Source organism: Emys orbicularis, chromosome 6, assembly GCF_028017835.1.
Source record: "Emys orbicularis isolate rEmyOrb1 chromosome 6, rEmyOrb1.hap1, whole genome shotgun sequence".
Classification (NCBI taxonomy): domain Eukaryota; kingdom Metazoa; phylum Chordata; order Testudines; family Emydidae; genus Emys; species Emys orbicularis.
Genome location: NC_088688.1, coordinates 4,368,321 through 4,922,221, shown reverse-complemented (window position 1 = coordinate 4,922,221; position 553,901 = coordinate 4,368,321). Strand labels below are relative to the sequence as shown.

The 553,901-nt window shown below is 47.3% G+C and overlaps 3 protein-coding genes across 6 annotated transcripts in view; 1 reads left to right on the top strand and 2 right to left on the bottom strand.

Annotated features, from left to right (window-relative positions):
- Positions 1–34,268: 34,268 nt before the first annotated feature.
- FAM219A (family with sequence similarity 219 member A) lies at positions 34,269–160,797 on the bottom strand. 4 transcript variants are annotated; one of them, XM_065406792.1, is made up of 6 exons: positions 160,729–160,797; positions 82,577–82,676; positions 42,532–42,634; positions 37,879–37,959; positions 37,427–37,481; positions 34,269–34,427 (listed from the first exon to the last, which is right to left on the bottom strand). In XM_065406792.1, exons 1-6 carry the CDS (start codon positions 160,786–160,788, stop codon positions 34,269–34,271), a joined length of 558 nt encoding a protein of 185 aa, XP_065262864.1. In that variant the 5' UTR covers positions 160,789–160,797. The 4 variants fall into 4 exon arrangements, with proteins under 4 accessions (XP_065262864.1, XP_065262865.1, XP_065262866.1 ...); XM_065406793.1 differs by having other exon boundaries at positions 34,269–34,424; XM_065406794.1 differs by having other exon boundaries at positions 42,532–42,629; positions 82,620–82,676.
- A 26,246-nt stretch (positions 160,798–187,043) lies between these two features.
- DNAI1 (dynein axonemal intermediate chain 1) lies at positions 187,044–480,739 on the top strand. Its single transcript, XM_065406605.1, has 20 exons — positions 187,044–187,088; positions 187,779–187,853; positions 191,247–191,345; positions 192,889–192,969; positions 200,551–200,677; positions 203,179–203,258; positions 204,652–204,777; positions 207,181–207,240; positions 212,193–212,327; positions 220,497–220,581; positions 223,419–223,536; positions 228,269–228,312; positions 284,889–285,136; positions 314,365–314,454; positions 318,308–318,395; positions 325,829–325,908; positions 334,627–334,775; positions 335,533–335,632; positions 398,915–399,100; positions 480,475–480,739. Exons 1-20 carry the CDS (start codon positions 187,044–187,046, stop codon positions 480,577–480,579), a joined length of 2,121 nt encoding a protein of 706 aa, XP_065262677.1. The 3' UTR covers positions 480,580–480,739.
- A 70,290-nt stretch (positions 480,740–551,029) lies between these two features.
- The window catches only part of RPP25L (ribonuclease P/MRP subunit p25 like), a 5,651-nt gene continuing 2,779 nt past the window's right edge, over positions 551,030–553,901 (bottom strand). Inside the window, exon 2 of the mRNA XM_065406212.1 lies at positions 551,030–551,809. Coding sequence (XP_065262284.1) covers positions 551,243–551,800 — 558 coding nt within the window. The 5' untranslated portion in view covers positions 551,801–551,809 and the 3' untranslated portion in view covers positions 551,030–551,242. The remainder of the gene's footprint in view (positions 551,810–553,901) is intronic.

Below are 553,901 nucleotides of genomic sequence, written 5' to 3'. Positions count from 1 at the left end.
CATCACCTCCAGAGTCAAGGCCTTTGCATTTGCGCCAAGTTCCAACCTATATGTAACATGCTGTGCTGCTATTAACACGAGGAACCAGAAAATCCTCGTCCTAGGACACGTCCCTTTTCCCAGTGGGTTGCCACATTCTCCAGTGGCATTCTGTTCCAGGGGACACCATTTTGCTTTCGTGGGCATATGCAAATTAGAGACCATTAACTTAGATTTGAACAGAGACTGGGAATGGTTGGGTCATTACACTAACTGAATCGATTTCCCCATGTTAAGTATCCTCACACCTTCTATGGGCCACCTTGATTATCACTTCATAACTTTTTTCCCCTCCTGCTGATAATAGCTCATCTCAATTGATTGGCCTCTTACAGTTGGTATGGCTACTTCCACCTTTTCATGTTCCCTGTATGTATAAATATCTTCTTGCTGTATGTTCCAGTCTATGCATCCAAAGAAGTGGGCTGTAGCCCATGAAAGCTTATGCTCAAATAAATGTGTTAGTCTCTAAGGTGCCACAAGGACTCCTGTTCTTTTTGCGGATACAGACTAACACGGCTGCTACTCTGAAACCTGTCTTATTAAGCAGCAAAGAGTCCGCATGCATCCGATGCAGTGGGTATTCACCCACGAAAGCTTATGCTCCAATACGTCTGTTAGACTATAAGGTGCCACAGGACTCTTTGCTGCTTTTACAGATCCAGACTAACACGGCTACCCCTCTGATACTATCTTATTAAGGTTATTTGGTACATGCCAGCAATGTGCTTGGTCCCACACCAGGCATAAATGAAAACGTCTCTTGCAGTAAGAAGTTTGCAATCTAAGGTCCTGATTATGCAAACTTCTCTGCGTGGGTGGAGCCTGCATCCATGTGAGCAGGTTGCAGGATCGGGGCCTTAGGGTATGTTTACCCAGCAATGTAAGCTCAGGGTTAAGAGAACTCGAATTAGCAGACCCGGCTTTGTTAACCTAGGGCTAGAATGTCTTCACTCATCTGTAACCCCAGGTTAGGAATTGTTGAACCCTGGGTCCCAACCTGGGGGTTCAACATCTACGCTGCATTATGCAGGCCTGAATCCAACCACCCATATCCCAGACCTCCTAGCACCCTCCCAAAATGCTCCCCACCCCAGCCCGGGCTCCCTGGGAGGCTCTTATCATGGCCTGGCTCTGGGTTCTGGTGTGGCCAGGGGGCGGGGCCATGGGGGAAGAGGAGGAGCAGAGGTGGCACCACAGAGGGGGGCGGGGCTCCTGTAAGTGTCCTGTTTTTGCATTTTGAAAAGGCGGTCACCCGAGGGCCCACATCGCGCCCAGGCAGTGGGCAGACCTGCTGTGTTATTTGAGTTAGCAACTGCAGGCCTTGATGTTAAAGATCCCCAAAGCATGGGTGCGCCCTCTGGCCTGCCCACCCTCCCTTCTCCGAGGCCTGGGGAGACTCTGGGGTGACACCTCCATTTTTCGTCCCTATGCTGCTGGTGGGACCCAGAATCGCTGGAGAGGAGGGGACGGGATGATCGAAGGGAGCTTCTGGTTATCTGGGGGTCATTTACTATGTTCAGTACGTAGAGCGGTGTCTCAGGGAGGACCTGTGGCACATACAGAAAACCTACATGGAGAGGGAAGAGTCCCATTTCTGGGTGGCTGAGTCTGAAGGGGAAGTGGTGGCCATTGTATCTGCCAAGCCCCCGTCCCGTTATATCAGGGGTTCTCAAACTGGGGGTTGGGACCCCTCAGGGGGTTGCGAGGTTATTACATGGGGGGTCGTGAGCTGTCAGCCTCCACCCCAAACCCCACTTTGCCTCCAGCATTTATAATGGTGGCAAATATAAATTAAAAACACTTTTTTACATAAGGGGGGGGGGTCGCACACAGACGCTTGCTATGTGAAAGGGGTCACCAGTGAAAAAGTTTCAGAACCACTGCGTTATATAGCTGGTGAGCGCATGCTGGAACTGGCACGGCTGTCGGTCAGATAGAGCCATCGGAACAGGGGCATTGCCAGAGCGCTGTCCGGGACAGTCCTTAGCTTTGCCCAGCAGCGTGGCTACAAGGCGGTGATCCATGGTGAATCTGGAGGGCCAGAGTCTGTACCGGAGCCTGGGGTTCAGAGAGATCTACCATTTCTCTTCCAAAAAGCTAGTGGGAAAGATATTCGAGGGTATTACGCTTTGTTATAGATATGACATCCCAGCAGGGAGAAGCTGAGTCAATGCGGTCTCAGGTGGACATATGCCGGGGAACGTCACTTATTCAAGATTCACTTTAGAAAAAAGTGTGTGTGTGTGTGTGTGTGTGTGTGTGTGTGTGTGTGTGTGTGTGTGTGAGAGAGAGAGAGAGAGAGAGAGAGAGAGAGAAATCTGGATTTTTGGGGGGTAGATTTCAGCTTTATGCCAACGAATTTATTCATTTGGCTCGCTCTATGAATCCATCATTGCAGCATCTGAGCACCTCACTGGCACCTGTGGGTTCATCCTCCCAGGCCCCCCCATGTGGCAAGGAAGTTCTGTTATCCCCAGGGGACAGATGAAGACTGGGAGGCCCAGTGATGCCACAGTGAGGAGAATGGGATAAGCACCTCTACAAAATAGAGATTAAGTGACAAGGCTGTGCAGGAAATCAGTGGCAGGGCTAGGAATCCAAACCCAGATCTTCCGAGTCGCAGTTCAGTGCCATAACCTTATTGTCCCATTGTTTCTTTGTACTCCCCCATCTGTCAGCCCGTGTCCATCTGTTGTCTTGTGTTTTAGATTGTGAGCTCTTTGGGACAGAGACCGTCTTTTTATTGTATGTTTGTACAGCGCCTAGCACAACGGGGTTCTGGCCTCCTGAGTGCTACACTACCACAACTAATTATTCATCATAAGTAAGCACACCACCAGCCTTCCTCCATCTGCCACTCCTTCTTGCTGCTGACCTTCTGGAGGGAGGGAGTGGCACCGAAACAGAGGGTGGGCTGGGAGGAACGGTGGGGCAGGCTGCAGCGTCAGTAGGAACATTGCACTCTTGAGCGGAGATCTTCAGCGGCTGACGAAGGGGTGAACAGCAGTCCAGGAATTGCAGGAAATGGAGAGAATCTCTGCTGATCTGAAACAGTTTGTGCTTCAATCTGCACTGGATATACTGCGAACGGGCCCCCGGGGAGCAGATTTCAGGGTTAATACGTTCCTGACACACTCAGCAAGGAAAATGGCTGATTCAAGGCTTCAGTTAATTCAGGTTGTATTGATTTCCCACCTGAGTGATCATCTCCTCTCTAACCTTAGGATCAAGGCGTGTGTGTGTGTGGGGCAAAATATGCACCTGGGGGAGGATGGCGCTGGCACACAGATGCTTTTTGTGTTTTTGTTACCTTTTCCTTCCACGTATACATGGCGGGTGGAGGGTCTGGGGCTCTCCACAGCGGCCCAGGCTCCCTGGGCGTCTCTTACCGTGGCCCTGCTCTGGCTTCTGGCCTGGCCAGGGGGCGGGACCTTGGGGGGAAGAGGAGGAGCAGGGGGCGGGGCCTCAGAAGAGCAGGAATGGGGGTGGGGCCTTGGGGAAGAGGAGGAGCAGGCGGCAGGGCCTTGGGAAAAAAGGGGGAGCAGGGGGCGGGGCCTCGGGAAGAGGAGGAGCAGGGGGTGGGGCCTCGGGAAGAGGAAGAGCAGGGGCGGGGTCTAGGGGGGAAGAGGAGGAGCAGCGCACTTCTACACAGTTTCCGGCAGTCCTGTGGGGGCCCCCAAATTGGCTGAGGCCCCTGGGCAGAGGCCCCATGGGCTTGTGCGTTAATCCGCCACTGCATCCACCTATATCTTAACTCCCATTGGCAGTGATAGGAACCGTGATTGCTTAGGCAAGGGCTGAATTTGGCCTTCACGTTTCCTGTAGGAACTGGAATTGTTATCCCTATGTGTCTGTTTGTTCTTGTGCTTTGTGGATTCGTCTGTTTTGGCCACGTTAATCCAAGTGTACTAAAAAGAAGTGTAACCCTTCTGCCAGGTGGAGCCAGCAGCAACCAGGGCCGGGTTCAATACCTAGGGGTCCCTTTCCATTGATACAACACAGAACCGGCTCGAGCCCCCACCCAGTAACCTGAGAAAATTACACCCCACCCCTGGGTGCCTTGGAGAGGCAAAACTTCCCCTCTCGCAAGCACAGAGTCTGAGGGTAGAAAAGAAACATTTAATGAAAGGAGGGAAGTCACCCGACATCCATTAGGGAAAATGCTGCAAGCAGGATTCAAAATCAGGGCCGGCTCTGGCTTTTTTGCCGCCCCAGGCAAAAAAGCCTCCGGCCGCCCCCCCCCCCCCCCCCGCGGGGGGGGGGGGGCGGAGCCCGGGGGGGGGGCGGCGAGCCCCGGCGGGGGCTCCGCTCTCCCCCCGGCGGCCGGGGGCAGGGCGCCGGGGGGGGAGGGCGGCGAGCCCCGGCGGGGGCTCTGCTCTCCCACCGGCGGCCGGGGGGAGGGCGCCGGAGGGGAGGGCGGCCGGAGCCCTGGGAGGAGGGCGGCGAGCCCCGGCGGGGGCTCGGCTCTTCCCCCTCCCCCCCCGGCGGCCAGAGCGCCGGGGGCAGGGCGGCGAGCCCCGGCGGGGGCAGGGCGGCGAGGCCCGGCGGGGGCTCAGCTCTCCCCCCGGCGGCCAGAGCGCAGGGCGGCGAGCCCCTCCGGCAGCCGGGGGGAGGGCGCGGGGGGGGAGGGCGGCCAGAGTGCCGGGGGGAGGGCGGCGAGCCCGGCTGTGGCCCCGCTCTCCCCGGCGGCCCGAGCGCCGCGCCGCCCCCCTCCAGGTGCCGCCCCAAGCACCAGCTTGGTTGCCTGGTGCCTGGAGCCGGCCCTGTTCAAAATCATAAAACTGTGAGCAAAACACCCACCCTGGAGTACACTGGGCCGTGTCTTTTGCCTTAGGTTCTTGAATCCAACTACCAAAAGTTCCTTTACCGTGACCCTCCCTTCTCCCTCCACCACACGCCACTCACAGTAGTTGTCCTTGGTCAGTGCATCTGCATGAGTTCACCTCCCACCCTGGGGGACAGGGGGAGAAGCACCTTGCTTGTTCCACCATCCGAGTGCTTGCTCTGGTGTTGCTGCCTTGCTGGTCAGGCGCTGCTCCGCTCTGCCAGCCGCTTTCCGCTCCGCCCCGCCAGCTGCTCTGCCCTGCCGGCCGCTTGCTGGTCCAGTCTTCCGGCCGTCCTGCCAGCTGCCCTGCTCCGCCAGCCGCTCTGCTGGCCACCATCCCAGCTGCTTGCCGGTGCGCTGGCCACCCTGGGAGCCGCTCCGCTGGCCACGCTGCCAGTCACTCGCTGTCCCACTAGCTGCTCTGCCAGCCGCTCACCATTCCACTCCGTGGCCACCCAGCTGGCCGTCACCAATGCACACCATCACCAATGCACACCATCTGCTTCTCTACTGTGACCTCTGCGGATCGGTCTCTTGAGGTTCCATCCAGCCCTCAGTGATTTGCAGCTCTCAGTGGGGAAACTTCACTGCTGAAGCAGGCTGGGCAGAAACACTGCCCCACAACAGATGATTTCAGCTCTAGTGATCACTTAAGAAAACAAAAAAGAGTCCTAATACAGCCTTAATTAGCTCTATCTTTGAACTGTGGGGAGGGGCAGGTTAAACCATGCCTAGGACTCTTAGGAAGAGCCCACAACTCCTGGCAGGTCCCCAGCCCCTCTTACCCTTCACTGGGGTCTGGCATCCGAGCCTCCTGCTTAGCGAGTTTAGTTCAGTTTAGGAAGACTCGCTCAGTCGGGACAGGCTAAGCACAGTTCTGCTGCCCTTTACTCATACAACAAGGATAACAACATCCGACGAAGTGGGCATTCACCCACGAAAGCTTATGCTCCAATACATCTGTTAGTCTTAAAGGTGCCACAGGACTCTCTGTTGCTTTTTACAGATCCAGACTAACACGGCTACCCCTCTGATACTTAACATTTCAATGGTAATGAAATGTTGTTATCCTTATTGTCCTAAGTGGAGCACAGGATCTGGTCCAAGAGGTGAATAGAGCTGAACCACTTGGTAATAGTGACCATAACATAATTAGATTTAATATCTCTGTGGTGGGAAGAACACCACAGTGGCCCAACACGGTAGCATTTAATTTCAGAAAGGGGAACTACACAAAAATGAGGAAGTTAGTTAAACAAAAATTAAAAGGTACAGCACCAAAATTAAAATCCCTGCAAGCTGCATGGAAACTTTTTAAAGACACCATAATAAAGGCTCAACTTAACTGTATACCCCAACGTAAGAAACATAGTAAGAGAACCAAAAAAGTGCCACCGGGGCTAAACAACAAAGTAAAAGAAGCAGTGAGAGGCAAAAAGGCATCCTTTAAAAAGTGGAAGTTAAATCATATTGAGGAAAATAGAAAGGAGCATAAACTCTGGCAAATGAAATGTAAAAATATAATTAGGAAGGCCAAAAAGAATTTGAAGAACAGTTAGCCAAAGACTCAAAAAGTAATAGCAATTTTTTTTAAAAAAGTACATCAGAAGCAGGAAGCCTGCTAAACAACCAGTGGGGCCACTGGACAATCGAGATGCTAAAGGAGCACTCAAGGACGAGTGCTATGATAAGGCCATGGAGAGAAACAAATGAATTCTTTGCATCTGTCTTCACGACTGAGGATGTGAGGGAGATTCCCAAACCTGAGCCATTCTTTATAGGTGACAAATCTGAGGAACTGTCCCAGATTGAGGTATCATTTGAGGAGGTTTTGGAACAAATTGATAAACTAAAAAGTAATTAAGTCACCAGGACCAGATGGTATTCACCCAAGAGTTCTGAAGGAACTCAGATGTGAAATTGCAGAATTATTAACTGTGGTTTGTAACCTATCATTTAAATCAGCTTCTGAACCAGATGACTAGAGGATAGCTAATGTGATTCCAGTCTTTAAAAGAGTCTCCAGAGGTGATCCTGGCAATTACAGGCTGGCAAGCCTGACTTCAGTACCGGGCAGACTGGTTGAAACTATAGTAAAGAACGGAATTATCAGACACATAGGTGAACATGATTTGTTGGGGAAGAGTCAACTTGGTTTTTGTAAAGGGAAATCATGCCTCACCAATCTACTAGAATTCTGATTTGTGTCCATTTATTCTATTGCAAATCAGATGTCAAGAATTATAACATTCAAATACCAGTCGGAGAACACTTCAACCTCCCTGGACACTCAATTACAGACCTAAAAGTGGCAATTCTTCAACAAAAAACTTCAAAAACAGACTCCAACGAGAAACTGCAGAACTGGAATTAATTTGCAAACTGGACACCATCAAATTAGGCTTGATTAAAGACTGGGAGTGGATGAGTCATTACACAAACTAAAAACTATTTCCCCCATTCTAATTTTCCCCCCTACTGTTACTCACACCTTCTTGTCAACTGTTTGAAATGGGCCATCCTGATTATCACTACAAAAGTTTTTTTTCTCCTTCTGATAATAGCCCACCTTAATTGATTTGTCTTGTTAGAGTTGGTATGGTAACCCCCATCTTTTCATGTTCTCTGTATATATATATATATATATATCTTCCTACTGTATTTTTCACTCCATGCATCTGATGAAGTGGGTTTTAGCCCACAAAAGTTTATGCCCAAATAAATTTGTTAGTCTCTAAGTTGCCACAAGGACTCCTCGTTCTTTTTGCTGATACAGATGAACACGGCTACCACTCTGAAAACTACTCTAGATAGTTAAGTCCCAGGCAGACTGCGAAGAATTACAAAGGGATCTCACAAAACTAGGTGACTGGGCAACAGAATGGCAGATGAAATTCAATGTTGATAAATGCAAAGTAATGCACATTAGAAAACATAATTCCAACTATACATATAAAATGATGGTGTCTAAATTAGCTGTTAACACACAAGAAAGAGATCTGGGAGTCATTGTGGATAGTTCTCTGAAAAGATGCACTCAAGGTACAGCGGCAGTCAAAAAAGCGAACAGAATGTTGGGAATAATTAAGAAAGGGATACAGAATAGGACAGAAAATATCATGTTGCCTCTATATAAATCCATGGTACGCCCACATCTTGAATACTTTGTGCAGATGTGGTTGCTCCATCTCAAAAAAGATATATTGGGAATTGGAAAAGGTACAGAAAAGGGCAACAAAAATGACTAGGGGTATGGAACAGCTTCCATATGAGGAGAGATTAATAAGACTGGGACTTTTCAGCTTGGAAGAGACGACTAAGGAGGGAGATGGCAGAGGTCTATAAAATCATGACTGCATGGAGAAAGTAAATAAGGAAATGTTATTTACTCCTCATAACACAAGAACTAGGAGTCACCAAATGAAATGAATAGGCAGCAGGTTTAAAACAAATAAAAGGAAGCATTTTTTCAGCCAACGCACAGTCAACCTGTGGAACTCCTTGCCAGAGGATGTTGTGAAGGCCAAGACTATAACAGGGTTCAAAGAAGATCTAGATAAATTCATGGAGGATAGGTCCATCAATGGCTATTAGCCAGGATAGGCAGGGATGGTGTCCTTAGCCTCTGTTTGCCAGAAGCTGGGAATGGGCGACAGGGGATGGATCACTTGATGATTCCCTGTTTTGTTCATTCCCTCTGAAGCACCTTCTGAAGCCACTGTTGGAAGACAGGACACTGGGCTCGATGGGCCTTTGGTCTGACCCAGCATGGCTTTTCTTAGGTTCTTATGTCTCAAGCCAATCCCCAGCTCTGTACAAGGTTATTCTCCACTGCTTTGTACAGAATAACTTGCTTATGTGCGGTTTCCACAATTTTAAGATGCGCCCTACACTCATAAGAAAGGAGCCTTGGCTGGTCAATGGAGCTGATTGGTTAGAAATTCTTCAGAGGTTCTTCATTATTCAGCTCACGTTTCCCTATTGCACGTCCCTGGGGCTGGTGTTTGAGAGGCATTTTCAATCGCCCTCTGTGCTCCATTATACCTGCCACAAGTCTTCACACACGCATCGCTTGTTAACAGCAGGTTTTTGTAGGAGTCTCATTAAAGAGATTGGAATTCTTCATGTCTTCAATCCCAAGGCTTCCTGAGGTCAGCCAGAACAGTTCTTTCATGTGCCTGGAGTTTATAAGAGCTGAGGAAACCTGTAATCACAAAGACCGTTACTCCAGTATAAAAGCTTATGGGCCTGGTGTGAGTGAGCCATTAATGGCTGGAAATATGTGTATTCCGTAGCAGATACACAACATCTGCCTAGTGAAAGAGGCCTTAGATTAGGAACTATTTCCTCATCCTAAAGTATGAATGCTACTTCTGGGAGACCTAAAAGCCACCAAAACTTTGTAATGCTTTGCATTGAAAACACACAATGACATTTAATCAAAGATCCTACAAGATAAGAGTGAAATGCTGGCCCCATGGAAGTCAGTGGCAAAACTCCCATTAATTTCAGTGGGGTCAGGGTTTCCCTTGAAGAGAGGAAAAAATCCTAATAGCTCATCTAGTGCATCTTTCTTCTAGCATGAGGTTGTCTCCTACCGTTTATTCTCCAGGGCTCTGGCCCAGACTACTTTCAAATGGCTCAACCAGTGGAGCACTGCAGTAGCTCATTTCATCCGTCCCTGCCTTCTAGAGTCTGGATGTGGAGCGTGGGTCTCTCACCTAACCCCTTTGCTTTCATTACATAAGGCCCTATTCCAGCACTGTGTTGGCAGGCCAGTTATAATATGGACCAGGTTCAACACAACTCCAGCTTTGTTAGGGACTGGGATGTGAGTGATCTGGCCCAACGGTCAGGCCCAGTGTCGGAGCAGCAGTCAGAGGCTGGATGCCAGAGCTCGGGGTCAAGCCAGAGTCAGAGCCAGGAATTGGAGCCGAGGGCTACAGCCGGGTTATCTGGAGTCAGGGAAGGCAGGAGCAGGGCTGGGTCCAAGGTAGGAGCAGAAACTAACACATCAACAGGCTAATGCTTTGAGCAACCCGCGCCATGCTGCTGGTTTTAAGAGCAGGTTGCATGATCCCCTCAACCAATTGGGCAATTTGGCCAATCAGGGGGTTCACCTGAGGCCCAGGTGCGCTCATCATACTGCCTGAGGGTTAAGATAGCAGGTCAGCAGGCTCGGTGCAGGTCCAACTCCTCACAGGCTTGCAGCATTCGCATCCAAGGACAGGGTCTAATTCTCAAAGGTGCTGAGCCCCTACCGCTAAGATAATGGGATCCTGGCAACCCAGGATGGGCCCCGATCCTGCAAGGTATGTCGGCTCCTAACTTCCGTTGAGATCTAAAGCCCAGCACCCACAAAGTGGGGCGCACAAAATCACAGGCCACTTTGGAAAGTGCCGAGCCGCTCTGAAAACTGGGCACCTTCGAGTTAGGCACCCAGAAGTGGAGTCCACCGCCATGGCGGGATAATGCTGAAACGCCTGGTTTTATCAATGCGGTCAGCCTCCCGCATCTCCAGCCACCTGTGGTAAGTGCCCTGATCTATAGCACTACCCCAGGGCCAGTAAACTCTTATTGGCTTTTTATTCCCTCCTCCTGGGAAGACCGGGTGAGTGGCTTTGTACCTGGCCTGGTAGGGTTCATGGCCACGCAGCTAGACTGAGCTAAGAGCAGACGCCTTGTTAATACCCAATCATTCAAAGGCCCCATGGGGGGGTGGGGTAGCAAGGGCCATTCAGAGCTCTTCCCAGCCGTTCAGTGGCTGACGCTGTGTCTCTGGGAAGCTGAGATCGAGGGAGGCCGACCGGGACCAATGCAGGATCTTCCTTCCAAATGGACTTGCCCTGTCACCACTCCTTGCCCTGCAGGGACACCAGGCTGTTGCTAGGTTTCTGCGATACCACTCGAGTTTTGTGACTAAACTCTGAGGTGTTAGCAGAAAGCTGCTGACATGCGTATGTATGTGTGGCAGGGACTGCAGGGAGATCCACTCCACCTTTCCCATCAGGGGCAGGGCGAACGAACAGTGGAGGACAGGAAGGAACCCACTCCAACCCCTTCCAGGGCAGGGATCTGCAGGTCCCATTCCAGTGGGGTGCAAGGCTGCAGGGCGCAGACCAAGATGGAGGGCCACCAGGATGTGTTTCTCCCCTCTGTCACTAGTAGCAGCATTGAAGGACAATAGTAGGGCTGCAGAGATCTAGTAGATGAAGGGCTGGATGGCAGACTCTGTTCACATCTTTCGCAAGCTGAAGAGGATAAAAAACCCAAGGTACCTCTTCCCACTGCCACTACTGCAAAGTATCGGGAAAGGACAGTACGAACACCGGCTCCCGGGTGTGACCCGAGCTAGACGCAGTGCTGCACCGACCGGTGCACTCTGGAGCGGTGCTGACACCGACTGAGCCAGGCTGAGGGGCTGTCACAGTACAGCGGCCGTGTTCTGCTAGGCTGCCTTTATGGAGCGGCCTTTTTCATGCCATCTCCTGTTCTACTGACCTTAGGGTAGCAGAGAGCAATGGCGGGATCCCTCCAGACTGAAAACAGGAGTGATCAGTTCATTGGAACCAGACAGTGCCAGGACCCCAGCTATGGGGGTGTGGGTGGAGGCTGGGGCCTGGGTTGGAGGGGACACAAGAATGGGGTTCGAATTCAGTCAAGGCCAGAAGCAACAGTCAGCACCAGTGTCACACTGCAGGATCAGGTCAGAGTCAAGGTCGAGCTGTATTGAGTTGGAGCCAAGTGAGGCAGCCAAAGTAGGGTTAATGGAGCAGGGCAAGGGACCAGGAACCGAAGCAGGGCAAGGCATCAGGAGCAGGGCAGGGGACCAGGAACCGAAGCAGGGCAAGGCATCAGGAGCAGGGCAGGGGACCAGGAACCGAAGCAGGGCAAGGCATCAGGAGCAGAGCAAGGGCCCTGAAAGCAGGCGGTCGCCATGGGCGCTACAATTTGGGGGGCGGCGACCGCGGCGGTATTTCGGCGGCGGGACCTTCCGCCGCCTCTGTGGGGGGCGGCATTTCGGGGCGGGACCTTCCGCTGCCTAGGGCGGCAGAAAAGCTTGCGGCGCTCCTGGCCAGGCAGAGGGTGTCTACTTTATGGAAAGGGCCCTGTGATCAGGGCGACCAGTCGTACAGACTGAGTCTCCAATCTGCCAGGAGAGGGACTTGGGTTATGAACTGTCCATCAGGTCCCACTGAGAGAAGACGGGAAAGGACCTAGTGCTGAATTTCTTCTCCCTCTGGTCCCAGGCAGGGCGATGCAGCTGGCCCATGAGTGGCAGAGATTGCATAGGATGCAGGGATGAGGCTGTGATGGTCTGTGAGGAGAGGGGACGGCAGCACGGCTGAGCTCCATCCTCTTTCACTCTGTGGCTGCTGACGGCTGCAGGAGGCGGCGGAGGCGGTACTAAGCAGAGCCGTTTTCATTGTCTTCCGCTGTGGAAATTTTTTTTAGCAGAAATCTGAATACCAATTTTTTTTGGCTCCAAACCCCAAATCCCACCAGGATGCATCAAGGGAGATGTAAGTCAGGTACCTTGCACCCCCTTCTCCTCTGTAGGCCAGGTCCTCTGGTTGGATAACAGCTCCCATGGTGCATCAGAGTCTCCCCTCAGAGTAGCAGAGTTGGGGAGTGGGTGCCAGGCTTGCTCAGGACTGGAGGTCAGGACTGACCCCTGCTCGGTCTGTGAGAGAGAAGCTGGCTTGTTAACATCTGGCTCCAGCCTCCTTTCGTGAGCTAAAATGCCCAGGTCTGGGGTTGCTCTTTGCAGCCTCTCTTGCTGCCATGGGCTTGGAGTCTGCTCCTGGGCTCCCCAGGCCATTTACTGGTGTTTGGAGGCACCCTCAGCCGACAGCACAGGCCCAAGGCCAACACGCTGCCGGGACCTGCAGCACACACTGCTCTCACGCCAGGTTCTTGTACTGGCATCATGTGCCGGGGTGTCCAAGGGGCCCCCTTTCCTGGGTGCTGGCTCACAGTCACCCGGGGGCTACTGGTCAAGGTCTGAATTTACAGAAAAGGAAGAGCTGAAATAAAGAGACACATACATTCCCCCCTCCATCTGCTTCAGCAGCAGAGAGCACCATCCTATAGACGCCTCACCAATGTCCCAGGCACTCGGCCTTCCTTCTCCGCTTGCCCCTGCACTGGTTCTCTTTCCCCACAAGCAGTCAGCCGACAGCGAGAGGCTCTGAGCTTCGTACGACTTGCAGGTTACAGCCTCACTCAGCTTGGGCTACAGCAAGTCACCTGCTGCACAGAACAGAGGGCTGGGGCAGAGGGCCCACCCACAGTGCCCGGCATCTCCTACCTGCCAGTTACCCCAGGGCTCTTGGCAATGAGCTAATCTGCACCAGGCCGCTGCATTAAAGAGGGAATTCATAGGCTCTGAGGATTGCTTTCGTACCCCCGAGCCCATAAGCATAAGCAGGTTTAACTCTCTCAGGGTTTGCACTGCTGCCCATCATCTTAGCTTCTCATCAACTTCCATGTAAACCAGACAGGCAACAACAGAGTCCGCAGCTGACTTCAGGGAGTCTCTGGCTCGTCTCTTGTATCAGGTAATAGGCAGCTCTCTTTGGGCACTTTTTAGGGGAAGGGGAGGTTTGAGTGGAGGGAGAAGGTGGTGGTAACTGTCTACCTTATCTCAACTCCTGCTGGCTATGATAGGAGCTGTGGCTTAGAATCATAGAATCATCAGGCTGGAAGGGACCTCGAGAGGTCATCTAGTCCAGTCCCCTGCACTCAAGGCAGGTCTAAGTATTATCTAGACCATCCCTGACAGGTGTTTGTCCAACCTGCTCTTAAAAATCTCCAACGATGGAGATTCCACAACCTCCCTAGGTTTCTTAGGCAAGGGCTGAGTTTGGCCTTCACGTTTCCAACAGGAATCAGGGTTTGTTCTCCCCACATAGGTGTGTTCTTGTGCTCTGTGGCTTTGTCCATTTTGGCCACATTCATCCAAGTGTAATACAAAGAAGAAAACGCAGATCTGGGCAAGACTGTGTAAGTCACCTACCGGCCTTGCTGTGGGTATTCCTGATGGTGTGACACTGGAGCATTTAAGCACGGGCCCGAGTCATTCACTGGGTGCTCTGGAACAACCATCCTCTATCCTCCAGCCTTATCCACCCTCAGTTCTGGTCTCACCTGAAAGCCTCCAGCTCCTCCCTGGTCTCTATTGTGACAGACAGAAGCTAGATTGAATGGGGCAGGGGAAGCCAGGGTGGCGAGGAAGGTTGGAGATGCTAGTTGAGGCCACGGGAGCCAGGTGCATGGGGCCAGATCAGTAATGCTGCCAACCTTGAGGAACAATGGTAAATTGGTGCCGTTCCCCAGCGGGGCAGAAGCCAGTCTGCTGGTAACAGTTGAAAAGTAAAACTCATCCTATAAACTTGCACCCCCACCCCTCCAAACACACCCACGTATCTGCTGTTATGTAGGGAGCAGAGATGCACAGCGAGAACTTGTTAAGGGATATGCTGCCCACTTGTGCTCCCAGTTTATACCAGACTCACCACAATAGGGATTTGGAGAAAACCTGTCTACACACAACAGCTAAACAGATCCTTCTCCTTGCCCCAGTACCCCTCCCTTGTGGGTCACACGTCACACACTGGTCTCCCCGGCAGCGTGAGGGCCAGGCAGACCAGTCCTGGGGGGAGGAAGGTGGAGGTACAAAAAGCGGGATTGATCACCCATCGCCAAGCGTGGCCTTGGCAGCCACACGGGCGGGTGGTGAGTTTCATTCTGCTGAAGGGAGGGATAGAGCAGGATCAAGCCGTAGGTTTCCTTCCGATCTGGTCTTGGGGCCGGCTCAGGACCTGCTCAGTCATCACAGGAGCCCGGGACAAGGGGACCCTCCAAAATGCAATGCCCCGGATGTAACAACGCGGGATTTATCTGCTGTGCGTGTGTAGTGTGAGCTGCTTAGGCCCAAGGCTGCGCCTGATTTAATCAATAGTCCTTAGTTCTTCCTCGGCCTGGGCTTTAGTCCTTTGAGGCTGCAGCTGCAGTGGGAATTACAGGGATTAGCACAAGCATCAGCAGCATTCTTTTATTCCAGCCAGACGCAGCCGCGTCTGCACGATGCTTTCAGAGGCATGAATATTTGAGTGTGTGCCTGTGCGCTGCTGAGACGGGCCTGCTGGCTCCGTTTCAATGCAAAGGGCTGGCTTCAGAAATAAACCGTAATACATTAGTGGCCGTTTCCTGCTTCCCTGCCGGGGTGAGCAGGAAGCTTTCTGTCTGTTAAGCAGCCATCACAGAGCTAGGGGGCAGGGTTTCCAAGGAGACAGATATTTCACCCCACTTGTGTCTCTGCCGCCACCACCCTTTCCTCACTCCCTGTTCCTGGTCCATTTCAGTTGCCCTATCTAAACGTACCTGTCCCAGGTGTCTTCCCAGCCCTCGTCTTCTCCCCGCTCTGTGCTCTCATTCACTCCCACCTCCTCCACACTCCCAAAATTGACAACTCCGGCCTAATTACTCAGAAAATACACGCGCACACGAGCCAAAGGTACAAGTTACGTCTACACTGGCTATTCTTCTGGTTGCAGTTGGGAGCACACCGCCTCACCTCTAGGGAGCCCCCCCCCTGCTTAAATGCGGGGTTATGGGGGGGGGAAACTTTGTCTCTGGCGCCCTCTACAGGGCTCTCGCTTGGACCTGCGACGGCCTCTCTCAGCCTGTCTCTTCTCCTGATTCTCCCGCTGGGCGTTCTGTGGCTTGGCCTTCCAGCCAAATCACATAGAAGTCTGAACCCCTTGAGGAGTAGCACAAACAAGTGCAAATTAAAGTTCATACCAGCCTTCCACCCCTCTTAGGCTTCACTATAGTTCCCTTGTTGGCCCTACCTCAGGGCCTCCCCGGCAGGCGCCTAACCTGCTCCTGTTGTGTTTCCCGCCTCGTATCCTGCCTGTTAAACTCTAGCCCAGGGCTGCTCTCTGCTAGAGATACCGGTCTCCTCTGCAGTCTCTTCCAGCTGAGCTCCCTCTGTCTGGCAATTAGTTCTAGCAGAAGATGGGTGAGGTTCTGTGGCCCACGATGTGCAGGTCAGACTAGCTGATCATGGTGGTCCCTTCTGGCCTTAAAGTCTATGAGTTAATCACCCCCTTGGTGTGAGGCATGACTAACCTGGGTTCTTTCCCCTATGTTGCAGGCGATGGGGGTTAAGCCCTGTCACACGCCTGCCTTCTTCCCACTTGCTTATTAGTCAGCATGGTAAATAACAGGAGTACTTGTGGCACCTTAGAGACTAACAAATTTATTAGAGCATAAGCTTTCGTGGGCTACAACCCACTTCTTCGGATGCATATAGAGTGAAACATATATTGAGGAGATATATATACACACATACAGAGAGCATGAACAGGTGGGAGTTGTCTTACCAAGTCTGAGAGGCCAATTAAGTAAGAGAAAAAAGAAAAAAGAAAAAAAAGAAAAAAACTTTTGAAGTGATAATCAAGATAGCCCAGTACAGACAGTTTGATAAGAAGCAAGTGTGAGAATACTTACAAGGGGAGATAGATTCAATGTTTGTAATGGCTCAGCCATTCCAAACATTGAATCTATCTCCCCTTGTAAGTATTCTCACACTTGCTTCTTATCAAACTGTCTGTACTGGGCTATCTTGATTATCACTTCAAAAGTTTTTTTCTTTTTTTTCTTTTTTCTTTTTTCTCTTACTTAATTGGCCTCTCAGACTTGGTAAGACAACTCCCACCTGTTCATGCTCTCTGTATGTGTGTATATATATCTCCTCAATATATGTTTCACTCTATATGCATCCGAAGAAGTGGGTTGTAGCCCACGAAAGCTTATGCTCTAATAAATTTGTTAGTCTCTAAGGTGCCACAAGTACTCCTGTTATTTTTGCGGATACAGACTAACACGGCTGCTACTCTGAAACCTGTCAGCATGGTAAATGTCCTGTCTAACCCAAGATTGTGAGCTGTGTCAATCTTCCCAGCAAGTCCCATAACTCGCTGGCCTACTAGGTGCCATCTTATCTTTTTCTAATGTCTAGCACCCACAACGACAGTAGAAGGCCTACAAAAGGGGAGTCCAGAGTGTTACTTCCTTAGCTCAAGTTGGAGCTTTTGCTTTTTGGTGCTGACGACCCCTTTGGTCTGACCCAGTAGGGCCATTCTTATGACCCCGTGTTTAATCCACACTGAGGAATTCTCTCTGATCATTACAGACCATGGGATGCCTCAACTATAGTTGATCTACAGCGCTGTATTAAGTGTTTAACATTAACAGAGATTCCAATGTCCACACGAGCCAAGGAAGAAGAGTCGGGGCGGCTCTAGCGTTTTTGCCGCCCCAAGCCCGGCAGGCAGGCTGCCTTCGGCAGCACGCCTGCGGGAGGTCCCTGGTCCCGTGGCTTCGGCGTACCCGCCGCCGAATTGCCGCTGAATCTGCGGACCTCCTGCAGGCAGGCCGCCGAAGGCTGCCTGACTGCTGCCCTCGCAGGGACCGGCAGGGTGCCCCCCGCGGCTTGCTGCCCCAGGCACGCGCTTGGAGCGCTGGTGCCTGGAGCCGCCGCTGAGCAGAGTGGGTCCGTAGGAAGGAATGTGACTTACTCTTAGGCAGTGCAAGTTTAACTTTAAAGCTAGATCATCCTCTCTGGGTCTTACCTCAATGCTTTGCTTCAGATGCTGGAGAGAAAGCTGGAGTCGATGGTATTGATACAATATTAATGGATGTCAGCCTGCCCCTGTCCAGTGCTGGGCCGACTGCAGAACCCTTCCATTGATCACTGTTGGCGTCTAAACCACCCGTTAATGAGTGGAAACAAAACGTTTGTCCCAAGCAATCCAAGCAAGAGGAAATTGAGAGGGAAATGCAATAATCATCGACTCATTTTCAGGCTGCTCTCTACTTCCACCAAGGTTTCAGACAAATCCATGATGACTGACTTGAGTTTGCTAATGCAAATTGATGGCATTTTAATGAGTGCTTGAGCTAAATTTCATCCTAAGCACTTTTAGTGCCTGTGAAAGGTACCAGAATAATAAATCTCTAGCCTGAAGTCCTCTATTTAACACACAGTAGGACATAGTCCAGGCAGTTACACTGTCAGCTTCCCTGACATATGCCTCCTCCCTGACCTAGACTGACCACCCTTGTGGATGAGAAGGAAGATCAGTCTCTGTGGCCTGCTCAGTCCTTGCTTACAAGGGGGTCAGTTAGTGCCAATTCTGATGGTGCTTTCTGTGATCTAGTCACGTGTTCACTGGGAAATGGGCTGAGACCTACCAATTTGTTTTACATAAGCCTTCAAATAGCCATGAGACAGCAGGAACTTTCAGTCAGGGCTGGTTACAAACTGGTGGGCCGTCTAGTTCCCTTCCAAACTACAGCTTTGTTATTCATTAGCTTGCTAGACCTGATCATTTGCTATGGATATCGGGACTGTTAATCGTTAGTTTGCTGGGGTGTAAAATTAGTTTGGGTTTCTCATACCAATAAGGTTAAATATTACCTTAATGAGGGAAACAAATTATTTTACTCCTCGGAATAATCTAAAGAGCCCATCAACACCACCCCGACACTAGCCCCAGAGGCTGCTTCCACAATATTCCAATTTCCTGCAGCTGTAGGAAGAAAGAGACTGGGGTAAAAGTCTCACAAGTGCCTAAATCCCATTTACTTTCAATGAGCTTTAGGCTCTTAAGTGTCTAAGTCCCTTTTGAAAGTGGGACCTGGACACTTTTGAAAATTCTACCTAGGATTTAGAACCAAACCCGGGTCTTTGCATGGCACTGAAAAGGACATAACCACTAGGGCATCAGGCGTGCTGGTGAGTCACATATTCGTGATATCCGTGATGCAGAGTTTGGCTTTCCCAGCGCAAAAAGTTGTTGGAGGTAGTGCAAACAATGACGCCTCCTGCAGGTGCTGAGGGGTTAGCCTGCTTTGGACTCGTAAGAACAGTCACTTGCTGTATATTCAACTGTATTACACGATGTTTAGAGAGACAAGGTAGGAAGATATTACCCTATCGACCTTGTCTCTCTTACATCCCGGGACCTACATGGCTACAACAACACTGCAAACAGAGATTAGAGCAACTCTAAGATTTAGTTGGGGTTGGTCCTGCTTTGAGCAGGGGGTGGGACTAGATGATCTCCTGAGGTCTCTTCCAACCCTAATCTTCTATGATTCTATGGGTACGTCTACATTACCCGCCGGATCGGCGGGTAGTGATCGATCCCCAATCGCTCTGCCGTCGACTCCTGTACTCCACTGCGGCGAGAGGCGGAAGTGGAGTCGACGGGGGAGCGGCTGCAGTCAACCCCGCGCTGTGAGGACGCGAGGTAAGTCGTATTCTCGTAGCTGAAGTTGCATATCTTAGGTTGATACCCCCCCTAGTGTAGACCAGGCCTATGAACTCTGTTCTAGTTGTTTTATTTCTGTGCCCAAAGTGGGGGCCAATTTGGGACATGAAGCGAAGATAACTAGTCCTATTCCTGTTTTAAACCAGGACTTGGACTACTAAGGAAATGTATCCACCTCTCCTTTCTAGGGAGAGACAGTGTATTTTGCTTGAAATGTGCCAGGTGATGGTTGCTGCCTCAGCAAATTTATCCCGCCCATGAGATAGATGAGCAGTGACCACCCCTGCTGGGCCAAACTTCTTAATAAACGCCACAAAGAACAAATTGTGTCTGTGTGGAAAAGAATACGACAGGGTGGATTTTCTTCTCCAGAGAGGCAGCCTGTGAAGAGAAGCACTGAACAGCCCCAAAGCCCTCAACCACGGAGGAAACTGATTACATGAGACAGACCCACTGGATCCCAATGGTGGATTCTCACTCAGTGCTTCGGAAGAAAGTGAAAATTCTGCAGTCCCTGCCAATATATCCCTGGGGGAAGTTCCTTCTTGAGCCAGAGTCTGGAGACCAGCTGAATTTGTGAGTGAGCATCTCCATGGTTAGATACCTAATCCCATTGTTCACTTCCCCCTTCTAACTCCGTCAGTAGCTCCGGGGACAGAACACTCTGGAGAATGCTCTAACTACAGCTTTTATGGTCTGAGTTTTCTTTAGCCCTGGTCTACACTGGGGGAGGGGTTGGGGGGTGTCGATCTAAGTTACGCGACTTCAGCTACGTGAAATCGATGTACTTAGATCAACTTACCGTGGTGTCTTCACCGCGGTGAGTCGACTGCTGCTGCTCCCCCGTCGACTCTGCCTGCGCCTCTCGCGGCGCTGGAGTACAGGAGTCGACGGGAGAGCGCTCAGGGGTTGATTTATCGCGTCTAGACTAGTCGCGATAAATTGATCCCCGCTGGATCGATCGCTGCCTGCCGATCCGGCGGGTAGGGTAGACATACCCTTAGAGGTCTAAGTCTTCAATATGAGTTTTGGGTTCTCAGCACCATCAAAATCAGGCTCCAGTCATTGCTAGTGGTAATGGGCAGAAGAGATATGTTTAGATACAGGGAATCTAGCGTTGTTTTAAAGAAACATATATGTCGTTACCACTGTTGCTATCCTCTCACCTCTTCCAACAGCCGGCACGGTTATTTCCAATGAAGGACGCAGGTTTCATATGTATGCTTTTTAATATCGTTAATTCTGTTACACTACACACAACCAGTAACAATGATAAATACTGCAATGGAAATGTTAAAAAAATATTATACACGTTTCATGTTTTCCAAAAAACACATTTGAAAATAAATTAATGCATAAAACTGACCGTAAAAAAATAACAAAAAAACCCACAACACAACGGATCTGTTTAAGGCAATACTCTACACAGACGGGAGTGGAAATACACCAGTGTGCTACAGGTTCTGAACAGGAAAGGAAAATTAAAACCCATTCTTTAGAAGATACGGGCTGACACTTCCAGAGTGGAAATAAACCAAAACTAGAAAGAAACCAAATTGACAAGTGAAGCGTGGCATTAATATGCCTGGCTGTGCCAAATGACTAGCGGTTTCTTAACGTGGAACAAGGCCAAGCTATGAAAATCATCTCTTCTTCCTAATTAAATGATTGGTTAGGCCGAACCCTATACTTAATGCCATTTTGTATTTGGCAGTTTCAGCTACATTTCACTACACCCGAGAGTCAGACTGGGATGGAAATTCATCTCTTGGTCTGAGACCAACGGAGAGGTCAGGAGTTCTCTCCACGAGAAGGAAATTCCATGTAACTGATCCAAAAAAGAGCTCAATTCCAGTGACCCACAAACACCTCCTGTCGTCTGCTGTCTCGGACTTCATGCAGTGAATTGATATCTTGGCAATGCTTTGACACGGTTTTTAATGCAGAGCACAAGGTTTACCTTCAGGATGGGTCTAGACACAGTAAAGAGTTGAGCTCTCCTATGCTGCTATCCTCATAAACAATGGAGATCAATACAACACTGCTGAAAGCAGAGGCCTGTTTAATTCCACAGAAGGAAAAAAATAATCACTACAAACCACTGTACTCTGTGACCCATTGTACAGATACAGCCAAGGTATTTGCCATTTTGATGAATGCAAAGGCCTGAGCAGGACTCTGCCACATCGGATTAATCCTGGGTATTAATGAACGCTGCAAGTTGACCATTTTGAGGTTAACAAATGATCTTAGTGCAAAAAAATTCCCCTCTACCTCCACAAAATAAAAAGGGACAGTAGCCACTTTCTGCCAGATTCTATGGGTGGATCCTCGTCAACTGTAGTGCATGCAAGAAGGGCAATGCCAGATCTCACCTATATGGACCAAATACATTTCTAGTAAGGTGCATGGCGGCAAGGTGCCGGTGGGCCTTCTGGAAGATGGCAAGCAACTTCTACGCAACCCCTTTCAAGTATTTGAAGAATATGATCACCTATATATATGTGTGTGTGTTCAGATAAAGAAGCTTAAAAATAGAGGGGAGAAAAAAACCCAATGAATAAACTAAAACTAGTGACGGTCAACAATTTTTTGTTGCTCAACTATCTTTGCCATCTTGGATTTGGGTGGGAAAGGGGGCAGAACTGGTCTGAGAGTCATTTGGATACAACAATTATGTCATTCATCACTAGTTCATATGAAGAAAACGACAACAGGTGTGAATGGAGGGTGTGTGCAATATAACAAGGCTTGCAAGTCTAGAGCTAACCACTGGACATGGATACCAAAGTTTACCTGTTACAACTAGTTATACTTTTACAGTTGCTGCTGCTGCTTTCTCCCCTCCCACCCCCTTCCTTGTCTGATTCTCTGGTTTTGGGAAGCTGTAGCTGTTTGACATGATGGTCAGCATCGTATCTCCTGCCCCCACCCCTACACAGAGCACAAGGTGACTCATCTACAGTATGTACAATGAGATTTGCAAGTAGCATGTTACCGCACAGAACGACATTGCATGCAAGATGACCCCTGCTTTCAGAATCCTCTAGAATGCTATTAAAATGGCGGTTCGTTTCCTTCTTTAAAAGGCTCAGTAACCCCTGCGGAAGGAGTAAAACTGGTTAAAAATGTGCAAAAAAACTTTCCACTTCTTCTCTTTGATAGAGACTTAAGAGTTTTCATGAGAGCCTTCTAACCACAAAACAACAACCTTACCAGGAAGTCTGCTTTCCCTGCAGGGCACATCAAGATGGGATAGGACATAGCATAGCAAGTGGCTAATTGGTTGACCATTCGCCATGCATCTCCATCATGGGACCTACGAATCCATGTGAATACCACCCGTACTACAGTGAGAGGTGGGTCTGACTCCTGGAGGTCAGATCTGCGGTCAAACGTCCCCTGAGTCCAAAGGGCTTTGGATCTTGTGCTCTGGTTCAGATCTGTCTCTAGTATTGCTTAAGAGAAAGCAACACCCCTCCTTTGCACAGCAACATCCTCAAAGTTGAAAGGCTTTTTGTGCATTTAATTTAAGGTCTCAATTAAAATCAGCATTTCAGAGCTGCCGGCTGCTACGCCGCAGAAAAGTAACCTCATCTGTGACTGGAGCAATGTAAGGCCTTGATGTCAGGTAGAAGCCAGCTGCCAATATTAGTTGCTTAGTTTGATTCTTTAAGCTTCTGCAGATGTTAGCTAACTCCTGCTTGGAACCTGCGTTTGGGACTTTGCTCATGCGCCGGCAGGGCCTGGGCCAGCTGGGGAAGCTGGATAGCACCCAGCACCCAGGAGAGGAAGCTCCCTGTATCACTCTAGTGACGTCTCGGATTTACTCCATGAACAGCTTGGAAGGGAGAGATGTACGTCTCTTCTGCCCAAAGGGTGTTCTCATGACTCAGCCTTTGGGGCTGAAAGGAAAGGGAAAAATGAGGAAGGAAACATCTCCCCTGCAGAGGAAAAACCTTAGCATGAAGGAAGGATGACAACTGCTTGTAATCCAACGTCCATTTTTTCCACCGCCTTCATAGAGAGAAATTCGTTATTACAAGAAAGTAGACATGAGCCCACACCAAGAGCCAGATCCAAATCTCCTTGAACTCTGAGAAGTCTGGATCTGGGTCATAACTTTGAAGGTTGGACCCATCCAACGCAGAGCACGAACTCTGAATGCTGAGCCAAGTGGCTGCAGCAGCCTTTCATGGGAGAGGTGAGCAGGGTCTGTTTTAATCCTGTGCTTCTTTTATACATGGGGAAGTCAGACACGAAAGAACCACCAGCCCGAAACTCAAGCCCTTCTATGCCTTGTATTTCGATTGGATCCTCTGCTTCTATAAAGCCAGCGGTGACTCTGCCTTACTCCATGGACGAGAGACACCGATTTTCAGTTAGCCATTGTAACCCTCAGAACACATTACACAGGAGACATCCCAAGGGGACTGAGTTTGTTGGACGGAAATCAAAACTGGTTCCCGCCACTCCGCCATCAATTTGTTTGTAGGCTCTCCCTCTGGCCTAACGCCCACTTTGATTTGCCTTGGTATAGCCAACTGCCAGGACTGGCTACACCCCCAAGGTATTAGACGTCAATGCACCTGGGCCATTATCGGTGTGAGCTTTTCAAATACAAGTAATTTGCAATAGGTTGAGCAGAGACAGCTGGGAGGTGGGGGATGCTAAAAGCCCATATGCACATCAGCTGGAAAGTAACTGGTAAAAATTGATTCCTTTACCCTTTTGGAAGGAGTAGGGGGACTGAGGTAACTGGGAAAGAGAGCAGGAATTCTTGTTAAATACAGTCTGGGCATCAGAACAATGCAATATCAGGAAAGAGCAGAACCAAGTGAGTAACCAGGGAAGAAAATGCAACTCTGGAAACAAACATCCCTACAGGGAATGGGACTTATTTCACTGCCGCACCTCCTGGGTGCTTTTGTTTTTCTGGTGCCTGTTGTGGTGACATGTCTGAGACAGCCGCATTGCAATGAAGGCTGCATTATACCTTCTCCTCGCTTGATGTAATTCCACTGCTTCGATCATCATTTGTTACTATGGAAATAGCTGCGTCACAGGCAAGGGATGATCAGCAAGACACTCTTGTTCCAAACGCAAACCCATCTTTCACTAAGGCACGTCGCTAGAGGAAAAGATGGAATCGGACCTGTCACTAGCTCCCACTGGCAAATCCCACTGGATTTGGAAGATCCTGGGAGCAACTGCCACCTGCGGCTGCAGGGGAAGGCTGCGACACACGTTGATGGCAAGGGGGCCAAAAGGAGCAGCCTACAACCCCCAAAGTCGCGGTGTTCTACAACTACCTTCCCTTTCGTACAAAAGTGCGGCTCCCGGGAAATCCCCGAGTGCAACGTTCCAGCCCAATGCGATGCTCTTTAGTTCGACTCATGCTGGGTCCCTGCAGTCTGCACAGGCCATTGCAATCTCCAATCAGCCGGCAGGCCTTTGGCCTCCCAGCGACGTTCTCAGTTGGACACAGTTCGGGTGCTGCTGTCCGATGGATGTCACAGACTCCGAGATACCACAGAGGAGAGACGCTGACACCCAGGCCCAAGGGTGGGTCTCTACTCTGTGTCAGCTGTGTGTGTCAGGCCTGACAAACTCACCACACCTAACACATTGTTGTCATGATCTATATCTAAAAGGGGACATCTAAGTATACAACCTGGTAACACGCTGGTCCTGAAAATCACTGCGTGGTGTATGCCCGGTAAAGCCACAAAGGACTTTATAGATACTGTGCTGCAAAAGTGTTCTGAACATGGATTTGGCCTGCAGTGTTTGCACGCCTGTTCCAGACAAAGGAATGTGGTTCCACTTGCTTGAATGTGTCTCCAATGTAATTTAGGCAAGGTGTGACCAAAGACAAGGAAAAGGACATTTACAGACAAGGTAAATAAAGCCCTCAGGAGAGCAAGTGGGACAAGATGATACTTAACAATCTCAACCTGGGGTTGAGACAGCACCCTCCAGGCAGCCTTCCTGCCTCTTGAAGCAGGATGAATGAACTGTGGGGTGACAGCCTGGCATCTACGCCGCGGCAGGAGAGAGAAGCTTGGGCTGGGCTGACTTTTCAAAGAACTCATTTCAAAGGTCTACTGGGGCTATAAAGACAGGGTGTGTGAACCTGAACAATAAGTACTTGAAGGAACTGATTGGGTATAATATCATTGTACTGTAAAAGTGTAGCAAGCAAGGTCTTTCAGGAAAGCCTGTGACACACTGGTGATGAATATCAGTGTGAAATGTATTCATTAGCACTACATGAGGGATTCTGGATATTCACTGCCATTATCCTTTAAAGTCTGGGACCAAACACAGGGAGAAACAGGTTTTCTCCCAGACAGGAGGGAAGGTTTCTGCCTGTCTCCAATGCAAATTAAGTATTATAGAATCGAAACAATGGAAGCCCTATTTACATTCGAATCAGTAGGGGGATGGGAAGTCAACTGGAAGGGAAAACCAGCATGGATCCTTCTCAGCTCTTGTAACAGGGTCAGTGAATTCTGGGAGAAAGCAGCAGAAACAGGAAGCCATCCTGGTAGCCATCACAGAATGTTGGATCCTTCAACCAAAGCAGCTGAAGTCCCTGAGAAACCTGCTTAGGGAAAGGCTGTAACTTGCTGAAGTTAAGTTTTAGTCTCAGAAGCATATTTTTACTTTTGTTTGCTTGTAACACTTAAACCCATGACTTTTTGTTTAATAAACGTGTTTTACTTCTACTATAAATCCAATTCAGTGCTGTGATTGAAAGAAGAGTGTTTGTGAAACCCCAGTTAAATCGATGGGCTGCTCTTTAAAGGAGCAATGAACAATAACATCTGTGTCTCCAGCGAGAGGGCTGGACACTGCAGGGGAATGTCTCTGGGGAACTCGGGAGGTGGGGTTCGCTGTTGTTACCTGCAAGGCCAGGTTTGGACTGGCAGAGTCCTGAAGGGTTTGCTGGCAAGGCAGACAAGCTGGGGTGTCAGGAGTTGTCACACAGCTTAGCAGTAGGCAGACTCACACTTGTGGAGGCTGAGAGGGGTAATACAGTAACTCATAATTCTGGGGACCCCAGCAGATTGTCACACTGGTGTAGTGGACACTTCAGGGCAGATGATTTGGGTAAAAATTTGGGACTGGAGGGTGTTGGGGTCACCCTGCGAAAAGTAACTGGGCACTGGAAGCCAGGTTATGACCTGCATGCTTGTAGGCTGACTGTTGGGATCAGAGCTGTCAAACACAGCAGCACATCTTTGAAGGTACCCAGCATTGCAGGGCAGGTGGCGACACAACCCCTCACAGAGACGTAGTTTCAAATTTTGTGGAAACTGCCTTTATCACTGCAACTTATCCTACACAACACAAAGGAATGGGCTTAATGCCTGAGCGTCAGGTGCCAGCTTCCACCAGCTGCGAACACTGAGTCTCACAGAAAAGAACAGATGCCTGTATCCTGTCGGTCTGAGATGCTCACGTGTTAGTTTGTTGTACACAGCTCCTGTGTACAGCACTTTTAGGCTAAGTCACCCGTCTTTCTGGGTCTGAACGCTGTCCCTGCCATGCTCACATTCACGGTTCTGGTAACAGAGGCCGGCTTGTCTGATGAGATGCAGTTCAAAGTCTGAAGCAAACCCTCAGACACAGGGAACCGCAGAGTGAAAGTGGTTGCTATCGCCCAGTGCTATTACACCCTCCCACGAGGGGCACACAGGCAGAAAGGGACCGATCCTGAGCACCAGCAACTGACTGACTTTGATAGGAGTTGTGGACTCAGCACTGTGAGAGCTTGTAACGTACCCCCGCACCCCCGCGGACCTTTACAGTTACTACCCTCCACTAGGCTCCTATGTCACAACAATCTCAACAATTTAACCCATACCGTCCTCCCCAAGGCCCTGCCTGGGCATCTACACACACTGTTCTATTTATACAGGGGCCAAGACCAGGAGAAAGAAAAGAGCACTCCTGAATCCTGCTGTCAGCTCTGAAGGGAAGTCGGGGTGGAGCAAAGACGAGTTAACTTTGATTCAAATGCCGGGCCTACGGCGATGGCCCATGCGTGCTGAGTCAAGCAATGCTCAGATGACAAGGCAAACTGAATTCTGCGTAGCAGCAGCCATAGTCAGTGCGGGCTTGGAGGAAGAATGGAAGGTGAAGGGAGGGCCCAGAGAGAGAGAGAGAGAGCCTGAAAGCCAAGAGAGGGAGGAAAGTTTTAATTTATACCTTAAATTGTTACATGCACAGAAAACACAGCACAGGAAGCTTCCCACGGAAACTCCCTCACACATCAGAGCCGCTGCCGTGCTGCTCGTTTCCACCATTAATCCAACTTGCTCTCTCCCACGCCTGTACATCCACCTGCCCTCTTCAGCGCCTTCATCCTGCTGACGATGGACAGCGCGGTTGGGCGCTCAGACACTCCACACAGCTGGAGCAGCAGTAGCCAAGGCCTGGGCAGCCGGCGGCACGAGTGCCAGCTGCTGCATAACTAGGAAGGGCAGCCCTGCCAAACGGCTCTCCCCAGTGTGGTTTTATCTCGACTAGCCTCCACCCTGAGGCCTTCTGGCACGTTGCACCATCAGACGCCGCTACATCAAGGGAGGGGGAGCTGCACCGCTGCTCTTTGTGGATTTGGATTTTTAAAAGCAATCTGACCATTTTCAATGTAGTTTTTTTCATTTTATTCACCCGTCAGCTCTAGCACCTTTTGTCAAAGGATCCCAAAGCACCTGACAATGATCAATGCAGCCTCATCACCCCTGTGAGACAGAATTATAGCCCTGGACAGAGGCAAGGTCACAGCAAGTGTGTAGCAGAGGCCAGGCATGGGCTTTAACCAGGACACCACTCTGCTGATTGAGATTATTAGCGGATTTTCTGCAGTTAGCATCTTTCATCCCCCGTTGGCTTTCGGGTTGGTTTCCAGTGGGTGCGCAGCAAGCAAGATTTGCATCCTGCTTGTAACAGCACCTTACAGAAGCAGATTAGGTTGGACAACCAGGACCTGCCCTAAGCTAAGAAGGCACTTGGCAGCACCCCCAGTCACTGCCTCCTTTTCTCCTCCCACCTGGCGCTCAACTGGGTCCTGTCCTCTTTCAAAAGCCTCTTCCCCGTTTCTGCTCAGTCATGTACAGCAGGCAGCTTATTTATCAAACCTCCCGGAGTCCTTTGCACTGGCTGCAATGAGGCCTAAGAACAGGTGCCACGACCACCAGGACACAAGGATTCTGGGGAGCAACTGCGCTAGGAAGGTGCAAGCCGGGATGCAGCCGAAGAGAAGCCAACACCCCCTCTGGGATGGGGGAGTTGGAGGGCAGATACCGAAGCTGAAGAAAAGCAGTATGGCCTACCCTGTGCTCTTCTGGCAAGTCCAGTCAGTGGGGACACTGCTTCACTGCTACCCCCGCTCCACCCCAGCTATTTAGTCAGGTTCTAGACAGGCACAGACAAGACAGCCCAAATAGCACATCAGCCCCAAAGGCACATGGTCTGATAGAATAAATACGCTGTCAGGAAGGGCAGAGGAAAAGATTACAGAGAAGAGCCTAGCTGGAGGATACTACATCTAAAATTCAATCCAGATAGGTAATGTGGTAAGCAACATACATCAGAGAAGGACTCAGAGGGCTCTCCCTCCTTGAGGGTTGGCTTCATAGCTGGGAAAACATCTCATCAGACAAGCCTACGGCCAGTGGCCCTAGTGAGATGACATCAAGCTTCCTTCCTTCAAAAGATCTCCGTACATGTACCTGCAACATGGAAAAAGGGCACCAGGAGGGCTAAAGCAGGGCTACTGGCTAGTGGACCAGGAAGCCCCCTCTGCTCCATTTTCCAGTGTGCATTGCTAAGTTAGTGCAGTGGTTGAGAAGCTTGTGAGCCAGGCTCATTACAAGATGACAGCAGCTTGTCATCAGCTAAGATTCCCTCTCTCCCCTCCCCCCCAGCTCAACTTGACCCCCCTTCCCTCCCCTCCAGACTCCAAAAGATTTCCCCACCTTTTTACTGCTTCTAAAGCCCCTAAGACTTCCCGTCACATCCCCTCTTCCTTTTGAGATGGTATCTGACTCCTCTCCAGAGCTTCACAATGCTGCTCTGATCAATAGCTTCTACAGTGCTCCTAGACCCTGATGGTCCAGGGCATTGGACACAGAGATCCACAGAATAGGATTGCCAACTCTGACTGAAGCTATTCCAGGAGATTCCCTTCCCCCCCCCCATGACAATGTCATTTTCTTAAAATATCCTATTAAAATCCCCCAGATTGCTTTCAGCAGTCACCGGGAGATTGATGCCAATTCTGGGAGACTCCAGGCCAATCCTGGAGAGTTGGCAACCCTACCTCAGAATATGTGACTGTTTAGGGCATCAACTGAATTTTTCTACATAATCACTTTTGGTGGATTTAAGTGGAAGAAGAGCCAGACTAGAATGAATCAGAATCATCCCATTTTGGACACTATATTGCAATACATTGTGCTAATGCAAGATAACTTGGTCCCAACCTGCCCTGCATCTCAGTCACATACTGGGATACACAGGTGCTTAGATACAAGGATGATCAGTATAGGTGACTCACAAATACTGAGGGTAGACAGAACTTTACAATGGGTTTGTTGAGTATATATATATATATATATATATATATATATATATATATATATATATTTAATATGGAGATATACCTATTTCATAGAACTGGAAGGGACCCTGAAAGGTCATCAAGTCCAGCCCTCTGCTTTCACTAGCAGGACCAAGTACTGATTTTGCCCCAGATCCCTAAGTGGCCCCCTCAAGGATTGAACTCACAACCCTGGGTTTAGCAGGTCAAATCACTGAGCTACCCCTCCCCCCATTCCTTCAATGGGAGCAACACACCACACAGAGACTGTCACTCGCCCATCCCAGTGTGGCAGAAATATAGAGTCCCTATTTATGGTGTTAATCTTTGGAAATGGGGCAGTCTTCATCCCAGATGGCGAGCCAAATCTGTACGCTGAGGTCTCACATACTAGAGTCAATATGGAAGTTAACACCTGATAGACAGGAAGGGATGTGATTAAATTCCATTATTTTATGATGACTAAAATTAAGAACCCTAATATGCATCAAGCAGAGGGGCTTTGATTTTAGAGGCATCAAGCGGACATAAATTTGTGGGGGTCCAAGAGTCAATAGAAGAACATTTTCCAAATTGTCAGGCAAACAGAGTCTGCGTGATAATTTCAGCTAATGGTGACACAGGCTTTCGCCCTGTGTGGAGTTGTAATGTGGCCCTTGAGGGTTTGGGATTGGAAGATGGAACTTTTGATAAAGTAAGACTCTTCTTGAGAACGCCTTGTGGTTTAGTGTGACTATAGTCACCTTGAAATAAGGGATGCATCGGGATATCAAGTGCTCTCTTTCAAGCAGTCTGCTGACATGAGAACACTGGCAGTTTTATAAATGTGTTCTCCAGCTGAAGTGGAAAGTGAGGGACATCCTCCCTTTTCTTTCCTCGTCTCCTGGGGCTGAGAAACAGCGCTACAGAATCTCCATGTACATTGCCAGGGACTGTTGGTATAGTTTAATATACTCCTTTGAGTGGCATGAGGCAAGAGAAGCCATCCACTGAACCAAAGTCTGGGACATGAGGCCATGCAGGGAGAGCCAGGCTTAACTAGCCATTTTTCAGATTAATACCCCTCCCCAAACTCCCACCAGAGTCCTTTTCTTTTTTTTAAACAAGTAGTTCATATTCTGCACGAGAAGCCGTAGTGGAGCAGGATTATTGGTCAACTTTCTATAATAGCCACATGTGCATTTTCTCAATGCATTTCCTGAATCCAACCCTACATTGATAACTGCTTTTCTTTCTACCCCGTCTAGTTTATCCCCCTGGTGAAATACATGGACACAAAGCACAGAGTGAGGAGAAGCCAAAAGTTTCCATTTTATGGATCTGTACTGATCATGCTAAGCCAGCTGTTTGTGCAACCAAACCCCTTTGTGAATGGGGAATGAAACAAACTCAGCATGTGATTTCTGTAGAATCTGTAGAAAGCGCCCGTCATGGAGCATGGTTTGTAGATACCATGAAAGTACCTGTAGTGTAATTAATATTTAAACATAGTCTTCACCTCCCTCCTATCTTCCCCAAACACTGAGCATCTCTCTCACGCAGATCCTAAAGGGTTAAACTGGAAGCATGTGCTTATTTCACTGCCCAAAAGGTGGTGTGTGTGTGTGTGTGTGTGTGCTGGGGTGGAGTGGGGTGGGCTATTAAAATAATGCATTTGGGGCAGGAGGCCGAAAAAAATTTAAACCAGAAGAAATAAAAGCATTTGTTCCTGCTCACTTGGGGCAATAGTCATCACATCAGCAGGTGAGGTCTCTTCTTTAATATGGTGGGGCAGCCTATGAAGACTATTAATCCCAGCATGGAGTGCTCCATCTTGATCTGCATACCAGGACATGCTCGGTATAAGGACAGAGGGTTTGCATGCTGGGACCTGTAGTCTGGCACAGGCCATGCCATTGTATTTAAATACAAAGTAGATGCAGAGCTCTGGGGCACCAGACCCCTAACAGGCAATGCTCCCAGTTGGGCAAAGTTTGAGCAGCTGTGCTTGCCCCAGAGGATGAATATGATGATGATGTTGGTGTTCGTATGAATACTATACTATGTAGTCCCAGTCTATAAAGTTTTAGTCAGCAGTCTGAAAGCCTGTATTAATACAGCCCTTTAAAGGGACACTGTCAAATAATTTTAGTATAAAATTTGACCTTTTTAAAAAAAAATATTTGGCCACATTCCCCACTCATTACTCCCAAGAATCAAAAGCCATCTTGTCTCTACACATATCATTTTGTGAGAGCTCCTCTTCTGCCTAGTTATTCCCAAAGCTGAGCACCATTTCTGCTGGCATCAAAGGTGAAGTGGGCACACGATGGCTGACGATTTGCGCTTCTCTAGAAACGTTTGGGAAAACTTCCACCTCAATAGTTGCCAAGTGATTAAAAAGGGCAAGATCAATAGGGGAATATTCAGTTTCCAAAAGTCTCGGAGGATTTGCAAAGGGCAGTTAGCACTTATAGATGTAAAGTGCTATAAACAACGGCAACTTATCCTCACAATGTCCTGTGAGGTCGGTAAGTATTCTGCCATTTTACAGATGGGGAAAACACAGTTTGAGTGACTTGCTCAAGGCCACACAAGCGAGTGGTGGAGCTGTGCTCTAGAACCCAGGAGCCCCTGTGCTCTAGAACCCAGGAGCCCCTGTGCTCTAGAACCCAGGAGCCCCTGTGCTCTAGAACCCAGGAGCCCCTGTGCTCTAGAACCCAGGAGCCCCTGTGCTCTAATCCTGTGCTCAGACCACTAGAGTATGCTGCATCTTGCCATACACAGAGTAAAAGCCAACAATGATTAAAGCTATTAAAAGCAGCTGACAGTGTCCTTTTAAAGATTTAGTTGACGGCATCTAACTTTTACACAAGGATTTTATACTCCAGAAAGATGAAATTTAAGCATATGTGTTGCATTATGAAGGAATTCCCAGAAGAAGTTTAAACGGAAAAATGGTTTCGTTTTCCTCAAATATTTTCATTACCAATACTTGAAGCAAGCACTAAAAGCAAGGTTGGTAGTTTTTGTCCCTCCTGACAAAGCAGAAGAATATGCAGTCATGTTTCATGTCAAGGAATTTAGTCTGATGGCATAATAAGCGCAGGCCCTACATTCACCTGACTCTTGGGCACCTTTTGCACCAAAAGTTTAAAAGAAATATCAGGAGGCCAATGTGGTTCGTAATTCAGGAAATTCACTGGCATTAAAAACAAACCTGAATTGGCAATGCAGTAAATCTGCTGATCTTAGAGGCATGTTTCCTGAACACGAACAGCATTGTGCAAACACAACTGTTCCTTCACTACTGCCACCGCCCTAACACAGGCTAAGGCTGGCGCAGAATAGGGCAGAGGTGGGATGACAGCAGTTTCCCTCGTGCGTCTCATGATGGGAACCTGCTCAATCCTCTTGATGCTGGAAACTGCCTATCCTGCTAACATATGGCAACACTAAATGCACAGACATACAGTGTTGGTAAATCTCTTCAATAGGCACGAAGAGGCTCAAAGTCAAGATAACATGAACCTCTGTGTACTGTAAAAACCATGTGCTTTCTTCAACTTGCTTTTTTGGTTCTGACCTTAAGACTGTATCATTATGATTCTTCCTAGGTATATACATATTTTTTACTTAAATGGACAAGGACTGTGATTTTTGCCAGCAGCTGGGCCCCCAAAATTCCCCTTAAACATTGGAGGCAAAACCCAATAAATATGTCTGGACTGAATTCATGGATATGGTATGTTTACTCCTGGGAATAAATTGATTGCAGGAGGGGCCTGGATGGATTGTGGACAGAATTTTATCTGTTTGCTGCTAATCTCATATGGAAATAACAGTAGGTTACATCAGATCTGTGACATGACAGTCCAAGTCAAGTTTGGTATTAACCCAGAATGAAATTCCTCCTACATGTTTGTGTGTAACTGATTTCCAGGGTATATTAATCCTTGCCAGCAGCACTGCCATAGTCTAGAATACTCCACTCTGTTCCTATTCAGGTACAATTTTGGTTGGCACAAACTGATCAGTTTCAGTGAATGAATTAAAAAATGACCTTTCCCCGGGTTAGAAAGACCTTACATCTTAGACTCAGTTGAACTCGCAGTTGGATTAGTTGTGACGGGTAGGATTAACTGCAGCCACATCTGATCCTTCTCAATCCAGTACATCCACCTTACAAACCATCCCCAGAGCCTGCCCAGACCCAGGGATCACTGGACCCATTTGCATTCGCTTTTCAGACCAGCCAATTGCTCAGACTCCAGCCCGGCACTTGGAGCAGCTTATGTCTGTTAACCATAGCTTAAAATAACTCATCAACCAATCATAAAATGGAGTTTTGGTTTCTCCTGGCTCCATGAACACAAAGAGGTGCACGTCCTACCATAGGAGGAAGCAATGGCTGTTAAGTTTTACAGTTATAGTGGAAAGCACTGATCACAGCCTGCCGTCCTCATTACTGGATGTGGCAGGCGGTGGAGGAGGTGGCTTGGCAGCACATGCAGGTGGGGTTGACTGATTTAGGGGGGATTAGGTCGAGGTCCTCATCGTCTGGGATCTCATCTAACCGATAGCCATCCTTTAGCAGCTGGATGTTCAAGTCTTGGTTGATCTGCTGCAGACAAAGAGACAAACAGTCAAATACTTGAGACTTCCCCCTCCACCCCCTCACCCCCCCCGCAAATGGTGCAGAATGGGAGGATGTTTCCTGAACATGTGACATATTTGTCTTCCATTCCCAGCTGCCAAACATCCCAGCAGTGAAAAATATCCCACCAGAGTCCCAGCTGCATCCCCAGGTGCCACCCCCTTTCAATTCCCTCTCAACCCAAACAAGAAGCCTGGAACGCTTCCAAACGCCCTCCGCCCACTACCACTGGACCAAAGCAGACTTCCTTCCCAGCTGCCAAGAGTTACAATTCCAGACCCCTTTTCTGCTGCTGAAAGCCTCTCGCTTTTCCTGCCTCACCGGGTACTCCTACACTGGAGTGGGAGGTGTGATTCCCAGCTAGGGCAGACATACACCTACTAGCTTTGATCAAGGTAGGGTGCTAAAGACAGCGGTGTAGCCGCAGCAGCACGGCTGACGGCTTGGTTAGCTGCCTGAGTACATTATCTAGGATCTTGGACAGGATTATACTCGGGTGGCTAGCCCATGCTGCTGCCGCTACACTCCTATTTTTAGTGGGCTAGCTCGGTGATCAAAGTCAGTGTGGATGTGTGTCCTTGAGCTGGAAATTACTCCAGCAGCTGCAGTGTAGACGCAATCAGAGGCTATGTCTACACTACGGCCGGATCGACGCTCCGGCGATTGATGCACCGGGGGTTGATTTAGCGGGTCTAGTGAAGACTCGCTAAATCAACCGCAGATTGCTCTCCGGTCGACCCCGGTACTCCACCCCGAACGAGAAGAGTAAGGAAAGTCGACGGGAGAGTGTCCCCAGTCGACCCAGTGCGGTGCAGACACCGCAGTAAGTCGACTTAAGCTACGTAGTAGGAGTAGCGTAACTTAGGTTGACTTACTGTGGTAGTGTAGACATAGCCAGAGTGATAAGTGGCCACGGGAACCTATCAAGTCTCATGCATTACTTTAAGAGCTCCTGACTTTCAGACTTCAAATGTGGGCCCCAGCACAGGGCAGGCTGCCTGGCAAACTGCATGGCAGGGGCAGGGAATTCTACACAATGAGAGAGCTGCTAATTGAGGCTGCACAAAGCCACTAATTTTTTTTTCTTGGAGGAAGGGAAGAAAAAAAAAAAAAAGGATGAGAGGGAGGATGGCTGCCAGTGGAAAGAACTCTACCAAATGCAATTCTGGTCCACCTGTTTGCAAGGGGTTTGCTCCCTCTGGTTCGTTAGTGCAGAGTTTAATTCTAAAATGTACCATTAAAATAAGAGTTTCTGAGGGAGCTATCCTCCTAACCCTGCTTTTAACAAAAGTTTCTTTATTAAAAAAAGGGGGGGGGGGCTTATTGCTCAGAGCTTGCCAGAGTGAATCCCTGAAGCCAACATGCGTACATGGCAGGTACTGCCTCACAAGTACACCACTCTTTAGAAAAGTATGTTTGAGTTTCTCATGCAGCAATAAGGAGCCAATATTTATACTGCACCTTTCACAAATGGTTACATGAACTATGCACAGGGGTTTATTGCAGCCATCACTAAGTGCAGCCATGTTGTGGGACAAACAGCTCTTCTTTAACAATGCACAAAAGCAATGTACAGCAGCTTAGGCCAGCAAGTGAAGAAATTGTATCGAACTGGAACTTGAGGAGATGTTTGCAGTAAGGAGAGCTGGAATTGGGCCAGGACACCAGGACTGAGTCCTCAACACTTTAAAAAAAGAGTGCTGTGAGACCTTTAATGGCCACGTGTGATCAGGACTTCTTTTTTACATCTCAGATCTTGACTACGCAGGGAAATTGATCGAAACAGCTCCCAATGTGGACACGCTGATTCCGAACCAAGAATGTCCACATGATTCCAGCACAGCTATAGTGCTTTAAATTCACACCCTACCTTATTCCAGAATAACTGCCCTGTGTAGACAAGACCTTGTTAAAAAAAAAAAAATGAACCTCCAGCAGCACAACACCTCACACCAAGCAGGGGCATTGTGTTAGCATTGATCCAGAAGGAAGAGCTACTGAAATCATCACCATTACCCGTGGTCCATAGGTGTTCCTTTGAGGTCTCCGATTCAAATACTGATCTGGCCTGACCTTGCTTAGCTGACCAGATCTGATTGCATTACTGTAACAGCATGCTTTGTTTGGGGACCCAGATACATTCCAGATTTCTTGACTTGACCCTGGCTCCCAACTGTCTCCTGAAGGTTTGATTATGGTTTGGCCAAAGAAGGGATTGAAGGAGAAGCAGTTTCCAGTGGCCTCCATGTGAAAATGGGCTGCCCAACATCCTAAGCTTAATGTGATTAGTTGGTTATGCAAAATATGGACCAGTGGCTGAGCAATTGATTCACCACAGATGTTTGAAATGTACTAGAAAATAAGGTTGAAGAATCAACAATACTGAACTCTCAGTTTTTTCCCAAAGGAAGAGGCAGCAAGAACTTCTATACAAGTTCTTCTTGGATCTTCCCTTGCCCCAATTTTGTGGGGGCCTGATCACAAAGCACAAAGTGACCCTGATATTCATAGCACGTGTCAACATTCCTTATATATAGACAGCTCTGAGCAACCACTACTGTAGCATCCCAGGGACTTGCTGCACTTGTACGTGTCAGGGGGATGGTTATCAAGTCTGCCATGGCCTCCAATATAGCATGTTTGCATCTGTTGTGCCAAGGCACCATGTATTGGAGGTTTGCCAGCGTGGAATGCAAATTCTGACAACTATGGGATAAAACTTCAGCAGTGCTAAGATCACATGTGAGAACATCCTGTGGGGAAAATTATGTCTATCTCAAATGGATGAGTGGAGAAAGCCAGTTAGCTCAGCTAGGGGAGAAGCACCTGCCATCTTTAAAAAAAAAAAAAAAAAAAAAAAAAAGAATCTTGGAATAAAGTGTTGCTGCTAAATTCTTTGCCCGGCTCAATTCTTGCTTCGATAATTAGTATCTATGGCAAGGCAGGCAGAAGAGATTGTAACTCACCTCAGCTGAAGAATATCCTGAAGAGGAATATCTGGACATGTCAAAGTCATCATCGCTGTGGGGAAGACAAGATACAGCAAAGGGAAGGAAACAGTTAAAGAGACTTGTTCTCTCTCTAGCATCTTGCCTCTCTATTTTGTCCATATCGTGAATCTCAACTCCATGCACAGAGAAGTTTATAGATGTATGTAGCAGCTTTCATCAACACATTTCAAAGCACTCCACCTGCCCCCGTTTTAAAAAGTCTGAAAGTGAATAGCTGCAGACCCATTTCACATCTATGGAGACAGGCAGACAGATTAAGAGACTTACCCAAGGCTACAGTAGTCTTCGGTAGAAGAACTAGCATGAGTGGTGCAAGCAGGGGCCTGGGCACTCAGCATTACACTCCTTGCAAGACACAATGCAAGATCCTGACATACAATTGTACTGTTAATTAACACTTTTCATACCTGTCCGTATCCAGTGCTACCAGTGGCTTTTCATCTGGGCTCTGATCTAGTGATGAATAGCCTTTATTGGGAACAACCAGCCTGAAAGAAGTAAAATTTTCCATTAAGCACAAAATTAAACTCAGAACCATTTAACACTTGAGATGAAGTCGTAACATAGCCAGGTCATCGGAGAGACCGTTCGTTCGCATTCCACAGAACGTCATTTTCTTTGAACAATCCTGTCTTGTTCATGAAGTTGTTTAGGTTGAGAGTGGTAGAAAAAAATAATTTATATGCCAGGAATTCATGTTTTACAATGAAATGGAACCAAGTTTTGTCGCTGGTTAGCTGTCAGGCCAGTTTTCGCAGATGAATGAGCTAGCCGTGTCTTGGAAGTGCACTCTTCCCTAGTGTTTCATCTGGTGGACAGGTTCCGCTAGAATTGCTTGTGATGTCTGAATGTTTTTGGTAGTAGTAAAGGGATTACATTAGCCAATAAGCAAATGTAATGAGGAGACCTCAGAAGGCAGTGGCCGTGAGTACCTCTAATATTCAAAAGGGGTGAATCTCTGGCTTTATGGAACTCAGCCCTTGCCCACCCTGAAATGGAGATGTTTACACAAGGAAATCATTAGCTAAAACCCAAGAGATTTACCAGGCCATTCATAGTACTAAATCTGCCAGGGGGTTAAGAGTTCTTATACCAACATTCAGAAACCGTCCTAGGACAATAATCCAATACTGGCCAGTAGTTTGGCAAGACATACACTACGGACTCCTGGGGGGAAAAAATGGGTTTGAAGGCTTGGTTTGAAGGAGAGAGGTTTCTGATGGATAAGTGGAAGGCTGCTCCAAATGTTGAGGGAAGAGCAAAAGGAGTAAAGATGGAACTGGAATAAGGAGACACCTAGAAACTGCTCCTTTTCACAGTGATTTTTCTTAAAACTGTTTCTTTTAGCATAATAATTAAATTGATACCAGGGAGATGGGTGTAGTGTAAGAACCCCAACGGACTAGAATATTTTATATTTAGTTATTTTATAGCGGCTTTTGGAATCATCAGATGTCTCATGAAGACGGAATATAAGTTAATATTGTTAATCATTATGAGATTTAAATAACAGAATGTAGATTCAGGATCTTCCTGGAAAGAAAGCTGGTTAATTTCCTTGGGGACCTACTGCATACAACACACAAACCACCCCTCTTCCGCATAACTGAACTGCAAAACCTCGGCCTTCATTTAAAAAACACGGCATTTCTAGCCAAGCAGTTGAAGAGAAAATCTTAAAAAACACTAACCAAATTAAACGAATGGAGCAATAGCAATGTATGCAGAAGGCAGAAACAGTAATGGAGGTGAGTTCTTTTCAGTGGTGAGACGCAATGTTTCCTCAAGGGTGTATAAATGCAGAGAGGTAGGCTTTTAACTACACATGGTGCAACTGTAGGATGGGGCCCAAGATTAGTTCCATTTTCCTGAAATTTCCAGCTTTCAAGAGTTTGGGAGGTGCAGGGTTAATTCGAGCCTAAAGATGATAGTTAATTCCACCAGTGCAAAAAGCCCCAGCTGCAAACCTTCCAGCTTCCCTCCTGGCAATTTTTTACAAAGCATGTATGGCATTGGGAATACAAATGTCTGCCATGTACTGAAGATTGACAAAGGCAGGGAAGAGTAAAACACATTCAAGTTTCTATCAAAGCATGCATGTGGAATCCCACACTGATTGTATTATTCATTTTCTTACTGAATTCATTAAGAAACCCCATTAAAAAAAAATTACTTAAAAGTTTCTGCAGATTTTCCAATCTGCCGCACCAGTGAGCTGCAGAAAACAAGGGATCCTGGCCCTGCCGCAGAATTTAGGTCCTGTTTCCATAGCATACAAGGGGCCTTTCTACTCCTGAAAAAAAATGTTGGAGGTAGAAGAAGCGATGATGCTTAAGGTCAGTAACTGATCCTACAATCAGCTAGAGAGTCTAAGGCCACGTCTACACTACCCGCTGGATCGGCGGGTAGTAATCGATCTATCGGGGATCGATTTATCGCGTCTAGACGAGACGCGATAAATCAATCCCCGAATCGACGCCCGTACTCCACCTCGGCAGGAGGAGTAAGCGGAGTCGACGGGGGAGCCGCGGCGGTTGACTTGCTGCCGTGAGGATGGCCAGGTAAGTCGAACTAAGATACTTCAACTTCAGCTACGCGAATAGCGTAGCTGAAGTTGCATATCTTAGATCGATCCCCCACCCCCAGTGTAGACCAGCCCTAACTGAGCCTCAGGAAGGAGCAGAGAGAGAAGAAAGCCATGCAAATGAAACAGGAGAAAGATGTGGAAGATGGCCTGACTGAGGCAAAGGAATGAACACTATTGACAGAAAGAGGACGACTGGACAGTGCAGGAGACTGTTTACTGGACACGAAGTATCAAATAAATCATTTTAAGTTGTTACCATCTGATGGTTTGTTGGGCTAGGTTAAGCAAGCTGGTATTTTCAGTCCAGTCCTTAGCGGACAGATGCTTGCCACAGGGAAAACCAACCACCACTCAGCACCCTTGCCAAGTCTCAGAGAGGCAAAGGCCTGACAAGACTCAATTACCCTTTCGCCCACAAAGAAGGGCTGAGACAGGCTGGTGAGGGGAGATCAAGTGTTTATAACATTCTTAAGGAAGAATAAGAAACCCAGAGGGGTGAAAAGTGATAATGTGGATAAAGCAAAAGAGAAAAAAATGACTAGGTCAGGAGAAGGAGATTTGATAAAAGGGGAAAAAATTACACCAGTCAGCAGAGAGCAACATAACCTTTTTCAGTGTTTTTACTCCGCTGAGACTGAAGCAAGTTCACAGCAGAGTTAAGGAATTGTTAGACACTGGCTATGGAGCAATAGCTGCAGTAAGATCATAACAGACATTACAGTGTAATTTTTAGCGAAAATAAGCTACTTTAACCATTTCATAGGCATTTTATGTACTTAGGGCTTGAGTCATCAGGGCGAGGTGTGGGAGAGTAGCTCCCTGGTGGGGCTTTGTTCCTCAAGATCCCACAGAGTGAAGTAAGCTGAGGGGTGTGCGAGATGCAGACTAGCCAGACTGCAGGACACTGCGCCAGATGTCTGGGAGGGATATAGTTTCCCTAGAATAGTTTCCAAAGCGTCTGTCAGTAGCTGGCCCCAAACAGCTGCCCTCTCTCTCAATTTGAAGCTTTTTTGCACACTGAAGCAACCACCCACCCTGACAACATGAGTCACTAACACTACATATAGGTCCCTATGTCTGCCACCTCCCACATCCCACCTTCCTCACTTCCAGTGTAAATCCTGACTGCAATGCTCCATATTTTCATTGTTTTTTTTTAAATTTGGCAAGCAACAGGGCTTCCATCACATCCCTTGGAAAGCTAATCCACAGTCTAATATTTCGAAGTAGTAGTTTTTCCTGATATCCAGCTTTGACTTGGGAAATGCTCAGATACTATGATGAAGGGTGTATATCGACAACCCCAGTTAACTTTTCCTACATTCCATTCCATCCTAGTTACATTTGCTGCATCTCTTGCTAGCAACAAAGGGCTTTGGGACTTCTATACAGTTTTGAACTTCCAAACATAAACTAGAAACAATGTGATATGTTCTGCAGCCATCAAAAAGTTACTTACAAACAAAACTTGATGGAACTCGGGCATGATTTATGATTGCCGCTCGGGCATGATTTATGATTCAACAAAGAATCTCTCATCAGGTGGATGCTTAGCACATAGAGAGAATCTAACCTACAGTTTCCATTCTATTCAGTATACGGTGAACTAGACAACGTTCTCATCGGCCAATAAGCATTCAGGTTTCACCAACATTCTGAAGTTGTCTTCACTTCTACACTGAAGATTGGCTAGGTGTAAATGCCACCCTTGTGATGGCACTCAAACCGTTCCCCTCACTGATCCTCAATGACTGTACCCCTCCCTGATACGCAGTGGCGTTCCAACTCATTAATGCTCACTGAGTGAGGTTCTACTGTACTGGACCGTGGACCGACAAAAGAAAATGGGATCCACAAAAACATACAATCGTGAACTTTTCCCCCCCCCCCAGTTTACTAGTACCTGCAACACAAACTAAATATTGTCAGTTATCTGTGAGCGTGAGCAGCTCTGAGAAAGTTTGGTCATGCTGTTTAGAGCCCAGAGGAAATATATATGGCAAAACGCATACAGACGGGCCATTCACAGGCCTTTGTTAAGTCAACCGGTATTTGGAAGCATTTGAATTCAAAAAGAGCAGCAAAAGGACTGGGATAAAACCAGCCAAGTCAGAGATAAGCCCTAAATCAGGGTGGTGTTCGTTTGAAGCAGTATTGTGCTATCTCCTATTCACAGGATTACACGGTGTTTCGGATTACCAGGAACGCCGCAGTCGATCAGACTGAACCTCGGGTTTAGTCCTGCTTTCAATAAAGATCAGCCAGTCTGCCAAGGTACCCCAGTTGCTCTCCTGGCTGTACCTTGACCCTGACTCCACCCCCTCCCCAACGCAGCGCACAGGGTCTGTGGCCTGCCAGACCCTGAGAGCGCCATCATTACTGTTGTATGAAGTCAGCTCAGCATTATGACAGTCCCAGTCCCCAGGGATGGTGGTGCACTGCATACATACTTGAACACTACGAAATTCTCTACCTTGTTCGAGCCATCACATTGTTCTTCTTGGGCTGCTGATTAACTGGGCTTCCCATGTTGCCGTTCTTCAGGGACCCCTTTCGAGCTAACTCCCTCTGCTTCTCTGTATCAGGAATACAAAGGGGAAAACAAAGTTAGTAATGTTCTTTTCCTGGCTACCATGCAGCCGCTGACACGGAATTCTGAGCTGGTGAAAAGTGTGGCAAGGATTAGAAGAAGCCAGAGAGAGGGAAGTTCTTGATCTCCAAAGCAGGGACAGCTCAAGAAAAGTGCCAGCTCTGTCCCTATTCCACCCCGCTCTGTAAGATGCCTCATGCCTTACTCTGGTGTTGGGGTGTGGAAAGGGGCAGCTAGCCCATGAAAGCTTTGACTCTGTTGGGACTGCCAGGAAGGGGTCCAAGTCGGCACTCTCAGAAGCTGAAAATGGCAAAGAATCTGCCACCAATGCAGGACGTTGTGCTGGTTTTAGTGCTCGGGCCAATCTAGTTTTTGACCACTTTCCTGGGAGACAATTCCACAACCTAATAGTTTCCACTGCCTGAAGGATTATTACCGTCCAAGCTCCTTTCAGTTCTAGACCGTTTATTATCTGTCCCCAGGGGTGTGGTCACATTCTTCCCACACTGAATCTCATTGTTCTTTTCTGTCCTTACCCCTCATTTCTCTAGATAATTTTATAAATGCCGACCCTTTGAGCATTTTGCATGATTTTCAACCAGTATTTTAGTTTGCTCAAGGTTCAAGTGGTCGAGACGGAATCTTAAAAATGTGACAGCCTGAGGATTTTTTGGAATTATAAGTGGGGATCAAAATCAGCTTTAATTAGGGAGAGACTATGACCTCTACCTAATAAACTGCTCACCTACAGAGCTAGGATTAGAATCCAGCTCCACAAACTCCCCTCCTTGCAGAACGAGTGCTAGCTAGGTCCTTAAGACAGTCTATGCATTATTTCTATGGCAGTAGTGACCAGAGACTCCAATAAGGATGGGAGCCCATTCTACTAGGTGCTCTACAGCCATGCAGGAAGACATGATCTCAGCCCAAACAAGCTAGCCATCTAATATTAGACAAAGGGCAACAAGTGGGTGCAGCAAACAAGAGGGGGAAATGTGGGAAAGACACTGAAGATAACAGTAGAGGAAAGAAGAGTTCTGCTTTCAGTAACAGAAGAACCTTATGTTTGAAGGGGGAATCAGCCAACAGAGGCATTCAGATACAAGGTTGATGGGCTCTGAAACGATATAGAATAGAACATACACAAACTGTGCACAATTCTTACCCCACTGATGTCAATGGTGACTAAACTCCCATTGACATCTGTAGGAATAGGTTTGGGCCCCTAATTCTCACGGGTATGTGCTAGAGGGAGGCAGACATTGGACAGGAGTGAACATTTCAAATCAGGGTGATTTTTCATGACCCCGTAACTCAAACATGGATTGGTCATTTCCTCTTCAGACATCTGGTATAGCTCAGGTCAAATGAATTTTCCTTACCAAAGACATATGGGGATACAACAGGGCATTATGGTGGAAACTGGTTGCAACCTTTACAGCAAAAAGGCAACTGCCTCTCTGTAATGTAACAGAGGCCTCTGGTTGTGCATACAAATATACAGACAATACCACCCTTGGAAAAGTATTGGCAGCTCAAAGAGGTTTCATAATTCATAAAAGGCACCTGACTCCACACAGCTTCCGAACGCAAACAGGGAATGACAGTTCTGTTCTGCCAGGCAAGTTTGTGGGTTGGAGTGAGCCAATGTCTCCTGTATGACCCCCTTCTCTTCCTATTTAGTGACTGGGGTAAAATTTTCAACAGTGCTTAATCTGACACTTAGAGTATGCCTGCACTGCAAGCAGAGGTGTGACTACAGCACGTGCAGATAGACTCAAGGTAGCTTTGATCTAGCTGGCTTGAATAACTGTAGCAGTGAAGCCATGGCGGTACGGGCGGGACACTGGGTATGTAATTGAACGGCTAGCCCATGCTCCTGCAACTTCACTTCTCTGGTTGGTTGGGCTAGCTAGATTAACGCTAGCTCGGGTATGTCTACATTTGCTGCAGTCACACCTCTGAGTTCAGTATAGACAGACTCGCAAGGGCATATTTACAAAAAGCTGTTAAAGCACAAATTAAAATGAAATTACTCACTATGGATAGTTTTGATCAGAACCACCGATGCGGCCACCAAACGTAGCAGCAGCCACCGGAAGGAGCAAGATGAAATAAGTGACCTAAAACTAAACTAGTTCAGTAAATGGCATCATCCTGTGAAGTTTGTCAAATGTTGGCTCCATTGTCCCGGACTGGTGTGAATTCCAAAGCCACAGGCCCTCTATTGAACAAGTTCTGCTAGCAGCCCAGTAGAGTTCAGTACCATGAACCGTCAGCCAATGCAATTTTAATAGCCACAACTGAGTATAAAGGTAAAATAATATTACTCTGAAAACCACGGTCCTAGACCATCCAGTCCATTAGCGCAAGTATTCTCTAAAACACTGTGGTGCTGCTGATAGTCACACTTCCTAAAAGCAACCATCACCACCAGAAATCTCGTTCTAAGCTAGAGTACACCATTTTCTGAAACTCTGAAAATGTTCAGGGCAGACACTCAGCCAGCAAAATGTCATCCTGAAAGGGGCCTGTTCAGTTTAAGAAGCAATGGGAACAGGCCCTACAGAATGGAAATGCTGAGGCAAGCTAAGGGAGATAACTTCAAGACTGTCCTAAGGCACTGGGCTTGGAAGACGGAGATCTGGATTCTATCTCCAGCTCTAACGGTGACTTCCTCTGTGACCTCAGGCAAGTCACTCTGGCTCAGTTCCCATCTGTGAGTCAGGCAGTCATGCTTTGCCTCATCTCAAAGGCTGGGGAGAAGATGGATTAATTAACGTTTGTGCTCAGTCACTGCAGTGACGAATGCCATATCAAAGGCTACAGCTAACCTTAACTGCAGCTGTCACTGTGTGTTCCACCTACACTACCATTTCTACACAGCTAGCATTCACCCAGGTGTGTCAGGGTTGAGACTAGAATAGGGGATGTATTGAACAATGCACAATAGCACAACACAACAGTCTAAGATAGAAAGAAAAGAACAGAATAATCAGGAAACTGCAAGGTGAATTCTGGTAGGCACCATACAATTACCCACAGTTGAATTTGACCAGCAGACAAAAGCACCACTTTTATAAAGAGCCACAAAACCTCCCGTCACCATTAAGGATGTTTTGTGTTTCATCCAAGAGTTGGCAGCTCCTGTATTAATATCAGAGGGGGGCAGTGGCTTTAGTACTATCAGCAGGAAGAGTTCGACCTATTGAGCTCCCTTGTTACTTGCTTGAGTTTACCCTCCAAGGACTCATCCAGATTGCTTCTGCTTAGTTTGTGAAATCTAATGGGATCGTAGCAAAAGATGGCATGGGCATAGCCCGTCCTTCATCTTTTGGTGTTACTGCTGTTTGATACTACAAGGCTCTCCCTCTCACCCCATCCAGGATTGATCACACTGCACGTCGCAGTCCCAGGACACGCAATGAACTTCTCAGGATGCAGGGCAACTGGATGGAAAATCGATCATAGCTCATCAGGAGCCGAGGCCATCAAAACCGCCAAGCGTTGAACAACTCTCAAGTGTCAGAAAACTTGGGAATTTAAGTTAATGGGAGTTCCTGATTATGTTCAGTGAGGCAAGAAGAAATCCCGAAGAAATGGGATTTCAAGAAATTTCACAGGAACAAAGGAGGAAACATAGCAATGAATTACAGAAACCCATTTCCAATCTTTTATGTCTGGTGTTTTTGCTGTAAAAAAAAAATTGTAAAAAGCTTAGGCCTCAGAAACCCAAGAGAAGCTGCAGGGCTGGGGAAGACAAGACAACACAGGGCTGTTCGTCAGCTTTTTCTGAGATGTCACAAACAATTTAGCATAAGGACAGAATAACGATGAAATCCCACCCAAACAATGGCTACCTTGGAAGCCGTTACCTAGTGTTTGAAAGGAGTCATTTAGCTTCTACTTCACTTAGCTGTCATCACCTTTTTTGTTTAAATTGCACTTAACCGTAAACATTTACAGCAATCAGGTTTATGGTCCCATTTCCAAAACGTGGCTCTGGAAGACTAGATATGTGCAATATGAACACACACATTACACTAGGAGGAGAGCTAACTTTGCTCAATCCCATGTTCATGCCACACCTAGGTACTTCTGCAGAAAAGCAGAATGGGCAAGCGGAGAGGGTGTGAAGTAGCCTGCTTGTGCCAATAAACATTGAGGGACCTTCTGCTGGGGATGCCCGATTAGGATTTTGAAGCTCCCCTCTCATCTTTAATAGATTATGTAGTGTTCAACGTAACCCACGAGGCTCCACACTTGAGTGGATGCAAGCAGCAGTTTTGTTTCCGTTTCGGCAGATGGCTCCGTGAACACAGATGGTGATATGTTTCCAGCCCAGTGCACAGGGGAATTTAGCTGCACCACTTCCATTTATGCTAATCACTGACATTATACAGGAAGGAAAACATGTAGGGCAGTGTGTGCAAAAGAGGAGGGGGGGGGGGGGGGCTGGCTGCCTGTAATGCTGCAGAGCGGGTCTGAACGGCCCTGGGAAAAGGAAAGCTAGAACAGGGCCTGCCACCTCACTGCATTAGCTCTCACTTTTTCTCCTTTCTTTACTGCACTATTTGGTTTCTTCAGTCTCTGCAGCATTTTATTCTTTTCACACCACATGAAGATATTTTATTACCAAGGGATGGGCTGCACAAACGGTAGAAAAATTTGGGTAACTTACAAATATACCGACTATTGCTTTTAAAGGTTTTCTCCTTGAAGCCCTAACACTTGACACTGGCTAGCCAGCTGGTGCACTGTGGCTGGTTACTACGCTGCCCATGAGTGTCACTGTTCTATTTTGCTCCCCCACCCCCGCTCTCTGTGTCATGCCCAACTGTTGTATCATCTCAAGTTTAGATTGCAAGCTTTGAAACCATCCCCGTAAGATGTTTGTACAGTGCCTAGCCTTGTGTAGCCCTGGCCTATAGGCACTACTGCAATACAAATAATAATAATAATGCAAACAGCATGGAGAAAGGGAGACATTCAGCATAATCTCCCCCCTCCCCATCTCCCATGGTGAAGATCTTCATGTCTTGCTCCAAGTGCTACCCCAACAAGCACTTTGCTGGAGACAAGATAACCAACCCAGAAGCTCGCAGATATATAAGCTTTAAATGATGTTCAATTAATTTCGTTAGCATAAAGAAGCATAGAATAATGGGAGTTGCCAGACTGATCAAAGCTATGGTCCATCTAATCCAGGATCCTTGCAGTGATCTTTATGTATATTATAGTAGCGCCCAGAGATCTCAATCAAGATCATACCCCATCATACTAAGAGCTGAACAAAATAAACAGGAAGACAGTACCTGCCCCAAAATGCTTACAACTGGCCAGCTCCAGATGCTTTCAAGGAAGGCGCAAGAAACCCCACAGTGGACAATTATAGAATAACCTGTCTGCAGGGGAAGTTTCTACCGAATCTCATCAATTAGATGGAGGGTTTATGTCCCTTTTTAAAAAAAACACTCGCTAACGTAACTGTGGATATTCTCATTATCCACATAAATATCTACTTTATTGAATCCAATCAAGCTCACTGCCTCAATGGAATACTGTGGCAATGAGTTCCACAGATTAACTGCACGTTGAGTAAAACAGTATTTTCTTCTGTCATTTTGAAACAGTTACCTTTCAATTTTGTTGAATGTTCCCTTGTTCTTGTATTACAAGAGAGGATAAATAAATATAGCATATGATGATGAACAGGTGAAAATTCCAATTTATAAAGTTGGAGTTAAAAAAAAAAACCTTCAGAGCTATTCCCATTGATTTGTTTGTTTGTTAAAAAAATCACAACCCATTTCAATGTGCTCCTGCCCTTTTAAAAATGAAAACACTGAACTAATAAATGTTTGTGCTTTGTTGTACTCTATAATTAAATCAGCTTTGTATGTCTTTCCTATGGTTAGTATTCAGTTTGCTTAGCATTCTGCTCAAAAAAGGTGCAGTCCTCTACAGCAGTGGTTCTCAAACTAGGCCCGCCGCTTGTTCAGGGAAAGCCCCTGGCGGGCCGGGCCGGTTTGTTTACCTGCCGCGTCCGCAGGTTCGGCTGATCGCAGCTCCCAGTGGCCGCGGTTCGCCACTCCAGGACAATGGGAGCTGCAGGAAGCGGCGGCCAGTACGTCCCTTGGCCCGCACCGCTTCTTGCAGTTCCCATTTGCCTGGAGTGGCGAATCGCGGCCACTGGGAGCTGCGATCGGCCGAACCTGCGGACGCGGCAGGTAAACAAACCGGCCCGGCCTCCCAGGGGCTTTCCCTGAACAAGCGGCCGCCCTAGTTTGAGAACCACTGCTCTACAGGACTGTTGTCTTTGCAAACAGAGTTTAAGCAGGGTGGACATCAGTTCAGGCTATGCTGAAGAGCAACACTTAAGGTTCAAATCCTACCAAATATTATCTCCCCCCAAGTCCTACAGTACTGACCCTAGCTACTGAGAGTTTATGCTCTGCTATAGGGAACAATCCTGCACTGGTTCATAGGATTTGAAGGATGGGGAAAGACAAAGGGAAATTAGTTGCATGCGACATAATACGTCTTTTTCTATCTCTAAGTTCTATGAAATGAGATGATCAGAGATGTTTGGCTCCCTGCGGCCCCATCCCCAGATGGGAGCATTGCTGAGTATGAGGACTGCGTGTCCTGATGAATTCCTACCTTCTCGAGGAAGCAGCAAATATAAATTACACAGGAAATAAAATTCCTCTGTCCATTTGCATTCTGCTGAATGATCCATGGAGTCTTGGGCGAGATTGGGAAAAAAGAGTGAAATGCTGACTACAACTCCTACTTCAGAACCAGCATTACCCTCCCTCCTGCAATGCAGCTGAGGGACGTTAGCATGCATCCAGCCACTAGAAAACCTTCACTAACTTTCAGCTCTGACAGAGGGTCTCCCTCAACCAGGACTGTCACGTCCTTAGGGTACATTTTACCCTGCAATATGCACATCAGTAAGAGCTTTGCATGTGCACCAAATATGGGTGTATGGCAGAGGAGTAAACAAATCCGCCTGTTCTGTAGCAGCACTAATCAGAATGGTAAATTGTAAGGACTGCTTTTTCTGATGAGATCTTGAAAAGGTATTGAAACCACACGAGTGGCATTCACACCATCAAAGTGAGACAAGATTGGGCCTTTGCATGTTAGAAGCCAGGTGACATAGGAATGCTACCTTCGTTGAAGAGGAATATTAGAAATGAAAATCTCTTTGTGGTCAGGTAGCTCTGTTCCAGGGACTTGGGGATATGGATTAAAATTCATATGCCGCAAAATACAATCCTGATTATTCAAAACAATATTACCTGAAACGAGGTTATGTTCATGCCTCCTCAGTACTGCTGTTCCAGATAAGCGGCTTCAGATAAATGAGGTTTAGATAACTGAGCCATCCAGCTTCCAAGATGTTTTGGTTGGCTCAGTATTTTTTCGCTAAAGCACCTTAGTTTTCCTGACCTAACAAGCTACAGTAATTGTGAGAACTGACCAGTGGCAGCATGCTCATAAATCTGCACTCAAAGGTCCTTCCTGGACCAGGATTTTATGCATCCAGATATCTCCAGAAAAAGTCAGCTACATTTCCTTATGCCTGCTGAACTCCGGCTGTTGTTTCATCCCCTTGGGACCTGGCATAACCAGGAGCAAGCTTCAGGCTGCTATCAGCTACACAAGGGGCCTGCCAGTCAGAATTGGCCTGTGATCTGGGGAGCACAGATGCCTTAGCTTCTAATCAAGAACCTACTGAAACAAGAAGTTTATGCTTTACATACACAGTGAAACAGAGCTAATCCTAGATTAATGAATGGACCAAGAGTCCTCTCCTCTAAAATTCTGACCTGGAGAGGTTTCTGAAAGGTCTTTTTACCACCAGCCTGATAATACTGTTTCCTACTTCCCTTCAACTTTCAGCCAGTGGGAAGAGGTGAATCCCTTTCAGAATGATAGCTATTTGTGGTCATCAGCTGATAGTTCAGTTACCTGTGTGAAATCTAGGAGATAAGACTAAGCCACAAAGTTCCTATAGGGAAGTAAACTTCCCCACAGCTCATATATATATATAATATATATTTATATATATTATAAATATACACAGTTTTTAAGTCCAGGGAAGCATTCCAGGATAGCAGAACAGCTGGCGAGGGAAGCCTGTGGTTATGAACGTTTGAGAATAGAAAGGAAAGAAACTAACACTTAGCATCTATATCTATCTACATAGCATTTTGCTTTTTCACAACACTGTACAAGCCTGAACTAATCCTCACCAGCCTTGTGAGTCTAGAAGCCACATTTTACTGATGGGAAACCAGTTAATTGATTTCCCCAAGGCCCCATCATGTATCTGTGGCCGCCCTGAGATTAGAACTCAGGGCTCCCAATCCTGTGCTTGCGCCAAGAAGGAACTTCTGGCTGGGGTACAAGATACTATGTATCAGAGGAAGCAACAGAGGGTCCTGTGGCACCTTTAAGACTAACAGAAGTATTGGGAGCATAAGCTTTCGTGGGTAAGAACCTCACTTCTTATCAGAGATAACTTAGCAACCACAGGTTCTCTGACTGCCAGATAGCAAAGTTAGCCCTACACTTTACTCTGCATGAGTTCCTAGTATCTAGGCACCACTAATACCAATCCCATAAACACAAAGGAACTTTGCAGGAAGTCACTCTCCTCTATTTTTCCTCTTTGATGTTTAGTTAAGATTGAGGTTTTTATTTTTAGTAACTGAGGGTACGTCTACCCTCCAGTTAGGTACCCACAGCCGGCCCGTGCCAGCTGACTCGGGCTCGCAAGGCTCAGGCTACGGGGCTGTTTAACTGTGGTGTAGACGTTCGGGCCTGAGCTGGAGCTCAGGTTCTAGGACCCTGAGAGGTGGGCCAGCTGTGGGTGTCTAGCTGCAGTGTAGACATACTCTGGGTGTCACACAGTAGTTGCCCCCTTAAGAGGAGATGGGTCTCAGTGCACCTGTGACAAGCTTAACTCACCTCCCCAGGTGGACATGATGAAGGTCATGTGACTGGTGGGCCAGGTGACCCAATCAGACCTGCTGTAGAAAAGAAAGAGGCCTGGACAGAAAAGGGGTGGCAGGTGGGTGTTGGCAGATGCCTGCAGAGAGCAAGAAGGCTTGTGCAGGGCCCCAAGTCAGCAGGGAGAAGGTCTATAGACATTGCCAATTTTCAGGCAAGAAGTGCTGGGAGAGCAGGAAGACGGACCCTTGGGAAGGAGGAGCTGTGCCCAGCTGGGAACTGGGGTGAAGGAAAGGAACTTTAAAGAGAGGACAGATCCTCAGGGAGAAGGGGCTAGGCCCAGATGAAACTTTGAAAGACTTTGTGCAGGATTTCATAAACAGGACCCCAGAATGCTGGAACCGTTGGTGAGGAGTATTAATGTGTTTGTGGACTAAATAAATTGGATCCCCCTCCAGGAGGGGAATGTTTTTTTAAAATGATATGGACTGGGTGAGATATTGAGGAGTCTTCTGAAAAGAATCGAGTTAGAAAATTTTGAAGATTTATATTCTCACTTGCACAGCCCCAGATGAAAACAGTTTCAATTTATAACCCTAACTCTGCAGACCACTCATCCCTAATTTAGAGTCTCACGCTGTTCCCTGACACATTTTGAAAGTGAACAAAAACTGCAGTTTCACCTGGAAGCAATTTCTGCAAGAGCACACTCATCATTTTCAACTCAAAGTTAAAGGTTATGGACAGACTCTGTCTGGTCCAGCTCTGTTGTAGTGTAACAGATAAAAAGGCACACTAACTATGGATAACAGCATCTCTCCCTTCATTTAAAGTGTCATGCACACTGGTGGTGGAACAGTAATCTATCAGGGATATAGATTTTACATTAGTAAGTGCATCATAGTTAAGTTATACAGTAGGTCCTGATGGGCTATAAAGAAATACTTAGGTTCAGCAATGCATGTAGCAAAGTTTAATACGGTGTGTATTTTATTAGGACAAGTGATGCTTGTAAAGGAAAAACCTGCTTACCCTAAGGGTAGTAGGAGATATCCAGAGCTTTCAGCTCCATAGTGCCCATTGACAGCAAGAGTGTTTGAATGGAGCTTTGGGTAACTAGGTTTGCACTATATATACATTCAACCAATCTTACATACTTGTACAAGTTTAAAAATATGTGCTAAGCGACCGCTATAAGGGGAAAAAGTATACATTTTATAACCTATGAAAGGTTTGTATTTCATTTACTTTGAAAATATTATGACTGTGAGAAAATTTAATTTGCTGGCTAGTGGGCACCACAGCTGTCTGGAATATCTGAACTACTCATGTGTTATTACATTGCCGTCTAGTAGCTAAAGCAAATAGAGGATAAAAGCTCCAATACTACTGACAGCTAATTAAGAGTCCCTTTGCCTCAAGTGGTTCTTTTGGAGCAGAACTTTGGACCTAGTATTGCCCAGACAGTATGCGGGTAGCTTTGCTGACAATCATAGATGTGTTTGTGGCCTCTGATATAATATAGAAAAGTACAAAATATTCACTGCTTTGAGTTTTACCTCCAACAGTAATAGTGAGAATGGCATCTTCGACTCAGAGTTCCACATCAGCTGTTGATTTGTGTTCCACAACCTTAGCATTAAAACAACAGCGTTTTGCACTTAATCAAAGGAAGGGAGAGGGAATAATCCAACTAGAAGCGATTAGTGCGCATTCCAGCGGAATGGATGCTCTTCACTTTTCAATCCTTTGACAACTAGCTCCTGTAGACAGATTGCCTGAGGCTTTAACACCTTCTGTATTTTTCCTGGGCAAGTAAAAGATTGTTGCTTAGTTTTTGTGTGCAGCCCTATAGACATTTTGCTAGCTGGAACAGAGCTGCTAGAACAGCCTTTCACAAGATGGATTGTCTGTTTACTGTGGATCTTTGGCAGGAAAGCAGGATCTGCAATACCTGGGGTATATGTTACTGTTATTCTGCTTAGCAGCCTGAATCCCAGGTACTGCAGGAACAGTGGCAACTCAGCTACCAAGCCTTTATGCACAGTCAACCTATTCCTTTAACAGGATTACCAGTTTGATTTCTTCATTAGAGAGGGTTTCATTGTCTGTACCTTTGCCAAACAGACTCAGTGCCCCCATTCAGTGATTTAATAAATTTATGATTAACCAATCTGATTCCATCTTCATTAATTAGCTTTGTGGGGATTTCATTGCACAAGGGTTACTGTCCCACAGAATCGCTTAATAGATTCACACTGTGGTACAGGATCGGTGCAGGGTCGATGCAGGGTCGAGGACTCTTGGCAAGCCTTTCTTTAAGGCTGTTCTCCCTCTTGTCATTGCATGGTCGGTTGCTGCAAGTGGCAGCAGTGGGTGGCATGGTAACACACAGGGATGGAGCAGGCAACAGCCAGATATTTGGGCATGGTGACCCAGAGGGAGAGCTGGGGCCAACAGCCACTTCATTGCGTCATAGCAACCCACAAGGGCAGCTGAGGATAGAATCGTAGAAGTGTAGGACTGGAAGGGACCTCAATAGGTCATCTAATCCAGTCCCCTGCTTTAAAGTGTTGGACGAGGAAGAGGAGGAGTATGGGGGACAGGCAACCCAGGGATCTAGTGGCGTGGGGAGCCAGGACCTGTTTTTGACTCCTGACAGTCCAGTACTGGCAAACCTGATGCAGGGGAAGGAACATGAAAAGTACTCCGTTTGCGTCAATATTGCAGGCACCCATCAGCTCATGTACACACACACACACACACACACAGCCAAACATCTAACCACACTGGTGACCCACGATTGCTAAAAGGGCTTCTAAATTTAACAACCGGTTCCCGCGAACCGGCTCCAGCTCACCACTGATAAGACCCCTCTTCTTTCTCCTTTGCTGTTTTAGTAGGGGATTTTGTTGGGGGCATCGTATTAGCATGGCAGTGTATTGGCATGTATTGTTGGGGGCATTGTATTGACATGGCATATTGGCATAAAGAAATCTGATGAGATTCAACAAGGACAGGTGCAGAGTCCTGCACTTAGGACAGAAGAATCCCATGCACTGCTACAGGCTGGGGACCGACTGGCTAAGCAGCAGTTCTGCAGAAAAGGACCTGGGGATTAAGGTGGATGAGAAGCTGGATATGAGTCAGTAGTGTGGCCTTGTTGCCAAGAAGGCCAATGGCATATTGGGCTGCATTAGTAGGAGCGTTGCCAGCAGATCGAGGGAAGTGATTATTCCCCTCTATTGGGCACTGGTGAGGCCACATCTGGAGTATTGCGTCCAGTTTTGGTCCCCCGACTACTGACAGGGATGTGGACAAATTGGAGAGAGTCCAGCGGAGGGCAACGGAAATGATTAGGGGGCTGGGGCACATGACTTACGCGGAGAGGCTGAGGGAACTGGGGTTATTTAGTCTGCAGAAGAGAAGAGTCAGAGGTGGATTTGATAGCAGCCTTCAACTACCTGACGGTGGGTTCCAAAGAGGATGGAGCTAGGCTGTTCTCAGTGGTGGCAGATGACAGAACAAGGAGCAGTGGTCTCAAATTGCACTGGGGGAGGTCTAGATTGGATATTAGGAAACACTATTTCACTAGGAGGGTGGTGAAGCACTGGAATGGGTTACCTAGGGAGGTGGAGGAATCTCCTTCCTTAGAGGTTTTTAAGGTCAGGCTTGACAAAGCCCTGGCTGGGATGATTTAGTTGGGGATTGGTCCTGCTTTGAGCAGGGGATTGGACTAGATGACCTCCTGAGGTCCCTTCCAACCCTAATCTTCTATGATTCTTCTATGAGTCTATGGCACGCATATCCCTATTGTGGCACGGGATCACCTTGCAATGAAGTACATCAACAGCCACACCTTTTTCATCCATGAGGCATTGCAAACCCTTCCCAAATCACCCCGTGCTAGATGGTGGCGAGTTGTAAAGTGTGATAGCTACCATCAGTGCAATGCTTTCTGTCTCAATGCAAGGGCTGCTACTGTGGACACAAACCGGTGACACAAGGAACACAGTGTGTATACGCAACAGTGGTTTAATTACTCTGGCGGCTCTATGTCGACGTAACTTAAGTCGACTTAATTTTGTAGCGTAGACAAGGCCTCAGTCTTCTCTTCTCCAGCCTAAACAAACACAATTTTTTCAATCTTTCCTCATACATCATGTTTTCTAGTCCTTTAATCATTTCTATTGCTCCCCTCTGGACTTTCTGCAATTTGTCCACATCTTTCCTGAAATGTGGCGCCCAGAACTGGATGCAATATTCCAGTTGAGGCCTTATCGGCGTGGATTACCATACAACGTGGCCTGGTACCAGTCTTTTAGGTATGACTGGAAACCTCCATTCCACTCTCGATCTCTTTCTACAGAGGAGAGACAGTTATAGTTTATCTAGGGCAGCCGCAGATGACCTGAGTACAGTTTCAGAGCATTCGGACTGAAAGAGCCTGGATTCTCTTTAATATACATTTTATTATTTTGATTTGGACAGCTGGGCCTCCTCCCTTGCGCAAGAATTCCTTTTTTGCAGAGGAATCAGGGCAAACTGGTGGCTTAACCTATGCCTACACTACAAGCAGCAGGCGCTGCAGCTACGCTGCTGTGGTGCAGACACTTGCTACAGCAATTACACTGGTCTACAATTTTTGAGAAGTCGTCTGCTTCAGAGATAAAATGTGCTATTTATTATGTATTTTGATGTGCTGAATTCAAATATGACAATTAAAACAACTGATTGGCTACTGTTTCTAAGATATTTAAGTTTTTACATTTTATGTCTATGTATATTGTGTAGATAGAGTTTTAATCATAAATTGTAAACCTAGGTCTTTTCATGTGTTTATGGTTGCTTTACATGATAATATTTCACCTGTCCTGTTTATGTAACACTTTAAAAATCAGCAAAAGGGTTATATAAATAAAATTGATTATGAAACAAAAAGCAAAAAACTATTATGTACATAGTTTAGTCCTATTCAGTGTCTACTCGGCGCTTCTTGGCTTGTCTCTTGTATTCGTTAAATGGAGCATCTCTTGTCACTCTCCAGCAATAGTCTACAAGCATTGATGGGCTCCATTTGCCCTGATAGCGTTTCTCCATTGTTGCAATGTCCTGGTGAAATCGCTCGCCGTGCTCGTCGCTCACAGCTCCGCAGTTCGGTGGAAAAAAATCTAGATGAGAGTACAAAAAAATGCATCTTTAGTGACATGTTGCAACCAAGGCTTTTGTATGCCTTGAGGAGGTTTTCCACCAACAACCTGTAGTTGTCTGCCTTGTTGTTTCCGAGAAAATTTATTGCCACTAACTGGAAGGCTTTCCATGCCGTCTTTTCCTTGCCACGCAGTGCATGGTCAAATGCATCATCTCGAAGAAGTTCACGAATCTGAGGACCAACAAAGACACCTTCCTTTATCTTAGCTTCACTTAACCTTGGAAATTTTCCACGGAGGTACTTGAAAGCTGCTTGTGTTTTGTCAATGGCCTGGACAAAGTTCTTCATCAGACCCAGCTTGATGTGTAAGGGTGGTAACAAAATCTTCCTTGATTCAACAAGTGGTGGATGCTGAACACTTTTCCTCCCAGGCTCCAATGACTGTTGGAGTGGCCAATCTTTCTTGATGTAGTGGGAATCTCTTGCACGACTATCCCATTCGCAGAGAAAACAGCAGTACTTTGTGTACCCAGTCTGCAGACCAAGCAAGAGAGCAACAACCTTCAAATCGCCACAAAGCTGCCACTGATGTTGGTCATAGTTTATGCACCTCAAAAGTTGTTTCATGTTGTCATAGGTTTCCTTCAGATGGACTGCATGACCAACTGGAATTGATGGCAAAACATGGCCATTATGCAGTAAAACAGCTTTAAGACTCGTCTTCGATGAATCAATGAACAGTCTCCACTCATCTGGATCGTGAACGATGTTGAGGGCTGCCATCACACCATCGATGTTGTTGCAGGCTACAAGATCACCTTTTATGAAGAAGAATGGGACAAGATCCTTTTGACAGTCACGGAACATGGAAACCCTAACATCACCTGCCAGGAGATTCCACTGCTCTAGTCTGGAGCCCAACAGCTCTGCCTTACTCTTGGGTAGTTCCAAATCCCTGACAAGGTCATTCAGTTCACCTTGTGTTATGAGGTGTGGTTCAGAGGAGGAGGATGGGAGAAAATGTGGGACCTGTGACATTGATGGTTCAGGACCAGAAGTTTCATCCTCTTCCTCTTCCTCGTCTGACTCAAGTGAGAATGATTCTGGTGCATCAGGAACCGGCAGTCCTTCTCCGTGGGGTACTGGGCGTATAGCTGATGGAATGTTTGGATAATGCACAGTCCACTTTTTCTTCTTTGACACATCTTTCCCAACTGGAGGCACCATGCAGAAGTAACAATTGCTGGTATGATCTGTTGGCTCTCTCCAAATCATTGGCACTGCAAAAGGCATAGATTTCCTTTTCCTGTTCAACCACTGGCGAAGATTTGTTGCACAAGTGTTGCAGCACATGTGTGGGGCCCACCTCTTGTCCTGATCTCCAATTTTGCAGCCGAAATAAAGGTGATAGGCTTTCTTAACCATAGTGGTTATGCTGCGCTTTTGTGATGCAAAAGTCACTTCACCACAAACATAGCAGAAGTTATCTGCACTGTTCACACAAGTACGAGGCATCTCTGCTCACTTTGGCTAAACAGAAATGTGTCCCTTTGCAAAATCAAACACTGACAAATAAGAGAGCACGACACTGTATGATTTCTAGAGCTGATATAGGGCAATTTGTTCAGCAGAGTGATGTAAGCTTCGTTATGATTGCATCATCCAGGACTTCTAGGAATAACATGATGCAATTCATATCATGTATGACGCAATACCAGCTTCAGATTGCATCATTCATTGTTTTGCCTAAAAAGCAAGTACTGTCCAAACCCAGTCATAGATTTATTCATAGATCCAGTCAAAGATGTATTTTAGTCATTTCTGGTTTAAATTGAGATCCCTTCCCTTTATAACTCACTTATCCTCCGCCATTCCCAAGTCAAGGGTTGTATATACTGACCCAATAGCAGATCTTGAAAACTAGAGCCAATCAACAATTTTAAGCATCATTTTCGTTCTCAGTGACCCAGAATTAGTAAAGTTTGACTACATTTATTTCAGAAGCATTTTGGCTGTAGAGCAGTGTTATCAGAGGGGTAGCCGTGTTAGTTTGTATCCACAAAAATAATGAGGAGGTTGGTGGCACCTTAAAGACTAACAGATTTACTGGGCATAAGCTTTTGTGGGTAAAAAAAACACTTCTTCAGATGCATGGAGTGAAAATTACACAAACAGGCATAAATATATATTGGCACATGAAGAGAAGGGAGTTACCTTACAAGTGGAGAACCAATGTTGAAGGCCAATTTAGTAAGAGTGGATGTGGTACACTCCCAATAATTGATGAGAAGGTGTCAATACCAAGAGAGGAAAAATTGCTTTTGTAGTGAGCCAGCCACTCCCAGTCCCCATTCAAGCCCAAATTGATGGTTTTAAGTTTGCAAATGAATTGTAGCTCAGCAGTTTCTCTTTGAACTCTGTTTTTGAAGTTTTTTTTGTTGAAGAATCGCTACTTTTAAATCTGTTATTGAGTGTCCAGAGAGATTGAAGTGTTCTCCTACTGGCTTTTGTATGTTACCATTCCTGATGTCTGATTTGTGTCCATTTATCCTTTTATGTAGAGACTGTCCGATGTGGCCAATGTACATGGCAGAGGGGCATTGCTGGAACATGATGGCATATATCACATTAGTAGATATGCAGGTGAATGAGCTCCTGCTGGGGTGGCTGGTGTGGTTGGGTCCTCTGATGGTGTTGCTAGAGTAGATATGGGGACAGAGTAGGAAATGGGGTTTGTTACAGGGATTGGTTCCTGGGTTAGTGTTTCTGTGGTGTGGTGTGTAGTTGCTGGTGAGTATTTGCTTCAGGTTGGGGGCTGTCTGTAAGCGAGGATCGGCCTGCCTTCCAAGGCCTGTGAGAGTGGGGGATCGTTTTCCAGGATAGGTTGTAGATTGTTGATGATGCGTTGGAGAGGTTTTAGCTGGGGGCTGTACGTGATGGCCGGTGGTGTTCTGTTATTGTCCTTGTTGGGCCTGTCCTCATGAGATGGGTACCCAGAAGTCACCTAACTACAGGACAGGCCCAACAAGGACAATAACAGAACACCACTGGCCATCAGTACAGGCCCCAGCTAAAACTTCTCCAAAGTGGCAGCAGCAGTTATCCAGGTCTGAACACAGCAGATAACTGCACTAGACAGAGAAGAACCAGGGCTAAAGCCACGTCTACAGTACAGCTACGGCATTGCAGCTGTGCCGCCATAGTGTAGATGCTTACTAGAGCAATTGAAGGGGTTCTCCCATTGCTGTAGGTTATCCACCTCCCCGAGCAGCTGCAGCGAGGTCAATAGAAGAATTCTCCTGTCCACCTAGCTGCATCTACACGGCGGGTTAGGTCGGCAGAGGTGTGTGAATTTTTCACACCCGAATGCCGTTGCTATGTCAACCTAACTTTTACGTGTAGACCAAGCCTAAGCTATGCAGCTGGTCTAAGCAAGGATGTGTAGTACTGCTTTGTGGGTGTTGACATCCTCTCTGCTTTGTAAAAGCAAGTCTGGGTAGGGGACAGAAGACTGGGGAAAAGGTACAAACAGAGCCTGAGGTTCGGTTACTCTGCTTCTGCGAGGGAGTCATTGATTACATTGCAAGGACGCAGCTGCCCTTCCTGCTTTAGGAAGCTTCTTGTGTATAGCCTCCGTTAGAGCTGATGAGATCTCATTGACTGGCACATTAGTCCACCTCCTCCAAACAGCAGGGAGGGGAGATTTCTGAATATGCCGCCCAGCAGCATGTACGCTCCATGACAGCATTAAATGAGAGAGCTCGGAACATTGCAACCAGCTGCGGCTGCTGTCTGAGCCCTCATCTAAACGACCTAGCGAAGCAGAAATTCTGTCAGCCTGACATTTCTACCACCCTCTTCCTCCCTCCTCATGGCTGGCTCTATTCACCAAAAGGAAAGAAATTAAACCTGGATTTGCTTTTCCAGAGCCCGTCTAAGAATTTTCTGCAGTGTTCCTATGACAAGGCGGGGAGAGAAGGAAATCACCCTGGGGATTATCATCATTTCCATTCCCCAATCAGGATTGCAGCCTCTCTGGCCTGGACTCTGCGCAGGCACCCCCGGGAACTTAGGCTCTAAGAGATACAAGCAAATGAATACAGGGACTAGCACAGGTTAGTTCTGTGCATTGTTGGATTTTGTAAACTGGGGGAGGGGAATGGTAGGAATACAGGAGTTGGTAAGAGTAAGGGAAAGCGGAGTAGTCACAGTGCATCAGCTCCCCACCAGCAGTCAGCAAGCAAGGTTTCATTACCATCACGCATTCGAGGTGCACGAGGCTGTATACACGACCTGGTCCCTGACCTGAAGAGGTTACTAAGTTAAGACAAGGTACAGACCATCTGTGTAGAAAGAGGAACCTAAAATTGTAGTTGCTGCAGTAAGGCATGTTTCTTGTTGGTTCCACTTTTACTTGAAGTTACATTTCTATATGGAAATATTAATAAGACTTGGATTTATAAGGGACTTTGCTTTGACAAGCAGATAGCTAGTGGTGAAGAAATGCTGATGGGGTGTAATGATGCAAGGGCACACAGGACCAGGGTACTCCTGGTCAGAAAATTGTCTGATACCCTCCTGAAAAACTTCACCTTTTTGTTGTTCTGGCCAAAAAAAATTTCTGATAAAAATTGTCAACTTTCCACAAAAACCATTTATTTACTAGTCAAAAGCCCAATTTTCAGTTAAAGTTTTTGATGGAAAATTTCCAACCGGACCCATAGCAGGAAGGCTATTCCAGACACAATGGGCAGTGTGGAAAGATGGGTGGGAGTAGGATCAGGGGAAGGATGGTCCTGCAATGCGAGGAACTGTCAGAGTACAGAACACAAGTGAGACTATAGTAGGAAGTGAAGGAACAGAGATAGAGGGAGAAGAACTTAAGTCTGCAGAGCGTAGGTTACAGAAGAACAGATCCGGAGCCCAGAACTGGTATCTTAAAGATAGAGAGATACTCTTGGAAAAAAAGAATGTGAGATGGTAGTTAAAGAGCAGCTTTTTTTGTGGAAAATGTTTAATTTTTAAAAAAATGTTAGTTTTGATTGTTTGTAAGTTATTTTGTATTACAGACACAAATTTCCCATCACTAACCAGTAGCAGGCAGGCCTAATCCTGGTGCGATTTACCTCATTTAACATATCACCTTTCCTCTTATTTTTTTCTCTATAAAAACATCAGCAGTTTTAATGATATTGCACCTCCACTTACTCTGGGAAAGGAGAGAAAAGGTAACACCATCTTGGAGACTACTTCAGTATGAAACAACATTAGATATTCTCTCTGCGCCAAAAGGCTGCAGTCTTTCCAGGAGAGTGGGGAGCAGAAGCCCCAGTCTCCTCGTGGGTAGAAGCTCAGGCAAATGCAGGGAAGATGAAACAGCACTCAGATTTCCCTCTGCTTGGTAGTTCTTTCTCAGGACTCAGATCCCTTTCCCACACCCTCACTACAACAAAGACAGTTCTACTTACGTCAAGCCTCACATGGAAATAGTCTTAACACTGAGATTTCCTGGGGCAAAGAGAGTTTCCCCTGGTGATGCCAGCACTCAGAACTCAAAGAAGAGTAGGAAAATCTGAGAGCGGAGAAGGGGCTGGAGGAAAAGGCTCTGCTCTTTCAACAGTCCTGTGTGGCTGGTAGCAGCTGCAGTTGTGAGGTGAACGGAAGGGCAATAATGGGCTTCAGGGAATAACTAAACCTTTTACTTATCTCCAGTTCAGCCTCCGTAAAAGGCTGGTGAATGCCCAAGGATTAAAGGCCTCAATGCCTTTGGACGTGGTGTGGTCCGTAAAGATTTTTGCATGTTGGAGATGGATTTTGTGGATCTGACTTCATTAAAAATCTCTTACTTAGGAGAGAATCATGATTTTTTAATAGCCTGATGCAAAATGCGGGTCTAATGCTACGAGCCAGAGCTCCAATATGCCTAGCATGCAGGATAAAACACTGGGAGAGTCAGAAAAATAACTCAAGCCAGCATTTCTCTGTTCCATGTATCCACTCCCCATGCACCCTCAAGTCATATCTGCTCACTTCACAGACAAGAGCAAGATTTTACTCCTGTTAGCCCTGCAGGAGCCAATATCCCTATGGGAGAGCGATCTGGATTCTGTTCTTCCGCCTGCATTGAAAAACCTGTCAGTGGAGTTTGAGTGCAGAACCTTTCTTACTGGCAATGGCAGGGAGAGGCAGTGGGACTGTTTGATTTTCAGATCCCAGGGGATGTTTGCAGCATCAGCAGTTCGAAAAAAGGCTTTTCACTTGTGAACAAAGTCAATCACACGTGAGAATTTCCAAGCTGGAATAAAGACTGACCCCCCACAATGTTTCAGCAGTCCCTTTTCCAAACACAGCCCTACTTTGAAGAAGCGTGTGCCCTGCTACTTTGTGCTGATTCAGTCATTTAGCAGGACTAATGCTTTAAAATTCAGATGCTAATAAATGACGACATGTTCTCTGTGACAGGTCATCTGGGTAAGAGCAAGATTCCAGTAATACCGACAGGAATAATTTGGGTTCTAAAATACCTACCAAACATTGGTTTTCTCAGATGGACTGAGTCACTGCAGTAATGAACATGAGGGTTCTCTCTCCTTAGTGGATATGCTAACACACAAGCCCAACTAATTTGGTCAGCCCTACAAAACCAATATTTAGTGCTCAGCCTTGGCTCCACAGCCCAGCTCACTGTCTAGGCCCCAGGCTGTGTTGTCACTGTTTTGCTGATGACTGAGTGAAATAAAACTGTATATAACTCCAGCCACCAGGAGCAGAAGCAGCCAAAGCAAGGACTGTCGCACTGGGGGGAGTGAAGATAAAATAGGACTCAACTGGGGCCATCCCTCCCCCCAGCACCCTGGACTAAGAACTGAGCAGGGCAGACCCCCTCCCTTCCACTCTAGGATTAGGACCCAAGAATAAACAGGTCAATTTCAGCTAAGAAAGCATAATAAATATAGTTTATTCACTTTAGGGTCCCAAATGTTGTCCTGCTCTGCTTAATTTCCTAGAATGCTTGGTTTTGTGATGTCAAACACTAGGGCTAGGTCTACACTAGTGGGGGGAGTCGACCTAAGATATGCAACTTCAGCTACACGAATAGCTGGCTGTGAGGATGGCGGCGAGTCGACCACTGCCGCTCCCCAGTCTCGCCGCGGTGGAGTTCCGGAGTCGACGGCAGAGTGATCGGGGATCGATTTTATCGCATCTACACTAGACTCGATAAATTGATCCCCGATAGATTGATCACTACCCGCCGGATCGGCGGGTAGTGTAGATGTACCCTAGGAAGTCCCACTGCTCTGCAGAGAGGGCCTATAAAGTCTGGAGAGCTGTGTTTTTTGTTTTGTGGTATACTTGAGAAGTTTTAGAACTATTCCATAACCTTGTTTCATATAAAATAAAAACCTCTGAAAGCTGTTCTTCTTTCAAAACTCCAACAGCATGAAAGAGGATTTGTTCCTCTGGGCTCAGGGCTGCACCAAGGCATTTGCTATGCCTCAGTGTTCCGCTTTCCCCAGGAGAACCTCTACTTCTCCGATGGAGCCCTGAGAACTGCTCCTTGCTCCTACTCCTGCCCCAAATTCCTAAGCAGAGGACCCAAACAATAATTTTCAAAGCTATTAAGTACTAGACCTCTCACCCTCCAGGGCTGTTAGATGAATTCTAACTTATTTTGGCTTAAAATCCGTCCCTCCTATCCTAGCCACGGACTTCACAGAATAGCAACTCATGCAGGTGCAAAACCACAAATTACAAAGGACAAATATAGTCTGCAATGAACTCTTCTCTCACCATCTGACGGTTTGGCCACTTATTTGACTGTCCGCCCATCCACCTTCTTCACATCCTCCTTTCCCTCTCTTTATCCTTTATTACCTGTTGTGCAGGGACTTGTGGATAGCAGACTCTGTTCCAGGTTCAGTCTAGGATTTATTCTAATCTTGTTTAGCAGCTGTGCTTTAGCAATCTAACTTACAGCAGGCAATCCCTCTCCACCAACCTCTGAGATTTAAATAACTTTCGGAAGGCTACCTGAACCAAGTGCACGAGCCCGTAGAGGTCTCCTTGCCTGAAGGAAGCACAGGTTGTATGTACGGTACTGGCTCAGCTGTCTGAAGACTGAGTTTGTAGCTGTTGCTAATAAATCAGCTCACTGAGATGGTCTTGGGTTTGTCTTCCTTGCCCAGCTTCCTTTATAACACTTTGTTACAGGCTCTTGTTTGGCAGGGAAAGTAGGGGGGGTAATAGACAGCAACCTGCCTGTGCACATCCCCAGATTGCTGAGAATTTTAGGACACTGGCAGGTGGTTAAAGCAGCCAACCAGGAAATGCATCTTTACAAAGGAACAAATTCTGCCCTCTGGGGAATGCACAGGGCTCCACTGCAGTTAATGGGAGGTGTAGCCAAAAGCTAAACTTAGCTTTAAAGCATGTACATTTAGATCACTTTACAAACAAGGAATCGGGGGGTTGTACACGTGAAGGAGATATTGCTCACTGTTGCTCTATCTTAACAGTAATAGGTTTAAGCTGCAGAGAAAAATGGAATAATAGAATTGAGATTCCATTGTTTTAAAAGCATATCTAATGGTTAGGGCAGGGAACTAGGAGTGAGGACTTTTATTCCCTGGAGCCTGGGTTCTAGCCCAGACCTAGACAGCGACAATGCAATTAAACAGCCCCACAGCCTGAGAACCCGAGTCAGATGGCATGGGCCCGCAGCGGGTTTTTAATTGCAGGAAAGACATACCCGGAGAGACCCAGCTCAAGCCAGGGATGGACTGCAAAGCTCTCTGGGCCAGGAGGCCTGCCAGGAGGAAGAGAAACTTTGAATTGTGTGGACTTATATACATGAACTTTGTTTTGGTGTCTTGAGTTTTATTTACAGATCATTTTAGATTATTAAACCCAGTCCTCCAAAAGGGTATTTTTTGACCAAGAAAAAGCCTGAAGTGAAGTTTTTTTGAACAGTCCAAGCTGGGAAACTGTAGTATGATTCTAGGCCACGAGGGGGCGCCCGAGAGGCAGCTGGCCTGATAAGACATAATGGGACTCTTTCAAATATCCATTATAGAAAGAAAAGGAAATCTGAAAACTAACTAAAGACACAATGCAGGGTTGAGCTTGAGTTTGTATTTCTTCAGGAAAATATAAGAATCCTTCCACTGTGCATCAGGGAAACCAATCAATAGATTGGCATTTGGGGAAGTTAAGATGTTCAATTTCACTTCACGCTTACTGGTTTTTAATTAATCACCCCAGTTAACCTGGTGAAAAAAGCCAAATCCAAAAGGGATTTAGCGGAGTTTTCTCCCAAACCGTTAGACTTTCAGAAGCTGTTCAGTCATTTGTTAGGCTGGCGTGAAGAATTTTGACAGTTTTATAGCCTGGGTTTTAGCACGCCGATAGCCTGCAGAACACGGGGCTATATGCAATGCTCCAGCATTTCTACTGCATATGGGAAGCCGAGGGTCCACACAGAAGGATTCAGTATTGAATATCTGGAAAGTACAATATTTCACTCTCACTTGAACCTATCTAAAAGAAATGCAAGTCAATAGGGAGGAGAAACAGGCTAGGACCAGTGGGGGGGGAGGGGGGGGATGAAACGACCTATATGTGCTGCAGACGATAGCTTGCTGTCAACCCAGCTGTCATTCAAAAGAGGGAGCATAGTTAGGCTCTTTATTACACACACGGAAGTACTGACAAAGTGGCCTTTCATTCTCCTTATCCTCCAGGCTCTCCTCTGCTGGGAGGCTTATCAGATCCTGCCAGCTGACCTTGACAAGGCAGGTGATGAGCTGACACTGTACCCTTTCCTCTTCATTCCTTCTTGCCCACTACCCCTTCCTGCCATTCGCCCATCCCCCGCCTCCTCTTTAGACTCTAAGGTCTCTGGGGCAGAGACTCTTTTCATTATATATGTGTGTGTGTGTGCGTGCGTGTGTGTGTGTGCATGTGCATATAATAAAGAGCCTAACTGTATATTATATATATATATATACACACATATATACACACACATATATACACACACATATATATATATATATACACACACACACACACACACACACACACCACCTAGCACAATGGGCCCCAATTCCCTCTTAGGGCCTCTAGGTGCTCCAATACAAATAGATAAAGCTGCCTGTTTAAAAAGCCTTTGCAACCACCACATCTAACAAAACTGAGCAAGACAAGGCCTGGTACATTTGTAAGTTATACCTCACGCGGTCCACCCTTAATTTGCTCGTGTGTCTTAGTTTGTAAGCTTTTTCCAGAACCATGGCAGCATAGCAGGCAGTAGAATGGGGGCCCTGATCTTAACTGGGTAAGGGAAACGAGTGGGCTAACTAGAAGTTTGACAGTCTGCTAGCAAAGGTGTTTGTTTTGTCCAGCGTGTAGCCAACTTGCAGGAGAGAGAACTCCGCTGTGCCTAGCACAATGTAATCCTGGGCCATGACCATAAAAAAAAAAAAAAAAAAAAAAAGATAAGTACATAATAATTAAATAAATAAAAATAATAAGGAAGCCCAGGGATAACCTCAAGCAACTTCAAGTTGGGCTTAAACTGCAGCAAGGGAGGTTTAGGTTGGACATTAGGAAAACGTTCCTAACTGTCAGGGTGGTTAAACACTGCCTAGGGAGGTTGTGAAATCTCCATCTCTGGAAATATTTAAGATAGACATTTATCTAACCTATCAGGGATGGTCTAGACCAGGGGTCTCAAACTCAAATGACCACGTGGGCCACATGAGGACTAGTACATTGGCCCGAGGGCCGCATTTACTGACACCTCCCCCCCGCCACCCTCAGCCCCGCCCCCACTCCACCCCTTCCATGAGGCCCCACCCCACCTCTTCCCACCCCTTCCCTGCCCCCATTCCAACCTCTTCCCTGAAATCCCCACCCCAACTCCGCCCCCTTCCTGCCCCCAGGGGGTGCAGGAGGGGTGTGGCGGGGGCTCAGGGCAGGGAGTTGGGCTGTGGGGTGCAGGAGGGGTGAGGGGTGCAGCAGGGGGTCAGGGTGCAGCGTGCGGCAGGGGGCTCAGGGCAGGGGGTTGGGGTGCAGGAGGGGTGCGGGGTGCAGCAGGGGGCTCAGGGCAGGGGGTCGGGATGCAGCAGAGGGCTCAGGGCAGGGGGTCAGGGTGCAGGAGGGGTGCAGGGTGCAGCAGGGGGCTCAGGGCAGGGAGTCAGGGTACAGCTGGGGGCTCAGGGCAGGGAGTCAGGGTACAGCTGGGGGCTCAGGGCAGGGAGTCGGGATGCGGGGTGCAGCAGGGGGCTCAGGGTGCAGGAGGGGTGCAGCAGGGGGCTCAGGGCAGTGGGTTGGGGTGCAGGAGGGGTGCGGGGTGCAGCAGGGGGTTCAGCTGCAGGAGGGGTTCGGGGGCTGGGCTCCGGCCCGACGCGCACCGGGGGCAGGGCAGGCTCCCTGCCTGCCTGCCCTGCCCCAGGGCCGCTCCGGGAAGCTGACGGAACCTGGGGAAGGAGGGGCGCAGGGGTGTGTGTGGCTGTTGCTTCAGGCACCGCCCCCAGCAGCTCCATTGGCCGCGAACCGCAACAGCCAAACACACCCCTGCACCCCTCCTTCACCAGGTTCCGTTGGCTTCCCGGAGTGGCGCGGGGGCAGGGCAGGCAGGGAGCCTGCCCTGTCCCGGGTGTGCGTCGGGCCGGAGCTGCTCTAGGTAAAGGCTGGGGGAGGGCGGGGGGGCTGCGAGCAGCTCGCGGGCCGCAGAAAGTAACCCCGCGGGCCGCATGCGGCCCCTGGGCCGCGTGTTTGAGACCCCTGGTCTAGACAGTATTTGGTCCTGCCATGAGGGCAGGGGACTGGACTCGAGGACCTCTTGAGGTCCCTTCCAGTCCTAGAATCTATGAATCTAAACCCCATCACCAATTATAAAATCTCTAAATCAGGTTTCTTGTTGTGTGAATACAGAGCTCCTGAAAGTGAGAAATTAGTCATCTTTAAATCAAGATTGGATGTCTTTCTAAATGAGGGATGCTGTAGTTCAATCACAAGTTATTTGGCAAGTATCAGAGGGGTAGCCGTGTTAGTCTGGATCTGTAAAAAGCGACAAAGAGTCCTGTGGCACCTTATAGACTAACAGACGTACTGGAGCATAAGCTTTTGTGGGTGAATACCCACTTTGTTAGATGAATGTAGTGGAAATTTCCAGAGGCAGGTATAAATATGCAGGCAAGAATCAGTCTAGAGATAACGAGGTTAGTTCAGTCAGGGAGGATGAGGCCCTCTTCTAGCAGTAGAAGTTATTTGGCCTGATCCAGGAATTACTGGGGGAAGTTCTACACCCTGTGACATGCAGGCAAGACCAGATGATGATAATGGTACCTTCTGGCTTTGAACATCTATAGCACTGGCTAGAAGCAGGAACAACACAGATAAAGGTCCACATTCCCCAACCACGTAGTATTGTCAATTCAGCACCATCGTGGCCCTAAAATTTCAACCCAGAGCTGCTTCTATTCATGGAGCCCCAGCTGTAGTGAGTTGCGCCGTATTGTCTCGTTTTATGATGCAGCTACCCATCAGCTTGCAGGCCCCAGGTCCCACACCTGCTGTGTTGGGGAGAGAACACACCTATCACCCGCCTCGTGAACCAGGTCCCTGGCAGCGAAAGGCTTCCACATTAACTTGCTTCTCCCCCGGTTGCCTATCTGTGATCTCTCTCCTTTCCCATGAATGGTTACAGGAGGAAAATGGTTTTCAGCCAACTGATTTCGTAAAGGCGCCCCAGAAGTAAAAGGCTAGGGCTGCAGGGCAAATGAATCGTCTCTGGTGCCGGTGACCCTTTTAAGGAATTGGAAGAGAAATCTATCACATTTACTCCTCATTGGATGGGGTCCCACAGCCAGACATGGCAGATTAATTTGATCCAAACATTATGAACATCTCAACTCTGGGGGAAAAAAAATTAGAAAAGGAAATATTGTTTCAATATAGAGAATAGTTATCAAATAAGTAATTTAAATAAAAAAGGACAAGGCTGAGAAGCGAAGACTTAATTTGGCCACATGAGAGTCTTTGGAATGTGAATCTCAAGGCATACAGAACGGTGACTTTTAGCACAGGAAGCGTTACCTTTCTTCACTTATTTCCATTAGCTACTTTGGCTTTGCCTGCCACAGTCTTCCTGCAAGAGTAACAGTTGCATCAAGAAATAGTTCTGCACAAGTGACAAGTATAAAGTTAGCCCACAAGTGGACCTGGTCCTCCTTTTTCCATTCCAATATACATACATTACCTCGCAGGCAGAAAATGTAATTGCTTCAAGGAAGTATTTGAGCGTTCCTTGACATTACAGCTATGTTTGGACTTTATGCACACCGAGTGCATTCTCTGAACTGGGAAATTTGTAGTACAGGAGCATTTTTCTCTTATACAGCTAGTTATGAAAGTTGGAGCCACAGAAGGCCAATGTCAGAAAGAAGAAAAGTACGGTAGTCCCTCTCCTGCTTTAATTTTGCTTCAGAAACCTTACAGAGGGCTTCAGGGTTTAAAACGAACATTTTTATTTAAAGAGACACTCTCAAGACAAAAAGCATTAATATTTTTAGAAGCCATCCTATACGTTACTAGCATTAGTAAAGATTATAGTGAAAGGATTTTTAAAGCTTTACTTTACTCTTCACCATTTCCCTATGGGGATGAGCATAATATAAAAAACCCCTATTGGTTCATACCTTTTATCCATTTTGCACTTCACTCAGCTTGGACAATGAAATTAAAACTAGCCAATATTACTTTTGTTTCGTTGGTTACACATTCAAATTCCCATGTGCTGCCACAGTGCTGTTGGATTGGGTTTCCAAGACCGCATGGGAATGTTTAAATCCTAAGATATCTGCTTTCATTTAAAGGTGGTTATTAATTATTTTAAAATTGAGAATGTTCCTACATCTACAGTACATTTTAAAAAGCAACTTAACTTTTGAATTCAAGCGACCAGTACTTGACAGTGTCCCTTTGAACACAAAATGTATTCTTATCTTGCAGATGTAAAGGTAGCCATCTTACAGCAAAAAAACTTCAGGACCAGACTCCAAAGAGAAACTGCTGAGCTCCAGTTCATTTGCAAATTTGACACCATCAGATCAGGATTAAACAAAGACTGTGAATGGCTATCCAACTACAGAAGCAGTTTCTCCTCCCTTGGTGTTCACACCTCAACTGCTAGCAGAGCACCTCACCCTCCCTGATTGAACTAACCTCGTTATCTCCATACTGATTTATACCTGCCTTTGGAAATTTCCATTACTTGCGTCTGATGAAGTGGGCATTCACCCACGAAAGCTTATGCTCCAATACTTCTGTTAGTCTTAAAGGTGCCACAGGACCCTCTGTTGCTTCTTATCTTGGGGTCATTCAATATGTCAAACGTCCTGTCTCAGATAGACCCACACAGTGTACAACTGCTTGTACTTTAGACTTTTTCCTCACACGTTGTAATTCCAAGCCAATATCTACTGACTGGAATGTAAACCCCATAATTTAAAAGTCAGCTCTTCCTACTTTCAGCTCCAGCACTGAAGCGAGGATCTCACCTTGCAACAAAGTGGTGGCCAGCAGCAGGAAGCTCCAGGATGCCCGATGGGATTAAAACCTATTTTCAAATACGGCTCACGGTTTATTCATGGCAGGAAGTACTTTTTACTCTGTGAACTGCAGACGGCTGAGCTAGATGGGGAGAACTGTACTATTCCTTCACGAGACATCAACACTAGCTGACTTAACTGTGCCCATTTCATACAGGTGAGCAAAAACACTGCTATGGGTGAGACTATTCGTCTCAAAGGTGCCACAGGACCCTCTGCTGCTTTTTACAGATTCAGACTAACACGGCTCCCCCTCGGATAGTAAAAGCAGCAATGATTTCAAATTTAGAACAGGAAAGAGCAAGCTTAGAAGTAAACAAAGGGGCAGGTAAAATATGATGCTTTTTAGATACACAATAGGCATGTTTTAGAAGATTCCAGAGGGTTTATTTATATAGTGCTTCGAACAGTGCTGCTTTACCAGACAGATAGTTTAGACAATTTCCTGCCCAGAGAAGCTTAATCTATATTGATTCAGGCTGTTTTCAGAGGAGGCGGCAACATGAAATAAAGGCACAGAGTTAAGAATGGGACTGGGAACAAAGATTACAGAAAAACGACTGGGCCGAATTCTGGGCGAGGAGGGACAGTAGGAGGAAAAACTGAGCTGAGATGTGGGTAGCTATTGAGCAGTGCAGAGCCTTAAAGCAAAGGATGAATAATTTTACTCTTGTGGAAAGTAGGAGGGAGCCAATGAAGGGATCTGAAAATGGGAATGAAACACATGGGCAGAGTGGAGGAGGCGGCTTTTAAATTGTACCATTTTGTACAGGTTAGAGGCAGGGAGGAATAGATGGCATTGGTTACAGTGGAAGTGAGAGAAAACCAATGCACACTCACAGTTTTAGCAATGGGGACAGAGAAAAGGACAAGCCGTAAGAGATACACTATAGTTCAGTCAGATGTTATAGGGACCAATGAAGGAATTGCCAGGTGAATTTCTATGGCTTGTGTTATGCAGTGGTCAGATTAGACGATTGTTAAAGCCAGGAGGGACCATTAAGTCTATTAATCAATTATTTCAAAGCCATAAGAAACAGTCAAAAGCCATGAAGCCTGCATAAAAACCACAAGGCAACCCAGAACAGACAACTGACCTCATTGTGCCCTGGTACTGAAAGATCATTTGCTCTTCCTAAGTCCTTTGCAAAACATCCAGCAGGGAAGAACAGACTGAAAACACAACCTTGGTCCACACTAGCTCAGTGGAGTCATCACTTTGCAGACCGCAGTGCAAATGCTTGGGGCTTAGTTGAAAAGTAAATGCTGAAGAGGTGGCAATGTAGAGTCGGAGGCTAGGTCTACACTACAGCGGGGGTCCGACCTAAGATGCGCAACTTCAGCTACGTGAATACCGTAGCTGAAGTTGCGTATTTTAGGTCGGCTTACCTGGCTGTGAGGACGGGGGAAAGTCGACCGCTGCCGCGCTGCCGCCGACTCTGCTGCCGCCTCTTGCCGTGGTAGATTTCCGGAGTCGACGGCAGAGCGATCAGGGATCGATTTTATCGCGTCTTCACTAGACGCGGTAAGTCGATCCCCGATAGACCGATTGCTACCCGCCGGATCGGCGGGTAGTGAAGACAAGCCCGGAGACTGATTGGGAAAGGGCAGGTCCCTCACAGAGAACGAACGAGGAGTGTGAGAAGTATGATGCCTTGTCACCAGAGTAGCAACCTTCCCATAGGAAAGCTGCACTTGGTTTTGGCACATATGCCCCTCTGCTCAGTGGTCAATCACAACACCAAAATAGAAGTCCCATCTAAAGTCTCGTCCATGATCTGACCCAGTGAGATTCTGGGCAGAAAGTCCTGTCTGTTGGTTAACACGCTAATGAAGCAGGATCCCACGTATTTATAATGGACTAAGCTACTTCTACTGGTTGTTTGGAAGCCGTTATTACAAGACTTTATGATGTTCTCTTTTGGCCTGGCGTTTCATTTTGATCATTTCTGGTTGTTCCCTTTGGAAATGGGGGTGTGCGCAAGTGCATGCAAAGGAACCTAGAGCTATTTTGCATTATCCCTACCTGTGATGTGTCATTTCTATGAATGATGTAATAAACACATTCCATCAGCACAAGCTAGTCAGCCTTGACCCAGATAGTAAGTGGAACCTCTTGAGAGAGCTGTGATTAACAACTTGAGGAATGGATTAATTGAACTGGAGACTGTCCAATTACTGCAGTGATTTTATCGCTTTTTACAAATCTTGTCTCTGGTAATTATGTGGCATCTATAAGTGCTTTATTTTCTTTCAACAAGACCCACTTCATAAAAAATTATGCCAGCTAGAAAGGGAACAGAGTTTTGCAAAAAGTTTGCAAGATAGGAAGTAGCCAGATGGCTCACTGCTTGCACTGGCATAAATTGACTGCAGCCTACAGCAATTCTCAGACTGTGGTCCTCAGAGCTGCTTCTGTTCAATGGTGAAGCATCTGTCCATGTCTGACAGATACTTTGTTAGTCCAGGACACTTGAGTGTCCAGAGGCTTCTTTGGACAAATGACTAGCACCCCATCAACTCACTTTTTGCCCCCTGCGTGGCTGCTTCATTTCTTCTTAAATCAGTGCTAACATTTTCTGATCCCAAGATTGGAGGGGGAGTAGCACACAGAAGGGCAGGACAGGACTGCAAAGTGGCCTGGAGACAGCTTAGCAGAGGTAGATGCTGGCTAAAAGGAGAGACTGTAGTTCTCAGGCACTTCTGTAATACAAATAAATAATTAAGAAGTGGTCCTCAGTATGAAAGGGTTAGTGCCACTGTGACCTTGTGTAATGGCAGCTGGCTTATATCACACCTCCTTCATTTTCAGCCCAGGGTAGGTACATAGGATCCTCTATGATTTCAGAGGGAGGACATGAATGTTTCTAGGGTACCGTCAGCATCGTCTTTGCCTGGGAACGGTAGTTAAGAGCCAAGAATAGCAATCTCCTTTCTTTGACAAGTGCATATTATTCCTACTCAATGCAATCCTTATCTGCTGGCCCAGCATTTTGGCACCAATAGCCATGAGGGGTTGCAGGCTGCTAATAACTGAACACGCGGTATAGAGAAGGAAAAAGGAGAGAACAAATCTGATCAACTGTCAGATAGACTCATCTCTCATGAATGAAACGCAGAAAATGTTTGCACTGAATGAGGGTCTGCAGATGCTGTGGTCTGTTCTGGTGCCAGTTTATGTTAATGACACAGAGTTCTACTGGCCTCCCTCGAGGGGTCCTACTGAGAAGCTCACCTACCTAAGAAGACATTAGAAAGAACACTGAGTTTACAATAGAGAAATAACATCTGGGTAATTCAGGCTAAGGGTGAAACATTCCCCACGGATGGGCTATGCAAAATGAGTTAGTGGATCCCACTTCCAAGGGAGCTCAGACCACAGAAGCCAGAACAATTGGCGCTAATTTTCCCCTTCCTTCTTTTTTGTGGCAGTCTCAGCAAAGGCGCCATGGATTGAATGAAATAAATTCTCCCATCAACCCAGCTAGAGCTGCCCTCTCCAAGTCATTGCGGAGGTATACTGGTGGGAAGCCCCCTTTAGGTCTCTCCAGGATGTTTCAGCAATATTACCTTTACTATATGGAAAAAAAGTAATGAGGGTAAAATATGCCACATTACCTGCACTCTGGGTATAACTGGCATCCCTGCTCGCTACTTCTGCGGTGCTGCCTGAAGTGTTTCGTTCTCCATAGATGTGGTAAGTTTCCTCCTTGACTGCGATTTTAATTCTACTTTGCACTTAGGACACCTCCTTCCAGTCCTCTGCTTTAACCATGGACCCTTCATTTAATTTCCTTAAGTAAAAATACATGTTTGGCTTCTCTGATTAATTTCTAAGAGTACTTGTGTCAAAAAGAGGAGTTTCTGAGTCTGTCTTCTCCTGTGCCTAGCACATTTTTGAGTATTATATAAATAATTAGGAATATCAGCACCCTCCTCTTCACTAGCTTCTTACCAATCTTTTAATCCACTTCAGTGGCTTCACTCCTGGATTATAACATTCATTTGCACCTCCCTCTTCTCATCGAGCTGCCCCTCACTCTCACCTGCCTGCCCTGTTCCTCCAACCCAGAGGTTCCTCTGGACCTTGCAGAACTCCAGGGAGTCACTCTTCTCTTCCAATCTCACTTCACAACTTTCCTGTTCACTTGAGTCTGTGACCGACACTAAATTCCACTCACCTCCTCTTTGCTCCCCTTTACTGCTTCCTTCCAGTCTCTCAACTCCAACTAACCTGCAAGAGTTCTTGCATCACCACTACGTTTGGAAGTGGCCTCTTTTTACCGTCATATCCCCATGCTGCCTGCATGAGGCCCACTGTCCCAAAATCTATCGAGCTTTATATTCTCCCCCTCCTCACAAAGAGTCTTGAGATACTTTGCAAGAAGGATGCTACAATAAATTGTATGCACAATTTGTTACAACTGGAAGGAGTAATAACACATGAAATTATGTTTAAATAAATTCCTCTCATCCCCAGGAGGCCTCCAAGTGGTAGATTGCACTTTTATCATCATGAAGACAATCAATAGCAGTGCTATATTGCGCTGTGCTTCTGCTTCCGCATTACTCATTCCCCCAGCACACAGTACAGACACAATCTGAAAGGAAATGGGAACTCCCAAGGGAAGAAAATAGCTTTGTGCACTTTAAGTAATGATGTCACTTGAGGTCACAATGCAAATGGTTATGGATATGGAGATCTGCAGTTTTCTCAATAGAGCTGGAACCTTGGGAGCTAGCAGAAGAGTTGCAATTTCTTTGTTAAAAGTGCTCTTCGAATCCACCTATACAGCTTGTTCCCAGAAACAACAGCTGCTCTACCTAATTAGCATGAATCGCCCTGTCTCAGAAGAACAATTGGGAATAATACAGTATTTGAGGTACTGACAAAAGGATACACTAATGGTATTGATTTGTTCAGCCACTTACAACCTTTGCTTATTATTCTATTATCTGTATGAAGTATTTAGATCACGGAGTTCTTTTGTATAAAAAGCCAGGAAAGAGGCCTCAAGGAAAAGGGACAAAGAATAACAGGGTTGTACTGACACATTCAGCTCCACAAAAGAAGTTGGATTCATAGTTAATATGCAGATGTGCCTGTTACAAACAACATATCCCAGCATGCAATTCTCCCTCTTGATCTGAGAAGGGAATGGTCAGGTGGGGGCCTCGCAGTATTGCAAATAAGGGCTGCTGCCATTGGCCCTATTTTACATAATTTAGCTGCAGCTCTTAAACTTGTGGCAAGCTGCCATGGCAACCCACAGCTGAGCAAAATCTGGACACCTGTCCTCAGTCATTACGTCCAACCCTATGCATAGAGTGCTGTGTCCTTGAATGCTGTCAGCAATGGGGTTACGCTCTTGTATGCTCTCTGTAGCTGCTCAATGGAGCTGTTTTAAAAACAATCCCACACCCATTGCATTTCCTTTGAAAAGTCAAATTAAACTGGCTACCGAAAAAGAAAAATCAGAGTTTCAGGAACACCATGGAGCAAGAAAGGAAGGCTACCCTCTACTGGGGCAGGGGTTAGATTGGAAAGGCACACATTTTGTTATCTTGAACGCTGAAGGCTCTGTCGTTCTCAACCGATATTGATTAGTGTTCCCTATACCTTTCCTTCCCAGCAGCAGAGCAATGCAATATCTGTCATGAATCAATGTCATTCAAGAGGTAGGCAGTAGGAGCTAATAACACGGCGTGTGCGGTCAGACTGCCCTCTTTCCTCAAATGGATTAGTTCCTCAATTAACTCTGCTCTCCACCAAGCCAGAGCCTGGAATCTAAATCCATCCTTAAAGCCAGCTCTCTAAGGCAGGCTTAATGCTACCACATCAGGGGGGGGGGGGGGGGGGGGAAAGAACATCACGCTGCATCAGGCTTGAGATGGGAATTCTGCATTAAACTGCTAGTCTTAGATCACTGGCAGAATTACATGCTCTAAATAATGTTTATTCCAGAGAGTTGCTTGTGGTTTACAGGAATCCTGCCTGTTAGCTAACGGATGTTAATATGATAGACAGCACAAATTAAGTTTAAGTGTTTTCTGCATTTTGAGGTAGACAACCTAATTAACGTCTACACAGAAACCCACAAAATCAGACAGACCGTAAGGAATCAGGAAGTCTGAGTTCCTCCCTAGTAGTACAGAATAAAATCTTAAAACTCTTGTGCACAAAACAATCTAGCGGCAGAAACAAAAGATGAACAATTAGCAAGAGGCAGAGGTTGGGCCAGTAACCATCAGGCCATTTTTTACATGGCCACGTGAAACTCTGATTTGACTGCTTGTCCCACTCTCACTCCCTATGTGCAACAGCTGTCGCTTGCTCAGCAGTCTCTGCATATCGTGAAAGAGTTCCCCTTTGCTACTCAATAGTGAGCCCTCGGGCAGATTTAAGCAGCAGCAGCACACCTCTAGCAGAATTCCATCAAGTCCTTGTGAACTTCTCAGGAGAGGTGGGATTAGCACAGGGGAAAGTGGGAGAAGAGGAGAGTCCTTAGAGATCTAACCAGGTTACTACATTTAATACAGAACATCAATAAATATTTTGTCAGAGGACAGCTCCTCTCCCCCCATCTCTCTCCTTCAAATCCCACTTTTTCCCCATGTCCCTTCTACGCAGCTGTTCAATATCTCTTGCCTGCCCACAGCGCTGCTGTGTTTTGGGCCAGGGAAAGTGAGGCAGAGAGGGGGCCATCAGGAAGGCAGGGATGGAGTGTGGGGGCATGCATGCCTAACTTATAAATGCCCTCCGGGCTCCAGGAAAGGAGAATTTCCTCCCCAATAGTAGACCTGCTCAAAGAGTAAATCGTACAATATCTCACGGAGCAGAAAAGAAATCTCCTGCAATGCAGTTGCCAGCAGGAAGGTGCTAGTACCCAATTATTTCATGCAATAGCTCTGCTGTTACTAGTACTAGGATGGCTCCTTGCTTCAAGAAGCAAGGACCATTTCTGATTGTGTTAGGAGATGATATAATTGAACTACTGTAGCTCACATCAAAGGCTACTTTGTGACACTTGCGTCTCCTTTTGGGGCTGTCTAGCATCAGCCACTGAATGTTTTAGAATTAAGAGAAATGTCAGCATGAGATCTAAGCTCGGAGGGAAAACAATTGCAACTAGGACAGTAGATAATTTATCTAGTGCTGCTGCAATTGAGGTCACTTCTACCATGCAGACTTGCAATAAAATTCCGAACAAAAACAAAACCCCTCAAGACTGCACCGCTGAGCACATGGATCTCCATCTGATCATCTGACACTAGGTCACCTCTGAATTTAGCTCATTGCATCCAAGTGTCTAAATGAGGGAGAGTCTAAAGGGAAAAGGTTACACGCTGAGGGAAGTGGAAAAAAGGTCTTAATTACACCAGCTAAGTCTCCATTAGCTTGCCTTCTAAATTTGATTCAGAGAACATACATTTTCACACCCACTGAAATCTCATTCTTATTCTAGAACCTACAGCTTTGTATATACATGTCTCCTCTCTAGGCTTCACTAAAAACTGTCAAGACATCCTCGTAGCAGATCAGATTCAGACGTCTATAGTCATCGCCCGTAATTCTCATTTAGTGAAGACTGTTGATAGCTGGCAGAGAAGTTCTGTAGTACATTACTGCAACTGCAGGCAGTATCTCTGGGGACCATATTGTGTTAAGCATATGGATGGTTTATGGATGCAACTCCAGATAGGGAGGATTGCCACAGCTCCGCCAGAAACTAAGAATAGTGTGTGTGTAGGGGGTGATTATGGGGAATCACTCAACTTGTAAACCACCCCCCCCACCCCCGGGAGGTACCACCCCTGGGGAGGCTCGCATATGCGGTCTCAAACTGAGACCAACAGACGAAGAAAGGACTTTTGATATAAAAAGGCTGGGATTAAACGGAGTCAGGGCCTTCTTTCTGATCCAGCAAATGGACAGGACTTTTTGTCCAAGGAGGCTCCCAACCCTTGCAGAAGGGGTTGAAAAGACTTTGGCCTACTAGGGCCTTGTAAGACTGATGGCCTCTGGTAAGCTTTCAACATGCATACAGGAACTTTTATAGTTTTTTTTAATACGTTTTCACTGTAATGCTTTTACCTTAAGAATAAAGGTGCTTGCTGAGAAAGAGCTGTGTGGTAACTTGTACCTCTGGTCATAGCCCTTGGAGAGACAGCAAGGCACTGGTGCTTGCTTTTAGGCAGACTGGACACAGGTGATAGCTGGAGACATGAGACCTGACTGGGCACTCTTGGAGTAGACTGTGGGGGCAGTGGGTAGGAATACATGAGTAGTTACCCTGAAACTGTGTCCATTACCATCCAATCCCTAGAGGTGATGACAATTCCTAGCCGTGCATGAAATTCTGTGTACCTTACTTTTGCTTCCTTGTGGTAAGATCGAGAGTAGGTGAAAGAAAATTTCTAAACCCTATTACATGCTCCAAATCACAACCACCAGGTGGGTGAAGGAAATCAGGGTGTATTGGAGTCAGCAAAACTCCTGTGATTTCTCACCCACCTACATAAAGTTCCATCTTGGAACTCAAATAACTAGCTCCATTTCTAAATTTTACATAAATGCTCTATTTACACCACCATTTGATCCGAAACATGGGTAGGACAAACCTAAGATACTGATGAAGATTTCAGCACAGAAAAGGAATTAGAAATGTGAAGTAGCCAAACAGGTGGCCTATGCATTATTAAAACAATACAGAATTGTATGGGAATCACATCGGGAACTGCTGTCTTCCAATGGATATCAAACTCTGAGATTTACCCTTTGCCATTACTTTATTCTCCTTTTTCACCTATCAAAGCCCTGTCTTGTTCTCATAGGCTTGAGGTACCAGGTCCATTTGTTACACTTTACATGAGCTGAAAACACCCTATGAATGCTTAGGTGCCCATACATTGACAGCAGTGTTGAAGAACACCTCATTATCAAGTGATTTACAAATAAGAGGCCAAGTCCCTGCCCAGAGGAATTTACAATCTGACACAGTGATACAAACACAGAAGGAGCGTCAGAATATATGTCAAGCAAATATAGAAGAATTAAAGTATTATCAAGGCTATAATTTCATTAAGGGGTCAGGGTAATAAATCATAAGTAAATGCTTGTGGTTTGTCACCAGAACCAGGTGATATTATTTCCCTGGAACTAACTACAGCCCATTTGTGTGTTTTTTAAGATATGGTCCCACAGTATTTTTACTTGAGAAAAAGCTAAACGTTTTACTGCACTAGCTATGTTCAAGCCAACCCCTGCCTTTGAGGAATTATCGAAAACTCCAGTGCAACCAGGAGGCTCTTCCTATTCTTAACACCCATTCCTGAGCACCGACATTCCAGCTACCATGCTTCTGTCACAAAACATAATGGAACACCCTTCCAATATGGAGGACATTCAGTGGCTGGACAGGTTAATGATTTTCAATACAATCCCTCTCCCAGGATGTAGCATATTACCCGTGCAGCATTCCCAACCACTGCTGGCTCTGGAAATAAAAGTTGTGTTCATGCTGAGTTGGTATTTTAACAGAGCTCATTCGAACCAGGATTCCCAGAATGCGCAGGTGGTTACTATATGTCCGAATATCCATAGAGAAAACAGACAATGGATTAGTCTACTGTCAGATCAAGGGACTGAGTTTGACATTAGAACAACCGACTATGCTTTAACAATACTAAAAAAAAAAGTTAATGCCACTATCTTTTTGGCACATCCGCAGTAGGACTAGAATCCTGACCTCTAAATGGCCCATGCAATAGCTGTGCGAGGAAAGCTACTGAATATTTATATAGCACTATAACTTTGCCCGGAGCATTGAAAAGATTAAAAAGACAATCGCTGCCCTGAAGAGTTCAAGACCTACACCAGACAGAAAATGAAGGAGAGACAAGAGAAGAGGCAGGGGAATGAGGGTTGAAACAAAAAGAGGTGAGCCACACTGAACTGTGAGTACATCTTGTAAGTCTGACAGTTTTTAAAAGTAGCGGCAGCTGACAAGGATTAACAAACCGCTCCAATGGCTCAAGACATCAAATTAGTCCCATTCTGCCCCATGTCAATTAACGTTCCTCCTAAAATTCTTGGCACAGCCACAAGCAAAGACTGGAATCCAAACGTGTGTTTGATATCTATATCTATCTACCTAGATCTATATGATGGACCATATTTCTACCAAAACTCGGGTGGGAGTTCTCCTCAAATCTCTCTCTCAATTAGTCTGTCCAATGTGCCTGCTTAGTTAATACTCAAACTTAAGTTGTGGGAGTCCCTCCCTCTTGACCTACCAGAAAGGATGGTGTCACTTTTCGGCTCTGAAGAGTTGTATCAAGGTGAGATAAGTATTTAGTGCTGATAAAATGCTATGCTTATGAAAGTCATTGGGGATGAAATCCAGCTGCTGTCTTGAATTAAGCTGATGCTTTATCTTAACAGTGCATTTGTTTGCATATATGAATGAGCCCACCAGACACATATTTGCTTAACTAAGCAGGCACAGCGTATACACTAGTGAAGGGCTATGTCTGAGGAGAAATTCCACCAGAGTTATGGTAGAAATATGATTGTCAGACTTGTCAAGCGAATGCACTGCTGAGCTCAGGACAGCAGCTGGATTTCACCCCAATGACTTTTCTAAGCCTCACATTTTATCGGCACTGAATATTTATCTCATCTTGATGCACCTCTTCAGAAAGCAAAGTTGACACCATCCTTTCATAGAATAGAATCATAGAATATCAGGGTTGGAAGGGACCTCAGAAGGTCATCAAGTTGTCCAACCCCCTGCTCAAAGTAGGACCAATCCCCAGACAGATGTTTGCCCCAGGTCCCTAAATGGCCCCCTCAAGGATTGAACTCACAACCCTGGGTTTAGCAGGCCAATGCTCAAACCACTGAGCTACCCCCCACCCCTCCTGAAGACCTTCCAGAAAGGGAGGGACTCCCCTAGCTTCCATTTTAGAAGCCCCAGCGTAGTAATAGAAAGGAGGTCCCTCTTGAGTAACTGGTTGTCTGTGGCATGGTCAGATTTGTCAGCTGTTCAAGAAGGTGTCTTAACTGACTGGAGTGCTTCGGATAATAACAGACATGAGTGTCACACCACAGAATCCCATAGCACACTGCACTCCTTTGGCAAGCTTTCATTTTTTAAAAAAATCATCATTCTGTGTTAACGCAGAGACTCACCTAGTTTCACTTGAAGTGGGGATGGTTTATAGTTCATGGCTACAGTCTCTCCCTCCCTTGTATCGCAGTCTCTGTCTGAGATAGATGCAGCTGTTGGATCCTGTTAAAAAAACAAAAACAGCCAACCATTAGACATGGCTTAACAAACACAGATATGCAGTCATTTCTCTAATTTGCTGCTGGTTGAGTCCACCAGCATCCAAGTTTGGTAGGACAGAGAGCACAGCTGTGTGTTTTAAATCATTTAAATCCAGAGGCTCTACAGAACTGTGGAAGCCATTGAATAAGTTTAGGGCACTATTTGAAAAAATCAGTTTTCAATAGGCTTAGATGATAGATCATCCAAGATACTGGAAAGATAATACAGAGTTTTTCCATCACCGGTTCAAATCCAGCCCAGGGGGAGGGATAGCTCAGTGGTTTGAGCATTGGCCTGCTAAACCCAGGGTTGTGAGTTCAATCCTTGAGGGGGCCACTTAGGGATCTGGGGCAAAATCAGTACTTGGTCCTGCTAGTGAAGGCAGGGGGCTGGACTCGATGACCTTTCAAGGTTCCTTCCAGTTCTAGGAGATGGGATATCTCCATTAATTTATTTATTTTATTTTATTTATTTATTTTATTTAACCCAGCCATTACCATCTGATGGCTGTTTGGTGACCTGTGTGAAATGCCGTTGTAGTTTCAGTCAAGTTCCTAGCTGACAGATCCATATTCATGACTAGCACTCTGGTGGCACACCTCAGGAAGGCCAAGGATTGACTGGACATGGAGGTTGAACTGCTGGTCCCTGCATGACATGGGGTCAAGAAGCCTTTACTGCCTGTGCTGTACCCATTTTGCAGATAATTGAGCAAGGCAGTCTGCAGCACCTTGCAGCAGCACTGAAATTCTCTTAGAGAATCCTGATGTCCCATCCACCAGGCCCATTTGCAGAAAACCCAGGCAGTATTGTAGGGTATAGTTTTTCCACTAACCCCTCTAACACACAGGTTGCTAATTCACACAATCCCATCACTAACAAAAGATCTAAAATCCATTCACTGCAAACTTCAAAGCTGTTGAAATCATCTTCGTAGCAAAAATTGCTTTTAATAAGGTCCATTTCTTCCCATCTAGGAGCTAGAAACTAAGCTGAAGACGTACGTAAATTCTAATTTACAACAGACAGAATGACATGGAAAAACATCAACAGAGAGTCCTGTGGCACCTTTAAGACTAACAGATGTATTGGAGCATAAGCTTTCGTGGGTGAATACCCAGTTCGTCAGACATAATGTCATTACATGTGTCTGATGAAGTGGGTATTCACCCACGAAAGCTTATGCTCCAATACATCTGTTAGTCTTAAAGGTGCCACAGGACTCTCTGATGCTTTTTACAGATCCAGAATAACACGGCTACCCCTCTGATACATGGGAAAACATGTGCCTAATATTAAATCCAACTATTCCAGGGATACTAAATACTGGAATATGCCATTTCAGATAAGATAGTTCTTTTCAGACTCTCCATTTCTTGAAATGTGCATTACTAAGTTTTGGTTTTTTTTAATCAAGCCTCCCCTCCTCCCCAAAAAAACAAAAAAACCCTACATAATTTGGCACTTTGGGACATCTGTTTCCAAGAAACCAAGAAGACTGTCAGTTGCCAAGAAAGGGGCTGGTATACTCTGCCAACAATAAAAGAGGATCCGTTAGTGAACAATTCCTTTATGCAATGTCAATAGCCCTGAGCTGAATACACACCCTTCTGCACAAGGTCTCCCTCACTGTGCACAGAGTATGTTATGCCTTCTGAATAAAGCGTACTCATGAACTAAAAGTATGTCAGTCCATTCAGGATCAGTCTTAATAGAACTGGGACCTTCTAGAAAATTTAAGGTGGCAATATTTGACCCAGACACTATTTATTTGTGTTCTCTCAGCAATCATTGCTTTTTACTACTAGTAGTATTTTATGCTTACAGTACTTTTCACCCAAGGATTTCAAAATACTTTACAAATAAAGCTGTATAACACAACTCATTTTACCTTCCACTAATGCCACCACATCTGGGAAGGAATGTGGCAGCTGTTTAACAGCCCACAACAACAGTTTAGGACAGGTAGTGAAGATAATATAGTCTCCAGTTTTGTTAGGCCCAATAGAAGTATCCAAATGGATTTTAGGAATGACATGAAGGTTGAAAGTTCTACTCTTATGAAGAGAGACATCAGATCTTTACTAACCTTAACTGGTCCGGGCCTGTTTTACAATCACAACTGAAAGGCTGATTATCTGGATAACTTTATAAAATAGAATTGGTCTTTAAAATCCACCTACTCACTTAATTTGGTCATGTTACAATGCAGGTTGTGTGGCAGGTCATTGACTGGAACACATGGGTTATAAAGATTACTTTTTCACAAGTCAGTATCCAAGTGGTACCAAAACCTATGCAAAAGGGAATATATGACAGGGATTCTGATGAAATATTTAGCTTTGCAAAGCTGCTGGAGAGTGATAGCAAAACTTTTTACATTAAAAGCAGCACCTTATCTGCTCAGTGTAGAAATTAACATGCTGAGGGAGCAGGAGTTCCCCATGTGCAACCAACAACCAGTTTGCCATAGAAGTGTGCACCTTGGCCTCCCCCGGCAGAGGCTAACACTGGAAATTAGCTATCCAGCGTCAAACTGGGAGGGCCACAAAAGGAAGTCAGTTCACAACATGAACAAACTAAGGTTTAGACTTAAAACTTTTCCATTTGCAGGGTTTTAAGATTAGTAGGTCAATGGTAGATTGAGAAGAGAACAGGCTTAGAATATGGGGCTCTCCGTCTGAACAACAGTCACCATCCAGAGCTTCAAAGCACATGTCCGGCCTTCTCCCGTCTAAACTTAAAACTTATGGAAAACTGAATCAAAACAGGAGATAGTTTTCCTAATGCGTGTGTGTGTCCATGGCTTGTAAGAGCAGAAGCATTTTAGCATTTGCATATCATTTTATGCACATTGTGCCGCAAAGCACAAGACACCATAGTAACAAACTGTACTAAAAACATGAAGGAATCTTCCTGGTATTTTTGTTGGAATGGTCTCTACATAAAATGGAATGCTCTGCTACTGTGCATTTTGAACAGGTTACTCCATATAGCCAGAGAAGCACTGACTTGATTAATTAGCCCTTTGCTCATTGAAATACCTGCAAGCACATTGAAATACTACCACATGCTATTCTAATGGACGTTGCGTGTGTTTGGTTTTTTACAGAATTCTATAGATCGAGGCAAACATTCTATACTCTGATTTTGAAATTACAGCTGTGCTGTGTAACTGATCGTAGGTCACATGATATTATTTCAGTTTGCTGATTGGGATGAGCACAATACTTCTAATCAGAAGGAAAACTTGAAGCCACTGTAGGGGCTTCAAATCTTTGAGAGGGGTCATCTCAGGGAATTTTAGAAAATGTTAAGCCTTTTGATTTTCGAGCCACCTAGTCCTTCATTCCTGGGGTGAAACAAATCAAGCTATGGCAAGAATTGCAACGGAGTTTAATTTGAAGTTCTCTCACAATATAATTGTGGACTCACACAACTGCAGTATCCTAATTGTGGGCTCAGATTCTTGAGAGGTTCGTTTGTTTACTTCTCTGGCAATGGGGATATAAGGAACCTTATCCTCTTGCTAAGCTAAGCACTGTCCTAGCCTTACAAAATATGCCATTTCTGGACGGTTAAAAAAATTCATTTCTGCAAGCTTTTGTGAGAGTAACCATTGCTTGAACTTCTCAAATTGAGAGCAAATACAGAAGGGGCAATGAGACGGGCTGAAACAAACCTTTTTTCAGGTTTGTAAGGAATGCTCACGGTTCTCCCTCCCCTCCCAGTATTTAACCAGCTTTACTAAGAATGAAAGCTCTGCCATATCAGATCAGACCAATGGTCCATTTAATGTGACATTCTGCCTCGTACTGTGGCCAACATGGAATGCTTCAGTGGGAGGTGGAGAAAAGAACCGATGAACCTCACAAATTGTGCAATCTTGTATATGGACAACAGAACTGTGCCGTGGGCATTAATATGCTATTAGGATACCTTGTAAAGTGCATTCTGCTTTCCCTCTCCTCCTCCCTTGACATCCTGCAGGCCTGAATGTCTCTCCTACCCTCCACCCCATGACACCTTCAGGAGAGCGCCAGACCGCTTTGAATGGCCCCTGCACCTGGACATCAGGCTGACAGAGTTCCCACCATGTTTAGCTGTCCACTTCGAATGCTGCTAACTTGTGTTTTATTTCACGTAACACTATATTTAGCTCTGTCTGCTCACGCGCTCCAATCCTAAGAAGCAGCCCTATTTAAGGCAGTCGAAAATGTAAACATTTCATCGCTCTGCTCCCTTTGGTAAATATTTTGAACACTTGGGAATTTTTGATTTTGATGAGAAGATGGGGAAAGCTCTCCCACCCTCAAATGATAAAAAAAGGAATGATATGCAAAGCTTTACCAATTACTTTACTCAGCAATTCAGAGATGCTAGTTTGATAATCAGAGGCTGATTCATTGTGACCCAGTTGCTTATTAATGTCACGCAGATCTTTTCCACCTAAAAATAGCTGGATGTGCTTGCATACAAGACACTCTGCCAGCATATTGTAAGCGATTTCACACTTGTCTCCATGAGCGACCAGTGGAACAGAGAGCCTCTTTGCGTCCAAAGGCTGTTCTCCTGGGCTCATACACTCTGCAAACACACACAAGGAGGGACAGGTGAACACATTTTGCTTAGCTTTGAAACCATTCAAACACTGAGTCTGAAAATTCAGCAAACATTATCAGCTTCTGGTTCTGGTTAAGAAGGAATGAAAAAATGGGCAGAATGGCAAAGAAAAAAACAACAGTATGTACCCCCTATACAGAGTGCCCATTTATGCCAGCTCAGCTTTCAACGGACAAGGGAGTTTCTGCCATACTGATTGTGTTGTGCAAGGTTCTTTTGAGCTAGAAAATAACCCCCCTATGAACATCTGTGCCTTCTGCTACTCTGCTCCATATGCTTAGAATGCCCTTCCCAAACTCATTTGCTAAGCACCCACCCATGCAACATTCAAATCCCTCCTAAAAATCAATTTCTGCAGCATTATATTGAAAGCTCTTTGGGGAAGAGAGACTCTTTGGGGTGTGCGCACACATACGTATAGTGACAGGTTTCAGAGTAGCAGCCGTGTTAGTCTGTATCCGCAAAAAGAACAGGAGTACTTGTGGCACCTTAGAGACTAACAAATTTATTAGAGCATAAGCTTTCGTGGGCTACAACCCACTTCTTCGGATGCATCCGAAGAAGTGGGTTGTAGCCCACGAAAGCTTATGCTCTAATAAATTTGTTAGTCTCTAAGGTGCCACAACTACTCCTGTTCTTTTTGCACATACGTATAGTGCGTCACACAATGCGCCTGTCACTGTTACTGCAACCCCCGTATCAAATAGATTAAAAAATGGAGTGTTCGCACTGTAAAAACTCCGGCCTCACCAAGATGTACATCTGGCTAAAATGAATAACTTCCCTTCCTGAGGCAGGTTACCTCTTTGCTTGCTTGTCAAGTCTGCCGTTTAGATTTTAAGTACTTTGGGACAAAGATAAGAACTGTGTCTGTTTTCTGTGAAGCACCTAGTACACGTGGGGCAATAAAAACAAAAACAAAACAAAATCAACTTATCCTTAGAAACAATCATGGGTTTAAGTGACAGGAAAAAGGTTCAAGAACTCATGCTATAAATCTGTGAAGCCAAGTTCTAGCTTTAAAAAGCTTCTCAACCCGTAGGCAATTCACTAATCTCCACTAGCAAGTGTTCAAACCGACATATACTCTGAGGCCGGGGTAATCGATTATTTTTTGTCAAGGTCCAGATTTCTTGATCAAGGTATTGTCAAGGTCCAAACTCCATAGAAAACAACACAAAAACAATAACAATACTGATAATAAGAAGTAAACAAAAATATGTTACGGTCCATTCAAAAGCATCTGACAGTTCAGATTTGGCCCACGGTCTGCCTATTGACTATCCCTGCTCTCAGGAATCACAAGCAAATACTTCCTGGCCAGGCAGGAGGGGAGCAGTCATGCTCTTATGAACAGAAGAGGTTTGGATTTTATACAGCTCCAGCATCGTGTTTTTTATAAAGGCTGCTAGATGGATGTGTAGGTAAAGGGACCATCTGTATTTATTAAACAGAATGGGACATGGAACAGAATGGTTTAGGGAGACCGGTAATGAGACAAGCCTTCCACCTCTAACCAAATGAAATCTAGACCAGGTCAGCATTTATTGTAACCTGTCACCACTCAGCAGTTACTGTACCCTGCTAAGTTGCCTGTGACACCAGGCAGTCTGTCTGGTTTGAAGTGAACAGGCATTCAAATGATAAGCCAACTGGCACTCTTGTAGGCAGAGTCAGGTGTGCCACAGAAATGCGACTCCCTCTTCACTCCTCACTACGATCCCTCAGAGCACGGGAGGTATTGGCAGGGTGGTGTCAAGAAAGCGTGAACAGCAAAGGCCCATGCTGTGGGTAAAGAAAGGACTTCAGCTTTCAGAGCTTCTCCACCTGGCAGATTTCAGATTCTTTTGTATAAATATCAAGTGGGTGATGCTGGCCGGATATTAGGGTTACCACAGAGCTTGGGGGAAAAAATTCAACACCTGCCTTAAGGCTAAGCCTACAAGCTCAGGTGAAGGCAGTCATGTTGCAATGCCTCTTCCTCCTCCCTGGGCTTATTTAAGTTTACATTGGTACATCTTGACTTCCTCCTAAAAACCAAACTCTGTCACCAATTAATGCTCCTTCAACTCCCCAATACATCTATTAATGCTGGGCTTCTCTCCTGCTGCTGCCCCTGCTATCCCCCCCGAGTACCCAGCTCCATTCCTCATTCCCTCTCCCAGCCTGTGAAAATAGCAACAACCCTGGGATGCTCTGTAATGCCTCCAGCCACTGTTCCCTCTTTGCCCCACTCCAGAAAGAGCCAATGGCTCCTAGCTCGACTCACCCAAGCAAAATTTCAGCTTACCCTGGGAGAGTCAAATTTTTCAAATCCTGCATTAACCTCCTGTGGTGAGGCAGAGTGACCTCTCTCCGAGCTGGAAAGTGAGGGACCACTACACTCCCCCTGGTGGGCAGAGCTAAATCTGCCCTCTCTCCCCCAATGGAAGTCCTGGGGTGGGACAGGAAGTATAAAAGGAGTGCCTGGAGCTCAGTTGGGGCTGGAGCACTGGAGAGAGCAGACATCTCTTCCAGGGAGCTGGAATCTCAACAGGATCCCGGACTAGACCCCGAGTAGAGCTGCGCCCTGTGGCCGAAGGAGACAGACAAGTACCCTGAGGAGCTGCCAGGACCGCCATCAGACGAGGAGCTGTGGGGATTACCAGCAGCCGAGGAGACAGAGGACCTTTGGACTAGAGGGCCCTACACACAGACTGCAGTAGGAAGTAGCCCAGAGGAACCAGACTCTGGTCCAGTTCTGTTGCCTGAATGTGAGTCAGCGTGTTGTGGTGGGATTCTCCGCTGGCCCAGTGGCTGAACACTCCGCCTTTGTTAGGGACCTGACCCGGGACCTGGTGGAATTGGCTGGGTCCCCGGGTCCCCTTACCACCTCACCCCTGAGGTGGCAGCCTTCCCACCTTTAAGCCCAGAGGTCTGCCTTTGTAGACCGTCTGCTAGAGTAAGGATGCCTGCCTGTTTGGTGCCTGCCCTGCTTAAGCGTCCGGGCCCCTAAACTTCTTTGCTGCTCTGCCCTGACTGCAGGCCAGATCCCTAAACTGTTCGGTGCCCCACCCAGCCTTTCCCTACTGCGCTCTACGAAGGCTGGTTTAACTCAAAGTGCTCTACCTTTGTAAGCGTAGCCATGCCCTGAGCTGGAAGCAGAGCCAGGGATATACTATCCGTACATTTTACCAACACACATGCACTGAAAAGCCATCACAGCATCTATCCCTCGCTCCTTACCTTAGGAAAAATAAGCAGCAGTTTGGTGACACAGCCACTGATGCACAGAAATACAACCTGACCGGTAGTGACACAAGCCAAAATTTCAAAAAGCAATAAACAACAGCTGTTTACTGACTTTCCACCAGCTCTCAGAGCCTCCTACACACAGCTCTGCCAATGAACCTTAGTTCTAACACGGCTCCCACAGTTCTGGGCATCCCTTGAGCAGATCTCATTTAACTGTAACAAATTAGGCCTAGAATATCCACCACAGAGTCTAAGTTGAGACCAAACCCATTTATAATTATAAGCCAATGAGTATTTGAAGACAGCTCTTTGGAGGATGAAAAGCCAGTGCCGGACCCAGGCCTTATGTCTTACCAAACAAACGGAACAAAAATGGAATAGTATATTAAAGGTGTTGAAAAGAATAGAGTAAGAAGAGATCCTGCAATATGCGTAGCTTAGATCACAGGCAGGTAAGCTTTTTTGCTTTGTTTAAAACAAGATAAGTAACAAAATGTTTTATACATTTATAGACCATATTGAGATGATTTGTATTCAGATAGATGCTCTCTTGCTGCAATGTTTGGGTGGCAATCACCGCTCTGGGCTAGTGCATGAGACCCCGAAAGTGAATACAGATTAGTTTATTTCCACTGTTCAAGCCAAGCAAAATGCATAAGTTAAAAAATATATATATATTAAAAAAAAAGAATGGTGAAAAGTGAATGACAGCTTCAAACGTTTCCATTTTCCTAGTCCAAGGATGTTAGTAGCACATGGGAGAATTACTTTTTTTAAAAATACAATGTACAATGTACAATTTACCGTAACTTAAACGTCTAAGATAAAGAGTTTGAATCATGCATACCAGTAGCTTGGGAAAATGAGTGAAGGACAAAGAAGCAGCAAGAAAAATAGAAGCAATTACAACATTCCTACCAGATTCCCTTCAGAGAAACAAGCAATGCTAGCAGCCGCTTACCCCTCTCTTCCCCACTTTGATAGAGTATATTTAACAACATTCACCCTGGGGGCTATTTTCCTGCACACAAGTTCAACCATTATTAATATTAGTATAGACATCTATAAAGGCTGTATCTGCGCACACTTTGCATGGCTTAAATGTGGTCGTTAACACTGCAAATGAGAGGAAGGCCACACCATGCTCCCTGTAGGGCTTTGGCAGGCCTGAAAGGGACAGCGGCTGTTGTGCAATAACTATTTAAAACCAACCACTGAAACCGGGTTGTGGGGAACCTCAGCAACGAAGCTTTTTGTTATTTCAACAGGTAGCAGTCGGAGCACCACACATTTCTTTTTCACCTCTTTAATTCTGCAGCCAAGTCCCTTCGTCTGACATGAAGCACACGCGTCTTTCCGGTGGTAAATCCTGACTTGGAATTCCTAACAGTTGTAATAACAATAACATCTCCAGTATCTGACACATCACAGCACCTATCCATTCCAGAATTGCCAACAATTTTACAACCGTTCTTTAAATCTCGACACCCCCATGAGTGAGGATATTCTACAAATGGTTAAACACGGACGCCGAGGCAAGCTAAGTGCCAGGCCAAAGGTCGCAACCAGGGCAGTCCCTAGCTATTCTGGGGCCCTACGCAGCCCCCCCCGCAGGGGGGGTGTGGGGCCCCAGGCCTCCATGGGGGGGCTGGCTTGGGGGACGGGGGGAACCATCCCCTAGCACTCACCGGTGGCGCGGCTGGGGCCAGGCCGCTGCACTTCCCGCTGCCAGGGAGTGCAGGCCTGGCCCTGCTTCAGTCCTCTGGGAGTGGGGGCGGGGGTGGGGTGGGGCGGGGCGGGAAGAGGCGGAACGGGGGTGGGAAGAGGTGGGGTGGTGGCTTTGGGGAAGGGATGGAGTAGGGGTGGGGCTGGGGCAGAGCAGAGGCGGGGGCCATGGGGAAGAGGCAGGGCAGGGACTGGAGCAGCACGCAGCTGCGCAGGGCACCAGGAAATTTAGTGCCCCAAATTTCCTGGTGCCCTACGCAGCTGCATACTTTTCGTATGGGTAAGGACGGCGCTGGTCGCAACAAATTAGTGCCAGAGCCAGGAACAGTCATGTACTCTAACCATTTCCTATTAAAACTAACTTGACTCTTCCTCCCATACTCAGCTCTGTGTGGAGTAAGTCCTATGCAGACCAAGTATCCCACGTGCCCTGTAAATCTGCAGCAGCCACGTGTGAGATTTAATGTGGGGTACGTATCTTTGGAATCACTAAACTTGGGAGGACTGATGTTAAAGAGACAGCAACTGTAAGAAGGAACAGAACAGCCTCTGGTGATATTTACAGTTTTAAAAGAGGAATCAGATTTTGGCTCCTAGAGGCCTTAAAGAGGGGGTGGGTCACCATGTAGCAAATCCTTTAAAAAAACAAAACAAAAACAAATCCTGCCCCTTTCTTCACGGGGATCTCCCAAATCCGTGAAAATGGTGAAGGGATCTTCAGTGCCGGGGACAGGAACTGGGGGACCCCACCTAGGGAGGTCTGGACCCTAGCACTATAAAGATAGGCTGGGGAAAGGCAGGGCTAGTGGTTTCATCACTGCACAATCCTCTGGTCACTGAGCCCAATGATGTGGAGGTGGAGGGGCAGCTAAGGCTGCAGTAACCACTATGGGGTGGCTCTGTTGATGTTGTTCCCCTCCTGCCCCCCCCCCCCCCCACAGAACCCCCAGCACAAAACCAGGCGGCTATGGCTTTGTATGAGGGATCAGGATTTAGTCATACTGGCTGAAAGGAACACTGAAGGAACTGAGGACTATACAGAATATTTCTTCCAGGTTTTATACCTTGTAGGAATGGTGTATTCGGATTAACACACCACAACACAATGCAAATAATGGCAAAAGACTTATCTTGCATTAAAACAAGCTCTCGCCAATCCCCTAGAGGTAGGATAACTGCTTTGGATGGACCCCTGATCTGATCCAGTACGACAAAACCTTACCTTCCCCCCCTTGAGTAATAAGAAAAATGACAGGAAGAGACATGAATAGCTTCGCATTCATCGCTTGCAATGGGCTGATACCCCCATCAGTGGCTCAATGTCACAAATATTACCGGTCAGCTCCGGAGCCATCCGTTAATTTACAGCTAGCAATCGTGACCATCTAAAAAGGAAGGTCAGCTGATTTTTTGTAATTTGAACTCACATTCAAACTCACATTAGATCAATTAGGTCTTGCTTCTTGCACCTAGTCTGCTCCGCTGGCATTGTTAATCCACCTACACACACTTTTTTTAAAAAGCTATTTTAATTGTTCCTCCTGCTCACTCCTACTCTAGCAATTATCCTCTATTCTGCATTTCTTCTGCCCGACGTAAATCCTCCACCTTCCTTTATTCCCAGCGAGCAGGAGTCTCTTGCTCTGCAAGCTCTTTGAGGTCTGAAGTTAACGGTTATATCTGTGAAAAGCATAACACTTATTTTGTTTAACTTCTGGGTTCTTGGCCGAGTCCTGATCCTTCTCCTCCATTGTGTACCTGCTCGGCATCTACTAGACCCACCATCCTTCTGGCTAAGAAACACTGGGCGGGATTCCAGTTGGAACCAGTTAATGTTGCTGCTTAGACAGATGTTGCTTTGGAGCGTTTCCAGTTTGATTCTGCACACTCTTACCATTGAGGTCATGGGGACATATCGTGAGATATTTCACTTCACTGCACAGCAGGCAGTCATGTCACTTTCCCATTAACCATTAAAACGAAATTGGCTCAAAAAATCCAAACAACCCCACCCCCCAAGCAACAACAACAAAACCTGGCAGGGAAGCCACAAGGACACAGTGCCCTGCTTTCTATGGAGGTGAAAGCTGGAAATTCTGCAGATGCACATTCAATCTACTGGAGGGTGAAGGCAAGAGCGCACAAGTGCTTTTATTACTCAAAACTTCCTCCACCCAATTAAGGAGAAGTATCGATGGGATGCTAAGAGCCGTGTTGGGACCACTTTGGCTGGAAGAACGGTGGCTGGGAAGGAGGCTACAAGCTGGTCTGGCAGGAGTTGGTTAGGAATGTGGAATACCACCACCCAGGTTTAGAGATTCTTCAGTAACAATGAAATCCCAGCTGCAATAAAGATTGTTTAACAAACAGAAAACTAAGTTCAGACTCTTCAAGGCAAAGTAAAATACTAAACGTCTCCCTCGAGCTCCCTTCCCTACAATATGAGGCCTCTCCAACATCACACAGATGATGTCTATTGTAACACCTGTTGCCCCCTCACACTCTGGGGACAATGCAAATGTTTTGGGAATATAAATCCAAGGATAAAGTAGCAAGAGTTTAGAAAAGCCCATGCATGACTCAAACACCTATATTAACCTCCTCACACATGTTTCCAGATCTGCACAGATAGGTTGTGGGTATTTACTCATGAATGCAGGTGGAAGCATCCTTTGGATACCACTGATGACCTTTTGATGGTGACACAATGGAGACAGTAAGCCTTTGTTCTCTTACTGGTAGGTGAGTGCATCACCCTGCAGTACTCCCAGACCAAGGTTTAGGAGCCAGAATCTTGTAATCTAATTCAGGTCTATGGCATGGTAGCCCTGAGCAGGGCCTCAGTGCCACTGAAGGACAGCTTACCATTCTGCAGAGGAAGACATCAGCAAGTGCATGAAGACTTTAAGAACATAATCATGGCCATACAGGGTCAGACCAATGGTCCATCTAGCCCAGAATTTTGTCTTCCAACAGTGGCCAATGCCAGATGCTTCAAGGGAATGAACAGAACAGGGCAATTATTAAGTGATCCATCCTTTTGTCCAGTCCCAGCTTCTGGGTTGCGACCCTGACCATATTGCCTAAAAGTCATTGATGGACCTATCCTCCATGAACTTATCCAGTTCTTTTTTAAATCTAGTTATAGTTTTGGCCTTCACAACATCCCTTGGCAACGAGTTCCACAGGTTGACTGTGCGTTGTGTAAGGAAGTACTTTTTGTTTGTTTTAAACCTGCCGCCTATTAATTTCATTGGGTGACCCCTGGTTTTTGGCTTCTGTAAATAACACTTCCTTATTCACTTTCTCCACACTATTCATGATTTTATAGACCTCTGTCATATCCCCCTCTTAGCTGTCTCTTTTATTAGATGAACAATCCCAATCTTTTAAATCTCTCCTTGTATGGAAGCTGTTCCATACTCCCTAATCATTTTTGTTGCCCTTTTCTGTTTTTTTCCAATTGTAATATATCTGTTTTGAGATGGGGAGACCAGAACTGCAGACAGTATTCAAGGTGGGGGTATACCATGGATTTATATAGTGGCATTATGATATTTTCTGTTTTATTTTTCTCTTTCCTAATGTTTCCTAACATTAGCTTTTTTGACTACTGCTGCACATTGAGCAGATGTTTTCAGAGAACTATCCACGATGACTCCAAGATCTCTTTCTTGAATGGTAACAGCTAATTCAGACTCCATCATTTTGAATGTATAGTTGAAATTATGTTTTTCCAATGTGCATAACTTTATATTTATCAACGTTGAATTTCATCTGCCATTTTGTTGCCCAGTCACCCAGTTTTGTGAGATCCCATTATAACTCTTCACAGTCAGCTTTGAACTTCGCTATCTTGAGTAATTTTATATCATCTGCAATCTTTGCCACCTCACCGTTTACCCCTTCTTCCAGGTCATTTATGAATATGTGGAACAGCACTGGTCCCAGTACATATCCTTGGGGGACCCCACTATTTACCTCTCTCCACTGTGAAAACTGACCATTTATTCCTACTCTTTATTCCTATCTTTTAACCCATTACGGATCCAGGAGAGGACCTTTTCTCTCATCCCATGACTTCTTACTTTGCTTAAGAGCCTTTGGTGAGCAACCTTGTCAAAGCCTTCTGAAAGTCCAAGTACACTATGTCCACTGGATCGTCATGTTAATAGTTTCTTGCCCCCAGCACATATGACAAAGCCATCAGGTAGAATTCCCAGATACCTTTTTCCTCTTTTGCAAAAATCTTTGCATCTAGTCCCAAGAGATGGAATGTTCAATCATCAGATTTCCATATTTATAAGAACAGAGTTTCTGTTTAGCCAAGCCTGTGACAGAAATAACCCTGTAAATAGCAGAGCAGCAAGGCAAACTCGCCAGAGCGAAGGGGAGGTAAAAGCTACAGTGAGAGTTCACGTAGCATTACGGTTCAAGAACACTTACGAGACATTTGCAAGAAATTGTGATGGCACAATTCATTTAAATGAGCCTTTAGGATACCATGTTCTTGTGTGTATCCCTGGCACTTCCTATTGCTCCACCATATCTGTGTGTCTGTGGCTCATTAGCATGCAGTGTGACACAGATACTCCTCTGATACTCCACTGTTTGGCTTGCTTTTCCCCTGGTATACATGCATTAGAAATGTCCTCATTATGTGACTAATCAGGGAAGTTGGCAGGGAAACATATCAACTGGCTTAAAGGGAAACAACTTATTTTATAACCCAACTTATGAATTGCTTGTTAAAAAAAGTCTAATAGAGTTGGAGGCTCCCTCCTGCACTTCCTCCCACCCACCCTCCAAAAAAGGGCAAAATTAAGAATCTTGGAGGAGGTCCTCTTTTTATTCATGGATTAGGCAGCATCTAGTTTTTCCCTACCCATCTCAGCCAACCACAAGCAGGACAGCAGTGGACCGTGTCCCTCCCCTCCTCGATTTGGGCAACATTTTACTATATTCTATTTAAATTCTTTTTACTCTGAATAATGAACACACTCCTCAGCATCCCCCCAGGGTATTGAGAGATATTTTAGCACCATTATCTGTCACAACATGTGCTAGCAAACCTAGAAGACAGAATATGCCCTAAAATCTGCAGTAAAAGTTGCTTGGTATAAATGTTCCAAATAGAGTTTTTACTGTAAATGTGCTGCCACATCAGCATTAGCATGCCCTATGGCTTCTCTATTTTACATTACATGGTCTTGTGACCATCTTAGAGGGAAAGTGATCAAGAGGTGGGCATTTAAAAAATGAACACCATGTAAACAGGACAGTAGCACCATCTACTAGATCACATATCAGTGTCTCAGATTCAAGGAAGAAAGGAGTCTGTCATTAAGGACTCGGGGAGAGCGGAAGTCAGAGACAAAGCCTGGCAGTTCATAAACACCAGAGGCAAGAGCTCATGGTGGCATTTTCCCTGGCTGGAGATAGTTGGTGGCCACAGCCTGTCCATCCTCAGAGAGAAGAGGACTGGGAGAAATTCCACCCAGCTAGAAGTTTCCACTTGATACTAGGTCCTCAATGTGAAAACTGTGGAAGATACCTCTCATGGAACCAGATGGTCCAAGGGCAGAGATGACCCATGCTTGTCAATAGTGGAGGGGCAGAGTGAGGGCAGCCAGCTTCAGCAGTGTTACTGAGCATGCTCAGTACAAGCCAAGCAGCAAATCGGGGGGTGGAGGGGGCATGTTACCCTGCATGTCTCCCCATGTGTCACCTCTGTCCAACAGAATGGAGAGATGTTTGGTACGATACCTGTGAACGGCAGCTCAGCCCAACCTGTAAAAAAATCAAGCTTGTCCCAAAAAGTTCTCCAACCACCCAAGGAAGACAGATGATCCTTGTAGGGTATTCAATAGTCAGAAGAATCAAAAGAACATTCTGCAATGGGCAGAAGGACAATAGGATGGTGCTACCTTCCCGGAGCCAAAACACAAGACGTCACTCTAAGATCACACAGGCTTTCGACGTCAATGGGAAAGGATCCACTGGTGATGGTTCATATCAGCACTAATGACACTGCAGCATGGGATATCTAGGAGATGGTAGATGACTTCAAGGAACTCAGAAGCATGTTGTAGAAGAATAATATCCAAGTGATCATCTCGGAGATCCTTCCCGTCCCCCAAGCAAAGGAAGTCAGAAAGCAGAAGATTCTGGAAGTAAATGGATGGCTAGATAAGTGGTGGAGCATCTGGATTTGTAGAATATTGGTCCACCTTCTAGTTTGGATGGCCTTGACCTCAGTATAATGTGGACCAATCTTCTCAGGCACAGGATGGTGAGAGTAGTGAGGAGGGTGTCAAACAAAAAGCAAAAAAGCAGTGCAAAAAGAAGAAAAAGATGAACGCTCAGCACAAAATTGAGATATGTTGAGAACAAAATTAATCAAGGAACCAAAGAAAATGGAGAAGTCATTCTTTAATTGCCTATACACCAATGCTAGGCGCCTGGGTCACAAAGAAGAGGAACTGGAATAGCTCATTCATGAGAATTAATTTGATCTAGTTGGTATTACTGAAACCTGGTGGGATGATTCCAATGACTGGAATGTTAAAAATCAATGGTTATCACCTATTTAGGAAGGATTGAGTAGGCAAAATGGGCGGGGGAGTGGCACTCTGTCTAAAATGGCATGATCTGTTTCTGAGTCACTGATAACTTGGAAGGAAATGATCCTGAATGCTTATGGGTCAATGTCTTACCAGATAAAGCACAAGACTGCATATTAGTTGGTATCTGCTACAGACCACTAAATCACACTAGGGAACAGGATGACAGGTTCCTTACGTACCAAATTATAATGTGTAGGGAAAAATACTGCCGGATAATGGGGGACTTCAATTTGAATGACATGTGCTGGAGGTCTCATGCTATCAATTTTTAAAACATCCTTGGAATTTCTAAATATATAGGTGACAATTTTCTAATTCAAGAAGTGTTGCATCCAGCAGGGGGGAATTTTGTATTAGATCTCATCTTGACAGATAAAGACGAATGGATCACAGAATTAAAAATTAATGGTAATTTAGGTACCAAGTGATCATGACTTGATAACATTTATAATGTGCAAGCAGAACAAAGTCCAGACCAGTGATATATATACTTGGTGCTTTAAGAGAGCCAATTTCACAAAGCTGAAAACAATGATGAGCCAAATCAGCTAGGAGAAATAATTCACATTTTTCTGATTAAATTCTAATTGGGACATGTTTAAGAACATTTTCTAGATGCCCCAAAAGCTACAATCCCACAATTGAGGAAGAAGGATATATTGTTTAAAAAAAACAACCTGGTTTAAAGGGGAAGTGAAGGCAGCTATAAAAATAATATATAACAATTGATAGTAATATAAATCAGAAGCGAGGAACTGTAGAAAATTGATAAAGGAAGCAAAAGGGACACAAGGCGAAATCTACAGATAGCAGAGTTAAGGACAATAAGAAGTATTTAAAGTATGTTAGGAACAAAAAGAATCCTAACAATGGTATTGGTCTATTACTAGATGAAAACAGTAGAATTATCAATAATAATGTAGAAAAGGCATTATTCAATAAATATTTCTGTTCTGTATTTAGGGGAACAACAGATGATATAATCATATCATATAAAAACATTATTTCAGTCCACTAGTATCTCAGAAGGATGTTAAACAGCAGCTACTAAAGTTGGACATTTTTAAGTCAGCAGGTGTGGGTAACTGGCATCCAAGAGTTTTAAAAGAGCTGGCTGAGGAGCTCACTGGACCATTCGTGTTGATTTTCAATAAGTCTTGGAACACCAGTGAAGTTCCAGAAGTCTGGAACAATGCTAATGTTGTGCCAACATCTAAAAAGAGTAACCAGGATGGCCTGGGTAATTATAGGCCTGTCACTCTCACACTGATCCTGGGCAAGATAATGGAGCGGCTGATACAGGACATGATTAATAGAATTAAAGGAAAGTCATAATTAATGCCAATGAACATGGGTTTATGGAAAATAGATCCTGTCAAACTAACTTGATTTTTTTTGGGGTGAGATTACAAGTTTGGTTGATAAAAACAATAGTGTTGACATAATATATTTAGACTTCTGTAAGGCATTTGACTTAGTACTGCATGACATTTTGATTAAAAACCCTAGAAAGCTGTAAAATGAACATGGTACACATTACACTGATTAAAAGCTGGCTAGCTGATAGGTCTCAATATGTAATTACAAATGGGGAATCAGCATTGAATGGGTGTGTTTCTAGTGAGATCCTGCAGGGACCGGTTCTTAGCTCTACGCTATCTAACATTTTTATTAATGATCTGGAAGAAAACCTAAAATCATCACTAATAAAGTTTGCAGATGACAAACAAATTGGGGGAGTGGTAAATAATGAAGAGGACAGGTCACTGATTCAGAGTGATCTGGATCACTTGGTAAATTGGACCTGAGCAAACAAACAACGTGAATCTTAATATGACTAAATGAAAATGTAGGAACAAATCTATACTCGTTGTTCCTAAATCTAGGAACAAAGAATATAACCCACACTTACAGGAAGGGGGCCACCATCCTGGGAAGCAGTGATTCTGAAAAAGATTTGGGGGTGATGGTGGATTATTAGCTGAACATGAGCTCCCGTGCAACGTTGTGGCCCAAAGGGCTAATGCAGTCCTTGGCTGCATTAACAGGGGAATCCTAAGTAGAAGTAGAGATGATATTTTACCTCTATTTGGCACTGATGTGACTGCAACTGGAATACTATGCCCAGTTCTGATGTCAACAATTGAAGAATGATGTTGATAAACTGGAGAAGAGCCACAGGAATGCTTAAAGGATTAGGAAAACATGGCTTATAATGAGAGACGCAAGGAGCTTATTCTATTTCGCTTAACAAAGATAAGGTTGGGGATGACAATTATGGCCTATAAGTCCCTGCCTGGGGAACAAATATTTAGTACTGGCCTCTTCAGTCTAGCAGAGAAAGTTATAATATGATCCGATGGCTGGAAGTTGAAGCTAGACAAATTCCGATTGGAAAATTAAATTTTTAATGGTGAGAGAAATGGAACAACTTACCAAGGTCATGGTAAGATTCTCCCGCATTGACAATTTTAAAATCAAGATTGGATGTTTGTCTAAAAGAATATCAGCTCTAGGAATTATTTGGGGGAGTTCTCTGGCCTGTCTTATACAGAAGGTCAGACTAGATTATCACAATGGTCCCTTCTGGCCTTGGAATTTGTGAATCTCTGAACATCAGCCCATCTCAGGCAATTAGATACTGCACTAGAGAACAAAAGTCTTTTTGAAGGAAAATTTGTGCATAGAGTTATTTCTTTCCCTTTTTGCTCCCCCAATGAAGTTGGACTTCACTGAAGTCGGAGGTGTCATAGCTAATTCACCTCAAGTCAAGAACAGCTGAATTTACCTATTCAACTATGCATCAAGTGCTTCAATGATATGAAGCAAAACAGCTTCCTCATCAATTCTGAAAGTGCATCTACTTTATCAGCCTAAATCTGATAATCTGTCCCCAGACTGTCTCTATGGAAATGCAGTAGAATATCAACAAGCCGAGGAAATACTATATGAATGTGGAAACAAGGGAGGCCAAGAAAGACCACAGCATCTCCTAGACCCCCCAAAAAATCTGATCACCTTTGTCACTGTGTTAGAGAGGAAGGCAGCTTTTCTTTGAATAGGACAGAAATGGGAAATTATTACAATTCACTATCCCTGGGTAGACTGGATGCACTAGGATACTAGGTAAATATCTTGCTAACTCTTTATATTCAGTCTGCAATGGCAATTCTATACTGCTGCCTCTTCTACAATGAGATGGGCTGGAATTTTTCATGCCAGGTATCTGCCTCAGGCTGAATTTTTTGGAAACTTTCAGCAGAAAAGTTTCTGAGAATGAGATTAGAGAAAAAAAGCCACGTTGTTCAAGGTAATGATTCTGGGGAGCTTTGTGAAGTTCTAGCGCTCCCATGCTTTGGAGCAAGGGTTTCAACATTTGGCAGGTGGGTGGCCTGGGTGTCAGGGATGTGCCTTTTGCCATCCCCTTGAAAATCTACACAAATTTGGCCAAGCCATAAGCCTTTAAAAAAACCACAGTTTGCACATGCTCAGTACAGACATGCTAGATCTCAACAGCTAAAATCTCCAAAGAGGTCCTAGTGCTGCCAAGAGTGCGCATGCGTCATCCCAACAGCAACTGAGAATGCTCCATTCCAGCACTACAGGGGGAAAGTTAAACTTTCCCTGTAATAAGCTGTTCCAGGCCATGGTGGGGCCAGAACTGACAGCAGGGAGCCTGTCTCTCAATTATCCCTTTGCTGGTGCCCAGGCAGTGTGGAGGAGGAAGCCACCTGACTTAAATGCAGAGATAAGAGCTAAACCAGGGGGAAGGAAAGGAGTGGATTGGGACAAGGAGTCTGGTGAGACTGGGACTGGAGGGGGTGAGTTAGAAGAGAGAAACTGTGACTGGGAGTTGGGGGCAGGGGAAAAGAGACAGACTGGCTGGGCCAGGAGACTGGGAACCAGTGATGGGGAAATGGGATGGGGGAGAAGGAAGACAGATCTGACGAAGAGCTGCAGTGCAGGGTGAGAACTGTGAATGGCTGGGCAAAAGACTCTGGGACAAGGATCCAGGGAGGGGAAGACAACCAGAGACCAGAAGGGGAGAGGAGAGAGAGATCAGATGAGTAGCCAGGAGGAGGAAACTGGGAATGGCTGGACAAATGAGACTGGGGACAAAGGAGTTGGGAGAACTAGGACTGGTAGAGGGAGGATGAGAGATTTGGAATTGGGGGTCGGGGAGGGAGATTGGGCCAGGGTAAGCAAGGACAATGGAACTATGACAGGTAGGGGAAGAGAGACAGGACTGGGACAGTTATGGGTTGGTGGGGATAGGACAGAAGGGGCATGATCACTAGAGCACCCCCCCCTCCAGAACTGGAATGGAACCTAGGATTCCTGAGTCTCAGTAGTCCTCTGCTGCCAGCAAACATCTATGAAACCCAGAGGCACAGGTAACCTTAATTCTGACATTTCTGAACTTCTGAGTGCATGACTTTGCATCTTAATGTTCCTTTAGAGAGAGAGAGAGAGAGAGAGAGAGTGTATGTGTGTGTGTGTATATATATATATATATATATAGCTATTTACTACTACTGCAGCTGTTAAGTTTCTCCTTCTGCTGCCTTCATTTACTGGTGCACTTGCCCTTTGCTCTGTCCAAATTTTACATTTAAATCCATGTACTTCTCTCTGAAACAGGAACACAGGAACTGCGATACTGCAGACCAGCAGACCATCTAGTCCTGTGTCCTGACACTAATGGTGGCTGCTACCAGAGGCTTCTGAGAAGATGCAGGCAGTTACGGGATAACCTGGCCCCAAAGAAAGCTGCCTTCTAACCTTCAATAATTAGAGGTTGGGTCAAGTCCTGAAGTGTGAGGGCTTCCATAACTGTTTTTAATTTACTGTCACTCTGGATAGTCTTGTTATCTATATAACTGTCCAATCCCTTTTTGAGTCCTGCTAAGGTTTGAGCTTCAATGACATCTTGTGCCAACGACCTCCACAGGTTAACTGAGTGTTATAGTGATTTTCTTTTAATCAGTTTTGGATTTGCAACCTTTCAAGTTCACTGAATGCCCCTATTTTCCTGTACTAGGAATCAGAGCATACAGAAGTTCCTGATCTACCTTCTCTCTCACATTCATTCTGTAGCATACTTTTATCGTGAGTCCTCTTATTCGTTTTCTCTCCAAGTGAAACAATCCCATTTTTCACTCCCTCGGAGCATTTTTCCATGCCCCTAATCATTCTTATCACACTTCTCTGAACCCCCTCTAATTTTCTGCTATATTCTTTTTAAGATGGGGTGATCAGAGCTGAACGCGGTATTCTAGATGAGAACATGCCATTGATCTATAACAGCATAGCAGTTTCTGTATTCTCCACCCCATCTCCTATCACCCTGACATTCTGTTTGCTTTTTTGACCATTGCTGCAAATTGATGAGACAACTTCAGTGAGTTCTATACAGTGAAGCCAAGTGCTCATTCCTGAATTGACGTAGATAATTTAGAAATAAGGTGTAGGGTCAATTTCACATGTGCATTTCTACTAAATGCGTTCAGTAGCACATAGCAGAAAATTTAATGATTATACTTCAAACTACACTGCAGGGAAAGAAAGTTGTCAGCAGCAGCAATTCCAAGGCTACATTACTGTACCGAAAAATGGTCCCTTCCTGCAAGTGTTTGATATTAAGCATAAAATTGAATAAACAAATCAAAAGCCTCACAGATCATAATTGTTCCTGTGGCATTTTAAAGGTCTGGGCTAGGCATACTGTCTTGTTCCTTTTAATCCCTTCTTACTTTCCTAGCAAAACCTTCCTCCAGGTATCTGCCTTGTGCATCCTTCATGCTCTTTGCTGATTAGCTTTCCCAGGAACTTCCTCCCTGATCATAATGACCCACAACCTAGTACAGGAGTTCTGGTGGAGTTCCAGCTGCACTTGCTCCCAAACGTTTAGTTTATACCACAGACACCTGATCAATGTAAAATGTCCCCTTCTTTATTAAGCTGTCATAATTCTGACAGTTTCTAATCCTTCCTGAAGCCCCACTTTTGTGAGTTGCCCACAAAATAAAAGTGCAAGGCATACACATTACCTAAAAGGCACATTCCTCTGCTTCTTCTCACTCTATCTTCTAGAGTGAGAATTTGGAAGGTAGGGTCCATCTTCATATTTGCTCATCTTTTATAGCACTGAGCACATTGTTAGTGCTAAGCCAATGAAGAAAAGCAGCCAGCAAAAAATAAATTCTATCTTTAAAATGCTTTCAATTTAAAAAAAATAGTCCGTGGAATTATTAATATGAGGAAAGTAGTACACACAATACGTTCATTGCGACGGGAGCCTTTTACATTTAATGAGCCTGGGTTAGGAAATATATGCAGTTGGCTATGCAGGAGATGTTTCGCACAAAGTTACCACCACCAAAGTAAATGAGGACCAAGGACTCTTTCAACGCCTCAAAGGCGAGTCCTATGAGCCCTGCTGCTACCCCTCTCTTCTTACAGCCATTAACACTACAGATGGTCCCAGAAACACTTCCAGCTCATTATTCCCCTTTTAAAGTATCCGTGGACACAAGATATTTAGCTGAACTAGCCTTCCATAGGTTTCCAAGGCTCCCACTGGGATTAAGTCAACAGGCATGGGAAAGAAAGGTGCTGTTTACTTTGCATAGAAGTGTCACCTTGAGCAGGACACAAGCAGCATTGCTTACTAATGTAAGGTTTGTTACATGTGTAGAAAAGTTATATAAAAGAATAAATCTTAGAGCAATAAGATTTAAGCTGAACACGTGCACTTGCTATTATGGAGACACGAATTAGGAATGCTACCTGCTCTAATATCAAGAAGTCACCAGAAGAAATAAAAAAAATAAATATATTGGAGTCTCTGTGGATGATAGGTTTAAGAGTGGTAGCCGTGTTAGTCTGTATCAGCAAAAACAATGAGGAGTCCTTGTGGCACCTTAGAGACTAACCAATTTATTTGGGCATAAGCTTTCGTGGGCTAAAACCCACTTCATGGGATGCATGGAGTGAAAAATACAGTAAGCAGAATATATATTCTAGCACTCCCATCTTTTCATGTTCTAGAACATATATTCTGCTTACTGTATGTTTCACTCCATGCATCCGATGAAGTGGGTTTTAGCCCACGAAAGCTTATGCCCAAATAAATTGGTTAGTCTTTAAGGTGCCACAAGGACTCCTCGTTGTTTTTTCTGTGGATGATGACGACATCGTCATCGTTATCTGGCTGCAGCAGATTGTTAGAACAACCATTGAAGAAAGCTTGCCATTAGTTATTAATTGAAGGCACTTTCACAAAGTGCTCCTTAAATCTTGAATGATATAGCATCTTTCTAACCAGTACCTAATAATCTGTGCGTAAGAGCTGCATTAAAGCAGTCTCATCAATCTTTGCTCCCGCTACTACAGCTCAAAGAGAGAACATGACGATTTAGATGAAATTAACTTTTTAAAAGGCTCATCTACATTCAGCCTAGGCCATATTTTCAACATATTATATTGCATGCAGATCTACCTCCGTTACTCACACTTTGCACAAAAGCAAGACATCTAAATGTGTAGCCGTGACCTCCAAACCAGATAGAGGAAAAGGTTGCAAGTGCCCTGCCCATGATGTATCATCACATAATGTATCAAAGACACAAATTGTAATGATTATCCTGTAAGCTCGGTGCAACTATTTTATTACGAGGTTAAGCTCCTCTGCTCTTTTCCAATTACTCCTCCTTCATATTCGCCCCTCCCTTTCCGCTCAGCCACTTCCTCTTGTTGCCTCTCGCTATTCCCAACCCTCTTATTTTCACTGTTGCAGATCACATTGTCCATGTTTGGTAGCCCATTAAAATTAAATCTTTACAAGGTTCACCTGTCGAGAAAAATTCATTCCACAGTTACATCCCTTGCTTGTGTTAGCACCATCACTAGAGTTTACTAAGCTTGGCAAAATTTTAAACCTTCCATATACTTTTCACTGCTTTGCTTACATGTCACAAATTTAAACTCATCTCCGTCTCTGGCAACGACTGTACTGAAATAAAAATAAATACATAAATAAACGCATTCCTACATTTTTGACCTAAATTACTTGAGCGTAGTGTCTCTTGAAATTATGCTTCGTCACAAGAAGTCGCACAAAGAGCCTGCAGAGAGTTCTCAGGGCCTGGGCATCCTCTCATACTGCAGAGACCAATGATTTGATTCCAGCTGGTATTTCATCAAGCGTCTACAGCCAATGAGTTACTGAAAACTCTCAGGGTAAAGGTTCTCTGAATCGCCCGTCTCTTTAAAGGCATTACAGAAGCAGAGAGTCATTCATTTCTGGGTTGCAAGAAAATCATATGAAGTGAAACAAAATGCCTACTGCTGGATATGCATCTATGCTCTCTGACAAACGAATCTCAAGCCCTCCTGCACCTCCCAATCACTTTGGAGTGATCAGGAAGCTTTGGATTACTTCCCTTTTGAAAGAAAAAGCTAGCAGATTCTGACAAAGGATTACAAAGGTGTTATCCTCTTACACTATGTAAAGTCCCTGCAGCATAATTTTGAGCAGAAATGGAGATTAAATTGCACAAACAGCACAGTTTTCAGCCCCATCTACTACAACTGCTCCCAGGGCTTCTTAGGAATAAGTTCTCAGACAGCTATAATGGAACCCGACTCAGACAATTTGTAACTGCTTCTTTGTTTTCAAAAATAGCTATCGGACTGAACTTAAGCGTGTTCTCGGCTCAAGCTTTTCACCTCAAAGGAATTCTGCAGGTTGCTTAGCCTGCTGCCTCTATGCCCACAATTGCACTGAAGTGCAAAATGACCCTCTCTCAAATGGACAGTGTATGCAATCTTAATTACTGGGTATTGGACCAAGTTGATTTTCAGCTACAGCAAGCCACTGGGCACAGAATTCAGATGTTCCTTGCCATCTTGTATAAGTATTTTAGTAATCATAAACCTATGAGTGTTACTGTACAGGATTAATTTTTTTCAATCCAAAATTAAAGTGTACAAAAGTGTAAGAGGGGATTGTGGAGAAGTATACCAGAAATACCACTTGCTGTTCACCATAGCACTGGTACCATAGTGATGCTAATACTGTAATAATAATTTATAGAGATTTAACTCCTCATTGTGTCCAGTGCTTACCACCTTTTTCAGCAACAACTGTTGAGCTTAAAATGTACTTATGGAGTAGCAGTCATCAAGAACACAAAACAATAGCAAAGGCTAATCTGGACAGTACAGAATATGGGGAATAAATATGAAAATGAAGGCTCATTCTTTGGGGAGAATGCATTCTACCAAAGACCCAAGGAATAGTGCTTCTTATGGAGTCCCTTTTACAGGCGAGAAGCTGCTTTTTGTGTCAATGAGCCTCCTGGAGCCTGATAAGTGGCGATTTCATTAAAAGGTAAAGCATATAAAAGTGTTAGGAAGGGCTATTCCTGTCACAGAACGAGCAGCAGGTAATCTCAGGTGGTTACCCTTCCAGGTAACAGGCAAGCCCATACCTGCTTAACGTAAACTGAGATCATGGCTATTCAGATGACTCAAGTATCAAGGCATTGCCCCTTCAATTTCACCTATCCGCTACACTGATAATTTATCCATCCCAGGATGCACATGGACATTTACAATATCATGCTTTGAGTTTGCTACACCATTGAGGAAACTCCGATACCATGGTGATGGGAGGGGTTTAAGAACTTAGCTACCTTTACATTTTTATTAAAGCATTTCATGTGACAGCCATTATCATTGACAGGTGAAAAACAAAGGATTTTCAGCAGTACTCAGAGTCCCAGCCTCATGAAAAGGTATATAAACGTGTGCAATAAGTAAGGAGCTCCTCATGTGTATGTTGCCAAACACGAGTGTAAAGATAGTTTCTGAAATTGGGAACAAAGGAAGTGAAGTGGACTGAACATGCTATTTTATTTTCAAAATATTTATTTTACAAAACCAAGGTAGTTTTTGTTTTTTATATTTAAAACAAAGCTTTCCTCATCCACAACAATGGACATGTTTTAAGTCCTAAAGCAAGAATCTTTCAGTTGTCCAAGCACACACCACACATCAGAAAACCAGATCACAGCTGGAAGAACGTTTTCTTTACATCCAGATCTCTTGTACAGAACTAGCTGCTTCAGGGCTGAGATCAAAACATTTCAAGCCTTCATTCTGTATTCACGGGACAGGGAATTAGAACAGAGATGGCTTCTCAGTCTCAACTGCAGAATTGCCAAGGCAACATTACAATAATACATTAATGAAAACTACAATAACCTATTGTACCCACATGAAGGTAGCCAGATTTAAGACTGCCAAACAAGAGGGAATAGGGTGGAGGATGCTACTTGCATTCCACTTGGTCAGGGAGCCATCTGTTAAAAGATTAAAGTTGTGTTCTTCGGGTGACAATTCCACAGATGTTCTCCAAAAGATCAAAACAAAACCTTGTCCAAAAATAACTCACCTAAAGCAATAACACTCTTCCCAGGAGAGAGTCAGCGAGGGTACGGTTTCTAAACTAAAGGGAAAAAATGCAGTGAGGAAGATACCGTCTGCATACTTTCTGCTCCATTCTTGGCATAGTAGGAAGGCAGATCAGAGCAAGTCAAAATGTAACCAGTGAGGCTTGTGTCTTTCATAATCCAAGTAATTTTGTTTCATTTAGTGCCATACTTATTGGATCTCTAAACAGAGTGCACAAGAATCACAATAAGGTAGTGATCCCTCCCCTCAGAAGACCCCCAAAGGAAACCATGCTTTCCAGAGAATTCATTCGGAGTTTAAGACTCTGCATTATTAAATATTGGCTGAGAACAGAGGTTAAAGGAAGGAGGAGCAGGGGGCGGGGTGGGGCGTTAAAAGCAAAGAACCCACCTCCACCCCCGCTTTTCCCTGTTTGGGTGAGTGGTCTCTCTTCAGAGTTCCTCATCCTCCATGGCTGACCCAGTGAAAGCACTCACTCCTGTTTCAGTCTACTTTAATGGCTGCAGCCAATTGGTGCAAACTATGGTCTAGTCAAACTCAGCAGGGTGGGGCTGGATCAGTACTTGCATAACAGATTTCGGTTACCAATCTGCCTGAGGCGTCAGGTGATCAGGGTGAGGTCGCAGGATCGTTTGGGGAGGAGATGACGAAACACACCAAGTGTCTAAGTTTTAAAGCTTTATTAATAAAATAATAAAACAACGGAGAGCGCTGGGGGTTCCCCACGTCACTCAGAGGAAGGAAGAAAGCATTAGTGCCCCAAGCACTAACTCACTTTCATACTCACACCTGCACTACCCGAGGCTGGCCAAGCCTGGGTGTAACATAAGAAGGGGTGGAGGGGTGGACGGGAGTTCTTGTCCTATGCACGGGTCGTCCAGGGTCCGCTGTGATCTCCGACTTGCTTTGGCTCTTGGGAGGGTTTTTAAGTCCTGGGTTCTTTTGGGGGTGTTTTCGTTCCTGTGCTCTTTGTACCAGTCCAAACCGGCTCGCTGTGGCCTACGGGGCTTCCCAAAACACACTGGCTCCAGAGACTGTGTTTCCCCCCCCGCTGGCCTTCGCCATCTCATTCGCTCTCACTGTTCTCACTGCAAGCTCTGCAGCCCTGATCAACTTAGTTCTCCTCTCCTCACGACTGGGCAGCTGCAAATTTCTCGTTGAGCCCATGACCTTGGACTGGGGCCCGCGTCTTATCTTCACACGGAGCTAGCTGAAGTGTCGAGTTAACCCGTTCCCTGCTCTCTTCCTCCCTCCCCCTTTGGCCTTTCGCAACCTGCAAAGGAATCTTCCACTTTACACTCACACACCTTTGACCCTCCCCCGAAATGCCTTGCAATGCTTGCAACCGTGTTAGCAACATACAATGCTAATTTGCCTCCCCATGGGACCCCCAGAGGGAGGGAGTCCTTGGGCCTGTGACACTTAAATGGGAGACCTGTAGGCAAAACCTAATGATACAAGAAGTGTGTTATGAGTTAGGAGGTGGCAGCTTTTCCCATTGAATCAGGACTGATCCAGTGGTGACGAGGCACTGTGCTGGAGGACATAGTCTTTCCAATGCTGTAAAACCAAGGTTCTGACCACTTGTGATTCCTTGGCACTTCAAGAGTAGAGATGTTAGCTTCAATGTCCTACCAGCTTGGGTTATTACTGAGTCCCTAAACATCCTGCTGTAGTTCCAACTAGATACACCATTCTTTCCTTCCTGTGCCAATTTGGGACAATGCTGCGCACGGTTAAACAGCCGCTACGTTCCACCCCAAAGACTGCTACATTTCAGTGGTGGGTGAAAGTGTAACCACACACTTCAGTTTCTACACTCAGTAAATTTTGCAATGCACTCTGAGAGCCCTAGGATTAAATACACAGTTATATAGCAAGACCATCAACATTTGCCTTCAATTAGGCAAGAGTTCTAAGCACCAACTTAGAAGCAACCGAACAGAAAAACACTCCAAATGGCAGCTACCATTATTTTTCCCTACACAGAAGTCTGCATTTCTTTCACCCAGTAGGTGACAAAATCTCGACTCAAACTAACTAATGGTAACCCTTTTTAGAAGCATTGCCTAATGCATCTCGCTAGACAGAGATAAATTCCTATTGCCCTTCTAAACCAGACTGCTTAACTTAAAGCCGTGTAGAAAAATGGAATCAGGACTTTCAATTTAAAAAAACAACAACCCTAAACTTCCCTTGTTCTAATAGGCTGAACTCTCACTTTAAAGGGCTCAGTAACACATTACTAGCTGCTCGGGATGGACAGTATCAGGCAAGAAACTGTGTGAGTAAGGCCATTGCCCCAGGCTAACTGTAATTTTCCACTGGATAGGTCTGGTTCGCAGTTGACCTATTTATTGTATTGGGAAACCTAATTGTAGCAAGTACATTCTCAGACTGGTCAAGTCATAATAAAGACACATTTAGCTTAGGAAGGCAGCTTTCATTTTCTAATTAGAAACACTTGCTATTTCAGCTGGCCTTTCTTTAACGTGTTTGTAAGTTTCCCATTATATCATTCCGTGCTGCTCGTAAAAAACCAGCCAGGATAAATGACAGACTGAGGCCAATTCCTAGCGATAATACAGAACGGGACAAACACGAACCAGCTAGGCAGAGTTTTGATAACTGCTAGACCTGGGAGGATCTGCCCATTCATAAGTGGGTGAGTTTATGACCTCTTCACTTCCACTGCTGGTTTTATGATGTGCTACTAGCACACCCTCCTTTCAGTTCATCTCTAGTCCTGAAGATATTTTCCACTCCTTGCTCTGGCCATGGTGCTGAATCATCAAGCCACCATGTTTACGTCCATCTGCGCTGGAAAACTGAGGGCATTCTGAAGCAGTTTATTCAAGTTCTCATGGAGCTGATCCAAGGCTCTAAGTGCATTATAAATCTTATATGAGAAGATCCAACTTTAAAACACTAATATTAAATGGTTGCTGATAAAGTTATGCTGGCTGACGGCCCCCAGTGAGGAGTCATCGTAACTCTCAAACCATTCCTTGGAAGTCATTTATGACAAAGTCACTGCCTTGACTTGCCTTGCAAAGAGTTTTCGAGAATAATTTTAAAAGACATGCCCCATCCACAATGGTTGGCATCAGCCATGCAACCATGTGATCGGCAACCACAGACAGTTAAGATAGTTTTTGGAGGAAGCGAACTATCAGTGTGATCTTTTTCTTTTGAGCCAACAGCATCTTTATTAGGATCCGCATGACCGGGGCAGAGTAACAGAATGGCAGGTAAGCGAAAACAAAAAACTACCGATGAGCCAATTTTAGAATCAGTCACACACTCTTTGCTTGCAGCAGGAGAGTGACCTTTGCGTTATTCCCAACTAGGATGGGATTCTAACGCAGATGAATAGGCAGACAGAGGTTCACTTTTCTAACACAGTCTGCTTAATAGGGTTTTTTTTGCACATGCAGTCCTCATCCTTTACATGCTTTCCTCACATGCCTGCTCACTTCAGTGCATCTAGACCAGTGCAATGGTTTTCTAACCGTGGTTACCACCATGTGGGATAGGCCCATCGGTTCACTTTAGCCTACCAAGACTCTCTCGAGAAAACACTTTATTTTGTGAGGGGGAAAGGGAAGGGAGAGTTCTCATCCTAAATGTGCATTCTGCAACAGACATTTCTGCTTAGGCAGCACAGCAAGACAATCACTCACAATCAGAACTTTGCCCCATGTTTGCGCCGACCCTTTTAACAGTGGAGGATTTTGTAGATTAAACTAAGGCTTTGTCTTCACTACCCGCCGATCCGGCGGGTAGCAATCGGTCTATCGGGGATCGACTTACCGCGTCTAGTGAAGACGCGGTAAAATCGATCCCTGATCGCTCTGCCGTCGACTCCGGAAATCCACCTCGGCAGGAGGCGGCAGCGGAGTCGGCGGCAGCGCAGCAGCGGTCGACTTTCCCGCGTCCTCACCGCTAGGTAAGCCGACCTAAAATACGCAACTTCAGCTATGGTATTCACGTAGCTGAAGTTGCGTATCTTAGGTCGGACCCCCACTGCAGTGTAGACCTAGCCTAAGAAAAATGGAGTCCGATCACTGTATTAGTTACAGGCATACAGTTCCCACTGAACTCAACAGGAGTTGCACATGCAACTGACTGGATGATCAGGCTCATGATTTTAACTGGCCAGAACCTGAATTCAGGCTTCTGAGTTTTTTTCTGTAACAGCTGATCACGAGAGCAGGGAGCTGTACTACATTTCCAAATCATTGGCTCCAAAATGTAACTGGATCTAGGTTCTGTGAGAGTAATCCGTATAAGGAGCCTGCTGGTAACTTTCAATTCTTGCTTGAGAGCTGTAGTAAATGTGGCTGTACTGTACTATATGCTGGCGGAAAAGACCTACCTCACCTAATTGAAAGTAGTAACAGTGACCCTGCGTTTATACAGTTCCTTTCATGTCAACGTGCTTTACAATTAAGAGAGATCACTTCTATGAGAGGTGGCTGCTTTTCAGTGGTAGGGAAACCTTGTGTCTGTATAAATAGCACACAGTAACACACTGCAACAGTTTAAGACATGAAGCACAGGCTATCTAATCCATAGGAAATTGTATGAGAAATATAACTGGACAAAATGAAGTTTACTAGGACATCAGCATTAACTCCTTTATTGGTGAAAATCAAATCCCACTGTATTAACTGCTATTTTGGAAACTAAAAAAAGTAATCAGATTATAGAGATTAAATTTTAGACTAGAAATCTGTCAGTATAACCTGTTGATTTTTTGGATTACATCAGAAATTTCCTCTTTCGCCCACCCCAGGAGGGAAAAAGGTGAGCCTCATGTGAGTGACCCTGTCATCACTTGGAACAAATGCAGGGTCGTAGCCATGTGTCCCCAAACTGCTCTACACTGAAGCACTGAACTGCCTCTGACTACTGTCTCACGGCTTGCCCACCCACTGGAGTCCTTCCTTTACTTCCCCTTTTTGGTTCAGAACAGTAAATTATTGCTGCCTTGTGCGGTTATCTGTTAGTCCATGTGAACAGGAGCAAACTGAAGCAGGCAATTGAATGCTTGCTGAGAGTTTCTACAGTGGCAGAAGTGCTGTGCAGAGGGACGCAGTGCAGCAGTGTTGAGAACAGCAAACCTAGTTCATACTAGGTCTTTTTTTCCCCTTTTAGCTTTTTCTCCCATAAGCATCTTTTTGGTGTAGAGAAGTCATTTAGCTAGCTAGGGAAAACAGCCAAGAATGTTTCCCTGCAGGTGACAACCATAGCACAAATTCTTAATTAAGTTAAAACTCATTGACAATGGCTCATTAGCATTGGTTAGGATGACTACATAAGATCAAACATTTTACTGGAAAGTGACCAGACTCTAAACTATCCATGGCAGATTTGCCTCTTTCACATTTGACTTCTTTTCCTTTTGTGAATTCTCTTCTTGTAGAACAATGTTCTTGCTGTGTCAAGCTTCAGTAGGAAGAGCCTACCCTGCAGAAGGTGAAATGTGTCCAAGTTTTATCTATTTAAGAGTGAGGGAAGTTTTTTTAAACTGTTGTGTGTCAGGGTGTTCTGGGGCCATACCAAAGGTTTTGCTGTCTAAAACAATGTCTGAAGGGTCCTGACTCCTTTAAACAGCCAGCAGCTCATCAGTAAAACACAGGGGCAAAGACTCAAAATTAATTGGGTTCATCTAGCTGACCTGTCAAACCCCAGTTTCTTTTACAAGATTAACTCTTGAGTCTGAATAGCCCAGGCACTTGGTAAAGAGATTACAGTCTTTCACCTTTAGGTCACTGGTTTGCATTGTAGACCGTATTAGTAATCACTTAAATAAGCTTATGAAAAATGCACTAGAGTCTCTCAGGCCACTAGCAACTGGACTGGTGGACACCTCAGAAAACAGACGTAAGCACTCTTTATTGCAGTCTCAGCAAAGGCCAAGATCTCAGTGGGTATTGAGACTCTATGCCCTCACACCCTTTTTCAATACGAGACTAAGACTTTAGAAGAAGTTTACTGATGCATCACTGGTCAGGAGGAGGTTTTCCATAGTGAAAGAAGGGATCTACGCCATCGCTTCCTGTAATATCGAAGCTTTCATGGAAAAGGTAATGAAGGCTTTAACTCTTACAACCATAGTGAAAGCCCTCTGAATGGGAGCTCATGCAATGCGGCCTGCCCAAATCTACAGAGCCCGAATGCCTCTGCTGCTGTTCATGTTTTGTCCAGCTGTAGCACAATAAAATTAATCACACTGGTTACCTTTCAATGTTACTATTGAGAACACGATGGTTAGCAGCAAAACTGAAAAGAATCTGATCAGTTTCACTCTGCTGTTTTAGGAGCAGTCTGATCAACAACTGTCAGGCGCTAGAGAAGAGGACCCACAACAGACTGGGAGGTTGCTATTCTACCTAAGACCCTTCCCTTTGTAGCACCTATATGGGCTTGGCTTTGAAGAGATAAATGCTTCTCTCCAGCAATGACATAGGTTAAGAGCTCCAATTCAGGCATCTAATTTCTTATCAGTCACTGGCTAGATGGAGCCCCTGAGCATGATAAAGGGACAACACCTTATAGGAATCACAGCACTTTCACCTTCCCAGCAGCAGACAGGCAATTGGGTTTCTCACATGTATGTTGCCTATACACAATGCACTGCCTTTCCCTCAATCTTTTTTACTGACCTTTGGAGAATAGGCATCTGGTACGTTTTTCAAACCCTGTATGAGCCCAGCAGATGTTACACAACACCTTGGGCTCTAATGCGATGCCTCTTGGGAGATGAATGTTTCCTCTCTCCATGGCCAGACCAAGGGGAGATCTAACCATAGGTAGAAAACAGAGCTTCTGGGAAAAACGAGCCAACTGCATTATTCTTGCGTGACCGTCACCTCCCGCCAACATAGGGTGTTCTCATCAGCCTGACTTCACATGGGAGCTAAACGGAGTGTGTACAAGGCCAGCCCTAGGGAGAGCAATGATGTACATTACACCTGCATGAAATCAGTTTAGTGTGAATCGTATCGCAGTGTTACATTAGAATAACTCTGAAATCTAAATTATTGGTAGCAAGCAATCTTCACAGAAACACTACCTTCCTGGACAGAGAGAAACAAGCAATTAGTGGTTAGCTACACTTTCCCTAGAGCAGCAACGCAGTGTCAGTTTTGCATCAGGTCTGCCAGGCTCTCACTGGGCTATGGGGAGAGATCGGGCTGCCTTTATAAGGACAAATGCAGTGCATTGAACTGCTTTCCTTGCAGAAGTGGCAGAACAAGTCAGGCTTCCACAGCACTGCAGCCCAGTCTGTTACATAACTGAGGAAGCGTTGTGTGCAGAGCTCAGTAACCAGGTTTATTCTGCCTCATTACCATCTCCTTCAACGCCCTCCCCCTTCTCTACTTTAACCGCTGTCAGCTGCCTTTGCAACGGGTTTCCAAAGGAGAACACCTGGGATTTCTGTTACCTACTGTATGAGAATGTGCTTGCAGGGAGAATACCTGGTGGGGTAAACATGTTAAAAATGGTTACACAACACTAGTATGCTGAATGATCTATGCTTACACTGATGTTGCTTCAGTGTCATCCCCTGCCTTTCTGCTCCTAGTTACAGGGCTGATGGGGACTGATCTCTAAAGTCACAGTGCATACACCTCCACAACCAAATGAGACAATGGATGTCTTTGAACATAAGAATGGCCATACTGGGTCAGACCAAAGGTCCATCAAGCTCAGTATCCTGTCCTCTGACAGTGGCCAATGGCAGGTGCCCCAAAGGGAATGAACAGACAGGTTATCATCAAGTGATCCATGCCCTGTCACCCAATCCCAGCTTCTGGCAAACAGAGGCTAGGGACACCATTCCTGCCCATCCTGGCTAATAGCCATCGATGGACCTATCTTCCATGAATCTATCTAGCTCCCTTTTGAGCCCTGTTATAGTATTGGACTTCACAACACCCTCTGGCAAGGAGTTCCAGAGGTTGACAGTGTGTTGCGTGAAAAAATACTTTGTTTGTTTTAAACATGCTACCTATTAATTTCATTTGGTGGCCTCTTGTTTTTGTATTATGAGAAGGAGTAAATAACACTTCCTTATTTACTTTCTCTACACCACTCATGATTTTATAGACCTCTAGCCTATCCCCCCTTAGTTGGCTCTTTTCCAAACTGAAAAGTCCCAGTCTTATTAATCTCTCCTCATACGGAAGCTGTTCTATACCCTTGATCATTTTTGTTGCCATTTTCTGAACCTTTTCCAATTCCAATATATATCTTTTTTGAGATGGGGCGACCACATCTGTACACAGTATTCAAGGTGTGGGCGTACCATGGATTTATATAGAGGCAATATGATATTTTCTTATTATCCTTTTTTGATGATTCCCAACATTCTGTTCACTTTTTTGACTGCCGCTGCACACTGAGTGGATGATTTCAGAGAACTATCCACAATGACGCCGAGATCTCTTTCTTGAGTGGTAACAGCTAATTTAGACCCTATCATTTTATATGTATAGTGAGGATTAGGTTTTCCAATGTGCATTAATTTGCATTTATCAACATTGAATTTCATCTGCCATTTTGTTGCCCAGTCACCCAGTTTTGTGAGATCCTTTTGTAGCTCTTCGCAGTCTGCCTGGAACTTAACTATCTTGAATAGCTTTGTATCATCTGCAAGTTTTGCCACCTCACTGTTTACCCCTTTTTCCAGATCGTTTATGAATGTGTTAAATAGGGCACAAGGGCATTCTACAAATCACCAGTCACTGTCAGAGTATCAGATCTGTATGCAGGAATGAATTTTTATTTTGATTTAGGCCTTGAAATAGAAGCAGCAAAACACTGAATACCTCTAATGAAGATGGAGCAGGACAGCACTGACTAGCAGTCCTATCTCGTCTAGTGACTACAATGACGTGGGGGGACAGCTAATGTCATTTTAAAGGACCAGAGACACTAGTGCAGCTTTCTGCTATAAATAAGGCCTTCAGGGAGAAGGGGATTTTCTCCCATGTCAATGTCTCTGGTCAACTGAGATGTGTGGGGGCGCAGGGGAAAACTGCCAACACCCCAACTGTCAAAACTCTGTTTGCCATTGCAACATACTCCACTTCACAGAAACTTTTCAGCATCTTTAACATTAAGGAAGCCATGATCAGCCATTCATACTGTGGGACTGGGGACTGCATAGCTGAATGGAAGAACCAGGGTCGCAGCTGTTGAAGACTAGAGGTGGAGAGGAAAGGCCAGAAGACCCAAAAAGGGACAAAAACATATTGATCAATAATTTTAAGAGACTGCTGTTTGAGCACAGTCAAACGTCCCAGCAAGTGGTTCTTTTCACATGTTCTCGCTACGGTAATTCATTGCGTCTGTAATAAATGGATACTCCGGCTGACTGTTAGAAGATCTATTCCCTAAAATAAACCCTTCTGCTTTTCCTCAAGAAAAAGTAGAGTGATGGATATGGTGCCTTCAGTCTTACAACTGTCTTGTAACAGTTATATGTGGCTAACATTTAGCTAGTCAGTTGAATGATTTCTTTTAGGAGAGGTGATCCTTATTGCACTTTTGAGTGCATCCCTCGTAGAATTTGAAAAGATTAAAATAAGTTTCCTTGGTTCAGCCTTCTTTTATTTCCATACTATAGCTGTAGTGCTCCCACCAAGATTTTGGTAGCCTAGATTTCTGAATGTCTTTATCCACAGCACAAACAGCAGTAATACAAGTGTTTCTCAACTCTAACTGGATTGATTAGCTACAGAAGTACTTTCTCCAATTCATCTAAGGTATTTATAATCCATCCATGGTACTCACTCCAGTATTTATATGCCATACAGAAATTAAAGTGTGGGTCTACTTCAAAAATTTACACTAAAAATGTCATTGAATGAATAAGTGAACCTAGATCAAAAAGTGTTCTTATGTTTTCTAAGACTGTTTTTTCTGACTACTAGCTCTGCAAAATGAACCTGGGATCTCTCCTTTTCATATATTACCAGTAATAAAAGTGTTGCAGACTTACAGTTACATCTATGCAACCCTGTTGAAGATTCATGGTCATAACTGGAAGACAACAGGATTATAGGGGTCAATGAGGGCACCATCTGGCAGTATGTCTACATGGTAATTAAACACCTGCAGCTGGCCTGGGTCAGTTGACTTGGGGTTGGGATGCGGGGCTGTAAAATTCCAGTGTAGATGTTTGGGCTCAGGCTGCAACCCAAGCTCTGGGACCCTGCTAGGTATCCCCTGGTCATTGTCCCACTGCTGGGCTCTATGCATTATGGGATTTTTCTTGCAATGCACTGTGGGATACCTATCACAAGCCACTGGAATTCCGGGACTTCAAACTAAAATTCCCATGACTTGTCTTACTTGTCAGCCAGCATGGATGGAACAAAGCAGCATACATTGACACTTAATAGACAGAGAGGCTGCTGCAGCTGTATTCGCAGTTGTGTAGCTGGATGACTTTGGGAGTCAGCTGCCACACTACCACATCTATCCGGATAGAGGGGGATGAAATTGAGCACCTACTTGTGGAGGATTTTTTCCTGGAGAAGCTTCATGCAGTGGAGAGCTGTTTCTGGACTCGGGGGAACTAGCACTGAAAGGTGGGAATAGAAGACGTGGGATGACTAGCAGGGGCAGCAGAATTTCAGGATGACAAAGGCCACTTTCGTAGAGATCTGTGCAGAACTCACCCGAGGCAGAACACCACATCAGAGCTCCCCTCCGTGTGGAGAAGTAAGTGGCCATCACCATCTAGAAGCTTACCATGCCTGATTGTTACAGCTTGGTGCTGGTAGATCAACTGTCGGGGTCGTCGTCATGCAGGTGTGCGCTGCTATGGAGAATGGCGATGCCCTGTGTCAGAAAGCTTGGCAAGGCCCAGGCGAGTGATGATTATTTACATGGTTGCGGTTAGGGTGACCAGACAGCAATTGTGAAAAAGCAGGACGGGGGTGGAGGGTAATACGAGCCTATATAAGAAAAAGACCCAAATATCGGGACTGTCCCTATAAAATCGGGACATCTGGTCACCCTAGTTGCGGTTCCCAAATTGTAATAGGGCCCTTGATGGGACCCATATGCCTCTTCTTTGTCCCCCACACCACGCCTCAGAGTTCAACAGAAAAGGGGTATTTCCTCATGTCTCCAAGGCCTGGTCAATCCCTGTAGTATATTAATGTGGGGTGGCCTTGAAAGGGTCCATGGTGCCAAGATCTTTAGAAATTCAGGCCTGTTTTCCTCAGCGAGAAAGGGAATGTCTGCTCCCATGACCATTGTGGACATTAACAATCCAGGGGACCCAGCTTACCCTGTTTTCCTGGCTTCTGAAGCTTTTTTACTGGCCACTTGGCTAAGAGAAAGGACTGTTCAACTTGTCCACAGAGTAGCTGTGGAACGACAAGGGAGTGTGTATTTGGAGGGCTGAAAGGGAGATGGAGATGCCTGAGGACAAGGCTAGAGGCTGCTTGTGTGAAAGTTACTTGGTACATTTGGCACAAAATCTGAGAGAGTAAGGGACAGAGCTTCATCGATGGGCAGCAGGTGGAGGTGCAGAGAATTCTGGAAGGTTATGAACAGCCAGAGAGGCTGCCTCTGCAAACTGCAGCAAGCAACCAGAGCCACAGGCTCAGGCATACCTTGTGCTTCTGGTTAGAGGCTAGGAGCTAAAATACAGAAATGACATTTTATTGTGCATTACATAAGGATTTCATTAGTCTGTGAGGATTTTATGAAATGGAAATTTGATGCTTTATGCAATGATTTTATGAATGGGCATTTTATTATGTTTATTGCATGTGTAATTTTATGAAGCTATTGAACCTTTTTATCAATAACAGCCTTTACTGACCATCAAATAGTGCAAATAATAAAACTGTTATTGAACGCAGTGCAAACGTCATTGCAAGGGGACAAAAACCAACACATAAAACAGGGCAAACTTTATGGACTACAATAGTACCAATGTGGCCCACATGCCTAAGTGCTTAAGGCACATATTTGTGCTATTTTGGTCACAAACATGGGTAGGGCCAGGGTTTAACTACTGTCCTTGCCGTGGGGTGTAGAATGGCAAGAGAATAATCCATCACTTGTAGCTGGGGTGAAGGTGGGGTTCCGGTATTCACAGATCTCCCTGTCTTGGGGTGTGGAGTGAGGTGCCTGTGGCTGAAACTTCGGGAAGGGTACCGCTGCTCCCAGCATGCATTGCTCTCAATGGGCTGCAGGACATGGCTGGGCAGGCATGGAGATGCAGATGCTGGGCAGGAACAATTGTACTACAATGTTCTCTAGCAGGACTGTCTGCTTCTGCATCTCCCGACTGTCCTCAATACGATCCCTTGTCAATTCTCTTTCCTCTCTCTGCAAGGAGACCTTTCCTCCACTCCTGTGTTCCTCTCCCTCTTCCAGGAGGCAGAAGCAAGATTCCCACATATATTATCTTCCTTTTCTTCTCCCAGAGATCTGTCAGACATTCAGAGGCTGATAACAATCCTGTCCGTCAGGGCAACAGCACATCAGGTGCAGAGCCGAGAAACAGAACAAATTATTGTACTAATTCCTGTCTCCAGGAAACAAATACCAAAATGTTACTTTTCCCCTCAATTTGAGAATTCCATTCCCACAGTCTCTTCCCAGTCCGGGATGAGCTTGGAGATAGAAGTTTCCCTTTGCATAGGGTCCCCGTACCATTCTGGGTCGGTGGTGGGCAGCAGGGGACTGGTTAGTAATTGCATGTGCGCTTTTGCAGGTTGTTCTTACTCCAAAGGACGTTACCCAGAGGCATATCAAAAGGCAGAGAAGGGTCTTGCTCAAAAAGGCAATGGGCAAACCAGCAAGATAAGCAGCAATGCTGTTCACCAGAATGCTTCCCCCCATTCTCTACCCCAAGATGCTGCAGGACTGGAAGGGCAATGGTACCTACATGGCTGCATTGCCTTGCAATGCACCTGCAGAGCAGGACAAAGTACACTGCAAAATTAATAGACTTCTAGAGTGACTGTTCTGAACCCAGAGGGTTAACAGTGCTGTGAGTGATTAAAACTAGCCGAGTACCTTATAACCTATGCATTTGTAAATGTCACACACTGGGAAATATACCTCATAACACGCAACTGTAGTGAAAAGCTCAGGGCATTGCTCAAACTGTGAAGCAAAGTACTTTTTACATTGAGTTCTCTTTCTGTATTTACCACTTCAATAAAACATGCCTGCATTACAAGAGGTTTGGGTTTTAGCCCTCGCAGCCCCACCAGCCTTGAACAGGGAGGGGAACGGAGAGTTGGGGAGCAGTGGTGGACCAGGAGGGAAAAGGAATTTTTGGCTATTTCAGAGAAGTGCTGTGTAGTTCACATTCTAATGACAAGGACACTCGACTGGCACGGGTTCCAGTCAGTCGGGAAGGAGAGGGAATGGGGAAAGGAGCTGGGGTGCCAATGTGGTCTATGGCTGTGGGACATGAAAGTTTTACAAAAATAGCTGTTGGAGAGCTTAAGCTGTCCAGTGCAGACACCGCTGGTCCGTGGTCTCTTGGCTGCTGTCCACAGAACAACAGGGTTTGGTGGTGCCTCACTGGCAAAAATCCACTTCAGCTTGTGATAGATGGGGCAGGTGCTAGGAGCTAGCTAGAGGGTCTTGCTGCTGTCCTCAAGTTTTTGCTTTAATATTCTGCTAGAGCTTCTTTCCTTTGTTATACCCCGGAACGTGTCCTGGGAATGACCCTGTCATTTGCCTCAATATACGCTCATATCTTGGCATTCTGTGGGCTGCTGTTAAGGCAGGACCCGACAACCTCCTCTCTCCAGATCAAGGAAATCCATGAGCTCTGCCTAGATGCATGAGGCATGGCTGCTGGAGAGTTGGGAAGAGTATGCAACCCCAGGGATTTGTAATTGCAAATGGGGCCCATCTGATGACATGTCAGCATTTAAACAGGCAAGGAACATCAGTTCAACATGACCGCAGAGCAGTAGAGGGCATACAGGTCAATCCATGTGTGAAGCAATACAGTGCGGGATAACAGGAGGAGGACTGGTAGAGGCAGAAGAGTTAATTCATCATTCGAATTCACCCAAACTCTTTCTTGGGCCTAACATCCTGAAATTGACTCAATCCTCTTTTCAGAGTGGCCAGATAATTCAAAAAAAGAATTGTGTTGTGTGGACAACGCATTGTAAACCAAATCCAAAAGTTAATGCAAAAAACCTCCCTGTTTAGACAAGCCTTAAGTCTCTGCTGAACACAGTATTGTAGATGGTTTGAATATGGAAAGGTGATCTCACGTAACCTGTTTCTCAACCACGGAGGTCCTTAAAGGTCAGAACCAGGACACCGATCAGAAAGTGAACTAGAAGCGAGCATATGAGCTGGCTATATCCTTTGTGGTTATTCCCTCTTCAATAGAAGCTTGAGTTTGGCCTTGACTGACAACCCAAGACAGAATAATCCTGTCACCAATACTGACTTTTTACCTCATGACAGCTTGTTTTCCAAATGTGGAGCTCTCTCAGGAGTGCCAACATTAGAAACATCGGTTTTAACATATACATTTACCATATTTGGTATGGAGGTTATTAAGCAACTATAGATGGTCAAGATGGGATTTTTTTTTTTTTTTTTTGCATAACTGCTTCTCTCTAATCAACCTTTGTAAGTATTAGGATACTGGATCTTTTAGGGGATGTGGAAAGCGATATGGATCCCCATATTTATGGATTACTTGTTATGAGGCCAACAGATAGTGAAAGCAGTTATCAGGTGGACAATAAGGTCTTTTTAGGGCAGGGACCATTGCTTCCTATGTGTTCTTTGAGCTTAGGGCATTTTAGGCCAGTGGAAAAGAGTACACATCACCCAACATCATAGGCCGTATGCATTAGCTTGGTTTGGTTTCCAGCTATGAGTTTGTCAGTTTTTAGCTAATACCTACAGCCTTGGCCAGAGCTGGCACTTGGTTTACCAACATCACAGCATGTATTTTAGAAAATCATCCAATCCTGACTTAAAGATTGCAGTGATGGAGAATCCACCACAACCTTTGGTACATTGTTCCAGTTATCATGTGTCAAATGAGTCTACAGCGTGGGGTTAGTAGTGATGGCTGTAGTGATGTGTTAGTTTTGTTCAAAATAGGTATTAGTCTTATAAAAATGTATTGTGTTTAGACTATGAAATGCTTGTAAGTTGCTGCATGCATTAATCTTACTCGTAATGTCTGTATTCCATGACGTATGCAAGTTTTACTTTACAACTTTGAAAATGTTTGCTCTGAACTTGCAAATCCAGGCATGGGAATCATCCCGCCCTCCCACGCCAACCCAGGAGGACTATCAAAAATTAAGTGGGCCATCGTAAGACGAAAGCTTTGTTAACTGCCCCATCCACCCATGGAGAAGAACATGCAGAAGGCCTCGTCCCATCAGTGTGAATGCTGGAAAGGGGGGGGGAAGAAATAGCTGACATGAAGATTTTTCATCTCTTTGAACTCTCACAGGGCCAGAGAAATTAAATTAAGGCAGAAATCACCAGGGATTAGCCCTAGATCCCATCTGAAAGAAATTTTCAATTGACAGATTACCACATCTCTGTCATCTTTAGGAACCGTAGATGGTAACTCATTTATGTGTATATGTTTGCTTGCTTCAGGGCCGGTTTCAGGCACCCGCGAAGGAAGCAGGTGCTTGGGGCGGCCAATAGAATGGGGCGGCACTCTGTCTGTTATTGGGGTGGCACGTCCGGGTCTTTGGCGGCAATTCGGTGGCGGGTCCTTCACTCCCTCTCTTCCTCTTCGGCGACAGCTCAATCTTTTCCCCCCCCCCCCTTCACTGCTTGGGGCAGCAAAAAACCTGGAGCCGGCCCTGGCTTGCTTTAACCTGTAACTAACTTGTTTCTTTTTCCTAGTTAATAAACATGTAGATAGTTTATTACAGGATTGGCTACGGGCGTGGTCTTTGGTGTAAAAATCAAGGGTACCAATTGATTTGGGGTAAGTGACTGATCTCTTGGGACTGGAAGCAACTTGAATATTTTGTGATTTTTGGTGCAAGTGACCATTTATCCCTAAGTCCAACTTGCCTGGGTGGCAAGATAGACTGGAGAGTCTAAGGGGACGGTCTCTGACTCCATGGTAACACTGTTACAACTAATCCAGAAGTGCACATCTGTTATTGGGTTGGTGAAATCTAATTGTAGAACATGCCACCAGGTTGGGGTGTCTGCCCTGTTTTTGACAGTCTGCCCTGAGGTAGGCACACATGGTTGTGAGCCACGGCAGACAGAATGACACACGCTCTAGTTCAAAACAGGAATTACTTCAGGGAAGTTCTCTGGCCTGTGTGACACAGGAGGGCAGACTAGATCATCACACTGGTCCCTTCTGGCCTTGGAATCTACGACTCTATGGTTGGCCCCTCAGTGTCTATGGGTAAGACACTAATAGAGAGGGCATGGTTACTTGCATTCCCATGCCCATTCTATTTGAGGACTGCAGTCTCATATTCCAACTACTATTATGTTTCCTTTAAAAAAGGAAAGGAAAACTATTTTAAATGCAATATATTCCCTGCCTGGTGCAGAAGAGTTCATCCTGCACACACTGCAGCACAACTTTGGTCTCTGGACCACAGTGCAACTAAATCAAATAGCAGAAAGAATGCAGAGATGAAAATGCCTGACTGCACATCAGCTGTTACTAGAGCAGGAGCTGCTTTTACATCAAGGTACATTTGGCTTTAAGTGTCAAAGGAAATTTAGGACCGGGAGCATGAAAACAATTAAAAATACGTAGCACTGTACAGTAAGCCTCACAGCTCAGCTGTGTGTTTATCAAACTCTTGCCCTGTCTACAAGCAATCCATTTTTCTATCTCGCTTGATCATGTGTTTTTTAAAGCCTGCCTGTAAAGCCACCAAAACTGCTTCATGAAATAACTTTTCTAGTCAGAATCCACTTTAGCAAGGTCAGAGAGTACAGGAGGTGGCTGAGTGTTGCAGGTTTGAGATTACAGGGACAGTTTCCCCCAAAGACTCTGGAGACCGACTCAAATTTGGGAACAGATTGCACACTGCCTTGTGTGGCTAGTGAAGATTAGAAATGTTCTATATATCAAAGTCATGTGGCCTCCAGAGGATGCTTGGAAACTGAGTTAAAGTTTAGTTTGGGAGCAGCCCCGATAGAGATTAGAAGACTGCTAAAGTGAAGACCATTTGTTTTCTTGAAGTCTACAGGAAGAACAAAAAGATTGCAAAACTCAATTACCTACTGAAAGTGCCCTCTGAGAACCACCAAATTCTTAAAACATTTAAGTGTCTAGGAGTTAAGATATTTCTTAACTTACTGGGATTGGTGTGAATCCATTCATAAGAGACCTACCTGCATTAAGGCATCTAAGGGCTGGTCTACACTAGGGGGGGATCGATCTAAGATATGCAACTTCAGCTACGCGAATAGCGTAGCTGAAGTCGAAGTATCTAAGATCGAATTACCTGGGGTCCACACGGCGCGGGATCGACGGCCGCGGCTCCCCCGTCGACTGCGCTACCGCCGCTCGCTCTGGTGGAATTCCGGAGTCGACGGTGAGCGCGTTCGGGGATCAATATATCGCGTCTTAACGAGACGCGATATATCGATCCCGGATAAATCGATTGCTACCCGCCGATACGGCGGGTAGTGAAGACGTACCCTAATTTATCTCCCCATGACCAATGCAGGATGCTTCCCCCACTTCCTCACGGACTAGGCCACATGGCTAAAAAAAAAAAAAGTGTAATGCTTGGATGGAATGAAGACTAAGATGATTTTAGGAAGGACCAGTAATGAGGACTATCCAATAGTGGACAATAGTAGATGCTTCAATGGAAAAAGTGTTTAAACCCATTAAGTGAATAATTATAGCCTGCCCTTAGGGAAAAGTTGATTACCAATTCTCATCAGGTAGTTGTATGTATGAGTGTAGTGGTTGAATAATTCCCTGAAGCATGAGGGCTTATATCCCTTATAGATAGAGTTTAAAAATTATTTCTAACAGATGTTTAAGGACAATAACATCCACACAAGTCTAATCAGTTCTGGAAACCTACTAAGACTTTAATGCTTGCCTGTTAACACCGGTGACTAATCTTCATCTTGCAGAAAGGAACAAAGTAGATGGTGGTTATTCAAATCCAAGTGCGTTTGGACACCACAGTGACTTCTTGGGAAAGTTTTAATCCAATAGCTCGGTTCTGACCTTTCCAAGAGGCCTGCTAGGTAATTCCTGACCAACGGGAGATTTAAAGACAAAATCTCATCACAGCACCAGTCCCTGGAGCAATCCTGAAGCGCAAAACATCTCTAATTGTGGTATCTTAAAGTTATTAACAAACATTAGTTTATTTTAAGTACGTTGCCCGGGCAGGATTAACTTTTCCTTGGGTTGGGAGATCTGGGAATCTTCACTACTCCAGGGAGAACTATTTTTGCTGGGTTCCAAAGAGTCAACAAGAAAAGTCTGTTCATTTAGTTTCATTTCTGCCTGAGCTGGCTTGTCAGCTTTTCCCAAAGGAAGGAGGCTTGGACTAGTCTAGGGAGGCCACTGGCCAGCTATCCAGGTTGAGATACATTGCCATTGTACCATATCACTGTTCACCCTTAAAGACATGACACAAGCTAACGAAGCATTGAGTGTTCTAATGTGTATTCCTCCAGACAATCTAGGAAGGGAAGGAAAATAAGTCTTACTAAATAGGAAAGATTTTCCACAAATTATTATTTGGTGTTTCAGATCAGATCAAAATCAAAAATAATCATTTGAAAATAAAAGTCTGAATTCCTGATCTTGTTAGTGTTGCTGCACATTTACTGGGCTGTCAAAGCTCTCTTCATCCATGGGAAGAAACCTTGTTTCTAGCAGAAACACACTGGAAAACATTAAATATAAATCTAAGTAGTATTCCGTGAACTTGCAATGCTGGTTGCCTATAGCAACGTGAGGGCAATGCTGTCTGGCTCTGCTTAATCGAAAGTGCAATTTTAATCAATATTAATAACTGAGAGCGTATCCAAACACAGAAACTCTTTGCTGACATAGACCTGACATTTAAGCACAAGTATCTGTTCAAGAGGTATTTTTAAAAACCAGACCTGGTTACTAGAGACCACTTAAAGAGACAGTGTAATGTTCCCAATAGTGCTGCTCATAGACAAAGTTGCTCAAGGGTCTCAAAGCCATTCTCCCACACTAAAATGAGCCTTCCAAAAATTTTTTTTTTAAAAAATTGAAGTCGTAAACTAGACAACTTGTCTGTCTCCTCTCTGCAAAGCAGTCGCAGCAGCTGCCTTTACAGGTTTTCCACATGCCCAATAGTGAAGAACTACAGGATCCTCAGCGCCCTCCCAGAGAGGGATGGAAGGATTTTTCTGGTTGTTTCATTAAAATGGGACAACTTACATGACGGAGAGGTACCTATCAGCCCAACAGCAAACACCCCTGGATCTTGCTCAAGTTCCCAGGCCCAGGGAGGCAGAACAGAATCCCTCCTTCCCTGAAAATTCTCTTTAAATAGTACAATCCATAGAACCATTAGGATTAGGGTGACCAGATGTCCCGTTTTTAAAGGGACAGTCCCATATTTAAGCCCTCCTGCAGGTGTTCTGACTTGTTCTTAAAAACAAAATTTTTCGTCTCTCCCGCATCAGTACTGGTGGGTCCTACTGCTGGCCGGATCCCTGCTCACCAGCCGCCCGCCCACCAGTGGTGAGTGTGTGTGTGTGGGGGGGGGTCCAGTGGCCGACAATGGGGGTAGATGTGCAAGGCTGGTGGCTCCCCCTGCTGGTCTGTCAGCGCAGCCCCCACTGCATGAGGGCTCTCGGCCAGCAGGGCCCCGCCCCCCGTCCCATTTCCAGACGGCAGTGGCTGCGAGCGGTGGTGGCTGGCGAGTGTGGGCAGGTCACCTCTGCTGCCCACCCATCAGCCCTTTATGTGCTCCCCCTCTTGCTGTCCTCTCTTGCTTTGCCCCTTAACTACCCCCCAGCTCCACTGCTCCTCCAGATCCCCCGCGGCGGGGCGTGTTCCGCTTCCAGCGCTGTGTGGATAACCAGCCCCTGGTCGGAGCGCTCATCTCACCAACAGCCTGGCCAGCAGGCTCCTTCCTTCCCCCACTGCCTGTGGCTGGGCTGGTGCCCTGGGAAAGCCCAAGACCCTCTGGCTTGGGGCGTTGGCCAGGAGGAGCCGAGCCCTGCATGTGCCAAAGCCCCGCACAGCGCTGGCACGGAGCTGCCTCTCCGCCGCTCAGCTAAGCTCTGGAGTGATGTGAGGAAGCGATTTCCAGCCTGGTTGCGCCCTGACCCTGCAGGCTCCACAGCAGCCCCATGGGCAAGGGTTTAGCATCCTTTTCACCCGCCGGCCACCCCCCTGGGTCCTGTCCCCAAGGAGCACGGGGCTGTTCCGCCCCCAGGCATCCTCCTCTGCTGAGCCACCTCTCTGGCCGGGTTCGCTGAAGCCCCTGCAGTCAGGTTCCCTGGGCCCTGGGGCACAATGCATCTGTAGGGCTTAACCCCTTCCGGCCCGCGCTGTAGCTGGGGGACAGGAGGCAGCTGGGTTATGTCGGTAGCCAGCAGCAGCATGGAGTTGTTAGCTGCCTTTCGACACTGTGCGGGCAGGAAGGGGCAGGCTTCTTCCAGCCACAGGGGAGCGGGAGAGAAGGGAGGGGAAGATGAGCGCTGCAAAGACATGGGCCAGGTCATCCGTCCCCCCCACCCCCGCGGCTGGAAACAGCTCCCGTCCCTTCTCTCCCGCACAGTGTGGAAAGGCTGCTACTGGCCACATTCTGGTGTGAACCCTGGCAGAAATCTGAGGGGGGCATGTGACCCTGTGTGCCCCCACATGTGATGACGCAGTGCCAGGTATCAAGAGAGGCGGGTCCATCCCAGGGGCCTAGCCAGGCATGGAGGACGGAGAGCGCCTGGCAGGGGCAGTCGGGTCGGTTGGTCACCCCCCTCCCCCCGTGAGAGAGGTGTACGGGAGCGTGTGTGTCACCTCTCCTCGTGTGTGTGCGCGGGAGTGGGGTGTGTGTGTCACCTCTCTCTGTGTGAATCCTAAAGCCTTAAAGATAAGAAGGTAAATAAAAAGAATCCAGCTACGCAGTATTTCTTTTTAACAGGTACTTAGTCAACTTGATGTTAATTAGAATATTTGTGCTGCATAGTTCTGATTGATTGCAGTTGAACTTGCATAAATAAGAGTAATTTTACCACGTGTCCCATATTCAGCACAGGGAAATACGGTTACCGTAATTAGGATAGTCTGGGTCTCCAGGCTGCTTTGGGACCAAACCAGGCCTCCATGACTAGCAGAAAGGGAACACTCCTCCAATTTAAGAGCCCCCCTCCCCAGCCAGTTGAGACATGATCCTCAGTCAGGATAAATTCACCGGACTTAGAAGGAAAAAAAATAGTAGACTTTATAGTTATTAAAATCCTCACTTACAGCACAACAGGCTGATTGGCAATTTAGGTACTAGTTCTATCCTTTATCAGATCAGCAGAGAACCATTCTCCAGGGGAGAAAGGGTCTATGGACCTTTTAAACTTCATGAAAGAAAATGTGGGTAAGCATGGATAAGCATGTAAGGATTAAAGCTCATGACACTTAGAATCATAGAATATCAGGGTTGGAAGGGACCTCAGGAGGTCATCTAGTCCCACCCCCTGCTCAGAACAGGATCAATTCCCAACTAAATCATGCCAGCCAGGGCTTTGTCAAGCCTGACCTTAAAAACCTCTAAGGAAGGAGATTCCACCACCTCCCTAGGTAACCCATTCCAGTGCTTCACCACCCTCCTAGTGAAAAAGTTTTCCCTAATATCCAACCTAAACCTCCCTCACTGCAACTTGAGACCATTACTCCTTGTTCTGTCAAAACTTGAGCAGGTCTGACATGCCCAGCAGAGGACAATGGATTAGGCTTCTCCATGGTGAGTTTACCCCACTCTGTTCTGGCTAAATTACTAGGGACAGATTTTCATTTCAGCCAAAGACAGCAAACCTTTTTGCAGAGAGGAGAGAGGCATGCAGCCAGGGGCTCACACCTGGGTTCACATACTGAACCCCAAGGTGGACCAGCTCACCGGGTCAATCTACATTGCAAAGAAAAGCCTGCGGTGCCAAGACTCAGAGCCTGGGTCAACTGACCGAGGTTCAGGCTATTGGACTAAAAATAGCAGCGGGGAGGTTTGGACTTGGGCTGGAGCCCGGGCTCTGAGACCCTCCCCCTGCTGAGTTTCAGAGCCCAGGTGCCCGCCTAAATGTCTACATTGCTATTTTTAGCCCCACAGCCCGAGCCCCATGTGCCCCAGTCAATTTACCCTTCTCCGAAACGTGGTGCCACAGGCTTTTCTTTGCACTGGAGATAGACCCTCACAGGTCAGCAGTTAACACATCCCCTTTGCTACAAAATGTTCCCCCGGATAATTATCCAAATGGCACACCTGGAATCTAGCAATACGAAATGGCATATACTCCATTGCACTGAACACTTTCATGCAGTTTAATTTCTCAAATCTAAATATCAACTCCTGAAAGCTGACATTTTTATCTCTCCGGAGGACATTAGGAGTCCAGAAGGGAGCTGTTTGCATAGGAAAATAGGATGTGTCAAGATATTAAGCAACCAGTGCAGAAAAAGCTAGGGGAAAAGCTTTTGAAGCAAACGTACAAACAAAATTGCATTGGCCCTTTTACTTCTCTTATCAGCTGGCTTTTGCATAGGAGGGTCAGAGGGCATTCAAGTACATTGAAAGCTACCCTCTGGTAGAAATCCATTAATGAGAACTGCTGATCCAGCAGTACGTGCACGTTCAGCTACATAAAAAAAATCTTCTGCCTGAGCCACTTGCAGGGGATGTGGACTTCAAAAGGCAGCTTCTCTGGAGATCAGAAAGAATCCTTACTAGTTGCTTCACTGGAAATTCTTAATGTAGGAATCTGCATTTGCTTTCGGAAAACTATTCATATTTCACAGAGCTGATCTCCCACTCTGACCCCTCGGCCTGTCTGTCTTCCCCATCTCTCCTGGTACGCAGCCACAATGACCCTGTTTCTTGCTAAAGAGTTCTTGAGAAGGTTAGTTGATTTAGGGATGAAATTGTTTCCATTTTAGCAGAATCCATTTGTACTATAATTTATTTTTGGTACTTCGATAGCACAGTAAGACTCACAATTTCTAGTGAGGATAAATACGTAACGCCCCTGTGAGGAAGGGGAGAACTGAGGCACATAGTTCCAGGCCAAAAATCACACAAGATCTCTGTGGCTGAGCAGAAACTCGAACCAGCGTCACCCAAGCCCCAGGCTAGTGCCCTAACTACTGGACTTTCTTTCCTCTCAAACCATGAGCAGAAAAAAGATTTTACTAGCAACAGGTAAGCAAACACCAGTACTAACTCCAACTAAAAGGGGCACAAGATTAAAATTCTCCTATCCTGGCAACTGACCATAGTAGCTTTTACCTAAGGATCCCTACTATTCCTCTCAAACTAGCAAGGGTGCAGCACTGCTCTTAAGAAACACTGGCTGGGTGTCCCTCAAACCTATCAGCCATGGCCTGCACGAACACAGAAGATTCATGTTTGACTTTTTCCTAGTCTCTTGCTCTCCTCTGAAGACGGGGAAGAAAGTGACCTGCATCACTCAACAGTGACCCCTCTAGCAACTGGGGTGGGATCAACACCAAAGGGAGTCCTGTCCGTCTTGCTCTTTAGGAAACAGAGTTACTAAAATGGTTTCTTGGTGGGTGCAAGGGAGGATAAGTCTAAGGACTCCAAATAGGATGACAAGACTCAAACAAGCAAGCAGAACCTTGCTGTGGTAACAAGCCAGTCTAGAAGTGCCAGGAGAGAGACAGATGTCCCAACCACACAGTTTTATGACCCCACTCCTAAAACCATTTACTATTAATAGGAGGAAAGAGATGTCAAGTATTTTCAAGGTGATCACTACAATCTGGAGCAGTCAGGACAGGTTCTGATATTATCCTGCATTTCCATAGGGCCCTTCACCCAGCAAGATCTCAAGGGACTTGATATGCCATCTAACACAAAGGGACCATGCTCCTGATTGGGACCTCCCGTGCTGCAGCAACTACAAGCTCACAACTACAGGTAGAAAGCAACAGAGGGTCCTGTGGCACCTTTAAGACTAACAGAAGTATTGGGAGCATAAGCTTTCGTGGGTAAAAACCTCACTTCTTCAGATGAAGTGAGGTTCTTCATCTGAAGAAGTGATGTTCTTACCCACGAAAGCTTATGCTCCCAATACTTCTGTTAGTCTTAAAGGTGCCACAGGACCCTCTGTTGCTTTTTACAGATTCAGACTAACACGGCTACCCCTCTGATACTTGACTACAGATAGGAATCTTCACCCACCAGGGAAGCGCAAATCACCTCTGGAGTGGAACACAGTAACTGGGAAAGCACTGCAGCACAACAGAGCAGTATAGGTATAACCGGACCTACAGGCAAAGCATAGGTACACCCAGTTGTTTGGGCAAGAAACCAGGTTAACAATTGTTCTTGTGAAAAGCATCAGGGGATCTTTAAAGACTGTAAGACATCAACCATGGTTTGAGATCTTTGAGAACTCCTGGAAGACGGCAGAGGGTCCTAGAGGTCTGGAGAAAGGTGAAACATAGTACCTATCTTCAAAAAGACGACAAGGAGGACCCAGGGAATTATAGATCAGTCAGCCTAACTTCAATATCTGGAGAGATAGTGGAGCATAATTATTAAACAATCAATTTGTAATCACCTGGAGGATAATAGGGTTAAAAGGAATAGTCAGCTTGGATTTGTCAAGAACAAATCATGCCAAACCAATTTAATTTCCTTCTTTAAAAGCGTTACTGACCTAGTGAATGGGGGGCGGGGGGAGGGAAGCAGTAGGTGTGATATTTGATTTCAGAAAGGCTTTTGACACAGCTCCACGTGACATTCTCATAAGCAAACTAGGGAAATGTGGTCTAAATTAAATTATTATAAGGTGGGTGCACAACTGTTTGGAAGACCATAATCAAAGGGTAGGTATCAATGGTTTGCTGTCAAATTGGGAGGGCGTATCTAGTGGGGTACCACAGGGTCAGTCCTGGGTGAGTACTATTCAATATTTTCATTAATGACTTGGATAATGCAGTAGAGAGTATGCTTATAAAATGTGCAGATGACAGCAAGCTGGGAGGGGATTGCAAACACTTTGGAGGACATCTTAAAATTCAAGATGACCTTGACAAATTGAAGAATTGGTCTGAATTCGACAAGATGAAATTCAATAAAGACACGTGCAAAGTACTTCACTTAGGAAGGAAAATCAAATGCACAACTACAAAATGGAGAATAACTGTCTAGTTGGTAGTAGCTGAAAAGGATTGAGGGATTATAGTGAACCACAAACTGAATAGGAGTCAACAATATGATACAGTTACAAAAACGGCTAATAGGATTCTGGAATGTATTAACAAGAGTGTTGTAAGACAGATATAGGTGATAACCATCTCTCTCTACTCAGCACTGGCGAGGCCCCAGCTGGAATAGTGTGTCCAAATCTGGGCACCACACTTAAGGACAGAGGTGAACAAACTGGAGAGAGTCCACAGGAGAGCAGTAAAAATGACCAAAGATTTAGAAAACCTGACCTATGAAGGAAGGTTAAAAAAAACTGGGCCTGTTTAGTCTTGAAAAAAAAAAAAAACGACTGATGGGGGAACCTGGTAACAGTCTTCCAATATGTTAGGAGCTGTTATAAAGAGGACAGTGATCAACTGTTCTCCATGTCCACTGAAGGTAGGACAAGAAGTAATTGGGTTAATCTGCAACAAGGGAGATTTGGGTTAGATATTAGGAAAAAAACCTTTCTAAATATAAAGGTAGTTAAGCTCTGGAATAGACTTCCAAGGGAGGTCATGGAGTCCCCATCATCACAAGCTTTTAAGAACAAGTTGGAGAAATGCCTGTCAGGGACAGTCTAGGTTTACTTGGTCCTGTCACAGCACAGAGGACTGGACTTGATGACTTCTCGAGGTCTCTTCCAGTCCTACATTTCTATGATTCTATGGTTGTCACATCCAAAAGATGGAACCTCCAGCATCAGAACTAGGGGATTAGTTTAGTACCAGTTCAGAACGAAGAATGTTACTCTGAATCTTAAACTGCAGCAACTGAACCCATCTCTACAGCAACTGGGTTTTCCCTGGTGACATCTTAGCCCAGTTCCAACCTGCTTAGCTAGAGAGATCTGACAACGTCAGAGACCCAGATACATAAAGCTGCAGATTTATTTTAATTGCACAACCACTTTTATACTCCAGGCAGAGTCATAACAAGGCCACAGTATTTTCAAATAAAGTCAGATTTAAATCCATCTCTAGGGATCTCAGAGTGAAACCTCAGCCTCTGCTCACCCCACTGCAGCAAAAGAAATGATACTGTAATACTTTACACTTACCCCACATTTCTCCTTCATAGATCTCAAAGCACTTTACAAAGCATAGCATTTTAAGCGAGAAAGACTGCATCCTTGCTTCTTCCCCCTGCCCCCACAGATATCTGAATTTCTATTGAAAATATTTTATTTGCAAGGATTTCATCTTTTGAAAGAAAAGGATGTTGGGGCTAAGCAGCAGTGCAATCAGAGAACTTGTTACCCAAGTTGATCAGAATCAAAGCTAGATTTCAATACTACCTGTCCATGCTCATTTCAGCTAGCAGGTGCATAACGTGCCCAGGACAGAGTGTTGGCAGTCGTGTGGATCGCCTTTCAAAGCTCTGCAACAAAACTGAACAGGGAACTTAGGACTTTGATGCCTCTCTTGAGGAGACCCACATACCTGTCACGGTGTACTGCAAACTCAAAAATGTGAATCCCCCTGCACTGACTCTTAATTATACTTAGCACTTAGGGGCAACACAGCCTACAATCGTGTGTGTGAGCACAGAGGTCTCTGGAGAGTACGTTGACAGAGTCCCTGAAGAAATTCTGCAACTACATGAATAAAACCAGTGGTGACAAGTCAGGTGTGTATCCTAAACCAAGGGTCACACTTCAGGTACACAATATTGCAAGAACTGCAGCCACCTTTCCTTTCCAGTCTTTCTGATCAAGTCTTCCTTCTCCCTCTCCCCCTACTTTACTTTCCCAAATCTGCTTTAAGTTCAAGTTCCCCATCCTCACCTTTAAAACTCTCTCCATACTCATCTTCTGCTCTCCCTAGTCTCTTTCATTTCTTTTATGTCACCTGCTATTTGCCCAGAACAGTTTCCCAGCTGAAGTGTTTGCCAAGCTCCGGCCTGTTCCTTTCAGGAAGGCTTCTAAAAACCCTCTTACCCCAAGAAGGATCACCACCATAGGGATGACTTCACTTGTTCTTTGATTGGAAGCTCCTCAGTTCAGAGACGTACCTGTCTGTGACAGTTCACTTATTGTTCAGCACTGTTATGAGATCACAACTAAACCTCTTATCTACAATGACCCAGAAGTATGGCCTTTTCCAGTGTGTGGTTCTTCCAGTTTTTTTTCAGTTAGCAAGTACATACGGACAGCTCATACAAGTCTTCATCTGCCTGCAAAGGCAGAGTAGGGGTATCCTGATATAGGTTATTTGAAAACCATGATTATCTGCCAGGCCAAATATATAGTGCCAGCAGGCATTGCCACATTTTGTTCCAAGTGGCCTCACTCCTCATGTCAAAGTAAGTCCTTTGAATACTAGTCCACAGTGACCACACAGTGCAGTGCAGAAAGAGAAGATTGTCTTGACTTAGAGTTAGCACATTATGGTCTGCATTTGTCACTCAACACCCCTGCACTAGATCAGTGGCTCTCAAACTTTTGTACTGGTGACCTCTTTCACATAACAAGCCTCTGAGTGTGACCCCCCCCCCTTATAAATTAAAAACACTTTTTTATATATTTAACACCATTATAAATGCTGGAGGCAAAGCAGGGTTTGGGGTGGAGGCTGACAGCTCGCGACCCCCCATGTAATAACCTCGCGACCCCCTGAGGGGTTCTGACCCCCAGTTTGAGAACCCCTGCACTAGATGAAGTTTCAGCCATTTCCAAGTCCAGTCCCAGATGGGCTTCAACAAAGCAGAGATTCAAGTAAGGAGACATTAAGCACAAGCATCCATTAGACAGCTGGCAGACTTCATCTTGCTCTATCTGAAAAAAAAAAAGACTTACAGAGCCACTCTAGTAAATAATTTTACTAGATCCCATTTGTCTGTCTGCCCCTTTCCCATATTCCCTTTCCCATTACAGATAGGAGCCACAGACATACTTAGGCAAAATGGTTTGAATGACCTGGTAAACTACAGTAACAAAAATTCTGTTTTTCCAAGACTAAAAAAAAAACAGAATTAAAGTTCCAGGTTATATAAAAAACAGTTTTGCAAAAAGTCTGAAAACTTAAAAGGGTGACCTGTACAGAAAAACACTGGGTTGGTGGCCTTGATATATAAAGGCAGCCTCAGTTGTTTATTCCTTACTTTTTTCTTCTTGCTTTGCACTAATAGTTCAGATTTTGCTTTACCAAGACAACTCTGGACAAAATCAGACAACTGGAGAAACAATAAGGACGACATCAGATGTCAAGGAACTGAAACCTGAACAACTGAGAGAAGAGATTTTGAATCAGGTAGTTGAAATGCTCTTAACACCTATTCTACTTCAACTTCTGCTAAACATTTTGAAGGAGCGAGCTCAGAAAAGATTCAATCACCCTTCCTATTAAGGGTTGAAAAAGTCCTCCAAGTTCTGCTCTCCGAGGAAAGCGCCATTAACAAAGTCAAAACAGTTCCAAAATGTAAGTAAAACAAGTAATTTAAAACCTTTCAGTCCTTTACAAGATAAAGTAGTGAATAATGGCACAAACCTCATTTCTCGCCTATAAAACTGATTTCTAACTTGAACAGGTTCTATCATTTAGGCTCTCTAGTGCATCCATCATGACTGGATCTCTAGTCCATGGTCCAGCATGTTGCTTCCTCCAGGGCCAAGCTAATTTTTAAAACAATGTTTCCATACAACAGACCATAGCTGTGGCAGAAGCTCAGGGTGCTCTTTGAAGGCAGTAGATGCTCAATTGTCATCGAAGACTTTATCTGCAAGCTAGCTAACAGCCAGCTTTGAAAATCTGAGACAGTGATCTTGACAAGCCAGCGGCATCATGCCATCTGCAGACAGATAACTGGATGTACATACAGTACTAATCTTGAAGTCTGGGGGAATATTTTGGGAGGGGATTTCAATGCTAAATAGACTCCATAATTATATTCAGTATCACCACAATGAAGTATGACACATTACAACCTGCCACAGAAGCATCTGTATCACTGAGCAACAGGCCGAGATAGATAGCAAAAAGCCTCTATATCAGTAGTCCCCAAACTTTTCAGGGTCACGCCTCCCTTACCCCTGTCTGCTCCCCCCCCTACCTCTCCCTGGAGCCAGGGCCGGGGTGGGGGGGAAATGACGTGGACAGGGGTAAGGAGGCAGAGGCTAGGGCCACAGCTGGGGGTGGGGCCGGGGCCAGGAATGGAGCCGCAGCTGGAGGTCGAGGCTGGGGGCGGGGCCAGGAGCGGAGCAGCACCTGGGGGCTGAGGCTTGGGGTGGAAGCTGCCACCAGGCTGTGGCTGGGGGCCAAGACTGAGGCCAGGAGCAGAGCTGGGGGCAGAGCTGGGTTGGATAGCTCTCCTGTCCTGCTCCCTGTGGAGGCTTCCCAGGCCCTGCCGTGCCCCCCCAAACAATCCTATGCACCCCCGTAGTGGGGGCACCCCCTGCTCGATACAGACATAGCTTGGTAATCACTCAGCCATGAGAAAATGCAGGAAGGGGCTACTGCAGTTACTTTAAAATGAGATTTCTGATAAAACCCAATACATTTGGTAAGATTTACCAGATGGAGCAATGGCTGTTTAATAAGATTGTTCACTGGTAACTATCAACGGAATTAAAGAAAAGAACGGATGTCCCAATAATGACCCAGGGAGAACAGCATTACTATGCTAGCATAATGAAAGCAATGCACCCTTTTTAAGCCTTGAAAAATAAAAAGGATTCATTGTATCTCAGTTAAAATTAGAGCCTGGAATGCAATTTCCATCCCTACCAAGGGCAAATTCATCAGTGTCTGAAAAACCCAATACAAAGCAAGACAACCCCAAAAGCAAGGAAATAACACCCTGGAAAGGGTGTAACATCAGAAGGTCATGCTTAGACTAGCACTTAATAGGACTGTATCAACCATGGTTGCGTAGCTTCTCTGCATGTCATCATGAAAGCCTTATCGCCACTGGAACGAATTGCAAAAGAAGCTACTGGGGACTTTACATATATTCAAAACCCATTAATATGACAGGGAATTACTGGCTGTCTCCATCAGACTAGGTACAAACAGGGAGTGCCAATGGCTTAAACCAGTGGTTCTCAACCAGAGGTCCAGGGCTCCTGGGGGGCTGCGAGCAGGTTTCAGGGGGTCCGCCACACAGGGCCGGCATTAGATTCGCTGAGGCCCAGGGCAAAAAGCCAAAGCCCAAACGCATGGGGCTGAAGCCTGAGCAACTTAGTTTCATGGTGCTCTCTGTGGCATGGGGCCACGAGCAACTGCCCTGCTTGCTACCCCCCAACGCTGGCCCTGGCTTTTATATGCAGAAACTTTTGTTGTGGCACACATGGGACATGGAGTTTTTATAGCATGGTGGGAGGATCTTCAGAAAGAAAAAAAAAGATCGAGAACCCCTGGCCTAAACCATGTAACTTTACCCCAGTTATTCACAAGGGGGAAAAACAGACCTAGTTAATCTGTGTCTGCTTATCAGTTTGTTTAAGAGAAAGTGAAGTTAAAAAGGCTTCAAATTAGAAATGAATAGAACAGAACTCAGTGCTTGTACAGCACTTTCAAAGACTTTGAAAAACACAATACTGCATATGCTCATAAGGCTAGCTGCTCTTAAATGAATGGGGAAACACCTGGACTAAATACATAATCCGTTCATGTGTTAAGCAGATGTGACAGTTGACAGGACCTTTGTGCTTTACAGGGAGTGTGACCCTAGGATAAATCTTTTGCCAGATATATGCTTGGATAATTTGAGGGGTTTGGGAATTTTAACAGTGAACACTTCTACTGAACCTAGGAGAATAGCCTACAACCACTTGCATTATGCTAACAATAAAAGTTTCCCTCTAGACGAGAATTTAAAGGTGACGACTCAATTTAATTAACACCCAGAGTCTGGGAATAGTAAGACTTGTTTTTACAAAGACTATCCTGAGAAGAATTGTTCATGTATAAAAATGTCACTGGAATTAGTTTTTTTTTAAATCTAAACCTTCTCCTGCAATTTCCTAGATATCACACCAGTTGTGCTTGTTACAAAATTAAGGATTCTCATTTACATTTAACCAAAGCTAGGGTTACCATACGTCCGGATTTTCCCGGACATGTCCGGCTTTTTGGGCTCCAAATCCCTGTCCGGGGGGAAATCCCAAAAAGCCGGACATGTCCGGGAAAATCGGGACATGCGGGGCCGGCGGTGCCGGGCCGGCGGTGCAGTGCCGGGCCGGGGGCGCCGAGCCGGGGGCCGGGCCGGCGGTGCGGTGCCGAGCCGGGGGCCGGGCCGGCGGTGCCGAGCTGGGGCCTGCCGAGCCGGGGGCCGGGGCCTGCCGAGCCGGGGGCCGGGCCGGGGACCGGCAGTGCTGGGCGGGCCGGGGGTGCTTGGCCGGGGGCTGGCCCGGGGCCGGCACCCCAGAGCCCGAGCCGACCCAGGCTGGAGACGCCGGGGGGGGGGCCAGACTGGGCCGCGCCTCCTCCCCCCACACCCCCCTTACCTGCTTCAGGCTTCCCGCGAATCAAATGTTCGCGGGAAGCAGGGAAGGGGCGGAGTTGGGGCGGGGACTTTGGGGAAGGGGCGGAGTTGGGGCAGGGGGCGTGGGCGGGGCCCCGTGGAGTGTCCTCCTTTTGGAGGCTCAAAATATGGTAACCCTACCAAAGCAGATTGGGGTTTTAATAATGTAGTGCCAAGATGCCTCAGTCAGGATTGGGGGCCCATTATATGAGGCACTGGGAAACCCACATAAGACAGTCACCTGCTCCAGAGAGTTTACAATATAGATGATCGTGTCTAGTCCAAAAGTCACACAATGTACCCATTACAGAGTTGGGAATAGAACCCACGTCTCCCGATTCTCTCTGGCTCTACTGGCATTTTATTTCCATTTCACATCCAGACTGCTCAGCAGTTGACAAAAACCATTTGCTTGCTAAAATGCATCTTTATATGCCTTCCTTTTGTCAGTTTAAGAACCCCTACACAACCCCATGCATTTATCAAGTAGTCAGCACTACAGACTTAGCACTTCTGAAAAATCAGAGTGAGCATTTGCAATTCCCATTGCCTTCAACTCGAGTCATAGTTGCTTAGCAAGTCTGGAAGAGGGAAAACAAAACAAAAACAAAAAAAAATCAGACCCTAATTTTTATTTCACTGTTCTCTGAAACTTCCTTTTTCAAACTTAGTTAAAAAGTCTCAGATTCTAGACACTGAATGTGAAATTCTTATAACAAGCTCATTCCCAGAAGCTCAATGTAATTCCCTTAGGAGTATGCAAAAACTCCCTTTCTTCTGCAGAAAGGGAGAAGTTCTGTGCCGATTCAACTCAGAAGCAGACTGGTACTCCAAATCAAGCACTCTCCCATCCCTCAAGTAATTTCTTTAGACCAGAGGTTGATTTTCACAGCATGGACCATCTCTTAGAGATTCTCAGAGATCCATTCATTGCCCTAATTTCTGTAATTCAAAGCAACTTTTTCCATGGAAATCAACACGTGGAAAGTATTTTCACTGAAGAGTTCAGGGATCCACAGAAGCAGGTGAAAATGAGAAGTCACCATGTGATCTTCCATCTCTCAGGACCACCAGCAAGAACTCTGCAAAGCACTAACGATCCACAGACCACAGTTTGCTTTGAACTATAAATGCAAAGCCTCAAGTCCAAGAGTTAAGCTACTGTATGGGACTTCACAATACAGCAAGTTTTTCAGGAGAAGTTCAGTGGAGTGTGACACTTTGCCACAACCAGCCATTCTACTTGATCTTGCAGTAGGGTTTCAAGTTCCAATCGTGGTCAAGTTCTGAAGGACATTTGCAAAAAAAATAATTTGTGATCAACCAGATCTTCTGGTGACCTTTATAGACCTTTTAGCAGCTACAAGTTTTACTCATCAGCATGCATTGGATGCAAAGGAGTCTTCAGTTTTCACAATGCATTAGAAGAGCTATCCAGACAGACAGAGTCTAGCTGACCAAAATGCCAATGTGGTCTCTAAACATGGATTCCAGATAAATGCTTGTGGAAATGCACAAATTCCAAAAGCCCTGATTCCTGTAATAACCGGCTTTAGAGGCAGAAGAAACAGGGAGGATAAAAAGCTAAACAAAAAGACCACAGATTAGACTAATTTAGGGGTGACAATGGGTGAATTTTGAGATGGATAAATTTCCAGACTCCAGTGTTCCAGCCGCACATCACAAAAAGGGTATTTCAGTCCTGGAAACCAATATAGCTGCAGTCATGGTAATACATGACTGAGACCTGGTAGTAATGGCCCTTAAAACCACATCTGTAGGATACAAATTGCATTGAAGCAATGAGTAAAACGGACTTTGTTTGGAAAAGACTAAAACATCATGTGAACTATTTTGTTGAAGAATGCCAGTGTCCAAGCAAAACACAGTCAGGCCTTGTCCTGCAACTGAAGTGGTGGTGGCCTCGGATGTTCCAAGGAAAGAGATTTAAATAGACACTCAAGATATAGTAGAGGGAGAAAGGAAAAAGTATGGCCAGAAGTGAGCAAGATGATGTTCCGTGCTCAGAACTGCACAGAGGAAAGCTGTGGGAATACTACACATTTGACAAGGAGATGTAGATCACCAAAGCTTTAGAGGTGAAGGCCACTCAATCCACTGAGACCCATAGAAATTGCATCTCACATCGACAAGAGTTCTAGTGTAAACAGTTCTACTGGCAAAAAATCCTTTTGCTGATATAGTAGTTCCATTCTGGGAACTGGTTTAAGCTATCATGGCGAAAGAACTCTTTTGCCAGTATAAGCTCCGTTTCCACTAGGAGGTTTGCTGGTACAGCTCTAGAGGCAAACCCTAGAAGTGTAGACAAGGCCATAACATTTCACCAAGTACCAACATGCTTCGGGTGACCCAGCTCATTTCATTCAGTTGGGAGAGGGGAAAATAAAATGGCACAGAGGAAAGCTCACGCTTTTTTACTCTGAGAAAATTAGCACATGCACAGCAGGTGTGTGGAGGAATAAATGCCACTCTAAAGCTGCATTAACAGTCATGCCGATAGGGAAGAAGGGGAGCCCCATCATGACAATCATTTAATACACTTGCTGATGTCTTAGGGACATGAAAGGGATCTAACTCACAAGCAATTGACCGACAGTAAAAAAAAAAGTGCACAATTTGTTAGAAAACAAGGACTAGGAGAGGCCAACAGAAAAGTAACCTTCCCCAGTCCCATAGGCGCTTCCAAAACCTGCAGCAAGCGGTTAAGAAGCCAGTGATCAATCTACTTGCTCTCACCATGACAATACAGTGCATGTTTCAGAGTAGCAGCCGTGTTAGTCTGTATCCGCAAAAATAACAGGAGTACTTGTGGCACCTTAGAGACTAACAAATTTATTAGAGCATAAGCTTTCGTAGCCCACGAAAGCTTATGCTCTAATAAATTTGTTAGTCTCTAAGGTGCCACAAGTACTCCTGTTATTAATACAGTGCATGACATTACAGAAGCTTATGTTGACCTGGGGCAGGAAACAATGATTGTTTTCTCTGCTGGAACGTACAAATAAACAAGCCAGGATCTAATGAGTATGTAACTGTAACCCTAAGAACACCTTGATGCCAACTGGAAAACAGGTCACTGTTCTGTAAAACAGTAACTCTCAGAATCACAGGGTCAGAAGGGACCACAAGGGTTATCTAGTCTAACCCGCTGCCAAGATGCAGGATTTGTTGTGTCTAAACCATCCAAAACAGATGGCTATCCAGTCTCCTTTTGAAAGCCTCCAGTGAAGAAGTTTCCACAACCTCCCTAGGCAGTCTGTTCCACTGTTCTTACAGTCAGGAAGTTTATCCTGAGATTTAATCTAAATCTGCTGTGCTGCAGTTTGAACCCATTCCCTCTTGTCCTGCCCTCTGTGGCAAGAGAGAACAACTTTTCTCCATCTTTTTTATGGCCGCCTTTCAAGTATTTGAAGACCGCTATCATGTCCTCCCTTAATTTTCTCTTTTCCAAACAAAACATGCCTAGTTCCTTCAGCCTTTGCTCATATGGCTTGCATTCCACCCCTTTGATCATCTTTGTTGCTCGCGTCTGGATCCTTTCCAGTTTCCCTCAATCCTTTCTATACATTGACCAAAACTGGACACAGTACTCCAGCTGAGACCTAACCAGTGCTGAGTAGAGTGGTACTATCACCTCCCATGACGTGCATTTGATTCCTCTGTTAATACAATCTAAAATTTCATTTGTTTTTTTGCAACAGCATTGCATTGCTGACTCATGTTGAGGTTGTGACCCACCACAACTCCCAGATCCTTTCTTGGCAGTGCTGCTGCCAAGCCAGTTATACCCCATTCTGTATTTGGGCATTTGGTTTGTCTTTGTTGAATTTTATTTTGTTGTCTGTAGCCCAGTTCTCCAATTTATCAAGATCCCTCTGAATTTTAGCTCTATCCTCCAAAGTATTGGCAACCCCCCCACCTTTATGTCATCTGCAAATTTGATCAGTATGCGCTCTATACCTACATCCGGGTCATTAATAAAGATGTTAAACATCAGACCCTGAACAGATCCCTGTGAAGCCCCACTTGAGACCTCCCTCCAATCTGACTTCATTCCATGAATAGTTACTCTTTGTCTGCAGTTATTTAGCGAGTTATGTATCCGCTTAATGGTAGTTCTGCCGAACCCGCTAACTTATCAGAATGTCATGTGGGACTGCATCAAAAGCCTTGCTGAAGTCCAGGTATGTTATGCCCACTGCATTCTCCCTATCCACCAAACCAGTTATCCTGTCAACGAAGGAAATCAAGCAGGTTTGGCATGATTCGTTCTTAGTAAATCCATGCTGACTGCTAGTGATCACCCCTTCAGCTTCCAGGTGCTCGCAAACTGAATGTTTTATGCATTGCTCTAGTAGCTTCCCAGGTATCGAAGTCAGGCTGGCTGGTCCATAGCTCCCTGGCTCCTCCTTTTCTCCCTTTTTAAAGACAAGTAATACATTAGTCCTTCTCCAGCTTTCCAGGACCTCTCCTGCTGTCCATGAGTTTGCAACTATTATTGCCAGTGGCTCTGAGATCTTCAGCTAATTCCTTCAGTACCCTTGGGTGAATAGCATCAGGCCCCGCTGAGTTGAATTCATTCAAATTGTTCAGAAGATCTCTGACGTGTTCTTTACTTATCCTGATCTGCATCCCTTCTCCTTTATTGTCTATGGTAACTTTGCTAATCATCTAGTCAGGTGTTATTTTTTGTGCGAAGACTGAAGCAAAGTAGGCATTGAGCAGCTCTACCTTCCTATCATCTTCCATTACCAGCTCACCTCTCCATTGAGCAGTGGACCCACACCATCCCTGATCATTTCCCGCCCCCCCGACGGGCCTGACCAACTCACTACACTTAAAATACTGCTTTCATAGGATATGTCCAAAGAGGGTCACATGAAGGTCTTCTAAAATCTTGTGTCATACTGATCCTCAATCATTGTGAGAGGTTTGAACGGATGCTATTTAAGGAGTTGTGTATACGTACTGAAAATGTGTTTCAAAGTCTACATCCAAGAAAGGACTGACACACAGGTTTTGCCAGACAAAGCCATATCTAGTCCCCATCTGTCTCGGAGCACGTGTAAATTAACCACTGTAAGCCAACACAATGGAAGCTCTGTTTGCAATGAAGTCAACAGGAGGACGTGAAATCAACATGAAGTCAACATACCAGGGAATAAACCCGGGAGAAGGGGGGAGTGGTCAGCTGGATTCTGGGGACCAACAATGAATTTGGGGGGGATAAAAGGTGGTGGCAAAATGACACTCTCTCATGTTGCACCTTTGGAAATAATCAGGCAGTGTGATTACATTCATGAAAACAGGATCCCAACCTGTTCTAGCTGGAAGCTCTGTAAAGGACATTTGGGTGAGATAGGAATGCTTTTAGACCAGAGGTTCTCAAACTGAAGTGGGTCATGACCCCGTTTTAATGGGGTCACCAGGGCTGGTGTTAGACTTGCTGGGGCCCAGCCCCGAAGCCAAAGCCTGAGCCCCACTGCCTGGGTTGGAAGCTGAAGCCCGAGGGCTTCAGCCCTGGGAAGTGAGACCCAGGCTTCAGCTTAAGCCCTGGGTGGCAGGGCTGAGGTTACAGGCCCCCTGCCTGGGGTGAAGCCCTTGGGCTTTGCCCGCACACCCCGACCCAGGGTAGTGGGGCTTGAGCTTTGGCTTTGCCTCCTCAACCTGGGGTGGAGGGACTTGGGCAGGATCAGGCTTCGGTCCCCCCTCCTGGGGTTGCGTAGTAATTTTTGTTGTCAGAAGGGGTCGCGGTGCAATGAAGTTTGAGAATTGCTGTTTTACACAGATGGTTAGTCTATTAAATATCATCTCTAGAAAGCATGTTATACTTTGGTTTTATAGGTAACCTTTTGTTCCTATTATCCTTACTCATCTCTTAAATCTTAATCTTTGATAATAAACTTATGATTATTTTCATTATAAATAAAGCTCAGTGCTGTGATGTCATATAGGAGCTGATCCTCAGTTGAATGAAAGAAGCTGGTGTGTGCACTGTCCCTTTGGGGACAGTTTACCTCATATTACTGTGAACAGCCAGTGACAGGAGCAGGGAAATTTCACAGGGGAATGCTTCAAAGTGGGTTTGAGGACTGGGGTGCACCTATTGTTAACCTGCAAAGCAAGATGAGGGCCCTGAAGAGATTGTTTGGGTAGCTAAACCAACTAGAGGTGTCAGGGAGAAGACACCTACTTAAGCACAAGCAAGTCTTTCTCTTCCTGGAGGCAGGGGAAATAAGGTGACACCCAGTCATGGGCACCCTGAGAACTGACACACTAACTAATTTTAGTGTCAAAGTACACTGAAATGCACAAGCTGTGCTCTCGTTTGCACCATGTACAGAATGCCAGGTGCAAGATGAACTGCCACTCTGCTAGGATTCTCAGAAAAGACAAGTCTACTGGATTTATTAGAATGAACCCTGCAGAGACTGAAAGGTTAATCTGTTCATATTAACCTAGACCATAGTTAGAGAGGGGAAGCTACAGGAACTCTAAGCTAGGCAATTGCAGACAAGTGCACAGAACCCAGGATGAGGACACCCTGCTCACATCCAGGGCTTAGGGTTTCACCCATGAGGTGGGGGCAAACATGCTCAGAGTTTGGGGTAGGTACACTAAGGGAAGACAGAGAATTTAGGAACACAACTTCCATCCGCCCCCCCCCCCACTTTTTTTATTTAGAAAATTGGCAAGTAAAAGTTATTGACAAGTAGTGAGGACAGTTTTACGTGTCTCTAGGCCACAGCTTAAAGCACAAGGATGTTAAAGAAGAAGGAAAAATAGAAGGGTCCATCAAGAGAACTTAGAAGCACCCACTGCATGCATCTGGGCAAGCAACCTAAAACTTCCTTTGGAAATGTCAGGGGGAAACTCAAACAGCTGATCCAAAGCAGTTTCAACCATCTTAGCCCAGATTCTTTCTAATAGGCTAAGCACAGAACTGGGGGCCAACTGAAACTGGCAAGAGGTTTACTAGTTGCCAAATTAATATCTTAGTGATGTCGCTGTAAGAGGTTAGTCACAGAATACAGAATGGGTCACACATGGGCTTTATATATGAAGTGGTAGCAGGTTATATATAGAACTCAGAAGTTAGGAAGTGTTGGCACACAGCACCCCTGCCTACACCCTGCATGTTTTTATGTAGATTACCCTCACCACCCAAAACGGTGAATTTTTAGCTCCCTAGATATTTATATTGTGCTAAGCACTTTACAAGCAATATACCCATTGAGGGGAGGAGGGATAGCTCAGTGGTTTGAGCATTGGCCTGCTAAATCCAGGGTTGTGAGTTCAATCCTCAAGGGGGCCACTTAGGGATCTGGGGCAAAAATCTGTGTGGGGATTGGTCCTGCTTTGAGCAGGGGGTTGGACTAGATGACCTCCCAAGGTCCCTTCCAACCCTGATATTCTATGATTTAAGCCTTAAATCCCACATGAATGCCATTTTAGAGGCAGAGAGACTGAAGTGATCTACCCAAGGGTCCTAGAAAGTCTGTGGTAGAAGAAGAAATAAAGTGCCAATTTCTACCCCAAGTCCTGTGCTTTAGTCACTCAGTTCCCTAAGGTTAGTAAATATTTTCCCTTGCATCTTCACCCCCCCCCCACCTTCTAGGTGGAAAATAATAACGGGGTCTTCTTTTCACAACCTACAACACACCTTCAATCCTCAAGATATTAATTAGAATTGAATAGAGTGAGGTCTTAAATTAATTTGTTTTGGAGGCAAGGAAGATGCAAGTCTGGGGAGACCCTACACAACCCCCAACCAACTGGTTAAATAACTAAAGGCCAACTCTGAATGTGAATTTAATTCAAAAGAAGTTTTTTTCCCCAGGCTAATTAGGCCTCAACTGGAGAATTGTGTCCCATTCTGGGTGCCACATTTCAGGAAAGATGTGGACAAATTGGAGAAGAGCAACCATAACCTTTGAGGGAAAAATCTATCCCCGCAACAAATATTTGTTCCTACAAATTTCTAAGAATGTTAGGACGATCTTCCTAATCAAAGGCTTCCTACCTTTGGTTTATCTGTAAGAACTAATAAATCAACACAAGTACTCATCTCTTGATTGATCACTGTCCGAAAATCTGCCAGCTACTATTTCTGCATCAAATTCATCCTACATGAGAAGCAGAAAACAGACAGACGTAGTAACATAGGATGGGAACAAATATTGCAAAATGCAGGAAGAAAGGACTTCTTTGCACTTCTAGTGTCTATAGGATGACCAGACAGCAAGTGTGAAAAATCAGGGTGGGAGTGGGGGGTAATAGGAGCCTATATAAGAGAAAGACCCAAAAATCGGGACTGTCCCTATAAAATTGGGACATCTGGTCACCTTAAGTGTCTAAAAAGGTGTACAAAAGCCATGTGGAACAGGAGATTTACTGAAGGGTAGAAAAATCCACTCACCCACAGTGAGCTGGGAGCTTTCTCTGAGAGCTGAGAGACCATAGCCTAAATTCTGCTAGACTAGAATTTCACTTTTTAAAAAGAAACAAACAAACAAAAATCAAGTTACTACCCCATATGAATGCAAAGCGAACCTTCCAAATGAAAGTCAATGCAATACTGTCTTCCTGAATCTAAAAATATTTCCAGTGCCTCTGCTGGAACACATAGTTTTGCCAAGTACTGACTCAGAAGAGCAAAAGACTCCTAGTGTTTTATTCTGCAACCCATTAACATAGTATCTGAGCATGTTCCACATAAAAATCGATAGCAGCAGCAAGGTCCCCAGCATACTTTGTGGAGTCTCTGGCACTTCTCCATTTTTGGTGTAAAAACTCTGCATGGGTAGGGTTTGAGTTCAGGGTTTGTTAATTATTGTACTTTTCATTAATGTTAATTTGTTTCGGGGTAATTTTTTGTTGGTTGGGGTTTTTTTTAGGGGATGGGGGGGGAGAGAGAAAGGCGTGGTGTCAATGTTGCACATATCATTCGTATATTGGAAAGGACTTTCTGAAGACTAGTCAGTTTCAGGGCTGCTAGTGAGAACCCCATCAGTAGTAGTGAAATCCACCAATTATGTCAGTTTCGAATTGCTGCTGGGGATCCCTGAATAGATCAGAAGAAAAAGTACTGTAGTTTTTCCAGAGGGATGCTGAACCCAACTCCTCCCTCTCCCCTATGTATAAATGGCAAAGATAAGTTAGGACTTGATCCAGAGCCCATTGATTTCAAGAGCAAAAGGCCTTAAAAAGCAACAACTGGTAGACATCCAAGAGTTCTGAAGGAATTTAAGTGAAGTTGCTGAGCTAACAAAAAATATGAAGTCTCACTAAAATCAGCTAGTCTACCAGGGGAACAAAAACGGTGATAAACCTGTCTTAAAAGGAGCACTGGGCTGATCCTGGGAATCACAAACCAGGTTATTTCATTACCAGGAAACTGCTGACCTTTTGCATTTGTCACTTCATAATTATATAAGCAAATAATCTGTACTGTAAACAATTGTTTTATACAACTCTGCTTTCAGTTATTAGCTTTCTATTGAACACCCATCTCAACACATCGTAGGTGCAAACTAGCGCAGCTTCTGTAGAGGAAGATGTCTCTCTAATCTACCAGAATTGTAAAGCATGCCCACAAGACAGTGGATAGAAGAGAACTGGCTGACAGCATATTTGGATTTTCAAAAAAAGAAGCTATTAGAAACAGTAATCCTAGGGCAAGATAAAGTACTGTCAAGGAATAGAAATTGGCTAAGAAAATGAAGAGCAGGAATAACTGGCCAGTTTTCAACATGACAAGAGGTTAACTTCAGGACACAAGGAGGTTCTGTACTAGGATTAATGTATTATATACATGCCAATGATCTGGAAAAGGGTCTACAGAAGTAGGGTGTCAGATGAGAAAGTTACGTTGGTTAGTCAAGATCACGAAAGAGTGAGAAAAACTTCAGAGGGACCTAAACAAAGCTAAGCGAATGGGCAGTTTGATAGATGAAATTCAGAATTGACAGATGAAGTAACTCATATTGGAAGGAATAGACAACCATTGATACACATCGCTGGATTCTACATTAATTGTAACCTCTCAGGAAAGAGAGATCTGGACATGACTACAAACAGTGAAATAAACTTATCAGCATGGAGATGCTGAGGTAACCAGACAAGTCAGCATTCTGCAGAGGTTTGAACTGGGGACAGATTGTTTCCTTCAGTTGTGAGTGCATCAGAGTGGGGAAGGCATATTATAAAGTTTGGTTGAGGTACACAAGACTCCAGGGAGAACCATTTAAAATCTGAATCTTCATAGTGCCTTGTCTACAAAGATCAAAAACTACAGTTGTGGCATAAAAACAGTCATACTGGGTCAGATCAATGGCCCATCTAGCCCAGTATCCTGTCTTCCAACAGTGGCTACAGAGGGAATGAACAGAACTGGTAAACATCAAGTGGTCCATCCCCTGTCACCCATTCCTGGCTTCTGGCAAATGAAAAGCAGACACCTCTGCAGTAGAGGCCAAAAGCCTCCAAAGCACAAGAGGAAGTTTTGTTAAGTGTATCAGAACAAATCCCCAGTTTTGGGAGAAGTGCCATGGAAATGTTTATAACCATACATGATCAGAAGTCTTCTCCTTCCTCCCCCACCACCCAACAGGAACGGAACCGTTTCACAGTATCAAAACCTACAATAAGTTACTTTCTAAGTAGGACAGTCTGAAGAGATTGCTAGATATGTGTGAGAACAGAGATATGGTAACAGCAGGAAGGGAGAAAGGGGACTGTTGAAGGGAAACAGGCTTGCTAGAATATTAGGGCCTCTCCTCCTGCCCAACCTCCTTAACAGTTCCTTGTGTCTTTGCTTGACAATACTGAGAATGCTGCCACACAGTCCCGTCTTGCACATCTGCTTATACTTAATAAAGCTACTGGCCATTGTCCACCTTTCTTTCTCAGTCTCTTCCCTATTGTAATTGCTCCCCACTGTACCTAGCTTGAATTCTAAAACTTAATTCTTTTTCTTGGTGTGCAACAGTATTCTGCAGTTCTCATCTTATAAATGCACATCTGTAGAAAAGGTCAAGCAGGGTCATGAGAGTCTGCAGGATTCACATGGCGCTCATCCATACTGAACAGAGGAGAGGAGGAGTCCCCATGATCTTGATTGCATGGCACTCTAAAAGGGGATTCATTTTGGGATTCAATGACAGGGCTGGCCAGGGTACAGCCTGCGGGCCAAATTCTGCTGTTCTGCAACAAGTCCTGCAACGGACCTCATTGTTAATGAGCAACTCCCCACAGTGACTACAGATCCCAGCAGGCCATGCCCCACCTTGATCACAGCAGACAGGGACTGCTGGAGTTGATTTCATTTTATATTAATTAGCTGCAGCCCTTGAGCTTGCGGCAAGTTGCCAATGCAACCCGGGGCTGGGCAAGGTTTGGTCATCTCAGCTATATGCTCAATAATTAGAACAAAACCAGCATTAGATATAGATTATTTTTTAAAACCTTCAGTGTAAATGGAAGTTATTCCAGGAAAACAAAATGGATGTGTCAGTTCCTCAGTCCCTGCTCAACAGTTACAGCTCCAGCTATTGTCACGCTAGAAAGTCAGCGGGCAAGAGACAGCATACTATAGCCCATGACAGACAGGTGATAATTAACCTTCAGAATCAACTGCAGTTTTGGAGTGTGCACTGGTTGGAAAGGCTTCAGACAACTTTCTAAGAACAGCCATATTTTTTTCTGGAAAGCCTTTAAATGCTACACCTGCCCCCTAATTTCACATCAGACTGGAGACTCAGGCCAATCCACTGTCAAGCTAAGGTGAATTAGTTTTTAGGCAGAACTGTGGCAGCCATTCTGTGGCTCAATCTGAAGAGATGGAGCTGCAAATACACTATAACCGTCTTCTCAAAGGAGATGATTTTCAGAAGTCCAGAAATCAGCATGTTTGACAAAAACTCTACAGCAAAGGAACATTTTTAGTGGATTTCAAGAGGGAGCAGAGAGGCAGACAGCCCTCCTACTGTCAAGGTTCTCAATGCTCACTTCAGGTATCAGTCGCTGGATACCCCCACTTGATATGCTACCCATCTGATCCAGAAGGCAGTTGATGTACATCAGATTTTTAACTTGGTCCATTTTAAATTTCTGCTTCAAATTCTTTGTTTTCATTTTTAATTGAGGGCGGGAGGAAAGGAGAGCAAGTGCAATAGGAGGAATGGGCAGAGTTGTTCTCACATTCAAGGTTTGCACAAGGAGTTTGATTTTGATGTGCAAACAAAGGGCAACTTGGTCTGGGCGGTGAGAGGGGAAAATCTCTGCATCAGCCTTGTGAATTGCTTGAAGGGAAGAGACAAGAAGCAGGTTTCTAAGGTACCTTCCTTGTTTTAAAAGAGGTAATGCAGTCTTGCAGGTGGAGCTGGGAGTCAGGCAGATCGTGTTCTATTCTCAGCTCCCCTTCTGACTCACTGTATGAACTTGGGCAAGTCAGTCCATGTCTCTGCCTTCATTTTCTCTTCTGGAAAGTGACCATACCTCAAAGAAAGACCTTTGGAGAAAATACTTGACTTTGATGCAGACCCTACAAGTCAATTGTTTCAACTAAAATGCGCAACTTCAAGGTTCTGAAAAGCTTTTAGGATGTGAGCAGTACTCCATGGCCATAAACATATATAAGAACCAGGGTCAATAGTGTTAGAAAATATTTTAATGTTCACAATGAGACAAGAAACAGGTCTTTCAGAATTGATCACTTCCTACTTAGAAAGCTTTTAAGCCCTGACTTGCCAGCCCTCCTAGTATCCAATTTAAAAACCCTGGGGAGCAGTTATCTGCCAGATCAAGGAAAGAAAACATCCTAGGAGTTCAGTGCGGTCATGAGTGTATAACAACTGAATCCACCAGTGCATAGGTATGTATAGGTTTAGAATCTACTGCTTTATGGGTCACAACCCATCCCTGCCTATTTCATTTTCACCTGAAATACTGCAACCAACCAACCAGGTGGCAACCCACCTATTTCTATATAACAGCCTGCAAAAATGTGAACAATTAGATGGTACAGGGAAAGTATTTCACTATAAAACATTATTCTCTTTACTTGGATTTCATCCCCACTATCATACAAGTTTCCTGAGAAGAGGAAAGAAAACTCTTCTAAAGGTCCTTCTCTTGGACTGAGTTGTTCCTGACACTCATCTGATTCTTGTTTTATTTGTATGTTTTTCAAGAGATGAAAGTGAACAAGCAAGGAACTAAGAAGTGGTGCTTTTTACCAATTTGGATTTGGTACAGGATACGGCCAAAAGTTATTACCATACAGCAGGGTAGATTTGATTTAAATCAAATCGATTTAAATCATGAGTTAAATCACCAGTCAGGAAGACTCCATTTAATCATGGATTTCTACATAAAAGTGCATTCTTGTTGGTTGTTATAACCTTAATACATATTCTTCACAACTCAGAGCTAGATGTAGGTTTCATTTTCAGAAGGTACACACTAGACATTTTTAAACAGTGATTCACTTTGAAAACTTTTCAGATTAGTTTTACAGCTATATCAAAAAATGAATGATTGTTTGGTTATTTCATTTACCAAAGGTAATTGAAGCAGATAGTTCACCTCCCAATGACTTCCTAAATATCTCCAATTCAGCAGGTTAATCATTAATATTTGGAGGATTTTCTTGCCGTGCTGTATTAGGAGGAGAACATCACCAGGCAGACATTTCAATTGTTTTATTTAACTAAAACAACAACGTTATGTACTCTGGACTTTTTTTCTTCAACAGCAAACATATAATATTTTAACAAAACAAGCATATGTCCCTCGCTTCTCACATTTACCTCCAGACCTCTTCTCCTTGTCCAGATCTATTCCGCCCCCAACAATCTTCTATTCATTGAACTTTTTGAAACTTCGCAGTTTTAGAGAGAGGTAAGGGATGGACTCTGTGTATGCAAATTTGCAGAGGGACAATAGGGTTGAGGTCTGTTATTTCTCATATTTATTTATTTAAAAACATTTTTGCTGTTAACAAGCATGTTACCTCTGGAGAGACAAATCCACACTTTGAGAACTGCAAAACTAAGCATCTCTGATGGTATTTTCTAGACTGAGCACTGAGTCCCACTGGGTAGATAGAAAGATTAACTTAAATCTATACAGAAGCCCCTGGAACTCCATAAGATTGGGTCCCTAATCCATGAACTATTGGAAGTCATTTACAAAACTTTTCTTAAACATTACATGAATATATTGTCTCATACTATAGAATTAGAATTTATAATCCCTATTCCATGATGAGATATCTTTGAGCTATAATGTGTTTTAATTAAAACTATCTTTAGATAAGTTTTTTTCCCCTCAAAAAGCATTTTATCAAAAATCCGATTTAAATTAAAAAAAATCCAATTAAAAAAAAAAATCATTGATTTTTATCCACCCTGCCAAAGTGTGGATAAAACCCAGGGCCGGCTCCAGGGTTTTGGCCGCCCCAAGCAGCCAAACAAACAAACCAAAAAAAAGCCGCGATCGCGATCTGCGGCGGCAATTCGGCAGGAGGTCCTTCGCTCCGAGCAGGAGTGAGGGACCGTCCGCCGAATTGCCGAACAGCTGGACGTGCCGCCCCTCTCCGAAGTGGCCGCCCCAAGCACCTGCTTGGTAAGCTGGTGCCTGGAGCCGGCCCTGATGACCAAGCCACCACAAGTGCGTCTCTCTTTAGCGGTTTCACCAGAGAAGCCATAGACTATATAGAGTGGTGCGTCAAGGAAGCTTGCAATGCTGCCACTGCAACTGTTTCTGTGATTGAGCAGAACACTTCAACCTGCTGGGCTGTTTAAATAGGGCAGCATCTTCCACTGCCATGAAACTGAATATTTCTGAGTGTTGTAGCCATGTCAGTCCCAGGATATTAGACAGACAAGGTGGGTGAGGTAATATCTTTTATTGGATGAACTTCAGGTCACCTGAAGAAGAGCTCTGTGAAGCTTGAAAGCTTGTCTCTCACCAACAGAAGTTCGCTCAATAAAAGATATTGCTTCACCCACCTGGTCTCTCTATTTCTGAAAGAAGCATATAACCTAGGAATCACAAAACTAATGGCATGTACTGGTCAGAGACTGATTCAAATGCAGAAGGGAGCCCTTGCCCACCAGTGATGTCCGAGGGTAATGCTATGGTGAGAAACCTAGTCTGCTCCTGAGCTGCTGGGATTCCAACCAAGGCTCTCTCTCATCAGTCACTAGCTAGTAAGTGCAAAAGATATTAAGCCATCCCAGCCTAGGAACAGCTCCATACTGGAATAGCCCTGAGGTCCAAATAGTCCAGTTCCCTTTTTCTGACAGTGACCAGTAGCGGCTGCTTCAGAGGAAGGCGCACAAACCCTGCAGTAGGCAGATGTGGAGTAATCTGCCCCACACGTTAGACCTCATCCTGGCCTCTAACAGTTAGAGGTTGGCTTAAACCCTGAAGCATGCTGTTTAACATCTCTTCCAAAATGTATAATTAATTATGATTACTCTGGATAGTCTTAATATTCATAAGCGTACAATCCCTTTTTGAAACTTGCTAAATTCTTGGCCTCAAATCTGGGTGCTGAAAGGGAGAAACCAGCTCTACTTTATCCACTCCCCATCACTGCAGAACCTACTAGCTACTGTGTGTGTAGTCTGCTTTTGTACCTTTATCCCAGCTTCTGCGTTCACAGCCATGTCGCCCCCCAACCCCCTCACTCCGGTGAAGTTTTAGACTGTTTCTCTGGTACTGCCAATAGTTTTTACAAACTTGTTAATTTCGCTACTAAGCACAAAGTGATGGGAGTGCAGGTGAACAGCCTTGTCAATTTCACTCTGCCACTGATGATGGCTAAGCTGGTTCTTTCAAACACTGGTACAGGCTCCTTCATTTAAAAATAAATAAGTCCACCAAGCAATGATTTATGTTTTCTGAATAATCTTGTAACATACTGGGTGCAATAAGAAATTATTCAGAAGTACGATGGGGTGTCTTTAGCCCTAAACAAGAAGTCGTTCAATTCTAAAATGTTTAGTGGGACAATCTTCAGTGCTAAAATGAACCTGCCAATAAGTCCTTAACAGTAGTTGGTGGTGGAGACTTGTAGAAGTACTTGTTTTTTTAATTAAGTTATTTCCACCTCTTCTCAAACATTTCATACTGGGATCTCATGCAATTAGATACCAGAGATGGCCTTTACATACCGGAGCAGTGGAAATCAGAATTCTGAGCGAGTCAGTCAGTTAGCAAGTCTCCACTTTAATACCAATGCAAAATTTATTGCTGGATCCCTAGAGGTCCTGGGGGGTCATCCATAACACACAGAAAGCACCCCAAGCAAAGAAAATGAAAGCACTGTAAACGCGAGACAGGCAAAAATGAGAGGAAGATAGAGTGCTCGTGTCTGAGAGAACACGTCTTTCCAGCTGCAGAGAAACCTGGGCAAACACGTTCAAGTGTTCTGCACTGTGCAGCTGGAGAGTAAGGATAGGAAATGAGCCTTGCTTATCAAAACAATTCAGTATGAGGCTGTATGATGGGCTCACAAAATGAAAGGCAGGTTTGGAATTGTTTGATGAGAGACCAGGAACTGTCATTGCAAGCCAAACCCCTTTCCCTACCACCTTCCACTTCAGAAACTCAAAGCCACCAGCAAGTTTTACTTTACACATTTAAGCAAACATCAAACCACGGCGGCCTGTATTCCTCGGTCTACAGAAACTCTCTTGGGTGTCTTACTGTGCTGTAGCCATCATTTCAGTTGTTTTTGTTTATATAATCACACCTGAGTTTTGGGGTTAAAAAAGTGTCTTTTCCACTTCCAGTCGCTATAGAAATAAACCCATGCACTGTATGCAAACAAAGCATTTTTTGATAGAGAAGCCAAGTGTGTTTGTACAGTACCTAGATTCTTCAGGCAAACAGTTGCCTAAGTGCAATTTTACCCAGAGAATGACTGTTATTAAATTTAATATGGAGCATAATCTGCAGCTTCATAGCATGAACTGTGTTGTACCAGGGCTTTGGAGCTGTGCTCCGGCTCCGCTCCAGCTCCAGCTAAAAACCTGCAGCTCCACTGCTCCGGAGCTGCTCTGCTCCAAAGCCTTGCATGTATACAAATATCCTATTTAAGATACGTTCCTGTCAGTCTCCAATATCATTAGCTCATCTAACTCTAAAGGTTTCCAAGACAGACCATTGACCAATGTTGGTCCAGAGAATGGGTTATTCACCTTATGCCAACACTTTGTTTCCAGCTTGTTGATCAGATTGAAAGACAGCTAAAAACACAGTAAATTATTTCGTTTTACTGTTCAACATATTTAATTGCTATACCTGCCACAGGGATGTTATATGATCACAACTGGGAAGGAAGTTGGAGGGGAAGTATGCCACAAGACCATCCGTCTAGTAAGATGTGGTCAACGCCATGAAAGTCTGAAGACATCTGCTCTAATCCAGGCCTTCCCCAAGTTCCACTGTCAAGTTTTGCAGTTTTACAAACACATATTTCTGCTTTTAAGGTGTGTTTCTCTACCTGTTCCTGTACTGAAGATCCACAAAAGTATCAGGGGAACTGGCTGATTGAAAAAAGTGGCAAGACAGGCTATCCAACACACAAAATCCTGATCACCTTAATGGGCTGCTTGTAGAATACGTAAACATTTTAAAAAGTAGTGATTTTAATCTGACCAGATCGTTCCAAATACTAGAGGATTTATTCTAGATGGGTATACAACGAAGTTAAAAGACAGACAGACAGACACTGCTAAACATAATTGTGCCTTTACCCCAATATGCCAAACAGTAGTGAAATGCTGTCAAATGTATGCCTGTACACAGTATTAATTTCAGGAGATCATAATAAGAGTCTCTTGAATGGGGGAGGGTAAGAGGAGATGTACATGTAATAACTAGGATTTCTGGTTGCAGGGATGACACAGCAGCTGCTGTTAAAAACATGTGATGCTGCTAAATGCAAAAAAAAAAAAAAAAGCCTGTTAAAAGTCCATTTTAATTTTTAAAAACGTAAGTCATTAAAGAATCCTTATACCATGATATAGAAATGTATGTAAATGAAGTCACATGTCTGAGTAAAATCTGTGAGTCAGAATAAGCAAGTTAAGGCTCCTTACTGTGATTAAAGTGCTTTGAGGCAGAAATACACCTCCTCTACATGCGGTAAATATACAAGTGCACACAGCAAGATCCATGCAAAAGTCAGGCACCGAATTCAAGTTTTAAGAAATAATAAATCTTATTTTGTCTTTAGCATATAAGCATAGGGATGTATGATCATTTAGGGGCAAGGAAAGGAAAACTATCCCTATTGTGTAAGAAACAATCACTGAAGCAACTACAATTCCTGCTCAGAGAAAATAAACAGCTCCTCATGGAATAACATGCGAGTCACTCTGGCGTACACCTGAGCGCTTAAGACTTGGGCTTATCCTCAGAGCACAGGGACATGGATGGACAGGTAACATTAAAAACAGCATCCTGGTGATCAATTATCTGCAGCTCACTAACAGGTGGGGCAGCAAGCAAGGAGTTGGATGCTCACAACAGTCTAACAACTGCAAAATGTCAGTGTGTGGGTCCTGTCCAGAATCATCAGCGGCTACCACAGCAGGCAAGGACCAGCCTTGCAAGTGCCCACTCCTGCTCTCCAAGCTCACGGGTACCACCACGAGAGCTGTCCTGTTCCAGTCGCAAGCCCCTGATGTTACATAACAGCCTGGTTTTCCTTACCTCCGCTCACAGCCAGCCAGACACCAAGGCAGGTCTAAAGGGACAAGACGCAGCCCATCTTGCCCCCCCCCCCGTGTCACGCCTCAGAGATTTGGGAGAGTTTAATCGCGACACAGACACGGGCACAACCAGGTGTCGTCACCAGAGCGGCCCCCACCCCTGCTGCCTGCGGGCCCACATGCAGCTGTCTCTCCCCCCCCCCCGGGCAGCTTACAAAGGGATGACATCATCGGGCAGGCGGACACCGGGGACCCCAAAACATCCCGTCCCGCTAGCAGCCCCGCCCCGGGGACAGGCGGAGCGCCCCAGTCCCGGCCCCCGGGGAGAGCAGGGCCCGGGTGCAGCTGCGGGGGGGACTCCTGGAGCCCCCTGTAATGGGAAGTGCAGGGGATGCCGGTGGGTGGCCCCTCTGCCCCCAGGCGCCCCCGCCCCTCACATCCCCCTATGGGTGGGGGCTAGGAGAAGCCGCGCCCCCCCTCACGCCAGGGGGACCCCCCCTTTCGCCGCTGAGTTCCAGGGGGCCCAAGCTCTGGCGGGGGGGCGGGATAAGGGGCTCCCCCAGCCTGAAGGGCCCCCCCGGGGGTTAGACCCCTCCCCCCGGGGTGACAGCGCGGGCTGCCCAGGGCGGGGCCCCCCGAGGACAGGCGTGAGGCGGCGGCAGCCCCCGTCCGGGTCGCCCCGGCCCCGCCCGCCCCTCACCAGCGGCTGCATCTCGGCGCGCACGGTGGGCACCTGGAACCGGTCTATCTCCTCCATCATGGTGCCGGCAGGGCGGGGGCGGCCCGGGCGGGTCGCTCCGGGGCCGGGGTCGGGCGCCTCAGTGTCGCAGGGACGCGCCCGCCGCTCGCTGCTGATGCTGCTGCCTCATCCCAGCCAGCCGCGCTGCCGGGGTGACTCAGCCGCTCCGCTTCCGGGTCCGGGACCCGCCGCCCCGCCTCCTCCTGCATTATTCATGAGACGCGGCCCGGCCTCCGTGCGTTATTCATGAGGGGGCGGGGGCAAATACTATAAATAATTCATGAGCCGGCCCGAGAGCCCGGATGGGAAGAACGCCCCGCCCCTCCCTTCGTTGGGAACTTCCCTTCCGGCGGGGTGGGATGTACCATTCTCTCCCCGCGGGGGGGAGCCCACATCCCATTCTGAATTTGGATTGGCAGAGAGGGAGTTCCGGCCCGTTGCCATAGATACCAGTATCAACTTCCGGCAACTGGTTGCGAGCGGGGAAAGGAGCGAGCGAGCAGGAGTTGGAGACTTGGAGCCCGGGGGACTGTTGCCGCCATGCCGCCTAAGGTGCCCTACAAGAGCCATCAGGTAAGTGCCAGTCCACGGGGTAACCGCGTCACAGCATGACATCATCTCACCATCACACCACAGTATGACATCATTGCTCTGCCCCATGACATCACCTCACCATCACTCCACAGTATGACATCATTGCTCTGCCCCCTGACGTCACCTCACCATCACACCACAGCATGTCATCCCTGCTCTGCCCCATGACGTCACCTCACCATCCCACCGCAGCATGACATCCCTGCTCTGCCCCATGACATCACCTCACCATCGCACTGTAGCAGGACATCACCAGTCTATGCCATGACTTTGGTATCTTGCATCACATGACATCACCGTGACATGCAGTTACACCATTTTATCACTATCTCATTGCAGCACATCATTACTTCTCACCATTAAATCTCAGAGCTACAGCCTAATATCTCAATTGTCATCAGACAAAGACTTTCTGGCTGCACACCATTAAGGTTATGTCTACGCTACCACTTGTGTCGCTATAACTTATATCACTCAGGAGTATGAATAAACCACCCCCTGAGCAACTTAAGTTACACCAACATAAGCGCCGGAGAGGTTCTCCCACCAACATAGCTACCACTGCTCATTGGGGGTGGATTAATTAAGTCAACAGGAGAGCTCTCTCCCATCACTTTAGAGTAGCTATAGTAGAGATCTTACAGCGGTGCAGCTGCATCAGTGTACTCTCTAGAGTAGATATAGCCCAAGTCACTGTGCTGAAGCATGACATCCTGCTCCATATATTTACATCGGCGCACTGCATCATGACATCTGCGTGCCCCAGAATGACACCACCATGCCAGAGACAAGGCAGGTGAGAGATTAGATTTTATTAGACCAACTTCTGTTGGTAGAAAAGACAAGCTTTCCAGCTTTGCAGAGCTCTTCTCGAGGCCAGGGAAAGCTTGTCTTTTCTACCAACAAAAGTTGGTCCAATAAAAGATATTACCGCCTTGTCTCTCATATCCTGGGACTCGCATGGCTTTGTTCTTTGCAATCACTATTCCAGACTGTCACATCATGTTGCTGTGCTATTACACTGCTGCATTATAGTGATGTATCATAGCACCATTTCATTCTCTTGCCATACTGCTTTATCACTGCACCATGCTGTTACAACGCAATGCGACATTATATGCCATGTAATTACATAACAGCACTGCATCATTAAAATTACCAGGCCACAGCCTACCATGATCATACTTTGCCATTACACCATTGAACAGTACAGCCTTACACTGCATTATTATATCACTGTGCCACAGCATGACATCACCATGCCGTGTTATGTCACTACACCATTACCTCATTGTGCAGCGACATAACATCAAAAGATAGTCCTGCAACATCACCAAGCTGTGCTATTGCATCACTGTGCCTCTTCATTACATCACCACGCCACACTGTTACAACCTTGTGCCACAGCATTACATAAGCATGCCTTTAAACATTCTTTTCAGCTCACCTTTAAAGTGCCCTTAAGGTACACCTAGTAATCGGAGTATTTTAGTGTAGTCAATTCAAGGGACATTATATTGACAGGTTAAAGAATCATATTTTAAAAAAAAACACGTTTAATTTCGTGCTAATGTAATGCTGACAGACCCCAGTCGTCGATGGGCGGGATCAAATCAGGGACTGCTGGAGCCTAGTGCATGATCCTCTTCCGCATGAGCTAAAAGCCAACTGGCTGTTAGCAGACTCATTAATCTCTCTCTAAGTGGTCTTGGTGCCACTAGATGTGACAGAACAGCACAACCAGAAGGTGTGTGGGTTACAGACTTCCCCTAGCTGAGGAAGTGCATCCCAAGCTTCAGAGTCTTCCCAGTTGAAATCCCGGATGAGTCCCCACTTATAACACCGACAGGCACTGGTCGTCGGTGGGTGGGATCGAACTGGGAACCTCTGGAGCTTAGTGCAGCGCATGAGCTGAAAGCCAAATGGCTGTTAGCTAGGGTGACCAGACAGCAACGGTGAAAAATCAGGACAGGGTGTGGGGGATAATAGGAGCCTATATAAGAAAAAGACCCAAAAATCGGGATTGTCCTATAAAATCAGGACATCTGGTCACCCTACTGTTAGCTAAGGCGTAGAGCAGACTCATTTAACTCTCTCTCTCTCTCTCTCTCTAAGTGGTCTTGGTGCCACTAGATGGGACAGAACACCACACCAGAAGGTGTGTGGGTTACACTAACACCACAATGGAATATTAAAACAGATGGATTTTTAAGATCATACGTAGCCATTATTATTTATGCCTTCATTTATTTGCCCTTCACTCAGCTTGGACAGTGAAATGAGGCAGGTCGGGGGGCAGGGGGGTTGGTTTGTGTGTTTTGTTTTTGTTTTTTGCTTTAAGGCTCTGATCCTACCTTGTGATCCATGGGAGTGGACGGCTGCATTGATGTGGAGCCTCATGGGCATCAGTGGAGCTCTTGCCTGGACATGGCAGTTTGCCTGCATGGATCACAATGCAGGATAAAAGCTTTAGTCAGGTTCAGGCACCAGCAAACAGCATTCCGGACACCTTTTTTTTTTGCTTTGGCAGTTGCGCTCCCGGAGGTGCTTTTTGTTTTTTGCTTGGGGTGGCAAAATACCTAGAGCTGGCCCTGGTCAGGTTCACTTCCTGGCTATCAGACATTAGCACAGCGTTGCAATGTTTGTGTGGAAAACACTGTGGGTGAACTATCAGATCAAATAATTTTCGTTGACATCACAACAATATTAGATTTTGTAAGTTTTGTTTGTTTTAAAACATTTAAATGTTGGTCTCATCTCAACTTTCAGCAACTCCCTCCTGGGATTTGCTAAATAGGGAAGATACATATTTGTTGGGATAAGTGTATCAGAACAAGGGCATGAAAACTTTATAAAAATGAGCCACAAGAACAATAGCAGATTTTGCAATCCTACAAGTTGTGCAGCTTTTGCATCTCCCGTAGAAGTTATTGAGACTTGAAGGCATTCTCTCCTCACAGAGCTGGAAGGTTTAACTTTAAAGCCAACTGAAGGTATTGAGAGGAGTTAATACTTCTCTTTGAGTGGCACAAACTGGTTGCTCTTGTCCTTACAATGTTGGCTCCTCATCACAGGGAACACCCTGAATCTGTTTCCCCCCCCCCCCAAAAAAAAAAGTCATGGGTGCTTTTTCTCTGGAGGGTGGAATAAAAAATTTTCTTGTCCTCACCTGAGCAGGAAGAGGATTTTAGCAAAACATTCCAAAACACAAACCAAGGAATCCTTACGTTACAATTCATGTTCCCCAGCCAGAAGTCCACCAAGGTTTTAGCCTCTGCATATGTAACTTAGCTGTCAGTATTCAGGAATGTAGAGAGATAAGGTGGATCAAGTAATATCTTTTATTCAACCAACTTCTGTTGGTGAGAGACAGAAGTTGGGCCAGTAAAAATATTACCTCACCCACCTTGTCCCTCTAACATCTTAGGATCCACATGGCTACAACAAGGCATACAGTATTCAGGAATCGACAATCAATAGCTTCCAACATTTGAACTTCCATTGTTGTATTCAGCGTTATTGTAGCCCTGTACGTCTTTTTTGTCCTATGACTACGGGGTGTGTTAACAGGCAACTGCACTTCGAATGGTCCCTTAGAATATGTGCTAACTACTTATGCTAAACCATCTGTTCGACCTTGCATTTAGCGCCGCGGTGATGCTGGGAGTACCTTTCCCAGACCTGAAGAAGAACTCTGTGTCGTTCAAAAGCTTGTCTCTCTCACCAACAGAAGTCAGTCTAATAAAAGATATTACCTCACCCACCTTGTCTCTCTGACATTTGAACTGTCATCCTCCCAAACAGGGGAGAGCTATTTTTGTCTGCTCCCTCTCTGGTATTGATTGGCCCCACACTCTGCTTTCTTCAGAGGCCAGGTGAGTCTTGTTGGGGATTAAACCTGGACAATGGAAGTTAGGAGCCTAAGTACCTTTGAGGATCTGGGCCTTAGCTCTTATGTTTTCTAGCCAATTAGTGGTAAGGCAACTCAACTGATTCCCAGGTGTCAAGAATCTCTAATGCTCATTTGCTTCCCAAAAGAGAGCGAGAAAGGAATTCAAACCAAGGTTGCAACATAGACAAAGTAGATATACTGTAATCACTGTGCTCTCCAATGAACTTGCACAGAAAAATGGTACAAGACAAAAACATCATATCACCTGTGGGTGAACACTTTTCACAAAGCTATAACCTCTAGCTGGCCTCTCAGTCCTGGTTCTCAAAGGAAATTTGCAGGACACCTTCAAAAGATGAGCCTGGGAGCTTAAATTTATAACTTTGCTAGATATTAAAAATCACAGACTGACTAGAGACACTAGATTTATGGGTTATTACAACAATCTGTAACCCACTAACAATGCCTTCCTGTCAAGCTGCTCCCCCCGCCCCCCTTTCTTTTCTCACTATGACTGGAGAGTTGTTAATGGACCACTTCACCTTGAAAGGACCCTTGAAATACATGTTAAGTTAACTACTTATGCCAAACAACCTGTTCCACCTTGTGTTTAGCTGTGACACTGAGGCCTGGTCTACACTACCCGCCTGAATCGGCGGGTAGAAATCGATCTCTTGGGGATCGACTTATCGCGTCTCGTCAGGACGCGACAATCGATCCCCGAATCGACGCACTTACTCCACCAGCGGAGGTGGGAGTAAGCGCCGTCGACTGGGAGCCGCGGCAGTCGATTTTGCCGCCGTCCTCACAACAGGGTAAGTCGGATCTGATACGTCGAATTCAGCTACGCTATTCGCGTAGCTGAATTTGCGTATCTTAAATCGACCCCCCCCTGTAGTGTAGATGTAGCCTGAGTAACTTTCCCAGACCCGAAGAAGAGCTCTGTGCAAGCTCAAAAGCTTCTGTCTCTCACCAATAAAGTTGGTTCAAAAAGATTTTACCTTACCCACCTTGTCTCTCTAAAGTAAGACAGAAAAAAGCCAGAACAAGAGAATCTTTCTTACTCCATTTGTATCATATTTGCTCACTTAATCAGACCACATACAACATGAGTTTTATAGACCCCCCTAATGTATATACTTCCCAAAACACCAGACCACTCAGTCACACTCCCATCGTTTGCTGAATCAGGGAAGACCAGCTCTAGTTTGTTCCACATCACTGGCTTTTGGAGTTTTGCTTCACCTCATTTGTATATCCTCTGAACTGCCCTGTCCAAGATGTAGGCAAAACTTCCACCCTCTCTGCAACCATCTAAGCAGTAGCTGTCCCTGAGAAGATTGTTTTTATTCCCACCTTCACCAGCCAACTCTTCATTCTAGAATAGCTGACCCGCGAGTAGACAGAAAGCAATCTAAGGAGTAGCCGTGGTACTTCTGAGATCAGCCTTATGTACCAGATTCTGATACATTTAGTTTGAATAGTACCTTAGCTTTTGAATAGTCCCATAGAAATCAATGGGACTATTATCTGGAGCAAGGTGAGTAAAGGTACTACTCAGGGTGAGTAAAGGTAGTAGAATCTAGTTCTTCTTAAATGCTGACAATGTGTCCAGTGCTGTACAAGACAAACCAGGGCCCCAGTCTCCAAGGGTCCACCACGCATTTGGAGGTTTGAGGCCAAACTAAGCCCTGACCTGAGGAACTTATAGTTAAGGCTATGATTTAGTCAAGGAGGTCACGGCAGTCACGGATTTCGTGACTTTGCTGGACCTCTGTGACTTCTAGGGCTTCAGGAGGAGGAGGCGGGACTGTGCCTCCCTGCCCTGCAACAGAGCTGGCTGGAACCAGGACCCTTCAGCCCCAGCCCCGTGGCTTCTGCCAGGGGCTGCAGCTGGGGCTGTGCGCCCCAGCCCAGCAGCTTTCGCCGGGGGCTGCACCAGGGTGCAGCTTCCCAGGGCCGTGTCTACCCCCCGCCCCCGCTTTGGCTGGGGCTTGGCAGGAGCTGCAGTCGGGGCTTCGCACCCCGTCCAGCAGCTGCGACCAGCTCTGGAACGGGGGCTGTGTGCCCCCTATGGCTGCGCCCCCCGCTGCGGCTGCCTGAGCCAGGGCTGTGCCCCCTGCCATGGTGGGGACTCAGCCTGTCAGTGTCCCCCCTACTCCGAAATGGGACTCCATCCCTCCCCGCTAACTAGCCTTGCCCCTCATTATTTTTATTTAAGTAACAGACAGGTCACGGGCTCCATGAATTTTTGTTTATTGCCCATAACCTGTTCTCAACTTTTACTAAAAATAACTGTGATAAAATCTTAGCCTTACTTATAGTCTAAAGCCCCAATTCAGTAATTGACTCTGAGCCCATATGGAGCTACCGTGACTTCACTGGGGCTCCATGGAGGCAGAGGGACCTGTCCACATGCAGGGTGGTGCAGATTGGGACTTGAAAACCTGCACCTGCACTATTGAAATCAATGGGAGTTTTGCTCCTGACTCCAGTGTGACATGTTATAGCACCCCGTATTGCCCACTTGTTAATTTTCAAACAAGCCCTTTCATGCTTTCTCCCATGCTGCTCCTCAGGCGTAGAAGAAACTCCCCATAAGCATCTGCAAAACTAACTCATTACCCTCCTTCAAAACTCTCCTTAAAACGCCCCTCTGCTGTGAAGCCTACAAAAAACTGGACAATGGTTAGGCAGCTGATGTGCTGAGACCAGTCTGTCCTGTTGACCCGTATTATCTCATTGATTCTTTGTACTCTCCTTTTGGTTCGTCCATCTCGATCCATCTGTTGTCTCTTGTCTTATACCTAGATTGTAAGCTTTTTGGAGCAGGGCCTTTCTTTTTGTTCTGTGTTTAAACAGTGCCTAGTTCATTGCGGGCCTGGTCTGTGACTGGAACCGCTAGGCACTATGGTACTACAAATAAATAATAGGAACTTCCTGGGTAAGAGGTAATATCTATTTATGACATTTCTAATACACCCAATATTACTAACTAGTAATTAGCAAGTCCTAAAGGGATCTGTATCCCAAAATTCAGAATTTAAGATCATGCTCAATCCCAGATAATTTGAATATTTCTGCTAAAGTCATCATTAAAATAATTAATAATAACAACATGAAGTATACTTTTCAAAACCTGGGTTAAAATGCTGGCTCTGAAAGTGACTACATTCCTTTTGTTTTTACAATTGCTATTTAAATAGTTTCAATAACTTCTAACAGTTTAGTTATGCTAATAAATATTTGTCAATCTGTCCTGCAGTGTCTTAAGAGTGTATGTATCAACCTCAGGGCTGACTGTTAAGAACAGGGCACAAACCCCAAATTGACTGTGAGTGCTATACTTAGACTGCACCAGCCAATTATCAAGTTTAATCTCCTCAGGCACTCTAACAGCTTAAACATGCAGTCACAGACAGTCCCCTTATGTACTCCGATCAGCCTTGTCACCCAGGTAAGCTTACCTTTGTGATAGGTGATCCCTTACACCAAGTATCACAGCAGTATTCAGGTTGTTCCCAGTCCCAAAGGACCTGTCACTTATCCCAGGTCAATTGCACTTTAGATCTCACACCCAATAAAATGCTTGTAGCCAATCCTATAATAAACTATATCCAGATTTAGTAATAGGAAAAGGAAATTATACAGTAGTTATTTACAAGGTTAAAGCAGGTAAACATATACAGACAAATGAGTTCCAATCTTAAGTTTAAAAAAATAATAGAAGCTTCTATAATAAGCAAGCTCTATATGTCCTTTACGGCTAACCCAGGCTAAGCACTGGAGATCTTTTGCTTATGCCTAATGATCCTTGACCCCCAGAATCCATGCAGCATAAAGATACAGTTCCTCCTTGTTACCAGTTTTTATTCCCTCTCCCACCCCTCCTGCTTTGAGCTGCAAACTCAGCTGATGGGAGGAATTCACCTGCAAGCCTCATCTTTTTGGGGCAGGGGAGAGTAAATAACAAAGTCCTTTGTCCTTATTAACATTCCACTCTAGTCTGCCTGGTGTCGACGGACGCCCCCCGCCCCCTCCCCCTTGTCTGTCAGGGCATAACACCTTCTGTTGGAGACCAGCATTTCTCACTAGTTAATGTCTCTTTCTTGTCTGGTGATTTACACAGTAACAGAGTTTTGCAATGCGAACCTTCAAATATTACCTTATAATGTATGAGACAGCTGTTATAAGTGAGATTAATGCAGGGAGCAACTTACAAGCATTCCATAAAGTCTAAACACTAAACATTCAGAGTTCTAATATCTATTTTAACAATACTAGCACAGGTGAGCCAGACTGATCTCACCTATGTATTTGTCAGTATTTAAATGAGGTCCGGGAACCTTGGCATGAGCTAGCACCTGGTCTGCCAGTGTCACAATATTGTCATTGTTTTAAATGTTTTGAAATATACAGTTTTAGATTCATATTGTATTTGAAAAGCCTAGGAGATGTGCTACAGTGAAATTCATTTTATCTTGGGGTTCTTGGATATCATAAACCGCTTAAGCTCTTCTGGTTTTGATGATGTCTCAAGCAACCGTCAGGAGCATCTTGATTAGTGTGTCCTATAGAGGCCGCATGTTTATGAATTTTGATGGCCATTGCACACGCTTCTGCCTGGGATATCCTGGTTGTGAGGGAGCTGGATGGCTCAGATGACTGTTTCTGGAATAAAGAGATCTTCTGGTCTGATGGCTCAAATCCAGCTTATGTCAGTAGTGACTAGGGCCATGGTTCTGGAGTGAGCTCTTGTGGGTGAACACCTGTGCAGAACTCACCACAGTAACAGGGCCAGATTAATTACTAGCTGAAGACTGGTTGCCTATGTGAAATGAGGTTGTGGGTCAAGGTCTAATTCCCAGTTTGTGTCAATGAATTTCTATTGAATACAAATGGGCAAGGTCCCGAGCCTCCAAATCCTCTCATGTCTCCTTAACCAGAAAGCAAGGCTGCCTGCTAACCTGTAGTCCTGCCTCCTGATGTTGTGTCTTCATTCCATCTGCTGTCTCCATGTGGACATCCCTTCTCCTGAAAACTCACCGCTGTCCCTTCATCTCAGAAGCTCCATCGTCTCCCTATCACCTTAACCAGCCTAACCCCTCTGATTTTTCATCATTGACCACTCTGTCCTTGTTACACTTTCCTTTTGGGCCCATTCCCCCAGCTCAGATGAACCCCTTCATTGTCAGGTTCTTCCTCTTCCCCTCATGCCATTTCCAGGCCCTCCTTCACTCTCCCATATCTGCTCCACCTTACAAAAGACACATGATCAACTTTTCTCTCCCTGCAGGTGGCAGTTATCTACCATTCCTCTGGCCCCATCCTCGCTCTGCCTTCTTCTCTGACTTTTGTGCCTGGCTGTTCCTCTCCCTTTATCTCCTCATCCTGATGACTCCAACATTGACATCAATGTTGTTTCTTCTGCTGCTTCTCACTTCACTTCTGTCACCTTCTCCTTGAGTCTCCGGCTCTGGATGGACTTCCCCACTCTCTTGGATTGGATTATGATTCCAATGGCCAGTTTGCCATCAGGCATACAAGCAACGGGCTTCAATGTGAACCATTTGACTTGATCTGAGTCCAAATTAAAAATGCCTTTAGGCCATTCTCCTTGTATGTGTGTTCTTTAATAGGGGTGTGTACATGAGTGTGTTCAAAATTAGAAATAATTGTGAATGGGTAGAGTGTTGTGCTCTTGATGCACTTTTGTTAATAATAATTAAATATACTTTATACTTCTATAACCTCCTCAGGGGATCCCAAAGTGCCCTACAACTGTTACATCTCACAACACCCCTGTCTTGTGAGCTACAGTAGGTAATATTGAACCCATTTTACAGATGGGGACAGAGAGTCACAAAAAGGTTAATGCCAACTTCACCCACAACCCTAACTGAAGTCAGCAGAAGTGTCAGGCACACAGTACCTCTGAAAATCAGACCCTAAGCTTCTCAAGAGAGACCCAAAATTAAAGCACACTTTTGAAAATTTTGACCTATGTGACTTGCCCAAGGACAACAAGTCAGTGGCAGAATTAGGAATAGAACCAAGGGGTCTCTACTCCAAGTCCTGTGCAGAGTCCATTTAAAAAGTGGCCCAAATTTCTCAGATTCATAAAAGTTTATTTAAAAAATGGAAATCAAATAATTAAAAAAATTATGAAAAAATAGGTCTAGATTGCTCATTCATAGAATTGTAGGACTGGAAGGGACCTTGAGAGATCATCTGATCCAGTCCCCTGCACTCAAGAAAGGACTAAGTATTATCTAGATGATCCCTGACAGGCGATGGCTAAACAAAGAAAAAGAAGCAGTGAGAGGCAAAAAAAGCATCCTTTAAAAAATTGAAGTTACATCCTACTGAGGAAAATAGAAAGGAGCATAAACTCTGGCAAGTGAAGTGTAAAAATATAATTAGGAAGGCCAAAAAAGAATTTGAAGAATAGTTAGCCAAAGACTCAAAAAGTAATACAAATTTTTAAGTACATCAGAAGCAGGAAGACTACTAAACAACCAGTGGGGTCACTGGACGATCGAGATGCTAAAGGAGCACTCAAGGACGATAAGGCTCTTGCAGAGAAAGTAAATGAATTCTTTGTATCAATCTTCATGGCTGAGGATGTGAGGAAGATTCCCAAACCTGAGCGATTCTTTTTAGGTGACAAATCTGAGAAACAGTCCTAGATTGAGGTGTCATTAGAGGAGGTTTTGGAACAAACTGATAAACTAAACAGTAATGAGTAATCAGGACCAGATGGCATTCACCCAAGAGTTCTGAAGTAACTCAGATGTGAAATTGCAGAACTACTAACTGTGGTTTGTAACCTATCATTTAAATCAGCTTCTGTGCCAGATGACTGGAGGATAGCTAATGTGATGCCAATTTTTAAAAAGGGCTCCAGAGGTGATCCTGGCAATTACAGACCATCAAGCCTGACTTCAGTACCGGGCAAACTGGTTGAAACTATAGTAAAGAACAGAATTGTCAGGCACATAGATTAACATGATTTGTTGGGGGGAAGAGTCAACATGTTTTTTGTAAAAGGAAATCATGCCTCACCAATCTACTAGAATTCTTTGAGGTGGTCAATAAGCATGTTGACAAGGGGGATCCAGTGGATATAGTGTACTTTGATTTTCAGAAAGCCTTTGACAAGGTCCCTCGCCAAAGGCTCTTAAGCAAAGTAAGCTGTCATGGGATAAGAGGCAAATTCCTCTCATGGATCAGTAACTGGTTAAAAGACAGAAGACAAAGGGTAGGAATAAAAGGTCACTTTTCAGAATGTACTGGGCCCAGTCCTATTCAACATGTTCAGAAATGATCTGGAAAAAGGGGTAAACAGTGAGGTGGCAAAATTTGCAGATGATACAAAACTACTCAAGATAGTTAAGTCCAAAGCAGACTGCGAAGAGTTACAAAGGAATCTCACAAAACTGGGTGCCTGAGCAAGAAAATAGCTGATGAAATTCAGTGTTGATAAATGCAAAGTAATGCACATGGGAAACATAACTCTAACTATACATATAAAATGATAGAGTCTAAATTAGCTGTTACCACTCAAGAAAGAGATCTTGGAGTCATTGTGGATAATTCTCTGAAAATAGCCACTCAATGTACAGCGGCAGTCAGAAAAGCAAACAGAATGTTGGGAATCATTAAGCAAGGGATAGATAATAAGACAGAAAATATATTGTCTCTGTGGTTAGATGTTGATTGAAGTTTGGCTGCTTGTGTGTGTTCCCTCTGTGTGCCGCCCCAGCCCTGTGCAGACCTCGAGCGAACTGCCCAATGACCACAAGATCTGTTAAGGGACGAAGCCAGGTTTATTGTTGACAAAGCACAGTATTAGTATCCTGCAGACTCTACCGGACCACTAATACATGTATGCCCATAACAATGGATCAGCTCAGTGAACGGCGGGACTTTCCGTTCCACCCTAGGCTAGACAAAGATACTCCCTCTGAGATACATCTTTATACCCTGATACAAACAAGTTAGTACTGTCCCTCTGACGTAGTTAGTTACTGCCCCCGACGTGGCTAGTTATCACCCATTACCTTGTACATATTGGTTCAATCAAAACATCTTTATTACATAATGTCATCCTGACCTTATCTTTTAGGAGGGGTCAGTGTGTTCCTGTTATCCTTGGGGAATGTTTTTGTACCATCCTTGATATTGGGATGTTCTGGTACCACTTGATATTGGGATGTGTTTGCATGAGTACTATGTGACTAGCACTTCTTAGGAACGTGTATTTTTTCAATTCAGCCCTGTTCTTGGCAGATTCTGTGAGCAGGAGCTGCCTCATACCAGGCATCTGATACAAGGGCTTATGTCTCAGGCTCTCTTTCTACTACATTCCCCTGCTTTTTGTCTTTTTATGGGGAGGATGTGGCCATGTGATGGGGTGGGGGGAACCCCATCTAGTGTGGGGTGAGTTGACCCCGTCGGTCAAACTGCCCTGGGTCTGCAGGCCGTGAGACCTAAGGGCAGGAGTCCATAGAGATGCCCTGCTGTGGCTCCATGGAGCCTGAATGGCATCGTGATAAACTGATACAAACCAAAAGGCATTGGGAAGGCCATCTTAGGGCGAGAGTTCGGTGTCAGGGGGATTTGCCAATATCCCTTAGTCAGGTCTAAGGTTGACAGGAACTTGCCCACCTCCCACCTCCAGACGTTCCAAGAGTTCATCTATTCATGGCATGGGATAGGCATCGAAATGGGAGATTTCATTCACTTTCCGGAAATCGATGCAGAAGCACACGGAGCCGTCTGGTTTCAGTACCAGGACTATTGGGCTTTGCTGTACGACTCCTCTATTACCCTCAGGTCCAACATAGTTTCTAATTCCTTCCGCGTGGCCTCCCGCATCTTCTGAGGCAGGGGCCTATGGGGGTTGGGTACCTTCTGACTGGGTATGGGACAACACGATGACTCGTAATTGCTGTTCGCCACGGACGGGCTGATCAGACATCGGGGAAATCCCGCAGTATGCCCTACAATTGCTTGCGTTGGGTGTCAGTTAGGCCTGCTCCCATTGCCAGTGGTCCAGCTTCCAGAGGGTCATTAACGAGCGGTCCCAGCTCGGCTCGGGTGGGTAGGGGTTGACAAGTAGCCTTTCTCTGGCCTTCCAGGCCTTCAGCAGGTTGACATGATATATACGAGTCATCCGCCATCGTCCCAGTAGTCGGACCTCATAATCAACCGGCCTGACCCGATGAGTGACCTTGCCAGTTAGCCAAGAGCTTGGATTCAGCCGAGGGCAAGAGGAGCAGAACCCGGTCTCCGGGTCCCAAGTTCCGTAAGCGGGCCCCCTGGTTCTGTTGCTGCGCCTGAGCCTGCTGTGCTTGCATCAGAATCTCTTTCGTGACGTTCCCAAGAGTTTGGAGCCATTCCTGCAACTGCAGTCCGTGATGGGCTGCTCCCTTCGCCCGAGTCTCCTGTTCTTCCCATCCCTCCCTGAGGAGTTCAAGGATCCCCCGGGGTTGCCTTCCATAGAGGAGTTCGAAGGGAGAGAACCCCGTTGACGCCTGGGGTACCTCCCGAATGGCGAATAAGAGAGCAGGAAGTCGGGCATCCCAGTGGCAGGGATCTTCCTCCACGAATTTCCGCAGCATGTTTTTTAGTGTCTTATTAAACCTTTCCACCAAACCATCCGTTTGGGGGTGGTACAAGGAGGTTCGGAGGGCTCGGATGTCTAAGAGCTGGCACAGCTCGGCCATTAAACGGGAGGTCACGGTGCCCTGATTAGTTAGGATTTCGCGGGGGATTCCTACCCAGGTGAAAACCTTCACAAGTTCTGCTGCGATTTTAGGAGTTGTGGCGGCCCATAAAGGGATAGCCTCGGGATATCGGGTTGCATAATCCATGATAACCAGGATGTAGCGGTTGCCGATCATGCTCTTCTCCAGGGGACCTACCAAATCGAGCCCTACACCCTCGAAGGGCACCCCAACCACGGGGAGTGGGCAGAGTGGGGCTTTCGGCACCCCCTTCGGCCCAGTCCGCTGGCACTTTGGGCATGAGGCACAAGAGTCCCTCACCTCCCGGTGAATGTCTGGCCAGAATAACTGTCTTGCTACCCTCTGGAGGGTTTTTTCTCTTCCCAGGTGTCTGGCCCAAGGTACTGAATGGGCTAGGCATAAGAGGTCCCCGCGCAACCTCCAGGGGTCCAACAGTTATCGGATCATCTCATAGGTCTGGGGTTCTTCAACCACTCAATAAAGGCGGTCCTACTGTATCTCGAAGTGTGGTCGCTGGGAGGTCTGCAGGGCATCCTCCCCCTTCTGGTCCTTAACTATGGCCTGTTCCTAGGCTCGACTAAGTGTTGGGTCCTCCCATTGTTCTCAAAGCAAATAACTATCACACTCAAGTTCGACTTGGGTATTGTCCGTTGAAGGGCCTGTCTGAGTGGGAGATACAGTCCGGGTTCCCTCTCATGAGAAGGCCCTTCCCCCGGATCCTTGTCCTCATCGTGACCGAGGATTCCCCTCGGCGCTGTCTCGTTGCTTTCTCCTGTCGGCGGGTGCTGGGCGCATTCCTGTAAAAGGTCTCGAAACCAGGGCCAATAGCGTCCTAGGATAACTGGATAGGCCAATTTAGGGGCCACGCCCACCTGCAGGGCCGCGTGGTGGTGAGAGATTTCTAATGCTACCCAGGAAGGAGTAGGGGTAGGAGTGCACGTCCCCATGGACGCACTGTAAGTGAATTCGAGATCCTGCTGGTTCGAGATCTGGGATCAGTTTGCTCCAGATGAGGATCTGACTACATCCAGAGTCAATCAGGGCCACCGTGGGTGTCCCATTTACACGCACAGGGACCCCACGCTTCCCAGGTGCATTCTTCGGGCTCGTGGGCTAGCTACCCACACCTGTCCATAGTTGCAATCCATATAGGGGCAATCTCGTCACCAATGCCCCTCTTGACCGCACTCGTAACAGCGTTTGCACGCCTCACCAGCTGCCAAATCTTCCTTCATTAGCCCGGTTCCTGACCGAGGATCTTCATCCCGTTGGGATGAGACCTATGTGGTCGTCATCCTCCAAGTCGGGCCTGGGAGGTAGTTCAGGGTCTCGGACTGGCGTAGAGAACCTCATGGCTTGGTAAGTCGTAGCGGGAGGCTGGATGGTAGGGCACCGGCGTCAGACCCCGCTGGGTCAGTGGCCGGACTGCCTCCTGGTTGTAATAAAGCCATCTGTTGCCCGAGCCTCTCCTGCTGGGCTTGCTGCTGGGTGATGAGTTCACGCATCATCTGCTGTTGTTTATTGGCGATTTGCTGTTGCTGGTTTTCCAGAAGCCACTTCAAAACCTTGTCTGATTCCATCTTGCGGTCTGATAATTTATTGGGCAGCGAAGTACCACTACCTGTCAAGGGAAAACCCATTCCCCCCTACCAGGGATTTAAGTATGGGCTTCTCGGCAAGCCCTGATTGCTGCCCACATTCTCCACCACGTGTGACGGGGTGGAGGAAATCCCATCCAGTGCAGGGTGAGTTCACCCCATCCTTCAAGCTGCCCTCTGTCTCCAGCCCATGAGACCTAAGGGCAGGAGTCCATAGAGATGCCCTGATCCGCAGGGCTTTAAGGCGCACTGGACAAAGTCTATGGAATCGCCTTGCTCCACAGGGCAATAGGGTCACGTGACCTACATCCAGGGGGTAGCCGTTCTCTACTGGGCAGTAGGGCCTAGCGGCCAGAGTCTATGGGGTACCCCGGGGTTTGCAAGGCAGTAAGGCCCAGTGGCCAAAGTCAATAGAGATACCCTGGGTCTACAGGGCAGTAAGGCCTATTGGCCAGAGTCATTAATGATCCACTGGGTTCGTCGGCAGCCAGGTCTAGTGGCCTGAGTCGATGGAGATACCGCTCTGGGTGTGGCTGTATGACCTAGCTGCCAGCATCAAGGGAGATACCCCACGGGCGTGGCTGTATGGCCTAGCGGCCGGAGCCTGCAGAGCCACCTTCTGCACATGGCAGTGTGGCCTAGCAGCCAGAATCAACAGGGTAGCCCTTTGGGTGGGCTGCATGGCCTAGAGGCTGGAGCCAGTAGGGTCACCGTCTGGAAACAGCTGTATGGACTAGTGGCCAGAATCAATAGGGTAGCCCTCTGGGCGGGGCCTAGTGGATGGAGTCAATAAAGTTGCCCTCCAAGCGGGGCTGTATGGTCAGGTGGCCGTTTGGAGGGGGGAGGTTTGGGCCGTCACCTGGGGGCGAGGGCTGGCGGCCAGGTAGGGGGACCTGGGCCCTCCCTGCTCCACCGGGTCCCAGCCCAAGGGCCTTGGAGTGGCGAGTGAGTCTGCCATTGGGTCAGCAGGGATCCGTCCACAACACGCTGATCGGCCTCGGGACAATGGCTTGTCCCGCCCTGGACTACTTCCTACCTTGTCACTCCAGTCTGTGATCTGTGCTTCTTCGGGGTGTCTGGGTTCTTCGGCCGGTGCAACTCCCTGTAGCTCAGACCTCCCTGGGGTGTCCACAAGTAGCTGGGCGTCCGTGTGGGTCTCGGCGCCTCTGGACTGCAGTCCGGGGCTCCAGTGGTTCCTGGGCAGGAGCCAGCAAGGAGCGTCCTTCCTTTCTGGTGGTCAGCCCAGACTGAGCCGGGCTGCTCCTTCTTATACTGCTGCTACACCTGGAGCATGCCCGGTAGGGACATGAGGGCGTAGCTTCCTCTACCCACGGTGAGGAGTTAACCCTTCCCCCGTCCAGTGCGGAGTGAGTTCACCCCGTCACAGGCCACCTTAGTTTTTCATTCACACATTCATGCCCCATTTGTTCCTTAGTTTGCACATTCCCTCATACGACTGATGGATGGATTTTATTTTTTAATTGTTTTTAATTTTTTATAGTGGACCTGGGAATGTTAGTCCCGGGACCATGACTGAGGCGTGGGGTGTAGAGTTGTGCTTTGCTAACCTGTGGGTGACGTGAGGAGGCCTTTATACTTAGTTGGTGGTTGATGAGATGAGCTTTAGTTCCATCTTGGCTGTATTTCCCTAGTTCGTTTATGAGAAGGTTATGTGAGACAGCATCAAAAGCCTTACAAAAGTCAAGATATCCCACATCTACCGCTTCTCCCCTATCCACAACACTTGTTATCTTGTTAAAGAAAGCTATGCGGTTGGTTTGAGATGATTTGTTCTTGACAAATCCATGTTGACTGTTATGTATCACCTTATTTTCTTCAGGGTGTTTGCAAATTGATTGTTTAATTATTTGCTCTATTATCTTTCTGGGTACTGAAGTTAAGATGACTGGTCTATAATTCCTTGGGTTATCCCTATTCCCCTTTTTATAGATTGGCACTATATTTGCCCTTTTTCAGTCCTCTGAAATCTCTCCCATCTTCCATGACTTTTCAAAGATAATCACTAATGGCTCAGATATCTCCTCAATCAGCAACTTGAGTATTCTAGGATGTATTCCATCAGGCCCTGTCAATTTGAAGACATCTAATTTGTCTCATTGACAGGATATTAACAGGCACTCTGGTGTGACCTTTGCCAGATCCAGAAACCTCTCAGCTTTGTGGTTCTAGCATCCTATCCAGGGCCGGCTCCAGGCACCAGCGAAGGAAGCAGGTGCTTGGGGCGGCCAATGGAAAGGGGCGGCACGTCCGGGTTTTCGGCGGCGGGTCCCTCAGTCCCTCTCTTCCTCTTTGATTTGCTGCCGAAGTGCTGCCGAAGAGGAAGAGAGGGAACGAAGGACCCGCCGCCGAATTGCCGCCGAAGAATGAAGCGGCGTGATTGAGCTGCCGCCGAAGTGCTGCCGATTGGCTTTATCTTTTTTTTTTTTTTTTTCCGCTTCACCGCTTGGGGCGGCAGAAAAGCTGGAGCCGGCCCTGATCCTATAGCCTTGTCTTTTACTGTGAAATGCACCCATTGCTGACAAATATACATGTTGATGATCTGGCCTTGATTAAAATCAGGATTTAACCAGTTTCTTAACTGGTGCTGGAAACAGTTTTTCTTTGTCCGCACTTACAGCTAAACTGTATTCAGAACCAGTTCAGCTGCACTTTTTGTCAACACCTGATGTCAGCAATGGGTAATATTCCCAATGTAGGCAAGGCTTATGAGTTTGGACAGCAAGACGTTTCTCATTACCCTAGAGGCACAGGCTTGTGCCCATTGATGTGTAAGTGGTTTTTCTTTCTATCTAAATTGTCAATGAGAAACTAAGAGGGTTTTTCCAGAAAACACAAGCAACACTCAAACATGTTTTTTTTTGTTCCCTGCAGAAGTGCCTGTTGGCCCGAAAGGTGCACTAAGCCATTCTTGTTATGTAAAATGAACACTCAAGTTAGTGTTTCTCAAAGAGCAGATTAAAAAAAACTAGTTGGCAAATAATTGTTAAATTGGCATCCATATTGTGGGTAAATTGATGTCTGCTGCAGAGAAAACCAGAAGTGGTCTTTCCTCCGTTTGCTTTATTTCAGTGCTCATTGTATCACATAGTCCTTCACTATGGAGGCTGCTGACATTCAAAACAAGAATAAGACGACAGTAGGAAATTACTAGATGGCTTTGCTGAAATGTCAACCTCAGCTCCCTTTAACTGCCTCCTTGCCGAAAGCTACCAATGACTTTGTTCATCTGTTATGTCAGATTACATGCTAACCTGTGTGCTCTGCTGCAGGGAAAGCAGGAATGGTAGTGTCTGTGCTCTGGAAGATAAAGTAAATTTAGCAGGAGGCACATTTGGATTGCTAAATTGTGAAGTCTGATCACCTAGTGCTTGAGAATGAGTGTGTGTATGTGTGTGTGGGGGTGGTTAAAGAGAGGGCGCAGGCATATTGTATAATCTCAAAGAAAGGCGGGGTCTGGCATTCCCCTCTGATTGCTGTTTCATTAGTTCATGAGCAGTTTTCCCGCACCTGCAAAGCTTGTTTAGAGTAGCTGGCAACGTGACCAACCTGCCTAAGCCTCACTCCAAGTTCTCGGTATTTTAAGCTGGATCTGCAACCTCATGCAACTCAGCCCACTTTAGGCCTTGGGCACAGCACAGGGAGGAACTTTACCCTGCTCAAGGGTTAGCAATGCTCCCGAGGGGTTGTGATCTACAGATTAGGTCTAGTGTCTATGCTGTGGTCAGCAGCAAGAACTACCCTGTGTCCAGAAGTGTTCTGCTCAGAGTAACTGTCAGGTGCACCCACCAGCATAGGCTATTGTGGGGAGTCTTGCCCTGGCTGATGGGATGGGGCCTTCAGTGACATCACTGCGCCCTCTCACTTGGACAGTCAGGGCAAGATTTTGTCCTGAATGTCAAGGGTGGACACTTTTCTTTTTGAAAGGTCTGTGCAGCTGCCTCCTTTCCTGTGAGCCACAAGTCAGTGTTGGGTTTTGAGCGAATGCTGTCCCTGTGAGCAGATCTCTGCTTTTTAGGACACAGCAAATGATCTACCCACTACCACCACCACCAGCAATAACCAATAAGAGGTGATCTGCAGGTAGGAATAAACAGTTTACAAGCAAAATATAGGAACATAAAAAAAGCAGTATTGTCAGCTGTTCTCTCTGCATGCTGCACTGGCTCTGGCCAGATAGCCTCTACAGCAGGCTCCAGTCATATTGTCCAAGAAGACCACAGACTCCATTCAGTAGCGAAGGCACTCGGCCAGGTTTATTGCTGACAAAGCACGGTACTAGTTCCCCAGATCAATGTCTACAGGTATACTAGCACATGTATGCCCGTGATAATGGACCAGCTCTGTGAACGGTGGTACTTTACATTCCCCGCTCAGCTGGACAAAGACACCCCCTTTGTGACCCCTCTTTTATACAATGATACAAACAAGCTATGTATCTCCCCTATGATGTGGTTAGTTACCATCCTTTACCTTGTACCTGTTGGTTCGATCAAAACATCTCTATTCATCACCCTGTCATCCTGACCTTATCCTTAGGAGGGGTCAATGTGTCCCTGTATCATCTTTGGGAAGTGTGTTTATACCATAAACTTGTATTGGGGCGTTCTGGCATTACCTTACTGGAATGTGTTTACGTAAATACTTAGTGCCTAGGTGTGCTTGTGTTTTTGCAACGCCAGCCCTATTCTTGCCAAGTTCATGTATTTGAGAGTGAGCCTGCAAGCAAGCATCTGCTTTGTAACAGGGCCTGACTTTTGTTCATAGCTTGACTCTTGCTAACTTTGCTTTATCTCAGCAGGGCTTGACTTTAGTTCCGGCCTTAGGCCTCATACCAGGCCCCATATACCAGGCCTCATGTCTCCGGCTCTCTCTTTCTACTACAGACAGTACTGGGTCAGACCAATGGTCCATCAAGCTCAGTATCCTGTCTTCCAACAGTGGCTAGTGCCAGATACTTCAAAGGGAATGAACAGAAGAGGGAGGTAACAGCGATTAAAAAAATAAATAAATCAGTTTAGACCAATGGTGGGCAACTTATGGTCCGCGGGCCGCATGCGGACCATAAGGATAATCTGATTGCGGGCCATGAGACATTTTGCTGACGACTGTCCGCAGGCACAGCCCCCCAGCAGCTCTCAGTGGCCGCGGTTCGCCGTTCCCAGCCAATGGGAGCTGCGGGAAGCGGCGACCAGCACATCCCTGTGGCCTGTCGCTTCCTGCAGCTCCCATTAGCCAGGAACGGCAAACCATGGCCACTGGGAGCTTAGACATATTTGATTTAGATACATACCAAATCTTGACTTTAGTAAGGCTTTGGATACTGTCTTGCATGACCGTCTCATCAATTAGGGAAATCTAGCCTAGATGGAGCTACTTTAAGGGGTGGGGGGTGGGGACAACTGGTTGGAAAACTGTTCCCAGAGAATAGTTGTCAGTGGTTTACAGTCAAGCTGGATGGGCATATTGAGTGGGGTCCCGCAGGGATTGGTCCTGAGTCCGGTTCTGTTCAATATCTTCATCAATGATTTGTATCATGGCATAGAGAGTACACTTATAGAGTTTGCAGATGATACCAAGCTGGGAGGAGTTGCAAGGGCTTTGGAGGATAGGATTAAAATGCAAAATGATCTGGACAAACTGGAGAAATGGTCTGAAGTAAATAGGATGAAATTAAATGAGGACAAATGCAAAGTACTGCACTTAGGAAGGAACAATCAGTTGCACACATACAAACTGGGACATGACTGCCTCGGAAGCAGGGTAGCTGCACCTGTATTCCCCCTTTGTGGTTGCTTGAGGGCACACACTTCAGGGTTTTCTGCTCCCAGCTGTCACCTCTCCAGGGCAGAGAGCCACATTTTACTCCCTTCCGACCGGGAGGTTTAAGGCTGCACACTTACCTGATCTACACTGTGATTTCCTCAGCAAGCCAGTCTGCTGTGCTTTGCTGTCTCTCCAAGGGCTATGACCAGTGTGCTGCCAGCAGTTACAAGTTACCACCCAGCTCCTTCTAAACAAGCCCATTTATTCTTAAGGTAAAAGCATTACAGAGAAAGCATCTAAAACAATAAAAGAACCTACATGCATTCTAAAAAGCTTAGAGATCAGTCCCCCAGCTCAAACAGTGGGCTCTGGTAGGTGTCAGTCCTTCAAACCCCACAACTGGGTTTTCCCTGTGGTTACAAGTTCATATCAGTCTTTAGATTAGAAATCAGAATGAAGGTCCCGAATCAGTTTAAACTTGGGCTATTTATCCAAAAGTCGTTTCTTTGTCTGTCCCTGGCCCACAATGATACACAAACCATTCATACACTTAATACAATATGGGTAATACAAAGACAAGGTAACTTCCTGCAATATCTGTCACAGAGAGGTACCGTTTGAGCCAGTTGCTGTGCAAACATACAATAAAGAGATGGTCTCTTCCCCCAAAGGACTTACAATCTAAGTATAAGATTATAGACAAAAGGTGGATACAGCAAACAGACGGTGGTGGGGGAACAATGGGACAATACTGCTCACCATTCTGAGGAATGATGACAGCACACCAGCCGCTGACCCATTGTTGAGCTTTTTGTAGGCATCATAGCAGAGAAGAATTTTAAGGAAGTAGTTGAAGTGTGATGGCTTAGAAGATACAGGGCCGGCTCCAGGCACCAGCCCACCAAGCGTGTGCTTGGGGCGGCGCCTGGAGGGGGGCGGCGCAGTGGGGCGCTCCGGCCCGAGAGCGGGGCTGCGACTGGGCTCGCCGCCCTCCCCGCGGCGCTCGGCCGCCGGGGAGAGCGGGGCCCCGGCCGGGCTCGCCACCCTCCCCCCGGCGCTCCGGCCGGTCGGGGAGAGCGGGGCCCCGGCCGGGCTCGCTGCCCTGCTCCCGGCGCTCTGGCTGCCGGGGGCTCTCCGCCCTCCCCCTGGCGCTCTGGCCGCCGGGGAGAGCAGAGAGCCCCGGCCGAGCTCTCCGCCCTCCTCCCGGCGCTCTGGCCGCCGGGGGCTCTCCGCCCTCCCCCCGGCGCTCCGGCCGGTCGGGGACTGCGGGCCCACGGCCGGGCTCGGTGCCCTCCCCTGCCGCAATGGGGGGGGGGGAGGGGGCGGGCCGGTGGCTTTTTTGCCTAGGGACTCCTCCCATGCATGAGGCACAGTGTGGGAAAAAGCTTGGAGGTGCTTGGTTGGAAACATTTTAAAATGGGCCAGAAAGTCTGGCATCATTTGCTGAACCGAGGTGGGGACAGCCATCTTGATACTGTCTGAGAGAGCATAGGTAGGGTGGGGATGAGCTGTGGAGCCAACACACACAAAGAACGAGGGAGAGGGAATTCAGGAAGAGGCAAAGCGCTGATATAGTTATGTTTTCCACCCTTCCTGTTATTCCATTTTTTGAGATTTTATTTTTTCTCATGCTTCTTTGGGCCAAATTTCACTACCCTCACTCATAATAGTACTGCACCTTATTCTGTGAATAGTCTACTTGGCTTCAATGGGACTACTCATGAGTAAGGCTACCAGAATCTGGTTCCTTGTTGTGAGCGTTTGTAAATTTCCTGGAGGTTAAGGGCAGACCAATGGAGGAGAAGCCATAAGCATAGCAGACTAGGTCAGGAAGAATATTCCAGGTGTAGGGAACCTCATAGAAAAAAGCTTGGCGGTGAGAATGGGAGAATAACACGAAGGGGCTAATGATGGTAACTGTTTTTTTAAAAGTTAACGGTTGACATATGCAGGGTGCAATTAGCAGAAGGTCATGGGTTTCAAAGGGAGTTTGTGCGGCTATATCATCCCAAATTCCCCCAAGTGACATGTAGGATCACCCACTGTCCTGCAATCCCTTCAGTACCTGGGGAATCATGACTGGGAGGGTGCAGGGAGGGGACAGTGTGTTTGCTCCAGTTTCTTTTTGCTTCTGGTGAAGTCAGATTCTTGCTTTTCTTCAGTGGGGCTTTTCATTTTTAATATAGTTACAGATTTTTTTCACTGATTGCTCTTTATGCTGTGTTAATTGAAAATTGCCCAACTGCCAAAACCAATTACCTTCAGAGTGCCTTGTCAATGCCTTTACTGCCAGATAAATGCATTGACAGACTCATTTACAGGGAGGAATGGTAAGTAGGCTTTTTTTCCTATTTAAAGTTAGTAGTTTGATTTTGAATTGGGTCTAAATTAAATTGTGCTCTGGAAATCTGTTTTAAATGTTGTTGCTTAACTCACATTAAATTCACGTTCAGCGTGTTCCTTTTAAAATAGAATGGCTACATCAGCTACTGCTGCTGGATTGAAACAGTATAGAAGAGCAGTATTGTCTAATGCAGTGGTTCCCAAACTTGTTCCGCCGCTTGTGCAGGGAAAGCCCCTGGTGGGCTGGGCCGAGCCGGTTTGTTTACCTGCCGCGTCCGCAGGTTCGTCAGATCGCGGCTCCCAGTGGCTGCGGTTCGCTGTTCCAGGCCAATGGGAGCTTCTGGAAGCGGCGGCCAGTAAGTCCCTCGGCCCACGCCGCTTCCAGCAGCTCCCATTGGCCTGGAGCAGCGAACCGCGGCCACTGGGAGCCGTGATCGGCCAAACCTGCGGACGTGGCAGGTAAACAAACCGGCCCAGCCCGCCAGGGGCTTTCTCTGCACAAGCGGCGGAACAATTTTGGGAACCACTGGTCTAATGGTTTGAGTAGAGGCCTGGGAGCCAGGATTCCTGAGTTCTTTTCTCTGCTACTGACTTCAGTGTGTGAGCTTTGGGAAACCTCTTAACCTTTCTATGTTCTCTCCATATGTGAAGTGGATAATAACAATTCCTATCTCACGGGGTATAGTGAGACCCAGTTACTATTTCCTGAATCACTGTGGGATTGACTGGTGGTAGGTGCTATGTGCCATGTGAGTGCACGATATTATTATTTTATTATTATTATTCATTTGTTTTATTAAAATGTTAGCTGAGTTTTCTGAGGACACTTGCAAAGTTCTTTTGTATCTGTAGTTATTCGAATCCTATCAGCGTTTGGCAGGCATGCTAAAAAGGAAAGTCAGACAATGGTACTTTGGGATTTTTAAAAGAACATTATCCCAGTAATTTAAAATTAAATGTAAAATATGCTGTTAAGTGACATATTATGATTGAGATCTTAATCATGCCAAAGCCAGGAAACTGAAAGCTCGGCCTCTTTGCACGTAATGGAGTTAAAACAATTATTTTTTTGGAATATGATTAAATTTAAAGTTGTTGAGTTATCTCTGATTAAACAAGGGTGTAAATGCCTGTGACACTTTCTCAAGGTGTCCAGAACTGTAAATCAACGTATTACCCCTCTGCCTCAGCATAAAAGGGATCCGCTGGTGCTAAACTGAATGGCAACTCCCAGTCACTCCAGTTTGTTTGCCAGCCCCACAGATTCCTCATAATTCTACTAGTTCTAACTCTGCCTTCCAGGTTAACCCTTGATGTACTTCAGTTCCCAAACTCTCTAGAAGTGTCTCCCCGCAGCATCCAGCCGTTGTCACTGGACGACCACAGAAATTACCAAGTCTGCTGTCTCTAAAGAGACAATGTGCACAGCAGCTTGCTTGGTTTAATCAGGAATTCACACTCTGCTTAGTATAATAGTGCTGAGATATACTTATGATAAAAGAAAGAGAAGTTTATTAACCAAAAACTGAGATCTAAGCGATACTAACCAAGACTAATAGAGACAGAAATGGTTCCAAATAAAATGAAAGTAGAACACACTTTTAAGTGACTAAAACTTACCAGGCTACAATCCTTGACTAAGATGAGTTCCTTACGTAAAGCAACCTTTCAGCATCACCCACCCACAGGGCAGGGGATCCACCATTCAAAGACAGAAAGAGCACTGACCTCTTTGTCCCCTAAGTGATGGAAAACCAACATGACTTTTTGTTGTTCCATGTATTCCCGAAAGTTTATCGTCTTTGTCACAAGAGACAGAATGAACTCCTGGGGATCAGACTCCAGTATCTTCCCATCCTGATTTCACATTTTCTTGCTAATTTGTTCCTCCTGTTTACCTTGGATGAAAATGAACTGCCCAATGTCTTCGGAATCACAATGCTCAATTTACGTTGGAGATAGGAAGATAACTATCCTCCCTCTTGTCTGGAAGAAAACCTGTTTCTCCCTTTGCTTGGTTACAGACTTCAAAGCATAATATCAGGGAGTATCCACAGTTCCTCATATAGTGTTAATACATATATTTCACAATGATAGTAATGACCAGTGTGTCACCAGCTTTCATTTTATATCTCCATAACATTCTTGACAGATAAATACTATGACAGTAATGTGTTAGGTGTAGTAAGTTTTTCTGGCCTGCCAAGAGTTGCTGATACAGAGTAGTGAGCCACCAATGGGACTCTGTGTCACGACTCCCCATTTTCTGAACAAAAGGAATGCATAGATCTGCCCATACGTTATCGTTCTGAGATGCCCTTTTCCAGAATAAACTTCCCTGAGACCTTTCTAGTGTCGGTAGCGTGTCTTATCTTGTGGCAAGGGCAAACAACACTGAAAGTTTCAGGAGAAAACCTTGGTCTAGTATAACCTGTGCTACCACATGTGTCATCATTTAAAATGATTTGTCTGCAGAATTCCTATTCTAGAGGCCTAACAAATAATGGAATTATAGATATAAGAGATGGGAAAGTCATATTAAAGTCATCCTGTCCATCTTCCTGCCAAACAGGATGTGTTCTGTTCCCTAGATGCATTCAATATACCTTTTAAAATGGCATTTTTGGCCATTGTGGATCCTATGGCATATTTTTTGAAAGCGCAGGAATAACAGCACTGTTGACCTGGCTAAATTTCATAATTACGTTCTTCAGGCTTAAATTTCTCCTTTGGTTTCAATTTCATATGGAATTGTTCAGTTTCTATCCTGAACTGTCACATAGTGTTCCTGCGTGCTATTAAATTGCTGGTTTGTTATAGTCCAGAAGTGGCTGCTTTTCAGTGGGGGGTGAAATGATTCATATATAGAATTTTGAATCAGTTTGTAGAATGTACTGGGATCCTTGGATGAAGATGCTATAGAAATATTAGTCATTATTGTAACAAACCTTGGTGGGCTCTTCTCAGTTCTTATTCTGCTTTGGTTATATCAGGAAAGTGGTTATAAACTTCTACATTGGTTTTACATTTTGTGTGTATTTGTTTTAGAGCCAAGGTGGACAAATAGGACCAGCAGTTAAGGCGGTACAATCAAGGACTGCCAAAAGCACCTCAAAAAAACGGGTAAGAGACACAACTTGTCACCAAATCCCAAACTTTCTGAGTGACTGCATTTCTCTACATCCATGAGAAGCAAAGTAGATTCCATTTCAATAATGGCCAACTTGGTATAACTGGTGACATTTAAATTTATTTAGCAATAGAGGGTTGTTCTAGACTCTCATTAAGAAGGGAATTACATCAGCAAATTAGAGTATAAAATGGAAATTAAAACTAAAGCAAGAAAACTAGAATGTGCAAACGGTGAGTTTCCTTGGTACATGGCATGTAACCAACATAGCATTGCCTGGCCATGCTCAATGGACCCCACAGTTATCATCAATCGTTGCTAGGCATATGTAGATATTGTACAGTGCTTTGTACTCTTATGGTGTTGTACAAATAATAATCTTATACTGAGGCAGCAGACCCCAGAAACCATAACACCGCATCATTAGGATCTTACACTGTGATTGTATTTTGGCTCACAGCGTCAAATGGAACTGGGGTGTTTGTGTGAGTGTTCCCGTCTCACTGAAGCATCTTCATGGCTGTTCGGAGGGATGGGGCAGGATCCAAGGGTCTTTGTTTAGTTTGCTGAGCATTCCCCTTGCTGCCTTGTGTGGCAGGCAGCATTCATATGATCATTATTGCAGTCACTGTGCCGGAGACGTGGCATGCATGAGAAGTTTAGACTCTGTACATGGCTTTAAGGCCATAGGTTGTATGTCTCTGGACTAAGAGATATACAGTTTAATAGAACTGAGACAACTGTATTTAAAAGAAAGATTGATTTATTTTAAATTCAACTCATTAGACATTCCAATTTAAGGGGGAAAAACTGCCCCAAGCTGTTATACCCTTTAATCAGTGACTTGGTGCTCTGCAAGCATAATGGTAATGAAAAGGAATTGAAATTAATCCCTACAGCAATCACTTTTCTATTAGTGATGTAACATAATAACACCATCAAGCACCCCAGTGAAAGCATCTCTCTTTGCTATGGCCTTGCAGATAGGATGTTTGCTTGTACTGTGGTGTAACGCCTGCTGACCTTTACAAGAAAACGGTTAACATTGCTCTGCCTACAATATGATCCCTAAATCTTTATATCTGAAATAATTTCTAGGTGTAGCTTATGTAACAACACTTTAGAAATAACTGCTGGTCCTTTACTGAGCCATTGAGCAGTCTCAATTTAGAGCATCAATATAATATGTTCTGCATATGGCTCTCTTAGAGATTGGGTGTAATACGAGCAAGAGAACTAGAGTTGTCATTTTTTAAATTGTGAAGATTAAATGAAAAAACTGTTGCTCTTGTTATGAAAAGGGAAAGAAAAGATCTTCAGACATGACAAGCAACTTTGACAGTAACCAAGGGCCTGATCAGGGTTCAAAAAGAACTAGATAAATTCATGGAGGAAGAATCACAGAAGATTAGGGTTAGAAGAGACCTCAGGAGGTCATCTAGTCCAATCCCCTGCTCAAAGCAGGACCAACCCCAACTAAATCATCCCAGCCAGAGCTTTGTCAAGCCAGGCCTTAAAAACCTCTAAGGAAGGAGATTCCACCACCTCCCTAGGTAACCCATTCCAGTGCTTCACCACCCTCCTAGCGAAATAGCGTTTCCTAATATCCAGCCTAGACCTCTCCCACTGCAACTTGAGACCATTGCTTCTTGTTCTGTCATCTACCAACACTGAGAACAGCCGAGCTCCATCCTCTTTGGAACCCCCCTTTAGGCAGTTGAATGCTGCTATCAAATCCCCCCTCCGACTTCTCTTCTGCAGACTAAACAAGCCCAGTTCCCTCAGCCTCTCCTCGTAAGTCATGTGCCCCAGCCCCCTAATAATTTTTGTTGCCCTTTGCTGGACTCTCTCCAATTTGTCCACATCCCTTCTGTAGTGGGGGGGGGTGTCCAAAACTGGACGCAATACTCCAGGTGTGGCCTCACCAGTGCCCAATAGAGGGGAATAATCACGTCCCTCGATCTGCTGGCAATGCTCCTACTAATGCAGTCCAATATGCCGTGAGCCTTCTTGGCAAGAAGGGCACACTGCTGACTCATATCCAGCTTCTCGTCCACTGTAATCCCCAGGTCCTTTTCTGCAGAACTGCTGCTTAGCCAGTCGGTCCCCAGCCTGTAGAGGTGCGTGGGATTCTTCCATCCTAAGTGCAGCCCTCTGCACTTGTCCTTGTTGAACCTCATCAGATTTATTTTGGCCCAATCCTCCAATTTGTCTAGGTCACTCTGGACCCTATCCCTACCCTCCAGCGTCTCTACCTCTCCCCCCCGCTTAGGTCCTTCAATGGCTATTAGTCAGGATGAGCAGGGATGGTGTCTCTAGCCTCTGTTTGCTAGAAGCTGGGAATGAACGACAGGGGATGGATCACTTGATGATTACCTGTTCTGTTCATTCCCAATGGGGCACCTTGTTACCCAGGGTTACCAGAACCCCCAACAGGGGCAACTGAACTATTTCACTCCAGGCGGTGAAAGGAATAAATCAACAGGAACTCAGCAATTCTGTCTGATCAAGGGGAAATGCAAGTCAGCATGCTTTTGTCTAACACTGCAGTTATTAGATTTAAGCACACACAGACATAAGCAATAGGTTTAGAACATCCCAGATATTTACCTATATTCTGAGACGGTATTGCGTAATCAACGACAGGTCAGTGCTGGCCAAACACCTTCCTGCCGGGGAGTAAATATGTCAGGAAAACGCCTCTCCCAGGATAGCTCCCAAGGACTGCTCCCAAATACACTCTGTTATCTGAACTTTTTATAACTAACTTCTACTAAACACATAGGTCATAATGATCCCTACTAAGTCATCACTTTTCCTAACTTTTACTATCAGAGGCATCTAGACTCAAGGCTGTCCATCCATATATCTTTTTTCACTCTCAGTTGTTTACTTTTTCTTCCCCTCCTCCCATACTGATTAGCAAAACTGCCAGTAGTTATGACCTTGCTTCTGAAAGCCTGTCTCCAAGTTAACCATCCAATATGTGGTGTTCTGTTTCATTAATTCATAGTGGCTGAGTGCACATAATATAATTACAATTAGCTTGATCACATTCTGGGATATATACACCCCTCAAATCCAGGGCAACAACTTGGCATTGGCCACTGTTGGAAGACAGGATACTGGGCTATATGGACCTTTGGTCTGACCCAGTATGGCCGTTCTTATGATCCTAAGAAGTGCTGAGCACCTCGTATGTTCATTCAGTGGCAGCTATGGCAACTCCGCACCTTTCAAGGTCCACAAGGTCTGTGTTAGCTAAGACTGGCCAAAGTTTCATTTAGAGAATGAATGGAATCAGCTGCTTCCCTACTTCCATCCCCTCACACCTCTGAAACCGTCCCCATCTCAGTGCATTAATGGGTTTGTTGCTCCTGTGGTAGGATGAAGATGCATCCACTGAAGTGGGAGAGGGGGCAGATGAATGGACACTGTCAAAAACTCTACTCAAACCCCCGGACCAACTGGAGTTGACCGAAGATGTGAGTAAAAGAGTATTTGGGGTTTTCATGGGTTGTTTACACAAAAGCAGAATCCCTGCAAACACTTCACCGAGTTTTTAGTGCACTGTTTCCGCCATTTAAAACAAAATTGCCTTCAGCAGTACGAGCTGGAGAGCATTACCTGAAGGAACCTTCTGGAGCCAATGGGCTAGAAGAGAGAAAATGTCCTTGAGGAGAAGATTTCTCCCCTGTTCTTCCATTGGGGTGGTGGAACAGGGTTTCCCCTGGTGGAACAGCCCATAAGGTCAACCAACAAGCCCTGAGCATCCCAGGGACCAGGAGGATTCTGGGGCCTTTTGTGTTGAGGGTCCTAGAGCTCTGGCCTTGCTCCTTGGCAGCATGGCTCCAATGGAACCACAGAGCCAGGCACATCCCTGTCCACAACTGCCTCCAGATTCTCTGCTCAAAGCGGGATCCCCGCTGCAAAGGGTGGGCCATATAAAAGTGACACAGCCTTAGGTTCTTCATACTTTGCACTGTGATCTCCATAGGGTCAACAGAAGAGAGATGTGTTCCGTCCCCCCCCTGCAAGTCCTCCTATTCTCTATAAAAAAGGTGCTGTTATTAACCAAGGGGCCAATGCTGCAAACACTGACTACTGTGCTTAGTGCTTACAACTTGTTTTGGATTGCACGCACTTCAAGGCAGGATCTGTGTATGGAAAGCGCCTACCACTTTGTGGGTGTTACTACAGTCTACATAATATCTCATAGTACTAAAGAATCTAGGGGTATGCCTACATTTTGAGATGGAGGGGTAATTTCCAGCTTGAGGAGACATATCCCCACTAGCTCTGATCGTGTTAGCATGTTAAAAGCGGGTGGTGGCACGGGCAGCAGGAGTGGCTGGCTAGCTGCCCTGAGTACATATACATCCGAGATGCTAGGCATGTAGTCGGGCGGCTAGCCTGTCCCACCACCATCGCTGCCGCAGCTATGCTCTATTATTAGCATGCAAGTTTGATCAGAGCTAGCGCAGGTTTGTCTCCTCAAGCTGGAATTGACCCCTCCAGCTTGAAGTGTAGACTTGCTCGAAGTAATCCCTTTGAAGTGAATGGAGCTACCCCTGGTAGTAAGCATTATGCCCATTATGCCCAGTAGTGGTTGCCAGATGGGGCCCTAACTTGGCACATTCTGAACTAACTTTGCCACAGCCACTGTTCCTCCTGGAAGCAACAGCTTTTGCTGAGATGCCCATTGCAGTTTGAACACAATGGAAATGAGCCTAAGGAACCTGGAGATCTTTTTATAATAATATATGGAGATATACCTATCTCCTAGAACTGGAAGGGACCCTGAAAGGTCATCGAGTCCAGCCCCCTGCCTTCACTAGCAGGACCAAGTACTGATTTTGCCCCAGATCCCTAAGTGGGCCCCTCAAGGATTGAACTCACAACCCTCGGTTTAGCAGGCCAATGCTCAAACCACTGAGCTATCCCTCCTCCCAACATTTTATACTATATGTTACTATTCCAGCTTTAAGAGCGGGCTTGTATTTATGGCTCTGTTTTTCCATTCCAAAGGAATTAAAAGAGGAAGTTACACGCATCCTGACAGCCAATAATCCACATGCTCCCCAGAATATCGTCCGATACAGCTTTAAGGTAAGTGCAGAATGGTCTGTAAATCCAGGTTCTGGTGGGTGGCATTTATTGATTTGTGCTTAGCTTAATGTATAACAAGGTAACTTGTATTTTAGTGTGGATTTACTTTATTTTCCATATACTACTATCAGTTCCTCAAGGGCTTTTGCAGAGGATAAAAGTCTATAAACATTAACATAATTGGCTATGCAGAAACAGGAGATGGCAGTTACTCAACAAGTTCTGAAAGGGAATGTAATTAGTGCAGCTAATCTCAGCTGATAAATTATTTCATTCAGTAGTGGTGAGAGGAGAGAGAGGATTCTTTACAGTCAGAAGTGCATTTATAACTCAATATCTTCATAGCATGTTCCAGTCTCATGAAAATATATGAGCGTTCAAAAACATGTTTGGTGCAATCAATGCCAATTCAGGGCCAAAGTGGGGAAATTAGTCACCAGCCTGAGCTGCAGACAGGGCCGGTGCTACCATTTAGGCAAACTAGGCGGTTGCCTAGGGCACCAAGATTTGGGGGCGCCAAAAAGCGGTGCCCCCAATTTTTTTTTACAGCGTTCCTACGCCCCCTCCCCAAGCGCGCGGTTGCTGCTCCACTTCTCCCGCCTCCCAGGCTTGCAGCGCCAATCAGCTGTTTGGCGCCGCAAGCCTGGGAGGGGAGGAGAATTAGAGCGGGGGCGGCGTGCTCGGGGAGCAGAGGTGAGCTGGGATGGGGAGCTGCTGCGGGGGGGGGGCGCCTCAGGGCGGGGGGGGGAAGCTGCTGCGGCGGGCGGGGGGTGCCTCAGGGGAGAGGGGAGGGGGTGCAGGGAGCTGCCGCAGGGCTGGGGGGGGGGCGTGCAAGGTAGAAGTTTCGCCTAGGGCGCGAAACTTCCTTGCACCGGCCCTGGCTGCAGAGACCCACGGGGAAGCTCCAGGAAGGATTGTGCCTTATGAAGTCCAATCCCTCCTCCCTCAGCTTTCCAGTGCAGGAGGTGCATGCACATTCTGCATCCGTGTGGAGCTTCCTACTCCCCCAGGATGTTCAGCTAGCTCTGTGGGTTGTGCAAGGGGAGGGTGGAGTCATGGCCATGCCTCCTCTCCTCCCTCCTTGGGATGGTTTGCACCCCCTGGGGCATGTGGAGGGAGCAGTCCCCGCAGTGTCCCAGCTGCAATACTTGGATTGTCCCTAGCCGTGAGTAGGGAGCTCAAAGGCTTGGGAAGGCACTTTGTTCTCTGGCCTCATTCCTGTGCGCCTGCGCAAGGGCCAGGGATAATTTGGCCATGTATTTACTCTATATAAGAAAAGAAATTTAACTAGTGAGCGGAGAATCTGGCCCCCAGGGAGCGGATATGGGGCCACATCTTCCTCTCCAGTTAGGGTGACCAGATAGCAAATGTGAAAAATCGGGACGGGGTGGGGGGTAATAGGAGCCTATATAAGGAAAAGACCCCAAAATTGGGACTGTCCCTATAAAATTGGGACATCTGGTCACCCTATCTCCATTACACTGGCACGATTTCACTGACTCCAGTGTTGTGGCTGTGGTGTAACAGAGAGGAGAATGTGACCCAGGGGGATGAGTTATTCATGCCCTCAGGACCTTCTCAATGACTGCAGTGGGCTCGACGTGGGGCTACGATACTTCCCTTGAAGCTGTAGTCCAGTTCGTGCAGAATAAAGCAGTGTTTGCTTTAAGGAGCATTGTTACATTAGCACTTTGAGTCTGCAATGGCTTCTTATTGCTTTTGGGTGCCACTTAAGGTGTTGATATTGATCTCCAGAGCCTTATATGGTTTGAGTCTTAGGATACGTCTACTCTGTTATGAAAGTGTGATTGTCGCCTGGGGAGACATACCCGTGCTAGTTTTAATCTAGCTAGACTGGGTAACCATAGTAGTGTAGACATGGCAGCATGGGTTTCAGCACAGGTTAGCAATGTGTTACACCCCCCCACATTAATCGGTGTTATGTGCATGGTATAAATATTGTATATATTATATTAAATATGAACAGTTATCCCAAGTGACTTGTATTATGCTCTTCCCGCAATTCTGTTCACTTATGTCACGATATCTATAGCTATATTTATATCTATGTCTATGTATATATCCCGCAATACTCTGCAAAGCTAAACGTAGCTTTTGGCATTAGCAAATAGGAAACCTGTTAAAAGCTAGATTCATGAACAGTGTGTCCTAGTAGAGCAGGGGTAGGCAACCTATGGCAAGGGTGCCGAAGGCGGCACGCGAGCTGATTTTCAGTGGCACTCACACTGCCCAGGTCCTGGCCACCGGTCCGGGGGGCTCTGCATTTTAATTTAATTTTAAATGAAGCTTCTTATACATTTAAAAAATCTTATTTACTTTACATACAGCAATAGTTTAGTTATATATTATAGACTTATAGAAAAAGACCTAAAAATGTTAAAATGTATTACTGGCACACGAAACCTTAAATTAGAGTGAATAAATGAAGACTCGGCACCCCACTTCTGAAAGGTTGCCGACCCCTGTAGTAGAGGTTGGGTTGTGCCATCATGGCTCTTGAAATGTGGGATCTAAACCAAAAGAGAAGAAATGTATATCATGGGACAAGAAGAACATGGTAAAAAGCTAATGGGTGAATTTGAGTCTTGGGTGATGTATAGATAGGGTGACCAGACAGCAAGTGTGAAAAATTGGGACAGGAGGTGGGGTGTAATAGGCTTCTATATAAGAAAAAGCCTCAAATATCGGGACTGTCCCTATAAAATTGGGACATCTGGTCACCCTATGTATAGAGAGTGCTTTTAGCTCGTAAACAACCATGCTACAAATATGGCTGGGTTTGAATGCATACTTGGGAGCACACCTGCTGTGTAAGATGAACTGCACACTTCAAGAAAACTACTTCCCAGAAGGAGCAAAGAGTCAAAGGGGTAGCCGTGTTAGTCTGGATCTGTAAAAGCAGCAAAGAGTCCTGTGGTACTTTATAGACTAACAGACGTATAGGAGCATGAACTTTCGTGGGTGAATACCCACTTCTTCGGATGCATGTAGTGGAAATTTCCAGGGGCAGGTATAAATATGCAAGCAAGAGTGAGTAAGGCTAGAGATAACGAAGTTAGTTCAATCAGGGAGGATGAGGCCCTCTTCTAGCAGTTGAGGTGTGAACACCAAGGGAGGAGAAACTGCTTTTGTAGTTGGCTAGCCATTCAGAGTCTTTGTTTAATCCTGAACTGATGGTGTCAAATTTGCAGATGAACTGAAGCTCAGCAGTTTCTCTTTGAAGTCTGGTCCTGAAGTTTTTTTATTGCAGGATGGCTACCTTTACATCTGCTATTGTGTGTCCAGGGAGGTTGAAGTGTTCTACTACAGGTTTTTGTATATTGCCATTCCTAATATCTGATTTGTGTCCATTTATCCTTTTACGTAGGGACTGTCCAGTTTGGCCGATGTACATAGCAGAGGGGCATTGCTGGCATATGATGGCATATATTACATTGGTGGACATGCAGGTGAATGAACCGGTTGACGGTGTGGCTGATCTGGTTAGGTCCTGTGATGGTGTCGCTGGTGTAGATATGTGGGCAGAGTTGGCATCGAGGTTTGTTGCATGGATTGGTTCCTGAGTTAGAGTTACTGTGGTGCGGTGTGTGGCTACCTTTAAATCTGCTCACCATATTCTCACCAGTAACCACACACCGCACCACAGTAACTCTAACTCAGGAACCAATCCATGCAACAAACCTCGATGCCAACTGTGCCGCATGAGGAATTATTGGTTAAATTGGAAAAGATGGGGATCGATATGAAAATCCAGAGGTGGATAAAGAACTGGTTAAAGGGGAGACTGCAGCGGGTAGTACTGAAAGGTGAACTGTCAGGTTGGAGGGAGGTCACCAGTGGGGTTCCTCAAGGTTCGGTTTTGGGTCCGATTTTATTTAATCTATTCATTACTGACCTCGGAACCGAATGTAGGAGTGGGCTGATAAAGTTTGCGGATGACACAAAGTTGGGAGGTATTGCCAATTCGGAGAAGGATCGGGATATTCTGCAGGGAGACTTGGATGACCTTGTAAACTGGAGTAGTAATAATAGGATGAGATTTAATAGTGAGAAGTGTAAGGTGATGCATTTAGGGATGACTAACAAGAATTTTAGTTATAAGCTGGGGACGCATCGGTTGGAAGTGACGGAGGAGGAGAAGGACCTAGGAGTCCTGGTTGATCGCAGGATGACTATGAGTCGGCAATGTGACGTGGCTGTGAAAAAAGCTAATGCGATCTTGGGATGCGTTAGGCGAGGTATTTCTAGTAGGGACAAGGAGGTGCTGCTTCCATTATACAAGGCGCTGGTGAGACCTCATTTGGAGTACTGTGTGCAGTTCTGGTCTCCTATGTTTAAAAAGGATGAACTCAAACTGGAACGGGTACAGAGAAGGGCCACTAGGATGATCCAAGGAATGGAAAACCTTTCCTATGAAAGGAGACTCGAGGAGCTCGGTTTGTTTAGCCTAACCAAAAGAAGGCTGAGGGGGGATATGATTGCTCTCTTTAAATATATCAAAGGGATAAATACCAAGGAGGGAGAGGAATTATTTCAGCTCAGTACTAATGTGGACACGAGAACGAATGGATATAAACTGGCCGTGGGGAAGTTTAGGCTTGAAATTAGACGAAGGTTTCTAACCGTCAGAGGGGTGAAATTTTGGAACAGCCTTCCGAGGGAAACGGTGGGGGCGAAAGACCTCTCTGGCTTCAAGATTAGGCTAGATAAGTTTATGGAGGGAATGGTTTGATGGGATAACGTGATTTTAGTCAATTAAGCATTAACGTGCCAGCGCTGGTAAAATAAGGGTCGGCTGTATAATCTTGCCTGTATGCTCGGGGTTCTACTGATCGCCATATTTGGGGTCGGGAAGGGATTTTCCGCCAGGGTAGATTGGCAGAGGCCCTGGAGGTTTTTCGCCTTCCTCCGCAGCATAGGGCAGGGGTCGCAGGCTGGAGGATTCTCTGCGACTTAATTTAAAGACTTCAAGGGAAAGTGGGTGGGTCAGCTTTTGTGGCCTGCATCATGCGGGAGGTCAGACTAGATGACCATATTGGTCCCTTCTGACCTTAAAGTCTATGAGTCTATGAGTCTATAACTACAAAAGCAGTTTCTCCTCCCTTGGTGTTCACACCTCAACTGCTAGAAGAGGGCCTCATCCTCCCTGATTGAACTAACTTCGTTATCTCTAGCCTTACTCACTCTTGCTTGCATATTTATACCTGCCCCTGGAAATTTCCACTACATGCATCCGAAGAAGTGGGTATTCACCCACGAAAGCTCATGCTCCTATACGTCTGTTAGTCTATAAAGTGCCACAGGACTCTTTGCTGCTTTTACAGATCCAGACTAACACGGCTACCCCTTTGATACTTCCCAGAAGGAGTGGTATGTAAGTCTTCTTTCTGCATTGTATTACTTTGTCTTTGTTGAACATTTTTACTATTAAACTGCAAGTGTAGTCAAGCAATTGGGTATATTTTAGCCAACCAGAGTATGTACGCAGGCTCCCTAGCAGGCTTGCGCTCTGGTTGCTAGCTTGTGCTGATGCTCATGCCGCCACATCTTCACTACTATTGTTACCTGTGCTAGCTAGATTAAAGCTAGAGTGGGTACGCCTACTCCTGCTACAATTAGACCTTCACTTGCAGTGTAGACGTACCCTTGGAGACTTCGCAGCATTGCAACAGCTGAAGTTAGCTGGTGTGCTGCTCTTGCTGACATCCATAGATTTGGCCATCTGGTAGAGGGCCCTGTCATGGGGGAAACCATCCCTTCCAGAAGGAAGAGGCCAATGCACCTGTGACTTATTAGCTGCCTCCCAATTGGGGTGAAAAGAAAACACCTGAGCCATATAAATGGGGGAGAGATTGAGACAGTGGAAGGTTTAGTCAGGAAAAGGGCAAGTGAGAGCTGCATGGGAGTGAAAGACTGGCCGGTGAAAGCTGCCAGAGACCAGGAGACTGTAGGAGATTCCTGAAGGAAGCTGTAGTTGGTTGCTGGGGAAGGCTGACAGCAGGAGAGCAGCAGAGAGATCTGGCTGACCTCCTCAAGCCAGAGAGCCAGTCCTGGTAGAAGGAAAGGAGAGAGCCTAGGTGTGGTGGAAGATGCCAGTGTGTTATGTGCTACGTCTGTGGACTAGATGTTGTTACATTTTAAGGATGATCTGCACAGGGGGTGATAAATGGACTATTGTTTTGGACTTCTGTTATAGATAAAAGCACTGTGTTTTCGTATAAACCAGCCCGAAGGAGAGGTATTATTGAGGCAGGTTTACAGACCAGAGGGAGTGAGGGATGTCCCCGTGGTGGGGGTGAACTTCCAGCAGAGAGACTGTGAGGGTCCCCACTGGGAAGCGCGAGGTTGCACTCCACCTGGAAGGGCTGGGGTGGCTGTCCTGGTAAAAGGACAGGAGAGGACTGTAGAAGAGCCCAGGTGTGGTGGAAGATGCTGGCGTGTGGTATGGGCTATCTTGGTGGACTAGAGGATGTGGGATTTTAAGGACTATATACACTGGGTGTGAGAAATGGACTATGTTTGGGACTCTTCTTATGGAGTATTTGAACATATTTTGGTAACAAACTGGCCCCAAAGAGGAGCGTTACTGAGGCAAGAAAGCTAGTGTAGAATTACTGTGAGTCTGAGGGAGGGAAACTGAGGCAGGTGCACCTGTTCTGCTGCAGCCTGCTGCTGGAGGGTGCTGCACATGGATCTGCCTTATTACAAGCCCTTACTTGGGAACATGCTCCACCATAGGTCAGACAAGTTGCCTTTCAGAGCACGAATTTTACACCGGTGTAAGTGACAGGAAAATCAGGCCCTGTGTGTGTTTTCCACACGTCCTAATCATTTTGTGTGCTGGTGACGGCGATGGTGTTAGGGAAAGTGTTACCATTTCCAGCACCACCTAATCCAACGTTGTGATGGAAGACTAATCTGTTCCCAACAAAGAATGCATCTTGTGGTGTTGGGGTTTTTTTGGTTCCATATTGTTACTGACTATGAAGCAGCAGAGAATTTGGCATAATCTTCAGATATTAATTTGAGCCTGTTGTACTGGCAGTCGGAAGATCTTGTTCTACCCTATAAACTGAGCATGAGGGAAGTGAAAGCCACTGACAGTGCTTGCGTTAGGGAACAAAAGTGACAGGATGCCCTCTGAAAGGGATCGAGTCCCCCAACTTTTACTCCACAGGTTTCAATTGGCAACACTGATTAACAGGCCCATGGATTTGATCCAAAACTCACTGTAGTCAGCGGAAAGATCCTTTGGAATCAGACCTAAATCCCTCCAATTGGAACATTCCTTGAAACACACCTGATTTTCCCCTCCCCTGCTTGCCCACCCCACCCTGGCCCCCCATATTGTTTATTTGTGGTCCTGCATACCGTGAGGCCTAGCCAGCAGTCTCAGGTTCCTGTTGGCTTGGAACCTGCAGTGAAAACAAATGTGAATAACAAATGCACCCGTTTTATCCACATACAACCTGGTCCGCGTTACCGTCTACAGGCAAAGATTGTTCCCGATAAAATCATTAATCTGTCCAGATTTGATTTTTTTATCTTCTTCCTCTGTAGGAACGAGCATACAAGCCAATAAGCTATGTGGACCAACTGGCCATTCACTTCTCCTTAGATGGGAACCTGTTACTCAGAGACTCAGATGAAGGCAGACGGCAGAGTGCCAAAATAGGCTTGGAACCAGGTAGGTTTATGGGACACTGATTCAGTAAGCGCTGGTGTAGCTTACTCTGTGTGTGACAGTGAGCACGCTGCAATCTGAGGCCCGGGAATGGAGCAGCACTTATTTCTGCTAGCAGTCTTCTTTGCAGAGAAATACTGTTTATAACACAAATTGTGTATTTGCCACTTCTGACAATCTGCAAACCAGGTGTGCGCTAATACAAGGAGCTAAGTTTTTAGAAGCACTCTAGGGGATTTAGACAATCTTCCACTAAAATTAATAAGAGATACGTGTCTAAGCCCTTACGCCTTGTCTACACTACACAGTTTTGTTAGCAAAAACTGCCGTTTGCTGACCAAACAGTGGAGGTGAGCACACTACAAAGCTACTTTTGGTGGCAAAACTGGTGTTTTGCGGACAAAATAAAACCTCCTCAACGAGAGGCATAAAGCTTTTTGTGGCAAATTTAAAGCAACAAAGCCGTCAGTGTAGACACAGCCGTTCGTTATGTCAACATAATTGGCCTCCCCCAGTATCCCACAATGCCCATCGTGACCGCTCTGCTCGCTATTTTGAACTCTGCTGCCCTGCATCTAGCTACACAGGCATGTGCCTCTCCCCTTTTAAAGCTCCAGGAAGCTTTGACATTCCTCAGCATGGAGAGCTCACAGAGCTGCTGAGGGTGCTGCTCCCAGTAGCTGAGGAGGCTGTCAGAGAACTAGGGAGGGAATCACAGAACCATTAATGTGGAATGTTGTTCTCCCCCCTCCTCTCCCCCCCCCCCCGCTTGCTGGGGGGCAGGGGAAGGGGTGGAGAGACTGCTCAAGCTACTGTCTGAACTTAAAGAGACAGCATGCTGACACACTCTCCCCCAACACACACGTCCCCAACACATGTTGTGTTTCTGTCTCTTCCCCTCACCCAGGCTCCCTGTCACACACTCTGCCCACCACACACACTTCAGTTGAAAAGCAGTTGGCGATCTAGTAGGATGCCCATGGAACGATGGGATTGAGAAAACTGCATCATGTGACGCTGTACCTGCCCCATGAGGCATTGCAAAAGCACCCTGCGGCCAGTTGCACAGTGGGATAGCTACCCACAGTGCACTGCTCTCTGTGTTGATGCAAGAGCTGCTAGTGTGGACGTGCTCTGCGACACAAGGAGCATAGTGTGGACATGCAACAGCAGTTTAATTACAGCGCTTTAAGCATAACTTTTGTCGACAAAACTCTGTAGTGTAGACATAGCCTTAGATTGCTTTGAAAATCTCATTCACCGAGTTAGAGTGGTACCATAATTCAGAGTCTCGAAAAGTATGCCACCAAGTAATTCTGCATTCATGTTCCATGCTGGGCAATGGAATCTTTTAGGGAGACCCTAACATTCCTGCTGCCTCTTAAAATTGTCTGATCAGTGGAACAGAGGACTGCTGATGGTCAGAATTAACTGAAAGACTAGAACTGGCCATGGATATATGCCCTTCTAATGTGGCAGCTGCCAGGCCCAAGGGCGCTATCTTGCGAGCTCCTGAGAATCTTAGTTACCTGTGGTTCTCTGGGGTTTATGCTCCTTTCTTTGCATCCGTGTTGAAATCTCTACCAGGATTTAGAGTAAATCTATATGTAAATGGAATCCTCAATGCCATGAGTGTGTTCATCCCCGCAGCTGATAGCAGCACATTCGGGATGTCAGATTAGGCTGTAGGAGTTTGTTTGGAAGAGGAATAGGTTGTTGGATGGATAGGCTTGGTCTCCACCATGGTCTCCACAACCAGTGAGAGTTCAGATGGATAGTTAGATACCTGGACTAAGACATGCTTCTCTAACATGCTTATTACATTTTTTTCCTGTTCACACGTGACCCATATTAACATAATTTGGCCACAGCCATTCTTCACAGCCATGTTTAAACATAGTCATTTTTGTAGGGTAGAGAAAGTGTTTCCTAAAAAGGATGCAGCCCAAATCAGAGAGCTGAGTGAGATGTGATCTGAATTCAGCCAGGGAATTGGAACCGCTGCAACCTCTTTCTAGCAGTGGCCCTGACTCTCTCTGTGGCTTTGAATGAGCCAACTCGCCTCATTAGGTCAGTCCTCTGTAAACTGGGGACGGTAAATACTGACTTACTTGGCTGGCAGGGTACTGTGATGACTAATAAGCTAGGGTTTGTAGAGTGTTTCGGAGATAAAAGGATGTACAGGTCTGTCGCATCTTAGGCGCATTTAACATGTGCGATTTCAGCTTTACGCGGTCGGCAAAAACAAAAAACAAAACAAAAAAAAAGAGAAAAATAACAATTTAAATACTGTTTCTGTAGTGCGGGCGATTCCGCACTACAGAAATGTAATTTTGACTATACGCGATTTTCGCTTTAGGCGCTGACTGCGGAACGTAACCCCAGTGTAAGATGAGACAGATCTGTAGTGTCTTTGTATTCAAATTGTGGAAGATGGAAAGTGTCTGCAACACATAAAGGTGTCTATTAGCCAGAGATGATTAACATACCTGTGTTGTTGTCAGAACTGGCTCCTGTTGAGTCCACCGTGATAGAAGTTGAAGAGACAGAGGTTAAAGAAGAAGGAAGCAAAGAAGATATTCCGGTAATGCTTCACAGCCAACTGCGAGCTGTCAATATGATTTTAAATATTAGATTCTAAGCTCATTTTGTACGTCTTTTGGCGTAAGCAGCATCACCAGAGGAAACTCCAGGCTTTCTTACTTTATCTCTGATGCAACCTACATGTATTCTGCAAGGTGGTCTGCAGCCGACCTATTCTTTAATATGGAGGTGCTGCCCATGGAGATGAAAGATGCCTGCATACCATGCTTTATCTTGAGCCAGATGCTCCATCCAGATGAAGCATGGTTTGCTGGGACACGTCTCTGTGGACAGCACTTCTGTATTCAAGCTGGAAAGCAGTTGTAATCAGTTTCATTTTGTACATGTGAAGTGTGGCCCCTGGGTTACTAGCCAATTGCTGATGTGAATCAGAGCTGAGCAAAATTTGGACGTCATTGTTTTCTACTACTACAATACTTATTTGTTTCATCCATTTATAAGGTGCCTATTGCAAGGCATCTAAGTGCTGTGCAATGAAAAATAATACAAATTAATACAAAAAAATGACATAAGAACCAGACAGCCATATAAAATACAGGCCAAATCTCGCAAGAGTCAAGTAAACAACCTGCAACAGGATCATTTGCTTCCTGAGAGAAACAGAAACAGTGTAACTGAGGCAAAAGCAAAGCATGAAGGTGTGAAAGGATCGAACATAAGCCAGCTGAAATAACTGAGATTGGTGGCGTGACCTAAAGGCAGCCAGTGAGGAAGGGACAATACAGTAGGAAGTTCAGTCCTTGCCCAGTCAGTATTGAACTTAGGAATCAAGAGCAGACTAATTTCAGGTGACTTTAAATGCCTGAGAGGGGGATACAGGCAATTATGGAAGTACTAGGAAGCCAGGATTATAAAGAGCTAAATATATGAGATCAAAGGCCTTTGAACTATGTCGCTGGGTATCCAATAGCCAGTGCAGATCACAAGGAGTGGATGTAACTAACTCACTCTATTCTATTCAAAAGAGCAGGCGAGTAGTCACTTTCTGCAACTGTTAAAACCTCTACATCAGTTTTAGATGGATCCTAATTAGGAGAGCATTACAGTAGCCCACCTTAGATTTGACAAATCCATGAGGACCATGGAGATGTCCATAGGTAGGAGAATTGTGTGGACTTTTCCAAATGAGTTAGTGGTGGTAACAGCCACATTCAACCATTCTTGCAACTTGGATCTCTGTGCTTAGAGAGTGGCTGAGGGTGATCTCCAAATCCCACACCCATCTCACCAATGGTGGCCCTAGACCCTGAGTAACAGGTTACCTCTGCTAAGTACCAGAAGTCCAGCAGTCCAAGGGATAGGCATTTTGAAGTTGAAGAAAGATCTCTGATCCACTTCAGTTCTCAATGAAGCATTGCTTTATTCTTCTCTAGGCTGTATCAGCAGAGGAAGCAGGTGAAGGGGAAGAACCTCCTCCCCATTCGAGGAAGGAACAGAAGCTCACCAACCAGTTCAACTTTTGTGAGAGAGCTTCACAGACTTTCAACAACCCCGTGCGGGTATGCTGCCACTGCTCTCTCTTTCGATGATAGACAAGCATGTGTTAGTAAAATCCTTCCTTTGTGACTGGAGTCCAGAATGCTTGTCTGTGTGTCATCTCCTGCAATCACTGCTAATATTAGTGGGGAAAAGAACCTTAACTAGTCGTACCTAAAACATTTGGGATGGGGAAGATGATGACACAGAGTAATATTCACCAGATGGATTCTCTTATGTTCTGTCAGAGGGGTCTGGGACCTTTGAAAATCTAGGTAGTGAAATTTCAGCCTCACACACATGCTTGGGTGTAACATTTTTGTACTTGTTTCCCTAATACCAGAAAAGGAAGGATGGTCCAGTAGTTTTGGCACTAGCCTAGGACTTGGGAGATCTGGGTTCATGTCCCTTTTACCCCACAGACTTCCTGTGTGACCTTGTGCCTTGATTTTTCATCTGTAAACTAGGGATAGAAAAGCACTTCTCTCCTTGCTGGTGTGTTGGGGGGAGCTAAATACATTAAAGTTGGTGAGGTGCTCAGAAACTTTGCTAATGCAAGCTATTTAAGAATGATCGATGTTCTCTGCTGCTGCTTTACATAAGCTCTCCCCCTCTCCGCACAGTGCACGTGTTTGCTCTTGCCATGACAGAAGATCAATATGGATTTGAGTCCTAAGGTTCCGAAATGCCTTTTCTGCTGAGGCCACAGTCTTTCCCAATGGGTGTGTCTCTAAGGATATGTCCAGCTCAGATAGACGTGTGCATGCAAACTTTGACTGGTAGCACACTAAAGGAGAAGTGTAGCTGCAAAAAAAACCCCCCAAAAATAACCATAGCCATGGTGGGCAGGCAGAATGCACTAAATGCCTGAGAAGATGCTCAGGTGGGACTGTGCTCAGGGTGGTTAGCCCATCCCACCGCCTGTGCTGTTGCGGCTACACTTCTCTTTTTAGCACACTAGCTCAATCACAGCTAGCCTGTGTATGTCTCCTTGAGCTGGAAATTACACCTCCAGCTTGCATGTAGATGGCCCACAGAACCCTGCATGTAGATGGCCCACAGAACCCTTCCTAGCTGATCACCGTGCATGTGGTGTTTGACCCGCGAGGAGGTCAATCCAAACTTTCCTATGAGTCCAAGATACTTGTTGTAGGGAGAAATTTTCCTCCCTTTCCCTGCAGTCCCACAGCCCAAGTATCCATCACTTCTTCAAAGAGCCAGAGTTCCTGCAGCCTTTCCAGCTAAGGTGTGTTCCCTTTAGATCTCATTGGTCTCTCAACCTGGCCTAGCCAATGAGAAAAATCAAGGGGCTGCAGGAATTAGTGCTGATGATTTGGGTCATGCTCTTTCCTCGGAGTCAGTACTGAACTGATGTTCTAGGACAGTGCTAAGGGGTCCTGTGATGCTGGATAATGCTGCCTTTTAAAAGCAATGTCACGCCAAGCTCCTGACCACTTGTGGTTATTGAAGATCTCATGACATGTTTTAAAAGAGGAGGGGTATTAACTCTTGTGTCTTGGCTCACTTGAGTAATTGTATTCTCCTGAACTAAAATGCCCCTGTAGTTTTACATGAACACAGAATTCTTACTTTTTGTTTTAGAACCAAATTCTGTTCTCAGCTATGTATGTGGAGTTCCATAGATAATAATGGGATTTGCTTGGGTGTATTTACAAGCAATATGTGGCCCTTAAACCATTGTGTAGTGTTGCTGTTAAAGATGTGCCACATTCCCTTCCAGAGCCTGCTTCACCTCAGAGGTCAGTGAAGTGATATATATATGGAGTTGCTCAAACATTTTCCGACTGAACAGTTTTCCGCCAGAAAATGTTGATTTGATGAAATTGAAATGTTTCATGGGAACGTACCAATTTCATTGAAATGTTTGATGGGGGAATTATCACAACATTTTGTTTTGACTTTATATTTTGTCATTTATAATATAAAAATACAAAGGTTGAAACACTTCAACTTTTATGAAATATAATATAATAGTCAAAATGAGAAAGTTGGAATGAAATGCTTTGACCTCAACAACATATTTGTAAGGTCAAAATGAAAAATTTCAGACTATTTAATTTTGTGAAAAATTCCAAGATTTTGACTTTTCATCCCAATTTGGGACAAAACCAAACGTCAAAATCTTGGAATCTCCCACAGAATGGAAAGTCCGTGTTCTGCCTAGCTCTTTCTCTAGTGTTGGAATCATCATTTAGTAACATTTATATAGCACTTTGGGATCCATTTGGATGACAGTTGCTATACAAATGCAACACCATGATCACTCCCCCTGCTTGGTAAATGAAAAACTCTAGGCTGCTTCCACAGCTGGACTCTTCTAGGGAACAAAGCTTCTGCTAAAGGAGATGAGGATTTTCGCGACTGTAGTCACTTGTAGATTCACTTTCATTTATATTATTTTTCAGGAAAGAGCATGTCAAATGGAGCCTCCACCTAGAGCAACCTTTTCTGCCACTGCTAACCAGGTAAACCCTTTTCCTTTTGTTGTATGCAGTGTAGCTGTAGCTGTGACAGTCCCAGGCTATCAAGTTGGTCGAATAAAAGATAGTACCTCCCCCACCTTGTCCCTTTTCCTTTTTGTAAGTTTTTACTGTGTCTTTAAGGGAGTGGGATAAGGGACTGGAGAGGAAAACGTGGTGATGTAAGTAATCCTGGATGTGTTTTTAACAGTGGAAGGCACTCAGATACTACGGTGGTGGGTCCAGGTCTGGAACCAAGACCTAACAGAATAGAATTATTAATATACCCGAGTGTGGCACTGTAATAGGAAACAAAATGAGGTTATGAGGGGCCCAATGCGGGTTGCCCCCAACTGAAGACAAATTGAGAGAGGTTAGGCTATGCTGGACGTGTCCATTGGAGACCTGAGAGCTGCACTGGGAGGATGGCCCTTGCAATGATCTCAGGTGGAAGATGACCAAGGTGGGAGGCCAAAGACATGGTACATGGACTAGATATCAGCAGACCTTAAAGAGACCAATTTGCACAACAGCCAGGCATATGTTTATGAGTTTTGGAAGAAGGCTGTAGAAATTGCTGATACCAAATAGGGTAGTGGCAAGAAAAAAGAAGTGTGGCACTGCTAACCAAGGCTCTCATCCCCTGCATTATTCCTAAAGAGTGAAGGACTATTCTCCCGAAGAGCAAGTCTCAGAGGTTCTATGTCCAACTAGTTATCACCCCACTTATTAACTATGAGCCAGCCTGGCCAGCCTCCCCTCCAGGAAGTCTGAAAGGAACATCTAGTGTATGGAACCGCCAAAGATTTGCTTCCTATTCCGGGGAGTTTTCCATGGAGTTTACAAATATTTGCAAAGTGCAAGATTGTGGGTTTTTTCCATCCATTGTCTAAACCATCTAGGAGAGGAAGCAACCATTTTTTGTAATTTCTTACTACATTTGCCTGGAGTCAAATGTAGTAAGAAATGCAGTAAAAAAACACGGCGGGCCAGATTTGCAGTCTGTGTAAATTGACATAGCTTCACTATAGGTGATGGGGCTACACCAATTTACACCAATTTCTACAAGTGAAGATCTGTCCCCAATTTGTTGTACGGAATTTTCTGTCTCTTTAAAAAGCATTCTGAAAAAAATAAATATTAAGCTAACGCTTTTTACACCTGAAATTCACCAATGCTTTCGTGGAGTATGGAATCCAGCCAGGTTCACTGATTGTTTCATAGAAGCTTAATGGTCTATTTGTGATTGTTACTGATATCTGACAGTTGGCCCAGTCTGTGCTGATTTGTCCATTGTACTGGAGACACAACAGTGCACAGGACAAAGTATTAATTTAACTACATTAACTGAAAAAAACCTCTAATGTAGCAGTGTGGTATGGGGAAGGGAAAATGCACCTTTGGTATGCTGAAAAACATTGCCCCAGATTATTCCTTATCTGGAGATCAGAGCATATAATTAGCATGTTGTACAATGTGCTCATCTGTCACAGGCTGGAGGAGTTCTCTTCTGACCATTTTCTGATAATGCGACTGCTTGGGAGATTGAGAGAACAAACTGTCAAATTAATCAAACCACAGCTGAGATTTTAGATTAAGATGCTGAAAATTAGGGGGAAAAGTTTCTGCTTAATTTTTCTAACCTCTTGTGAAAGGAAATGGATTTGAACTACTCACTTTCTCAGTTCTTCTTTCTTCCCTTTGCTCTCTATCCTCTCCTTGCTCTTCTCTCTTAACTATTCCTTTCTTCCCCCTCTCCTGCTCTTGCCTGCACGTGACTTTCTATACAACCCCAAAGATTTGGAATATCCTTCAGCTTCTTCCCCTTCCCCCGCACCCTCTCTTCCTTCCAACATTCTGCTGCCCAGCCTGCCCATCTTCATTCCCATGTTGTCTCTTCCATTTTGTGTTTGAAGTATTATCCATTTGGTCTGTCTGAATTAGATTGTAAGCATATCAGGGCAGGAATCTTGCCTTTCAAATGGTCATAAAGTCACATCTTCTATACAGCACTCCATGAATAATCCCAAGCAGAAAAAAAATGTTCTCCTGGATCCATTTGAAGAAGACATTCCAGGCTTGTGGGGCAGCAATGCATGGCAGAAGGTGTGAAGCCATTTGCATGTTTCACCTGGTTATTGACTGCAGGGCCAGGCTCCAAGTTGCAGGTTGCTAAGCAGCTACAATTGAGTTTTTTAATGCAACACTATAAATTACCTCAGAAGCAACTGCTTAATGTGCTTGTTCCATCTATTAAACACTGGTGAGTTATCCCAAGCTGGGGTGACAGAAGAAATCATAGAATCATAGACTATCAGGAGGTCATCTAGTCCAACCCCCTGCTCAAAGCAGGACCAACCCCAATTAAATCATCCCAGCCAGGGCTTTGTCAAGCCTGATCTTAAAAACCTCTAAGGAAGGAGATTCCACCACCTCCCTAGGTAACCCATTCTAGTGCTTCACCACCCTCCTACTGAATAAGTTTTTCCTAATATCCAACCTAAACCTCCCCCACTGCAACTTGAGACCATTACTCCTTGTTCTGTCATCTGCCACCACTGAGAACAGTCTAGATCCGTCCTCTTTGGAACCCCCTTTCAGGTAGTTGAAAGCAGCTATTAAATCCCCCCTCATTCTTCCCTTCTGCAGACTAAATAATCCCAGTTCCCTCAGCCTCTCCTCATAAATCATGTGCTCCAGCCTGCTAATCATTTTTGTTGCCCTCCACTGGACTCTTTCCAATTTTTCCACATCCTTCTTGTAGTGTGGGGCCCAAAAGTGGACAGAGTACTCCAGATGAGGCCTCACCAATGCCGAATAGAGGGGAATGATCACGTCCCTCGATATGCTGGCAATGCTCCTATATATACAGCCCAAAATGCTGTTAGCCTTCTTGGCAACAAGGGCACACTGTCGACTCATATCCAGCTTCTCGTCCACTGTACCCCCTAGGTCCTTTTCTGCAGAACTGCTGCCTAGCCACTTGGTCCCTAGTCTGTAGCAGTGCATGGGATTCTTCCATCCTAAGTGCAGGACTCTGCATTTGTCCTTGTTGAACCTCATCAGATTTCTTTTGGCCCAATCCTCTAATTTGTCTAGGTCCCTCTGTATCCTATCCCTACCCTCCAGTGTATCTTCCACTCCTCCCAGTTTAGTGTCATCTGCAAACTTGCTGAGGGTGCAATCCACACCATCCTCCAGATCATTAATGAAGATATTGAACAAAACCAGCCCCAGGACTGACCCGTGGGGCACTCCGCTTGATACCGGCTGCCAAGTAGACACTATCTGTTGAGCCCGATGAGCTAGCCAGCTTTCTATCCACCTTATAGCCAATTAATCCAGCCCATACTTCTTTAACTTGCTGGCAAGAATACTGTGGGAGACCGTATCAAAAGCGTTGCTAAAGTCAAGGAATAACATGTCCACTGCTTTGCCCTCATCCACAGAGCCAGTTATCTCATCATAGAAGGCAATTAGGTTAGTCAGGCATGACTTGCCCTTGGTGAATCCATGCTGACTGTTCCTGATCACTTTCCTCTCCTCGAAGTGCTTCAAAGTTGATTCCTTGAGGACGTGCACCATGATTTTTCCAAAGACTGAGGTGAGGCTGACTGGCCTGTAGTTGCCTGGATCCTCCTTCTTCGCTTTTTTAAAGATGGGCACTACATTAGCCTTTTTTCCAGTCATCTGGGACCTCCCCCGATCACCATGAGTTTTCAAAGATAATGGCTAATGGCTCTGCAATCACATCAGCCAACTCCTTTAGCATCCTTGGATGCAGTGCATCTGGCCTCATGGACTTGTGCTCGTCCAGCTTTTCTAAATAGTCCTGAACCACTTCTTTCTCCACAGAGGGCTGGTCACCTCCTCCCCATATTGTGCTGCCCAGTGCTGTAGTCTGGGAGCTGACCTTGTTCGTGAAGACAGAGGCAACAAAAGCATTGAGTACATTAGCTTTTTCCACATCCTCGGTCACTAGGTTGCCTCCCCCATTCAGTAAGGGGCCCACACTTTCCCTGACCACCTTCTTGTTGTTATCATACCTGTAGAAACCCTTCTTGTTACTCTTAACATCCCTAGCTAGCTGCAACTCCAAGTGTGATTTGGCATTCCTGATTTCACTCCTGCATGCCTGGGCAATATTTTTATACTTCTCCCTGGTCATTTATCCAAGCTTCCACTTCTTGTAAGCTTCTTTTTTGTGTTTAAGATCAGCAAGGATTTCACTGTTAAGCCAAGCTGGTCGCCTGCCATATTTACTATTCTTTCTACACACCGTGATGGTTTGTTCCTGCAACCTCAATAAGGATTCTTTAATATACAGCCAGCTCTCCTGGACTCCTTTCCCATGTTATTCTCCCAGGGGATCCTGCCCATCAGTTCCCTAAGGGAGTGAAAGTCTGCTTTTCTGAAGTCCAGGGTCCGTATTCTGCTGCTCTCCTTTCTTCCTTTTGTCAGGATCCTGAACTCGACCATCTCATGGTCACTGCCTCCCAGGTTCCCATCCACTTTTGCTTCCCCTACTAATTCTTCCCGGTTTGTGAGCAGCTGGTCAAGAAGAGCTCTGCCCCTAGTTGGTTCCTCCAGGAAATTGTCCCCTACACTTTCCAAAAACTTCCTGGATTGTCTATGCACTGCTGTATTGCTCTCCCAGCAGATATTGGGGTGATTGAAGTCTCCCATGAGAGCCAGGGCCTGTGATCTAGTAACTTCTGTTAGTTGCCTGGGGAAGCAGGGCTTTAAAAATCCTGGGGCTCAATCCTGCAGTCTGTATACAGGCAAAATGCCCATTGACTTCAACCTCATTTCAGTGGAAGTGTTTCTGGGGTTAAGACTGTGGTATCTTTTGAATGTGTTGATGTCTGGCATACTGGTCTATGTTTGTTTGCTGGAGTGGAATGAAGTTGCCTATTAGATTAGACAGGAAGTCCTGACTTTTGTTCTGTCTCTCTCAGTGGGAGATCTATGATGCCTATGTGGAGGAGCTTCAGAAACTGGAAAAGTCGAAGGAGAAAGAGAAGCAAAAACCCCTGGTTGCAAAGAAAGAAGACAAGCCGAGGGGAAGAAAGTTAACCTCTCTAGAGTCTCAGGTACATGCCATATGTGTAATTCATGATTCTGGTCAGAGCTGGCGGTCAGTCAAGGGTGCATTTATAACTCCAACCTGGCTGAATGTTAGCAGCTCAAACTTGCCAGGGGGTTAGCCATTTCTGACAGCAAATAGTGACGCTATGAGAAATTCAGAAATTGTTTTTGCGTATGCACAGTGTGAAATTTCCATTTTCAAGTTGCTGTACTCTTTACGGGAATGTAAAAAATGCCCAACCAGAACACTGATGTGAATTCTATTCTGTGAGTGAGGTTTGTACCTCCGTGTTACTGTGCAGTTCCGTTGTTGTGTATGTTGTTTGACGATGCAAATGTGGAAGAACAGGATGAAATCAGTAGAAATATTTGTTGAGATTTGCAAACCATTTTAAAGGGATTTGGGAAATCACTCAGGTGCTTTTGAAAATGCTACCTGTTGTCCATTAAAGTTACGTTACATCCTTGGGGTTTTTTAATTTAATATTTTTGTATTGTTAAAAATATACACCTACATTTTCAAACCTGACTACTGATTTGGGTTGCCCCAGTTTGGGGATATTGAACTTGAGCTCCATTATTTATTTAAATGTAGAATTATAGAAGAGAGACCTACTCAAAGCCTTATCTAAACTCTATAGTGCCACTGTGGCATTTCAGTGTAGACATTACCTACGCCAATGGGAGGGATTCTTCTGTTATCATAGGTAATCCACCTCCCCAAGAAGCGGTAGCTAAGTCTGTCTACCTGGAGATTTAGGTCAGTTTACCTACACCGCTCAGGGGTGTGGATTTTTCACACCCCTGACTGACGTAGTTAAACCAATCTAATTTTCTAGCACACTTACTAATTATACAATAGATTAAAATCCCAGCAGCAGCAAAATGCTCATTCCAAAGGGAGCGCAGCCAGGCAGCTACCTATTATCGACCCTGTTATCATTAGGGGAAGCATAATCTCAGCCCTCTCTGAAACCTGGTCAGACAGATGCATTTTGCAGCATCCTCAGAGAGTCGCCACATCTGGGCTGTTTCAGATCTCGGGGAGCAAGTTCCAGAATCCCGGAGCCCTCGCAGAGAATGCCGTGCCCGCCACCCCTTCTCTTTTATAACAAAGGAGATCCAGCTCAAACAACCCTGTTGACGGCTGTGCCATTATGGCCTGGGGAGAGCGGGAGGCCCCTCAAGTATGCTAGTCCATAGGCGCAGAGTTTTCTTTTTCCCTGGGGGTGCTCTACCTGCCCCCACTCCAGCCCCTCTCCCAAACCCCGCCATCGCTCCGCCTCTTCCTGCCCCCGCTCCAACCCCTCCCCCAAGGCCCTGCGCACCTGCCGCTCTCTACTCTCCACCCTCCCCCAAATATCTCCCCCAGCTGCCAAACTATTTTTTTTCCATGAGTGCTCCAGCCCTGGTCATAACCAACACCTAAACTCCGCCTGTAGCTCAATAAGCAGCCAGTGCAGATCCCAGCGTGCTGGGGTCACGTGCTCCCTGCAAGATGTCCTGTTCAATAAGTGAGCTGCTACATTCTGCACCAGCTTCAGTATCTGAGGGCAGGTCTACACTACAGACTTCTATTGTATAACTACGTCACTCAGGGCTATGAAAAATCCACCCCCTTGAGCGACGTAGTTATATCGACCGAATCCCCGGTGTACACAGCGCTATGTTGGTGGGAAACTTCTCCCGTCGGCATAGCTACCGCCTCTAGAGGGTTAACTACACTGACAAGAGACGCTCTTCCGTTGGTGTGGGAGCATCTTCACTTAAGTGCTACAGCAGCGCAGCTGCATCGATGCACCTGCACTGATGCAGCGTTGTCAGTGTAGACCTGCCCGGGGTGGTTTAAAGTGTCCCTTGTAGAGCACACTGCAGTAGCCTGACCCTGAGGCGAGAAAAGCATGGATAACAGTGGCAAGGTTTGCATCTGAAAGAAAAGGTTGCAACCTCCAGGCCACACGCAGATGGCGAAAAGCTGACTGGGTTATGGTTATAATATGATTGTCAAGCAGGATCTGGGGTCTAAAATCACCCCTAAATTGTGAACTCTAGCAACTAATGGCAGTCATAGTCCCTAAGGTGAAGGGGCTCGTATTACCTCCACCGTCTCCTCCAGCTGCTTCTCCTGACCCATCATCATCATCTCATTCGTCTCTGGGTTAAGCGTCTGTCCGCTTGCTCTCAGCCATGCCCTAATGAGAAGGACCTGATTTTCAAAAAGTACTGAGCATCCACCCTTTGAAAATCAGGTCTTTTCCACCTGTCTTAGGTTGGGCACCCAAAAACTGAAGCATCTGTAAATGATTAAAAGGTCTTATGAAAGAAAATGATCTGGGTTGACCCACTGTTTGTAGGCTTTGCGGTAGAAGTGACTTACAAAGGAGAAAAAATTGGGGTGCCACCCCTATTTACTGCTTTATGATGCATAAAGAAAGCCTGAAAGATTTTTTTCAAAAAGGCAGGAGGGCATTTTCTGCTTGGTGTGTACATTAGAGATTCAGGTCCCATCCTGGCTGAAAGACTTTGGTGGCTCGAGTACAAATGAAGTGATGACATCACATGAGTCAGGAGAGTGAAAATCAAGCATTTGAGAGTATACATTGTACCCCTGGGTGGGTTGTCAGCAGTGGGGATTGAACCGGGTACCTCAACACATGAGCTACTACTGCCCAAGCTATAAGACCAATCTCTGTTAGCTAAACTATAGCAGGCTCATCAACCTGTAGGTGTGACCCAGGGAACCCTGAGTGTATTACAAGAACAGAAGGGATTTTTAATCAGACTGTTTAAAACTTTGGGTGGGGAGCTGTTAATACCTATTTAATGCCAATGTTTCAGGAACCCTTGGGAGAGAGGAAGTCTGTACAGCAGTGGTCTCCAACCTTTTTACGCACAAGATCACTTTTTGAATTTAAGTGCAACCCAGGAGCTACCCTGCCCTGCTCCTTCCATTCCCCCTCCCTTCGTTGCTCACTCTCCTCCACCCTCACTCACTTTCACCAGGCTGGGGCAGGGATTTGGGGTTGGGGTTCAGGAGGGGGGGCAGGCTCTGGGCTGGGGCCAGGGGGTTCAGAGTGTGGGAGGGGGCTCCAGGCTGAGCCTGGGGCAGGAGGTTGGGGTGCAGGAGTGGGTGAGGGGTGTGGGCTCTGGGAGGGAGTTTGGGTACAGGAGGGGGCTCTGGGCTGGGGCAGAGTGTTGGGGTGCAGGAGAGGGTATGAGGTTTTGGCTCCAGAAGGGGGGTCAGGGATGGGGCAGGGGGTTCAAGGTGTGGGAGGGGGTTCGGGGTACAGGAGAGGGTATGGGGTGCTGGCTCCAGGAGGGGGCTCAGGGCTGAGGGTTGGGTTGCGGGCTTCCACTGGGCGGCCCTTACCTCCCGATCGGTGGTGCAGCAGGGCTAAGGCAGGCTCCCTGCGTGCCCCGGCCCCACACCGCTCCCGGAAGCGGCCAGTATGCCCCTGTGGCTCCACGAGGCGGTTGGCTCCACGCACTGTTCCTTCCTGCAAGCACCGCCCCCCACAGCTCCGATTGGCCACAGCTCCCCATTCCCAGCCAATGGGAGCTGCGGTGGCAGTGCTTGCAGGCAGAAGCAGTGTGCAGAGACCCCTGCCTCCCCCTCAGGGGCCACGGGAGAGTGCTGGCTGCTTCTGGGACCAGCGTGGGGCTGGGGCAGGCAGGGAGCCTGCCTTAGCCCTGCTGCGCCGCCAGACTTCTTGCGGGCAGAGATCACGATTGACTGGCAGAGACTCCAGGACTGACCAGTCAGTCGTGATCTATGGGTTGGTGACCACTACTGTACACAAATGTGCACCAGTTTAACTAAAGGTGTATTTTAAAACTCATTTGGTTAAACTGGAGCAAACCCCTGTGTAGACGTTCTTATTTTGGTTTAAAAGTAACTTTGGTTTAGCTTCCTTCTCTCCTCCCCCTTCCCCCGAATTAAGCTAATTCAAAGTAAGACTCTCAGAGCCAAATAAGACCATCTACACAGGGTTTTGCATCAGGTTAACTAAATAGGTTTAGATACTGATTTAACTTAAACTGGTGCAACTTCTGAGGGTAGGCAAGGCCTTTGTTAAAGATGTTACACCTCTGTGTTTTGAGTTAAGGTGTGAGACCTGTCAGTGAACACCCTTTGAGACCACCAAGCAGTCCTCCAGTAAACTAGATTGGACATGTTTGATATTTCGAAGGTATCGTTGTTATTATTATTTATTACTGATATAGCATCACCACTGTTGATGGCGCTGCAAATAAACACATACACACCAATCCTGCAGGATCAAAGACTGATGACAACAGGAGTTCCTCACGCAGAAAGCTAGCAGGATTGGGCTGTTGGTTTAGACATGTACCTATCTCATATGGTGTACTGTGTAAGGGGCTGGTTCTGCAATGCTTATGTACGTGAGCTGTCCCATAGAAATCCATGGGATTTTTAGTATCGGGGGGTAGCCGTGTTAGTCTGTATCCACAAAAACAACAAGAAGTCCGGTGGCACCTTAAAGACTAACAGATTTATTTGGGCATAAGCTTTCGTGGGTTAAAAACCTACTTCTTCAGATGTGGGATTTTTAGTTTGAGTAAGGACTACTTGCATGAGTAAGTGGGGCAGAATCAGGCCTCAAGTCAACAATATCATTATTTGCTTGGAACTATGGGACTGCCAAAAGCAGATCATTAAACTGAAATAGAAATGAAGCTACATTATACCAAACTGCTGCATGCTTCATTGACTACAGTGGGAAGTTTTAAATTGACACATTGATGATCCTCTTGGCTTTTTCCTTTTCACTATTAGCCCTTTCCAGAGGTGACTCCCGGAAAACTAAAAGGGCAGTATGTCCCGGAAAACTAAAAGGGCAGTATGTTCTGAGCAAGTGAAAAGAAATGCTGCTTCCTGCAGAACAGTCAGCCTGCAGAATTCAGAGCCACGGGGGGGGGGTCATAGAATCACATTCTTGGGTGTAAAATAAAGCATAGAGAATTTCCTGATTGCCAACTCTGGTGCTGTGCAAACTGAAATGATCAAGTGAAATAATTCAGGACTAGAATCTTTTATGTTTACTCCTGGTGAGCAGTATCATACTCCATGAGCGAGCCCACTGAAGTTAAAGTATCGAGGGTATCAGAATCTGGACCTTGGGGTGTAAAGTATAGTATTGTACCATTGCCTAAATGCATCCTGAATAGGTTTTTTTCAGCCTCCTCAGAAGCAGAGCTGGTCAAACACTGAAAGAAAAACAACAACAAAAAGGATTTGGGAATATTTGTGTACATATAAGTGCTGATTTCAGTTCACTATAATTAATGGGGCCATAGCTGTAATCTGGAAGCACCTGGATGACCGCTGGGTATTTGTGAAAATGTTTGCAAATCCTGAATGTTAGCTAATGGTTCAGCTGAACATTCAACCCAGAAAGTGCGTGGTTTGTTAATCACTCACTATTCTCAGTTCTGCTGTTTAAAATGAATTCATTATCCAGCCCAGTGGCAGTAATTGTCTCATGTTCATTAGGTGACCAAGGACACCACACAAACAGCTGAGAGTGAAAACGAACAATTCATGGACAATCCATCATCTGAAATGATTTACCCTTTGTGACTGTCTTTAGCACTTTGCTTGTTTGGGATGGCGTGTTTGCAGGGAACAGGGCTGGCATGAGGGCCTTGGCTGTCTTAAACCCTATTGTGGAGCTAGCTTATGTGTTCAAAGTTCCTTCGAAAGCAGGGAAGACTTGTATCTATAATGTGTTATTTGGTGGTGGTGCAGCAGTTACAGGATTGTCATCAGGGGGATTTATGTGTTCTGGATAGTTTATTACACATCAGCAGAAGTTGCAGAGTTATACATTGTGACTGGCTTGCTGCTGAAATGTAAACACGAAGCATTTATCAAAAAAGAATATCAATGACAGGTCGAGCCATTTATTTTCAAAGCACTAGTCCATTATCCAGTCATAGCGTATGATTCCATTCACCTTATTGTTGTTCTGTAAAATAGTACACTTCAAAAAAACAAACAAAATATTTAGTTAGCTGGTGAGATTGTGTTTAGAGTCAGACCCCGGCCAGGAGTGGCTTACAGAGGAAAAATCAATTTCAAATGGACCTTTAAAAAAATGTGGCCTATCAAGTCCATTGAAGATTAATTTTAATAAGATACAGAATTAATCAAACCTGAAAGAGAAAGTAACCCAATTAGAAAACAGCTTACTTTGATTTATATTAGTGCCATACAGGGGCTTATTCATGGTTGCGTTACTGAAAAGTTACAGCCTAACTGGCTAATAAGAAAACTGACATATGACTTTTCCACTTCTTCTGGACAGAATTTAATTGGCTCACGCTCAGTTCCTGTAAACAAAGATTTTTTTAAAAGTCAGCCTATTTCATACTCACCAAATTAAAACAGATGATCATCTTTAAGGCACCGTCTAGCATTCATCTTTGAGAGTGTAACTCTCCTGGGTGCTGTTTTGGTACAATAGAGTAAGTATCCTCTGCTGATCTTCACTTCAAGGTGCAATCTCAGACATGAAGTTGAGAAGCCTAGGAGTGAGAGTGAGAGGAACACGGGCCATATTCCTGCTGATCTCTGTGGGGATCAGCAGAGACATTGCTCCTTATCCTGGGACAGCAGTACTTACGTGGTAAGGGGCATTACAGGGAGAAGAATTGAATTCTTCTGAAGCCGTGAACACTGACCTCTGCTGAAGGCAGCTTAACGGAGTTGGCGGACCAATGAAGATCCAATATGGCCTATCTTATGTTCTTCAAGTTGCAGTTGGGGAGGTTTAGGTTGGATATTAGGAAAAACTATTTCACTAGGAGGGTGGTGAAGCACTGGAACGGGTTACCTAGGGAGGTGGTGGAATCTCCTTCCTTAGAGGTTTTTAAGGCCCGGCTTGACAAAGCCCTGGCTGGGATGATTTAGTTGGGGATTGGTCCTGCTTTGAGCAGGGGGTTGGACTAGATGACCTCCTGAGGTCTCTTCCAACCCTGATCTTCTATGATTCTATGATTCATACGCTGTTGGCATATGAATTTGTTTAATTGCTCTCTTCTTTCAATCATCTCTTCAGCTTGCCAGCATTTTAACCACCGTGTCCATTAGACTTGTTCAGTGCAAGATGCCGATTGCAGCCAATGGCAGGTCTAAACTTGGGTTCCCCACATTGGTAATGCTGCGGGAGCTGAACAAGAGTTAGCCAAGGTGGGGAATTGTTCAGAAATGTCTCCAGTGTCGACAGGCACTAGGACGACTGGAGAGCTAGTGGCAAAAAGACATTGCAGGAGTCGAGACAAGGAAATTGGTGCAATTGAGGGGAAGTGATTTTTATTCAGACCTTTTACATTTCTGTTAACCCCCATGTAATTCCAATGGCGAATGCATGTTTTGGAGAAAGGCAGTCTTTGTTAGAGATCCATCACCACCACCCTGCCTTGCCACCACCTCTAATACATTGTGAGAATACCAATATACATACTGTGAAATTTCCAAGTAGTCCTCCAGCAAAACCTAGGGCAGAGCACAGTTGGTATCGCTAAGGTACAAGCGATAAGTAAAGGGGATATGCTCAAAAAAGGGAGGAGAGAATGTGGCTCTGACAGGCTCCCAGTCACCCAACCCCTTTTCCCCAAGACCCAGCTCCTGTGCCGCCTCTTCCCCCCAAGACCCTACCCCCTTCCCCATCGCTCGCCTTTATGACGGTAAAAAGTGGGAGGGAATAGCCTCCCACTTTTAAAAGTGAGGGTGGGGGCATGGCCCTCTGGCCCCCCTCTTCTGGTGCCACCTGCAGGATGGAATTTTCCACAGTGCTAAGCCAGTGAGGAGCCTAGTTCTCATTGACTTTCATAGGCAATTGGACACAAAGCTGCCTTTTGTGCCTTTGAAAATCTCCCCCACAGTGTGACTGACTCCGTTAGCTATGTGCTGTATGATACTGTTGATCTGCATACAACTTAAAGTCGAGTTCCCTGAGATTTATTGAAAGGCTTTTAAACCCTTTGATATTTGCTTGTCCACATGAGACCCCGAAGCCCCTTAGACCAGAGATCCAACAGGAGGGGGGGCTCTACGCTCATTTTCAGGGAACCACGGCACAGGAAGTAATTTCCCTTTCTTTCAACATGTTGGTTGTAAAATTGCTCCTCATTGTTTTCCTTTTTGGCAGAGTGATGATGTAACCAAGGTGACCAAGGCAGCTAAAATAGTGGAGCGGATGGTCAATCAGAATACCTTTGATGACCTTGCACAAGGTACGGCCCGCCCCGCGGGTCTTTCATTCACACTCAGATATCGGTTGTGCGGAAGAGACCGGCACACCGTTGTGACAAGGGTGCTGAAAGCTCCTTTGAGAATGCAGGTTGTGGGTTTTCAAAGCGGCCTAGGAAAGTTCTATTCAGTGGTATTTGGGTGCCTAACTCTCTGACTCCATTGGAAAGCCCAGCCATAATCCGTTACAATTGACCATTCTGTGCATCAAGCCCTTGATCAGTACCATGTCGCTGATCACTTCCCCAGAGAAGTCAGAGGCTACTCACCGCTATCAACTCTGTGGCCTCACCTGGCAAAGTGACTCCCAGGGAATCATCACCCGTACATGGAGAGGAAGAAGATTGGTGAAAAATGTAACTGAGAAGAATTCCCGTTTGCTCTACCGGCTGGCTGTACAATGTTGATCCTTTCCAAGGTCACCATGACAAAGTGCAATCGTTCATGGAATGTTACGTAAAGCCATGTCAGTCCATGTAACAGAGGAATCTGCACGAAAGGCCACCTCTGATAGGCTGCCCTTTGCCCTAAGTGACCACTTTAAGTGGCCCAAAGGTTGCCAATAACATTTTGCTTGCTCCGTATTTAAAATCCACAAGCTAGATTCAGCCCCTTCAGCTGACAGAAGCCAGGACACAGCCTTCCCAGCAATGGAAAATCTGCCTCGGGGAGTATGAGGGCAGTATAAGACACCCACAGTATTGCTTCCACGGGGGTGGGCACAGCCAGCCCACATAGTCCCCAACGTAGCGCTGGCCTGGGAAGGTTTATGGCCAGGACACATGGAGGATTTACTGATTCTATATATACCCCATGTAGCCTCTCCTTTGGAGCCCTGAGGTCAATTTAAAGCTTCCCCTCCCTGGCAGAGACCCCAAGTGAGGGCTACAGCATTTTATTCTAATGCCTAATGGTTAGGGCAGGGAGATGTGAGTCAGGACTCCTGGGTTCTATTTCTAGCTCTGCCAGTGAATAACTAGGTGACGCTGGGCAAATCGCTTACCAGTCCAGAGCCTCAATTCCACCATCAGGAAAGTGAGGCTAGTCATATTTCTCTGCCTCCCAGGGATACTGGGAGGACAAATTAATTAGTGAGAGTTTGTAAAAGGCCCTGAGATCCTCAGTGCGAAAGCACCTCAGAAGTGCCAAGGATTATTATGTATTCGTACCGCAAGTAAAACATTGCAGTATGCAGGTGTTACATCTTCATAACCCTAGAAAGATTACAACAGGGAATCTGGGGAGGCATTTTCTGGTGGAGTTAAATTTTGTCTTGATTCAAAGAGGAGATCTGCTGCTAACAGGAGGGTGATATCGATATACTTGGCCAGATTCTCAGCTGGTGTAACTCAACAGAGCTTTATTGACTTCTTTGGAGGCACAGCTGAGGATCCGGCCCATTGCCTTGCTGACCACTGTAGGCTCTCCTACATGTCCCTGTGGCGTGGGGAGCTCTGTGCATGTAGGTATTGGGAGAGAACTCCGCCATTTCCTGTTGCTGTCTACCTACCTCCAAAGTGACCTGCATAGAATAATGATATCTAGCTTTTATACAGCACTTGTCATCAGCAGATCTCTAAGTGCTTTTACAAAGGAGGTCAGTATAATTATCCCCATTTTACAGATGGGGAAACTGAGGCAAAATGACTTGCCCAAGGTCAGCCCGTGGTAAAGCCAGGAATAGAACCCAGGTCTCCCGAGTCCCAGGTTGACACTATCCAGTGGGCATGCCCGGTGCTTCACAAGATGCAGGAAGGCAAGATCACAGCCCAAAGATGCTTGTTATGTAAGGGCCCAGTCCTGTGTGTTCAGTGGGAGATGAGAATCATAGAACCATAGAGGTCATCTAGTCCAGTCCCCTGCACTCAGGGCAGGACTAAGTATTATCTAGACCATCCCTGACAGGTGTTTGTCCAACCTGCTCTTAAAAATCCCCAATGATGGAGATTCCACAACCTCCCTGGGCAATTTATTCCAGTGCTTAACCACCCTGACAGTTAGGAAGTTTTTCCTAATGTCCATCCTAAACCGCCCTTGCTGCAATTTAAGCCCATTGCTTCTTGTCCTATCCTCAGAGGTTAAGAAGAACAATTTTTCTCCCTCCTCCTTGTAACAACCTTTTATTTACTTGAAAACTGGTATCATGTCCCCTCTCAGTCTTCTCTTCTCCAGACTAAACAAACTCAATTTTTTCAATCTTCCCTCATAGGTCATGTTTTCTAGACCTTGCATCATTTTTGTTGCTCTTCTCTGGACTTTCTGTGGCCAATGGGAGCTGCGGAGCTGGCGCTCGGGGCGGGGGCAGCACGTGGAACCCCCATGGCCGCCGCTGCACTTAGGAGCTGGACGTGCCGCCTGCTTCCGGGAGCCACGTAGATCCAGGGCAGGCAGGGAACCTGCCTTATCCCCACTATGCCGCCGACTGCACTTTTAGCGGCCCGGTCAGCAGTGCTGACCGGAGTCGCCAGGATCCGTTTTCGACCGGGCGTTCCGGTTGAAAACCGGATGTCTGGCAACCCTACCCTTTATCTGTCTTGTCTGAATAGACTGTAAGCTCTCTGGGGCAGGGACCATCTCCTGCTATGTGTGCGTACAGCATCTAGTACGGTGGGGCCCTGACCTCACTTAGGGACTCTAGGCACTACTGGGGTACAAATAATAAATCTCAGGCATGAGAAGTGCCTTTGGCACAAGCTCTGAAGGTCTGTGTGGCGCCTACCCTTTAGCTAGGGGAGAGGAATGATCTTATGCTCCACCCGCAGGCACTGGTTACAGGCAGACCCCTTTTGAATGCACTGATCTTCGTTTCCTCTCCTTTTAGATTTTAAATATTTTGAGGATCCTGCCGATGAATACAGAGACCAGGAGGGGACTCTCCTGCCACTGTGGAAGTTTCAGTATGACAAAGCCAAGAGGCTTGCAGTTACTGCCATCTGCTGGTGAGTGTATTTGTTGCAGATTTTATCTCCTAAATCCTTGGGCAAGAATGGAATGAAATGACGCACTCTTGTAAGCCAGCGTCCCTGTGAATTGTCATAACTTGGAAGTGTAGCTCCGTTATCATGGCAAGAAGCCCAACACTTTGTATAAAAACATTTGGAATGCTTTCACTGGGAACACTGTTTGTTTGGAATAATTCAATTCAACGATCATTCGTTGGTGGTGGATAAACATGCAGGTGCTTCTGGGCAGCTGGCACCTGCTGTGGTACTGAATGTGCCAGGCACATGCTCGGATTCCATTGCCCTTCAGTGGAACATGAGCACACCGCTGACTTAGTGTGGAGCACCAGGGCAAAGAGGTTAAATAAATGGAACAAATAAGAGTCCCTTCCCTTGAGAATCGTAAAACCAGATTGGACAGATCTCTGGAGAACATACAGGAGGGGTCAGTCCTGCACTGGCCTAGGGGGAGGTAGGAAAAGAACTATATGAGTTAATGAGTATATTTTTGGAAAGCAGAGGCTTTGGTCTGTGCACAGGAAAAAAAAGAGCAGGATAAAGTGCCGATGCAATCGCATGTTCCAATTAGGTAATTGCATGTGCAAAAGGATAAGGGAGACTGCAGTTAAAAACCCACAGTTGGCCCGTGCAGATAACTCGGGTTCTGGAGACTCAGGCTAGGGAGCTGTTCAATCGCGGTGTAGATGGTCAGGCTCGGGCTGGAGCCCAGACTCTAGGACTCTGCGAGGTGGGAGGGTCCTAGAGCTCAGGCTGCAGCCTGAGCCTGAACATCTCCACTGCAGTTAAACAGTCCCTTAGCCTGAGCTCTCCCTCTCCCCTCTCCCCCAAGCCTGAGTCAGCGGGCATGAGCCAGCCGCGGGTGCCTAATCGCAGGGGAGACCAACCCTCTGTCTCTGTTCCAGCACAGCACTTCTAATCACATATTGTACATTAAGCATGTGTTTTAAGCGCGGTCCTGAGTAGAGATGCTTTCCTGAATCGGAGCCCTAAGTAGCTATCTGTATGGTTGTAATGGTTGTAGTTGTACATCGCAGAGGGCCTGACCCAACCTAGCATTGCTATCTCAGTTTACCTTCTTCCTTGTCAATCCAAAACATCACCACTGATACTTTCAGATTAACTTTCCCTTTCTGGGGTCATAGAATCATAGAATATCAGGGTTGGAAGGGACCTCAGGAGGTCATCTAGTCCAACCCCCTGCTCAAAGCAGGACCAATTCCCAACTAAATCATCCCAGCCAGGGCTTTGTCAAGCCGGGCCTTAAAAACCTCCAAGGAAGGAGATTCCACCACCTCCCTAGGTAAAGCATTCCAGTGCTTCACCACCCTCCTAGTGAAATAGTGTTTCCTAATATCCAACCTAGACCTCCCCCACTGCAACTTGAGACCATTGCTCCTTGTTCTGTCATCTGCCACCACTGAGAACAGCCGAGCTCCATCCTCTTTGGAACCCCCTCCCTCAGGTAGTTGAAAGCAGCTATCAAATCCCCCCTCATTCTTCTCTTCTGGAGACTAAACAATCCCAGTTCCCTCAGCCTCTCCTCATAAGTCATGTGCTCCAGACCCCTAATCATTTTTGTTGCCCTCCGCTGGACTCTTTCCAATATTTCCACATCCTTCTTGTAGTGTGGGGCCCAAAACTGGACACAGTACTCCAGATGAGGCCTCACCAATGTCGCATAAAGGGGAATGATCACGTCCCTCGATCTGCTGGCAATGCCCCTACTTATACAGCCCAAAAGTAGGGTCTCATTTATTAACATACAATAATGCTCAGCTTCTCCTCCCCAGGCCTAATTCATCTTTTTAATTGATAACAGGCGTCAGCCTCCACATAGCCTCCCTCTGTGCTCAAAAGTCTTTAGAATCCTTTACCAGGCTTTACCTTCAATATAGCACCCGCTAAGGCTTCACAGACCTTTGCAGCCCTCTCAGCTGAGACTTCTCCTCCTCCCTGCCGCTCCCTCTGCCTGGAAGCTCGGGAGAATCAACTCTCCCCTGCTCTCCTTCAGTCCTCACTGCTTAAGATTAGTTAAAGGCTTGTCTGATAAATCTGCGGCTGGTCATGTGATTGCCAGCTGACCCGCCTCTCCGCACCCCATCCCACCCCATCCACTACAATTCCCAGCTCCCTCAGAGACATGTCCCTACATGCCTGTTTCTGCAGGGCGTTGGGCCTTGGAACAGGGCTGGCGGGCTCAGGGTTCCCCGCTACCCATGTTACATGTACACACTTGCAGGTATATACTCTTTTACAGCAGGATCTTGGGCTTCCATATGGGAAAGGTTGTCCCATTAGGTCTTTTCTATCTTGGGCAGAGAGAATTATTAAAGAAATTGGAGAATTATTATTTATTTATTTATTTATTATCTATTATTGATTGTTTATGGTAACACCCACGAGGAGCTCACAATCTAAGGCCCTGATTCAGCAAGATACTTAAAGTCAATGGGACGCTGTTTCCATAAAGTTGGGCACATGCCTAAGTACCTTGCTGAATCAGGGCCCAAGGCCGGAAAAACGACGGTTTCTATTTTAATCCCATGCATGCCACTGCAGTAAGTATATTTTAGAAAAATACTGGGGAGACAGTTGTGTGAGAATTACAGAATAAAGCTAAAATGGGAACCAAAATAGGGGGGGGAAACAGTTTTCATGGGTATTTTGTGCTGTAATAATTACTGCTATACATCTCCAATAAATACTAAGTAAGAGAGAACAATAGACTTGTATGTCCCAGGTATGGATTTGTGTTTTTCAAATCTTTTGTAGTGACAGTGGATCTAATGGTTAGAGCAGGGAAGTCTGGATCCTGGGTTTTATTCCTAAAGAGTGCAAATTATCACTTACCGTCATTATTATAAGTAAAAATGGAGAGATAAAGAAAGAAGCATTGAAAGGCAACTAATACTAAAAGGATAAGAAAATATGATTTAACTGAACATAAAATTAACCTGTGGAATTCACTTCCACATGACCATCATTGAGGCAAATAGCTTAGTAAATTGCAAAGAAGGATTAGTTATGAAAGCTTTCTGTATCAAAAAGTATAGTATTGGCAGGTCAGTCCTCTTGCTTCAGGGAATAAACTGATCACCAGCTGGGACAGGAAGTTCCTTGTGGAAGTGAATGATCTTTGTGGACTGGAAGAAGGCATATGATTGTGTACTAAGATAATTTGTTTGGTGGAGTTTGTGACGGAAAGGTGTGCTGGAAGGATAGGTCTGTCTTATCCTTATCCAGGTATATATGATGGAATGTCTAATGTCATTAAAACCAAATGGGGCTACAGCAGAGGATTTCTAGTGAACATTGCCTTCCACCCGGGGTCAGCGTTGAGCCCCTTTTTGTTTGCGGCTGTCTTGGATGTGATTAGTGAGAGTATACGAAGGGAGCTGCCTTGGAATATGCTGCTTAGTGGTTGCAGAGTGATATGTGCAGAAGATTATGAGACCCTGCAAGCCAACTCTGAACAGTGGCAAGACAGTTTTGTGCACCTGGGACTCAAGAGTGAATGTTGGTAAGACCGAGGCTTTGATAACTGAATGAGCAGGACTCACTATAAAGGATATTACAGGCAGAGAGCTTAGAATGGTGAAAAAATGTAAATACCTAGGCTCAGTGGTTGGTGACAATGGTGCCCTTCTGAGTGATGCCTGACACCATACCAAAGCTGCCTGGTGCAAATGGTGGGAGCTGATCCCAGTTTTCTGTGATTAAAAAGGTGCCAATAAAGATAAAAGGGAGAATGTATCAAACTGTAATTTGACCCATCCTAATGTACAGAACAGAGACTTGGCCAGCCACGAGAAGAGAAATCAGTATGCTCTCCACCATGGAAATGAAGATGTTGAGATGGTCAAATGGTTGGATGCTGTGTGACAGGAAACAAAATGAGATTGTGTGGAGCGTAATGCGGGTTGCCCTAACTGGAGACAAGTTGATGGAGGCTAGGCTACGTGGCCAGGGGCATGTTCAGCAGAGATATGAGAGCGATTTTGGAAGGATGGCCCTTGTAATGATTGTGGATGGAAGACGAGCAAGGGGGAGGTCAAAGTCTCAGTACATGGACTAGATATCAGCGGACCGCACAGAGACCAATTTGCATGACAGCCTGGCATACAATCATGAATTTTGGAAGAAGGCTATAAAAGTCGCTGAGCCCAAATAGGGAAGCGGCAAAGACAAAATCTGTATGAATGATCTTATGTTATGGAACTTATGTGCCTTCCTCTGAATCACCCCTCATTGGCCAATGCCAGACAAGATAAGTGAGTGAGTGGACCCTTGTTCTGATATGGTTTGGCAGTTGCTTTGCTCCTGAATCCACAATGGTGGAAACTGAGACTTCTTCTCTCTTCCTCTAAGATATAGGGGTTTTTTAAAAGCATATTTTCAGTGATTGTGAAATGTACAAGGCGGGGAGCCCTGGAGACTGAAATCTTATTGTCGTCATCTTTGATGTAGCCCTTCCTTATCCACTCCATGTGTTGCCATCATCCCCTGTTGTCTGAGTCCATGCATAGGTCTTGATCCTGTGAAAAATTAGGCACCTGCAAAGCATTAGTCACATGTGTAAGTGTTTGCAGGATCAAGCTGTAGACTGTTGGCTCTTTTGGGCAGGTAATCTGGCTTTATTCTGTGAAGCCCATGCACATCTGTTGAGTTAGATAATTAATATTCTGTTATATTTATTTTTTTGTTACAGGAATCCGAAGTACAAGGATCTGTTTGCAGTGGGACATGGCTCTTGTAAGTTACAAATTAAACAATATAATTCAGCGATCTAAAAGGGACGTTTCCAGGTTAACTAATAAGATATAATTTTAAAATATTGCACAACTATAGATGTGTTTACCACGATTGCACACACCATCATGATGGTTAGAAATCTGGAATGCTGGCCCAAATTTTCTCATCCCTGTGTTCCTAGCATCACTTTAGATCATGCAAATCTAAATTTTTTTTAAAAAATCAAACAAATACATGCCATTTTGCAGCTCTTTTATTGTTTGCATTTCATTCAATTTGTACAACAAAAGTTGGCTGGTCAGGTTCCCTTTCGTTTTAGCAGACTCTTTAGTCAGTTTCACGAATTTCACTAGCACACTCATGCACCAGTCTGCAACTTTTGTGTTGCAAACACCCTAGGAGAATGTCAGACTCCAAATAGAAGTCTTGTTTTCATTGAAATGGCTGCGTGCAGTTGTCATCTACAATAGGGTAGCAGCTTAAAAGAAAGCAGTTGTCAACAAGTGTTGCCCTCTAAACAGTCCCCTGAGAGTGCCATGCTGTTATCTTTGAATACAATGTGTTAGTCTCTAAGGTGCCACAAGTACTCCTGTTCTTCTCACTCTCTGTATCAGCAGCCTTGCCTGATGATTAGGTTTTCCTCCTTCATGTTAACTCTTTGTCACTGAAAAAGAAACAACCCCTCTCTGCTGTATTTTGAAATGCTAATGACTTGTACTCTGCCTCTCTCAGCTAGTAAATAGGCGGACAGGGGGTCAAATCCAGACCGCCAGATGCTTTTGAACGGATCCCAACATCTTTTTATTTACTTATTATTATTATTATTTTCTCTGGAACCTGGACCTTGACTAGGCCTTGCCCAAGAAATTTGGACCTTGCCAAAAAATAACTGACTGCCCTGTCTGGGCTGGGTGATGACGCCGCTGAAGAGTCTCTGTATAAATACACCTCTACCCCGATATCACACGAATTCGGATATAACGCGGCAAAGCAGCGCTCCGGGGGGGATGGGGCTGCACACTCCGGCGGCTCAAAGCAAGTTCGATATAACGCAGTTTCACCTATAACGCGGTAAGATTTTTTGGCTCCCGAGGACAGCGTTATATCGAGGTAGAGGTGTATCCTCTTCCACCCTGCCACCTACCCACTCCTCCAGCTTGAACATGAATCCTTACTATAGCAAACAGCTCTTTCATTCCACGTGGAATTCTCACAGGCCAGGATCAGCTCTTTCTACAGAAATACTGGCCGGAAGAAGTTCCTGGGTGGAGCAGGAGCCCCACACTAGTTTTTCTGGGATCATTCTGTGAGGCATGGATCTGTGAGAATCTGTGACTCATGTGACACCTGATTCTGGGAGATCACCCTGAGAGGCTCCTCTAATGCAGAATAGTCAGCCATGTATCCCAGAACCCCGCAAGTGCTGGCTCTGAAGTCCTCTGTGGGTCTGCTTGTTTCCCTTGCAGCATGGTTTCAGTATAGCCATGCTGCCACAGCTTCTGCACAGGCTCTTCTCTTAAGCGAAGAGTGGTGCCCTCAGCAGGAGGGGAAGTCAGAAGATCCAGTGCCGCCCCAAACTAGTTGTGTTTGTTTTTCCACAGAGCTCGGGGGAGGGTGTGCCGGACGACACAAGAGAGTGTCCCTCTAGCCCCACTCCTGGCATCTCTCCTGCCCTTGGTCTGCTTCTTCCCTATCCACTGATCTCTGACCCTGCAGAGGGGCTGGGATAAGGAGAACAAAGCCCATCCCCTCACTGCAGGAAGAGGGAAGTTTGCATCATGGGACCCTTCACACTGACACTGTGATGGAGATGATCTGGCTCAGTTTGTATCCTGCTGGAGCTGCCAAAGGACCCCTCCCATCTCCTCTCTACCTGGATATTTTTTCTCTCCTTTCTCACTATTTTTATGTATTTGTTTGTTTTTAAATTTAAAAAGCTGACTGTAGAGTAGGGCATTACCAGCTCTCCATTCAGATTTGGAAACAAACAAACAAACAAACAAACAAAAAATTAAACTAAAAGCAGCAGCTGCTGCTGAAGGTAAACACTCTCTGGAAATGACAGATGGCAGGGACAGTAATTGCAGCTTTTGGAAAATGAAACAGAATTCACAGGTGTAGTGACCTAGCTGCAAATACCAGGTCTGTGACTGCCTGCCACTTCGTTTGCTAAATACGTCCTTGTAAATTTAAGCTGTATCTGTAATGTGACAGTGTAATTCAGGCTGATGAAGTTAGAATCCATTGTGAACTTTCTTTGCTGATGAAACAGGGTTTGTTTCAGTTGGAGGGATACAAATCGGTTAAGAATCATATATTAAATTTAAGGCTCCCGTATCTTATTAATACTACATTGGATTAATACAACTGACAGAATTTGACAGTCTGATTTACTTTATGCTACTTCTGCTCTTAGTTTTAATCGTGTACTTCCCTCAGCCCTGACAATGAAAACAGACCAGTCAATTTCTCTGCTGCTAGTAAATTTCACGTTCTGTTTCTCCTGTGCTAGCAGGGCGGTGCCAATGCTGCAGGAGAATATTTTTCCTTTAAAAATAAGCTCTGTCTATTAAAAGCCATGGAAATGGTCTTCTTGCTGTTGGTTTGCACAGAAGCCCAAATAGACCTGATAAGAGGTCTTTAATTCAGCAAGTACCAGCTCACTTGTTAAAGGTCAGATGGGGACCGGCCTTTGCAAAAGGTGGGTGGGTAGCAGGAGTGCAAGTAGGGCGGTACCCTCCAGTACTCAGTACCGGCAAGAAATTTTTAGTAGGTACGGGTTACCAGAAAAACTTGGGGCTATCCCCCACACCATCCTCCGGAGTGGGGCTGCACTCTGCTCCTTAAAGGAGCAGAACATGGCTAGGGAGGGCATTCATTCTTTAAATGGCTTTAACAGCACAATACAGATACTAACAAACTTAAACAAAGGCTTTGGTTAGTCAGGAGTCCTCAAGAGGGGAGGGGTGGGGGGACGGAAGGTGTTTAAACAGTGTTTTTGATTCTGTTTCTCCCCATTGGTCTGAATTATCCATGACATCCATACTGCATCACATCAAGTCCAAATCATTAGAGGAATGCCTCTGCTTGCACTGACCAGAGGATGTTTGGATATTGATGTCAGCCCAGTTCTGCAGCCTGACGGGAATCAGGCGTTATCCCCAGTGTACATAGAATTCTGCTTTGTAGCCAAACTAGTCTAACACGCATTTTGTTAACTGGAACTAAATCATCAAAACAAAGAAAACAAATGCCTCATTTTCCAGCTTTGTGGGTGAGAGAACTATAAGTGAAGATTAAAATGCCAGACACTGACGGCCTTAAACCGGCTGCCTCAGGAATCTGCCAAGAACTTTGCTGAAAATATGTTCCTCATCTTAGCAAGGGAGCTAAGACTTATCACACATTTGCCCGCCTTTATTTGAATGAAGCTCCTTCTGATCTGACAGCTCAGGCATTGTCAGTTTCGCCCAGAACAATTTACAAACTTGGAACCTAATCCTGTAAACCCTTAATCATTTGATCAATCCCATTGAAGACAATAAGACTATTTGCATGACTATGGACCACTTTTGTGGACTAGTAAGAGTTTCAGGAGTCTGTTCCTATAAATGAAGTTGAATCCCCCATTGAAATGCAGTGTTTGGGTACAATACCATAAAGCAGTTTAGGATACAGTTCTACTTAAAATTTGTCTTTTAATAAGTCATACATATGCTGAAATGGCTCCTCACCCAACTCCCATATTCCATATAAACAGACTGAATACTAAATAACTGGGGGGGGACCATGAGTAGTTAAGCATGTTGATGTTTGTATATACAAAGGGGAGTGTCAGAGGGGACGGGGAGAGGGTGGGGCCCCCGGTCTGGGGGCAGGGTGGGGAGGAGTCACATGGAGGGTCACATGGGGAGCAGTACCGGCAAGAAATGATTTCTACTTGCACCACTGGTGGGTAGGAGTGGATAAAGAGACTGCTCACCTTGCACTACCAGCACAAAAGCCTGTCATGATCATAGTCCCTGTGCTCAGAGGAGTGCAGGGACGGACAGCTACCAAGGTACACTCCCAGCCATAGGCACCGACTTTCTAATGTGCTGGGGGGGTACTGCCCCCAGCTCCACCCCAGGCCCCGCCCCCACTCCACCCCTTCACCCCAGGCCCCACCCCCACCCTGCCTTTTCCCACCCTGCTCTGCCTTTGCCCCGCCTCTTCCTGCCCCATTCCGCCCCCTCACCTGCACGTGCCCTGCCCTCGCTCCTCCCCTCCAGTGCCTCCTGCATGCCCCGGAGCAGCTAATCATGGCAGGCGGGAGGTGCTGGGGGGAGGGGGAGGCACTGATAGGGGGGCTGCTGGTGGGTGCTGAGCACCCACCATTTTTTTCAGTGGGTGCTCTGGAGCACCCACAGAATCAGCGCCTATGCCCCCAGCCCCAAAGAGGGTGGGGATGAGGTGGGGCTATAGCTGCCCCATGGAGTAGGCCTGCTGCACTGGTAGGTTGGAGAGGCATACAAACTGGAGAAGAATGATAATCTACCCTCTTAGACTATTTTAGATGATTGCTCCACTTGGCACACTGGGCCGAATCCCATCTTCACTTACATCCATGCTATTTTTATTTGAATCATGGTAGCACTTCAAGGCACCATTCTGCTGCGTGCTGTACATACACACAGTAACAGACAGTCCCTGCCCCAAAGTGCTTGCAATCTGAACAGGCAAGGCAGACAAAGCAACTGTTATCACCCCCATTTTACAGCAGATGGGGAAGCCAAGGGCACAGAGAGAGTAAGAGATTTGCCTAAGGTCACACAGGGCATCTGTGGCAGAGCCAGGACCTGAACCCAGATCTTCTGAGTTTTAGTACCAGGGCCTTAATCCCAAGACCAGCTTTCCTCTATCTCACTGACTTTAGCGGTGTTGCAAAGCTATAAGTGAAGATATTAACCTACTACCTAAAGCATGATCTTTGTTCAAAAGTGAAAGGTCCCATTTGCTATGGGCCAGTTTCACTTCTGGGGGGATGGGGAATCCCCAACAGAAAAGGTCCCAGGCTCTCCCATCCCTGAATCTTGTTTCTGGAGTTGTCACTGGTGATCTATCTGGACAAGTACAATGTTTCTGAGTTGCTAATGTATGTGGTTTGCTGGCCTGCGGCCATCTCCTCTGAACAAGGGCTCCTTGTTAGCTGTAATAGATGTGTCTCCAGTATTGTTGTCATGATTTGCAATTCAGGACATTGCCTTTTGGCTAGAAATCATTTTTATTCCCAGCAGAAAGACAGGGCTTTTGTTTTGGTTGTGTGAGCTCCTGGGGATTCTGGCTAGACTGTCACCATTGCCACGCAGGATCCTGCGAGAGTGTTTTCTGTGCTGGGTTTGCGTTCCACCTCGCTGACGGAACACCACTGACACCCCCCCCCGAGCTTAGCATCTCCTGGATTCACACTTTGGAGGCAGGGGTGGCTGGGACAGCATTCAGAGATGATTTTCCGTGTAAGCCTGCCAGCAGGAGATGCAAGCAGGGAACAATGGTGTTATTCTGTCAAAAGCCTTCTCTCTTACAGTTTTTCTGTATTTCAGGGCCATACCCTCCCCCATCCCACGGGTGGGCAGGGAGAACAGACTTACCAAAGGGATTGTCTGCACACGGGTTTTGAAATGCTTTAACTATATGGATTTGAAACCAGTATATTTAAAGCAGTGCAACCCCCTGATGTGGATGCAGTTATACCAGCATAGAGGGCTTGTACCGGTATAGCGTATTTCCATATATTCATGACAATAGGCTATAATCCCATACGGCCCCATTTACTTGTATAATTGCGTCCATGCTAGGGGTTGTACCAATTTACCTGTGTTGGTAATAAATAAATAAATAAATCGTCCCCGTAAGCAAAATAGTTCAGTTGGTACAAAATCTGTGTAGCCCAGGCCTTAGAGACTTCACTGGTCGTGTGTTTTACATAATGCTCCCTTAACAGGAAAGGCTCTAGGTATCTGTGCAGGAGCAGGATGAGTAGACACAGAAGTGTGCTTCGTTCATAATGTTGCCCTGGAGCTTTCCATCAGCTCTGGCCTTTGAAGGCAGATCACTGATATGGACAACAGATCACCGATACAGAGCAATAGGGATCACTTGGTAAACTGACCATGAGCAAACAACGTTTATTTGGATATGGGGAAGTGTAAATGTATACATCTAGGAACAAAGTGTGTAGGCTATGCTTATAGGCAGGGGAACCCTGACCTGGGAAGACGTGATTCTGAAAAAGGATTTAGCGGTCAGAAGGGACAAGCAAGTGAACATGAGCTCCCAGAGCGATCCTGTGGCAAAAAGGGCTATTGTGATATTTGGATGTATAAACAGGAATGTTGAGTAGGAGTAGAGAGATTATATTACCTCTATTTGGCACTGGTGCGACTGCTGCTGGAATACTGTGTCCAGTTCTGGTGCCCACACTTCAAGAAGAATATTGAAAATTGGAGAGGGTTCAGAGAAGAGCCACAAGAATGAATAAAGGATTAGAAAACATCTCTTATAGTGTGAGACTCACAGAGCTTAATCTATTCTGTTTATTGAAGAGAAGGTTAATGGGTGACTTGATCATAGTGTCTAAGTACTCACATGGGAAACAAATTTAATAGCATAATAGAAATATAGGGCTGGAAGCAGGGTGGATTTGATTTAAATCACTAGTCAGGAAGACTCGATTTAATCATGGATTTCTACATAAAAGTGCATTCTTGTTGGTTGTTATAACCTTAATACATATTCTTCACAACTCAGAGATAGATGTAGGTTTCATTTGTAGAAGGTACACACTACACATTTTTAAAGTGATTTATTTTGAAAACTTTTCAGATTAGTTTTACAGCTAGATCAGAAAATGAATGATTGTTTGGTTATTTCATTTACCAAAGGTAATTGAAGCAGATATTTATGAAGTTATTGAGAGGTGAACTATCTCCAATTCAACAGGTTAATCATTAATATTTGGAGGATTATCTTGCCATGCTGTATTAGAACATCGCCAGACAGACTTTTAAATTGTTTTATATAACTAAAACAACAACATTATGTATTCTGGATTTTTTTCTTCAACAGCAAACATATAATATTTTAATAAAACAAGCATATGCATTTTTGAATTTAGTTAAACATTCAAGTTTTATAAAATCAGGTATGTTTTTGTAAAAATTGTTTTTAACTAAAACAATTAAATGAAATATTTTTTAAAACAAAACCCAAAATTAAATCGACTATGTCAGCCAGGTCAACATGAGAAACTTAAAATATTGGCTTCTGCAGCTAACTCCGTCGTCTTCACCTTCATTTTCCTGTTTGTTCATAATCTGGAAAAGAAAAACAAGCTTTCCTGTTTTTTCAGGTCCCAAACGATTTCTCAATTTGGAATGAATTAGTCCAAAGGAAGAAAATATTCTTTCTACACTGGCAGAAGAAGCTACTGCTGTTAAAAGTGAGATTATCACTTCAACAGACTCTGAATCCAAGTGCTTAAGTGACTTCCACCAGTTCACTGGTGTGACTTTCTTGATGATATTTTAAACAAACATATATTTCTTGAATGGTTCACCCTTAGTTCTGAAGTATATTATACACCTCTACCCCGATATAACGTGATCCGATATAACACAAATTCGGATATAACGCGGTAAAGCAGTGCTCCGGGGGGGGCGGGGCTGCGCACTCCAGTGGATCAAAGCAAGTTCGATATAACACGGTTTCACCTATAACGTGGTAAGATTTTTTGGCTCCCGAGGATAGCGTTATATTGAGGTAGAGGTGTAGTTGGCATTATGGAGGGATGATTGCTGGATGTCCATGTCATAGCCAACTCCTCTTCTTCAGCAGTTAAGGTTTGACCTTGGTACCGAGTATTGAGAATATTTGCAAGAAAATGAGCTGGAGATAGTGCTTGTCCCATTCATTTTTGTAATGCTTGTAATTTAACTGTCATTGCATATTTCTCTTTTTAAGATCTCACTCAGTTCCTTCCAAATTTCAACTGTATCAGCAATAAAACAGCTATTTCCCTGCATTTTGTTCAAGGCTACAGAAATAAGCTTCAGGGTACTCAGCATGTGTTCAACATTTCTCTTAAGCCCAATGTTGAGAACTTTGGCTGTGACAGTATCATCTGTTTTTTCACAATTTTGTTCACAAACTATCATCAGATTAGGCCAGTTCTTGATATAGTGCTCAAAACAGTCCACTACTGAGTTCCATTGCACGCCTTGTGGGAGAGTTAGCTTGGTTCCTCCCACTTTTTTCATAGCAGCTGCTGCAAAGTGGTTGTTACGGAAGTATTTTCCGATTTCAACAACATTAGCCTTTATTTCTGGAACACTGAAGTCTTTGGCTAGGAGCTGCATCAAATGAGCACTGCAGCCGTATGTTATTAGCTTGGGACTCTCTTCACTCTCTTCTAAATAATTTCTTCTCATCTTGGATACATCTGTGACCAAACTGTGTACTAGACATTTGAATTTTTTTTCACAGTTTGTTATAGCCTTTACTGCTACTTCTTGCAAGTATTCTGCTGTGTGTGCATTTCCTGATATATCAATTGTTTCTGTAAGGAAGGTCTTACCTTCTTCTGTTGTCACACAAGCACATACAACAGGATCATTGTTGGACATTGCTCCACCCATCAAGACTCAGGTTAACAATTTTACCCTTTAGACCTTTTGCACACTGCTCAGTTTCTCTTTCATACACTTTATCCAGCAATTTGCCTGCGACATCTGCTCTGTTGGGTGGACTGTATCCTGGTCTTAATGACTGAAGCATGTTAATGAAGTGTGGGTTCTCAATCATATGGAAAGGAGAGTTTGTTGCATAAACAAACCGGGCAATTTTTTTCATCAATTACCTCTTTTTGTAATCTGCTGGTTCTTATCACAAACTTATCTATGTTTCTGGATGATGGAGATTTTTTTTCTCTTTTTGCTACAGGTGATATACTGTGGCGATGTGACTGAAACACTATCATTGGCAGATAACTCTGAAACTATAGAAAATGATGGTGATCTTGAAGGTAGATAGTCTTCAGAATCCTGTATGTTGAGGATGGATTCTCCTAAACAAAATAAGTCAATGCAGTTATTTAATTATTATTATTACCATACTGCTCATTTAGTATTACTCATTGCATTAACTGACACTCAGAACTACTTTAAAGGTGAAATTGTAAAAAGAAGATCTGCCTATTTCAGCTATTTACTTTTTATCACAACTGCATCTAAAATGATAGTACCATAGAGTAACAACTGTATTTTTTGCTCAAAGATGAGAATTCAAGAATAGTCCAGAAGGAAGACAGGCAGTCCTTAAGAAAGAAGTATGAAATAAAAAAGTTTACCAACCTGAAGATCCTGCATGTTCAGACATGTTCCTTTCATCATCTTCAACTCAGCTTCCTCCTGAGAAGGAACACTTCTCATGATGTTGTTTCATTTGGGCATCCAGGCCTTGCTTCAGTTATGTTGCACTGTTTGCATTTTGCATGCATGCCTGTCTTACCTACAGGTAGAGGAACTTAATTAAAATATTCCCAAACTGGGTCTCTTTTACGGCCTGCTGCCATTATAGGTTTTCCCTTCTAGTGAGAGAATGGTATGGTAGATCTCAAATCAATGAAGGCTACACTCAGAAAGACCTCAAGACTTTTGGAATATGCTGCTCAAACAGTTTCTCTTTTGTTTCTACTGCCTTTCCCGCCCTTCTCACATTTATCTCCAGACTTCTTCTCCTTGTCTATTCCGCCCCCAACAATCTTCTATTCATCGAACTTTTTGAAACTTTGCACTTTTAGAGACAGGTAAGGGATTGACTCTGTGTACACAAATTTGCAGAGGGACGATAAGGTTGAGGTCTTTTATTTCTCACCTCTATATATTATTTATTTATTTATTTAAAAACATTTTGCTGTTAACAAGCATGTTATCTCTGGAGACACAAATCCACAGTTTGAGAACTGCAAAACTAAGCATCTCTGATGGTATCTTCTAGACTGAGCACTGAGTCCCATTGGGTAGATAGAAAGATTAACCTAAATAATCTATACAGAAGCCTCTGGAACCCCGTAAGATTGGGTCCCTAATCCATGAACTATTGGAACTCATTTACAAAACTTTTCTTAAACATTACATGAATATATTGTCTCATACTACAGAATTAGACTTTATAATCCCTATTCCGTGATGAGAATCTTTGAGCTATAATGTATCTTTATCTTTAGATCGTTTTTTGCCTCAAAAAGCATTTTATCAAAAAAATCTGATTTTTTTGATTTTTTAAAAGAAATCATTGATTTTTATCTACCCTGGCTGGAAGGGACCTTAAGAGGTCATCTAGTCCAGCCTCTGTGCTGAGACAGGATCAAGTATATCTAGACCATCCATGAAGATGTTTTGTCTAACTTGTTCTAAAGATGATGGGGATTCCACAACCTCCCTTGGAAGTGTATTCCAGAGCTTAACTACCCTTAGAGTTAGACAGTTTTTCCTAATATCTAACCTAATTCTCCCTTTTTGCAGATTAAGCCCATTACTTGCTCTGCCTTCAGAGGATACATACAACAATGGAACTCTGTCCTCTTTTATAACAGCCCTTAACATATTTGAAGAGTGTTATCAGATCCCCCTTCAGTCTTCTTTTCTCAAGACTAAACATGACCATTTTTTTAAAACCTTTCCTCAGAGGTCTGTTTTTCTAAATCTTTGATCATTTGTGTTGCTTTCCTCTGGACTCTGTTCAATGTATCCACATCTTTCTTAAAGTGTGGCACCCAGAACTGGACACAATACTCCGGCTGAGGCCTCACCATTGCCAAGTAGAGAGGAATAATTACCTCCAATGTGTAACTGCATCACACTGTTGACTCATCTTCAATCTGTGATCCACTATAACCCCCAGAACCTCTGTTCCCCATTTTGTAGTTGTGCATTTGATTTTTCCTTCCTAAGTGTAGTACTTTGCACTTGTCTTTATTAAATTTCATCTTGTAGATTTCAGTCCAATTCTTCAATTTGTCAAGGTAGTTTTGAATTCTAATCCTGTCCTCCAAAGTGCTTTGAGCCCCTCCCAGCTAGGGCATTGTTTGCAAATTTTATAAGCATGCACTCCACTCCATTATACAAGCAATTAATGAAAATAATAGTACTGGACCTAGCATAGATCCCTGTGGGACCTCACTAGATACACCCTCCCAGTTTGACAGCAAGCCATTGATAACTACCCTTTGAGTATAGTCTTTCAACCAGTTGGGCACCCACATTATAGTACATTCATCTAGATCACATTTCCCTTGTTCGCTTATGGGAATGTCATGTGGGACTATGTCAAAAGCCTTACAAAAATCAAGATATATCACGTTTACAGCTTCCCCCCCTCAATGAAGCCAGTAACCCTGTATGATAATAGAGGGCTCAACAATCTAACAGAAAAAGGCAACACAAGATCCAGTTGCTGGACATTGAATCTAGGCAAATTCAGACTAAAAATAAGGTGCAAATTATTAACAGTGAGGGCAGTTAACCATTGCAGCAGCTTTCCAAGGGTTCTAATGAACTCTTCATCAATGGAATTTCTTAAATCAAGATCAAATGTTTTTCTAAAAGATCTGTTATAGTTTAACCCCAGTGACTGACGTAGGAATTAATTCAGGGAAAGCCTATGGTTTGTCTTATACAGAAGCTCAGATTAGATCATCACAATGGTCCCTTCTGGCCTTAAAAGTCTATGAATTAATTTCTCTCATGCAGCTTTCAGAACCTTGTTGGGAAGAATGCTGATGGGAACCTCTGTCTTGACCTTCTCTGGTGGAAGGATGGGTGGGTGGGTGCAAGGTGGCGCTTTCCAGGGGGAGAAATGTAGGGGACTTTTCAAGATGTGTCTCTTCCTCCCCCAAGTTAATTCATGCGGTTGGAGGATCTTATGGGCAGAGCTGAGCAAATCATTTTGTGTGCATTGTTGTAGCTGTGTCGGTTCCAGGATATGAAAGAGATGAGGTGTGTGAGGTAATATCTTTTATTGGACCAACTTTTTTTGGTGCGAAAGACAAGCTTTGAGCTTACACAGAGCTCTTTTTCAGATCTGGAAAATGTACTCAGGGCTTGTCTACACTTAAAACTCTGCACCAGCACAGCTGCACCAGCATTTCAGTGAGGATGCTATCTATACCGGTTGGAGAACCTCTCCCATTGCTGCAGGTATTCCACCTTCCCAAGAGCCAGTAGTTAGGTCGATGGGAGTGTTCTTCCAGTGACCTAGTGCTGTCTACATTGGGAGTTAGGTCTGTTTAAATGTGTTGCTCAAGGAGGTGGATTTTTCACATCCCCGAATGATGCAGTTGTACCAACTTAGGGCTTGGCTACACTTGCGAGTTAGTGTGTAATAAAGGAGCCCTGGGCACACTAGCTCACTCCCCGTTCACAGTGGCAAGGCACGTAGAGTGCTCTGACTCCGCGGCTAGAGCACTGCTGGTACGCCACCTCGGCGAGAGGAATAACGTTTGATGTGCCCCCGCTGGAGCGCTGTGGCGCCAGTGTGAATGAGGTGTTGCATTACTGCGCTCTGATCGGCCTCCGGAAACGTCCCATAATCCCCTTAAGTCAAGTGGCCACTCTTCTCATTGTTTTGAATCGCTGCAGGAATGCGGAAATGCCCTCTGAAAGCTCCGTTTGACAGCCGGCTGCTTATCTGCTCCGAGACAAAGCAACCATTACTGTGGAATGGTGTATGTGAGAGAGAGAGGCTGGGGCGGGGGGGTCTGCTGCTGTCTGAACTTACAAGACAGCATGCTGACATGCTCTGAGCCCTGCAAAAAACCACTCTCTCTCCCCCCACATACACACAACACACTCCCTGTCACACTCCATCCCTCCCCCCCATTTGAAAAGCATGTTGCAGCCACTTGCATGCTGGGATAGCTGCCCATAATGCACCGCTCCCAATGCCGCTGCAAGTGCCGCAAATGTGGCCACGCCAGTGCGCTTGAAGCTGTCAGTGTGGACAGACTGCAGTGCTTTCCCTACTGCGCTCTACGAAGGCTGGTTTAACTCAAAGCGCTCTACATCTGCAAGTGTAGCCATGCCCTTAATTTCCTGCTGTAGAGCAGTCCTGAGTATCACAGCTAAACACAAGGTGGAACAGATTGTTTAGCTTAAGTAGCTAACACATATTTCAAGGGACCAGTCAAGGTGAAGTGGCCTGTCTGATCAGAGTTCACCTTGACTGATCCCTTGAAATGTGTGTTAACTACTTAAGCTAAACAATCTGTTCCACCGTGTAGTTAGCTGTGACGTTCTGAGTACATTTCCCAGACCTGAAGAAGAGCTCTGTGGAAGCTCGAAAGCTGGTCTCTCGCACCAATAATTTTGCACAAATCATTCATTTACTCGAGCTTCTTTGTGGCTGGTGGGTGCCCATTCTATTGGAAGAATCCTCACAGAGCCTGTAGATTCACTGAGTTCGATGGGCGTTCAGTGCCTACCAATGAGGACCAGGGCCAAGGCGTTCTCCTAGGACCGTGTTTCCCAAACTTGGGACGCCGCTTGTGTAGGGAAAGCCCCTGGCGGGCCGGGCCGGTTTGTTTACCTGCCGTGTCTGCAGGTCCGGCCGATCGCGGCTCCCACTGGTCGCGGTTCGCTGCTCCAGGCCAATGGGAGCTGCTGGAAGCGGCGTGGGCCGAGGGACGTACTGGCCGCCGCTTCCAGCAGCTCCCATTGGCCTGGAGCAGCGAACCGCAGCCAGTGGGAGCTGCGATCGGCCGGACCTGCGGACGCGGCAGGTAAACAAACCGGCCCGGCCCGCCAGGGGCTTTCCCTACACAAGCGGTGTCCCAAGTTTGGGAAACACTGTCCTAGGAAATAGCAAGCCTATTGGAAAGTTTTCTCAGCTAGGTCTTCTGCAGCAATGATAGGAAACAGTGGAAGACAACTAGAAGCATTATTAGAATAAACAATACAAAATGGTGACAAAGAGGTAAAAGAAACTTGAAGGAAATCTGTCTTGTATATCAAGGCAGTACTAGGAATATTGCAAGACAAGCAGAAACTAAGTGAGCAGTGAGATTTCAAAGACTTCAATCATGTCAGAACACTAAATTAAAGACAGAGCTTGCTGCTATGTTCTGATGGTGGCAGAGCTGTCATTTTGAAAGGATTAAGTTTCCCATTGTTTTCCTGATGGTATTTGGTCACTGTGTGTAAGCAGAGTCAGGATGAGCTCTACCCTGACATCTGGTGGTGAATTATGGCGAGTGTGGAAAAGAACTCCAGGGGCTGATCTTGTTTGCATAGGAACACCCACCCGCCTGGCATGAAACAACAGCAACTGAAAGTGGTTACTTTGGCTGGTGTGGGATCCCCAGTTTCTCTGTTATTGGGGCAGGAAGAATAAAGTTTTGTTACCCTGATTCTGTGAATCAAGGCCAGTGGAACTGTTGTATGACAGAAGGACTGAGTGAGTCCTTCACCATTACCTAAGTAGCACTTGCTTGACAAGGGGCATGGGTTACAAAACCCAGTGAATGGAGAGAGGATGGGGACAGGTATTTGTACCTGATGGTATGGGCCCCCCCTCTGAGGGTTTGAAACACCAATTGCACCGCCTTCTCTCTCCACTGTTGAATGTCAGAGCTATCTTTGATTCCATCAGGAGTCTAGTTACAGGCTGCTGAGCTGAATTCACTTTGGGCCAATGGTGCACCAGCACGGGGGCTCCCCTACTATGAGCTGAAATCGCTAAGAGCTGAAATCACAATAGAGCTAAAGTTATTAAGAGCTGAGATCACTGAGTGCTGTGTTAACTAGTGGGGGAGCCTGAAGCTATATTGCTAAGCAGCTGGCGGAGCAATTTGTGGGGACGACTGGAGGAGCGGCGCGGAGCCTTGCGGAGCCGGTTGGAGCGGCCCAAGGAACGGCAAGCGGAGCTGTTTGCGGGGACAGCTGGAGCGGCTCACAGGTCGGTGTGGAGCCTTGCGGAGCCGGTTGGAGCAGCCCAAGGAACGGCGAGCGGAGCTGTTTGCGGGGACGGCTGGAGCGGCTCACAGGTCGGTGAGCGGAGCGGAGCAGTTTGTAGAGCGGAGCAGTTTGTGGGACAGCAGGAATTGGACTGGCTCGTGGTGAAGGCTGCGGCGGAAGAGAGAGGCGGCCGGCCGGCCTTGGATCACGTAAGGTGCCCCTTAACACCCTGCGTGCCCCCCCTTTTTACTCTGGGGCTGCACTGACCAGGGACAGAGACTTTGGGGTTTGTTGGACTTTTGGGACTTTGGGTGGTTGCTGGACCTAAGAGACTTTGGGGGTGTTGGACTTTGGGGACTCTGGGTGATTTTTGGGTTGCTGGATTCAAGAACCAAAGGGAAAGGACACAGCCCAATTTGCTGGGGTGGGTCTTTTGCTCATGGTTTGTATTATGAATCCTGTTTGTGGTGTTTTTCCAATTTAATGCTGATGTCGTTTACCTCATGTTATTAAACATTTTCTGCTACACTCAGACTCCGTGCTTGCGAGAGGGGAAGTATTGCCTCTTAGAGGCACCCAGGGGGTGGTATGTAATTGTCCCAGGTCACTGGGTGGGGGCTCGAGCCGGTTTTGCATTGCGTTATTGAAACGGAACCCCTAGATACAGAACCCGGCCCTTGTTGCTGCCAACTTAGATGGGCAGAAGGGTTACATGTGTAAAACATACCAAGAGCAGCTCCCAGCGGAGATGATGGCTCCTGCCAGCTCAGCTGGGGAAAGGTTCCCTTTTCACTCATCTAGTTGAGGTGCCTCCTGTGGGCCATTAAGATTTGCTATTGATACAGATCACACCCCTGAGTTCAGCCACGTGGATGGTAAACTCAGCCGACTAGTTAAGTCAGATCTACTGTCTACCCTGCTGTTTGAAGTGGTTAATCAGCCCAGTGCCTACTGAAATTTAAGAGCTTTAAAATCCTTGATTACAATTTAGAGTTGTGGTTAATTTCTCATTGCTATAGAACTGTGGCTGCTGTGCGGGAGTTTGTTCTCAGAAAAGTCTTGATCATTGTACCGAAGTCATCTGTCCTGGATTCTGCTATGGATTTCCTCTCTGATAACTACTGCATCTCAAGTTGCAGTGGGGGAGGTTTAGGTTGGATATTAGGAAACACTATTTCACTAGGAGGGTGGTGAAGCACTGGAATGGGTTCCCTAGGGAGGTGGTGGAATCTCCTTCCTTAGAGGTTTTTAAGGTCAGGCTTGACAAAGCCCTGGCTGGGATGATTTAGTTGGGATTAGGTCCTGCTTTGAGCAGGGGGTTGGACTAGATGACCTCCTGAGGTCCCTTTCGAACCCTGATATTCTATGATTCTATGCATGCTTAGATATGAACACGTGATCTGCATCTTTCATTTTCAGTCCAAATCTTTGAAGCTACAGGAGCTACTTTAAATGTGAATCCTTTTGTGAAACCCACAATTTGGTGAGCACTAATTCCCTGGAAAGAAAGGTCTATTTTTTTCTATGGAAAGCATTTCTATTTCAGTCCTGAAATATGGAGTGTGCAGCAGGAATTCTTAATGAGCCCATTGCAGAGGCATGATAGATGTATCAGTTTGAAATGAAATGTAATATTTTTCAGCCCTAATGCTTTAGCACTCAAAACCTTGCTTTTCCAAGCAGTTTGTTTGTGTTCGGTTACTCTCTGTTGTGATAATACTTTTTTACCTCTGCATCAAGAGTAAATCATCTGCCGTGGCTCTGATTCTATTGGAGGAAAAGATACCACAAAACATAAAGGGCTAAGGGCCTGATCCAAAGCCCACTGAAATAAATGGGCTGATTTCCTTTGACTCAAATGGACTTTGGATCAGGTGCTATGTTCAGAGATAATATAAACAGTGGTGCAAACATAGAAGGCACTGTGGCCAATGGCCTAGGTCTTGGCTGTGGACTTCAGAGACCTGGGTTTCAGCCGTGGGTCTGACACTTAATTTGCTATGGTTTTAGGTGCTCTGATACCAAGGCGATGAGTGCTGTATAAGAACCTAGGTAGTGTAAGTTACATACCAATACACTGGCCTAAATCAGCATGGACTGGTGTGAGTCATGTACACATTCTAGGGTGGGGCTCTGGCATGAAAAACAACCCACAGGCATGTGTGAGATAAAATATGGGATCTGGGTTTCTGTATCTTCTGCAAGATGCTTCTTCTGATTGCACCTCGGTTGCACATGGTGATTACTCTCAAATGCAAGCCCACATTCTATACTGGAAATCAGCACTGTTATGCGTTCCTTCTGTGAAACAGAATCTACAGTATTATTCTCAGGAAACAGCAGTTACAAGCACTTTACCCAAAAAAGTAATTCTGTTGATTGACAAATATATTAACTGATAGTATTTCCTTTTAACAGCATCCCTTAAAGGAAAATATTTAGATTAAAAAAACAATTTTGGGGTCAGAATTAAGATGGTTGCACTGTTGATGAAATCTACGTGATAAGAAGAATGTATTAATGTTTGTTTTGTGGCCAGTGTAAAGATTTCTGATGTGCTTAGGCATGAATATGGAGAACAAGAACACCCACTTAGAATAGTGAATGCTAAAAGAGTATTGGAAGGGGTAATAAATCTCATATTTCAGGGCATAAGGCAACCTCTGGCTTCTGGGGGTTAGTAAGAAACTTTCCCTCGGACTGCCAGTGCATGCTCAAAAATCACAAGGCAAGCTCCCACAGTCATGAGACTTTTTTTTTAATGATAGGTTGTGGCTAATTTTTATTTGTCTTCTCTGCCTTTTGGTCACAGTTGCTTCACGTTTTCAAGCTTTTCCTCACAACCACAAGGGCTAGAAACTTACTTTATTTAAAAAAAAATGGAAGCTGAGATTCTCTCCAAATGACTCCAGGAGCTGGGGCTTTAAGAAAAACTCCACATAGTGGGAGACATGATAGAATTGCAAGACTTGGCAACGTTGTCACAGGTGCCTTTCTTGGACCTTCCTCTGAAGCAGCTGGTGCTGCCCATTGTCAGAGTCAGGCCACTGAGCTAGATGGACCATGGGTCTGATCCAGTTTGGCCATTCCTATGTTCCTAACTATTCATTCCTTTGCTTTAAAGTTCTTCAGTACCATAAGTGAAGATATTTCATAGATTCAATGCACAGAGCCCACGGCTACTCCCTCCGAAACTCTCCTGTTAGCTGCCGCTGTTTGTGGCTGGTAACTTTATTGTTATCACTTAATGACTTTATTTGTTTAAACAAAGTTTTCTGGGTTTGGAATGCATTAAAATTCCCTTGACAACCAGTGAGTTCAGTTTAGGGGAGGAAAGCTTTGTAAATTTGAACATTTTGTGTAAAAGGTTCTAGAGCTGTCTAGCCAAACCCCAAGTCACCCTGGTGTCTCCCATCTGTGCTTCATATCGTAGAGCTCAGCTCCTTCCTGTATGCAACACGGTGCACGGCCCCTCTGACAGCGCTCTGATCCTTCCACTCTTCACAGCATGCTCTGAAAATTGCAATTTCCTTTTCTTCTTTGAAACAAATTCTTATCATTTCTTCCACATGGCATTACAGCTGACAGGACGTACTCCCAGTCTGAATACTAACGCTGTAATTCAGTTTCTGAGTTCTGCTGTTTTGCGTTAAACTGCTTCAACTTTATACTGCCGATACATAATCTTAGTTCATTTGGGGACCAGGCTTTGTAGTGGCCTCCAGAGATACCAAACTCTTTCTTTTCCCATTTGAAGCCCTGTTTTTTGAGGAGGTTAAAACACGATTGTCCCAAATCCCCATTGCTAAACGTGATTATTTTTCTCTTTTTATTTACCAAAATATTTATTCAGCTCTGCAGAGTTGTTGGTAGAGAATGGAGAGGGATTGTTATTTTCAGTTTAAATGAAAAAAATAAATGGTCTTCAGTTTGTGAACACTTGCAGAGTAGTTGTTCTGGAGATCCTGTGAAGTGACTGTGATAATTGCACATTGAAACCTACCTATAGAGCACATATAATTATTACTACTGTGTGTTTCTGGACATTTTTTAGGGCTCATTGCATTCTATACTATACAATAAAGTTTGCGGATGACACAAAGCTGGGAGGTATTGCTAATACAGAGAAGGACCGGGATATCATACAGGAAGATCTGGATGATCTTGTAAACTGGAGTAATAGTAATAGGATGAAATTTAATAGTGAAAAGTGCAAGGTCATGCATTTAGGGATTAATAACAAGAATTTTGGTTATAAATTGGGGACACATCAGTTGGAAGTAACAGAGGAGGAGAAGGACCTCGGAGTATTGGTTGATCACAGGATGACTATGAGCCGCCAATGTGATATGGCCGTTAAAAAAGCTAATGCGGTCTTGGGATGCATCAGGCGAGGTATTTCCAGAAAAGATAAGGAGGTGTTACTACCGTTATACAAGGCACTGGTGAGACCTCATCTGGAATATTGTGTGCAGTTCTGGTCTCCCATGTTTAAGAAGGATGAATTCAAACTGGAAGAGGTACAGAGAAGGGCTACTAGGATGATCTGAGGAATGGAAAACCTGTCGTATGAAAGGAGACTCAAAGAGCTTGGCTTGTTTAGCCTAACCAAAAGAAGGCTGAGGGGAGATCTGATTGCTCTTTATAAATATATCAGAGGGATAAATATAAGGGAGGGAGAGGAATTATTTAAGCTTAGTACCAAAAGACATATCTGGCTTCAAGACTAAGCTTGATAAGTTTATGGAGGGGATGGTATGATGGGATAGCCTAATTTTGGCAATTAATTGATCTTTGATTATTAGCAGGTAAATATGCCCAATGGTCTGTGATGGGATGTTCGATGGGGTGGGATCTGAGTTACTACAGAGAATTCTTTCCTGGGTGCTGGCTGGTGAGTCTTGCCCACATGCTCAGGGTTTAGCTGATCGCCATATTTGGGGTCAGGAAGGAATTTTCCTCCAGGGCAGATTGGCAGAGGCCCTGGAGGTTTTTCGCCTTCCTCTGCAGCGTGGGGCACGGGTCACTTGCTGGAGGATTCTCTGCACCTTGAGGTCTTTAAACCACGATTTGAGGACTTCAGTAACTCAGGCATAGGTTAGGGGTTTGTTACAGGAGTGGGTGGATGAGATTCTGTGGCCTTCGTTGTGCAGGAGGTCAGACTAGATGATCATAATGGTCCCTTCTGACCTTAAAGTCTATGAGTCTAATATGAGAGACAATGGATGATATCTAAAATATCTTGGGCCAGATTCTGATGTCCACATCTCTTTTACCTTGCGGTAACTCCATTGATGCCCATGGGTTACAGAGATCAGAACCAGCTTCACTGTTTTCAGTGGGAGATTGCCTGGTAATATGGACATTGTATCCATTCCATTGGTGGTGCATTGGCACTAAAACTCTGGGTATGGTCTACACTGCAATTAGAGACCCGCAGCTGGACTGTGCCAGCTGACTCGGGCTCGCTGGGCTCGGGGTATGGGGCTGTATCATTGCCGTGCAGACATTCGGACTTGGGCTGCAGCCTGAGCTCTGGGACCCTCTCACCTCGCAGGCTCCTAGAGACTGGGCTCCAACCTTAGCACAAATGTCTACACGGCGATTAAACAGCTCCTGAACCCGAGTCAGCTGACACAGGCCAGCTGCAGGGTTCTAATTGCAGTGCCTACTGCCACTCACTTCATCCCTTTGGGGAGTCCAGCACCAGTGGCGGAAGTAGCTCAGAGCAGGGCCTGCACTCTCCACTCTGAGAACGGCTGTCCTCTGCTCTGGGGCACAAAGGCTAGAGAAGACTCATTGTGTCTTCTCCCTTACCCCACATCGAGTACTTTACTTGCTCAGTGCCAGCAGCACTCCTCCCCCCCCCTTAATTACAATGTCTTTCTGTTGTCGTTATGACAGGGGTGGGTTGTAAAAAAGCAAGCCCCAAGGCTGTAATCTTTGGGTGCTGACATGTTTGTTTCATGAAAAACCCACATGTTGCAAGTCCGACTGTGAGCTGGTTGGCAGACTCACCAGCTGGGGAAGGGACAATAAAAGTCCAGCTACCAGTCCTGCCACATCCCTTTGCTCGGGGCTTGCTTTGTTTCCAGCCACAAAACTCAGAACCCGAGCAAATCAACTCTCACGACTGGGTAGTCACCACCTGAGGCTTTTCCAGCTTCTGCCAGCTGCGAGGAAAGAGGACCCATCCTTTCCATAGTAGCCTCTTTTGCACCAGATTCCCCTTTTCTTTTATAGCTGTGTCCAGATCAGCCATGTGACAGGCAGGAACCCAGAAACCCCTTACAGGCTGGAGTGCCTTTACGCCTTGTCACAGACATATAGAATGTGCCTTTCAAACTCAAATAGATTGGACCAAAATCCCCCTGCTAGGGAAAAGGAGCCTCTGGCGAAAACGCTACAAGGGAGATGCTTTTTGAGAATGCAGACCTGCTGTGTAAAACACCTGGGGGAGGGACACTTTTGGTCAATTGCTTCTGAGGAACATTCTTCCTTATGAGGGAGATTTTCCACCAAGAAGTCCAAAGTAAACTACAGTGGTTTCTACAGAACCTCATATTCACCCATTGGATCCATTGCTTGAAAGTAATCCACTGCTCACCTTGTAAGGGGAGATTCAATAGAGAAGGGAGTTATGGGCCACATGCCATATGCTAAAGTAGCTAAGTCACGGTGGTTCTACCACTCACTGCTGTGGCGCCTCCTGGTGGCCTCGTCTAGGGATTAGTTCTTGACCAATATGATGCCCCCTCCTTTGGTAGCTCACCCCATCTCTCTCCCACTGGACTTCATTACTCCCTCTTTGTAACTCAGGGTGCTCCCACTTCATGGCTGGGCCCTCCAGCCAGGTCACTATAGTTTTTCCCCTTCTGGGCTAGTATCAAAGTCCCACTGGATGACCATCTCAGGCAGTCTTCTGCCCCGCTGCCCAGGCTATGCTACTTCCCCCGTGCCTGGTAGGGTGAGCCCGGGCCTGCCTACTACTCCACATTCCAGCTCAGTGACCCTATAACTAGCAACTACAGTCTACCCTTCCTACATCCCTTTCTCTGTCTTGTGTCCCATCGCTGGGTTACCACTGGAGCCTCCTCTGTTCCCTGTGGTTTCTTCACCCTCTCTTCAGTTCTTGCCAGAGTCTCTATTCCCAGGCAGGATCCTAGGGTGTACTCCCCTCGAGGACTCCTCCTTGTCTCTTGTCCACTTCCCTCCTCTCCAGGGAGTGAGGACAGTGCTCCTTCTTGCTTGCCACTTCCTGGTTTAATACCAGCTCTGCCAGCCCTTGCCCAGCTGGGCTTCCTCATTAGTTAGAGCTTAGCAGCCCTGACTCTCTTCCAGGTGCAGCTGGTCCCAGGGTTAATTGGCCCTTTCTACCTATTCAGCCCTTGTGTGGGGTCGACACCCCCCACCCCATGCTAGCTTTACTGTCCCATCTGTGTACTATAAATATCCTGACAGGGCAGCGGGGCTACATTAATTCCCACAGGATCCCATGCCAGTGTTAGTCACTCTTCCTAATCAAATATTTTCAAACAAACGCCTCATGCTCACTGGCCTCATGAGGAGGCTCCCAGAAGAAAACCATTCATTTTCCTCGCCACAGAGTCTGCTGATTAGATGTTTTGTGGAGGGAAGGGCCGATATGAAAGCACAAAGAGGAAAACAACAATTCTTCTGCCAAGTTCTACAGCCTGTTGCTTTCCTTTGCTGACTGGCTGTATTCATTTGCCTCACAGTGATGTAAGTGAGAGAAGCTGATTGGAAAATGATTCATACTGTGGTAAAGTGGAGCATGCAATTACATCTCCTCTGCTTTCCTTCCCCTCTCTCTCCTCCAGTGTGCTGAGTGACCAATCCCTTCCTCCAAACTCCCTTACCTTGATCAGCTTTCCAGTGCTCAATTCCAGCACTATCTACTCCCTCTATGGGACTTGACAATGAAAAAAATACAAAGAAACTAACATGAAGGCACCTTATAATAAACATGGATTCGTCCGAGTATGTTCACTGTGTGTGAAGGCCAAGCAAGGGTTAAGAGGGAAATAACTGGGGAATGTGCAGCATGTACTGCTGCACTTCAAATCTCCCACCAAAGCTAATTTTGTTTGCACACTAACCTGATGCTGGAGTTGTCCAGGTTTGTTGCACTGGCTGACTTCAAAGTCATTGGATATGAGGGCTCTTCGAGTTGGCTTGTGGTTGCACAGTCAGCATGTCATCTGTCTATTTTAGGTACTTATATGACTCCCATTACTGTAGCAACTGAGTGTGTCACCAAGTTTCACATATCTTCACATCATGCCCATGAGGTAGGGAAGTTCTATCATCCCCATTTTACAGGTGGGGAACTGAGGCATGGAGAGACTAGGTGGCCTGCTCATGGTCACCCAGGAAGTCTGTGACAGAGTCCATAGTACTCCACACTCATGGCCAAGGGGCCTTTGCAGGACCTCTTCTTTCCAGAGCTACCTTTGCAATGAATTCTGCAGAGGTATGGATATGAGGGAGGCTCCTGTGGAACTCAGCCGGTATCCTTCTGGCTCTGTCATTTCTAGGACTCATTTTCCATAGTGGTTGCTCAATGTGGAGTTCTACTTTTCCAGGCCAGTCTCCTCCCTTTGGACATTGTTCCCCTTGGGAGGTTTGGCTTATCATCCCCCTGTGGAGAACAGGAAACCTGACTCCCTTTGCCAGCTGGGATCTGATCTAAATGCTTTGGTTGTGTTGGCAGCCTCTTGAAGGAGTGATTTGGTAGGAAGGCCTACTCTTCTGCAGCTCTTATTTAAGAACTACTAATTACAGGGACTTATGAGTTGCTGCTCCCTCCGTACTAAGATAGTCCCCTGATTCTAGCATACTTCAAAGGTAAGAAGAGATTTCTTGAGACCATTAGGGGAGGACAGGAGGTTGCAAAGTACTCTTGAAGGGCCTCTAATATGATATATGGGATGTATTGACTAACAGCAGAATATTGGGCAGGAGAAGGGAGGCGATACTGCATTTTTATAGAGCACTGGTGAGACCACTACTGGAATACTGTGTCCAGCTCTGGTGTCCACACTGCGAGAAGATTGTTGAAAGCTGGAGATTGTTCAGAGAAGAGCCAGGAGAATGATCCAAGGTCTGGAAAACCTGGCTTACAGTGAGAGACTTAGGGCTTGTCTACACTGGCAAGTTTTTGCGCAGTAAAGCAGCTTTTTTTTGCGCTCAAACTGCAGATGTGTACACACTGCCAAGCCACTTCATGCGCAGAAACTCCTCAGTTGCAGCACTGCAAAGAAAACACCTCAACCAGAGTCGTAAGGCTATTTGCACAGAGGCTCCGGCGCTCTATTGCCAGTGTAGACAATTGATTGCTTTCTGTTCTGTAACTGGCCTCCAGAGCTGTTCCATAATGCCTCAAGTGACCACTATGCTCATTGTTTTGAACTGCCCTGGAGACATGCCCCCCTCCCCTTTCAAAGCACCATTTCTGACAGCTGTTGTGTGCTGTGCTGATCTGCTCCAGGGCACAAAGCAAACCATTAATGTGGAACGCTCATGCTGTTGAACACAGAGGCATGGGTGCGATGGAGAGGGAGAGTTGTGCTGAGAGTCCAGGGAGGGAGGCGGGGACTGATGTCGGGGTTTCCCCCTCTCCCAGGACTGGTTGTTTCCTGCCACTGTCTAAACTTACAAGACAGCATGCTGACACTCTGTCCCCCAAAACACACTCTCTCTCCCCCCCTCCACACACACACACACACACACACACACACTCCCTGTCACTCTCCCCCCGCACACACACTTCAGTTGAAAAGCAGCGGGCAATGTAGTAGGATGCCCATGGAACAATGGGATTGGGAAACCTGCATCATGTGACACTGTGCCTTCCCAGAGCATCCTGCGGCCAGTTGCACAGTTGGATAGCTACCACAATGCACTGCTGTCTTTGCCATTGCAAGAGCTGCTAATGTGGATACGCTCCAGCATCACAAGGAGTACGGTGTGGACACGCAACAGCGGTTTAATTCCAGCGTTTTAATAAAATGGTATAACATCTGGCGCAGAAACTTGCTAGTGTAGACATATCCTTAAAGAGCTCAAGCTAGTTAAGCTTATATTTAAAAAAAGGCAGTTTGATCATTTTCTATAGTTATCTATGCAGGGAGGAGATATCTAGCACTAGGGGGCTCTTCAGCCTAGCAGACAAAGGCAGAACAAAATCAAGTGGCTGGAAGTGGAAGTTAGCAAAGTTCAAACTGGAAACAAGTTGCAAGTTTTTAAACACAGTAATATCACTCCCTGGAGCTGCTCACCAGTCCTGATGAGCATAGTGATCCCCTCTGACCTTGAACTTGACGAAGCTATGTTGGATTTCAGTCTGTTATTACTTGTAGTATTTTTGTGTGTGAGTAAACTGGATTGTAAACTCTGGGGGCAGGGGATTTTGTTATTATCTCTAGGGCATTTTAGGAAGGAATTATACAGCATTGTACAGAGATGTATCAAAAAAAAAAACATTAAAAAATCTTTTCCACAAAGACTTTCCTGCCCTGCCTTCTCTTCTGGAAGTGAGCGAGGATCATCTTTGAACAAAGGGCATTTGTTAACCTCTAAAGAAAATCTGTGCAATATGTTGTTTTCAGCAGAACTGAAGCTCATGGTATCTTCAAGCCCTGTTTAGCTCCGACCTTCGTCTGTCATCACAGCTCAACAGAAACATAACATTTTCTCTGCAGACCCCCACTTTAGGAGCTCAGTGTCTCAGCCTGCCACTGGCCATTCCAGGCTTGGAAGGAAACTCCCTAATCTGTTGACCCATCAGAATATGCCCAAAGGAGTGTCTTGCTTTCACCCATCACTGACTGTTATAATATGAACAGTTTAGGTTGGGGACCCCCTCTGGGATACTTCAAGACTTCCAGTCTTTGGAAAGTTGAAAGAATCTAGAATATCAGTCTCCAGAAACTTTGGAAATTCTGGAGAGACAAAAGCATTAGGATGCTTGCAGGTCACTATCCATTATAAAGGCAATGGCTAATCATTACTATTTATTGTGCCCGAAGGAAATGAGCCATCACTGATTGGCAGAAATTGACTACAGTTTAAATCAGGCTGGCGCACCATGCTTCATGAGTTGAATCTGGTGGAAGATTTAATGAACATATGTATTTAATATGCAATGGCAAAGATGCAGGTGGCTGAAAATGCAGTTACCAAATTGTTAGAAGCTTGTCCTGTTGCTTCTGCATTGTGGGAATCTGTAGAAAGACAATCAGAAGAATTGCCAAAGCAGAGAATAACTTCCCCTGTGGAGGTCAGTGAGTGTGATGCCCAGATGTGTGTGCATCTGCAAAGATGGTGGAAGTGGAAGAATGTGTGGGGACTGTAAAGTCCCTATAAACCCCAGGTTGGCAATGGATCAATATCCAACCTCAGACCTTCAGATTTATTTGCTAAACCAGCAAGAGAGTTCAAGTTCACAGACCTTGACCTGTGCCAAGCACATCATCAGGAACGAGGGAAATTCCTTACTATGAACACACACAGGGCTGCTCAGGTACGGAAGTTACCGTAGGGCGTAGCCAACGCACAAGTAGTATTTCAGCAAAAATGGATCAGGTGCTTTGGGGGTTAGGTTGTGCCATCTGTTACTTGGATGTATGTATGATACCCCAAAGAAGTCAAACATTTTAAAAATCTCTCCAAAGAATGTTGTGGGGGCTGATATATGGGGAGAAACCTCCTTCCCCATCCCATGGGAATGTCAGAAGCAGTGAGAGATAAAAAGGCATCTTTTAAAAAGTGGAAGTCAAATCCTAGTGAGGTAAATAGAAAGGAACATAAACACTGCCAAATTAAGTGTAAAAATGTAATAAGAAAAGCCAGAAAGGAGTTTGAAGAACAGTTAGCCAAAAACTCAAAAGGTAATAAAATGTTTTTTAAGTACATCAGAAGCAGGAAGCCTGCTAAACAACCAGTGGGGCCCTGGACGATCGAGATACAAAAGGAGCACTTAAAGACGATAAAGTCATTGCGGAGAAACTAAATGAATTCTTTGCTTCAGTCTTCGCGGCTGAAGATGTTAGGGCGATTCCCAAACCTGAGCCGTCCTTTGTAGGTGACAAATCTGAGGAATTGTCACAGATTGAAGTGTCAGTAAAGGAGGTTTTGGAATTGATTGATAAACTTAATGTTAACAAGTCACCGGGACCAGATGGCATTCACCCAAGAGTTCTGAAAGAACTCAAATGTGAAATTGCAGAATATTAACTATGGTTTGTAACATGTCCTTTAATCTTGTCTCGCATTTGTTCTCCTCCTCTAGAGACAGGCAGAATCCCACTGAAGACAACCTGAGCCTCTGTTTCCTTAAGCATCTTCCCCAACTTGGTATAGTCTCCCTTGATATGTTCTATGAGAATCTAGCTGTGTCATTTGTTCCCACGTGATGGATAGTGAGTGGATTCTTTCCTGCTCCCATTAGGTTCCTCTTCAGGGTCAGGTCCACAGCCTGTATCGTAGTTCCCGGCAGACGGAACACCCTTCTGTTCTCCGGGTCAGCTCTGGTGACAGGCCTCTCTGTTCTTATTATTATACACAAAACAGAAAAATCTCACTCACCATCCCTAAAGACCAGGGGCTTGCCTCCTCCCTTCTTCTCCAACAGAACTCTCGCCCAACCCCCCCTATTCACAACTCTGTTTGCTGGCTGTTGTGGGTTATTGTTGTTTGGCATTTAGCTCTTCAGAAAAGTAATAGACAGGATACTGGGTTAGATGGACTTGTTTAAAGGGTGTCTGTTTCTGAAAGCTATGGGTGTGTGGTCAAGGTGGAAACTGTTTCGCATCTAAAAAAGTGGGTCTAGAATTTTTACACTCTTGTCCAATTCAAAAACAGCAAATGGGATTTTTTTCACAAACTTCCTATAAAAATTAGCTTTGGAACAGAGACCAACCATGGAGGTTTTCAGTCCAACAGTCCCCAGCAGTCTGCTGCCTCTTGGGTGACCATCACAGCCAAAGAGAGCGGGTCAACGTTTTTCATTGAAACTTTTTAAAATGTGAAAAATGGCTTTTTTGACCAAAATGAATGGTTTTCCAGGAGATTTCCATTTTGGTCAATGTTTTCTGGTTCTTTGACAAAAATCCCCCAAAACACACTAACAGCATGGCACTCACCTCTCACAAGCACCCCTTCCGGTCACGTGTGTCTGTGTTCTTTAAACAGCCCTGGCCCAAGTATTGGGCCATACCCCCAGGGCTTCTTCCCTGGAGGCAACAGTTTCACCCTCTTAGCCTGTTCTGGCCCCAGCTCTCCAGCTGGGCCACTAACAGTTCAGATCCCCTTCTGGGGGTTTATCTCTGTAAGCCAGTTCCCCAGTGGCCTATGCGGGAGGGGGTGGAACCTGGGCCCACCCATTACTCTGGGTCCCAGCCCAACGACCGTAAGAATAGCAGCCACACACCACCGTGTCCCTTTAACTACACTGCTTTCAGTTCCCTGGGGCACTTCCCCACCCTTTGCCAAATCTTTACTCTTACCTCAGGGCTTATCTAACTTCAGGCCCAGCAGCCAGTCAGGAGCTCTTCCTCGCTGCCCTGGTCCCCGCCAGGTCTGAGCTGTCCATGGTGCTTCAGTTTCCTTTGGTCAGCCAGGAGCACCATCTGCACTCCTCTGGCTCCAATGAGAAATGGATTGTCTCTGGGTTTGCAGCTCCTTTTATATGGCTCTCCTGGGCCCTGATTGGCTGCTCCCTGCAGCCTCTGTGATTGGGTTGCTTCCCCTGTAGCCACTCTAGGCTGCTTGGAAGACACCTCTACTGCTCCTTTTCTGGGATGGGTGTGATAGGACTCTGAGGCCTCCATCAAGGAGTCTCTGGGCCTAATCCACCCCGTCTCACATATACACAAACTCTGCCCCGCCCCCCCGAAGTGCTCTGTCACCATGCATCCATCTGCTTTCAAGAGGCCACAAAGTCAAATTACAAACACTAAAGATTCTTGAACTTTGGAAAGCATCAGCTCACTGCTCATTCAGGGTTCCTTGAACACATCAGAAATCTTAAAACGTAGGCAGCATGGATTTATCTGCAATAATAGCATGCAGATATGGTTATACAAGATAGGCACTTTTGTAGCTATCTAGTATCTACCACCACCAGACTGATACCTGGAATTGTAGAATGCAGCGTGTATGCTAGAAAGCAGTCTGGCGCTAACAAACACTTGACCACTTGATGGCACTGTTAAATATTTAGTCAGTCAAGAATGCAAAGATTCTCGGAACAGTGAGTGAGGAAAGAAACCCACAAGTTCAGCAGGTATTAAATACTACTACAAAGAGTCTAACTTAAGCTGAGTAAAATAAGGGAAGGCAGGAGCAAGAGTTCAGTTTTAATTCATCTCATCGTGCCTAGTTGCTGGTTCTGAATGTGTAATAATAATACTTAGCATTTGTCTAATTCTTCATTTCTCCAATGTTCTCTGCAAATATTATTTAGTCCTCACTTGGCCTGTGAGGTAGATAAGAGGGTTACTTAGGGTATTTTTTTAATGTAAGTGGGGAAAAAAATAAAGTCAAAAGCTGCAAAAGAATTCTACCTAAACTGGTTGTGTGGTGGTAGATTGGCTTGCAATATTGCTGTGATAATCTGGGGCCCAGGGAGTAGGGCTAGAATGGGGTTCTCAGGACAGATTATTTGATGGCCTCAGACTGCGGCCACCAGCTCTTTCTGGTGGCCGCTCTCACAGTTTTTCCTAAAATATTTAATTAGTTTTAGGAAAAACAAATAAATATGCACATATACACGTCCAGATCATTATAATTTATTTATTGTTAGCTAGTAAGTCCATTGTGAAAAGTGATATTAACAAACACACAAGTATCACTATTCACAGCAGACTTACTCAGCCACAGCAAACCTGGGGACAAATTAAACCCTGGAGAGGGGGGGTTGGGGAAGGTGGCAGGGGGACGGAGCCTGAAGCTATGTGGCCGGAGCCTGGAGCCCACCACCCCAGGGCTGAAGCCTAAAGCCTTAGTGAGCCCCACCACTCCTGGGAAGGGGGGGGGACTCACCAGCTGCCTGCTCCTCCAGCACTGTACCCCAGGTGTCTCCGGAGGAGGGGCAGAGATGAGAAGAGATGCAGCAGTGAGGGCGGCCAGAGAGGAGAAGGTTGAAGCAGCTGGGATCAGAGTTTCACCACTTGGAAAAGGGTTTTAAGCAAAGAAACAGAAAGGAAGGCATGGAGTTTTTAGAAATGTTGGACAGCAGAAGGCAACAGGATTTGGCCACAACTTGTATGGGGGTGGGCGGAGAGGTTGAAAAGTACACCAAGGTTGAAAACTTGCATAGCAGAAGAGATAAGGAACAATAGAACATAAAAATGGCCATATTGGGTCAGACCAAAGGTCCATCTAGCCCAGTATCCTGTCTTCCGACAGTGGCCAATGCCAGGTGCCCCAGAGGGAATGAACAGACAGGTTATCATCAAGTGGCCCACTCCCTGTCACCCATTCCCAGCTTCTGGCAAATAGAGATAGTAGAGTTGTCAATGATGATTGAGAAAGGAGGGAGAAGAGAGGAGATGTTTTGGGGGAAGGTAACTCATAACGTGCTGTATCCAGTTTCTGTTGGCTTTGCTGAGTATTATCTGAGTCCATAATGAGAGGTCATTTGGTCACGGTTTCTCTGACAGCTGATAGTGTTCATAATGTCATGTCCATGGAATGTGTGTTCATAACATAATGGTGGTGGAACTACTACTATTTTTAATGTAAAGTAACAGTTTTAAAAAATAGCTTTTGAAAAAAGCAGATCAAAAAAGGGTTTTCTATTCCCTTGCTCCACCCCCTGCCCCCAAAGAAAAGCCAGTTCAATTTAAGAAAAAGACCAGTTCTGACATACAGCCTGGCAAATTCAGCCCTGTAACATATGCCTTCTCCCTTTCTGATTTTCAGCCTTGATTCCTAATTAGACATAGATCTCATTTTTATGTCCTGGGAGTGTAACTCCAGAACAAGACAGGCATTCCCATGGAGCAGTCACTGTTTTCAGGAATGCACTTTTTTGGTCCTTTTTGCGTCTGTCCTTCTCTACTTCTGAACCTGTCCTCTTGAATACAATGACAAATGTTTGCAGGTCCAAACATTACCTAGATCGCTCATTTCCCTTGCCCCTGCTGGCTCGATGTCTCCTGTGTTCATTTGCCAGCCAACATGTAGAGTATGAAGCATGGTTCCTTGACAGCTTTGTTGCAGGCACAGAGGCCCGAGGACAGCAACAGCATTGGTTCGTTGCCCGGCGTGCTTCGCGCCAATAAACATACCGGGGTGGAGAAACAATCAAAGTTTATTTGAGATCTCAAAGTGGTGCAAGGAGACAGGCAAGTCTCAAATCGAGCACATCAGTAAAAAGCAGCTTCTCTCTTCTTATACCTTACAACTAAGCCCCCCCCCTCCCTCCCCCTCCCCGCTCTACTGAAGGCATGTTTATACATTTAAGCCGTTAAATCATTCTAGGGCTATAAATCTAGCTTGTTAGTAACATTCCTCTAAACAATCATTTGGTTCTGTTTACCCTTAGTTTACTACCCCTCCTCCAGCTAGAAACATGCAAACCTCATCATTATTGCTTAGGACCTAGTTATGAGCAAGGTCGTAATAGGTAACTGGCTATTTACACATTCCAATTCCTGTCCTTGGCTTTTGAGGCCGATTAGAGTTAAACATGGAAGGACAGAGTTTAAACATGGAAGAACTCTTGTTCATATATATAGGCCTAGTAACCCCAACAGCTTGTTTCTTTAAAAGTAGGTTTTATATATTGATCTGCATGACTTACGTGGGTGGCCTCCCATGTGTGGCAGAGCCCATGGCAGAGTTATTAGGTCTATGGCAGAGCTCAGAAGGTGCATAAATGACATCCTGCCATGTGAGCTGTCAGTTTCTTCTCTTTTGAAATGGTCAAAGCACTAACAAATTCCTATTTCCCCCCCCCCCCCCCCCCCGCATCACCACTACAAGTTCTGTGCTTTCTAAACAGAGTCACTGACAATAACCTTCATTTGATGAGAAAGACCTGGAATTAAAGCCCAGGCGGAGTGTTAAATTATGATATTCAAACATCTGAATTAGCATAATATAAAACAACCCAGAGTTTGTCTACAGCAAATTGATTTGATGCATCAGAGTTTGCAGTTCTTGCAATGCCACATTTTACCGACTAGAATGTGTGAGCAATTTCTGATAATGGGAAGTATTCATTCCATGCTCTGTGAATTCCACTCATAGTCAGAGGGCCCTAACAGTGAGATGTAATGTCTAAACACTGTCCAAACTGGTAGATTTCAAAAAGGACTCAACAACAAGGAATTGCCATTGAAGGAGGGAGTTTCTAGTAATGTTCCATGAAGATTGGTACTAGACCCAATGCTATTCAATATTTTTATCAGTGATCTGGAAGTATGTATAAAAATCACTGCTTATAAAATTTGCAGATGACGCAGAGATTGGCAGAGTGGTAAATAAGGATGCCAGGCTGGTCATACAGAGCGATCGGAATCTCTTGGTAAACTTGGCCTATTCAAACAAAATGAGTTTTAATACCACCAAATGCAAATGTATACATCTAGGAATGAGGAGTGAAGCTCATGCCTACAGAATGGGGGACTATATCCTAGAAAACAGTGACTCTGAGAAGGACATAGGAATCATTGTGGACAAGCACCTTAACATGAGCTCCCAGTGTGATGTGTGACAAAAAGAGCCAATGCAATAGTTGGATGTATGAACAAAGGAGTAGAGAGTAGGAGTAGGAAGGGGATTTTACCTCTGTGTTTGCTAGTAGTGAGACCAGTACTGGAATACTGCGTCCAGTTCTGGTGTGCACATTTTCTAAAGGATATTGAATAATTGGAGAGGGGCAGAAAAGAGCCACAACAGTGATTCCAGGGCTGGAAAAAAATGCCTTACAGTGAGAAATTTACAGAGCTCAATCTGTTTAGCTTGTCAAAAAGAAGACTGAGAGATGACGTGATTATGATGTGTAAGTATCTTCACAGGGAGAAAATACTAGGTACTAAAGGTTCTTTAATTTAGCAGAGGAAGGCATAACCAGAACCAATGGCTGGAAGCTGAAGCCAGGCAAATTAGAAGTTAGACACAAATTTTTAGCAGTGAGTTTGATTAACAACTAGAACAAGTAACCCAAGGAAGTGGTGGATTCTCCATCTCTTGACATCTTCAAATCAAGGCTCCATGCCTTTCAGAAAGATATGCTTATGTCAAACACAAGTTATTGGACTCATTACAGGGATAGCAATGAAATTCTCTGGCCTGAACTATACAGGAAGTCAGACTAGATGATCTCATGGTACCTTCTGGCCTTAAACTCTATGACTTTATGAATTACCCAAGTATGTTTTTTAAAAAAATTCTGGCATTAGTTTTGCTTGGCTGTGGTGTTTACTGCATGTACACAGATCCAGGAACCACAATTATCCATTAAGGCTTGCATCACCTTGGCATAGTGCTTCTATTCTGGTCGGTGGGGCAGAAGCACCCATTGGGCATGTGGGTTCTAACACTGGCTCCTGTTTAAATCTCTCTCTCTCTCTTCTGGGACACTGGCCATCTTGTTCACGTATCACTGGGATGCTCTGTTAGGCAGAGCATAGTGGAGGAATGAGCAGAGGGATGAGCGTTCAGGAGAACTGAGTCCTCTTCCTTTAACTCCCTGTGTGGTCTTGTGCAAGTCACTTCACGTTTCCTTTCTCGGTTTCATCATCTGTAAGAAGGTGCTAATACTCAACCTACTGAACGTCCTTCAAGGGATTCACTAGTTTAGAGTCTGTGCATGTTCCAAGGACTGTAAAACATTATAAAACTGCTGATTATTATTATTTCAGCAACCCTTGAAAATGAGCTCAGCATGCTGACAAACTTCCTGCACTCTTCGGAAAGAGTCATTTTTTCCCCAACTTTTTGGGGGCAATTGGACTACAGCAAACTCCATAATGCTCGCCAGTTCCTTTCTTAGGTCCTTCTGCACTCACAATGCTTCTAGCACTATGTGATGTTTTGTTCATTTGGGGGAAATGTATAGGCATTCACTTAACTTCTATTGTCAAAGTAGTTTTAAGGCAAGTATAAATCTCAATCACTCATAGGGGCACCATAAATTTCTGTCTTTTGAACTGATCCTGCTGGTAAGTAACCTGGGTCCCCCTTGCCGTATCTCTCAAGCACATACAATAGCTTAATCCTTTGGCTTTTGAAGAATCAAAGCTTACAGGACTAAACACCAGCAAACAGAGTAATCAAAGAGTGAGCACATCTAAGGCAGACAAAGCTGTAGAGCTCAGACCCAAGCAGCTGTTTATGAACGTGCTTCCCTGTGTTGGTTTTCTTTTTAGATTGGCTTTTGGGGGGAGGGGGGGGCAGATTTTCAGCAATAGCCAGGATGTTTTGATGTAGCATGGAGAATTCTTGAGCCATGTTGACGAGAAAGCTTTTTCTCTTGCCTTCATACGATTGGTGCATGGTGTGTTTTGGATCAGAGTAGGCAGAGCGTGAGATGTAAGGGTATAATATTCTGGATTATTGAGCCCTAGAAAGAGGATGATGGATGTACTTATCACACTAGGAACCATACGATTGGTTTATTAATTCAGGAATCTCTTCCTTGCCAGAGGGACAATAGAGACCATTCTTTGAAAATCTCTGCTTTGATGCAAGATTCATCCCCAAGCACCATGACGTCTGTCTAAAAGATATAATATTGGCAGTGTTAGTGTAGCCGCATTGGTCCCATGATATGAGACAGACCAGGTGGGTAAGGTAATATCTTTTATTGGACCAACTTCTGTAGGTGAAAGAGACAAGCTTTCAAGCTCCACAGAGTTGAAAAAGACCTCTGTGAAGCTCAAAAGTTCGTCTTTCACCAACAGAAGTTGGTCCAATAAAAGATATTATCTCACCCACCTGGTCTGTAAAAGATATAATTGCATTGAGCTCACTGGTATGAGCACAAGGTGTTTCTCAAGGAATCAAGGAGATCTTTGACTGCTTGTTTGAATTCCATACAGGTGTTTGACTCTAAGGCTATAGATTTACTTCTCATTTCTGGAAAAACTCAGATTCTCATGAGAACTCTTAGCATTTATAAGGACACTTTTATGCAGTGGCAATGAATGCATTAGAAATGCCTATTTGTCATATGCAGTGTTGTTGTAGTAGTGTTGGTCCCAGGCTATTAGAAAGACAGGGTGGGTGAGGTTATCTTTTATTGGACTAACTACTGTTGGTGAGAGAGACAAGCTTTGGAGCTTACACAGAGCTCTTCTTCAGGTCTCTGAGTACGTTTCCCAGACCTGAAGAAGAGCTCTGTGTAAGCTCCAAAGCTTGTCTCTCTCCCCAACAAGAGTTGGTCCAATAAACATATTACCTCCCATCTTGTCATTTTAGAAATGCCTACACAGACAAATGTTTTAGACAGCAGCAGCAGTTGTTTTGAAAGCTAATTCTGATTGTAATGTTATGGTTTCACAGGAGAACTTCGGGCTTAGACAGACACTTTAAAAGTGAAACATAACATAAAAGATAAACATTACTCACACCCTGATCTCTCTTCTTTTCCTTCTATCCATTCTCTTAAATGGTTCAGTGGCTCTCATTATGCCTTTGGTTTTCTATGTAGGATCTTGTGGCTTCCATCACCATTATTTCTGAGTGCCTTGTAATGAAGGCTACCTCACAAACTGAAGTAGTGTAGTGCCACTTTAGCTTGTTCCAGGGGATGGGCTCTGGGTTTGTTGTTCTGACCGTGAAGTAATTGAGACATATAACATCATTGGTTGCTGTCAAGTTATTATTTTTTGAGCCACCAGAATGTGCCACTGTGTATTGAGTTGTATTTCAATGCATCAAGAGCTTCAGTCTTCATATTGGGCACTGATACATGCATGCGACTGCTTCCAGACTCTTAGCTGTCAAGGGTGAGACCAGTATGAATGGTATCTGAAATGTTCTGTAGTGGATCTTCTCTTTCCAAGTGGTGGCATTCACAATTACACTTGTTCTATCTATGCCAAAGGTCAGAAATGTGGCCTGAGCTCAGGCAAACATTGAGGATTCCCATCAGATACATCCCTTCTTCATTGGAGTTGGGTATTCTGGATGCTTTCCTTTTATTTCTGTTGTTGCCTCATGTTATACTGAAAGCAAGTCAAGGAATAATCCATATGTTTCTAATAGTGTTGGCTTGGGTCCATCAGACATGGTATTCAGACTTTGCTCTGTCAAAATAACAATCTCTTATTATAAGTGTCTCCAGATCTTCTGCCTCAGAAAGGAGACATTTTAATTCAGACCCAGAGTTGCTTCACCTGGTGGCTTGCATCTTGAGAGCTTCACTGATCAGGACTTTGGATACTCTGATCTTCTGGGTTATACTGAAATTCTGCAAGCCTTCCCCTTGGAAGACCCATGATTTAAAATGGCCTTATAGTAGGGCTCAGTGTCTCAGACATTCCCGGTCCCAGCTATTCTGGAATATTTAATATTCCTGATGAAATCGGGGTTGTCTTTGTCAATTGTTGAGGATCACCACAGTTTAGCATTCTTCTGTCATCTCTCACCCTTCAGTGATATTACTCCTGAAAGGATTTTTCATCTATATGCGCTAGTTCATTGTGCTACTGAAGTGTGGGATCTGATCCAAGTCCTTACTACATTTACTTACCATCCATTTGAGCCAGTTGTGGAATGTTCTCTTCACTCTACTTTTCCTTAAAATTAGCCTCCCTGGTGGCAATTATATCTGTAACATTCAGGCTTTTGTGAATTACCCCCATTCACAATTTTTTCATAAAGCTAATATGATAGTGTGTCTTCACCCCAAGTTTCTACTGAAGATTGGTCTAACTGAGGTGAAATTCAGAAACCATTTCCTTTGTGGTCTTCTTCCCAAAGCCACCTGTTATCCCTCTGAGGCTAAGAGTTTCACGCAGGACATGAAGAAGATGCTTAGTTATTATTTGTACAGAACAAAGACCTTTAGGAAATCATCCCAGTTATTCATCACGTTTGGGGAGAAGGCAAGGGGTGACGCAAGCTGAGCTCAAAAGCTGTCCAATACATTCGACTTCTTAGTTGATTATGTTGTGACCAGGTAAGGTTACAAGTGTTGGAAGGACTCAGAGCTCATTCTGTGAGAAAAGAGGTCACCTCACCCGCTTTTCTTACCATCCATTAGTGTTTCTGTCTCAGATTTCTAAGGCTGCTGAATGGAGTTGAAGCCTCACCTTCACTGAGCACAATCTTCTCAATACCGGAACCAAATCGCATGCCAGCTTCAGGAGGGCAGTCTTTCAATCCCCAGTAAACTAGATGATAAGAGTGTCAGAATCTTGCCTTTTTCTAAAATAACAAAGCCCATTTGAACAACGAGGAGTCCAGTGGCACCTTAAAGGCTAACAGATTTATTTGGGCATAAGCTTTTGCGGGTAAAAACCCCCTTCTTCAGATGCATGAAGTGAAAATTAGAGATGCAGGCATAAATATACTGACACATGAAGAGAAGGGAGTTACCTTACAAGTGGAGAACCAGTGTTGACAAGGTCAATTCAATCAGGGTGGATGTGGTCCATTCCCAATAATTGATGAGGAGGTGTCAATACCAAGAGAGGGGAAATTGCTTTTGTAGTGAGCCAGCCACTCCCAGTCCCTATTCAAGCCCAAATTAATGGTGATGAGTTTGCAAATGAATTGTAGCTCTGCAGTTTCTCTTTGGAGTCTGCTTTTGCAGTTTTTTGTTGAAGGATGGCTACTTTTAAATTTGTTATTGAATGTCCAGGGACAGTGAAGTGTTCTCCTATGGGCTTTTGTATGTTACCATTCCTGATGTTTGATTTGTGTCCATTTATTCTTTTATGTAGAGACTGTCCGGTTTGGCCGATGTACATGGCAGAGGGGCATTGCTGGCACATGATGGCATATATCACATTAGTAGATGTGCAGGTGAATGAGCCCCTGATGGTGTGGCGCATGTGGTTAGGTCCTCTGATGGTGTTGCTAGAGTAGATATGGGGACAGAGTAGGCAACGGGGTTTGTTACAGGGATTGATTCCTGGGTTAGTGTTTCTGTGGTGTAGTGTGTAGTTGCTGGTGAGTATTTGCTTCAGGTTGGGGGGCTGTCCGTAAGTGAGGACTGGCCTGCCTCCCAAGGTCTGTGAGAGTGAGGGATCATTTTCCAGGATAGGTTGTAGATCGTTGATGATGTGCTGGAGAGGTTTTAGCTGGGGGCTGTACGTGATGGCCAGTGGTGTTCTGTTATTTTCCTTGTTAGGCCTGTCCTGTAGTAGGTGACTTCTGGGTACCCATCTCGCTCTGTCAATCTGTTTCTTCATTTCCCCAGGTGGGTATTGTAGTTTTAAGAATGCTTGATAAAGATCTTGTAGGTGTTTGTCTCTGTCTGAGGGATTGGAGCAAATGCGGTTGTATCTTAGGGGTTGGCTGTAGACAGTGGATCGTGTGATGTAACCTGGATGGAAGCTAGAGGCATGTAGGTAAGTATAAAGTAGGCCTCCAGATCCCCGCAGAACTGTATCATGTGCGTGGGGGTGGTGGGGCAGAGAGTCCCCGAGATAGGACAGACTTTTCTGCTGGGCTAAGTGTGTGGTTGGATAGATTAACAATATTGTTGGGTGACTTGAGGGTACCACTGTTGTAGCCCCCTTTGGCATTTAGGAGATTAGATAGTTTACTGTCCTTTTTCCTCTGTAGAGAAGTAAAGTGTGCGTTGTAAATGGCTTGTCTCGTTTTTGTAAAGTCCAGCCACGAGGAAGTTTGTATGGAAGGTTGGTTTTGTTTGAGAATCTCCAGTTTTGAGAGCTCAAATGGAGCGCTTATGCCCAAATAAATCTGTTAGTCTTTAAGGTGCCACCGGACTCCTCGTTGTTTTTGTGGATACAGACTAACACGGCTACCACTCTGATACAAAGCCCATTTACTTACCATTCCCTGAGGTACAGCACCATTGAAAGGAATGTTGCATGTTTAGTAGATTAACATATATTTGCAATACTAGTCCTTATTTGTAATAGTTTTATCAATGAACGGGTGGCTTCACTTATTCTTCAGATATCATTCAACAGTATTCACACTTGTATGTAGTTTGTTAGAGAAACTTCATTACATGCTTGAGTGTAGATCCAGAAATATTATATCGCTAGAGAGGAGAGTGTTCTGTACCGGCTGGGAGAGTTCTCTGAAGTTACTGTGATCTGTGGGATACATACACACACTCAAAATATCAGGCAAGATAGGAAATAATATAAAAGGATCTTACCGTTGACATGGTGGGGCATATGTTGTATGCTTGAAAACTAAAATCTTTCTGTAAACAGAAAATTTGTTCTCCACATAGCATGTGCCAAAGAGCACACAACAGCAAGAATGTATCTGTAGATATGGCTAATACACCCTCAGAGAAATCTGTTTCAATAGATAAAGCTCCTTCTTTGCCTCTGGTGAGCTCATGGACTCATAGGCTTTACAGTCAGAAGGGACCATCGTGATCATCTTGTTTGACCTCCTGCATGTCACAGGCCACAGAATCTCACTCACTCAAGTATCAGAGGGGTAGCCGTGTTAGTCTGAATCTGTAAAAAGCAACAGAGGGTCCTGTGGCACCTTTAAGACTAACAGAAGTATTGGGAGCATAAGCTTTCGTGGGTAAGAACCTCACTTCTTCAGATGCAAGTGAAGAAGTGAGGTTCTTACCCACGAAAGCTTATGCTCCCAATACTTCTGTCACTCACTCACTGTTCCAGAACTTCACTCCTCTGATGGTTAGAAACCTTTGAAATTAGACAAACCTAAACTTGTTGATGGTCAGTTTATATCCATTTGTTCTTGTGCCAACATTGGCCCTGTTGAGGATTTTCGGGGACCCCCATATGCCTTACTTTGAATTATAACCTATTGCTAAAGCTAGCAACAGTAGGCCGTGGCAGGCCTGCTTAATATTAAAGGTATAAGCAAGATTTGTAATACGCTTGTGTGGCACAATGCAAAACCTGTATGGCTCAATTAAAAGGCCAACAGGAGAAAAAGGGGAACCAACGCCTACTGGTAGTTGGGTAACCTAACCTAAGATAGCAGTAGTTTAGCTATGGAAAAATTAATAAGGCAAAAGAGTCTTGTACAGTAAAACCGCAAGAGGGGGGCCGTGCCAGGGCCTCTAGCAATAACAGGAAAGACCCTAAATGGAATTGGGTCCAAGTCGCGGCCCCAGGAGGGCTCTGATTGGTTTGCTGATAAATATACCAAATAAGGCTGATAAGATTTGTAATGCTTCATTACGCGTTGCGGTTTTTACCTTTATAGGCTTGAAACTGTGTGATTTATGTAAGGCGGCTGACCCCCTTGCATGGGGATACGCCGACCTTCCCTTTATGCATAATTGTATTGTGTAACCTAATAAAGGTGCATCAGTGTGTCTGACCCAAAATCAACGGTGTGGTCAATTTTTCCACGACAATTTGGGGGCTCGTCCGGGATCCACAGATGACATCCCTGGATCGGAGGACCGCGGGCAGTTCTCTTCCAACCCCGGGGCCCATCTGAGAGGTAAGAGACCTTTTGAAATCTCTACTGCTAGGGGCCTGGGAGAGGACTGGTCCGTAGGCTCTGACTGGGGTAAGTCACAAGCTGGATCCAACCTTGGGACAAAGTCAGACACGCTCGACGCCTTTATTTGGGTTTGTGTCAGGAGGCTGAGTTAGGGTCTCAGCCTCCGAGAGGTTTGTGTCAGGAGGCTGAGTTAGGGTCTCAGCCTCCGAGAGGTTTGTGTCAGGAGGCTGAGTTAGGGTCTCAGCCTCCAAAAGGTTTATGTCAGGAGGCTGAGTTAGGGTCTCAGCCTCCGAGAGGTTCAGGAGGCTGAGTTACGGTCTCAGTCTCCGAGAGGTAAGGTGCCGGCCGCCCCCTCGGACCACGCTCCTTTGGTCCGCAGTAGCCTGATCGCCTATTAGAGCTGGGCGTTCGGGGTCCCGGAGCCGACCAGGTTGGGAGGGACAAGGGGCAGTTTCGCCCTGGCGGCTGTGCCAGGAAATGTGCCTGTGTGTGTGAGGCCGAGCGGCCTGTGTGTGTGTGTATAAGGCCAGGCGGCCGGAGTGCATTGGTCGTGGAAAGACGCCCCAGACCCCCTGCGAAGCAAGTGATTGCTCGTGACCGGGGGTATTCTGAAAGCAAGCTCCACGACCCGCTTGAAGAAAAATTGAAAAGCTTCCCCGACTGGCAGGCCTTGGTAAGTGGCTAACCAGTCAGGGTGCTTGTGTGTTCCCCATCCCGTTACCCTTACCCCTCCACTTCCCCATGGCCCAGTGACCGCTCTTGGAGCACCGCCTTGTAAAAGGCCACGGGGTCCCTTTTGTTCCTCCCGGAGCAATAAGCTCCCTTCCCTACCTCGGAGAGGAGGGAAGCCCCAGAAAACCGTACCGTCGGCTCAAAAGCTACTGCAGCACCGTTGGCTTGAAGGCTGGTGCCCAGGGCTGGAAAGGGACGTACGGGGACCACGGGTTGTCCAGTCAGCCCGCCCCCCTTGTCCGCTTTCCTGTAGGTTCACCAGAGAAAAAATGCCTGGGAACCTGCTCCCTTGTGTTCCTGCCATGAAACAAGGGCAGGCCTGAAGATGGGCCATTAGTGTAGAACTGTGGTAACCCCCGAGTTAGCATCCTGGTGTGATTGGCTTAAGTAAAAGTAAGCTGTGAAAAGAATGGGGGCCAAAGGATCAAAAATCCTGCCGGTCCCACCCAAAGGCACGCCTGCTGCTTATATGTACGTACATTATAAATCGTCGACGTGTAAATATTTAAATAAGTGGAACTGGTACACTAGAGATAATCCGCAGCTGCAGTTTCCCCTGGAGGGTAGCTTTGATCTTGACAGGATGGTGCACCTTAGAGGAGCCCTTCTTGCCAACACGGTGCCCCAGGGTCAGTTTGATGCGTATTTTATGTGGTACAATAAGATGGGAAAGGATTTGCTGTGTAAACTGAATTGTACAATTTTTTGCTCCCCAGACGGGGTGTTTTTAAAGGTGCCCGATCCTGCACAGAATACAGTTTTAGCCCTGCTGCAGAAAGAGCAGGCTCCGATGGGGGACACCCAGTCCAGCCCTTCCTTGTTGCAACAGGAATTGCTGGCAAAGGTCTCACCCACGTTATGGGCAAAACATGCCAACCAGGTTGGGCGCATTGGTTCCGCCCAACCGGTTAAAATCCGTGTAAACCCAGCGAAGCCCCTCCCCAGGATCCGCCAATATCCATTATCCAGACAGGCGGAGGAGGGTATTCGCCCGGTAATGCCCAGGGTTTATAATTGGTCCCCAATTTCTTAACTCATGACGTATTGTTTGTACCCTGTTTGTGGTTTAATGGAATAAAAGAAGCTGGTGAGCTGTTGCTGATGTGTTGGTCTCCGGACCACACCCCAGTGCGTACTGGTTTGTATGTCAATAAACTGGCCTCAGGCTATAAGTCTGTGAACTAAAATGACTGCGTGGGGTCCCACCGGACCGGAGGACCGTGGACCGCTTCCACACCGATCCCAGGCGCCAGGTAAGAAACCCTTGTCTCTATTTGGGCTTCGGTGGGGAGCTGCCCATAGGCTCTGGGTTCAGGTAAGGGCGCGCTGTGATCCGAACCTTTTGAGGTAAGACTCATTTGCCTGACGCCTGTTCGTTTTGTGTGTGTCTGTTCTGTAACTTGTCTGTTTAAATTCTTGCATCATGCTGCGCTCTCTTAGGCTATAAGCTAGGGGGGAGGGCGTAGGGATTGTCTGTTTTGTGGTGTGTACACGAGGTCTTAAACCCAACGGTTTCTTTGGAACAGCCTCGGTGAAATTACTGGGACATCCGTCTGGCAGTTAAACACTTTTAGAGTGCCAGCCCAGAATAAAAACAAGTTTCGGATGGCAGGAGATTATTCAGGCAAAAACAGAGGCTGAATAGGCTGGGTGATCTCTCTGGGACATAAAGGAAACCACCACTGACTCAAGAACTAAGTGGCCCAAGGACTAAAGGTAAACAACTGAAAGGGTTTCTAATCTTAATAAGAACAAGAAGTACGCCAAACTCCTATGCTTTGCCTTTTTAAGCTTTCTATATTGTTGCTTGCTTAGCTTTGTGGCCATATCCCTCTGGGCAGTGGTTATCTCAAAGGGAGGTGAGGGACCGGCTGCAGGAGCACCCCGGGAAAGTGGACCCCATAGTGAGTAGGGGCGGAATCCACTGCCTGGACTTCAACAGGAGTAGGGGCGTAATCCAGGAAGACCCGGTGCAGCCGAAGGGGCCGGAGTAGCTCCCACTAGCAATAGGCTGGTGGACCACACTAGCAATAGGCTGTGTGAACTAATGAGACCTGCGGCCCGGGGATTAACAGGACTCCCACTAGCAATAGGCTGGGGGCTGGAAAAGACTGTTATAGCAAAGATCCCAGTTTAAGTGTGGTGTGATTGTAGGTCGTAAGGTGGTTCCGGGACCTGCTACGGGCGGGGTAAGGGACCGTGAAGTGAAGTAGCGGAGACCCCCGTTTTGTGTAAAGTAAAGTAGTAGGTCCCCACCCTTTTCTACCCATTTAAGTGACAATTGTGTCCCTTCTCGCTCGGAGAGCGGGAAGGCCCCGGGAAACCGTCCAAGTACTCCTAGGCAGTGGTGCAACCCATCCCGTTCTCTTAAAGACGGGCCGGTGCTCCCTGCTGGGGGAGAAGTGTACGGAGACCACCTCCTTGCTCGGAAAGCGGGGGGGGCCCCTAAGGAATCCGTCCTAGTACTCCTAGGTAGTAAAGTATCCCATCCCGTTCTCTTGAAGGCGGGCCGGTGCTCTCTACTGGGGGAGAAAAGTACGGTGACCGAAGCTTTCCAAATTTTTCGTGTGATTGACCTACGACCGAAAACCCTTCCCCGAATCTTATCTTCCTCTGGAGCAAGAACTCGCGTGTGAGTTGGATCACTGTGGAGTGAGCTCCCTCCCCTTGCTGTGTGTGAAGGGGAGCCCCTGGAAATCGTTTGCCAAAACCTGGGGCAATTGGGCATCCTACCCCGTTCCTCTCAAGGGCGGATTGGTAACTCATTGCCGGACAGGGTGCATGCGAGAACCTTCCTTATAAATCCTCCCCAGTGGTGTAAATGTTGAAAGGGGTGAGGCTACACCCAGGTTTAAAAAGAAGCATAGGGAAAGGATTGCTCTCCCCCCGGAAGAGAGAGCAAAGCTTATTGCAGTGTTTTAATTTGTGTAATATAAATTTTAGTGTTGTTTAATTATTTTTTAAGCATAATAGCAAGTGTTTTAGTGTAATTGTGTTGTTTAACCACTCTTTAAGTATAATAATAATTGTTTTGTTAAATAATTGGTCCTCTTCTACAAGGAGAGTTGGTAAAAACAGCCCACCCTCCTTGCTGAATTAATAGTAAAACAGTGCCTGTGCCCATAAAAAAAAAAAGGATTGGGCCCAAGCGGGCAGACAACCGCAGTTTAAGGAAGTCAGAAGAGGGGGGGGTTGAGGGGTTAACTCTGTAGTTGCTGGTGAAAATTAAGTAATTGCAGAGTTGGCTTCTTGCTTTCTTTCTTTTATAATAGTAATTGCTTAAATAATAATGTAACGTAAAGTCTATATAATTTTGTAAAAACATAATAAGTCAAAATAATGTAACTGAAATAGTTTTAAAAAAAAATATGGTAATAAGTAAATATAACGTAACTGGGATATGCTTTATGCAAAAGGTCTCTTGTAAAGTATCATTACAGAGCTTATAATCTACTAAGTATAGTCATCTGATTTGTACCACTCTTGTATCTAAAACTGAAAATATAAAATGTATCTCTCTATCAGTGTTATAAAGGGCAAACAATTTATGAGTTTGCCCTGCATGGGCTTGTGCAGGGTAAAACGGATTTATTTGGGTTTAGACCCCATTGGGATTTGGGCATCTGAGTGCTAGAGACAAGCACACTATTGTAAGCTATTTTCAGGTAGACTTGCAGCTTTGGGACAAGTGATTCAGCGGGGTCTGTGTTAAAACAAACTGGAGTGTCTGGCTCAGCAAGACAGGGTGCTGGAGTCCTAAGCTGGCAGGGAAAGCAGGAGCAGAAGTAGTCTTGGTACATTGGGTGGCAGCTCCCAAGTGGGTTTCTGTAATCCAACCCGTCACAAATGGCATAAGCGGTAAAACTATGAATAAATGTTAAAAAAAAAATTCTTAGTTTCTTTGCAGCCATTCCTTTGAAAGTGTCTGTAAGTAATCCAGGCAGAAGGTTATTAAAGTAAAATCATTTAACTATAAAAAAAAGTTAGTTAAATTTGTTAAAAAACACTCCTGGTGTGTATAATTATTGTTTATAAGTTTAAAATAAGTTAATGTTGTTTTAAAGTTATAAAACCAAGGGAAATATTTTTGCCAAACAAAATAAACTAGTGTTGTTTAGTTTTGGTATTTAGCATTTAATCCTTAAAGTAATTTAGTGCTTTGCAAAGTTTAAATTGTTTTAAAATAAAAAAATTTTAAATCTGTTTTAAATATTTAAATTAATTTGTTCAAATGTTTAAAAGTTATAATTATAAGTGTGTGTTAGTTTTGGTAGTGTATTTTTTTGTGAAAGGGGGCAAATGCAAAATCTTAAATGAAGGTTTTACAACAGTTTTGCATTGGTAAAATATGTCATGCGGGGGCTGTTGTGGAGCTTTTGCTTAAGAATTTTGTATCACAATCTGGCATATCTAAACTAATTATAAAAAAGCTATGTGCAGCTTCACAGATCCAGTATGTGTGCAGCTTCACAGATCCAATATGGCCAAATACCCTTTAAAGGCCACTCCCAATCAAGGGACCAAATTCAGCCCTCATGAAAATTTTTACCAGGGCACCCAATGCAACTACCAACAGTGCCCTGCTGGCTTAGCTCAAATAAACAGTCATTCAATAAATTACACAATAGTCAGGCACTAACGAAATGTAAGGTTTTTTATATACAGCAGTCCTGCCACTCACGGAAACCAAAAACTGGGTCTGCATAGGGGTCCATCAGCAAAGAACTGCCCTGGCCCCATGCTAAGGAACTCTTGTCCGCTGACAAATCCATTAAGCCTTCGGACCTTGCTAAGAAAACAGCTTCTCCACCTGAGGCCATAATAAAGCCTCCAACCAAGCAAGGTGATTGTGCTGGTAACCCCTCCCTTGCAGCCTCATTGCCGGACAGCTAAGTGAACTGAGACTACGAAATCTTGAAAAATAGCTTGCGGAAGCTAGCCAAAACTACCTAAAAATGAAACTTTTAATATTTTTCAGCCTCTCCTCCTCAACGAACTTGGGGTGGGGAGGAGAAAAAAAAGTAATTTTTTGTGTTGTTTTTGTGTTTTTCTAAATCTTGGCCAATCAGTAGCCTTCGATTTGGCCTGTGTCGTATTGCAGTGTATTCTGGCTCTATATGGTTGCCCATTGTTGTAGTCCCCGCTCCCCAGCTACTCCCCCTTGTATCTTCTCCAATTCCCATACAAATCTGTCTGGCCATAGCCTCAGGAAAAATTCAAGCCTCGGAACAACGAAAGTGGTATAGCACATCCTACCGATGGAATTGTTGTTTACAGTGGTAAATTGTGCTAAATGCTATTATAAAAACCACCACTTTCTCATTTCCCCCTCTGCTTTCCAAATAACTACCTAGTACCCTGATTGTTTTCAAAAAGCGGCCATTCAACTGGCCCAGCTTGTGCAGTGAGAAAGTTTTTATCAAAAAAAAAGAGGTTTGGTGGAAGGAGCTTTGCATGGCCTAACTAAAGTAGCCGCTATTTGAACAATAAATAAAACATCTGTTGTATGTACCTTCCAAGCTTCGGAACCGGTAAATGGCACCTGGGCTCCAGTGCACTTACTTGTGCCAAAACCCTGGGCGAATTGTCTATGGGACTGGGTTATCCACCGGCAGGTATGGGAAGTTAAACCACCCCATGAACCTAGCCATTTCATCACCACTCCCTATGATTTCGCTGCTCATCATATCTGGGTGGGTATCGGAACCTTGTGGTCATTATGGCCCTTGGAACCCCCACAGCTATTTTGCCTCCGCAAATTGCATCCTGGAAAAATAATCAATGTATTAAATATGGCCTGTTAAAAAAAAAAAGCAATTAAAAAGGACCCAAAGGAAAATTATTGTTTAGCAAAAAAAATAAGTGTGCCCTGCCATCTCAGCCCCAAATCCCCATTCCATACAGTCTTAACTTAACCACTGCACAAGGCAGCCGTTTATTACCTGGCCTGGTATGCCCCAAATCTATGTGTCCCTCAACCCAGCCATCCCTCTTACTAAAGAATTGGCTCAGCTTGTACCCAGCCTTTCCACTTCTATAGTTGTAAAAATTTTGCTTGGTATTATTTTAGCTGCTTATTGTAAATTGTTAATTGCCTTATTGTGCTGCTTATGTAAAGTTTGTCTCATATCCCAGCCTCAGCCACAACCACCCCTCAGGGCCCTGTTCTTTTCCACTAATGTTAATAATCTTTCAGACCCAACTGTTAACCACCTTAGTATAAACTTGTGTGCTAAGTATTGCCCAATGACCTCCATTCTAAATAAAAATAGTAATGCCTACCTGAAGACCCTGAAACATCTTCCCTAGAAATCTGCCATACTGAGGACTTTCGTGAGTAATGGGGTAGGCCTAAAAGCCTGAACCAAAAATCAGTTTGTAAGGCTATGCAAAAGTACCAACAGAAAAAAAAATAACCCCCCAGCAGTACTGGTAAAATATGTTCATGGCTAATAAAATATAATAATCGCTTGTGTGAAGCAATAGGTAATTTAGCTAAATGCAAACAGACTCATGCAATTTCTCCTTTGCATAATCTATGACCTATTTCGTAACTCCAGCTATCTGCAAACTAGCCCCCCCCTTAAGCCTTTGTTAAAATCCCCCGGAAAATGACATAGTCCAAGTCTTAAGAAATGTACCAAAACTAGGGCCGAGTACCACCCCTGCGGAAACCACCAAGCGCCCTTCTACCCAAACAAACACCCACTCCTCGAAAATTAGGTCAAAGGGTAAGGAGGGGGGTGAAAGGACTGACCCCAACCCCAACACCCTAGCTCGTGATATACATGGGTTTCTGTTCTGGGGGCTCATCGGTGGTGGGCTGTTGTTGGGCACCTGTGTATGCTATTGTTGCTGCACACGTTGCCATCCCCGACCTGCAGTATTGTCCTTCCTTCCACCACGCCCTCACCCCTTGCCCCTCGCCCCTTTGCGGACTTCTGTGTTGGAACCAGAAAATCCAGTATATGACTCACTGGAAATACCCTACTGTGACAAATATAAAACGCCCCTGGAAAAAAAAAACCCTAAGGTCCAAGCTTTAATAAACATTTATATTAAAAAAGTTAATGCTGTTAAATTAGCATCAAGAGGAGGGAGTTGTTGAGGATTTTCGGGGACCCCCATATGCCTTACTCTGAATTATAACCTATTGCTAAAGCTAGCAACAGTAGGCCGTGGCAGGCCTGCTTAATATTAAAGGTATAAGCAAGATTTGTAATACGCTTGTGTGGCACAATGCAAAACCTGTATGGCTCAATCAAAAGGCCAACAGGAGAAAAAGGGGAACCAACGCCTACTGGTAGTTGGGTAACCTAACCTAAGATAGCAGTAGTTTAGCTATGGAAAAATTAATAAGGCAAAAGAGTCTTGTACAGTAAAACCGCAAGAGGGGGGCCGTGCCAGGGCCTCTAGCAATAACAGGAAAGACCCTAAATGGAATTGGGTCCAAGTCGCGGCCCCAGGAGGGCTCTGATTGGTTTGCTGATAAATATACCAAATAAGGCTGATAAGATTTGTAATGCTTCATTACGCGTTGCGGTTTTTACCTTTATAGGCTTGAAACTGTGTGATTTATGTAAGGCGGCTGACCCCCTTGCATGGGGATACGCCGACCTTCCCTTTATGCATAATTGTATTGTGTAACCTAATAAAGGTGCATCAGTGTGTCTAACCCAAAATCAACGGTGTGGTCAATTTTTCCACGACAGCCCTTAACTTAAATAACTCTGCTCCCTCCCTGGGTATGTCTACACTACGAAATTAGGTCGAATTTATAGAAGCCGGTTTTATAGAAATCGGTTGTATACAGCCGATTGTGTGTGTCCCCACATAAAATGCTCTAAGTGCTCTAGTCGGCGGACCGCGTCCACCGTACCGAGGCTAGCGTCGACTTCCGGAGCATTGCACTATGGGTAGCTATCCCACAGTTCCCGCAGTCTCTGCCGCCCATTGGAATTCTGGGTTGAGATCCCAATGCCCGAATGATGCAAAACAGTGTCGCGGGGGGTTCTGGGTACATGTCGTCAGGCCCCTCCCCCTCAGTCAGAGCAACGGCAGACAATAGATTCGCGCCTTTTTACCTGGGTTACCTGTGCAGACAACATACCACGGCAAGCATGGAGCCCGCTCAGCTCAGCTCACCGTCACCATATGTCATCTGGGTGCCGGCAGACGTGGGACTGCATTGCTACACAGCAGCAGCAGCTAACTGCCTTTTGGCGGTAGACGGTGCAGCATGACTGGTAGCCTTCATCGGCGATCTGGGTGCTGGCAGCCATAGGGCTGCATTGCACCAGCCCCTTGCCTTTTGGTAAAAGATGGTATATTATGACTGGTATCCGTCATCATCGTACTGCAGTGGCTGTCAATCATGGGCACCTGGGCAGACATGCTCAGTCCTATCGAACTGTCTTGATGATGATGGCTATCAGTCATAGTATGCTATTTTCTGCCAAGCGCCCAGTATTTTCTGCTAAGCACCCAGAAGAGGCCGAGGGCGATCTGGGTGCTGGCAGACGTGGGGCTGGCAGACGTGGGGCTGCATTGCTACACAGCAGCAGCCCCTTGCCTTTTGGTAGAAGATGGTATATTACGCCGTCGTCATCGTACTGCAGTGGCTGTCAATCATGGGCACCTGGGCAGACATGCTCAGTCCTATCGAACTGTCTTGATGATGATGGCTATCAGACGTAGTATGCTATTTTCTGCCAAGCGCCCAGTATTTTCTGCCAAGCACCCAGAAGATGCCGAGGGCTATCAGTCATGCTGCACCGTCGTCTTAAGATGTAAAAAATAGATTTGTTCTGTATTCATTAGCTTCCCCCTCCCACCGTGAAATCAATGGCCTGCTAAACCCAGGGTTTTGAGTTCAATCTTTGGGGGGGGGCATTCTGTGTGACAGTTGTTTGTGTTTCTCCCTGATGCACAGCCACCTTTGTTATTTTAATTCCCTGTACCTGTACGCCATGTCGTCACTCGCCGCTCCCTCTCTCCCTCCCTCCCTCCCTCCTTTCCCTGGTCCGTCAGATACTAGTTTCGCGCCTTTTTTCAGACCAGGCGCCATAGCTAGCACTGGGATCATGGAGCCCGCTCAGATCACCGTGGCAATTATGAGCACTATGAACACCACGCGCATTGTCTTGGAGTATATGCAGAGCCAGGACATGCCAAAGCAAAACCAGGACCAGCCGAGGAGGCGATTGCAGCGCGGCGACGAGAGTGATGAGGAAATTGACATGGACATAGACCTCTCACAAGGCACAGGCCCCAGCAATGTGGAAATCATGGTGTACCTGGGGCAGGTTGATGCCGTGGAACGCCGATTCTGGGCCCGGGAAACAAGCACAGACTGGTGGGACCGCATCGTGCTGCAGGTGTGGGACGATTCCCAGTGGCTGCGAAACTTTTGCATGCGTAAGGGCACTTTCATGGAACTTTGTGACTTGCTTTCCCCTGCCCTGAAGCGCCAGAATACCAGGATGAGAGCAGCCCTCACAGTTGAGAAGCGAGTGGCGATAGCCCTGTGGAAGCTTGCAACGCCAGACAGCTACCGGTCAGTCGGGAATCAATTTGGAGTGGGCAAATCTACTGTGGGGGCTGCTGTGATCCAAGTTGCCAGGGCAATGAAAGACCTGGTGATATCAAGGGTAGTGACTCTGGGAAACGTGCAGGCCATAGTGGATGGCTTTGCTGCAATGGGATTCCCAAACTGTGGTGGGGCCATAGACGGAACCCATATCCCTATCTTGGCACCGGAGCACCAAGCCACCGAGTACATAAACCGCAAGGGGTACTTTTCAATGCTGCTGCAAGCCCTGGTGGATCACAAGGGACGTTTCACCAACATCAACGTGGGATGGCCGGGAAAGGTACATGATGCTCGCGTCTTCAGGCACTCTGCTCTGTTTCGAAAGCTGGAGGAAGGGACTTTCTTCCCGGACCAGAAAATAACCGTTGGGGATGTTGAAATGCCTATCGTGATCCTTGGGGACCCAGCCTACCCCTTAATGCCATGGCTCATGAAGCCGTACACAGGCAGCCTGGACAGGAGTCAGGACCTGTTCAACTACAGGCTGAGCAAGTGCCGAATGGTGGTGGAATGTGCATTTGGACGTTTAAAAGCGCGCTGGCGCAGCTTACTGACTCGCTCAGACCTTAGCAAAAAGAATATCCCCATTGTTATTGCTGCTTGTTGTGCGCTCCACAATATCTGTGAGAGTAAGGGGGAGACATTTATGGCGGGGTGGGAGGTTGAGGCAAATCGCCTGGCCGCTGATTACGCGCAGCCAGACACCAGGGCGGTTAGAGGAGCACAGCAGGGCGCGGTGCGCATCAGAGAAGCTTTGAAAACGAGTTTTGTGACTGGCCAGGCTACGGTGTGAAACTTCTGTTTGTTTCTCCTTGATGAACAATCCGCCCCCCCCCCACACACCCGGTTCACTCTACTTCCCTGTAAGCCAACCACCCCACCCTGCCCTCCCCCCTTCGAGCACCGCTTGCAGAGGCAATAAAGTCATTGTTACTTCACATTCATGCATTCTTTTTTAATTCATCACACAACTAGGGGGATAATTGCCAAGGTAGCCCGGGATGGGTGGGGGAGGAGGGAAGGAAAAGGACACACTGCAGTTTAAAACTTTAACTCTTATTGAAGGCCAGCCTTCTGATGCTAGGACAATCATCTGGGGTGGAGTGACTGGGTGGCCGGAGACCCCCCCCCCCGTGTTCTTGGGCGTCTGGGTGAGGAGGCTATGGAACTTGGGGAGGAGGGCTGTTGGTTACACAGGGGCTGTAGCGGCGGTCTCTGCTCCTGCTGCCTTTCCTGCAGCTCAACCATACGCTGGAGCATATCAGTTTGATGCTCCAGCAGCCGGAGCATCGACTCTTGCCTTCTGTCTGCAAGCTGACGCCACCTATCATCTTCAGCCCGCAACTTGCTCTGTTCATCCCGCGATTCAGCACGCCACCTCTCCTCTCGTTCATATTGTGCTTTTCTGTAATCAGTCATTGACTGCCTCCACGCATTCTGCTGTGCTCTGTCAGCGTGGGAGGACATCTGGAGCTCTGTGAACATGTCATCCCGCGTCCTCCTTTTTCTCTTTCTAATCTTCACTAGCCTCTGTGAAGGAGAAACATTTGCAGCTGGTGGAGGAGAAGGGAGAGGTGGTTAAAAAAGACACATTTTAGAGAACAATGGGTACACTCTTTCACGTTAAATTTTGCTGTTCACATTACACAGCACATGTGCTTTCGTTACAAGGTCGCATTTTTCCTCTTATATTGAGGGCCTGCCGGTTTGGTGTGAGAGATCACTCACGCAGTGCCAGGCCACAGATTTCGGCTTGCAGGCAGCCATGGTAAGACACAGTCTTTTGGCTTTTTTAACCTTCTTAACATGTGGGAATGGTTTCAAACAGTAGCGCTCTCATTTCCCATACCAAGCACCTGTTGGGTTGGCCATTTGAAATGGGTTTGCAATGTAAAAGGAGGGGCTGCGGTTTCAGGTTTAACATGCAGCACAAACCCAACTAACTCCCCTCCCCCCCACACCCAATTCTCTGGGATGATCACTTCACCCCTCCCCCCCACCGCGTGGCTAACAGCGGGGAATATTTCTGTTCAGCAGAGCAGGAACGGGCACCTCTGAATATCCCCTTAATAAAATCGCCCCATTTCAACCAGGTGACCGTGAATGATATCACTCTCCTGAGGATAACAAAGAGCGATAAGGAATGGATGTTGTCTGCATGCCAGCAAACACCGGGACCATACGCTGCCATGCTTTGTTATGCAATGATTCCAGACTACGTGCTACTGGCCTGGCGTGGTAAAGTGTCCTACCATGGCGGACGGGATAAGGCAGCCCTCCCCAGAAACCTTTTGCAAAGGCTTTGGGAGTACATCCAGGAGAGTTTTCTGGAGATGTCCCTGGAGGATTTCCGCTCCATCCCCATACACGTTAACAGACTTTTCCAGTAGCTGTACTGGCCGCGATTGCCAGGGCAAATTAATCATTAATCATTAAACACGCTTGCTTTTAAACCATGTGTAATATTTAGAAAGGTACACTCACCAGAGGTCCCCTGTGTGCCCTCAGGGGATGGGAGCACGCCTTGGGTGAGTTCGGGGGTTACTGGTTCCAGGTCCAGGGTGATAAACATATCCTGGCTGTTGGGGAAACCGGTTTCTCCGCTTCCTTGCTGCTGTGAGCTATCTACATTATCTCCATCCTCATCTTCCTCGTACCCCGAACCCGCTTCCCTGTGTGTTTCTCCAGTGAGGGAGTCATAGCACACGGTTGGGGTAGTGGTGGCTGCACCCCCTAGAATGGCATGCAGCTCCGCGTAGAAGCGGCATGTTTGCGGCTCTGCCCCGGACCTTCCGTTTGCTTCTCTGGCTTTGTGGTAGGCTTGCCATAGCTCCTTAATTTTCACGTGGCACTGCTGTGCGTCCCTGTTATGGCCTCTGTCCTTCATGGCCTTGGAGACCTTTTCTAATATTTTGCCATTTCGTTTACTGCTTCGGAGTTCAGCTAGCACTGATTCATCTCCCCATATGGCGAGCAGATCCCGTACCTCCTGTTCTGTCCATGCTGGAGCTCTTTTGCGATCCTGGGACTCCATCACGGTTACCTGTGCTGATGAGCTCTGCGTGGTCACCTGTGCTCTCCACGCTGAGCAAACAGGAAATGAAATTCAAACGTTCGCGGGGCTTTTCCTGTCTACCTGGCCAGTGCATCTGAGTTGAGAGTGCTGTCCAGAGCGGTCACAATGAAGCACTGTGGGATAGCTCCCGGAGGCCAATAACGTCGAATTCCGTCCACACTACCCCAATTCCGACCCCCTAAGGCCGATTTTATCGCTAATCCCCTCGTCGGAGGTGGAGTAAAGAAAACGGTTTAAAGGGACTTTTAAGTCGAAAGAAAGGGCTTCGTCGTGTGAACGTGTCCAGGCTTAATTCGAATTAACGCTGCTAAAGTCGACCTAAACACGTAGTGTAGACCAGGCCCCTGCTATTTATCCCTCTGATGTATTAATACAGAGCAATCATATCTCCCCTCAGCCCTTGTTTTGTTAGGCTAAACAAGCCAAACTCCTTAAGTCTCCTCTCATAAGGTATGTTCTCCATTCTTCTGATCATCCTACTAGCTCTTCTCTGCATCTGTTCCAGTTTGAATTCATCCCTTCTTAAAAATGGGAGACCAGAATGAGCTTATCTGTAGCAACACCTTTTCTACTCCCATTGAGCATGGGAAATTTTCTCTTAAATGAACGAAAACTGAGAACTGCAGGAGACAACCTGGTGATGGGGGAAGGGGCAAAGAAGAGGCCAAAAGCTAATAAAGAGAAGGAAATGGACATTTCAAGAGAGCAGAGATAACATCAGACCACACAATGGAGAGGAGAAACTAGGTAGGAAGGGAAACAGTAGTTTTAGAGGCAAGAGAAGTTGCAATTACAAAACACAGATGTTGGGTTAAACAAACAAATGGGAAATAAAGCAGCAGTAACTTGGGCATTACATTTATATTTTAACGAATTAGGTGCTATATGCTATAGATGGTTTATTAAATGTTTTCCCATGCAGGGAATAAAGGAGATGATATAGTTCCTCTTTTCTATAGAGGTTAAAAGTGCATCCATCCTGAGCTCGGCAAGGTTAATAAAATCCATATACATTGAACGACTGTCAGAAGGCTCAGACTCATTCTCCCAGACACTCAACCCTCCCTCTGAGAACAAAGCAGAGGAAACACAGGCCTTTCATCATGACCAACTCCAGGCTCTGGAGAACCAAAGGGGGAAGTGCCTCCAGAGCTGAGGACCCCTCAGTAAGAATGGCAGGCCCCCTTAAAATACCTTTATGATCTATATCCCTCTTCTACCCTGGTTCTGAGTTTATTTCTAGGATGATGATTGCCACTGTACCGTGTACATCAGTGATTAAGGAACTTGGAAGGAAGGAGGCTTGTGCTCACTGTGACGGGTTGGATCCCCCTTCTGGGATGCCACCTGATGTACTGGGATTTCACTGAGCCTGCCTGCTCCACTAGCCTGGCTTCCCTCTCCCGGTTTTGCTGAATTAGGCTCTCCGGCCTCGGGCAGCGCACACACACAGGTAGGGACGCACCAGCTGTAGAGTCTCACAGAGACTGCAAACAGCTCTCTATGAGAAGACTCAGCTAGGAAATCACCCAGCACTCAAATGCAGCTTCCCTCTGGAAGGTACACCTGACAACACCCAAGATAGTATTGTCTTGCACTGTAGAGAAATCTGTACAACGTAAGCTCATAACTTTGTCTCCTCTCAATGTGGAGGAAGATATGCACAACTTGTCCCCCCAGTTAGAAATTGCACAAACTGGGTTTAATAATAAACAAAACAAGTTTATTAACTATAAAAGGCAGATTTTAAGTAATTATAAGGGATAGCAAACAGAACAAAGCAGATTACCAAGCAAATACAACAAAACATGCATACTAAGCTTAAGATCTTAAAGAGACTGGTTTCGATAAATAATTTCTCACCCTAAATGTTGTTTTAGGCAAGTTGCAGAGTTTCTGTAGCTTAGAGTGCCAGTTATTTCTCTTTACAGACTAGACTCTTGTCTTAGTCTGGACTCAGCCTTTGCCTTTCCCACCACTCAGTTCCTTTGTCTCTGCAGGTACTTTCAGCAGACTTTCTTCTTGGGGAGGAAGGCAATGGAGACGAGTCCTGTTTGCCTTACTCCCCAGCCTTAAATAAGATTTACATAAGGCGGGAATCTTTTGTTTCCCAGTCTTGACCTCCCCCTCCTTTTAGTGGAAAATTACTAGAAGTTCAAGATGGTATTTAGTACCAGGTGACAGGACCACCTGACCTAGTATTGTCACAGCTACGTCCCAGGATGCCTCTCAGGAAGGAGAGAGATTAGTATCTTCAAAGTCTTATTGTTTATTGCTAATGGCCCATCAAGGCTGATGGACTGTTGTCTGGTGGGTGTCTCCCACACACAGTTGTAATTGTGACATATTCAATATTCCTAACTGTAGATACAGAAATGATACATGCCTACAAATTGGATAATCACATTCAGTAAAATATAACCTTTCCGATGATACCTTTCAAGCCCCATCTTGCATAAAATAGATCTCAGTTATGCCATATCCATATCATAAGCATATTTCCATAAAGAATATGGGCTGTAACGTCACACTCACATCATGATGTGGATCTTCCTTTCTCTAGATGACTTCATGAAGCAGAGCCGGGGCATGCTCCTTCTGTACACCATGAAGAACCCCTCCTTCCCCGAGTACATCTTCAACAGCGAGAGCGGCATCATGTGCCTCGACATCCACAATGACCATCCCTATCTTCTTGTCGTGGGCTTCTACGATGGCAACGTGGCCATCTACAACCTGAAAAAGTCGCACTCGCAGCCAGGCTACAAGAGCTCTGCCAAGTCAGGGAAGCACACAGACCCCGTGTGGCAGGTGGGTGCCCCAGCAGGGGTTGTTCATTTCCTTTTACCTACAGCGCTGGTCAGTTAGATCGAGTTCAAACAGCACAGTGACAGGCCTGGGATGGAGGGTTGTATGCTTTGGCCCTGTCTGCGTGGTAATACTAGCTACTGATTGGTAACTTTCGGGGAGCGTCATAAATCCTATGGCAATGTACAGAAGTCCATAGGAATTGGAGGAAATAATGAGCCAGAGTAGGCACCAAAACTTTGATCAAATAATTACTTTTCTTTCACTTTATTTGAGATTAGGGACCGACTTCTCTTACTGGGATCAGCCAATCTCCTGTGTATATTATCAATGTCACGCTGACATCCTGCATGTAAGGCTATTTGTCTTCTAAAGGTAAAGGCAAAGGACCGGATTCTGGCAGGCACCAGGAAGTGGGCAGGATGTACAGAGTGATTAATCAACAGTGAGTGACAGTTGTATTCTGGCAAGATCAGCCCAGTGATAGCCCATTGTGCAATTGATCTCACTGAGACCAGCAATACACTGCACTGGGGCTGAACATAAAGGTTTTTGCTGGGTCATTGATCATGACAAGCAGGCCACGCCCTCTCATTTTAGGCAATGCCCCATAACAATGGGTGATGTTTTATTGGGGCCAAGCTGTGTGTGGTTGATCCTATGCTAGAATTTGCTGGCTCTGAGTCTTCTGGCATGTACCAGACAGAATTTAACCCACAGTAATGGTTACATGTTGTTAACAGCTTCCGTTGAATGAAGTCCAAGAAGCGAGGGACCTGATTGCAGGGTATTCCCAAAGAGCATGGTTTTCCTGTACAGCAAGTGACATTTATGTATTATTATTGGGTATTATTTCAGTTCATGCATCATACAGAAAGTCTGGAATTTTAAAGTCACTTAAAAATGTTCCTGCAGCAAATGTATTTAGTGATCTCTGGACAAGTTTATATGGGGCCCTTTGCCATTGACACTTGGCAACGCATTGCACCTAGTCCACACAGAGTGGGAGAACATTCCCCACCCCATCTCCTTCCTGCTGCTATTGGAACTCGCTGGTTACCACAACAACAATTGAGCCAAAGTAAAATAATACGCTTCTCAGAATGATTGACAGGAATAGGATCCCTCCCGATGAAGGCTTCCTATAAAGGGCTGAGAGAGCTCAGTTGGAGGAGAGCTACAGGAAGCAAGCTGGCTCCTGTGCTGGGCCCTGGAGCAGTGAGGAAGAGGCAGGGAAAAGGCATCTGGGCCCCCGCTGCCTGCTTTGGTTAGAGGAATAACTTTGTTACACCACGAGTTTTGTATTTGACGACTAAAAGTGTGCTCTGAAGGAAGGGTCTGTATAGACTTTTGGGCCTGGACTAACCTTCCTGGGCCGGGGAGACACGCCAGCAGCCTGCTTTCTTGTTACCCTGTTTCCAAAGTGCAAAGGGCCATTTCAGTATGTCCCCCTCTGCTGAAGAGTGTCTGTATTTTTGGAGTAGGACTCGACAGTCTGAGTAACTGCATTATAAAAACAAGTGTGGTGCTAGTCTATTGCACAGCCATCAGGAGAATGGATTGTGTGCGCACAGGTGAGGGGAGACTCTGAACTGCAGACATGTATCAGCAGCAGTGTTGTCTCCTCATTGGAGAGAAAGGGAGCCACGAAGTGCCCTTTGATTTGAGCGAAGCACTTGTTGCTTAATCCTCGTTCAGCACTAAGAGGTACTATCATTTCACCAGTGTAATTTAGGGACACCCGTGTTCCCCTAAAAAGCCTTTAGCTAGGTTGGGTACCATTTCTCCCTTTGGTCCAAATCCTGCAGTCCTTACTGAGACAGTACTCTTGGCAGGGAATGCAGAATTTGGCCCATGACTTTTAAATAAGCATTAGAAAGGTAATGGGAAATTTTGCCAGAAAATTAAGATGCGCTGTTCTGAGCCTCTGCTCTGAGCTGACTGGCTCTTTCTTTTTGAAACAATGCACGTATTTTAGCAATAGAGGGAGAAAGTTGAAAGTGAATGTTCTTCAGAGTAGAATAGAAAGTCTGACAGTTCTCTCATCTCATTTTTATCACTTAGTCTTTAGGAAATTAGTATTATTGTAGGAATCACAAGCATTTTCATAAAACAAAGCCAGTGTTAACGTATCACATTATTACATGCAAAAAGCTATGGTAAAATTTTCTGACTCCGTTGCTTAAGATGACGAAATATAGACTTGCTTGCTTAACATCAGGTCCCTACATTTCTAGCATGTACAGTAATGGCTTCCTTTATATTGAGAGACTCTTCCATGTATTGAGCTCTAGCTACTCCAATATAAATGAGAAAGTTCTGGTTTATGTCAATGTAATGTTCAGGTTACACGTTCAGTCACAAAGGCCAATAACATATTAGGCCACTGATTTATCACCATAAACAGGGATAGAAAACACATATATACCTATAGACATATAGAATATCTATGCAGTGCAGCCAAATTAACATAGCTGTTGGAACCTTAGCTCTTATACGTCCTGACTCCTAACTCATTGAGATTCTAACTTTGCAATGTTGCAGTAACTTCTGCTATCCTAAGACACAAGGCAAAAATTGTCCATTCACAGGAGGTTAATATAGTTCTTTGCGTTTAATTTGCTAGTCTCTTTGTTAAAAAGGGAGAGAAGAAGATTGCCTATGTTTGATAATGGTATTTAATGTTAATTAGACCTTGAGGCTCACATCTTATGTGAGGTGAATGGGTTGGGTGGGGGAGGGACAAGGCCACTAATTACCCACCTTTATTGACAGGTTTCAGAGTAGCAGCTGTGTTAGTCTGTATCCGCAAAAAGAACAGGAGTACTTGTGGCACCTTAGAGACTAACAAATTTGGGAATGGCTGAGCCATTACAAACATTGAATCTATCTCCCCTTGTAAGTATTCTCACACTTCTTATCAAACTGTCTGTACTGAGCTATCTTGATTATCACTTCAAAAGTTTTTTTCTCTTACTTAATTGGCCTCTCAGAGTTGGTAAGACAACTCCCACCTGTTCATGCTCTCTGTATGTGTGTATATATATCTCCTCAATATATGTTTCACTCTATATGCATCCGAAGAAGTGGGCTGTAGCCCACGAAAGCTTATGCTCTAATAAATTTGTTAGTCTCTAAGGTGCCACAAGTCCTCCACCTTTATTGGTGTGATTGTTTGGCTTGAGAGAGTATGCAGGAGTCGTGACTGGAGGGCAGATGCCTAAAGAGAAAATGCACCTTGGAGCAGGATTAGGGGGAAAAAACCCATTTAAATGGAAATCATGATTCCAAAGGTCAACACCCTTGTGTGTATCCAGTTCAGGGCTAGTTCCAGGCGGCTTGTCTTTGCCTAAGCTCTCTAAGGAGTATGCATCCCCCTTTACTCAAGCCAGTGGTTAAGTGCCACAGTCTGCTCCCTAAATGCAAAATCTGTGATGCAAAAGTGGTGCAGGTTCTGTAGGCTGAGCTAACCATCTCTGCAGATGCCCTCAGAGCAGCCTCCCCAGGCAGTACCGTCGCCCCACCAAGAGGATGTTCTCCTTGGCAAGGACTCTCTCTCCTCGGCAAGTTTCAGACTTCAGCTGTTTTTTCTTTGGCCCTGGCTTTTTAAAAAGATGACGGATAGAATTTTTTATAGTGGGTAAAAAGTGTGTTTTTGTCACTCTCCCGTCCCTGCAAAGCAGCTGAAGGGACTTTGCTCAAACCTTCCAGAATAATTCACCTTTAGGCACACATTACTCATGGACATGTTCAGCTCAGAAGGTTTGGAAAGTTTGGAGTCTTGAACGTGTGAAAAGGGATTGATCATAGAAGCTGTTTGCAATTGCAAAGTGTATTTCTACTGTGCAGTACAGCTTCGTACTCAGCAGAGCTGCCACCTGTGTATGGCTCTAATCATACGTTAGCATCAGAACCAAGGTTTTAGTACTACTCCTGGTAACAATGCAGAGCCCATGCTGTTGTGGGAGTTGGACTCTGACCCTACTTTGCTCATCAACACCATTGTTAACCAAGTTCCAGTTGCAGAATGTTGACCCCACACCGAAGAAAGGTGGACGCTTCAATCAACTCTGTTTATAGTATGTCTCAGTGGGGGCTCACTAGGTCGACAGAACACAGATGAATTTTTGGACCCAATTTGAGTTTCCAGAGCTGCCAGTTAGAAAAACCACCTTTCTACTTCACATATTAAATCTGATGAGGGCTTGTTAAGGTTCCTTCCCCACTCTGAACTCTAGGGTACAGATGCGGGGAACTGCATGAGAACCTCTAAGCTTAGCTACCAGCTTAGATTTGGTTTTGCTGCCACCACCCAAATTATTTGAGTCATTTGGGAAACTTTGTCTACCTCCCTCCCAGAATATTTTCCTCCCAAGTACTATAACCCTTCCCTGGGTAGCCTTGACAGACTTCTCCACCAATTTCCTGGTGAGTCCAGATCCAACCCCTTTGGAACTTAAAACAAGAAAAATCACTCAGGTTCTTAAAAAGAAGGCTTTTAATTAAAGAAAGAAAGGTAAAAATCATCTCTGTGAAATCAGGATGGAAAATAACTTTACAGGGTAATCAGATTCAAAGAGCCCAGAGGAACCCCCTCTAGCCTTAGGTTCAAAGTTACAGCAAACAGAGGTAAACCCTCTAGCAAAAGGAACATTTACAAGTTGAGAAAACAAAGATGAAACCTAACACGCCTTGCCTGGCTGTTACTTACAAGTTTGAAATATGAGAGACTTGTTCAGAAAGATTTGGAGACCATGGATTGATGTCCCAAGAGCGAACAACCCCCAAAACAAAGAGCACAAACAAAAGCCTTCCCCCCACCAAGATTTGAAAGTATCTTGTCCCCTTATCGGTCCTTTGGGTGAGGTGTCAGCCAGGTTACCTGAGCTTCTTAACCCTTTACAGGTAAAAGGATTTTGGTGTCTCTGGCCAGGAGGGATTTTATAGTATTGTACACAGGAGGGCTGTTACCCTTCCCTTTATAGTTATGACATGCCTCCCAAATCACAGATAGTGTTGGACAGCCTGTTCCACACTGGCTGTGATTTTTTCCTGGAGCTCTAGGAGAAAACAGAGTTAATAAGACACATGCACCTTTAGACATACTACTGCTTATATAAAAACTAACAATATGTCCCACATTCCAAGAACAATTTTTAACCAGCTGATTCTGGGAAACTTTTACAGGAGAGTGCATCAGCCACTTTGTTAGAAGCTCCTGAAATGTGTTGTATTTTAAAATTAAAATCTTGGAGAGCTAAACTCCACCGAAGAAGTTTTTTGTTATTCCCCTTGGTGGTATGAAGCCACTTTAGCGCAGCATGGTCGGTTTGTAATTGGAAACGCTGTCCCCAAACGTATGGGCGTAGTAGGGTGACCAGATCACCCAGGTCAAATATCGGGACGCGGGGGGTGGGGGGGAGTGGGGGCAGCAGGACCCAGCCCCCCCGTCCTGCTCGGGTCCCGTAGGGGAACGAACGGGGCTGGGCTGCCGATGCCTCCGCCCCGGGGCCGCCGCGGGATTGCACCAGCTGGGCAGCAGCCCAGACGCGACTGGCCAGGGGCTGGGCGCAGCGTGCGCGCTGCTGGGTCCCCGCAACAGGCCCGGGCTCGGGGGGTTCGGGGGCGCCAGAGCCGCAGCAGCCGAGCTTGGCCATCGGCCGCTTCCTCCCCCCCGCGGCAGTGGGAGCTGCAGCAGCGGCTGCTCCCGAGTCCCGCTGCCCAGGGGGGGAGAACAGCCGCCGCCTGGCCCCGCGGGCCGCCCCCCTACTCTCCCTACCGCCCGACTGAGTCCTGCCTGCGCTCGGGGCCAGGCCGGACTCTCACTCACCCCGGCCCCGCGCTTCCCCTGCGTCTCCCGGGCCTCCCTCCAGCGGTTGTGGAGGGAGGAGGAATTGCGAGCCTGGGGAAGAGGCGGGGATTCGGGGAGGGAGCCAATGGGGGGAGGAGGGGGCGGAGTCGGGGCAGGGGGGCGCGAGCACTTCCGGGCTCCGGAGTATTTGCTTGTTTGTCCAGTGTCCCGACCTAACATTGGTCGGGACGCGGGACAAACAAGGAAATATCGGGACAGTCCCGATAAAATCGGGATGTCTGGTCACCCTAGGGCGTAGCTTTTTTAGCGCGTACACAATGGCGTAGCATTCCCTTTTGCTGATTGACCAGTGGCTTTCCTTTTCAGACAGTGTCTTGCTGAGAAGCACGACAGGATGGAATTCTTGATCTGGTCCTTCCTGCTTTAAAACTGCTCCCATACCACGCTTGGATGCATCTGTGGCTACTAGATGCATCTGTGGTTGGTCAAAGTTTGGGGCCCTTAGCACAGGGTCAGACATGAGTGTCGCCTTAAGCTGGTTAAAGGCCTTCTGACACTCATCAGTCCACTGAACTGCATTTGGCTGGGTTTTTTTTGGTTAGGTCTGTCAGTGGGACGGCGATTTGGCTGTAGTGTGGTACAAATCACCTATAATATTCGGCCAAGCCTAAGAAGGATTGGACCTGTTTCTTTGACTTTGGGACAGGCCACTTTTGGATAGCATCCACTTTGGCCTGTAGGGGGTTGATAGTTCCTTGACCCACCTGGTGTTTAAGGTAAGTCACTCTGTTTAGGCCTATTTGACACTTTTTATCCTTAACAGTTAGTGCTGCCTGCCTTATGCGCTCGAAGACTTTTTCTAGGAGCTTCAGGTGTTCTGCCCATGAGTCAGAAAAAATGGCCACATCATTAAGGTAGGCAACTGCAGATTCTCCCAATCCCGCTAGGAGACCATTTACAAGTCTCTGGAAGGTGGCGGGTGCATTTTGCAGCCCGAAAGGAAGCACATTAAATTCATACACCCCTGCCTGGGTGACGAAGGCTGACCTTTCCTTGACGGGTTTATCTAGCGGTACTTGCCAGTACCCCTTGGTTAAGTTTAATGTAGAGATGAACTGGGCACGTCCCAGTTTCTCCAGTAGCTTATCTGTGCATGGCATTGGATAGTTGTTGGGACGAGTTACAGCATTTAGCTTACGGTAGTCCAAGCAAAAGCGTATTTCCCCATCTGGTTTGGGAACTAGAACCACTGGAGATGCCCATGCACTGTTAGAGGGGCGGATTATACCCATCTGTAGTATGTTCTGGATCTCCCGTTCTGTAGCCGTTTGGGCGTGAGGAGACACCCGGTAGGGTGGGTGTAGCGGGGTGGACACCCGCTCCTGCCTGGAAGGGCCTGAGATAGCCCTGGGAGAAGGCTGGGGCAGGGAAGGCTGAGCTGATTCAGGGGAAGTGGCTGCAGCTGGGGCCACGCCCCAAACAGACTCAGCTGTCCCTATAAAGGCAGGGAGCCGGGAGCTCAGACACAGTCTCTCTCTGCACTCAGAGAGAGAAGGGCCTGGCTGCAGGGAGCAGAGACAGAGTACCTGAGTGGAGCAGGGCTGGGGAAAGGCTGAGGAGCTGGGGAGCTCCAGCCTGGAAAGCCCCAGGCTGCGGCCTAGCATTAGGCTAAGGGGTACTGGGGGTTGCAGAGGGCAGCCCAGAGGTAGGCCAAGGCAACAGGTCCAAACCCTTCTTGCCAGTGATGGGTAGGCTGATACTGCAGTCTGCCCCAGGCGTGGGGCTAGACGATGACTGGCAGTAGCCTTACACTGAGGCGAGGTAGGGATAGTGGGTGGGGGTTCCCCGGGGAGGGGAGACCCTAGTACAGAGCAAGGGGCACCGGGGTCCTGGGAGGGACACGGGGGCCAGTGCTAATGACAAGGCGGATCACCGGCCTGCAGAGGGTGCTCCGGGCTGGATTGAGCTGATTCCCCAAAACCAGCAGGAGGCGCCGTGGGGGTGAGTCCGAACCTTCTTACAGTGGGGTTCTAATTGGGTGAGCATTACCTGTGTCAATGGAGTGGTATGCCCGTTCAGTCCGTCCTGGGGTGGCTGAGAACATTGGCGCGAAGCTAGTGCACAGCTCCTTGATCTGCTGTCGCTGCATACATCCCAGGGTCGTAGAGAGGTTCACCTCTTCCACGCCACCATCACTTTTTCCTTCGTAGTAGACACCTTCAGGCCACTTAGCGTCATCTCCTCCCTGGGCTGTAAACTGACAAACCTTTAATTCTCTGGAATAAAAAGGCTTTAGAGAATTAACATGGTACACTTTAGGCTTTAGGGTGGAGGTGGGGGATGCTATGAGATAGTTAACAGCTCCCAGGCGCTCTTGGACCGTGAATGGCCCTTCCCATGACGCTTCCATCTTATGGGTCTGGAGCGCCTTCAAGACCATAGCCTGGTCTCCTACTTTGAAGGAACGCTCTTTGGCATGTTTATCATACCAGGCTTTTTGCTCTTCCTGAGCCTCTTTTAGGTTTTCTCTAGCAAGGGCTAAAGAGTCTCGGAGGGTGTTTTGTAGGTTGCTTACAAAGTCCAGAATGTTAGATCCTGGAGAAGGCGTAGAACCCTCCCGTTGCTGCTTTACCAACTGTAATGCCCCCTTAACCTTGCGGCCATACACAAGTTCAAATGGTGAAAACCCTAAACTGGGATGTGGTACAGCCCTGTAGGCAAAAAGCAACTGCTGCAACACTAGGTGCCAATTATTGGAGTACTCATTTATGAATTTACGTATCAGGGCCCCCAAAGTTCCATTAAACCTCTCCACCAGGCCATTTGTTTAATGGTGGTAAGGGATGGCCACCAAGTGGTTCACCCCATGAGCTTCCCACAGGTTTTCCATGGTCCCTGCCAGGAAATTAGTTCCCGAATCCATAAGGATGTCGGAGGGCCAACCTACCCTGGCAAAAATGTCTGTTAGTGCCTGGCACACACTTTTAGCCCTGGTGTTGCTTAGAGGTACTGCTTCCGGCCACTGGGTAGCAAAATTCATGAAAGTCAGTATGTACTGCTTTCCTCTGGGTGTCTAAATCTTACTGGCTTTTGGTTTAAAATGATCCCACCGCCATGTCAAGGTTCCTTCCCCACTCTGAACTCTAGGGTACAGATGTGGGGACCTGCATGAGAACCTCTAAGTTTAGCTACCAGCTTAGATCTGCTTTTGCTGCCACGACGCAAATTATTTATGAGTTATTTGGGAAACTTTGTCTACCTCCCCCCCAGAATATTTCCCTCCCAAGTACTATAACCCTTCCCTGGGTAGCCTTGACAGACTTCTCCACCAATTTCCTGGTGAACACCAATCCAAACCCTTGGATCTTAAAACAAGGAGGAATTAACCATTCCTCCTCCTTTCCCCCACCAATTCCTGGTGAGTCTAGATCCAAACCCCTTGGATCTTAAAACAAGGGGAAATCACTCAGGTTCTTAAAAAGAAGGCTTTTAATTAAAGAAAGAAAGGTAAAAATCATCTCTGTAAAATCAGGATGGAAAATAACTTTACAGGGTAATTAGATTCACAGAGCCCAGAGGAACCCCCTCTAGCCTTAGGTTCAAAGTTACAGCAAACAGAGGTAAACCCTCTAGCAAAAGGAACATTTACAAGTTGAGAAAACAAAGATAAACCTAACACGCCTTGCCTGGCTGTTACTTACAAGTTTGAAATATGAGAGGCTTGTTCAGAAAGATTTGGAGACCATGGATTGACGTCCGGTCCCTCTTAGTCCCAAGAGCCAACACCACCAAAACAAAGAGCACAAACAAAAGCCTTCCCCCCACCAAGATTTGAAAGTATCTTGTCCCCTTATTGGTCCTTTTGGTGAGGTGTCAGCCAGGTTACCTGAGCTTCTTAACCCTTTACAGGTAAAAGGATTTTGGTGTCTCTGGCCAGGAGGGATTTTATAGTATTGTACACAGGAGGGCTGTTACCCTTCCCTTTATAGTTATGACAGGGCTCAATGAGGCAGCCTGAACACAGGAGCCCAGCCACTCTTAAGGGGAAAGATATGTACTTTAACAGGGGAAATGGCCTAACTCTGAGGTGTAGGAGCTTGTGCAGTAGTGTGTCCATAGGAATTGTGGAAGCCCCATCTTTTAGGACTCTGAAATAAAACACACTTCAGACTATTATAGGGAAAAGTTCAGATCCTCAATGATATTTAGGCATCAACTCCCTTTGAAATCAATAGGAAGTAGGTGCCTAAATACCTTTGACGTTCTGGGCCAAAGTTCATACAGTGACAATGACAAAGACAACGAGATCTAAAAGGGCTTTTGCATCTCTAATTTCTATGCTCTGTCTAGGTTCTTGCATGATTCTATAATGAATCTTGTGTCTCACCAAGCCATTCCCAGTCCCATTCCCATTTATAAAGATGTTCACTCTTATTTCACTGATGTCAATAAATTGGTTCAGTTACAAAACAGGATCACAATCAGCATGTACCATTGTCCCCCTTTCCTCTCCCCCCTGTTGAGCACAGCTGCACAACAACAGCCTTCCTTAGTGCCATTTGTATTAACTGTGCTTAAGAGTAGGATAGGTGCTTCATCAATAACCCACTGTCGCACCAAGTAACCGTTACCCTTCTGATGACTGGCAGTTTCCTTCTAAATCTGTCACATTAAAACCCAGTCAGACAAATGGCCTCTGTGGCTGGTTTCTGTTTATGAGCAGCAGAGCAGTTTGCTCCTTCAGCTTCAGGCTAATGAGGAGTTTGGTGGGAAAACAGAAGGGAAGAAGGAAAGGTTAGAAGGTTGGCAGCAAGGTGAATAGATAAAGATTAGCATTCTGGGAACGGTCTCAGCTCTCTCCATGCACACTTGCAGTTAATAGAGCTGTTTGTAGGGTCTCCCTGGTTACTTTGCAGACACATCAAGCCACAGTAACCTTTGTATATATTTAACTGCCACCCCCAAAGCTTAGTAAAAACAATGAGGAGTCCTTGTGGCACCTTAGAGACTAACAAATGCATTTGGGCATAAGCTTTCGTGGGCTAGAACCTACTTCATCGGATGCATGAAGTGAAAAATACAGTAGGCAGGTATAAATATACAGCACACGAAAAGATGGGCGTTGCCTTACCAAGTGGGGGGTCAGTGCTAACGAGGCCAATTCAATCAGGGTGGATGTGGCCCATTCCCAGCAACTGACAAGAAGGTGTGTTACTTAGCTTAATGTTACTAGGGGGTCTTTACCACAGAGGGCGAGACCTGTGCAGACAGTAATTTGGAGAGGAGGGGAGAGTATGAGAGATCTGAAATCAGTAAAGCCGGAAAACGGTGAGGTGGGGTTCAAGCAGACAGGACTTCTTGGGTGGGCTGTAAAGCTGGCAGATAGGTGGATGTAAACAGGTGGGATGCCAGAGCAGAGCCTGCAGCAGGCGGTAAGGACTGTGGAGCAGGAGAGAGTCTACATAAACAAATCAGAGTGAGATAAGCAAAAAGAACATCAGACTAGGACGCATCTCAGAGCCTCCACTGGGAGCCCTGCTTTCCCCTTTGTCTCTCTCCAGTAGCTTTTCTTACAGCCCTAGCCTTGAACACCCGGTCAAAGGAGGGGGAAAGAGAAGCTGGAGTTAACCCCTTGTGTACTGGGGACCAGGTAGTGCCCCTGTATCCCGTCACAGAGATTTTGCTTAACTCAGTCTGGCATGTGCACAAAACTGCTGAAGAATGAGGAGAGCATTCATTTGCTAAAGGAGGATGGTCTTGGAGCTAAGGCACTGGACTGGGTGTCAGGAAATCAGTGCTTCAGTCCTGGCTCTCCTGTTGACTGGCTGTGTCACTAAAGCCATTCACCGCAGCACTACTCATAACAGTAAGTGCTACCTCCAGTACTAATCAGCTATTCTATTCTATACAGGTTCTTATACTGCCCCATAGAATCCGAGTGCCTTCCAGTAGTGCATTAAGCAACATAACTGAGAGAGAAGTGTGTACAGGGGAGCGTTTTGGTTTTGAAGGTATACACACACACACACACACACACACACACACACACACACACACACACACACAGCTGTATGTCTATGTTAGAAAAGGCAGGTCTTGGCACATAAGGTGGGGAGGATTGGGATGGTCCTCAGAGAGGTGATGCCACAGTCTCAGACCAGCCCCTGAGAAAGTTCTGTCTCCCACACAGATGAGCGTTACCTTGTTGTAGAGCATTCTGCTGGGCCAGAGGAGTGAAGTTGTTGACCATCCCAGCGCTTTAGTCTATCTTTTAAATATTCTGAGCTTAGGACATGGAGCACTTTGAAGATAAGGACTGAGACTTTGAACTTGATTCAATGTTCTATGGGAAGCCAGCGTAGAGAACAAAGGACAGGTGTGATGTGTTCACTGGGTTGCTGAAGAGATGCGCTGCAACATCCTGTACCAGGTGGAGTTCCCTAAGCACAGAAGGCTTCATGTCCAGGAATCACATTGTTATAGCCCAGCCGCGAGGTGCCGAAGGAGTATGAGGTAATCATTCACCACGTTGGGATGACGTGTCCTAGCCAACCAGAGATGACACAAAATGTTGGACATGAATAGATAGAACCTTTCGAGAAAATCTTTGCAGCATTTTGATTTCAAAATTTTCTTCTCTTAAGGAACTTTTGGACCCATTTCACTTTAAGGTTAAATGAGGTAAAGTGCCAGAAGTTTTCTCCTAAGTGTCTTTGCTGTTAATGAACAGGATCTCTGATCTTTAGGTCGGCTGTTGTGTTTTATCAAGGCAGTGTGAGGCCGTAGCTCCTGAAGATTTAGATTTTATACTTGGTACAGTAGCTTTTTTTTAAACCACAACTTGGATACACCTTCTGTCCGGTCTGAATTCTCTTGTAAAGCACCATAAGCCTTCCTGGAACATCATGTAACGTTTATCTCAGGCCTGCACAACTCGTAAAGCGGCGAGGGCCATATTACTCCAAAGAAAATAGCCGAGGGCCGAAACCCCCCGGCCGTACTGAAACGCCCCCCCCCCCGCGCCACCCAGCCCCGCCGAACCCCATCTCCCCCCCCCAGCGCCGCCCAGCCCCCGTGTAAGCAAGCAGGACTCACCCCGGCGGCGCCTCCTGCTGGTCTTCTCGGGAATTAGCTCATCCAGCCGTTGGAGTGTCCGGGGGCATTAGCTGCCTTCCCCGCGGAGCCTCTGGCCCCCCGGCCCGCTGGAGCGCAGCCGAGCGGGAGAGGTGCGGGGCTCCCCGGCAGCGGCGGGGAAGTTTATCGGTTTGGGGGACCCTGACCGGCTCCTCGCCCCTGTACGCCGGCCGCCCCGCCTGGGACAAGTCTCGCCCCAGCAGCCCCTCTCCGCCGCATGTCTCTGATGGGTGGCCCACACCCCCGGGCTGCGCCGCCCACCCGGGCCCTGCCAGCTCCGCGCTGCCCCCGGACGCACCGTGCTGCCCCGTGGGCTGCAGGGCTGGAGCAGCCGCCGCGCTGCACTGCAGCGCTCCCGGCCCCGGCCGGCCATGGCCCGTGTGCCCAGGCTGCTGCACAGGGGCATCTCCTCCTCAGGCCCGGCTCGGGATCCAATGGGGCAGTGAGGGGGCGGGGCGGGGCGGGGCTGGGGGCAGGGATTTGGGGAGAGATCCAATGGGGGAAGGAGGAGGCGGAGTGGGGCGGGGGGGGGTGAGAGCCCCTCCGGGCTCCGCCTGTGCGCCGGAGCAGAGGGCAAAATTGTTTGTTTGTCCAGTGTCCCGACCGAACATCGTTCAGGACGTGGGACAAACAAGCAAATATCAGGACAGTCCCGATAAAATCGGGACGTCTGGTCATCCTAGCGCCGCGTCCAGGAGCAGCCCTGGACAGAGCTGCAGCGGCGCTGCTCCAGAGAGGCCTGAGCTCCTCCCGCTCAGAGCCGTGTGGTAAGAGGGCGGGGCTGCGAGCTGCAGCCGAGCAGCGGGAGCTCACGTCCCGCTGGAGCCAGGCCGCTGCAGCGCTGTCCAGGGCCGCTCCTGGACGCGGCGCGCTGAGGCTCTGGGAGACGGGGGAGGCGGGGGTTAGCAGCATGGTAAGGCTCTCTGAGCTGGGCATCCCCCCCCAGCCCTGACCCCCAGCTCCGAGCACAGCCCCTGTGAGCTGAGCAGCCCCCGACCCCATCCCCCAGCAGCCCTGACCCCCAGCTCCGAGCACAGCCCCTCTGAGCCGGACACCCCCTGACCCCAGCCCCCCCCGGCCCTGACCCCTAGCTCCGAGCCCAGCCCCTCTGAGCTAAGCACCCCCCGACCCCATCCCCCAGCAGCCCTGACCCCCAGCTCCGAGCACAGCCCCTCTGAGCCAGACACCCCCCCCGACCCCATCCCCCCCCAGCCCTGACCCCCAGCTCCGAGCACAGCCCCTGTGAGCTGAGCAGCCCCCGACCCCATCCCCCAGCAGCCCTGACCCCCGGCTCCGAGCACAGCCCCTCTGAGCTGGACATCCCCCTGACCCGGACATCCCCCTGACCCCAGCCCCCGTGAGCTGCGGATAGAGCCCAGGCCGGATGCCTCCCCCCTCGCTCGGACTTACCAGGTCTGCCTCGTGCCCAGCCAGCGCTTCCCGCCTCAGCAGCCCTGGAAGTGACGCTGGACGCCAGGCAGGAGGCGCGGGAGATGGCGACGCGTGTGCGGGGGGGGGGGGGGGGCGACCTCACAGCCCGCGGTGGGGGGCAGTTTCCGAGTTCACCCCCTGCCCGGGGGGCCCGACCTCACAGCCCCGCGCGCCGCGCTCTGACTGCCCTGACAGTCAGAAGCGCGGGGCAGGGGGCGAACCCGGCAGCCGCGCTTCTGACTGTCAGGGCAGTCAGAGCGCGGCGCGCGGGGCTGAGGTCGCCCCCCCCCCCCCCCCCCGCGCGCCGCGCTCTGACTGCCCTGACAGTCAGAAGCGCGGCTGCCGGGTTTGCCCCCTGCCGGCAGGGGGGGGAGGGGGGGGGGCGACCTCAGCCCCGCGCGCCGCGCTCTGACTGCCCTGACAGTCAGAAGCGCGGGGCAGGGGGCGAACCCCCCCTGCCGGCGGGGGGGGGGCGACCTCAGCCCCGCGCGCCGCGCTCTGACTGCCCTGACAGTCAGAAGAGCGGCTGCCGGGTTCGCCCCCTGCCCCGCGCTTCTGACTGTCAGGGCAGTCAGAGCGCGGCGCGCGGGGCTGAGGTCGCCCCCCCCCCCCCCCCCCCCGGCAGGGGGCGAACCCGGCAGCCGCGCTTCTGACTGTCAGGGCAGTCAGAGCGCGGCGCGCGGGGCTGTGAGGTCGGGCCCCCCGGGCAGGGGGTGAACCCGGAAACCGCCCCCCACCGCTTGCCCGCGGGCCGCACAGTGGGCCCACGCGGGCCGCATGCGGCCCGCGGGCCGCGTGTTGTGCAGGCCTGGTTTATCTGAAAAGGGAGTTCTGCTCTGATGGGTTTTTTCCCTCTGTACTTGCATACGAATGCTGGGCTTTCTGTCCTTCTGGTCTGGCTGCTGCTAGATCGATAGATTTTTGTTTTGTGCTGCTTTGTCTCTCTCTCCATTCTGACTTAAGATGTAAAGTACAGATAATTATCAGATTGTGGCTTTTTCAGGCTTGGGTTTCTTTATTAATGTCCATGTTCTAGGTGTAAGCTTTTCCCCTTCCCTTAGTAGTGGTAGTAACATTATTTCTTGAATCAGAGGGGTAGCCGTGTTAGTCTGAATCTGTAAAAAGCAACAGAAGGTCCTGTGGCACCTTTAAGACTAACAGAAGTATTGGGAGCATAAGCTTTCATGGGTAAGAACCTCACTTCTTCAGATGCAAGTTACTTGCATCTGAAGAAGTGAGGTTCTTACCCACGAAAGCTTATGCTCCCAATACTTCTGTTAGTCTTAAAGGTGCCACAGGACCCTCTATTATTTCTTGAGGCTCTGATTTTCAAAGCCCCTTCAGGGATTGAGAGGCTGGAAAATCTCAGCCTGAAAGTTTAAGGTAACAGGGGAAGAGGCGACTCATTCATTTGATTATAAGGAAGGATGTTTGGAATCCTGAATTTAGGACTGCTCCTATCTAAAACTCTGGAAGTGGATATAGGGGGTCAGATTCTAGGAGCTTGCATAGAGATTCTCCTGAGTCATGCTGGCAGTCAGACCAGGTGGGTCTTGAAAGCACCAACCTAGGATGCAAAAAGGTTTGCGTGTTTCTCTGAGAGGGAAGTCGAGGCAGGGACGGAGGGATCCTGCAGGGAACACAGCTAAGTGCAAGCTTTGGCAGAAACTTAGTTATATAAAATTAACAATAAAAGAACCCTCTGGCAGGTGTTAAGTTTTAACTTTACCCAGAGTGCACAGGTGTGTGTATTACCAATAAGATGGGAGTGCGACCTGTGTGCAGTGCTTTCTAGTTACAATACCAAAACAGAACTGGCTGGGCCAGATCCTCAACTGGTGTAAGCCTCCACACAGTCTGTGGATGCTAGTGGAGCTGAACCCCCCAACCTCTCTCTAACCTCAAGACAACAGGCCAGAATCCTGCGAGGTGCTGAACAGCCTCCACTCAGTGCTGGGCAGGGGGCACGACTCGGCACCTGGCAGGCCAACCACCCGACTCCCCCGGCTGGTGATGCAATCGGTAGGGCTCTGCTACGGTGGGGGCTTTGTGTCAAACACGTTACAGACCCCGCCTCTGATTTCCCTAGCACCAGCCATCCCCGGGATTTGGATGCAAGCTTCCCGCCGTGCGCCGTTTGCAGTCCCTACACACAGAGGGTGAAACTCAATATTTGGCCTGTAAATTGGAACTCCTGTTCATTGAGCAGAGTCAGAACTGGGTGTGTGAGCCAGGAATTGCAATTGGTTAAATACATAAGAGCAGTGCTGGCCTCTGTTGTAGGGGATGTTAGCTGCATATCATATCTAGGATGCCATAAGTGCCCCAACCACTGATAAGGACAAATAAGTGAGAACCTAGTTTCCAGTTTCTTGCTGTTCCTGCTCCGTAGCTACTAATAAGCCAAGGCAGTACAATAGGAAGTGCTGTGTGCTAGGAGGGGATAAGCAAATAGGCTCTTAGTAATACGCTGTGAACTCACAAACCAGAACATCCAAATCCCAGCAGGAAGAAAATAAACTGAAAGTGGGGTCTGCCTTATCTCGCTCTGTTTATAGCGGAGCCACTGCTTCCCTTAGATAAATCTCAGTTTCACAAGCTTAAGGGCTTGCTGTTTGCAGAAGGGTGAATGTCACCCTGATTCTCTCTATTCAATTCAGTGCCACTTCCCTGTGTGTTAGGGTACATCTTCACTACCCGCCGTATCGGCGGGTAGCAATCGATTTATCCGGGATCGATATATCACGTCTCGTTAAGATGCGATATATCGATCCCCGAACGCGCTCACCGTCGACTCCGGAACTCCACCAGAGCGAGCGGCGGTAGCGCAGTCGACGGGGGAGCCGCGGCCGTCGATCCCGCGCCGTGTGGACCCCAGGTAATTCGATCCAAGATACTTCGACTTCAGCTACGCTATTCGCGTAGCTGAAGTTGCGTATCTTGGATCGATCCCTCCCCCCCCCAGTGTAGACCAGCCCTTAGTCTAGTATCACTGGCCTGAAAGCTACGTTCTCTGTCAGAGAGGGAACACTGTTTCGTTACTGCCATGGGTGGCAGGTGTAATAGGCTGGAACCGCTGCCGGGGGATGCCGGTTTGCTTATTATTACGTGCTATGCAGATTCCAGGGCAGCTGAGGCGGAAGTATCTGCGGTGCAGCTTCCTGGTTCATCAGGATCTCCCTGAACTCCAGAGAGATGACTGATGAACCCAGGAATCTGAGTAGCAGATACTACCTCCTCAGCTGCCCCAGAACCTGCCTGGCATCTATAAAAAGATCAGTGCTCTTCTGCTGGTGCAGGGAGGCAGGGGCGTGGGTTTCCCATTCTCTGGCCCAGGGCTGGGGTCAGCAGGCTGGCCGGCGTGGCTGCGGCTGCTTGGGCAGGCCCTACGTTGGGGTCGGCCATCTGGCTGACACCGTTAAGGCTTCTCGGCCAGGGCTCGGGTCGGTCGGCTCCTCTGGCAACGGGGGGGGGGGGGGGGGGGGGGCAGCTCGGGGTTCCGTCCGGCCCAGGGCTTCTCGGCCGTGGGGGAGCGGCAGTACAGGGGGGCTCAGGGCTCCTGCCGCAGGGGGTGGGGCCTCGTGCGGAAGGGGTGGGGCCGCGGGTCTAGGCTCCCCGAAGTGGGGGCCCATCCGCTGCCCATAATTCCTGTCCTTTTCCATCAAAAATGTATGTGCTGCATGTGAATATACCCATGCTGTGGAGCTGATTCTGCTCTAGCTTCTGTGGGTCTTATACCATCATTACTTGGTATGATGGGGTGTACAAACATCACACAGGGCAACAAGGGGTTATGGGCACTGGAATGGGTTCCCTAGGGAGGTGGTGGAATCTCCTTCCTTAGAGGTTTTTAAGGCCCAGCTTGACAAAGCCCTGGCTGGGATGATTTAGTTGGGGATTGGTCCTGCTTTGAGCAGGGGGTTGGACTAGATGATCTCCTGAGGTCCCTTCCAACCCTGATATTCTGTGATTCTGTGATTATTTTGGGCTCAGCCAACCCTGCCCTGCCACATCTGTTGGAGGAATTAAAAGGCAGGGAATTGCTCATTTGGGTGGTAGAGTTGGAGGTGAGCAGACTAGCAGCCCACAGCTCCAGCAGCGCAGTGGGAAGCCTAAAGACTCTGACACAGCTACCCCAAAGGGGCCCTCCCTGAGGAAAGGGAGGACCCACCCCAGAGACAACCAGAGAGGGAAGTATCCTGTGGACCTTGGCCACTGGTAACTCCCTCTTATTTCTTTTGATTTGGATTTCCCCACCAAGTGGACTAAGCTTGGGCAGGATGAGCGGAAGAGGCCCAGGGAGGACAGCCTTAAGCAGCCTTGGTGGCCAGACCACTGGTAACCCAAAGGGCCCTGGGTTGGAGCCTGGTGGAGTGGAGGGCCTGGGCTCCCCTCCCCATAGGCAGCCAGGGGTTGCAGCCAGGGCCACTAGGCCATGCTCCCCAACCAGACTCTGAGTGAGGACCATTACACTTGGTTTTAGTGGAGTTACTCCTGGGGTGCAAGAGAGGAGGATCAGTCCCTGTGACTCCCAGAACGATGCAGCCAGTGAAGAATCCACAGGTGCTACTGCTGAGAGAGAAATGTTCTTTGAAGGAACGTTCTCCTCAGGCTAACGGTGACAATGGCATTTACTCCACACTGGGTCCTCAAAATAACCCACTGGAACAATCTCAGTACTGGTGTCCTCTTTAAAGCACCCCGCCTTGGCCGTGGCTGAGATGGCATAGCAGAGTTCTGTGCTACCTCTCTTGCTGGCTGGCAAAGAGAGCTTGCAAGAGCAGCAGAGAAGCAAACAGCAGAAAGGCTTGTAGCAGAGCCTTTTTGCTGCCTGATGCTACTGAAACCAGCGGAGGCATTTGTAACTTAGTGTCCATGCGAGGGGCTGCCATCTGACACCAGTTGCGCTTGAGAAAGGAGAAAACACTGGCTGCCTCTACACGAGAATAAAGCCATCAAAGAGCTCCACGCCCAGGAACCAAACAACCGACAGCCTCAGTAAGAGAGCTGGTGACAGATCTCCCACTCGCTGGGAGACAGTGGTCCCTCTTCATTCTCAGCTCCTGCTCCTTGTCTGCTCCTCCATAGGTGGTACCTCAGGCTATCGAAGCAGCATGCTGAAAATCTCTCCCTCCTGGTTCTAGGGTTGCCAACTTTCTAATCACACCACACTGAACACCCATGCCCATGCTCCACCCCTTCTCAGAGGCCCCATCCCCCGCTCATTCCATTCCCCCCTCCCTCCATTGCTCACTGTACCCCATCCTCACTCACTTTCACCGGGCTAGGGGAGGGGCTATGGACTCTGGGCCGGGAGTGCAGGCTCTGGGGTGGGGCCGGAGATGAGGGGTTTGGGATGTAGGAGGGGGCTCCGGGCTGGACCCAGGGGTTGGGGTGCGTGTATGTGTGTGCGGGGTCCCAGTGGCGATTACTGTGGGCAACCCTAAATGCCCACTGCACCAATTCACCACTGTTTCCAAAGGTCAGGTGCTCTCGTGTCCCCTTACCAAACCCATGAGCTACCCTGGCCCTCTTTATCTGGGATGTTTATTAAAAGGAAAGCCATGGATGCAAAGGACATCTGTTAAGGACAAGATATTTGAGTGAGTTCCTAAACATACTTTAGATAGCATTGGACCTTTGGACCTCAAAGGGATGTATTAAACCTGCCAGACAGATGAAGAAAGCACAAGTAGACTGAGAAGTAATGGGACCTTTGGCAGTTTGTACATTCATCAAGAAGCAGAGAGGAAAGGTAAGTAAATTCTGGAGTCTTAAGCTTTTTCTCCCTAAAGCAGACAGTATAAACAGACATTTAAATATTACTGGTTCACGTAGTGGAAGAGGCATTCACAGCAGACAGCCTCTATTGAATGGTTACTGAGGTGGGGGAATGTTTACTTTATAAACGCACTGAGCAGATCCATTCTGTCATGTCTCATAATTTTACAGTAAACCATCAGTGTGCGCTTCGATAAACGACGGCAGCGCATCCGAGAATTCTGCTCTGCCAATCTGTTCTCTCATCTGCGGATTAATGTCATAGATGAAAACATTTGCCTTTAAAAGGGTATCTAGATTTTCACTGTAGGAATATTTTTCTATTGCATATGTTTTTGGAGTTTTTATGTAAATCAGATTAATTATTTATATATGCATTGCTCCATCAGTCTCCATTCAGAGTCATAAGACATATTTACTGTACAAAGAAGACTATTGAAGTCTAGTCTAGTGAGTGAACAAAGCAGTCACAATGTGGTTAAACATGATATGAGGCAATTCATGCTGGGTGAAACCAAATTTTAAATTGGATAAAACATCCATTTCTGAAGCTAGGAAACTATTTATTTTCTGAGGCCCAAAGGTGGGGACAAAGGATGAGGTAGCTTAAAAATATTAGATTTCCATTAGGGACCTGAGAACAAATTCAAGTCAGTTTTATTTGCAGAGGTTTCATGGCCAATACCTGGTTATGGCAACACTGGCCGTTATATTTCATCTGCTTTTGTTCGTACTGCCTGTACCATGACCTGACAGGGTTTCTACTGCCAAAACCACATGTAGTAGTGGGGATGATACTCTGAGTAATGATGTGACCCCAGCCATCTCCCTGTGACTTAATGAGATATTGTGACCTAATGTTGTGGGATTTGAAATCTTCAATGAACTATCACAGCAATTTAAAGTCCTTCCTTAGCTTCTGAGTCAAAATGAGACATCTGGTCTCATCACAGCCTTTTCCTTTATCCCAAACCCACCGTGGAACATATGTCTCATAGAGAGGGATGTAAAAAGCAACAGAGGGTCCTGTGGCACCTTTAAGACTAACAGAAGTATTGGGAGCATAAGCTTTCGTGGGTAAGAACCTCACTTCTTCAGATGCAAGTAATGGATGTGGTCCACTCCCAATAATAGATGAGGAGGTGTCAATTCCAGGAGAGGAAAAGCTGCTTCTGTAATGAGCTTTTCCTCTCCTGGAATTGACACCTCCTCATCCATTATTGGGAGTGGACGACATCCACCCTGATTGAATTGGCCCTGTCAACACTGGTTCTCCACTTGCGAAGTAACTCCCTGCTCTCCATGTGTCAGTATAGAATGCCTGCATCTGTAACTTTCACTCTATGCATCCGAAGAAGTGAGGTTTTTACCCACGAAAGCTTATGCCCAAATTAATCTGTTAGTCTTTAAGGTGCCACCAGACTCCTTGTTGTGTTCATATAGAGAAGAGTTATTGATATCATAGGAAGGAATTGCACAGCATTTTAGATTTCCTGCATGAATAATCTTGGTTTTCCTCAGTGTGTGTCTGTCACGCATTGTCTGACATTTAGGGCCTTGGCAGGTCAAGAGGCATGCCACACAGTTTGTCATGATCGCAAGATTCTGCGAGAGGGGTTCATGCCTGTATACAGGTATTCTCCTCAGAGATTGAGGGGCATTGGCAGAACTGTGGAGGGGAAGTATCACAGTGGCTGCCTGCAAAGGATTGAAGTCAGACATACCAGGGAAAAATGTGGCCAATTATGTTTTAATGAAGCTAGCGGCAAACACCCTTACATTTAACAAATGCTAAACTTGCTCACCATTTCTTGTAAAGGGACACTGTCCGGATGATAGGAATTTTCCTACCCGTTCAGACAAGTGGTCCACCTAGTCTGGTATCCTGTCTCCAGAAGTAGCCAGTAGCAGCTTCTTCAGAGGAAGGTGATAGTATCCTTGTAATAGATTAGAGAATAATCTGTTTATAGGGGAAGTGACATGCTAACCTTGGTGAGGATGAAGGTTTATACCCTTTATTTTCCTTTTATCCCATCAAGTGTAACTTTATATATTGTCATTATCTGTATAAATATTCAATCCTTTTGGAATTCTGGTAAGCTCTTGCCTCAACTGCAGCTTGTGGCAATGAGTTCCACAGGCTATTTCTGCATTGCACAAAAATAGGTTAAAGAGAACATTAAAAAGAAAAAACAAACATGTTTCCTTGCTTCTGTTACTAATAACATCTTACTCAGTAACGCTGAATAATTTTAAAAATCTCATTGACTCTTGTGCATTTATTTTGCCTGTTTACTCTAAACTTTGCATTTCTTTGAGCTTCCTGTTCAGTTTTGGTTTTGTTTACGGACAGGTTTTAGGTAATTTCACTCTTACGTTCTCACGAGCTGTCTGGGTTGAAAACAAGGGGAAGTTTTAAAAGATACAAAAATGAACTCCCAAATCATTTTAAAGGGTGAAAGATTTGGAGAGGACACCATACAAATTTCTCCATTTCTTCTCTCTGCCCCAAACCAGACATTGTTTTTATTATGAATTACTGTAAAAATACTTGTGTCTATTTACATAAATAAGGGAAAAAAGCAATAAATCCTTGATGAAATGTGTACTAAATGGATGTGTTTTTTACAGCAAATTATAGTGATTTTTATCTCAGGAGGCAAAATTTTTTGTATTTGGTAGCAAAGAATTGTGCAAACACTTCAGATGTGGTTCTTCCTTGTTACCTATGTCGTAAGTGAACCTTTGTGTATATTATCATGCTGCCAAAATACTGGATCATTATCACATGCTTGTATAAGGAATTAAGTTCTCAGCACATACCTAGACACCTTGTGTGCTAGTAAAATGATTGCCATGACACACCCAGCATGGATGCGGCTAATGAAAGGAAGTTTATCTCATGTTCACAAACCCCCGGTAAAAAAGGGGACAGACAGGCAATTCTGTTCGAGTATCATGAAGGCTGTAAATGAAACTGGCAAAAGTTTATGGGATTCCGGGAGCAGCAACACCTCCTCCCCCTGCCAAAAACAGTGAAGGTGTTGGAGGGATTGAGTTATGAAGGAAGATTAAAAGAGCTAAGTGCCAAATTCTGCTTTCCAAAATTCAATGGGATGCGCTGGTGCTCATCTGAGGACAGACTTTGGCCCTCCATGTGCAGACTTTGGCCCAACAGTATTCAAAGTGTGCAAACACCAGTGCCGGTGTGATGTTGTATAGGGTGGGGCAAGGGGTTACAGCTTGGAATAATGGAAGGAAATTGATCGGCTGGTCAGCTCCAGATTGGACTACGTACTGTGGACACATGGCTAGGACTCCGTCTGGAGACTCGGTGAAACTTCAGCTCGTGTGTAATGTGGCTGCTCACTCGCTCGGGCCATAGCTACACTTAAAACACTACAGCACCACTGCATCTGCGCTGCTGGAGCACTTCATTGTAGATACTCACTATGGTATGGGAGGGGTTTTCCTGTCACTGTAGTTAATCCACCTCCCCGAGAGGCGGTAGTTAGGTTAATGGAAGAATTCTTCCATTGAACTAGCGCTGTCTAAATTGGGAGCTAGGGCATGGCTACACTTGCAGATGTAGATGCTGTGAGGAAACCCGCCTTTGGAGAGCGCAGTAGGGAAAGCGCTGCAGTCTGTCCACACTGACAGTTGCCTGCGCACTGGCGTGGCCACATTTGCGGCACTTGCAGTGGCATTGGGAGCGGTGCATTATGGGCAGCGATGCCAGCATGCAAGTGACTGCAACGTGCTTTTCAAATAGGGGTGGATGGGGTGGAGTGTGACAGGGAGTGTGTTGTGTGTATGTGTGGGGGGGAGAGAGTGGGTTTTTGGGGGGCTGAGAGCATGTCAGCATGCTGTCTTGTAAGTTCAGACAGCAGCAGACCTCCTCCTCCCCCTCGCCTCTCTCTCTCTCACACACACAGCATTCCACAGTAATGGCTTGCATGCCGGCTGTCAGAAATGGAGCTTTGAAAGGGCATTTCTGCATTCCTACAGGAGTTCAAAACAATGACAAGAGTGGCCACTTGACTTAAGGGGATTATGGGACGTTTCCGGAGGCCGATCAGAGCGCAGTAAGGCAACACCTCGTTCACACTGGCGTCACAGCACTACAGCGGGGGCGCAGCAAACGTTATTCCTCTCATCGAGGTGGAGTACCAGCAGCGCTGTAGCCACGGAGTCAGAGCACTCTACGTGCCTTGCCAGTGTGGACAGGGAGTGAGCTATGGTGCCCGGGGCTCCTTTATTGTGCTGTAACTCGCAAGCCAAGCCCTTAGAGTAGCTTAACTACATTAAGCCAGTGTAGCTGGGTAGACCTAACTTTTCAGTCTAGACCAGCTTGTCTACACAGGGACACTTAGAAAAGTCAATCTGAATTAACTAAAGCTGTGAATTTAAAGTGGATTCATTCAACCCCTATGTGGGTGCTCTTTTTCAGAATTAAAGTGGCCTTAATTTGGTTTAACTAAACCACTTGAAAAGTTAATTCAGGTTAACTTTTCTGAGCAGCCCCATGTAGACAAGTCGTTAGTGCTGATTCTTGTAAGGAGCACAACACATCTGTGCTCTGTATCTGCACTTTACGTCCAGATACAATTCAAGTTGTTTTTGATCTGTAAATTCTAAATGTTTTTCGTCTTGGCTACCTTAGAAACCATTTTCTCCCAGTGTGATCCTGCACTGAGACTCTGGAGTGAACAGCAGTAGTACTTTGGTGGCATGGTGGCAGGTATTTTCTATGAGAAGATCTCGACTCAGGATGTTGCTTCCCTTACTTCGATCTGAGTCAATTGGCTTTAAAGGCTTATCTGTTTTCCCAGGCCTTTGAGGAGGAGATGGGTTGAAGAAGGTGTACATGAGTTAAGCGGGTGGGGTGATTACCTCAATGGGTTGGACAAATGAAGAAGAGCTTGTTATATGACGATAAGTTAAAGTTTAGGCTCCATTTTCAAAAGCAGCCTTTAATTTGGGGTATCTCCATTTTAGGTGCCCAACTTTAGATACCTAGGGCTTGATTTTTTTTTTTTTGTGTGTAAAGCTGTCAGCAGCCAGCTTGCCTTGCCACCCCTTCACTAATTCAGAGAACAGCTTAGCAGCTAGCATACATGAAGCAACCATTACGGAGAGCGTGACAGAGACCGGGTAGAACATACTCTCAATCACACTTCCTATAACAGTGTTGACAATAGATCTGGCTCATCTTCCTTAGGCCACGTCTACACTACCCGCCGGATCGGCGGGTAGTAATCGATCTATCGGGGATCGATTTATCGCGTCTCGTCTAGACGCGATAAATCAATCCCCGAATCGACACCCGTACTCCACCTCAGCAGGAGGAGTAAGCGGAGTCGACGGGGGAGCCCCGGCAGTCGACTTGCCGCCGTGTCGACATCCAGGTAAGTTGAACTAAGATACTTCAACTTCAGCTACGCGAATAGCGTAGCTGAAGTTGCGTATCTTAGATCGATTCCGCCCCCCCCCCCCCCCCCCCAGTGTAGACCAGCCCTTAGCATCAGATGAAGGGGTCTGACCAAGGGAGTATCCAACGCTGACAACCATTGTCATCAACGGGTGCTGCCCTAGGTAGATGGATCTGAAATGGATGCTCTCAGCAATTTTGATGCCTTGCAAAACAGCGCTGTCGGTACATACCATTGAAAAGAAGTGACTCTAACCTAATTAGCACTTTTATTTTTGGGTATATCATATTGTGCAATTCCATTTATGCAAGATAGAACAGAGCAGTGCTGGCACATACTGCCTGTGACCTGTAATAGTTGCTGCTCATACGATAGCCCTTCTGGTCCAAGAGAGTTATAAGCCTGCTACTCAGTTTTCAATCACATGTCATGGCCATATAGGGAGCGTATCAAAATATGCTGAAATGGATTTCCTCAACTTTCATTTTTAGTTCCTCAGAACAGTGTGTTTTTCACTAGAGGATTAATTTCTCTTCAGTGAGTCTCTTGCTTAGTTTTCATGCTCTATAGGGCTTCATAATACAAACAACTTTTTTTTTTTACAGGATCAACACTTTTTTCCCCAAGGGAGCAATACCAAAAAACCAAGTACCCATAATTACAATATTGAGAATACAGCTTCCTTTTTGGAAATAGATGCCACATAAATAGATTGTCGTAGATGAAGTATTTAGTATGCTCTGCGATAATCAGATTAATTTTTAATGCATGATGTTTAGAGAAATAGATGTAGTGTGGTACTCGGACAGAGACAAATACACCATTGAAATCATAGGAACAGTCTTTGTAAGTTATTGTGCCCAGTCTCTGCTGATAGATGCCCCCAGAACTATAAGTGGGCAGATGTTGTGACAGGTCATCCTTTACTCTTCAGTCTTATTGGATTTCAGGATCATAAAATTGGATCAATCTTAGTGCTTTTGGGCTCACTGAAATGTCTCTTATAAATCTCAAAACATTTCTCCTTGTTCTAATCTCTGTCACTGAGCAGTCACAGTCAAAAGGCTAATCTTCTTAGGAGGCAGATAAATGCTCTGAAGTAGTAGAGAGAATTTACCCTTTCTTTTTTGAAGGGTGAAATTTCCTCTAGAGCAAGGTCTAGGCACCACTTACGCCCCTTGGGTCCCCCTGCTGGCCCTCTGCACAGGGCTGAATCTCATTCCTTGAGTATAAATGTCCCAATAAACAACACACAGGGCCCCATCCTGTTTTCATTGAAATCTATTGCAATGCTCCTATTGACTTCAACAGGATCTGCAGCCAGCCCATCAACAGCAATTTATTTATACTCTGGCATCTGATCCCTCCTGCAATACATTGAAAGATGTCTTGATTCTTAAATGTATTTCTTTACTTGAACTTAATGCTTGCAAAGGGGCCCAGGCGCTGAAGTCCTCCCATCCAGCTACAGGTAGAGCAAGAGCAGTAACGCAAGGAAAAGCTCCAGATAAATCAGCAGTGGTGTTTGTGCATCATGGGACATTTGAATAGTGAGCATGGGCTGGTGAGGATGCTAATCCTTGGGCTACAAGTGATGAGGGAGCTCCTCCCCTCCAGCTGTTTTCTGTGAGCTCTTGTGCAGGACCCAGTCTGGTAAGCTTGTTTAGAGCACGCCCACTGGACCAGGGCCAGCAGGTGAGCCGAGCAGAGGAATGCCTATGTTCTCCTGGACTGTGCATCGCTCTGCGGTTTAGCTGCCCAAGTGACTGGTGTGGGGTTTCAGTGTACATGCACAGAAGCAGAAACATAGGCACCTGCAGAACCTTTGCTGCAAAAATTCAGGCACTAAGGGAGTTTAGACACCTACAGTGTTTGGGAGCAGCTGAGCGGGGGGTTTGTGGGGACTGATTCTGGGATTTAGGCACCTGAAGTGGCAATTAGGCACCTAACTCCTTTTGTGAATCTAGCGCTAGAATTTTTCCACAATTTAATTGTGGTCGTGTCCAAAACCCACTGCTGGTAGGTGCTGTAGAGACGTAGACAGCACAGGCCATATCCTGGGGAGCCTATAAGCAAAGCGCCTGATTGTTCAAGCAGCTCTAAAATACCAACTCTTTCTTACCGATCCCTTAGGCCCCCGTCCTGCAGTTTGAGCTGTACAGGCGGACGCCTGCCTCCCATTGACTTCAGCTGGATTCTGTGGGGGTGTAAAAGGTTGCCCACGTGGAGTCCCATTGAAATCAACAGAGCCTCACATGGGTGCAGGGCTCTGTCTGTATGGATTGGATCGCAGGGTCAATGCACTGCAGGGGGGGGTGTTACCCGGGGTTCTTTCAACCCAAAGCTCTTGGTAACTTTACTCTGTGCGAGGAGGTGTCAGGAAATAAATCAGGGGAGACACGGCCGTCCGACCGATAGATGGCTGGCAAAAACAGGACAACACAAGAGTGCTTTCACTTAAGGCTAAACCTTTACTTAGTCTCAAGCACTTACACACGTCCGCAACAAGATTAGTAAAACACCCCCAACCCTTGATAATTACCAAAGCTGAGTGTGGCTCTCGAGTGGCACAGCGGCAGCCCGTCTGCCGGTGGGGAACACAAGATGCATCCAGAGGGAGAGCCCAGTCCCCAAACGAGTCCCCTTATTTATACATTAGTAATAGAATGACATGTCCCTTAAAGAAACCTTGTTAAGTAAGCAGTTTCAAGCAAGAGGTTCCTTCTGATTATTGATTAACCAGGTGTGGGTTTTTCCAGAACTTGCAGCTTTGAGACCTCAGTAGACATTCCTGGGGCATATCCTACTCTTTTAAAACGCATGTATCAGCAACTTCAACACAATTCTTACCGGGAAGGAAGCAGGGTCAAGCTGCCCCTTCCGTGGCACCCCAAAACCCCCTCCCCTCCTGCCTTGGTCAAGCTGAGTTTGCTGAATGGCCAATTTACAGCTTGCTGACTAGGTTGCTTTTTAACAATAAACCATAGTGGTTTTAGGCACTTTACTGGTTTGCCAAAATCTCCCCGTACGGGGGGGAGTGGCAGAGGGTTTCAGTGAGCGGAAGAATCTCTTGTGTCTCACGTCTGTGGCAAGTCTGATCTGGATGACTAGAATCTGCCTCTGATATCACAGCTGGAAAGAACTAGCCACAAGAGTGACAGAGAGAGGGGCTGATAAGAAGGGTGAAATACTGTATGATGTTGGCTGCTTATAAAACTGTCTAGGAAAAACAGGTGAGTGTGAATAGGACCAAAGTCCACGCCATCAGGCTCCCTTTAACCTCCTCAGCCCCATGTCAACTGCAAGAGGGGGTGCCAATGGGGGGGTAGTGCTAAATGTGGAGTGCTTCAACTGAAAGGAAACTCACTCATTTAGGAGGGACAGCTCAGTGGTTTGAGCATAGGCCTGCTAAACCCAGGGTTGTGAGTTCAGTCCTTGAGGGGACTATTTAGGGATCTGGGCAAAAATCAGTACTTGGTCCTGCTAGTGAAGATAGGGGGCTGGACTCAATGACCTTCCAGTTTTATGAGATAGGTGTATCTCCATATGATTTGAAACATCCATCTTAGCGAGTGCTCTGTAGTTATCCCCTGCTGAGTGCTTCCGTGCCAACCATGAGTGTTGTGTTTGGGCTTTTTTAGGTCAAATGGCAGAAGGATGACCTGGACAATAATTTGAACTTCTTCTCCATCTCTTCAGATGGGCGGATTGTATCATGGACTTTAGTTAAGGTAAATGTTATGTTATGATATTTTCTCCCTTGCTGAATTGAAGCAAATTATTTATGAAGTTCAAAAGTAATAATAATATATCAAGTGCACTAATTACCTCAGCCACCTTGTCTCTCTTATTATTATATCTTTTATTGGACCAACTTCTGTTGGGAAGACCCAGACCTGAAGAAGAGCTCTGCGTAGGTTGACAACTTCTCTCTCGCCAACAGAAGTTGGTCCAAGGAAAGATATTACCTCCCCCACCTTGTCTCGTTCATGTCCTGAGACCAACCCGGCTTCATGAACACTGCAAACAACAGTGTTATAATAATGAGTTAGGCATAAAAAGAAGAGGTTGTTAATGATCAACAGTGCAATAGTTCCAATGTGAGCCTTTAAAACTTGTCATTGGGTTTTAGTGTTAAACTTCTTGAAGTGAACAGGGACAGCCCACACCTCTTTGAGCACCAAACCCTTGGTCCTGCATGCAGCATTGGTAAGCAGGCTGTGTGCAGATCAGTGGGCTCTCAGGGGGAGGGGTTGTCTTCCACCAGGTTGCTTTGAAGTTGCCAGAATCCAGTGTGATTCACTGCACAGAACACCCACCGTTAATGAGAGATCTGACTGTAGAATGGACCTCTTTCTATTTTTCCCTCCACTACCGAAAAATTACCCTATTAGGAAATGATTATCTAAAGAGGTCAGATTTGTGAAATCCAGGAAGTGATTGGGAAGGCTTCAACTTGCTCAGCAACACAACTAACTTTTCCTTTTGAAGGTGCAACTTAGGAAAATAGGTTTGGCAGTTTGTCCCAAAACCTCAATACCCCTTCTCTTCTTGTTGGCACAAAATAAAAAATGGCTTCTTGCTTGAGGATTTCAGTGTCCTTTATTTCACAATCAACTGGATAACCTTAAGATACATAGAAGCTTAAAGCTCTAGAGCTACATCCTCAGGGAAGCAAAGAAATTTCTTTATAAGGGGTTCTCCTGTTGATGTAGGTAATCCACCACCCTGACAGGTAGTAGGTAGATTGACAGAAGAATTCCATTTCAGGGAATTTAGCATCTGCCAGAAAAGTTTGATGCTAATTACCAGCGATGCCGGGGTTTTATAAACCAGTGCCACCTCCTGTTCATGATGCCATTCTCAGTTCTATACTGATTATAGAGAGGTGATTCTGGTTATCAGCCTGCTGTACGGGCAAGCATTAGACTGGGCCTCCCCCTACTAGGCATGCGACAGCCCAACACTGTCGAACTGGGAAGTCTTCCTCCAAACCATGTCAGTGCTATTTGACAGCCTCCCAAATCCAGTATGGCAACTATGAATATCTGGTAATGCCCTTCGGGCTGACCAATGCCTCGGCCACCTTCCAACATAAATGATGTGTTCCGAGACATATTGGACCAGTGCATAATAGTATACCTAGATGACATATTGGTCCTCTTTGACGATGCAGAACAGCATACCACTCACATCAAAATGGTGCTGGAATGCTTACGGCAGCCTGGCCTTTATGCCGAGCTCAAGAAGTGTGCTTTCAATTAGGCTTCCACAGAGTTCTTCGGCTTTGTCTTATCCCCAGAAAGGATCCAGATGGACCCACGCAAGCTCCAAGCTGTCCATGATTGGCCGGTTCCCCACTCTGTATGTGACCCGCAACGCTTCCTGAGGTGCACCAATTTTTATTGAGGATTTATACCAATTTTTTCAAAACAAATGGAGCCCCCTCACTGCTCTCCTTTGGAAATATGCCCAATTCTATTGGTCTTCCAATGCCCATCATGCATTCAATCAGCTGAAACTTCCCTTCAGTACTGCACCCTAATTGGCTCACCCAGACATCATGCAAGCCTTCATTGTAGAAGCTGATGTGTCCAGCATGGCGATAGGGGCTGTCCTCTCCAAATGACTTGGTCCTGAACAAGTATTACACCCGTGCACTGAAGCTCACCCCACAGAGTTAAGCTACGAAATACTGGCTAAGGAACTTCTGGTGATAAAAAAAACTCCGTTGCAGAATTGTGTCACTGCCTGGAAGGAGCTCACCACCCGGTCCAGGTATTCACTGATCATAAAAATACAGAGTACCTCCATGGGGTGAAGGCCTTAAACCAACGACAGCTTCAGTGGGCCCTGTTTTTCTCACAATTTGATTTTTGTCATCACATATGGCCACAAAACCAAAAACGTCAAGGCTGATGCCCTGTCCCGAAGATATGGTATCAATCCAGGAGCCCCCACCCAGGGACCAACCCTCATTCTCAAATCCCATAACTTTCTCAGCTTAGCTTTTCACCAGGATATACTCATACTGATACGCTCTGCCTCAGGAATTCTGCCTGATGAACAAGTCATTATCAATAAGCAACTGCATGAGTCCCAGGAAAGGATCACATACATGAGGGACCGCATTTATGTTCCCCTGGGACCTGCAAGTGTTGCAGTCCTGCAGCTATGCCACGACTTTCCTCTAGGAGGACACTTTTAGGGCTTTAAGACCGAATGATTAATATCCCACCCTTTTTAGTGGTCCCTGGTGTTCCCCATGATACAATCATTCATTGCCTCCTGTGATGTTTGTGCCTGTGCCAACACACCATACCACAAGCCCTGCAGTCTCCTCCAGCCCTTGGACACCCCATCTAAACCCTGTGCAGCTACCTTATTGTAGAATTACCAGAATCCAACAAATTTACAACAGTTTTGACAGTAGAGGGCTACTTTACCAAAATGGCCCACTTCATCCCCTGCACAGGCTTCCTTTCTGCTGCAGAGACAGCCCAGCTATGGATTAGCGATCCCATCTGCCTCCACAGCCTTTCAGAGCGCATCACCTCCCATCAAGGGTGTCAATTCATGGCCCGGTTCTGGCGCAAGGCCTTGTGCCTGCTGGAGGTTTGCACATGTCTTTTCTCTACTTACCATCCCCAGTCAAAGGGCCAAGCAAATCCTCAAGCAGTGTCTGCGACATTACATCACTCATCGCCAGGATGATTGGTCCTCACGGCTCCCTTACACAGAGTTTGCATAGACACACGGTCTGCCTTGTTGTAGGGTCAAAGCTTTTGTACCAACTATGGGTATCACCCCTAATTCCACCTGCAATTACCCCCAATTACCCAGCTGTCTCAGCCTAGTACAGGGGATTTTTCCCTCTGCATAGTTAAGTTTCAAAGCTGTGTTAAGTCAATGTTGAGTTGTAAACTTTTGAAAGAACCACCATAACATTTTGTTCAGAGTTACAAACAACCTCCATTCCTGAGGTGGTCGTTACTCTCAGGTTCTACTGTAAATATTAGTATTATCCTCATCTTACTGATGGAGAAACTGATGTAGACTTTAATGGCTAGATAGATGAAGGCTTTCATTTCCTAAACCTTTTGCTCATACTGAGTGCCTCTCTTTTTTAATTGGGGGGGCTGGGGCGGAACGTGCCCAACCTGAAATACCATTGAGAGACACTGAAGTCAACAAAAGCTGCAGGTGATCAGGATTTCTGCAAAAAAAATCAGGCCACTTAATAGGTGCTTAAATGATGTAGTTGTCTCGCCCAAGTTTGAAAATTTTGACCCAAGAAACGAGGGTGTGTGTAACCTGGGTGTGTGCACATGGGTGTCCTGCTGTGATAAGGTCCCAATAGAGTCCATGAGTGGTAGAGACTCTCTATCCTGGGGAAGGGAAGCAAAGCTCGCAGTAAGTGAAACACAGCTTTAGCAAGCTGCCGGCTGCTGGCATGAAATGACAAGTAATTTCATGTTTCGCTTTTTAAAATTCTTCAAGAAAACGTGCTATTTCCAAGCAATGACAGTCTCTGTATTGTCACCACAAAGACACTTATTAATCTGAAGTCTCCTCTGCCTGCAGAATGAGCTGGTTCATTCAGATGTCATCAAGCTGTCAGTAGAGGGAACAACGATGGAAGGGCCAGAGGGACTGCAGCTGCAAACAATTGGTATGAGCCCAAGTTCTCACCATCCTGATAATTAGTGACACCAAACCTCTAATCACTCATCCATAGAAATTAAAGCAGAGCGCTCTCCCAGTGTGAGGTGATGGGGAGAGAGACTCTTACAGAAAGGTTACTCCTCTTGTCTGTTAGCTGATCTAAGTCTACTGCATGTGAAGGTGTAATTGTAGGGTAGGCATGCCCACTCTAGCTTCAATCTAGCTCATGAGAACATAAGAGTTGCCACCCTGGGTCAGACCAGTGGTCCATCTTGCCCAGTATCCTGTCTTCTGACAGTGGCCCGTACCAGAGCTTCAGGTGGAGTGTTCAGAACAGGGCATTTTTTGAGTGAGTCTCTCTGTCTTCTACTCCCGGCTTCTGGCAATCAGAAGTTTAGGGTCGCCCTGAGCTTGGGGTTGCGTCCCATCCAACTTGATTAATTGCCGTTGATGGATCTGTCCTCCAGTAACTTAACTAGTTTTTTTTCAACCCAGATTTGATTTTTAGCCTTCACTACATCCCAAGGCAATGAGTTCCACAGGTTAGCTATGCGTTGTGTGAAAAAGTACTTCTTAATGTTTGTATTAAACCTGATGTCCATTAATTTCATCAGGTGACCCCTGATGTTTGTATTGTGGGACAGGGTAAATAACAGTTCTCTAGTCACTTTTTCCACACCATTCTTGATTTTATAGACCTCTATCATATCTCCTGTTCTCTAAAATGAACAGTCCTAATATTTTTGTTCTCGCCTCGTATGAAAGCCATTCCATACTCTTGATCATCTTTGTTGCCCTTCTCTGAACCTTTTCCAATTCCGCTGTATTTGTTTTGAGTTGAGGTGATCAGAACAGGACACAAAGTATTCAGGGTGTGGGTGCACCAGGGATTTATATAGAGGCATTATGATATTTTCTGTTTTATTATCTATCCCTTTCCTAATAGTTCCTCACATTCTATTAGCGTTTTTGACCTATTCTGTGCATTGAGCTAAAGTTTTCAGAGAACTGTCCATGGCAACTCCAAGATCTCTTTCTTGAGTGGTAACATGTAATTTAGAACTTATCATTACATATGTATAGTTGGGATTATTTTTTCCAATGTACATTACTTTGCACTTATTAATATTGAATTTCATCTGCCATTTTGTTGCCCCGTCTCCCTAGTGTTGTGAGATCCCTTTGTAGCTCTTTACAATCAAATATGGACTTAATGATCTTGAGTAATTTTTTTATCATCTGCAGATTTTGACACTTCACTGTTCGCTCTCTTTTCCAGATCATTAAAGAATATGTTAAACGGTACAGGTCCCAGTACAAATCCATTGGAGGGATCCCGCTGTTTACTTCTCTCCATTGTGAAAACTGACCATTTATTCCTACCCTTTGTTTCCTTTCTTTCAGTTACTGATCCATGACAGGACCTTCTCTCTTATCCCATGACTACTTAGAGCTTAAGAGCCTTTGGTGAAGAACCTTGTCAAAGGCTTTCTGAAAATCCAAGTGCACTATATCTACTGGCTCACCCTTATCCATGTTTGTTGACCCCCTCAAAGGCATGATTTCCCTTCACAAAAGCTGTGTTGACTCTTCCCCAACAGATCGTGTTCATCTGTGTGTCTGTGTAGCGGGGTGGTCACCTGCTCCTGCCCTGAGGGGTTTAAAGCAGCCCAGCAGAGGACTGTGGCTGGGGCAAGCAGCTCCCAGGCTGACTGGGGAAGCAGGCACAGCTGGGGGCCACGCCCCAAACAGACCTCAGCTAGCCCTTATAAAAGGGCTGTGAGCCAGAGGCAAAAAGAGAGTCTCCTCTAGCTGTGGAGGGAGATGGGCTTGGCTGCTGGGGAGCGTACCAGGGTACCTGAGGTAGAGCAGGGCTGGGGAAAGGCGAGAGGAGCTGCGGAGCTCCTGCCTGGCAACTCCCCAGGCTGCCGGCCTTGTGCAAGGCCAAACAGGTACTGGGGTTGCAGGGGCAGCCCAAGGGTAGGTGGAGGCAGCAGGACCTAACCCCCCTTGCTTGTGATGAGTGGCTTGTAAACTGCAGTCTGCCCCAGTGAGTGGGGGCTAGATGGTGACTGGCAGTAGCCTTATGCTGAGGCCAGGTGGGGATAGTGGGTGGGGGTTTCCCTGGGTGGGGAGACCCAGAAACTGTGGGGGTGCTGCCAGGGGGCAGCTCCCAAGAGAAAGGGGCACCGGGGTCCGTGAGGGACATGGGGACCAGCGAAAGGCGAGACACTGGCCGACAGGGGGCGCTCCGGAGGCTGGAAAGCTAATTCCCTGGACAACCAATGGCAGGCACTGCGGCGGTGAGTCTCGCATCTTTACAGTCTGATCATTCTCTGGTACTGAAGTTAGGCTCACTAGCCTGTAATTGCCAGGATCACCTCTGGAGCCCTTTTTAAAAATTGGTGTTACATTAGCTATCCTCCAGTCATTTGGTGCAGAGGCTGATTTCAGGGATAGGTTACAAACTATAGTTAGTAGTTCTGCAATTTCATATCTGAGTTCTTTCAGGTTAGCTGCCTGAGTACTTATCCAGGGCCCCAGGCAGGCTTGTGTAGCCCATGCTGAAGCCCGTGTTGTTGTGACTTCATTGCTCTTGGTACCTGAGCTATCTAGATTAAAGCTAGCATAGGTATGCCTACATGTGCTGCAATCACATCTCCAATTGCAGTCGTTTCTATCTAGATGTAGCTAGTCAAGCTCAACAATGTTACCCATCTCCCTCTCACCTAAGGTTGACCTCAACTAGCTACGAGGTATAAACTACCAGTTCCTTGCCTCCATCACACCGAGAGAACATAACAATGGCCAGACTAGATCAGACCAAAGGTCCATCTAGCCCAATATTCTGTCTTCTGACAGTGGCCAATGCCAGCTGCCCCCAAGGAAATGAACAGAACAGGTAATCATCAAGTGATCCATCCCCTGTCACCCATTCCCAGCTCCTGGCAAACAGCGGCTAGAGACACCATCCCTGCCCATCCTGGCTAATAGCCATTGATGGACCTATTCCCCATGAATTTCTCTAGTTCTTTTTTGAACCCTATTATAGACATGGCCTTCACAACATCCTCTGACAAGGTGTTCCACAGGTTGTCTGTGCGTTGTGTGAAGAAATACTTCCCTTCGGTTTGTTTTAAACCTGCTGCCTATTACTTTCATTTGGTGACTCCTAGTTCTTGTGATATGAGAAGGAGTAAATAACTTCCTTATTTACTTTGAAGGAACACAAAATGGACACCGTGTAGAATCAAGAATCTCCACACCAGTCATGATTTTACAGACCTCTCTCATATCCTGCCTTAGTCGTCTCTTTTCCAAGCTGAAAAGTCCCAATCTTATTAATCTCTCCTCATAAGAGCTAAGCTGGGTTAGCTGTCTTGCTGTAAAAACATACCTATTTTTGACAGAGAAGACATAGCCTTACAGAGCTTGTAGAAGGAAATTCCCTCTGCATATAAGAATGTTTCAGAGTTAGCAATTTGTAGAGAGTGTAATATATTTGTGAGAGGGAATTACTTTGATACATACTGATGGTGAGTCACAATATAGGATATCCAAGGTAAATCAATGTGTTGTGAAGTTCCATGTTGCTTTTGTATTATTATGTGTTAATGTTACCAGGAAACAGATTTCCAAAGAATGTGCATGGTGGGGTGAGAAATAGCTCTGGGAATGAGGGAGGGAACTGGGACTGGCTGAGTAAGGAGACTGGGAGTGGGGATGTAGGGAGACTGGGAGTGTGGAGGGAGGAAACTTCGCCTTTTGGGGCAATGGGACTGGGATAGACACCTAAGGAGTAGAGACTGGGACTAGCAGAGTGAGCAGAATGGACTGGGGTAAGGAGCCAGTGGCGGGGTGGGAGGCAGCTTAGAGAGACCGAACAGGGACTGATTGCATGGGGTGGGGTAGAAAAGTCTGTGCCCCCTAGAGCACACTCCCATTCAGATCCTGGAATGGGACCCTAGATTCCTGACTTGCCTTCTTCTGCTGTTAGCAAATATTTGTGAAACCCAGTGGTAAAGTGTCTCCTCCCCTTCTAGGGCTGGGCCACATAGAGGATAACAACCTACTACTGCTATAGTAGGCAGAGGTCTGTGTGGTGGATCTAAAGGTTCCAATCTTTCTGATATATCATGTAGGTGTCAATATGATGCTTACATGATGGAATTTCATTGGAGGTGAAGGAATTCCAGATTTTTTTAAAAAAGCCTAGGAACTTACACACAAACTACATTAAAAGAACATTATTAAAGTTGCAAAGTCGAGCACTCAAGAGTTAGGAAATGCCAGAATTAAGGTTGCAGTGCAATTTTGATTCATCCCCCACCCCCCCACTTGTGTATGAATTATGAATGGAGCCCTACCAACTGTGAGGGTCCTGTTATTATATTACAATTTAAGATGTTTCCTTTCAATCTAAGACAATGCAACAGCCAGTGTTTAAAATCTCAAGTGAGATTGATTTCCAAGATGATATAGCATTCTGCTTCAGCAGCAGAGCCTGAAAGATCTCAATGAATCCTGAACAGTTACGATTGATAACCTCTTTTTAACAAAGGACACAACATTCTTGGATCCAGAGATACCAAGGTGGGGCTGGAAAGAGAGGACTTACTCTCTTCCCTTATTTAAGGTCATCCTGGGGAAGGATCTGTTCTTGAAACAGTGCAGGTCTGGGACATTTCAGTTCTAATACTATGCCTATTGCCATGTTGAGTGCCTTCCAGAGTTAAAAATAAACAAGGAAACTTGTATGAGTCACATGAGGTTTCCTTTCCATTCCTCCCCAAGCAGGAAAAGTCACATGTGTCAAGGCTGCTTCCCCACTTTGAACTTTAGGGTACAAATGTGGGGGCCTGCATGAAGACTTCTAAGCTTAACTACCAGCTTAGATCTGGTCCGCTGCCACCATTCCCAAAGCTAATTCCCTTCCCTGGGAAGCCTTGAGAAACCTTTCACCAATTCCCTGGTGAATACAGATCCAAACCCCTTGGATCTTAAAACAAGGAGAAATTAACCATCCCCCCCTTCTTCCTCCCACCAACTCCTGGTGAATACAGATCCAACCCCCTTGGATCTAAAACAAGGAAAAATCAATCAGGTTCTTAAAAAGAAGGCTTTTAATTAAAGAAAAAGGTAAAAATCATCTCTGTAAAATCAGTATGGAAAATAACTTTACAGGGTAATCAAACTTAAAGAGCTCAGAGGACTCCCCTCTAGCCTCAGGTTCAAAGTACAGCAAACAGAGATAAACACTCTAGTAAAAGGTACATTTACAAGTTGAGAAAACAAAGTAAAACTAACACGCCTTGCCTGGCTATTTACTTACAAGTTTGAAATATGAGAGACTTGTTTAGAAAGATGTGGAGAACCTGGATTGATGTCTGGTCCCTCTCAGTCCCAAGAGCGAACAACAACCAAAACAAAGAGCACAAACAAAAGCCTTTCCCCCCCCAAGATTTGAAAGTATCTTGTCCCCTTATTGGTCCTTTGGGTCAGGTGTCAGCCAGGTTACCCGAGCTTCTTAACCCTTTACAGGTAAAAGGATTTTGGAGTCTCTGGCCAGGAGGGATTTTATAGTACTGTACACAGGAGAGCTGTTACCCTTCCCTTTATAGTTATGACAACATGTATGTTTGTTTTTTTTAAAAAAGATACATATAGTGTATTCATTTAATAAGTTTCTTAGCAAGAAAACAAGATCCTGGTGAGTTCTTTATTTGAGAAAGTGCTGAGGTTTGTGGTTCTAAATTCCTTCAGAAATGAATTCCACAGCCTTGAACCAGATTCTAGAAAAGAAACCTTGCCTCCAACACACACCACTTTTACCTATGAGTTAGATGGTTCTATTGTTCTAGATTGGAGCTGTCAAGGGCACCAGAAGTTCCACAAATAAACAGGTCATTTAGGGATCCAGCGCCCACACCATGTAGAGTCTTGAAATAAGAACTGAGATTTGGTAAATTTGATGAGATGTTCTGTGGGAATATAGTGGAGTGCAGGGAAAGTACATCTTTGATATACTGTGCTGCTGAGGAGGGGAGAGGCTGCCATCTAATGCTGCCCTGGAACATAGGCGCTGAATCAGTGGGTGCTCCAGGGCTGGAGAACCCATGGAAAAAAATGAGCAGGTGCTTAGCACCCACCAGCAGCCAAGCTCCTCTCCCCCCCACCACTCCCGCCCGCCGGCAGCCCCCGCTGATCAACTCCTCGCCCTCCCTCTCAGCGCCTCCTGCATGCAGCAGAACAGCTTTTCCGCAGCATGCAGGAAGTGCTGGGAGGGAGGGAAGAGAGTGGGGCTGGGGCGCATTTGGGGGAAGGGGAAGAAAGAGGTGGGGAAGAGGTAGGGTGGGGGTGGGAAGAGGTGGAGTGGGGTTTGGGGGAAGGGGTGGAGTTGGGATGGGGCCTAGGGTTGAGCACCCCCAGGGAAAATTAGAGGTGCCTGTGCGCTGGAATACCTGAAAGCATCTTTGAAATTGGATAGGGAAGAGAAGGCTCAGTTTGGTCTAGAGACTGAAATCTTAGAGAAGACATGGGAAGCATTTTCAGGAAGAGGTCTGACCTATACTTACTGTGTGAGAGGCTCACTAAAAGGATTTGAATTGTTTGGCTGGAGTTTGACCCCAAAGAAAGAGAGAGAATGAGTCCTAGATACTGACCTGTAGAAATATGCTGGAGTAAACTTTGGATCCAATACCGTAAATGCACATCTTCGAAACTGTTGCCTTTGTAGTTCATCTAGCAGGTATTTCTGATTAAGATTTTGTGTCTGCCCTTCTGAACTTGTGTTCAGTTGGAGTGTTTGAAGAGAGGTCTCTCTGTGTTCAGTTGTATGTGATTGATGGTGTACAGGTCGTATTGTTACATTCTGTGCAGAATAATGCCCTCTCGGGGGGAGCTGTGGGGTACTCAGCACTTTAGAACAGGAGGCTATTTTTTCGGTGTCTGTATAAGAGCCTAACATTAGGCACCTGTTGTTTTTTTTTGACTCAGCTGGTGACTTACACAGTGTGCTGCTGCTCTGCAGCCCTGAAGACCATGAGTTCAAATCCTTTCACCAATTGACTTCTGTGACCAGTTTGCAAGGCAGTATGATAGAGTGGCTAGTGCACTGGACAGGGACTCGGGAGACTTGGGTTCTGCCGTTGATCTGCTGTGTGACTTTGGCCAACTCACTTCCCCTCTGTGTGCCTGTTTCTCCTCCCACCTTTTGGCTAGTCAGATTGCAAACACCATCTCTCACTATGTAGTTATACAGCACCCCCAGCAGTGGGCCCCCAAATTCAACTGGGGGGGCTCCAGGTAATAGTGAAATATGAAAAATTATTTTTTCAAAACCTTCATTGATGGAATTTGTGCAATAACCAAGAAACCTATGCTTGGTATCATGGCCTTCTTTCTGACTGACAGCTTTCTCTCTCTCGCTCTCTCAAATAGGTTGTGGTACTTCCTTTGATTTTCACAAGAAGATAGATTATTTATTTCTCGTTGGCACTGAAGAAGGGAAAATCTACAAGGTAAAAACCATTTCAGGGAAACCTGTTTTACTTCTCATCACTGCTGTTTATGTTATAGGGTTGTCGTCTTAGTCATTTCCCCAGAATATGTAATAAAATGCAACTTCGGTCCTTCAATCTGATCTCTGTGGGTGGACGCCGATGCCCATGGGAAGCTCTGGTGGGTCTCTGGAATATGCCTGAGCAGAGCCAATTGCAACTGGGGTCTAAAAGAACCTATATAGAATAGAATCTTGTATAAAGTTTCTTGTACAAACTGTGTCCCAGACTACAGAATGCAGGTGCAGAACTAAATAAGATTGGAGAGAGAGAAATGAAGAGGGATACAGCCTCTGAGCCCCTGCCCTCATGACTATGAAATGGCAGGGCTAATTTAATCTGGTTTTTTTTTTTTAAAATCATAGGAGTTTCTAGCCCTCTCTTTTATAGAGAGTCTTGAAAATGCAAACCGTATCCAGTCATAGTTGGAAAGGGAGGTCTGTTCCCTGTCCCCCACCATTACATGCAGAGTTCCCCCAGTCTGGATTTTGGGGCCTATTAAAATTATAGCCACAGAGCCTTCAGTTTGGGTGAGGACCTTTAGCCTGTTTGTGGCTGGTGGGGCAGAGCTGCCCAAAACACTGCTATGGCCGCCGCAAACTCCTTCACAGGCCACTGCCTTCAGCAGACTCCTCTGCTGAGCTGGAGGATATTCTGATGTGACTCTCCCTCACTCCCCTGTTGAAGTTGCTCCACTCTGAGCCTGCCTTCTGGAGCAGACCCCTCACACGAATTGGGCAGGTCCATGGATTGCTCTAGGGCTTAGACCAGAGATAAGGGCCTGGACACCGAGAGTGGGGCAACAGTGCGCATGCTCAGAGGCAGAAACTTGGGACCCTAGGGAACTCTTGCTGCAAAAATGTAGGTGCTGAGTGAGGTTAGGCAGCAGCTGAGTGGGGGGCTTGTGGGTGTCAGTGGAGCCTAAAACTTGGACTTCGGCACCTAGGTACCTTTGTGGGTCTGGGCCCTCCTGTTTCCCCATTGTAAAACGAGGACATTGATCTCAGCCTCATTGGGAGGATGGGGTGATTAAGGCCTTGATCTAGCAAAGCACTTGAAACCTGTGCTTTCATGCTATGCTGCATTTGGGGAGGGAGTCTTCAAAGTCTGTACAATGCTAATCTCTGCCAGAGCACATACACAGCCTTTGGGCAGATGGGGACATAGCAGCCCACGACCTCCAGCTTATCTGGGCAGTTAGTTCTTGCAAAACTCTCAGAAATGTTGGCAAGTGTCCAGAGGTCGTCATTCCCTTTGCCACCATAGTGTTCATTAGAAAAAAGGATCTAACTTCAAATATTCAAGAACGAAGAATCAAGGGTAAACTCCTCTCTGGATGGACATGCCTATAGACTATTTGTTAAGCTGTTTTAAAAAGTGAGTTTGTGAAAGCTTTTATTTTTCCAAGGGGTTAAAACTTGCTAACAAGCAGCAGGATAATATGTTCATTTTTTAGCTGCAGAACAATTACAGTGAATTTCAGAAAATAGTGTGGCTAATAGCATTTCCAAAGCCAAGAAATCATTGTCTTAATTACACACTGGTCTGTCTACTGCCCTTTTACATAGAGGACAAACTGTTTCTGCATTAATATGAACATATTATGGAAAACAGCCTCTTTGCATATTACCCACTGTTTTATGAATTGTTCAGCTCTGTGTACTGAAAGAAAAGTTGCAGTTACACAGGCCCTGCAAGTTCAGAGCAAGTATTTTAAAGTGACATTAATTATGAGGTCGAGTCTTGATATAATTAGCGCTCAGCCAATGTGTGTCAAGAGAAACTGCCGTGATATAGTTAGAATAAGTTGGAGAAAGAGAGAGATCTAGCCAAAGTCTTTGCTTGGGTTTTACTTAGTCCTTTCAGAAAGAGTTTGCCTGAGAAAGGACTAAATCAGCTAACGTAGCACCTCAGGATCTGGCTCATAATAAATAACAGCAAACAACTCTGAATCCTTTTTGATTTTTTTCAGCGGTTTCTAATGAGATCTGAATTTTCTCAGTCCTAATCTGCCTGAAGCTGTCAAGATGGTTGCTGCCTATTTGATTTGTACTGTTTGTTCCCCATTATAAGCCCCCTTTGAAAAAAACTGTTTCTTATACTACCTTGATACATAGCGTTTCTGTAAGTAAATTAAAGAAACCCACCAGGATTCTGAAGACACCCATAACTGTCCACTTGTGTAGGGAGAAATGGAAGAGTTCTGAGTTCTGTGTTTAGTGCAAGCTGCAATGCTGCTAGCTAACTTTACAAACAAGTGCTGTAGCCTCTATGAATTCTTTTTCCTTCTCCGTATTCTATAGCAATGTCTTGTAACCCTATAGCCAGCTGTCTTACAACAATATTCCTGTGCTGGTGTTAATAGATTCTTTGTTTTACCATCACAACTTAATACTTCTACTAACTTCCCGAGAACACCTCTATCATCAGCTAAATAGGAGAAAAATGTACTAAGCAAATCTGGGACAGCATTCTGGAAGATGAAACAGATTCCGCACAGTCTCAGTTTGGGTCTAATCATCCTCTTCCTCGTCTTCAAAACTTTCACGCTGACAGTCAGACTTCACCTTTTTCAGGAGAGTTTGATTCTGAAATGTGTAATAAGCAGCCTCAGTGAATAGGAGAGTGAGGGGAAATACTTGCCGACTTCTTTCAGTTCCGGACAGCTTAGAAGTTCTTTGTAACTTCAGTAGGTATCAAGTTCAGACAGAAATCTGATTTGTTTTTCCAATTGGAAATAAGGCACACATTTTTAACAGTGAGGTTGATTTACAATGAGAACAAAAATCCATGGAAGAGATGTTTTAGAGCAGTGGTTCCCAAACTTTAACAACCTGTGAACCCCTTTCACTAAAATGTCAAGTCTCATGAAACCCCTCCTAAAAATGAATATTTCTAGGGATTTTCTGCTTTACCTGAGTATAAATTATAAAAGCAGTGATCTTGGAAATAAAAAATTTGTTTTTGACATGCTTATTACACACAATTTATTAATTATTATTAATCATTACAGTATTTTTATTGCATTATGAAAACGGCAACACTCTTCCAAGATCTCACTTTCGTAGTGTGTATCACTTTGAATAAGCCTGTTATAAGACAGGGCTCCTATGTTTCATCAAGGAGTGTCAGATGTGAAACAGCAGGAAGGGATTTAAGAAGCCAACTCAAAGAGTTCCTCGTACACAAGCATTCAGGTCTTGAGCAGTCCAGGCAAACAACACACATTACAACAAAGCTTAAACTTGTTCTTCATAATAATTTTAAAAACAATACTAGCTGCCTATTTCATTTTTAAAAAAAACAGCAAAAAAAATCCACTTCCCTTTCCATTTCTTATAAGGAGTCTTGAAGTGTGATAGGGGCTCCGAGCTGCTGGCCCCATGCTGCCCGGGGTCCCTAGGGACAGCTCTGTCCACCATTGGGGAATTTTTTCCCGAGAACCCCCTGTAACGTTTGGGTTCACGAATCCCAGTTTGGGAACCACTGCTTTGGAGTAAAACTGGCATGTATTGTAATGAATGTCCAATAGAAGCAGCCAGGTCAGAGGGGGTAGACATACCACACACTAGAGCACGGAGGTAGGGGCTAATTTTCTGCAGAAGTCTGGCAGGGTTCTTCCCTGCGGCCTGTTTTGCCTGCCAGTTGGGGAGAGTCCTCCCAGTTGGAGGGTCTCTGAGAGGGAAGGCAAATAGACTTTTCCTCCCTCTACTCTTGGGCCCAAGGAGCAGTGGAGGCAGAGCCTGCTAGAGCCAGCCTGGCTGAGAGGCCAGGAGAACCTGGGGAATGAACTTCTCTGTCTCTGCCTGAGCTCTGCACTCTGTGATGGCCAGGGCCAGGGCTACAAGACTGCTTGGTTTCTTGTTTACAAGGGCTGGAAGGAGCCTGCCAGGGGTGTGGTCACGGACTCCTTCCAACAACCCAAATCTGAGAGAAACGGTTGTTTCTTAAAGAGGCAGGTTTATAATTAGAGGCTGAAGCCTTAATGAGACAGGAAAAATGCCCAAAGAAAAGGCTGTCTCATATGAGCCTGATGCAACAGGCCTAGACCAGTCTCGCATACCCCATCAAACAACCCTGTAGGCCAAGACACCACCGACCTTCAAAACCGCCTCCCAAAGCGATGACTATGTTGTTCCTTTGATCAAAACTGTATCAACTTCTGTCTAGACAGAATCTCCAAAAATATTTCCCTGAATATTAATTTTCCATGGGATCCAGACAGCCCTGGGTCAAGACTCTTGTTGATTAAAATTCTGAGACATAAAGGGTCTTTCAAGTCAATAACTTGCAATGAGAGTTGAATAAAGTAGCTTCCCTCACCTCTCAAATTACCCAGGTCCTGTTTGTCTCTTCACAGCAGAGTCGCTTTCAAAAACAAACCAAATACAAATCCCCGTTATGATTGAATGTTAAAAAGCATGAAGCATTGCTACAGCATGGACCATTAAAGCAAATTCCAGCAATCTAACAATATGCAGAACTAGCAGCTCAGTGAGAGAGCATTTGTACACCATCATATTAGCAAACTTCAGATGACACTGACTGATAAACCGAGGTCACCCAATAATGATCATTCTCCTGAATTCAGAAATCTCTCTCTGGGGCAGGTGCCGTGTTTTTGTGTGGCTAGGGTCTAACGACCTCAGTCGGGGTTGGAGCCTTAGGAGCAAGTGCAATACGAATATTTAATACTAATTAATCGTGTCCCTTTTCTGCTATGTGAAGGCGCTGAAAGTGCAGAAAAGTTTGAGTACCCAAACGGTGAATGTGACTTTGTAAGAAACTGAGTTAAGCCTTGTAATTTTGATTAATTGGAGTCTTTGGAGTGCAAGAATTAAATTCCCTTAACACTCTAGCAAGCCTCCGGTTCTAATCTGAATGCATTCAGCATTTGTTATGGCAGTGATGTGCATTATGAACCTTATAGGGCCGTATTTGCAAACATGGGATCCTAAATTGAACCTACACAATGTGCACCCTTGTTGCAAATACAGTTAAGTGTTTTGCACATGCAGACAATGATGATGAGTTTAGTTTCCTTAGAAAGATCTCAGGTGTTAATGAAATAAGTCTCCCAGTGTCCGTGCGTGTGTGTGTGTGTGTGTGTGTGTGTCCGTGTGTATATATTATTATCCCAATTTTTCAGATGAGGAAACTGGTGCTCAGAAGTCCATTGAGTGATTACTCCAAGGACCTCACAGAGACGGAGGCAGTGCTGGGAATGGAACCTAGTCCAGTGTGCTAAGCGATGCTGCGCTTTACCACATGCAGTTGGAGGCTTAGTGTGTGCAACACTTGTGCAAATTTTGCTTGCACAATGGCACCCACACTTGCAAATTGGGGTTACGGTGGCTGTTATCATAACTGAAGGTTCTAAATAAATTCAGCAATAGTCAATAGGTGAAAGATTGCATGGGTTCAGTTACACTTCCTCATGAAAACAGCAGCAGCAGAACAGAAATGGCACCTGGCCCCTCTTTTTGAATGTCAGCTTAAAAACCAAGATGTTAGCTGGTGTCGTTCCCGTGGGCATTCGTTGTTCCGATAAGATGGTGGACTATGAAATAATCTTTGGCCAGGGTTGTAACTTCAGGCACCCACTGGGTACTGGGCAGAGCTTGGGGCTGAACAGCTCAGGGCCCACTGAGGGAGAGCACACAGCAGCAGTGTCACAGCTGTATTGCCGTATGTGCTCACCGGCACTGGTTTTGCGATGCTAGCAGGGTGGAGGAGGGCTGGCCATCTTCCTTGCAGCCATGTCGTGCTGTTAGCCATGCAGCTAGTGCTTGGGAGAGTACTAGATTTGTCCTGTGTCCAGCTCCCGCACTGGTGCAATAGGGAAGAGGCGCCCAGCAGCCTTTTGTTCACCCAGCGCAGGGGCTGGCAGAATTTGGCCCTTTGTCTCAGAGTACGTGGAAATGACCAGACAGTGGGAACATTAACTTGGAAAGCCATAGGCGCTGACTCCCTGGGTGCTCAGGGGCTGGAGCACTCATGGGGGGGGGGAGGGGGAATAGTGGGTGCTCAGCACTCACCAGCCACAGCTGTTTGGTGGTGCCCCCCATTAGCTGATTGGAGGTGCCACCAAAGAGTTGTTGGACGTCTGGGGGAGGGGCTTGGGGGAGTGAGGAGTGGAGCGGGGGTGGGAAGAGGCAGAATGAGGGTGGGGCCTTGGGGGAAGAGGGTGGAGCAAGGGCGGTGATTTGTGGGAGGGGGCGGAGCAGGGGCAGGATGAGGCAGGGCCTTGGGGATGGGGTGGAGTGGAGGCGGGGCATCGGGGCAGAGGCGTAGTGGAGTACCCCTGGGGAAAAGAAAAACTCAGTGCCTATGTTGAAAACCAAAGCTCAGCCTGCCTGTTTAGGGGCTTGTCTACACTTGAAATGCTACAGCAACACAGCTGCTCCCCTGTAGTGCGTCCGTGTAGACATTACCTAGACTGACGGGAGGGGTTCTCCCATCGGTGTAGGTAATCCACCTCTTCTGTCGACCTAGTGCTGCCTACACGGGGGGTGAGGTCGGCTTCTCTCCACCGCCCGGGGGGGTGGATTTTCAGCCCCCCGAGCAACATAGTGAAGCCGATAATTTGCTAGTGTAGACGAGGCCTAGGAAAGTAGCACAGCCTGTAGCATAGAACTTCTGCACTTTGCAGCCTGTCATTCACAAGATAACTGCTCCCCTGGAGTTGTTTGGCATTTATGGTCTGTGTAACCATGACATATAATAGCTGATGAGAATGCCTATGGGTAAACAGCCAGCTCCTCCCACGCAGAGCTCTCGCCAGATATCACTCAACTTGCGTTCAAAGGCCACACCATGCCTGTCCTCAACGAGGGACCTTGCCAGCAGGAACTGGCTGGCTGTCTCCCTCGTTCTTGCAGTGTCTGGCATGTAGACAAGCTAACATTGTACAATAGGTCTGCACGTTGCATTACAACCATGCATGTACCTGTGGATTCTCGGGCTGCTGATGCCCGTGCTGGGAACAAGGGCTTTGGGAGGAATGTGCAGCTGTGAAGCTCTGCCATGTGAAATGTGGTTGGGAGGGACCATCCAACCAGTGGTTTCTTGCAATGCTTTTTGTTTCATGCAGACAGGCCCAAAGATCGACTACCTCTGAGGAAGAGCTATGTGTGAAGAACTTTCTTTTTGGTTTAAGTGATTCTTTTTCTTTATGACCCTCACATATCGGTGTCTTTGAACCGGTGCCCACAGCAGCAGTTACTGAAAGCTAAAGTCCACCTCTGCCAGTGGCTCTGCTTTCCCTGGGGTGGTAATCTCGCACTGCCCCTGCAGACCTCGGAGTGAGCCCTTCATGTACGAAGCAGTTGGCAGTTCTATGTAATAATTCATCATTTTGTGCCTTTGGCATCAGCCCCCTGAGATCTAGTCCCTGAGTCAGCAGTATGTGAATGTGTGTCAGCTCAAAGCGGCAAGAGCAATTTGCAAATGTGTCCTCGCTCGTCCAGCAGTAGCGTTAAGGAGCTAGCGCTCTTGTTCAAATGATTCCTCCCCGTTTTAGCTTTTCGAATCCATGGAAGTTTGGAAAAACAGCTTCTTTCTCCCGTGATGTCCAGATCTATTCCTAGCAGTAAAAGAATAACGAGACTAATTAGCAATACATCACATTTCTGTAGCACTTTACAAACCGTACCTAATCTATCCTCACAATCCCCTGCAAGGTGGGGCAGGGTGATTGTTCCTGTTGGCTTAGGGTCAACATCTTCAAACTTGTGGCCTTAAAGTTCACCCCAAATCCACATTTTGGCAACAAAATAACCCTCGCTGATCTTAGAGGTGCTGACTGCCAACAGCTGCCATTGACCTAACTGCAGGCACCTATGTTTGAATATTGACGCCTAGGTGATCCGTTATTAAGTACTTCCCCCAAGACCACCCAGTGTACATAGCACAGCAGGGACTAAGACCGGCTCTTCAAACTTCCAATCCAGGGCTTGATCCTCTGGTTTAATAAACGATGAACCTGTCACTTCCTGACCATAACACAATTTGGGGGCTGCCACGCTCTGTTTAAATGCACGTTGATGGGGCAGGGAAGGGTTTCTCTACGAGTTAGTAGAAGCAAAGTGGATACTAAAGTGTCTGGCTGCCAGCGAGGAATGCCCCAAAGAGCAGGAGAGTCTGAGTACTGATCAGTGGCAGGCTTGCTAGACCCAGATGTTTACAAATCAGAGGACAAGCCACAAGCTTTAATCCCACCCAGAACTACTCACAAACCCTGTTCCCAAGGCAGACAAGCCCATTTCCTCCATGTGCATCACAGCACTATAGCTTCTGTCACTAAAAGAGCCAGGATTGGATGGTTATGACCCTGCTCTCACACGCACACTCGGATATTAACACTGACCTCGATGGATTTGTCGCAGTGTATCCAGCAAAGCAGACATTTCAAGTTTAAAAATACCAGCGCATTCCCATTCAGGTTAACTTCCCTGACAGCTAGAATCATGGTAGAGAGCGGGAAATTGTTACACTCAGAAGGGCTCCGTTTTCCATACCAAAGGAGAGAGAAACGTTTTAAATGAAGCTTCGATCCTGTAGAAAAGGTCACAACTCCTGCCCCCGTAAAGAAGCAGCGGGGAGGTGCCTCCAGGGTGGAGAACCACCCTTCTAGAGCAGCCAAATGATTCTTATTGCCGATCCCTGGTTCCTTTGCAGTGTTCAAAATCCTATTCAAGCCAGTTTCTGGACACCTTTGATGCTCACCACATGGCTGTTGATGCAGTGAGCTGGAATCCCTACCACATGAAAGTCTTCATTTCCTGCAGCTCTGACTGGACTGTCAAGATCTGGGACCACACCATAAAGTAAGTCTTGCTGTGTCCTGGCCTTGGCAGCGGGAGAGTGTGATTGATGCTCTCACAATATAAACATACACCATGCAGCTAGCTTTGTCTGCTAAAATCTATGGTTACAGTTTCACCATTAGGTGGATTTATTGCTTATTATTCTCTCTTATCCTCCTTGTTCGCTTTTTCCTGAGCGTAGCAGTTCCTTCAGTAATAAGAGCAGGTACAGCGCTGGATTGCTGCCTACGTAAGTGTATCTAGGACTAGGGTGAGATGCCCTGCAGTCCATGATTTAAAAACGTTAACAGACCTACACCAGGTACCAGCCCTCTGGCTTGGATACAGGTCAAAACAGGGCACTGCAGTTCAAGGTGGCTGCCCTGGTGTTTCAAAGCCCTGCGTGGCATTGGATCCGGCTACCTGAGAGATCCACTGTCCCTCTGCAACCAGGACCTCTCACCCCGCTGTGTCCCACTGGAGCAATGATACTGTTAGCCAATCAGAGCCTAGCAAACTCGCTGCAGGAAGAGATGACCGACCACTAATCTCACCCCATTCAAACATTCACTCAAACTTTCCCACAATAGCTCCCTCATTCTCTCAAACACAAAATCCCCTAACCCTGCTTCTTGGCAGCACGGGAGAGAGAAGGAGAGCACTGTCAGTACCCCAGGCAGCCTGGGGTAGAGCATCAGAGGGTTTCGTCTTGAATGTCTTCTCCAGGAGTGACATGTAATCGGACAAGATCTTCTTCACCCCGGGCCTTTCTTTCCAGGACCCCGATGTTCATCTTTGACCTGAATTCTGCTGTGGGGGATGTTGCCTGGGCCCCTTACTCCTCCACTGTCTTTGCTGCGGTCACCACGGATGGGAAGGTAAGAGGCTTTATTTGAACTGGGAGGGGATTAAGGAATCTAATGTCCTGGACAGAAGTGGCAGCACAGCTGACAGCAGCTGGCCGGCTGCTGGTGGGGTGAGCTGGGCGGCTTCGTTTGGGATGGAGCTCAACGGCTGAGGAGTCGGAATTTGCCATGCGAGTTAGTCTGGGGGTGGGAGGCCTGGCATGGAAGGGGGCTCTGTCCAGGGAGAGGAGGAACACTTTGGTGGATATTGACCCTGTGCAGCCTTAATCTCTCCCTTCCCACCCCCGACTCCATAGCACACTGGCGTCTTAAAGCAACAGTGCTGTAGAAGCCAGGACCAGCAACACTTCCCATTCTTTCCCAGGCACCTCAACTCCGTTTCCATAGCAAGCTCACCCAGGCCAGAAATCTTTAGCAGACATCCAAGGTTTCTTCTGCACAGCAGTGCAAACTCCTCAGCTGGTCTTAAACGGACGCCAAGGGCCCTTTGGGGGACATTAGGGATCAGGTGCATAACTCGATGTGGCCACGCCAATCTCATCGGGATAAAACCGGCATGTATGTGTCTCTCTCTGTATACAACGTATACGGACTGACACGGACAGGAGGGGAGTACCCTCTCCATCGCGTGGCATTCCTAGCCCTCTCTGCTGGGTATTCAGTGGATGTGCAAGATCAGCATGGGGTATACTTCTTTGGGGACCAAACCCAGCCCCGGGCATAAGCAATCGCAGCTCCCATTGAAGCCAAGAACATTACACCTGTGACGGGTTGGGTCACAGAAACCCCCTTGGAACTGCCACCTGATGTGCTGAGACTACCTCTGAGCCCGTTTTCCCTGCTAGCTTGGGACTTCAGTACCCTGTCTTGTTGAGCCAGACACGCTAGCCTGCTGCAAACACAGACCCAGGTCTGAATCATGTCCCCCAAGAGCTGCAGACTTAACTGAAAACAGCTTAAGAAGTGCTCTTGTCTCTTGCACTCAGACACCCAGTTCCCAATGGGGTCCAAACCCCAAATAAATCCATTTTACTCTGTATAAAGCTTATACAGGGTAAGCTCAAATTGTCCGTCCTCTATAACACTGATAGAGAGATATGCACAGATGTTTGCTCCCCCAGGTATTGATTACTTACTCTGGGTTAATTAATAAGCCAAAAGTGATTTTATTAAGTATAAAAAGTAGGATTTCATAGAATCATAGAATCATAGAATATCAGGGTTGGAAGGGACCTCAGGAGGTCATCTAGTCCAACCCCCTGCTCAAAGCAGGACCAATTCCCAACTAAATCATCCCAGCCAGGGCTTTGTCAAGCCTGACCTTAAAAACCTCTAAGGAAGGAGATTCCACCACCTCCCTAGGTAACCCATTCCTGCAACTTGAGACCATTACTCCTTGTTCTGTCATCAGGTACCACTGAGAACAGTCTAGATCCATCCTCTTGGTTCCAAGTAATAACAGACAGAACAAAGTAAGTAACCAAGCAAAATAAAACAAAAACATGCAAGTCTAAGCCTAATACAGTAGGAAACTGAATACAAATAAAATCTCACCCTCAGAAATGTTCCAATAAGCTTCTTTCACAGACTGGACTCCTTCCTAGTCTAGGCCAAATCCTTTCCCCTGGTATAGTTCTTGTTAGTTTCAGCAGGCATCTTAGGTGAAAAGCAGGGGATTTCACATGACTGCAGCCCCCTTTGTTCTGTTCGACCCCCATTTATAGCTTTGGCACAAGGCGGGAATCTTTTGTCTCTCTGGGTCCCCACTCCTCCTCCTAAATGGAAAAGCACCAGGTCTAAGATGGATTCCAGTACCAGGTGGCATGGTCACATGTCCTATGAGACCCCAAGCCTTCATTCTTCCCGGCCTAACTCACAGGAAGGCTTGCAAGTAAACAGAGCCATCTACAGTCAATTGTCCTCGTTAATGGGAGCCATCAAGATTCCAAACTACCATTAATGGCCCACACTTTGCATAATTACAATAGGACCTCAGAGTTATATTTCATATTTCTAGTTTGAGATACAAGAATGACACATTCATACAAATAGGATGACCACACTCAGTAGATTATAAGCTTTGTAATGATACCTTACAAGTGACCTTTTGCATGAAGCATATTCCAGTTACATTATATTCACACTCATTGGCATATTTTTATAAAATCATATGGAGTGCAACGTCCCAACACCCTCTTAATCTAGGGATGAATGGAGCCCTTTGAGCACCGGGGATCATGCAGGGCAAGGTAAACCAGAGGGGTGAGCAGACTGCTTTCTTGTATACCTTCCTCTGTTACTTTTCCTGCTTTCTCTTACAGCTACTGAGCATGTAATTCACTCCCTTTGAATCCTACTGAACGCCACATTGATACAAGTACATTGCCTCTTGCATCATCTTCCTGACCAATTTCTAACCACCTCGCACCCAGTTCTGTTCCCACTGAATTGAGCCAGTGGCCTCCCTGGGAGCTGCACCTACTTACACTAGATCTGAAACTGGCTCATTAACTAATCCTCACAGCACTCCTGCGGGTAGATGCTATTATGCCCATTCTACAGATGGGAAAACCTCATACAGCTGGCATCCGATCTTTATTGATCAGAGCTTCCAGGACACAGGGAAGCAAAACAGTAAAGTTAATAACAAAAAAATCAATTATAGTAATGTGCCCAGAGCTGGCCAATACAGCTTTGCTATAATTAAATGGTATGAAATTAGTATTTTTCACATCATGCTCAGGGGTGGATGTCTCCAAGAATAATGACTTTATAACAAAATACTTAGAATAATCCTAATGTTGAGTTGATGGGAGATATATTTTTGCCCCCAACCATCCATCTAGCATCTCGTACAGTTAATTCAGTCCTGGCAGACTGCCTGCAATACTTAGCTAGCCATCATTCATTAGTGCGTCTATATTACTTTAAGACCCCATTGCTCTGAAGCTGAGGGCCAGATTCTCTGCTGGTGTCAGTTGGCAGAGTACTGTGGAAAGTCAGTTGGGCTCCATCAGATTGCACCAGCGGAGAACTTGGCTCTATGATTTCTCGGCTGCTATGATCAAGTCAGCATTAGCAATGATTTCATTGCAATTTAACCTTTAAATTATAGAAGAAAAATCAATTTCACTGATCTATCGGTGAAGCCTAGAAGCCCTGCCACTGTACCAGCTGAGGCTGAGGACTTAGCACATCTCACAAGCTTGGGAATATCAAATATAGTCCATACTGAAGCAGCCGCCAAGGAAAACCCAAGATGCTGCAGCCTTCAGGAAATGGTGCTGTTTCTAAAGATCCCCTGGCATTTTCCCTGAGAGGTGTGTGAGCCCCGAAGGCCTGGCTGCATTCCACTCTGGGTACCTCATTCAGCCTGAATGGTGGCACAAACTGAATACACAGCTGATGCCTGTGAGTACAAAGCATCGCTGTTTTGCTCGTAACCTTTAGCGATGAGATGTAGATGTCTCCGGATGAATGCAGCCGAGTGACAGCGATATGCCGAGGGCAGTGTTCTAATGGGAAGAGAGTGTAACACCAGATCTTGGCTCCCTTCAGCTTCTTGATCATGCTATCTCCAGAGGGGTTTAATCCTCATAGATTGTGTCAGAGGCTCTGTCGGAGCTCTACCAGCTGGCCAGTTGTTCCTTATATTTAGCTAAATGTTGGTGCCACAAGATCTTTCCATCAAACTTTCCCCTGCTGCCTGCTCCTCCCCCCCTGCCCTCCCCTAACCTGATGGATTCATTTCCCAGAGCTCTGCAGATGTGACGATTTGAGTTATGTGGCTGCACTTTCATGACCACGGGCTCACTCCTGCCAGCACTTAGTCACCCAGACCGTCCCACTGCAGTCAGTCAACTACTCATGTGATGGAGGGCTGTGGCATCAGGTTCCCAGGCAGGCAGGACACAAGCTACTGTCAGCTTTGTTTCACTGCAATAAGCAATTTGAAAAAACCCTGATCTCTGGAGCCTGCACTTCTTGGCGCTGCAGCCTGCAGATTGTTCTTGTCTGAAACAGAATAAACGGCCAAGTGATTCGATCACAGATAGAATTAGAAATTGTCTGTGGGGGAATAGCACAGACTGGGTCGAGTTGGCTGGGTCCTAGGCCAAGATGCTGTAGTACAAGCATAGGTAATGCTACGTTAACGCATGCCGCCTCCTCTGCAGAGCCCTCCCTCAACCAGTTACCTTCCCAGTGTAGGCCACCATTCCAGACCCCTCCCCCACCTATCACTTACCTCCTCTGTGTGGATCCCTGTCCCAGAAGTCAGGCACCGATAGCCAGCCACCTGCCTCTCCACTGCAGTCAGACACCTACTTTACATGCTGACCTTATGCTTGGTGCTGCACGGTGCTGGTGGTGGTTGGAGGAGGAACCAGCCAGCCCGGCAGCCTTCTCTGTGAGGGGGAAGGAGAGGCCTTTCAGGTTAAGAGCCTTGTGCCAGGGTGCCGAGTCCCCAGTATACAAGGGTTTTAACTCCAGTTCCCTTTCCCCACCCAGGCACAGATGTTCAGGGGATAGGCTATGAGCAGGAAGGGGGAGAATACCTAGGACCTGGCTCTCTACCAGTGTCAGGGAGAGGACTTGCCCACGGCCCAGTCTCCAGGCAACCTAGGACTCTGAGCACAGCTGAGACACAGCAGGGCTGCTTGATTGACCACTCCACCTGATGGGCCAAGGAAGTCAGCAGTGACTGACCTCTGACTGCTCAATGCACATGCCTGCAGCTTCATTCCCAGCCTCCTTCTTGCCCTGCTCCAGCCCTGCTTGGTTCCTGACTCTTGACCCTGGATCTGACTCCTGCTTCTTGATTCTGCCTGTCATCCCTTGGGCATAGATACTGGCTTTCTGGCTCCCACTCTGACCACTAAGCCTGACTACCCACATCCTGGTTTGTGACAATTGAGACTCTGGGTTGATCCATAGCTTCTTACTCTTTTTGCTTGTTACCCTGTGTGGTTTGTGTCTGTACAGAATCTCCTGCTGAAGTGACCTCCCTGCTTGCTGCTGGGGTCGGATTGAGCTCCGGCAGCCAGCCAGCTTAAACCTACATTCATACCTAGTCTGTACAGACCATTTATTAGAAAAGCCGGATGCTCTTGTTCCCCCCCAGCACGCTGGGCCAGTCTGCCCCTATACAGTACCGTCTTTTGAAACATGCAGTAGGCAAAAGTTACAGCAGACACTTGGGGGATCCTTCTGTACCCAATGTGAAATGGGATTGTTATGTTATATTAGTAAGTTTTGAGGTATTGTATTAGCATATAACATTGGTAGCAGATCCCTGTACCATGATCCTGTATGAAAGCAAATAGTTACATTTGCAGATTATTAGTGTTAATATTCATTATCATCAAGCGAGTGCTAGGATGGGAGCCTGGCTGCCACATCCACCAGCTCTTCACTGCCGGGGGCACAGGCACAGGCACTCTGCTTTTGGGGCAATGTGCCTCACATGCTGGGACTTCCCCGTCCACCGTGAGCTATCTTGCCCCGCAGTGTTAGGATGACTTTGGGAACATACGCACATCAACCGCCTGTCCACGCACATCTCTTCCCTGATACCCCATCCTCTTCCCTTCCCCACCCCCCTATACCTCACTTGGTTCCCAGCTGCTAAGAGCAGGATTTTGCTCTGAGGAAATATGCAGCAGCCTTAACACTCAAAATGATGGTCTGTTCAGGTCATGTGTACAAACTCCATCCCCAGCCAAATGATAGCCAGCTCTGAGCCTAACGCTGCACTTTGTCCAACTGGCGCTTGTGGTTCTCGTCTGCATCTCAAGCTCTCAGCTTCGACCAGCTAATCAATTATGTGCCTCCCTTATTGGCCAGGGCTGGTCTTGGTTTTGTGAGCGTCTAGTAGATTTCTGTAATCCCGGTAGCACCTCTGAGGATTGGGTTGGCAGCTGGGGAGCCAGGGGTACGTCTGGCTGGAGGAGCTAGTGATAAAGGAGACGTAGGAGGTTGTTGGCAAGTGGGGGAAAGGGTACAGGGAAGGTGCAGCACTTAGGGCCCAGCATAAAGGCAGCTGGAACCTAGTTAATCTTACAAGGTGTATGTAGGTCAGTGGTTTGAGCATTGGCCTACTAAACCCAGGGTTGTGAGTTCAATCCTTGAGGGGGCCACTTAGGGATCTGGGGTAAAATCAGTACTTGGTCCTGCTAGTGAAAGCAGGGGGCTGGACTTGATGACCTTTCAAGGTCCCTTCCAGTTCTAGGGGATAGGATATCTCCATTAATTTATTTAGGCCATGGCAGTGGGTAGGGGAGGTGACGGGTGCATGCAGCGAAAGGGATCTGACAGAGTGACCGCCCCAAAAGTGCAGCCACACGTGTGGGGCTGGATGTCATTACTGCTTAGGTTGCAATACAGCTTTGACTATTGCTGATATAAGCTAGCTTCACCATAGCTCATTAATTACTAAATGGTCCAGGGCCCGTCGCAAAATTCACTTCCAGGGGCTTATTGCTTTATTGCAATTCAATGTAGTGATCTACACAGAGACCAGGCTGTGCCTCAAATGATCACTCCTGATTGGTGTAGTTAGTGTGTATCTACTGTGAAAACGATGTATTCAGCCATACCAAAACAAGCAATGACCGCTCTGAAATATATTCCATGAATCACTCTTTGATCCGATGGGCCCGATTTACCATTGCTCTGCGCCTGATCTGGCCGTTTACGTCAATGCAAAGGGGATGTAAAATGCTGCTCAATCAGAATGGAGCATTTTCCAGAAGCTGGGACTGCACGGCAGGAGACAGATCACTCAAAGTGCCCTGTTCTGTTCATTCCCTCGGAAACACCTGGCATTGGCCAGTGTCAGAAGACAGGATATTGGTCTGACCCAGTATGGCCGTTCTTGTGTACTCCCTCTGGTGTAAATGGTGACTCAACAAAGGTGGATCTGGCCTTCTCTGTTCATGCCGTGCTCATCACCGTGGTGTGGCATCGGAGTCTCTCCTAATGTCGGTCAGTTTGGTACATATGGCCAAAATGTATTTTACAAAATGTGGTCTGTGGATATTGTCGTTCAGATTTGTCTTTGATGCAGGGACAAAGCAGACTTTCTAACACGATGCGATCCCTGACGCTGTTCCACAGCCTGAAGTCAAAAGGAGCTCTGCAAGCAGGGGAGCTGCAGGCCGAGGCCTCGTTAAATTAAGCAGCATTTTGAACTCTGTAACCTAAGTGAACCGCTGAGCGAACACAGCCTGGCCCTCTGGCACCACACTGAGGTGCTGCTTTTGAGGTGACTTCTGAAGCCAGCACCCTCCTGGGTTTTAAAGCCTGAAAGGACTTTTATTATCATCTACTCTGACCTCCGGTACAAAAGGCCAGAGGATGCCACCAATGATTGTTGCATCAAGCCCAATGGTCTAGCTAAACTAGGGCTTCGGTATCCATCTGTAGTCTTTTGTTTTATCCTTACGTCATAAGCTTCATGGGGCAGGGACTTTCTCTTTGCTCTGTTTGTACAGCGCCTAGCACAATTGGGACCTGGTACATGACTGGGGCCGCCAGGTGCTATGGAAATACAAATCATAAATATTAATACATTGAGAGACATCTGGTCGTGATGTAAAGACTCCAAATGATGGAGAATCTACCACATCCCTTAGTGGATTCAGTGTTTAATTACTTCCACACATTGGATCTCATTCTTCTTCTTTGAGTAGCATCCCTATGGGTGTTCCACTCTAGGTGTATTTGCGTCCCTGTGCCTCACACTGGAGATTTTAGGTAGCAGTGTCCAGTTGGTCCACACATGCACTCTCCCCGTCTCGTGCCCTGCCTCAGGGCTATATAGTGCTGTGTGGGCAAACCGCCCTCAGTTTCTTTGGCCTGAGATGGAGTCTCAGCAGCGTCCAATTTGAGAATTCCTCATCTATATCTTACTTTCTGTTTTGAGTGTATAGTGTTAGTTCATAGAGTTTCCGTTAGTTAGTGTTTATACTCGCTTTCTTTTCCTTTTCCCCCCTCAAATTTTTCCCCATTATTTTGTTATTAGAATAGTCAGCTCCCTGTCCTCAGTTAATTCCGGTATTGCAGGCATTTCATTTTTCTGAAGACTTACTGGTCTCAGAGATGTCTGACTCGCCCCTACTCGACACTGACACAATCTTGGTACCTGCCACATCTCAGTCCCCTGACATATGTGCAGTACCGAAGGAGTCTCCCTCAGCATCCATGACTGCTCCATCTCTGTCAAGCGATGATGAAGAAGATGATGATGACGATTTATCTTCAGTCTCTGGAAGGTTTTCCGTTCCAATACCAAGGAGCAAGTCACCCCGAAACCTCTACAGAACCAGTTAACCACCACGAGAGACGCAGACCACCCAGTTGGTATGGACACCATTTGATGCCCCCACCCATGCTCTTTTCACCACCACAGTGGCAATATTGGGACCCATGAGCAGCGTATAGGCATTAATTCTCGAGGCCCCCTAGTGTCGCTCATTGGGATAGGGGAAGGCAATCTACTTCAGCTTCTCTATTCAGACCTCCTGATCCACAAGAGGAGATGGTTTGGGGAACAGGAAGCGAGACTAGACAAAGAGATTACTCCAACAGCTAACATCTCTTCATCCTCTTCTGATGAAGCCATTATGCCTCCCCTACCAACCCTGGCAGATGTCAAACAGTTTCAAGATCTCATTAAGAAAGTAGTGGATTCGCTACAAATTCTGCTTGAAGAAGTGAAGGAGTCTGAACACAAACTGCTTGACATCCTACATACTTCATCATCAGCTCGCTTTGCGCTCCCTATCAGACATCAGCCACAATACCTCCCACATGCAAGAGAATGGACAAAAATATTATGTTCCCTCTAAGGACCTGGACTTTTTTTATTTTCCTACCCATCCTCTAATGCCCTTGTCGTCAACACTGTAAATGAATCTGGCAGACAGCACACCACGCTAAATTGACACCCTATGACAAGAACTGGAAATGACTGGATTTATTTGGCTTGGGGAACAGGAAGCAAGACTAGACAAAGAGATTACTGCAACAAGATGTCACCGAGATCCCAGCCTGCTCAATGGCCTTCTCTCCACTGGCATTATGAACCAGAACGGAAAAGACAATGACTACAAAAGCGGAGAACAGCTGCCCCACAATCATCAACATCTCAGCCATCTGCATCTAAACACCAATTCTGATGTCTTGGTCGAGGCCCGGAGTTACCACCCCCATTTTTGTTTGCTGCAACAATCCAAACATCTCCACTCATTCAGCAACCACCTTACTCTTTTTTGTCAAAACTGGGAGCGTATAACCACAGACAAGTGGGTATTGGAGATCATCTCTACAGGATATTCAGTCCTTTTTATCTCCCTCCCCCTACCCAGCCCCCTTTCCTGGGGGGGTACCAGCATGTGAGGCACATTGCCCCAAAAGCACAGAGTGGCTGTCCCTGTGCCCACGGCAGTGAAGAGCTGGTGGATGTGGCACCCAGGCTCCCATCCTAGGACCATTTTCAGGGACCCTTCTCACGAGCACCTTTTACATCAGAAAACAAACTATCTTCTGAACCTAGTTCCCACTCCACACAGAGGGAAGGGCTTCTATTCCAAATACTTCCTGATATTGAAAAAGGATGACGGTCAGAGACCCATTCAATAGATTCTCAAAGTTACAACACTTCAAAATGGTTACTTTGGCAGCAATAATCCCGTCTCTGGACCCGGCGGACTGGTTCTCGGCCCTCGAAGCTTACTTTCATACCACAATCTACCCATCTCAAAGGACATTTCTAAGGTTCACTCTGGATCAAGATCACTTTCAATACAAGGTGCTCCCATTCGGAGTATTGTCAGCACCTACAGTGTTCTTGAAGGTCCTTTCTGTGGTAGCGGCGCACCTTCACAAACAAGACATTCTGATATTCCTGTATCTAGACAATTGCCTGCTCAAAGCACATTCCTTTGATGCCTTGAGAGCCACACAAAAGACTATGAACCTATTCTTACAGCTGGGACTACAACTAAATGTCCAAAAGTCCACTTTAACTCCAGGACAACATTGGAATTCGTAGGGGTCTACCGAGATGCAGTCTTCCTCCCTCCACACAGCTTCAACATCTTAGACAACTTAATCTCGACAGTCCAGACCTCAGCCAGAAACTGTCTTCAACTACCAGGACACATGGCAGCAGGCACCTTTGTAATAAGTCACGCAAGACTCCACATGCGCTGCCATCAAGGGTGGCTGAGAACAGTATATGTACCAAGCAAACACAGCTTAAACAAACTTCTAATCATGCCTTAGACGGTCAAAACCCCCTTGACTAGTGGAAAGATCCTCACAATGTCTGGGCAGGTGTTCCCTTCACTCAACCACCCCCACCATTAATATTGATGACAGACACATCCCTATTGGGATGGGAAGCCCACTTAGACACCCACACTATTCAAGGCAAATGGTCCCCTTTTGAATCCACACTGCATATCAACTTACTAGCGCTCAGAGCAGTCAGGAATACCTGTTCACATTTCCTACCACCGATCAGAGGCAAGCATATAGAGATTATGATAGACAACATCTCATGTATGTTTGACATACATCTCAGGGAGGAGCAAGATCACCTTCCCTTGGTGCCGAGGCAGCAAACTCTGGAATTGGTCATTCGCCACCACATCAGCGTCTCAGCAGCCTACCTCCTGGGCATACAGAACACTACAGCAGACACTCAGCAGAAACTTTTCCCAGGATCACAAATGGGAAATAGAAATATGCTATGGAGAATGGAGAGGTCTATGTTGGGGAGTCCCAAAGAGACTTATTTGCCACTTCCAGAAACAAGAAATGCTCCCAGTTCTGCTCCTGAGTGGGCCTGGGTCATTACTGTTTAGGGGACACCTTTCTCCTATATTGGAACACAGATCACCTCTACGCCTTTCCTCCAACTCCTCTAATATCAAAGGTCCTGCTCAAGATAAGAAAAGAAAAAGCTAGGGTTATTCTTATAGTTCCCATGTGACCAAGACAACGGGGTTTCCATTACTTACTCAACTAGCGATTTGCCTGCTAATCGCTCTCCAGCCCACTCCTCATCATCTCTCTCTGGGGTGACAGATCTGGCCAGCATCCTATCTACAGGTTCTCTAACTCAAGGCGTGACTCCTCGATGGTTCCAAAGCTTAGAAATGACCGGCTCTGAGGATGTAAAGGCAGTGCTGTTACATAGCAGGAAACAAACTGCTTGTCATGTCTATATTCAAAAGTGGAAGAGATTCCAGCTCTAGTGTAACTCAAGACATATTACACCTACATCCTCTCCACTACTGCTTGTGCTAGACTACATCCTAGAACTAAAAACATCAGGATTATCTCTAAGCTCCGTAAAGGTGCATCCCGCAGCCATCACTGTCTTCCATCATAAGATAGATGGTTACTCTGTTTTCACTTATCCTACAACAAGTTCTCAAGGGTATGGGTAACCTCTTCCCACAAATCATATGCCCTACACTGGCATGGGACCTCAACCTTGTCCTCAAGTGCCTTACAAGGCCTCCCTTCAAACCCATTGGCCACCTGCTCTTTTCTACACCTCTCTATGAAAACTACATTCCTAGTGACCATTACCTCTGCTTGGAGAGTGGGAGAGAGAAGGTCTCTAATGGTGTACCCCCCCCCCTTTACAATATTTTTAAGAGACAGGGTTACATTACAACCACACCCCAAATTCCTACCGAGAATATCTTCAGACTTCCACATAAATTAGCTTATCCACCTCCCTGCTTTCTTTCCCAAACTGCACTGGGACAAAAGGCAGGCAACATTACTCACGATGTCAGGAGAGCACTAGCCTTCTATTTGGATAGGACTCCTCAGCCTTTCAGAAATTCTCCCAGACTATTTTTCTCCACTGCAGACAGATCTAAGGGATCCCCAATCTCTAAACAAAGACTCTTTAGATGGATATCAGACTTCATTGCCTATTACTATCATGCTCACAACCTTCAACCTCCTTCTAGAGTTCAAACTCGCTCCACAATATCTCTTTCCACTTCCATTGTTTTCCTCAAGAACGTTCCAATCACAGTGTCATAACTATAAAGGGAAGGGTAACAACCCTCCTGTGTACAATACTATAAAGTCCCTCCTGGCCAGAGGCACCAAAATCCTTTTACCTGTAAAGGGTTAAGAAGCTCAGGTAACCTGGCTGACACCTGACCCAAAGGACCAGTAAGGGGACAAGATACTTTCAAATCTGGTGGGGGGGGGGGGGAAGAGGGGAAGGCTTTTGTTTGTGCTCTTTTGTTTTGGTGGTGTTCACTCTTGGGACTAAGAGGGACCGGATATCAATCCATGTTCTCCAAATCTTTCTGAACAAGTCTCTCATATTTCAAACTTGTAAGTAACAGCCAGGCAAGGCGTATTAGTTTATCTTTGATTTCTCAACTTGTAAATGTTCCCTTTGCTAGAGGGATGTTTATCCCTGTTTTGTTGTAACTTTGAAACTAAGGCTAGAGGAAGTTCCTTTGGGCTCTTTGAATCTGATTACCCTGTAAAGTTATTTTCCATCCTGATTTTACAGAGATGATTTTTACCTTTTCTTTTTAATAAAATCCTTCTTTTAAGAACCTGACTGATTTTTTCCATTGTCCAAAGACCCAGGGGTTTGGGTCTTTGATCACTTTGTAACCAATTGGTTAGGATATTATTCTCAAGCCTCCCCAGGAAAAGGGGTGTAAGGGCTTGGGGGGATATTTTGGGGGAAGAGGAACTCCAAGTGGTCCTTTCCCTGTTTCTTGTTAAATCACTTGGTGGTGGCAGCGTATCAGGTTTTAATCTAAGCTGCTAGAAATAAGCTTAGGGGGCTTTCATGCGGGTCCCCACATCTGTACCCTAGAGTTCAGAATGGGGAAGGAACCCTGACACACAGAAATGTGTGGAGCAGCGACTTGGATGTCTGCTCGTACATTTGCTGAACATTATGCAGTCACACACGACTAAGCGTTCCATGCCAGATTTAGCTCCATTGTCTTATCCTCAATATTAGACTTGACTCTGAAACCCCACCCCTCCATTGGGGTACTGTTGCAGAGTCACCTAGAGTGAGGCACTCATAGGGACACGACTCCAAGAAAAAGCCTTGTGCAGTAACAGTGGTTCTTTGAGATATGTGTCCCTCTCTGAGTGCTCCACTACTCACCCTCCTCCTCTCTGCTTTGGAGTTCTTAACAATGAGCTCTGTAGTAGGACAGTTCGCCCGTACAGCACTATATAGCCTGAGACAGGGCACGAGATGGGGAGAGCACATGTGTGGGCCGAACGGATACTGCTACCTAAAATCTCCAGTCTGAGGTGCAGGGACACAAATACACCTAGAGTGGAGCACCCGCAGGGACACACATCTCGAAGAACCACAGTTACTGCGCAAGGAGAGTAACCCTTTCTTTGTCTGCTAATTTAAAGAGCTCTCTACTGTCACATAGCTTGATCTCGTGTAAGTACTTGTAGAACATGAACAAGCCACCTCTTAGCCTTCTGTTCGGTGAGCTCAATAAGAAGTATTCTCTGGATTCTCAATCTCAGTCTGGTTTTCTCTAGCAGCCTGTGTGGACACAATCACAGCTGTCTCTCCTCTGGTCTGCATGTGTCTCTTGATTCCATTTAGTCTATCTTTCTAGGCCCCCTAAAAAGTAGCTGTAGGAGCTCCTTTAGTGGTGGCAGGGGTTGGCGTAGGAATCTGGCCATGCTCTACAGCATCATTCCCTGCTCGGTCTGTGGCTATCCCAAAGGGCATCTTAGCAAGAGCTAATTCTGTTTCAAGTGGTGTTAATGACCTGAAAAATCAAAAAGGAATCTTACAAAACATGGAAATGTGGAAACATGGAAAGGATGAATACAAAAGAATAGCGCAAACATGTAGGGATAAAATCAGAAATGAGTTACACCAAGCAAAGGACAAGAAGAGGTTCTGTAAATACATTAGGAGCAAGAGAAAGAAGAAGGAAAAGGTATGCCCTCTATTTAGCGGGAAAGAGCTTTCAAAGAATGGCACCACTATCTGGAGGGTGCACAGTACCCAATACAGGTATACACGGATCATAAAACTTAGAGTACCTCTGCTGAGCCAGAGCGTTGAACCAGAGGCAGCTTCACTGGCCTTTATTCTTCACATGCTTCAATTTCATCACTGGGTATCATCCAGGGGTCCAGAACAAGACAGCCTATGCCTTCCTGAAAAGGGGAATATCTTGACAGTCGAGAGCACCCCCACTTTGAGTCCCCACGCATTCTTAAGCCCTGGAAATTCCTGGATGCCACAATTCCCTAAGAACTTATGTCACTGATCTGCTCAGCTACAGGGAAGGAGCCCATTCCCAAGGAACTTGAGACAGCAAGCCTGTGGCAACACCAGGTCCAGGATGGCTTGTTCTGTGTCCAGAGCTGTTTGTATGTTTTGCTGGGACCCCCTCGGTTAGAGGTACTACAGCTCTGTCATGGCTCATCATTAGCAGGCCATCTGGGGTGCCTCAAGACTCTGGTTGGCTGCCCACTCCTTCCGGTGGCCCTGAATGCACACTACAGTCCACTCGTATGTTGATTCCTGTGAGATGTGCACCGGCACCAGGACGCTGTGCTTGAAACCCCTTGGAGCCCTAATGCTTTCCGAGACCCCATTCAGACCCTGGGCAGCCATTACCCTAAACTTCATAGTTCAGCTCCCTGCATCTAACGGCCACCCCAGAGTCCTCACCATGGTCAATAAACTGACCAAAATGGCCCACTTTGTCCCCATTGTGCACTTGTCCTCTGCAGGAGAAACAGCCCAGCTCCTGGTGACTCATGCCATCCATCTCTATGGATTCCCAGAGCAAGTCACAACTGATCAGTTTGTGTCACAGTGTTGGCGCGAAACCCTACAATTGCTCGGGTGCACACTTACACATCGACTGTCTATCACCCACAAACTGATGGTCAGTCTGAATGGACAAATCAGGAGTTAGAACAATACTTGCGCTGCTTCACAAACTTCCACCAGGACAACTGGTTGAGCCTCCTGCCCCAAGCAGAATTTGCTTACAACAATGCAGACCATGTCTCCACCAGGCAGAGTCCATTCTGCGCAAACTGTGTCTTCCACTCCTGTCTTCACCCGGCCACACGTGTCAACTCTACCAGTCCTGTGGCCGCTGACTGGTGTGGCAGATCCATGAGGCTCAAGAAGAACTCAAGGTCCATTTGGACAAGACCAAGGAGGACTACAAGTGGTACGCTGACTGCCGGCGCCAGGAAGGCCCGGCATTCACTATCCGGTGACAAGTGTGGCTCTCAGTCCAAAACATCTGCACCAACCAACTATCTTGTAAACTGGCCCACTGATACCTCAGGCCATCCTCCATCAGCCAGGTAATCAATTCAGTGACTGTGAACCTCCAGTTACTCAGATCCCTCAGAATACACCCAGTATTTTCATGCATCCCTACATCAACAATCTGTCTGCTCACTGGGCTCAAGCACCACCCCTGCCAGGGTGGGTGCAAGGAGATGATGAGTGCGAGGTCCATGTGATACTGGACTCAGTCAGATGGGGCTCCCTCTGGACCTTGTAGGCTGTGAGGGCTATGGCCTAGAAGAGCAATTCTGGGAGCTTGCATCCCAAGTTCATGCTCCTGACCTCGTGGCAGCCTTCCTTAGAGCCCACCCTGACAAACCTAGGCTGGCAGGGGAAAACGTAAGGCCCCATGGGTCTAGAGCCCAGGCCTGCACAGCTATTAGACAGCTGACATCTCCATGCTGCCACCCAGCAACAGCTGTAGCCAGATTGTGCTCCACTTCCCATGATCCACTGTGGACACCAGACCATGGGAAGTTCCACCTCAATGGTTTGACAGATAGCAGCGTCATGGTCCCTGATTGGCTCCTGGCCCTATATAAACCCAAGGGGCATTCCAGGAAGTGTCAAGGCAACCGTGTGGATCTTTAGTAGCTGCTATGACTGTCCCTTGCTCCTGAATTCCTAGCTTTGACCTCGGCTTGATCTGGACTTTGCCTCCTGACTTGAACCCTGAAACCTGATTCAGACTCTGAACTTCGGTATAGACCCTGGCCTGGAACCCAACTACGAACTCCTCTGTTACTCCTACCCTTGGGTTTGTTCCTGCTCAGGCCATTGGCCCTAACTGCTCTTGTTGGGTTCCTGACATTCGTGGAGGATGGGTGAGGTCCCAGAGGACTGGAGAAGGTCTAACATAGTACCTATCTTTAAAAAAGGGAACAAAGAGGACCTGGAGAATTATAGTCTAGTCATCCTAACTTCAGTACCTGGAGACATACTGGAAAAACTATTAACAATCAGTTTGTAAACACCTAGAGGATAATAGGGTGATAAGGAATAGCCAGCATGGATTTGCCAAGAACAAACCATGCAGAACCAACATAATTCCCTTCTTTGACAGGGTTACTAACCTAGAAGATTATGAGGCAGCTGTAGACATGATGCATCTTCATTTTAGTAAGGCTTTTGACACAGTGCCACAGGACATAAGCAAACTAGGGAAATGTAGTCTAGCTGAAATTACCTAAAAGGTAGGTGCATAACTGCATGAAAGACCATTCTCAGAGTAATTATCAATGGTTCACTGTCAAACTAGGGGGCCAGATCTTGTCGGCCCCTCAGGGTCCGTCCTGGTTCCAGTACTAGTCATTATTTTCATTAAAGACTTGGAAAATGGAGCGGCGAGTATGTGTGTAAAATTTTCAGATGACACCAAGCTGGGAAGGGTTGCAAGCATTTTGGAGGACAGGATTCGAATTCAAAACAGCCTTGACAAATTGGAGAATCTTTCTGAAAGCAACAAGATGAAATTCAATAAAGACAAGTGCAAAGTACTACACTTAGGAAGGAAAAGTCAAATACACTGCTACACAATGGGGAATAACTGGCTGGGTGGCAGTACTGCTGAAAAGACTTGGAGGGTTACAGTGGATCACGAATTAAGCACGAGCCAATAACGTGATGCAGTTGCAAAAAAGGCATTTTAACAGGAGTGTCGTATCGGGAAGTAATTGTCCCGCTCTATTTGGCACTGGTGAGCCCTCAGCTGGAGTACGCTTTAGGAAAGAGGTGGACGAACTGGAGAGAGTCCCCAGGAGAGCATCAAAAATGACAAAAGATTTAGAGAAGCTGACCTATGAGGCAAGGTTAAAAAAACTGGTTGTGTAGTCTTGAGAAAAGACTGAGTGGGGTCCTGATAACAGTCTTCAAATATGTTAAGTGCTGTTATAAAGAGGACAGTGATCAATTGTTCTTCATGTCCCCTGAAGGCAGGACAAGAAGTAATGGGCTTAAGCTGCAGCAGGGGAGACTTAGATTAGATATTATGAATAACCTTCTAACTCTAAGGGTAGTTAAGCTCTGGAATGGGCTTCCAAGGGAGGCTGGGGAATTGGAGGTTTTTAAGAACAGGTTACACAAACGCCTGTGTCGTGGATGATCTAGGTTTACTTGGTCAGCTCAGAGGCTGGCCTGGATGACTTCTCAAGGCCCCTTTCAGCCCTATATTTCCCTGGTTAACGCCCTCAGAATCTCATTTGAAGCTGCTAGTGCTGCCAATACTGAAGAGTAGCCATCCATATGAATGACTCCTGGCTCCACAAATTTATGGGGCCCCTTCCCCATGTCCCCATGGATTTTCCAGGATATGTGCAATTAGAAGGCCCTATTCCCTGCTTGACGCACACTGCCTTGACAGAGCACAGTGTTTTAGCCATTGCTAAATCATGGCTTGCTTTTTTTTTTTTTTAACCTTTTATATTTCACATCAACAATTAGTAGATAATTGTTTACAATCTTTTTATTTTGGAGACCTTCCACTTAATAGCCCAACTCAATTACTGATGATAATTTTATATAGCTGTCTAATGAGGCTTCATTAATACTTGAAAGAAATCTACATTAACAAGATACACAAAATGACAGGACATGCAGCTAGAGAGTGAGGCATTGAAGGCGCCATGTTCAGAAACAGCCTCCAACTTTGCACCCCAAATAATTGTGCCTGCAAACTTGAAGGCTTCCTGAAGGCTCTTTAAAAAAAAAAAATCAGCCCCTAATTGTTCTCTTAAAGGGATACTGACGTATTTGAAAGGATACACAACCTCATGTTTATAGTGTTTGCTGACCACAACCCCGAAAAATCATGAGATTGATGTGGAAATCATGACATTTAAAAAAAAACAACACATTTTGGATTCTTTTTCCTTGCTTTCTGCGTTTTGAGCTTTTACAGGTCATGTTTTCAAGGTTTACTTTGCAACCATGAGCACCAGAAACTATTTTTTAAATAAAAGCTGAGAGTTTGCTCTAATCACCTGACTCCTGGAGCTTTAAGAAAAGCACTAAATATCATGAGGTTTCTGATAAATCAGGAGAGTTGGCACCCAGCTGTGTCATAGACAGCATCTTAGTTAATTAAAACTGAAAGAACTTTAAAAAAGCAAGGTTGCATTTTCTGTGGCTTGGACTGTGAAAATAGACTACTCAAGTGTTTCCCTTTTGTTTGTTGTCAGTTTCTAGGTCATGAGTCTCAGAAAATTACCTATCTTCAAAAATGGTAGAAGGGAAAGCTTGTGTTTAAAAACAAACAAGATAGTTTGCAGTGGAATTCAAATAAAATAAAAATTATCCCAGAGAGAGACACATTCAGGCCAACATTGTGTAGAGTTGGCCTCCTAAATCAGTACTTCGGTGTCTAAATAAGTGACCCGACTTTCAAAAGTGCTGAGCAGCCAGCAACTCTTACTGAAGTTAGTTTCTGTCGAATTGTCTCAGGAGTTGAATGAACTCAATTCCTTTTGTTTTTCCTCATCAGTTTTCTAGGTGTGACGATTTTGGGGGCTCTGTCTATGTACAACTTGTGAGTTCTGGTTGACTCTATAAATTATTGTCTTTGAATACCTCAGCGGGAGGGGGAGTCAGATGTCTGCTCTTAGATTGGTGTCCTGACCCTCCCAGACCAGGGACAATGGAGAGTCTTTAACATGAACTGCTCCCATTAACATGGAAGTACCTTAGGACAATGGGCTTCAGCTGAAGTCTAGGGAAGCCAGTTTGACCACATGTGTCTGCAGGGGTCGGGGGTTGGAGTAGTAGAATTTCCCAAAACCAGATGTTGCTCCAGCCCTTTAAAACCAGGGAGGCTGAGAAGCTCAGAGGGAGAGAAGCAAAAGGCCAGGTTTTAGAGGGTGAGGGAACTCTTGACTGTGGGAGCAGCCAAAGCTAGAGGAAGATGACTGTAGTGGTCAGAGGGTGACGCTGTGATTCAGAAGAGTGGACTCCCAGAGAGGGTCCTGGGACCTGAAAGGATGCAGACCCAAATCCTAAAGAATGCTCAAGAGTGATGAGGAAACTGAGTCAGGGATTTGTGTGCAGGTGTTTCTTATTTTGCCCACATCTGCATGTGTCTTGGGCAGTCTAAAATAGAGTGATTAGGTTAGAAACCCTGTATAAAGCCTGTGTCTATAACTATCACATGTCTCTGAAACGGTAAACTGTAAATTGTAGTGCCCACAAGGTTGTAGCACCATCAGAGCAGGAAACAGAACCTTCTCTGGGTATGATCCGAGACTGTGGAATGAACTCTCTCAGGAATGAAGAACCATCCCAAACCTCTCCATCTTCCACTCTATCTGCAAACTGCATTTCTTTGACCTGCCTTTTCTGCCAACACATACACATGTTGCTATGTTATAAACAGAAAATTCTAAAACAAAATGCTCCCCTGCACACTGTTCTTCCTCTGGAGAGAGGATGCAAGAGCAAACAACACGTGCTAGATGTGTAGTCACATTGCTGGCTCCACTGCTGGAAGGTGCTCAGATAGAATGGTGAGTAGCACGACATAAAAATCTCTATCAACTAGAATAGGAAGGGGGTGCTTAAGCTCGTAGGAAGTCTGGGGGGAGCCAGCACAAGTTTGAGGGCTTAGGCAATTGGACGGTGGGGTTCCAGCTCTGAGGAAGGGGGCCTAAACAAAGGCTCTGTACTCCGAGAGTATGCCTAGACACCCAAAGCCAGGGGGAGTGCCTTGATTCTGCTAAGAATCAGCAAGCCAAAAGCATGCAGCGTTGGGATCCAAACAGAGCAGCCTGAGGGTCCAACGGGGGAGCATGACTAGGGCCGAGACACTGAATACGTAGGTGGGTGAGGTGATATCTTTTATTGGACTGACTTCAGTCAGTGAAAGAGACAAGCTGTTCTACTACAGAGAGCTCTTCTTCATCATGAGATGGTCAAGTTCAGGATCCTGACAAAGGAAGAAAGGAGAGCAGCAGAATACGGACCCTGGACTTCAGAAAAGCAGACTTTGACTCCCTCAGGGCACTGATGGGCAGGATCCCCTGGGAGAATAACATGAGGGGGGAAAGGAGTCCAGGAATGCTGGCTGTATTTTAAAGAAGCCTTATTGAGGGCACAGGAACAAACCATCCCGATGTGCAGAAAAAATAGCAAATATGGCAGGCGACCAGCTTGGCTTAACAGAGAAATCTTCTGTGAGCTTAAACACAAAAAGGAAGCTTACAAGAAGTGGAAACTTGCACAGATGATTAGGGAGGAGTATAAAAATATTACTCGAGCATGCAGGGGTGTAATCAGGAAGGCCAAAGCACAATTGGAGTTGCAGCTAGCAAGGACGTGAAGAGTAACAAGAAGGGTTTCTTCAGGTATGTTAGCAACAAGAAGGTGGTCAGGGAAAGTGTGGGACCCTTACTGAATGGGGGAGGCAACCTAGTGACAGATGATGTGGAAAAAGCTGAAATACTCAATTTTTTTTTTTTTGCCTCGGCCTTCACAGATAAGGTCAGCTCCCAGACTGTTGCACTGGGCAACACAGTATGGGGAGGAGGTGAGCAGCCCTCAGTGGTGAAAGAACAGGTTAAGGACTATTTAGAAAAGCTGGACATGCACAAGTCCATAGGGCCGGATGCACTGCATCCAAGGGTGCTGAGGGAGTTGGCTGATGTGATTGCACAGCCATTGGCCATTATCTTTAAAAACTTGTGGCGATTGGGGGAGGTCCTGGACGATTGGAAAAAGGCAAATATAGTACCCATCTTTAAAAAAGGGAAGAAGGAAAACCTGGGGAACTACAGACTGGTCAGCCTCACCTCAGTCCCCGGAAAAATCATGGATCAGGTCCTCAAGGAATCCATTTTGAAGCTCTTGGAGGAGAGGAAGGTGATCAGGAGCAGTCAACATGGATTCACCAAGGGCAAGTCATGCCTGACCAACCTGATTGCCCTCTATGATGAGATAACTGGCTCTGTGGATATGGGGAAAGTAGTGGATGTGATATATCTTGACCTTAGCAAAGCTTTTGATGCAGTCTCCCACAGTATTCTTGCCAGTAAGTTAAAAAAGTATGGATTGGATGAACGGACTATAAGGTGGATAGAAAGCTGGTTAGATCAGTGGGCTAAAAGGGTAGTGATCAACGGCTCAATGTCTAGTTGGCAGCCGGTATCAAGCAGAGTGCCCCAGGGGTCGGTCCTGGGGCCGGTTTTGTTCAACATCTTCATTAATGATCTGGATAATGGGATGGATTGCACCCTCAGCAAGTTTGCAGATGACACTTAGCTGGGGGGAGAGGGAGATAGACTGGAGGGTAGGGATAGGGTCCAGAGTGACCTTGACAAATTGGAGGATTGGGCCAAAAGAAATCTGATGAGGTTCAACAAGGACAAGTGCAGAGTTCTGCACTTAGGATGGAAGAATCCTATGCACTGCTACAGGCTGGGGACCGACTGGTTAAGCGGCAGTTCTGCAGAAAAGGACCTGGGGATTACAGTGGATGAGAAGCTGGATATGAGTCAACAGTGTACCCTTGTTGCCAAGAAGGCCAACGGCATATTGTACTGCATTAGGAGGAGCATTGCCAGCAGATTGAGGAAAGTGATTATTCCCCTCTATTCGGCACTGGTGAGGCCACACCTGGAGTATTGTGTCCAGTTTTGGGCCCCCGACTACAAGAAGGATGTGAACAGATTGGAGAGAGTCCAGCAGAGGGCAACGAAAATGATTAGGGGGCTGGGGCAAGTGACTTACGAGGAGAGGCTGAGGGAACTGGGGTTATTTAGTCTGCAGAAGAGAAGAGTCGGGGGATTTGATAGCAGCCTTCAACTACCTGAAGGGCGGTTCCAAAGAGGATGGAGCTCGGCTGTCATCAGTGGTGGCAGATGACAGAACAAGGAGTAATGGTCTCAAGTTGCGGTGGGGGAGGTCTAGGTTGGATATTAGGAAACACTATTTCACTAGGAGGGTGGTGAAGCACTGGAATGGGTTACTTAGGGAGGTGGTGGAATCTCCTTCCTTAGAGGTTTTTAAGGCCCAGCTTGACAAAGCCCTGGCTGGGATGATTTAGTTGGGGTTGGTCCTGCTTTGAGCAGGGGGTTGGACTAGATGACCTCCTGAGGTTTCTTCCAACCCTAATATTCTATGATTCTATAATTCAGGTACTCACGGTATAATAGCTAAGTACAAGGTGAAACAGATAGTTTAGCATAAGTAGTTAGCATGTATTTCAAGGGACCATTCAAGGTGAAGTGGCCTGTTAACACCCCATTTCTGTATCAAAGCAGGTTCTCTCTGGGTATTTGGATGGCAGAACGTGCTTCACTACAGAAATAAAACCCCTCTGACTGCACACCCTTAGTTGTCACCTGTCACTCCACACTAGTACCCATATGAGGTATCAACAAACAACTACAACCCATATTCAATGGGGACCCCATCCTGAAAAATCTCTCCAGAGCCCCCTCTTCTGGCCTGCGACCAACCCCCCCCCCCAACCTCTCCAAGCTTATCGCCAGAAGCAAGCTCCCTACAGACCACGATGCACCAACTCAAAGCGGTGCCAGACCCTGCCAAAACAACAGATGCAGACATAGCTCCACTGCTACAGTGATAAACACCTCCCAGAACACGCCTTTCAAGAACCACGGGTCCTACGCATGCCCGTCGTGACATATGGTGTACCTCATCTAGTGCACTAAATGCCCCCAAAACAGCTGTGGGTGAAACCAGACAGTCGCTACACTCTTGAATGAACTCACACAGGAAAACAAGACAAAAACAACTTATCGCGTGTGGGTGAGCACTTTTCACAAAGCGATCCCTCTGCATCTGACCTCTCAGCTCTCATCCTCAAAGGAAATCTGCACAACACTTTCAAAAGATGAGCCTGGAAGCTTTACATCCATAACTTGGCTAGACACTAAAAATCATGGTCTTAATAAAAACATTGGATTTATGGCTTATTACAACAACCTGTATGTTGTATTCACCAAGCAAGTATTAACAACTTCAACAGAACTTTATTTACAGTGGAAGTCTCTTTTCCAAGCTGTAGCCGCACACTCTGTAACTCTCCCAGCCTCCTCAACTCCTCCCCTCTCCTCCCTGTTTCCTGTCCTTTCAGACTCCCAACAGCCAGTGCTCCCAGTTCTAATAATCACATGCAGCATCTAAACACCACATTCCCTCCTCTCTTAAGAAACTTTCCAAATTAAAATAAACATTGTTGTTCTAACCACAGGAACAAATATGAAACAAGACACTATACTGTTGGCAGGAATATTACACTGAAAACACTGTAGATACTACATAACATAGTCTTTAGTCCAGGCAGGTGGTCGTCTGAGTCTGACAGGCCGTCTCTCAAGCCCCGGTTCCAGTGTAATGTCTTGTGTTGGTTCTACAGTGAAGTCATCCAATGCAGACTGGGTGTTGGCATAATCTCCTCTTGGTGCATAGGCAGGTGCAAGATAAGAAGCATTCCATACCCGCCCATCAGAAAGTCGATAGGTGTAAGGTCCCTTCTCCTCTATGATTTTAAGAGGAGCTGTGAATTTATGGTCCCCTTTGCGTAAGATTCCAGGCTTTCGTATTCTAACAAAGGAACCACACTCAAACTTTGGTTCCTCAGCACCCCGCCATTTGTCTGTGAAAGCCTTAGACTTTGCTTGGTTCTGTTCAACTGTCTTTCTCAATGAGCTGGTCTCTAATCATCTCATCTGCCATATTCCCAAAGTCACAAGTTACAATCAGACTCGTCAGGGAAGCCATATACTGCATTATCGTCTCCCCTGGTTTCTGCTCACGCTGGCGAAATCTGTAGCGATTAGCTACTACATTCACTTTTGGCACAAAAAAGTTCTTTAATGCAGTGAGTGCAGTCTCATATTTATCATCTGCAAGGGGAAAAGTGTAAAATATACGCTACCCTTCTGCTCCAAGGCAGTGGATTAGCAGAGCACGCTAACCTGGGCTTTGCAGAAAGGGTGCAGGTGGGTTCAGAGGCAGAAGATCCATCCTCGTCGCCAAAATGTTGTATCCACCAAGCACTTTTGGCACAAAAAAGTTCTTTAATGCAGTGAGTGCAGTCTCATATTTATCATCTGCAAGGGGAAAAGTGTAAAATATACGCTGCCCTTCTGCTCCAAGGCAGTGGATTAGCAGAGCACGCTAACCTGGGCTTTGCAGAAAGGGTGCAGGTGGGTTCAGAGGCAGAAGATCCATCCTCGTCGCCAAAATGTTGTATCCACCAAGCAAAGTATTAACAACTTCAACAGAACTTTATTGACAGTGGAAGTCTCTTCTCCAAGCTGTAGCTGCACACTCTGTAACTCTCCCAGCCTCCTCAACTCCTCCCCCTCCTTCCTGTTTCCTGTCCTTTCAGACTCCCAACAGCCAGTGCTCCCAGTTCTAATAATCACATGCAGCATCAGAACACCACACTGTAATCCACTTAAGCTCCCTTTTTGTCCTGTATTTAGCTGTGACACTGACCTGCCGAAGAGCTCTGTGTAGCTCGAAAGCTTGTCTCTCTCACCAACAGAAGTTGGTCCAATAAAAGATATTACCTCACCCACCTTGTCTCTCTAATATCCTAGCACCGCCACAGCTACAACAACACTGCATACACTAGATGTGTCGCATTTTTTGCAAGGTAACTGCATTTCAGTTTGTGCTTATTTTCTGTGAAGAGCCCACAATGGTTCCTTTTAGACAGATATGTGGACTGACATTTTTATTTTAAATCTGAACTCCAGATTTCAGTATTTGAGAATTCCAATAGTAGCAGCAGAACAGATGGAAACATATTGCAAAAAATCATCTAGAGATCTCTTCCAACCTTGCTGAAGGTTTAATTGCAAAAGAAGATTAAGATGCACTTGTCACTCTCAAAACTTAACTTTAGAAAGGAAACTAAATGGAAAATAATGATGTGACCTTTAAGAGGTTAGACTGTTAGCAGCCCATGCACTCTAGATAATCTCCAAGAGAAGAAAGCAAAGACTGAGCAATTCCCTGGTCGCATTGAAAAGCAGTGGAGAAATCTCATTAAAATAAATAAATAATTAAATAAATAAACAAACCCCAACAACCCAAAACCCAGGTCTTGGAACAAGTGAAGCAATGTAGTTCATTAAGTGTAAGGATATTTGCTTTCATGTTTTTGTGGCTTAGCTACTTCCTGACGCTAATGCAGCGAAGGCACGGTGGTATTACATCTGTCTCCTGTAAATATTGATGGCCTCAAGATAAATGGCATCCTACTGCATATGCTTTGCAAAGAACACTTCTTATACTGATGCTCCCAGGGCATTTTCCCCCATCACTAAAGGTATTGACCTTTCAAGATATGAAATATTTTAAACTACACAATCTTCTGAAAATCAACGAATACTTCCCGACACTTTACAAGCGAGTTTGCCCTTTTCTGCCTTTGTAAACATATTTTACTGAACAATTATTTTGTATAACAAATCTCAAAGATCAGGTTCCTTGTGTATCTTATAGCGAAGCATTCCCTGAGATGCTGATAGGAGGGGTTTATAATCCATTATGGTGCCTGTCCTTTCCTGGGCATGGTGATGAATACTTGGCTTTAGCTGGCATGTGTATTTATTTTGGAAACCATTGTAAGGCGGCTGTTACCCACTTAAGATTAATCAGAGGCAAACACTGGTGTCTGTGATTAAAAGTATGAAGGGTTTATCAGTGTAGCGAGGTAGTCACCCGCTCCTGGCCTGAAAGGGATTAAAAGCCAGCCCTTGGAGAGGGCTGGGGCTGGGAGCCTGAGCAGAGTACCTGAGTGGACCCGGGCTAGGGAAAGGTAGAGGAGCTGGGGAGCTCCACCCTGGAAAGCCCCAGGCTGTGGCCTAGCAGAAGGCCAACAGGTACTGGGGGTTGCAGAGGGCAGCCCAGAGGTAGGGAAAGGCAGCAGGTCCAAACCCAACCTTGCCGGTGATGAGTGGCTTATACTGCAGTCTGACCCAGGGCGTGGGGGCTAGACAATGACTGGCAGTAGCCTTATACTGAGGCGAGGTGGGGCTAGTGGGTGGGGGTTCCCCGGGGAGGGGAGACCCTGAGTGAAAGGGGTTATTGTCAGGGGGCAGCACCCTAGATAATGGGGCACCGGAGTCCAGGGAGGGACATGGGGGCCAAGCGGCAGCGGGACACCGGCCTGCAGAGGGCGCTCCAAGGCTGGCAGAGCTAATTCCCAGAAGAGACCAGCAGGAGGCGCCGCAGGGGTGAGTCCTGCATGGTTACAATCCAGTAAATGGTTTCAGAGGCTTTCTAGCGTAGAAAACATTTACTGGGTGTGTTAGACCCAATCCTGCAACTGCTACGCATGCAAGTATCACATTGGGCTTGATTCTGAAAGGTAACAAGCAAGCTCAACTCTCATTCACTTCAATGGGAGATGTTGGTGCTCAGCACTGCTTGTGGGAGAATATGTGGCACGGTGGGATGCTCTATGCTCTAGGACTTATTCGGGGGCAGTTCTCTGGCCTGTGCTATACAGCAGGTCAGACTAGATGATCACAGTGATCCCTTCTGGCCTTGGGATCTATGAACCTGTATATATGTCTTGTGCACATCTTCCCGCATGGTGCTGAATGCTCACACTGGAAAGAGCAAAGTCAGTCCAAAATGCTGCTGCCAAAAATTATCCGTCCCTTTACACATCCTGCATTCTGAATCCATTGATTGGCTTCCCATCACCCTACATGCCAAGTTCAAAGCCCTGCACCTTCCCTCTTTGGCCTACAGCTTTGATCTTGAACCCTGCTGCTCTGGAAACGTCTTCATGCCCCCATTGGTTTTGATCTCGCCTTCTGCCTTAGTGCTTTTTCTGTGCTGCCCATGACAGTGGGTATGTCCTCCCCATTCTGCTCAACCCACCACCACACTCTCTTCAGTCAAATCATTCAGTCAAGCTTAATTTCAGTACCTGGAATGATAACGGAGCAAATAATTAAGCAATCAGTTTGCAAACACCTAGGAGATAAGATGATAAGTAACAGTCAGAATGGATTTGTCCAGAACAAATCATGCCAAACCAATCTAATAGCTTTTTTTGACAGGGTAACAAGCTTTGTGGATGGGGGGGAAGTGGTAGACATGGTATATCTTGACTTTAGTAGGGCTTTTGATGCTGTCTTGCATGACCTTCTCATAAACAAACTAGGGAAATACAACCTAGATGGAGCTACTAAAAGGTGGGTGCATAACTGGTTGGAAAACCATTCCTAGAGAGTAGCTATCAGTGGTTCACAGTCAAGCTGGAAGGGCATATCGAGTGGGGTCCCGCAGGGATTGGTCCTGGGTCCAGTTCTGTTCAATATCTTCATCAATGGTTTGGATAACGGCATGCAGAGTACACTTATACAGCTTGCAGATGATACCAAATTGGGAGGGGTTGCAAGTGTTTTGCAGGATAGCATTAAAATTCAAAATGATCTGGACAAACTAGAGAAATGGTCTGAAGTAAATAGGATGAAATTCAATAAGGACAAATGCAAAGTACTCCACTCTAGGAAGGAACAATCAGGCGCACACACACAAAATGGGAAATGACTGCCTAGGAAGGAGTACTGCGGAAAGGGATCTGGGGGCCATAGTAGATCACTAGCTAAATATGTTGCAAAAAAAGCGAACATCATTCTGGGATGTATTAGCGGGAATGTTATAAGCAAGGCACGAGAAGTAATTCTTCCGCTCTACTCCGCACTGATTAGGCCTCAGCTGGAGTATTGTGTTCAGTTCTGGGCGACACATTTCAGGAAAGATGTGGAGAAATTGGAGAAAGTCCAGAGAAGATCAACAAAAATGTTTAAAGGTCTAGAAAACATGATCTATGAGGGAAGAATGAAAAAACTGGTTTTGTTTAGCCTGGAGAAGAGAAGACGGAGAGGGGACATGAGAATAGTTTTCAAGTACATAAAAGATTGTTACAAGGAGGAGGGAGAAAAATTGTTCTCATTAACCTCTGAGGACAGGACAAGAAGCAATGGGCTTAAATTACAGCAAGGGAGGTTTAGGTTGAACATTAGGAAAAACTTCCTAACCTCAGGGTTTGGGACTATGTCATCCCAGATCAGGGTCTGCCTAAATGCAGAATTCACCAGGCCCTTTGCCTCTGTTCCATTTAGCTGAACAGGGACCATTAAGCACTGGAATAAATTGTGTAGGGAGGTTGTGGAGATTTTTAAGAGCAGGTTAGACAAACACCTGTCAGGGATGGTCTAGATCAGGGGTAGGCAACCTATGGCATGCGTGCCAAAGGCGGCACGTAAGTTGATTTTCAGTGGCACTCACACTGCCCGGGTCCTGGCCACCGGTTCGGGGGGCTCTGCATTTTAATTTAATTTTAAATGAAGCTTCTTAAACGTTTTAAAAACCTTATTTACTTTACATACAACAATAGTTTAGTTATATATTACAGACTTATAGAAAGAGACCTTCTAAAAATGTTAAAATGTATTACTGGCACGCGAAACCTTAAATTAGAGTGAATAAATGAAGACTCGGCACACCACGTCTGAAAGGTTGCTGACCCCAGGTCTAGATAATACTTAGTCCTGCCTTGAGTGAAGGGGACTGGACTAGATGACCTCTTGAGGTCTCTTCCAGTCCTATGGTTCTCCAAACTCACTTGGATCATCTCACCAGAAGAGAGCTAATTAAAAACAGTGACAAACATCCATGGGATATGGTAGACCCTTGCCTTAGGCACGTGGCAGAACAGACTCAGTGCTTGGCCTCATCACTGGGACCCTCGTCCTTGCTCAGTCCCCCTCCTACCTTGTTGTCTGCCATGTAAAGTAGATTGGAACCGCGTCAGGCAAGAACTGTCTATTTCTCTCTCGGGGTTTCTGGGGTGTGAAAATAGTAACAACTAAAGGGCTCTGTCCTCCTGCTGCACCTGCCCCCCGGCACATTCGGCCCCTGTCCCTGGCAGCCGGGCCTGGGCGGGGAGTGGGATGAAGCCAGCTGAGGATGGCCGCTCTGGGTCGCTGCTGTGTGCATGATGGCTGCCTGTGAGAGCCTGGCGGGGGAGGTGGCAGCGGCACGCCCCCTCTGCCCCTTGCCCAGGCCCGGTTGCCAGGAACAGGGGCTGAGCAAGCTGGAGCCCCCGGCACATTTCCTGGAGCGGCAACTCTCAGCGGCATGAGAAGCAGCTCCATCCCACTCCCTGCCCAGGTTCGGCTGCCATGGAGAGTGAGCTGGAAATGTGCCGGGGGGAGACATAGCGGGAGAAGGACAGAGCCCCCCCCCCCCCCCCTTCAGGCTGGGGCAGGGAGAGCTTGACGGCCCCAGGTTGGGGGGTTGCTGGGGAAGGTGCCAGGAGCAGGTTCCCTGGCCTCTGTTAAGCTGGAGGTAGGGGCATTTCCCACACCCGATGCCTTCCCTGCTGAGGTGTTCGCAAGCTCCGGGGAGTCTCCCTGGGCCCCCAGGCAGGCCCAGAGGCACATGCTGCCCGCTCCTGTGGCCACAGCCCCCCCAGGAGCTGGTGGGATTGGTGGCCCTGGCCCAGAGAGGTGGGGCTGGAAGTTCCTCCCAGAGGCGACATGTTGTACAGTCACATGTCCCCCCCCTTTACATTGTGCTCCCCTCCCCCCAGTATCAGGAAGAACAAGTCGTCTATGCCTGAGTCAGAAGGCCTGCTTAGTGCAGCACGGACACGTTAGCATGGCAGGGAGACCGGGTCCACCAGTTCTAAACCCAGTTTACCACGCATGGGCTTGGAAACGGTCCCACAGACCTGGGTTTACAATGCGGTGAAGACAAACCCTCTGAGACCACCCGGGACTCCCTAGGCCAATACGCTTTTGGAGCACAAGCCTGTTTTTAAACTAGGGGCTGCAGCTCGTGATAACTCAAGGCCATGCTTGCCGGACAGAATGAAGAGGCAGGGCAGAGTGTTATGAGTTCGGGATTAGGATGTTAGCACCTGGAGAATTAAGGTCAAGGCTCCATCCCTTGGGTTAATGCTGCCCTGGGTTATACCCACGCAGCTCTCTGCATCCAGTGCGCTCTCTTTTATCATGGCACCTGCTCCGGACTCCACAAGCTTTGGGCCCCCTCCCAGTGGTCAGAATTCTCCCCCCCTCAGCAGCGGGCTCCTTGGGGAGGAGGCTGGGAAGACTCTAGTTCTTTAGGTAGAGTCCAGGCCTAACATCTGTGGCTCTGCATGTCTACATCTGACGTGCTCTGATGAATCTTGCTCCAGACATCATCAAAGCAATGCCCCATCCCTGCCACAGAAAGGGGCTGTGGAACAGGTGATACTACTTTAAGATATGTGAGAATGCTGTAAATGCAATGAAAAGTTAGGGGGTTAGCGAGCAGCAGGGAAATATTATATGCTAGATCCTCAGCTGAGTCATTGAGCTCTGACTTCCGTGGCGTTACAAGGGTTTACCACAGCTCAGAATCTGCCTCCAGAAGTCTACAATGCTGCACCGGGGCTGAAAAGAGCCACCCTTTGCTTTATACTAATGGTATGTCTACACTGCATTGTACTCCAGATCTGGAGACCTGGGCTTATGGATTCAGTGTTTCCGAGCCTGTGTTTGAGTGTCCACACTGCAGTTTAAACCTGGGTTTACAGTTGCTGGACCCAAGTCTCACAGCCGATCCATACTGCACGACACTAGCAGATCCATACTGCACGACACCCATTTTCTGATTCTGGTCTGTGCCTTGAGCTGCGTCCACACTGCAAAGTGACGGGGCTTGGACCCAAGTCACAGTTAGACTTGGGCTCTGTCCCACCCTCCCCCCTAGCAGAGTCCAAGAACTTGACCCAAGTCAGACTGATTTGTGTGTGGACAGAAGGGGGACTTGGGCTCAAACCTGAGTCAGAATCCAGGCTTAGTGGGCAGTGTAGACATCCCCAGTCAGAGCTCTGTTTAGATACTAGCAGGAGCTGCTTGGAAGCCTCATTTTTCATGAAGGAGCCTTCCCCATGAGCTGTTTTTAATGATGAATGGCACAAGTCAGGTCAAAATGATTTTGCACTGATGTAGGTTTTGAAGTGGTGGTTCAACAAGGTACTTAGATTTCCTTTCATTCCTACCAGTTCTTCCATTTTCCTTCCCTGAATCCTTGCTTCATCACATATCCCATCTGACAGTCTAATGGAACAAAATTATGTCCCTAATAAAAATGTAGGGACACCATGTATATTTCTGAGACTACTTTTAAATACACATATATATTTATATATGAAAAATCAGTTTGTCTTCCACATCCTCTGGAGGCTGACAGGCGACAAACTCAATTTAGTACTGAACTGTAAGGCAAGCAGGAATCTGTTAGTGAAGAGATGTGTGAAAAATATGAACTTACCATTAATGGTAACACATCTTATTCCGAAGCATGTTGCAAACGTAACAAACTGTTTTACAGATAACCTGTAAGAATCAATTTAGCCAAACTGGACTCTAGCCATCTCTGGGGTGGAAAACAGCAGCTATTTAACAGCACACAAAAACACAACAGGTTAGGACTGTGAAGTGAAGAGGAATCACATATTGATTTGAAATGTCAGGGAGAAATCAGATCGGCAGAAATTAGTTACTCAAGTTGAAATTTGGCCAAGATAAACAACCATATTCTTGAGGGGGGGAGGGGAGAGGAGTACCTGGGATCTTTAAAGAATACAAGCAATTGGGATCTCAGTTCCTCATTCTGTCTGAATGAGACTGTCTAGACAGCACCTCCACTGGGGTATTGGCTTGGTACTGACTCTCTGGGTCTGATTCTAATCTCACTTGCATAGGGGTAAAGCAGGGGAATTCAATGGAGTTATACTGGGGTGCAGTGTGAGATCAGAATCCAGCCTAGAGAGAAGCATGGTTTACTGAGCCACCATCATCACTTGCTGTAGCACTCAGGGGCAGCAAGTTATATGGGCCCGTGATGCCCGTGCTCCAGGAATATTCACGGCCTGGGGGCCTGGCTCCACCAATGTTCAGACCCAGGTCTCTCCCCCGGCCCCACCTGTCACCCCCGTGCGCCTCTCCCGGAGCGATTCCCAGCCCCACCTGCCGCCCCTGGGTGATTTAAAAGGGGCTGGGGGCCCCCGGCTGCTGCCGCCGCCACCACCAGCAGCGCAGCAGGATTAAGGCGGCTTCCTGCCTGACTTCGCTCTGCGCCGCTCCCGGAAGCAGCCAGCATGTCCCTGCGGCCCCCAGGAGGGGCGGTGTCTCCGAGCGCTGCCCCCACGCGCTGCCCCCCCCAACCCCCTGAGCGCAGACTCTGCAGCTCCCATTGGCTGGGAACAATGGCCAATGGGAGCTGCGGGGGCGGTGTCTGCAGGCAGCGGTGCACAGAGACCCCCTGGCCCCCCTGCCTACGAGCCGCTGCCAGAGGGGCGTGAGGGCCGCTTCTGGGAGCCGCCCAAGGTAAGTGCTGCACCCCTCACCCTCTCCCACACCCCAACCCCCTATCCCAGCCCAGAGCCTGCACCCCGCACCCAAACTCCCTCCCAGAGCCTGCACCCCGCAACCTTCCTGCACCCCAACCCTCTGCCCCAGCCCAGAGCCCACACCCCAAACCTCCTCCCACACCCAAACTCCCTGCCAGAGTCTGCACCCCACACCCCCTCCTGCACCCCAACCCGCTGCCCCAGCCCAGAGCCTGCACCCAGCACCCAAACTCCCTCCCAGTGCCTGCACCCCTCCTGCACCCAAACTCCTTCCCAGAGTCTGCACCCCTCCTGCACCCCAACCCCTGCCCCAGTCCAGAGTCTGCACCCAGCACCCAAACTCCCTCCCAGAGCCTTAGGCAGGTGGGGAGAGCGGGGGGACTTGGACCCGTTCTGGGCACCACCAAAAATTATACAAACCTTCTGCCCCTGGCAGCACTCAGCTGTTCCCTGAGGACCTCACATCAAAGCACTGGCCTGAGCTTAGTGTGAGAGCTGGCAGAATCTCAGCACCACGTGGTGGGGCTAAAAGAGCTGATAAAAGAGTCTCTTTTTACACAGCTGAAACTGCGCTGATGTCAGCAGAGTTACTCCTGGTTAACACAGCCTAAGTGACTAGCCCCAGGTTTGAAGGGACAAACTGGCTCGATTCTCCATTGGCATCAGGGTAGATGAGGAGTGAATCCACCAGGGTGCTACACAGGTTAAAGCTGGTGTACGTGAGCCCGGAATCAGGCCCTCTGCTTTTAACCAGCTCAACCCCCCTGTAAATTCACATTACGTCTTAGAACCGTGAGCCTGATCCTCCCCTACCTCTTACCTTGTATCATCACTTTCATATGTGCAAAGTGGGTATAAAATACTCCCAGGTCAGAATGCTGGTGCTTTACCTTGTTTCGCACAGGCGGTTACAGGACGAGGATGCAGTGAGGACCAGACCCAGTGGGTACAAAGCCCAGTCATGCTTCGGAAGACCCCCAAAGTGCAGCAGAGCAGAGCAGGACAGAGTTTCAGGGTATGTCTATACTGCACTCACAGGGTATGATTCCAGCTCATGGAGACATACCCGAGCTAGCTTTCATCTCACTAGCTCAGGTCCTAGGGCCGTGACGCCGCAGCAGCACATCCTACAGCACAGGTAGCCCTGCGAGTAATCACCCAGGGTTCCAGGCAGGCTCGTACAGCCCATGCTGAAGCATGTGCGGCCTGCCACCTTGCTCCCGTAGCCAAGCTAGCTAGATGAAAGCTAGCTGGGGGATGTCTACACGAGCTGCAGTCACACCTTGTGATCACAATATAGACATACCCTCAGGCATCACTAACTTCTCCTGGTTTTTCTGGGTTGAAACCCATCTCTGGATGTGCCTGCAGTATGGATTTTGTTGGTTTATTTCCTTTTTTTGCAATAGTGTTAAAACACAAAGAGAAAACCTGTATGTTCAGAGGGGCCCAGCTGGTGTTTGGGGGTGCCTGCGGGTCAGCATTCCTTTCTCTACCATTGTTCTAGCCTCTGCTGCTTTCATAGCGGCCTTGCCAAGATCCATGCTACTGTCCTTCCTCCCAGGGCTCCTAACCCTGCTCTGTGGCTTGAAGAGGAGCATCTAATAATTCTTTACTGAGTTTATTCTAGCTGGTGAATTGTGTGCGTTACCCAGTGCAGATATCCGAGTCCACCTCTAGGCTGAACAAAGATTAAAGGAACGCTGCCCGTTTAAAAGTAATGCTTCACATTTGCAGTGTGTGGCCCTTCTCATCTCTAGATCTCACTGGCGCAGATCCTCAATGGTAGGTAGGTGCCCAAGTCCCATTGAAATCAATAGGAGTTAGGTGCCTTTGAGGATCTGGGCCAAAGTGCCATACAAACTTGGCCGAGTTGACCCCCAAATGTAGGTTCCATAAAAGCAAGGCTTTACAAAAGATCATAAAAACATGTCTCTGGATTTTATTTTATATTTCAGTGCAAAGAGTTTGGATTTTAAGATCTCCTGTGGTTTATGCAACCCAGACGTTGCAGTCTTGTGCGAGTGCACGAGAACCAGAAAGCAAAACTAGCTAGAAACAAGTGAAACTCACTAGCCTTTGTTCACTGGCCAAGGTGAGTGACATTCTTAAGAGAAACTGGCTGAAAAGCCCACTTGAGTTTTAAAATGTCTTCATTTGTGACATGGTCAGTAAATGGGGAGCATGCAGGCAGCCCTGAGCCACCTTGGCTGCTCATGCCGCCCAGATCCTCAGTCTGTCTGACCTGTGCTTGGTGCAGAACCTGGGAGGGGTGAGGGGCCAAGATGGCTCAGGGCCTCCTGCCTGCTCCCCTGATCCTGTGGGCACAGGGCTGCCCAGAGGATTCAGGGGGCCTGGGGCAAAGCAATTTCGGGGGCCCCTTCCATAAAAAAAAGTTGCAATACTATAGAATACTATATTCTCGTGGGGGCCCCTGTGGGGCCTGGGGCCTGGGGCAAATTGCCCCACTTGCCCCCCCTCCCCGGGCAGCCCTGTGTGGGCAACCTGGGGTTTCGTCAGCGCCTGGTGTAAGTTAGAGCAGCCCCAGTACAACCCCACCCACAACAGCCTCCTAGAGGGTGTTTCCCCAGGCCAGGATCATTGGATCTCTGATCACATCATCTCCCTCCTTTGAGACTCCCTCTTCCATCCCCCACAACTACTGTAGGGTCAGGAACAGAGGGTGTAGAGCCAGCTCTGCTGGCTCTAACTGGGTGAGGATTTCCCTACATAAGGAGAATCCCTAGCAATCCTTTTCTGGCCCCTTCGTGCTCCAGACTGGGGCTGACCTGGGGTCTGAGGATCGACCCATTTATTTTTAACCCAACAGTGTTTTTTTGAGTGACTATTCAAGTTTGATAGGGTTACCATACGTCCTCTTTTTCCCGGACATGTCCGGCTTTTCAGCACTCAAACCCCCGTCCGGGGGGAATTGCCAAAAAGCCGAACATGTCCGGGAAAATGGCGGCTCTGCTCCTCCCCTGACTCTTCGGCTCTGTTTAAGAGCCGAGCTGCCCGAGCGCTACGGGCTTCAGGCAGCCCCCTTGCCTCCGGACCCCAGCCGCCGGCCGGGCACTTCCCCTCCCGGGCTCCGGCGGCGCAGGGTCCGGAGGCACGGGGGCTGCCCGAAGCCGGTAGCACTGGGGCAGCTCGGCTCTTAAACAGAGCCGAAGAGTCAGGGGAGGAGCAGAGCCTCCAGCCGCGGCGGCTCTGCTCCTCCCCGACTCTTCGGCTCTGTTTAAGAGCCGGGCATGGGGGCTGCCCGAAGCCGGTAGCGCTCGGGCAGCCCGGCTCTTAAACAGAGCCGGGCTGCCCGAGCGCTACCGGCTTCGGGCAGCCCCCATGCCTCCGGACCCTGCGCCGCCGGAGCCCGGGAGGGGAAGTGCCCGGCTGGGGGCGCAGGGTCCGGAGGCAAGGGGGCTGCCCGAAGCCCAAGCGCTACCGGCTTCACGGTTTGCCGGGCAGCCTCCAGACCCTGCGCCCCCAGCTGGGCGCTTCCCCTCCCGGGCTCCAGCTGCGCTGGGCAAGCGCCGGCCGGGGGCGCAGGGTCTGGGGGCTGCCCGGCAAACCGTGAAGCCGGTAGCACTCGGGCAGCCCTTTCCCCGTGGCTGGGAGTGGGAGGGAGGAGGGGGCGGAGTTAGGGCGGGGAAGGGGCGGAGTTGGGGCGGGGCTGGGGGTGGGGAAATGGGCGGGGCCAGGGCCCGTGGAGGGTCCTCTTTTTTTATTTAATAGATATGGTAACCCTAAGTTTGACTAGTGTAGCATATAAAAAGCTGCTCAGCCTATCCTGACCACAGGGTCCCAGTAAAAACAAAACTGCTTATAACAAGGCCTCGAGTTGCAATAGCAACTTTCTCTATCCAAAGGTGGCACTGCTTTTGTCTGAAGCCTTCTGGACCCTGTTGCATGCTCGCTGATACCAGACAGTGTCTAGCGGTTACATGCACAGTCAGTTGCTAAATTTATAGCATCTCTGATCTGTCGTCTGTGCTGATTTGAAATCCTCCTTGGATTTGTCAGAGTTCTGATTCAGTGTAGGAGATTTAAAAAAAAAAATCCATCACAAGGGTGGTGGAAGCTGGGCAGTAAGAGATATGTCAAGACATAAAGGGCAGTTCGGTATTAAATCAGTCTTCACTTTTCATTTCTATATCGATTTCATTCTTTGTTGCCAAGTTACCAGATAGCTGCTTTGTTTCTATAGCTTATCTTCCTGCTTATCTTTGACTCTTATTGAGCTGACAGAAGAGCCGACGGCACAAGTATTGCATAAACCATGGTTAGAGATCTTAGGTTCTCAAGTCCTCAAGAAAACCAGCTTTTCTCAGAGCTGCGCTTCAGGACAGCAGAGGCTGTGTGCGTTGCAGATCATGGGCCAAGCCCTTTTCTCAGTTACACCTTGCCGCCTCATTGGTGTCCATAGGGAAGCACAGGTATAAGTGAGAGCAAACCTTGGCCCCATTGCTCTGCAGTGGAGGGACTGGAGAAAGCCTGTCATCTTTTTAAAGCATGACCTTCCACCTCTTAAAGAAGATGAGTTCACTTTTCAGTTCCAGGGCCTTATGATGCAGTAGAAAATGCCAGCCACTTCAAAGGAGGGTGAGAAGGTTGAAAATAGAACAGAAGATGTTTGGTATAACAGAGAGTAAGCGTATGATTTCTGAAGATATATTGGAATTGGAAAAGTTGCAGAGAAGGGCAACAAAATGATTAAGGGTATGGAATAGCTTCCATGTGAGGAGAATTAAAAAGACTGGAATTTTCAGCTTGGTAAAGAGATGACTAAGGGGGGATATGATAGAAGTCTATAAAATCATGACTTGTGTGGAGAAAGTGAATAAGGAAGTGTTATTTACTCCTTCACACAACACAAGAACTAGCAATCACCTGATGAAATTAATAGGCATCAGGTTTAACACAAACAAAAGGAAGTATTTCTTCACACAATGCACAGTCAACCTGTGGAACTCCTTGCCAGAGGATGTTAGACTCATAGACTTCAAGGCCAAAAGGGACCAACATGAGCATCTATCTGACCTCCTGCACATCGCAGGCCACAGAACCTCACCCACCCGCTCCTGTAATTGACCCCTAACTTCTGGCTGAGTTACTGATGTCCTCAAATCATGATTTAAAGACTTGAAGTTACAGAGAATCCACCATTTACACTAGTTTAAACCTGCAAGTGACCTGTACCTCATGCTGCAGAAGAAGGCAAACCCCCCCCCTCCCCCCCCGCAGGACTCGGCCTATCTGACCTGGGGGAAATTCCTTCCTGACCCCAAATATGGTGCTCAATTAGACCCTGAGCATGTGGGCAAGACCCAACAGCCAGACGTCTGGGAAATAATTTTCTGTAGTAACTCAGAGCCCTCCCCATCTAGTGTTCCATCACCAGCCGTTGGAGATATTTGCTTCTAGCAGTCTCAGATCGGCTACATGCCATTGTAGGCAACCTTGTCATACCATACCATCCCCTCCATAAACTTATCAAGCTCAGTCTTGGAACAAGTTAGGTTTTTCCCCCACTGTTCCCCTTGGCAGGCTGTTCCAGAACTTCAGTCTTCGGATAGTTAGAAACCTTTGTCTAATTTCAAGCCTAAACTTGTCGAGGGCCAGTTTAAATCCATTTGTTCTTGTGTCCATATTGACATTTAACTTGAATAACTCCTCTCCCTCCCTGGTATTTATCCCTCTGATGTGAGGATGAAAACTATAACAGGGTTCAAAAAGGAATTTGATAAGTGCATGGAGGACAGGTCCATCAATGGCTATTAGCCAGGATGGTCAAGGATGCAACCCTATGCTCTGGGTGTCCCTAGCCTCTGTCTGTTAGAATCTGGGAGTTGACAGCAAGGGATGGATCACTCAAGCATTGCCTGTTCTGTTCATTCCCTCTGAAGCAAATGCCACTGTACACTGTTGGAAGACAGGATACTGGGCTAGATGGACCATTGGTCTGATCCAGTATGGCCATTCTGATGTTCTTATGACCTGCTCCAGCTGTTTGTGTTTCTGGACACGAAATCATGTCTGAAATAATTTCCCTTTAAAGCTATTTACTGGATCCCAGTCTCTCACGGGGCTAGATGAATTTGTTAGTTTATTCTGATGCCAGCTTGAGAATAGAATGTATTTCAGTTTCCATGTTCTCCACAGCTCAGTTCTAGGTAGTGACTAGGCAAAACCGGCACCTTCCTGTGCATATCAGAGTCAGATCTGCTGACTTGAGCGACAAAAATGACTACTCTTTCTTCCTCAGAGCCCTGCAGAGCCAACATAGCTCTGGGAGAGTGAGCTGGTGTCTTATTATTTCTTGTACATCACTAACAGAATTGTTTACCAAGGTCCGAGTGGTTAGACTTGTGCAACTCTGGTAAAAGCAGTGGGATTACGCAGAAGTCACTGATGACAGATTTGGAAGACAGTGGGTGCTAATAGGGTCTACAGAATCTGTATTGCCGATGATGATAGTTGAGAAGGCAAGAACCACTCTTGACTCCCAAATGCCAGGGTAATTCTGCAGAGCTGACTGGCAGTGAGAACAAAATATATTAAGCTCTGAGCATGTTTGACCCAGCAATCATTGACACCACAACCTTGGAATTGCACAGCGCCCTTTTTAGAGTGGCTTGAGAGAGCAGAGATGCACTCTGAAGTCCAAGCTGGCTTTGGAGGGTGAAATGAGTTTGCATAACTCCTAAGCGGAGCAGATGTTGGTGCCTGTGGACAAGGAGGAGTTGGAGTTCAGATCAGCCTTTCTCTATTCTGGCATTAAGCACCTTGTTTTTATGTGAGATGTTTTTCTGCACCTACAGTGCAGCACAATTGTATCCTTTATTAATGATACATTATGAAGCAATGAGGTTACTGCACCCTCCAAGCATGAAGGCTTTATAGTTAATCTGGAGGTAATTAAATAAGTGCATGTTGTATAAAAGCAATTTACACAGTCTATAAGGGCTATCAGTCAGACGTAATTAGCCTTCTGGTTAACACCTTACTTCTATCATAAGTTCATAAGAATGGCCATACTGGGTCAGACCAAAGGTCCATCTAGCCCAGTATCCTGTCTTTCAACAGTGGCCAGTGCCAGGTGCCCCAGAGGGAATGAACAGAACAGGTAAACATCAAGTGATCCATCCCCTGTCGCCGTTCCCAGCTTCTGGCAAACAGAGGCTAGGGACACATCATCTTGTGAATCATCAAGATAGCTAGTTTGTTGATGTGAATCATCAATACAATTCAGGAGACTGGTTCTTCTAATGTCTGTCTGAAGACGGACTTCTAATCTCTGTCTGAAGCATCAGCCAGCCTGACAATTCAGCACCTTGGTGCCACATGTATTGATTCCCCAGTGGTAGTTATTGATGTCAGACTCCAGATCATAAACCAAAATGCCATGCTGAACTGCTTGACCAAACAACTGGGATTTAATTTGGGGGTTCACCAGATTCCTCAGTCTCCCCTTGGGATACAGTCTGCACAACAGATTTTATTTGATTTTCTTTAATAGCACTACCCTTCATGATTATCATTATTGGCCAGTATCTTGGGTGCCTAAAGTTAGACTCCTAAATCCATATTTAGGTGTCCAAATAAGTGGCCTGATTTTTCAGGTGCTGAGCACCCCGTGGTTCTTACTGAAGTCAGTGGGCCAGATCCCCAGCTGATGTAAATCATCATATTTCCTCCGGCTTCACTGAAATCAGCAGATCTACAATAAGAACATAAGAACAGCCATACTGGTTCAGAGCAATGGTCCATCTAGCCCAGTATCCTGTCTTCTAACAGAGGCCAATGCCAGGTGCTTCCGAGGGAATGAATAGAACAGGCAATCATCGAGTGATCCATCCCCTGTCATCCAGTCCCATTTCTGGCAATCAGATGCTTAGGGACACCCAGAGCATGGTGCTGCATCCCTTACCATTGGCTAATAGCCATTGATGGACCCCATGAATTTATCTAATTCCTGTTTGAACCCAGTTATACTTTTGGCTTTCACAATATCCCCTAGCAATGTGTTGTGATTTACACCAGCTCAGGATCTGACCTTTTGTGACAGTTAGAAAATTATTGTTGTGATGGGTTGCCCCCTCCCCCCCACCACTCGGGGGTGCTACCTGATATACTAGGGTCCCACTGAGCGCGCCCGTTCCACTAGCCTGGGCTCCCTCACCCTGTCCTGCTGTGCCAAGCCCTCAAGCCTCCTTGCAGCTTAGAACTTCAAGTATTCCTTTCACAGACCAGACACCTTTTCCAGCCTTGGTCCAGTTCTTTCTTCCCCAGATCAGTCTTAGGTGTTTTCAGCAGTCATCTTGGGCAAGGATTCAGTGAAGAACTAACCCTGATTAACTCACTCCCCAGCCTTAAATAGGATTGACATATGGCGGGAATCCTTTGTTTCCCAGTTTGATCCCCACCCCCTAGTAGTGGAAAAATACGAAAGCAGTCCAAAATGGAGTCCAGTACCAGGTGACATGATCACATGACCTGGCAGTGTCAAAGAAGCATCCCAGGAAGCTTCTCAGGAAGGTGGGAGATTAGCATCTTCAAAGTCTTATTGTTCTCCCTAATGGTGTATTGACTAACCAGCCAGACTGATAGCATTTTGTCTGATGGGCGTCCCCTAGGTACAAATACTTTTGTAATTGATACAATGTTAATATGCCTAACTTCAGAGACAGCAATGATACATGCATACAAATAGGATAATCATATTCAGTAAATCATAACCTTTCCAATGATATCTCACATGACCCATCTTGCGTAAACCACATCTTAGTTATGCCAAAATCATATTATAACAGTATTTCTATGAAGAATATGGGGCGTAGTGTCACAATTGTCAGTTGTCCCATAGTGTTAATTCGAGATGGGCCTGAGCTCCCTGTTTCCCCCATGTGCTGAGCACTCCTGCTGGGGCTCATGGTTCACCCTGTTATAGTGATTGGTAAGGCTACTTTTTAGTCACAGGTATTTTTAGTAAAAGTCATGGACAGGTCATGGGCCGTAAACAAAAATTCATGACCCGTGACCTATCCATGACTTTTACTAAAAATACCCGCTGTGACTAAAACTTGGGCGGGGGCGCCTTGGGTGCTGGGGGAGGTGGCCCAGGACCCCCGCTGATGGTGCAGCCCGGGACCCCAACTGGTGCTGGGGTGGGGAGGGGCTTCCTACCCAGCTCCATGTCCCTGCAGCTCCTAGGCGGCGGACGCAGGGGCTCCGCTGCTCCTGCCACAAGTGCTGGCTGCCGTAGTTCCCATCGGCCAGGAATCAATGGGAGCTGCAGGGGCGGGGCCTGTGGGTGCGGGCAATGCATGGTGCGGAGACACCCCCCCCCCACCTCTCCACCGCCTAGGAGCTGCAGGAGGGCCATGCCAGTGGGAGCCAGGGAGCCCCCCTGCCCCAGGTAAGCACCCCCTGCACTCCCCACCCCGCTGCCCCTGGCCCTGAGCTCCCTCCCACACACCCAAACTGCTGCTGCTGGCCCAGGGACTGTCCACCTTGGGCAGCCCCTGAGCCAGCACCAGCCACTCCAGAAGTCACGGAGGTCACAGACAGTCACAGAATCCGTGACTTTCGTGACCTCCATGACAGACCCGCCACCTTAGTGATCAGAGAGTGTGTCCTTTCTGGCTGTTCCCACCATTAAGATCCTGCTCCTGTCCCTGATTATCTCTTGCCTCACCTCCTCTGTGGAGTCCTGCCTCCTTAACCCCCCACCCCCAAATCTGTCTATCCAAAATACTCTTGCTAATATCTGGTCTCACCTGCCACTTCATCTGCTCTTCAGACCCCTCCACTTTCTGCCTTTCCCCTCCTGTATCAAATCCAAGTGCCTTGTTCTCACCTTCAAACCTAGTCCCTGCCGGCCTCTCTGCTGGCCTTCTCACTTCTGCCTCACCCCCTCCACTCCATTCCACCTGCACTGAGTGATTTATCTCTCCCCCTCCTCCTGCCTATGCCTATGTCTATATCATGCCTATGTCCCCTCACGTGGGGGCCTGTAACTTTGACTGTTTTCATTTCCAACCCTATTAAAACAGCCAAAGGGAGGTGTGGGCAGGGGAGAACCCTCGTGTTTCTACTTCAAACTCTCCTGCTTTCATCTGCCATGTTTAGCAGCGCATTCAGTAACTGGTCTTGGAGAATAGCTATTTTCCCTGCCGTGATTGTTAACATGAAGGGTTGAATTCTGCTCTGTCACACCTGTGTAAATCCAGAGTAACTCCATTATTAAGGTTCTTCCAGATTTGCATTGGTGTGATCAGGAGAAGAATGGTACTTGCTTGTTATCTTGAGCCAAATTAATCTGGTGTCACTCCATAGAAGTCATTGGTGTTTCATCAAGGATTAATATGGTCCTTAGACTGCAAATACATCTCCCTTGAGAATATTGCTATATTTTTTATTAGACCCCCATTAGTCAATGCTGGCTTTTTCAACTTCAGGCCTTAATTCATTCATTGGGTATTATATGGTTCCAGTGCCCAAGTGGCAGCGTGAGATATTGGACTGAGCACAGGGATCTAAGGACGTCCTGAGTGCTAATTATGGCTGTGCCTCCGATTTACTTTGTAACCTTGGGCAAGTCACTTAAACTCCCTGTATGGCAATTTTCCTATTAGTAAGATTGGAATAGTGCGAGTTGTCTGTTTTCCAGGAGAGTTATGAGGGTTAACGTAACTGTTAGGTGCTGTGTGAGTAACAAGTATAATTATATTGAACTGTTACTGGAGATCACGCTCCATGGTAATGAGTGAGGAATTAATGCCTACATAGATAGAAGCAGGCCTGGATTTTGACTAGTGGGAACACAGGAAGGTGTAACTCATTCTGTGATGGCAGGTGCATTAATGAAGAGCAATGCTGCCACACAGAATGAAATGTTACACCGAACATCAGTTCTCGGCTGCAAAACGATTCCACAACAGCTGTCTGACAAAATGTCCGGGTAGCTTTTATCACCTCATTGATGGATTGTAGCCTTGGCAGCCCTCACTATGCAGTAAGTGGACATCATTTTTAATATTAAATGACAATGAAATTCCTCTGTCAGTCGTCCGGACAGCCACATTTAGACTCAGTGCGTTCATACTGGTTAAGGATACCACAGTGGGTACTTGAGCAATTTATAGAAGCCACTGGACACAGAGTTTTCTCATTGCTGGCAAAGAGAAAGTAGCACATATTTTTGTAATGGGTTACACTGTAGCAGCCAAACTTTGCCTGGTTAAGGGCCATGTTGGCAACTTGTCATGAGTTCAAACATCATACCTAATTTGCGTAAAATAGTCAATTGCAATCACCCTACCCCCTCACCAGAGAAGAGCAGGCTGTTGAGCATACATTCAGCAAAGTGTTGGTTGAGGTACTTGCTGCGGCCTGCTGGTCTGCTTTAAAGAGGAGCATGGCTGTTGACTGCTTTGGGGTATGCCCTGGCTGTCTCGGGATACACTTTTGGACTGAACCAAAGATTCTAACAACAGAACAAACTATTTCAGCCATTGTGGGTTTATGGAGATAGAAGGCCAGAGTCTGATCACACACATCTATGTGACTCCAGTGAAGTCAGCGGAGTTACTCCTGATTTACATCAGTGTGAGAGCAGAAGGAGGCCTAGACTTTCTGGTTTCAGGCCTATGAGAGAATGATGTGCTACATCCAGTATTTGAGCAACCAACTGCTGGCTGGTATGATTAGGAACAGCTGTCTTTGTGTTAGAGAGAATAGCTACGTGCTAATGCAGAGTTTCTCTACGTTCATGAAATAAATTTGTAGCCTGCTCCTGTAACCCTCATCAATATGCAAACAGAACTATTGATACAATAAATGGAACTAGTTGCATAGTTGTAGGGTCAGACTCTTAAATTCCTTGGGTAAAGGGACCTGCCTAAACCATGGGGCCAAGTGTTCAGCTGGTGTAAATTTTTTAACTCCATTAACTTGTGGAGCTATACTGATTTGTACCAGCTGAGGATCTGATCTCATGTGTTTTGTAAAGCACTGTGTAGCTTTAAGAAGCTGTAGAAGTATCCGTGACAGTACTCTTTGTGGTTGCCCTGGGAATGCTTGGGGACTTCTGTGCTGATACTGTTAAAAATAATCTCGTTTTAATAAAAATGCTTTCTGCCCACTCAGACCACACACTGTGGAATGACTGCCAGCTGCATGTGCGACTGACATTTATAGCAGAAGAACTGAAATAGCTCTTTCTTTTCCACAGCCGCATTGACAAATGAAAATAGCCCTGTGTTTGGGAGCTCACAGAAGTTGGTCTTTATAGTTGGAAAGTTCATAGCCTTGATCACATTTCCAACATTCTTCAGTGCTTGTCCCAAGCATTTTGCTTGTGCATTTGTAACATCCTACTTGGGGTACTGTCAAGGTTCCTTCCCCACTCTGAACTTTAGGGTACAGATGTAGGGACCTGCATGAAAACCTCTAAGCTTCTCTACCAGCTTAGATCTGCTTTTGCTGCCACCACTCCCAATGTGCTAACTCCCTTCCCTGGGTAGCCTTGAGAGACTCCTCCACCAATTCCCTGGTGGACACTGACCCAAAACCCCTCGGATCTTAAAACAAGGGAAAATCAATCAGGTTCTTAAAAAGAAGGCTTTTAATTAAAGAAAGAAAGGTAAAAATCATCTCTGTAAAATCAGGATGGAAAATAACTTTACAGGGTAATCAAATTCAAAGAGCCCAGAGGAACCCCCTCTAGCCTTAGGTTCAAAGTTACAGCAAACAGAGATAAACACTCTAGCAAAAGGTACATTTACAAGTTGAGAAAACAAAGATAAAACTAACACGCCTTGCCTGGCTGTTACTTACAAGTTTGAAATATGAGAGACTTGTTCAGAAGATTTGGAGAGCATGGATTGATGTCTGGTCCCTCTTAGTCCCAAGAGCGAACAACCCCCAAAACAAAGAGCACAAACAAAAGCCTTCCCCCCACCAAGATTTGAAAGTATCTTGTCCCCTTACTGGTCCTTTGGGTCAGGTGTCAGCCAGGTTACCTGAGCTTCTTAACCCTTTACAGGTAAAAGGATTTTGGAGTCTCTGGCCAGGAGGGATTTTATAGTATTGTACACAGGAGGGCTGTTACCCTTCCCTTTATAGTTATGACAGGTACCCAGAATTGTGAGCTCCTGTGTTATCCCTCTCAGCCTCAGCAAATGAGAGTTTTGCTGCTGTTGTTGTGCTATGTGTCAGCTCCTGACACATAGCCTGTCTGCCTTGCCAGCAAACTCTTCAGGACTCTGTTACCCCAAACCCCAATTCCTGAGTTTCCCAGCGATGTCTCCCTGCAGTGTCCAATCCCTCTCACTGGGCACTCACAGAAGTTATTAAGTTCACTGCTCCAGAAAGAGAGAACATGTGCCACAGTGTTTGGGTAGCGGAGGACTGACACCCCCCCCACACCCCCCAGTTTAATACACAGCACTGAGATGGTTTTGTAATAAAACAAGAATGAGATGTAAGTGATAGTAAGTACGAATAGAAGACAGGTATGGTTACAAACCAACCACTCTTTCTGGTGACTAAACCTCTAATTTCAGCAAGTTACAATCTTTGTCTAAACAGGTTTCTCACTTACATTAAGTCTCCACAAACTCTTGCATTTCAGGCCAAGAAGATCCAGCTTTCATAGGCTCAGTGGGTGCTGTGCCCTTATTAAAAGGTCTTTTTTCTCTCCTTATATTACTCAAAGTCCATTGTCTCTGCCTCAAGAGCCATGAAGGCTTTCTGGGGTGAAGAGTCTGTCCCCCGGCATGATTGTTAAACAGTCTTCTCTCCCTCTCATTTAGCTTGATGGCTGTGTTTACCTTATATGTAAATGTACTTCTATTGTCCTCTGCCTGCAACTAAGCTGGTCAGACAGGTAAATACACATTCCTTTGTCTAGGGCAGACTGGGTTCATGCTCTGCCTCCCAAGCATATTTCCAGTGCACATTTATAACTCTTTGTACACAGTGATTTTTAGGACCAGCGTGTCACCACATTACATATGATACCTTACATGGCACCTTTATGAAACGGTGTGTTGGGACAATGAGTGTGTCAGGCCTGATGTTTGTTACAGTATGATGGGCCCTCTGCCACTTGGCACTGATGGGATCCCGGGGTCACCGCATGGCAGTTGGTGGCATTTTGAAATGACTACATTAGTGGTTTTCAGCCTGTGGTCCGGGGGCCCCTGGAGGTCTGCAGACTATGCCTAAGATTTCCAAAGGGGTCCACACATCCATTCAAATTTTTTTAGAGGTCTGCAAATGAAAAAAAGGTTGAAAACCACTGGACTACATCGTCTATAATAATTTGTGTTTATAGATTGCTCTGTGCTCCAAAACAGCATCCTACAGATGGCTCTGTCTTAGTTATGACTGCAACCCTGAGTGCTATGTAAATGTCATGCATTATCAGCACCATAAAAGTAGCTGATGCAAAATATTGCAATTGGAAATAAAGGTTATTGTTAGTTCCTTCTTGCGCCCCATGGATCTAGATTAATTGACTACTTCTTATACAGTAAGCATTTTCCATGGTTCCTGATCCTTGGGTCACTTACCCCGATGACACAAGCTGGAGGCTAAGAGTCAGAGCTAAGTTAATAAAAATTTATGCCAAGAAGCCAAACAATTAGACCCTCAATATGTATCTTTCATGGGGTGTCTGGTAAATATGCTCTGGAGCCTGTTCCTGTCCAGGAATAAAGTGCAAACATAGGGCAGCAGCTCTTATTTATGCTGAGATGTGGGATGGGGGATATTTAGCACTAACGTATCTAGCACTCAAGGTCTGATTTGTCCTTGATAGTCTATGCACAAGGAGAGTCTATGCACATTCTTCTACAATCTCAAACAGTTCAGAAACATGAGTAGTGGGGAGGGGTTTTCAGTCCTTCATTGATATTACTGAGAAATAGAGATGAGCCTGAAACAAAATCCTAGATCCAAGCAACTTCTGAATTCTGTTGGGGTTCAAAATCTGTACCCAAATTTGAAGCTATCTCCTATCACTGTAATGGGCTAAATCCCAGATTTGAACGGGGGGGGAGGGATAGCTCAGTGGTTTGAGCATTGGCCTGCTAAACCCAGGGTTGTGAGTTCAATCCTTGAGGGGGCCACTTGGGGATCTGGGGCAAAATCAGTACTTGGTCCTGCTAGTGAAGGCAGGGGGCTGGACTCGATGACCTTTCAAGGTCCCTTCCAGTTCTAGGAGATGGGATATCTCCATTAATTTAAAAAGAACACCCTCAGACTTCGTAATAGAGGGGGCTCAGGGTCCAGATCCAGACTTTGCTGATAGAATCTCACATTTACAAGGGGCTGAATCAAACCCTTAGAGGCAGACTCCATCCCTAGAAGTTTGGAGGGCAGAGCTGGTCAAAATGTGGATCCAGATCTACATCTGAATATTGTGGCTTGGATCATCTCTAATTAGAGACAGAAATTCAGTTTCTTTTATGGATGAGGAAACTCCCACAACAGCCCCTACCCCATCCTAGACTATCTGTTCCCTGGCTGGAAAAGACCTATTACTTCCCAGCCAGGAGGGGTACATTTACATTTGCCGGTGGTTCCCATTAGCATTTGACATTATCACAGTCCACTGCTTCAAAATCTTTGTGTGACTTCCTGACCACCCCCGACCCACCTCTTCACAGATGAATCACTAGGGCTTAGGTCCCTTTGAAACATGTATTCAAGTTGGCAGGGCCTGATGAAATTCATTCTAGGGTATTTAAGGAGCTAGTTGAAACAATCTTGGAACCATTAGCAATTGTCTTTGAGAATTCATGGAGGATGTGTGAGGTCCCAGAAGACTGGAGAAGGGCAAACATAGTACTTATTTTTTTAAAAGGGAACAAAGAGGACCTGGGAAAATATAGACCAGTCTATCTTTGATAACTGGAAAGATACTGGAACAATTTATTTAAAAGTTTGTAAGCACCTGGAGAAAAATAGGGTTATAAAAAATAGTCAGAATGTATTTGTCAAGAACAATTCATGCCAAACCAACCTAACTTCCTTCATTGACAGGATTACTGGCCTAGTAGATGGGGGGAAGCAGTACATTTGATATATCTTGGTTTTTGTAAGGCTTTTGACAGTCCCACATGACATTCTGATAAGCAAACCAGAAAAATGTGTTCTAGATTAAATTACTATAAAGTGGGTGCACAACTGTTTGAAAAATCATACTCCGAGAGTAGTTATCAATGGTTTGCTATGAAACTGGGATGGTGTACCTAGTTGGGTCTAGCAGGGGTCAATCCTGGGTCTGGTACTAGTTAATATTTTCCTGAATGACTTGGATAATGGAATAGAGGGAGTGCTTATAAAATTTGCAGATGACACCAAGTTGGGAGGTGTTGCAAGCACTTTGGAGGACAGGATTAGAATCCAGAACAACTTTGACAAATTAGAGAATTTGTTTGAATTCGGCAAGATGAAATTCAATAAAGACAAATGCAAAGTATTTCACATAGGAAGGAAAAAACAATGCACAACTACAAAATGGGGATTAACTGGCTAGGTGGTAGTACTGCTGAAAAGGATCTGGGGGTTATAGTGGATCAGAAACTGAATGGATCAACAATATGATGCAGCTGCGAAAAAGGCGAATATTCTGAGTGTATTAACAAGTGTGTTGTATGTAAGACACGGGAGGTAATTGTCCCACTCTACTCAGCACTGGTGAGGCCCCAGCTGGGGTACTATGACCAATTCTGGGTGCCGCACTTTAGGAAAGTTGTGGACAATTTGGAGAGTCCAGAGGAGAGCAACAGAAATGATCAAAGGTTTAGAAAACCTGACCTATGAGAAAAAGTTAAAAAAAAAAGTGGGCATGTTTAGTCTTGAGAAAAGTAGACAGATTGCGGGGATCTGGTAACAGTCTTCCAATAAGTTAAGGGCTGTTATAAAGAGGACAGTGATCAATTGTTCTCTATGTCCACTGAAGATAGGACAAGAAGTAATGGGCTTAATCTGCAGCAAGGGAGATTTAGGTTAGATATTAGGAAAAGCTTTCTAACTATAAGAGGAGTTAAACTCTGGAATAGGCTTCCAAGGGAGGTAGTGGAATCCCTGCTATTGGAGGTTTTTAATAACACATTGGACAAACACCTGTCACGGATGGTCTAAGTTTATTTGGTCCTGCCACAGAGCAGTGGGCTGCTGGATGTGATGACTTCTCAAGGTCCCTTCCAGCCCTACATTTCTATGATTCTATGAGTGACGATGTGCGGCTGGGCAGAACATTAGACCATCTCAGATATAAAATGTAGGGAAGCTACCTATCACAGGCATAGATCAAACACAGCCCGTCTTTTGTGTATGTATGTGATGAGCACATACTACAAGTTAATACAAAGCTTTCCAGACCATTTGGAATAATTATTTATATTCTACTGCAGTCTGACTTTAGGCATTTTAATTCTTAGATTCAGATTCTGCCCAAGAACATGACACAATGCTGAAATAATATATGGATCATCTGGCTCCTAAATGCAGGTAGACAAGATATGGCTGGCAGGACACACACAGCTTCTATAGTTTGATCACAGTTTCCCCCTATATTCCCTCTGTGTTCATTAGCTTCAAATGTTCGGTTTTTTATTTTGCTTAAGGCAAAAAAATAAAAAGCACAGTCTGAGTCTCGCTGTAGTGGATTCTAGCCAAGAATCCTGCCTATGGTGAGACCACTCATTTCCGCAACAGATAAGGCAGGAATGTCACGTTTTATTAGCCTCCACAAACAGTGACGATGAGAGTTAATTGCAATTATTGGGAGATAATGTCAAGTTAACACCAGGTCTTGAGTAACGGCCATTGTTCCCACTGGAGTTACTGTGAAATATACATTATCTTGCAATTAACTATGCAGTGAACATGTGTCACAACTTTATTAACATCATACATTTCTGGTCCAATCCCTAGGCTTTTAGTCCTTGCTCAGACAGCATTCCTACTGCAGCCAATGGGAGTCTTTGCGTGAGTAACGTCTATAGGATCTGGCCTTTCCTGTAGTCTCTTCCTCCCTTGCTGGCAGAGTTCACTTAGTCTTTGTACAGGTACACCACTGAGGGGAGAGTCCAAGCAGCCTTCTCCATCCCTTGCTCCCCATATGTAGGAGTCAGACACCTTTATAGTCCCTGCGCTCACCTGAATATTGACTGCTCCCTCCTAGCAGGGAGAGAAGGAAGAGGGGCTACGGCCTCCTCCCCCACACCATCCAACAGCTGGCCAGCTGCAGAAGAGAGCACCCACTGTTCCCTGCCAGGAGAGTGGCAGTGGGTTCATTCACACACAGTGGTACTATCCCTGCAACAGTGTGGCTCTGCTCAGCCCCCACAGCCTATGCCTTCGTGGTACAATCCATCCCTCTGGTAGAACAGACTGTCTTGTGTTTTCCAGGGGTCACCCACTCCTGTCCTTGGCTCAGCAAATAGCTTCCTCCCACTTGCTGCTCTGTCCAACTTTTCTTAATAATCACCCATTCCCCAGGTTGGTTTGGTTTTGCCCTCTATGATATCCAGCTTCTCCTTCAGATGGTTATGGCAGAGGTGGTGGAGAAATGAAGCTAACGACTTGCCAAAATAAAATAGCCAAGGGTTCTTCTAGATAAGGAAGAGAGGATGGAGTTAGCTACCACATGAGAGCTAATTCTCATACACTGAGCGCTAATCCTGACCTAACCATGATCTTTATTCCAGATGCAGGTTAACACCTTTTACCGTGAGTTAGCTGGTTGCGGTTTACATTGGGGTGTCTGGGATTGGTTCTGTGTGACATTGGCAAATCACTTTATCTCTCTATCTTAACATCCCACGCCCTGGCCCGAAGGGCTAATGTGATCCTGGGATGCATCAACAGGGGAATCTCGAGTAGGAGCAGAGAGGTTATTTTGCCTCTCTATTTGGCATTGGTGTGACCACTGCTGGAATCCTGGGTCCAGTTCTGGTGCATGTTGATAAACGAGAAGGTTCAAAGACTAGTCACGGGCATGGTTAAAGGATTTGAAAACAAGCCTTATAGTGATAGACTCAAGGAGCTCAATCTGTTTAGCTTAACAAAGAGAAGGTTAAGGAGTGATTTGATGACAGTCTGTGATACTTACATGAGGAACAAATATTTAATAATGGGCTCTTCAATCTAGCAGAGAAAGGTCTAGAAGTTGCAGCTAGATAAATTCAGCCTGGAAATAAGGTGTACATTTAACAGTGAGGGGAATTAACCACTGGAACAATTTACCAAGGGTCGTGGTGGATTCTCCATCACTGACCATTTTTAAATCAAGATGGGATGTTTCTTCTGCTCTAGGAATTATTGTAGGGCAGTTCTATGACCTGTGTTCTACAGGAGGTCAGACTAGATTGGGGTGGCCAAACGTACTGACCCTCCGAGCTGCATAGAATAATCTTCAGAAGTTCGAGAGCCAGGTGTGCCAGCTGGGGCTTGGGGCTTCTGCCCCACATGGGAGGCACCTGCCCCACTACTGCTGAAGCCCCGAACCCCAGAGGCACTCCCTGCAGGGTTGAAGCCTTGAGACCCCCTCCCGGCTGGGCAGAAGCCCCTAGCCCCACCACCCCACTGCAGGGCAGAAGCCCTGAGCTTCCCACCCGCCACCAGTCGGGTAGGCGGAGAATGGGGGGGAGGACTGGGGGGGACTCTGCGAGCCGCACTTTAACTGTAAAAGAGCCACTTGTGGCTCGCAAGCTGCAGTTTGGCCACCCCTGGACTAGATGATCACAGTGGTCCCTCCTTGCCTTGGAATCTATGGATCTGTAAAGTGGGCAAATAGTACTTTCTTCCTCCCACCCTTTGTCTCTCCGGTCTATTTCGATTGTAAGCTCTTTGGAGCAGTGGCTGTCTCTCACTGGGTATGCCTTTACTGTGGAATTGAGTTACTACACATGAGTGTCTCCCCTGGAGCCAAGGCTAGCTCAAGTGAGAGTCTCCATACGGCACAGGGTAACGCAAACCAGACTTGAGTTACTGCATGCACAGGGGCTCTAGGCTTTCTGTGGGCACATCCCTTGGTTCTGAGCGCTGCACTAGTGGAAGGTGCTCTGTGAAATCCATCACAGGTTATTGCCGGGGAAGTAATCTGTCCTTTCTGGGCATGAGGGCAGAAGTGGCATTAGCCTGTCAACTCCTTACCCTGCACCACAGTTTTATGTCTGTGTTCTGGCATAAAGGCATGGAGCTCACTCACAATAATGACCTGTACCAAACATCGATATTAGTGGAGTTCTCATTTTGGGAACAGGAGGGAGAGATAGGGTCCGAGATGTGGTGGAGGGCCTTTTGGGCAGCAATTTGCTTTGCTAAGGAGATCACAGAGGCTGCATCGGGATGGAGGAGTGGAGACAGCTCATGCAGATTTTCATAGCTGAGGAATCTCCTATCCTGGCTGGCAGTTCTGGAGCAGGGCCATTAGCACTGAGTGGTGGGACTGCGTTGTCATACAGACGAGGAGAGACAAGCAGTGGGTCCAGAACTTTTGCCTGAGTAAGGCCAACTTCCTGGAACTGTCAGAGGAGCTAGCCCCAGCCTTCAATGCCAGGATCTGCATTTAAGACAGGCCATATCAGTCCAGAAGCAGGTTGCCCTTGCTGTCTGGAAGCTGACCACCCCAGGCTGCGACAGGTTGGTGGCTATTCAGTTTGGCATTAGGAAGTCAACTGTCGGTGCTGTGGTGATGGAGGTTTCTGAAGCAATTAAAGTTTTGCTTCACACACAGATGGTTAAGATTGGAAATGTCTATAAGAACGCCCATACTGGGTCAGACCAATGGTTCATCTAGCCCAGTAGCCTGTCTTCAAACAGTGGTCGTTGCCAGATGCTTCAGAGGCAGTTGCCCTATCTGGTGGGCATACCATGGATTTATATAGCGGCATTATGATATTTTATTATCTATGCCTTTCCTAATGGTTCCTAACATTCTGTTATCTTTTTTCACTGCCACTGCACACTGAGCAGATGTTTTCAAAGACATATCCACAGTGACGCCAAGATCTTTCTTGAGTGGTAACGGCTAATTTAAACCCCTTCATTTTGTAGGTGTAGTTGTGTATATATATGTATGTTACTTTGCATTTATCAACATTGAATTTCATCTGCCATTTTGTTGCCCAATCACTCAGTTTTGTGAGATTCCTTTGTAGCTCTTCACAGTCTGCTTTGGACTAAACTATTTTGAGTAATTTTGTATCATCTGCAAACTTTGCCACTTCTCTGTTTATCCCCTTTTTGCCAGATCATTTATGAATATGTTGAACAGCACTGGTCCCAGTACAGATCCTTTGTGGGACCCAGCTATTTACCTCTCAATTTTGTGAAAACTGACCATTTATTCCTACCCTTTTACTATCTTTTAACCAATTATTGATCCATAAGAGGACCTTATCCCAAAACTCCTTATTTTGCTTAAGAGCCTTTGGTGAGGAACCTGGTCAAAGTCCTTCTGAAAGTCCAAATGCACTATATCCACTGGGTCACCCTTATCTGCATGTTTGTTAACCCCTCAAATAATTCTAATAGATTGGTGAGGCATGATTTCCCTTTACAAAAGCTGTGTTGACTCTTCCCCAACACATTGTGTTCATCTCTGTGTCTGACAATTAAATTAATGGGGATATCCTATCTCCTAGAGCTGGAAGGGACCTTGAAAAGTCATCAAGTCCAGCCCCCTGCCTTCACTAGCAGGACCAAGTACTGATTTTGCCCCAGATCCCTAAGTGGCCCCCTCAAGGATTGAACTCACAACCCTGGGTTTAGCAGGCCAATGCTCAAACCACTGAGCTATCCCTCCTGTAGTTTCAGCTAGTTTGCCCTGTACTGAAGGTAAGTTTACCAGTCTGTAGTTGTTAGGATCACCTCTGGAGCCTCTTGTAAAAATCAGCATTGTATTAGCTGTCTGCCAGTCATATGGTACAGAGACTGATTTCAGCGATGGGTTATATACCATAGTTAGTAGTTCTGCCATTTCACATTTGAGTTCCTTCAGAACTCTTGGGTGAATCCCATCTGGTCCTGGTGACTTATTCCTATTTAATTTATCGAATTGTTCCAAAACCTCCTCTATTGACAGCTCTGGAACAGTTCATCAAATGTGTGAGCTAAAGGAATGGCTCAGGTGTGGGAATCTCCCTCACATCCTCAGCTGTGAAGATCGATGCAAAGAATTCATTTAGCTTCTCCACTATAGTCTTGTCTTTCTTGAGTGCTTCTTTAGCGCCTTGATTGTCCAGTGGCCCCACTGATTCTTTGGCAGACTTCCTGCTTCTGCTTCCTCAAAAATTGCTGGTTTTGTCTTTTGCTAAAAAAACAACAAGGAGTCCGGTGGCACCTTAAAGACTAAAAGATTTATTTGGGCATAAGCTTTCATGGGTAAAAAACCTCACTTCTTCAGATGCATGTCTTTTGCTCTTCAAATGCTTTTTTTGGCCTGCCTAATTATACTTTTACACTTGACTTGCCAGAGTTTATGCTCCTTTCAACTTTCCTCAGTAGGATTTGACTTCCAGTTTTTAAAGGATTCCTTGTCTCCAACTGCCTCTTTTATTCAGCTGTTTAAGCCATGATGGCTTTTTTTGGGTCCTCTTACTGTTTTTTTTATTTGGGGTACACATTTAGTTTGAGCCTGTATCATGGTGTTTTTTAAAAAGTTTCCATGCAGCTTACAGGCATTTCACTCTTGTAACTGTTCCTTTTAATTTCCTTTTAACTAGCTTCCTCATTTTTGTGTAGTTCCCCTCTTTGAAGTTAAATGCTACTGTGGTGGATTTCTTTGGTATTTTCCCCTGTACAAGGATACTGAATTTAATTATATTATGGTCAGTATTACCAAGCGCTTCAGTTATATTCATCTATTGAACCAGTTCCTGTGCTCCACTTAGGACTAACTCAAGAATTGCCTCTCCCATTGTGGATTCCAGGACTAGCTGCTCCAAGAAGCAGTCATGAACTGTATCTAGAAATTTTATCTCTGCATCCCGTCCTGAGGCGTCATGTACCCAGTCAATATGAGGATAGTTAAATCCCCCATTATTGTTGAGTTTTCTGTTTTTGTAGCCTTTCTAATCTCCCTGTGCATTTCACACTCACCATCACCATCTTGGTCAGATGGTCAATATCATATTCCTACTGCTGTACTCTTATTTATCAAGCATGGCGTTTCTAGCCATAACGATTCTATGGTACAGTGAATCATTTAAAGATTTTTACTATATTTGACTGTGCTTTCTTTCCACTCCCCCACCAGCACAACCTACTCTGTCATTCCTGTATATTTTGTACCCTGGTATTACTGTGTCCCATTGATTATCATTGTTCCCCCAAGTTTCTATGATGCCTATTATATCAATATCTTCATTTAATACCAGGTACTCAAGTTCATTCGAGTTCATTCATCTTAGTATTTAGACATCTAGCATTTGTATACAGGCATTTATAAAATTCGTCAGTATTTAGTTGTCTGTCTTCATATGATGTATTTGAATGGGACTTTTTCATCTGATTGTTTCTCTTCAGTTTCTACCTCTATCTTATCAACTTCTATTCTCTCCTCTTTACGAGGATATAGAGAATCCCCTTTAATAGATCCTCCTCCAAGGGGATGCTCTGCACTTGTTGGCTTCACCCCAGTCCTTAGTTTAAAAACTCCTCTATGATCTTTTTAATTTGACATGCCAGCAATCTGGTTCTGTTTTGGTTTAGGTGGAACCATCCTTCCTTTATAGGCTCCTCCTTTCCCAAAAAGTTCCCCAGTTCCTAAATCCCACCATCTTCTCATCCACACATTGAGACCCTGCAGTTCTGCCTGTCTAACTGGCCCTGCACGTGGAACTGGAAGCATTTCAGAGAATGCTAACATGGAAGTCATGGACTTTAATCTCTTACCTAGCAGCCTAAATGTGGCCTCCAGAACTTCTATCCTACCTTTCCCTATCTCATTGGTACCTACATGTACTACGACCATGGGCTTCTCCACAGCACTGCACATAAGTCTATCTAGATATCTTGAGAGGTCCGCAACCTTCGTACCCAACAGGCAATTAACCAGGCAGTTCTCTCGGTCATCACAAACCCAACTATAGATATTTCTAATAATCGAATGCCCCATTACTATTTCCTGTCTCTTCCTAGTAACCGGGGTCCATTTCCCCAGAGGAGTATCCTCAATGCAAGAGGATATCATGACACCATCTGGAAGGAGGGTCCCAACTATGGGATCAATTCACTCCGCTCCAGCTTTATGTTCTCCTTCCCTGAGACTTTCATCTTCCTCAGACAGCACAGAGGCTGTCAGACTGGGAGTGGGACTGCTCTATTGTGTCCCAGAAAGTCTCCTCTATATATTTCTCTGTCTCCTTCAGCTCCTCCAGTTCAGTCACTCTGATCTCAAGAGCCCATAGTCGGTCTTTGAGGGCCGTGAGTTGCTTGAACCAAATGCATACTATGTCACCTGCCCAAAAGGCAGGTAATCCTACCTGCTGCATTCAGTGCAATAAACTGGATAGCCCCCCACTCTGCTGCTGGACATCTGCCTGCATTGTCTTTACTCTTGCAGGGCTTTTTGGGGTGGGGGGGCGGGTTTATTGGCCTAAGGTTAGAGAATATTTGTTAGGTGTGTCTGGCTCTCTTGCTTCCTCTCTAAACTCCCTTGCAAAACTCCACTGTTTGCTAGCTCCTCTGGTCACTTAGCATCTGGCTTTTTAAACGCCAGTTCTCCCTGACTTAGTCCCACCCCCTTGTCAAGGGATCCTAAAGGGCTGCGCTGAAACAATCGTGTCTTTGAGTGAATGGGTTTCCCGAACTGGGCTGACACCAGCCCAGTTGTCACACATGGCCCCTCCCCCAATGCGCACATGATTATGCTGGCCACAGAGGGAGCTTTCATGAAGACCATTGCAGGATGCATGAGCAGGATACATGATGCCAGCGTGTTCCAAAGATCCATCCTTTTTGAATTTGGACAAGCTAGGAGTTTATTCCCACCCAATGATATAGCTATCAACAGGATATCTGTGCCCACTAATATTTTGGGAGACCCAGCCTCTCTTCTACTTCCCTGGCTCATGAGATCCTTGAGCAGAGGAGGCCTCTGAAGGAAAACCCTCCATGTATACCAAGGAGCTGTCTTGTTGTCTGGTGAGTGATGGGCAGATAATGACTAGAGGAGACTAGAGGGAAGGGTGGGATAGACGGTTTTGCTCTGCTGAGAAACCTGGCAGATCAATTTGAAGTTCCCGCTGCATGAGAAGTTCTCCTGCACCATTACCCAGGAATGGACTAAAAGTCAGGTCAATATAAACAGGCTGCAGAGCTAGGATACAGCAGCATAGAACAACCCCAAACATATCTTTGCAACCTCTCTCCCACGTGTGGCAGCTGCCTAGCAGACCTGTATTTCCAAGAGACTTAATACCGCCAGGAGCTGGTTGTTGGCCTGGTTTCCTAGGCCAGTGTTGTTTTGGCTGCTTCTGAAAATCCTCTAATACTAATGGTGGTTTGAGAAGAAGCACACTGCTGTACATACACTCAGCAGCTATGCTTGTCCTGCCCCTCCCTCTGTTTGCTGCCACAGCTCATCTTATATTAATAATCCTGGCTCAGCACACATGCATCAGTGTACGCCACAATGAATCACTGCTAGCATTTTTTACCACTTGGTATCCATCTTGGAGCGCACGTGTTTTCACACCCTGGCCCGGTGCCCCACTCTGGATGGGCCCCAATCTGTTGTGATTGGAGCCAGGGGGGTACACTGCACCCTAGTGACTGATCACTGTTCCTCTCTCTGGGTCTCTCAGGCATACTTCCAGTTGCAGACTCAATGTCTGACATCTACCTTGGGCAGAGGGACCCAGCAGTCCGGCCACTTGGACCCTGGAACCAGTGCCTCCGTGCTCCCAAGCATCCAGTGACTTGGCCACCTTTCTCCAGAATGCACCTGGCTGTGGGAGCTCTGGTTTGCTAGTTAAACCCTTCAGGGACAACATGGCAGCAAAGCGATGCACACAGGCTTCCTTAAGCACAGACACTTTACTCTTAAATCACAAGAGTTTCAGACCTATGGAAAACAATAAAGAGTCCTGAATGCAACCCCTCTGGTGCGATCATCTCGGGAGTCCTGAGGTTTGGTCAGCATCCGTAGGCCAGGCGGAGTCTCTCTTGCTTTCGCTCTCCTCAGAAATTTCTGCTTACAAGTGGTGTTGGAATGGCCCCTTGCTCAGAGAAGCCTTTTTGGACAGGTGGTCAGGCAGAGAAACTGCAGTTCTCCCCCCAAGTTCTTAGACCAGGGAGTTCTAACCCCTCCTCCCAGACAGGTTTCTATGTAAAGTCCTTTCAAAGACAAAGGCCCTGCTGGTAGAAAACCCATTGTTCCAGTAGGGAAGAGTCATTCGGCGTTGATGGCCCTTGAAGGTTCTCTCACTGTTAGCCTCTTTGAGACGTTCCACCCTCAAGCACCACCTCAGAGTGTCCCCTTGAATACTGCGTACAGATGTGGTCTCCTCATCTCAAAGAAGATATACTGGCATTAGAAAAGGTTCAGAGAAGGGCAACTAAAATGATTAGGGGTTTGGAACGGGTCCCATATGAGGAGAGATTAAAGAGGTTAGGACTTGTCAGGTTGGAAAAGAGGAGACTAAGGGGGGATATGATAGAGGTCTATAAAATCATGAGTGATGTAGAGAAAGTAAATAAGGAAAAGTTATTTACTTGTTCCCATAATACAAGAATTAGGGGCCAGCAAATGAAATTAATGGGCAGCAGGTTTAAAACAAATAAAAGGAAGTTCTTCTTCACACAGCGCACAGTCAACTTGTGGAACTCCTTGCCTGAGGAGGTTGTGAAGGCTAGGACTATAACAGCGTTTAAAAGAGAACTGGATAAATCCATGGAGGTTAAGTCCGTTAATGGCTATTAGCCAGGATGGGTAAGGAAGGGTGTCCCTACCCTTTGTTTGTCAGAGGGTGGAGATGGATGGCAGGAGAGAGATCACTTGATCATTACCTGTTAGGTTCACTCCCTCTGGGGCACCTGGCATTGGCCACTGTCGGTAGACAGGATACTGGGCTAAATGGACCTTTGGTCTGACCCAGTGTGGCCATTCTTATGTTCTTACGTTCTGTAGATTGCCCTTGTCAAGATGAGACTAAGGCCTTGTCTACACTACAGACCTTACAGCGGCACAGTTCTCCTGTGTAGCTGCTCTATGCCAACGGGAGAGAGCTCTCCTGCCGGCATAATTAAATCACCACCACCGAGTGGCGGTAGCTATGTTGTCTGTCCACACCGGCGCTTTTGTCGGTGAAACATATGTTGGTCACGGGTATGTTTTTTTCATACCCTTGACCGACAAAAGTGCTAGTGTAGACAAAGTCTAACTTTCAACACCACCTGGATGACTTAACTCAGGATGGAAGTTACTATATAAAGTGAAGGTGACAATCACAAAATGGAGTTCACAGTGTGACACAAACATACCCATAATCTGTTCCAACCTGGCTGGGAAAGGGTATCGGGGGAGGAAATTAGTGGTTCTGCCACCTTCAAGTCAGGCTACAGGAGCCACTGCATAAAAAGCCTGCACTACAGTAATAGAAGTTGGTCCTAAAAGGCAACAATGGCCCCTAGTGTTGTCAGATCCTCACTAATTATAACAATAATAGCAGGATGTTACTTGATCAGCTCAGGCAATGCTGGTTCCTCTGCCACATGCCCCTGGGTCTGTTTCTCCAGCTCCTCTCCAAAGGGGCCCTGGGAGTCCTGGGCGAAGTGAGCTTCTGTTCCTCCTTCAGCTGCGATCACTATAGCCAGGGCCAGTCCTGGCTTCAGCTCCTCTTCCAGGTCCTCAGTGCTCAGTCACCCACACACATCACCCAGCTCCATGTTTGGGGCACTGCTGGGCACCTGGTTCAGCTCTTCATGGAAGGGGAACTTTCTAGGGGAGTTACCTGACGGGGAGTTCTTGTCCTTTGCATGGTAGCACAGGCTGTTCAGGGATCTCATCTCCCATCACTGAGGTGCAGTGCAGTGGATCCCTTCCTCAGCTAGCTTCACGGAAATAACATCATAAGACTTTGGATTTCGGATCCAGGACCCCAAATCATAGGTCCTGCTGGCCTCACACCAGAGGTCCCCAAGAACTTTGGTGTCAGCCTGAGGCCAGCGAGCGGCACGCTGGGAGGACGCTCTCTTGTATGCCATTTGAGCTGACCAAGTGCACTAGGAGCATTATACGAGGGTTTTAGACACAGAGAACCATGTGCTAAGGCAGGGTGCGGATGTCGGAACGGGCTATTTATAGTGCCTGGAGTAGGTTGGTAGTCACAACAAGGGCTCCAGGGGGAGTTTGGGGAAGGCTTTGGGGGACTATCCACAGTCAAATGGACCCTAACTGCATCCACACAGCACGCTGTAGCTTGAGCATCAGCAGCACTTGAGCTTCGACTTATATTTCCTGACAGGCCAGCTAGCTCCAGTTTAAAGCAGCACCATGCTTGAGCTGCAGATTTGTGTGTGTGGACGAGAGTTGGGTTAGGGGCAACATGAGTTCTAGCTCAAGTTAACTTTGACAACCCCACTAAGTGCATGTCCCGTGATTAGCACAATGGCACTATCATTGTGGGTGAGGCCTCCAGCTGCTACCTGTCATGGAGTCACCGGGGTGATGCTCTGGAACTACTCCATACGAAGCCAGTCAGGACTCTGGGGGAGCCTCCTCTCTCTGAGCAGACTGTCTCCAGGGCAAGAAGCTTACAGAGCTTTGACCTTCCTGGGTCTGACCTCGGAGCTTTCAGCATCCCCTTCCCCCCATGCGCTTCCCACAGCGAGTCCGCCCGGGGGGGATCCTGGGGGAGCCAGAGGGTCCTGCACCCCAATTCCACAGTCAGGCATGACTCTCAGCCAGCCAGTAAAACAGAAGGTTTATTAGACGACAGGAACACAGTCCAAAACAGAGCTTGTAGGTACAGAGAACAGGACCCCTCAGTCAGGTCCATCTTGGGGCCAGGGGGGCCAGAGCCCCAACTGGCCCCCCTCCATTTCCCCAGCCAGCTCCAAACTGAAACTCTCCAGCCCCTCTTCTGGCCTTTGTCTCTTTCCCGGGCCAGGAGGTCACCTGATCTCTTTGTTCTCCAACACCTTCAGTTGGCACCTTTGCAGGGGAGGGACCCAGGCCATCAGTTGCCAGGAGACAGAGTGTCGGCCATTCTCTGTGCAGACATCATCACACTGGCCCTCTAAGGCTCTGCAGCAATCACACACCCTTATCCCACCACCTAGAGACTTAAGAAAGGCATAGGGGAAACTGAGGCACCCACACAGTATTCAGAGAAAACATTAAGAACATTCCCACTTCGTCACACTACCCCAAGCAATCAGCATCACAATTGGGTGAGATTTAATCACATGTGCCCTGGGAGTGCTCAACCCCCCTGCCCTGCCCCAGGTTCCGCCCCTACCAGCCCCCAAACCCCCACCTCTTCCCACCCCTGCTCGGCACCAGGCTCTGCCCCCCCTCCACCCCTTTCCCCAAGCCCCCACCCCGTCCCACCTCTTCCCGCCCAGTTCTGACCCCTCTCCTGAGCGCACCCCGTTCCCGCTCCTCCTCCTCCCCACTAGAGCCTCCTGCATGCCACGGAACAGCTGATCATGGAGGGTGGGAGGCGCTGGGAGGGAGGGGGAGGAGTTGATCAGCAGGACCGCAGGCAGGCGGGAGGCGCTGCGGGGGAGGGGGGCAGCTGGCTGCCGGTGGGTGCTAAGTACCCACTCATTTTTTTGTTTTGTGTTGGTTCAGTGCCAAGCACAATGGGGCCTGGTCCATGAGTGGGGCAGCTAGGCCCTACCGCGATCCAAAGAATACCGAAGAATGGTGCAGGTTCGGTGATGTCTAAAGCAACAGAGTTCCTGCTAGGGGTTCGGGCTTGAACAGTTTTATATTGTGTATTTCAGTTCTAGTTCCAATGAAATATTCATTACTATACTGTGCTTGTTCACATAATTTTCCTATTAATTAGTGTTTCATCTCTTTTTATTGTGTTATTAAGGCCCTAAATATTGGAAAGCACTGCAGTAAAAGATAATCAGCATATTGGAAAACATTCCGGGGCTTGTGCATCACTCTGCGTACTGATCTTGTGTTAAAATCTGATTGCCTTGTTACTTCAAATATTTGAGCTGGGGATTAAAGGGCTGTGAGGCTGGTAGCGAAAGGTCCAGGCCTACTCGTGTTCAAATCAATTGGAGCTTTGCCATGGACTTCAGGGAAGGACCCCATCTGTGGTCTGTCTGCCAAAGAAAGTGATCAGAGCCCCTACACACGAGTTATTCTCCAGGGCCTTGCCCTGTTTTAAATGGACTGTAGGAAGCAATCCTACCCTCAGCCCCAGCAGACAGATTTAGATGGGACCTAATGGATCCTTTGTCTTTCTGTGATTCTGTGCGTGGTGTTTTTTGCAGAATGGATGTTCTCGCTTGATTAATCCCTTTTGTGTTTGCTGCCTTTGTTCCCCAGGCTCATGTGTTTGATCTGAGCATTAATAAATATGAAGCTATCTGCAGCCAGCCTGTTGTGGCCAAGAAGAAAAACAAAATCACCCATGTCCAATTTAACCCCATCTACCCCATTATCATTATCGGAGATGACCGAGGCCACGTCACCTGCCTGAAACTCTCCCCCAACCTGCGCAAGATGCCTAAGGTAAGCAAGCGGTTAATTCCTGTACATTTAAAGCACCGTGTCGCAGTGCATAGGACACAGGAGACATAGGGTCTAGTCCTAGATCTGACGCTGCCTTGCTGTGTGGCCATATGCAGTATGGTAAATCTCTGATAAATGGAGATTTCTCGTTGTGGAGTATGGCGTTTAGGTTAGGTTAGTTTACCCACTTATTTTTTTCCCACTACACCGCTGTCCTTATGCAGGTCACTTCCTCTCTCTGCACCTCAACTTCCCCATCTGTAAAATGGGGATAATGTTACTGAACCTCTCTTGCAGAACACTTTGAGATCTACAGATAGGAAATGCTATATATGTGCTAAGTACTAATGAATGACGGTTGGGGAGTCGAGTCCCTACTCTCTGTTACTGTAGGAGGAAGAGAGTTCAAATCCCTTTATGACAGTTGGAAGGATGCTTCATTTTACAAAGAAATAATCTCATGTGAGATTTGGAGCACAGCGATTTCCTCGCTGTGCTCCAAACACAGGCCACATACACGCGTAGCACGTCAAAACCAACCCTCTTCCCGAGGTTTTGGTTTTATTCACAAAAACTCAAACTGAGACAAAATAAAATCCTGCCTAGGCATGGCTGCTCCCAGGGATCCTCCCAGAGGATTGCACAGCCCAAACCCTATGTCCTCTCTCTCTGGAGAGCCATTCCACCTCACTTATATCCAGATGAAGCAACAAAGTACCTGCCTCCATGAGTCAGTAAAACCCACATAACCCTTTCTCAGCAGGATCAATACCAGCTAATAGTGCAGGGTCCAGCAGGCAAACACTGCCAACTCTTATCAACATAAATCCCTAGGCTTCAGGTGTGTAATCCATCCAATCAGGTCCTGGGCTGCCTTATACAGCAGAGTCCTTCTCTGTCAACCCCCTACAATACTAGAACCCTATTGTCTCTCTTTTAATGAAGGTTTTTTCCCATAGTCTCAGGTTTTGCAAAACAGACTCCAGAAAGCAATCTTGTTTAATGATGATGGTTTTACATTTATAAAGCACCTTTCTTCCATATGGGTCCCAAAGGGCTTTACATATTTTACTAACGGATTGTACTAATGACCGTCTGTGGCACATCCTGATCTCACGAGCATAAATGCAGAGTCATTTGATTGACTTCACTGGACACTGGTGTAAATTAGATCAGAATCTCTTCCTATACTAACATGACATCAAGAAAAATAGCAGAGTAGCAGTCCTGCTGGTAGCAAACATTATCAGGTGTCTGCGTGTCTAATATATGTGATGCTACCACGGAGAGAGACAAGCCACAACCCCAGAACAGAACATCTGTGAGCAGGGCCGGCTTTAAGCCGATTCGGGTGATTCCCCGGAATGGGGCCCCGCGCCTCAGAGGGCCCCGCAACATCCGGGGCTGCCGGCGGAGCGGAAAAAAAAAAAAAAAGCCACGTCCTGCTTCTCCCCCCTCCCTCCTGCGCTTGCGCCGCCATACAGCTGATCAGCGCAAGCCTGGGAGGGAGGGGTGAGGAGGAGGAATGCGACGTGCTGGGGAAGAGGTGGGGCCAGGGCGGGGATTTGGGGAGGGATCCAATGGGGCAGTGAGGGGGTGGAGTCGGGGCGGGGGGGGGGGGGGAGGCGCGAGACAATTTGCGTCCCAGTGTGGGGCCCCGCACATGCTAAAGCCGGCCCGGTCTGTGAGCTGCAATTCATCTGGGCCCAGATCCTCAAAGGTAGTTAGACCCCTAACTCCCATTGCTTTCTCCAGGAGTTAGGCATCTAAATATCTTTGAGACTCTGGGCCCTCGTTCACAGCAAGTTTTTTACCTGCGGCTCCTCCTTTGCTGATTTGTTAGTTCTTCATTTGTAAACCATTGTTTCTATTGCTGACGGTGTCTCCAAGATTGTTGTAAAATTCCACCAGACCATCAGCAGTGTGGGCTAGTGGAAATACCTCAAGCAGAGGCCACGCGGCAAACAGCATGTGCGCGCGCATGCACAAATTAATCATTTAATTGCTTTGCATACCAGTGAAATGCAGCCAACTCTGGGGTTAAATGTGGCAGCCATTTAACAGCGCACAGCAACACTATGGCACAATTTGGAATGGAATCGAATGCCTGATTGTGCTAGCAACTAACAGCATCCTTGTGTGCAGGTATTAATATCTAAAATGGCCTTTTGAAATCCTCCTTCTTTCTTGCTTCTCCTGTTCCAAATCAGCTTTCGCAAAATCTGATTGTATGTCATTTGCAGAATCTGATTGTGCGGCATTTCGTGGCCAGTTACTGCAGACTGAGGAATGACAAGCACCATTTTTCAGGCAGTCTGAGATAGGACATAAGCAATGGACTCCTTTTTATAAGCTGTGATGTTATTAAGCTATCTGTCTGCCACTTTACTGGCCCTGTTATATTTGAAGGGACATTTAACACTGAATGAAACGTTTCTCCAAATATAAAGAGGAAAGAGGTTTATCAGGCATGAATTACAGGCAAGTACAATAGCTGATTTATTCACGTCCTCTGTCTAAAGCCAGTTCTTAATTTAAAAGGATGAAATCCCTAATAACTAATGACACTCAGTGGCTACTGCAGATTAGGGTTGCCAACTTTCTAACTGCACAAATCCCAACACCCTTGTCCTGCCCCTTCCCTGAGGCCCTGCCCCTTCTCTGAGGCCTCACCCCCCACTCACTCCATCCCCCCTCCCCCACCCTCATTCCCTCGCTCATTTTCACTGGGCTGGGGCAGGGGTTTGGGGTGCAGGAGGAGGTGAGGGCTCTGGCTGGGGGGTGCGGGCTCTGGGTTAGTCCAGAAATGAGGGGTTCAGAGTGTGAGAGGGGGCTCCAAGCTGGGGCAGGGGATTGGGGTGTGGGCTCTGGGGTGGGGCCTGGGATGTGGGGTTTGGTGTGCAGGAGAGGGCTCTAGGCTGCGGGGTGAAACCGAGGGGTTCGGAGTGTGTGAGGGGCTCTGGACTGAGGCAGGAGGTTGGGGTGTGGGAGGGGATATGGGCTCTGGGCTGGGGGTGCAGGCTCCAGGGTGGGGCCACAAATGAGGAGTTCAGGTGCGGGAGGGGGCTCAGAGCAGGGTCAGGGGGTCGGGGTGCGGGAGGGGGGGTGCAGGGTGCCAGCTCCAGGGGGGAGTTTGTGTGCAGGAGGGGGCTCAGGACTAGGACAGTGGGTCAAGATGCAGGCTCTGGGAGAGAGTTTGGGTGCAGGAGGGGGCTCAGGGCTGGAGCAGGGCGTCGGGGTGTGTGGGGGGATGCAGGGTGCTAGCTCCGGGAGGGAGTTTGGGTGCAGGAGGGGGCTCAGGGCTGGGGCAGGGGGTTGGGGTGCGGGGGGGTGCAGGGTGCGAGCTCCGGGAGGGAGTTTGGGTGCGGGAGGGAGCTCAGGGCTGGGTAAGAGGTTCGAGGTGCGGGGGGGTGCAGGGTACCAGCTCTGGGAGGGAGTTTGGGTGCAGGAGGGAGCTCAGGGCTGGGGCAGAGGGTCGGGGTGCAGGCTCTGGGAGGGAGTTTGGGTGCGGGAGGGGGCTCAGGGCTGGGGAAGGGGGTCGGGGTGCGGGGGGGTGCAGGGTGCTAGCTCCGGGAAGGAGTTTGGGTGCAGGAGGGGGCTCAGGGCTGGGGCAGGGGGTCGGGGTGCGGGCTCCGGGAGGGAGTTTGGGTGCAGGAGGGGGCTCAGGGCTGGGGCAGAGGGTTGGGGTGTGTGTGGGGATGTAGGGTGCCAGCTCTGGGAGGGAGTTTGGGTGCAGGAAGGGGCTCAGGGCTAGGGAAGGGGGTCAGGGTGCGGGGGGGTGCAGGGTGCCAGCTCTGGGAGGGAGTTTGGGTGCAGGAAGGGACTCAGGGCTAGGGAAGGGGGTCGGGGTGCGGGGGGGTGCAGGGTGCTAGCTCCGGGAGGGAGTTTGGGTGCAGGAGGGGGCTCAGGGCTGGGTCAGGGGGTCAGGGTGCGGGCTCCGGGAGGGAGCTTGGGTGCATGTGGGGGCTCAGGGCTGGGGCAGGGGGTTGGAGTGTGTGTGGGGATGTAGGGTGCCAGTTCTGGGAGGGAGTTTGGGTGCAGGAAGGGGCTCAGGGCTAGGGAAGGGGGTCGGGGTGCGGGGGGATGCAGGGTGCTAGCTCCAGGAGGGAGTTTGGGTGCAGGAGGGGGCTCAGGGCTGGGGCAGGGGATCGGGGTGCGGGCTCCGGGAGGGAGTTTGGGTGTGGGAGGGGGCTCAGGGCTGTAAAATGGGCAAAAAATTTTCCTCTCACACAGGAGCCATAAGAAGTATCATTAATTAAGAGTAGCACAGTGTTTGTAGATTTATAGATGAATGATCTGTTGGGTTAATTTTGATGGAATAAACAGGCCCAGAGAGTCAACGGTGTTAACGTGGCACTGTACAACATGAAACAGTTAAACAGGGTTCAACGATTGGAATGCAGAGATCTCAACCTGCTTAGTCATAAAAACATGAGAACGGCCACATTGGGTCAGACCAGTGGTCCATCTAGCCCAGTGTCCTGTTTGCTGACAGTGGTCGGTGCCAGATTCTTCAGAGAGAATGAACAGAACAGGACAATTGTCAAGTGATTCATTCCCTGTCATCCACTCTCAGCTTCTGGCAGTCAGGGCATGGGGTTGCATCTCTGCCCATCCTGGCTAATAGCCATCGATGGGCCTGTCCTCCAGGAACTTCTCTAGTTCTTTTTTGAACCAAGTTATAGTTTTGACCTTCACAGCATCCCCAGGCAACGAGTTCCACAGGTTGACTGTGCGTTGTGTGAAGAAGTACTTCCTTTTCTTTGTTTTAAACCTGCTGCCTATTAATTTCATTGGGGCATCCCTAGTTCTTGTGTTATGTTGTGTCCCATGGGAAACACACCTGTAAAGATCTTTTTAATCTTTTCTTAAAAATACAGAAAAAGAAGGAAAAACAGCTGAAGCATTTGAAATGTAAAATATTAAGTAAGGCTTTTATTTTAACAACATCTCTTATTCCCTTTTCCTTTAACTATAGAGTTTTTATGAGAGTCTGTCTGACAGTCTCGTTGATTGTATTAAAGATGGTAATAGCTGTCCTATTTAGGGAAAAGGTTAGTTGAAAAGAGTCTGGAGCCCATGTTGTTGTTTTTTTGCTGCTGTTGTAGTCTGATCCCATTTCCTAGAAGACAAAACACATTCTTTGTTTACAAGACATGATCTTAACATGCTCCTTGAGTTATATCAGTAGGTCTTTTTGTCCATTCAGTCCTTCTGTCTCCCATTTGTACTTTTTGCTATTAACATTAATGGTTACAGATTATTGTGACATTTTATGAACCTTTACACACATTTCAGCAATTGCGCTTACAACTGAGGTAGATCTCTGCTATCACAATAGGTCTTTTAAGAGTGCTAAGAACCATAAAATGAACCGAGGAATCCTGACCCTCAAACATCTGCTGTAGCCTCTAGTCCATCGTCTTGCCAGTCCAGTGCCTTGCTCTGTGCCTGGTTTCTGGTCCTTCTGTTGAATTCAATCCGTTTATTCTCCTAATTCAGACACTCCCTGCACATGACTACCTCAAAACCCTACTGAACAAACTACTTTAAACTTATTTTGAAAAGGACATTACAAATAACGCCAGCATCTCGTGTAGTAGCTGCATTCTGAAAGCATCCTGTAGTTTCTGCATTGGCATGTCTGCCTCACTGGCCTTCCGTCTGTTCACCTAGAAATCAGAGCATGCGTTTTGATGTTGTTTCTTGGCTTCCTGTTCTGTTCTGTCAGAAACAACTGTCTTTGGCTCTTTTGTGTATATGCTGGTGTCCCTCTCCCTCTCGCTGGTCTTTGTGTGCACATGCAAGGTGGCAAAAGGGGGTTTGCTCTGATGTTTCTATTTAGAAGAGCAACAAAAATGATTCAAGGTCTAGAAAACATGACCTCTGAGGGAAGTCTGAAAAATTTGGATTTGTTTAGTCTGGAGAAGAGAAGACTGAGAGGGGACATGAGAACAGTTTTCAACTACGTAAAAGGTTGTTACAGGGAGGAAGGAGAAAAATTGTTCTCCTTAACCTCCGAGGATAGATCAAGAAGCAATGGGCTTAAATTGCAGCAAGTCGTGGTTTAGGTTGGACATTAGGAAAAACTTCCTAACTGTCAGGGTGGTTAAGCACTGGAATCAATTGCCCAGGGAGGTTGTGGAATCTCCATTATTGTCGATTTTTAAGAGCAGGTTAGACAAACACCTGTCAGAGATGGTCTAGAGATAATACTTAGTCCTGCCATGAGTGCAGGGGACTGGACTAGATGACCTCTCGAGGTCCCTTCCAGGCCTGTGATTCTCTGATTCCCACACAGCTGGGACATGTGCTCCTGATAGATATGATTGGCAGCCTAACCATTTCTTTTTACAGATAACTCTCAAGAGCCACAAGTAATTCCAAAATCTCTGTTTTTCTCTAAAAGTAGGCTCATTGCTGTCTGTTCCCCAGGCAGGGCTTGTATGTTTTGGGAGATTTTTTAGCTGTGTAGTATAGTTGGATTTACAGGATGGAGACAGCAGGGAGACACTGAGCAAAATTCAGCCCAGATCCATTGAAGTCAATGGTGGTACATCAGTGCTGAATTTAATCCAGTTTGTCTAATAATTAAAACTAGAGCAGGGGACAGGGAGTCAGGACTCCTGGGTTCTTTTCCCAGCTCTGCAATTGACTCCCTGTGTGTCTTTGAGTCACTCAAGCTCATGTTGCCAGCTTCCCTATCTTTAAACTAACATACAGGAGCAGTGTGCAGCTTAATTCATGTTTGAAAAACACTTTGAGATCCTCCAGGGAGAAATATTATTTATTGCTCCATATTTTGCTCTCAGTAACATTAGTGCAGCTCCATTTATTAGCACTTTGCAGAACAAATAAGCAATGGGGTGAAATTTTCAAAAGCTCCTAAATCCCATTTTCAAAAGTGACTTTCGTGAGACTTGGGGTACAATTTGAAAAAATATCCAAGTGACTTAGGTGCCCAAGTCTCATTGATTTCCAATTAAACCTAGGCTCCTAAATCACTTGGGTGTATTTGAACATTTTACCCAGGCTTCTATAAAAAGGAAGCGTTTAATTTACCATCTGGTGTAAATGAAGGATGCCATGGTATGGAAAGGCCTGCATGGCCCCTGGTGTCCAGTGTGCTAGAAAAATCACTAAGCCAATTCACCCAGTGTCTGTAGTAAGAGGCACTGGAATGTATTTCATGCGCGGAAAAGCCCTCTAGAACTGAATAGGGATGAAACAAAGAGAGTTTGATAGAAATATAGTGGAGTCCTATAGGAGATACTTTCAAAACTGATGGAATTTAATAAAAATTATATTCTTCATACAGGATTTTTGAGCTGTATATAGCAGGATATAATTGTCTAGTCCATTCCGCAGGATGGCTAAATGATAAGGTTTACCATTTTCTGTTAAAATCTGTAGGACTTGTCCATATGGCTTAGCTCTGTTCATCTTATCCATTTATTTTCTGTGTACTGCACTATAATTTGCTAAGGATTGTACTGTCTGCAGGGGCAGGAGGCCATTTTGCATTCAGTGCAGACTATTCCAGGGGATGCGCATGCCGCATACTCTCCCGGGGAGACCACTCTGGCTTAACTAGATGATCATCTTTGATTATCTGAAAATCAAAAAAGAATCCTACCAAAAAAGGAAACTAAGTCAAATTACAAACGATGAATATAAAAGCACAAGCATGTAGAGATAAAATAAGAAAGGCAAAGGCAAAAAATGAGATTAAATTAGCTAGAGAGATAAAGGGTACATAAGAACAGCCAAACTGCGTCAAACCAAAGTTCCGTCTAGCCCAGTATCCTGTCTTCCGACATTGGCCAATACCAGGTGCCCCAGAGGCAATGATCAGAACAGGTAATCATCAAGTGATCCATCCATCCCCTGTCGCCCATTTCCAGCTTCTGGCAAACAGAGGCTAAAGACACCATCCCTGCCCATCCTGGCTAATAGCCATTGATGGACCTATCGTCCATGAATTTATCTAGTTCTTTTTTGAACCCTGTTATAGTCTTGGCCTTCACGACATCCTCTGGCAAGGAGTACCACAGGTTGACTGTGCGTTGTGTGAAAAAATACTTCCTTTTGTTTGTTTGTTTTTGTTGGGTAACAAGAAAACAGTCTACAAATACATTAGAAGCAAGAGGAAGACCAAGTACAGGGTAGGCCTATTACTCAATGAGAGGGGAAAGACAATAACAGAAAATGTGGAAATGGCAGAAGTGCAAAATGCCTTTTTTGTTTCAGTTTTCACCAAAAAGATTGGTAGCGATTGGATGTCTAACATAGTGAACGCCAGTGAAAATGAGGTAGGATCTGAGGCTAAAAAGGGGAAAGAACAAGTTAAAATTACTTAGATAAAAGTTAGAGGTCTTCAAGTCGGCGGGGCCTGATGAAATACATCCTAGAATACTCAAGGAGCTGACTGAGGAGATATCTGAGCTATTAGCGATTATCTTAGAAAACTCATGGAAGACAGGAGAGATTCCACAGGAATGGAAGAGGGCAAATGTAGTGCCTATCTATAAAAGGGGAATAAAGACAACCGGGGAATTACAGACCAGTTGCTTTAACTTCAGTACCCAGAAAGATAATGCAGCAAATAATCACACAATCAGTTGGCAAACATCTTGAAGATAAGGTGATAATTAACAGTCAACATGGATTTGTGAAGAACAAATCATGTCAGATGAACCTACTAGCTTTTCTTTGACAGAGTAACAAGCCTTGTGGATAGGGGGGACGCGATATATGTGGTGTATCTTGACTTTAGTAAAGCTTTTGATACTGTTTTGCATGACTATCTCATAAACAAACTAGGGAAATACAACCTAGATGGAGCTACAATAAGGTGGGTGCATAACTGGTTGGAAAACAGTTCCCAGACGGTAATTATCCGTGGTTCACAGTCAAGCTGGAAGGGCATAACGAGTGGGGTCCTGGAGGGACTGGTCCTGTGTCTGGTTCTGTTCAATATCTTTATAAATGATTTAGATAATGGCATAGAGAGTATACTTATAAAGTTGGTAGATGATACCTAGCTTGGGGATGGGGGGTTGCAAGTGCTTTGGAGGATAGGATTAAAATTCAAAATGATCTGGACAAACTGGAGAAATGGTCTGAAATAAACAGGATGAAATTCAATAAGAACAAATGCAAAATACTCCACTTAGGAAGGAACTATCAATTGCACACATACAAACTGGGAAATGACTACCTAGGAAGGAGTACTGCGGAAGGGGATCTAGGGGTCATAGTGGATCACAAGCTAAATATGAGTCAACAGTGTAACTCTGAGATGTATTAGCTGGAGTGTTGTAAGCAAGACACAGACGTAATTCTTCCACTCTACTCCGTGCTGATTAGACCTCAGCTAGAGTATTGTAACAGAGGGGTAGCCGTGTTAGTCTGGATCTGTAAAAAGCAACAGAGAGTCCTGTGGCACCTTTAAGACTAACAGACATATTGGAGCATAAGCTTTCGTGGGTGAATACCCACTTCGTCAGACGCATGTGTCTGATGAAGTGGGTATTCACCCACAAAAGCTTATGCTCCAATACATCTGTTAGTCTTAGAGCTAGAGTATTGTGTCCGGTTCTGGGTTCCACATTTCAGGAAAGATGTGGACAATTTGGAGAAAGTCCAGAGAAGAACAAGAAAAATGATGAAAGGTCTAGAAAACATGACCTATGAGGGAAGACTGAAAAAATTGGGTTTGTTTAGTGTGCAAAAGAGAAGACTGAGAGGGCTCAATAACAGTTTTCAAGTACATAAAAGGTTGTTACAAGGAGGAGGGAGAAAAATTGTTCTGTCTAACCTCTGAGGATAAGACAAGCAATGGGCTTAAATTGCAGCAAGGGAGGTTTAGGTTGGACATTAGGAAAAACTTCCTAACTGTCAGGGTGGTTAAGCACTGGAATAAATTGCTTAGGGAGGTTGTGGAATCTCCATCACTGGAGATTTTTAAAAGCAGGTTGGACAAACACCTGTCAGGAATGGTTTAGTCCTATCTTGAGGGCAGGGGACTAGACTAGATGACCTGTCGAGGTCCCTTCAAGTCCTACACTTTTATGATTCTGCTATTGTTCTCTGCATTTATTTTCTTAACCTAAATTGTGGGTACGTCAGACTGTGAAAGGAGCTGTTTGCTCCTGGCCTTTGGAAAAGCATCACCAGCCAGTAGGCCACCCGTGCTGGCCAAGGAGCGAGCATGCTTACAGAGGCTGTGGGATGTACTGGAACCCCTGGGGTACCACCACTGGCCATTCCTCCGTTTAATTCCCCCTGGAGAGCAGTGAGCCATGCTGACAGGGACAGGTTTAATGTACATGTCTCTGCACTATCAGGAATGATTTCGGTTTAGATTCACTCACATCACTTATATATTTGCATCTTCCTGGATGACCAAGTTTAAGTATGTTGAGACCTTCCCACTTGAGCTCAGATTCATTCTTATAAGGCCTGATCTGGAGCCCATTGACATGATCAGGAGTCTTTCACTTCAGTGGGATTTGGATCAGGCCAATAGTTAGCTGATTTTTAGCACAACAGATCTTCTGGCTAAATGCTTTGCATCTTCTCCCATTGAAGACAAGGGCAACTTTGCCATTGACACCAGTGGAAGCAGGACTGTACCTAATATTAGCATAACAATGTTAAAGAGAATTGCTGTGGAAAATGAAAGTTCAGCCTTTTCGAGGATCTTCCATTAGACTAGCTGCCCCAGTGCAAACTAGACAAATTGTTCTTCATTGTGTGACCCATGTGCTATATGTTATTTCTATTAGAATAGCTCCTAAAATGCGCTCGGTGCTGTACAAATACATGGGTGGGCACAGCCCCTTACAGATCATACAACCCAATGCCCCGATCCTACAAAGAGCTCTGTGGAAGACTCCCATTGAATCTTCATGGACTCAGAGGCCACCGGCATGGAGCTCAGTGAAGTATCGAGGAAGTGTAAAGAGGTCTTTGTTGTCATGGGCTCTGGGGCTCTGAGCTACATTGCATATTTACTAGTACTTCGAAAGGAATCACTTCACCAGGAATATAGGGGTCTGAATCTGAACTAAACTCAGAGAGGTTGGTTTTGCTTGGGGGAAATGCTGAAGGGAATCTGGTTTCAGTTGGGTGAACATTTCTGGCTTCTTTTCCTATCTAGTGGATGAAGAAATTAAAGAATTTTGTCACCATAAACACAAGAATGTAGGTGTTTAAAAAATACATAAAGCTCCTAAAATGGCCCTTTGTCTGACATCACAGACAAATTGGAGAAAATAAAAGAATCGGAAAGAAAATTTTAAGATGAAAGCAAGTGGAAAGTAAGAAAGGCAAGTCATCATCAGCGAAGCGTGTTTGCTGACCTCTAGAGAAATTGCATTCTCTGGGCCAGGCCTTGAGGGATGACAGAGGGGAAAGAGCAGCAATACTGCGAATATGTCTAGCGTTGAGGTCTCATGGAGGACACCCATTCCCGGCGTTGGAGTTCTTTATACTGTAACATTCAAAAAGTCATTCTTCCCTCCCAAGGAAGAGACAGAAACAAGTTAATCAACTGGCTAATGAATGCCTGTGTTAACAGCAACGTTATTGGGCCAGGCTAGCCTGGCTGGCTGAGTGTGTTTGGTGTAGGAACAGGTGAGGATGCCAAAGAGGCAAAACCATCCCCTCACAGGGGTGGCAAGTTATATGGGCCTGTGGTGCCCGGGCTCCAGCAATATTCAGGGCTCGGGGGGCCTGGTTCCACCAATGTTCGGGGCCGGGTCTCTCCCCTGGCCCTGCCTGCCGCCCCCGCGCGCCTCCCCCGAGCATCCCTGCCTGCTCTGGGCAGCGGGCGGCTGCCCCCTGCAGCTCTGCCCTGCCGGCTCCCATTATCAACTGTTGCCGCAGGGTCCTAGCGTCCCCCTTCCACCTGTGCCAGGGCAGGCTGACCCTGTCCCTGCCTTTCCACCTTGGACGGATGGACCCTTCCCTTTTCCGGTGGGACCCTCCACCAGCACAGGCCCCCCCCACCCATAGTCACCGCTCCTGCCCCACGCTGGGCAGGGGCAGCCCCATCCCCCACCCACAGTGAGGCTACAGTGAGGGGCAGCAGCAGGGGAGAAGGCGCACATGTGATGGCAGCTTCCCCCCCCAACCCCCGCACCCACTGCAGGGGAGGTGAGGGGGCTTCCTGGACCTGAGAGGGGCTCTAGGAGCACGTGCAGTGACAGCGGTGCGAGTTGAGTGTGCTGTCGGGGGGAGAGGGGGGCCCCTCCCCAGGAGCTCACTGCAGCCGGCATGGGGAGAGCTGGGGGGAGGGGAGGGCTGTAGTGTGGACAGAGCCTCATACTTCGATTGTCAGCTGTTTTAAGCAGGGACCGTCTCTTTGTTCTGTGTGTGTCCAGTACGTAGCACAATGGGGGCCTGGTCCATGACTGGCTCCTTGATGCTACGCTAAGAATTTGATGTGTGTTTGCATATAGCGCAGTGATGTTCTGAGCCTGGAGCGAGGCCCTTAGAGGTACCACAACGCAGATAATACAGACCAATAGGAAAACGTTGCACCTGCAGCTTGGGTAGTTGAGTACCTATGCTCATTTGCAGATTCAATTATCCAATTTGCAAATGTGGTCCCAAAGGTAACTGTTTTTCATGCCACTGACCTTAGATGCACATACATTTTGCAGTGATCTAGGGTCATCTGAGTTGAACATATACCTGCCAGAGTTATGAACCAATAGATTGTTTCTATTTTTTTCCCCTTTCTTCAGTCACATGAGGTATTTGGGAAGCTGCTAAGGCTGCACAGAGGAGCAGCAAGAAAAACGGCTCTGTTTCTTGAGATACAATCCGTTATTGTCTGGGGCTGACTGCACGCACAAAAGGCAGTGGAATCGATTAGATAGATGCTCCAGCATCAAAGGATCTCTGTTTGGCAATCCGTGTAGAACTGGGTGAAAATGCATTTTGTGTACATTGACTTTTAAACTTCAATCAAGCTATGTTGCTCTCATTGTTTTCCTCCAGTATGTTTCACTCAAGTTGTTTTTTTCTGGATTGCTCAAGAGTCCTGTATTTGCTAGTTTTACCCAGGACTCTTATTTGTCTCAAGAGTTCCATACAATAATTTCTCTCTAGCATGACCATGGCCGAGCTGAGTTTTATGTCTCCTCAGCACTGACAGATTGCTTGGTGACCCAAATGCACAGAACTCTATAGCAGCTGACTGGAGGAATTCCAGCAGTAGAGGCCAGTGGTACATCATGTTCCTTTCAAATCTCATGTATTCTTTCAATCATGCATTGTCTTTCCCAGAAGATGCTCAGGCCTGTAATAAGTGGTGACACAAATTGGTTTGGATCAAATATAAACTGACCTAAAACGTGAACTCAGCACTTTGAGGTTTGAAAATGTTTGGCTGACTTCCATGTCTATCCCCCAGTCCCTCCCCCATGAGGTTTTTTATTTTTGTTGTCTCTCTCCTATTAGAGAAGAAGGATGGCCTAATGTTTAAGGGGCTAGACTGAGACTCAGGAGATCCAAGTTCCATTCCCTGCTCTGCTATAGACTTCCTGTGTGACCTTGGGCAAGTCACTTAAGCTCTCTATACCTCCATTCCCTGTCCATGAAATGGGGATAATAGCACAGCCTTACCTCACAGGGCTGTTGTGAGGATAAATACGTTACAAGTTGTGAGGCGCTCAGATACAGTGGTAATGTGGGGACTTGTAAGTACCAAAGACAGAGAGATTTGGAGTTCCAGCTGGCCTCGAATGAAGAAATGCCAGAAATTTCCCAAGAGATCAGATTCCCAGTCCACTTTTCCAGATTCCAAGAGGTTTTGGTAGTCTGGATCGTCCTCTGGGCTTTTAGGTATTTATCTGAACTGAATCCCCATCCTGGTGAGGTTTGTATGTCGCAGGACAGAGCTGTAATTTACAAGTCACAGATGTCAACCACCGTGTTCCGGAAGCCAGCAATCTGCAGTTTAAGGACTAGGCTATGCTGGAAGCTTGCGGCTTGGAGATCCACAGGAGGCCCTGCAGAGAAGGATGTACAAATGCTAGTTCCAACAATGCTGCTGGTGCCTTCTTTGAGGATGAAGAAAGTGCCCAAATCATGACTCCTATCTTCTCCTCCCAAAGCTGGCCATACTCGGTACAGATTGCTCATCTGTGAGGAGCCTGGACATCTTTATAAAAGCTGTCACAAGGCTGCTGAGTGATTCCACTTCGTTGTCATTCTCTCACGATTGTGCTTCCTATGCTTGGTGACACATACGCCTCTCTGTCGATAACCATTCTCCATGTGAAAGTAGCATACGGCCAATCTGGTATCCCTGGCTGGCTGTTAGGTTCTGGGTCCTGCTCCTGTGGTTTTCATTCTCTACTGATGCAGCACGACTTAAGCTCCTGTCAGAAGGAGAGGAATGCCACCAGTCTCCGTTTTCTGCCTCTGCTAATTCTAGTATGAATGAAGGCATTAGCAGCGTGGCATGCAGGTCCGGCTTGGGTACAACTTGTCAGTGTCTAAGGAACATCACACATCTCCGTCAACCTTTTTGGTAGGAAGAGTTGTTGAATCATAAGTAGACAGTGTCTTTGGTTGGAAGGAGGATCAAGATGTATTGAAGCAAAAGGTAAATACTGACCCTGGCAAAAATGACTCCCCTGCCTCTCCCTCAGTGCTCCCTACTCCTCCCCTCCCACCTGCTACTCTGGAAATGACCCCTCCCCTGCCACCCCACCAGGCACTCACATGCAAACCCTCACAGTTAACTTCCCCCCTCCCTGCCCGAGCTCCCACTGAATCCTTCCCCCACCATGAATATTCTGAAAAAACATTGAAGGTGAAGGGCTAACAGTCCTAGAAGGTGTCTAGAGGAGACGTCAGATCGAATGTTGCTGTGTGACAGATGCCAGCCGAGAGCTAACGTTTCATGCAGTAGAAAGGCAAAACCTCTAACAGCATGCCAAAAATAGATATAAAAGGTCGGATTCTTCTCTCATTTACACCAGTTTTGCCATAATCGGAGCGAAGTTACCCCTGATTTGCACCAAGAGAAGTTAGAGGAGAAGCAGGCCTCTATGTTGGTGCAGTGGGCAATATCTATGCTCTTAGGGAGGTAGAAAACGTTTTCTTTTCTTTACTTTTTCTTCTCCCTTGGCCTCACATCACCGCAAACCTTATTTTTGTTGTCTAATGTCAGTTTGGTTGACTTTTTTTTTTTTTTTGGTCAGTCAGCAGAGAGACACAGCATCAGCTGTATTTGTGGGTTATTTTAAGCTGAAGTAGATTCCCAATGGTCTGGACAAAGTGCATTAGTATGTGAAATAGAAACACCGGTGGTTTGAGCAGGGAAAGGTTCCATTTCCCCTGGATTTTAAGAGAATTCAGTAGTTCTTATAAATTATTTCCAAAGCATGAGCCCGATCTTGTGACGTGCTGCTGTTTGGGAGACACTGAGTTCCTTTAATGCCCATTGGAGTCAATAGAGTTACGTTAGGGCTGAATTTGACTTGTTAATTTCGTCCTTGTTGCTGAATTAGAGAGTTATGAAATAAAGCACCATTTCACCTTAAAATGCAATCAGTACGTGCCAGGAGTTTAGGGAATTTGGAGAAGAGAGTTGTTGCCGGCACAGAGTGCCCGAGGACAGCAACAGCGGGGTTCGTTGCCCGGTGTGCTTCGCGCCAATAAACACACCGGGGGAGAAGCAAACAAAGTTTATTTGGGATCCCAAAGCGGTGCTAGGAGACTGGCACGTCTCAAATCAAGCACACCAACAGAAACAGTTTTTCTTCTTTTATACATTTTGCAGTTAAGCCTCACCCCCCCCCTTCCCCTCCCTTCCTCCCCCCTACCCCTCCCTTCCCTGGTAACAGTTACTAAGCAAATAACAATTACATTTAAGCAGTTAAGTCATTCTTGGCAGCTATAAGTTTAGCTCGTTAGTAACTTCTTTAAACCGTTATCTTGTCCTTTTACCCCTTCAGCCAGAAATATGCAGGCCTCATTATTACCGCTTGATACCGGTGTGAGCAGGGGGTTGCACACAGATAACTGGTTGCTTACATATTCCAATTGCACTTGGCTTTTGAGGTAGATTAGAGTTTAAACATGGAAGGATAGAGTTTGGTTCACTTAGGCCTAGTGCAGGAAGGCTTCATTGACACTTGTGGTCGTCTACCCTCTCGAGTTACCTAGGGTGATGCCTAGTGACATCAACAGAGTTGGGGAGAAAATGATTTCTGAGTTTATTTATATGAACCAAAAATCAGTTACTGAACTCTGCTGTCATGTATACTGCTACCAATCCACAGCAATTCCGTTGACCTTGGTGGTGGTCTGGTTTTACAGTGGTGTAACTGGGGGCAGAACGTGGCCATTGGAATGTGTTGATTAGAAGATATGGGTGAAAGCTTGATCCCACTAGAGTAAGTGGCCAAACTCCCATTGACTTTAGTGGGGCCAGGATTTGGCCTTGTATCATCTGATTCATTTTCACTTCTTTCTCCTGGACTAACAGCTTAAGCTGGGAAAGCAATTGGCACGTGTAACCAGCCCCGCAGCATCATGGGCATTTCGGCTGGTGCTATAAGAGGCGCTTTGTGCGGAGGCATCCAGGGCAGTTCCTTGTGGGTAGCCTGTGTACACACCTTTTGACGGATATTTGGCATCCATGACCCTTTTTAGGAGCCCTGGGTGAACTGATCCAGGGAAATACCCACAAACCACTTGTAGTTTTGCCTCTGGAATGGCCCTTCTCTGTTTGTTTGTCTGCAGATAGCAGAACTGTACATACAGCCTCTTTTCACAATCTGCCCCCTCCCCTCCACCAACCCCATCTGTGTCCTCAAAGCCTGTTCTTATACAAGCAAAATATGAGACAGTAAGAGGTCCTGCTGGATTTCTTCAAACTACATTTTTTTTCAAATAGATCTGAGCCAGATCTCAGATCTATCTGGCTTACAAAAGCCAGTCTCTTTCCTTTCTGCAGACACTCAGTAGGAAGCTAGTCAGCAGTTGAGAAATGGGTACTGCTAGAGAATGACTAGCATTTTGAAAGAGAGGAATAGTACAGGATAGGCACTGTGTCTTCCCATCCTTTGATTTTCCTGTTTATAATCACTGCCCTCTGTGGATTCATTCGTAGCCACATGACTGAAACTCTTCCCAGAAAAATTTAAGAACCTTACAAATCTCCGCTCTTTGAGCAACGAACAGCAGGGGGGAAAAAGCCTGCAAAATGTACATCAAACTAAAATCTGTATGAGTGGTCTAACTTTAAAATCATTGTACCTGTGAAGAAAGGCTGCAAGAACCTGGAATAGATGGGGGATGGACTGGGGATTTTAACTCATGAGGATTTCTGCATCATTCTTCTGCAGCAAAAATGATCTATTAAAGTCTAGATTGGCTTATCCGTTCCATACGTGGCATATGGGGGGTTTCAGGACAGGGTGTTTGTACCCTTATGCATGTGCATAGATACCCCGTTCTTGCACTAACCAGGATGGGATGGATTGAAATTCAAGATGCATGAGGTGCGCATCCCTTGGGTAGAGTATGGATTTGAGAGAGGCTGCACAGTGGCTCAAAAAGGGTTTGATTGATGGGATAGATTTCCTGTCTCTATAAAAACATGTTTTTCAGCTGACAGCTTCTTTCTGGGAGACTGCCACTCTCCAGATATTTTATGGTTATATTTACACTACAGTCAAAAAAAAAACCCAGCCCTGCCAGTGTGCGTCAAACCTGTTCTGGAGGGGCTATTCAGTCCTGAGCCTCTGGGCTGAAATTGACAAGCACCTGTTAGTGACAGTGGTAATGCGGAGACCTGTCCACGGAGAACTGCACTGGGACTACCCATTCTTTCCGCATAGGCCACTGAACAGATGTCAGGGGCCAGGGACTCTTGGCCTTTACTGACCTGGGGGAGAAAAGCATTGCAGCCCAGACCCCATTTGCCTCAATCCGTACATTTTATTTAGTTGAGGGGTGAGATTATTTTTAATTCCAAAAACTATGAGTATGGTCATGGGGAGACAGTGTGGCCCAATGCATAGAGAACTAGACTGGGACTCAGGAGAGCTGGATTGTATTCACACTGCTGCCTTGTTAGGTGACTTTAGGCAAGTCATTCCAACGCTCTGTGCCTCAGTTTCCCCATCTGCAACAACCTGGAGCCCCTCCCTCACAAAGAACCATGCCCCTCTAATTCTGAACCTTTTCAGTTCTGTCATGGCTATTTCCCACCCCTCTGCTTTTGACGTTTCTCTGTCATTGCTAATTACCTATCATGTGACTGTTGAGCTAATTGTCATTGAGACTATTTTAATCCCATTTTATCATTAATTTCTCAGAGTAATAGACTTATCAAACAGTTAACAGCCATGACCAGGTTTAAATTGTTCCACTCTGCTGAACGCTTAGATTCCACACTGGAAAGTCAGCATGAAGTGACACTGGATCATTGAGAGTAGTGAGCAGAACGGCAGTGGTCTCTGACTGGAAATACAGTAGCAGAGTTCAGATCAACACGCACTGAACACATGTGTAGGCTTCTAACAAAATGGAAATTACGGCACCTTGGAGTTGTCGCTGCTTGGTGGAAGTGTGTTTTAATGATGGACTCTGGCTGAATAAGGATGGTGCTGAGATGTGGTTTGGGCTGATTGACCACTCAGTCAATGGCACTTCCCTATATGTCTGTTTGTAACACAATCCCTTTTGAAGGCCACTTTTAGGCTCCCAAATACATAGCCTGACTTTCCCAAAGGCAGTGTACTCACCGTTCCCAATGAACTCAGTAATTGTGCGAGGTCCTGAGCTCCCACAACTCTGTGTGACTTCTCTATGACTTGAGGGTGCTCAGCTCCTGCAGGATCAGGCCCTAAATAGGGAGGATGTGACAAAGGGAATCCTATGGAACCAAAGCACTCAGGGCCTGACACTTCCCCTTCTGTCCTGCGGGTGAAGGAGAGCACAGGCTGAGGTAATGGGGTGAGGGGGGTTCCCCCACCCCTGAGCCCACAGGGGCCCCACAGCTTGGGTCAGAAGTGGATGTGCTGCGCTGATAGGTCAGGTGGCCACTCGTGCATTCCCAGAACACCGGCCATTCGGGTACTTCTGGGAATGGCGTGGGACTGCCCCTACCTGCGTGACCCTTCCCCCCCCGCCTACATGACCTTGCAGGCACCATGCAGGTGAGGTCACGCCACACAAAGGATGCCATTTTGAAGAGCGCACCACCCAGCCCCCACTGGAATGACATCGCACCATGCAGGTGAGGTCATGCTGGCAGGGGCAGAGCAGGGCGCTCTTCAAAATGAATCATCGAATCGTAGAATCTCAGGGTTGGAAGGGACCTCAGGAGGTATCTAGTCCAACCCCCTGCTCAAAGCAGGACCAATCCCCAACTAAATCATCCCAACCAGAGCTTTGTCAAGCCAGGCCTTAAAAACCTCCAAAGAAGGAGACTCCACCACCTCCCTAGGGAACGCATCCCCCCGTTCGATACTGGACAGAACCACATCCGGTTTTATCTCACTACCGGACAGGAGACAAACTTTAGAACAGCAGGACTGTCTGGCTGAAAGCTGGACGAATGGCTGTCTGTTGACAGGGGTGGGGCCAATGGAGGAGTCACTCTCCCAGGCACGCGCCCCTGCCTGGTGGAGACCCAGTGGTTAGTCATGTGGGGCTGAGTGCTGTTAACCCCTGCCGAGTGCCTGCCCTCTGCAAGAGCTGTGTGCTGCCAGGGTGGAGATGGAGTCAGGGGAACACCCTGATGGGGGCTGGCCCCGTGCACAGAGGCTCAGAAATCCATGGGATTTGCCCCACGGCCAGCTGGACCCATGGATTTTAGAGATCTCTCTCCCTGTATCCTGCATGGGGCCTCACTGCTCCAGCGGGCAGCATGCGCCATAAACCTGGGAGTCTGCCTTGTGGCATGTCCTGCAGGCTATTTCCATATGCGGGCAGGATTTGGCCTCATTTTCCGTTGCTTACATGCCTCAGCTAGAAAAATGTAACTCATTCTGGTCAGGCTGTGATTATTCTGTATGCTGGAGGCACTTTCTCTAGAGAAATTACTCAGGCCGGGAAGATAAACGATTGGTTGGTCTTTTAATTTGCAAGGACCTTCAATGTCACATTTTTGCTGTTCCTCACTAAGCTGTTAGCAAGCTGCAGCGATTCCCGGAGCGAGGGCAGAGTCAGCGAAGTTATTTCTGCAGGGCAGCCGGCACGGCTTCAGTCCTCTCTGCTTTTCCTTGCCTGGAACTTTTGCAAAACGAATCCCTGTGCACATCTTGCTTTCTCTGGGGTAGATTCACTCCAGAGTCTGCTTACGCCCCGGTTGGTGCAGACCTTGGTGGAGGGCCCCTGGCAATGGAAGCCAGAGAGGGATGCTTGGAATTGGCACGCCTCTTTGACTCCTATTTAGCTCCTGCAAGAGATTACAGCAGCCTTCCCTGCTGGGTCTTCTCTGGAGTACAAGGGACCAGGCTGGCTTAAGGAGATACAATTTGTAACTCCCTTTCCCAGTGGCGGTGTGTCTGTCTGCACATCTCCCGTATGTATCCACAGAGGACAGTTATTCCAGACTCCCCTTGTATGTTTTCTGTATCCTGTAGTCATCTAAATTTGCAGACATCCCTGACCCTGAACAGCTTAGAATCAGAAATGTAGGCCTGAGAGGGACCTCATGAGGTCATCTGATCCATCCCCTGTGCTGAGGCAGGACCAAGTAAACCTAGACATAGGCACTGGCTTGGTGGGTGCTCCAGGGCCGGAAAAAAATAGTGGGTGCTCAGTACCCATCAGCCACCCACCAAACAGCTGTTCGGTGGGCCCTGCTGATCAGCACCTCCCCCTCCCTCCCAGTGCCTTATGTCCACCGCCAATCAGCTGTTCGGCAGCGGGCAGGAGGCACTGGGGGAGAGGGGAAGCAGGGAGGGTGAGAAGAGGCGGAGCGAGGGCAGGGCATGCTCAGGGGAGAGGTTAGGGTGGGGGCAGGAAGGGGCAGGGGTGGAGCCTTGTGGGAGGGGGTGGAGCAGGGGCAGGAAGAGGCGGGACGAGGGTGGGGCCTTGGGACAGGTTGCGGGTGGAGCATCCCCGGAGAGAGCTGAAAGTCATCTCTTGTGAACCTAGACCATCCCTGACAGGTGTCTGTCCCAAAGCGTCATTTCATACTGTAATTTTACACACACTGTGTGTGCGTGTGAGAGAGAGAGAGAGAGAGAGAGAGACACCAGTCTCCTCTCAAAGAAAAAACTGTTAAAGACACCTGTGCTGGCAGGCTGTCCACATAAATGTCTTTTGCTCAAATTAATTTGATAGGCTCAATGGGGAATTGTTTAAATGAGACGAGGGAAGGAATCACAGATGAATAAAATGTCTTGCTGATCGCAGTGATGGAACTGACGCAAAAGGATTATTTTTATCCTCCGGAGCAGACTAGAGGTGGGTCTGTGAATGGTGCTGCCCGTTGAGTTTGGAGTTCTATAGCAGCCTGCCAGATCAATGCATCTCAGCAATACAAAACATTTCCTGGAGGTACACTCTGTTATGCTAATAAAGCAGCATTTGTCTCAGTGTGACTAGCTGCTGGCTGCTGTCCTGCATCACCTGCTGAGAGAATTTCAGGTAAAACTTCAACAGACTCCAAAACGCTCTTCTGTAGCTCCTCTTTCTGATCTTAGAGCAATGAATGTTACCCCCACGGCTTCACATCCAGCTTGGGCCACATTCACAGGGGCCAGTCCTGTGAGTTGCAGAGCTCCCTCTACTCCCATTAAAATCCATTGCAGATCCTGGCCCCTGGTTCCATTCCCCCTGTGCTGCTCAGGCAATGCAAAGAACTGAGGAAACTGCCTATGTAGGGGGAATTCCCAGGTGGAGCCAGCTGTATGCCACCCACTCCCCTCCTGCATGTGTAGGGGCCTCTTGAGGTGGGCTGAGGATGAGAGGGGGTTAACATCCCAACAGGTGGAATGATTCCTAGGGGGCTGCCCCAACTGGCATAACTTAGAGCAGGGCAGAGGCTGCCTACGTGTCCAAAGTTGGGCACCCCAAAATGGAATCACTGGAAACCCCTTTTGAAAAGATAGCCCCTGCGGTTTAAGGGTGCTCGGCATCTCCCCCGCACAGGTCCGGAACCCTCGTTCCCCCACCAAAGAGCCCACTTGTTGGGGTTTGAAAGAAACTTGTTGAGTAGGGAAAAGCTACCGCAATCTCCTTTTGTGTGGCACAGGCAGATGCGAGATCCTCCAGCAGGAGAGGATTAATAATTCAGACTCCTTCGCCTCATTAAATAACAGCCTGGGTGGCTGAGTAGTCACAGCTCATAATGGAGGAGAACCTGGGCCCGAAAGGCAGTGCTGACTAACGCTTTTCAATTAAAATTGCTTGTTCAAGGAGAAAAGCCGCGCTGTTAAAGCACTGCAGCCGAGAGCTCCCACAGCTTGAGGGGGATTGGGGTACTTGAACTGAAAACTACAATGTAGGCTCAGCCTTGAAAGCGTGTCTGCTCATCCTTCAGTCAGAGCAGCACCTGAATCAGGAGCCGGATGGCGGGGGGATGGGGGGGATGTTTGTTGGTTCACTGCAAAGGGGCAAACGGGAAAGGATTCAGCAGATCTGCATGCACACCCAAGCCTTTTGGTCTATGCCCAGAGCTCAGCAGGGGAGCTTGGGAGGATGCTGGTGCTACCACTCCCAACCAAGAGAAGCTTAGAGAGACAGCTGAAGTCTGAAGCTTATATGTAAGACAAATCGGAGTGAAATCTCAGGAGATCAAGCTTTCTGGTGGGATCTCTGGTACTTCCTGCTTTCAGTCTATTTATAGCATGCCCATCACTGTGACATCTGGGCTCGAACCGAAATAAAGGGGAGCAAAACCACCCGAAGGGCTGTATTCTCCACTCCCATGCATAATATACTGCTTGAGTGTGCACAGAAAGGTTTGTTTTTAAACCTATTTTCCTCCTGATTATCGCCAGGGAAGCGCGACCTAGCTATATTTCTGAGGATGCTATTGCAGGAAGGCTTGTGTAAGCAAATGCATCTTAATTTTCACTTCAGAAGCCATAAGGTCAGGTTGGGTTGTAAATATCAAGACAGGAGGGTTCCTATTCATAGTACTGAAGTGGATCTGCCTGCCAGATCAAATGTGGGTAATGCAGACCTTGGGAAGAGATTAGAGATGGGACAGATTCAAGTCCTAGGATATGTCTACACTATGAAATTAGGTCGATTTTATAGAAGTCGATTTTTAGAAATCGATTTTATACAGTTGATTGCGTATGTCCCCACTAAGCGCATTAAGTCGGCGGAGTGCGTCCTCACTACCGTGGCTAGCATCGACTTACGGAGCGGTGCACTGTGGGAAGCTATCCCAGAGTTCCAGCAGTCTCTGTCACCCATTGGAATTCTGGGTTAAGCTCCCAATGCCTGATGGGGCAAAAACATTGTCGTGGGTGGTTTGGGGTACATGTCGCCAGTCACCCCTCCCTCCGTGAAACATACGCGGGAGGGGAATAATATGAGATTCATGTTGGCTAGAGTCAGAGGGTGCAGTAGGTCAGGCCGGGGTTACCTGAAGCAGAAATAAGTGTCTACCCTACAGGCCAGATTTGTTTAGATGGTGCGGAGAAGGAGCAGGCAGTGTTTGGGAACAGCATGGATGTGTGCAGCGCAGAGGAGGAGAGCGGGAAATCAAAAACGAGACTTAGGTTGTCAGCTGGCTGCCAGGACCGGCGGAAGAGGAGAAAACTTGTGGGGAAAAGGTGTTGTTGGGCTTTTGCCGTGTTGAGCTTGAGATGGTGGCAGGGCTCCCAGGGGGAGAGGCCCAACATACAGACAGGAGGGGAAAGGTCAAAGGCAGATAGGTGAGCTGGAGAGTCATGGGCACAGGAGTGACAGCAGAAACCACATGGGCAGATGCGGTTGCCCAGGGAGGAGGTGTAGAGAGAAGTGGGGATGAAGAACATGCACTGCGTAGGCTCCACCAATCCTGCCTCTCCAGTGCAGCGTAACGGCAGCAGCTGTGGATGGTCGAGGAGGGAGAAGGATATGCCTGCTAGTGTAGTTTTGGACCAGAAAGGAAATGGGGAGGCTGCTTCATGATTAGCGCAGGGGATTGGGTTCTGTTCCCAACTCTGATACTGACGCACCGTGCAACGCCTTGGTTGAGTCACATAACCACTCCGTGCCTCAGTTTCCTCTTCTGTAAAACAGATATAACAATCCCTACCTCGTGGGGACTTGTCGTTTCCCAAAACTAGGTGAGACAATAGACTGGTGTCCCCCTTCCTGGGCAACCCTGGGGTTGGAATTCTGCTGCTGACGTTTGTAGGAAGGGCACTGTGGTTATCTGCATTGTAACCCCTGGTTTATACTTTTAAAAACATACGGAAGTGTATGCTCTGGTGGAAGCCAACCAACATAACTAATCTATGGCTCCGCTTGAATTGAAACAGTTCGTAAAGGGCTTTGAAAACCTTGGCTGGAAGGTGTTAAATAAGTGCAATCATTTGTATTATGTGATATGGGGAAACCTAAACACTCATCCATCCTAATGCTCTTTCCTGCTTTGGAAAGAATTATTTATTGACACGAGGCCTCTTTAACACCATTCCATTCACTCCTGTCCTCTCGCTCTCTTCACAGACCTTCAGCCCGAGTTTACAATTGATGCTTAAATCAGTCCCATAATAATACATGGTGAGACATAGTCTAGAAAAATGGTTCCATCGGGGCATTGTCTGGGTGAGGTTCTAATGCAGGAGACTTTTTTAAAAAATAAGCATGTATTAAAAACGTTAGCACTATACATAATCAATCTAGTTCCTATTAAATAGATTAAACACTGCTTAGCTGATAGATCTCAAAAAGTAATTGTAAATGGGGAATCCTCATCTAGTGACAGTGTTTCTAGTGGAGTCCTACAGAGACCTGTTCTAGGTGGGCCCAATGCTATTCAATATCTCTTGCAATGATCTGGAAGAAAATATAAAATCGTTGCTGGTAAAATTTGCAGATGACCCAAAAATTGGGGTGGTAGGTAAATAATGATGGGGACAAGTCAGTTATACTGGCTGACCCAGCTTGCTTGGTAAGACTGGTCTCATTTGAACAACATCTGTTTTAACACAGCCAGATGCAAGGTTATCTGGGAACAAAGAATACAGGTCACACTTACTGTCCCCCATGTTGCATTCTGGAATGCAATAATCTTGAAAAGAGTTAAGGGTAACGGTGGTCAAGCAACTCAACATGAGATTCCAGTGCAATGCTGTAGTTATAGGGGCTAACATGGACCTTGGATACATTTTCAGGGCAACATCAAGTAGGAGGAGGGAGGTGGTATTACCTCTGTATATGGCATTAGTGAGATCGTTACTGGAATGTTGTGCACAGGTCTGGTGTCCACACTTCAAAAAGGAAGTTGACAAATTGGAAAGAGTTCAAAAAAGAGCTACAGGACTGATTGGAAGCTTGGATGACCTGCCTTATAGTGAGAGACTTAGGTCATGTCTACACTGCAAACTTGCCAATACAAGTTACGTCGGCATAAAGCTGCCACAGTTAGTATCTTGCTTGTGCAGATACAGCTGTGACACATGGCTAGAAAGGGTTAAACATCCTGCAAAATAAATAACCCTCATAAGACATGTGGGGAGATAATGTTTGTGTTTTTGTGTATTTACATATGTATGAGTAGGGTGAACAATGTAATCAACAGTCCCTGCCTATGCTGTATTCTGATAATTCAGAGGTCAAAAGAACATCCTATCATGTAAATGAATTGTAAACTGGGGATATCTCAGTAGTTATCTCTCTTTGAAATGTCCCGTGAATGGTGAAGGAACAAGCAAATGGCCTTTATGTTAATTCGTATAAAAATCCTTGAGTCCTGATTCTGTCACCTCAGATCTGCTTAGACTTCATCAGGGGAAGTTTGAGTCGCAAGACTGAGGTCCCAGTTATGCTGGTCCGCCCTGAATGTGAGATTTGGACATTGGACTATGATCTATGAACTGAATTCTAAAGGAACTCTTTGCAACTACAAAGCTCACCATCTCTGCTATGAATCTGCACCTCAATGGATTGAACTCATGTCTGTCTGTATATTGATCTTTTAACCAGACTCTCTCTCTTTTGTTTTTAATACATTTTAGTTTAGTTAATAAGACTAGACGGTAGCATGTATCTGGGTAAGATCTGAAACATTTGTTAACCTGGGAGGTGATGTGTCCAATCCTTTGGGATTGGTAGAACCTTTTATTTTATATGATGAAATAAGATTTACAGAAATGTTCATCAGATTTGACGTGGGTACCTGGACGGAGGCCTGAGGCTGGATCACTTTAAAGGAACTGTGTTGTTTGGAGTTCTGAGTAACCAGTAAGGTAATAAAGAAGCTGTTTGATGCTGGCTTGGTGAATCTAAGTATTGGAATATCCACCAGCTTTATGGGGATTGTCTGCCCCATTCTTTGCAGTTCACCCTAATTGAGTGACCACAGCTGGCTCCCCACCAGGACCCTGGTCACAGTGGCCTAGTCGTGCTTGGATACACATTACCACAGGTTAATTGGGTTTTTGGATCAGAATCACAAGCTTGTCAAAAAAAATTTTATATTGGAGAGTTTACGGGTTAAAAATCAGTTACAGTGAGTGACCCATGATCAAGATCCTGACAGAAAAAGCCTGGAAGAATTGTGCTTAGAGAAGGTTGTATTTTAAGCGAAAGGCCCCAGAGCAGAAACTGAAAAATCTGTTAATTGCCAGTGATAAGGAAGCAGACCCAGCGAAAATGCTTGCAGTGAGAAACCAGCAGCTAGAACTTGAACAAAAGCAAAAAATAGCTGATGCGGAAGGAGAAGTTGCTGAAAGAGAATGCCTGTGTTTTGAACGTGAACAAAAAATGGCTTATATTCGATTGCAGGAACTAGAAGCTAAGACAAAAGTGGACAGACTTAAGCTCCAACTCAAGAGAATAAAGGAACAACAGGAACTGAATCATCCTGAAAAACCAGTTCCTTTCAATAACAAAGATGGGGATAGAATCTATCCAGTTTGTAACAATGTCGGTATGTTGTTTGACTCTAAGCAGTTGTCTGTGTGTAACCACATTTACCCCAACACTGCCACCTTTTATGTAAATCAGGGGTTCTCAAACTGGGGGTTGGGACCCCTCAGGGAGTCGCAAGGTCATTACATGGGGCGTTGTGAGCTGTCAGCCTCCACACCAAACTCTGCTTGCCTCCAGCATTTATAATGGTGTTAAATATACTAAAACGTTTGTTTAATTTATTGTGGGGGTCGCACTCAGAGGCCTGCGATGTGAAAGGGGTCGCCAGTTAAAAAGTTTGAGACCCACTGATGTAAATGCTTTTACTGTGAGCTCGGGTGAAGATAAGCCCATAACTTGTGCAGAGAATGTAAAAGTCAATGGTAAAAGCTGTTTAGGGCAAATTACAGCTTCTAACATCACTCTTGTTAAAGCAGATCTTGTCAAAGAGGAAGATTATTTGCCAAATAAGAGTGTGACTATTGTAATCCTCTAGGAGTTTACTGTGCGTGTGCCTTTAGCCAGAATCCATCTTGACTGGAATGGTGTTAAACATGAAGTTATAGCTCGTGTAAGGAAGTTATTGCCTAAGGATCTTTTGATTGGGGATGATATTAAAACTTTGTTCAGTCAAGTTGATGACATAAACCAGTCACAGGAAAGAAATAATCCTGAACCTGTGTCTACTAGGGGCAAGGATTTGCCTATGGAGGGTTTCTCCAAAAGTTTGTCTGAGGAAGATAGTTGTTTGTCTGTGCAAAGAAGCAGTGCATATGTGGAAAAAATTCCTAATTGTCTGTCTGGTATCTCAGAAGTAAATCTGGCATTCGATAAGGCTCAGGAAGATGTTTCTCTAGAGCAAATTAAAGCTAGTGATCAGGTTAAAGCCCTAACTGAGGAACAAAAGAGTAATTTTTTTTATGGGCGATGGAATGTAGACTAGTAAAGCTTGGGGAAAGTCAGCCTGGCCCAGGTAAAAGTGATGTGCTTAAAGTAGCTCAGTGTAATACGACACTATTTGTGGAAAACAGCAGCTTATCTGGTCAGGGAAGGAAAGGCAAAGAAAGTTTAGATGAGCCTAGGCAGCCTTCTGAGCTGATGGCTTTGTGTAATCAGCAGTTTGGGAAGGCAAGGTTAGTGGAACATGAGTATCCCTACACCTTAGCTGTTACCAGTGTGCAGAATTGTGACAGTGGAGGAAATGTTCCTGTGTCTGTTAGGGGTAATGACTTGTCCACTACCCTAGTCTCCAAGCAGTTGTCTGTGAATAGCCGTGTGTGCTGGGACAAAGGAAAGGAGATCCCAGGCTGTGTGTCGATTAAAGGGGAATGTTTCTCCAGCTCTTTTCTGTTTGCAGAGCAGACAGAAGAAGCCTGTCAGCCTATGATGGTTGAAAAGTTATCAGTTGACCCAGAGTTGATTCTGGATACAACTAAAGCCCAGGAAGGAAGTGGTCCTGAATTTGTGTCTGCTAGGGATGATGACATTGCAACTAGGTTGCATCTAGTTGATGTCATAAATAGCTCCCAGAAACCAACTGATTCTGGTGCTTCTATTTTGCCTGTTGCTAGTATGTTGCTGGGTAAAGATATGACAACCTTATCTGATCAAGGTGATATCATAGCCAGGGCACAAGGAAAGCATGAAGGTAATTTGACTATGTTGCCCACTGACAGTGTGGAAACTTGTAACAAGAAAAAGAATGCTTCTGATCTTTTGACTATTAAGTCTAGCATTTTACCTGAAAGGGGGTTTTGTGAAAATCCTCCTGATGGGACAGAGGTGATTCTAGATTTAAGTGAAACCCAGAAAGAGTCTGTTGTTGCTCAGGAAAACATTCCCTTAGAGCAAGCCCTAGATGAAAAGGGTAAGGGCAGAATTTCTGTGAAAAATTGGTTGTTGCTTAGAAAGATTCCTGAAGAGAAAAATCTTCAGGGTAGTTTTTGCAAGCAGTTTGCTGCAACTGATGGGTGTGGAAGTGATTTAATTGACTTAATTCAGGGTGAATCACTTTATAGAGAAAGCAACAGTTTGTTTGGGAGTCTTTTTTTGAGTTCCTAACTGCCAGAGTCTTTCTGGGGTGTATAGATCCACTGACTTTGCTTTAGAAAGAACCAGTGTGGATAGCTTTGAAAAGGTTTCAAATGAAATAAAAATGGTTAGGGAATTTAAACAGCCCTATAAGCTTAACCAGCTTTGTTGGGGAGACAATGTTGTTGGAACATGAATGTCTCCATGTTGGTTCTTTAAGTAAGCTGTCTGTGACTCAGGTACTGAGAAAAGATCGGGTTACTGGTTACTGGGTTACAAGGATGCAGGGGAGAGCAGGCAAACTCTCATCTCTAGATATTTTGGATATGACTTGTAGTCGCTTAGTGGATTTGACATCTGATTCCATGTGGAAGCAGAGGTTGGTAAGGGAAGGACAAAAGAACCTTGAGTCTAGGGTGACCAGATGTCCCGATTTTATAGGGACAGTCCCGATTTTTGGGTCTTTTTCTTATATAGGCTCCTATTACCGCCCCCCCCCCCCATCCCGATTTTTCACATTTGCTGTCTGGTCACCCTACTTGAGTCTAACATGCTAGTGAAAATGGACGGTAAGACAGAGTCCAGCCTTGGAATTGGTAAAGTTTGAGGATTTGAAAACTAGTAAACAAGCTAGTGTCTGTGTTGATGCAAATTACCTGACTGACTGGGGGGAGAAAGACTTGCCTTTAGCTGTTCGCAAAAAGGACACATCTAGCCAGCCAATGGATTCTGTTAAGCAAAAGAGTTCAGATTTTGACCCTACTGGACAGGGAGGAAGGGAAGGATTAAACCTTGCAAATAAAAGCCACAGGTTAACCCTAAAATACCAAAACCCCAAGGAAGTGGTTAAACTAAAAGCCTATGTTAAGGAAGACCCTGAGGTCAAGAAAAAGCTACAAAGATTCAAAAGGGATCTGGAACAAGCTGACCTAAAGAATGATTTGTCTAAACCAAAGGCTTGGCATGACAGAAAATAATTGGAAATGTACACTTGTGATAGAACTGATGTTATTGCTAATGACTTCTGAGTAACCAGTAAGGTAATAAAGAAGCTGTTTTATGCTGGCTTGGTAAATCTAAGTATTGGACTATCCACCAGCTCTATGGGGATTGTCTGCCCCATTCTTTGCAGTTCACCCTAATTGAGTGACCACAGCTGGCTCCCCACTAGGACCCTGGTCACAACATCCTTGGCTCTTTGTATCGGCACTATGCCTACTCACCAGGAGTGCTTGTTTTGATGCATAGTGTGGTGCACCGTTGGTAGATATCCCAGTGTGCAGCTCACCACCATCCATCAGATGGCAACGGATAGTGGGGCAGAAACAAGTCACTCAAGAGGTGACTGGCACTGTGGGGTCAAGTTCCCATCATGCAGTTTTTTCCATCCCCATAATGGAATCTCTAGCCCATAATTCTCACGCCTCGAAAATCCCATGAACCCGCACGGGACTTGCCTCTGTCCACCATCTCTGACCGAAGCCTGGAGCTTGCACAGCTCTGTACTATCATCATGAGAACTGCAAACACAGGACGCACAGTCCTCCAATATTTCAAGCGCTGCGAGGAACATGACGATTTCCCAGAGGGCCGATTGCTGAGGGACATAGTGAGAACCAGTTCAAAGTTGTTGGTGGTGTTCATGGAGGAGCTGCAGAAGGTGGAGTGCTGCTTCTGGGCCTAAGACACCAGCACTGAGTGGTGGGATCGCATTGTAATGCAGGCTTGGGATGATGAGCAGTGGCTGCAGAACTTTCCTGGATCTGTGTGCCGAGCTTGCCCCAGCCCTTGAGCACAGGGACTCCAGAATGAGAATTGCCCTGACAGTGGAGAAACAAGTGGTGATCGCAGTGTGGAAACTTGCCGTGCCGAATTGCTACTGTGACCAGGGTCCCAGGGGGCCACACTGAGATTGCTCAATCAGGGCAGACCCCAAAGAATGGGGCAGACAATCCCCCAAACTGGTGATTATTCTAACACTTAGATTCACCAAGCCAGAAACAAAACAGCTTCTACAATACCTTACTGGTTACCCAGAAGCCAAAGCCACAGCTCTCTTAAAGCAACCCAGCCTTGGGCTCCTACCCAGACAGCCAAGTCAAATATGATGATTACGAAAAACCTTGCTCATCATATAAAAAGTCCTACCAATCCCAAGCGATCGGACACATTACCCACCAGGTCAATGAATATCTCAGATCTTACCGGAATACGCACTTACAGCCAATTCTTATTAACTAAACTAACATTTATTTAAAAAGAAAAGAGAGAATATTGGTTAAAGATCATTGTACATACAGATATGAATAGAGTTCTTAGGTCAGTTTCATAGTAGAGATGGTGAGTGTCAGAGTTGCAGAGAGTTCTTTCAAGATTAGTTCCATAGGTCATAGTCCAATGTCCAATATCAGGGTGACCCAGTCTGGAGCTGGGACTTCAGTCTTGCGACTCAAACTTCCCCTAATGAAGCTTAAGCAGATCTGAGATACAGGATCAGGGCCCTAGAGTTCTTTTATAGATCTCTGGCAGGCTATGACAGCCTCTTGACAGCAGGTATTCCTTGGGTGAAGAATAGTGGCTTTGAAGTAGAATTACCTATTTCCTATGTATACAGAGGTAACTAGTTGCATTCATCAGCATAAGGTAATTATCTATTAAGCTGTTCATAGATACAAAAACTTCAAAGAGAAATGTAGACAATGACATTATTAGACCCAAATTTAATCTAATGGTTAATATTCCCTTTTGATCTCTGAATCAATAGATATAGTAACAGTCAGGAACAGTATGTTTACATGGCTAACATCTAACAAGATATACGTAAACACATACAATTAGTATTACCTCTAAGTCTCTAACAATACAGGTTTGCATTTCAAAACTGTAGTCTATTTAACATGGCTACGTTAGCTATTTATATGGAATAGCCCTAATTATCATTTTCATACTTTTCTAATATGTCTTTAAAGGTTGCATTTGGGTCATTAAGCCTGCTAGTTGCTTAACCCTTTCTGGCTCAGTGTCACAGTTACCAATCAGTGGGAAATCATTTTGGAGTTGGAAAATCCACTGTGGGGACCAGTGTCATGCAAGTGCAGGGCCATTAATCGTCTCCTGCTATGCAGGACTGTGACTCTCAGCAGCATGCAGGACATAGTGGATGGATTTGCAGCAGTATGGTTCCTGGACTGCGGTGGAGCAATAGATGGCACGCAGATCCCTATTTTGTCACCAGCCCGCCTTGCCACAGACCACATCAACAGAAAGGGCTATTTTTCTATGGTTATGCAAGCGTTGGTTGATCACCAGGGACGCTCCACCGACATCAGTGTTGGCTGGTCAGGGAAAACGCACGACACTCACATCTTTAAGAACAGAGAATTGCTCAGAAAGCTACAAGCAGGGACTTTCCTGACTGGTGGATTACCACTGGCGATGTTGAAATGCCAATAATGTTCCTGAAGGACCCAGTCTGCCCCCGACTCCCCTGGCTCATGAAGCTGTACACTGTCCCCCTTGACAGCACCAAGGAAAGATTCAGCTCCCAGCTCAGCAGGTGAAGAATGACAGTTGAATGTGTTGTTAGTAGATTGAAGGGAAGCTGGCATTGTTCACTCACAAGATTGGATCTCAGTGAGAAAAATATCCCAATAGTTATAGCTGCCTGCTGTGTCCTGTGTAATATCTGTGAAGCAGAGGGGGGAAGTTGCCACCGCGGTGGAGGGCGGAGGTGGAGGGGCTGTTTGCTGAGTTTGAACAGCCAGACACAAGTGCTATCAGAAAGGCTCCACACGGAGCTATAACGCTCAGGGAGGCTTTGGAAGATCTCTTTAGCAGCGAGCCACAGTAATGCATTATGGTGTACTGTCTGCTCCACCTGGTCCTGAAGTTTGGGGGCCTGTTAGGAATTGTGTGACTATATGAATATAAATATTACACTGGCAATGCACCTATTAATTTTGTGCTGCTCATTGCACATTTATGATTATTACACTGTTTGTCACTGATCCTATGAGTTGTGCCAACGTGTACGATAGCAAGTGGGTGCTTTAACTACTGCCAGGCATTCTGCAACATATGTTGGGAACTAGTAAAGATGAATTATTTTCCAAACTGTACAGTTTTATTGAGTAACAAAAACACTTAAAAATTCTGTGCAAGTTAAAAGCAAATATATGCAAAACTTTATAAATGTATGGAACAGAGCTTAAAGAAGGGGAAGGAACATTCATGTCCATTTTAGCTACACATACGTCAGCTGTGGCTCTCACAGGTCAGTATATGTGAAGCTGTGGTTGTCCTTAATGTCCCCTCAGGAGGAGGGGTAGGGGTAGGGATGGGGCCCCTGATACCACATGGAATGTTGAGGGGGCATGTAGGGAGGTGCTTTCCTGTTGAACCTCTAGGACTGAAAGAGTCTGCAGCATCTGTGTTTGCTGCTGGAAAAGCCCCATTATGTCCTGGTGTATCTCCCCCTCCTTTTCCTACACCTTTCTCCTGTCTGCTCTTTCCTTCTCTGTACAGTCTGCAGTATTCATCCTCCAGGCCCTCTGTTCATGGTCTGATGCAGCACTGGCTTGCAGGATCTCACAGAACATGTCACCCTGAGTCCTCTTCTTTCTCCTCCTTATCTGGCTCAGGTGTTCTGTGGATAGGGAACCCCTCCAGGCCGCAGCAGCAGCAGCTATGGATAAAAAACACCGAGGTACCGTTGTCAGTCTAGTCACAATGGAAAGTGACAGTTAAGTTTCAGAACTTCCTCCCTGTGCGCTCCTAAAGTTTCAAACAAGACATGCTTATTGACACTTCTGCTTCGGAGAGCTTGTGCATAGCCCCACTCACAGCACCAGCCAGGTGAGTGTGGCCCACAAGGACAGAGGGAAATGAGGAGGGCGTTTGCTCAGTTGCATGAAACTATGAGTATAGGGCAGTGGCTGAAGGAGGAAGGATAGCTCAGTGGTTTGAGCGTTGGCCTGCTAAACCCAGGGTTGTGAGTTCAATCCTTGAGGGGGCCACTTAAGGATTTGGGGTAAAATCAGTACTTGGTCCTGCTAGTGAAGGCAGGGGACTGGACTTGATGACCTTTCAGGGTCCCTTCCAGTTCTATGAGATAGGTATATCTCCATATATTATTACTAGCACTGTTTTCCACAGGCGGTGGCGATTTTAGCTGATATCTCACTCCTGAGGGTAACAAAGGTACAGAGAGCACCGCTGCTTCTGGTGTCCCGAAGCTGCCCAGTTCCATATGCTGCTAGCTTGTGTGCTGCAATGGGGCCTGCTGGAGTTATCACTGAGTGGGGCGGGAAAGTGTCCTACGACGGAGGAAGAAATAAGGCTGCCATCCCTAGAAGCCCTCGGCAGAGGATTGCAGAGTCCCTCCATGAGAGATCTTGATGAAACTTTCATGGAGGATTCAAGGGACATCCCTGTAGATATGAACAAACAGCTCCACCTGGGCCCCGCTGCCTGCCTCTTTTTGTTGTACCGCTACATGTACAATACATGTTTAAGATACAAATACATAGCCAATATTCATAACTTCTGATACAACGAGGATACATGCATATAAACAGAATAATCACACTTAGTAAATCATAACTTTTCCATTGATACCTTACATTACTTACTTTGTACAAGACTTAGGGAAATTGCATAACACTGATGTAAATGGTCACATTTCTTATACACAGCACCACAATGGGGGCAGGGAGCCTTCCAGTCTCCATGACCCCTGGGCAGTGGAGTTCACAATAGTGACCAGAGTGGTCAGTGTCAGGCATTGTGGGACAACTGCTGGAGGACTATTAGGGTCAACGTAAGTAATGCAGTGTCTATATTTATGATGCATCGACTTCTGTACATCGACCATGACATAATGCCGCTCGGGGAGGTGACGTTACTATGTCAACATAATGGAGAGCTTACCTCAGTGGGAGACAAATGTAAGTGTAGACATATGCACAACTAGGGCGACTCAAGGCAGCTCATGTCGATCTAACTTTGTAGTATAGACCAGGCCGTAAGCTCATTCTATTTAGTTTTTCTAAGGCCTGGTCTACACTACGAGTTTAGGTCGACTTTAGCCGCGTTAAATCGAATTAAGCCTGGACACGTTCACACGACAAAGCCCTTTCTTTCGACTTAAAGGGCCCTTTAAACCGGTTTCTTTACTCCACCTCCGACGAGGGGATTAGCGATAAAATCGGCCTTAGTGGGTTGGAATTGGGTTAGTGTGGACGGAATTCGACGTTATTGGCCTCCGGGAGCTATCCCACAGTGCTTCATTGTGACCGCTCTGGACAGCACTCTCAACTCAGATGCACTGGCCAGGTAGACAGGAAAAGCCCCGCGAATGTTTGAATTTCATTTCCTGTTTGCTGAGCGTGGAGAGCACAGGTGACCACGCAGAGCTCATCAGCACAGGTAACCGTGATGGAGTCCCAGGATCGCAAAAGAGCTCCAGCATGGACAGAACGGGAGGTACGGGATCTGCTCGCCATATGGGGAGATGAATCAGTGCTGGCTGAACTCCGAAGCAGTAAACGAAATGGCAAAATATTAGAAAAGGTCTCCAAGGCCATGAAGGACAGAGGCCATAACAGGGACGCACAGCAGTGCCGCGTGAAAATTAAGGAGCTAAGGCAAGCCTACCACAAAGCCAGAGAAGCAAATGGAAGGTCCGGGGCTGAGCCGCAAACATGCCACTTCTACGCGGAGCTGCATGCCATTCTAGGGGGTGCAGCCACCACTACCCCAACCGTGTGCTATGACTCCCTCACTGGAGAAACACACAGGGAAGTGGGTTCGGGGTACGAGGAAGATGAGGATGAAGATAATGTAAATAGCTCACAGCAGCAAGGAAGCGGAGAAACCGGTTTCCCCAACAGCCAGGATATGTTTATCACCCTGGACCTGGAACCAGTAACCCCCGAACTCACCCAAGACCCTGGGGGCACACAGGGGACCTCTGGTGAGTGTACCTTTGTAAATATTACACATGGTTTAAAAGCAAGCGTGTTTAATGATTAATAATTAATTTGCCCTGGCAATCGCGGCCAGTACAGCTACTGGAAAAGTCTGTTAACGTGTATGGGGATGGAGCGGAAATCCTCCAGGGACATCTCCAGAAAGCTCTCCTTCATGTACTCCCAAAGCCTTTGCAAAAGATTTCTGGGGAGGGCTGCCTTATCCCGTCCGCCATGGTAGGACACTTTACCACGCCAGGCCAGTAGCATGTAGTCTGGAATCATTGCATAACAAAGCATGGCAGCATATGGTCCCGGTGTTTGCTGGCATGCAGACAACATCCATTCCTTATCGCTCTTTGTTATCCTCAGGAGAGTGATATCATTCACGGTCACCTGGTTGAAATGGGGCAATTTTATTAAGGGGACATTCAGAGGTGCCCCTTCCTGCTCTGCTGAACAGAAATATTCCCCGCTGTTAGCCACGCGGTGGGGGGGAGGGGTGAAGTGATCATCCCAGAGAATTGGGTGTGTGGGGGAGGGGAATTAGTTGGGTTTGTGCTGCATGTTAACCCTGAAACTGCAGCCCCTCCTTTTACATTGCAAACCCATTTTAAATGGCCAACCCAACGGGTGCTTGGTATGGTTAATGAGAGCAGTACTGTTTGAAACCATCCCCACATGTTAAGAAGGTTAAAAAAGCCAAAAGACTGTGTCTTACCATGGCTGCCTGCAAGCTGAAATCTGTGGCCTGGCACTGCGTGAGTGATCTCTCACACCAAACCGGCAGGCCCTCAATATAAGAGGAAAAATGCGACCTTGTAACAAAAGCACATGTGCTGTGTAATGTGAACAGCAAAATTTAACGTGAAAGAGTGTACCCATTGTTCTCTAAAATATGTCTTTTTTAACCACCTCTCCCTTCTCCTCCACCAGCTGCAAATCTTTCTCCTTCTCAGAGGCTAGTGAATATTCGAAAGCGGAAGCGAAGGACGCGTGATGAAATGTTTACAGAACTACAGACTGCCTCCCACGCTGACAGAGCACAGCAGAATGCGTGGAGGCAATCAATGACTGATTATAGAAAAGCCCAATATGAGCGAGAGGAGAGGTGGCGTGCTGAATCGCGGGCTGAAGAGGAGAGGTTGCGTGCTGAATCGCGGGCTGAAGATGAGAGGTGGCGTCAGCTTGCACACAGAAGGCAAGAGTCGATGCTCCGGCTGCTGGAGCATCAAACTGATATGCTCCAGCGTATGGTTGAGCTGCAGGAAAGGCAGCAGGAGCAGAGACCGCCGCTACAGCCCCTGTGTAACCAACAGCCCTCCTCCCCAAGTCCCATTGCCTCCTCACCCAGACGCCCAAGAACACGGTGGGGGGGGGCCCTCCGGCCACCCAGTCACTCCACCCCAGATGATTTCCCGAGCAATAAGTGTTAAAGTTTTAAAGTTTTAAACTGCAGTGTGTCCTTTTCCTTCCCTCCTCCCCCACCCATCCCGGGCTACCTTTGCAATTATCCCCCTAGTTGTGTGATGAATTAATAAAGAATGCATGAATGTGAAGTAACAATGACTTTATTGCCTCTGCAAGTGGTGCTTGAAGGGGGGAGGGTAGGGGAGGGTGGGGTGGTTGGTTTACAGGGAAGTAGAGTTAACCGGGTGGGTGGGGGGGCGGAGATTTCATCAAGGAGAAACAAACAGAAGTTTCACACCGTAGCCTGGCCAGTCACAAAACTCGTTTTCAAAGCTTCTCTGATTCGCACCGCGCCATGCTGTGCTCCTCTAACTGCCCTGGTGTCTGGCTGCGCGTAATCAGCGGCCAGGCGATTTGCCTCAACCTCCCACCCCGCCATAAATGTCTCCCCCTTACTCTCACAGATATTGTGGAGCGCACAGCAAGCAGCAATAACAATGGGGATATTCTTTTTGCTAAGGTCTGAGCGAGTCAGTAAGCTGCGCCAGCGCGCTTTTAAACGTCCAAATGCACATTCTACCACCATTCGGCACTTGCTCAGCCTGTAGTTGAACAGGTCCTGACTCCTGTCCAGGCTGCCTGTGTACGGCTTCATGAGCCATGGCATTAAGGGGTAGGCTGGGTCCCCAAGGATCACGATAGGCATTTCAACATCCCCAACGGTTATTTTCTGGTCCGGGAAGAAAGTCCCTTCCTCCAGCTTTCGAAACAGAACAGAGTGCCTGAAGACGCGAGCATCATGTACCCTTCCCGGCCAGCCCACGTTGATGTTGGTGAAACGTCCCTTGTGATCCACCAGGGCTTGCAGCAGCATTGAAAAGTACCCCTTGCGGTTTATGTACTCGGTGGCTTGGTGCTCCGGTGACAAGATAGGGATATGGGTTCCGTCTATCGCCCCACCACAGTTTGGGAATCCCATTGCAGCAAAGCCATCCACTATGGCCTGCACGTTTCCCAGAGTCACTACCCTTGATATCACCAGGTCTCTCATTGCCCTGGCAACTTGGATCACAGCAGCCCCCACAGTAGATTTGCCCACTCCAAATTGATTCCCGACTGACCGGTAGCTGTCTGGCGTTGCAAGCTTCCACAGGGCTATCTCCACTCGCTTCTCAACTGTGAGGGCTGCTCTCATCCTGGTATTCTGGCGCTTCAGGGCAGGGGAAAGCAAGTCACAAAGTTCCATGGAAGTGCCCTTACGCATGCGAAAGTTTCGCAGCCACTGGGAATCGTCCCACACCTGCAGCACGATGCGGTCCCACCAGTCTGTGCTTGTTTCCCGGGCCCAGAATCGGCGTTCCACGGCATCAACCTGCCCCAGGAACACCATGATTTCCACATTGCTGGGGCCTGTGCCTTGTGAGAGGTCTAGGTCCATGTCCATTTCCTCATCACTCTCGTCGCCGCGCTGCAATCGCCTCCTCCTCGGCTGGTCCTGGTTTTGCTTTGGCATGTCCTGGCTCTGCATATACTCCAGGACAATGCGCGTGGTGTTCATAGTGCTCATAATTGCTGCGGTGATCTGAGCGGGCTCCATGATCCCAGTGCTAGCTATGGCGTCTGGTCTGAAAAAAGGCGCGAAACTAGTATCTGACGGACCAGGGGAAGGAGGGAGGGAGGGAGGGAGGGAGGGGCGAGTGACGACATGGCGTACAGGTACAGGGAATTAAAATCAAGAAAGGTGGCTGTGCATCAGGGAGAAACACAAACAACTGTCACACAGAATGGCCCCCCCCCCAGAGATTTAACTCAAAAGCCTGGGTTTAGCAGGCCGTTGATTTGACGGAGGGAGGGGGGAAGGAAATGAATACAGAACAAATCTATTTTTTACATCTTAAGACGACGGTGCAGCATGACTGATAGCCCTCGGCATTTTCTGGTGCTTGGCAGCAAATACTGGGCGCTTGGCAGTTAGCCTTCAGGCCTATTGCACGATCTGCTGCTCAGGGAAGACTCTGCTAACGTGCGATGAGCCAACAGGGCGCTTGGCAGAAAATGGCATACTACGACTGATAACCATCATCATCAAGACAGTTCCATAGGAGTGAGCATGTCTGCCCAGGTGCCCATGATCGACAGCCACTGCTGTACGACGAGGACGGTTACCAGTCATAATAAACCATCTACTGCCAAAAGGCAAAAGGCAAGGGGCTGGTGCAATGCAGCCCCACGGCTGCCAGCCCCACGGCTGCCGGCACCCAGATCGCCAATGAAGGCTACCAGTCATGCTGCACCGTCTACCGCCAAAAGGCAGTTAGCTGCTGCTGCTGTGTAGCAATGCAGTCCCACGTCTGCCGGCACCCAGATGACATATGGTGACGGTGAGCTGAGCTGAGCGGGCTCCATGCTTGCCGTGGTATGTTGTCTGCACAGGTAACCCAGGTAAAAAGGCGCGAATCTATTGTCTGCCGTTGCTCTGACGGAGGGGGAGGGGCCTGACGACATGTACCCAGAACCCCCCGCGACACTGTTTTGCATCATTCGGGCATTGGGATCTCAACCCAGAATTCCAATGGGCGGCGGAGACTGCGGGAACTGTGGGATAGCTACCCATAGTGCAATGCTCCGGAAGTCGACGCTAGCCTCGGTACTGTGGACGCGGTCCGCCGACTAGAGCACTTAGAGCATTTTATGTGGGGACACACAAAATCGGCTGTATACAACCGATTTCTATAAAACCGGCTTCTATTAATTCGATCTAATTTCGTAGTGTAGACATACCCTAAGACAAGGTTAAGAGGTGATTTGATCACTGTCTATAAGTGCCTACATGGGGAGGAGATTTCTGACAGCAGATAGCCCTTTAAAATTGCAGAAAAAGGCAGAACAAGCTCCAGTAGGTGGAAGCTGAAGCTAGACAAATACACACTCGAAATAAGACACACTTTTGCCTGTGAGGATAATTAGTCATTGGAACAACTTCCTTTGGAATGTGGTGGATTCTTCATCACTTGAAGTCTTTAAATCTAGACTGAATGGTTTTCTAAAAGATACGCTGGAGCACAAACAGAAGTTATGGGCTTGATGAGTTTTCTAGGTGAGAATCTCTGGCCTGTATTATGCAGAAGGTCACAATGCATGATCGTAATGGTCCCTTTGGCCTTAAAATGTATGAATCTATTTCTGCCTTGGGATATCCTTGAAAGGACATTGAAGAGGGGATCAGGCAGCTTAATATGTACCTTCTGCAGTTTGCATCTCCAGCTTTGTTGCGAGAAATAGGTCCTCAACACAAAACACACACACAATGGGTTATTGTCCAAACACCCCTCTGCCCACTTCCTGGGGAAGTTTCCTTTATTCTTAACTTGTATCAACTTTAGCCTGTTCTCTTAAAATGGCTGTTCCTATGGTTTCTCCTTACAGGATCTTCTTCTCTGCCTCATAGAGAGGCACAATCTTTTAAACTCATTAGTTGAAGTGAACTAGCTCTTCCTGGTCAGGTTGCCCGAGGGGGTCAGCAGAATAGCTCTGTACCTCCACACATAGTCCTAGAATTTGGCACCTGGTCACAGTTACTTTGGTTCCCTTGCACTTGAGCAAATCTCCCCAGTTCCTGCTGTAGGCTAATTGTGACTCAAAGTGTCTACATTGAGGAGGTGAGGGGCATGGCATAGGAGCCAGCTGAGAACTCCCTCACACTGGGCTGATTTTCACCAGGTATGACCAGGTTTCAGAAGCACAAAGGAGTCAGAATACTGGAGAGAATCTGCCTCGTAGTATGGCCCTCACCCTAGCATTGAGCCACTATCTAGGAATCACATATGGGAACATTGCATTTGTTGACAGTTTGGTCAGGGGAGTTCAGACTAAACCAGCAATGTTTCAGGGTCTGCATAGGTGCTGATTCCATGGGTGCTCCGGGACTGGAGCACCCATGAGGGAAAAAAATGGGTGCTCAGCACCCACCAGGCACAGCTGTTCTGCGGCGGCAGCCGCAATCAGCTGTTTGGCGGCATCCCGATTAGCTAATTTGAGGCACTGCCAAACAGCTGATCAGCGGCTGCTGCCAAATGGCTGTTTGGCGGCTCGGGGAGGGACTTGGGGGAGGGTGGAAAGCAGTGAATGACAGGTGGGTGGGGGCCTCGGGGAGGGGCTGGAGCGGAGACGGGAAGAGGTGGAGCGAGGGCAGGACCTCGGGAGAGGGAGCGGAATGGGGACAGGAAGAGGTGGGGCCTTGGGGGAGGGAGCAGAGTGGGGGCAGGAAGAGGCAGAGTGAAAGCAGGACCTTGGGGGAGGGTTTCAAGTGAGGGCAGGGTTTCGGGGGAGGGGGTGGAGTGGGGGCAGGAAGAGATGGGGCGGGGCCTTGAGGAAGGAACGGAGTAGGGGCGGGGCCTCGAGGCAGAGCGGGGGTGGAGCACCCCCAGGGAAAACTAAAAGTCGGCACCTGTGAGGCTCTGTATATCATCTGCTAGATCTCCAGCTGCTCGGCTCACTCCAGGGGCTTAGTGGTGACAATAAAATAGGAAGCAATAACGATGCCAGCGATCCAACCGCCAAAGGATTTTATAGTCTGGAAAAAAATCCAGCAGCATTTCCCAGATTAGCTTCCTTTGCACAGTCTAAACGATCGCAATTTTCATGTGGAGATTTTAATACTCGATCATGCATGTTTGATGCAAATAGGCTGTTACAGTAACTTATCTGGAGGAATTGAATGAATGTATAATTGCAGGCTTTAAATTTGGGTTAAAGTTCCTCAGTGGTAAATTCCTCCTCTCTGACGGTCTTTTCTTTCTCTACTCAGTATCCAGATACAAAAATGTCTCTTTGAGGCCCCATTTTCACCGTGAAAAGCCCCTGCATTGCAGGACACAGTTCTAACAAGCTGGGGCGATTAAACACACTGCTGTCCTGTAGCGTAGACGTGACTGAACTGTGGTTTAAATCATGTCGAGGCCTCAAGTACCCTGCACAACAATGAGAGAGGAGGGGGAATGTTTTGGGGTCTTGCTGTGTGTTTTTTACAGTGCCTAGCTGAGTGGGGGCCCGATCCAACCTGGGGCCTTTGGCAGTTACTTTAGTAACACACATCAGATGATAAGTATTCAATTACAATAATGATGCACTTTCATTGCAGTTCTTGTGAGTTTTCTGCCTGTTTCCTAGATTGGCACTTTCCACTGCAGAGTTATGATAGACAACAGCTGTTTTAGTCCCGTCAGTTGCTTAAATGCCTTTGTGTGTATCTAGAATTTGCTTCCACTGCTCACTGCGTCTGTTCTGCATTGGCAGAAAAGAACAATATATTGTTCTGAGACCTCTTAAAACATCCCCTGCTTCTCAGTTATGCTTTCCTGCTTCCTTCACAGACTTTCAGACTTAGCTCACAGTTTGGGATTTCGGACAAGTATTATGCATTATGCAAGAGCCCTAAAGAATTGAATAGAAATGGAGTCAGTAGGGTCCTGTGGAACTTAATAGAGGATGATCTCCTTCCTATTGGTTTTGTGGCCCACCCTATAGAACACTATAGCGGGGATATAAACCCACATTCAGAACAGTGCTTAAGCCCATGCCTAGCTTTAAACAAAAGAGCATTGGCATTCACATTTAACAGGGAGCGTGATTAGCCATTGGAACAAACTACCAAGGGAAGGGGTGGATTCGCCAGCTCTCAATCTTCTGATGTCGACTGGCTGCCTTTCTGGAAGGTCACTTTAGTCAAACACACATTACTGGGGCCAATATAGAAATAACTGGATGAAATTCTTTGGCCGGACACACAGGATTCTCTGCACCTTGAAGTCTTTAAACCAGAAGTTGAGGACTTCAGTAGCTCAGACATAGGTCAGGGGTTTGTTACAGGAGTGAGTGGGTGAGATTCTGTGGCCTGTATCATGCAGGAGGTCAGACTAGAAGATCATAATGGTCCTTTCTGACCTTAAAGTCTATGAGTCTATGAGGAGGTCAGATCAGATAATCTAATGGCGCTTTCTGGCTGTAAAATCTATGAAACTGAAATCAATGGAATAATTAATGAGACTAAAGGTAGGCACATACTTAAGTACCTTGCGGAAACAGGGCCCTACTTGTTAAATTATATAGGATGGGTCACAAATCTTGTAGAAAGGAGATAACTTCCCACTTTGATCCTATGGAACTTCTCCACAAGCCGAAGTTTAGTTTACAAAGTTTAGGGGAAGGTATTATAAATGAGCTGTAGTATTTCCACATCGATTCTCCTCCCTCAACTGAAGTGTTTAGCCTGTATCCTCCTCCTCCTCCTTAACACTTCCATAGCATCGTCCATCCAAAGATCTCAGGCTGAGTTAGAAATGTTCAGTCCTTTAGCCTCACAGCTTTCCTGTGGGTATCATTATCTCCATTTTACAGCTAGAAGTTAATGCCAACATTCTCAAATTTGGGTGCCTGGAGTTAGGCCCCTAAATACATATTTAGGCACCCAAATAAGTAGCCTGATTTTCACAGAAATTGAGCACCTGGTACTGCTACTAAAGCCTGTACAACCTTAACTCTGCTCATTTGTGTATGCATTACAATGCATACTGGTTTTTCTGCAGGACCTCTGCTTCACTCAATGTACAGGATGGATGGCAAATGAGACTGGGTTGTGCAATCATAGAATCGTAGGACTGGAAAGGACCTCGAGAGTTCATCTGGTCCAGTGTCTCTCAACCTTTCCAGGCTACTGTACCCCTTTCAGGTGTCTGATTTGTCTCGTTACCCCCAAGTTTCACCTCACTTAAAAACCACTTGTTTACAAAATCAGACATAAAAATACAAAAGCGTCACAGCACATTATTACTGAAAAATTGCTTATGTTCTCATTTTTACCATGTATTTATAAAATAAATCAATTGGAATATAAATATTGTACTTACATTTCAGTGTATAGTGTATAGAGCAGTATAAACAAGTCACTGTCTGTATGAAATTTTAGTTGGTACTGACTTCGCTGGTGCTTTTTATGTAGCCTGTTGGAAAACTAGGCAAATCTCTAGCTGAGTTGCTGTACCCCCTGGAAGACCTCTGCGTACGCCCAGGGGTACGTGTACACCTGGTTGAGAACCACTGATTTAGTCCAGTCCTCTTCACTCATGGCAGGACTATTTCTAGACCATCCCTGACAGGTGTTTGTCCAACCTGCTCTTAAAAATCTCCAATGATGGAGATTCCACAATCTCCCTAAGCAATTTATTCCAGTGCTTAACTACCCTGACAGTTAGGAAGTTTTTCCTAATGTCCAACCTAAACCTCCCTTGCTGCAATCTAAGCCCATTGCTTCTTGATCTATCCTCGGAAGTTAAGGAGAACAATTTTTCTCCTTCCTCCTTGTAACAACCTTTTATGTTGTTGAAAACTGTTCTCATGTCCCCTCTCAGTCTTCTCTTCTCCAGACTAAACAAACCCAGTTTTTTCAATCTTCCCTCATAGGTCATGTTTTCTAGACCTTTAATCATTTTTGTTGCTTTTCTCTGGACTTCCTCCAATTTGTCCACATCTTTCCTGAAATGTGGCACCCAGAACTGGACACAAAACTCCAGTTGAGACCATATCAGCGCGGAGTAGAGCAGAAGAATTACTTCTCGTGTCTTGCTTACAACACTCCTGCTAATACAGCCCAGAATGATGTTTGCTTTTTTTGCACGAGTGTTACACTGTTGACTCATATTTAACTTGTGATCCACTATGACCCCCAGATCCCTTTCCGCCGCACTCCTCCCTAGGCAGTCATTGCCCATTTTGTGTGTATGCAACTGATTGTTTCTTCCTAAGTGGAGTACTTTGCATTTGTCCTTATTGAATTTCATCCTATTTATTTCAGACCATTGCTCCAGTTTGTGAATGAATGGGTCTGGGTTCCAGAGCGCCCTGTCTCATTCACTACACCAGTGGGATGTGTGTCATGGGTGAGGTGGTTGGTTTCTCCGGCATCCTCCCCTCATTCACTGCCCATAGTTAAATGGTATTTAGCAAGCGAGTTATATTGCTGGAAAAGCAAGGATGGTTATGCGGTTAAGGCAGTGGCCCAGGACACCTGGGTTCTGTTCATTCCTATGCTTCAGGTTTCGTGTGAGATCTTGGGCAAGTTGCTTGATCTCTGTGGGCCACAGTTCTCCATCTGCACCCTGGGGATAATAAATTAAAAAAAAAATAATAATAATGCCACATCCTGACCTCCCAGGGAGCTGGAGGATACATTCATCAAGGCGTGTGAGGGGCAGAGAGAGTTCAGTGTGATCGCCATCGAAGAGCCTAGAAAGAGAGCACAATGCCTTTCTCAGAGTGGGGCTGGCCTGGTGCGTGGCAAACGAGACACAGGGCCACAGCAAACAAGCAGAAACAAAGATTGGCCAGGTGCCTCCTTCACTGAGCCCTGTCCTTCCTGGGCCAGGAATGAGGCAGGGGCTCTGCAGAAGACTAGTTTGTGATCATGTCATAAAAGACTACGGGCTAGATGCTGAGCTGCAGCTGTCAATGGGCACAGCTCAAGAGGAGCAGGCAGCAAAGGAGCCATTTGGACCTTCCTTTTCCTGCTGTGTGCCAGTTCCGGTCTTTGGCTTGGCTCCCAAAGGCCTCCAGGGGCCAGTGCGGCAGCTGGGGGACAGGGATCCCCTGACTAGGCCCCCTTTCCCGACCACCCTGGAGATGCAAAGCTCTGCAGTCCGGCTAAGGATCTGGCCTGGGAAGATAATGCACCAAGGGGCAGCGATTAAGGGTGCCAACTCCCCCTTAGCTCTATTGCCTGCTTTGGGAGTGCTTTGCTTGCCATCACTAATGTTCTTTTGTCTGGCTTTTATTATGTACATGCACCAGCTTCTGTTAACCTCTGCTAATAGCGTCTCTCTTGTACATGAATGTAACAGTTACCTAATGCTCAGATATCTGCTCCGTCTAGCTTGCCCTCTGTCTTCTTGGAACCGAAATAAAGTGTTGCTGGTTTCTGCTAGCTCCATGGGTGGAAATGGTGGAGCACAGAGATGAAGAGATTATCTTGGGAAAGCACTTGCCTTTAGAAGCTTAATGAGTTCCACACTGTTTTCTTTGCAGCCAGTCTTTATTTTGAAATACTCTATTGAAAAGAAGCTCCATTAATTTTAACAGCCAGCCACGCAGATGGATTTAACTGGTCCTTGGCACTAAAGTAATTATGTTTCAGTACAACAGAGAGACGGCAATAAACACAGAGAATTAATTCAGGTGCAACAGTCTGGTCAGCAATTCAAAGCTAAGCCGGAACGGTACAGCAAAGCCATCCTCGGATGTGTCATCGCCGCTTTCTGTTGTCACTCCCGATGGTTAATGAGAATATGTCTCTTTGGTTTCATACAGTGGTTTTGGATGGGCCTTTTTAAGTTCCTAATGCCCGATTCCTTCCTCAGATACACATCATTACCAGAGAGATTGATTATTAGCCACAGACTCTCAGCTGCTTCTGTTCAAATTAAAAATGCAATATAAGCACGGAGCAATTAGATTTTAATACTGCATTTCTAAACAGGATGTCAAGGAGTTTAGTACAAAGATTTGGGATGGAGCCAGATTGGCAACCTACGACCGGATTGTCTTAAAAATTACTGCATCCCAGCTGAACTGCTTAGTTAGAATGCAAAGTGTAAATCCGCTTTTCAGCAGCACTGTGTCTCGACTTCCTCTACAGACGGTTCCCATCATACCTCCACACTCCTGCATCTCGTAAGAGTTTGAAATTTGCAAACACCTGCCAACTGGACACAATATAGGAAGAGTTGTCAGATGCCATTTCTTGCTGACGCTTTCATTGATAGTGACCTATGAAATCTGGGACTCCTAGCCAACCAAACAGGAATTTCTCCAGGCACTGGGTCCACTTCTTCAGTCCACTACAGTACTGTTGCCCTTTGACCCAAGCGGTTAGCCAATATTTGGGGCCCTGCTGAGCTGTTTCCCTTAGGAGGGGAAATTGATGATCTGAGTCATGTATTTCTTTAGTTTTAGTTTATAAAGTACATTCACAAAATCCCATTTCCCTGAACACAGCAGGAACAAACAACAGGAGGCAGTTTCTTTGCTCACAAATCCAAGCCTGCTTTCCTGCCATCCATCTCTCTCTTGTCTTCCTCCTAGGGCCACACTCACCAGTGCTTCTCTGGTTTCTTGTCCTGTGTGCTTCTGTCACATGCAGCCCCAGCCTCAGCATTTGTAATCAGTCCCAGGGAAACTCCTCTTATTCTCCCTGGTTCTTGTTCAGGCCTCGCCATGCAATCTGGTGCCTTGGGCTGTGGCTTCCGTTGTTTCAGCTCTCACTAAACAAAGGGGCATTTAATTGCTCCCTTGCTTAACCTGAATGAAAAGTGGCTAGCATGCCCATCAGCTTCAGTGAGGGCTATGATGGCTACAGATCAAAGACACACTTGTGGCAGCTACCAACACTCTCCAGCATAACAGTACTTTGCCCACTATGTCCTCACAAAGCGACTGTAAAACCAGCTTCACCAACTACCCAGGAATTCCCCCGGCAAAGGTGGAATCCCTGTATGGTGTACAGTACAGCCAGACCATAGCCGAGAGGATGTGACTCGAGCGTAGAGATGCTCTGTCTGTTCTTGCTGCTGGAATGACGCTTGGGGCCATAGGCAGCCAGGTGTTACTTTAAGCAGCTTTTTGACTGCTCTGATTTACACCAGAACCCTGGCTGGCTGCAGAATCATGGTGGGATAAAGCTACTTCCCAGCCACCACCATTGCCCTTGGATCCTGCACCAACAACCGTTTGGCCAGACCCCCTGTAGTTAGGGGCCTCTGTCCTTAGAGCTGCAGTTTGTGTGCAGTGGCTTTGCGCCTTGTATCTGGAAGCTTGCTGACCTGTTTTAAGCCCTGATTTCCATCCTGCGTTACAATGCAGCCTTTAATCATGCGATTACACGCCATTTCTCAAATAGTACAAGGTCATATCAGCCAATGTTTTTTTGACAATCCTAGATACACACATACAGTTCTGTGTGTGCTGTTCTGTCTGTGCTAAACAGAGTCTGGGCGAGTCTGTTTACATGTATATATTAGGGCTGTCAATTAATCACAGTTAACTCACGTGATTAACTCAAAATTAATCGCGATTAAAAAAATTAATTGCGATTAATCGCACTTATAACAATAGAATACCAATTGAAATTTATTAAATATTTTTGGATGTTTTTCTACATTTTCAATATTGATTTCAATTACAACACAGAATACAATGACAAAGAGTCCTGTGTCGCTTTTTATAGATCCAGACTAACACGGCTACCCCTCTGATACTTGACAGAATACAACGTGCACAGTGCTCACTTTATATTATTATTTTGATTACAACTATATGCACTGTAAAAATGATAAACAAAAGAAATCGTATTTTTCAATTCACCTCATACAAGTACTGTAGCGCAATCTCTTTGTCGTGAAAGTGTAACTTACAAATGCAGATTTTTTTTGTTACATAACTGCAGTCAAAAACAAAACAATGTAAAACTTTAGAGCCTACAAGTTCACTCAGTCCTACTTCTTATTCTGCAAATCGCTAACACAAACATGTTTGTTTACATTGACAGGAGATACTGCTGCTTGCTTCTTATTTGCAATGTCACCTGAAAGTGAGAACAGGCGTTTGCATGGCACTTTTGTAGCTGGCGTTGCAAGGTATTTACATGCCAGATATGCTAAACATTCGTATGCCCCTTCATGCTTCGGCCACCATTCCAGAGGACATGCTTCCATGCTGATGATGCTTGTTAAAAAAATAATGCATCAATTAAATTTGTGACTGTACTCCTTGGGGGGAGAATTGTATGTCTCCTGCTCTGTTTTACCTGCATTCGGCATATATTTCATGTTATAGCAGTCTCGGATGATGACCCAGCAAATGTTCATTTTAAGAATTCTTTCACAGCAGATTTGACAAAACGCAAAGAAGGTACCGATCTGAGATTTCTAAAAATAGCTACAGCACTCGACCCAAGGTTTAAGAATCTGAAGTGCTGTCTAAAATCTGAGCGGGACGAGGTGTGGCGCATGCTTTTAGAAGTCTTAGAAGAGCAAGTATCAGAGGGGTAGCCGTGTTAGTCTGGATCTGTAAAAAGCAACAGAGAGTCCTGTGGCACCTTTAAGACTAACAGATGTATTGGAGCATAAGCTTTCGTGGGTGAATACCCACTTCGTCAGATGCATGCGTCTGATGAAGTGGGTATTCACCCACGAAAGCTTATGCTCCAATACATCTGTTAGTCTTAAAGGTGCCACAGGACTCTCTGTTGCTTTTTAAAAGAGCAACACTCTGATGCGGAAACTACAGAACCCAAACCACCAAAAAAGAAAATCAACCTCCTGCTGGTGGCATCTGACTCAGATGATGAAAATGAACATGCGTCGGTTTGCACTGCTTTGGATCGTTATCAAGCAGAACCCATCATCAGCATGGAAGCATGTCCTCTGAAATGGTGGTTGAAGCATGAAGGGGCATATAAATCTTTAGCGCATCTGGCACATAAATATCTTGCAATGCTGAGTACAGCAGTGCCATCCTCTTCTCACTTTCAGGTGACATTGCAAACAAGAAGCAGGCAGCATTATCTCCTGCAAATTGTAACCAACCTTGCTTGTCTGAGCGATTGGCTGACCAAGAAGTAGGACTGAGTGGACTTGTAGGCTATAAAGTTTTACATTGTTTTATTTTTGAATGCAGTTTTTTTTACATAATTCTACATTTGTAAGTTCAACTTTCATGATAAAGAGATTGCACTACAGTACTTGTATGAGGTGTGTAGTGAGTCGGTGTGGCTCCCCTCCTGTCCCGAAGAGGGTCGAGCCCCGGCACAAACACCCGAGTGGGCGGAGCCACCGCCGCCTGTCCCCGCCCCCCGGAAGTCACGGGGCGGGACAGGAAGTATAAAGGCCGGCAGCCAGAGCTCAGTCAGGCACCGGCCACCGCAGGGAGCAGATGTACGGTCGGGAGCTCCCCGCCCGGATACCTCGGAGGCCCGAGGTGGATGCCCTAGCTGGCCGGAGCTGCCCCGAGCTCACTACGACGAGGAGCCGCCGGAGCCTGTCCGCTCCCGTCGCTGGGAGACGCCAGTGGAACTCCCCCACAGCAGCCCCGAAGGGGAGGCCCCGCCCGAAGCCTTGCCGCCCTGCTGTTATCCGGAGGAGCCGCCCAAGGGTCAGTGGCCGGACTTCCCCACGGAGCTACCGGACCTACCGCCGAGCCCCAGCAGAGAGGCGGCTCCACTGATGGACTGGACCGCAACCGGTGCCACAGACGAGGTAGGCCCCGAGGGGGATAATGGAAGTAGCCCGGGGGTAGCCGACCCCAGTCAGGCTACAGAGGCCTGTGAGCCCATGGCAGTGTGTTTCGGTCAGGATACCCCACTGACCAGCAGCGACACTAATCGCTGCTAGGGCCCCGGGCTGGGACACAGTGGAGTGGGTGGGCCTGTGTCCCCCCCTGCCACCCTTACACACGGGTGGCAGGCTTCCCCCTCACCCAACGTGCAGGTAGGAACCTGAGCTTACTGACTGTGTGTGCTCAGCCCCTGCTCCAAAGGGCCTGGGCTTATTCACTGCTTGCCTGCTCAGCCCCCGCTCCAGAGGGCCTGAGCTAAATTGACTGGTTGTGCTCCGCCCTGACCCAGGGCCAGAGCTAATAGACTACTTGTGTGCTCAGCCCCTGGTGCAAAGGGCCTGGGCTTATTGACTGCTTGTGCTCAGCCCCTGCATCCAAGGGCCTGAGCTTATTGACTGTTGGCGCTCAGCCCCTGCACCCAAGGGCCCGAGCTTATTGACTGCTTGTGCTCTGCCCCTGCTCCAGAGGGCCTGAGCTAAATTGACTATTTGTGCTCCGCCCTGCCTCCAAGGGCCAGAGCTTATAGACTGTGTGTGCTCAGCCCCTGCTGCAAAGGGCCTGGGCTTATTAACTGTTGGCGCTCAGCCCCTGCATCCAAGGGCCCGAGCTTGTTGCCTGTTTGTGCTCAGCCCCTGCTACAGGAGGGCCTTAGCTAATTAACTGCCTGTGCTCAGCCCCTGCATCAGAGGGCCTGAGCTAAGTGACTGTTTGCCAGCCCAGCCCTGCGCCAGAGGGCCTGGGTTCCTTTGACTGTGGTTTACTCAGCCCCCTGGACCAGAGGGCCTGAGATCTGAGCTAACTGACTGTTTAAATCGTGCAGTAGGGAGTCGGTGTGGCTCCCCTCCTGTCCTGAAGGGTCGAGCCCCGGCGCAAACCCTTTTACAAGGTGAATTGAAAAATATTTTTTTTTGTTTTTTTACAGTGCAAATATTTGTAATCAAAAATAAATATAAAGTGAGCATTGTACACTTTGTATTCTGTGTTGTAATTGAAATTAATATATTTTAAAATGTAGTAAACATCCAAAAATATTTAAAATAAATGGTATTCTATTGTTTAACAGCGCAATTAATCGCGATTAATTTTTTTAATTGCTTGACAGCCCTAGTTTATATATATAGTTTACATGAAAACTAAACAATAGACCATGCTGCTTAGCTGGCGCAGCAATGCGCACTGTATAAATATCTAGTTGGATTGAATGAGCCTATTTACACAACATACTTGAGGCAAAGAATTGACAAATTGGGGGGAGGGATAGCTCATCTTGGATCGTTTGAGCATTGGTCTGCTAAACCCAGAGTTGTGAGTTTAATCCTTGAGGGGGCCATTTAGGGATCTGGGGCAAAAATCTGTCTGGGGATTGGTCCTGCTTTGAGCAGGGGGTTGGACTAAATGACCTCCTAAGGTTCCCTCCAACCCTGATATTCTATGATTCTATGGAGAATTGGTCTGAAATCAACAAAATGAAATTCAATAAAGACAAGTGTAAAGTCCTACACTTAGGAAGAAAAAATCAAATGCACAACTACAAAGCAGGGAATAACTGAGTAGGTGGTACTACTGGTTAAAAAGATCAGGGGGGTATAGTGGATCACAAATTGAATACCAATCAACAGTGCAATGCAGTTGCATAAAAAGGCTAATATCATTCTGGTGTGTATTACCATGTGTGTCATATGAGAGTAGAGTGACCAGATGTCCCAATTTTATAGGGACAGTCCTGATATTTGGGGCTTTTTTTATATGGGCTCCTATTACCTCCCACCCCCGTCCCGATTTTTCACACATGCTATCTGGTCACCCTAATTGTCCCGCTCAACTCAGCACGAGTGAGGCCTCAGCTGGAGCACTGTGTCCATCTTTGGGCACCGCACTTTAAGAAAGATGTGGACAAATTGGACAGAGTCCAAAGTAGAGCAACAAAAATGATCTGAGCTTCAGGAAACCTAACCTATGAGGAAAGGTTTAAAAACCTGGGCATGCCGTCTGCCCCTTCCCGCAGCTCCCATTGGCCGGGAACGGCAAACTGTGGCCACTGGGAGCTGCGGGGGGCCGTGCCTGCGGACGGTCAACGTCAGCAAAGTGTCTCATGGCCCACAGTCAGATTACCCTGATGGGCCGCAAGTTGCCCACCACTGGTCTAGATTTACTTGGTCCTGCCTCAGGGCAGAGGGCTGAACTAGATGACCTCTTGAGTCCCTTCCAGCCCTACGTTTCTATTATTCTATGAAGTGCAGGCCTAGAGAAGCATCTGGAAGCACATGTTCATTTTTATATCTATTTATAGCACAGCTCAGTTTCCAATAGGCCAGCATTTGCCCAGTTAGGAGTATACCAATCACTTTCACATCAATAGCAAACAAGGATAAAATCGACACACAAATTCTTCCATTCATTATATTTCATAAAAGCAGTTTTTAAAAGTATTTACAAAGTACATCCAGTATGCAGAGGAAAGTAATAGTTGAACGTTGTTAAGACAATTAAAGGATAAATCACAAGAAAGATGCATCCTGGCAACTCTCAAAATATTGCTTTTTAAAAAAAATACTGTCCATGCAACCCTACGTGCATTTCCCTTTGCAATGGCTGGTGAGATACAGCACTACATTATTGTTTGGAGGTGTATCTCTCCAAGTCAAAACAAAAGTAACCTGGTCAATTTGACAACAGTGATTTATTATGCATTTATTACAATATAATTAGTAAAGATACACTGGGTCATGGAAATAGTGAAAGTATGAAAGAATACAAAAATTAAAATATACTACACATGGGTAGCAAAAATAAATATTTTCGGATGCCGCACTGTGCTAAGAGTAAGATTAAGATTTTGTCACAGTTATTTTCGGTAAAAGTCAGGGACAGGTCACAGGCAATAAATAAAAATTCACAGAAGCCCGTGACCTGCCCCTGACTTTTACTAAAAATAACCATGACAAAATAGGGCTGGCGGGGTGATAAGAGTCTGAGCCCTGCTGTGGGAGAGGAAGGGGGGGTCCAGCACCTGCTGCTGCTGCAGCAGACAGCTACAGGGTCCCCCCTGCTGCCCGCCGCTGCTGAGAGCTCCAGGGCCAGCAGCTCTGAACTCTGGGTCCCCCCTTGCGGGGGTCCCCTGCCACCTGCGGTGGCTGAGAACTGCAGGGACCCCACCGCCCCTGGCAGCTCAGAGCTCTGGAGCCAGCAGCTCAGAGCTTTGGGTCCCCCTGCAACTTGCAGTGGCTTGGAGCTCTGGGTCCCCCCACTGTTTGCAGCAGCTCGGAGCTCCAAGTCCCTCCACCGCCCATGATGGCTCAGATCTGCAGGGGCCTCCCGCCGCCTGCGGCGGCTTGGAGCTCCATGGCCCCTGCTGGCTGACAGCTCCAGCCCCGCCACCCCTTTATCACTAAAGATTGTCATAATGCATGTGTACACAGTGGGCAGAGTTAAGGTGACAGGGGCAATTTTACTTTTGCCACTTCCTGACTTTTAAGCGCTTAATTTTGTAATGTTATGGCCAGATTTTGCCTGGCTTTTGGGAGGACAGAGGGCACAAGAAGAGGAAACAAGCAGCTTTCTCCCAGCCTTGTGCAGATTCTGCATTTTCCTGAGCACAGGTCCTCGTGGCTGTCTTCTGCAGTGCCTATGCTGGGGAAATCCTCCCCCAGCTGGATTCAGGGCTTGTAGAGCCCTTTGACGCCACTCCAGCCCTTTCACCTAGATGGATAGGTGACCCTTGCAGCTAGACTCCTATGGTTCTGTGATTCTGCCCAGCATAAAGGGGCTGGAGCAGAGGCGAGCATCTCACCCATTGAGCACAGACTGAATTATCTGAGAAATTACATCTAAATCTGTTCATGAGTATGAATTACAATTAATTTTAAAATGGGATCTCTCAGTAATTTAGCACCCTGAGTAAGCCTTTTGTTGTTGTTGTCCCAGATTATCTTAATCACAGAATAACGCAGACTCTTCAAATTTACCATGTAATTTAACCTCACTGGCTACACTTGAAGACTTTCATGTTAAGATTCATGGCCATTTCCCCCCGTTATTCTTCATAACTGAAAGTTTCCCCTCAGAAGGGGTTGACAAATAATATTATTCTACAGAGAATCATAGACGACTAGGGTTGGAAGAGACCTCAGGAGGTCATCTAGTCCAATCCCCTGCTCAAAGCAGGACCAACACCAACTAAATCATCCCAGCCAGAGCTTTGTCAAGCCTGACCTTAAAAACCGCTAATGATGGAGATTCCACCATCTCCCTAGGTAACCCATTCCAGTGCTTAACCACCCTCCTAGTGAAATAGTGTTTCCTAATATCCAACCTAGACCTCCCCCACTGCAACTTGAGACCATTGATGCTTGTTCTGTCATCTGCCACCACTGAGAACAGCCGAGCTCCATCCTCTTTGGAACCCCCCTTCAGGTTGTTGAAGGCTGCTATCAAATCCCCCCTCACTCTTCTCTTCTGCAGACTAAATAACCCCAGTTCCCTCAGCCTCTCCCCGTAAGTCATTTGCCCCAGCCCCCTAATGATTTTCGTTGCCCTCTGCTGGACTGTCTCCAATTTGTCCACATCCCTTCTGTAGCGGGGGGCCCAAAACTGGACGCAATACTCCAGATGTGGCCTCACCAGTGCCGAATAGAGGGGAATAATCACTTCCCTCGATCTGCTGGCAATGCTCCTACTAATGCAGCCCAATATGCTGTTGGCCTTCTTGGCAACAAGGGCACACTGCTGACTCCTATCCAGTGTCTCGTCCACTGTAATCCCCAGGTCCTTTTCTGCAGAACTGCTACTTAGCCAGTCGGTCCCCAGCCTGTAGAGGTGCGTGGGATTCTTCCGTCCTAAGTGCAGGACTCTGCGCTTGTCCTTGTTGAACCTCATCAGATTTCTTTTAGCCCAATCCTCCAACTTGTCTAGGATTCCACAAAGAACTGCCTTTTTTCAAAACGGCTGCCATCTCATATCGTTCTCCGTGACAGTGAGGCTAAAGCTGCCCATAAGGAAAGACGCCCTCCTTCAAAATGGCCACCGCCTCCTATTGTTCACAACAGGAGTGAAGCCAAGCTATCCCCAGAGAAGATGGTGGCTCCTGACAGCCTAGGGAACCATTGTCATGAAAAAGAAAATATCCAGTGTGTCTTTAAAAATCAGTTTAATCTAATTTGGGACCACAAACGCCTATTATGCACAAATCAGAATCATTGTTATTATATGGGGTCAGTGTCACTACAGGGCAGAGTTAAGGTTGTTTGGGTGCCTTAGCTGTGCATTTCCAGTCCTTAGCACATTTGGATTCCTTTTAAATGAACTGTATCTTTGAATTTTGGGGGTTTATAATGCTTGCTTTTGGGATAATTACAACATCCCTGGTTTTACCATTTTTACCCTTAAATTACCTATATGGACTCAATCTTAACTCCGTATTAACGTAGTTTTCATCTGGCAATAGAGCACGAGGGAGGAAAGGTTGGGTGGCACAATACAGTTAGCTCTTCAGCGTGTTTCAGCGCTTCTTGTTCCTGCTCTCCTCTCCACCTGTTGCTGCTGGCTGGCATTCAGTGGGGTCGTAGGAATGGCAGTGCGCTCTTGGGGTGCAAACAAAAAACTGGTATAGCCAACAAATCTGTCCCCGCAGGGCAAAATGCCAGTCTATTTGCCAGCCAGATCAGTGCAGGCAGAGGGCGTGCAGGATCTGACCAATCTTTTATTCTCAGCATTCGCCTAATGAAGAGTTCATTAGAGACATCTTGAGACTCATTTATCACTATTTCTGGAATGTCTTTGGTGCTTTCTGTAGCTCATCTGTCATTGATACCGATGAGAAATTATCAGTGGGTTAAAATAGTATCGATCCGTTTTAGGCTTGCACCTTTCCCTGTAGTGTCTGATCTGAAAAAGAGAGAGGCACAACCTAGTGATCTGAGCACACAGTTAGCACTCCTGAGTTGTAATCCCAAACTCTGACATTTACTTCATCTATGTCCATGGCCTAGTCACTTTGCTCACTAAACTAGTGGTCCGATTGTCAAAGGTTCTGACGTTTACTTTGAAGTCAATAGGAGCAGCAAGCGTTCAGCATGTCTGGAAGTCAAGCCACTTGTTTAAGTGCCTACGTTGGGCACCCAAGTTAGAAAATGTTGGCCGCTCTGTGTCTGTTTCCCCCCCTGCAGAATGGAGATGATCATTCGTATTTGCACAATGTTAATGTGAGGTTAATTAGTTAATGTTTGATGAAGAGAGGTGCTAAGTGTGCAGTATTACTGGCATATTTATATTACCCTTAGTAAGGAAATCCAGTGCAATTCTGCAAAGAGTTCTTGTCAGTTTCAGGCAATCAGAATCACAACACAGCTGTACAGCAATTCCCCTCCCCCCCCCCCCCCCCAATTCTCCCAATTTTATTACCTCTTGCAACTATTTCCCTTCAAAAGATTTTGCATCTGTTGATAGACCATGAAGTCCTGATAGCACAATTTACCACAGCAATGTTCAGATGCTCACTGTTCAATGCATCCTGGGCTTACCGATCAGGTTCTGTACGTATCCAGTCGCTGTATATAGTGATTTTCCTTCATTGGGACCAATGAGTTTTGTACCGTTGTGCTGTAATTACTTGTTGTTTGATGAGTGCTTGTCTTTTTTTTTAATTATTCTTTTTATTTTTTTATTTTGTTTTTTTATTAATTTTTTTAGGGAGTTATTTTATACTGGTTTTGATTGCAGCTATTTTGTCCACATTGATAGGTGCCTGTTTTATTTTTAGAGTTGTTAATTTACCCTTTTTTGACATGTTAATAGGGGCATGTTCCACTCTCCTGGCGCTCTTGCGTCTGTCTCCGGTTCCACCCTAGACCATCTGGTTCAGCGATGGCCTTTACACTTATTTTTTAACACACACATTCCTTATTCACACACACAACAGAATTAATTTACACAGAACATTTTGAACAGGAACATCAAGTTACAATGCAAAAAAGAAAACAATCATGGCATTCTTTTACTTATTTTAAAATGCTAAATCTACAACAAAATGGTGACCCTCAAAGGTCTGTTACTGCCTTGAAATCAGTCCAGACACAAAGAAATTCTGGCTGATGCATCTCTACCAATGGCCCATTAGGCCGTTCCTTTCTGCTATTTAGAAAGGGTGGCTGGCAGGATATGGTCAAATCATACATCAATATACACCTCTACCCCGATATAACGCTGTCCTCGGGAGCCAAAAAATCTTACCGCGTTATAGGTGAAACCGCGTTATATCGAACTTGCTTTGATCCGCCGGAGTGCGCAGCCCCCCCCCCCCGGAGCGCTGCTTTACCGCGTTATATCCGAATTCGTGTTCTATCGGGTTGCGTTATATCGGGGTAGAGGTGTATTTAATACATGCTACGTTATTATTTTTTTATTTTTTATTTTAAATTATACAAAATACAAACAATAAATGTTACTGCTCCAGCTGCCCGGCTGCCGTTCACACCCTGGGTTTCTATTGAGTGTCAAGGAGCGGGACACGCGCAAGACGTGCTAAATCAGACTGAGCCAAACTCCTCCCCGGCGTAACCCTGCTGGAGACAATGGAGATGCACCGGTGAAGACGTTGGCTCACTGTGTGGGTGAATCTACACTGCGGCCGGGAGTGAGCGTCCCAGCCTCAGTAGACAGACTCCCATCAGCAGGGCTGGAGCTAGCAGGCTAAAAACAGCAGAATAGACATTGTGTCTCAGGCTGGAGCTTGGGCTAGAGGGGTCAGGTGGGCTTGAGAGCCTGCGCTCCAGCCCGAATCTGTCTCTGCAGCTGCAGTATAGACCTACCCCGTCTGTACAGTGTGTAGACACTGGGGCGGTTAACTGTCCCTTGGGTAGACGTATGTAGAGCTTGGGTGTGGTTACGGTGCTTTCACCCTGCCCTCCCTGCAGGATGGTACAGAGTCAGCTCATGCCCCTTGCTCCCACGGAACCATCAGCAGTGATTTAGCACCTTGTAAGGATGCAGTGTAGTTGTAGCCGTGTCAGTCCCAGGGTATTAGAGATGTAGCAGTCAGTTATTACTGCTGTTGTCATTGCAAGTAGGCCTTTCTGTCTAGTCTGGGCATTTCTCGGGCACCCATCACCACAGTACTCTCCAACCTGGTAGCTGTAGCTCAGATTCTGGAGAAAGCTTGTCCAGGTCTCCAAGCCCTTGCCTTGATGAATTCTCATCTGGTTTATGCACTTCCCAGCCACCATATCCCACTCCCCCTTTGAGGACTGGATACTGAGAAAGAAGCATCTCCTTTTATGTGCAGTGCCAAAGCCTCTGATAATAGTTTACATTTCTCTCGCCCAGCAAGTGGTCTGTGGAGTTGGTGGTCCACAGACCACTGGCTGTTCTGGTGGTGGTGTCTCTCCTTGTTTTCAGCTGCTTCACCCAGCTCTTCGTAACAACAAAGAGCCTGCAAGCCTGTGAAATCAGCTCTCAGAACTGCTAAGATTCATGCAGCTCCATGCCTGATATTTCTCAACCATGAGGCATAGAGCAATGTCACACGCAAAGTCTGTGTTAGAGCTAGGAACAGAACCCAGGAGTCCCAACTTCCGGCCCTGTGCCTTGACCTCTAAGTAACGTTTCCTCATGTAAGCCACTTAACCTCTCAGCATCAGTAGCCCTATCTGTAACGGGGGCAAATACTGCTTACTCTGCTCAAGATGTTGTGACTTTTGGTCAGCTAGTGAGACTAAAGGTGCTAAGGTCATCAGTGCCATCTTCCCCACAGTGCACCATGGATGGCTCTTCTGGTGTGAACGACAGTGTCTCTGCAGATACTGTGTGTGGTCACTAGGATGTCTAAAGTATCCATCATCCCTTTGGATTTTTCTGCAGATATAATTCCATGGTAGTAAAATGTCTCTTGCATCATTTATTTCCAAAGAGTGGCAAAATAAATCTAACTACAGTAACAGGAAAGCTCTATTATCCAGCATTTCTGATCTCTCCCAATACAAATCTTCAATCTAGTAACCGGGACGAGTATACTGCCCAGGAGGTTATACAATTGCACATTCTGCACTCTACTTTTATGCAAAAGAGGCAGAAGACAAGTAAGCAAGCTGATATCAGGGATTTATTCAAAAAAGCAGCTTCCAGGGTATGTCATAGGGTCATTAGATTCAGCCCAATCTCCTACACCTTCTCCATCTACAATGATAATTGGTGTTGATAACGATGACCCCAAGGCACTGCAAGATCCTGAAGTGCCTTTTGGATCATCAAAGAAAGATTAAATTATGTTCAGTGTAGTTTTAGTGTTACGTGTATTTTTAGTGATCTGGGTGTATGCCATGCGCTGCCCATAGTGACATGTAGTGTCATAAGATAACCGTCTGTATAGAAAACTTTACCTGTGTACACCTAAGTGCTTCAAGAAACCAACCACTCTGCAGTTCAGTACTACTACTGGATTGGTGAATACCTGTATACTCTACTACTGTATTTTGTACTTTATTCAGTTTATTGTATTCTAATTCTTTGAACATTGGTATTCCATTGGTAAGTCTAACTCTCAGTTAACCGGAATATTTGATTAATTGGCACCCACCATTCCCCCAACATGCCAGATAACAAAGCTTTTACTGTACTTATCACCATTCCATTGGCTATCTTGTGGGCCAGAAACAGAGCTGTCAAATACCACTGCTAGTTTGACTCTCTAGGCTTTCTCCTTTGTCGATAAGCACCTTGGAGCTGTGTGTAATTCAGCTTCTTTAAGGTCTAAAGAACATTCCTGGATAAAAACATAGTTTCAGAGTTGATGGTTGCCTGGCCTTGTTTTCTTTGCTGGGTGTCACATACTGTGGAGTACTTTAGCACCAGGTTTGCCTGAAATACGGCAGCATAAACTGCATTTGAAACTTGGCTGCATGAGCCTGGGACTGTATCAAAGATCCAGAGTGTGCTGCTTCCGTTTGAGTCCTACTTGGTCAGTTTCCCATGGCGCATAAGAGAAAATCTTGCTTTATACCTAGATGAGCAGGATTGCTGCCCCATGGATCTCACCGTAGCAATGGGCTGTTCTCTCTGGAAGATATCCAGAAAACTATCTTCTTCCTCTTAATTTGTCTAAGCTTTGATGCCAGATGTTGGCATGTGCCGATGACTGGGTGTGCAGCGACTCGGGGGGCTCTAGCTCCTTGATCCTGAACCCTGCATGGCAGGGAGCTCAGGAGAGTTGTTCCAGGGCAGGAGTGAGCAGAGACTGCTCATGGGTGCAAGCAAAGGGAAGCACCTAAGTGACTTCAGAGCTCAAGTCCTATTTTCAAAAGTGATTTAGGTCAGGATTACAAAGAGATTTAGGTGCCTTAAAATGCACCTAGGGGATTTTCAAAAACATCTAAGCAGCTTAGGCACTTCACTCCCACTACAGGTTAATGGGAGGCGCGTAGGCACTTTATAAAACCCCACTAGGCACCTACCTGCATCTTTCGGCTCCCAAATCCCATTGTAAATGTGGTCCTAAGTGCTGACATCTCTTTTGTAAATGTCACCCTACGTCTCACCCTCTGCGGTCAGCCACCCTGCATGTCTCTCCATTACTTTCAGGCATTCCAGAGGGGTGCAGTGGGGTCTACTTGCCATTCCCCCTTGTGGAGAGAGGCACGGCCCTTTGCCCAGGAATGAAGTGAATAGACGGTCTCATAGTTAAAGTCCAAATCCAACACCCAGCCACATCGCCGGGGATCTTTCCATTGACTTCAGTGCAAGTTGGATCAGGCCCTTAATGCTTTAAAACATCACCCCACTTTGTTTTGCTTAATGCAGAGCTTGCATCGGACGTGTTATGATTGTTTCACCAAGGGAAAGAGGGGGCTGCTGCAAAATGCCATCGTCTTCATGTTACGAGAAAGCTCATTTACTTTGTGTTTCACGGTTCGCAGGGAGCGACTACGTCAGCAATAAAAGCACCGAACCTGGGGAAAGGAAGCTCCAATTCTGGCCACTAAATTCATTACATTTCAGTTTGTGGGATGGTGTGGCGGGAGGCTCGGTGCCAAGCAAAAGGTTTAAGGATAAAGAAGCTGGCTTCTTCTAACCGAGCCCCCATCATCTGTCCCAACCTTTGGTCCCCACAACCACGCCAAACTCCGCCCCCCCCCATTACACACAATCTCACCCTGTGTTCGCTAAGAGTCCCAAAGCTTGTGAGCAACCCTTGGGCCCCTTTGTACGGTTCATATATAACCAGATGAAATGAGGTGGTTTTCACTAAGCGTCCCTTGAGCGTTGGGTTTGTTTGAAACACCAAGCGAAGCGCAGTGATCTGACCTGTGCTGCCCAGAACCAAAGAAAATGTCAGTACAAGACCCTGACTTCTTGTGCTTCTTATAGATCCTCTTGGCACTTCTTGCTAGAAAAGAAATGTCAGCCCTGCTCTCTGGCCAGACTGGAACTTAGTTAATTACATTCTGCCTATGAAGATTCCACTGTAGTTTGAATGGGATGCAGTATTCTTCGCTTCCTGTCCTAAACTGCTGTGCAGCGGTGCCGTCTGCTGTTAAAACAACTGCTGGGTTTTGCCCCAGAAGTGGCTGCATTTCAGTGATAGTTGAAGTGCCTCCATAAGGGCATTGTTTGTATAGCAATTGGCAGAACACTTTGGAATCTTTTGGGGTGAAAGACGCATGCTGCCTTCTGCTGCACAGTGCAGAAGGGAGCAAAATGTAGTAAACTGGGGACCTTACGCTGGAGGGTTTGAGGGCAGAGAAGCAGCTTGGTTGTATGATCCTCCTGGCCTCCACACACACTTCCTCGGGGCAGGGCTCTGCCAGGAGCCAGGGAACAGCCACTCTCTGTGCCCTTGTCCCTTTGGGCCTGGGTGGGTTTCCAAGTGGATACTTGCCCCCCCTCCCATTTCCAATGTGAGGTTTCACGTAGGAAGCCTGTGGCCTTGTTACTGTGGGCCAGATTCTGTTACTCTTTTCCCCACGGAGTAAAACTCCACTCCGAGTGTAACGCCACTGAAGTCAATGCGAGCAAAGGTGGCAGCCTCTGACTCTGTATAGAGATGCTATTGCTCCTACTTTCCCTTCCCAGGGGCTTTTCCTTGCACTCTCCTCCCTGTAATTTCAACTTGAAGCATGTCACACTGCTAAGGACACTGTTAAAAGTAAATCAATATTAATAACCTGGTTACCCAGTCGGATGAGATCTGCTGCATTAATTTAGATGGAATGTATGGACCCAAAAGAGTGAAAGTGTTGACATGACCCTGAAACTGTGCAACACTAAACAGAGTCAAACAAGATTCGGGGTTTTGTAGACCGAGACCTTAGCCTGCTTAGCACCACGGCAAACTCACCATGAAACATCCTTTTAACCCTTTGTTAGAGATACATAAGAGAAGGAAAAATCATTAAAGCACTGGAAGTGTCAAGTATTAAGTCAGGCTTTCATTTTAACAGCATCCGGGGTTCCCTTTCCCTTTAGCTGGAGAGTTTTTGGAAGGAGAAAACCCCCTTGTTTAACAGTTTCTGAGATGGTACCAAAGATGGTTATAACTCTCCTGGGGAAGAGCGAAGAAGATAGGGGAGATGGGCTGGCGCTGGCATTGTCGCTGCTGCTGCTAAGTTCCAACCCATTTCCTAGAGGACAAAACAAGACAAACACACCCGCCCGGGGACAGAAAAGAACATCCAAGAGAGAAAATGCAGCTTCTGTCATTGGTGCTGACTTTTATGCGTGTGATGGGTTGAATCACAGAAACCCCCTTGTGAACTGCCAACTGATGTGCCAAGACTACTTCTGCCCCTGCTTTCCCAGCCAGCTTGGGACTCCAGCACCCTGTCTTGTTGAGCCAGACGTGCCCGTCTGCTCCAACACAGACCCAGGGTCTGAACCATATGCCCCAAAGCTTAACTGAAAGCAGCTTACAGAAGTACACTCAGATGCCCAACTCCCAATGGGATCTAAACCCCAAATAAATCCGTTTTACCCTGCATAAAGCTTATACAGGGTAAACTCATAAATTGTTCACTCTCTGTAACACTGATAGAGAGATATGCACAGCTGTTTCCCCCCCCCCCCCCCCCGGTATTAATACAAACTCTGGGTTAATTAATAAGTAAAAAGTGATTTTATTAAATATAGAAAGTAGGATTTAAATGGTTCCAAGTAATAGCAGACAGAACAAAGTGAATTACCAAGTAAAATAAAATAAAACACGCAAATCTAAGTCTAATACAGTAATAAAACTGAATACAGATAAAATCTCACCCTCAGATGTTTCTATAAGTTTCTTTCACAGACTGGACGCCTTCCTAGTCTGGGCACAATCCTTTCCCCTGGTACAGCCCTTGTTCCAGCTCAGGCGGTAGCTAGGGGATTTCTCATGATGGCTGCCCCTTTTCTCTGTTCCACCCACGTATATATCTTTCGCATAAGGCGGGAATCCTTTGTCCCTCTGGGTTCCCACCTGCCCCACCCCCTTCTCAATGGAAAAGCACCAGGTTAAAGATGGATTCCAGTTCAGGTGACATGATCACTTGTCACTGTAAGACTTCATTACCCCCTTGCCAGCACACACGTATACAGGAAGACTCACGGGTAAAACAGAGCCATCTACAGACAATGGTCCTGGTTAATGGGAGCCATCAAGATTCCAAACCATCATTAATGGCCCACACTTTGCATAATTACAATAAGCCCTTAGGGTTATATTTTATATTTCTAGTTCCAGATACAAGAGTGATACATTTATAGAAATAGGATGACCACACTCAGTAGACCATAAGCTTTGTAATGATACCTTACAAGAGACCTTTTGCATGAAGCATATTCCAGTTACATTATATTCATATTCATCAGCATACTTTCATAAAATCATATAAAGTGCAACATCACAACGCGCACTCTCCATGCTGGGCAAACACAGGCACAGTACACGGCCTTATCAGCTGTTCTGAGACCTGGCAAACTTGTACCAGCATTGGGCTGCTTAGGGCGTTGCTTCTAGCGGCCTGTTTTGGGTCACAGGCTTACAGCAGTGTTGTAAAATATTCAGTCTTGAGCAGCTGAGCCAGACTCTCATTAGACAGAAGGAAAAACGAGAGAGGAAAGAGAAGAAATAAGGTAGGGAAGGAAAAGGACACATGAAGGGGGAACAATGTCTTACATCCCAACTGCTGGTCGGGATTTAGCCAGAGCCAGTAGAGGTGGCAATGTCATCTGGGTCCCTCTCTGTGGCCTGGTCAGGACATATCTCAGGGTTAGGGTGAAGAAGGCTTGAGATCCCAAAAAACCAAGGGGGGTTGGCACTCACTCCTTCCCCTTCTCTTGTTCAGTCAGCCAGCATCCTGGTAGCCAGCTTTTCCCCTCTGTTAATGTTCACCCCTTTTCCAAAGTCTTTTTTCTTTTAAGGACCCTAAAAGGGACTGGTGGACAGAATGGCCCATCCCCCACTATTTTGTCCACCAGTTAGATCTACTTTCTGACACCCCAATTTTGGTTCATTGCTCTCCGGTCTCAGCTGCTCTTGTTTACCAGGCATGATCTTAACACAGTCCTTGAATTGCAGGGGGAGGCCTTTTTGTCTGTACTCATTCAGTCTTTCCGTCTATGATTTTTTTTGTACTTTTGTTATTATAGGTTATTGTGACACTTTATAAACTTTCTCTCACTTTTTTTACAGCTGAACTCACAATTAGGGTAAATCTGGAGGCCCGATTATCAAAACAGAACCTTGTGGAGGGTCTTCTCATGTATGCTCAGATCTATTGCTGAGAAAAGGCGGGTGAGGTAATATCTTTTATTGGACCAACTTCAGCAGTTACCTCACCCACCTTGTCTCTCCAGGATCCTGGGACCAACCTGGCTACAACAACACTGCATATCGACCTCCTGTCAGTGACATGGATGGGACAAAACGCCCGTGCAAATGCCTCTTGGATTCGTTTGCACCATTGTGAACATTGTTTGAAAGCTGCAGGAGCAGGGATGTCTCGTCTGATGCCTGGGCAATGAAACCCAGCAATTTCAACCAGCACTGATCACGCCTGGCATACGCACCCATGCGTCCGGAGAGTGTGAAAAGCCAGTGCCCTGTTGTGTGTTCTGAAGTGGGCAGCCCTAATTTCCCGAATCGTTCCTGACACCAAAAACCGATCAGCATCCCCAAAGCCAGCTGCTCCTTTTGTCTGCAAGGCGTGAAGGCTGTTGCACTCCGGCCTCCCATGGCGGCCCATTCAAATGATCAAGGAATGGTGTGGGCGCAGGGGGCGCCACCCACTGGGTTGCAAACAAAGTCAGCAGCTGGTGCTGATGCTGCAAGGTGACGAAGCCCATTATTAAAGCAAGGAAAAAGCAGGCGGCGGGAGCAGAGGCACTTGCTCTGGTAATGTTCGTGATGAGGAAATAGTGGTTCATTCACTGAACTCAGAAGAGCTGAATGATTGCCCTAGCATTCAAGGAAATCACAAGTGACTGCTTCACTCGGAGGAGTTCCGCCTTCTCAAAGGCCAAATGAAATTGAATCTCATTGAGTTGTATTGAGCCGATACATCCACTGAAATAGAGAACCGCAGGTGTTACGTGCTCAGTTACTACCAACCAACGTGCATCGGCCTCATTGCATTTACAGTCAGGGAGCAACCTCTGCTTTTAAATGTGGATATGGATGGGAAGCAAAGATTTCTTCCTGTGTAACGAGTGCTCCTGATAAGGAAATTGTAGTTTTCATTTTCAGTGCTTGCATCCCCTCCGGTTATTTGGCATTAAATTGCAGGCTGTGGTTCAGTATAACTCATTATTGGTTGCCTTATTACGGTGCATCACGGTGATGTGTGATAAAACGCAGCAAAGAGAACAAATTGTAAATAAAATCAGGTTATTTGAAATGAGTTGGTGGGTCTTAGCCCAATTCCTTGCTTCTACGTGGTAAAACCAGCAACGCTCAGATACCAGGGTGACGGGCACTGTATAAAAACCCAAATACATAGACTGTTGGTGGCACCCCATTGAAATTCTCCACTGAATGGCCATTGAAAATGAACCATTCTCTCACTCATAGAGGTAGGCTCGCCAGGTCAGGATCAGGCACACTTGTGTGGGTGGCCTGGGGGCTCAGTGGACCAGTGTTTACCTTTTATTCTCTACCAATTTTGGACTGCTGGATGAAGGAATTGCTATTGCTTTTACCAGGGAGGGCAAAATTAACCTTTGAATGCTTGAGCTTAAGATAATATGCTCTTCTGTCACCTAGAAATTTCCAGCTATACCGGGAGAACACTACGGATCCATTTCAGACCGAGCTGTAGCTGGGTTAGAGAAACCATTACATTCCCATAAGAGTCTGGATCAAGTCTTCATCTGAATGTTGTTGCTTATAGAGATGCCTTGACTGTGTCTTGGGCAATAAACATCGCTGTTTTTCCTGTCACATCCTAACCTAGTAGTGCCCAAGCGGTGTTCTTCAGTCAAATGAATACGCTTGCCACAAAGCAAAGCTACTTAGATGGTTATAATTAATTCCATCCAACTGCATGAACAGCACTTTATGTAGATGGAGGCAGTTGATGGGAATTCTCTGCAGCAGGAATGTGCTGAGTAAACTAAAGAGCAAAGTGTAGAAGATCATAATTAGGCCAACCATGGTGTCGGAGTCAGAGTGCTGGCCAGTGAGGAAGAGAGAACAACTACTTTGCACTGCCAAAAGTTCAGGTGGACGCTGGGTAAGATGAGAGCTGATAGGCTACACAGTGAAATGGCATGAGCCATGATGCAGGTAGTCTGCATCATGGAAGATCTGCGGAAGTATTGACTGAGGTGGCTGGGTCATGTGAGATGATGAGTTGTGGGATATGTTGGCGAGAAGGTACAAGAGTTAGTAGTCACGTGACAAAGACCCCAAGGAAGACCTGGAAGAAGGTGGTTTGAGATGCTGAAGGCAGGCATGAAGAAGGTTGGTGTCAGCTTGGAAGATGAACTTGACAAGAATGCTTGGAGCTGAAGAGCAAGTGCTGCTGACCCTTATTGATGGGACAAGGCAAAAGCAAAGAAATTAATTCCATCAATAAATAAAAATTGTCCCTGCATCTCTCCAGAGCTTAACTTGCATCTGGAGGAAGCACTGGAAGAACCTTACAATTTGATTCTTTCAAATGTCAAGTGTTTTCAAACTTCATGTTTCAAACAGGACCTTCTTTCATTCGCAGATTGACTTATTCGTTGATTGTGGCAAAAGCCCTGAATTCTCAACACTCATGAAAAGGACTGTGTATGCGAGAGAGACAGAGAGACTCTGATGTACATAACTAGAATCCACTAATCACATCACTCATGACTTTCTATCATATGCTTCATCTTTTGGAGAAAAACTTCAAAAGGCTTGTTAATCCGTAGATTTAATGAATGTGATAACCTTTGTATTCATGCAGCTCGGCTTTCCTGCCTGTGCTTCTGAGCCATCTCACGTACGAAGGCTTCTTCCAGCCTGGCTGCTTCCAGATTCACTCTGAGCACTTTGTTCTTCACTGCTACATCAGTCTTGGGAAGGGGAGGTATACGCACGTATGCACACACGAGTGCATACACGAGGGCACGCGCGCACACATGAATAATCCTCTGCACTGTGACTCTGAAAATATTTGAAAGGGGAGCAGCCAGTCCATTCCACGGCAGGACTCCCATTGACTTCACTGGAACAAGGATTTGGGCAGGCAAATCTGAGTTCACCCTTGGATTGGGTAACATGCCACTTCCACTGTAAGCATCCTTCTCAGACACCTCTTCCTTTGCTTTGCCATAGGGAGAAAGAAACCATGTTTACACCTCAGATCCAATCCCTCCTATGCCTGCAGAGCCTTAGACAAGTAGATCTCAATTAGAGGAGAAGTGATTTTTGTTAAAGCAGGCGAGTAAAAGGGTATTAAGCGTCTTCTGCCTGGTTATAGATTATTTCCTCTTGCACTTCACATGAGACCCCCCTAGTGAATAGGCATGAGGAGAACACACTTCAGGATGATCCACTGATGCAGCAGATTGCCACAAGGCCGGGATTCAAGGAGCAGGCAGAGTGGCTCTCAGCCAGCTGCATCAAAGCTTTAACCCAGTCCATTCGCCACTCATTTTGCTGAGTTTTCCTGAGCTGCCCAGGGACACAGCAAGCCTCCCCAGCAGTCTGCTGTCATCCCAGGCTGAGTAACCCCAGCAGTTCAGGAGCCGTTTGTTAAACTTCACCGTGACCAGAGGTGCATTGACACTTCAGCGGGCCTGCTGCAAAGCAGCTGCTTTGAAATGATCGTGGCAGATCAGGGACCAGCCAAAGAGGATGTTTCATTTGAAATTTCACATTTCCTGAGCAGGGTCCACGTCCTGCCCCTCTCCATACCCACCCGCACACACTCTCCCATGCACAGACATCCTGCAGTAGGCACTGCACTGAACAGGGACAGTCAGGCTACTAAGGTCTGCATGCCCTGCTCATCACAGAGCTGTGCAGTCCGGGGGCTGCACCTGCATCGCGTGTATGTAGATCCATTGGCCAAACAACTCTCTCTGCCTCAAGGAGGGTGGGGGCAGCCAGAGGGCCTGTAGCCCAGGGGCCGTACTAGTGAGTGTAGTGTGGAGGAAGGATGCTGTCCCACACCCAAACTCACTGCGAACCTCTGTGCAGAACTTGGGCCCACATGGCCTCTACATTCGTGCCCAACTTGAGACACCCAGGGCCGGATTTTCAGAGGTGCTGAGCAATTGAAGTCAGTGGGAGCAGTGAGTGCTCAGCCTCTCTGAAAATCAGGTGCCCGGTGTCTCAAGTTAGGGTCCCCAAACCAGAAACCACCGGAAGCTGCAGCAGCTCTGCGCAGCAGAACTGCTTGGGCTCGGCGGCAGGTACGGCCTTTCACTCCGGCACATTGGAGCTGGCCTCACGGTGGCTTCATTCGCCCCCCTGACAGTTTGCAGCATCTCATGCCATTTTATTCCCGTCTGTTCCTCTGTTTTGAACGCACTTCTGTGGGGTTTCCCTTTCCCTTCTCCGTTGGATTTCTCCGGGCGAGGTTCTCTATTAGTTCCCTTTTTGTTACTTCTCTGCATATCTTCTGGGACTATTGACATGCTCAGCTCTCCAGCTCACCACGCGTATGCCCGGGCCCTGGGTTTGGGTCCCTGGAAAGGTACCTGGGGATGAATTTAACAATAGTATTATGCCATTGCATTAGCACATGATGACACTGGATAATGCTAAAGAGGCAAATTCTCTGCCAGGGAAGGCCTATTATGGTTCACTTTAAGGGCATATTCTGCTAGAAGGAGGCTGCTAATGGAAGTGAGAACCATTGTATACAATGTTAAAGTGATGGTGCTTTATGACCAGAGTAGTTGACTATTTAATGGTGGTTCCACTCCACGCCCTATTTTCTTGTTAAAACGATCCACATCCAGCCAGCATGTACTACAAGAGCACTTGTCCGGAAAGTAACAGCTGGTGCCGTTCACCTCTGCCCGTGTAGACTAGCACATTCCGCCGCTGTAATGAGAAAGCACTCTTGCTAACCCAGTGAGGATTAGATCTGTGAGATTGCTCTGCTGTGGTTTACCCACATTTGCTAATTTCTTTGTGGTTGCTCCTCGGACCAAATATGCGCAGGATCTAAGCAGCACTTAATTATTATTTTTTTTACTTGACTAACCTGCTCATAGACAGCATAGCACCATTGGGGAAGGAATAGAAGCATCTAATTAAAGAAAAAATGCACAGCGTTTGAATTGCATCAGATCTGACAGCATCTGAGCCACAACCTGCACTGAGATGAATTCTTCCGGATATTTCAAGAAATCCTGTTCTATAAACCGGAGATAGGAGTGTTTGTGTTACCTAAACACACAGGACTTGAATTGCGGAAGTGAAGAAATGTATTATTTCTGTAGAGCTAAATTTTCAAAAGTAGCTACATGACTTAGGGAGACAAAGTCCCCTTGGCTTTTGTGATGGGGTTCGACTCACCACCGTGGCGCCTCCTGCTGGCCGTCCTGGGAATTAGCTCTCGTTTCGCCAGAGCACCCTCGTCTAGTGGTGTCTCGCCCATCATCGCCCTCGCCTCCACCTCTAGGACTCACATCGCTCCCCAGAGGGCAGTGTCCTCTTCTGGACAAAGCCCCACTCAGTTCTCTCCCCACTTCCGGGGGACCCGACAGTCCTCAGTCCAGCCACTCGCCTCAGTGGCAAACTGCAGTCCATACACTGGCCACTCCCCTTGGTGGCAGGGTGGGGGGACAAAGGGGGGGCACCTGGGCCCGCCCACTACTCCAGGTTCCAGCCCAGGGACCCTATAGCCAGCAGCCACGTACTACCCCATCTCCTATTCCACCGTCTGTTTCCCTGGGCCACTTCCCCACAGCCCTAGCACCTTCTCCACCCTTGTATCAGGGCCTCAGTCTGGCAGCCGTCAGGCTGGAGCTCCCTCTTGCTCCCCTGACCCTACCCAGTACTGCTCTGCCTGTGGTGCTGTCTCTATCAACCCTCCTACAGGGCAGCCAGTCCTCCTCCCTTGGCCTCCAGGGAGAGACTCCCTCTGTTCTGCTCAGCAGCCCTTCTTATATGGGCCATCCTGGCCCTCATTGGCTGTTCCACTAAGCCTTCTCCCTATTGACTGGCTCAGTAAGCCCTCTTCTAATTGGCTGGGTTCTGCACAGCCTCCCCAAGGCTGCTTTAACCCTTCTTCTGCCTGTGTGGGGCAACCGCCCCATCACAGCTTTCAAAGGGATTGAATTTCCTAATCACTTAGGCACTATTGAAAATGTTACCCCTAGATTCATAGACTCCAAGGCCAGAAGGGACCACTATGATAATCTAATCTGACCTCCTGCATATAACACGGGCCATAGAACATTCCCCAAATAATCCCTAGAGCAGAGCTTTTAGAAAAACATCCAATCTTGATTTAAAAATAGTCAGTGATGGAGAATCTACCACAACTCTTGGTAAGTTGTTCCAATGGTTAATTACTCTAACCATTAAAAATGTACCCCTTATTTCCAATCTGGATTTGTCTAGCTTCAACATCCAGCCATTGGACCGTGTTATACTTTTCTCTGCTAGATTGACGAGCCCATTATTAAATATTTGTTCCCCATGTAGATACTTCTAGACTGTAATCATCACCCCTTAAACGTCTCTCTGTTAAACTAAATAGACTGAGCTTCTTGAGTCCATCACTCTAAGGGCTTCTCTACACTTACGGCTAATTCGGCACTGCTGCGATCGATGCAGCGGTGTCGATTTAGCGGGTCTGGTGAAGACCCACTAAGTCGATGGGAGAGCAGTCTCCCTTTGACGTCTGTACTCCAGCTTCCCGAGAAGAATAAGGGAAATCGTGGGAGAGCGACACAGTGTAGATACCGCGGTAAGTCGACCTAGGTTACGTAACTTATGTAACTGAAGTAGCGTAATTTAGGTCAACTTACAGCGTTAGTGTAAGTCCTTAGGCAGGTTTTCTAATCTTTTAATCATTCTCGTGGCACTTCTCTGACCCCTCTCCAATTCATCAACATCCTTCTTGAATTGTGGGCACCAGAACTGGACCCAGGATTCCAGCAGCAGTCACCCCAGTGCCAACTACAGAGGTAAAATAACCTCTCTGCTCCGACTCAAGATTCCTCTGTTGATGCGTCCCAGTATCACATTAGCCCTTTTGGCCACTGCATCACACTGGGAGCTCATGTTCAACTGATTATCCACTATGACCCCCAAATCTTTTCCAGAGTCACTGCTTCCCAGGATAGAGTCCCCATGACCTACAGTCGTTGTTCCTAGATGTATACATTTGCATGTAGTCGTATTAAAAAGCATGTTGTTTGCTTGCGCCCTGCTTAGCAAGCGATCCAGATTGTTCTCTTTCAGTGACCTGCCCTCTTCATTATTTACCATTCCCCCAGTTCTTGTGTCATCTGCAAACTTTATCAGTGGGGATTTTAGGATTTCTTCCAGGTCATTAATAAAAATGTTAAATAGCGTAGGGCCAAGAACTGATCCCTGCGGGACTCCGCTAGAAACATGATGATGATTCCCCGTTTATAATTATATATTGAGACCCCTCAGCTAGCCAGCTTTTAATTCATTTAAAGTGTGCCGTGTTAATGTTATCTCTTTCTAGTGTTTTAATCAAAATGTCATGTGGTACCAAGTTCAATGCCTTACAACAGTCTAAGTCTGTTACATCAACACTATTACCTTTTTCAGCCAAACTCGTAATCTCGTTAAAAAAAAAGATATCAAATTAATTTCACAGGATCTATTTTCCATAAACACATGTTGATTGACATGAGTTACATTATCCTCCTTTAATTATCAACTGCTCCATTACCTTGCCTGGAATTAGTGTCAGACTGATGTGCCTATAATTACCTGGGTCGCCCTGTTTTCCCTTTTTTAAATATTGGCACAACATTAGCTTTCTTCTAGAACGTCCCCAGTGTCCCAAGACTTATTGAAAATCAACATTAACAGGCCAGCAAGCTCTTAGCCAGCTCTTTTAAACTCTTGGATGCAAGTTATCCAGACCTGCTGGTTTAAAAATGCCCCTAGTGCACTTTACAAGTGGATACAGATAAGGAGCCAGATCCTCAAAGGCAGGGCCGGCTCCAGGCACCAGCTTAACAAGCAGGTGCTTGGGGCGGCCAAGGGAGAGGGGCAGCACCTGCGGCAATTCGGGGGCGGCAGGACCCTCACTCCCTCTAGGAGCGAAGGACCTGCCGCCGAACTGCCGCCGCCGATCACGGCTTTCCCCCCCCCCCCCCCCCCCCAATTGCTGCCGCCGGTCGCGATTGCGATCGCGGCTTTTTTTTTTTTTTTTTTTTTTGCTTGGGGCAGCAGAAATGCTGGAGCCGGCCCTGCTGAAAGGTACTTAGGCACCTAAATACTTTTGAGGATCTGGGCCAAGGTTCCTCCCTCGAGCTTACAGTCTTAGGGCCCAAATCTGCCAGGTGCTGAGTGCCCTGAATTTCTAGAGAAGTCTCTCAGTGATGGCATCATGCAGGATTGGGTCCTAAATTAAATCCATAATACAATGAAAATACCCCAAAATCTTATTGTGTAGAAGGAAAACTGGGAAAGGACGTTTTCAAACACAAGGACTGCCCTTGTACTGCATTGCAGCCACTAGTAATTCATGAAGCCTCAATGAAAATTTTTAAGCCCAATTACTTGTTTTTGGCGAACACATCTTCTAGAATCGCGTCCAGTTGGATTTGAAGACTTCAAGAGACAGAGACTCCTCCACTTCCCTTAGGAGTGTGCTCCAATAGTCACCTTCACTGTTAAAAAATTGTGCTTTATTTCCTGTTTGAACTTGTCTGGCTTCAGCGTCCAGCCACTGGTTCTAGTTATTCCTTTCTTCACAAGACTGAAGAGCCGTTTATGGCCTGACATTTTCTCCTCGTGAAGATACATACACATTGTAATCAAAGCACGTCTCAATCTTCTTTCTGATAAGCTAAACAGAGTGAGCTCTTTTGGTCTCTCACTGGAAGGCATTTTCTCTAGCCCTAAAATAGCTTTTGTGGCTCTTCTCTGCAAGTTTCCATCATCCTTTCTGAAATTGCACCAGACCCGGACAAAGTATTGCAGTGGTGCATTGGCCCCCACAGCACAGCACGGGGTGAATGTCATTTATGGGGGGGGGTTAGAATCTGCTCCCTCTGTGTGTCAATAAAGCATAGGACAGCTTCCCAATTTGAGATGTGCATTCCTACGGTGCATATCAGAGAAGCGCTTGTGTGCAATGGAAAAGGAAATAGGGCCAGATCTGTAAAGGTATTTAGGTGCCTAACTCTGATAGACCTTTAACGATATACCCCTTAGTAACTAGGGGAAATGCCCATTTGGCTCTTGGGTGGGCAGGGGGAGCGTGATACCATGCACCGGCTTGGGAACTGGGCCAGCTAGAAGGAATTCTGCAGAAGTAAGACGTCCCTCCTTGGAGTGAAGAAAATTCAATTCATTCCCATTCAGCTCAGACCCAGCTCCATCTGTTATCAGGTTAAGCTAGAACACCAAGAATTTCACAAGCCAAGCATTCCTTCCCCGAGATTGAGTGTTGCTTTTAAAAAACTCTCCTCCTCAGCACCTGTTCCGGTTGTTTTAATTTGTTCTCCATGGCACTCGTTTGTTTCATCGGGGCAGAGCCGTCGTCTCACACTGACGTAGCACCGGTTTGCCCAACGGACCCCAAAGCATTTTGCACTTTCCAATGCAGCCCCTTTGTACTACTGGAGAGCTGGTGTAGCTGGCCCTGGGGGTAATTACCCCAGTGCAAGGGAGATCTTCTAGGAAAGGAGAGTTACTGTACAGGCTCCTGCAGGAGGTGTGGCCAGAGGAAGGGGGTGTGATTGAATGCCTCTACAGTACCCCAATCCTGAGCTGTGGTTTCAGCCCCTTGGTGCTGTTAGTAGGCAGCATAAATTAGAGCAGTCTGAGGGCTGCTCTAACTTATACTTCTCACAGTGGCAGCAGGATAGGGAGAACAGAGGTGAGCGTTACACCACCTTGGCATCCCTCCCCCCCACATAGCACCGTGTGCTCCTCAGCTGCTGCCAAGGATCTGATCCTGTATGTGTAGAGCAATCACCTCATCGCTGAAATGCAGCCATTTCTGGGCTGGAGGATAGCACCCAGTGAGAGAAGGGGACGTTTTTGGCTAAAGACACCGCTACAAATCAAAACCTGCCGTGAGACATTTAGGGTGAAACGTGCAGTTGCTAGAGGTCTTGGCATGTGTGAGACCGTGTCTGTGCAATTGCATGGCTGCAGTTGTGTGCAGTTACTGCATTTGCGTGTGCAATTTCCGAACGGTCTCTGGGAAGCCCAGACCCAGTCTCTCCCCTTCACAGTAACCACAGTGCACTAACCAGACCAGGTATTCAAACACAGGCAGGGCACTTCTCCCAAGCCGTTACTGTGCGGCTGACATCAGCTAGGCTCATCCTTTGCCCCTCTGCCTGGTGGCTATGCTCAATCGCTCCATTCAGGCCCGACGCCGGAGACTGCAGAAGCCCCGGTCTCTCACTCTGCCCCTGTTGCTAGCCTCATTTCTGATTGGCACCGCTCAGGGTGTCTGTGCTGCCCCCAGCCTCCCCGGATAGAAAACCTGAGCATTGCCCAGGCTGCACTTCTCCTGGCCACGGAGCCTTTCCCCAGCTGGCTATGTAACGCCGACAGAGCCCCGGTTTTGGCGGGTGGGATCGAACCTAGGGCCTCTGGAGCTTAGTGCATGGGCCTCTACGGCATGAGCTAAAAGCCATATGGCTGTAGAGCAGACTCATTAATCTCTCTCTAAGTGGTCTAGATCACTAGATGGGACAGAGCACCACGCCCACAAGGTGTGTGGGTTACAGGTATTCTTATTCGGTTTTAGTGCATCGATTGCTGTGTCCATTGGAAGGAAGCTCTTCATTTCATGGCCCCATTGGATCTGTTCCACTCCTTATCCCCGTTCCCCTGAACGTGCTCCCCTGACATCAGCTCCCCTTCTCCCCTTCTCCATGCTGCCCAGCCAGCTGGCCCCCGTCTTCCCCAGAATTGGCCGTTCCACGTTACAGAATGAATGGCTGCCATTTATAAACCTCAGCTCTGCAGACCCGTGACACTGCCCCCATGATCTGCCAGCTGTTTGTGCAGTTCACAGCGGAGCAGATTTGGAAGGACAAATAATGGGATGCTCTGACTTGCCCCCCTCCAAAAAGACCCGTTGGACGGTTTCATTCCTTCCGTGTTACTGGAGAGCTGTCACTTCTCTTGTGCTGAGTAACCCCTTGAGGTGCCCACCCTCGGGTTTGCTCTGGTGGTTGCAGAGAGCTGTAATGACCAGTCATCAGTTCCCCTCTGTTTGCATTTTGGAGTGATGCAGGGGTTGGCCCGGGGACCTGAGCAGCAGCAGCCTGGGCCCTTGCACGATGAAGAGGTAGGACAGCACTGAGCGGGGATCTTTGCCGTGAGTCTCAGAATGCATCACACTTTCGCCCCGTGCTAGTGTCAGACTTCAGGCTGTGAAAGATGAACCTCAGCCTTAGCGCAGCTTCAGCATCGCCTCTGAGCACAAAAGGGAAACAACTACCTTGCCGGCTTGGATCTCGTCTGTTATTGCTAGGAAAGGTTCATTTCCTTTCTCAGTTTGCCCCAGCGGATGATGTCCCTTCCTGCGGCTCTCACATCCAGCACTGCTGAGCTGATTAAAGCATGGGCATGTGCGTGCATGCCACTGCCATCTAGATGGAATCAGATTAGTTCAGCGATGTATCATAGGCCCCATACTGCTATTAACGAAGTGCCATGTGCCATGACGCTGGGCTATTCCCTAGGCAGTTTTTTCTAGAGAAGGAGGGAAAGAATCCTTCCCTATCGAAAGACCTCAGAACAGCAGGGCAGGAGTGGTCTTCATGCCCTACCCCCATGTTTGGGGAACAGCTGGTGGACACTATGGCAGATGAGCTCTGACTTCTCCATGAATGCATTCCCTGGCCATACCACCCTCCCTCCCCCCACCGCCACTAGCTAAGAACCCGGAGGCAGTCATGGGAGCCAGAGGAAGTCCCTGGTGCTTTGCCGATGTTTGCTGTAGAATCATTCTTGGAGCTGGGACTTGCTGCACTTAATAAACAGGTCATCAAGCCCCTCTTGACAAAGGTAACTCATTATGGCTGCTCCCATCATAAGCTAACTTCCACCAATCGCTGTAATGTCTAGGCACCCAGTACAGGAGATGGTAAGCTTCATTGTGGGCCTAGTTAGGCCTGGGTTCACTGTTCCATCTTCAGAGTGGGGACTGTAGTCGCAGGGCCTGATTCACCACTGCATTCCCTCATCTCCATCTTGGTCTATGGCTGTTGGAATCAGTGGGGTTATGGAAACATACAACTGCAGTAACACAGTGGTGATAAGGCCTGGAATTTTGTGGATACGGCTGCCACCTCTACTGAACTACAGCAGGTGCAAACAAATGCCTCTTGCCTTGCGGTCTAATGGATCTCCTGAGGCTAACGGTTCATGTGACCCGTGGGCTGGTGCACCAGCCAGCATGTCCTGGAAGTGGAATTTCAGTTTCCATCTCCTAGGTTTTGTGTACTGGGTGGCATGCATATGTCCTAGGACCAAGGCCCTGTACAGTTCCATAGCTGGGTTCTCTTCCCCAAGCTGAGCTTGTCCTCAGCTCCATCGAGCTTTGTTCTGGGTACCAGCAGCTGCATTGTTCCGGTGAGATCCGTGTTCTGGGGCTGATGGAGGGAGTGAGATGGCCGAACGTGTAATTGGGCCCTAGCTCATTGAGAGCTTTGAAGATGAGGACCAGGACCATGATCTGTATCTGGCATGGAATGGGGAGCCAGTGTGGGGAATGGTGTACTGCTTTCACACCGACCTGTCCTGCTTGGCTGGGTTGTTCTTGACCGGCTGCATTTTCTCTGTCTGCCACCATTAGCCCTAAGTAGAGGGCACAGCATTACTCCAGATTTGCAGTAATGAGGGTGTGATCTTTATGGGTAGGAAAGAGGGGGCAGGGATCTTGGCAGCTGCAGGTGGAAAAAGGTATTTCTGGCTACTGCAGTAGCGTGAGTAGCCAGGTGTATCACAGAGACCAGTGCGACTCTGACCGTCAGTGCATGGATGTCACCAGAACACGGAGCCATGCTGCATTCTGCAACCTCTTCATCTCAGTCCTACAACTCCTGTTGAGTTTGAGCCAACTGCTGGTCACGCAGCTGCTTCCTTCTTCTGCACAGCGAGCTAGCCGGGCAAAGGTGTTCTCTGTCTCCGATGAGAACTATATGGATATCTGCATCTCGTTAGTATATGGCTGGCTGTTGAGACGGAAACATCTCAGTGTCTCCTAATGGTATAGACCAGGGGTTGGCAACCTTTCAGAAGTGGGGTGCCGAGTCTTCATTTATTCACTCTAATTTAAGGTTTTGCTTGCCAGTAATACATTTTAACATTTTTAGAAGGTCTCTTTCTATAAGTCTATAATATAGAACTAAACTATTGTTGTATGTAAAGTAAATAAGGTTTTTAAAATGTTTAAGAAGCGTCATTTAAAATTAAATTAAAATGCAGAGCCCCCCGGACCGGTGGCCAGGACCCGGGCAGTGTGAGTGCCACTGAAAATCAGCTCGCGTGCTGCCTTCGGCACGCGTGCCATAGGTTGCCTACCTCTGGTATAGACCATGCCTTAGCCATACTGCGTCTGACCACACTAATGTAAATAATGTGGGCAACCTGGACGGGAGGCTGTGATGGTATTTCCCCTGTACTCTCTGTATGTGGGTTATTCTCCTTTCAGGACACATCACCACTGACACTTAATCCTGAGGCAGCATGCAGGAGCCTTTGGAGTCTAATCTAGCAGTAACTACAGAAAATCCCATCAATACAAACAAAATCTGCACTCGGGGGAATTTATTTATTCTTCACACCCACAAAAAGAGATAATGGAGTTTGACATTTAGCGCTGAGCCGTCTCTCCTCCTCTGCCACCCTCCCTCTCCCAATGTTTATCTTTTTGTCAAAACCGGGGAAGTGATAGAGGCATCTGCTCGTTTGCTAAAATTACCTCCCAGGCGCCCGATAAATTGCTGTTCCGGGGAATTACTCCTGACAGTGTGTAATCCATGCCATCGAGTAAATTCGCTCCGTGAGTCAGCTGGAATCTGTGACGTCCAATTGGGCGGGCGGATTATGGAAGAGGACTGCGCTAGGCTCATCACGTGTCGTTTCCCCGGATCAGCCAGGCCCTTGTCAGTGTATGACGTGCAGGCAAATAGAGCCCTTTTTAAAATGTAATTGCTCCCTTTTCTCCCCACTGACGTTACCTTTCTTTGAACTGGCAAATGGCCTTGTCTGAGCATTTTATTTTTAACAGGAGAGGAGAGCTGGCAGCTGGCTCCTTCTCCTTCCTGTGTCTAGAATCGAGAAGATTGTGACATTCCAGCACTTGGAATGGGGGGCGCCTTCTTTAGACTCCATTAGACAGAGCACATGCTACCACCACTGTCCTCGGAACTGTGCATGGGAGAAAGCGCCTGGGTATTGCTTATTCCTGCTGGGCCAGCAGTGAGTGGCTGGTGAAACGAACCGTCACTGCTGAGCTAGGCGGTCCAAAGTAGCCAGCCCCAGCGTAGAGCCAAGTTCTGTTGTGCAGCTCCAGCCCCCGCATGCTGCAAGCCCGGTCGATCTCTTATGCTAAGCCGTGTTCGGGTGTATTGGTTGGTAGCTGGAAGGGTGACCCGCAAGGAAATCCCAATCACAGGAAGTTGCTTTGGTGCTTGAGCCATGGACAACACCCCGGCGGCGTGGGGCTCAGGGGCGCTGTGTGGGGGAGGGATCGTCTTTCAGATAAGCTGACGTCCCAACGGGTAAAGATTCCATGGCGCCTCGTGCAAGAGAATTGTTATTAATAATTTTTAACGTCCAAAAGTTTGCCTGGCACGTTCCACATACACAGACTCTGCCTTGCAGAGATTCAGATATAGATTTTAGAGCTGACACCACTAGTCAGGTCAATATACATAAGCTGGGGAGGAGTAGGGTTAAGACAAGAGACTAATAATAAGCTCACCTGGTCACTCAATTTTGACAAGGGACGTGAGTTTCAGTCTAACGGGCTTTCGTGAGTGTGTGTGATCACGCGTGGCTCGTTGGCCCCATGGCGGCGGCGTGCCGGAGGGTTTTGAATGAGGAAGGGGATTGGGATGGTATTCCTTACCTAGTGTGGTGCGGAAGGAGGCACGTAGGCGGGAATGGAGGAAGGATACAAGGGTCTGTGTGGCTGCAAAACGTTAGCCATGGTGCCGGGACCAGATCCCAGCCCGGGTGCCTGCACTGTGTTGAAAACGCCCTCTTCCCCCTCCTATCCCCCTTCCCCCGTTTCCAGTTTGAGATGCTATTTTTTGCACTTCCTTCCCTAAACTGTCGTGTGGCGCTCGGATGAGCTGCACATCCCAGCTGGGGAAGCGAGTCCCCGGGTGTAGTTTTGGAAGGTGGCTTGGAGCCATTGGGGTGGAATGTGCTGACTGTTGCCCGGTTCTGTCTGCCGGCCGCGCCCTTCGCAGCCCTGGACGGAGAGCCCCAGGGAGCTGTGCTGTGCAGACAGCATTTGTCGCCCATGTGCGGGGAGCCCAGCGGTGCCCGGGCTCGCTGTGGGCAGCCACGGAGATGGATTTGGTGGCAGGGCCCCAGGGGAGGCAGGTTGGGGCCAGTGGACTTACTCCCCACGCACTAGCTAAGCAGAGGTGCAGGTACGATAACCCTACTGCACAGCACCCACCTTAGCCCTGCAGGCCCCACCCACCCAAAGCCTGGCTGTTTGGGCTTGATGTGGGGGATGGAGGAGGGGGGCTGCCCCCCGATCAGCCTCAATAGACTTCCCACTGTCGCACTCTCTGGGATCAACTTCCTAGCTCAGCAAGGCCAAGAGGCCCTGCTCCCTCCCTGGCCCCGCTTGCCAGCCACCCTGTTCCGGGTGAGTCGGTGGGGTCCTTCCCGCTAACAGCTGGGACTTGCTGTTTTCTCTCTAGGAAAAGAAAGGCCAAGAGATTCAGAAGGGCCCTGAGGTGGAGATCACGAAGCTGGACAAGCTGCTAAACCTGGTGAGGGAACCGGCAAACAAGCCCAAGAAGTGAGAGAGAGGAAGGAAGCCCGGCCTGCTCCCAGCTGCACATTGGCTCCTCTCCGTCCACGTGCCGGGAAGCGCCAGGCTTTGCAAACAGGCTCTCCTTTGACGGGCTCCTGTTTGCCATGCAGGTAGCGCCCCTCTGAGCCTCCCGTCTCGTACGCAGCAGGAACACTTGGCTTCTGCATCCAAATAAACGCATTGAAAGGACGTTAGTTTGCAGAACTGTCACTCGGGCCGTGCTGGCTTCGTGCCACCTGCAGGCTGGGAGGGGGAGATGGCCACCCTCTGAGACCGTGGCATATCACACAGCCAAAGCCCCATCCTGCCGTCCTTAGGCAAAGTTCCCCAGGACTCCACTAAGAGCTGTGTCTGCTTCGGGACTGCAGGATCAGGCCCCGACCTGAGTGCTGTGGCACCATCTCACACCTGTGTCCGGGTGGGCTGCTGCCCCCCACTGGAGTCATGGTTCCCATATCAGGTGTGGGGTACCAGAACAAAGGGGTTGGTATTGTCCCGCCGCTCCTCCCTTCTCCACCCCCTGTCCTGCACGCACCCTTCCTCACTGGCAGACACGCCACCATCTTCCACGTGCACTGGCACAGACCTGGCGGGTGATGGCATCTGTCTCCAGTCAGGGAAGTGGTGCAGGGAGCAAGGGCCACCTGCCGTTCCTTCCATCCATGCCTGATTCCGCGCGGCTTTTGCAATCCTCAGCCTCGTGTGCTAAAGAGGAAGTTGCTCATGGGGGGTGGGAAGGAGGGTTGTACCCACTGGGTGTCCGGTGAGAGGTTGGGGCTGGCTGGGAGGTGTTGGCTGCCCAGCCTCCAGCATATCATTCTCAGCCGGCAAGGTGAAGGGCTTGGAATTCATGGGGAGGGAGGTGCTGGCTGCATAAGCTAGGGAGTATCTCAGCCCTGGTGTTCATGGAGAGAAAGGGGGATGCCTCACTGTGTGGCTGAGCAAGTGATGGACGTGACGGGCTTGCTCTTCCTGGGTGGAGAGGAGGCTGGCTTTGCAGCCTCAGGGCATCACAGCCTCTGCTGGTGGAAGAAAGGGGAGTAGTAGTACCCTAGAGGTGTATCCACACTGGGAAACACCCCCATAGTCCTCCATCACTGCACAAGACAGCGGTAAAAAGCTTCTGCTCCCTTTCTACACTAAGAGCTTCCACGAGTGGAGAATGAACGTACCCAGTGCAGATGTGTCCCCAGGGGCTGGGAACAAATCCCAAGATGCCGGTGTAACCCACACACCTTCTGGCTGTGGTGCTCTGTCCCAGCTAGTAGCATCGAGACCACTTAGAGATTAAAGAGTCTGCTCTACAGCCTTAGGTAAGAGCCAGTTGGCTTTTAGCTCATGCAGTAGAGGCTCATGCACTAAACTCCAGAGGTCCCAGGTTCGATCCTGCCCGCCGCCGACCAGAGTCTGTCGGTGTTACACCTGGAAACGTGCCCTCATGGAGTAATGTCATGTGGCGAGGCTGGGGGGTGTCTGTGGAACCAACAAAGAGCTGTGCTTCACTAAGTGCTGGTCTCTTCTCGGAAAGGGGAAGACACCTGGGCTTGGAGCCCAGCTCTTTCCTTAGCATCCTGCTACGAACTGGGAGAGAGAGGGAGCAGACACGGCCTCTGATGTGGTTGGTACGATCCTGGCCCAGCACCAGCTCAATAAAGAAGGGTCACAAAAATGATTTGAGGGTTGGAAAACATTCCGCACGGTGAGAGACTTAAAGAGCTCAAGCTGTGTAGCGCAAAAAGAAGATCAAGAGGCGACTTGCTCGAGATGTCTGAGTACCTTTATGGGGAGAAAATCCTAAGCACCAAAGTGCTTTTTAATCTAGCGCCGAAAGGCAGAACCAGAACCAACGGCTCAAAGTTAAAGCCAGAGAAATCCAAATGAAGATTTTTAACAAGCGTGGGCGGTTGACCATTGGAACAAGCTCCCAAGAGCAGTGGTGGATTCTCCATCTCTTCAAGTCTTTAAATCCAACCTGGCCGCCTCTCCGGAGGATGCGTTAGCCAAACACAAGTTATTGGGCTCAAGGCAGCCAGCCAGACTAGATGATCTAATGGCTCCTTTTAGCCTTAAAATCCCAAATCTAAATCTGACCATCAGTAGCGGACTGTAGCAAGGCTTGGCGCAGTCTTGGCCCAGACACGACTCAGGTTTGTGCTTTGCTTTATTTCTTGGCTTGTGCCTGTTTCTCCTCTCTCTAGCTGAAATAAAATGTCTGGAGCAAGTCATAGAATCATAGAATCTCAGGGTTGGAAGGGACCTCAGGAGGTCATCTAGTCCAACCCCCTGCTCAAAGCAGGACCAACACCAACTAAATCATCGCAGCCAGGGCTTTGTCAAGCCTGACCTTAAAAACCTCTATTTTTAAATGCAGCGAGACGTGGGCTGTGATTGTTAATACTCATCCTGGGAGGCAAGTAGGGGGCTCTGTGCTGCAAGGAGAAAGAGCAATTCACATTGTGGTTTGCAGTGTTCCAGGACATGAGAGAGACAAGGGAGGTGAGGTAATTTGCTTTATTGGACCAACTTCTGTTGGTGGAAGGGACAAGCTTTGGCGTGTCTCAGTTCTGTGTAGCTTGAAAGCTTGTGCCTCTCACCGACAGAAGTTGATCCAATAAAAGATATCACCTCCTCCACCTTGTCTTTCTCAGATCTTCAAAGGTATTGAGGCTCCCAACTTTCAGTGAAGTCAAGGGGAGTTAGGAGCCTAAATACCTTTGCAGGGGTGCTGGAACATTGGGAGCCAAGGGGCCTGGCCCGGCCACTTTTGGCCCGGCCCCCTGCCGCTCCTCTTCCCCGAGCCCCCGGCCAGGCCAAAAACTGGAACCTGGCCTGAATAAGAGCGGCCCGGGGATCCTGGGCAGCTATGGGGAGCTGTGGACCCTCCACCTGCCCTGGGGGGGAGTCCGGGGGGCGGGGATATGGGTCGGGGGCTGTTCTGGGGGCCCCCTCTACCCCAGCCAGGTGGAGGGTCCATGGCTCCGTAGCCAGGCTCCGGCTTCTGGCTTGTCCAGGGGGCGTGGCCTTGGGGAGAAGAGGAGGGGCAGGAGTGGGGCCAAGGCTGGGACGGGGCTTCATGCCCCCCTCCCACTTTTAGGAAGACTTGGTTGCCCCTGACCAGGCCTCCGTGACTGACAGGTACCCAAGGCCATGCAGATGAGGAGCTGAGCATCTTAGTCACAGATGACAGAGCAGGGTTCCGGTTGGGACAGAGTCTCTGGGGGCCGACAGCGCGACTGTTACAATTACACACACAAAGGAACAGAGTCACGTTTGACGCTAGTGAAACGCCACTGACTCAAGAACTACCCCAGCAATGGATTTGGCCCAGTTCATCCAAAAGGCTGTTGGGACCGGAGTGTGTCCCCAGAGCACTGTTCTCCCCAGAGCTGGGAGAGGGGAGAGCTGGCAGCACCCAAGCATCCTGCTTTGTCTCCGATTCCCCACCGCCAGCACGGCTGCAGCAGGGAGCAGGGGTAGCTTACGCCAGGGGCACAGGCTCACTCTTTGATTCCACTGGTGTGGCACTTGGAAACGCAAGGCTGCCTCCGCTGCAAAGTTCAGCTCCGGACCCAAGGTCTAGGGGCGATTCAGGCCCACCTCTGAGACTGGGCAGAGTCCCCAGGCATTAGGGGACCAGAGACCCTAAAGGGTGGAAATCATCTTCGAACAAGGCTGCTTGGCAATACACAGAGCAAGGAAATCCCCACCCACAAGAGCACATGGCACTGATGGCAGATATGGATGTGTTTCCTCCTCCCAATCCCTGGGATCCCTGCAGATCCTCAGCCATTCATACGCTCAGCAGCACGTTGAACCAGCCTGGGTTTCACATACTCATTCTCTCCTGCGGATCGCAGCCCCTGGCTCGAGAGGGAGGCGCCCCTCAGACAGGCCTTTCTCGTGTCACTCCACCCACCGGCGCTGATTCACTCAGGGCTTTATTTAGCCCAGCTTAATATGTCTCTGAGAGGTCTGAGTAATGCCTGGCCTTGTCATTCCTGCACGCTTCAGGGCATCACCAAAGCACAGCAGGCGGCTCCTCCCAGCCCTTTGGAGAACCCTGCCCTAAACAACTGCCTTTTAAAGCCTTCCCCTGGGCCAGTCTTTCAAACAGCAGCCTAGAGGAGTAGCCTCATCCCCGACGATGGAGGGTCCCTTCTGTTTAAGGAGGGGTTTTCAAAGGCACAAAGTGGAATTAGATGCCTACTGGCTTTCCATAGGAGTGAGGGGCCTAGAGCTGCCTCTTAGCCTATGGACAATCACCCCCTTAACCAGGACTTCTTCCCTTGTCATACAGTCCAGAATTGCCCCATGGCTTTGGCCCAACAGCGCCTGTGTCCCTCAGCGCCCATCCTCACGTCCTCTGCTAGCTGGCCTCTGGGCTGCTCTCTGGCCTTTCCTGCTGAGTCTCCACTCTGGAGGGCTCCAATACTTCATCGTGGCATGCTCTTTCTGCCAATGTTCACCCCTTGGCTGTTTCCCAAGGGTTCCCTGAAAAGACAGGACCTGTGTGACTGAGCAGTGAGACTTTCTGCCTGTATTTAATCACTGCACCTCCAGTCTCCCCTCCATCCTCTGTGCTCTAGCAGTGCCTCACTGCAAACAGGGCAGCACCCAGAGCCATGTAGTGGGTGGCTCTCCCGGCACTGGCCAAACTACGGCTGGGCTGGGCTGGGCTGGGCACGCCAGCCATACCGGGCATCAAACAGCAGGCAAATAGAAACATAAAATCGTAGGACTGGAAGGGACCTCAAGAGGTCATCTAGTCCAGGCCCCTGCACTCATGGCAGGACTAAGTGGGGAAACTACGGCCCGCGGGCCAGACACAGCCCATCTAACATTTCTGTCTGCCCCACCAGGCTCTTTGGCTGCCCTCTTGCGATCTCTGGACTGCTAAAAGTCCCGCGGCGCAGCAGGGCACTCAGGCCAATGGGAGCTGTGGGGGGTGGTGCTTGAGGGTGCGAGCAGTGCACGGAGACCTGCTGCCCCCTCCTCCCAAGGGGCGTGCAGAGACGTGCCACGGTGCCAGCAGTTGGCCGCTTCCGGGAGCGGCGTGGGGCCTGCCTGAGCCCTGCTGCGCCACCAGCCAGGAGCCGCCTGTGGTAAGCGTCTCCTGGCCAGAGCCTGCACCTCACACCCCTTCCTGCACCCCAACCCCCTGACCCAGGTCAGAACCCTCTCCTGCACCCAAACTCCCTCCCAGACCCCGCTCCCCCTCCTGCACGCCAATCCCCTGCCCCAGCCCTGAGCCCCCTCCTGCACCAACTCCCTCCCAGAGCCCACACCTGTCACCCTCTCCTGCACCCCAACACTCTGCTCCCGCCTGGAGCTCCCTCCTGCACCCAAACTCCCTCCCAGACCCCGCTCCCCCTCCTGCACGCCAATCCCCTGCCCCAGCCCTGAGCTCCCTCCTGCACCCAAACTCCCTCCCAGACCCCGCATCCCCTCCATTAATATAGTAGAAATGTGCTGCCCGTGACGACTCACCAAAATTCGTGGAGTGGCCCCCCTGTGAAAATTATTTCCCACCCCTGATCTAGACCATCCCTGACAGGTGTTTGTCTAACCTGTTCTTAAAAATCGACAATAATGGAGATTTCACAACTTCCCGAGGCAATTTATTCCAGTGCTTAACCACCCTGACAGTTAGGAAGTTTTTCCTAATGTCCAACCTAAACCTCCCTTGCTGCAATTTAAGCCCATTGCTTCTTGTCCTGTCTTCAGAGGTTAATGAGAACAATTTACTCCCTCCTCCTTGTAACAGCCTTTTATGTACTTGAAAACTGGTATCATGGCCCCTCTCAGTCTTCTCTTCTCCAGACTAAACAAACCCAATTGTTTCAATCTTCCCTCACAGGGCATGTTTTCTAGACCTTTCATCATTTTTGTTGCTCTTCTCTGGACTTTCTCCAATTTGTCCACATCTTTCCTGAAATGTGGCGCTCAGGACTGGACACAATACTCCAGCTGTGGCCTTATCAGCGCGGAGTGGAACGGAAGAATTACTTCGCGTGTCTTGCTTACAACATTCCCGCTAATACATCCCAGAATGATGTTTGCTTTTTTTGCAACAGTGTTACACAGTGACATATTTAGCTTGTGATCCCCCACATCCCTTTCCACAGTACTGCTTCCTAGGCAGTCATTGCCCGTTTTGTGGGTGTGCAACTGATTGTTCCTTCCTAAGTGGAGTACTTTGCGTTTGTCCTTATTGAATTTCATCCTATTTACTTCAGACCGTTGCTCCAAATAAAAGCAGTAAGGCAGCCAATGACAAGCCACCAATCAGCGCTAGGACTTCGTCTGCTGAAAAGACTGGGAGAGTTCGCAGTGTCAATCCCTCTCCCCCTTCCCCTTCCCTGCCCCATACATGATGTCATTTCCACTCACATGTCTATGAGCCTTGCCACTGTGTCAATGGGCCCCAGCCCAGGTGGGTCTGAACCCGGTACACTCAGGCTTTGCTCACCGGTGTCCAGATGTCATCGCAGTCCAGGCCCGATCCAGTGGGAGGCTGGGCCGTAGCATGAGGCCATGTATGCTGCCTCACTCCTTTCACCCAGGGGCACTTTGGCTTCATTGTTGGCTGAAAAGTCTGCACACATCTGAGAAGCTGATGCAGTCTTTTTCCTGCCCTCCCTCCCCTACGTGGGACACTGGAGTGAGCAGGTCTCTCTGTCTGTCTCCAGCCCTGGGGCGCATTGTCTGCATAAAGCCCCTCTCTGGGTTTGGCCTGCCTTGTGCCACTCAATGTCCCACGTCCAGTTTGTGGTCACTGCTTGTCTTTGGGAGCATCTGCCATGACTGGGGCGCGGTACTTGCTGGCATGATCCTTCTGGGCAGGGCTCGGGAGCAGGCCAGCGAGTTCCCAGTTTGGATTTGTTCTTGGATTGACGCTCAGTTGTATCACATCTGGCACCTTGCGCGTTTTCCTGCCTTGGTTGGGTCTTCTGCTGCTCGGAGGGTTTTGCTGGGTTTTTTGTTTGTTGTTTGTTTTTGCTATTGAGCAAAGATTTGTAGGCTGGGATGGGGCTTTCATTTGCATAGCCTTTTAGCTGCTCTCCTGCTTTGGGGCAGAGGGATTATTATTTGCTGCTTTGGTTGAGCTAGCACCAGAAGCAGAATATTCCTGTCTGCATGTTGATTAGCGGGGGGAACAGGGCCGGGTCTGCTCTGCAGCTGTGATTGCCAGCGTCCTGTGGGCATTTGGGGGGAGCGGTGCTGTTTGAAGGGAGGGGGGAGTGTTTGCTGAACATCCGCCATGAAGAGGTCCATTGGGGTTTTGTTCCAACAAACGTAATTGACTATTAAAGTTGGGTCCCAAACTTCCCTCCCGTTTCCTAGAATGGGCTGACCGGTATGGCTGAATTGCATTAGTACTAGTTTTATTGGGGTGCTATCTAGTCATTCCTGTGGAGCTTGAGAGGCCCACAGAGCTTGGTCTTTAACTCTGATAGCCCGTCAGAAACTCCGCGATCATTTATTATGAGACCCAGAGATGTAGCAGTCAGGCTGCGTTCAAATCTCCACAGCCCACTGACAACATTGTCATCAGTTAGCTGTTTGTTTCTGAACTACCAGAACTGTTTTTCTCCAGGTTGGCATGTCAGCTCCATGTATAAGTAGGGGCACTGCCAGCAGATTGAGGGACGTGATCATTCCCCTCTATTCGGCATTGGTGAGGCCTCATCTGGAGTACTGTGTCCAGTTTTGGGCCCCACACTACAAGAAGGATGTGGAAAAATTGGAAAGAGTCCAGCGGAGGGCAACAAAAATGATTAGGGGGCTGGAGCACATGACTTATGAAGAGATGCTGAGGGAACTGGGATTGTTTAGTCTGCAGAAGAGAAGCGTGAGGGGGGATTTGACAGCTACTTTCAACTACCTGAAAGGGGGTTCCAAAGAGGATGGAGCTCGGCTGTTCTCAGTGGTGGCAGATGACAGAACAAGGAGTAATGGTCTCAAGTTGCAGTGGGGGAGGTTTAGGTTGGATATTAGGAAACACTATTTCACTAGGAGGGTGGTGAAGCACTGGAATGGGTTCCCTAGGGAGATGATGAAATCTCCTTCCTTAGAGGTTTTAAAGGTCAGGCTTGACAAAGCCCTGGCTGGGATGATTTAGTTGGGATTGGTCCTGCTTTGAGCAGGGGGTTGGACTAGATGACCTCCTGAGGTCTCTTCCAATCCTGATATTCTGTGAGTCTATGTCAGCCCCATGTGAGGCCCATGTCAGGTCCCTGTATTCATGTCAGCCCCATGTACTCATGTCAGGTCCATGCACTCCTGTCAGCCCCATGCTCACACTTGCCCACGCTCACACACCCCACTGACTGCATGCTCACAACCACAGCTGCACGCACAGTAGCATGCACCCACACACCCTCTCTTGTCTGTGCCCCATGAATGGCGCGGCGGCTGCCAGCCAGCCCTGCTGATCTGCAGAGCTGGGCTGCTGCTCCCCAAGGCACTGACTGCCGAGGCGCTCCGGCTCTGTGCTCATGCATGACTCAGCTCGACTCCACGCAGGAGGCGCACGCAAAGCTGGTACCACTGCAGCCTCTCTTTGAGCTGCTGCTTTCTCAGCCTTGGCTGACTCCAGGGCTTAGCCCTGTCGGTTTTCCCCTCCTTAGCCTGGCCTTGACCCGGCAGGGTGCTGATTGCCGCCTGAGCACCGTCAGCTCCCACTGAGTTCAGTGAGCGCTCAGCACCAGGGCGGATCGGGCCCTCTACATGACTGGTACTGAGCCCTCCCTGCTGACACCCGCATGCCGTAGCTGGCCACAGCACAGACCCTCCGGACCCCACATTCCTTGCCAGCCCCACTCACACAACCCTGGCCTGCTTGCTAAGAGCCAGATTTAGGGCCGTGGTGAGGAAGCGGCATTCCAGTGTCTCTGAGCCACCCAGCAGCCCCAGTCCTAGAGCAGCAGTGTCCTACCTTAAGGACCCTGGGAGCCCACCCTCCTTGGGGCCTAGAGTGACCAGACGTCCCGATATTATTGGGACAGTCCCGATTTTACCCCGTTTGTCCCACGTCCCGACCGCACATCGATCGGGACGCCCTGTGTCCCGATATTGGGGATGGCCCGCTCACCATCACCACCATTGTCCCGGGGCTGGCGTGGTGGCTCTTCCCGGGGCAGCTCCCGGCGGCGCACCCGCCCGCCCGCAGGAGCCTGCAGTGTGGGCGGCCCCTAGGCACAGCGGTGGAGGGGGTCTCCACGTGCTGCACCGGCTCCCTCCTGCCCAATCAGAGCTGCGGGGGTGGGGCTTGCAAGCGCCAGGAGCGGGCAGAGAGCCCTTCACCCCCCACACCATACCACCCGACCCGACCCTACCCTAGGAGTCAGAGGGATCTGCCGGATGCTTCCTGGGAGCCGCCCCAGGTAAGCACCGCTGGGACTCCCCACCTCGCCCCCCGGCAGGTCCCTCTGGCTCTTAGGGTCGGGGTGGGGCAGGGGGACAGGGGGCTCTCTGCACGCTGCCGGTGCCTGCAAGCCCTGCTCCGCGGCTCTGGCAGCTCCCATTGGCGCTTTTCCCAGCCAATGGGAGCCACGGAGCTTGTGCTTATGACGGGCACAGCACGTGGAGACCCCTTGGCCGCCCCTGATCCTAGGAGCCAGAGGGACCTGCCAGATCCTTCCCGGGAGCCGCCCCAGGTAGGCACCACCGGGACCCCCCACCCCCAGCAGGTCCCTCTGGCTCTTAAGGTCAGGGAGGGGGAGGGGGAGGGGTTAGGGTAACCCTATAATTTAGTTGCGGGGGCTGTGACACTCAGTGATGCCAGACCTCTGTGACTTGGTTTGCTTCAGCCCCAGCTTCAGCCACTGACATCTGAAGGCAGGACTGGGGGCCTCCCCTCTGTGACTGCGGCTGGGGCTGGAGCCAGGGCTAGAACAGGGACCCTTCGCTCCCCTGCCCTGCAACTGGGTCTGACTTTGCAACCAGGATCCTGCGCCCCGTCCTGCGGCTTCAGCCGGGGGCTGGAGCTGGGGCGATGAGTCCTTGAGTCCTTGCCCCGTGGCTTGTGGTGCGGGCTGCAGCAGGGGCCGTACACCCCTCTTGCAGCTTCCTAGGGCTGTGCGCCTCCTCTCATGGCTCTGGTCGGGGCTGTGCGCCTGTGGCTCTCCCACCCCCCCCCCCACCCCCGCTTGCGATCTGGTCACGCTATTGGGGCCGCAGCCTGGGATGGAAGGTAGGGAGATGAGCCTTGCTCCATCACTGTGGTAACTAGAATCACATTCCTCCTGGCGTGTGTAATATGTGAGCCTGGCACCACGAGCAATGTGCGTAGCCTAAGCCATGCATCCACAACCCCAACCCCATGCGCTTACCGCTCGATGCCCCTGCTTCGCCCTGTACTCTCTGCCTGCAGAGCTCGGGAGCACGTTCCCCTGGAAATCTGGCCCTAGAGTTCATCTGGCTCAGTGACAAAAATCAAAGCAGAGCACGAAGCAGCTTCCTATTTACTATGATAGTTTTATTAGTCTAGTAAAAACACAGCCGCAACGGGACATTACACCTGACGGCGCATCATTACCATGAGAAGCCAAAAGGAAACCTAGTCACGCTGCCTCTTCGCAAGTGAACCAACAAAAGCCACCTGGGTGCGGAGCACAGATCCAGCCCCAGGGGCCCCTGCTGGCAACCCAGACCCGACACACACGCACTTATTGCAACAGCTGTGCTGGCTCGGGGGACGGGGGAGACGAGTTGATGACTGCACCAAAGACCCCTGCGAAGGCCTTTGTCTGATGAGCATCTACCTATTGCTTGGCTGTAAACTTGGCTGCAGGTGATTTACTGAGGCTCTGATAATGCACAGTGCTAAGTGAGGGCAGGGGATGGATGGGGGTGGGCACTGGGGGGGCTGCGCTGGCCTGTGAACGCTGGTGCTCTCAGGGGCAATTGCCTGGTTAGGTGCCGGACGGCAGGGACTGCTTTGCTGTGAATTCCGTTCGTCACCCCTTAGCATCAGTACTGGCTGCTGCCTGAATTGAGTTGGGTTGGAAGATCCTTTCCCTTAGTCTCCTAGGTCTCTCAGGACTCCTGGCCCAGGAGCGGCAGTGACTGTGTGCTCCCCGTGCCCGCAGCGCTGCACCTCTAGCTGACCCGGCTTAAGCTGGCAGCGGCCGGGTGGGATGCTCTGATGACAGGTCCATAGTGATCTGCTGGGCTGATCCCTGCCCAACATTTCACGTGTGCCCAGGGAGCCCCCAGCTGCTGAGCGTGCCAGAGACAACGTGATTGCTGGGCAGCCGGCTGGTCATGTCTGTTGTGCAGCTGGACATTTCAGAGACACAGGGACAATGTCACCGTTCAACTGGACGGGCCAGGCATGGCCAGATACAAAGCACCTGGTAAACGTTCCAGCTGCAGCCTGGCTGCTGGCCGGACCAGGGGCAGGGACACGCTCCCCTTTCAAAAGTTCACTCTTTATATTGAATTGCTGTAACCCTAACGCCTGAGCGTGACATCACAGCGGGCTGGCAAGGCGACGAGTGTGATGTCACAGCCCCTGGGGCCTGACCTCAGGCGGGAATACGCAGCAGGAGCCCAGCGAGTGCTGATAAAAAGCCAGGCTCAGAGGCTGCAGCAAACCTCACTAGGACCGAGGGCTGCGGGGAAACCCGGACCCCAGCGAGTGTGGAATTGGTTCTAGGCAGTGACGCCTCAGCTGTTAATGAGAACCTGCTATGGGGCTGAGGGTACAACCCTCCGGCGGGGGCAGAAGGGCCGAGACAGGGAAAAAAGGAGCCGCGTGCTCCGAAAAGGTCGCTTACAGCAGCAGCCTAGAGCCGCCCAGCAGCAATGCCCTGGCAGCCAGCAGCTCTGCTCCCAGCAACGCTGGGACTTTTACCCAAAGGGAGGGCAAGGGCAGGGGGCACCAGCACCACTAAGGCTCACAGCTATCCCCATGGCAGAAATCCTCATCGCCTTTGTCCGACCGCACAGCCGCTGCAGCTACTCTGTGCAGATCGCTGGGCGGTGAGCAGGCCTGGCCCTCCAGCACAGGGAAACAGAGACACATGGACTACAAAGGGGGCACCCTTCTCCTCCCAGCCACCTGGCCAGCTTTCCCCCCTCCCTCCTGGACTGTCATTGCCGCGAGGGAGCAGCCAGGAACAGCCAAATCACGCGAGTCCGTCAGCAGGGCAGGGGTTAATTTCATGGCGTTCGGTGCAAATGGCAGAACTGTAGCAAGGAGAGACGGGAGATGCAGGCTGGGCTTGCCCAACTCCCGGCCTGCAAAGAGCCCGTGGGTGCTTGAGTGCGAGCGCATTGGGCTGGAAGAGACACCCCTGCTGCAGCTGGTAACTGGGTGTGCCTGGCTCCGTGGGCTGAGAGAAGGGATGGGATGGACACAGCTGAGCAGGCTACTCCGTGACACAGGGGCTGCCTCCGACCCCGAGGACAGTGGGGGGTGGGAAGGGGCCAGCAGCTCTCCCCCGCTCCAGCATCCCATTGATTTCAGTGGGAATTAGGCACCTGAATAGCTTTGGGGATCATGCCCAAACCATCTGACTCCAGAGCTCTCTCAAGCCAGGCAAAGCCCCGAACGAACCCATCCAGCTCCCTCGTCTATATTTAACGACCGTAAGCTGCCGGCTGGCCGCCCACGCAGGGTTTGTCAGCGCACAGACTCGGGTGGCTGTTTAACGTGGCGTTCACACTGGTGACGGCGTCTGGCTCGCTGTGTCGCATGGGCTGGGAAAGCCAGGCCTTACGGCTGGTCCCTGCTAGCGCCTCGGAGGACGCCACCCCAAGGAAACACCCCTCCCAGCTAGATGAGGCTTTGGAGAGAGCCTGCTCGCCCAGGGGCGTGTCCTGCCATGGAGGATCGCCTGCCAGTGCCCCTGCCCATCGGGACAGTTTGCAACCCAGGCAGTGCAATGGGAGGGGCTGGAAGACCCCCATGAACGAGGACTCCTTGGTGCAGCCTCACTAGCCCTTTGGGAGGGGCTCCTCCAGCCACAACAAGGACAGAGTCCAGCCAGCCCTGAGGCAGAGGGGCCCCGAGCGTGCGAGTCCTTTGGTGAAAGGCCCAGCCTGCCTCCCACACTCCCTCCCGAGCCCCGCTCAGTCTCCTCTTCATTTGGAGTCACTTCCCCTTGAGCGTCCGTTCGGCAGAGCCCCCTCATCAGGGCAGCCACCACCCCGACACACTCCCACTCCCTTCTCCCTCGGGGGGCTGCTGTGAGGGAACCGATGCCGGCCGGCCTGGCCGCTCAAACTCCTCGGTCAGGTCCAAGGCAGGACAAGCAGCTTCCTGAACGCAGGCCCGGGGGTCGCTGTGGGGTCTGGCTTGGAAGCTAGGTGTGGAGAGAGCCCAGGGGACTAGCCATCAATCCTTCCTCAGCACCCCAGCTGTCCCGGGACGTGGAGAGACTCAAGGCTGGAGCAGGTATTTCTCCTCGTTCTTCGTCTCGTCCGTGTCCGGGCTCTTCTTGGGGCAGGACGGGGTCCTGCAGGCCTTGCACAGGATCAGGAAGAGGATGAGGATCAGCAAAGCGATGACACAGTTAAAGGAAATCGCAACTACTGCTCCGGTGGACAGCCCTGACCCCATCGCCGCTCCCCGGGGAGGCAGTCAAGGGAAAGGCCGCTCACTCCCCTGGGAAAGGCAGGCCTCCCTTCTGCCCATCGACCCCGGGGCCTCTGCCTGCTCTGGGAGAGACCCCTGGCCCAACGACGGAGACGGCTGTGCCCACCCCAAATGCATTGGCAGGGGAGGAGGTGAACGGCTGGGTCTAGAAGTGGTCTTGAAACCCCGGCTCCAGGCAAGCCCCAGATGTTTTCTGCCCTAAATCCCAAGTCTCTCTCATTCCAGAGGAGGTTAGCAGGGGGTCATCGCCTGGGGAGGCGCTTTCCCCTGGTGGGGGGATGAGGAGGGCGTAGCCAATCTCTGTCTCCTCCCAGTTGGGGGGCTGCTTTAGAGCTCAACCACCCTCTCCTTCACCATGACATGTGTGATACGGTGCTGCCCCCCCGCTTCCCCAGCGATCCGCTCGCACTAGGGCCGCAGGTGGTGGCAGCGCTGGGATCTCCGCTACGCTCTTGCGTCGGATGGTGCCGGAATCCCAGAGAGCTGGGAACGGAGAAGAGCGGCCCAGATCAGGAGGCGCGGCAGCCACGGAGCTCTGGCCTCTGCAGCGGGGCAGGACGTCGGCTGCTGTTGCTCCCCAGCCGCTCCCTGAGCTGGAGGACAGTCATGGCCGGTTCTCCCAGGACTTCCACCGTCCCGTCTCCAGCAGCTTCGGTCCCAGCTGTGACGTCAAGGAGGGAGTCGTGTCCCGATGTCTCACCCACGCGCCTGGGACGGTAAAGACAAGAACAGTGTCATTAACTGGGCAAGTGATGCTTGGCTCACTGGATGACGTGCACTGGCGGGCGTCAGGCTAGCTCCCTGCACACAGAGCCCCACGGCGACAGCACCCACCACCACAGCCGGCCCTGCTGGCTCTGGAATGCACCTAGCTCTGGGGGCGAACAGGTGCCAACCTGGCACCGGGCACCAACATTAATTCACAAGGGGAGGCAGGCCCTGGAGCCCGCCCCTCCAGCTCGCCCTCATTCCCCCCAGGGGAGCGGTGGTAATGCCCCAGTGGCTCATAGCCCTGCCTCACCACAGCAGTGTCCCCTGTCAATCAGGCGCATCGGCACCCTGAAGACAGCGAGGTCGCTGGAGCTCCTCCCAGGTCTCACCTCTCCGACTGATCTCCGCACGCTGCGGTCACACATGCCTCGTCCTGCCGCGCGCCCTGGCGGGGCGAGCAGAGGTCGCGCTCTCTCTGGGGAGTTGAGCCAGCCCACGCAGCAGGCACTGCCATAGCCAGTGGCTGCAGCAGGAGGCTAACGCAATTTTCATTACTTCCAAGACAGGTCAGTGAGCAGGGTGTACTTGGAGGGGCAGGGAAGGAGGACAGAGTGAGATGTTGCCAAACAGGATAACGCAGGGGTGGGCAAACTATGGGCCACAGGCAGGCCCGTGAGCTGCACCACGCGGCTTGGCCCTGCTCTGGCGCTCCGGCTGGGGCGCTGGGTCAGGGGCCGCACCACGTGGCTCCCGGAAGCTGTGGCATGGCCCTGCTCCAGCTCCTATGTGCTCCAATGGGAGCTGCAGGGGCGGTGCCTACGGATGGGGCAGCGTGCAGAGCCGCCTGGCCACACCTCCACATAGGAGCTGGAGAAGAGACATGCCACTGCTTCCGGGAGCCGCTTGAGGTAAGCGCTGCTCGGAGCCTGCACCCCCTGAGCCTCTCCCCATGCCCCAATCCCCTGATCCCTGATCCCCCTCTCCAAACCCCTTGAGCCCATCCCGAAGCACCCTCCTTCACCCCAAACCTCTCATCTCCAGCCCCACCCCAGAGCCTGCACCCCCAGCCAGAACTTGCACCCCTTCCCGCATCCCCTGCCCTAGCCCTGATCCCCCTCCTGCCCGCCAAACCCCTCGGTCCCAGCCCAGAACACCCTCCTACACCCCAAACTCCTCATCCCCAGCCCCACCCCAGAGCCCACACCCCCAACCAGATCCTTCACCCCTTCCCACACCCCAACCCCAATTCTGTGAGCATTCATGGCCCGCCATACAATTTCTATTCCCCGATGGGGCCCTCGGGCCAAAAAGTTTGCCCACCCCTGGGATAAAGTCATCTCCCTAAACGCGGCCAGCCAAAGACATGGGCGAAACCACAGGGACGGTTACATACACCCAGCAGAATGGGGAGAAAGGCATATTCCAGGGGCCTCCGCCCTGCTCTGCAGAGACCCTGTACTGAACATGTCTCCACTGAAACGCTTCCCATCTGCTCCTCACGCTCTGCCCTCCCCTGGCTTGGCAGCATGGGATTGACCATGGGGCTGGAAACGGGGCATAGGGCCATCCTGGTCAAAGGGACCCAGAAGTAGTTACCACCTGATGGCTGTTCGGTAGCCCTTGTTTAAACTGATTTGGGTGGGTATCCTCTGAGTTCACACGGACACGTCCCTAACAAAACCTGCCGCCACAGCTGGCCCTAACTGGCCCCCGTGTCGATGCAGGAAGGAGGCCAAGGACTGCACGGAGGAAAGAGACTGAACTGAAGTGGGAAATCTGTAGTTCAGGGGTGAAGCACACTGGTGGGAAAGCACATGAAAGGGGGACTCGTGCTGCCACTGCCTGAGTGATCCCTGGTGACACCAAACATTTTGGAAGGGAGATTAAACCTCGCACTTCAGGAAGCTGGCCGATGTCGAACGATGAAAGACCAAGCTGAGACCTGTAAGGGGCAGATGATCTCACATCTGTTGGGCCCTACCAAATTCACGGCCGTGAAAAACGCATCACGGGCGGACCATGACATCTGAGCTCCCCCGTGAAATGTGGCTATTGTAGGGGAGGGTCAGGGCTGGGGGCTCCTACTGTGCACCAGGCTCCAGCGGCTAGTCCCAGCCCGGGCTGGGGAGGGTCACGACTCCCTCTTCCCCTGCAGGGGCCACTCCTGGAGCTGGGTCAGACCCACCTCCGGGAACCTCACCCAGTTACAGGAAGCTCCGCGGCTGCTGGCTGGGAGCCCAGCTCTGGAGGCAGCACAGAAGCGATGGTGGCTGTCAGCCCCTGACCCGGGCGCAGAGGCCGCGGCCCCAGCTGTCAGCCCCTGACCTGGGCAGGAGGGTGCTGGGAAAACCAGGATAGATGGTAACTCAACCTCCCATACCCTGTGACCCTCACTTCTGCACTGCTGATTTTAGAGCTGGGCGCCCGGCCAGCAACCGCTGATCTCCGGCAGCCCAGCTCTGAAGACAGTGCCCCTGGCAGCAGCAGCGCAGAAATAAGGGTGATAATCCCACAACCCTCCCCCACACATCCCACAACCCCCTTTTGGCTCGTGACCCCCACAGTTGCAACACCATGAAATTTCAGATGTAAACCTCTGAAACTGTGAAACTGACTATTTTAAAAATCCTATAACCATGAAATTGACCAGAATGGGCGGTGAATTTGGTAGGGCCCTACACGTCGGCTACCGTGGGGTACTTACACCTTCCTCTGAAGCACCTGCTGCTGGCCATGGCCAGAGACAGGACACAAGGCTAGATGGACCAGGGGTCTGAGCCAGTCTGGCAATTCCTGTGCTCTGTCTCCAATCCAACAGCCTTTGCCCAGCACTAAGTCCACGTGAAACAGACTGTCTGTTGTTTAAATCCATCCCATGAGCTGGGACAGGCAGAAGTGACTTATGCAGGATTCATTAGCTCAGCTGCTGAAAGCCTCAGCCGGAGGTTCTGCACAGAGCGACAGGGGGAATATTTGAGAGTTCACAGCAATCGCCCAGGAAACCTCGGGGCGCTGCGGTCATTCATCAGAGGAGCCTTTTCATGTTACCATGGGAGTCCTGCGCGGTGCTCCACAATCCAGTCTCTGTTCCTCTCGCAGCGGCACAGGCCTAATCCTACAGGGTGCTGAGTGCCTCCTGGGAAGTGCTGAGCGTCCTCGGAGCCTTGCAGAGCTGGACGGGACAGCTCCCCAAGTAGGTGCACACTAGACTCAAACTGAGCCCTTCGAGGTCTGGAGAGGAGCTCTGCCAGAACCAGAGAGATGCCTCCCCCTGGCTAGACCAAGGGGAATCCCGAGGGGCTGCTCTCAGCTGGGAACCATCCCTACACACAGATACTGTGGGGACAGAGGGCAGGACAACTGGAGTCCCTGCAGCACATCAGTCAAAGCCTGCGTGGCCAAGCTCAGGCCGCCCACTGTGCTCCCTGCCCCACCACAGAGAGGAGGCAACTGTCCAGAACTTGGAGTATTGGGGGGGAAACTGAGCCCTGGCCGGGACATTTCAGGTGAAACTCTGGAAACGTTCCCCCAGCGGGGAGATCTGGGAGGGTGTGGAGCTGTCCTGTCCAGGGCAGTAGGAGGGCGCAGGACAGGGGTGTCTGCACAGACACTACATCCCAGGCCAGCACCGATGCGAAAGGGAGGGAGAGCAGGACCGAACTCCGCTCCGGTGTTGCATGCACAATGAGGAAGCGTTTTGGAACTGCCTCCTTTCCCACCACAGCTACTCGACCTGCAGTAACCCACTGCCAGCCTCCTTACGTAAGCAAACCCCCGTTCCCAGGCTGTGGAGCAGAGCTCCCTCACCCGCGGCTGGCTTGGAATAGCCCCGGCTCCCTCCCACCCCCACCCAGCTCCCTCTGCCCCTGCAAGGCCATCGCGCCACCTCCCGCCCCACAGAAACGTCAAGCTCATTCCGCTCTGAAATGATCGCTGGGCTCCGTCCGGGGCCAGCAACACCAACTCCGGAGTCAAAGGGTCAGACTGCCTGCTGCAGTGCTTCGGCCTCGCAGGGCGCCCGCAGCGGGGAGGGGAGGGGGCAGCCCAACGCTCCTCTCCCTCCTCCGAAGCCAAGGAACAATTTCTCCACTCACGTGGAACACAGCGTGGTGTGTGAAATCTTAAAGGGCCGCCGGCCAAGTGCGGCGTGTGCATTCTTCAAGGGCCAGGGCCAGCATCCAGCGTCTCTGACTACACATCAAAGACCACATTTCCTTCCTTCTTGTGGCTAACACAGCTCCGGGTGATTAAAAATGGGATGTTGAAGCAAATCGAACCCCCTCTCTGCTTTTTATGCTGTTGTATTTTCTGCCTCTCATAGTTTGGATAACAGACCTAGCCCCACCAGGTCCTCTGAAGAGTCAGTTTGACCAGGTAACAATTTCACCTTCAGTTTGCTCATGCTCCAGCACCAGCCTGGGGTGCAAATGCCCCAGCACCACGGACGAGTTTGTTCTGTTTTTTTTAAGACGTTATCACTGGAACTAAGAGTAGAAACAAGTTTTCATGATTTTTTTGCTCTTAAAAAAAATTCCTAAAATTGGAGGTGGTTGGGAAATGTCCACGTTTAGAAATTCCACGTGACGTTTCCTTTCTCAGTCTGAAATGGCTTTCGGGTTCGGGTTAGGGTTAGGTTATACTTTTAAAAAGTTTTAAAAAATAAAAAAGTCCACCTCAAAACACAATGTTTCAATTGACCTGATCTGAAAAAAAATGTTTGGATTATCAGCTTGTGAGAATTTCTGAGATTTCGACCTCTCGTCAGTTTGGCATTCGATTTTTTTTTTTTTTTTAATTTGGAAAAATTTTTGGAAATTTCATAGGACGGGACAGCATTTAGTGCCCAGCCCTACCGAGAAGGGCAGGGACCCCCCGCCCTGTACGTATAAAACTTTCCGCATGGGCATTTGCTCTGAGAGTGACCAACATGATCTGGAATTAATTCCTAGCGCCTGGCAGGATGCTTATAATGGGAGGAATCTATGGCACCTATTCTTTGCCACTGTAATCACGGAGTGGGGTACGTGAGCCCTTAGCCACCTTCTGCCTTTTCCCACCATATCCCAGCCTCCTACTGCAACAACTGGAAGATAAGGGATTCCCCCAGGGTTTCAGAGGATGCAGCAGCACCCAGAGCATATCATTCCCAATCTCAACCTCATAGAACATGAGCAGGCCAAATCATCCCTGGTGAGGTGCCATCAGGGCGTTACAGCAGGGATGAATTTGGCTCTGTGCGTTTGATGAGATGCGCCCACCTCTCGTCACGCTTTAAGGGCTTCCTGCTGCCCCTCCCCATCCCAAACCAGACAGTAGCAAGCTCCCCGCTGAAAACTCCTTGTGGGGAAGGAAGGAGGTGGGGAAGGGGATGGGTGGGGGTCATTCCCCCACACTCCCCAAACGAAGATGCCACAGGGGGGAGGGAAACCTGAGCAGTCACTTTCCAGCATCCCATAACCAGGGGCTCTGCACAGGCAGCACATTTAGCACACAGGAAAGGGGGACGCTCCCTTGCCAGGTGTGTTCATGCTGCAAGAGTCTCAGAGGCCGGCACTCTGGGGCTGGCACTCAATAACACCGGAGTTACCCGAAGAGGGAAACTGAGCGACAGGGCTCAGCCAGACCTTCTGTTCCCACCCAGCGCCGCTCACACCCATACCCAGCTAAGGGCACCGTCAGGGGTGGGAGAGTCGCCTTCCTCTGAACCGTCCCAGCCTGGGCACTAGACAGACTAGACAGCCTGCTCCAACGCAGCACGTCCCACGCCCTTAGCGGTGGGTGCACAGAACTTGCCGACAATACAGCAAGTCCCCGGCTGAAGCTGACCCCGGGGCTGCTTTTGGGCTGACAGACACGCTGCACCCGGGGCAGAGCGTGGGAGGTGCCGAGTGCCCCCAATGGAGAACCCCAATGGGAGCGGCTTCCAGGACAAGGCCCCGGGAAAGCTGGCGGCAGGAACGCCCCTTGGGTTCTCCATCTGCAGCCTGTATGGGGCTCTCTGATGCTCAAACATCTGACTCTGCTGATGTCTCTTCCACCTCCCCTTTGCCCCCGAACGCTGCAGTTGGACAGGCTCTGTAGTGAAGATGGCAGCAGCGCCTGGCCTGTTAGAGCGTCCTGACAACCCAGCAACAGCGCCCACCCCAACACCCCTCCCCGTCGGGCCGATGCCTCCCCAGAGGCCTTTAGGGGTCAGCCAGCTGCACCTCTGTACAAAGAAGAGCAACCAGGCACCTGTGGAGCACGCTCAGCGAATCCCAGCAGGACACGGCAGCCTATTGCCAAGGCGCAGACAGCCAGATCTGGAAACACTTATGGAAAAGGAGGAGAGCAAAACAACCAAATCAGCTCCGCTACCAGGGTGGAGGGAGCCTTAGCCAAGAGCGGCAGGGAAACCCAATCCACCCCCCTCCCCATGGTCCCTTATGCAACTTTTCAATAATAATAAAACTTGGAGAGGTCCCATCTTGCAGCCCCCAAACTAACTGCTGGGTCAAATCAGCACCAAACGCTCGTCTCAAACCTGTTTCAAAATCAAAGCCCGTGTGTTAGTGGCGGCAAAGAGGGGGAGCGTTTGTGGGTCTGTGTGCGTCCCAAGAGCGTGGGTGCATGCAGACGGGGCGGTGCGTGTGCAAAGAAAGGGGGTGTCTGTGTGCATCCAAAGAGGGTGCATGTGCAAAGGACAGGGGTGCTTGTGTGTGTGTGTCTGTGTGCATCCAAAGGGGGTGCGTGTGTGCATTCCGAATGGGGGTGTTTGTGTGTGCATCCAAAGGGGGTGCGTGTGCAAAGGACAGGGGTGCTCGTGTGTGTCTGCGTGCATCCAAAGGGGGTGCGTGTGCATCTGTGCATGCAAAGAAGGGGGGAGGCCAGAGCACAGAGGCTGGCCGGCTCCAGCCCAGGAAGCGGGGGTATTACCTGGCTCTGCGCGGAAGGTGCTCCGGGATTGGTCACCCCAGCCCTGCCGGGAGACAGCGGCGGCTCAGGCCCCAGGTGAGAGCCCCCGCAGGCTCCGCGGAGAAGAGCCCTCGGGGAGGAGGCGGCTCCGGAGGAAAGAAGCTGGGAATCGCAGCAGAGACTTCGGAGGAGCAGCAGCAGCGGGGGAGGGAGCCAGAGAGGCGGCGATCTAGCCGCTGCCTCCATGGCCAGGGCACCCCCCCGGAGGAGGAGCCCGCTCCCCCCTCCTCCTCCTCAGCCAGCCAGGCGCTGCCCCATCAGAGCCGGGGCTCCCACGCGTGTCCCCGGCCAGCAGCCCCGCCTCGGGGGGCAGCCGAGCAGAGGGACCCCCCGGCTGGACCCCCGCCCCCGGAATGGTGGGGAGGGGGCTACTCCCGCTGCAGAACTTCCAGGCAGTTTTGCTCGGCTCCTGGATTCCACGCGAGTTTTCACGTCCACCACTTTCCACTCGCCCCCGGCGCAGGCTGCCCCGCTTTGCTCCGGCACAGCAAGGGGGGGCCCTTCCTGGGTCCCTCGCCTTGTGGGGGGCGGTCAGCGTTCACCTCCTTTCCACGGCGATCGGGGGCGCCCCCCCCCCGCTACAGGTCTAGTCTGCAGGCGGGTCCCACGCGTGTCACGGCCACGCGCGTGCAGCGGGGCTCGGATGCCGCGTCCTCGGGAGAGCGCGGGGCTGCGGGGGCCTCTGCAGCCGGCGCCTCCCACGATCCCCTCCAGCGCGCGTGGGGCCCCTTCCCGCCCGCGGCCCCCCGCGCAGATGCCGCAGAAGGGCGGGGGTGGGAGGGGGGAGACTCCGCGGAGCGAGGCGGGCGCTGCGCCGCGAGCTCCAAAAACAATTCATCCCACTCCCGCCCCCCGCCCCAATTCCAGCTGTCTGAGCCGGGGCGGGGCTTCCCGCGCCACGCCTCTGCCTCCTCCCCTCCCATTGGCGGCCTGGCCCCCGCCGGGCTTCTCATTGGCCAGGCACTGGGCGGCCCCGCCCCCTGGGGAGGGGGGTCTCCCCCATCAGCTGGCTGGCCCTGCTGTGCTGGGCGCAGAGTGGGGGGATGGCCTCTGAGGAGCGGTGGGTCGCTCTGGGACCCCACTTCTTCCCAGCTGCAGCATCTGGAGGGCGACAGTTCTGCTGCGGTCAGAAGGACGGCGTGATCATTGTATTGTTGCCATAACAAAGGCGTTCGGGGGCCCTGCTTCGAGCTGCCCCACGGCGCCTACAACAGAGAGTAAAGAGCAGAAGAATTTCCCCCCCAGCCCCCTCTCCCCTTCAGGGGTTGCCTGGTCTGTTACGCGGGCATCTGAAGAAGTTGGGGGTTTTTTTTACCCACGAAAGCTTATGCCCAAATAAATCTGTTAGTCTTTAAGGTGCCACCGGACTCCTTGTTGTTTTTACTGGCCACACAGAGTCTTTCTTTCCTGAATTTCCCCTGGATGAATTTTGGGAGCCCCCCAACCCTCCGCCACATACACACAAAAACCCCTTTTGAGCCTGTTTGAGATGTACACTCCAGAGGTCTTCGACTGAGGCCCAGGTGCCTGGCCGGCCGTTTTGTAGCGGGACGTTTGTATGTTGTGTTTAAATTCTGCGTGAATTTAGCGCTGACAAAAGGTGTCAGGTTGCAAGTTTGTAAAAATGAAGCCCCCCCCCCCTCTACCCAGGAGCAGTGCAGGCAGCAGGCAGACAAGTGTCTCACTCACACACACACACACTGATTGGGGATGTGTGACGCTGGCAAGCCAGGTGCTAGCCCATGCCAAAGTCCCCATGTCTCCACTGAACCCTGACAAACACCAAGCTGGGACAGTCTGGCTCACCTGGGTGTTCGTATTGTTAAAATAGGTATTAGACGTATAAAAATGTATTTAGACTTTATTGAATGCTTGTGAGTTGCTGCCTGCATTCATCTCACTGATAACTTCCGTATTGTAAGGTGATATTTGATGCATTTGCATTGTAAGCTTCTATAGTCACCAGACAGGAGAGAAGCATTCGTTAATGTGAAATACTAGTCTCCAACAGGTGTAAGAAGGCCCACTGACAGCTGTATGGATTGCTTCTCTCCCCCCCTCCCTCCCCCATGGAAAGTAGACTTGCAAGTGAATTCCTCCCATCGGCTGAGTTTGCAGCTCAAAGCAGAAGGAGGGAAGGAATAAAAAGCACTAACCAGAAGGAACTGTTTCTTGATGCTGCTTGGACTCTGAGGGGCAAGGGTTACTAAGCATAAGTAAAAGATCCCCAATGCTTAGCCTGGGTTAGCCATAAAGAACATATAGACCTCGCTTATCACAGAAGCTTCTATTCCTTTTTGAAACATAAGATTGGAACTCATTTCTGTTTGTATGTTTACCTGCTTTAACCTTGTAAATAACTTTCTGATTTCCTTTTCCTAGTTAACAAATCTTTAGATAGTTTATTATAGGATTGGCCACAAGCGTTGTCTTTGGTGTGAGATCTGAGGTGCAACTGACCTGGGATAAGTGACTGTCCCTTTGGGACTGGGAGTAACCTGAATATTGCTGTGATACTTGGTGTAAGGGACCAAGTATCTTGCCTGGGTGGCAAGACAGATCAGAGTACCCAAAGGGACTGTCTGTGACTCCATGGCTCGGCTGTTTCGGTGCCTGAGGCGTTTACACTTAGTAAATGGTTGGTGAAAACTAAGTATAGAATGCCCAGCCAATTTGGGGGTTTGTTCCCTGTTTCCTATCAGTCTGCCCGGAGGTTGGAACCCGTGCTCTTGAGCCATTGCAGGACACATCTCTAGGAGCTCGATTTTCACTCAAGACTTAGGTCACGGTATGAACATGACCTCAAGGACACATGCTAACTAACACGACTCTGCAGTCAGTGTAGACTGGGGCCAAGTCATGTTTAACATCCTGTCAGCTGGTCAAGGTTAGCCTAGGGTTCCAGTAGGATTTACCTATGTCCAGCAGGTGTGACTGTCTCTGTTTACATTGGCTGCTAAGTCATGGATAACCGTGTGTTAAGTAACACAACCTAATCTTCTTGTGAAGACAAGCCTCTAGGAGTGAGAGAGGCGTTCAGTCTCTGAGGCCCATTCAGCCCTTAGCCTCGGCTGAGTTTTCCAGCAAAGTGCTAGTCAGTGTGGACTGTGGGGAATTGTTTGGGAACTGGAGAAGACCATCTATTGAAGGCTATTTGTCTCTTATGAAATGGCTTGCAGAAGGAAAGAGATGGAGAACCAATGAGCTGGGAAAAGCTACCTGAGACCCCCTCTCCCGCCCTGGCCGTCAGCTCTGAGTCTGGCTAGAATGGAGCAGGTGTCTGTCCTGGGTGCATAGCTCATGGGAACCAGAGGAAGGGTGACCTTTGCTTCTGAAATTCATTCGTCTTGGTTAGTAAGAATCCCCCAAACCAGGGGCGGTTTCTGTGGCTTTTGCTGCAAACATTTCCCATATCTTTAATAATGTTATGCTGAAGGATGTGAATTCATTCATAGATTCATAGAGCTGTTCCCCATGAGGGACCATTAGATCATCTACTGTGACTTCCTGTATATCACAGGCCATTAAATTTCACCGAAATACCCCTGTACTGAGAGTCCAATAACTCATGAATAGCTGCCATCAGGTGAGTCTTGGATCCAAAGATAATCACAGACCTCATTAAAACTAGTGGGTGACAACTAGTTTCAGGCGCAATGGAAGGAGCAATCACACCCCATCATGTAGTAAAAATAACTGCATGTAATTGTGGTGACCACCCCAAGCAATAGGCTGTATGGCAGGCCAGAGTTAGCCAAGGAAAAATAACAAGGGGTTCCCTGGTCACATGTGGGGACCCAGGATACTGATCACAGGCTGTGTGCACTGGAGGCAAACAAGCCAAGGAGGAGGAGTTGAAAGCGTGACCCTGAGAGGACGCAGGACGCAGGGAGAGAGGACTTCTTGGGCACAGAGCTCACGGGAGTGGCAGATATGGAGATTTCTGAGCTAAGATAGCTTCCTGTTGTTGCTAACTTCTCCTGAGTCCAGGGGAACGGGACTTTTGTACGATTCTCTACATAAGATTAAACCAAGAACTGACCTGGCTTGGATCACTGATTTTTTCTCCTCCTAATGGCAACAACCCTGCCAGACCCAAATCCTGGCAAACTGCTCAGGGCAAAGGGGCAGCCATCACATCCATCAAGTTCAATTCCTGAGGAGGGGACATATGGCAGAAATATACAGCATTAAGGGGAAAGTGCAGGGACTTTCGGTACAGCCTTAGCCCCTGGTCTTGCAACTGGTTCCCTTGCACTGGTTCTCTCTTTTTTTTTGGGGGGGGGGGAGGGGGGGGAAAGAGATATCCTATCTCCTAGAGCTGGAAGGGACCTTGAAAGGTCATCAAGTCCAGCCCCCTGCCTTCACTAGGCAGGACCAAGTACTGATTTTGCCCCAGATCCCTAAGTGGCCCCCTCAAGGATTGAACTCACAACCCTGGGTTTAGCAGGCCAATGCTCAAACCACTGAGCTAACCCTCCCCCATTACAGAATCAGGGCTTTAAAGGACTAGAGGGGAAAAACCCCACTGACTCAGACTGTACAAGTTCAACAAGAAAATTCCAAAGCACTATTACATATATATATATATTCCTGAATGTCTCAAAAATCTCCAGTGGTATGTACTGGGCAGCTGGTAATTCCAATAGGAAAAACTCTCTTGTATTGAGATCAGAGATGCAGGTGGATTGGAGCTGATATAGAGAATAGCGGGGAATTTCCAAACCTCGTTAGGCAGATCCATAGACTATTCATCTAAAGAGAGCTGTGGCCATCTGTGCCTGTTCCCCATGTCTTTGGCTGCAGCCCTGAGCTTCCTGTCATGACATGGCTCATTGGGTTGCCAACATAGTTGCTTCCTGCGGAGTTCTGCAGAGAAGAAGGATGGGCCTGGGGTTAAGAACCCGGTGATGGTTCTGTTCTTGGTCTGTCACAGGCTTCCCAGGTGACCTTGTGTGCGTCATTTCTCTTCTCTGTGACCTCCTTCCCGATCTGTCAGATGAGGGTAATAATCCTGCCTGTCTCCCATCTGTTTAGACTGGGAGCTCTGTGGGGAAGGGGCTGTCTCTTGCTGCGTGTTTGTACAGTGCAGCCCCCCGCCCAATGGGGCCCGGACCTCGGTTCGGTTCTCTAAGGACTTGCTGTAATGCAGATAATCATTATCGCCAGAGCATTTTAAAGAATTGGGGCCCGATTCTGCTCTCCTGTCTCCTAGCGACTGGTACCTCACACCACCTGCTTTCAATACAGCTACACAAAGAGTGAGGTACTATTTAATACAATACAGGGGCGGCAGAATCGGGCCCGTAACACCGCGGGATTTAGTCCTGTGTTTCACACCGCCCTTTGGCTTTCAATGATACCACTTACGTGGGGAGTAAATCTATCACAGGGCTGCTCCCTGCAGCCCCCGAGCGGCACAGAGCTCTGGTTCTCCTGTAGAAAGGCCTCTGCAAGGTGGCAACCAAATCTGAGCTGGGCCTGGCAGGAAGGATGGTGCAATGGTTAGGGCGCTGGCCTGGGACTCCATTCCCTGCTCTGCTAAACAATGTCCGAGGTGCTGAAACCCGCCACCCCATCAAAGCCAATTTCTGCAGGATGCACAACTATAGCCCCCGGAGATTGGAGGCAGCAGAGTGTTAGATTTCTGGGAGCACTTGATTTTTCGTGGAAGGGTTTTGATAACCAACAGGGAGCTTAATAGCATGAAATACTAATGCTCTGTGCTTTCAGCTTTCAAAGCACTTTAGAAAGGGATGCGAGCCCGCGTTAGCCCCAGTGAGGAAACTAAACCAAAGCAAGGTCAAGTGACATGGGCAAGGTCACCCAGCCAATCAATGGCACAGCTGGGAGTAGAACCCAGGAGTCCTAGTCCAATGCCCGGCTCACAGGATCACAGTCCCGTCCCCAGGATGAGTACACTGTATATTTATGGAGCAGCATCCACGCTGAAGGATCCCAATGAAATGGGCATGCAAGGATCATTTACCTGCCTCTTACGTGGAACATGAGGAGAGGAAGTAGAGAATAAACATCTTCAGCTAAAATGGCCAGGGGGACTTCGAAAGCCAGAATGCACCGACCCCCGCTGGAATTGGGCTGGGGTACCAGGCATAACACCCCAAATCTTGCAAGAAGGCCTGCGGGGTCTTTAAACCCTGTGACCAGTCAAGGCCGGTGAAGGTGGGGAGAGGGGAAGCTGAAGTAGCAGGGAAAGAGTGTGTTTTCTAGCGCTGTACTCTGAGAAATAGCAAGCAGATTTCCAGACCGCAGGGGATTTGGGCCCCGCACAGAGTCGTGTTAATGACCTTGCTGAGGAAGGGCATCAGAAATCTGTTCAGGGATGATGGGGGGATGCAGGGGGCGGGCAGGGGAGACATTCGTCAGGAAGCATCAGGCCTCGCTATCCCGCAGGCGGAGTTTGCGGATTCCGGTGGTGGGTAATAAGAAATGCAAAGCGCCCCGAGGCTGAACATCCTGCACGGACCTGGCTGGACCGAGTGCCGAGGCTCCCGCAGTGTCACTTCAGGAATAGAATAAACTCCACAATCATCCGTGAGCCCTGGCATGAGCTGACCGTGGCTAAGGGCGAGGAGCGGAGACACTCCCTACAGCAGAGCCAGTGGAAAAGCACTACGCCTCTGTCCTGCTGCATGGGCTGGGACTGACTGCTGGGGGCTTTGGGCTGCAGCCCCAGCCCTCGCGTCGTTCAGCATGCAAGCCCAGAGCAGATGGAAGGGAGGGCAGGCTCCGAACTGCACTGCCCCGTGCTGGGATCCTGCCCAGGTTCAAGGCTCGGTCAGGGATTTGACAGGAGACTGCCAAGGTGCTCTCCTTCAGAGGAGACATGAAGCCAAAGTCCAGACTAGTTGTGGTCACAAAGGGTGTGTCTACACTGCTCACTAAGCCCAGCATCTGACTTTGGTATGAACCCACGCCCCCCTTCCATCCACACACAAATCAGTCTGACCCAGGTGCCAAGGCTGATTCCCCACTCTGGCACTTCGAGTGCAGAAGATGGGGGCCCGCAAGGACTCTAAAAATTAATACTGGCCACTCCAGGCTTGTATTAAACTCCCAAGGTTACAGCTTCTCTCTGACCTTGGCTGGGTAAATGCTGCCACCACCCAACTGCAAAACCCCCTTGGAACCCAGGAAGGCGCATTTGGGAATTCTTTCCTCAAGCCCTTTCACCCCCCTCCAGGGAAGAGCTGAGAAAGGAGAACAAAGAAATCAGCTGTTGCCACCAGCTAATTAAAAAACATATGCACAAACCTCTTAGGGACACAAAAATCCAACCGTGTTCTTAAAAAAGGTAAATTTTATTAAACCCAAAAAGAAAGGAAATACATTTGGAACTTAGGCTTTTTGCTAGATCTTAAAAGAATCAATTACAAAAATTAAGCATCAAGCTAGCTCTCTTGAGGTTCAGCTTAAAGGTTACAAGTAAAACAAAAGCATCTGGGGTTAGCACAGAGGAGTCCACAAGCCAATAAGAAATAAAAGAAATAACCGTAATCGCGTCTTTCTAGACATTCCCTGATTTTCTTACATATTTGGGTTGTTAAAAGTAGTTCTAGATATGATCTGATGATTTTCATATTTGGCTTAAAGCTTCTCACCGCATAACTGCTCCCTGTTCCCCTCTTTCCCGGAGAACCACACAGAGACAAAGGGGAAGTATTTTCCCCATTTTAAAAAGTTCTAGCCTTCCCATTGGCTCTTTTGGTCAGGTTCCCACTCCCTTTCCTTTATCTGGGGGACTTTTTAACCCTTTACAGGCAAAGCAAGCAGAGAACAGCCACCAAGAGGGACTTTATAACTAACTGGCTGGGTGTCCATAAAAGGGAGCTATCTCCTGCCCCTTCATTTATCACACCAGGTCAGCAAGCACTCAGGACCCAGGTCCTAGGGCCTTCACAGAGAGGTGGGTCAGAGCCCAAACCCCGATGTGACTCAAGTCTAAGCCCTGTCATTTTGCAGTGTGGACGCAGCTTAAGCCACAGACCCAAGTCAGAAGGGCTGCGTAGTGCAGTGTGGAGACTCGTTTCCGGTGACTATGAACCCACGTTTACAATGCAGTGTGGACGCTCAAGTGCAGGCTTGGAAACACCGACTCCACGCGCTCAGCTCCCATGGACCTGGGTTTCCAGTGCAGTGTAGACGCACCCTATGGGCTTTGTGGCACTTTACACAAGAGCAGGGCAGTTAACCCCTAGCCAAAGCCCTAGGTGCACCCCTCTGCCGTTTCAGTAACGCACAGAATTCTGCTTCACTTCCTGTCCTAAACTGGCATGTAGACTAGCTGGGCACTGTCAGACAGCTGCTGCCTTCCGCTGGGTGACGTGATTCCTATACCCAGGCTAGGTAAGCCTGGCTGGCTAACGGGGAAGGAAAGCATTTCAAGGGAGCTGCTTCCTCCCCTCTACTGGGGATCTGCCGGCCGGCAACACTGCCTCAAAAGGGGCTGGGGGATGTGTTGATTTTGTGCCACCTGGCAATGGGGCTTCAGCTCTGACACAACATACGGGCTCCCCCGGGGAGGGCGGTGGTAGAAACACAGGGGGTGGAGCCCTGCCCCTGGCGAACAGCCAGTCTGACTCCAGCTTCTGGATTCTAGGGTCTCCTAGGGGCTTAGACAGCAGAAACAAATGTCTCCATAGCTGTTATATACCCCAGAGTCCCGGCACCTCTGACACCTACCTCCAGCCTTCCACAGAGCTACAGGGGCGCACATACCCCCCACTGAAATGCAGCCACCTCTGGAGAGGAACACAGCAGCTGTTTAACAGCCACAGTTTGGGACAGAGAGTTGCGGCCGGCAGGGCTCACAGTTCCGAGCAGAGTGAGCTGAGTATCCCTCAGGCCTTCTCTTTGGGCTACAGGTTCAAACCCCCCCAGGACAGGTGGGGTGGGTAGAGCCCTTTGTCTCAGCAACTCAGCCTCTGATTGCCGTGAGTTTGCCAGCTCTTTGCCACAGGGAGGACTTGGGGCGGGATGTATGCCAGGGTCTGGAGCTGCTTTGCTGTCTGGTTGGGAATTGTCCCGTCCACGCACAAGGTCCTTTGTGGCTGCTCTCACTGTTCCTGTCTCAGTCCAGGTGTCTGTCCCATCCTGCCCTCCATGGGAGGGTAGGAGCTGTGGGGAGTGATCTTCCCTCGTTCCCGGCCTCCTGAGACACTATCATGAAAACATCGGGTATATTTCTTAAATGGACGTCCCCAAGACAGGGTGACCTAACGCTGTCCCAGAATCCTTTGCATCGGCTATAGCCTACTGCAGTGGAAGCGACATGACAGCTGGAGCAAAGACTCTGGGACCCATCTGAGACCCGATGGCGCTGTCTGTGCACGAATGATCCTTCTTAGCCCTTTGCCGGGAGGGTTCGCTTGAGAAAGGCTGTTGAACAAGCTGGCCCAGGCCTGAGCTAGTGAGAGTTCACAGCTGGGCCACGACAGACCACGCTAAAGCCCTGAACTCACTCCCGGCCACGCCCAACGACCAGGGTAGCGTCAGGAGCCTGCTATTGCCCTCGGCCCCTTGAAGCCAGGCTGGGCTGCTCGGAAAGCGACGACGCTGGGAACAGACAGAGCGACCCACCAGACACCAGCATGGCCCAACGCCGAGTCCAGCTGTCGCGTCTCATGCTCAAGGGGAGGAGAAGAAAGCCAGGCAATGGGGGCTAATAAGCAGCAGAAACACTGCTCAAGGGGGTGCTTTGCATGAGGCATTGGCAAGTCACTGCGGCGCCTCTAAATCCTCTGGGCTGAAAGCCCCGGTAATCATAGCGCTGTAAAACACCAGCCGCTTCAGAGCAGCCAGGGCCAGGTCAGCACGTCAGTCACGGCCATGAATCAAGCAACGCTAGTTGTTCTAATCACAGCCAAATTAAACTCATGTCAGCCTCGTCAATGAGAAGGATAGCGGGCTGGGGAAGATGCATTTGCACGAGTGGATGGCTTGCGTTGGGGGGGAGGAGGGGAGGCACTTCTGAATACTGGCTGGGCCTGTGCTGAAATTGTATGTACTGCGTGTAGGCACCATAACATACATGCATCATATGTCATGGATGTGTCTGCTCTGTGTGTAATATGCAAATGTGTGAACGTGAAACACACGCACACCCCTTCATGTGTATACTGCACACATGCATGTGGGTGCCTATGAATTGTACATATGTGAAATACACACGCCATCTGTCACGTGTACAATACATACCCGTGCATTATGCGTCTGTTGTGGGAACAACACAAGCGTGTGTCATGGGTGTGCATGCCGCATGTGCACGATATGGATGCATCACTGGGTGGCGATAACATACATCACATCATATGCAGTCAATGTGCAGCCCCGAACTCCTTGATGTCGGCGGGCGTTTGGCACGAACAAGGCCTGCAAGCTGGGGGTCATGGGTCTGTGACACGTGCCGGGCGGGGCGGGGGCAGCCTTTGCTGCATCTGCTCTGTGACTAAAAGAGTAGCTCATAATACTCTGCACTTGGACAGCGACTTCCATCCATGGACCAGTGCGTCACACAGAGTCACCGATTAACTCACTACCCTCCCTGGCAGGGGGATATGGTCCTGCGGGACGATGCTGCATTCCCAACAGTGTGGGGAAACAAGGAAACAGGGATTCCTTGTGTCCCAGGCAGTGGAAATTCCTTCTGTCAGCGCAGCAGAGCAGGGCAAGGAGACGAGAGACAGTACAGAGCGTGCTTGGAAAGGAGCCAGCTAATGGGACCACCTGAACCCAGCTGGGAAATGGTCTCAAACGCTGCCTCCAGCTGCCTTTCATACCTGCTGCGTGGTGGGACTGCTCCAGGAGCTGTTAACCTCTCCTCCCCAATGCCACTGAATCGGCCCAGCTCCCGCGGATCAGCGAGAAACACCCTGTTGGAAACGTAGCTGTGTATAAGCATTAACCCCGTCTCAGCCAAAGCCCTTGCCACCGGGTACAAGCCCCGAAAAAAAATCCACATGGAAAGTAATGAAAGCGTCAGAAAAACTGGAGCGATTGACCCTGTTAGGTCCCATCCAGCCCACGCGCCCTGTTGACCATTGTGTGCGTCTGTGCACCAGAGACAGACCAGTACAGGGCCGAAGCCTCAGCTGGTGTGACGCAGCTACGCGCCCTTAACGTTAATGGAGCAATGGAGCTGAGTCACGCCACCGGAGAATCGGGACCCCAGGTACGGCATTCCTCTGTCTTTGCCTGCATGTAGCTGGCACGATTGCTTGTTTGCCTGGGTGTCAGATGGGTGGGTATGTGCCTGTAGGCTGAGGATCTGTACACATGCTGAAGGGCAGTATGTGTGTCTGTGTGTGTGAGCGTGCTAAGCATCTATGTTGTGTGTGTGCATCCGTGTGCTAAGGGTCTCTAGGGGTGTGTGCACACATGTATCCGTGTACTCTAGCGACCATCTGGGCGCCAGGGTGTTTATTCCATTCACAGCCCCTCTCTGATGGCATCTCTTTTGGGTCCCAGTCATGCCAAAATTCCTGCCAGCCTGGAGGCTAATGCCAGCTCCTGCTGCCTGCCGTGGTTAGCGAGGCTGGGGAAACGGGTCTTCTTTCCCCTTGCTGATCCTCACGACGTGCTTTTAGCAGTTACTCGGAGCTTCTTCTGGTTCACTGGCCGCCCTGTGTCAGAGAAAGCCTCTCTTCCGACTGCTGCTTAAAACCCTTCCTTCGCGCATGGATGGGAGACTTCACTTTTAGCCTTTGTGCTCACAGAGCTCCTCTCTTCCCCTGAGCTGAACGTGCTCTAGCCACGTGGGATAGTATCATCACCCCATTCTACAGAGCAGGAAACTGAGGCACAGAAAGGGGACTTGCCTGTGATGCTGGCAGACCAGGTGCCAGCTCATGCCAAAGTCCCCATGTCTCCACTGAACCCTAACAAACACCCAGCTGGGACCCGTCTGGCTCACCTGGGAGTTCGTATTGTTAAAATTGGCATTGGAATTATAAGGCTGTGTTGAGTGTGTAGACTCTAGTGAATGCTTGTGAGTTGCTGCCTCATTCATCTCCCTGATAACTTCCTGCCTGTGTAAGTGATAGGTCAGGAGAGAGACATTCATTTTTATAGTGTCTGTGTCTCAAATGCTTTGTTGAGATAGAAAGTGCCTCGATGAGAGGAGAAGGACAGAGAGAGGAGAGGTGTTTTCAGTGGAAATCTGAGCTGGCCCGTGGAGAGAGACACAGGGAGTCTGCTGCAGATCCCTGGTGCTGAGGAGGAGAAAGCCCTCACACCAGCAGTGAGCACATTGTACAGAGGGAGAGCACCAGTGCCTCGCTCGGTGATCCCCCCCAGTGACCCGACCTTCCTGACTTGGAGGGAAAACAACTGTCAAAATATCAGAATTTCCCATGAGACAGAAAATTCCAATCATCACCAGTTCTCACTTTGATCCAGTCTAAATACCAAACATGGATCATGCCTGTTTCACATTGACTAGAATTCTTCAGGGTTCATTTATGACCCCCTCCTTTAATTACTTTTGGTCTGGAATGAACTAAAAGCACTGACCTGTCCTGTTGTGCCATGTTGCTGTAAGCTGTTGCGCAGCTGCCATGTTCTACCCAAGAGGTGGCTGCCTTTCAGTGGTAGGTAAAGTGAATCCTTTGTATAAAATGTGCCTACTGCTTTAGGATATTTAGATAAAAGGTACTGCATAAAGGTTGGGCATACTGTGCCAGTTATTGGGGTCACTAGAGTCCAGCACTAGGTGAGAAGAAGCAGGGTCTGGCCGTTAGAGAACTACACATACCATCGGTATTTTCAGCCTGTTTTAGGTTAAAAAGCTGGACACGGGACTGCGCGACAGAAGACCTAGGTTCTAACCCCATCGCTGATGCTGAGTTGCTGTGGGAATCGCTGTGTACTCATTCTCTGCCTAGGTTCTGGTAAGGCCCCATCGGTATAGTATATGAGTGTAACGTTGTGAACCTGATAAGATTCAAAATCAACTCTGATGCTGAAACCCTGGCGTTCAGAGGCTTTAAGGCCAAAGGGGACCATTGTGCTCAACTAGTCTGACCTCTTGGTTCCTCGGGACCACGTGCAGGCAGCATAACTGTATGCAGCTCCATAGAACTTAGTGGAAATGTACCCAGTGACACTAACTTTGGCCCTCTGCAGTATTACAGCTGTGACTTGCAATGACTTCCTTAGCAGTCATTAAAATGTGCTTAAAGAGCGAACAGGCTAAACTCCTTGACTCCCAGAACGAGGAGTTGGAAGTCCTTAAAGCCTGTCTAATTGAACGTAACCCACAGAAAATATCTAACCTGCTCTGCCTTGGCCACGTCAGTTTCCATTAGCGATTCTGACCGATTATCTCTGCTGCCATCTGGATAGTGCCTTCCGTGCAATCAGCCCCTCGCAGGAGGACAAGACGCAGAGAGATTGAAGGGGGATGCAGAGGTTTGGAAAGAGACAAAACTCAGAGCAGCAAGGGAGAAGCCGGTCTGAGTGCATGGCTGAAATCTGGTGTGCTCCCAAGGATATATTCCAGGCCATGTGCACTTGGGCAAAAGTAACTAGTGATTTTAGGTGCCCAACTTGAGACACTTTTAAAAGGGTCTGGTTTTTCAGAGGAAGGGCGCTCGGTTAGAACTGGCTGGCATTATTGCTGATAAAAAGTTGTCATTGAAAGGAATGAACATTTTTATGAAATGTTTGGTTCCTTTCAAATTTTTGTTTTCAGTTTGTTTGTTTACTAAAAGAAAATTGTTTCCTTTTTGGGTTTTGTTTTTCCTTTTCTGCTTCTTTCCTTTTCCTTATCCACCCCCTTTTTCCAGTGAGGAAAAGAAAGTTAAAGGTGAGGGGGATTGGAAACTGAAATGAAAGTTTTTCTTCAAATTTAAAAATTTTGCTTCATTAGAAAAAACTCCTTTAGCAACGTGAAGGCCCCCGTTCAGACGTCTCAGCTAGGGTGACCGGACAGCAAGTGTGAAAAATTGGGACTGGGGTGGGGGGTAATAGGAGCCTATATAAGAAAAAGACCCAAAAATCGGGACATCTGGTCACCCTAGTCTCAGATTAGCCACACAAAGGTTGAGTCACCTAACACTGGAGCAGGGAGGTGGGCTAACTCTGCACGTGGCTTTAATGAGCCCATTACTGGATACTGTGCCCAGTTCTGATGCCCATGCTTCCGAAAGGCTGCTGAAAATTGGAAAGGGTTCAGAAAAGAGCTCTGAGAGTGATCAAAGGACTGGAAAAGCTGCCTAACCATGAGAGATTAAAGGAGCTCAAACGAGTTAGGTTAGCCAAGAGAAGATTAAGCGGTGACTAGCTCAAGGTCTGCAAGTACCTACATGGGGAAGAGCTTGGTGATACTAGATGGTTTTTTAATCTAGCAGAAAAAGCCATCACACAATCCAATGGCTGGAAGTTGAAGCTAAATTCAGATGAGGAATAAAATTGGATACCATCAGATTAGGCCTGAATAAAGACTGGGAGTGGTTGGCTCATTACAAAACCTAAACTTAATTTCCCCAATACTAATTTCTCCCTACTGTTACTCACACCTTCTTGTCAACTGTCTGTAATGGGCCACTCTCTTACCACTTCAAAAGCTATTTCTCCTCCCTTGGTATCCTGCTGTTAATTGATTTATCTCGTTAGACTGACCTCACACTTGGTAAAGTAACCCCCATCCTTTCATGTATTTATACCTACTCCTGTATTTTTCACTTCATGCATCTGATGACGTGGGTTCTAGCCCATGAAAGTTTATGCCCAAATAAATTTGTTAGTCTCTAAGGTGCCGCAAGGCCTCCTCGTTGTTTTTAATAGTGAGTGTAATTAACCGATGCAACAACGTACCCAGGAAGGTGGTGGATTCTCCATCATTTGGATTTGGAGGCTTTAAACAAAGGCAGGATGTCTGTTGAAATAGCTCAAACGGAAGTTATGGATTTGATGTAGAAATTAGCAGGTGAGGCTCCATGGCCTGTTCTACACAGATCGCACTAGAATGACCATAATGGTGGAAGCCGGGGTGGGAATGAGCTCTCCCCTGCCATCTACTGATGAACTGGGGGAAGGAAAAGACCTCGGGAGCGGACCGTATTTGCACAGACACACCTTGGGGATCAGCAGGCCGACCTGCTTTGCCAACGTGATCAGTTTTGGCTGTTTTGGGTTAAAATTCACATTAGTCTTGAGTGCAGGGGCAATAAATGTTACTATCCTTTAGGGCTGTATGTAACCCTTCTGCCCCTCTGAGTTGGCAGCAACAAGGGCCGGGTTCAGTATCTAGGGGTTCCGTTTCAATAACACAATGCAAAACCGGCTCGAGCCCCCACCCAGTGACCTGGGACAATTACATACCACCCCCCCGGGCGCCTCTAGGAGGCAATACTTCCCCTCTCGCAAGCACGGAGTCTGAGTGTAGCAAAAGCCTTTTAATAAAGGAGGGAAACAATGCGGCATTATGTTGGGGAAACACCACAAACAGGATTCATAACACAAACCATGAGCAAAAGACCCACCTCCAAGTAAGTTTGGCAGTGTCCTTTTCCCCTCAGGGTCTTAAGTCCAATCACCCCAAAGTCCAACAACCCCAAAGTCTCTGTCCCTGGTCAGTGCCGCCCCAGAGTTCAAAAGTTTATCTGCAGAGTTTTACCCCCCCAGCCTGGGCGGAAATGGGGGGGGGGCACACGGGATGTTAAGGGGCTCCTTACGCGGTCCGAGGCCGACTGCCCCACCTCTCCGTGGAGTTCTGCTGCAGCCTTTACCACGAATGGCTCCGCTCTACCAGCCGCGCCGCGCTGCTCCGCTCCTCCAGCCGTCCCCGCAAACTGCTCCGCTCTGCTCCCCGTTCCGTGGGCCGCTCCAACCGTCCCACAAACTGCTCGGCTCTGCCAGCCGCTCCACTCCACCAGACATCCCATGAACCGCTCCAGCTCCCCCCGCAAATGGCTCTGCTCGCTGTTCCGTGGGCCACTCCAACCGTCCCACAAACTGCTCGGCTCCGCCAGCTGCTTAGCAATATTTCTTCAGGCTCCCCCACTAGTTAACACAGCACTCAGTGATCTCAGCTCAGCAATTTTAGCTCTTTTAGTGATTTCAGCTTGTAGTAGGGGAGCCCCAGTGCTGGTGCATCATTGGCCCAAAGTGAAGTCAGTTCAGCAACTTCTAGCTAGACTCCTAATGGAAACAAACTTAACTCTACTATTCAACAGTAGAGGAAGAAGATAGTGCAATTGGTGTTCCAGGCCCTCAAAAGGGGCCCATACCAGCAGGTACACATACTTATCCCCAACCTCTCTCAATTCACTGGATTTTGTAACCCATGCCCTTGTCTAGCGAGTGCTACTTAGTTACTGGTGAGTCCCTCTGTCATACAACAGTTCCACTGGCCTTGATTCACAGAATCAGGGTAACAACACTTTATTCTTCCTGCCCCAATAACAGAGAAACTGCCACACCAGCCAAAGTAACCACTTTCAGTTGTTGTTGTCCTAGGCTAGGCAGGTGGGTGTGCCTATGCAAACAAGATCAGCCCCTGAAGTTCTTTTCCATCCTCACCATAATTCACCACCAGATGTCAGAGTAGAGCTCATCCTGACTCTGCTTACATGTACGTACTCTGCCCTAACTGAGGGGCGGGGCTTACTGTAACTTGAACCTGTCCCGCTAAGCAGGGGCAGTGATGAAAAGCCAAGAGGCGGGCAGAGGTGTTTCTATATGGTGGTACGGAGGCTGTTTAAAGAACTCTCAGAGATGACATGTGGGGTCATGTGCCCCTGCACCCCCCAGATTTCTGCCAGGGTTTGCCAGCCAGGCTCCCTCCCTTTGCAGCAGCTCCTGGACCGTGTGAGCTGCAAGCTGTGGCCGCGGGGAGAGGGAGCGTAACAGACCATGGAGCCTCACCTGGTAATTTCTACATCAAATCCATAACTTCCATTTGAGCTGTTTCAACAGACATCCTGCTTTATTTAAAGCCTCCAAATGATGGAGAATCCACCACCTTCCTGGGCACGTTGTTGCGTAGGTTAACTACACCCACTATTAAAAATGTACATCTTATTCCTCATCTGAATTTAGCTTCAAATTCCAGCCATTGGATCGTGTGATGCCTTTTTCTGCTAGATTAAAAAGCCATCTAGTATCACCAAGCTCTTCCCCATTACATTGTGCCTCCCCACTATCAGCAGGTACCAGTCGTCATTTGATGCACCCCACCCAGTGTGTAAAGATGGAGCTGATTGGACAACTGAAAATCCTTGTTCCTGCTCAATTGTTCCTAGATCTGAACTCACTCATGAGCAGGTCGAGGGGCTGAGCCCGGTGTGCACACGGCACTGCAGTGAAAAACAAGGCAGGGGACGTGGCACCCAGTGAAACCACAAAGAATTGGGCTAAGTGGTGGAACCGCCTCAGAGGCGAGACAGCAGCAAAGGTGGCAGCGGTGAGCAGCGGGTGGCAGCAGAGACAGCAGCAGTGGAGGTGTTCCTTGACTCCTCCCTCTCCCCCCCCCAGTTCAAGGTGGGGGCAGATGAACCCACATCAACGCATCCCTGAATTCTGGGACTTGGCTGACTTCGGCCAACCAACGGTGAGCGGGGTGCAGCGGAGGGAAAGGGCAGTGGCATGATAAAGGGACTTTTATCTGTTGGAGTTTCATGCCGCAAGGTGGGAAACTGAGGCACGGCCCAGCGTCCTGTGGGCCAGGTATTTGCATATGGTTTGCCTGCTTTTGAATAGCGGGTGAGGCGTCTGCCCAGATCGATGCTGCATTCTCGCTCCCTTTTGTTATACGCACAGCGCTGCTCGCATGTGGGGCAGCTTGGCCTCGTAGAGGCGCCCAGGGGTGGGGTTTAGTTTGCTCAGAGTTCTGGGTGGGAGCCCAAGCTGGGTCTGGCTTGTAATGTTAAGAGGATCCCCTAGATATTGAACCCAGTCCTTGGTGCTGCCAAAACCACCTGGCAGAATCCTAGGGCTACACTGGTCCCTTCTGGCCTGAGACTCTATGAAAATCACTGGTCACCTTGGGCTGTTTAGGCCACAAACATTATTCCAAACTAATTTCTAAGTCCACCTTGACGTGTCCTAAGTGATAACCCAGATGCTTTCCAGACAGAGACAGGATGCCCGAGAGATCAAATCCTCCGCAAACTGTTGCTTGCTGCCCACCTACAAGCAATCGCGGCGGAAAGATGGTGGAGCCATAAGACATCCTCTGAATGCGATAAGAAACCTAAAGACAAAACCGCCCACCCTCCAGAGGGCTGGGGGCGGGTGAGGAACACACCAGAGCAAGCCCTGCCTGTGCTTTGCTGACGTCTCATTAGCTGCCTCATCAGTGTCTGAGTCCCATCCGCCATTGGCCAGGTGGTGAGGGCGCTAGCTGAGGACTTGAGAGACTCGAGGTCAATTCCTTGCCCTGCTACAGGCTTCCAGTGTGACAGCCCAGTCCCTTAGCCTCCCGGTGCCTCAGTTTCCCTTCAGTCAAATGGGGATGACAGCCCAGCCCTGCCTCACACGGGGGTTGGGAGGATACGTTGAAGATTGTGAGGGGCTCGGTTACTACAGGGATGGAGGCTGTGGAAGTACCTAGACAGGGAACCAGCACTAAATTCACTCCCAGGATCTAAAGCGGGAATAAAGCTCAGAGAGCCATTGCATAGACAATCCTGAGGCCATTTCATTCTGCCGCCAGCCGGGAGCCCCAGTGCTCGGTACAGTGTGGGAACCGCCACTGCCAGGGTCTCCTGCGTGCACTGCTGGGGCTAACAGCCTTGGGCTCGGGTGAAAGGATCTGACTGCGCTGGCTTGAGGAGATTCTAATCATGAGGCTGATCTCCGAGGAGGACTGGTCTCTGGCTCCTTGGAAAGAGGCCATGGGGGCAGAGGGCACCACGGGGAGGGAAGAGAAAAGATAGGAGCTCACGTCAGGGGCACGGGGACCCCAGAATAAAGAAGGTGAGGGGAGATTGCCCAACGGCCAAACCAGCATGAGATCAGGAAGATCAAATAGGGTTGCTGCAGGGTTCCTGGCAAAGCAGCAAAGCCCCGATTAATGTAATGAAACCGGGTGCTTGTCAGCCCTTCACACTAGGGAAAATAACGGGGGAGACGTAACCCACATTCTGCCCTTCACCAGCGCCGGTCCATGCAGAATTGGATGGGTTTGCATCACCCTGCCCTTTGCCTGACTGCCCCTGGGGGGCCACGCTGGGACCGGCAAGGTAACATACGAGAGCAAAGATTAGAGAAGTGCGAAATCAAATGAAGTCCTGATGGTTTGATTTGTGGTGCGGCAGAGTCAAATATACACAAAACAAAGGTGCTGAGGACCCAGCGATGGAGAGGACCCATTCGATCGGCCACTCCAGATGGCGGTCAGCACAGGGTCAGGCCCCACAATCTCCTCCTCGGGCTTTTGCCCAGTACAGTCCCAAGCTATGACGTGTACCCCACTTCTCTTGGAGGGCTTTTCTACAACCTAATTATTTGCATTGCAGTAGCACTGGCTGAAACCTGGGTCCCAGTTTGCTAGGCTGTGTACGTACACACACACACACACACACACACACACAGCAAGAGACAGTATACAACCTAATAGGTCAGGACAGACAAAGGAAAAGTGATTATCCCCATTGTACAGGTGGGGAAAACTGAGGCCCGGGGCGATGACGTGACTAGCCCAAGGAGCCAGTGGGAGCTGAGTTCAGATCTCCTGTGTTCCAGTCCAGAGCTTTCCCCATCCTCCCCACTCAGACACATTTAATCAACCTCTCACCTTTAGGATACTTTCCCTGGGACTCGCCTGCCACTTCATTTCACCCCATTACTCCCAGTCTGCCCCCCCCCCCGGAGCTGCCCAGAAGCTCCCCTCCCCTCCTAGATCTTTCCGTGCCTTCCTGTTCTTAGCACCGCTCGCTCCACAGTCCTTGGGGAACAATCGCCCCCAATTTTCTAACGAGAGGAGCTATTTTTATCTCAATCTGTCTGCCATTCCCGTGTCGTTGATTGGGGCGGGCTGCTGAAGCTGTCAGACTGCAGCAGTAGGCACTGGCGCGTGTGCTGACCAGACAAGAGGAAGGAACGTCGCCTGGCATAGCTTAGGCAGCACACAGACCCCAGCTGTCTGGAGTTTGGGCTTTTTTTAGACCCTACTGCACAGAGACTGCAAGGGGATCTCCCTCGTCTTCACCTCGCTTTCCCCTCCCATGGCACTCCTTTTCCAAACAGCCAAGATTTTCAGCACAGCCGCCTGCAGCCTGAACGTAGAGATGGCCATTTGTGCTAGGTGGTTTTTAAGACGCACCCTGATGGTCAGGTTTTTGCACAGAGAGTATTAAATCAATCCCCTTGAAATCCTTGGGGCTACTGCCTGGATCCAGCACACCCTTCTCAGTAACAGCCACACAGGGCAGGTCTTCACTACGGGGGGGGGGTCGATTTAAGATACGCAAATTCAGCTACGTGAATAGCGTAGCTGAATTCGACGTATTGCAGCCGACTTACCCCGCTGTAAGAACGGCGGCAAAATCGACCTCCGCGGCTTCCCGTCGACGGCGCTTACTCCCACCTCCGCTGGTGGAGTAAGAGCGTCGATTCGGGGATCGATTGTCGCGTCCCGACGATACGCGATAATTCAATCCCCAAGAGGTCGATTTCTACCCGCCGATTCAGGCGGGTAGTGTAGACCTAGCCACAGATTAAAGGGCTGGAAGGATGGAGTTATTAAGGAGGGATTAAAAGGGCTAAGTATGCGTAGCTTGGTTGGGAGACAAATAAAGGACCAGCTATATGTGTCTGAAGGAGATGAACACCATGGGAAGGAAGGGAGACTTGTCTAGGGTGGTAGAAGTGAGGGCACCTGGGTACATCTGGATTTAGAACAATTTAGCCTGAATAGCAAGAAATATTTCTGACAGTGAAAATGTACTGAGCTCCAGAGAGGGGAGGTGGGAAGCGCATAGTTTGGGACATTTCCCTGCTGTAGCCTCTCCAGTTTTAAAAACAATGAGGAGTCCAGTGGCACCTTTTTTGTGTGGATACAGACTAATGCGGCTACCCCTCCGATACTTGTCTCCAGTTCTAACAATCCAGCATGGGCCACCATGGGACGGACTAGACAGGACACAACTAGACATCTCTCTCCGTCTCTGGAGGCAAGAGAGAGAGAGCCAAAAACTTTTAAAAGGACGAAGCTGTTTCCATTTCTCAGGATGCAAAACAGGCCCATTTTTCGTGGCCTTTTTAATTCAATTTTTTGCAGACAATGTTATCAACATTTTTCATTTACTGAAAATGAGCTTTTGGGTAAGTGAAAAACTTTCACTAAAAACTTTCGGAACATTCTCCTTATTCCCCTCACCACCCCCAAAAGTCACCAGTTTTTAAGGAACATTTTTGATTTGGGTGGGGGGAACCAAACGGCCCTCTCTCAATGACGCTCTTTTAGTTTGAAAAATGTCAATCTGCTCTACTGGAGAGCAGACGGTAGGGGTCCCGCTGGGTAAGTTATTCCACAATTGCCTGCTTGGAGTTTTTGGCACCTTCCTCTGAAGAAGCTGCTCCTGGTAGGGCCCTATTAGTTATATTAGTCGTAGATTTTTTTTGGACCAGAAGAGTCCATTTTCATCATTTAGTCTGACCTCCTGGATAACACAGTTCCAAGAACCTCACCCAAACATTTCTCTATGAGCCCATAACTTCTCTTTGAGCTATGGCGTATCTTTTAAAAAGACATCCTGTCTTGATTTAAAGACTCCAAGTGAAGGAGAATCTACCATGTCCCTTGGTAAACTGTCCAAGAGCTAATTCCCCTGCCTGTTAAAAATGTGTACGTTATTTCTAATCTGGATTTTTCTAGCTTCAGATGTCAGCCATAGGACCTCCTGGTGCCTTTTTCTGCTAGATTGAAGAGACCGCTACTATCAATAATCTTTTCCCCTGTGTAGGTATTTGTACATAAGAACGGCCACACTGGGGCAGACCAATGGTCCATCTAGCCCATTATCCTGTCTTCTGACAGCGGCCAATGCCAGATGCTTCAGAGGGAATGAACAGAAGAGGGCAATTTTGAGTGATCCATCTCCCAGCTTCTGAAGGTCTAGGGACACGTGAGCATGGGACTGCACCCCTGACCATCTTGGCTAATAGCCATTGATGGACCTGTCCTCCAGGAACTTGTAGATGATGATGAGTTATTCCAGAATAGCTAGTCTGGTAAATTTCCTCACTCTCTCACTATAAGGAATGATTTCCAGACCTCTATCCTCAGAGCAAGGGAGACCCAAAAGCCAACAGCCCCTCCTCAGGCAAAACATCTCCCGCCGTCTCAATGTTCATCACCAATGAAAGTTTAAAGCTAGAGCTGTAATAGTCAATAGTTTTCCCATCAAAGCAAGTTCCCCCCACCCAGTGACAAATAGCTTTTCAAACTATTTTCAGATTTTTCATCACATTAAAGCAAAAAAAAAAAAAAGGGGGGGGGCGGGCTAGGTTTGGGATCCCCCACCCTCTTTTCCTCCCCTCCCCCCACTTTTCCAAAGAATGATTTTGTTGGTTTTTTTGTTACTCCATTTTTACATAGTAGGCAAACAAAGGTATTACACTAACTTGTGGGGGGGAGGGGAGAGAAAGAGCATGGAGCTTCCTTCCTCACCAAACTCCACCCTGCTTTCCTCACAGCTTGAATAAACTTTTCTGTGAGGGGGCGACCCTCAGAAGAATCCATTTCAGATGTTCACTGCTCTAGAAAGACAGGGGGCTGAACCTCAGGTCATAAACCATCAAATCAATGGATTGAATAGGCTATTTGTGTATCAGGTTAGGTCTTTTATGAATGCCTGTAACACTCTAGAAGTGACAGCCAGAACATATGTCTAACCTCACCTCCCCAAGAAGACGTGGTGTCTGTCCATGCCCTATGAAGGTTAAAATCTTGGCCTGCCCCACGTTCATGCCGGTGCACACACATTCTGCAACTGCATTTGCAATAAAGAGTATATTCCTATCAAATTAATGTCACTAAAACGGAGACCCAGCCAGCACACACACGCTGTTGCATTAAGGCAGAGGGGCAGGAGTTCCTTATTTGGCAGGGAGGAGAGGCGGTGTTGGAGTCTGATGCGATCCATCAGTCACACGCACACTGAGGGTCACCCTGGGTTCAAAGGGTTTCTTAGATAACTGCGGTTTAGATGGACGGTCGCACTCAAATCTGTTTTCTTGACTCCCTGCAGCCTCCATGAGTTTCCTGGTCTAACATCCACCCAGAGAGGAGGGGTGGTCTGGCCTCCCCAACTAACTTTAGCCAGGTCACTGGATAGGCGTCTGCCTTTGTCTGGATGGACCTGATCCTCCAAGTCATTCACTGGCTTCTGGGAGGTGAGGTCTCTCCACACGTCACAGATCAGGGCCCTAGTGAGTTTCCAGGTTCCATCTGGTCAGTGTTTCCCGTTCCTAACGCTATGGTTGTGTTTAAGATATCAACTACCTTGCCACATGCAGACCAATTAATCTTCCTTCACCACTGAGGATGGAAGAGGTAGAGTTTCCTGAGGCAGAGCCGTATTAATCCCTGTCCAGGGAAGGGTCATGTTGCTATTCTTCAGCTATTGAGCAAGATTTTAGCACTTATTGCAATAAATCAAAGCCGTAAACTCCTATACGATACAGGGAAAGGACAGCACATGGCAGTGTAGCCAAACTCATTTGGGGGAGGGCGAGTTACTAGGATCTGTGGAGAAGGTTGTGAAGTAGGATGATATAATGCCCTCAGTCTGCAGCCGAGCTCCCACTGGCATCAAGGAATGGTTTAAACCACGGCTTGAAATGACTAATCGCTCAGCAAGAAATTCTGTTCCTCTTTTGGACCACTGCTATCCCTGCCCTTTGCTTCTCTAATTCATCCCTATTTGTATGTCTCTTCTCTATGCAGCACCTTCCCTGAAGCAGCCACCCCCCTGCCATCCTGGGAGTGTCACTCCTAAAGTAATCAGCAGTGAAATAGTTAATGCTGCTGTGTGATGGGACATCGTTAGGCTTCAGAGTTAACATCTAATGGGGTTTGTGTTAAATAAAGCGGGGGGGGAGCTCCCTTTTATGGACACCCAGCCAGTAGATATAAAATCCCTCTTAGTAGCTGTTCTCTAATTGCTGTACCTGTAAAGGGTTAAAAAGTCTCACTGCTATGCATAGGTAAAAGGAAGTGAGTGGGCACCTGGCCAAAATAGCCAATGGGAAGGCTAGAACTTTTTAAAATTGAGAAAAGACTGTCTGTTGTTCTCCCGGGAAGAGGCGGACAGGGCAACCGCAATGCTGTAAGAAGCTTGACCTGGTATGAAAAAATCATCAGGAGCATACCTAGAAACTACTCATTTAAAACCCCAGATATGTAAGTAGATCAGGAAATGTCTAGGAAGACGTGATTAGGTTTATCCCTTTTATTTCTTAATGGCTTGTGGATCCCTCTGTGCTAACCCCAGGTCCTTTTGTTTTGCTGTAACCTTTAAGCTGGACCTCAAGAAAGTTATTCTTGGTGCTTAATCCTTGTAGTTGCTCTTTTAAAATCTAGCAGTAGCCAGAGTTCCCAGATGTAGTTTCTTTCTTTCTTTCTTTCACTTTTTTTTTAAATAAAATTTACCTTTTTTAAGAACAGGGTTGAATTTTTGTGTCCCTAAGAGGTTTGTGCAAATGTTGTTTAATTAGCTGGTGGCAACAGCTGAGTTCCTTGTTTTTCTCTGTCTCAACTCTTCCCTGGAGGGGGTGTGTGTGAAAGGGCTTGAAGGTACCCCACAGGGAGGAATTCCCAAGTGCGCCTTCCTGGGCTCTCAAAGGGGTTTTTTGCACTTGGGTGGTGGCAGCATCTACCCATCCAAGGTCAGAGAGAAGCTGTAACCTTGGGAGTTTAATAGCAGCCTGGAGTGGCCAGTGTTAATTTTTAGCATCCTTGCGGGCCCCCACCTTCTGCACTCGAAGTGCCAGAGTGGGGAATCAGCCTTGACAGGGTTAATGGGTGCATGGGAGCTAGCACCTCGTGGAGTGACTGCAGACTCAGGAAGCCAACACTGTCTCAGTTTGCACTTGGTGCACATTTGGAAGGGCTTCTGTGCAGCCATAAAAAGTGGTGGGATTTTTGTTTTAAGGAAAGCTTGAATTGCATAGAATCTGAATATGTTGCACAGGGAATATTAACTCCTCAGGCAGGCTAGATCTGGGTGTACCCCCTGTGTATACAACCCATATAGAAATCAGCCCCTCTGTCGAGTCCCTATAGTACATAACCACTTCCTTGTTCTCTTTCTATGTCCCAGCCACTGCCAGAGAGATGAGTTACTGCAGGTTCCTCTAGCTACATATATAACAAGTTTAGGGAAGGCAATAGGCTCATGTCAGGTACAGTATTTCTTTCCCCTTCTTCTACCTCAGCTTACCTGTCTGCTGTGTGACAGATCAGAGGTTAGTCTTTTCAGGATACATTATTCTACAGCATGAGATCTCTGATAGAAGGAGAGTGACATTACACCTCTAAAGGCAAATGTTCACACACACACACACACACACACACACACACACACTTCCTTATAACTCTGGAAACTATTGAGACTTATTGTCAATCACTTTTTTAAAGAAAGACATTTGAGGGGTGGGGGTTCCCAAGTTTTAGTGCTTGTTACTATCACAAGTTCAATTGCAAAATATAATTCTGTGCCTACCGGCACATACATCTTCACGCCTACGGCTCGTCTCTGAGAGGACTTACCATGCTCAGTATCTGTGGAATGGCGTCCAAGCCCCCCCGTCGGGCATGCCGATGGCTTACAGTTGGGGAACAAGGGATAACCCCAGCATCTCCTTCCAACTCCCCTTGCGTCTCTGGAATGACAGTCTGCAATTTGCACAGCCCGCAGCAGTTCTAGTCCTCTCCTCTGGCGGGGTGCGCGAGGCTGCAGTCTGAATCCAACAAACTGGCCAAATCCTTGCAATGCAATCTTCACAGCAGAACCTGCCACCCCTCTGGCCACTGCCCGGCAGAGTCCTCCACCTGGCTCTCACTCCTCCTATTTATAAACTCCTCCCCATCCCCTTGCGTTCCCATTGGTCCACTCTCGGAGTGACTCTGGGTGTGTCCTGCCAGGCTGTTTGCCCACAATGGAAATCACCTAGGTAGCTTCAAGCAGCGAATGAGCACACCTAGTGCCTGCCACACCCAATTTCTGGATGATTCTGGCCCACCCAGCAGTCACCCTGCCCCGGGTGCTGCAAGAGCACCACACCTTGTCTGTGGCTGGATCCTGGGCTGGGGCACAAGGCTGGGAGGAGGGGTGTGTGTCCTTGTTGTTAGTCTGCTCAGGGCCAGCCCAGAATGGGACCCTAGATTATTAGAATTGCGCTTGTTCAGAGACACAGGGGCACGTTTTGCATTGATAACAGGTTCTGCTCTGCGCTGACACACAGATAATAGGAGCCGCTCTAGCTACAGGCGCCCGGCTCGTCGGCTCTGGTTCTAGATGCTCACACATGTTGCTCTGGAGGTCCCCGGTTCAGTCCCTGCTGCATTGCCCAAGAGAGCGCTTTGCTGCACAGGGGCAGTGACTGTGCATTCACTCCCCAGTGCACGCGGAAGTGGCCAGCTCGCCGTCACTAGAGTGTGCAGCTGTGGGCACAATTCCACGTGCCTCAGCGCAGGCCTGGACGGTCAATGCTAATTTTCTCCCTCCCTAGATGCCCTGCAAATTTCCCATTGCAACGAAATGGCTGTAATCCTGCACCGAGGCGCCTTTTGGACTCTGGATGGGGAACGCAGCGGCAGTCGCCGTGTGTCGCTCTTAGCCCTGCCTCGTGCAGAGACGGCGGTGCCCTGAGCCGCTCCTTGATCGGATGCGACGGCACAGCTTTCACACGCAGCAGGCGGGCACGGTGGAGCAGCGGGTGTTTGCTTTTGACTAGCTTGCTCCTAGATGCAAGCCACCTTCTGAGGCCCCTTCTCCTCCCTGGAAACCTCCAGGCCTTGCCTGCCCTCGCTGCAGCACTCTGGAGCTGCTGACAGAGAGACGGCTCTCTCTCTCTCCCACTCCCTATGGCCGCTCCCATTTCCCTCCCCAGCCAGCCCAAGAGCCCACGCCTGCTTCCACTGAAATCCATGGCAAAGCTCCCCTTCGCCCTCACTGACCGCAGGAGCAGGCTGCCAGGCCCGGGTAGGTACATTGGCAGCTCCCCAGGGGCAGGGCAGGAGACTGGCAGCCCCCAGCTGCTCAGGCACCAGTGTTTCTGCACATACAACGCTAGGCCGAGCCAGGAGCCTTCCCCACACCTGGGGGCTGAGCGCCCTGCACGGCGGCTGGACCCACCGGCAGAGTCCCAGTTCAACTCCCCCCACTGCCAGGCCCCCCAGCTCAAAGCTTGATGTCCCGTGTCCTCCTGCTGCGCTCTGGATGTGTCCAGTTCCCCACCAGCTGCTGCGTCTGTCCCTAGCTGCCCGGCCCAGAGATGCCCCACCCACCCTTTTGGCCCCCATAGGATTCAGTCCTACTCGGCCGGGCTCCAGCCGAGAGCCATGGGGGGGCTGCCCGGGGGCTCACCTGCTGAGCCCAATCCCTGCTCTCCGCTCCCTGTGCGGCCGCTCCAGCCTCCCCAGCACTGTCCTCCCCTGCCCCAGAGAGCCCCAAGGAAAGGCTTGTGTGTCATTGGAACCGGCTTCTCCCCAGTGCTTGTCATAGGGAGCGGGCAGGCTGGCCAGCGGGGGCACAGTCTGCTCCAGCATGGCCAGATGCCTGTCCCACACCCAAGCCTGCCTGCCTCTGCCTTGCCTTGCCCTACCCCGTCAATTCACAGTGGAAGACAGGCTATTTATCTGTGGGTGCCTGGCCTGGGGTGGTTGTGCTAATTATGGGGTGGAGCTAGAGCATATGATTTAGGAAGTGTCCCTAAGACCTTGCACCCATTTCTAAATGCTCTTGTACCTGTCTGCGACTTGGCTCGCCCTCTGGCGTCATCTTCCATTATAAATCCTGCACCGACGCAAGGCTTGTTCTTTACAATCTCAGCTCCGTGCCACACCAGCGTAACAATTCTTCCAGCCCGAGACCCCGTGGGCATGTGCCTCGGGGGTGTGCATGTGCACAGGAGTGGCATACGCTTGCTTAGTGCATGTGATTGTCTCTCCTCTCTCTTATGCACCTGACCCCAGACGTTCCCAGGTTCTAGGCCTGCTGCTGACTGTGATATCTGTAGGACTGAGGCTATTGGCAAAGCGGCTCCCAAGATGGGTCCTGAACTCCCATCCAGCTCAGATGCCTGTAACAACTTCTCTACTACTAAAAGACTGGCTCACTATGTCTGAGTGTATCTCCCTCCCGTGGCAGGGCCCAGTGAGGATCTCCACCTTGCAGGTGCTAGGCGAGGAGCCCGTTAGCGCCTGTGTTTTTCTTGAAGCAGAAGGTGCTGGGTTCAGACCCAGGCTCCCTATCCATGTGTGATTGGTGCAGAGCAGTAATTGAATCCCAGGTGCACAGAGGCATCTGCCCATCAGATATAGAGTCACCAACCCTCCTGGATTGGCCGTGAGTCTCCCGGAATCGGAATCGATCTCCCATTGGCTACTGAAACCAATCCAGGAGATTTTAATAGGCTGCTAAAAGTCCGGTCGGCGGCACAGCGGGGCTAAGGCAGGCACCCTACCTGCCCTGGCTCCACGTGGCTCCCGAAAGCAACCGGCACGTCCCTCTGGCTCCCAGCCACAGGAGCGGCCAGGGGGTCTCTGAGCACTGCCTCTGCCCCAAGCGCTGACTCCGCAGCTCCCACTGGCTGGGAACCACGGGGCGGTGACTGCAGGCAGGGGCGGCACGCGGAGCCCCCTGGCCACCCCTGAGCCTAGGAGCCGGACATGCCGGTTGCTTCCAGGAGCCGCTCGAGGTAAGCGCTGCCAGGAGCCCACACCACTCACCTCCTCCTGCACCCCGACCTCCTGCCCCAGCCCTGAGTCCCCTCCTGCACCCAAACTCCCTCCCAGAGCCTGCACCTCATACCACCTCCTGCACCCAAATTCCCTCCTGGAAACTGCACCCCACACCCCCTCCCACACCCCAACCCCTTGCCCCAGCCCTGAGCCCCCTCCCACACCCAAACTCCCTCCCAGAGCCTGCACCCTGCACCCCCTCCCACATCCCAACCCCCTGCCCCAGCCCTGAGCCCCCCCACACCCAAACTCCCTCCCAGAGCCTGCCCTCCACCTCCCTCCTGCACCCAAACTCCCTCCTGGAAACTGCACCCCACACCCCCTCCCACACCCCAACCCCTTGCCCCAGCCCTGAGCCCCCTCCCACACCCAAACTCCCTCCCAGAGCCTGCCCCCACTCCCCTTCTGCATCCCAACCCCCTGCCCCAGCCCTGAGTCCCCTCCCACACCCAAACTCCCTCCCAGAGCCTGCCCCCACCCCCCTTCTGCACCCCGACCCCCTGCCCCAGCCCTGAGTCCCCTCCTGCACCCAAACTCCCTCCCAGAGCCTGCCCCCACTCCCCTTCTGCATCCCAACCCCCTGCCCCAGCCCTGAGTCCCCTCCCACACCCAAACTCCCTCCCAGAGCCTGCCCCCACCCCCCTTCTGCACCCCAACCCCCTGCCCCAGCCCTGAGTCCCCTCCTGTACCCAAACTCCCTCCCAAAGCCTGCACCCCATACCACCTCCTGCACCCCAACCCCCTGCCTCAGGCTCAGCCCGGAGCCCCCTCCCACACTCTGAACCCCTCTGCCCCACCCCCCAGCCCACACCCCCTCCCATGCCCCAACCCCCTGCCCCAGCCCAGTGAATGTGAGTGATGGTGGGGGAGAGCGAGCGACGGAGGGAGGGGGGATGGAGTGAGTGGGGGAGGCGGGGCCTCGGAGAAGGGGCGGGGTGGGGGCGGGGCCAGGGTGCTTGAGTTTGTGAGATTAGACAGTTGGCAACCCTAATCGGATACGAACTCCACCCTTCCACCAGCATGGTCTTGGTGCTGGGACCCAGCCGGCTTTGTAGGCGTGGGTGAACATTGTCACCCTCTAGTGAATGGGCGGCCACGGAGGATAAGGGTCACCCTGTTAGGAGCTCCCCTTTGCTCACACGGCAGGGCCATGTGCATTTAGCGATGCTCATTGCCTGCTGAGGCCCATGTGGTCACACTGTGACAGATGCACATAATTAACCCAGTCTCCTTCCGGGCCTCTGGAATGGCAGGATGCACGTTCTCGTCTATAGGGGTCCTCATACCACCCTCCTGACTGCAGTCTGTGTCACCTGTTTGTTCTCAGCATCAAGCCCTAACCACTCCCCCCTCTCCGGCCACACCCACGTTCTCTTTCATATGCCATGTGGGTCCCTCTTACTTCGCCCCTTCCTTGCTGGACGCAGGGTTCCACGTGGACGTGTGTCTGGATTGTTATCTTGGTGAAAATAGAGGCGAAAGCTAAAGCACTTCCTCTCACCCCCTCCCCTGCCCCGAGTGTAGCAGACTCCGTTTTTGTGTGGCTCAGACACATGTCACACACACACACACACACACACACACACACACACACACACACACACACAACAGTGAGTTACACATACCTCTACCCACAATGGCCTTTAATGAACCTAGTCCTGGGAGCGGCTGAAGAACCCCCTCAGCGCCCATTGACTTCAGAATTAAAGAAGACCAGCCCCCCCTACACGGATGAGAGCAAACCCACTGTGGAGTGACCCAGCTTCCCCGTAAAACACACACCGAATCCCAGCGAAAGAATCCAACGAAGGCGAGCGAGGACAACACCCCTGACTTGAAAGACTGCTGCACGTTTGGGACACTGTCTGGTACAAAGCAACGGTGAGCAAATAAGCAACCAACCCTGAGAATCTCTTGTCATCAAAGGGATGCTTGGGATATCTTCAATCGCCAGCTGGTTTCTCCTTCCCTGGAGATCTTGACCTTCTGCCAAAAGACATGGCAGTGACATAGGAAGAAAGCTCTTTATCTTGGACTTCACAACAACAACAACAAGTGACACCTGGCGGAGATCAGCAAGGCGTTGCATTTCATTAGTCTGGATAGCTCGGCAGGAGCAGCAGACATCAATGCTGGAAATCACCCGGGCTGTCCTTACTGTCCTGCGGAAAGGCCAAAGATCTTATTCTTTGAACAGCTGTCACTGCTGGAACACCGGGCAGAAAAACAACTCCTGGAACAACGCTGAGTTCCTCTGGCAGGCGAGCAGCAAACCCAGCGTTCGGCAGAAACAAAACAGCCCATGTCTAGGTAGTTATCTGGCCCTTGTCACCAGGGTATCTGTGCACCTCACTCTCACCAACGGAGGTGACCCTTGTGGTGCCGCTGAGAGGAGGAAGTGTTAGCCCCAGATTGCACAGGGTGTCCGGAATGAGGACTTGCACAAGCAGTCAATGGCACACAAGGGTCGATGGCAGAGTTGGGAATTGAAGCGGAGTCCCAGCCACTGCCTGAGCTACTAGCCCATCCTTCCCACTGCATGCCGAAAGGGTGGCCACAAGGTAACTGGATCTGGAGTCCTTATTCTAGCGTTTTCAATACACAGGTTCCAGGCGTCTTTAAAATATAAGGACTGTGTCAACGTCAACAAATGTTTAGAGGAGGAAGTGTGGAAATTCCTACACTTTCTAATTTGGTTTAATTTCGTTTTGACATATTCATGTTAATAGTATATATTTGTCTACATTATATTAACATTTTATCTGTTATTGTGCTGACACTATACAAAACGAAATGACTGGACACTGAAGTGAAATATTTCAATGTCTCCAAACTGAATTTTTTCAGAATTTTCCTTCCGCAAGAAATTTCGACTGTTTGTTCCAATTCGGAACTAAAACAAATGGTGAAACGTTGGCATTTCCCACGGAAGGGAAATTCTATTTTCCAACCAGCAGCTAAGGTGACCAGGACCGGCTTTAGCAGGTGCGGGGCCCCACGCCGGGACGCGAATTGTCTCGCGCCCCGCCCCGCCCCAACTTCGCCCCGGCCCCGCCCCAATTCCGCCCCCTCCCTGGCCCATTGGATCCCTCGCCAAATCCCGGCCTTGGCCCTGCCCCAGCCCCGCCCCCTCCCTGGCCCATTGGATTCCTCCCCAAATCCCTGCCCTGGCCCCGCGTCTTCCCCAAGCATGCTGCATTCCTCCTCCTCACCCCTCCCTCCCAGGCTTGCGCTGATCAGCTGTATGGCGGCGCAAGCGCTGGAGGGAGGGGGGAGAAGCAGGACGCGGCTTTTTTTTTTTTCCGCTCCGCCGGCAGCCCCGGACGTTGCGAGGCCCCATTCCGGGGAATCGGCCGAATCGGCTTAAAGCCGGCCCTGAAGGTGACCTTCAGTTTTCCACCCCAGCCCGGAAGGGGCCCAGAATTGAGACAGATCTCAGCCTCTGTCTTTTCTCACTGCGTTACAGAGTTGCCTGTGGGTGGGAAACGTCTCCCTCGGGTGAGGTTTTGCTGCTCATGGACGATATTTTGCTCTCCACTCTCAAACTGTGGCCTCGGCACATCTGGCCAGCTAGCAGGGGACAGGATTATGCCCCTAGCCAGTCAGCTGTAGTTCCGTGTCCTGCCACATACCTGCTGCTGTGTTTGATTAGAGCCTGTGCGGTACTGGGAAGAGGCCCCAGCCCAGGAGACAGGAGGTCAGAGCGCAGACAGTCTTAGCTGTCTTGAGGAACGCTCCATAGCAGCGAGTGTCTTCCTGGGGAACGAGGAGGGCTCCATCTTGAAACAGCTTGGAAAAGACTGGGGCGTTATCCAGCCACAGAGAGTGGAAAGGAAGCAGGGTAGGAATCTACCGAGGGAGGAGAGAGAGGCTCTCCATGCAGTGCCCAGAGCACCATTTGCAGGCAGCTGCAACCAATCCATTCTGTAACCCAGTCTGTGGTTTACAAGATGGAAAGACGAGAGGGATCCGAGTGAGGAAGCAGGCGGGGATGTGCAGAAAGGAAGATGGGAGAAAGGAGAACAGCAAAGCAGATGAAGAGAAGAGAGGATGATCCTTGGGCTCCTGGAGCAGACACTCGAGATGGGTCAGGAAGGAATCCATGCTACTGAGCCGAGTGGTGCACGCAATGCCGCAGCCGAGCAGCCGCACCAGCCAGTTACTGGAGAACATGCTATTGCCTCTCAGTCAGTTCTAGCCCCAGCCAGCAGCTCGGAGGGTTTATTTTTAGCAAGAGGCAGGGAACGTTCTTGCCTTTAATGGAAATTGATCTGTGATTCAGGGCTTTGAGGGGTGAGCGTCCGCCCATCGCACAGACCTGGCCTCACCTTTGCCCAATTATGTGGCTGCATTAGAACCGTACAGCTCACCATGTTCCAGTCCCGTGGGGACCTGCACTGCTCGATGCTCACAGAGAGGGGGCAGCTCGGTGGCTGCCAGACAAACCCTCCACAGGAGCTCCGGCTGCGCTGGCCAGGGACTGCATCTGGAGTATCAGGGAGGTGGGTCAAATGGGAATCTCACCGGTGGTCGTCCTCCTATATCCCTTCTCTCTCTGCTGCTGTGGCTCCCAATTGCAAAGAGACTGCTCCTTATGCCCGGGGTGGGGCACCTATGACTCTCCATCTCCCTCCCGAGCTTCATATCCACCCCGGCAGTCATCCAGTCCAAGCTTGGTTCCTTTGGACTGGGGGCCTTGGATTGAGCTGGTAAATGTCAGTACACCAGACTGGCACCTCTGTCGAGCTGCTAACTTGTTCCCCAGAATCTCAGCTGTCATTTAAAAAACTAAGATGGTCTCCACTAGGTTTGCAAAAAAACCCTCTGAAATGCGACCCGAGTGCAACCGACACAGCAGAGACGAGTCTGCGGAGAGCCTGGAGCGATCGCTCGCAGGGGTGTGAACTGCCCCACTTGTCTCAAACTCAGCCACCCAGTGAGGCTAATCTAAATGCTAGCATTGTTGCCTCTTTCATTGTTTGCTGCTGTCAGAAAAGGGAGGGAGGGTCACACATCTGCAGGATCCACTGGGAGCGACGATTCATGCTGGTGCCACACGTGGGTGCCATGTAGGAGGTGCCACCACTTGTCCCCTTGTGCTCCCCAGACCACGCCCAGGAGCCCAGCAGCACAGGGAAGGGGCGTTCAAGGAGCCCAGAGAGCTGCACAATAGGAATCCTCCAGCTCCCTTGTTCTTTATTAATGGAGATATCCCATCTCCTAGAACTGGAAGGGACCTTGAAAGGTCATCAAGTCCAGCCCCCTGCCTTCACTAGCAGGACCAAGTACTGATTTTGCCCCAGATCCCTAAGTAGCCCCCTCAAGGATTGAACTCACAACTCTGGGTTTAGCAAGCCAATGCTCAAACCACTGAGCTATCCCTCCCCCCATGAGCTATCCCTCCCCCCGCTGCAGTTCCTTCCACTGCTCCCTGGCTCTTGCTGTAGATTCCCTTCCTTCACTGATGCCTTCGGAGAAGAGTCAGGACCATCTCCAGATGGCCAGAGTCCTGTAGCCTGATGGAGGGTAGCTGGGGGCTAAGCCTGCCTGTGGCTCCCAAACACACACGCAGCAGCCTGTTGCTGTCACTCCAGCCTGCATAGGTCTTCCTCCACTCTTGCGCTGTGCCCACGGGCTGCAGGCGGAGGAGGGCGGCTCCTGACAAAGGGCTGCCTGGGTACATCATGCCACCAGCTCAGCAGAGCCATCCCCAAGCAGGGGTGGAAAGAGGGTGGGTAATGCTGACATTACAGGCACCAGGAGGACCATGGTCTCCTGGAACCACTGGAGCCCGGGGATGCTCTGTGACCTTGCATGCCCAATCTTGTGTTTTATAGCAGGTTAAGAAACAGAGCAGACCTTTGCTTTCCCAGGAAAATTAATCGCTGGAAAAATCCATGACCCCTGGAGCTCCATTTCCCCCCATCTCTCTCCTTAACCGGGGCCAGGAGGGCATGGTCTGCTGCCGGAGGGAGATTGCTTTATTAAGACAATAAGTCAGCAATGGCTCTTTGCAGGGCACCAGGGCAGAGACAAATCAAGCTTGCGTTCTGGCCCCTGGAGAGGCTGCAATGCCTCCGAGTGGAACAGTGTGGCAGAGTGAGGAGTGGTAGGCACTGCCGGCTGCGTGTCTGAGGGGAGAAGGGGCACTAACTAGGAAAGATTTTTCTTTGAAGGCGGCCTTGAACCACAGCCTGAGAACATTCTTCCAATAAGCATGAGCTTCCCAAAACTGGTTTTCAATTTGGGTATCAATTCTGCCACGCACTTTCTTTCGGGCAGGGTAGCTGCTAACGGACAATGTATACTGCTCACTCATTGCATGATTGGTAATGTATGCAGTATTCCTCCACCCACTGAAGCATTTGCAGAGCATTCCCCACTTTTTGGTATCAGAAAACAGGCGGCAATAAAAACAGATCACGTTCTTCGTAGAAGGCGAATAGATGAGCCATTCTCCCTTGCCAATCCGTTTGTTATATTCAAACATTGGTTTGGTCAGGTAACGATTCTGATTGGTGTACTCCCCCATTGTCAATGAAAAGTCAGCATCTAGATTCTGGCATTTTTGTGGGCCCTTCTCAGTCCAATATGCAACGAGATCTTGAGAAGTCATGTCCCGCTTGCCTGGACCACTGGAGAAGGATATTTTTGTATTACTATCACTGGGAAAGGGTTAGGGAAGCTAGAGAAGCCACAGGACGCTGCTCCTTTTCAACAGGTGCGGGTGCAGCAGGTTCATTGGGCTGGTAGTCGCCTGGACTTCCTCACCACCAGTCTTGGTAGGAGGAAAAAACGTTAGGAGAGGAGTAGCTTTCAGCACTGCATCCTGTCTTTGCCGTCTTTCTTTGGCCTCCTTCAATTTCTGCCATCCTCCTTTCTTTGACATGGTTTCCATTGTCCAGTGTGGGCCTACTGTGTGCAAAGTTCAGTAAGTTCAACTTCTTATCTATTCTAGAATGTGTGATCAGCTGCTCTGACATGGGGTTTTTTAAGCATGAGTTCTGTGTGCACCAGCCCCTTACGGTTTGGATTTGTTTGTTTTAAGCTTTCTGTAAGAAAAAGGTAACAGCTAGAAGGGACACAGATCTTTAGATGGTTGCCCAGTCATAATATTTAGCACTTTTGTACTATGTTAGCTCTTCAAAATCACTGTACAAACAATAAACAAACTTAATCTAAAGCCTTTCAGCATTTGAATGACTAGGAGTTAACGAAACAGAGCTATTCCCTGTTGTGTTCTTTGCCCCCCCACAACTAAAAGATTTCATTGAAAATCAGCATCTTAAAAGAACCATTAAGGATTTTTCAAAAGAACAGTCCAACCAAGGGTGCTGTAGTGACACCTTGTTACATGAGGTCTGGTGTTTGTTTAAGGCTGGTGTAGAATGAAGGGAGAGCTTCCTGTTTTGTTTGCACGTGTAAATCAAGCAGTCCTTGCTTATTTTTTTCCCCTTAAAGTGCTCTGAGTTTAGGGGAGGAAAGTGAATGAGATTCTGCTTATACTAGGTGTGAAAAAGCAGAAGGGACCAAAATCTAGTCTTGTGCAAAAATCTGTTCTCCCTGAATTCAATAAGGCTACACAGGTGTAACTGTCAGCAGGAATTGGCCTGTGTTCTCATTCCCGTCTCGAATCACATTCCAGGCTCACCCAACATTTTCCACTTGGGAAAGAAGTGAGTTTGAGTTGGGGCAGAAAAATGAGGACTAACTTCAGGTTTATTTAGCTTAAGTTTTTGGAATGAAACTAAAAAGAAATCAAATGTGAGGTACTTTTATGATGGATTGAACTGCTAGTGAAACAGCAAATGGACAGAACCTGCCTTTAGCCTATTCCACCAGTCTTTCTATCATAGCCCGCTAAGAAGTGGCTTTAGAATCCTTGAGGGAGAGGGGAGGGAGAAACTTACAACATTGTGTGTTGAGCTGCCTCCAGTGATTTTGTAACCCCTTAAAAGTACAAAGCTGCATTGGCCTGTGGAACTAGGCTGAGCGTAAGGAAAGAACTTGGTTGCTTGTGCATCCCAGTACAGAAAAATACATCAAAGAAAAAAGTTGGATGTCTTTGATTTTTAGTACAGTTCAATACAGTATTGAACACCATGCATCATAACTCTGAAGCCCCTCGCTGGAAGGCTCTGTAAAAGTTAAAGGACTGGTATCCAGAATGGGATGTTTTGTTTTTCCTACAAATGTGTGGGAATTCGTTCCTTATACATGGGAGGGGCAACCGTTCTGGCTGGAGCTGGATAGAGCGTGTGTGCAGGTTCTGTGCAAGCTCCCCCCGCACCGCTCTGGTACTGCTGCTTCTCCCCCCCCCCCCCAGGCACTCACCAGTTGTCCAGAAACGGGACCCAGCACACATAGAAGATGACGGTGACGGGCACTGGGACCCGGGAGACAGCGTCCTGGAGCTGCCTGCCAGCCTCAGCCCAGGAGAGGGACAGAGCTAAGCAGAGCTCTGCAGAAATTGAGGGTGGGGGGAGTAGAGGGGCAATGCCTGCTCAAACTGCACCCACAGCTGGCACGGGTTCCCGTGGTAACCGGATTTGTAGCGTCTGGTCACCAGAGCTAACCGGATCCCCAGCAGTGCGTTCCTGCAGCGCGGGACGACGCAGCAGGCTGCTTTGCCTTTCCCCCACCCCGGCCGCACCCCCTGCCTGACCAGTAGGGCCTAAGGCTATTGCCTTATTAGCCTAGGGGTTAATCCGTCCCTGCCCCGGGGCTGGCATCACAGCCCTGACAGAGAGCAGCAGGGGGAGGCAACCCACCCTGTGGTCGTCTCCTGCTGAACCATGGCACCCACTGCTGTCTCCGTTACACCTCCCCCCACGCCCAGTGAGGACTCGCAGCCGCTCCCTGCGGGCTGAAGGGCCCTTAGCCATTCTTGACCCCTGCCCAGAGTTTCTGCATTTCAAACTGCGACTCACGGAGAGCAGCGCACCTCGTAATTAACCATCCAGGCCTCCACTTTCAGGCTGAACCAACCTCAGGGCAGCAGCGCCTATTAGGACGGAGACAATGAGTCTCTGCAAATACACCAGGAGCTGGGCGGCTCCCATCTGACCAGCGATTCCCATTAAGGTCTGAGGGGCTTTGCTCGGATCTGGGCCCTGCTAAGGGCTGTTCAGAGAAGGTGCCCGTGCTCACAATCCTGAAACAGCACTGAGGCCATACAATGCGGCGGTGGGCCCTGCTGTGGCTCAAACCAGATTCTGCTCCCCACACCTTCCTGGCAGCCACCTTCTCTGCTTCTTCCAGACCCCTTCTGCAACCTCAGCATTGTCGTTCTGTGCCTGAGAAGTCCGTGGATTATTAAGCCCCAGTGAACCCAAAGGAGAAATGGGTGGTACTAGGGAGAACAAACATCACAGTTGGGTGTGTTTATTTTGATATGGATGCAGTGTTGTTGTAGCCCATGTCAGTCCCAGATTAGAGAGACAAGGTGGGGGAAGTAATCTCTTTTATTAGCCCAGCTTCTGTTGGTGAGACGGACAAGCTTTTGAGCTTACACACAGCTCTTAAACTCAAAAGCTTGTCTCTCTCTCCAACAGAAGTTGGTCCAATAAAAGGTATTACCTCCCCCCCCCCCCCAGTGGCAACTAGTGGAGCGGGACACAAAGAGGGCACCAGCCAAAGAGAGGCACATGGCCTCACCACGTGACACCCCCATGTGACTCCTCCCCACCTCAGCCCCATCCCAGGGCCCCCACGCTCTCCCCATCCTGTCCCTTCCCCATCCCACATTACCTGGCAGGGTGGGGGGGCTCTGCCCCACTGCGCTGGGCAGCGTCCCTTCCCAGGCAGAGTGGCCGGAGGCTGCCTGGGACTCGGGAAAGTGCCGCCGGCCCATCCCAGCATGTTACCTGTCCCACTGCGCTGCACCACGCCGGGCAGCATCCCCTCCCAGGCAGCGTGGGAGGGTGCAGCAGCAGGACTGGAAGAGGAGAGGCTCTGGCCCTACCAGCTGCTAGCCCCTTGCCCCCCACACAGTGTTCGGGGGGTCATGTGACTCTCCAGGCCCCTCCCACCCATTGCCCTTGTCCCCCATCGTGTCTCTTTATTTTTATAGGCACAGAGAGGGCAGGTTTGTGGAGAGCCGTGTTGTAAAGTCTGGGCACCTGGGTGTGCTCAAATTCACACAGAAGGGCGTCCTGGGGGCGAGCAGTCCACCCACTTCACCTGATGAGACCCAGGTGAGATACCCAGCCTCATACCTGTCTCAGTGCTTGGAGTGCCTTGGGAATGTCCCCTCCAGCCATATAAGGTCAGGCTAGATCCCAGTGGTCCCTTCTGGCTATGGAATCCATAAGGAATAGTAGGAATAGGCTGTAGGGCTGCTGCTCAGCCTAGGTTTTCTGGCATCATCCTGGTGTTCATGGAGTAGGGTCAGAATCACTTCCAGGGACCATGCTGCAGCAAATGGTGTCACGATTCATCAAGGCAACATCCTAATAAAAACAGCATGATAGCGCTGTCCCTTTTGACCCAAGCAGCTAGCCCATGCTCAAGGCCTTGCCGGGTTGTTTCAGTTAGGAGGAGAAATTGATTATGTGAGTCAGATATGTCTTTGCTGCAGTCCTGTTTATTTACAATGAAGGTTCACAAAGTCTGTTTCCGTGAACAGGTTAGGAACAAATAACAACAACAGGCAGTTTCCTTGTTTGGAAATCCAACCCTGTTTCCAGTCAGCACTCTGCCCCCAAAAGCTCTCTCTCTGGGTTTCTTCCCAGGGTCACACTACCAGAACTTCCTTGCTGTCTCCTGGCTTTTCTGTAGCTGACACACACCGTTGCAATCCAGTCAGTGCTCAGTCCCCCAGCTTCTACTCCAGCCTTGTCCATGATTTGGGCAGTAGCTTCTACTGGTTCAGCAACCACTAACCAAAGGGACAGTTACTTGCTCCCTTGATTAGGCTGAATGAAAGGCAGCTAGCACACACTTAACAAGGTCTGTGATTGCCCATATAGAAAAGACGCACTTGATGGCTGCTACCAACACCCTCCAGCATAACAATATCAGGATGCATTCATTTGTCCCATTAGATCATTGGCTCTTAATCTGTGGCCCCCAGGATGTCTGGGAGGAGTTCCAGGTGGCCTGCAGATATGCTTCAAAGCTGCAGCAACTGTGATCTTGCAAATCCCGAAGCATACACCTAGGCAGCCAGAGGCACAGAGACCTGGAGCGATCCAGGTCATAGAGGACACAAAATAATGGGAGAGACGAGATCCTGATAAATGTACAGCCCTAAATTCAGGGAAAGGAAGAAAACAGCCGAGAGGAGAAAAGAGGGGTGAGAGGAAGAAGTAACCAGCCAGCTAACATTGTGATAGTTTAGTTTCATCTTGTTTTCTTAATGACCTGTCCAGAAAACCAATCATTGCTAGCTGCGTCAGGAAGTGGAGGGGTCAAGGTTGGGAATGGAGATGGGCCTAAAAGGATTTTGATTTGAAATGGTCCTTGGCATGAGAGAATTTGCAAACCATTGTGTGAGAGAGAGAGTCCTACCCCCTTCTTAGCTAGGGCAGCCATCAGGGCCCCTAGGGGGGGTGTGATAGGAGGTGGGGGAACCGAGAGGATGAATCAGGACAAACACAAATGCCGCATTGTCATTTAAAAACGTTTGCTGCATTTGGCTAGGGCTGTCTATTCATCTAGCCCGAAGCAGCTTTCTTCTTTCCAGTATTTTACGAGCTGTGTTTAGGAGCCTGAGTGCAAAAATAAACCACATGGCAGGGTTGTAATAAAAGTAGGCCAAGAGCTGTGGCTGTGGTGCATTGTCTGAATATAAAAATCAGGCGCCTTGGGCCATCTGGTGGCTGCTGTCTCTCTGCAGAGCCTGCTGATGAGATGCTATGCTGTTTAATAGTTTTTCACAGCGAGTGCGTTGGCTTCTCCGTAGACACAGAACAGGGAGCTTGAGTATCTGGGACAGGACCTACTAGAGTGGAGTGTGATGTTTGGGTTGATCTTTTGATGCTACCGTAGTCTGAGCTGCTTGGAGCATGTTCCCTGTGAAGGGAAAGGACTGCGTGCCTCCAGATTAGCAGGGGAAGGGGACAGACACATGAGCAGAGCTAGGCACAGCCTTAGGAAACTCGCACCTGACAGCCCAATCCGATGTGGTGCAGAGCACCCCACAAGTCAATAGGAGTTCAGGGTACTCGACCCTTTGCAGGACTGGACGTTGAGACTATAGGGGTGGGTTTTTCAAGATCACTCAGCCCTGGTCTAACTCTGCTCCCACTGATGCTAATTATGGGACTATTACCAGTGACTTCAGGACAGAACTAGGCCAATGAGGAGCACTTTGGAACGTCCCAGTCTTAATTCTTGAGCCTGGGCACGCATCCTACTTGATCCGACCCACTAGGGCCAATGGGAGCTTTGGCATGACTTCCAATGGGCGTAGGAGTAGGGCCTGGATTGCTAGGCTGTCACCCACTTCAGTCTTTTCTTTTTACTCCTTCTGTGGAGCTTTGCATCCATTAATATCAAGGCAAGAAGCACAAATGTCCCTAACCTTATATTTTGAAAACAGAGGCACAGAGAGGGGAAAAGATGTGAAGAAGGGCTCTGTGTGGCTCGAAAACTAGTCTCTCATATCAACAGAAGTTGATCCAATAAAAGATATTCCCTCACCTGCCTTGTTTACCTAAGATCACACAGCAGATCAGTGACAAAGCCAGGAAAAGACCTCAGTTTCCCTGACTCTCAGTCCCATGCTCAAGCCACTGTACCATGCTGCCTGTTACTTACATGGTGACAGCACCCAGAAGTGCCAACCAGTGGCAGGGCTTACTGAATCAGACACTGTACAAACACACAGGAAGACAGTCCCTTCTCCAAAGAGATTACAATTTAAGACAACACTTGAAAGGCATGGGGGAGGAATGCAACCACAGTACAGGCAATTTTAATACCATAAACTAGTGGTTTAAAAAAAAATTATAAGAAAACAATCAAATAGGTCCATCGATGGCTATTAACCAAGATGGTCAGGCTTGCAACCCGGGGCTCTGGGTATCCCTAGCCTCTGACTGTCAGAGGCTGGGAGCGGATGACAGGGAATGGATCACTTGATGATTGCCTGTTCTGTTCATTCCCTGTGAAATACCTGGTGTTGGCCACTGTCAGAAGACAGGACACTGGGCTAGATGGACCATTGGTCTAACCCAATATGGCCGTTCTTATGTTCTTAAACCCAACTGCTTGTCAAGAATTAGCTGGCTGATGTCTTATAGGTGTCATGGCAGGAGTGGGCCCTTGCAAATGGATTTGGAGGTGGAGAGGGTAGAGGTTTATCCATCAGTTCAGCGAGGACAGGAGGAATGTGGAAGAAGGCATGAAGACAGCAGTGGGAAATGCAGATGAGGCAAGTCTTGATGGCAGAGAAGCATGGGGAAGGGCTACATCTATTATACATTCTTACCATTTTAGTATTGGGACCGCAGAGCACAGCTTCTAGAATAACCTTGTCGTTGAATCTGGCAAGAAGCATACCCAACCTGCTCCCAGCACTTAACCACCAGGGTCCACTAACCCCAGCACCGCCCCAGAACTTGAAGAGCTCTGTAGAGGCATTTCTTCCAAAGCTGGAAGAACCCAATTAAAGTCTCATGGACCAGGCCTGACAGCAAAATAGCTCTTCACATCTAAAGGGATTTCAAAGATTTTGTTTAAGAGGAGGGAAACCCCTGCCTCAGATGAACATCCCACTAATAAAAGCAAACCTGGCTCTTCCTTCCCCTTGTTTTCCTGGGTGAGACTATCGCTCTGCTTGATGGGGCCTTTGTGAATATTTCAGGAGGGATCATGAAGCCTCTGCAGTTGAGGATGATAAACAGCAGACAGCATTAAAGAAGGGAAAGCATGTGATCTTCAAAGGGAGGAAAGTGAACGTCTGGAATTCAAATGAAAGGAAGACTCCTGCCTTCAGGCACACTGCAGCTCTCAGTGCAAGGGTCTTGATGGCAGCACTTGGAACAGAGGACTTCAGACTGACAAGCCAAAAAAGGGTAGGCAACAGACAGCAACACTGAGATTCTATCCATCCAACCTGGAGCTAGTGTACATGGTCCCAACACATAGTACCTGTCCATACCAACCCAGTGGCATCATTCCATGATGCATCACTAGGGAGAGTTGCACATTTAGCAGCCTAAACAGTTTGTTTCTCTTGATTATCAGAGGGATAAGAGTAGTTCTTAAACACCCTTCTCCCCCAAATACATATAGTTTAAGAATCCAGTGCACAATATACAGTTGCCCGCCTTCCAATCTAACACCAGAGCAAACTCCTCATATGATGGCAAATAGTTCAGGGTCCAAGTTATTGTCATAGAACAGAATATCAGGGTTGGAAGGGACCTCAGGAGGTCATCTAGTCCAACCCCCTGCTCAAAGCAAGACCAATCCCCAACTATTTTTTTTGCCCCAGATCCCTAAATGGCCCCCTCAAGGATTGAACTAACAACCCTGGGTTTAGCAGGCCAATGCTCAAACCACTGAGCTATCCCTCCCCCACAAGTTGCTCGGAGGGAGTGTGTGGATACTGCAGGCTGATCGGCACAGGAAAGAGAGAGGACTTCTGGCTGATTTATAAAAGCAGGCTTTACGGGCTTGTCTACACTGCCTCTGGGAGCGAGTCCACAGGCTCACACTAGCGCTTTAAAAATACCTGCAGACATGTTGCATTGACAATGGAGCTCGGGCTCTCAAGCCCACCCACCACCCTCTCCCGTGGCTTCAGGTTCCAGCCTGAGCCACAATGTCTACACAGCTATTTCTGGAGCACTAGCAGGAGCCCAGCCCCGCCTGGGAGGCTCACTCCCAGATGCAGTGTAGACATGCCAAAGGAGGCTTACCGCAGTCTGGAACCATTCCTTCCTGACCCCTGTAGATTATCAATTTGAACCCGGAAGCCAGATACTGAATTAGACTTTGCTTATCATTAGCTTGTAAGCACTTTGGGGAAAGGGCTCTCTTTTTGTTTGTGTAGCGCCTAGCACAGCGGGGTCCTGGTTTGTGCCTGGGGCTGCTAGGCTCTTATGACAATACAAATAATAATTAGAGTAGTTCTTAAACTGTGGTCAGCAGAGAGCTGGATGGTCACATAAGGGTGGCTCTGCTCCTTGTTTCCAGCTGCCAAATGGCACTGAGAGCTAAAAACCCATTAAATAATTTCCTTTCTCCGTCGCCTACGAAAACAACTGCTGTAGTTGCCACAGGGATATTATAGGGGAGCGAGTGAGATGAGGGGTATCCACAAAACAGTCTCTCAAATGGGGCCCCTCTATGAGATTGACCCCTTGGTTTGGCATGCACAATAGTGTGCCATCAACAGGCAGAACACTGAATCCAGACGACGTTTATCTGTGTCTAATGTTGACAAGAATGACACATCCTCTCTCCTGTATCTCCTGGGTATCAGCAGTCTCAGGCCCTGCCAACCAATGGATAGAGGAAAGGCTACAGAACTGGACTCAAACTATCACCTGCATGACACAACAAAGCAGAGCAACAATTACAGGGTGACCAAGCCAACCGATTCCATTCTCCTAACAGAAAGAAGCCACATTCACTGCTCTGATTCAGCCATGAGGAAGCAGGACTTGCAACTGCCACATAATTCTGTGGCTACATTTGTGGGGTTCTCAAAAAGGATCAGTAGCATGGCTTCCTGCTGTGTAAATAGCAAGTTTACCTATATGTGTAAGTGCTGGAAAATTAGAGACATCCACAGCTTCCCAGAGAAAGATTCTTAGCAGCACTGATTCAAAGTAATTCCATCTCTGGGTTCTGGGGCCATCACAGAGCTCGTATGGTGTAGGAAGTCACAAAAATCCTCATTGGGAATAACAGTGCAGCCTCTGCCTTAGTTTCTATAAGTCAAAAACAGTCACAAAGGGTGGGTTAATATAGTAATTTGATCTGGTAGTTTTCAAACTTAAACACCTACTTAAAAATAGAAACACGCTGCAGCTTTGATTAACAGGCATTACGTGCTAAGTGGTACACATGCCATTTTTGGATCTGGCTTTCTTTCAAAAGAGTATTTTAATAAAAAACAATTTGAGCTCTCTGGCGATAGGTTCACTAGACCCACTCAGCTTGATCAGTCCCTTGTGCTTGCTTCTTTGGCACTTGTTACTTATCTCTGCTAATTAGTTAATAAAAACCAAGCTTCTCCCTAGATTTAAGGAAGACAGGAGCTCTGTGCCAGCTGCTAGGACTAGCATGCCTCTTCTGAAAACGAGTTACCTCAATTTAAATGAAATCTTCATCTTCAAAGTATCTCCAGCCATCATACCTCGTTGCACTTCCACCAGAATAAATTTGCTTATTTATTTATATTTCCTCTGCCAGGTTTTCTCCCTGTTTAAGTACCTTGTTGAATTGGGGCCTAAAGCATGGAAATAGTCACACTGAAGCCAATGGGACTACTCATGTAATTAGTTAGGTACATGCTTAACTTCTTTGCTGAACTGGGGCCTCAATTTGTATCCGTCTGCCTTCAAGATATACAGACACTTCATTGACAGTGGGTTTTTTTTCTTTTTTACAGAGTCTGAAAACAAAAAGAGAACTTCACAAGCAGCTTCCGAGTCTCATGAATTTCCCACACAAACACACGCTAGGCTGTTACTCATGGCATAATTACATGGATAAATTCTAAATCTGCATTACAGACTTCATGCAGCTTTAACTCCTGTAATAATTTCTAATCACACAATGATCCTTAAACAAAGCATATAAGATTGGTGTGAAGACAAACGTACTCAGTTACATCTTAATAAAAATCAGTTGAGCCTCAGGCTATGGGAACCTGAGTAATGGGATGTAGCCAGTATCTTCAGGTCATACATTTCAAGAGAGGCAGATTATCCTATCCATCTTTGTACATCTGCCTTATAATGTGATTTAATTATTCCAGTAGTGGAGGACAGGAGAGGCAACAGTAAGCCTCTGAAAGGGAGCAATTTATGAAAACCTCATTTTCACCAGCTAAAAAGTGAAACTATCAGGTTAAAAACCATAAGTGACATAAGAACAGAAGAGTGACCATACTGGGTCAGACCAAAGGTCCATCTAGCCCAGTATTCTGTCTTCTGACAGTGGCCAATGCCAGGTGCTCCAGAGGGAAGGAACAGAACAGGCAATCATCAAGTGATGCATCTCATCACCCAGTCCCAGCTTCTGGCAAACAGGCGAGGGACACCATCCCTGCCCATCCTGGTTAATAGCTATCGATGGACCCTCTATGAATTTATCTAGTTCTTTTTTGAACCCTGTTATAATCTTGGCCTTCACAACATCCTCTGGCAAGGAGTTCCACAGAATGACTGTCGTTGTGTGAAAAAAATATTTCCTTTTGTTTTAAACCAACTGCCCATTAATTTCATTTTGTGACCCCTAGTTATTGTGTTATGAGTAAATAACACGTCCTTATTTACTTTCTCCACACCAGTCATGATTTTATAGAACTCTATCATATCCCCCCCTTAGTCGTCTCTTTTCCAAGCTGAAAAGTCCCAGTCTTATTAATCTCTCCTCATACGGAAGCCGTTCCATACTCGTAATAATTTTTGTTGCCCTTTTCTGAACCTTTTTCAATTCCAACATATCTTTTTTGAGAAGGGGCGACCACATCTGCACACAGTATTCAAGATTTTATAGAGGCAATATGATATTTTCTGTTGTATTATCTATCCCTTTCTTAATTATTTCCAACATTCTGTTTGCTTTTTTGACGGCCACTGCACATTGAGCGGATGTTTTCAGAGAACTCTCCACAGTGACTCCAATATCTCTTTCTTGAGTGGTAACAGCTAATTTAGACTCCATCATTTTATATGTATAGTTGGGATTATGTTTTCCAATGTACATTACTTTGAATTTATCAACATTGAATTTCATCTGCCATTTTGTTGCCCAGTCACCCAGTTTTGAGAGATCCTTTTGTAGCTCTTCGCAGTCTACCTGGGACTTAGCTATCTTGAGTAGTTTTGTATCATCTGCAAATTTTGCCACCTCACTTTTTGCCCCTTTTCCCAGAACATTTATGAATATGTTGAATAGGACTGGTCCCAGTACAGACTTCTGGGGGACACCACTATTTCTCTCTCTCCATTCTGAAAACTGACCAACTTTCTTTCCCTGCACTATCAACAATCCTTCTAATTTTTTGAAGAAAAAGTTTCACAAATCTGGTTCACTTTTTCCCATGGACACTATGTATAACTTTGTATTTCATTCAGCTTGGACAACAAATATAGGAGAGTCACTTTCACTCTCTCTCTCATACATTAGCACTGGAACACAACATTGGCAGGCAAATATTTATATCCTCACAAAAAAATTTTCATAGTATTGTGTGTGTTTCAAGGAAATATTTATATTTATTAGTGATGAGAGCACCAAGTAAGACATACATAAGTGAGAAAGTTTGCGGACAAAAATAAGCTGTGCAAAAGTTTATGCGATCGTGAATGCAACTTGTGTTGTGAAACATGACTTTTGTGATATGATTGAAAAGACACTTACATGCTCAACTTTAGAGGTAAGTATGTGAGTCAACCTTGTGTGCTGGTGAGCATGCAGATTAAAAAAACCTTGTTCTTGATTGTGAAAGTCTCTCACATAATATGACATAAGACACACTCATGCTTCCCTCCAATAATGACTTATGTAAATCCTTGATTTTACAAAAGTTTACATTTGACTTCAATTGACCTAGCAGTGTTATTTTAAGTAAAGAGTGGCTCTGGCAGGCTCTGAAGGCAGTCTGTTAGTGTTCCATTGCTGACGCATTTAACAGACGAGAGAGTGGAAATTATGGACATCATCCAGAAAGCAATTTATAAGATTCGTTCTTGCACGTAACAATCTTTCAATTACAACTATAGAATCTTTTTCCTGACCCATATTTAACTGAAACAGATATTCATAACATGAAACAGCATAATAAGGAAACTAAGTTATTTCCTCTGCTTCTTTCAGCAAAGTTTTGAAGCTTCAGAACTATTTCAAAAGTACTTACACAGATTTAAGAACACTTAACCGCAAAAAGCTGCCCCACAATCCCTTTAGAGAACACAAGCGTTAACCCTTTCTGAGGCTTTAAAGACGATTTGTAACAGGAAATAACCTGTTGGAGCCTTTTACAATTCTTTAAGAAGAAAAAAGTTCAACATATTAATCCCTTCCTCCTCAACCACAGCTGCGTGCGCTCAGGTTTCAGCCTAGAGTGATGCCTCTAGTCCAGTCCTCTAAACATTACTAATGGCCTCTGGCAAAAAGAGGAAAGGATGGAGACAAGATTTCTAATGTAAAACACAAGAGGGAACTTTATTTTTCCCTTTACCATTCCTTTATGATTCATAAAGCAGGGTTTAAAATAGTTTTTGCTTTGGTGTTCACTATTAACAATTGTACTGAACACTTCTACAGAGCTGTATGTCAAGATGACTTACACCAATTACTATCCTCGCAAAACCCCTGTGACATACATACAACATCCCCCATTCTCCAGACAAGGAAAATGAGGAATAGAAGGGATGTGACTCCCCGAAGGTCACACAAGCAGTAACTGTCAGAGCTGAGCTCCAGCTCCTTATTCAGATCACCAGTCTCTCTCAAGGGATTAGCAGAACATACCCCAAAAAAGGGAAACTGAGCCCAAAAGCTCTGTTAGGAGGTCCAGTCCAACAAAATGCCATTGCAATAGCTAGTTGGGAAAGCCAAAAATGCAACCTCAAGCTCAGAGTTCTACAACATAGCCCACTACCCTTTCATCTCTAATACAGACGCATGGCTCACTCAGACTGCGGCATAGCACGTTTCATCTTCAAAGCAGCATCCAGGGCAACTGAAACCTACTCCATTTAATGCAGATTAGTTTTGGCCTCATGACTCCTGGCAAATTATCATTAAACAGAGTTTGGGCAAGTCTGGTCTACCTTGCCTCATTTTTAAACCATAAGCAGCGAAGTATCACCAAGGAGGTCTTCAACAAGGGGGGAGGGATAGCTCAGTGGTTTGAGCATTGGCCTGCTAAACCCAGGGTTGTGAGTTCAATCCTTGAGGGGACCACTTAGGATCTGGGGCAAAAATCAGTGCTTGGTCCTGCTAGTGAAGGCGGGGGGCTGGACTCGATGATCTTTCGAGGTCCCTTTCAGCTCTATGAGATAGGTATATCTCAATATATTAACAAAAAACCTTGTCAAAATAGAATGCCAGACTCGTTATGAGAATTTATTTGCCATGGCTATGACCATATCTGTTTTCACATGCCCCTCATCCCTCTCCCAATTGTGCTAGGTTTCAGCTCTTCTCTACCAAGGAGCTCAGTCACTCTGTTTGGTGGTAGCACTTGAACCACATTAGGTGGCTTGGTTTTTTGTTCTTGACGCCATTAACAATTGCTTCTGATTTATCTTTTTCTCAAGGCTTTTTGTAGGATTCTCCACGTCCTCCAACGGATCTAGGATGCTTTCCTGTGTGGCCAGCCCCCCTTCCTCCACCCTGCTTTCTCTTAATTTGTCCCTGGGACTCTGCTTTAAGTGTCTCGATCCAGAAGGCATCAAAAGAGCCTGGGGCCTGATACCCAGGCTCTTGGGAATCTAGCGCCTCTTTGCTCAGCAAGACACATATGGCAGGAATATTTCTCTTCACTGTCAAGGCATCTAGACCAGCCTCAGGGACAATGGGCTCCCAGATCTCTTCGGTCTGTTTGAAGAGCACTTTGGTGATTTGGTGGAGTCCCTTGAGCCGTCGCTTCATGATTTCCACACAAGTGATAGTCTTGCTGATGGCTTTGCCAGAGCCAGTGAAAAGAATCTGCCTAACTGAGTCTGACTCCATCTTGCCGATGGCATAACCCATAAGATTTCTGATTTTGCTGCCATCCTTCACTTTCATCTCGATAATATCTGAAGGCAGGTTGGTGAATGGAAGGGGAGAGGGCTTCTCCACAATCTTGGATTTCTTATAATTCTCCATCACTCACCACTGTAAATGAGAACAGCATCAATGAATATTTCTAATTATGATTCACAAAGGCAACATACCTAAGTTCACGGGCTACATTACCTGACTGATAAAAGTTGAGTAGAATCCACACTTTATTCATTTTTGTTACCATACCACCCGAGACCTTGTCATGGACTGGGACCCCATTGTGCTAGATACTATATTCTGACTTCTAGCATGTTCTAGAGCAGCAGTTCTCAGCCAGGTCTCCGTGGGCCACAGGGGGTCCACTAGCCGTTTCAGGGGGTCCGCCAAACAGGGATGCTCGGAGCCCCAAGCCCCAGCAGCTGAAGCCTGGATCACCGGTGCCCCAGCAGATGCTCCCCGAAGCTCCCAACCCCCCTCCAGTGGCTGAAGCCCAGCCCCTCCCCCCCCCGCCATGCAGTTTTTATAGCATGTTGGCGGGCCTCCGAAGGAAAAAGGTTGAGAACCCCTGTTCTAGAGTACCTAGCTGAACTCAATAATCTAAATAGTATCTTAACTCATATTCAACTACTCGTGTTGTGGCAGCACCCAGGGATCTCATTGTGCAAGAGGCTGCAGACACACAGGAAGACAGGTTTCAAAGTAGCAGCCGTGTTAGTCTGTATCCGCAAAAAGAACAGGAGTACTTGTGGCACCTTAGAGACTAACAAATTTATTTCAGCATAAGCTTTCGTGGGCTACAGCTCACTTCTTCAGATGCATAGAGTGAAACACACAGACAGAAGATATTTATACATACAGAGAACATGAAAAGGTGGAAGTACGCATACCAATTGTAAGAGGCCAATCAATTGAGATGAGCTATCAGTAGCAGCAGAAGAAAAAACTTTGAAGTGATAATCGAGATGACCCATAGAAGGTGTGAGGTCAAACTTTGAAGTGATAATCGAGATGACCCATAGAAGGTGTGAGGACCTCACACCTTCTATGGGTCATCTCGATTATCACTTCAAAGTTTTTTCTTCTGCTGCTACTGATAGCTCATCTCAATTGATTGGCCTCTTACAATTGGTATGCGTACTTCCACCTTTTCATGTTCTCTGTATGTATAAATATCTTCTGTCTGTGTGTTTCACTCTATGCATCTGAAGAAGTGGGCTGTAGCCCACGAAAGCTTATGCTGAAATAAATTTGTTAGTCTCTACAGTGCCACAAGTACAGGAAGACAGTCTCTGCTCTGAAGTTATTTACTCATGCTGCTTAGATTTGCCTGGAAATGATCAGGACAGTTTTAGGCACCTATAGCTACCATGATATAGAAGAATGCATACTGAGTAATAGGCCCAAACATACCAAACGCCTCCATTTCACATAACTCTACTTAAAAATGTTATTTGCCCGATTACATGAACTTCTCCAGTCTAAGATGCTGCCAAGTACTGGAGTTAGAGATTTTAGAGATGATTCTGGAGTTAGAGATGACGACAGTCACACAAAACATTAATAGGAAGAATCTGAAACGTTGAAAAAGTAAATAAGAAATAGCAGGCTAGTTTGGATTCAAACATTACTATGCATTATCTGCAATCCAAGCACTGCTTCTGTGTGGCTAGCACATGGGAGCCAGACACTGAACTAATTTGCAGTCCCAAGCATAGAGAAATGGTAAAACTAAACAAATAGAGTCACTGGTGAAATGCAGGAAGGACTGTTATTTTTACGTCAGTGGGACATTTACCACATTTGTGCCCCATGAGGGACTCTGGAACCAGCATAACATGAACCCTGAAGAGATTTCACATCGGAGACAAACAATTCCCATCCCCAGAATAACCCAAAGCCTGATGATACATGCAGCCCATAGGAAGGGGAATTTTACTGAAGGAGGCTGGATGAGCTGGAAGGATCAGAGCCCCCTGACTCTAGCCAGTTATGGTACAAGGCCTGGGGTCAGATCTTGGCTGATGTAAGGTGTGAAAGTATGGAGGTCTCAAGTTTTGGGGGGGAAAAGATATGTCCCCCCTAATGAGAAAGGGGGGGGGGGAGTCTCTGCTTAGGGTTTGAGAGGAGGGTTGGGAAACCTACAGGAGGACTGGGATGGATGGGGGTGGGTGGGTAAAGATTTCAACTAAGCAGGGTGGGACTG

Coding starts and splice junctions, on each gene's coding strand:
- DNAI1 (XM_065406605.1), top strand. CDS start 187,044: ATGCCCTTTTCCAGAATAAACTTCCCTGAGACCTTTCTAGTGTCG. Junction 200,678..203,178: donor CAAAATAGGCTTGGAACCAG/GTAGGTTTATGG, acceptor TGTTGTTGTCAG/AACTGGCTCCTGTTGAGTCC. Junction 223,537..228,268: donor GCAGTTACTGCCATCTGCTG/GTGAGTGTATTT, acceptor TTTTTGTTACAG/GAATCCGAAGTACAAGGATC.
- FAM219A (XM_065406792.1), bottom strand. CDS start 160,788: ATGATGGAGGAGATAGACCGGTTCCAGGTGCCCACCGTGCGCGCCGAG. Junction 82,677..160,728: donor GCGCCGAGATGCAGCCGCTG/GTGAGGGGCGGG, acceptor TTTTTTTAACAG/GATCCAACAGCTGCATCTAT. Junction 42,635..82,576: donor CCCACTTCAAGTGAAACTAG/GTGAGTCTCTGC, acceptor TTCCTGATACAG/AGAAGCAGAGGGAGTTAGCT.